Genomic DNA, 486,991 nt, shown 5'->3' on the forward strand with positions numbered 1-486,991 from the left:
CTCCAGGACAGCGTGGTGAAAACTGTCCTCCCCCCGCCAGCTCCAATGGCCGCCGGGGCAGAGAGAAACAGGGCACGGAGCAGATCCCGGGGCTGGCAGGGGAAGGGGAAAAAAATCAAGGAGGAGGTGGCTTTTAGGTCACTGGGATAACCAGGGCACTCCTTATAGCCCAGGTGCGCAGTGCAAATCAAGTGGTGCCTTGGCACGGCTGCGAGCGGGCAGACAAGGGGCCTGGTGTCCGGCCATCCTGCCCGTGCACGTGCACATGCACCGTCTCACACCCGCTGCTTGCACTTTGCAGGCCCTGTCACTGGGATGGGTCCAGCGAGGAGAAGGAGGAGGAGGAGGAGGAGGAGGGCGCGCTCGTCCCACTGCTGCACTGTTTATTTTCTCCCCGGCTGGCGGGGGCGTGTATTTAAAGGGAGCCGGGCAGCCAATGCACTGGAAGGGGCTGAGCATGTGGGGAGCTTGTTTACACCAGACCTTCCCGAGGAGCTTTAACCCGGCCGGCGAGAGGCGAGCCGCAAAGCACGGTGCCGGGAACGTGTCAACAGCACGGGGCTCCTGCAAGGAGCCGGGACACCCCCTGCCTCCGGGCCTGTCTGCACCCTCCTCTTTAACGCAGACACTTCCAGTGCCTGTGCAGTGCTGCTCTAGGCTGGGTTTGCCCCTGGGAGCAGACAGCTTGCCATAAGGGGCATGAATTTTCCCCGGGGTCGCCAGGCACCAGTTGCAAAGGCAGAGGAGATGAATTGTTCCTGGGCAGTGGAGAGGCAAAGGTTTTTTTTGCTCTGGGTGTTGGGTGCATGTGGGCGTGCGAGATGTCACAGGTGTGTCCGCACACGTATGCACTGCAAGTGCGTTTGTCTGGGCATGAGATCATGAGAAAGAGGGGCTGGACCTGATGAGCTGTAAGGTCCTTTCCAGCTGCTCACGAGTGTGAGCTGCCATGCACCGGGTCAGGCCACAGGTCTCCTGTCCCGCTCGGCCCAGGGTGTGCACCCCGTTCCCCTCCCTCGCAGCCGCCACCATCGGAGGTCCAGGGTGTCTGGTTCAGAGGCTGAGCCCCTGGCTCCCCTGCCTACAGTCGTGCGTAGGTTGCCCGGCTCATTCACCATTGACCGAGTTGGATTTCATCAGCTCCATTTGAGCGTGCAGATTGTGTGTGCACGTGCAAGACCACGAGACTGTTCCTGTCAAGTGTGATCCCTGGTAGCTGCAGAGCTCTAGTGCAGATGCACCCGTAAGGCTGATCCGTGTGCCCTGAAGTGTGTGAGTCCATGCAGCCACCTCTAGTGCAGGTCCTCGCACGAGGTTGTGTTCACATGTGCCCTGAAGTGTGTGAGTCCATGCAGCCAGCTCTAGTGCAGGTCCTTGCACGAGGTTGTGTTCACATGTGCCCTGAAGTGTGTGAGTCCATGCAGCCACCTCTAGTGCAGGTCCTCGCACGAGGTTGTGTTCACATGTGCCCTGAAGTGTGTGAGTCCATGCAGCCAGCTCTAGTGCAGGTCCTCGCACAAGGTTGTGTCCACGTGTGCCGCAAAGTGTGTGAGTCCATGCAGCCAGCTCTAGTGCAGGTCCTCGCACAAGGTTGTGTTCACATGTGCCCTGAAGTGTGTGTCCATGCAGCCACCTCTAGTGCAGGTCCTCGCACGAGGTTGTGTTCACATGTGCCCTGAAGTGTGTGAGTCCATGCAGCCAGCTCTAGTGCAGGTCCTTGCACGAGGTTGTGTTCACATGTGCCCTGAAGTGTGTGAGTCCATGCAGCCACCTCTAGTGCAGGTCCTTGCACGAGGTTGTGTTCACATGTGCCCTGAAGTGTGTGAGTCCATGCAGCCAGCTCTAGTGCAGGTCCTCGCACGAGGTTGTGTTCACATGTGCCCTGAAGTGTGAGTCCATGCAGCCATCTCTAGTGCAGGTCCTCGCACAAAGTTGTGTCCACGTGCGCCCCAAAGTATGTAAACTCACTAGCTGCCTGTAGGTATCTCTATGCAAGTCCCCACACAAGGCACACTGTGTGCCTCTGAGTGTGTGAATGCACATAGCCACGCACAAGGCTGTGTGCCCCTAGGCGTGTGCAGCCACCTCTAGTGCAAGCCCACACACAAGAAGGCTGTGCATGATGCCGCGTGTGCCCCTAGGCGTGCAAGCCCCCGGTGTCCGTCCGGGCGCGGGTGTCCGTCCGGGGGCTGGGGCGCTGCCCGCGGGCGGGTGTGCAGGCGTGTGCTGCCGCCGGGGGCCGCGTGCGTGCCAGCGCCTCCCTTCCCAGCCAGGACTCCAGGCCGGGGGCTGCGTGCAGCCGCGTACGTGAGGCTGCTGTGCCGGGGCCGGGCGGGCGGAGGGCGGGCGGCGGGAGGAGGCAGCGGGGGAAGGGGAAGGTTAATTTCAAAACAAGCTCTGGAGGGAGCGAGCGGGAGGTAAGCGCGGTGCGGTGCGGCGCGGCGCGGCGCGGCGCGGGCGGGAGGGCGGGTGGGTGGCGGGACGAGGGGGCCCCGCTGCAAGCTGCGGGGCCGGGGCCGATGCCGGGGCAGGGGCTGCTCGCCCTCCGCTTCCCTCCCCTGCCCTGCCCTGCCCGCGCGCCCGCCCGGCCGGCCGGCTCCCCGGGGTGCACGCGCGCGCCCCGGCCCCTTCCCCTTCCCGCCGCGGCTGCACCCCTGGATCGGGGCCGTGCCCTCGGGGGCAGCTCCCAGCCCCGGGACCCGGTCCCGGCCCTCTGCCCGCTGGGACCCGGCTGCCCGTGCCCTGCCGCTGGTTTGCGCGCCTGCCACACCCCCTCCCCCTTCCCCTTCGCGGGGCTGGGGCATGCACGCGTGTCGCTGCTCCCGCTGTGCACACGCGTGTCAGCGCGCCGGGCTGCATGCTGTGCATTGCACACGCGTGTCAGTGCACCCCACTGCATGCAGTGGATTGCACACACGCGGCTGTTCCCCCCTGCACATGCCTCCCCATGCTGTGCATGCATGTCCTTGCTCCCTCGCTGCATGCAGTGCACTGCACACGCCTCCCCACGCGTGTCAGTGCTTCCCGCTGCATGCAGTGCACTGCACATGCCTCCCCATGCGTGTCAGTGCTGCCCGCTGCATGCAGTGCACTGCACACGCCTCCCCACGCGTGTCAGTGCTTCCCGCTGCATGCAGCCCATTGCACACGCCTCCCCACGCGTGTCAGTGCTTCCCGCTGCACGCAGCACATTGCACACGCCTCCCCACGCGTGTCAGTGCTTCCGGCTGCATGCAGCCCATTGCACACGCCTCCCCATGTGTGTCAGTGCTCCCCACCTCATGCAGTGCATTGCACACACCTCCCCACATGTGTCTGCTCCTCACTGCATGCAGCACATTGCACACGCCTCCCCATGCATGTCAGTGCTCCCCGTTGCATGCAGGGAACTGCACATATCTCCCCATGTGTGTCAGTGCTTCTCACAGCATGCAGTGCTCTGTGCACACCTCCCCACGCGTGTCTCCCCTCTGCGCGCAAACTGCGTTCTGCATGCGTGCCACACCCCCTTCCCTCCATTGCATGCAGCGTCTTTGCATGTGTGCCACGCCCCCTGGGAGAGGCCACACTTTGCCTGCATGCCACGCCTCATCTCCTCGGGCGCCTCCAACCCATCCACTTGACTTGTGTGCCACACCTCCTGTCTTTGCACCCGGGGCCTGTGCTTGGCACTCGTGTCCCTCCCCTTTCCTGGTGCATTCTGGTCCTGGACCTAGCATACGAGTCAGCCCCCCACCCCCTCTGTTGCACATCTGCCCCGTTTGCCCGCATGCCAGGTCTCATGTGTTGCAGCCGTGTCAGTGGTATGGGGCTTGCGGTGTCGTGCCCCTGCATGGGTATTGGACCTTTGCTGGTCTGTCAGCCCCTTCTTGCACTGCTCCCCTTCCCCTGCCTTTACAGGAAAGTCCTCACCCTTGCCAAGTTTGCCTGCATGCCCGCCCTGCCCCTTGGCCAGCGTGCCACGCTCCTGGTGCAGTTCCTGAAGCCATGCTCTTCCCCAGCTCCATTGCTTGTCTCCCAGAGTCCCCCGCCTGCTCCATGCCCCTTAATACCCACCAGCGCCTTCCACGCCCTTCCCGCCTGGCCCTGTGTAAGCCTGACACGCCCCCTGGTGCACACTTATCTCCACTGCCTGGCAGTAGTGTGCAGAGGGGAACTGGATCAGCATTTATATGCTCTGGAGCTGGGTCCCTGAAGGAAGCAAGTTGCCGCCTTTTCCTTCCTGGACTATGTGACCTTAACCCGTTAGAGCCAGGTCTCTATTTGCAGTGCTGGCCCTGGAGGGTTTTGACCGAGGGAAAGAGGCTGCCTTGCTTGGGTCCACGGGACTGCAGCTGTTTGGGGCACGCTGGGGTGTCTGTGCTTAAGTTTCTGTATTGCTTATTTCCTATGCAGTTAAAAACCCCGTGTTCTCAACTTCCCCTCCCCCAGCTGGTGACAGCAAACACCCACTCAGGCAAAAATCATGCTAATTTTCTTGTCCCCTCCTGGTGAGGACCTCCAAGCCCAACAGAAGGGCCACGGACTCCTTATTCCAAATTACGGGCATCATAAAAATACGGAGAGGGTGTAGCAACATTTTGGAAGGGTTTTTGCCATCAGTGAATTGAGGGGAACAAAGAAACGAGGCGAGGTTGGTGTGGAAGTGGTTTTGATATTTGTACGCCGAGTCCTGATTTGTAGCAGGGTTGGCTGGTATCTGTCCGGCGGGGATGATAAAAGGGGTTTCTCTGAAGAAGGCTCCCAAGTGCGTCTCGGATGTCGTGAACGTCCTGCAGCTACCTCTGGGGTGGAAGACAGCAGAAGCAAGGGCAGATTTTGCCTGGCTGCAAAATGCCATAGGATATTTAGTGTCCGGGCAGCACTTGGGTTTTTTAAAGTCTCGTTTAAAAGTTCCCCCTTCAGAAAACGAAGGGGGAACTCATTTTATCTGCCTTGGAAGGCTGACTGGCTGAGTTGACTCAGCAGGGATTGGAAACTGGTCCCAGAGAGCTGAAGTGCTCCAAGCTGAGGCCCAGCCCTTGTCCCGTTAAAGCTTAGTTTGTAGACACCACTTCTGCACCAGCAGCTTTCAAAGCATTTCCCAAACTATGATAAATACAGTATTTCAGTCTAATGGCAAGGGGGCAGTGAGGCATAGGGAGCAAAGGGACTCACCCAAGGACACAGAGCAGGTCAGTGGCAGAGCCAGAAAGTAAACTCAGTGCACTGTAGTGTCCGCTGGCCCGTATTAACTCCCACAGGCCGATCGGTACCTCCTCCTGATCAATCGCACATACACATTGTAATGCGTTGGGATCAGACTCCTGATCCAACGGTGAATCCTGCCCTTGATGTTAAATGAAAGAACTTGAGGCATTTTCCACCCTGACTTCCAACTGGCGAATTAAATGTTGCTGACCTGTAACTTTCTATGCGTAACATGATTTTTGCCTTCCTGTCTTAAATGATCATGTCCTGCAGTTGTGTATGGCAAATAGCTGCTGCTCCAGCTCAGAAGTGGCTGCAATTCAGTCTTGATAGGACCAGGTTTTGCATATAAGCCTTGACCTTCCAGGTGGTGCAGAACGGGTGTATTTCTGCACCCGCGTGCAACAGGATGAAGGCCCAGGGTAGTAGTACAGAAAATGCTTTGTGACTTTCGGATGCGGGCACCGATTTAAACATAAGTTGGTAGAGACTGAGAATCGGTCATTGCCCCAGCTAATTTTTGATGCCCTTATTCATACTGAATGCAAACTTATTCATGACTCGTTCGGTTGATTCCAGCAGGGCATGGTGCTGCAGTGTGAGGTAGGCCTTGGCATGTACTAGTTGGTATTTCCAGGGTGACAAAATCTTAGAAACTCCTGTTATTAAGAAAACTGGAAGAATTCAGACTGTGAACCCTTCAGAGGGGCTGTGGTCCAGATGTATGTACAGGCTTGTATTTCTAGAGGCTGCTACAACACCAGTATGAATGGGTAGCAGCAATGCTGCACTGGCATTTGCCTGTTTTGACTGGGTGGCACTGGAATTGGGAGCTGGGAGACCTGAGGAGTCCTATGTTTTGCTGTGTGGCTGTAGACAAGGTGCTGTGCCTCTCTGCCTCAGTTTCCCCAGCTGTGAAATGGAGCGAGTGATATTAGGTTCCTTCACAAAGAGCTTTCAGATTCTTGGGCGTTGTTTTTGTTGGTATCTGGGCTCCACCGTGGAAAAAGGGAAAGACCGGTGTTTTCCCAATTGCTTGCTTCAAGACAAAAATTGAAAGCTGCCTCCAAAGGACATGCTCAATAACCGAGGAATAATTCAGGAGCCGGACGTGGTGCACTTCCCAGCAGCTTTCTAGGGCTCGTGGGTGTTTTTACCCAGCGTACGCTGGTGGTTGGCGGAGCAGATCTTGCTCCGTCTTGATCTGTGCCACCGGCCGGCTTGTCGACCACTGCTTCTCCATTTGCTCAGTCGTGGGAAGGGAATAATGACAGCCTCGTTGCAAATTGCCCCGAGATCCTAACACAAAAGCTACTGTGTTTATGGGACAGGCTCTTTTAAATAACTTCAGTGTTGCTTTCTAGCATCTCACTTCCCAAGCCACATTCCTGCCGCTCCAGCCCCAAATCTGATCCGTTCCCCTTTGTGGCTTTTTAAGACTTCAGCTCAGCTGTCCTCCCACGGTCTTCCTCTGCGCTTCCCTCTCACTCCTCTTCGAGGGTGTGGCGCTCGCTCGGCAGACTTCACAGAAACCCTCCTGCCTTCACAGCCCGCCCTGGGAGAGCCGCCAGGCCCCTCAGCGATCATATCTGCAGCCAAGGAGCTGTGTTAGCATGGACATTTCATAATCGCAGGCCATGGGGACAGGAGGCACTGCCTGATTGAAAGCATAGGGTCAGCTGAAAGCAGATGTGGTGCTTGCCTTGCTGGATTCTCTGCTCTTGAACTAGGGTTTGTTTTGCTTTTGTCTTTTTTCTTCTTTTTTTTTTGCAATAGCCAAAGAAAAGCTTCCCCCTTTTTCGGATCTGAGCCAGGCGCTGCTTTTAAAGATCAGCACAAATTAGGGAAGTCTCTCAGTCTTGTTGGCTCCAGTAATTATTTTGCATTATCTTGTGTGCATAAGGGGAGATGAGTTGGATCTTTTGGAAAGCAGGGAGGGACAGGGTTTGGCTGATAGTGAAACGCTCGTGGAGGGGTCCTGTGAATGGAGCTGACAGTGTGTCCGGAGGAGAAAAAGCTTCCTCGAGAGGGTCCTGAGATACGTATCATAGGCATAGCGCAGCGTTGCATGGCTTGTGGGAGGGAGGGGAGCGCTGTGGCAAGAGACCAGCCCCTCAGACAGCGGGCTGTGAAATGCCACCTTTAATCCAAAATCCCGCTGTTCACCCGAGTTCCTAGAGTTTACAATGTGAGCCTGCGATCTGAAAGGAGATGAAGTGTGAGTCAGTGGTTAGAGCACAGACCTGGCACTGGTCTAGAAGGGTTTGCGTTCAGATGTGGGGCGAGATACTTCACCTCTGTGACCTGTTCCCCCGTGGGAAAATGACACATACCCGCTGCACGGTTGTGATCCTGTAACGGAAGGCAAGTTATATATTCACTTGAGAGTTGGATCCTTCTGCTTCTGAAAATGTGCACGTGCCTCTTGGAAAAGAAATGGCTGGGGCTTCAATGTGCAGTGAGATTTCTGGGCAGATGACCAGGTTGTGAACAGGCTTGGTTAAGGGGAAAGACAGTGATCCCAGGTGTCCTGCCATCCCAGGTGTGCTTGCAGGTGTTTCCTTAACCATGTTGTTCTAGCTGAATCGAGTAACTATATTCACTCTGTTTAGTCTCAGTTGGACATATATTCATCTTCACGTCCTGCCCGAAACGTTTGTGTAGCATTGATTAATCTGTCACTTTTCACTCAGAGGTAGCTGCATTTCAGTGGGCATTGAAGCATCTTGCAACTCACTTTGGTGCCTTTTGAGAGGAGGTAGCATATGAGGAAATCCAAAGTGCTATATAAACTACCGGGTCATAAGGGTCTCTTTATCTGCCACTGAAATGCACCCACTTCTGGGGAGGAAACTGAGCAGCTGTTCAACAGCACAGAGAAGTGCTCTACTACTCAACAGTTAAGGACTGGAAAATGAAAAGTAATACTGCAGTCAGGAATTTCAGTGTCAGCAACCAGAATAGGATTGCCGGAGATGCAGTTAGGCAGGACAGCATGGTTTAACTTCCATGCAAACTCTTCAAAGCATCCCGTCTTAAAAAGGCCAAAAAGCTCATCCTTTTATTTCGTACCGGAAAGCTGGCACCTCCAGCAGGAAAGCTCCCCCTGGAGCAACGCAGGGGTTTTGCTTCAATGCAAAGTCTTTAGAAAGCAATACTGTCCATGCTGTGCCCTGAAACTCTTACAAGTTGGCAGCTGCTTTGTCCTTTAATTTTTTTAGCTCGTTGCCATGCATGTATTAATATGTAGTCCGGTCCCGTGTGTGCTTGGCTAATCAGCAGCTCTGAATTGTTCCTGTGAAGCTTGGAGAGGAGCGTGGAAAGTTATCCAGAATTCAGATGTGCCCAGCTTGACATCAGAGCTGCACCCTGGCCGTGGCAGACCCCGGGTCGGGCTGTCCTGGGCAGCCCTGACTCCGCAGATGTCAGGTGGCCCCAAACCACAGAGCTGCATCTGGGTCCCGCTGTTCCTCTTCCTCCGCTCCGTCCAAACACGGTGAATCTAGTGAGCAAAGCAGGGAGCGGGGGGGCAGGACTGCAGTGCTCTGAACCTGCTTTGGCATGTGTCCTTGGTCATGTCACTTCAGCTCTCTGTGCCTCAGTTTCCCTCTCTGTAAAGCAAAGCGTTCTGAAGAGGAAGAGCCCTACGTATTGATAAAACCACATGGACACAAGAACAGGACAGCTCTTTACAGCCATTTGGCTCAACAAAGCTGCATGCACAAGCTAGAAAGGCCTGCCCTTTGACCGTGTGAATTCTCTTCGCTATTGGGAAAACCCAGAAATGACGTTTTAAGTCAGTAAACCCGCCGACCTGAAGAAGCAGGGAAAGCCGGCCAGGGAAGCTCTTGTGCTTACCGCAGTGGCTGCAGTCAAAATGAACCGGTCACCTCTGCCCCTTTTTAGGAGGGAGGAGGAATTATTTGGGGGAAAAACGTTTAGGAAAAGTTACCGGTTGAAGTTGAAAATGTTATCGAGAGGGAGAAATTTGGCAATTTTTTTCTGCCAGGAGGCTGGGCAGAAAAATGCTCCTAATGGTGTTTTCTGTACACAGAGCAGGGCAGCAAACTGCAGCCCTTCCCGAGTGGCCTAGTTGTCAGAGCGTTTGACAGGGTCATAAACCCATTTTACAAGCTGGGGAACTCCAGCACAGAGAAACTAAGGAATTTATTCTGTGTCTCACGGTGAGTCATTGTCAGAGCTGGAGTCACATCTGGATCCTGGGTCCCAGTCCTGTGCTCTGACCTGTAGCCCAATCCCCTTTCTCTTTCTCTGTCTCTGAGCTCTGTGTATCTGTCCGTTCCTCTCACTCTCTCCCCTCCTTTTATGTTCTTTCTTCCTCTCCTCTTTTCTCTCAGTCCGAAAGACACAACCCGGAGACCAAGAAACCCCTGATTCAGTTTTTAGGTGCAGCTTTTCCTCGAGATTGTGTTCTGGCTTGTTACAGCTCAGCTTGGAACGGCTGAGCAAACTTCGCCTGCGGGGCAGAGGTGGTAACGACATGATTTTGATTAATTAAACTCCTGTCAGGTTTCACTGGGTTCCTACTGAAGCCTGTGGCCAAATTCCTGTTGGCTTCGGCAGGAGCAAGGTTGAACCTAGACAGGGATCCTTAGTCAAAGACCGCGTGCGGGAAACTGCAGTCTCGTTACAACCCCTCCTGCTGTCCCCCTACCAAGGGGGGATTGGGACTCAGCATCCCGGGCTGTCTGCGCTTTGCTGTCTGGGCTTGGGTGTCAAATCATAAGGAGCTGAGGGCCCCATTTGGTTTGAAGAAAGGGGTGTGGGCAGGGTGTGCCGCTAGGGTTGTGTACACGCCACATTGTGTAGGGAGCGTTTGCTGCTTCCAAGGGGAAGTTTTGCACAGACATCAAGGATGCAGGAACCAAATGTTTTGCTGCTTGGCACTGGATCCCTGCTTGATGGGCACATTCATCCTCTGCTCCTCCTCTGGGCCAGTTTGTTATAACAATACAGTAGGGTCGATATTAAGTCGCATGAATAGGGGATGGGAGATCTTGCCCTCCTGGACACTGTCTCAGGCTGCCTGCAGACTCTGGCAGACATCACTGCATTGCTTCTGCTGGGCTCTCATTTGGAAGATGATCACTGCAGCCCAGTGGGCTATGAATGTACTGTTTGAATGAGATCTTGGTAGCATCAGGTGGGCTGGGTGTCACACAGCTCTGCCCTGGGCTTTCTGCAGATCACTGCTTGCTAAAGGTATCAGATCCATTGTAAGGACCTGGCTGGACTGGGATTGCCCAGCGGGTGTGTAGTGGGAGCCCCCACCCTGCAAACCCTGGTGGCTGGGTTTGTCCCTTGTCCCAAGCAGTAAAGGCAGATCCAAGCAATTCCACTTGGTCTCGGAGGAGGCAGCTCTGTTGTGATCTTTGAAGGCAGCGTGTGGAGGTGGGGTTTTACCTCTTGATGGCTCTGGTGACAGCTTGTCTTGACACCTGCCTTTAGTTTGGTAGTGTTGTAGCGCGGTTGTAGGTGAGGGCTAACAATGGGCAGGTGAGGGCATGTGTGTCTGGAGGGAGGGCTAAGGCACTTTTCTCTTGCACCTGAAACCTTACATGGGAATCTGGATTCGGTGACAGAGAAAACCTGTGTCCCATGAGGGGACCTTTGTCCATAGCAGGAGCCTGTGGTCCCATTTTAGCACTGCTGGCTGTGCCAGCTGGGTGACATGGGGGCTCAGGGCTGGAGTTTGGGCTTGATGTGTGCTGGCAGAGACTCCTGTGCAAGCCCAAGTCAGGAATCAAGCAGTGGGGTTTCAAGTTGTTGTGAATGGGAACTGTTCCTGGCTCCTCCCTGCGCAGCGTTCGGCTGGACGGAGTTGGGCAAAGACTAGCCGTGAGCGTGGGCTGATCTCAGCTGGGAGGCTCTGTCAGTCGGGAGCGCTCACAGGAGCGTGACCAGCTCATGGCTCGCTCAGACAGGGAATCCAGCAGCTGTGCCCATTGGAAAAGCACCGGGTGTCGCTCAGGCAGTACAGCAGCGTGGTCAGATTGATTCAGGATTCCCTGTGCTCTGAGAGCCGGCTTGGGCTCTTTAGCTGGGGGGTGTAAAGCGCAGGATGGGACTTTGTTCTGTACATGTCCCAGTCTGGCCAGTGGGTATAGCGCTGGTGCTGGGAGCTGCCCTGGGTGGACACCAGCATCTCATTTGGTGTTGACTGAACTCATCGGCAGGATGAAGCACCTTGGGTCAGTGGGCTAAGCAGGGATAGATCAGCCACTGCAGCATCCTCTTAGCAAGTACGTGGCTGCAAGGGCTGGGACAGTGCCCTAGGTGTGTTCTCGTCCCCCAGGGAAAAGAAAGGGTCAAATCAGCCTGAGCTTCCTGCCCCAAGAGACTGGCATGGCCGGATGGGGGAGCTAGCTGCTCCTGGTGCACAGAGATTAGTGGTGACAGCCCGGTGTTCATGGACACCTCTGCCATTCATTACTTGCCATTTGGTGGAAGCTCGGGTGGATCCTTGTAGTAATACATGTTGGCATGGGCTAGCCCTTGTGTCGCCCCTATAATAAGGCAGCCCAGATCCATTTGATGCTTCTTCTAAGCAACCTCTAGACAATGCTGCTGGAGGACCCAGGTGTCCAGGGCTGGTCCAGTCCCGTCCCTTTGACCAGTGCTAGGGTCTACGCCGGATGCAGAGGGGTTGCTTTGCATTTTGCTCAGGAGCTAACAGGCATGTCTCTTTGTTGTTAACAGCGTGTCCACGATGGCGAGCGTGCTGTCCAGGCGCCTGGGGAAGCGGTCTCTGCTGGGTGCCCGTGTCTCCGTGCCCAGCTCCTTGGTGGATGGGATGCTGGTGACGACTTCAATCCCCACCTTGCAGGCGGAGCTCAGCAGGGCGTCTTCCCACCTGGTTTCGTATGATGACGGTCAGTGCAGAGAGCACTCAGAGGAGGGCAGCAGGGCGCCTGCCTTCCCGAATCCAAACCTGAACCTGAACCCGAACCGCCTGCAGCTCCACCCAGGACAAAAGGTATGTAAGGTGGCTGCAGACCAGCAACATGAATGCCATGGGCTTGCATCCTGCACCTTGCTCACCTATGATTCAGGGGCTTGGGGAGTGGCATCAGAAGTGTTCACCACTGTGGCTCAGGACTGAGATCTGAGTTTCTGGGTTCAGTCCAGCCTGGCTCTGCAATGACTGGAAGCCACTAACCTCTGCTAGCCCGTGTGGAATGGGATTGATGGGCTCCCACTAGGCAGGCGTCTCCATCAGCAGCAGAGTCTGGGTAGAGATGCTAAGGACTGAGCCCGGAGACCCAGACTTTGCCTTCGACATCTGGGACGTGGACACACAACGCAGTAACTGAAGTTACCTCAGTTTTTAGTCCATGGTAAGAAGTGGACACACCAGCTCTCCCAAGCGCTGTGCCTGCAGAATGCCCCCAATGGCAGGGCGTCCAGTTTGCATTGAGCAAAGGGCTGTCCCAGTATGAAATAAGAAGGGCAGTGGAGGCAACCAATAAGCTGGTTTCATTTAACAGTGAGGTACAGTTACCTCTCACTCTCTGAGAGGTGTCTTTACCCTGGCTCGGTTCATTTACACACGTATAAGGCTGTGCATCATGCGTCCACTGCACTTTTACTACAAAGTCAGCTTACTCTACAGCAAGGGTCAGTAATCTGTGCCCCACAGGCTAGATCCAGCCTGCAAAGCCATTGGATCCAGCCTGTGGATATGAGGCTTTGGTGGCGGGGAGAAGTAGCGGCGGCAGCAGCTGGGTCCTCGCACCCCCTTGGCCATACATCCCTAACCTGAGCTCGTCCCCGACCTGGCCATTCCCACCCCCGGCCTGGAGAGAGTGCTGACCGCCGTTCTGCCCCAGGGGCTGAGTGTGCTCGAGGGGATGCTCTCTGGGGCGGTGGGCAGGTCCTGCTCTGTGCTTTGCAAAGCACAGCATCAGTATCCAGTGCGACAGGAATGATGCCTCCTTGCAGTAACACGCAGCCAAGCATGGCTGTTGGAGAGGAGCAGGACTACTGTGCACACACCGCCCTGGCCCTGGGTTCTGCCTAGAGAGCTGTAAACTGTCTTCTGGGCAGATCTCATAAAACGCAGTGTAAATAAGGTCCCTGTTTGATTTTCTGGCTCATGCACAGCACCGTACCAGAAGCTTGTGGAGAGGGCGGATTCCTCCTGCTCTCTGGTCTTAAACACAGGACAGTGAGCGCTGTTTTCTCCAATATGCCTCAGCACTGGGCCACTTTTTCCCCCACTGTGCTGCTAGAAATAGCATAGGAGTAGCCAATCCAGGGTGGATGCTGCATACTCGCACCAGGACAGAGGACTGTGCTGTGTTACGTGCTCGGCAGCATGTGCAAATGCTAGGACATATGTGTGCCGCTGTTCTCTGCTTGCCTTGTCTGGGAAACCCCACGCCTGATCCCTTTGACCTTGGGCCAGTCACTTCAGCTCTGTGCTTAGATTTCTCCAGCCAGCCTAAGCTGAGACATTTTCTCCCCACCACTCAGCACTGTGCAGTTTTATTATGTACACATCCTATACAGGCCTGGCCATAGCCTCCTCTCCCTCCTAGTACTTCTGTAGAGGGACACACTCCTGTAAATAGCCACAAACACTGATATACATCAGTGTGGGTTAGTTCAGCACCGATACATTCATATTACTGAAACGGGACCCAGAAGTAAGCAGTAGAAACAACCTTTTAGGTTATTGGGAGGAGATGGGGGCCTCTCTTGGGGTGAAAACTGGTGTATCTCCACTCCTTCGGTCTGTGGAGGTGCTAAGAATAGACCAGTTGTGGCATGGCTGATAGGTCTTCCCTTCTAGACTCAGCTAGTGATGGAAAGAAGAATGCAGCTATGGTCTGGTTTTGCCTGCTCTGGCGTGGTGTGTGTGGGGGTCTCTCTCTTCTCTTGTCATTTCTCTTTTCCTTGATGGCTTCCCGGTCCTGTCCTGCTGGGAGCTTGATGCTCTCTCCCAAGGAAATGTGCTTTTCCCATCACTCCCATCTCTTTTATTTTGTTCCCATTTGTGATCACCCTGGATTGTGAGCTCAGTGGGACAGGGGCTGTTTCTGCACCTTGTAGCTATAGAGCATTGAGCACAAAGGGGCCTGAGCTCTACCCAGATACCTTGGGGATACCTCAGGGGACAGTCCTGGCAGAGGACAGCACTGATTTGCTTCCCTTTTGTGCCTGTAGTTTAAGGGGTCTGAGCTGAGTTTCCTGCTTGTGGGGAGATGCTACAGAGCATTTTCCCTTCTGGACTTCTCCACGCCCTGTGCTGCGGAGCCTGTATTGACCGAAATGAAGTCATGTCCACTTTATGTCCACCCTGAGTTTGGCTCTAGGGCTGTATAGGACGAGGGAGTTTTGCCTGCCTCCTCACTGCAAAGTGGACAGGCTCCAGCCTTGTTAAAGTGAAACCCAGGCTCCAGACTCCTTCAAGAACCATCCAGCCCAGGTCAGAGCATTTTCTGAGTGGTTGGTAGAGCTGAGGAGAGGGGGTTAAGGCTACAGCCAGGTAACAGCCTAGGTTATCTGTGCGCTGAAGACATACTCTGCCTGTTCCCAGGACAACTGCCCCCAGCCCTGGGCAGGGTCTCTAGGCGCTGTGCTGTTATATCCTCCTATTTTTTGCTGAGTTTTTCTGTATCACGTGCACCAGATGTTTCTCTGTGAAGTGCTAACATCTGACTTTGCATTAGAACCATTCCACAGCTGCACAGAACCTCATGCTTGTCATGAATGCTTTGAACCCCTGACCGTGGGTGTTGAACTAGACAACCTCCAGCGGTTCCTTCCAACCCTGTCTTTCTGGGATGTTATGACTAACCCCGGAGCCAGCTGGAGCTTCCTGGTGACAATGGGGTTCGAACACAGACCCTCGCACCCTCACAGCACAGGTTCCTGCTGCTAAAGGAGACTCTCCTTTTACTGTACAGAGCCTGACGCACTGCTGAGCAGTTCTGAGTGAGAGGGTAAGTGAGGGGTGGGTGTATCTCTGTAATACTCCAGCCCAGGCCCTAAAGTATTGTTGTATTCAGACATTCAGATTCAGACATTCTCACCCTCTGTTTTGGGGGGCTGGACTTCATAACATATTCTTCAACCTTTTGTCTAGGTAAGTTTTAAGGGGGCTTTGTCCAGCTTGGAAACTTCCTTCCCTCACTTTTTGAAAAAATGAAACCCTCCCCCATTATTTAACATCATGGCAGGAGGCTGAAACTGGGGAGCAAGGAAAGCCAGAACATACCCTGATTTTTTGCCCCCATTCCCACTGCAAGCAGCCTTCTTTGTTTCACATTCTGTTTCCAGTCTCTTTTCCCCTCCAGGTGTAATGCTCCAGTGTAGTGCAGCAATGTTTGGGGGTTGGTTTTTTCTCTCTCGTTGGCATGTTTCTGTTTAAATGTCGCAAGGTGTTATTGTTGCAAAGAACTCACACTTGGGATAAATCTGATGCATCAGAGCCCCATTTTGCTGCCAGAGAAACTGAAAACAAAACTCACGTTGGGTTCAGGGAAGCACGATCCTTTTCCACCTGTTTCCCAGGTGCTCATTCTCTCATTCCCCAGGTGCTTTGAGGAATGCCAGCACCTTTGACTTCACCCCGCCGGGGGGCCCCTGTGTTAGGACGCTAATTCCACGGGGAAACGTGGTGTTGCAGCAGTGTTGCCTCAGCTCTGCTCGGATATGGAGACTGTGTTGGTGTCCCACAGAAACTCAGGTTAGGTCCTGAGATGGGCGACAGCTGCTAAGGTTGTTTCAGCTACAGCAATGTTGTGCTGGGCCATGGGACCTCGGACGGAAAAATACTGGCCTTCGTGCCTTGCCCACTGATAGGGTCCTGGCAGCAAAGGCTCTGTGTGGGGAAGTGACTAGAGCTGGATCCTGGTAGCAGACGGGACGTAATGCTGACCAGTCGCGCTTTGTCCTTGCCTAGGTTTATGTCACCTATAACGGTCAGGAATGCGCCAGCCTCGTCGAGCAGCATGATCCTGGCAGTGACGAAGTGAAGGTACTGCTCCTGGAGCAAGGACTGCACGCATGCTGGAAGCTAGAGGATGTGAGGGTGGCTGAGATCCAGAGGTCACCTCCTCCTGCCCTGCCAATGGACCAGAGCCCTACCCCCACCCCAGGACCGAGCCAGCGGTCTGTTTCTAGGAATATCGATGTACCTAAGAGGTAAGTGTCCTCGGACAGCCGAGTTTCCTCAGCTTTGCAGACTTGCTGCGTCGCTGCAGGAAGGAGCCTCTTGCCTGGTCAGAAGCAGAGCTTGTACATCAGTTACTGACAAAATCATTCCTTTCACTGTCCTAAATGAGTATGTAGATGTTACACTCCATCTCAGAGATGGCTGCAAGTCCATGCTGGGCGAGGTGAGCCTTGAATCCGGCTAGGATCCTCGTGTAAAGCAAAGCAGATTTAGATCACAGAAAGTTTCCTGTCTGAGAGCAGCAGAACCGTGGCACCAGCTGCCCAGGGGAGCCAGAGTCTCCTTCCCTGGAGGTTTCCAGGCAGAGGCTTGGCAGCATCTGTCAGGGCTGGAGTAGGGACAGTGCAGCCTGTGTCTGGGCAGGGAGTGGGACTAGAAGAGCCTTGAGGGGCACAGACTGAGTTGAGCTCTGCAGCCCTGCTTGCTGCAGAGTGGGGCAGGGAGAGCCCAGGTGGAGTTTTCTGTTGGGGTCCACTACCTCGCTGCCAGGCGCTGCCTTTCTGCCAGTGGTGGCAGCTGCAGGTAGCTTTTCTCTTCCTCGGTCCCACACTGACATGAGGCTCTGGCATGGGTAACGGGCTTGTTCTGTATAGCGGAGTGTGTGGGATGCCCTGGAAAGGCCAGAGAAGCAAGCAATTATCTGCAAAGCCCAGTGGACCCAGCAAGCCTGGCTAACACCTTTGGCTGCATTTTTTCTGCCCCAGGGACTCTCTGTTTGCAGGGTATCTTTGAATTCAGCCCTCTACTGGTCTCCTGAGCATTCATTTTCCCTCCCAGCCAGCAGCTTTCATGTTCCTCTCTCCCGCACAGAAAGTCGGATGCTGCCGTGGAAATGGATGAGATGATGGCAGCCATGGTGCTGACGAGCTTGTCCTGCAGCCCCGTGGTGCAGAGCCCACCCACAAGTGACAGCAGCATCCCCGGTGAGTTCCCTCGGGCAGCTGGACATGGGGCAGGGTGGAGGGGCCATAAGATGGGCCTGCCTCTCTGAGCCGGCAGTCAGGGATGGGATTGCTTTCTTGCTGCCCAAGAAGCATGGTGAGAAAAACTGCTCCCCTCAAGCTAGACACTCTTGCAGGTAACAGGGGTGGTGAAAACGGAGTTGTTTGACGGTAGCCTGGTGCACTCTGGGAGCTCCCACCACACTCGCCGCAGAACTTGGCTGTGGAAGGGAGCCAACGTTTGGGCGCAGGGACACGGAGAGGCAGCTGGAGCTCTCCAGGCTGGTATTCCTAGACCGAAGGAGTAGCAGTAATTTGGCCTGAAGGCTGTGCTGTGAGGATCAGGATCAGCTGAGCCATGGCCAGGTGTATCCATAAGGATGGGGCATGATCATCCACCTAGGAGAAGAGGGGGTTGGGTGGGGGTTACTGCCCTGGCTCTCCTGAGCCCATGAGGCTGCAGACACTGCCTCTGCCCTTCATGGGGAGGGACGGAGCGAGGTTTCTAAAGGGCTTCCCTCTTCTTCCAGCATTGCCTCTGGCTTGGCTCTGCCCAGCTCTGGCCATCTGCTCTTCAACCAGCAGCTGCTTCTCAGCAGTGGGAGATGGAGCTGTTTGTTTTAGCTGCAAAGGGGAAGCAGAGCTTGGTGTTGCCTGGACACTGCTGGCCTCAAGTGGCTTCCCAGTGACGTGGAATAAGATAGGGAAGGACCTAAGCCCAGGGGGAGTGGGCTCTGGAGAGCAGGGGTAGTTGACTCTTTGGATCTGATCTGAGAGGACGGGCTCAAGAGGCTTCCTCTGAAGGATCTTGGACCCTGGAGAAGTCTTTACATTGCACTTGCTCAGTGCAGCTGGCTAGGGAGGGCTGGGCAGGAGGAGGCCACCTCCCAGAGCAACAGGTGCTGCATCTGACCCGTGCCTGCCCTGTCTGGACTGAGGGGACATAGGATATTGGCAGCTGACAGGTGTTGTCCTGTCAACTAGATTGGGATCTGATTCCCCCTTCCTTGGGCAAGTTGGATAACCTCTGCACCTCAGTTTCCCCATCTGTGAAACATGACCCATGGCCAAGAAGTATTTTATTATAGAAGTGCTAAGTACTGTCGTACTTCCCTTGGCTTGTGTTCTCTAGTATTCTCCAGCCAAAAGTTTGCCAAACACCATGCAAAGAGCACATGTGCACACAGTGTGGGGAAAGAGGCAGGCCCTGATTTGGATCTCATGCTGCATTAAACGCGGGTTGGGTGAGATTTGGCTCCAGGTTACGTTTTGAAGGGGGAAATGCCGGGCACCATGCTGGCACCCGCTGGCCACAGGCTTTCTGTGGTGGTGCTGTAGCATGCCGTGCTGTGTGGAAGATAGCAGCAGAGAGCATTGGGGTATTTCCTAGAGAGGGATCTTAGTGGGGCCGCACCACGTGACCCCCTGGATGCTTAGGTCTGGGTGTCACGAGCAGAGGAGAGTAGGATTGTGGCTTGAAGAGCTGAATTCCTCCAAAATCAGGGTGCTCAGGTCCTTCCCTTTCTGTCATGCTGAATCGTTCACCCAGATTATTAGGCTTAATAGAATGGGCTGAACCAGCTGAGAACAGAAGGAACTTGCTTTCCAGATGGGAGTGTTGTGCTGAGAGCCTGGGCTCAGTTACTGGCACGTGTTGCAAGTCGTCCTGAGCTGCTGGCCTAGTCGGGAGGCCACGTGTTCCCAGAGGGGGAAGGGGGTGTCCCCTGCCCTCCCTCACCATGTATGGCAGGTTGGCAAGACCTGTTCCAGGAGACATGAACTTGGGAGCACTGAGCAGCCAGCTCCCTTTTATAGCAGCAGCCCCATTCCTGAGGAGTCACCAGGATCAGGGTGGTTAAAAATAGGAGCCTGCAGCCGTGGGAAATGTGTACACCCTGCCGCCAGGGCTGGCGCAGGCTTGCTGTCTCCTCTCAAGAGGCCAGAAGGTTGGGTCTCTGCCACGGGGGCCCAGCTCAGCTTGGAGAGACGGGAAACAGAAATGGGATGAAAGCAGAGCCATTGGACTTTCCCTTTTGACCCACTGCCGCTAGAGTTACAGCCAAGCTCTGCCAGGAAAGGTCCTGTGCAGGGGGAAGCAGTGCCCTTGAGTCTTGCTGGGTGTCCCTGAATAGTGCCACCGCCTTTGTGCCCACAGGGAATAACTGTTGCACTAGAATCTCTCATCTGCCATCTGGGGACAAGCTTGTCTTCGGCTGCATTGTGTATCTGCGCCTCGGGGAGCAAACCTCCGTGTCAGCATAGTTCTGGCTGGGCCAGTGCTGATGTGAGAATCATCCTGGCCAGGACCTGTAGGTGCAGAAGCATTGGGGAGGGAGGAGGAAACTTCCCTCTCGTCTTTCAAGCAGATGCTGTGAGGGAGGCGCTGTTATCCTTGCTCACCAGAAGGGGATGCTGGGGCAGAGGGAAGCAGCATGACTTGCCCAGGGCCATGCAGTGAATCACGGACAGAGCTGAGGCTGGAACCCCGACTCCTGGCTCCCAGTCTGGAGCACAGTGGGGAGAAGGGGGCACTTGACACATGCTTTTTTTGATCCTCAGGCCCTTCGCTTGCACTTTGGGCCCATCCTTCCTGTTTTCATTGTGGCCACATTATCCTTAGTGCAAGTGTTGTGAGCTCTCTGTGCTTGATCCTCAGAGGAAGCGAGTCTTCTGCAGGGCCCAGCTCTTTGGGTTGAGTAGTAGACACCTAGCCTTACTGCTGGAGGCCCGTGGTCCAGTCCCAACCGGTGACCACAGTGCAGACAAGCTAGGGAAGGTTAGGGGTTTATCTGCTGGTTTTAATGCCCATTCTCTTCCTTCTTGGCTCAGCATCCCGAGCAGCCTGTGACTCATGGAAGGAGAGTGGTGACATCTCAGACAGCGGCAGCAGCACCACCAGCGGGCACTGGAGCGGAGGCAGCGACATCTCCACTCCGTCACCCCCACACCCTGAAGCCAGCCCAAAGTACTCCAGCGAGGCTTTCAGCTCCTCACAGGCTGACGAGGGCTTTGAGATGGACTCAGATCCCTTTCTCCTTGATGAGCCTGCCCCACGAAAGAGAAAGGTACTGAGGGCAGGTGGTGCAGGGAGGCCTGGCCTGGGGTGGCAGTGGGGATGGAGAGTGAGGTGGGTTAGATTCTGCTCTGTGAGCGCCCGATCCTGGGGTCTGAGCTGGGAGCTGCACTGGGGAGTGAAACTGGCTGGGGAGGTGTCTTGCACAGGTTTTGCAAGCCATCCTTTGAGGGGAAGGAGCTGGGGGTGGGAGGTGGGAAGGGAGGTACAAAGAGGTTGGCAGGTGGGACCAGATGACAGGCCAAGGGGTCAGCTGCCTCTCTCCCTAAGTCTGGTAGCAGCACAGACTTTCACTTTCTTGTTCAGTCAGCTGCACTCCCTACTCTGCCTGATGTTCAAGCCAGAGCAGGGAGCCAGGCACCAGCCAGGACAGTGCTGTACACACCCACTTAGGCTATACTGCAGTGCACTGCAGTTACCAACAAAGCCCCTCTGCAGTGGCAGAACCCTCCACTCTGCTGGCAGAGCTTCTCTCACCTGTGCCAAGTGGAGCAAGGCCTCTGCCTTCCCAAAGTGCATGTGGCGCCTTGGGGCACAACTTCTTTGTGGAGGTGGATAGACAGGGGCATGTACATGCTGGCAGCTGTTGTTGATCACCAGAAGTGTTTCTGGCTGAGGCAGGTGAGCACAGACACAGCCCCTGAGCTGCTTCTTGGCTCAAGTTTTCTCTGTTTGTGCACATGTGCCAGGTGGACCAGGGAGCATTGATTATTGGAGAGGCTGAGGGGAAGGACTATGGGCAGCAGATGGATTGGATGCCAGCTGCTGGATAGATGGAAGCGAGAGGGAGGAGGGGGCAGGACTGAGGCAAAGAAGTAGAGCCAGAGACCATCCCTGTCTTCCTCTGTTCCCTTCTCATGCCTGGATGGAGCTTGGTGGCTCTGGAGTTCGGCAGGGACAGGGAGAGCGGGGAATGTGTGTTGGACAGATGGGTCCAAGCCGCATCCTCATGTGGCACATTTCCCTTGGGCGAGGTCTTCATTACAGGGGCTGTTCTCTGAGCTGGGCTGGGGAGTGACTTCCCTGTGACATGGGCCTGTCTTTCTCCTAGAACTCTGTGAAGGTGATGTACAAGTGCCTGTGGCCGAACTGTGGTAAAGTGCTGCGCTCCATCGTGGGGATCAAGCGTCATGTCAAGACCCAGCACCTTGGGTAAGGCCTGCAATGCCAAGGAACTTGCAGAACCCAATTTAGGCTGGTGCCAGACAGGAGGAGGACTTCAGAGGAGAGGGAGGGGGCAGTCAGTGGTGGAAAAGTCCTGGTAGATCATCGAGACTGTCTCTCTGCAAGGGAAGGGATAGCCTCCCACACATGCTGACCATTGCTTCATGTGTCTGAAGCTCCTGGCACAGTCACAAAAAAAAGTGGGGAGGGGAGCAGAGGTCTGCCTGCCAGTGACCTGACAGTTTCCTAGCCAGCAGCACAGACAATCATGTGGCTTATATCCTGTCCAGCCAGCTCTGAGTTCCCAGCCTGAATGACTAGGTGCCTACTGACCACAAGGACAGCTAGGGGGACCTTTGGTGTGACCCAGAGCCAGGCTTGGATACATAGCAAGACACCTTCATTTCTCTGCTACATCCACCCTATGCTTGGTACAGTTCTCTTTGGGACCTTCGGACAGGTTGACACGCAAATAAATGATATAATGTAATATAATAATTAATAATAAAGAGGAGCTCCCCTCCTCCCCTTGAGGAGCAGAGATTGGAGGGACTACCTGCTCACAGGGCAGTTAAAATGGACCTCTTGGGAGTAAGGGTGTCTTTCTGTGCGCAGGGAAAGCACTTTGGAAGCGGGTAAAGCTAAACCGCACTCTTCATGCAGAATACGAGTGGCTACACCAGTGCAAAATGGCTGTCACACTTGGAATTCATCCCTGAGTTGATTGCACAATAGCGTCCCTGTGCAGATGAGCCCTCAGCTCTGTGCTTTCAGCAGCAAGTGAAACAGCGGTTCTCAACCAAGACGCTGCGAGAACCTGCCAAAGGTGCTGCGATGCTGGCATCATCAGCCCTGGCATGGGGTGGAATTGCCCTGTGCACTCCTGCTTTCAGGAAGTATGTCAGAGCTGAACTGAGAAGCAGCTGCAACAGAAAGGCGCGCTGCTTGCATTGCGTTATGGCAGCAGGCAAACCGTTTCTGCTGCAGCTCTCTCCAGTTTGGTCCCAGTGGGTCTCCTGAAAGGGAGGTGTGCAGCGTGGTTCTACCTGCTGGCAGCAGCATTTACCTCCAAGCTGCCACTGCCACAGGGTGAAACTCCACTGAAGTCAAAGAGCTGTAGTTGCTCTGTTTGACCGTGGCCTTTTTGTGGGGTGTTGGGGCCCCCTAGCGGAGATGTACGGTTGGTTGTTTGGCTGTTGCATCGGTGCAGGACGGGACAGGTAGGATGCTGAAGAACCGTAGCTCCATTTCCTGTCAGTCAAGAGCCCAAAATAAAGAATAATCAATTTTCTGCTCCAGGCAGAGATCTTCTAGCTGCCACCACTGGCTATCATGACATAGATGTGGGGGGCAGCCTCTGTGTGGCCCATGACAGATCGGGAAGGGAGCAGGGAGCACAGCCCAGATAGGGCAGGGAGCAGAAAGCAGAGCAGATGGGGCAGGGGAGAGGGATTGGAGTGGCATTGGGGGTGGGTGCAGGGGTGCACCTGCCAAAAAGGTTGGCCCCACAACCACAGATACTGACACAAGCCACAGAGTGAGCGGCACTTTGGAGTTAGGTAAAGCCATAGGATGATATAGGGAGAGGCTCCCTCAGACCGGAGCAGGACATGCAGAAGAAGCCAGCATCCCATCCAGCCTTGCAGAAATTGCAGCCTAGGACTGAGAGGCTGGGTCAGCAGGGCAGCTTTCTGCCTCAGCAATAACTTGCCTGCTGCCTGAGGCATAAGAACATGCTTGGTTGATCTGGACACCGGTTCCTTTTCGACACTTTCCTGGAATCTGTAGTTACAGCTGGGCAGAAAAGGCCTTTGAGAGCACAGCCCCAGGTACTGTCTGCACAGGGAATGAGCATGAGACGTGGGGAGAGCTTTAGCCCCTGGGGCCATAGATCTGAGTACTGGCACCTTCCAGACATGATGGAGAGGGGGTGGTGTTTGCCAGGATTAATGATTCTCGTCCTCTTAACTAACTGCAGGGATGGTGCAGACTCTGACCAGAGAAGGAGGGAGGAAGACTTTTACTACACTGAAGTGCAGGTGAAAGAAGAGGCTGCTCCAGAGTCTGCTCCCAGCCCCAGCTCTGCGTCCTCACCCATCATCATCCAGCAGGCTCTGGCCAAGCCGGAGACCCTGGTGTTGGAACAGTCCACCTTGGAGTCTCACCTGCCAAGCAGTGCCCTCAGCCAGTCTGCCCCCAGCTCCTTCTGGCATATCCAAGCAGATCACGCCTATCAGGTATGTTGGGTTGGCCAGTCAAAGAAACAGAATGGAGTGGTGACATGTGGCATCTTCCTTCGTGGGGTACCTTTGCCTTCACATGTCTTGACAAACCTTAAAACCCTACTAAGAAACAGTTGGAGGCTTGCAGACTCTTCTGGACCATATTAGATCATTTGTCCATTGAGTTCAACATCGTGAGCAGTGCCCGATGCTTCTGGGAGAATAATCCACCTCACCAGTTGTGCTTGGCAGGGGCCAGGGAATCTTCCTCCTGACCCCAGCAGAGGGTCCACAGATGTATTGACTCCATGTGACGCTGTGGCTGGAATTGCTACCAGTGTTAGGAGTCTTAAAAGGATCCAGTGCAGGTTTCGAACATAGCTGCAGACTCTGGCTCAACCTTCTGCTGCAGGGAGTTCCCCGGCTTGGCTGGGGGACACATGAAGGGTTTGCTTTTGTTGGTTCCACATGTCCTGCCCTTAGTTTTGATCCAGCTTTCCCCAGTACAAAGCAGGGCAAGGGGGAACTTCATAATACCTTGTAAATACATGCAGCATTGTCCTTGTGCCCGTGAAATGCTGCCCCTGACTCCTTTGTTCAGAATACCAGCAGATCTCTCTGGCTGTCCTCTGTAAAACGTCGTCCTTCCCTTGCTGCGGGAACTGCCATTTTCTAGTTTCCAGCCGCCCTGGAATTAATTAGCTCTTTTGCCAGAATGCAGCATGCCCCTGTCTGCATAAATAGCATGCCTGTTTCAACTTTATCTGCCTGCAGCAGTTGTACTGCATTAACAACACATGTTTAGTTAAAGTGGTACATCCTCCCCACATATATACCCTTTGTGGATGCCAGTTTGCCCGCGTGGGTGCATTTGTATCAGTACATCTTATCCCTAGATGGGAAAGGGAATTAGCTACCCTGGAAGAAAGTACCACTGTAGCCTCTCTCCATGGCAGGGCTTGGGATATCTCTACATCACTAATTATTGTATTCCTACCCAGCAATGAAGCCCCAGTCTCTGTTGTGATCCCTAGATGTTTTAATAGTACACACCAAGGAAGGCTGCTGTGCATCTCTTTTCCTGGATAGTTTGGCAGCTTTCTCTGAAAGGAAAGATGATGCAGTCTCCCTGAGGTTGGGACACTAGCTGTGGAGGTGATAGCAAGCCTGAGGAGGGTTAGTTTCTGCCTGGGGGCACTCCAATTGTGCTGGAGCAGTCCTTGTAATCATAAATGTTGCTTCTCTGAAGGGTTAATCTGAAATCACTAATCCCTGTCCCCTCTGCCTTCTCTAGGCCTTGCCATCAATTCAGATTCCGGTGTCGCCACACATATTCACCAGCATCAGCTGGGCTGCGGCCACCTCCACCATCCCTTCCCTTTCCCCGGTGAGTCCTGCTGTCTGGACACCTGCTTTCTTCACAGCCCCTCAGGAGGGGCTCAGGGCTGTGGGGGTGGAGGAGAAAGTGTTAAAGGGGGCACAAGTTAGCCTTTGTCACTGCCTGGCTTTCAGAGGCTAATGATGCTGCCTGAGTGTCAGGGGTGGCAGGTCAGATCTCTGCCTCATCACCCGCTCCAGGGACATTGCACTGCTGCAGGTGTTATCTGAGCTTGTCAAGGAGGGATGTTCATCCTGCTGCAAAACTGGTCTCCAGAGACTTCTAGCTAGAGAGTCTAGACTGAGTCCACCTGACTGGTAGGGCCTCTCCACCCCAGCAGCAGAGAGGGAAGACTGCACTGCTGGTTTGTGTGTGACGTGACTCTGGAATTAACTTTCCCATGTAGGTTCGAAGCCGGTCACTGAGCTTCAGTGAACACCAGCAGCCGACGCCAATGTTGAAGTCCCACCTGATCGTTGCTTCTCCTCCCCGGGCACCCAGTGGCACTAGGTAAGAGTCTGCAAGGGTTGGGACTGTGCACTCTTACCCTAGAAATAAGTAGTGAGGGATGAGCAACTGCACACATTCAGCTGGGTGTCTAATGTGAAATACAAATGCGGTTGTAGGAAGTAGGGATGAGAACCCAGGACTTCCCTAGGGCAGTGCCCTAAGCACCAGGCTAAAGAGGCAGGCTTGTCACAGCTCAGGGGTTTATCACAGCTCAGCCTCCTCTCAGTGTCCTCTCCAAATAGGCCTCATCAGTCAAGCCATCTTATTCTTACATGAAAAAATAACAGAGCAACCTGATATACCTACTATCCATCAAAGAGACAGATGTGGAGGAGAACACTTGCCTCATTATATGGGGCATAAGGTCCATGCTCATGATCTCCACCATGAGTGCTGCTCTGTGAGAGAATTACTCTTGATCCCGTAACAGAAGGCAGTAACACATTTAGGAAGCCAGGTGCCTTTGGCCTGCCTGTCATGGAGCCGTTCCTCTGTGGAAGCCAAGATTGGCCTGTCGATGTTTGAGAAGCCATGTGAGGTTCTCCTGCAGGGCCTCCCACAACCACCCAGCGGCTCCTGTTGCTCAGCGTTTCCATGCATAAGGGGCCTCTTGTTCTCCTTGTGCCCCTTTCTGCCTTTTAGAAAAGACAAATGACTTCCCTGCTGCAGTCTCAGCTGACTGTAAAAATAACCACCACCCACTAATCCTACCTTGGACTTCAAATCTCTGGAGACTCCAGCCTTCAGGTGGAATCGTTAGACCACCCACCCATGCCATATCTGGCCAATTAACACCAGACTCCAACTTGTTCCTATTCCTCATCCTCTTTGCTCACTGCCCTGCCTGAAATATCTGTGTCCACATATTTAATAACCAGAGAAACTGTCTGTCACTTGCCTTCCTAGTAATTCTGATGCAGTGCAGTACAGGTAAAGAAGGGGGTAACTATTCTACATCAGAGGCAGTCACATTTCAGTGGCAGGTGACTCAACGCTATGTACAATTTGCCGGGTGCTTTGTGATTTCAGATTGAAAGGTTGTATTATTTTGTTGCGTTACAAGAACCCTTAGCAGCTCCAGCTGAGGCGAAGGGCCCCTGTTGAGATAGTGCCTTACGCACATAATAAGAGATGCCCCCTACTCCCAAAGAGCTTATAGTCTGAATAAACAAGAGAAATAAAGAGCTGGAGAAAGGAAGTCATCCAATCCCCATGTATAGATAGTTCTGCAGAGAGAGCAGGGTGTTCTCCCTCGGAGAGGCTGAGCTGAAGTCCAGGGTCTTTGAATCAGACTGTGTTCACCCAGCTAGAGACATGGAGAGTGGCAGAGCTGGGAACTGATCCTCGATCTCAAGAGTCTCAGTCCAGTGCCTAGATTTTAAGACCATCTTTCCTCTATATCAAGGACTATAACAGTGAAACATAAGTGACTGGCATTGCTGATTCTTAGTTGAGAGTGAGCCAGAAATACACAAACCCTGTCGGTTTTAATTTCCAGTGTGCTTGAGCTTTCTCGGGAGCCTAACAGCCTTGCGACTTGGGATTGTGGAGGCTGCAGGGTAAGGGAAGAGCTGGTATTGGGAGTCTCGCCCATGTTTCTGTAGTGTGTTCTCCAGTGCTTTGTTCAGCTGAATCCCAGCCTTGCTCTGCCCAGCAAATCCCCTTTTCTCCCTGATCTCTGTAATACTATTGGCCTTCTTTCATTTCTCTTGCAGAAAAGTTCGTGGCGAAGCCAAGAAGTGCCGTAAAGTTTATGGCATTGAGCACCGGGACCAGTGGTGCACAGCTTGCCGATGGAAAAAGGCCTGTCAGCGATTTCTGGACTGAGCGCACAAACACTTCAGGGGTTTGGAATCTCGCCCTCTCTCTGCTGAGAACACCCAAAGTCCGTCATTGCTGCAACCAGGGACCTTGGAGGGATCTCCTGCAGCTTCTGCGGAGACCTCTAGAGCTGCGTGTAAATTCCAAGTTCTGTATATTGTACATCTGCTGGGTTTATTATTTTTTACATTTTCCTTGGGATTTTTTGTTTTACAAAAGTTAAGAAAAATCCTCCCTTTTTATAGCAGAAATAGTGGAGGGGAAAGAAAGGAAGCAGGCTGTTTGGTGGTCATGAGAGATTTTTGGCTGTCCAGGGACCAAAGAACTTCTTATTGATCTTCTAGGTCATCAGTAAAGTCTCCTGAACTTTCAGGTCAAAGGTCGGGGCAAGGAGGTGAAGAGCATCTCTTCACCTTTCTTTAGTAGCTGAAAAGCTCAAAGTCTCATACTCTTTAAAGGGACACTGTCAAAACGACAATCATAGCTTAAAAAAGAAAATGACCATGTGTTACCAGTAACACCTTTAATTAGTACATTTGAAGTTCTTACCTTTGCTGTTGGCCATTAATGTTGCAGTTTTTTTCACCTCCGTCAGTAGGTAAAACTAGATTGCTGTATCTCAGGTCTGCTTTGCTTCCTGATTTATATGTGTTTTGATGCAGTTGCAGGTGGAGAATCGCCACCATCCTTTAACTGAAAAAAAGCATTGAAAAGCAAAACTTAAATATTTCTTCTCTTCGATTTGGTTGTTTTACCAGGAACTGTTTTGTTTACTTCTTCGAAGAACACAAATTTTAGGTCTAGCAGTGTCCCTTTAAACTCAGGCAAATGATTATTTAAAGTCAAATACTTCTTCCTGAAAGGTCAGCAGAAAGGACTCAGAAAGGTGCTGCCTTAGCCTGGAGACATATGGATTTTGTATGGATTTAGGCACCGATTCAGCGAAGTGCTTATGTACATGTTTAAATCCTACCAAAATCCCTGGGGTCTTAAGCAGATGCTTCATGAAATGGGATGGTTTGCATGCTGGAAGCCAAGTGCATGCTTATATTGTTTGCTGAATCAGTGGCAAAACGGGGAGATGTCGTAAAATCCCAAATTGTGGAGGGAAATTGAAGCATGTCTGAACTCTGCTTCCTGGCTTTCATCTGTTTATCCCATTCATATTATCTTCACAAGATTCAAATATTTCTGGTTTTTGCCATGAATAATTTACTTGCCCTGGGAAGTAAATTAGACCCTGATTGCTGGATTCTAACTTGCAGTCATCTAATTTAAGTGGAGTGACTCCTGATCTGCGGGTTTAAATGAGGAGAGTCAAGTGCCAGGAGTCTATGCAGAAGTAGGGGGAGGGAGTGGAGGAGAAAAACCAAGGCTTGTAAAGATGTCTGTGCTCTGGAGAAGGGCACTGCTTATCTCACAACCAGAAGTCGGGTCTGGTTTCGTGTTTTTGGTCTTTTGTTGTTTACTCGTGACCGATCAGCCGTTCATAGGAAGCGCAGTATCACTGCCAAGCAAACAGGATGCTAGATGCAGTGTCTCCCATCTCCCTCGCCGTGCGGCCTGGAGCCCAAAAAACAAGGAGTTTTGTTTCATACCTCACCATTCTGTGTCCCGGGGGTGTTTCCATCACCAAATCCTGCCAAGGACATGCTGGTGGAAGCGGGTGTAGGCTGCGACGCTGCTCAGAGGATTTCATTGTGTTGTCCTGGTTGAGCGCAGTGGGGGGCACAGGCATGCTGTGGCACAGTCACTAAGGAAGCGTGATTTCTTTTAACGGGGGAAGAAATGCCTCTGTTACTAAAGCCATTCAGGTCCCCACACTCTGGTGCAGAGACTCCTGGTGCTGTGACGTCTTGTTTATAAATGCGCAGCGGCAGCTACGCATGAGCCAGGCGGTCCGCTTTGTGCATAATTGGACGGCAGCGAGAGTTGGGGTTTTTTACGATCAGGGTGGGGTGGGAAGGGCTGGGCGGACTTTTTGCTGCATTTTTGATAATCAGAGGCCATAAACTACAGACCTCAACCCAAGGGCAGGCAGCTATGGCAGGAATGAACCTGGCATATTTTTAAGGACCATTTGATTGACTAAACTTTCCTTGTAAAAGCAAATCATCTGACCGGGAGGGTATTATTTTCTCACGAGTTCACGTGAGCCCTTTTGTTAAAGGGGCGGGCGGGGCACTCAGAGGGGTTTTTATATATATTATTGGTGCTTGTTGACCTTTTTTTGTAATTTTGTACATATATACAGTATATTGGTTAAACCCGGTCTTCTCTTCAGCGTTAAACTGGCGATTGCCAAATTGGCTTGTGAGAAACAGGAACAAAGTGAGCTCATCTCCCTGTTTTTTTCCCAGTCTGGTAGGTCTCGCAGCCAGGTCTGGTCCAGAACAATCAAGTTGTCTAGCTGGGAGCGTACAGCCTGATTCAAAGTCCACTGAAGACCCTGGCTGTCTCTCTGTTGACTTCAGAGAGCTCTGGCTCAGCCTCTGTCTCAGGGAGGTCGTCCTCCATCACCTCGGTCCCCTCCACCGCTTTGTTCTTATTTTGCAGACCACCGTGCAGGGCTAGGAGAGTGAAAAACGCCGACTTGGAGCAGTGCGTTTTGGAAGCAGGCAAGGTGTTGGACTGATCTGTGCAGGTCATTGTAAAAGAAAACCCATATGAACCATTTAACACCTCTGCAGGACTTCACCTTTTACTAGATTAGGAGCAAGGTTGCAGAATTGGTTCCAGATGTGCCCTGTCTCAGCTGCCCCATTCGGAGAAAGCCACAATGGATGCTGTTTATTGCAGCTGCCATTTTAATGAGGCAGGATTGTTCTTCCCAGTAGGGATGGTATGTCTGAACCTTGTCAGGGGAAGGATTGAAAAACCAAGCAGTTCTAAAATATATTCAATTTATTTTCTTGCTTCTTCATATAATTTAATGGTTGGTATTAATCAACCATTGCATGAATCCAAAGCAACTTTTAAAAAGTCTACAAATCTCTGAAATGCTTTGTTTTCAGGTGGACACAGTTCTTTGGGGAGATGTGATGTCTTTTATTAGACCTAGTAAATAGTTGGAGAAATTGTTCTGGCGGTGTTAGTGTGCTCTTCCGGGTAGAATAGAAGCCAAAATGCAAAATCTGTGAAAACGCAAACGCGTGGCAGTAAGGTTCAGAGGGAATGGGAGACAGTGGGTGTGAGAAGGTAGCTGGAAGGGGGAGAAGGTGATAGGAATTGAAGAAATTGAAATTACTTCAATTTCACCCGCCAGCGGCAGCATCCGGGTTATTTATATGTTCTTTATTCCAGGCACCCGGGACCCAATCTTGTAGTCTTTTCTTAACTCAATGCCCCTTCCCCTCTTTTGTCTTCATGACTACAGTAGGCCTCTTCAGGAGAGAAATACCAGGAGGGTCACTCGTGTAATTCTAATTTTGAGCTATTAGCTTGTCCCCGATTAGAGACAGCTGTAGTTTACACTGCAGTTTTTATTTCAAGATAGTCGCTACGTCCTTTCCACCGCATAGGTTAAATTATAAAAGAAAGCCCATTGTCAGATTCCTCATGGCCTATTCCAGTGGTTCTCAACCTGTTCAGGACAGGCACCCCTTCACCATTTTGTGATATGGTGGCATCCCTGGTTGTTGATCCTGCCTCAGCTTACTTCCGTGCTTCACAACGGGGTTCGGCTGCCTCCAGATAAAATTGCCCCGTGCCTGCTGCACAGCCAGACCACAAGGAGCTGTGGCAGGGATGTACACCCCTGCTGCGTTAGGGCTCTGATCGGCCTAAAGCAGGGAGGAGCTGCCTTGTGCTTTCTCCAGTCCAGACCCTCCTGCACGCCTCCCAAAAACAGGTCACGAGTAGAACTGTCTTCGTTGCAGCAGCCCTGAGAACCACTGATCTCTGCTCTATAGACACAGGCCAGGCCTGCAAATTCATTGTATTTCCTTCATTAACATTATAGAAAGATAAAAGCTGACCAGGCTCATTGCCTGAAATCCAAATTCTGTTAACTATTTCTCAGTTCCCTGTGTCTCCTGTCTCAGTTTTGGCAGCGAAAGGAGTGCCTCGTTCTTATTTTTCATTCTGGTATCTGTATCTAAGATACGTAAAACCCCAAGTTACTGTACTATCTGAATGCCTTGCAATCTTTTAAGACATACAAAAAAATAGAGCTCTTGGTTCCAAAATGATACCTTTTATTGGATCAACTGGAAAATGGCGAGAAAATTGTCCTTTTCTGCAAGCTTTCGGGATCAAAGTCCCTTCGTTAGGCTCTGGGAAAAGTGAAGATGGTACAAGATGGTAAAAAGTCCCCATAGGTAGGAACTAAACTTCATTTTTGCACAGAGGGAGCTGAAGATGGAAGTCTGTCCCTGTGGGTCTTTGTGAGCTGCGTTGAGTAGCTCTTGGATGTGTTGATCAGGTAGAATTTCTTCCCTGGAGGTGTCGGATGGCAGGCAGGGAGGCAAAAAAAACTTCCTTGTTGTTCTGCAACGAAGTTTAAAATCCAAAATCAGCTAAAATTCGGCCTCTCCCATGTTTCAGAGGTGTACTTGGTAGCCGTGTTGGTCTGCGACAAGGTATTGAGTCTCACAGTGCCCCACAGGAAGGGTAGTACTGTTCCTATATTGCAAACAGAGAGGTGAGGCAAAGAATAACTCGGGGCCGGATTATTCTGACAGTGTGTAAGCACCTACAGATGCAGATGAGTGCCTAGTGAGATTTTCAAAGCCAGCTCAGCACTTCATTGGATATATTCCCATCTCTCTCTCCCGCCCGTACGCCTGGAGGAGCAGGGACTGTGGGGCCCTCTTCCTCGTTTAGGAACCTACAATTCATAAGGTTAATCTGGATCACTCAGGAAATTTCAAGCAGCCATCCAGGCTCATGGGTGCTGATCCTGTGAGCCTCTTCAAGGTTCAGTCCTTAATAACTGGTGAATAGCACTGGACAATCCAGAGGGTTCGTCCCAAACATTTTAGTGTGTCTTTTATATATATTATAAAAATCAGTTTTTCACTGGCAGAAGATTGGGTTTTTAAAAAAAAAACAAAAAAAAAACATTTTGCTTTTGTTAAAGGTGATTTTTAAAAAAAAGTGTAAATGATTTTGGAATAAGCAGTCAACTGTAAAAGCATGCGGTATACAGTATTCCCTCGATAAGCTGCACAAACTCTCAGCCGGGGGGAACGTAGAATCGATCTGTTGTTGCCGATGGTCTGTGCAAAGGAGTGCGTGGGATGGGGGCACATACCACTAACACACTAAATACAGTCCCCTGGCTTTGTTTCCCCCCAGCCTGCAGCACCTCTGGCTGGATACAAAGCGGTTTTTTTCAATGCCTCATCTCAAAATTAATAGCACTTAATTTGTTAAAGAGAAAAAGGATTACCTTTGCATAGGATTTTTTTTACATCAGTGCTTTTTGAATGGATTTGAAAGGGGATGAGGAATTTCTATACCTTATTTTGAGGGCTTCTGCAGTACAAATTTAAGAGAAGATAATAGTTCTTGCTTACATCAGTGTTGTTTTGTTAGGGCAGAGGGTTTTTTGCTGGCAAAACTGGTGCAGGTGATTGGATTTTTAAATACATTATACATTTTTTCTAATGTTTGGTTCTGTTTTCCCCTAATTTTTATCACTCTGGTTTCCTAAATTTGGTGGATTTCACTTTTTCTCCTATTACTTCTTGCCCAGACTCAGGTCTTTAAAACATTTCAACTCTTAAGCAATTCCTCCAACAGTGGGTAACTCTTACCTGTGAGTTCAACTAAGAGACCTCTCCCATTCACACTTATCTGGTCTGGTTGTTTTTTGTACATGTGTATTATGTATGTACATAGGAACCTTGCTACTGGGCACTAATTAGGGACTATTCTCTATCCCACCTACACACTGTGACACCTTATTCTAGTTCATGGGAAATACCCCTAAAAGAGACATAGCAGTTGTATTGTATGCCCCTCCCACTCCGTCACTCCATATCCCATTGGACTAAAGTCATTAGAAAACGTCACGTGGACAGAGGATGTAACGCGATTGATTCTTGGTGAAGTTATGGCACATGGAGGATTGTGAAAGGGACAGGACATTTATTGCCAATAGCCAAGCCACTCATACGATGGTGACATGTTATCCAGCTTAACGGGGGTATGCGTGTATCAGTGAATTTCTGTCTTGTTGGAGCTTTTTTCAGCTGTCTTCCAAGTATTATTTTTATTGTAAAAAAAAAAATGAAAATGAAAATGTGAAACGTAATTTTTACAGCAGCAATATGAAATATATTTTATAAGAAATAAAAAAAGTTGCCTGATATCAGCTCCCTCGTCTCCCCCTTTATTTTCTAGGACAGGTAAAACATATGAGTGTTTCAGCTTTGGTATTTATTACACTGTTTCATTGTCTAGACTCTCTCCTTAGGTTGTTGTCCTGAAGTTCTGGTGTGGATGCTTTTCTTTCCAGGAGACTGCAATTTGAGGCCGTTTATACTTAACTAAGGACTTTCTTGGTACACTCTAGCTCAGGGAAGCCAAGAGGCTTGAATGGGAGCTCCCTGATGCCATTGCGGATTCACATCAACTTGAGAGTTTCCTTACAAAAACCTTTCTGCTGACCGGGCCATGGGTCAGCTTTGTGCCAGCTGACTTGAATGCAATCAGAAAAAGAAGTTTAAGAAACTATGGGCATGTCTACACGTTTATTAATGCACCTTAGTTACTGCGCATTTAGTTTAGTACCTCTAAGAAGAGGTACTAACTGAACACGCAGTAACTAGAGTTACTGCAGAGTAGCACCGGCAGACAGTTTCTTAGTGATGCTTACTGCGCATTAACCTAATCACACCGAGCAGTACGCTATTAGCATGATTAATAACAGCTACACTACTGCGCAGTGTAATTAGGCTAATGTGCAGTAAGCGTCTCGTGTAGACGTGCCCTGTGAGCCTAAATTCTGCCTGGAGTCTTTTAACATCTCTTTATTTCTTGTTATGCAGCAGGGAGGCTTAGAAGTTGATTGTGTTGAAGCAGGGCAAGCACTCAAGTGGGGGGAATTTTATGATCCCATCCAAAATATGGCTCTCTCATGCCTATCCACTGCCATCTCTTCCCCCCAGATCCTGGGGTGCAGATGGGAGTTTATATATGATAAAAAACCCTGGGTGCTGGGTATTCTCCCTTCTGATGCGAGGCATGGAATAAGCACCGTACTGCTCTGCACTACATTCCCCTTCCCTTCCAGTCCCTTCAGTTGGGGCCACGGAGGGCTGTGGGTAGGGTGGCCATTCGTCCAGTTTTATAGAGGACAGTCTGGTTTTCTGGTGCTCGGTCCTCTACTGGACACTTTTATGTCCTCTATTTTTCAGCGCTCTGTTTTTCAGCGCTCAGCAGTGGCCCATTGCCGACACCACCACGGCCACTTGTGGGAGCTCCCCACCATGACACTTCTGCCACCGACCCTGCCACTGCTGCCTGTGGTAGCTCACCATGCCCTTCCAGCCTTGGGAGGCCTGGTGAGGGGCACTGCCCTCTATTTTTGAGGTACCTCGATGGCCACCCCAGGTGTGGGCTTCACATAGGTTGAGTGGTGAATGTCTGCAGCACCGTTTTAACGGCTCCCTCTGGCCCAGTCACCACAGCCACGATTCCCTCATGGCAAGCTAACGCCAGTGCGGTGCACGGCCATCCACCCAGAGCAGCGGCACGTGCCACATCTTGCATGGATGCAGAGCCTTGCTTCCACCCCAAACACTTCCTGAAGTCGAGTTGCAGGATGCCTGGTACTCACGCGAGCCCCAGAATAGACTGGATGCCTTCACCCTTGCGCGCTACACTCAAGCCTCGGCTGTTCTCGAATCAACGGCCAAGAGCCCTTATTCGTGTCAAAGGTGTATTTAGAAATAAACCCTTTGCATGCTGGAGCTCTTCAAAGGGTTGTGTTCGTTCCTGCATTTTGAATGGCAGGGACTCTTGCCTGGGTTTTTTTCCACCCGCTCTGTGGATGGTACGGGGGCTGGACAGGAAACATCAAGGATTTCAGCCCTGACTCCTGATTCGGGGGTGGGGAGGCCTCCGCTTTTGGGAAACAAATTGGCACTTGATGTTTACAACGCATCTTCTGGAAATCAGCCCCCGTTCATGTGTCTGCAGCCGGGCACCCCAAGTTGGAGATCATCCATCCCTTTGGAAAACCTCCTGCACCGTGTTGATGCACCGACACCCAGGTCATTTGGGCCAGGAAGAATAAATTGGTTGCACCGAACATTTTAAAGAGAGAATGGATACTTCCTAACAAAATAAAACAGCTTATTTTTAATTGGGCAAACCAAAACCCCCCAAAATATACATTTGCACATGCTCGTTGTTCTATCCTTGGCTTCACTATGGGGAAAAGATATATTTCTTATACAGGCCGTTTCGCTATAACGCTCATTTGAAATCGATACCTGATTTCACGTAGCGCTCGGCGAGTTTCGTTATAACACTCACGGTCGCCACCTTGGGTCATTAAAAACACTTGTGGTCGCTGTGTTGGGTCGTCAGATACTTTTGGTTTTGCTTAACGCTCGCTTAACCAGAGCACTCAATGGGGATCGCCTGTATGTCATGTTAAAAAAAGGGTGTGAGTTGTTGTTTTTTTAAAATAAATTGTAAGTGATCTTCAGTGTCACAAAACTGAGCTTGCTCGAGCCATTTAAAATGAGAAAGCAGTCGAAAACAGTGCAACTTTCTACGTTTCTTATAGTCCCTGTTGTTTTAGGATGCGAAAGCCTCCCGCTCTTCAGTGTGTTCATTGCCACCATCCTCTGTGACAGCTTCATTGGGACGGCAACTAAACTGAAGCACAGAAGAAAGAAGTTCAGGGTCTCACTGGAGGTCTGATAGGACGGGGCCATGAACGTGGCTCTCTCTTGAGCCCCCAGCTATCGCTCGAGCTGCTGCAGCGTCCATCCTTCCTCGTGCAAGGAGCAATCCCGCAGCGCTGCATGGAGGAGCATAAGTTAGACGTGGCCAAGGGGAAGTGTCCTACCTCCCGCTTCTGACTCATTGCCGCATTGCCATGTCTCTGGGAGTGTTATTCTCTACAATAGGATGATTGAATGTCTCTTCCTGTTTTCCAAATTGTCAAGGCAGGAATTCAAAAAGATGTTGTCAGTATAAATATCACATTTAGCCTGCTTTTTTTGCCAGCTATTGTTACAAATAGCGTGTATGATGACTCTAACTAAGAGATAAGATAAAAAAAAGTGTTTTTCTTTATTTCCCAATTTATTTACTCAGTGCTTTTGACAGCCTTTCTGTGGGGAGTCGTGTTCATCATTTTCCTGAGCAGTCGGTTTCTGCTGTTGTTTGCAGGTCTTTCCTACCACGACCGGGGAGAGAAAATATTTAAAAATAGGAAAATGGAATTGCAAAACACACATCTTGGCAGGAGGCATTTAGGGACAGCTATAGCACCTGAAACTATTCAAATTGTCGCTGACTAACTGTAAGTTGAATTTGTCTTTTTATAGGGTATATAGCAGCAGATATCCATCAATATACAATTCAAAAAGCAGGTCTGGGAGATAGTCAAAGCCAACCTTAAGACTTTCAAAAACCATCAGGACCACCTGAAATCCCACCTGCGGCTTTGTCAGATCCACGTGGGAAGAATGCATGGTGAGTATAGGGTTGCTGAGCCTTCAGGATTGCTCTGCAGTCCCCAGGAACAACATACAAATCTCCAGGAGAGTGCTGAGAGTCACCTGGGAGATAAATAATAAGGCATTCGTCAAAATAAATATTAAATGTTGAATCCAATTTATACAGTAGTCCACTGGGTTTGTCCAATGTAACAGTCAGGTGCATGTAATAGTCATATTGAAGGCTGTGCACCGTAATCCACAGCTGATCTACTCGAGCACGCAGGCACGTTCGCGTTGTGTGTCGCGGGCACGGTGGCGTTCCAGAAACCTCCCAGGATAGTTTCAAACAGAGTTGACAGCCCTAGGTGAGTCTGGTGAAATCACAGTATCCCAGAGCCGCAGGAAGGCTGTTGCTTTCCAGGGAAGCTGTCAGCGCAGGACCTCTGCCCTTCGGGAGGAGGTGATGAGACCAAGGCTTGTGAACACAAGGGAATACGCTGCCGTTGTGCCATTAGTATGAGATCAAAAAGGACAGGAATTGCACGCCTGTAGAGAGCAGTTGTGTACCACATCAGACATGACAGTAAACACAACCACCTCCATGTCTGGCGTATTTTATGAAGTTAATAAAATCCTAGGGGGAATCAGGTCGGTTCCACCATTGTCACCAGTTCCCCAGTGGTTCACCTCCCATTACATTCCCAGTGGTTCCCAGTGGTGTACATCTCCTCTTTTTCTATTTTGTTCCCTTATTATAAGCTGCTCTGAGCCTTTGCTGGAAAGGGCAGCGTATCAAACAAATAAAGACATAAATCAACCGGGTTTAAGCTTGGGGCTGAGCCACAAGTCCATGGAAGAGGTGGACTCGTGGAGCCACGAGGTTGGAAGTGCCATCTAGGAAGGATTGCTGAAACGGGGCCAAGGGCCTGAGAGGGGAAAAGGATAATATAGAGACAGGTGAGCACCGTATGGGAGGGAGTGTAAAGGGCGGGCAGTGAGCAAAAGTGTTGAGGAAGTAAGGTAAAGTGACTGAGGAGGGTGACTAGAGGAAAGGGAAAGGGGGAGAGCAGTAGAAGGACCCACAAGGCATCGACCTGGGCTACACTGCCTGGTTTTGCCGACGCAACTCAGGTTGCAGGTGACCCCAGCAAGGTGACTGTCCAGTTGACCAGTCTCCTCTTGAAAACCTCCAGGGTAGGCGACTGCACCACCTCTGGAGGGAGTTTATTCCAGTCTGGACACCCTGACGGTGAAGGAGTTTTTCCTGGTATTAAGCCTGCAGCGGTCTTCCAGGAGTTTATATCCATTGGTCCCGGTCTTCCCCAGGGGTGCCCTGGTGAAGAGTTGTGAGCTCCTGATGCACTCCCCTGATATAACGGTAAGCTGCTACCCAGTCCGCTCTCAGCCATCTCGTCTTTAGGCTAAAGAGGCCCAAGTCGCTCAGCCTTTCCTCGCGTGGCTTGCCTTGCAAGTCCCTGATCGTATGGGTGGCTCTTCTCTGGACTGTCTCAAGTTTTTCCACGTCCTTGATGAAGTGCAGCGCCCAGAACTGGATGCAGTCCTCCAGCTGCGGTCTGACCTGTGCATGGCACAGCGGGAGTATCACTTCCTTAGTTTTACATGAGATGCCTCGGTCGATGCACGCCAGCGTGTTGTCTGCCCTGCTGACCACCGCCTCGCACTGATGGCTCATGTGCGTGCAACTGTCGATCACTGCCTACCCCTAGGTCTCTTTCAGCCGTGGTGCAAGTCAAGCTGTCACTACTGCACCTGTAGGTATGTTGAGGGTTGTTTGACCTTACACTCGGAAGTGTTCAACTTCACCTGGTTCTGGTCTACCCAACTCTCGAGCCTGTCCAGGTCCACCTGTAATTGCAACCTATCTTCTGGTGTGACCACACTGCCCCATAACTTGGTGTCGTCCGCAAACATGGCCAATAAGCTTTTCACCCCCCATCCAAATAATTGATAAAGATGTTGAAAAGCACCGGACCAAGCACGGACCCCTGAGGGACACCACTGGCCACTTCTCGGCAGGGTGACATGGATCCGTTCATGAGACCTCTGGGTCCTACCATACATTTTCCACCCACTGAATTGGCGAGCTGTTAAGCCCACAATCTTCCAATTTTCCCACAAGGGATACTAGATCAAAAGCCTTTTGGAAGTTTAGGTATATGATGTCGACCTTCTCTCCCATGTCCAGGTGGCGAGAGACCTTTTTGTAGAAGGAGATGAGATGGGTAAGACAAGACCTGCCCGCAACGAAGCCGTGCTGGCTGTCATTCAGGACCTTACCCTCAACGAGCATATTGCACATAGATTCTTTAATGAGTTTTTCTAGGATTTTCCCTGGGATGGACATTAGGCTGGTTGCCCGGGTCCTCCCTTTTCCCCTTCTTGAAAATGGGCACAATGTTGGCCCTCTTCCAATCCTCAGGGATCTCCCCTATGCACCACGATTTCTGAAAAACCTTTGCCAGAGGTCCTGCAATGACCTGAGCCAGCTCCTTCAGCACTCTTGGATGGAGTCCGTCTGGTCCTGCTGACTTATAAATGTCTACTTTTCTAGCTGGTATTGCACCCACTCAGCATCCACAGTGGGGAGGCTGTCAGTCCCACCGTGCCCCCTGTGATCCTTTTCTCGCTTGTCTTTCCCCTTGGTCCGGTGAAATACCTGTCAGTCTCGAGAGAGCTCCAGATCCAGCTCCTCCCCTGGGTTCGGTGGCCTGTAGTAAATGCCCACTGCTAGGTTTCTGTCGCCTGCCCCCCGCCCTGGAGCTTGACCCAGAGGCTTTCAAGCTACTTATCTTTGGAGCCAATGCCAGCCTCCAGAGAGGTGTATTGCTCTCTCACGTAGAGAGCTACCCCTTTTGCCTTTTCTCCCTGCTCGGTCCCTTCTGTGCAGGGTGCAGCCCTCTACGGCTACGCTCCAGTCGTGCACCAGGTCTCCCGACCAGGTCACGTTGCCCACTAGAAAGCAGGAGGGCTGGCTCGTCCTGCTCGTCCCCCATGCTCCTGGCATTGGTATACAGGCAGCTGAGCCCCCGAGCTGATGCCCTCGATTTCCTGAGATGCTGCGGGAGAACTATTTGGTTAGTATTTTCAAAACCAGCTGTGTTAGTGTCTGCCGTAAAGGACCTTTTAAACTTCTAGCTGCAGCCTCTGCACTGAACCCAGGTCTCCTGCATGGGAGGCAGGAATGCTACCATCGAACCACCGATGCTTGCCGCATTCAACCATCGACAAAGCCACCGAAAGAAAAGGGGAGAGACTATAAAAGCCACTAGCCATGATAAATGAGCGGCTGCTGATTCTTGCGCTCTATTCCACGGGCTCAGAGAAGTGTAACACAGCCCAGTGCGACTTCAATTGGGAAAAATACCTATATTAAGCTACTCTTCCCTCCAGGGAGTATCTTTGTGTCTCTGCGACGCTGATTCATTCTAGCTGGGGAGGAACCGTAGTTTCTCTATACGAATGTCATGGGGATGAGGATGTAACATGGACCACAAGAATAAGGTGCCTCGATTTATTGCACCTTCTTTTTCTAACTCCTTGATTTCTGCAAAGCAGTAGTGTAACTAGGAGTGGGCGAGAGGGACACCTGCCCTGGGCGCCAAGGTGGGACAGGCGCTGGAATCGCCCCCACCCCTGCAGAGTCCACACCATGCCAGGAGCTCCAATACAGTCCCCAGCTGCTGCTTTAAGGGCCACAGAGCATGCAGCAGCAGCAGCAGCTCAGCTGAGGACTGCTGAGGATTTCATAGATTTCATAGACATTTGGGCTGGAAGGGACCCCAAAGGATCGTCGAGTCCAGCCCCCGCCCCAGGGGCAGGAAGTCAGCAGGGATCATAAGATCCTGGCAAGATAAACATCCAGATGTCTCTTGAAGGTGTTCAAAGTAGGTGCTTGAACCACCTCCGGCGGCAGGATATTCCAGACCTTGGGGGCTCGGACAGTAAAGAAGTTCTTCCTTATATCCAGCCTGAAACGGTTTGTGACCATTCGACCTTGTCATCCCCTGGGGCGCTCTGGTGAACAGACGTCCCCCCAGATCCTGGTGGTCACCCCTGATAAACTTGTAGGTGGCCACCAGATCACCCCTGAGCCTGCGCTTTTCCAGGATGAAGAGCCCCAGGGCTCTCAGCCTGTAGCCGTAAGGTCTGTTCTGACTGCTGATCACGTGCGTGGCTCTCCTCTGCACCTCTCGAGCTTCTCCACATCCTTTTTGAATTGTGGAGCCCAAACCTGGACTCAGCACTCCAGCGGCGGCCTCACCAAGGCTGAGTACAACAGGAGAATGACAGCCTGGGATTTGCTTGAGAAGCATCTATGGATGCAAGCCAGCGTTTTGCTCGCTTTGCCAGCTGCAGCATCGCATTGAAGGCTCATGTTCATCTTGTGGTCACTCATGACCCCCAAGTCCTTTCATCCGTAGTGCTAGCCAGTGTAGCACTGCCGAGCCTATAAGCATGCTGCAGGTTTTTCTTCCCAAGCACGAGTTCCCAGGATGAGTATGACTGCTGCACGCATACTCTGCCCCCACTTCAGACCCGCGCTATTTGCCCACGGGGTTTGCAGCAACAACAGAATTGGTGCCCTGGGGAACACTATAGTCATGTCCATTTAATTTCTAATTTATATATTAGTCAGAATGGCCATCTCCGGGCTGGCTTTTGGGAAATGCAAACAACTGTGTTGTTTTTACTGGTCATTCAGCTGCTGGGGCACTAGGGAGTCTGGCTCCTTTCAGAGAAATGCAACTAAACTGAAGGAAATGCACTCTTTTCCCTAATTTTATGTTATCTTCACAGCTGCTAGTTTAACCATGTAATGCTTGCATGTCGCAGATGAAAGCTTTATGCAGAGGCAGCTACTACAGCCTTCCACTTTGGAAACAAGCATCAGTATAAATCCCTGGATAGGATTTATAGTCCGATAGATATATGAAAAGGACATATAGGAGACGTCACAGTGTTCATTAACACACCGTAGTTATTGCACCTTAAGTTTAGTGCTTGGATAACCAAATACTAAATCAATGCACAGTAACTGGTGCGCAGTAGCACCGGCACGTGTGTTGTTACAGACGCTAGCCGTGCAATAGCCTAATACTACTACGCAGGAGTATATTCGCACGGGTTTTGCCCAGCATGCTACTGCACAGTATTAGGCTACTGCACAGTTAGTGTCTCGTGTAGACACACCCCCTTTGATTAAAATTGGGCACATCTACACAAGATACTATGTTGCCATAGCAATGTGCTACACTGATGTAATGTCAGCAGTCACGAGCTGTGATGTCATCGTAGTGACACGCTCCCCTGTTATAGCATGTTGCGGCGGCGGTGTAGTGGCAAAAAAACCCTGCGTGCGGCAGGCACGGCGCAGCATGGGTTGTTACCGTGCCGTCATTTAGGACTTCCAAAAGCAAGTCCTAAACGACGGTGCCGTAACAACGGTGCCATATTGCCACGTGTAGACGTGCCCCTCACGGAGCACATTCATATCCAACCTCTCCTTAAAAAGCCACGCTCTCAGCTCTGCTTAATGCAAGCTCTCTGTGATCATGAGCTAACACGGCGGAGCTAAATTTTTGGCTGTCTAACCATTTGTTTCACCCCAGCTACCCAGTCCTTGGAGGACTGTTTACAAATCGAGTCATTTTGATAGACGCCAGCAGCTACAGGGCCCGAGGGTGAGGGCCTATTTGGGACTGACCGGGTCCTGCACGGGGCGAGGTTGGACCTCTCCTGTACGCAGCTTAGCCCAGGTCCCAGGCCAAAGAAATGTGCACAGGCTGCTTGTGACGAAAGAGGGATGCTTGCACAGGGAGCAGCATTGTTGGGCGGTAAATGGCAGCCTGGATTCAGCGTGGGGAGCACGGTTGGGAGAGGATGCTCTATTCAAGAAGAAGAGACCAGCTAAAAAAGGGCGAGTGAGGTGGCAAGGCTGACAACACAGGGAGAGAGCCTGGGATAGAAAGATGGGCCAGACAGCCCAGTTGTTCCAGGTCTCAGAGCTGGGACCACTGTAAAGGGTAGCTGATAAACCCCATCGGGGACTACAGACATTTCTGCCAGCCCAAGAAAGGGCTGCTACAAGTTCAGGACAGCTGGAGCCCGAGTCTAAGAGAAAGGCTCAAGCCTATGGTAGAAAAGGATGCACCCTTTGTGCTGGGCGTGAGTCTGGGGCAGAAGGTTTGGGTTTGTTTTCTTGCTCGACTTTCCCCATCTCTAAAAGGGGCGCATTCTTGTGATTTAGGGTTGTGTCACGTCAGCATCCTACCCACGCTGGGACTTGGAGGGTGAGGACTGAGAGGTGGGCACTGGGCAGGCTACACCACTCCGGTTAAGACCTAGATATTGTCACTTCGGTGTAGAGAGATGATTACTCTAAGAAACAAAAGGCTTTCGGGTTCCAGCTTTCGGATACTAGATCAGGTATTCACAAATATGCCGGGAGGTCAATGCTCCTGGTAGCTTGACAGCTTGACAAGCTGCTTATATCAATCGAGAGAGCCCAAACCAGGCTTCCTCGTACGAGCAGAGACTGTTCACGCAAATGATGAATTGCAGCATACAGACAGGGAAATAGTTGGTGGCAAGTGACCCCGTTCTGGAGGGTATTAGGGATCAGGTAAGACCTGTTTGGTGGGAAAGCGGTGTCTCTCGTACACACTGTTTTCACAACTAGTTATCTCAGCAAAATGAGATTGTGCAGATGTTTGAAAGCCCATCACGTATCCTGCTTGACTCCATTGGAGTCCCCTTGAATGAATATAAATGTGCTGATGTTCTTTGGGTGAGGCGCTCTTTGGATTTTGGTGCAGGGGAATTAAGTGGTGGCATGTCCCAAATGCCAACTGCTTTTCCAGCCAAAACGAGCTATCGCTCCCAGCAAATCATGCCGAGCTGTGATCTGCCTCCTCTTGTACAAGAGAAATGAAATCACTAACTGTTGACATATCATTACTGGGTGACTCACGGTGATGAATAGGGCAGCTCACACCTTTCACAGTGATTTCCCTGTCTCTCTGTTGCTTCATTTTTGAAGCTTTATTCACAGAAAATAACAGCTTGAGACATAACATTTAATTAAAAATGAAAGCTGAGATTCGGGAGAACAAAAGAGTCGCTTCGGAGAGGTGCTGGTACGATAACTCTGGATAATGGAGGTTATAAAAATATATGGTATCAGATACAGCTTGCCAAACTGATAGAAAGGCGAGCTGATAAAACAAGCCACAAACATGGTTACACAAACTTTGGAGCAGGTGGATTATTATTTATTTGGATTATCATAGGCGCAGAGGGGCAAAGGGATTTAGGGACTGCAAGGTGAAGATGTAGTTAGTCGTGTTTGTCTGAAGTCGGTCGGAAGGCAGGGTCCATATGCACCTGTATAGACTAGCTTAATAAGACATAAAGGGAGAGCACCAGCATTTGTGAACCCAAGCTCACTTCATCCGGTGCTTGTATAGTGGAGCCCACACCTCGGAGTTAGGTGCTGAGGTTACACGATACCCGGGGCGGGTTAGACACCTGGAAACGGGCTACACAACAGCAAGTGTGCGAGGCAGGGAGCTTCTTAAACTAGTCAGAAACATGGAAAATGGGGTGGGGGGTTTAAACACCTTCCCCTCTCTTGGACCTAGGCGCGGGACTGACTCCCTGGAGGTGTCTGGACTGTCATCAGGTCAGGTTCTCGCACCGTTCGAGTGCCCCGTTCTGGTGAGCAGGCGGGATGCGGTATTCGTGAAATAATTAAAGACTGATGGAGACAAAGAGAGCGAGCAAGGGTGGGTCCTGCTCTTCGCCTCCTGGTTAGGACACCCCCTGGTTTGGGAGAAGGACGTGGGCTCAGTGCCTGCTTCTACAAGAAGCCTGGTTCTTGTCGCCCATGGCTGGTTAGCATGAAATACAAAACCAGCGTGGAGACACCTCTTTCTGCACGTGAGATGCAAGAGTGTCTTTGGTAATATCTTTTATTGGACCAACTGCATAGCTGGGAGAAATGGTAGATGAAGTGCCCTTCCTCGGGTCTGGCAAAGAAGCATTTACAGCCAAAGCCTTTTGTTTCACTCCATTACGTAAATGGAAAAGCGGAAGAGGGCTGTCAAACTGCAGAGCAAAGAAAAGTGCTCAGAAGTAGCTACAAAACAAGTGAAAGGCAGTCGAAATAAAGAATCGTGCAAACCATAAAACCAACCAGAAGGGAGGTGGGTTCTTATTACCTGTGCAGCGCAAAGAAGTTTAGCAGGTAAATGCGAATGAGCATTAAACCATTGTCTCTGGTTAGCCCATAGAAAGCTTGTCTAACGTTTCTTCCAGCTGGGCCAATATGAGACATTACCAAAAAACCCCTCCTGCTTCTCACACATTACCTGGAACTGATCAAATATAATCCGCTAAGAACAAATATTATCCTTTTCCTTTTTAATTGTATTGAAGTGGGATAACTTGTACCGGCGAGTTCCTGACTCAGCCATTGCAGTATGCTAGAGGACCCATCTTTCCTGAGTTTCTTTATTCTGAACAAGCATTTATTTGTTCTGATGTTTCATCTATCGCATGGGTCTGTGATGGCGGAGGGGTTGGGAGTCACAAAAGATGACACTGAAGAGGCTCCGAGCATATGAAAGAGTGAGGCTTGGTCATTGCAGGCATCCCAGTACATCTTGGATCAGTAAATGGATATCTTAGCAAGAGTTTGCTACGGTAGAATGACAGAATACACTAATCCTTTATAATTAGGCCCTGATGCTGTGTCTGCAAAAGTAACTTTTCTCCTGCGTCCCACCTTGTTATTCTGACAAATGGTTAACTCTGTTTCCATGTCTCTTCTGCAGAGTTTAGGTGAGCGCTGCATATAGCGATCTCATTAATTCTGGGCTTGACTACAAAGAGGACAGGTTTAAATATAAGCTGTCTTCTGCTCCACTCCGTCTTAATAACAGGTGGAAGAGGGAGGTCTCATATATAAAACTTCAAAAACCATAGAAAGGAGGAAAAGGCACATGCAGCAAATTCTTTTGTCTAAGGACGTCAACCGGGGGCAGAAACTTGTCTTCGACTGATAGGAAGTAAAGCCGTGAATTACAATGACGTGCTCAAAGGGCTGGGGGACGGAGAAAATGAAACGGGAGTTACGGGACATACAAGTAAAAGGAAGCAAGCTAATTAAGAATTTAAATTGGGAACCAACCATTTTTTAAGAGCAGTGATTCACAGTCTGAGGCCGGAAGGAAGCACGGTGCTAGGTTTTAATCAGAACGTCACGCAGTACTAACTCACGCTTTACCGAAGCCTGTCATATCTGTGCGGCTTACCTTAAGCAACCAAATTTGTAATTCCATTATATAATGAAATCCAGTTGGCTTTACATGGCTTATTTCCCCTAAAGCAACCTTAACTGCCGCTCACTTTATTCCTGTACTTTAATGTTGATTAACAGAATCCCAGATCAGCTTTTCCATTTATTTTGCCCGAGACTGATTTCTGGTTAACCCGTCTGTGTTTATTTGGGTCATTTGGCTCTTCCTCTTTGATTATGGGCACACTATGAGCACCGGCTCCAGGACTGCAGAGCTTATCACGAGTGACATGGGTGAGCCAGAGATCTCCATGGCCAGCTCTTTAAAAACTCTTGGGTGCGAGTTATCCTGATCCATGTACTGAACAAAATGTTTATCGCACGAAGGATGTTAGACTACACGTACTAAGTTACCAAGGACCTGAAAATCACTTCCTTGGCTTACGCTCTGAGAACATCATCCTGCTTTTTCCACGTACAGACCAGAAATAGTTACTGAACACTTATCCCTTATCAGCATTTTTAACAATTTTACCATTTCCATCTTGGAATGAACCTGGACCATTGCTATCATTTCTTATATTTCTAATATAATATGCTTCTTATAGTCCTTAGCCCTGGCAGCGATAAATATTTTCTTGCGATCTTCAGTGGAGCTAGTGAAAGGAATTTCAGTGAAGCTTTCTTTTCTGTCAAAAATACCATTTTGCAGCTCGAGGATGGACGTGCTGGTCAAGGGAAAGATGCTAATCCATCTGCAGAATAGGCAGGATGGTGAAGGCAGCAGCCTGACCATCGGAGAGCCGGGTTCTGCATCTGATGCTCATAGCGGGGAGAGTCTGACGTTCCTCTCCAGTGTTTTAGGTCAGGGTTAACGCTTTTTTTATTTTTCTTTTTAATTTTTACTCAAAAAATGGCAAGGTTTTATTTTCAGAGCGTACAACAAATCCTCACCCCGCATCAGAGACTTTTGGTCTGATGCTGTTCCACTTTGCATGCGCACATTGAGCCTAGAGAGAGCATCACTTCCTAGGCTGCTTCTTCCGTATGACAAAAACGGGTCCGTGTCTTTATCTTTGTGCGCGTTGGTGGTTTTGTCCATTTGGGAACTCTTGGCCATCGGGGGGATCGCTACGTGCAAGTGGCTCTCGTCACTCCCCGCTTCCTAGGCTGGTGGTTATGGAAACCGCTTTAGAGACCTGGGCTTTGGTCCTGGTTCCAGCGAATCAGCGATCCAAATTTAAAGGGACTACGGCAGGCACAATCTAAATTTTATGGTACAATAACACACATTTCAGAAGCGAGATACCCTTTTGTCCCAAACTTCTCAGCAGACTTTCTGAAGAACAGCAAAGTTGGCTGCTGTCAAAGCCTGGCAAGCAACAAAAACCCCAAACCAACAAACCCCACCAGCGGCAAGCTGAGATGCTCAGCTCCCCTAGCTTTGGACCCGGAAAGCAGCAAGAAGGACTTCACACTGAAAAGCCTCACCTAGAAGACACCCTGCACTGAAACCAGAGGCCTGGGAGGGCAAGTTGCTGAATCTCGTCCATTAGGAGGCTTTTAAGAAGAGGCTGGATGGGCACCTGTCTGGGATACTTTGGGCACAGCACATCTTGCAGCTGGGCAAGTGTTGGATGAGAAGACCCGCAAGGTCCTGTCCACCCCTAGGACTCTAGGGTATTTGGAGGGTGCTGTGTTTGCATTTGGGTGTACGCCACGCTTCTGGGGCTAATAGTTAAGCACTCTCTCCACATGAGCCAGCCAGACCTAGCAAACACCGAGAGAGACTTGCACACATCCATCTTGTAATATTACCCATCTCGTGTAAGCCTCCATCACCAATTCTTGCTCTCCGGGTACTTGTGCCGTAACACCACTAGAGCGCACTCTCTACCAGGCCTTTCCTTTTTAGCGCTCACTTATCACAGCCTCTTCAATCACCAGGAGGCAGCACTCCTCCAAAATGACCTCATAAGCAATCAGTCCAACAGACATGCAATAAAGCAGCTACATTTTGTCCAATGCCATATGCAAATAATAATTCCCTTGTATACTTTTAAATAACTTAAAGCGTACAGCCAAAGTTTACAGCTTGGCAGTGCATGCTTTTGTCATGCAGTAGTTGGAGAGGGAGAATACAGGAGAGCCGACCTGTACAGGCATGCTGTGGTACCTGATGAGTACTGCAGCTGGCATTGCGAGGTGGGATGCTTGCATTAACGGGGATTCATCGCTGAAGGTGCTGCAAGTGAGGGCTGTGATGTCTGGAGGGGAGCTCATCTCTCTGAAAGTCTGGAGTGTGGCTGTGAGCTTGTCTTGTTAGGTGATGGGGCTGATGCTAATATTGTGAATCCCCATTAACACAAGCATCCCTTTCTTCCATCTCCACCGTCGGTACGAGGACGGTAATATCCTCCCGCCACACTACAAGCTCCCTGCAGATTCTTTAGGGCTCTGGGAAATAGCTCCATCCTTTTCCTTCATTTCAGGAACTACCTTTTTAATGAATGCATAATGATAATAATGATAATGATAATTATTCATAATGATTGCTGTCAAGCGTATCTCTATCTCCAGACAACCGTAAAGCTCAACAAAGACTGGTGGGCATGCTAGCCACCCTTCTTTCAGACGCAGGGGAGAGGCAGCCCTTCTAGGGTGAGAAAGCTGAAATAATGGAGGCCACCGCACCTCTGCGGGGAGTTCGACACAAAGATGTAGGGAGTAAACGAGGACTTTCCTTCGGGACTGTCGTAAAGGTAAGGTGTTCGGCTGGACCGTAATTACATGCAGCTGTCGGAGATGCAGAAATCCCATGTGGCGCAGGAGTGGCTATAAGGGAGGCCTGGGCATTTTGGGGTGAGATCAAATGTCTGCTGTTCATTCCCTCTGTATTGAAGAAAAAAAACAAACCTTTGTGCTATTTCCTATAAATGCACACAAATAAGTGCTTGAATTTTCAGCTGGAATTAGTCTAACAAAGCCCCTAATAAGCTGATCCATGGAGGATTAATGGGAGTTTTATAGTTTAATTCAAGCTGCTTGTTGACTCTGGGGAGGTGTCAATTCAGCATCAAGTCCAGATGAGGAGGGATTCAGAGATTGCCATAAAGTACAGAGCAATAAGGGGCTCAGGGGTACGGTGGTATCTGCCTGCTGCTTTGGCTGGTGGCTAAAAATGTGCCTTCTGTGCAATGAACTTACATTAAAAATAGGACCTAGGTTTAAATACTGTAGTGCCTGCACATGGAGCTGCATGAAACTAAAGATAATCCACGGATAGCTGGAAGGTGTGCAGGAGACCTGTGCTGTTTTGGGACCCAAGTGTTGAGACATTTATGCAAGTAGGATTTGGAGGTTGGAAGGGACCTGGCTGGAGGCTCAAGTACGCCGCTGTGAGAGGTGGCATCATCCCACGCTAGTGGTGAGGCCTAACCCTGCATATTGGTTGCAAATCTACCCGGCCTGCTACTGGACTGCAGACTAACGGGACTACCTCTGCTTCTTGCGTTAAGGTCAAGGGTGAGAAGAGATCCCCCTGCGGGCATGCCCAGCTCTACAAGTATTGTTCAAAGCAAAATGTCCTGTGGGTATCTAGGTCACCTTATCTTCTCCCGCGTGGCTGCTGAGTATTTTCCCAGCCATTATTAGAGCATCCCTGACTGCTCGATACCATTTAAGTGGAAAACCCTCCAGTTGGAAACATCTTTAACCAAGTAACCCCAATAGACGGGCTCCAGGCATCCTTTTGCACTCTAGATATTTGTTCCAAGAAATGAAAAACCTATGAAGCTCCCAAATAACTAGAGACTGTAGTCAAACAAATGTCTAGAAAACATCGAATCCTGCCCTTTGCAGAAGTTAACCCAGGTGTGCACTTCTCATATCAAACTTCTAGTGTGATGCTGGTTAACCATTATAACACACCGCTATGGGAAAGGGTGGATCATTTTCCCTTACTGTCTTCAAACCAAGACAGAGGGTTCGGGTAAAAAATATAGGTACCTAACTCCTATATCAACCAGCTTAGGTGTCTGAATAGCATCTTTAGATTTGGCGCAGAGCAGCTCTCTGGCATATCTGCTTTTGCTCAACATAAGTCATTGAGCTAAACCCAGGAGGCAGGATTCACGGGGTGTAATGGCCCCCTCTGGACTTGACCATCTGAATCTGTGCTCTTACGGGAGTGTAAGCGATGCTTTACAATCCCAGAGAACAATCCCTGTTCCAAATTTCAGCCCAGCTCTGGACTTCCAACCTCCTTCAAAAGCTTTCTTGGCAACTGCTAAGTATTAGCCATGCACCTGCATTGACATTTAGATACGAAAAGCGTGGTAAAAATCTGTCTGACGGACAGCAGGGAGAGTGCGAAAAAGTGCAAGCCAAGGAGAAGAGCTTAAAATGAGAAGGGGAAGAGCCAGGGATGGAAAAAGAGAGGGAGTAAGAGGTGAAAGATGGATGAGAGACCCTTCCTACAGACTTGGAGGGAGGTGGGGGTAGCAGTGACCCAGTAGTGGATCCAGAAGTGTGGCATGGAGGGTGCACCCCCCTCTCTCTCTCACACACACACACCCACACGCTTTGTCTGTGCAGCACGTGCACAATGAGCTCCGAGGAGGGTATCTGGCAGTGACGCCTCACCTTGCAGCAGCGTCCTGCCCCTGCTCTGCTCTGTTCTGCACGAGCGAACCCCTAAACTCCCCCACCTCCTTTCGGGTACCTGAGCGCAAACCCTATCGGGTGCATCGGTGCTGCCCAGGGTGCAAACTCTACCAGTTATGCCTCTGCTTCCAGAAAGGCGGCTGGTCTTGACTGGAAGACTCCCAGGGGAGGGATCCACCATTTCCCTTGGTAACTTGTTCCAGCAGTTGTTTGCTCATTGTGTGAGTGGCTTAACTTCGAGTACGAATTTGACTCCTGTTGCAGTTGTTGGCTTTTGCTCTCCTGTGCAACTTGCTCAATTCCAGCAGTTGAGTAGGAGAGATGTGCATCTCCAAATGCTGGGGTGCGAAGCGCTGGCTCCCTTTGACAGAGAGCTGCTGCCCAGCAAACGGGAGGGGGCAGGCCCACACTTCTCCTTAGTCCTCTTCTTGGCCTAGCTTTCCCGTTCCCCCTCCCTGCACTTGCAGGTGTGCCAGACCAAGCTTCAAATGGTCTTCATCTCCTAGCTAATCCTTATCCTGCACGCGACCAACATGCTCACAGTTGTCTTGCACGTGCAACGTACTTCTGTGAAACAATTACCACTCCTTACTCTGTGACCGAGTCGTCACACTAAAGTATGGCTTTTTTGTACCGTAGTCCTATACCTGGGGCGGGGGCTGGACTCGGTGATCTTCCCAGGTCCCTTCCAGCCCTGATGTTGATGAAAATATGAGACCTACAGGAGCTATCTAAGCAGCGTGCCGAACATTACGTTCTGACAGCATTCACATTAGGCAGTTAAGGCTTATCAGCTTTTTTAAAAAAAAGGATTTTTCTATATAGGAAAAAAATTCTTCTTCTCTAGTTTTTCCATAAAGACCTGTAAGGCTAACAAATCCCAGCTGCCTGATGTAAAGGCTGGCAAAACCCATATATTTCCTATGTCAGCCTTTATAACTGAGAACATTTAAAAAGGGCACAAAGCTAACTTTTCCCTTCTATGGTGGGTCACCTTTAATACATGGCACACTTCCAGCCCCCCTGTCCAAAGGCCTGGCAGGCAGTCAAATAAGAGATGCAATGCATACCTCTAAAGGAATGCTTCCCATTTAAATGCAGCTAATGACTGTGGCAGGGGAATGATAGCATGGCATAAAACAAATGCCAGTGGCTTCAGTCCATGCGCTTGGCAGATGTATGTTGGAAACACAGCGGCTCCCTGGCCAGTACCCTGCTACTCTGGCAATTAAATGAGTCAGGCGCTGCATTCGTTACGCGTGGGGCTTCGCACATAGACTCCATTACTTTGTCTGCGAGAAAAATGAATGCAAAGTTGCCTAACCCACTGCCCACCTCTTCCTGGAGAGAACGCAGGGATCTTAGTCCGGACTTTATCTGTGTCACCAAAAGAGAAGAAAACCATCTATTTTGCCTCAAACCTTGTTGTGCCTGTTCATCTCCATCTCCATCTTTCTCCACCTCCTCTTGTGAGTGACATCTCCTTTTATAAAGGTTCAGGCTAAAGCCAGACAGAGACCAATGCTTTTCTAAGACGCTCTTTACAACTTCAACAATCAGCTCTTCTGCTCATTGCTTCATACCTTTGGTTGTCAGCATATTTGTTAGAAAGAAATGGCTATAGAGTCAGTATTTAGGGCACTAACCTGGGATGTGGGTGACCCAGGGACTGCTGAGTGATGCAGTTTTGCTGCTGTTTCCTTTAGGGCTAAAGTTGTAGTGATTTAGCTCATTTATACGACTACAGAGGTATGTGGGTATAACAGCTGCATCTTGAAAGTTTGTGCATGCTCTGCAGGGGGATGTTGCCTCCCCTTCTAAAGAAGTTGAAAGTTAGAAAATATTTGTCCCACTTCTACTGCTATGATATAATTAGCACTCACAGGCATGTGCCTATAATAGCTTATACAAGTATCCTTCCGTATGGGTGTGAGCAGACATAAGGTATACCAGGATTAAGGCCCTGGTCTGACGTGGGTGGAATAGGGATACAGCCTGGGTCTTCTGCATCTCAGGGGAGTGCCCTAGCACTGGGCTATTGGCTATCCCATAGCTTTGACCAGCAATCCCATCCTGGGTCTGAGAGGTGTTTCTGTGAAGTTAGTACGTCCTTGCAAAACAGTTTGTTACGATGAAAACCGTTTTGCTTGAAATGCGTGGCCAGCTCTAAAACATCAAACCGTAGCCCAAGGAAACGCTGTGAGCTGGCCTCAATCGCTCATTGATAAATGGAATTGCAACCCAAATAAAATGCCTGGCGTGTTCATAAATGGACGCTTGGGGGAAAATCCTCAATGGCTCTGGAGAGTTTGTGAACAGAAAACCAAAGGACGATGGCAATGGGTGAATGATTAGTTACGTGCAATTCATGGACTTCTGCTTTTCATCCTGTGCTCATTTGCGGCACCACGGCTGCCGGACCAGTTCAGGATGATTGGTTTGCACGCTGTCGTCTATGAGGCTACAGTAACTGGCTCACTTTTCGGGCAAGCTTTTGATAGGGGTGTATCATAGTCCTTCGGAGGGTGGACGGTGCTCCTCTGGTCCAAAACATTTGGGAACTGCTGATTTAGGGAAAAGCAGAGACGACACGTATAGGCACGAGGAGCTGGCATTGTCGGGGGAGTCGCTGAATTCCTCTACGCTTCCCCCCGGTCTCTGGCAGCATAAATGGCATCTACATTATTCCATTAGCCTTTTAACACAGAAGGTGCCTGAAGTAGCAGAAAGTCATTATCCAAACTGAAATTTTAGCTTGCAGGCTAGACTTAATTGAGAACTGCAAATGGTTTTACAGTTCATTTGGATGCCGACCGCACCATCCTCCTTGAGACCAAGATGGAGCTTTGGTCCAGTCCTTCAAAAGAAAACGCCACGAGGGCTGGGTGAGAAGGGGACTTTCCTGCCTGCAAAACCCATTATCTTTGTGGTTGTTGTTGTCCCAAACTGCGGGGCGAGGGGGATCATCTCAATACCCTTCATGGGGAGGAAGAGAGAAACTCCACGTGGAGGAATCAGAACGGATTGTTTTGGTTTCAAGGTTTCCCGGCTGGTGCTACTGCTCCCCTTTGCAGCGCCCCTCTCCCCCAGGCATAAATTATCCCAAGCTACACCAAAGCCACTTATTTTTCATGCCGCTTTCCATCGCATTGGGTTTATGATACTCACTCAAGCTCCCAAGTGTGACTGGGAGCTGCAGTTTGACAAAGGGCTGGAACGTCTTTCAAAACTAACTACTTCCAGGAGCTCATTTTATGAATGCTGACAAGAACTGTTGGTTATGCAAAATAAACCCGTTCTGAATCATTGAGCCCTTCTCATGATGATGTGCTCATCTTGTGTTATTTGCCAGCTTGCTTGACGGTTCTCATTTCTGTTCTCATTTAGGCAAAAGGGAAGCAATTCTTTTCTTAAAAGGCTGGTAGATGAATTTTCACTTCGTGGCAACACCTTTATCCTGCTGTTAAACAATGCCTAGGATGCACGGTCCTGCTGTGCATTTTAGATTAGACAGGCATTGGATCAAACATCACAAATAACCTGCTCCCTAGACCGCCCCACACACCCCGGGGTCACCCCCATCATGCAGTTGCAGAGCTGGGCTCCTGACTTGCTCCCTTCTGGCCCCATGAGTTATTTGTTCTTGGCCGCAGAGGGGCCAGGCTTCAACAAGAGGGGTAAATGGTGCCCTCCCTACACCTTGCATGTGCTAAAGCCTGGTGCTTAGAGCAGCCTCCTAGGGAGCTGCTGATGTGGAATCGAACCTCCTCACTATGAGACGGGCCTTGAACCCAAGTCTCCTACTCTCGGGGCAAAAGCTCGCACAATTAAACAGCTGGGTGCAAGGTCACCACCTCCCCAACGGGTTGTATTGCATGAACGTCCTCGTGGCTTGTTACTTTGGTACCGAGTTCAATACTGTTGGTGCGAGTGAATTGTGCATGGAGATCTCTTATTGTATTGGGTTTCTGGAGATTTGGGTACAGCTTTGATACTGCCCCTGAATCCTAGCAGGGTTTAGGTGGGACTTGGGCATCTAGGTGCTCAGCCTTGAGCGTTACTAAGCTTCCTCGGGCATCTAAGTTCAGGTACATACAGATCTCTGCAGTGCAAAAATTCAGCGCTGAACTAATTTAGATGCCTGAGGGGCCGGAGTAAGGTTACTCTGGATCACTTTTTGTGACTTCCATACATTTTCGGCATGCGTTTGACCAATCTAGACCTGGCCACGGGTCTCCATCTGTACACGGGGCATAACAGTGCATCCCAGTCCCATCTGGTTGATCAGAGAATCCAGTGGACTAATGTGATTAGCTACCAGTGGCAATGCTGGCAATGTAACTAAGTACAATAGACAAGAAGGAAGCTCAGACCCAGAGCTTTCCCCAGTACCTGGCTTTTGGGTGGGGGTTAGTTTATCGTCCCGGTCTAGAATCTAAAGTCTAAATATTTCAAACTCGAGGTTTCTCTGCAAGAAAGAGACTCTGTGACACTGCAAAATGCTGGCAGTAAGTACTGAAAAGAGCTGAGCCCCTGCCAGTGTGGTCCTGGTTCCCGTCGGGAGCTGTCTGGGGGCGTAGAGCAGTCATCAGCTAGTGCTGAATAGGTAGAAATATTAATTGGTGGCATTTCCCTCTGGACAAGATGCAGGCTCTGGAGCTAACCCCGCTAATGAAATATGCTCGAATCCCTTGGGGGCGTTGCATGACTTTATGCTCAGTGCACCAGAAAATGTAACCGAAGAGCCGTTTCTTCGAATTGAAGCTTTGCGTCTCTTATTGACTAACTGTGTCATTGCTGCGTTTAACGGCGACGGCGACGTGCCAAGGGGAATATCATGGGCTAAGTCCAGTGTTGTAGGCACCAGAGATGAGACTCTCACTCATCCAGTAGTGCAAATACCAGAGAAATGAGAAGCCAGTATCCCTTTTCCAGAGGGACCGAGGGGTTTTGTATCTGTAGTTTAAAATGCTGCAGGAGCTCTGCATAGGTGGAGAACTGGAGGGTGTTTGGGTGTACGTTCAACCCTGCCCCCACCTGCACGGCAGGTATATTTGATCTCTAGCTGTGAGCCACTGCAGGTTTTCTGGCAAAATTAAAAATAGCCTTGTGGTTCTTGGCATCAGCTTGGCTGAATCTCCCCAAATGCCCAGGCAACCACCCCCACTCCCACAAATGCATGCTGAGGAGAGCGGGGGGCTTTTCATGGCCACACCTTGGAAAGACTGCAGCTGAAACAGTCCGCTGTTACAAAAGGGAAGAGAGATTACTAAAATGAGTCTTTCTTGACAAAATCCATCGCAATGATGAATGCCACATGCCGCACTGACAGCCCTGGGGACTCCTTGTCTTCTGCTTCCCACACCTCTTTTCGAGGGACCCTTTAAATGGGTGAGAGGCACTCAATCTCCATGGCTCATTAACTCCTCCGCGCGGCCGCTGGCATTATGAACGAGTGCACCCGGTTTAATGGCTTTGGTGATGCAGACCCCTGCCTGGAAGAAACCAGAGTCAGCTCCACTCAACGTATTTCAGACGGGGCCCATCAAGCAGCTGTAAGAAGTTATTTGCTACTGAAATAGAGTAGATAAAACTGAAGCTATGATATTAAAACCTTCCCTTGAGTGATGCAATGAATAATGAAAGAGTCTGTGGCTTGTATGAACTGCAGTCTGTGCCCGTGCCAGACGCTGTTGCCACGACCAAAAGACTGACTCCACCACTTCTTCTTTGCCCTGTTGAAGGTCCTTCCCTAATTCTCCCACCCATCTAGGATCTTGGCACTGGTCCTTAGTCCCAAATGACCCTTGGTTTCTACTACTGCATCCCAACACTTCATTTAACCGAGATCTGGAAACACGAGTCTGACAGCCACCGTTTCCCACATTTTTCTCCTTTAAAGGAGAATCCATTTGTTGATCCGTTTTCAAAGTTTATTTGCAACCCGCTCATATATTCTTGAGACCCACTTTTGGGTCGCGAGGCATGGTTTGAGAAATGCTGCTCTAAAGCATGCAGTGGGTCAGAAGTGACTGGGATGCCATCTCCAGATGCATTTCTTTATTGCCTAAGTATTTGTTCCCTGTGTAAGGAGTGACCTAGAAACCACTATGCAAAGACCAAGCAAAAGGGAATGTTATGTGACGAGTGCCCATCTGCAATGATAAGGAGGAGACAGTCTTAGATAAAGGAGGCTTGAAAACAAAAGCAGAATCAGAGTACTGGGTCAAAGAGCTCATTAAAATACTAAAAATCACGCCCCTAGGTGGGGAAAAAGTATGCTAATGAAACATACATGTATGTAAATGAGATACATGGCTAAAACACACGTATAGAGACATGCTCAGTGAAGAACTCCTTGCGTCACTCCTTTATAACCAATTAGCAAACAAGGATGCTTATGAAGGTTCAAAAACTCCTGTATAAAAGATGCTTAGAAATAGTGATCTGTGTGCTTGTTATGTGAAATTATTCCGCTTGCACCTTTTATTGCTAGCAATAAATCTTCTTTATACTTTCACCCTGGTATCTTTATTGGCCTTTGCATACCGGGCACGAACCCAGACTTGAGCTGGGGCTCAACACCTGGAGAGTTATGTTTGCTGTCCTCTTTCAGGTGAGGGCCAGAAGTGGACGCTATAGAGGGAAAGCACTGAAGTCTATGTATCTAGAGTCATCTATCCCCTATTCAGTACCCTCCCTGGCATCTCCCGTTGTTAGTTTAAAGGTGCATCTCCAACCCGCTAAGCTAGGTCGCTAGACCTAGCCACCCTATTTGACTGAAAAAACTGAGCACAACTCCCCCCAGTGACAGTAAATTTGCCCCAAAAATAAGTTTTTGAGGGACCAAGAATTCAACCCAAAATATTTCATTTGGAAATGCCAACGCTTCTTGTTTCAAAACTTACCTTTTAATTTTAAACTGACATTTTAGCAGAAAATAGGCTTTTCTTTTTCCAGCCTGGAATTGCCTGAAAATGGAGCAAAACATCTTGGTTCAGGGTGAACCAAACACTTTTGGATTGACCTGAATTTTTTGGTTTTAAATCATTTTTATTAGTGCGGCCAATATTTTTAGACAGAAAACTGAAGCGCCACAGAATATCCGATAGGAAAAGACCAAGAGGCAGGGTCTAGATAAGTACTGAAGGTGACAAACCTCTCCTGACTTGCTGGCCACTTCTTTGCTTTCATGATCCCATGGAAGCAGCCCTGGACCTCGCTAGCTTGGACCTGCTCCCCACTTTACTGCAGGCGGAGAAAAAGAAGATGGCAACAAAACCAAAGCAATGCAACAGTGGATTCGTACTGGATGCTGGACACTGTGGTTTGAACCAGTGGCTGCAGCCCGAGGCTTTGCTGTAGCAGAGATTGCAAAGACCCAGAGACGAGCAATGGAGACCTCTGAAGACATTTAGATGGCCCTTGCATATCAAAAGGATGCCAAAAAAACAGGATTCCTTCGACCGGAAACGTACTTAGTTAGGAGTGTCTCAAGTCAGGTATCCAGACTGTCTAGTGACCCGACTCACCTCCGTGTTACAGGTGAATGTGGGGCCACGAAGGGCCAGCGTACACGGGAAGGGATGAAAACCTTGGGAAACTCAGAGGCAGATAAAAATGAAGAAGGAAAGAGCTCTTTCCCAGAGTGTATGTTTGCCCTGTGGAAATCCCACCTCCAGAAGTGGCTGGCTCCGTCTACACTGCGTCCCCGGCAGGTGCGAGGTGAGCCTGCCCTGCCTGATCCGCTATCCCTTGCACGTGCCAAGCCCTGAAAGTCACGGGAGCTGCTCCAGGATGTGTCCCCCCGACCTGCCACTCTCAGGACCTGTCTGGTGTGCCCGAGAGCAGCTCACTACTACGTCCTGGGTCTGGTGTCTACGAGCTGGAGCAGCTGAGTGAAGTGTGTGCCAAGCAGTGACGTGGGCATGGTGCAAACACAACCTACAAAGTGAGACTTGAGGCTCAAATCTGGGTCCCATCCACAGTTTACTGGTTGGTAGATTGCTTGCTTGGTTCATGCTTACCTCCGGCACGGCATAAGGTAGGGAGAGTGCCCTACGCTGGCCAGATATGACCCATATGGTATTGTACTGAGAAACTCTGAGGTTGTCACATCCACAGCTCTATAAAAAGCGAGGAGGTATGCCTTAAAGGATGGTGGTAGGAGGGAACATAGGCTCGGCAGGGAATAGAAATGGGGCATTCTCAGCTGTCGTCTCTATTAGCTTTGGCAGAAGCCTTTCTTCTTCATTACCATCTTGTCCCATGCTCCCGGTCTCTCATTTCCTCCATGCTGATGCCCTGCTATCCATGGTCAGCTTGACCCTTCTCTTCCTCACTGCTGCTTCTGTGAAGTATTTTGGAAATGTTGCTGAAGAGCGTCTTGATCTCAAGGCTGCTGCTTCTCTCTCTCACTGCAACCAAAAAGGAGGGTTAAATGTAAGGCAGCCCGCTCTCACCACGCTAACACGAGTCTCTCAGTACCTGCTGTCTTTCCTTGCATCCTCAGCTCCTGGAATCATGAGATGAAACCAGAAACTTTATTTTAGATTTATAGTTTGCATCATAGCATGGGAAAGGTGACGTGTGTCCTTTAAAATATTCAAGACAGAAAAGTCTATGAGTTGTGGAGGGGATGGGGTTAGCTCGTGTTCAGTGGGTTGATGTTGCTGTCACATGGGAGAAGGACTTATGGACCAGGTCAAACAATGCACGTGCAAGAGAGTGGAGACTTGCACTGGAGACAGGGGGAAGGGGAAATGGGATCGCCCCCTCCCCACACACACACACAGAGGAACTCAGTCTTGGCATTTCTGATTGTGAAGGCCCCAGATGTGGACTCCAGGACGATGCTGGGAATATCTGAGAGGGACCCAGTGGTCTGAGGGGGTTTGGAGAAAGTCATAAAAACAAGTTTCTAGCTGGAGGCCAGGAGGAGGAGGAGGAGGATCAAGACATCCAAGTTTGCTGAAGGGATGGGAGGAGGGGTATATCCAGGGGGACCCTTATATAGGTACAGGGTGGGCAGATTTTGGAAGGGATCCGCATGGTGGTGTCTCTCTAAATCTTCTATAAAAATCACCCGCAGAAGATCTGGCCACAGCGTGGAGAGAGATGGCCATACGTGCTTGTTGCAGTTAGGAAGTGTTAAGCGTTCGTCTATCGGTATTAAAGCAGAGGGCGTCTCCAGCACACAAAGTGGCCTGTAGGGCAGTTTGCACCATCTGAATCACGCCGGCTGCACACTGCACGCCAGCCAGGACCATGGACAAGGGATGGGCAAGAGCCCTTGCTTGGCTAGACAGGTGCAAGGTTTGATGAGTTGGCTTCGAGCCCCCAAGGCTTGAATAAAAATAATCTACTGTTAGGAACAGATACAGGCTGCTGCTCCTGAAGAATTGCTGCAAACCCAGCCTACTGCAGGAGCGCTAGCAGGGGCAGGCCTAGCCTTCTCCAGCAAGGGGTATTGTAGGGCAGTTGGCTGGTTGGAGGTGCCTGGCTCCTGCAGCTTTGATCTCCTCTAGTAGAGTAGTGCGTGGTTCTCAGCCTTTAAGACTCAAGACAGCCCTCGTTAGACGCCCATCCTCCCGCCGAAAATGCCAACTCTGTGTTTTCACTTGACTACGGAAGAACTAATGGGACAGCTCTTCTGTTGCAAAGAGCTCAGCAAGCCCACAGCCGGTCAGAATGGCTTTAAAACTATGGATTCCCATGGGAAATCTCTGGGTTTATCTTGTGAATCGTGTTTGCACACTTAACGGTGCTAACATTGCCTGGCACTTTTTTGATACCCTTGAAAGGGTCTCAGGGCGCCCCGGCTGAGAATCACGGTGGTAAATCCCCATGGGGACACACGGAGAGCGACCGCTGGGAGGATAAACACGGAGAAAGGAACATGAGTGCGTTTCATACCAAGCATCCGTGTGCTCAACTTCTTAGCTTTTGGGTCCTTGGTGCTGGATACCAATGTACTTTCCCTAGAAGTTCAATAAAGTTCAATAATTTGATGAATCATTAATTCAATAATGATTTAAAATATTATTAAAAATAATTCAATTAAAAACTCACCCCTGGCCAGTGATGGCCCAAACCATTAATGGTCTTTGTTACAGTTGCCTGAACAGATATGACTGACAGTAAAAGAGAAGCCAGGGTCCTCCACGGTACTCCTGGACTCCCATAATGCCTGAATCCCCCTGACTTGATGCTGGAGCCCTAGTGACCTTGCAGCTGGTAGAGCTTAGACAAGGTCCCTTGCTGGTTGGCACTTAGATAAGATCATACCCAGAGGATCAAACCACAAAGATTACCCTTAAATACCCATATTTGTGCAGACCGAGGTGCATGGTGGTGCTCTCCCAGGAGAAAGCCCGACCCATGGTGGTGGCTGATGCTAGCTAGAAAAGGTGGGGGATGTAGCTTGACTGGGGAATAACTTATGTCATTCCCCCTCACTTTGGCCTCCATCACAGGGCTGCCGAACTGAAAGTTGTATGAACCCTAAGAAACAGCAGCAGCAGTGGAAATGTCTTGTGCAGCTGGACATATCCCAGCATACGGGAGCTCTTGCTGGCTGGGGCAGGAGCCAGCGGTGGGAAGACAAGGACAAGAAAAATTAGCTTTCCGTGCGGGGCCAAGCCAGCACCAAGGTGCATGCTGTGTTGCTCTACGGCTGCCCACACTTTGCCCAGCCAAGGGCTGCATCCCAAGTGAGCAAGGACTGAGGGACAGAGCCAGTTTGGACCCAGGAAGCAGACTAGGACCATGCAGATGTGCAGTGCACAATGGCGGCCCATGGAGACGAACGCCCATTATTTCCAGTACGCAGTGCTCTATTGTGAGATAAGGTGACCTGCATATTCTTCGCTTGCCCGTTTCTTCCTCGGTCCAATACCTTTCCCACTTGCCTTCCCTCATGCCCCCTCCTAAGTTTGCCACAACCCCCATTCCCTGTGTCCTCAGCACCCTTTCTGGCCCTTCATAATCCTGTCTTACAACTTTTTTTCCATTCTTCTCCTGGCCTCCCCCTCCCTGAGGAGAAGAATGGCTTAAAATGGAAACTTCAGGACAAGGAACATCTCATTCAACATCTGTTAGTTTGCCAGATGTGATTCTTAGCCAGAAATTCATTTTGAATGGGGAGATCTCTGGGCCCTGCCACATCCTCCTGGGACAGACGTAGAGCCTGAACTAATGTGTCCCATTGCTACCTACAAACCTGGTCCGACTCAGTGCTGTGCTGGAAGGAAAGAAGTAGTCATCAGCCTCTTCTTCTAGGTCTCCTTCCTTTCCTGTCGTGTCCAACTCTCCAAGACCCTTGGCTTTGGCAAGTGGCTCTTTCGTCTCTGTGCTGGGGCCTTGGGCAATGCTTGTTCTGCTGTAGTTTTCACAGGATGAGTCTTGGGACTTATCTTCCTCCTCCTCCTCCTCCTTGGCTGGACTGGTATCAGCTGGAGCCTTCTCCCAGCTTCCTGGCTTTAGGAAGTTAAGTACAGCAGAAATCAGACATGGCAGATATACAGTGAGATGGACCTCATACGGGGAGAGGCTTTGGTTTGTGGTGTGAGAGGGCAGCTTCTGGTGGGCCAGAGACCATGAAGAGGGTAAAGTAGTGCCCGGTACAGGGCAAGCATATAACGAGACAGTGGAGAGGCCATGTGGTATGGGATGGGGTGGCCACAGGGTATGACGGGATGGTTTCATAGTTTCATAGTCGTTAGGGGCTAGAAGGGACCTTGCAGATCATTGGGTCCCCTCCCCCCACTGCATTTGGGCAGGAAAGACCGCTGGTGTCAGATGACCCCAGCAAGATGGGCATCAAGACGCCCCAGCAAGATGGTCCCAGCAGGCAGATTATCTTGGCTTCATATGCCGAAGGTGAGGCACGTGCCCATCAGACTCACCATCACCTCTTTCTCCTCTTCCTCGCTCGGTAGGCTTTTCACCCGGAGAAAATCTCTCGATAGGAAGGAACGGGGGCGCAGGTAGTAGGCCGGGGGGTGATGGAGCAGGTAGATGAGTGACACCCAGCGGTCAAAGAGGGGCTCCTGCTCCTCTGGGGGGGCATAGAGCTGCAGGTAGTACGAGCGCCCGTTGATCAGCTTGATTTTGATGCTCTGCTGGTTGAAGTTGTAAACCGAGATTCGCACAAACTGCAAGGGCAGGAGCCTACAAGGAAAGCCACACGTGAGACTGGCTCGCACCCCATAGCGGGGTAGAATGAAGGCTTCAGAGACAACATGCGAGAGAGAGCATACCCGAGACCCCTCAAGCCGACGGGAATAGTGCCCAAATGGAAAAGACTCCAGGAGCCATTCTCAGCCCAACTTTGACTGGTTACTCATGGGAACGGACCTCAAATTTTGCCCTTAATCTTAAAACCAATGCAGCCAGAGCCTTGAATAATGAAGGTCCATGCATCCAATGAAAGCTTGGACCGTAGGGTGCTCATGTCCTCCTCTCCGAAGGCTGGGCTTCGTACAGGTGAGGGGTGGGTAGAGAGTTATGCCATCTGAAGGCCATTGCCTTAAATAGCTCAGCGCTCCCGCTAGCCCTACCCATCCAGGTGGGCCCTGCTGGGAAACGCAGGCCCTTTGGCACGAACACGGTGCAAACCTGAGCTCAGGAGGTCACGGTGCTCTCGCACGTGCCTAATGAGGATGCACTGTGGGCATCCATAGGGACCTCCACCTCTCGGAGCCGGCCACAGAAGGGCAAGGCCCCCGCGAACTCACCGGGTGAGCGCCACTTGCTCCGCGTAGTGCCCCGAGGAGACCTGGCCGCTCTGCAGCATGGGCACAGGGTGAGCGATGAGCATTATGTCGGGCAGCGGCAACTTGTTGTTGGTGGAGACAATGCCAATGATGGCCTCGTTTTGGTGGTTGTGGATGTCCACATTCTTGCCTCGTCTAGTGACCTGCACACGAAAGCTAAGGCATCAAGCTAAGGCACGGGGGAGTCGGACAGAGACTTTCTGTATAATGACTAGCTTGCTTGACTGCTCCCTTCTCAGCTGGTTGTCCCCCCTACTCCCACCCCTGCTAATTCCTGTCCTGCCCTAGGCGGTAAGCACCCTGCGGCAGTGTGGCTGGCATCGTATCCACTTGCTTCTGATGCTCCAGCTTGAATGACCAGGTGGCCATGGCCAGCTGGGGCAGCGTGGCACTGTAACTCCAGAAGATGCAGTTCGATCCCTACTCTGGATTTACAGTAAAATGCCTAATCCACCCTGACTTCTTTCCTTTTCGTTTGGCCTGTGCTAGGCCAATCAACACCCAGGCTTCCAGCTTGATTCGCAAGGAGCCCAACAAAACACACCCATGTGCTATTCCACTTGGGCACTGCCTGCCTCTGCAACCTCAGCCCCCTCGGGGAGTTGTCGGCAAACTTGGGACTCCCGAATCCTGGCACGTGCATCTCTGCTGCCGGAGCTAACGCAGCTGTGGCAGGTCCAGTTGCTGCTAGTGGGTGGCAGAGCATCTCTCTCTGCATAAGTTATGCCTGGCAAAGGACTGCCTACAACTGTCAAGGAGATGCTGTTGTTCCCTCCAGCTCACATAGCTGAGAAACCTCAGTCAGATGCTATTAATCTCTTCTTTGGGGGGGGCCTTCCTGGTCCCTTCCTCATTTTGAAGATGGGAGAAACTGAGACTCCAAGTGAAATGGTTTTCCCCAAGAGTCGGGCATGCTCGGGGCGATCTGATGCTGGCTGCACGCCATTATTCAGTCCTTTTTTTACCTGGATAAAGTTGCTCTCGAACATTGCAACTGTCTGAAAGGGAGAGTACTCCCCTTCACGCAGGTGTCTTTGGAGATCTTCCCGAAGAGGGATCCGGGCCTTCTCTGTCGGTCTGGTTGGGGGGTCTGTCACGGGGTCTGCACGCGAAGCCCTGCAGCTTCGGGACTGGTGCCAGAAGCCCAGAGGTTGCGGTGACACCAGGAACCTCTGATGGGAAGGGAGAAGGCAACAGGCTCAGAGGCTCAGAGGCAGATGCTGTGTCTCTAGCAACCCCCCACAAGCCCCCTTCTCCAAAGAGGTGCAGGTGCATAGGCCAGGGCAGGGGTAGTACGTGGAAGCATTCATTCATTAGCCTCAAACGCCGACCTGTGCAGCACTGAGAGCAGTGGGGCTCCTGGCTCAGGGCTCTTACGCGTTACAGGGACAAACCAGACTACTCTTCCTCGTCTCGATAAAGGATTACGAGATGCAATGAGCTCATATGAAATTGTGCAAACAGCCGGATGCCACCAGAGAATTTCCCCTACCCTAGACCGATCCCCTGGGACAGCCGGACGCACCAGCTTTCGGGCAGCGTCGCTGTAATGAACAGAAGCTGGCCTGTGTTATGAAGCTGTCGTCTGAAAACAGTCAACTGGGTAGGGACATAGAGAGAAGTCGGGGGCAGGAGCTTGGGAGGAGAGTACAGGGGGCAGAGACAAGATAAAAAATGAGCTTGCATCGGTGCTAGACGGCAGATGGAGCTGGGCAGAGCAGAGATCACTCACTCTGGCAGGGGAGAGCGTAGAGAGGGCTTGATCTTTGCTGCGCTGGCTGGTCCAGCCGGCTGCTGATCAAGGAGAGGGCTGCTTTTGTTGCTGCCGGCAGACATTTGCTCTGATTCCTATGAGCGTGGACATGGGTATACCAATACAGCGGGGTGGGGTGCAGAAGATGAGTGGGAGTGTTAAATCCTTTGATTTAACATCGAGTTTTACGGGTGCATCGCTTTCCCAGAAGGGCCGTTACAGACTGATTTTTCCGTGACCGAGAAAAGACCTCCTTTTGTGTAGAAATCCCTACTTTACAGCCTCCTCCCTGTTGCTGAAGCCATGCAGCACTGTACCTTTTAGTATTGGGCCCCGCTTTGCTGGAGGTAAGGGTAATAATAATAAAAAATTGCCATTTTCGGGCCCCCTTTCTGGCCGGGCTCCGGGCAGCCAACCAGTTCGCCCAGGCCTTTGTCCGGCTGTGAAGCAATGTCACGGTGATCTCTGCCAAGCCATAAATGCCCAGTCCTACATACCATGGGGAACCAGCGGTATCCTCCAACACAGGTCATAAGCCGGCCGGGACTCGGGCTTGAGGCCAGGCCGTGGTTGCCATAGGTGTGACCCTTGCATTATGATGTCATCACAGGTCATGTTCGTCCCACGCCTTGATGACGAATTTCCAAGAGTCCTTGTGTTTTGTTAGGAGTCTCACCTGCCGTCGGGAATGGGAATTTGTAAGAAATCATGCTGGGAAGTGCTTGGCTGCTGGGCCTGAAAGGGCGGCATGCCGGTCACGTAGGCATGGCTAAAGTGAAGCTATGGGTGGGTGATGTACAGGAGGAGGTTTTTCATCTTAATTCATAAGGCCATGGGTAGAAGGGCAGTTATTCTGAGCAGGGTGCTTTGTGAGAGGCATCTAATTTCTATCTGCATTTCTAATACGAGAGGCTTTTCCATGCACTCTGAACATCAAGACATGCATGTGCCTGCAGCCTTCAGATCACCTTGGCATGGTTACTGCTAAGTTATAAGGGGCTTTTCTGAGTGATGAAGATCAGGGTGAGGCAGGGATACAGGGAGGCGTCTCCTTCTCCCTCTGGTTTGCAGGTAGAAACCTCGGCAATGCCCAGCTCCCAGGTTCCTCAGGAGGAGCCCTCCTTTTTAGGACAAAGGGGGTTTCCCTCAAACAAGCCCATTAAGCTCTCAGCAGGCCTCGTGAGCTCAAACCTCCTCTGCTCCCGTGGCTCCTTTCCTACGGGCCCTTCAGGTGCCATAAAAGAGAGTTCGTGGTCTGGGGGCAGTGGGCTTCTGGTGGATGGAGGGGGGTAAGGGAAGGGTCCCAAGGGCTAGGTGTGGGGGTCGATAAGGGAGCTGCAGGCAAAGCGCATGGGGCCGGGGAGAGAAGCACGAGCTGCGCGCTGGCTCCTGCGGCCAAAGGACCGTCTGTGGTTTGCAGCAGGAGCAGCGTCCTCATCGCGCAGCGGGGCAGAAACCCGGTTTTACAGACGGGGAAAGCGAGTCACGTAGGCTGTGACTTTCCCAAAGTCACTTTGGGAGAGCCGAGCCCAGCCGTCCCTAATCGCGTGGCCGGCCTTCTTTCTGCAGGCTTGAGGGGAGGGCGGAGGGGCAGCATGTCCCGGGGAATGGGCTCCCAGCTAGGAAAGCTGATTTCAGCAGACCATTAACCTACAGGAAACCCTGCAATCCTGCAAGCGTTATTGCTGTTTGGCTGGAGTAGGCTTTTATTACCTGGAGTCTTTCCTATTTTGGATGCTTTCCAAAGCAGCGAGCTGTGCAGGTGTATGCATCAGCCCCGTGCTGTGCGGGGGCTCGCTTGCAGCTCTGGTGCGAGCAGCTGTTGCATGGAGAGGAACAGAGAATGGCGGCAAGGTTATTCCCTAAACTGACCGAACGGGGCCACGATGCTGTGGCATCTACAGCCGCCTCCTGAACCCGGACCCAGGCTGGGCCCTGCGGGGTGGGAGATGCGGGAAAGGAGGAGGACACCAGACGCTGACCACTGGGGCTGGCCCTGGCCTGTAGCCTTATTCACATGGCTCGTGAGATGTGGGTTCCCAGCAACATTAGCAGTGAGTTCAGCCTGCTCTGTCCCATTGAAGAGGGGGCTAATGCTATTGCAGCTTAATCTGCTTTTAATGGTAATGCTCTCCAGTAGCAGGATAAGTGGACCCATTTTCCCACTGCTGTGTTTGATTTAAAGCAACGCTGTGATCCCGGAGAGGCTGCTTGCTTTCTTCCTGGCTGGACACTGCTTCGAGGTGTTACCGCGCGGAAAGGTATAGCTCCCCACATCAGGGGCGAGCCGCCGTGTTGCTACCGAAATTAGAGACCGGCTGGCGAGCTGAAGGAGACGCAAGCGGAGGTCTGGATCCCATGTGCTTGGTTGGTCAGGAAGGGAGCCGAGATCGGGGCTTTGCCCCACTCCTCTGGTCGGCTCTGAGCCAGTCGGCACCCTCCCTAATAACAGTGCAAACTAGGGAGGGTGTTACTGGCTCAAAATAATTGTCACGTGCCACTCCAGGGGCCGTAGCATTTCACCGTTACAACCTGTACGCGAGAGTAAGGCTCTTACCTCCACATCTGCTCCTGAAAATAGATGTGAGAGTTCACGTGAAAGCTAAGGCGGTCGGCAGCTGTCCATGGGACCTCCTACCCAGTTTAAACCCCTCCTATCTTCCCTCCGTGAATTACTGCTTCGCTTTGGGTCTTCATCTTACTCCGGGCCAGAGTCCCGTCGTCGTCTTTGTGATATTCGCAGAGGTCACCGCGGGGCGGGTGGATGCTGGGAAACTCCGCAAGAAACCTGTCTGCCTAATCTTGCTATTGATCTAAGCTTTCATTTCGGCGTGAACACCCCTGACGTGGGGTGGGAACATCATTATCTTTAAATTGGCTCCTGAAACGTTGACCTACGAAACAAATATTGCCATGCGTTCAGGACATCCCCGGGGGTAGCATGGGAGCCAGACACACAATTGGCTGGTCTTCTTAATATCCCAACGCACAGCCCAGAGGAAGCAATTTCTAATAAAGAGTGGAGATGAACACTGATGGCGTCAACCCCTTTTTAATCACTACTTTAATTTTGTTCTGTGTGGGCCGACTTTCATAATGGAGAAATTTCTTTGGGGCCAAGCGTGTGTCCTCTCTGGGGCCAAAAAATAAAAAGGAAGAAAGTGTTTGTGTGGGAACTCAACAAGGTGCATCTCTGGGTAGGTATTTCTCTCACTTTTGGAGCTCTGCATCTTCTTCCTCCGTGTTGTGCTACACAATGACTACAGTGGAGCCATAAGCAGCTCTACAGGTTAGTTATAATTGTACTGCAACTATTATCTGCAGTTGCATGGTGCAGCGTATTTAAAATGTCGTGTCCAGAAAATGTGGTGCTGACCAAAGACATAGGAGTTAGATATCTAGGAAGAGGGAAGCCCCTGTGTAGCCATAGGATGGGTACAAAATATGGGCCGTTGGACTACAGGGGAACCATGCTGGCAAGGAGTATGTTGAGTGTTTGGCTAAAGAGAAACAACCTACTACTGCTACCGTCTGATGCTCAAATGTATGGTGATGCTGCAAGGCCACCCTTCTCATGCAGACCAAAAGACAGGCCCAAGCCCTGATGGCAGGTCCAACTCATCTTACCCCTGTTGTAGGGTGAGACAATTTAGTCTTCAAACCCTTCAGGCTTGGCCTGCTCACCAGCACGCATGGAGATTAATACTCATCTTCGTGGGGTCTCTGAGAGGTACGAGACCAGCTGCTCCCAGAGCCGTCACGCTTTGCTGGTTGGATGACTTTCCCCATGGCTTGGCCTGCACAAAAATTATCCTCCTAACTAAAAACCAGGCTGTGTCCTAACGTGGAGAATGAGGTCCGAGTCGTGATGTGTGACTAGCTGGCGTGTCTCTTCTGCTACGTGTGCAGAGCCCTTGGTGCGCGTGGAGATGACAGGTGTTGCCCAGTGATTGTGTGCCAATCACAATGCTACAGTAGAAATAGTAAACTAATTTATTAATCATTTTGCTATGTACAAGTTTAATGGAGAAAGAGTTGTATGAAACAATTAAAAAGAACAGGTTCTTTGTCTCGTCATTTGTACAAACGGTAACGGCAGTGGCGCAGTCAGACCCAGGGTTGTCGTTTATTGGTCATGCTTTCGTCTGCAAATTAGGCAGGACGGGGCAGAGCGGCAGGCACGGCTCTGTCGTCCTGGGAGTTACAAAAATACACCCTCGAATGTGACAGCACTGAGACAGCAGCTAGGACAAGGTACATGCCATGGGAAAGAGACATAACAAAACACAGACACCGTTGTATCGCTGAACAAAGAAGTCAACCCCGGACTCCTCAAGGAAGGTCGTCAGCTTTCTCTGCTGCTTCTTGAACCAGCCTCTTAATCATGGGCAAGTGTTAACGTTGGCAGCCTTTGTCTGCCTCGTTGTGCCAATAAAGAATTGAATTGGAAAGAGATCCCCCACGGTCATGGCAAGAAAGAGATTGGGCCAGATCCTATTCACCTGTTGGCATGCAAGTGCAAGCCTATACCCCCAGTTCCTGAAAGAGGGTTTAAATGCCTGCTTTTGTAGCATGCCTCTCTTTTAACCTTGCGGCTAAGTCCCCAGAAGTGGTGAGGAGGAGGAAGACCCACCCACCTTGGCTATTGGCGGGGTTGCAGGGATTTGAGCAGGATCGCGTGTTGGGACCCGAGCGGGTGGGATCTGATCTAGCTCTTCCTCGGGATGGAGACGGGCTTTGTGATTTAAGCAGGGGGTTGGCAGTCAGGATATCTATTCCCAGCACGCCTGCCGGCATGGTGCGGTCCTGTAACTGCTCTGGGTCTCAACTTCTCTATCTGTAGCAGGGTGGATTACAGCACGAGAGTGAGGGGAGATTTAATTCATCCTTGTTTGCAAAGAGCCAGGAGCCCCTGGGGTACAATGTGCTAGAGCAGCGCAGGCACTCAAAAAAGACTGTAGTTACTCTAGCAGCAAATTTTAATGCCTTCATCTGTACTAAGCAGGACCTTCCTCCAGACACAGCCCTGCTGATTTCCGTGTGCCCTCTCATGCAGGAAGGCATTATTCCCCAAGTCATGGTAGCAGAGCAGGGCCTTTAGTTTTGCTTACATTTTTTTTTTACACATCCACGGTTATTCACAGCAACATTGAGCTCCTAGCCAGGCCTCTCCTGGCAACACACAGCCAGTTGGGTTAAGGATTCAGAGCCTCGCACCCCAAAATATTCTTGGACAGGGAGATGACAGCACTGCACTGTGATGGCACTTTTTTGTCCAAGGAGCTCAGGGCACTCTACAAAGTCACAAGGGGAAGTAGGATCATTGCCTTCATTTCACAGATGGGGACAGTGAGGCACAGCGAGGGGAAGTTACTTGCCCGTGGTCTTGCAGTGAGTCAGTGGCCGAGCTGGAAGTAGAATCAGCATCTATTAGAGACATGGAGGCCACAGCAGTAATATCATTTAAACATTATTTTCTGCTATCCTCTCTAGAGGGAGCACCCAGTTCTTGTCCTAAAACAGCTTGGCATGGTTTCTTTAGAGGTGTGCAAGCCCAGACACAATCTTTCCTGTTCAGATTTCAGCACCCACCCCGACCCCCACCTCCGAATCTACTTGGAGACTTCCAGTGCCCAATCAGATTTTAAGCATCTAAAATCTCCTCTTTTCAGACACGTTACCCGCAGTGTCCTGCCCCATTAACTCGTAGTGCAGTTGCAGCTGGATCCTGCTTTCTTCCCTTCCTGTCTTAAACTGTAGCCGCGGCCTGGTAAATGGTGCTCATGCTCTGCCACAGAGGTGGCTGCCTTGCAGTCGGGAGCTGCCAGGAGGCCGAGGCCCAGGAACGAGCCTTGCCCACTTGCTCCTGCCCTGCAGGTACCACTTTCTGAAAATACGGCGTAGCCGCTTTTGGGTCAAGGCTGCTCCTGAGAGCATGTCCGGCACTACTGGGAGTGACCACGGGGCGCGTTTCTGCACGCGGTGCGTGTGGAGCAAGAATGAGGAGGAGGACTGTGTTTCTTGGCTGCGGTCTTGCAATCGCTGTGGAAGTGGGAGAGAGATGCTCCCAAGAGGCTGAAGCAACCTGGGCTCCATCAGACTGAGATGGAGGCCGCGTGTACGGATATAAGAGATTTTTATCCGGGGGCTTTTGATAAGGACAACATTTAGCAAGGTTCTCATGGACAGTCCATGTATTTCAACATGATTTTTTGCAGGGAAATGCATCTCAGGATGGCCAAAGCTGTTCAGTTCACTGCATTAGACAGAAAGTTTGGTGCTGGACCAGCAGCTCTGGGGACTGGAGTCCTCTTTAGCAGGTAGGGGACAAGCAATAGCCATGCCATCTTCCTTCAGCCATTGATCAGCTAAACCTAGAGGGTCTCAATCCTGGACTAGAAGAGCCAGCTCTTGGGGTGAGGGGTGCTCAGGCCCTGGTCTCTGAGTGCTGGCTAAGTAGTTTTAGATGCGGCAGTTCTCTCTTTCGGCTGGGTCTGTTGGGATCGATCATAGCACACATTTCCCTCCCTCCGTCCTACCCCAGCTCTTCCACACCCAGCTGTGAGGAGCTCCCATAGTCTCCCTGAAATCCTGTGTTGCATCAAGCAGCCTGTCAGCGGAAGAGAACTGCTGGGATTTGAAACCCTTTCGGCACATTCAGATGACAAGGGCACCCCGAGGATCAAACCCGATGAGCCTTGCAAAGGGGGACCGATCATATTTCCACTGGAGTGAGACCCTGGCTAAAAGCTAACCTGTGGGGGCTCAGACGGCTGGGCCCAAAAGCACGTCTACGCCACCGTGTGATAGGAAACGCTGTCATGAAAACACGCCCCATCCGCTCACTCCCATTTTGCACAAGCCAAATGCCCAAAAGAACGCCACTGCGGTGCAGTGCCAGGCACATGCCAATAACCGCGTGACAACTGAGTGCCTGAGCCGGCATTCACCAGACAGCGTGCTTTTTGGCATTTGATACGAGCAGGCAGGCACGCTTTCACGGGAGTGCCTGAGGCACTGGGAGAAGCAGTGTCCTCAATGGGAACACAGCACATCATTTTTTGGACCTACGAATAATAGCCCTAGGCTATGTAACCGTCACAGGAACCAACGTCCCACCAAAAAAAGGCCCCTTTTTTCCTCTCCAGCAGTGGCCAGTTTTTAATGAACATCTCCGCAGTGGTCCTGCAGCTTTCATTGCAAAGACAAAAGTTGGCTTTGGGGCGTCTGCCAGTGAGGAGGGAGAGCCGTAGACAGGAGGGTGGTGGAGTGAACTAGATGAGCAAGCATCAGTGTTTAAACCCCAAACTGGGAGAAAAAACAGTATAAAATGAACTGAATCTGAAAATTTGGGGGTGGGGGCGGTGGCAAGGTTGGTTTTCCTTAACCTGAAATGTCTCGTTTGGCCCGAGACAAAAATAGATGTTGTGTTTTTAGGTGATTTCGCTCTTTTTTGAAAACCCTTTTTTCATTCCACGAACCTTTCAGTGAAAAATGCCGTTTTGTAATAAGTCAAAGCTTCATTTTTAAGAAATGTCAAAAAATGAAATATTTTGGCACTTACAAAATTGGCAACAGCGTAAGACGTTCTGGGATGCTCCGAGAAGGCCGGAATGAAACGTTTCAAAAATTCTCCCCCTTTTTCGGCCAAAACACTGGTTTTTTCGGCAAATTTACTATCCATTAAAAAATTGAACCTGGTTCCAGTGACAAGGGGAGATTTCTCTAGGATTTCTCTGGCTTCCTGATTACGGGTCTCGCAGCTAAGACTGAGGCTGTGGTTGCAACACTGATCCAAGTTTTAACTGTACGAAATCCTTGACCAGTCCAGGGTATGAGCCCTGTTTTAGGGGCATGGATAGCCCCCGACTACAGGACGGTGTGGGCATTACCCAGCGACATGCATGTGACATGTCGTCCTCTATACACGTCTGGTGAGTGTGCTACAGCCCCGGGAAGTGACCCTGCCTCTCTAGCTCGGCTGCAAGAGCTCGTGAGTTTAATTCGGGAGGTCACCCACTCTTCTCCCAGCGTGTCAGCCAAGATAGCAGCTGTAACACCTGCATGCCTGCCCCCCAGCGCTGCCCAGGTTTTGCAGGTAATTAGCCTCAATGGATGCCCCTTTAACTAGAACGACTGGCATTTAAAAGACAATTTGAACAATCCTCCCCAGTTCATTCCTTCAAATGGGCAACAGCAGAAGAGCTGTTAAGTTTGAAAAGGCATTGAATTTAAAGGCAAAAGCCCAAATTGAAGACATGACTGGTTTCCACACCTCAGTCCTATTAATTGAGAGATTGTACTTGTGCTGGGACGTGCTAACACTCAGTGTGAGATAGTGGTGAGGCCTTCCACTGGCTTTGCCTTTGGGTGATGGGGACCCAAAATAATAGCCCTGCAAGTCCCAGGCCCTAGTGCTATGGTTGTGGTCTCTGTAGTTAATGGAGCGCTAGGAAGCTCGTGGGGCCAGTTATAGATAAGGGACCAAAATATTGGTAATCTGCTCTGAATTTGGATTAAAAATCTCCAAAACTGAGCATCTGGACAAATGATAATGTTATGCCCGTGTATCTTACACTGGTTTTGGATACGTGTGTAAATCACACTGGGCTCTGGAGTGGACGGACACCTGCAATCCCAGCAGAGTTGCTCTTAGATGCTATTATGGTACCTTGCCATTGGGTTGTGGGGGAACAGCCTGGTTGCCTTGAGTGAATGGCTACCCACGGGAAGCTGTGGACAGATGGCAATTGCATCCATGTAATTTCTCCTCTGATTCTTGCAGGGCTAACTCTACACCAGATTAGCATAGACCAGATTTGTATAACACCAGTTAACCCAATGTAAGGGTTCACATTGTCCCCTGTTTTTCATGCCGGTGATTACAGCGGTGCACTTTGCCATCTGTCTGGGCCCCGCTTCTCTCTTTCCTCCCAGGTAAATCCCCATTCTAGTAAACTGAGATCATAAATTTAGGGCTGGAGCTGTTGTCTTGCATTTGTCTGCAAAAGTGCCATGCAAGTATATTAGGCTTGATAAATATATCGACTGCTTTAAAAACAACCACCCTGCTCTCCTCGACGCTAAGCAGCAAATGAATCCAGGAGGGGTGGGCTTATTAACCATCCCTAGGAGAGGCTCTTGGGATCGGGGAACGGGGTTGACTTTTTTGGCCAGGCCAGGTCTAAACCGATTCACTATGGGTCAGTGAGGGGGAAGCAGAGTTTCTGGTTAGATCTCATTCTGTTCATTCAGGTCGTTGCCGATACCGTCGTACTCACTGGAGCGTGGCGACATGCCCAGGTACTGCTTCAGGAACTCGCTAAACCTCTTCTGGTTGTTCCACTTCCGGGCTGACTTCCTGACCCCGATGAAGCCCCCGTATCGTTTCTGCACCCCGCTCACGGCGGGCTCCAGCACCTGCCGGTAACTGTACTTTCCGTTCAGGAAGTCACCGAGCCTCTTGGAAATGTCCTTGGGCTGCTCTGGGAAGTCCCCCACTTGGGTCTCGCTCCCGTCACTGGCACCGTCTTCTGCTTCCCGCTGGCGGATCAAGCCGCTCACCTTGGACACTCGCTTCTCGTCTTCCACTTTGCTAAGATCCACCACTTTGGTAAGGTCGTTGTAGCGCTTCAGGCCTCCTCCAAACAGGTCGCCGTCCTCCGCGTCCAGGGGCTGGTAAACGTCTTCCTCCAGGCTGTCCGCGCTGAGCTGTAGCGTGGCCTTCCCGGCCACCTTGCTGCAAAGCTCCCAGGTGCCGCTGGAGAAGACCTTCCCTTCGCACTCCACGATGCAGACCTGCGGAGAGGAACAAGACAAGGACTCCTTCAGCCAGCCTTTTCCGTTCAAAGTGGATTTCCTCCCCCTAAACCCTATCAGCGACTGCTCAGCAGCACGGGCAAGACTTCCCCGACCCTGCTCTTTGTTAGCTGAAAACCAGCAGCGTGGTACGGAGCTGGCAAAGGCAACGCGAGTGTCAGGTCTGCTAGGACCTCAGGCAGGTAGGGAACTAATAATCCCCTAAGAGGCTTCGGGCAACATGAGCATTACACGAACACCCAGAGCCATCTCGGGTCCGTCCGGGGTCTGCACATCGGAGGTTAATATCCCATCTCTTCCCCCTCGCCCTGGGGTAGGGGAGGTCTCTACGGATTGCATTTCAGCTGCGGGACATTGCAACATGGATCTTTATTTGGAGATTTATGGCTAAAGAAGTGAACAGGTGGCGGCCGCGTGGAGCTGCCTGGCTGAGCAGGTGATATTGCAACCACGCTCGTGCAAATGGTCCGATGGCCGCTGCCTGAAAATACCCAGACCTGTGGTTATGATGCTGAACAACAACCTGTCTGGCCTGCAAACTGCCGTCCAATTAGCTTTCTATAGCAGGCCGAGGGATCTGCAGGGAAGGCAGTTGTGTTCGCAGTGGGGCTGTCTAGCCAGCCCTGTAATCCTCTTAACCTCTTTGGAAACTAGATATTTAATACCCTCCCTCCCTCTAGTTCGGTAGCTGAATGGTCTGCCCGAGTGAATTGTCACGCCACATCCAGCGTCACGGTATTGGGACATCGCTTCCAAGACACGGGGACGAGGCAAATTCCCAGTTACGCTGGTATGAAGCCAGAGTCATTTTATTTCCCTGGGCCGGGTGAATTAACCCACCCGCCCCTGAAATTCACTGGACCTTTTCTGAGCGTTGGGATTACATCCTCCCTGCTGGATTTTGTATTTCCAAACGCTTCTGGATCCCTGGGTCCTGGGTGCCAGCATCCCTCGCTACGAATCGTATAGCCCAGGGAGGCAGCTCCTGCCACATATCTAACAGGACCAGAGTTGGGCTGTACTGGGGACCTTTACGCATCTGACCTAAGGGTTTCCATCCCAAACTGGGCAGCTTTGAGAGGGTCTCACGGCTCAGATAAACATCTGGACTCCTGGGCTCTTGGACAGTTCGGTCTCAGCTAAGTCAGTGGTTCTCCATCCAGCATTTCCCTGTGAGGGGAAGGGAGAGGGGGATCCTGTGCACGTCCCTTCATGCTTGCAAAGCCTTGTGGAGATCCTGGATTGGAAAAAGCCATAGACTTGCACTGTATTTTGAGACTGCTTGCCATGCCCCCCATGCTGGCAGGCCTCTTTGCTGACACCAGTGCAACGGTCGGGGAACCTTGCAGCAGCTGCTACAAAAAACCCCAATATACACTCGTGAGTGACAATGATTCACAATTCTCCTTTGAAGTTGGTGCTTTGCTCAGTGCCACTCTGTCCTCAATCCAGGTTTTCTATATATACTCCCTCCTTTGGATCCGAACAAGCCCCCGGGGTGCGGACCCTGATCAAACGTCAGGCCACGTAACCACCGTCCTTGCTGGTCATTATGTTAACAAGCCGAGGGGGGGAGGAAAGGTTGGGGAAGGGAACAGCTAAAACAAGCCAACGAGGGAAGCTAATCCAGGGGAAAATGAGGTTTTTTGTTATCTCCAGAGAAAGGCCAGCTCAATCCTTGCCAAAGTTATTCAAGTGATGCAGACAGGCCTGAGTGACGCACGGGCTGGAGCAATACAGTGCAGCCGCGCCAGCGAAATGGCTGAGAAAGCTGTAGGTCTATTGAAAGTGGCCTGTCTTCCCAAAGTCCAGGCGGGTTCGGATCGAGGTTTCCTTTGGGACTCTCTCTCTCCTAACATGAATGGGGCGAGAACCCTGCAGCTCTCTGTAAGGCTCTTCTCAACACTCGCATTAAGAGAGATTTTGGTATTATCATCTTAGAAATGCACTTATTCTGCAGGTAAACCGAGCACTGAGTGCTTTGCTCAGAGGGACGGGCGAGCCTGCAGTAAACTGCTCCCTCTGAGAGCACGCTCATGCAATTCCTGCTTGGAGAAATACCCTCCTTTGGGAGCTGTCTGACATCTCTATAGCAGCTTGCCTCTTTTGATCAGAGGCAATTTTCTATATTGCCCGATATACTTTCTCTGACAGTGGCAGGAGTGGATACTAGAGGGAGAGCATTGAAGAGGGTGACTCTGGAGTGATTTATTCCCTAGTCATTACCCTCCCTGGCATCTACTATCATCGGTTTAGAGATGCCAGAGGAAAGATCTCAAACTGTTTTGTTTAATAACTATCCATAAACCTATCTTCCATGCATTTGTCTAGTCCCTTTGAGAACCTGGTTATACCATCTGCCTGGTTAAACCCTGCCTGGTTATACTGCAACCTCTTGTGGCAATGAGGTCTACAAGTTAACTATATGCCGGGTGCATCTACAAGTGCAAGTAGCACGTAGCAGTAAACTCCGGCGCAGTTTGCATCAGAGTTTATTCCTCCGGGGCCCAGCGTTTACATGTGTGCTCAGGACCGCGGCACATTGAACCAAGGCAGAGCAGCTCCGTCTGGCAGGGGATGTGGGAGGTCAGTCTGCCAGCCTGGAGCTGCTCTGCCCCAGCTCAGTGTGCTACCAAGGGCCTGGCCGCGGCACGAGGGTGCTACAGTGCGAGGCGAGCCAGCAGGCAGCCCCAGCCAGCCCTGGTCGCTGTCTCCATGTGCATTGAGGCACACTAAATATAACTCCCCCACAGCATAGTACTTGTCCCGGACAGTACTATCCTACAGTGGAGTTAATTAATTTACTGCACCCGAATAGGAGCGCACATGTAGATGGTGATGCTTTACCGTGGGGCGAATTAGTCAGCTCCGCAGTAAAGCGCACGTGTAGCTGCACCCACTGTGCAAACAAGTACTTTCTCTTGTTAGTTTTAAACCTGTCTCCTGCTCATTTCAGTGGGTGCCCCCAGTCCTAGTACTCTGGGTCTTGGTGAACAGCAGTTCCCTGTTCACTTTGTCCACACCCTTCACTATTTTATAGACCTTAATCCTATCCCTCCCCCTGAAGCCTTTTCCTTTCCAAACTAGACTTTTTAGTCTCTCCTGGTATGGCACCCGCTCCATACCCCTGACCATTTTGGTGGCCCTAATTCTACTGCATCCTTTTTGAGATGTGGAGATGAGGGCCGGAGAGCCCAATGCACTCGACAGACATTAAGTCTCCCAACATCCGTGTAACGGGGGGATTATGAAACTGCTGTCAGTTGAATTTAGCTTCTGTTAAACCTGATTTTTAATGCCCTATAGGTCTGGCTCAGAAAACTTGTTTGATGTAAAAAGTGCTGCATTTACTGGGGGGGAGGGGGAGTTTCTTAGTAGTAAAGATTACATATGCCGGAGGTCACGTGCCTCTTTGCAATTACAATGTAAAAGGTAAATGCTCATGCCTTCAAATGGCTAGTGCTGCATCTCATTAACAACAAGGCATAGCCTAACAATTCCAATTAGGCTGACTATCGTTATCACCAAGACTGAAAAAATAGTCATTTTTATGGAACATTTTGAAAGGTATTAAAGAAGTGATATCCTTCTGCCTGCCCAATTAAGCAGCACTGTTAAATGCCCCCCACAATTTGAACGTTAGTTGATTGTGACACTCGCTCAAGGTAGAGAAAAGCCTTGAGGACATGAACAGTAAAATGCTTACATTGCCATTAAAGAAAACCTTCAGGAAAGCTAATGCAGAAAAAATGATGGGGGAGAAATCTTGTAGTCCTCTGCCTCTGAAGTCAAGCAGGTCACTTCCAGCAAGGGAAAGGAGCCCTCCAAAACCGTAAGACGACTCTCTGCTCATCTGGACCCGGTGCTCACATGCAACGTTACTCCGTGTCTTCGGCTGCTCCCAAACGCTCGAGCAATGGGGCAGAGGTTGTGTTTCCATTAAACCAGTCAGTTAAACTTAGCGCCAGACCTCTCTCTGCCCCGAGTTGATACTTCTGTACCAAAGGATCTCAAACACTTGACAGCTTCCATAAATCATAGGTTAAAGCTGTGCTTACTGCTTACCCATCTTTGCAGTGAAATTGCCTCTGGGCAGCAGGGGACTGATTAGACACAGGGCGCAGTAACACTATAAAACACTGCAGGTTAGCAAGCGATTATCTTATCTGGGTAGACCTGCTCAAAAGATTTAGGTAGGGAGAACGTAATGGGATATTAACTTGGACATGACTTAATGCTTCCTGCTCTACCGCTAAGGCATCTTTAATTACCACAAATGGCCTGAACGTTGGTTCTATACTGAGATCCACCGAGGTACCAAATCCTGAGTATCCTAGGATTTGTCTGCCCGGTCTCTTCTCCTCCACGCATGTCAACCCCAGGAATGAAAGTGTGAGGATAATGTGGAGGTGCCCCCAGCACAGATCTGAGTTTCCAGCATGCTCAAGAAGCAGTCTGGCTCCTTCAGGGAGCATCTTCATTGACCCACGCAGAATGGCAGCGCGCCGGTCGGGCTCATTGCCTTGGCTATGATGCTGAGATCTCTGCCACTGTAGTAGACATACTCTACTTGCTCCTCGATACCATGCAGAAGCACCATACTGTGACACAAAGGAAAGGGTATCACCACCTCTACCTCCTACCTATCTCTCATTCCTATTAGAGGTCTCCTAGCCTGCACCACTGGTGGGTGAACACAAGGTACATTTGTACCAATGTAATCTGCCTTTCTGTGGGCACGTCTACATGAGACATTTACTGCAGAGTAGACTAATTCTCTCCGGAGTAAACATCGTGCATCTACATGTGCCGCACCCACTTGGCTCGAGTAAACTAATTAACTCCGCAGCTGATACCAGTACTTTCCTGCTGCAGAGTTTTTTATTCCACAGCAGCGCATAAGGGTGGTTCAGTGCGGGGGCTGCCTGCTGGCTACCCCATGCTGGCCACACCAGTGCCCCAACCAGCCCCTCCACAGCATGCTGATCCAGGCAGGAGGAGCCCCAACCTGGCAGGCCGAACCCCTAGGGCCCCTGCCAGCTGGGACGGCGCCAACCTGGTTCAACATGCTGCAGTCCCAGGCACGCATTTAAACGGTGCACCTGGGAGCAATAAACTCCGGAGCAATCAGCTCTGGAGTGTATTGCTGCGCATCAATTGCACGTGTAGACGTACCCTGGCAGTAGAATGGTAATTCTCAGACACGGTGCCTTGACATCCTGTCACGCAGCATTAGGTGTGCACACACGATTCACAAGTTAATGCCAGAAATTTCAACTAGGCACCCACAGAATTAAAAATGTTCTGCCGTGGTGTGGGCTCGGTGAGTTCTTTGCAGCAGAAGAATTGCTTTCTTATTTTTCTGTAGGCAAAAAATGAGTGAAAATAAGAGCTGGCATGTTTCCAAGGCATGGCTTGAGCCTAAGGAGGGGTGCCTTGAGTGCAGCGAGGGGGGCCTTGAGTCTATAAAGGTGGAGGACCACTGCACTAGAAGAATAGGGAACATCCCGACACCAGTGGGAGTCACTCCACTCTGTGGGAAAGTTACCCCTTGGAAATTCAGTGTGCTACACCAGGGTATAGGTTGTGTATTCTCAGTTGTTCTCAGTGCACAACCCCAGTGGCAAGGTGCTATAATAATAATTATTGTGGGCAGTTACCTCTGGGAATCGGTCTGCTTCACACGCTAGTGTAACTTGTGCACAAGCTGCATGTGTGTCACACGTCTCCCTGCTAGCACGTGCTGCCTGACCAGCCAGAAGGGTTCTGGATACGAGAAGCTGTCTCACTTCAGCCTAGGAATGCAAGCCTGCCTCTGGGTTGTGCTGCAGACCTTGCTTTAGACCCGAGTGCACAGCACACACACAGAGCTGCTGGCACAACACCTGTTTGTTATTGCCTTCCTCCCAAAGTTCATACTAACCATCTGAGTTTAATAAGGCAACCCAAAGATATTATCAGCTCTGCTACTGTACCATGCCATGGCTTTGCTTCCAAGCCAGTGAGCAAGAATCAAAGCCCTGAATGCTATCAATTGAGAACATGTGGGGAGCGGGGAGGAGGGGTAACTCCAAGTCATTTTTGTCTTTCCTTCCCCCACCTTGCTGCCCTGGCACTCGTCTCCATCAGAGCAAGAGCAGGTGCAATTTTTAATGCTTCATTTCCAATAAAAGATAATGAAACTCCTTTGTCAGTGCTTAACCGTTCTTGCAAATGGGTTCCCACTAGACATTTTGGGCACTGATCTGTGTCTGTATGAGGAACATTACATGCTACACACGGGTCCCTTGAGGACTCGAGGGCGATGCTCAGTGAAACTACACTGGAGCAGGAGGCCCTCCCTGTCGGGGTGCTCTTGCCGTGTGTTATCCCCTTGACCTTTTCTTGTTTGCCACCTTCCAGGACATCCAATAAAGAGAGATGCAATAGGAAAGGCAGGGGTTGGGATAGGGATGGGATGCAAGGGTTAGGACTGTCCTGTGAATGTTAGAAGTCAGATCCACCTCGCCACGCTCAGCTTCCAAACCACTTTTCCCGGTCATCTAAAGCAATAGCACTAGGTCCTTAATAGCACTACCTGGATTTGCACCAGCTTGTAAGGGGGCTAGAATACACAGCTGTTTTGCAGATGTGCCCTATAAGCTGGCCCCTTTTCACCTTCCCCAAAATCCTGCTCCCTCAGACCTTCTTTCCCCTCCTTTCAAGCCCAGCGTCCTGCCCTGTGTTGCCACCAGGTTTGTGCGATGAGAAGGTGCATGATGCCACACCCATCAGTTTGGGGGGCAGGAATATGAAGCTGAGTACGACCATGTGAAGAAGTCTCAAGCAGCCAACCTGTTTGGTCACAACACTAAAAATGATCCCTACAGCGTTCAAAGGATCATGTGAGGATTCACCTACCCATGAGGCTGGGGGAGATTTACCTGGCTGAAGCTTTGAAAATGTAGCCGGTTGCACTAGACCAGCTCTTTTGTCAAAACCAACTATTCTAATGGCCTTGTTACATGTCACACTCAGCACGTGCCAACTGCACTTGGCAATGCCGGTGTCCAAGCATTCAAGTGGTGAAGTGCATGCTACGTGCTGTTGTATCATAGTAAAGTTAGGCCTTTTTCATCAGTGAGTATCTCCACATTGTATTACTCAACATGGGTTGAGCTAACCTTGGGCTGCTCCATGGAGGTAAGATGGTCAATGGACTCCGGTGTGGTGGGTGGGGTGGGAGCCCGACAAGCTGTTTGCCAGGCTGCCAGCCTTCTTGCCACACGGGAGCCTTGAGCCAGCAAGGCGCCAGCGTAGCACTACAAGATATATACAGATCATAATAAGCATTAACGTGTGACTGCTCAGAAAACTTTCTAAGGAGTATTAATGCTTACTATGCTCTAAATATAACGCGTGCTAAGTGTAACATGTGATAAGACCCTAAGTCTGTGGTGCCTCTCACTATGGTATCTGAGTCTCTGCTTCAAGCCACCCTCCTACTTTAAAATATAATGTCATCTCAGCCCTACGCTTGCCCCCCTACCAACTTTATTATTTCACCCATATTTTATTCATCATGGTTGCATGGCAGCTATTACTCGTCATCACCCTCCCTGCACCCACCCCGAGCTGAACAAGACACTTAGCCCCTTGCAAAGCCAAGCATATCTCACTTAATATAAAATGCCTTTCACCAGTCCTCAGCCCACATCTCACTTAAAGCAAACTGTGAGGGTCCGTGGGACACCAGTCAGGGGTCATGCAAGCAGGAACTGGTAGGAGACGTTAACTCTTGTCTGCCTCATAATCTCATATCCCTAAGTCTTGTCTAGGGATGTTCCTACCTGCCCACCTGTCAGGACCAGCCTTGCAGAAGGTCTCAACCATCCCATCCTTCTTACTGTTGGACACTTTGAGAGGCCCACAGTCAACAAGGTGGCCCAGGCCTCCGACACCCTGCAGACAGCCCTGCTGGGGAGAGTCCAGACTGGCTGGTTTTGTAACGTGTCATAAAACTTCTGATCCTTTTATACATTCACACCCTGGCAGGCTCTATTGCTTGTGCTTAAAATCCAGGAACATCACTAAAAAGGATCCCGGTCTTAACATTTAGGAATAGCAAAGAGGTATGGGCAGGGTGGGTGCAAAAGGGACCTGACCCTGGGACTTGTCCTACGACTGGAGATTCCCGTGGGCAGCACAGATCACAGATCTGATCGCAGCCCTCCGCCTCGCAAAAGAGGGGTCTTTCATCAGATATTGTATACTTCCATCCATACGCTTAGCACTGTACCAGGCACAACAGTGACAGCCTCAGCCCCCAAAACCTCATGCAGAAGACAGAAATCTGACACACTGAAGAAGACATTTCCCAAACTTTTGGCCCTTTGTGAAGTCACCCTGCGCAAAAATGGAGTTGGCAGGAACCTTTCGGGAGGGAAGTGAGTTCTTAAAAGAAGTAGGGCTGGAAGGATTGTGCTCTACCTTTAAAAAGAGAAAGAGAAGAATGAGCTTTGGGCAGAAGCTGCAGGGTGGAGCTTGTCAGGAATCCAGGCAGAAAAACTAGGAAGGAAACTCTGACACACTCAGGTTTGCAGCCTATCTCCTGTAACACAGAGGGGCAAGAGAGGCGTCCATGCCTTCACGACCTCAAGACTAGACTATGCCTTGGGCTGTACATGGGCTTGCCCTTGACATCTGCCTGGAAGCTGCAGCTGGTGCACAATGCAACAGGTCCCTTCTGACAGGGGCGCGCCACCAGGATCACATCCCTGGCGAATCTGCGCTGGCTTCCAGCAGCTTTCCAGGTCTAATTCAAGGTGCTGCTTTTGATCTATGAAGTCCTAAATGGCCTTGGCACTCGTTACCTAAGGGATGCTCTCCCTCATGCCCATCTCAATGCCGAAGGTCAGTTGAGAGCAACCTCCTGCAAGTACCACCGGGGCGGCAAGTTTGCAAGCGGGAGGTTGTTCTTGGTAGTCCCTCTTCAGCTCTGGGGCTCGCTCCCCCTTGAAGCCCAGCAATGCCCAAGACTGAACCTCTTCTGCAAGTCCCATCCCGACGTGGGCAGGCGTTTAGCAAGCCAGATAAACTGGGATACTGTTTATAGCATTTCTGTCGCAGACCTGCTTTTAATATTCTACCTGCTTGTATACGCTCATCTGTCTCTTATCGCAAGCCACCCTGAGCCGTGTTGGGAAGGATGCTGTATAAATCTAATAGAGACATAAATAAAACCTCTTGGGCAGGCTGTGGCCTGACCCACTTCCTACAGACGTCACCGTTCCTATCTTTAGTTCCTCGTGATCGGTGAGCTACAGGGTCGTATGAACAGCTCTGTTTTATCCCCTGCTCGTTCTTATTTACCTCCCCGCTCGCCTCCACCCCTTCGTGCGTATTCACCCCTGACACTCCCGCCCCGAATTCCCATTAGCTGAGCTACCTTTCGGGGGGCGGTCAGACAGCCTGCCTGCTAACGCGGCTCCTTCCCGTGCATGCCTTCATTCATCATCCCGTGTAATCACCGGGGCTGCTGAGCCAGAACGCGCCCATCTGCCCCATCCCTCACCCAGCGGCCATCGCCGCACCGGTCCCCAGGCACGGCTGCAGCAATGAGCTCACGCGGGCCCTATCCTGCCTGCAGCGCCCTTGGAAATCAGCTCAAGGTGTAGCGCTCCGTGGCGGGGATTAGTCGCAGTGCTTTAGAGCAGCTCCTGGGCACGAGCGCAGCGGTGGCATAGTGACAGGCATTCAAAAACCACCCTCACCGACACGTCCACCCGATTCACTGTCCTCTCTTCTTCGGAGGGAAGCTGGGGTGAGTTCAAGGGCTGAAGGCCCACCGCAGGGACCAGCAGGATCCCTTCGATTTGAATCCACCTCCTTTCTTCAGCCCGATGCTCTAGCTGCATCACGGGGGACCCAGGAGAGTTCACGGGAGCTGCCTAGGGTCACCCTCAACACAGCGAATGGGGTTAAATAGCAAGCGGGACCTTCTGTGGCCCAGCCCTTTGCTCGGCATGCCCTTTGCTAGGCAAGGAAATGACACGTGAGGCCCCTGTGCTGCAGCCAAGAGCTTTGTAGCAAAGGCCAAGGAGCTCCACGTGCAACTGGGCCACATTTTTGCACAAGCATGAGGCTGGAGGAACTCCACCAACATCAGCGAGTCACCTGGGCTCAAGCCAGTGACTCGGGAGAGGAAACAAGGGTGGCTGGGGTGGGGGATGCTGCCGGTGTCCCCACCCCTTCCCAAGAGCAGCCCACGTGCTCTCTGCCAAAGCCGGAGCAGGCTCCGGCTGTGCTTGAGGTTGCTCTGAGGACCGTGCCTCCCTCCTGCAAGCTCATTAAACATGACAGCCCATGCAGAAATTGTCCTTCTCGTTCCTTAAACTGGGAGTCCTCTTGCAAAGTGTCAGCGGGTTTGGAGACAGACCCAGCGAACCCCGGCAGGCTCCATCTCCCGAGGTCCTCCGTCGCCGGCGGCTCTAACAAGCTTCTAGGCTGTGGTGCTCTTTCTCTGAGACATAAATTACTCGTGTGTGCTCCTGCTTTGGCTGAGACTCATTAAGCTGCAAAGTATTAAATGCCCTGTTGTTGTTTTCCAGGCTTGAGGGAGCGCAGGCTGCAAGTAAATGGGTCACTACACACAGAGTCTCTTCTGTCACGCTGGCGTTGCAGGTAGGACACGAGAGCGAGGCCGGGCTTGTGGGGAGGGTATTGGGCTCGGACTTGAGACCCTTCCTTTGCCACAGACCTCTGTGGGTACCTCTGGCCTGTTCCTTATATCTCGAATGGGACAAAGATGCCTCCGTGGTCTGTATTGAGTTAGAATAAATACTTGGGGATAATTTTTGGCCCTCGGTTTAGCTCAGCAAGTGCCTACACAGCAGCCTCTGATCTCTGTGCCATGCAGACACATCCTAATTCTCTCGCTTGGAGGAACAGAGCTGAAAGCTAGGCACTTGCACACAGCCTCCGTGGGGTAGATCATGAGTCTCCGGGCAGGGATCCGGAAAGCCTTTCTCCTTGTCTGCATCTCATACCAGGGCTTCCTCCTCCCTACCCCAGCCTTATTCTGGGGCGTTTTTTTTTGATCTGGACAGAATCACACTTTAAAGCCTAAACTAGAGGCAAAAGTTTTATGTGAACCTCTTTAGTCGGGTGCAAGGTCAATGTTTGGTTGCAGATCCGAGCTCCGGGCGGCGGGAAGGCAGCAAGGTCAAGCGATGACCTGCATTGCCTGTAGCCAGGCACACACGTGGTGGTATTACCAACGTATCTTGGAAATGCCATTTTCCCTGCTTTACAATGAGTGAACTTGGCCTCGGGAGTGACTTGCTCAAGATCACTTGGCAAGTTAACGTAGCTCCAAGACGAGAGCATGGTTTTTCCGAATCCTGGTGCAGGATTCAGGATGTTGAACTGTGCGGTAGCTGCCAGGCGCGCCGCGCTCCCTAGAAAGAGCTGCCGTCAGGATGCGAGTTGTGCACATTTCTAATAGCTTTGCCATTGCTGAAGGGACCGTCTACCGGCCAAACCGCTGCAGGCGAGGCCTCCTGCAAGGTGCTACATGCAGAAAATACACGCTGCGAGACACATCCGAATGGGGCAGGAGATGTAACCTTGAGAAACATAAGTGAAAAAGCCTGTGGTGATATATTGGCTGGTGCTCAGTGAGAGGAAGGGGAGGGAAATCAATACTTACCAAATGAAAAAGAACAATAGGGTAAGAAATGTTCCTACCAAGGGTGTCGCAATAGATCAATAGAGAGAAAAGAAAGCATCACAGACTGTGAGAAAGAACTGGACGGTGTCTCTTTAATGGCCCTCACAGCCGCCTGCTCCTTCATCGAGCGCTGAAGCCAAAGCTCAATTTGCTGCCCCGTAGGCTGGAAAGATCAGAATTGCGATAACGAGCAAACGAGACGATGCAGCTCTGGAGGCACCCTCCTCTTTAGGGCCTGATCCTGGCAGCAACCATCAGAAGCGGCACTAGAAAACTTCACGGTGAGATGCGGGCGCTCAGCCCCATTACTTGGTTTGGCCCGCAGACCTGCTTCGCCCCTACCCAGGTGCGCGCCCTGCATCAGGAGGTGCACTTTGAACCGAGCCATGCTCACGAATCCATTTGCCCGTTGAATCCCAGCAGCGCGTTGCCTCTTGGCAACTCCGTGAGCCTTGCTGCTCTTGACAGAGGCAGCTTTGGCTTGCACGCATCAGGCTGAGTCCTGAGGGATAAACAGCTGGCAGCGGGGACAGGCTGCTGAGACGCGCTAGAGTAGGGTGACTCAAGAGCGCAGCAGAGCTGCGACTTGTCTCTGATAACACGTCCGTGCATCAGCTTAGACGGCTACGCACCAGTTCTCAAGTCTTGTGGCTGGGGCGGGAAGGAGGGGGCGTCTGACACGCTGATTCATCCCTTCCTAATTAAAAGTTTTCCTGTTGAATGTGTTTCGCGTTAGCTTGACAGTCTCGGAGGCTGACTGCCTGTCCATATCCCCGCAGCACAGGCAGCTCGGGTGGTGCTGCCACCAGCTTTTTCCTTCCCCGCGTTTCAAGCTTGCCGAGGAAGGGCCTCACCTAAGGGCCAGTTACTCACCATGAGCCATTCAAGTGTTGGGTCCTGTCAGGGGCTATTTAGCTGGGGACACTGGGACCATTTCGAAGAGGCCACCGAAGAGAGAGCAGCAACGTGGGTCACTACCAGATACTAGACAACGTTTTCATTGCATCAACCAGGCACTGTTTCACACGTGCAAATCTGGAGTAGCCTCCTAGGTGAACGCCTGGTTCATCAGCAGAGTATCCCCTAGCCCGGCCTCCCTCAGACCCACCCCCGACAGGCTGCAGACAAGCAATGCCTCCCCCCAGACTCGGGTCTTCTGGTGTCAGGTGAGTTAACACTGGGAGTCAGAAACCATGTGCATCGTTGCAGAAGGCCTGCATGGCTGCAGCAGCCGTAACACTAGCCTCCTCCACTGCACATTGCAGGATCCGCGCTCGAGCCCCGCAAAGGGTTCAAAGATTCGGAGGAGCACGCCAACGTCTGCACGAGGATCACAAGCACAACGGGAGGGGCTGCCTTTTCTGCTCTGCCTTTGTGCAGCACCAAGCACAACCGGATCCTGGTCCAGGACCAGCGGCCCTAGGCACTACTACAACGCGAACAAGAGGAGGTTAGATGATTCAAGAGGAGGTTAGATGATTCAAGAGGAGGTTAGATGAGTACCTAGCTGGGGTCATCTAGACCCAGCACTCTTTCCTGCCCATGCAGGGGGTCGGACTCGATGATCTATTGAGGTCCCTTCCGACCCTAACATATATGAATATGAATATGAAGAACGAATCCAGATATTGCAGGCTTGACCAAACTCAGGCTGGAAATCTTGCAAGAATGGCTTTGTTTTCCTCTTCCAGTCACAGCGACCAGGGGTGTGCGTGAATGCAACAGAAATTGGAGGGGGCTAGGGGCACCGAGTCCCTCCAAGCCTCTCCTGGTAGCTGCCGGCTGTCCCCTGACCCTGCCCTACTTTGGCCTGGGAGGGCAGACAAGGCTTTTGCATGCTCAGGTGCTCCAGGCAGCGGGCAGGCTCCTGCTGTTGCGCCAGGGAGGAGGAGCAGGCTGCATGGCTTCAGGCCAAGGGTCCAGATAAGAGCACTACCCACTCCCCGGGGGCAGGCAATCTGCATTTGCCCGGACATCTTATCTGGCCTGGGCTGTCATTGTGCTCTGGCCAGATTAGTGTCACCGGCCTCATTAATCCCTTTCCTGACTGAGGGGGAGAGGAGTGCAGCTAACACCCGGTCTGATCCCCCGAGCATGTGGATCAAGAGTCCCAGGCAGCAGATTAGGCGGCAGGTTGTGTCAGGGTGGAGTCGGAGGCACTGCAATAAAGCTAGCGCCTGGCAGTCAACCCCGAGCCCTCGTCTGGAGGGGGCAGGGGCGATAAGGGACTTCCCCCTGCCTCCGGCAGGATACACTGGTACCCCTGCATCCTTCACAGCACAGCATCCCTTAGACGAAGGGAAACGTGGGGGAGTTTCCTCCTCTGCCTGGCATGCTGAGCACAAGACAGTGTTGTGCCCCGCACAGATGGGTTTTATAGCAGCCACTTCCCACCGATCGTTAACGTGCATCCACAGGGCATGTTTTTCTCCAAAACCTGACCTTAATTCCTCCACAAATACCTACCTGCTGGGGGCTTTTCCCAGCATGGGGGTTTAATGAACTGAGCTCTTTCCCTCCGGCACAGGTCTCAGTACCTCTCACACATCATAAACCCTGCCGAAATGTATAGGGACAGAGGATCTTTCTCAGATGTGCGCTGGCCTATAAAACGGGTCTGGGATTCACGGCCTCATAAACATGGGCCTCTGTGCCAGGAAACAAGAGAGAGACATGGAGGCACGGACGCAGAAGAGCAGACCTCTCCTTTCCTGCGAAGGGGCTGAAAACTGCAGGGTCTGAGAGAGGGCAGCAAAAATGTTGACTAAAATGAACAGAAGTTGGAGCCAGCTGGGGCCTGGGATGCAATGGCATGGCCTTAACTCTTCCAGCCATGGGCTGGTCTCCCCCTTGGCTGACTACGGAGTTGGCCCTTTTTACAACTCTCGTCTTCAGGGCAGGGTTGCATCGTCTAGTGGCAGGAAGCGGCTCCCATCGCCCCTCCGAACAGCTTGACCTTCATGGGTAGGAAGCTGACAATCCCAGCACCTGTTTGCCACGTTATCCCTCAATAGACCAGCCCAGAACAGGGCTGGCAGCCCTACCGCCTGCTAGCCTGGTTTATTCGTCATGCACCCACCCTGGTAGCATCTAGAAAGAAGCAAGTGTCTTATAATATCACAGCTCCAGGAGCTGTCAGGCTCCTGGCTGGAAACCAGCCCCTCAGTGCACCTGTGCATAGGTGACGGGGGAGAGAGCCGGGACCTGCTGCTTCGAGCACAGCCCTCGAAGCATCGGGCGGCAGAGTTGTGCCAGGTGAGGGGCACGCTGTGCCACTCCACGTCGTCAGCACTGCTTTCTTGCAAGGCAGGGGCTTGGGATATGCACTCCCTCCCATGACCCAAATGTGCCTTTTTGTGCCGCTTGTGCCCCTCTTGGGCTCTTACACTTCCAATGGGCATTGTCCAGATTCACGGCCAGCGAGGGTGCGCTTCATTCACCACTGCCCAGCACCAGTTTTACACCAGCGTGACTCAGTTGAGCGCAGGGGGTTACTCCCCATGGAGACCAGTGGGCATGAGGTCAGAATCCGGCCCCTTGTGCCCATGCTCTGTACTTTGGACCCATCCCTTTGCTCATTTTATTCTGCAGATGGACTCATTAAGCCGACCAGCGAGGCGGGGGGGAGGCCTGTTCTTACATCTTGTAAGGGCTGTCCGCACCGCAGCCGCCGAGCTCGGTCCCGCTGCTGAGGCAATAGGTCTGCCCACCTGTCCACACCCCGCACGTGGCACCCACCCCCACAGGAGTGGGGACCCCCCAAGCTGCAAAACCCAGGTCTCGAGCACGCTGCCAGGCCCACCCCCTGCTTCATTTCTGGGGTTGGCGTGTGTGGAGCACACGTGTCTATGCTGCAGGCATGCCGTTACATGGTCCGGTCCCTCTCCCTTTGCTTACAAGTATTACTCCTTTGCATTGACTACCAAAAAGGCTGATAATGCCAAGCCAGGTGGGACGCTGGGGTGGAAGGGGGTAGAGGGGTCTCATTATTAGGTACAAGACAACCCTGATGCATTAAAAAACCCCAGAAGGATAAAGGAGGGTCTCTTAAACTAGCTTTTTAACAGAGCCCTCGTGTCTCTCTCTCTATTGCACCCTGTTCCACGATCCCTGTAACTGCCTAAATAATGCAGATCCCCCAGTTGGACCTAGGGACATGTAGGCACCTGGACACCACCCGCTCGGGGAAGGGCATCGAGAGACTTACGAGAACATTGAAGCTGTCCGGCTGGTTGTAGACGAGCCGGCTGCAGGCCAGGCAGTCCCGCTGGCAGTCCCCAAGCACGTGGGCGAGCAAGCAGAGCAGCAAGAGATCCCGCAGCAGAGCCCTCATGGTGGCAGTCGTGTCGTGAGAGCTAGGGACAGGGAAACAGAGACAAGGTGCTCAGTGAGGCAGCCCCCTCCAGCTAGACCCTGCCAGGGTCAACAGGGCTGCTACGCCCCTCAGATGAGCACGTGGTAACACCGCGGCGTCACGGGCAGCTTGGGAACCGCGTATTTATTGCATTTGCTTCCCCAGCCTGAGCTCTCTGTGACTCCCACGCGGCTAAGGGTGCATTAGTTGTAATGTTTTAGCAGCCGCGGCGACCGAGGGAACATGCAAGAAGCAGGATAATATCTTTTATTGGATCAACTGTGTGCCTGGGAGAGAGGTTAGACAAGCTTTCGAGCACCAAGTGCCCTTTCTCGGGGCTGGGATGCAGCCTCAGGTATACACTATCCGTTCGCAACCTTTTGCGCCTTACGTCCCACCAACTGTTATGTCAAAAACCTTGGTCCCACCATGATGAAACCCCCCCCACTTTTCGAGGTGCCTGTTGATTCATCTATTCGAAGTGCAAACAGCTTTGATTTCTTTCAATCGGGCAATGAGTTCAAGTCCCACCTACACGACCTCTGCGTCCCACCCCAGAGACACCCCTCTAGACCAGTTACCCTGGGGGTGCCCAGTCTGTTCATCCCACTGGCTAGATGAGTGGGGAGGGCTGATCCACAGGCAGGATTGTGCCCCGTGCACCAGGATCTGGCCCTGGGCCGGAGACGACCCTCTCCCTGCCCCAAGTGCTGGGAGGTGCAGACCGCCATCCCCTTCTGCCCCCACATATCAGGATTGGTCCCCAGGGGCCCCGCACCACCCCCTCCCAGCTCTGCACCCTGGGATCGGGTGCTGATCCAGGGTCAGGGCCTGGGGCTCTCTATAGACCTGGAAATTTGGAGCCCCATGGACCAGGTGATGCAGCGTCATGGGCTGGCTCTGGCCCGCACGTGGGTGGTTGAGCAGCCCGACTCTGCCACTGATTTCCTGTGCAACCTCGCGCAAGTCATGTCACTTCTCCCAGCCTCGCTGCTCATCGGTAGCGTGGGAATCGATCTAGCGGGGGCTGGTCCAGCTTTGAGCAGGAGGTTGGACTTGATGACCTCCCTGAGGTCCCTTCCAAGCCTCACTGTCTACGAACTGTATATCTTGCAGCAGCGTTGCATGACTCGATCGCACACAGCGATCCCAGAACCAGAGCGCCGGTCGCCAAACTAAACAGCTAGTAAGTAAGGAGCCTCTCGTCTGCCATGTGCCTGTCCAAACTCCCGTGCCGGCTGGCCCGGAGGGGATCATGCTCACTCCTCCTCCTCCTCCTCAATCTGCGAAGTCGTCCACATCTCCGGAGTCAATCCATCCACGTTTGCTTTGCTTCTGTCTGCCTCACAAACCTCCTTCCTTATGCATGCAGATGAATGGGCATCTCAGCCAGGCTCCAGCATGATTGGAGTTGATTACAGCCCAATTAACCGGTTGGTCTTTGTAGCAGCCCTGCCAGAGCTCCCCCTTGGCAGGCCACTGGACATGCTTGCTCTTAAGCTTCCCTTGGTGCAAGTGGAAGGCTGTTTCTTCCCTTGGCCAGCCAAACGCAGGCTCTTCCCTGGGAACCTTTCACAGAAGCCGGGTCCCGTGGCCCAGGAGCAGGGCCGACTTCCTCACCCTGCCATGGCACACTGATTCCCAGTCTCCCCTCTCCTGGGTACCGTGGGCTTCCAGGTCAGCTCTTCAGGGGCTTGTGCACGCACAACACGCGCTGGATTCGGGGCTGAGCTACTTTGGCCGGACAGCACAAGCAGCACGCGGATGATCAGCCGTGCACACATTTCCCTGCCTCCGTTTCTCGCTATCCTGAAAAGGGAGGGAAGAACTTGTCCCCACAACTTCAGCAGCTTCTTCTCCTAGGCTGGTTCCATATGAATAAATGATCATTAAGGTTTCACAGCCAATTAGTTATGCTCCGCGGTCTGGCAGAGATGCGATACAGCCCTCCGCAGCAAACAGAGCATCCACATCCACTGAAACAGCCCCTGATTCAATATTCCCTTGTACGAGTTTCAGGCCTCTCGCCAGAAGTCATAAGCCGGGCGCGGACAGATTCGGATAACACAGCCCATTCTTCCAGCTACCCGAGCGCTTCCACGTCGCTGGCAGCGCGGCGCCTGCTCCACAGGTCCCGCCGGCCCTGGGCCTCCGGCCCTTGGACGTGGCTCGCCACTGCCCGCTCCTTGCTCTCCGATCGGCAGAGCGGGGGTTGTGAGATAACGAGCGCCAAAATGAGGCAGGTGCAATTAGACAGCCATCATCTTCAGGCGGGGATCTGATCGCTGCCAAGGGGCTCGCCGAAACCCCCGTTAAGCTGTTTCAGGCGCCTGTCCCGCTTTGCCACTCACGAAGCCCCTGTGAGACAGCTTGGGCTATTGCTGTGTCGCACGCAGGCAAACAAGTGCGCTCGGTGGTGAAGTAACTTGGTCAAGGGTGTGCAGGAAATCAGCAGCAGAGCTGAAGAACGGGGTTTCCGGGTCTGCTGCTCCTGGCTTGTTCCTTAACCCCCTTCCCCTTTTAAAGAGATTCACAGTGGTGCAGTCGCTGAAACAAAAGTAGGTGGTCCACTCTCCCTCCATAACTCCTCCTCCACGTCCTAATGCCTGCACTGGGTGGTTTATTATTTTTTTCTTTGCACGCTGGCAGTGCCCAGTGACCCGCTGCCCATTTCTGCACCCTGGGCAGTGCCCAGCAGGAACTGGGCAAGCTGGCCAGAGGTTTGCTGCTGTGGGGGAGATGTCGCCTCCTCGTTTTGCTGCCGATGCGTGTCGAGCGGAGACTTAAAAACTGATTTTCGGTGACAAAAATAGGAAGCAAGAGGGTTGACCCTCTCTGACACCTCCCCCTGCAGCACTGCGCTCCTGCCAGCTGCCGCCACCCCTCAGGCACCCCTAACCCCAGCACTGCTACCCTGTGCCCTCCCCGCTGCTGGAGCTAGAGCCACTGCATGGAAGCTGCCCAGCATGGGGGAACGGGGGACAGGAGGGTGGTGCCCCCCGCGTACGCAGTGCCCGGACCTTATGCCCATTGTTACAGTACTTATGCCAAGGTCTGCCAGTACAAAAGCTCCCTCGGGGACTCAGTCAGCAGGGCACGGCCCAGAAGGCAGCGGTGCCAGTCAGCCCCGCGATCAATGCTACGGCAAGTGGGGGTGCACGTCTCTTCTCGCTGCACTGTGAGATGTGACAGATGTGCCGTGGTCGGCATCCTCCCAGGTGGGCAGCGGTGCTTGTGATTTGTGCTCCCATCTTCTGTGTCCAGGCAATGCAGCAAGCGCCAGACCCACTCCCTGCAGCGCGGAGGCTGCCGGGTCACGTCGGCAGCACGGACCTTTCATGGGGGCTTGCAGGAGAAATCCTCCCCTCTCCCGACACTGTGAGAAGCTGCGGGCCCTGCTCTGTGAACCAGGTGGGAACTGGTTGAGCGTGCCTGGAGTGTCATCCTTGGGGTCAAGAGTTCCTGCTGACCCGAGGCCGAATCCAGAAGCAATGTGCCAAGTGATGCATATGAGAGTCATTCACACGTCAGTATGGAAGTAGGAACAGAAAAGCATCCTGTGTCTTGCTCCGGTTCTGGTTGGATGAGGTCCAGGTGTCCAGGGGTTAGGCGGCGGCAAGGTCTCCCCCGCAGGGAGGAGACCTCACTGGGCCTCGAGTGGGGCTAGCTGGCTCCTGCATCCCCTCCTGCAGCCCACAGTGCAAGGAAAGGAAGGGGTCTCAGGGGTTTGAGCATGTTATGCAATCTCCAGTTGGAAAATGGTCTCTCAGGACCACAGGTATCTGGGCACGGTTTAAATTAGGGCTGATCTGCGCCTGGGGCTGGACCGATGCTCAGCCAGCTGCAGGATTGGGCCACCACAAACGGGGAGGCAGGTGTGAGGTATGCCTTTGCCTCTCAGGAGGCTGCCTGCCTCCGGACTCACCCGTCTCCCACTCTCCAGACACAGAGCTTAAAAGTGGCAGATGCCCATCTCCTGCCGCAGGCTCCCCTATGCATCTTCCCCGGCTGAACGCACGTGCGTGAGCAGAGCTGTTAACACAAATGCTCAGTGTCTTTTCTAAATAAAAATAGCAAATCACTTTATATAAGAAAGACATTTTCTTCAACCTGTGTCAACGGACATGGTGGTGGGCTACCCTGGGGGGCCAGCCGCGTCCCGGGACACTGATAAGCCAGGAGCGCAGTTCTGCTGGTGGCAAAATACGGGAAGGCTCACTGATTTCTGTGGTACCAGGGGGTTGGAAAACCTCTTTGACCATCATCCGCGGTCAAGGGGGAATCCAAAAAATGTCTCCAACAGTTCATTGCACCTCTGGTTCACGTCCCAGCAAACTTCATGTCACGCACTCTGCCGTCCCCCGGCTCATGGGACACGGACCCTGCTCACTCACGTGGCCACAGCTCTGTGCAAATGTCACACTCCTTTATTTTATTTTTTTTAAGAAATGTTTCCTGTTCCAAGCCAAATCAGCCAAATCAAGTCCAAATCCCTGAGTCAGTCGAGAACCATCCGTGGCCCTTAACTGGCAAACATCTTCCACCCCTTCCAGGGGCTTCAGATGTTTCCAGCATCTTTTGGAGGCCATGCAATGTGCAGACCCAAGCCTGGAGGCTTGGGGTTCGGATGCCCCCCAGTTTTGCCTGCCCTCAAGCATATGGCTGCAGGAGCAAGCTAGGGAGGAGCCTCCCACTTCCATAAAATGAGGTTTAAGCCCCAACACCTCAGTGGGTGCTAACCCACGCCAGAAGAACAGTAATCCTGGAGAGGGCTTAAGGAAAACTGCCTTCTTGGACCCAGATACATGGTGTTTCTCCTGCCACACACCTGCTGCTGTTCTTATCATGCAAAAATGCATCACCCTGATGGTTAAGAAGAGGATCTTCCGCAGAGCTGTAAGGATTGCAATCCTTTGCTTTCAAACAAGTATCTGAAAGGGCTTTGCAGACCTGCGGTCACCACACTACGGAGGCCCCTGATAAGAATGTTTTCCCCTTTAACAAGAAGGGAAACCGAGGCACAGGCACTCAGCAACTCACCCCGGGTCACGCAGTGAAAGTGGAGCAGAGCCTAGAAGAAAACCCAGGAGTCCTACTGCTCCTTGTGCGTCCTAACCAAGAGCCAGAGCTCCCCTTGCAGACAAAAAGATGCAAAGCCCTGAGGTCTTATCCTCTCCGCTCTTGTAAAGCCCTGGGGAGCGTCTGCTCTGGGGCCTCTTCTGTGCTGAGCCGTGGAGGATGCGACTCTTACAGCCCCTCAGTTGTTCAGCTCAAGCTGCTTTTTGCTGGAAGTCCCACGTTCAATTCCCAACGTGTCTGCTGGGAGGACAGCTGTCGCCCGCTCAGGCGCGGAGCCCCCACTGAAGTCGAGGGAGCGCCGTGCACACGTTCAGTCCCAGGGTGCCTGGCTGGCAGAGATGGGAAAGGGGGAGTGTTGTCTGAGTCACATCCCCTCTGCAAAGGCGAAGGATTATACAAGTCGCTCCGACTCCTTTCGGAAACTGTTCCCCTCGGCGCAGTTGACTGCAGTGCTGTCGACGGGTTGGAGGTCCCTCCTGCTGCAGCTGCAGCAGCACCAAGCAGGTTATCACCAGTGCATGAATGCAACCACCCGGGAGCTGCCTCCTGTATCATGGCTGTGACACCAGGGTACCAAGATGGCAGTGCCAGCCCCAAATACAGCGTGAGGCAGAGCAGCCAGTGCAGAACCGAGATTCAGGGCCAAGCGTGGCTCACGTCTCTTCAGGTACGGGCAGACAAGCGAGTCACCACAGGGCAAGCGGGGTGTGAATTCCTACCCTGTGGCAACTGCCCATGCACATGCACCTCCCCAGGGGCAATGCAAGGTGTCTCATTCTGCTTGCTGCCTGGGGGAAAAGTGTGCACACCGACCGGTAGCACGGGGTAGCTGCTGAGCTGCAAGTTCACACCCTGATTTGCCAGCAACTTGCCCAGCCGGCTGTACCTTTGCAGAGAGCCGTTACTCCGTTTCTCTGTTAATTCTAAAGGGTTGGGGTTTTTTTAAAACATTTTGGCTTGATCCGAACTGAAAATCTTGCAAAACTGTTGGCAAACTGTCAAGCAAAGAACAGGTCCTACGGGGTGAGCAAACCCTTCTGATTCCAGGTATTTTTTGAACTTTAATAAATGTTGGAGGAAACTGAAACAAAAAGAGTCCTTTTTAAACTCAGTGAAACGTTTCATATGGTTTTGCATTCCCCACCGCCACCAAGCCCCATATGCACAATTCAGCAAAACCGAAATAAATTGGCCCCCCACTGTTTTGGTGTCACCAAGCATAAGATATACTAAGCTGGAGACGAGTGCTTTCATCCATGCCTAATCTTTGGGGGTCAGACCGCTACACAACCCTGTGATAGCTCAAATCACCCCTTTTGATGCTGCTGCTGGCTTTGCTCCAGGGCTGTCTATGGAGATGTAGCAGCTCGCTCCAGGTTGCCTTGGGTTGCACGTGACCTTACTCTACAGGGAACAGAGGCTTCCCAAACCAAGCTGGGATGCTCATTTCGTTGGTTGATCATAGGCTAATAAATGAGAGAAAGCTGAGGACAGAGAGGATGAAACTGGGGTCCTAGGTGGGTTTGGGGGTCCAAGTGAGCTTCTGGCTGGCCCATCAGACACACAGGGTGGTAGTGCCCTAAAAATCTGCTGTGCCCATCTGACACCTCTGAACAAAGGCTCAACGTGGGCCTGGATCACCTCCAGCTTGGAGAATGGTTGAACTGGTTCCTACTGGTGAAAGTTGTCAGGACAAGCCTGTTCCAGGGATCCTTAAACCCATAGGTGCCGACTCAAGTGGGTGCTCTGGGACTCAAGCGCCCACTGAAAAAAAATGAGTGGGTGCTCAGCACCATGAGCCAAAGCCGGCAAAAGCCACAGTCTTAAACCATGTGCTTAAGCCATGGTTTCCTTCCCCACCCCAGCACTGAGTAGAGGGGACACACGGGGCAGGTAAGACCGGAAAGCAGGATTTCTCGTCCATCTGGGAGCGATGCTTAGGAAAAGGGATGACTCATCCCAAGGCTACTTGATGCAATGCGAGCGAGACGGTAGGATCGTGCCCACACTCTCATGCCCTCGGATGAGCTACACTTTGCACGCTCTTCCCTTTGATTTCATGGGCTTCTGTGACTGCAGCAAAGTAGGCAGCGGGCGCAGGAGGGTTAAGCTGAGCAAAGCTGGCTTTTTGTGGCTGTTTGCTGTTTGCAGACGGTAGGAGGGGGGGAGCTGATAAGGTTTGGAATTAAGGCTTAATCTTTGCTGAGTCTCGTTAAAGCTGGGCAGCAGAATGAGTCAGGGGATTGGCAAGGGCTCCCAGGAGAGGGAGAGGGGATGAGGCTGGACGCTTCAGCTCAGCTTAGAGCCACACACATCAACCTCTGGCTCCAAAGGACACCCGGGACCAAGCAAACAACAAGGTGTGGCAGGAGAAACCAGGCTCTGCTGCATCACAAACTCCCTGGACATCCTCAAGCCTGTTACTTTTGTGCCTCGGTTTCCCCATCTGCAACATGGGGAGGGATAATGGGACCGGGCCACACCACCCCCAGCAGCTTATCCAAAAGAGGCTTCACATCCACGGTGTCCTGCTAGAATGGCCCAGTGGCATTTGGCTGTCACATCATGGCAGGGGGCAGACACAGATTGCGATCAAGGCTTTTCGATCCTGCTAATTGAAAGATGGTATCAGCGCGGCCTCTCCAGGCGCACGCCGTCACCCAGGGATTGTAATTCACCATGAAGAGTTGACGGGGACGGAGGCGTTCTGGCCCCGGCGATAAGCGCAGCAGCGACAGCGTGTGAAATCCTGGCTTGGGGGTGCATTCGCTCACAGCGCCTGGAAGCTGGGTAACGTGCAGGGGTCAAGCAGCGGCTCTGGGCTGTCTTGCTCTCAAGCGAGGGGAGGCCCAGAGATGGTGGGGTGAGAGCTGAGCACTTCAGAGGGTTAATTCACCTGCCTTTGGGCAGAAGCAGCTGTGCAAAGCCCTGCTCCCATGGAGCACAGGGCTGAGAGTATTTCTGTGTGATGGTGTAGACGAAGGTTCAATCCCTTCCTTGGTCTGCTTCAGAGCTGGGACTTGGACTAGGTTCTGCTGCCTCTTGGGGGGGAAGGTTACAGGGCAGCACTGGTTCCTCTTTTCATTGCATGCTGCACATACGTCTTCCTGTGAATCTACCTGGACAAATCCTTGAGCCTTGCTGTCCCTCCCTGATGACAGAGAGCTGGTCAGGAGAGCAGGCACAGCTCCCTCCTGCAATGCAGAGCCAGCATAGCTTATTCCCATATTGCTTTCCCCACCTTGCTTCCCACCACACAGCTCCTTGGAGCACCCACTGCACCCTGGGAGGTAGTCCTGGATTGGAGCCGGCTAGTGTAATTTAGAGCAGCCCTTAGGCTGGCTTAAATTACACAGAGCTGGTGGAGCTTGCAGCCAACACCCAGCAATCATTCTCCTTTTTCCCATCATTTTTTGCTGGGCAGAGCTGAGGATTTGCCCCATTGTCTCTTCTGGGCATCGCGTTTGCACCCAACAGCTGGGACCGAGGCGAGAAGAGGGATTTGAACTGGTCTGCATACTCTGACACTAAGTCACATCCTTGTTGAAGTCAAGAGAGCTGCAGGAGAAAAGCCTGCCGGGACATAACTGCAGGGAGAATTCACTGGCAAGCGTGAAAGCAGGGACTCCAAAGACGTGCTAATTGTCACCGCGAGAGGCACCTGGCCATGCAGACAGCAGGGTAATTCTCCCATCACGAGGAGGCGATGGGATCACACGCTCATCATAAACACAGGGTGCCAAGATGAGAACTCTCCCTTATGCACGCAATTAGTGGAGGTGGGGATGAGACCGTAAAATTTTCCTCCCAGAACAAATCCCTGCTCAGCAGAAATCCTTGCCTGGAATCCGCGAGACACATTGACGCAGCTCCCTAGGTGGAAAGGACGGTTTTGCAGGCGTGTGTCTGCTCTCCAGCCTGTCAGGCAGGGGATTCTCGCTCGGCGTGGAAAATTTTTCCCCTTGGATGACGTCAGGGAGATGCGGGGCAGCTCCATAGCCGCTCACCTCCCAAATTTCTGCGCACCCAGCAGCCCAGCTTTGGGACAGACAAGGGCAAAATGAACTTACCCCCTTCCTGTTGCCTCCCTGAGAAACAGCTAGCTCAAAAGGCCTCCTGTCTTGGGGTGACCCTGGGGGTGCTTCCATTTTCCCTCTTTCAATGGGAGAAGCATACTTCCTCCACTGTTTGTAAGGGCCTTTGGGTTCACTAAGTGGAAAGTATCCTTAGTTACTATCAGCGAGTGCTGCTCTGTGCTCCCTTCCCCATTGTGAAGTAGCAATGCTGTTAAGCATTGCAAGTATCTAGCCCAGAAGTTCAGATTATCAAGACCCTTCGAGATCAGGGACCGATTGTTCCTGGTCTGCTCCAGGTGGGAATAAAAAATGAATGGAGACTACTAACCCACTCAGCCATGGACATTACTAATTGTGGCCAGCATGATGCAAAAAGAATAGCATGGGGTTAAAAGGATGTCCTATAAAAAAACACAAGCCAAAAAGCAAACAAGCAAACCAAAAAAAAGTAGTATATGATTAATCTGTGACACTTCCTGCTGAGGTGACAGGTTAAGGAAGAGTCAGCAAAGGAAGAGACGTTTCCCCAGTAAGAATAGGAATATGGGAACGTAGGACTTGAACAGGCTTCCTGGGCCGTCGAGTCCAGCCCCCTGTGCTTGCACGTAATCATGAACCCGAGGAACCCCCCAATCACCATTTCAACCCCTACCTCCTCAAGGAGCAATATCTGAACAGCGTCTGCCAGTCAACATGCAAAACGCGGCCCGTCGGTCCCCGTCCCGTGCACTGGAGCCCAAACTGATCAGCCCAAAGGGGCCAGGCAAAAATTATTTCCTATGGGAGAACACTGTATGAAGTGCCTGTTGACCTAAGCATGTTACACCCATGATTTTCAACCTTTTTTCATTTGCAGACACCTAAAAAATTGCAAATGGAGGCGCAGACTCCCTTTGGAAATTTCGAATGGAGGGGCAGACTGCTTTGAATTGTAAGTGTGAGTATTCATACACTCAGGATTGATCAGAGTCATCTTTTGCAGACCCCTTAGACATAGTCTGTGGCCCTCCAGGGGTTTGGAAACCACTGCGTTATGCGGAGGACCGCATTACCAGGACCCTCAGGAACATTGCCCCGAGACAGCCCAAGCCAAGCATGAAACCAAGGCGGCTATTCTCTGTCACCTGCAGCCTCCCTGCTGGTCAGGAACCCTTCAGATCCAAGCTAATTGTACGTCAAGGTGCAAAAAAGCCTCAATTTGAAGCGTGACAGCATTAAAGGAAGAATAATTCTTCTTAGTGGCATTTACAATGGGGCCCAAGCTCTTAAGCTAAGGAAAGAACTAGTGGTAGGATTTTTCTCTCCTCTCCCTTGGGTTGGAAAATACACTTTGAAATCCCCTGATGCCTTTGTCCTGAGGATTTGGCAGAGTAGGCTGGAAAGTAAATTCCTCCCACATTGATCTATTAGGATGTGCATGGGGCTCCCAAGGGAATTACTATAAGCCCCATCCCTTGGTTCGTGGGACTGCCCTCGGTGCCCGATAAAGGGGAAGGACGATGGACTTGAGCCATGTCGACTTCTGTCGACTCTGGATTATTTTGTGCACAAATGATGAGACTGGCAGCAACGTATCGCAGCCGTTCCCTATAGCCAAGGTCAGGGCGAGGTTGTACTGAGACAAGTAAAGGGTGATGCCTACCCCAGGGAGCCACCAAGACCTTCATTCTCTACTTTATACACCTGACACGACCATAGTGCTGTCCCGTTTGCACACACACACTCACAGTTACACGCCAAAACGGGGCCTGATTCAAAGCCTAGATAGGAAGACTCCCATTGACTTCATTGGTTTGGATCAGGCCCTGGATCTGAGCATACGATGGCTCATAGAAAGAGCAGCATCGGGTTAGTCACAATGAATGAATCAAACTGGCTTCAGCAAATAGCCACAATATTGTCCGACAGTGTCCCCCACTGGCAGCAGCTAACACACTGGCAGCTTTGCTCTTCGAACGTCTCTCTCTTCCGACGTTAAAGTTGGGACTAGCCTTCCCGAGCGAGAGAAAAAATCTCCGAGCCCATCTCTAGCAATGGAAAAGTGAAGCGCAGATGCCACGTAATGTAGCGTGTCACAATCACAGCGCAGCAGTGTATTTCAGCCGCAAATGCTATTATCACGGAAACGTTCACCAAACGCACCGGAGAATGATGATATTATCGCTTACGGCGCGCGGCGCAGCAGCTCATAAACATTAATTAAGCCGCTCTCCTTTGTGCAGAAGGCTGGACCAGTAGAAAATTGTATTTCTGCCTTTTGTGAGATTTCAGTGCGAGCTGGGTTTGGCTACGCATTTCCCTCCTTTATTTGATGCCCGCAGAAAAGCAAGTGCATCCTTTTGTTAATCCCCTAAATCGGGTAATGGGTCATAATTGGCCAGATTACAGGCGGCAGCGAGAGTATAAACACAGATGCAGCATCTATACATTCAGCAAGGCAATTTGGAAGTAAAGCACTGCTGGGAAGAGGTTTCCTCAGCCCCGTCTCCATCCGGCACAGCTCAGTTGGACCCTTTCATTCCCTCCACTCTCTACCGGGGCAGCCACAAGAACATTTTTACCCTTTTGTGCGTTTTCCAAAAGACAAAAGCACAGCTCCTCATTCAGCTTCCCCCAAGAGCCTCCGGCAGCCTCCCCCACGAACTTCCAAAGTTAATCATCTCTGTTGTGGTTGCCTTAAACGAGATGAGATAGAAACGCCGAGTGGGGAAAGGGATGGGTGAGCGAGGGAGAGACTTCCGAACTGGGGTCAGAGGGATGCTCTTGGGAATGGCTGGATAAAGCTCAGAGGGATTTTTTAAAAATTTTTTATTCTCAAGACAGCAATCAAGAAATCCTCCCCCGCCCCGTGCCGGTCACTAGCACCTGTTAAAGGACCGTGCCCGGCACAAGCTGTCATTTAAACGCCGTCCTTCTGATAAATATCAATACAAACAGCAGGGACGACACGGAGAGAGGAAATCAATGCAGACTTTACAGGGAGGATAATGTGGTTTTCCCACCGGCTGAGTGGATTGGGATGCGTGGAGCCTTTCCTGCTCCTGTTGCGTTTCCGCCTGCCTTGCCACGTCCAAGAAGGGTTTTCTAGGGAGGCAGATGGGGAGAGCAAAACTTTGTTGCGCGCTGTCTGCCCTGCCTAGGCTCTGAGCTTGCTTCCAGCCAGAGGAACTTCTTTAGGAGAAATATTTGTTTTAACACTTCAAAGGGAAACAAGGGGAGGAAAAAATTCCTCGGTAAAACCTCAAGCCTCCCTCAAAGACTCCCAAGGTCTTTGTACTAAACGGATGTCCTGAGCTGCTGAAGCACCTGCATGCAAAGAAAGCGGAGCCCCGTTCACCCTTTTCCCCCAAACCACATTAGTGACCGACGCAGAAAGAAGTGCTGGGAGCATCAAACAATTGCCTACCTGAGGGTGTGTTGTCAGTAGCAAGTCTTCCTCTGATATGTGACTCTTCCACAGTGTCTCTGTCACGGTGGTATATATATACAGTACACACACACACACGCACGCATGCACGCCTCCCTCCCCATCCCACTAACACGTGCATCTGTGAACCCACCCCCAGAAGGCTGGCTGGCTGACTGACACACTGACTAGCAGCTGGGGAGCAGTGCGGTGACCCTCCTCTCCCTCCCCTCCCCTCCGCTCCCCCCACGCCCAGCACCCTTCCAGAAACACCAATGTCACATCGAGAGCCCTTTCCCCGAATGCGTTAACGCGCCCACCGCGACACCAGCCAGCTGCGTAAGAGCAGCACCTCGCTCTCTTATTCACTGGTAGGAGTCACAGGAGCAGCTACAGCTCAGACCTCCTCGTGCCAGGTGACTGCAGCAAGGAGCTCCCCCTCGGGCCACGATCCCAAAGGGACTCGGCTCCAAGTCAGGGTGACAGCGTGCGAGCCTTCAGCTCCTCTTGTTCCTCCTCGTGGCTTGCAATTGTGCCATTGCACGCGGGCTTGAGATCCGCTCTGCTGAGAAGGAGGCAGTGAGGGGCAGCGGGCAGGAATCAAGGCAGGGGAGTGTATTTGCAGCTTTGCCACTGACGGGCTGCGCGGCCTTAGGCGAGTCACTTCAGCTCTCAAAGCGCCCGTTTCTGGGGAATGACGAAAGCACTGTGAGATGCGAGGAGAAAACTGCTCCGTGGAAGCTGTGCACCCTAGTTAAAACTCCCTGACCGTTGTATTATTACCAGGACTCTGCATTTACACACTGCCAGCACCTCTCAGGCAAGGGTGTCACGGGGCTGTAGACCCCTGAGAGGAGGGGAAGGGATATACAGTAAAACCCACGCCCTTCGCATCTGCGTGCTTTGCAGTCTGCTCAGTTCGTGGGGAGTAGCTAAATGAAGGGCAAGCCACTGAGCTCTTTGCTGCAGCTCTGACTTCAAAGGGCGCCATTTCTTGGCTCACCTGGAGCCCCTCTGCAGTCCCCACGGCCGGCTTGGGAAGCAGCACCTTTGAAAGGAAAGCCTCGGGAACACAGCTGGCATGCCCCCGTGGTGCCGCGCCACTGTCGGCTGCAGCCGTACGTACCGGAGCCTAGTTTGCAAGCCCTCGTCCTGGCAGGGTGGGTAGGAAACCACCCTGCAAAGTGCCTGCCATATGAAGGCCACCTCATCACTGCTGAAATACAATCAGTCCTGCCATGGCAGGCAACAGCTGCCAAGAAGCACAGCCCCACACAACAGGTTATTACAGACTAGTAGAAACTAATGCGGGAAACTGCAAGGGGGGAGTCTCAAGAGGCGAAACCAGGAGTAAGGGCCGAGCGCTGGGATTAAGCTCCCTTTTTCTGTGAAAACTGCTGGGGAGTCATCAAAAATGGAGACCGGCCTTTGGCTTTATATTCCCTGTGGGAGATGGGCCCTACAGTGGCATCTAAGCCCCATGCAGAGATGTTGGTTCAATGCAGACACTGGAAGGAGCATCACCTACGGGACTGCTGGCCCTGCCTCGTGAATGGCATAACAGCTTTCTGGAGGTAGCTTGTTTCACGAGCCAAGCACCGTCACCCCAAAACCGCCCCAGCCCTGCTACACGGGCTGTCCGGTTGTCACAGAGGTTGGAGGTCTGCCCGTATCTAACCGAGCACTGGGCTAGCACAGTTAAGGCACGCCGTTTCTATAGCCAGTGGCACATCCGACTGTCTTTTCTCCTCCATTTCAACAGCAAAAGCAAGAGGAGGGAGCGGGCCTGCAGATACACTTGAGGGATGGGAGGCAGATGGAAAAGCAAGCTTATAGCCAGTGGAGACCTTGGAGGATAGGCATGACACAGCCATGCCCATGCAGGCAGGGGAGCAAGCCGCAGCAGTGCGAGCAGCCTCAGACCTCCCAGGGGAAGAACAAAGGAGCTGAAAGCCATACGACAAGTGCTCTGTATCTGGTCAAGCCTAAAGCATGCAGCGCACCATGCCAAGACGTTTGTGAGGGGGAGTCAGGGCAGCCAGGGCATCACTTGTCTCTACATTGGCTCTGCCGCTGGCAGAGGGACCTCTGGGTGCTGCAAGGCAAATAGTCACCAAGTCACCTGCCTGTCTTGTCTTCACCGCTGACCTTGGCTGGAGCCTGCAGTATTCAATCCATCACGAAATCCCTACCTTGGATTATTGAATGAAGCAGGGATGACCAGGGACTCGGACCGGGCAGCCACCGATGCAGGGAGCGGGTCTAATATCCACACCCTGAATCACCTCTGAAGTCACAAGATCAGAGGGTTTGGGCCCCTGCTCCATTTGCAAGCTGAGCTGACATGATTCACTGCATCAGAGGCACAAGGTAAATAATTAAAAGCCCCAACAAAGCTTCAAAAGCAGATGACTTCTGAGAGGACACCCAGTCGGGGACCTTGGAAAGAGTGCTGCCCTGTCCTGCAAACTGTCCTATAATGAACAGCAACTGGAAATCGTAGAGTTGGCAGAGGACAAAGAGATAAGCGTGAGTCACCAGCCACTCAAGCTTAAATGCTCAGAGCAGCAATGCTGGAAACTTATTGTATAAAGCATCAGGAGCTGGGCAAGGAAAGCAAACCTGTCTGTTGGATGAGACAGGAGCATAACCACTCCAGGGCAGACCGTGGGCATTTCCCCCCGTGTCCCAGTTGATTCCAGCTCCCACACTTATATTGTGCTTCCTTAAATTCCCCGCTCTGCAATCGTAAAGACACAGAAGAGTCTGTTTTGGTTCCTATATTGGGTAGAGTTGCTGTGTGCTGTGAACAGCTGGCACATACCCCCCAGAGCTGGCTGCAGCAGAGGCTCAGATGATATATGTGGAGGTGTATTTAGCACCACGGCAGGCAATTATTTTGGGTGGAGGGTTATTGAGGGCTGCATGACAGGTAGCCAGGGTCAGATAAATATTAATTTTCTAAATTTTTAGGGGCCCCGCAGGCCGGATAGAAAGGCCTGGTGGGCTGCATCCAGCCCGCTAGCCGCATTTTGCCCATCCCTGATTAGCAGGTGGTGTATTTAGCACAGGGGTGGGCAAAATATGTCTCAGGGGCCAGATTCAGCCCACCAGCCCATTCTATCCAGCCCGTGGGGCCCTTAAAAATTTTAGAAAATTAATATTTATTTGTTCCTAGCAGCCTGTCAAAGATGACAAGAGCCAGGGGCAGTAGGGCCCAGAGGAAACTGGTGGCAGGACCCAGCAGCAAGGCCTGCCCCTTTCTGCCCCCGCAACCAGAAACCCCTGCCTAGCAGAGGCCTCTGGCCTGGGAGCATGGGGCTGCTCCTGCTTCCCTGTGCTGGAGAGCGAAATGCGGCTCTCAACAGCTTGCCAAAACGTGGTAAGCAGCCCTCCGCCTGAAATAATTGCACGCCCCTGATTTAGCAGGAGGTTTGGAGAGTTCTTCGAGCCTTTTTAGGACAAAAAGTGAAAAGAGTTGTTATAGCTTATAGAGGTTCCTTCCTGGCTTTCAGATGGAGGGAAATCAGAGGCTAGCTAGCTTGAGAGTTGCTATCGAATACCCAAAGTCTGACCTTTTCGAAACAGTTTCTGGTCCAGTGAGAGGCTTGTCTGGAGTCTCAGTTTCTTTCTTTATTTCTGAGGGTGTTTTTGCTCCAGCACTTTTCCCCTGAAGAACTCAGCATGTAGCTATCTCTCTCAGTTATTTATAGGGAAGACTGGGTGAACAATTGATTTTTTTGGGTTCAGTGCTTGAACTGAAAAAAATAAGTTCATTTGGAACCAAATGACATTTTTAATATGTTCTGGGGGGATTTTTTTTTTTTTTTTTTACTCCCTTTAAAAATGAAACCAAGCTCAATTTTCAGTGAAATGTCCTTTTCAAATCAGAAATCCAAACATTCTGGCTTGAAAACATCAACCTGGTTTTCAAATTTTTCCCATTTTTTTCTTCAGCTGAAACGATTCATAAAATTTATAAATAGCTTCGGGCAGCCTGAAATTGTATTTTCCAACAAATCAATTATTTGTCCAAAGGATTTAGCCTAGCTCTACTCATTTGCCTTCCGTGTCCCGAAGAGGTACAAAGAGGAAAAGGCCGTGATACATTAAAAGAACTGCACTTGCCAAAAATAACCATACGCACTGGTGGGACCACCTTCGCCCTTATGCCCCATTGCAATCCCTGAGGTCAGGTGAGAGCAAGCTCTTGCAAGTCCCATCGGCGTGCCAAGTCCACTTGACGAAAATGTGGGAGGTTGTTTTCAGCATTTGCTCCTCGGGTCTGGAGCTCCCTCCCTTTTGCGGCTGCCAGAGCCTGAGCCCGGACATCTTTCAGAAATGCTGCAAAACCTTTCGGGACAGGCATTTAGCTACCAAAGCGAAGATGACATATTGTTGACTGGATCTCAGCTTGGTTTTGCATGGTTATTTGGTTGTGTTTCTGCTAGTTGTTCTCTTTCTCAACCCGAGCCTTTTTGGGAAGGACAGCGTATAGATTGCATAAATAAAAATAAATTGTACACACTCAGCGATGGGCCTGAAATTAGCCATTAGCCCTTCGGAAAGAGCTCGGGGACTCAGCATGGAGTCTGAGCACCTGCTGTTGGGGACAGGACGCTGGGTACGGTGGACCATTGGTCTGACCATGTGCAGCAACTCTCATATTCTTAAGGCCAGATGCTGGTCCACCCAGCAGGCATGTAGTGCGGTGCATGGCTCCGAGGCTGGGGATAATAACCTACCTGCTTAAGAGCACTGGCCCAGCTGACAGAGATGACTATCTGGGCTCAGAGGAGCTTAAAAGCTCCCAGGTAGGGATGCTGAGGGAGGGAGAGGAGGCTGGTGCTTAGGGAGAAGCACAGGGCCTGTGTGGCTCCTCCAGGTCTGAAGGAAGACCAGAGGTTTGACTTTGTGCTTGTTCTTCACACCGGTACTTGCTTTGTTTGCCGTGCTGAGAGGCTTCCCAGAAGTATGATAAATGGACTGGAACTAAGAAATGACTGGCTTTTATGAGGAAGCTGGCTCCTGAGTCTGCCGAAGGGAGAGGCAACCCGCTATAGCACATACGTGGATTTGGACACCCAAGAGTAGTTCTGTTCTACCCTGCTCGAGTCCCTGAAAAACTGCTAATGTAAAAGCTGGAGGAGTCCTCCTCCTCCTTGCTGCTTTTTTCAGACTCAGTCTTCAGGGCTGGGTGATGGTGTGTTACAAATCGAGAGGCATTAATGGCTCTTCAGGACTAGAACAGGGCAGAAAAGAATTGCATTTAGGCACCTACGTCTGCTTAAATGCCCGGCAGATGGAGTAGGATCTGGCTCTTATTATCTCCCTTGCCAGCTCTCTTGGCCCTGCATAAAATGCCTCCTGGAAAGGAGGCAGTGCCCCTGCCTTAGAGTGGCCCTGGGGCTGGGCCCAACACTTCCCTGGCGTAGGCACATGCTCAGCCCCGCTCCGCACTGGCTGCAGCCCCTTGTTTCTGATGCACATGGGGGGTGCTTCATGGTGACACAGACATGGCTGTGGGGCTTCCCCGAGGCCACGCAGGTTGTCTATAGCAGAGCAAAGACTTTAAGCTAAAGTTTCTGAGTCCCGGGTGAGTGCCCCCACCACTCCCTCTAATGCGTTCAGTCTCACACCACCCACGGTGAGGTGGCTCAGCGTTATTATACCTAGTGAACAGATAAAGAACTGAGACACGAGGGTGAAGAGAGTTGCCCAAGGCCATGCAGTGAGTCGGTAGCAGGGATACGATTCGAATCCGGGAGCGTTGTGCTGCCCACCCCCTGTTCAGTCCATGCTACTGCATCTTCTCTATCCCATCTGGGGTGGTGGAGGAGAAACTGGGGGCAGATCCTATCCCTGCTTTATTTCCTTTTGTCCTCAGGCCATTAGTACCAGCATCGGCACCTCTTCATAGCTGAAGCGGATCCATCCCTCGGTGTTCAGGAGAATCCTCCACGTTGCACAGTGAGGTGTTTTGGCCATGCTCCAGCAGGGCCAGTTCAGCCATCGGTGCTGAAGATCAGGCTGGGGTTTCTGTGTGAGTCCAAGGGGCATGAACACCAGGGCAAAAGAGAGGTCTCTGCACGCACTAATAGTGAGTACAGGTGAGCCTGCATTGCCAGGCTGTTAGGGGCTGTCGCTTTTAAGTCTTCTACTAATTGTAGCCTTTATCAAGCACATAGGCTGCGGCACCAGACCCTGAGCAATAGCACTTAATAGCACTTTGCCAATATTTGTTGGCTAATCCACTTAACACTCCTGTGCAGGGAACAGGGAAGCACCATTCCTATCCTACAGACGGGGAAACCGAAGCAAAAGAGGGCAAGCAATTTGCTCAAGGTAGAGTCAAAAATAAAATCCAGGAATGGGGACTCCCAGGGTACGTCTACATGGCACAGAGCAAAGTATTGCCGTGTGAAAAATACTCCAGTTAGCTCTAAACTAGTGTGCTCGGGCACCAAAATCAATAAACCATGGTAAAATAATGCGCTGCTCCAGTTCATATCCTCCACTTCTCCAGGCTGGTTAGAAAGGGAATGTGCAGCTTCCAGTATTTGTTAGCTCACTTGAGTCCTTGCATTGTGCCACGTATCCGTACCTGTAGTGAGTGTACCTCCGGGTTGCTCTAACCACTAGTTCACATTCCCTCCTAGCGTCGGAAAAGAGAGCTCAGGAGTCATTGTGCTCGTGCCTGTTCCAGCAGTCAGATCCCGCTCTCGGCGATGGGATGTAAAAAGGTGTTACTGACTGGAGGGACTTTGGTGATTCACTCCAAGCAGCTCGTTGTTCAGTGAAATCATGGGCTGAGAAATGGGGCTGGAAAGGCCACTGGTGTCAGGGACAAGCTTGCCATTTCGTCATAGACGTTCACAGAGACCTTGGGTTGGACTCAAGGGTCCCTCAAGGGTCATCGGGGCCAAACCCCTGCATGAATGCAGTGCAGCTGTTCCTAAATCATCCCTGTCCATTGCTTCTCCAGCCTCCTCTTGAAAATGTCCAGTGAAGGAGATTCCCCCGCTCCTCTGGTCCACCTATTCTCCTGCTGTACTGTACTAACCATAAGGAAGTTTCTCCTGAGATCTAATCTAAATCTACTTTACTGCAATTTGAAGCTATTGCTTCATGTCCTGTTCTCTGCAGGAAAGAGGAAAAGTTGTCCTCCTGCTTTTTTATGGCAGTTTTTTAGGTATTTGAAAACACTGTCATGCCCCCGCTCCCACTAATCGCCTTTTCTGCAAGCTAAAAGGCTTAAGTCTAATGGGACCAGCATCCGGCCCCAAGAGAACAGCGCAGAGAGGAAAAACCGATTCCTCGGCTCCATTTGAAATGTGAAATTAGTCAACACGGTCCTCGGTTGTGGTGAGATCCTATCTCTGCAATTGCTTGTAACCACAGCCCAGCAAGTCCCGACCGCCAGGCAGAGAGGAACATGTGCGCGCTAAGCCTTTGGGTTTCCACATTGCTTTTCCTGGAGGATGATTGTATTTTATGGCTGATATATTATATCTCACAAATAAATCTTTATTTTTAGATATAACAAATAGACTTGTAACACAAGGACATTTGCAGCGCTGTGTGGGCTGGAGCTGAAACAGCGGTCGGTGCTGCCTGGGAAGAGTGGGATTAATAAAGCGGCGTGCATGGAGCCCGGCGCTGTGCGCAGTAGCGGGTCAGAAGAGCAGTGCATTAGTGGCTCGGTGTGCGTTGAACCCAGGGCTCCTCTGCAATGGGGTGGTACGGGTCAGGGCTGTGTGCAAGGAGCCCCTTGCAGTGATAGCTGCAGGTCCAGGCTAAAGGGAGACTTTAATGGAGAACTGCAACTCCACCCTGGCACGTCCCCACAGCTAACCCGGGCACGTCTCTTGTCGACACGTAGGGACCCCGAGACGGCAGCCCACGACGGTCTCCCTCAGCACCTGAAAGCTGGAATTTGCTCAAGAAGCAAAAAGTACTGGCTTTTCAATGCTTGTGGAGGCACGACAATGGCAACCTCCTCATTTGTTATCTACTAAAGCAAGGTTACATCAGAGAGACATTTTCAAAGACTATGATTACAACGGCAATTCAGTCACTCAGCTTGGAAAAGAAAAACCCTTAACCTTTGGCAGCGTTTGTGACATGACATTGTTTTGAAAAGTGGCGGTAACTTGACTGATGTGTGTTGCAGTCGGGTTTGGGTGGAACCGTTGGCGTTATGTAAAGTGCGGTTTTCTGCACAACTTGGGGGTGAAAGACGATCGCCCAGAACAGGGGGAGAGGGCTCGAGAGAGCATTATCCTCAGGCAATCAAAACCCCGGGGAAAATGTCATTTTTATTTAGAAGTGGGAGTGGAAGATCCTAGCCCTGCTGGAAGATTCAGGAGCTGGATCATTCCAGAGACAGGCAAAAAAATCCTTCAAATCGGCAATGCTTGTGGCTGGAAATCAGAGCCACGTGGAGCTGCGTAGAGCTGTGCCAAGTTGGCTTAAGGGTATGAAAAATCGTTCCTCTCTTAAGATAGTAGCTGCCCCTGCGGGTCCTCTAGACGCTTCAACCAGAGGAATCTGGAGTATTCACAAGACGAGTTGGGCGCCCTTCACGGTAAAATAGCTTCATCTGGAGCTTCAGCTGATTATTTTTACTGTCAGCCCCATCCCTTGGCTACTGAAGTTTACAGGCTGCGTTCCTTGGGAACATTTGCTCCTCCCTAGTCCCTTCAATATCTTTGCCCTTGTGCCTATTGCCAGCCTAAAGCTTGACTCCTGGGCTCAGCATGGGTTCAGACAGCAGTTTCTCACTGAGATGTCAGGTTTGGTAATCCCATTTCTGGGACTGATAAGACACGGGACGTGACTCCCCTTTCAGTCGGGCTGGTACAATGCCAGCCGTGTCAATGGAGTGATGTCTCTTGGTTCTCTAAAGGCCCTACCTGGCATGTGTCATCTTACGGCAGACGGTGGGGGTGCTATTTTGTGCCTCTGGGAAAGGCAGGGGGACTTCTTGCTTTCAAAAGGGCTTTATTGCAACTGCTAACACACACACACACACACACACACACACACTCAAAGATCATAGCATCACAGACAAGGAGGGTTGCAGGGACCTCAGCAGGTCACATCTAGTCCAACCCCTGCTCCAAGCAGGACCAGCCCCAACTACATCATCCCAGCCAGGGTTTTGTCTACTTGAGTCTTCAAAACCTCCAGGGATGGAGACTGCACCACCTCTCTGGGGAGCCTGTTCCAGTGCTTCACCACCCTCCTCGTGGGAAAGTTTTCCATAATATCCAACTTAAACTTCCCTTGCTGCAACTTGAGCCCATTGCTCCTTGTCCTGTCATATGTCACCACTGGGTGCGTTTACACAAGACGCTTACTGTGCAGTAGCCTAATAACACTGTGCGGTAGTGTGCTGGTCAAAAACTGCTAATACTTTACAGTGCAGAGTTATTAGGCTACTGTGCAGTAAGCATGATGAAATAACCGTGCACTGGTGCTATTGCACGGTACCTGTAGTTACTGTGCAGTTAGTTAGTACTTTATTAAGCAAGTACTAAACTGAATTTGCAGTAACTAAGGCACATTAATGGCTGACAACTTCCTGATAATGTCATCATGTCAGCCCTCAGGAAGGCAGTTAATTCTTACTACTACAATGGGTTTGGGCTTGAGCTGGTGGTTGGATCAGGTGGATGAGGCATCCCATGAAGGCAGCTTGAGGGTGCAGCTCCCTGTTGATGAGCCTGTTGCATCAGAGAGAGGGAGGTGCAGGGTCTGGGAAGGCCATAGGGGAGTGAGGAGTGGGCCCAGAAGGGTCTAGGGAGCGGAGGCTGGGAGACTAAGTGTAAGTGAGGAAGGAGATGTACGTGGACCCTGGGTCAGAGAGGAGGGAGCAATGGATCTTCTACACCAGCAAGGTGGAAAGGCTGCAGCTACCTGCAATAAGCGGCAGAGGCAGAAACCTTAAGGGGAGCAAAAGCTGCAGGAGGATGGGCTGAGGGCACTGCCGCGCAGCAGGACCTGGGTTTGCAGGAAGAATGATCACAGCCAGCTGGTGACTGAAGAAACTGGTGGAGCAGGGGAAAGACTTGCTTTCCATTGACTTTTGACATGGCTTTAGCAGATGAAATTACCCCAAAGCAGGTGCTGGTGTTTGACTCACTGCAGTCTGCGTGCAATTTTGAAGAGCCCCCGAATGGGGAAACTGAGGCTACAGCATGGCCAACACTGGATTGGGTAAAGCCTGTGGTGTAACTCAGTGGTGTGTTGCAGTGGTGCAACTCAGAAGGGAACGTGCTCCCTTGGATGCATCACACCATGTTTGCAAGGCGCTAGCAGCTGTGTCACAGATAGACCAGCAAGCCGGGCTGGAGCAGGACCTCATACGCTGCGGCAAGGACTTTGAGAAAGACTTTGGGAGTGACACCACTTTGTGACAATTGTCCCCGCAGGAGGGTCAAGTTCCCCTATGGAGCTGGTAAGAAGTTCGCTCCTCCTCCTGGAGTTGCACCAGCCCAGCCAGGCGCGAGCCAGTGCGGCCTTCCAGGACCTTGGAGAGCAGCACGGATACCCAAACCCCGTAGGCCAAGGCAAGGAATAAAGTCATGTCTGCCACCTCTGCGCTGGGCGTGGGAGCATCACCGATAAGCACTGCCATCGCGACTCACATCTCCACACCTGTCCCACTCGGCAGGTGCCAGATCCCAGAAAGGATGCTGTGGGGATGTTTTAGAGCAAAGCCAGTGAGCACACCTGCGACAGACAGGGCACCTAAGAGCAGCTCTGAGGCAGCCTGGGGCCAACCAAAGCTAGCTACGCTGCTTCACATCCAGAGTTTGCAGGAGCGAGCAGATAGGAGGCAGCTCAGAGCTAGCCTGGGGGCTGGGGGTTTGCAGCTGCCATCTTTACACAAAAAGCATCTGTTGGACTGTGGTTTCTCTCTTTCCCTCACCTGGGACCATTTGGCATTCAGTTCGTATCAGCAAGGACTTGGTCCGTGATATAGCCTTCGGTTGTGCAGGGAGGGCCTCATCATCACACAGGTCTTCCAAAGCTAAGGACAGGGCTTGGGCTTCCCTGTGGTGAAGCTATATTTTCTAACCCACGCAGGTGGATGAAAGAAAAGGGTTTCAGCTTAATCTACCATTACACAGTAGAGACAGCTTTGTCAGATTCCCCAGAGCTGACCCTAGGAGATTAGCTAGATTTTGGTTGGGCCGTATGGGCCATACCCAATCCCCCGGCATGTCAGTGAGATAAAAGCTTGGTGTGCATTACAGTCTGCTTCTCAGCCAAGCACAACGGGGCCCTGCAGATGGATGAACACGACTGATGACAATAAGAGTTGACCCCAGTGCCGCCTTTCTCATTGAAGCTCAGGTTTTACACTCATCCCCTATACGAACCCAAGCCGTTTACTTTCCTCATCTCTTTGCATGCCCCGTGTTTAGGGATAAGCTGAAAAGGTTGTTTCAAGTGGCGACATCCAAGCAGCACATTTGGGCTGCAAAGTACTTGTCAGATCCTTCCAAAAAGAGTCTGCTTGGAAGGTGCAAGGTATTGGCAGCACTCTTGGGGCAGCCCTATGCTGTCTCTTGAGCACGAGGAGCTTCACGCAGAGCAGTCATTCTGAAACCAGAGCTACGGAGCCAAACTCAGCTGCTGCCAACTAAAGGAGAGGGTTCAATACAATCAACAGCTGCATTATTAGTTGAAACAAAGCTCCCTGGACTGTTTTAAAGCTGTCTCTTTGCCTCTGTTACCAGATCCTAACTCTGCCCAGTAAAACTTCACCGTATTACATGCAAGGTCAGAGGCAAGATGGTCTGTTGGTTTGAGACTTGGGAGATCCAGGTTCACATACTTGCTTCCTTCCAGACGCACTGTGCTTGACCAAGCAAATCATTTAAGGGCCGGTCTTATTAAATATTTAACTTCAATGCTATTGGGATCCTAAGTTGCCTAGAAAAATGTATGAATTGCAGGTCCTGGAAACTTTAGTCGGAGAAAAGCTGCAACTAGTGACTGTTTGATACTGAAGAGATGATGGTGGTGATACCTCCCACCGGGGTAGGCAACCCCCGGCACAAGTGCCAGAGCATGGCACACAAAAGCAATTCCCTTGGCACATGCGCCTTGGGGTGGATGGCGAGGAAGGAGCCAGGGCCACGCTGCCACAAGAATCGGCCCCTCGCGGCTCCCCCACCACCCACCCCTGGCACACCAACATCTTACAATATGATTCACAAGAGAAACCGAGATTTCAAATAGGAATCCCAAGTGTTAAAAGCATTCTGAGTTGGTGTGGTCTTTCTGAGTTCTTTGAAACAGAAAAATTGCTCAATTATTTTTCCGTAGTCAAAAAACAAGTGAGAACTAATAAGCTGGCAATATCCAAGGGATGCCTCAAACCTAAAATGGTTGAGAAGCACTGACCTAGAGCCTGGGTCTTCTACTCTCTGGGCAAGTGCCCTAATGACTAATCTGTAGGGTCAACAGGAGGGGGACTCTCCTCCTCACAGACCTCGGAGGCAATATAGTTTCTTGGCCTTAGTCTGCCTCAGCTTCCCATTATTAAGAGGGGATTTCTGAAATACCAGAATTGATATACCAGGTAGCAGCACTTCACTGTTCACCAGGGGCTTTTGGGGATGGTCAGTGTAGATAGCAGGCAATGCAAAAATAATATGGCAATAGGATCCAGGAAGCTCCTTAGTAATATATAATGCACAGATAAGGTGACGGACAAGGCAGGAAGTGCAGAGGAAATGGCATTAATACCCACTTGTTTCTGCCTGGTGGCTTCAGCCCGGAGCAGAGGGGTGCATTTGCACGTTGAGGATCCCATGTGAACCCCTGCATCCTCTCCACTGCCTGCTGCCACCCTTTTGCCGGCTCTAGTGAGTACGCGTGTGGGTATACAAGAGACTACACCCAGCAGGGATCCTGCCTTGTATCCAGCCTGTGACCCCTACCTTTTGCACCGAATTTACAAGCTCTGCTGGGCAGCAGGCAAGGACTTGCCTTATCACAGCATTAGCACATTGGGGTTTCTGTACGCTTCCTTCCCTACCCCGCTATTGATGAGTCTTAACCAAGGTGTCTAACTCAAGTCCATGCATGGGGCACTGGCCCGTAGATGCATCTCCGCAGATGAGCTGCACTTACTCAAAACAAATGATTGAAGCCATGCTGAGGATGCCTCAGGTTGCTTGGAAACCTGCCTGCTTGGAGAGAGAAGCAGCTGCTCTGAGAGGTGGCGGTGGAAGGGAATCAGCGTCCGCGTGCTCGGAGCCAGCTTGCTAGAGATTCCTGCAAAATAAAGAAGCAAGAGGGAGACTGGCTCTTGGCAAACCATAAACCCAGGGGTCGCAACTCAGTGGGCAGGGGGGAATGGGCACTCTGGAGGGCCATGGTGACCTGGCAAGGTCATTAATCAGGCGGAGGAGAAAAGTGAACAGAAGAGACACCCCCTGCTTCACAGAGCATTACGCACAGAGCAGTACAAAAGCTGTGTCCCCGAGCTCTGAACTGCGGGGCAGAGTTGGAGCAAAAGGACCAAGCAGCAAGTAACAGAGAAACAGCAAGCCCGAGAAACAGAGACGGGGCCCCGCAGGGCTCGTTTCACCCCATAAGCCAGGAGCTGGGATGGGAGGCTGCAGCAGGGCAACACGGACACGGGCTCTATGCCCGCAGGGGGTTTGCCAGGGTGCAGCGTGGCCCAGGAGGGAGGGAACTGGGCTGGGAAGGGGCAAGCCAGTGCAGCTCTGGTTGAGGGCATCTGCCCCATGGCATCCATCAGCGATGCTGCATCGATCCAGTGGGGCAAACAGGTCAGCACCAAAGTGTGGCCTCACCCATCTCCCTGGTCATCACGGTGAGTCTGGGTGTGTCAGGCACAAGCAGCACCGGGCGTGCTTTGGGGATAGGAAGCCGCGTGTGGACGAGAATGAAGGTAACAAAGAGTCTTAGGCCACAGGCAGCGCTTAACTCATTGCAAGGAAAGGTGTGTGTGAGACTGAGAGTTTTCCACCAAAACGGACCCCGGGAAAGGTTCTTTGTGGGCTGCATCTGGTAAACCTATGGCTCAGGGCTGCTGCTAGCACTAGGAAGGATTTCCACCCCCCCAAAAAAAATGTTATTTGGCTATTTTGGCTCTGGGACATTTTCCGTGCCTTTGAACATTGGCCCCAGCTCAAGGTGGGCACTCAGCGGGGCACACTGCTACTCCTATGAGTATTTAGCAACCTCTCTGGTGCCTGGCAGTGCAGTCTTGCTCACGGGCTTGGCATCAAACTGGTCGCCAGCTTCAGTGGCAGGAAAGAAAGTTTCCTCCAGGTCCAATCAGCAAGGACTGTGGATCTCCACAGGAAGAGGTTTGGTTCTCTTTCTACCCCACAAACATCCTTTAACCTAATAAATGCCCTGCCATTGCAATGCCAGGGCCTGGCAGCACCCTTGTCTTTCTTACCCTTTACCTGCAGCACGTTGGTGGGTTATTTATTCATAGGGCACGTTGCGGCAGTGGTGTGTGGTAGGTGTTAGCGTGGACATTTTTGGACTCAACCTTGCCTGTGAATGGACTTCACCAACTGGGAGGTCCCTTGTTTAACCCTATGTTCAAAACCTTTTGCAACGGTGCACCACGTCCTATGAGCCTTTCACCGAGGAAGATGAGAGAGGAGAAGGAGAACGCCAGAATGATCGACGGCCCGCTGGGTCTGAGCAGTCACCCGGATGTGGGAGAGCCAGGTTCGTGTCCCTGGGCTGAACCGGGGTGCATCAGATTGCTGCACCTGCAGATCCTGAACGGCCGTGCTTGGCATACCCATTGGCTTGGAGGTGATGTGTGATTTTGCTCTGGATCCAGGCTTATGGGATAGCAACATTTAGCACAACTATAACAGCCCCGGACATCTCTTCCCAACACTGATGTGTATTTCATTGCAGTATGGATGAGTAAAACGCTAACCCAGGACTAAACTGAGAGGGAGGTGACCGTGCCAGCACACACGAATGCCGCCCAGCACAGAGCTCGAGCTCTTTGCAGAAGTTAGTGGCACCTGCCTTCTGGGGCTGCAAAGTATTTCACTCGCCGTGTTGCAAATTACCATTTTATTGAAAGAACAATTGGACTCCTTCAGCTGTCACTCAGCTGGCTCTGCAGCTACTTATTAGCATTGAAACAGTGCCACGAGAAGCAGCGATCTTTGACATTTCTGGAGAGCACGTGTCCTTTCACAAATTACCTCTTTAATGGTAAATTAAGCTTGTCAATACCAGGCTAGCTTGGCTGGCGGTTTCAGGGCAGAAATGTCTGAGTTTCAGAAAGGATTGAAAAAGTTACAGCACTTGAGACACACGGATGAGTTCACTTATTATTCATCCCCTCCTATACTATAGGACCTAAAGCAACCCCCCGACTTAGGGCTGCAGAGCGGTTTCCATTCTGACCTCCTCTGGCTTTGTGCGCCCACCATTTTTGGAGTCTTTTATCTTTTGGGCTGAAATGTCCCATGCTTGGCTGCTGTCTTGTGTGGCTGCGCTGGAGTGACTGCACCTGGTCTCACAAGCTAAGTAGTCATCACAGGTGTGTACTTAAACATAAATGCGCGGCTCATCTGTGAACTGTAAGGAGAATCATCTTGTTGGTTCAAGTCACTTCCACTGGTGCAGAGCAAGGAGTCGTCAAGCTCTGCTGGTTACAGTTGCGCACTTGCCATAATGTCTACACAAGCACACCATGGTGGGGAGTCTAGTGCTTCTCTGTGTGGGTCCAAGTATTACCCCTGCCACATCCAGTTACTACATTGAGACCTAGGCCAGGAAAGTCTTCACCAGCAGAAGAATTTAGTCACTTTATAAACTCTGCAAACCAAACCGCTTGTGCAGGAATATGGCCCTTGTCATTTCCTTACCGTTGTGACTATTTCTGCCCATGCGATGTTGCACAAGCAGAGTGTTACACGTTTAGTGTGCTAGCCCTCCTGCAGCTAGCGGGATCATCGCTGACGCTGCAAACCATATTCTGAGCTATCAGAAACACCCTCCGCCTGGGGATCGTCTTAGCTCGTTCAGGCAAATGTGAGGATTCAGAGCCATTTGGTCTTTGCTGGTGGAGGGGAAACAAACCTGTGGCTATTTTAAGTAGCAGAACATATGTTCCTCAGAGCTGAGTGGTGGCTTTCCCATGAGCAATTATCCAACGTACCTGGACTGGTCCAAAAGGGTTCGGTGGTGCTCAGGGGGATAGTCAGGACCAGGTCTGAAGCATGCTTTCTGGGGTGCGGAGGTGACTTTGCTGGCTGTCCTGCTGAGAACCAAGGTTTCCTCATCCCCACCTGCATCCCACTCACCTGCATGAGGTAGAGGGGGAGCATATCTGCTAGGCAGGGAAGTGGGAATAGCGCGCCAACACCCATCTCCTTCTTCTGCCCCATGGATTCTGCACAGCTTATTCCAAGCCCCTGCTGCCCCTGGGACTTCAGATCCTGCCTGGAAAGGCCCTTGAGAGGGGACACAATAGACGTTTTCAAATACTTGAAGGGCTGCCGTAAAGAAGAGGGAAAGCACCTTTTTTCTGTCCCTGCAGAGGGGAAGATGCAGACCAACGGCGTGAAGTTGCAGCGAAGTAGGTTCAGGTTGGATCTCAGGAAACACTTCTTCCCTGGTAGAGCAGCGAGGCAGGGGCATAGACATCTCGGGAAGGTGCGGACTCCGTCCCTGGAGGCGTTCAAGAAGGGGCTGGATGGACACTGGTCAGGGGTGATCCAGGCCAAGCAATGCCTGTGCTCTACTATGGGTATTTCCCATGCCTCTGGGCTTTGCTGGTTGTCCTCTCCCCCACTTTCTGCTACACGTCAGGGGGGTTTTAAGCCTTCCTCAGAGGCACTGGGTGTTGGCTGCGGACCAGTCTTGGGATTTTGACTGGGGTGTGCCACCGCTCTGCTGGGGCTAAAGCCACAGGTTCCTGGCTAGAGGGTCTGGCCCCCCTGCTTAAGGTCAGACTGACACTGTATTTGGGGTCAAGAAGGAGTTTTACCCCCTGGTCAGATTGGTATGGACTGTGGAGGGTTTTGCCTTCGCCTGTAGCAGGGGTATGGCCTCTACCTGGGAGCTCTCGAGTGTACCGTCGTTTATGGAAGCAGGACGTTGACTGCCATCGTTCCTGTGCTTTACCGGTGGCAGGTTTGGGCGTTATGGCTTGCGCTGTGGCAGGGTTGACGGCAGTTTTACAAAGAGTTTAGATTACAGGATGATTTGGATAGGGATGATCCTGCCTCAGGCGGGGGGTTGCACTAGATGAAGTCTGTAGGACCTGTTTCTCTGCGATAGGCCTTTGTATCATGAGCATCCGGCCACCGTCACACAGGCCCCTTTTCTGTCCTCCACCCTTCTTTTTCAGGGCACAAAAAAAACAGAAGCAGGACTTCTGGTCCCAGCGGCACCTCCTTCAATGCTTAGGGGGAAAATTCAGCTTAGACAAAGTATCTAAAGTTTATGGGCAAAGGGAGGAGGTTTTTAAGAAAGTTTTTAGCCTGCAACAGATGGGCAAGAGAAGGTGACGCAGCTTGTGTTATAGCTTTGAGAACTGGGAAGTCAACAACGTGCGTGTCTATGGGTATCTATATATCTATTAACACCTATCTAAGCTGATATGCAGCTTATTGCATATACACACAGATATACATATACATAGGTCATACCTTTAATACCCGTCATAGGCCAGCATCCCTAGCTGAATAACATCTCCCATGAACCTATGTGTTGTGTCTCCTGACAACATGAGAGATGCCTCCTGAGAGTCATCGAGTCTCCTTATTGTCACCGTTTCCATGACCTCTGTGACTGCTGCGACACAATTTTAGCCTCAACTCAAGCTCAAACAGAAGATAGGAGCTGGCTGAAGAAATTAGCCTCTTCGGTGCTCTGGCGTGTGTCAAATTAGACACTGATGATTGTCCCTCCTGGCTCTTGAGATCAATGAATCTATATTTACATTTGCACCTAAATATTTTCCAGTCAAATACATGCATTCAAAAGACTGGGAGAAAGCTGTGTTTTTAAATCCACAATATTCTCTGATATTCCTACAAGCTAATTTTCTATTCTGGGTTGTCTCCTGTTCGGTGAGTTTCTTGGGTCCGAGTTCTGACCAGGATTTTATCACGGAGCAGAAATGTACAGCCGACATCTAGCAATAGCGAAAAATGCTATGCTCGTCCAAGGTTGACAATGCAATTTAATTTGTTTCGAACTTTCAGGCATCTAGGAGTACAGCCAAGCCTCTGTGTCACTGGGAGCAGTGGAGGACAGGAAACCAAACTAGTTTTAAGATGAAGCTTGCTCAGTCTCTGAAGGGGATCGTGGGATGTTCTTGCCTTTGATAGCTGGGGATTGGGCTTGATGACGCAGGGAGTCTCTTCTGGGCTTAGGTGTAAAGTCTCGGGAATGGCTGTCTCTCCTAGGAAGGTAAGGAACAAACGAGCGGGGCTCACGGCACATGGGGATCACGACTCATTGCCAGAGCTGTAGGAGCACTCAAAGGGCAATGGCAAGGCTGGCGAGGGACCGGACTGAGGTGCTCTGGAGCCCAGAGTAGGGAGGTTTTGGTGCAGAGCGAGCGTGTGCTTGCAGAGCGCACGGGGCACCCGTGCCAAAAACGCTGCAGGTGCGGCAGGTCCGGATTAAAGGGCAGGGGTAAAACAATGAATGGGGAAGCATGCTGAGTGAGCACGTCTTATTAACTGCACTGAGATAGCTCCCCAGAGCACCCGTCCCGGACCGGTGCCAACCATGCCAGGCACCGCGTGTGCAAACACAAGCAGAAGACTCCAGGGCTAGCTTTCATTGCTCATCGCCTCTCACTTTTACACACCATACTGTAGATGCAGTCTCGCTGGAGACACTTCAGATCCTGGCAATACCTGGAAGTCGTCTGTCCACAGCAACGTGGAGTTCAGCACGGGCTAATTTACCCTGCTCCACGCTGCCACGGCTAGACTGCTACCAGGGCCTGAGCCAGTGCATAGCTCCAGTGTCTCTGCACTACACCGCCTGCAAGGTGGATGTGCCCTTCCTTGGGGCAGCTGAGACTGAGCAGCTCCAGCAGCAAAAAGCGTCCGCCTTAAAAACACAAAGCCCATAGGTATGACCTTGTGGCATCCTCTGCTGTAAGGATCCATGGCACTTCTTTGTGATGGCCCTTAGGTCTGGTCCTGCCTCCACGGTGCCCTTGTGATCACTGCCAAGACATGAATCCCTCCTCACCAAGCTCACTGTCCTGGAGGCATCCCTCCCCACCACTTCCATGCTGCAGAGAAAAACCAACTCACTCACCAGTATCCCTGCATGCTGTACCTGAGTTGTCGCCCCTAAGGGACCCACTTGATTTAGCCCTGCTTAATTCATGCGACATAACAGCAGCCCAACATGTGCGGGGTGTGTGTGCAGGCACCATGAGCCCTCCTGAGTCCAGTGCACAGTACAGATCAATTCTGCTCTAACAATCCCTTTTGCTAGCCCACTTTTCTCCATGCAGACTAATCCCAGGCTGTTACATTCAATACCAGGAGAGAAGAAGCATCTCCAAATAGCGCTGACATATTTTCTATCATGCACTTTGCCTTAACCAGCACTGATAGCTTCCCCCCAACATTTAGCTCTCTCTTGAGGCTCAATAGGTGGACCCGGTGCCTGTGCCCTCATGTCCTGAGAAAGCTTCATAATCGTGCATCTGAGCTCAGCGTCACTGCAATCTCATCCATCTAAATGGGAATTTTAATAACAGAGGCTGAGCCTCCCTTGCCTTCAGCTCCCTTCTTCTCTGGCTGGGGCCACAGCTGCCTCTTCACCTCACACTTAACATACCATATTTCTGCTGAAAGTTCATGCAGCCAGGCTGACCCAGGGGCTGCAAACTGATTCAGAGCCGTGATGCAGGCTGTTGTGTGAATCACAGACTCAGGGGATGGTAGTGGGGTCACAGGCAGAAAATACATGGCGGTGATACGAACTCATGCTCCAATAATAGCAGTCTGGATCGTGCCCATTTAAAGACAGCCGGCACAGTCATTTCTGGAAGCTGCAGGCTTCGGTGCCAGCCTCAGCTGCTCCATCGACCCGTGAGCTCTGGCGAGGACCTGCAAAACCAAGCGCTGCGGGAAGCAAAGGCACGGCCGCTAAGGCTGGAAAGGTTGCTCGGGAGCGTGACGGTGTGTGTGCCGTCTCCCTCCTTCCTCTCACGGCTTCTCCTCATAGGAGCACAACACTAGGAGGGCGCTCCCAAGCCATTGTGTCCAGTTCCCCATTGGGCTCATTTGTCCACAAGAGTCTCCATGCCAGCTCTTCAGACACACCACAGCTGCAGAAACACCAATGCAAACCCTACCACGTGGCACAAGTAAAGAGCAAGGAAGTTGAGGTCACCTGCAGCCCATCCTCTGGCCTCCGCACGCTACCTGGTGTGTCCCCGTGCTCAGCATGACACCCACCGACCTACAATTCAATGCTCTCTGCTTTCCTTGGACATCTCCCCCTGCCACTCCCAGGCTCCACAAAGCCTGGCTCCATCCAGAGGTGGATGCAGATATATGGCCTGTTATATGGCAACTTTTCCATTAAGAGGTTTCCTCTAGGGATGAAGGAGTTTGCTTCAACCCCGTTTTCTTAGCAAACCAATTGCCGTTATAATGGCACTATAATGGCACTATAATGGCATTATAATGGCATAATCACTGCCTGCTACATGCTCACAGATAGGGAGAGCGGTTCAGCTTGGGGCTGCGGGCTGCAGGTGCCAGACGTGACCGTGTTGCCGGACTGTACGTGGGCACAGTATAGAGACTGCCACTATTACAATGGGCGCAGCCGTGTTCCCCAAAAGCGAACCGAGCGAGCCCAGCTTTTCCTTCCTTGTGCCTTCGAAGCTCCTTCGTTCTACCAGCACCCTGAATGCATCATTTCCAGGAAGATCATTAATTTAGGTCAGAAGCCAGCTCAGATCCCAGAAATGCCACAATAAATGCATAGCATTTAGTATTTAAAAAATTCAGGCAGGCAGGTCATTGGACAGAAGTGGCCGCTCGTCTAGGAAAGCACTGCTTCTGAAGTGCCAATGGTCCCTCGCGATAAGGGAAGATCAAATCAGCCTCCCAACCGCTTCAGCTATCACCGGTCTGGTCTCGCTGCTGCACCCCGAGCCTGGAGGTGTCGTACGTTAATGCGACGCTCCCCTGCTCGGAGAATCAGTGTGGCAGGCTCCTGGAATTGGATGCGTCTCACACATTTCAGAGCGCAGCCTTGCATATTTGCGACCCAGCTGCTGCCCGGCCTTGTGCTCCATTAGTGTCCATCGCACAGGGAATGAGGTCTCCTCTCTTCCCTCCCCGAATCTCACAATTTAGCAATACGTGCCTGGGTGGCAGCCAGAGCCATGCCAGGCGCCAGCAGCAGCAGAAGGATGCGATGCAGAGAGTAATGGCACCAACCTGGGCTTTGGGAGATATGGGTTGCGTGATGCTGGGGACATGCACTGTCTGCGGGGTACGGGGCAAGTCTCAGGCACCGAACTCCCATGGAGAGCAGTGGGAGCGAGGCACGGAAATGCCTTTGCAAAATTAGGCCCTTATCTCTCTGTGCTGGCCTGCCTTGTAGGGCTTCACGACGAGTGTGAAGTGCCCAGTTACCAGAATAACGGGGCCTGCTGAGTCCTATCAAGAAACAACAGCAGGGCCAACCTGTCCCTCCACCTCTCCATTAGGAGAGCTCTAGTATCGGTCAGCTCCATCTTCCTAGACTCTCAGTTAATGCGACTTGGGATGGGTATGTGGATGTGTGATGTGGATGCTTGTGGGCTGGGAAGTGGAGTGATACACCCCTTCCCACTAGCATAGGGTGGTGATGGTCTGCAGGCCCCAGCAGCCTCCAGGGGAAAGGCTCCGGGGTCTATCTCTAACACCCAAAGCCTCCTCTTATGGCATGACAGGGCTGCGAGAGAAGGATTTTGTATTGCATTGGAAATCTCTCTTTCTCTGCCGCACACACACGCATGTGCACACATATTCACACATGCTTATAAACCCATTTGCTTTCAGTCTTGACAGTCTGAAGCCCTGAGCACGTTTATCGGTCAGCAAAGCCGCTGGGCCTGGCAGGGCCGAGAGAGCGCTCAGCACCTTCGCAGGATTACCCCCCTCCCCTGTGACACCGCCGGTCCTTATGGCGTGATGCCACTGGACGCTGATTGATGACCTTTGTCATGCGAACCCTGGCAAAATGGGCTGCTATTGACCAGCTTTCTCAGGTTTTCCCAGAGAGAAAGATAATTAGCAATCAGCTTTTCTTGGAGATTGTGATCAGCTGTAGACACCACATTGAGACGCTGAGATTAAGTGGGACGCGCCGCCTGGTCAATACTAATCAGCCTCTCCAAGAATGCCAGGGAATAAAACTTTCCTTCCAAGCACCCTCTTCACAGAGGCTGGTGAAAGAGCAACACCAGGCTGGGAAGGTGGGAAACACATCTCAAAGGAGGGGAGAAGAGCAGCGCACATTTAAGGGACTGCTGCACCTTAAAGGTATTTAAAGGGACCCCGGTAGAGCCATCCTTCCCTTCCTCCTTTCTTTTATTCTTTCTTTCAAGTCTTTCAAACCTTTCAAGTGTTAGTACGTGCCCATCCCCAAGCTCTGGAGCAGAAGTCCTCTCTTCATCTGCTTCTCTAGCACTGCCCCAGTCCACGAGTTTCAAATAGGCAGGAGTCTCCTGTGCCAAAGCGTGTGATGGGTGGAAATGGCTCCTGTGTAAGGCAGTTCCCCCACCAGCACTGGACCCACCAACACCATGAACCCTCCTAGGCACAGGAAGCAAACTGGGGACAAGGAACTGGTAAATCAGGGGCCAGCCAAGAGCAGACTGGGGAAGGGGCAGGGTTGTGGCCTTCATACCAACTAGACTGTGTTTCCCATGGCCCAGAGAGGATTTTTGCAGAATAGAGTAGATCAAAACCTGGTTTGATTTATGCTGTGGGTTGGGCAGGCCCTGAATCTGGGGAGGGAAGAGTGGAGTAACTTCTCCCCATGCTCCTCCTGTCCTGGGTGGGGGGCAGCTCCTGGGAAAAGGGGCTGGAGCAGATGCAGAAGAGCAATGCGGTAGCAGGTAGTGAGAAGAGCTGGTCGGCCCAGCGCGTGGCTTCCCAGCTCGGTGAAATAATCTCTACATGAAGATGAAGCAATTTGTGGATCTCCAGGTTGAGATCACTTGCTATTGGCATGGCCCCCACTAAATGCATCCCTGTGCTTCTTCCGCTGGCCCAGCAGCAGCTGTGAATTAATAGATGCAAGGAAATGTGTGAAGCTAGGTTGCAAACTCTTTGGGGCAGGGATGGGCTTTTTGTGCTGGGTTTGTGCAGCACTGAACAGAGCGGGGTCCTGGTCCGGGACTAAGGCTCCTGGTTTCTGCAGTGAGGCCATAATAAATAATCACCATGCTATCGTGCAGTGATACTGGTGAAGAAAGGATGGGCCTGATTCACTGCTGCTCTACAGGATATGTGGTGTTTCCCTTGCATCAGCACCACGTGAGTGCCAACTGCTACCTTTCCGATTCACTAGTGTTTCGCACTCGCTTTGCACAGAGGTGGGACTAGGTGGCCATCAAGGTCCCTTCCACCCTTCGATTTCATGAGCGCGTCAGTACAGGTTGAAGCTGAATGGGGTCCCTTCGTGTTTCATCCCGAGCTGAGGCTACCGTGCAGTTACCATCTTGTTCGACAGCAAAAAAGTCTGTCAATATTCCCCCCGCCTGACTCCGGGAGAAGTAGCTCCAGGTTTCTTGAAATGGCTTCAAAAGGATCAATGTGCATCTGTAGATGAACAGGAAGGAGGGATGGCTGTCTTCAATGTGAATTTACCACCCCAAACGTGATTCTCCTTGTTTGGGAGTTACCCCAGCCAATGCCCCTGTGCGGCTGGTGCACAATCATGCACAACGCTGCTACCGTCGTTAGCTCTGCTCTTGACTCTGATTCAAGCATCCCTACAACCGAGCGACTGACTCCAGCCCTGCAGAGGATGATTCCCGGTGCACTGACGGTGATGGGGCCAGCTCTGATCTCTTATCTGTGGGAGTCTGATGGACCTTGACGCCGGAAGACGAAGCTCTACGGGCTTTTTAAAATGGAAAATGCTACATCACTGTCTTCTTTACATAAAAAGCTCTGAGTCACAAAAAGATTGCTCAGTGCTTTTTAATTGAGTCCAAAATCCCTTCACAGGCCAGGGTTTAAAATCCTGCTTGTGAGACTTTGATTTATTTTATTTTTATTTATCTTGACTCCTGCATTAAACCACTCACAGTAAAAGTCGCCTACAGAGGGCTCGAGGTGTCACTGTCATCAATCAGAGATACAAATGCTCCTGCAAGCCCAGCTGCTGCCCCCAAACCAAGGAGAAATGGAGAAAAAAAATCAAAACCATCACACAACCCTAAATACAGCCACCAAAGTCTCTAAAAGGCCAAATCCTACTCCTCCCCTTAGGTGTCTAAGTGAACTTGGGCATCTACCTGTGATTCTAGCCCACCCGGCTTGAGCCCCTGAGAGCCATTAACGCTGCTGTTTTAGTAACGTGCCGTCGTTTTTGCCTTAAGACTAAATAACGAAAAGGCAGTGAGGAAGGGGAGGATGACCCGCCATTTGAATTAACAGTTTATCGGGGATTCAAACAGGGTGGACGAGGACTGCGCTTAGGCAGATGGATGGACTAGAAGCCGGCTCTGAGTATTTACAGGATCAGGACCTAAATATTAGGCACTAACAGCGGGTGTTAGGGCAGGGGCGTGGGGACAGTCACAGTGACTCAATTCAGGCATATGCTGGTGTTTTTCTTTTATCTCAGTGTAAAAATGCCATTTCTCTCTCATTGCAGGTGACATGTCTGATGTCTAAGCTCCCATAGCATTGTTTGAATTAAGCTAATAGGGTAAATCTGTAGGGCTAAGAATTACAAAAGGGCTTTGATCAACCTCAAAGTAAATAGGAACATAGGAAGCAGTACTCAGTGCAGTGGTTAAAGCCATGAGCTAGGGCTTGGGATCATTTGCTGTGTGCTGCAGACTGCCAGCGTGACCTGGGGCAAGCTGCTTTCTCTCTCTGTGCCTGGGAAACTGGAAGAATAACACCTGCCTTTGGTGTCTAACCTCTCATCTGGTTAGAAAGATTGTCAGGGCAGAGCATGATAGGGCTAGGGGCTTGCTGGGGGCTCTGCTACTGTAGGAAGAGTAATAATATTTCAGTAATAATGGCAGGGGGCAGACAGGGCAATGCCTCCACGTTTCCCCAGACACGGGTACAGAACCGGCAGCGTCCCAGCCTCTGAGAGCTGCTCGCAGTAAAGGGGAAAATCCCATAGTAAATAAGGGGCTCCATGAAGGGACAGGGTTAAAAGGCCACATCACAAGATGATGTGTTCGTTTGCTTCTCTGCTGGCAAGCAAGGGATTCAGTCTCACAAGACCAGCTGTGGCAGGAGCCCATCAGGGTGCAAGTGCCAGCAACTGGAGTCATAAAAGTCCTCCGAAGCCAATCCCCCTGCAGTAGGAGTGAAATCAATAGGGAATGATATTAGGGAGCCTGGCTTCAGCTCTTAACTGGGAGGCTGGCTTGTTTCATGCCAGAGTTTTCATTTCCTCTCTAAAGACTGCTTGTGACTGCTAGCCCTGGAGCATGACAGAGCTGGTGATTCATCCCTGTGCTGCATAAACCAGGAAATCAAGGGCCTGGCCATACTACACATTAGTGCTAGTCTATCATACCTTGGCTTTCTATGTCAGTGTAAGTTAAACTGGGGTCTGGAGAAGGCAGATGACCAGTTGAAGGTAGTTTAATAGCAGCCTTCACCTCCCTGCAAGGGGTTGCAAAGAGAATGGAGCTGGACTGCTCTCAGTGGGGGCAGATGATGAACAAGGAGCAATGGGCTCAAGCTGCAGCAAGGGAGGTTGAGGTTGGATATTAGGAAATTCTCTGTCACTAGGAGGGTGGTGACGCACTGGACCAGGCTCTCCAGAGAGGTGGTGCAGTCTCCATCCTTGGAGGTTTCTAAGACCCAGGTAGACAAAGCCTCAGCTAGGATGATGTAGTTGGTGCTGGTCCTGCTTGGAGCAGGGGTTGGACTAGATGTGACCTCCTGAGGTCCCTTCAACCCTCATTTTCTATGGGCACCTATACACGTGCTGGACATCTGCTCCAACGCATGCTAATTAGCATGTGTAGGAGCAGACACCATTCATCAAAATTAGCACACTCCAACAGCCTCTCCATCACATGTATTCAGTGTCCCCATGCTTCAAAATGGTGGTGGGGCACTGTAACTGAAGCTTGTCTAAAGAGCTTTAGCTAAAGTGCCCTCACTGCCATTTTGAAGTGCGGGACGCTGAACGTGACACTGCAGGTGCTTTAATTAGATCGGATATTGGAGGTTGTCTAATTAAAGCACTGGGCGGTACACATTGAGGGTTATAAGCTGTACAGAAAGGATAGAGTGGGGAAGGGAGGGGGAGGGGTGGCGCTCTATGTCAATGAGCGATATACATCGACCCTTATCAAAACTGAATCAGAGGAGGAGAAAGTAGAAGGATTGTGGGTTAGGTTACATGGGGGGCAAGGAGAAAGGGATTTGGTGGCAGGGGTCTGCTACAGACCCCGACACCAAGGGGAAGAACTAGATTCGGGGCTCCTGAGGCAGCTCTCGGAGACCATAAAAACTAGGGAGGCGATAGTCATGGGGGACCTAAACTACCCGGACATCTGCTGGGAGATGCAGACAGCAAAGTCCCACCGCTCACGCAGGTTCCTATCCTGTGTCCAGGACCTCCACCTGACACAGGAGGTGCATGGTCCCACTAGGAGGAATGCCATACTGGATCTGGTATTGGCAACGGGAGATGACATGATAGGGGACCTCCAGATCGGTAGCCATCTGGGGGACAGTGATCACCTAATAATAGAATTCAACATAAGACGTCGAGTGGGTAAGGTAACTAGTAGGGTGAAAGTGCTAGACTTTAGGAAAGCTGATCTCAATGCACTCAGGCGATTAGTCAAGGACGCACTGCAGAGTAGGAGTTTTGAAGGGATGGGAGCCCAGGAAGGGTGGCTGTGCCTTAAGGAAATGATCCTTTGGGCACAGAGGGAGACGATCCCAATGCAGGGAAAAAGGGGGAAAGGGGCCAGGAGGCTTCCTTGGCCGACCAGAGAAATCCAGAGCAGCCTATGGGCAAAAAGGGGGGCACATAAAAAGTGGAAACAGGGAGAGATTACTAAAGAGGAGTATACCTCCTCTGCTCGTGCTTGCAGGGAGGCAGTTAGGCGGGCCAAAGCTACCATGGAGCTGAGGATGGCATCCCAAGTAAAGGACAACAAAAAATTGTTTTTTAGATATATAGGGAGTAAAAGGAAGGCCCAGGGAGGAATAGGACCCCTGCTAAATGGGCAGAAACAATTGGTGACGGACAGGGGGGACAAGGCTGAACTCCTCAACGAGTTCTTTGCCTCAGTGTTCCTAAGCGAGGGGCACGACAAGTCTCTCACTGGGGTTGTAGAGAGGCAGCAGCAAGGCCCCAGACTGCCATGCGTAGACCCTGAGATGGTGCAGAGTCACTTGGAAGAACTGGATGCCTTTAAGTCGGCAGGCCCAGATGAGCTCCATCCAAGGGTGCTGAAGGAACTGGCCTACATCATTGCAGAGCCACTGGCGGGAATATTCGAACGCTCGTGGCGCACGGGCCAAGTCCCGGAGGACTGGAAAAGGGCCAATGTGGTCCCCATTTTCAAGAAGGGGAGGAAGGAGGACCCAGGCAACTATAGGCCAGTCAGTCTCACCTCCATCCTTGGTAAAGTCTTTGAAAAAATTATCAAGGCTCACATTTGCGAGAGCCCGGCAGGGCAAATTATGCTGAGGGGAAACCAGCACGGGTTCGTGGCGGGCAGATCGTGCCTGACCAATCTAGTCTCTTTTTATGACCAGGTTACGAAACGCCTGGACACAGGAGGAGGGGTGGATGTCGTATACCTGGACTTCAGGAAGGCCTTCGATACGGTATCCCACCCCATACTGGTGAACAAGTTAAGGGGTTGTGGCTTGGATGACTACACAGTCCGGTGGGTGGCGAACTGGCTGGAGGGTCGCACCCAGAGAGTCGTGGTGGATGGGTCGGTCTCGACCTGGAAGGGTGTGGGCAGTGGGGTCCCGCAGGGCTCAGTCCTTGGACCGATGCTCTTTAACGTCTTCATCAGTGACTTGGATGAGGGAGTCAAATGTACTCTGTCCAAGTTTGCGGATGACACAAAGCTATGGAGAGAAGTGGACATGCCGGAGGGCAGGAAACAGCTGCAGGCGGACCTGGACAGGTTGGACAAGTGGGCAGAAAACAACAGGATGCAGTTCAACAAGGAGAAATGCAAAGTGCTGCACCTAGGGAGGAAAAATGTTCAGCACACCTACAGCCTAGGGAATGACCTGCTGGGTGGCACAGAGGTGGAAAGGGATCTGAGTCATCGTGGACTCCAAGATGAACATGAGCCGGCAGTGTGACGAAGCCATCAGGAAAGCTAATGGCACTTTATCGTGCATCAGCAGATGCATGATGAACAGATCCAAGAAGGTGATACTTCCCCTCTATCTGGCGCTGGTCAGACCGCAGTTGGAGTACTGCGTGCAATTCTGGGTGCTGCACTTCAAGAGGGATGCGGATAACCTGGAGAGGGTCCAGAGAAGGGCAACTCGTATGGTTAAGTGCTTGCAGACCAAGCCCTACGAGGAGAGACTAGGGCACCTGGACCTCTTCAGCCTCCGCAAGAGAAGGTTGAGAGGCGACCTTGTGGCTGCCTATAAGTTCATCACGGGGGCACAGAAGGGAATTGGTGAGGTTTTATTCACCAAGGCGCCCCCGGGGGTTACAAGAAATAATGGCCACAAGCTAGCAGAGAGCACATTTAGATTGGACATTAGGAAAACTTCTTCACAGTTCGAGTGGCCAAAGTCTGGAACGGGCTCCCAAGGGAGTTGGTGCTCTCCCCTGCCCTGGGGGTCTTCAAGAGGAGGTTAGATGAGTATCTAGCTGGGGTCATCTAGACCCAGCACTCTTCTGCCTATGCAGGGGGTCGGACTCGATGATCTATTGAGGTCCCTTCCGACCCTAACGTCTATTAATTTATGAATCTATGAATCTATAAAGCGCCTCCCCCTCCACCCCAGAGCATGTGTAAAGACATCCTGGGTGTGTCTACATGAGATGCTTTACTGTGCAGTAGACTAATTTACTGCACAGTAAAGCATCACCAAGTAACTGTGCTAATCAGCTACTGCATAGTAAATTAGTCTACTGCACTGTTAGCTAGTACCTGTAAATATAGGTACTAAATGAGCTGCGCAGTAGATACTGCACAGTAGGGCTTGTGTAGACTCTGACTGGAGACAGCAGCCTTGTACTGGGCTGCTCCCATTGGGAACAAATCTACACATGCTCCCCAATAGACTTACTGCGCAGTATTTTTACTAGCAAATTACTAGCACGTGTAGACGTGCCCCCTCGGATTCTGTGATCTTCCAAGACAGCCACTGTACTAGGTGATAGGGCAGCTCCTTGCCACTAGCTGGCAGAGAGTGGATAAGAGCCTCATATCAAGCAATCAGGACTCATAGTAGAGATGATATCTTTTATTATCAAACAGTTATCCCAGGATAGAAGCAGAGAGACAACACCTGCACCAGTGTAACTGATACCGGTGTCCTTTTACCCCTGATTTTTCCCAGGGTAACATTTCACTACATTAAGGTAAGCACACAACACAAAGCCTTACACCTCTAGGACCATATTGTAGTAATTTACACCTGTCTAAGGCTGTGTAGTGTGTGCCAATTCTTTCTTTACCCCAGTGCAGAGGTGGGTTATACGGGTATAAACATGTCACGTGTCCAGGTGCCAGTGCAGTTTCTTGCAAATCAAATGCTGAAGAAGCTGCATGCACACCGTGACCTGTCACCCTTCGGTCCCCGTGGACCATTTAGAATCAGGACGATTCGGACAGGAAGATCAATATGTGCCCTTTTGCACCACCTGAGCTCTTCCAGGTGGATAAATGTTGGTATCCCTATGTTACATTTGGGGAAACTGAGGCACAGAGAGGCAATGGGTGCTTGACCAGTATCAGCAGCAGCACCAACATAACTCACTCAGCCTGCTACTCCTTATTCAACCCTGTGGGCCCAATAAGTTTATTCCAGTTTTACCTGACGAAAGTCACACCACAATAACACGATGCTAAATCGGGTCTTATGTTTGCAGAATATTTCAGGGATATAGCCGGCAGGAAAATCTATGTATATTAGAGCTCCTCTGTATTGTATTTCTCCCTTCACTGGTCCTTGGTTACTCTGGTTCGGACATGCTCAGGGGAGCGTGTGAAATCATTTATTAGCACCTGCTGCATGCCCTGGACTTTCATCTGGCCTGGCACCTCTTCACAGCAAAGCATGTTAATCATAGAAATGTGGGGTTGGGAGGAACCTCGGGAGGTTTCCAGTCCATCCCTCCCACGCAACGTCCAGTTATCAAAGACTCCTTTAACTTGCCACAGGCAAAGCAGAGGGATGAGGGCACTGCCATGCCTTGCCACAGCAAGGACAGGACATCGTTTGTTAAACCACACTCAAGGGATGCAAGGAGCTCCCACCCCTGCAGTCTGTACCGATCCAACCGGGGGGGTTAAATTCCCAATGATCCCAAATGTGGCAAATATCTGATACTGAGTGTAGGAGCAAGAGCCTCTGGCCAGGAACCAGATGTTTTAAGGTCCCAGCAGGATGCTGCAGTCACAATGCCCAGCCTTGGCTATAGCCAACACTCAGCGCTTGTGAGGAAGGCCAAAAAACCCCCAGACACCTGTAGCAGCAGGAAGGGAGTAATTCCTTCATAGTCCCACATGGCAAACAGCAAAGCTCAGGAGCCTGCAATAACCAGACACCTGCTTTCTGACCAGTAATCTGGGGAGCACACAACTCCATGCATCACATACCCTGCGTGGTGAGCCAGAACTCCCTTTTCTATCATCGTAGCTCCTTTAATCTCCTTTCATAACCAAGCCAGCTGTGAAGCAGAGTCATCCTCCTGCTGCTCGGCATGGTCCCCTCCATGCTCTGGGCATTTCTTCCCGCTCCGGGCTGCAGAGCTCTTCTCATGGTCTCTGGGCAATGCTGTAATGGGGAGGGCTGACCCCTTAAGAGGGAGCAGGCAGGTCAGTTAAAGCAGCCCAGCTGTGTGCACACTTAAACATGAGGCAGCATCTCACTAGTAGCTTAAAACCCTGGAGGAGAGAGCAGAGGGAGGCAAGCTGGGTGAAGGGGCAGTTTGAAGGCAGGTGAACTGGAACCCAAGTAACATTGCTACCAGAAAGGGGCCAAGCCTCTGAACTAGGCGAGCACTGGCTGGAGAAGGGCCAAAGGCTCTGCTTGCAGACTGTTTCTTGGTTTTGTGCAAGGACTGTGCTCTTGTATTTAAAGGACTGGCTGAGGAGCTCCCAAGCGAGCAAAGCCAGCCTGCAAGGCAGCTGCCTCTCCAACCTGCTCGCAGAAGTCGTCTTTGGGAAAGCCGTGCATCTATTTAGTTACAAAGCCTTGTCTTAATATTTGTTCATTCTGCCTTGCTGCCAGTCAAGCCAATTACTTCTTGTCCTGCCTTTGATGGCTTCACTAGCTGATGCCTCACCAGCACCAGGGAGAGCAGAATAATTCCTCCCATATCTTGCAGATAGACGATCCTTTTGTCAATACGGCCTGCAATGAGGTTTGCAATGGCACCATCAATGGAGAGAATGGAGTTATGCTGAATGTTGTCCCAAATCCCATTCTTTGCTCTTGGTCTCTGCACAGCGAGATGAAAGTATTTGGGCAACTGGCTAAGGTACTACGGCCCAATGCTGGGCCACGTCCTCCAGGTGCTGCCTTCCCCAGTCTCTGAAATGTAGAGATGAGTCTGGTCTCCCCTTCAGTCTCAGAGAGCCCCTGGGCTTCCCTGCCCACTGATCACGCCCCAGCCTCCCTTATCTGAAACACTGCTCTGAGTCGTGACGTCTCTACCATGCTGTAGCATTTCAGACTCCAGATCAGATATTTCTGTGCTCTGTGAAATGTCTTGGGGATAATAAGGGCCTGATTCTGTTCCCCTTGCAAGGTCTAATTGCACCACTTGAGTCCCTGAAAATCCCTTCATGCAGAAGGGCCAACCTTTTGGCGGGCACGCCACAAATTAAGTCCTGCACTCTCCCTGAGTGCCCTTCTGAGCCCTTTCCCCTGCCCAATCTGCTGTTTCCTCCTCCCCCCCGATCTGCCACGTGCCACACACAGAGGCTGCCTGTGCCCCTCGTGCCTTAATGCACCTATTTTTGCAACGTACTGCCCTCTTGTCTTAAGACTAAGTCACAAAAAAGCAGCACGAAGAAAGAAGATCCCAACCACCTTTTGTATATGCAGTGTTTCAAGGACTTGAGCAGAGTGGACCAGGAACATACTCTGGCATCTAAGTCCACTTGGGTGCCCAATAGTTGGAACAAGAGCTGGCCCTAGATGTTTAATGATATTAATAACAATACTGGGCATTTTTGGTGCCCACAGTATATCCTCCTAGAGGGGCAGGAAGATACGCGAGCTCTGTAAATGCAGAATGAGTGCACTGTGGCCCGAGAGTATAACTCCCTGTGGGTTAGGGCACTGTGCAGAGATCTCCCATCACAAAACCGTGCAGACCTGTCTGCCCTGCAGCATCAGCAAGGATGAAGTCAATTCCTACAAGAAACATGTGGTCCCTCCTGCTTTTGCTCACCTGCGCCAGCAGAACTTAGCACATTTACATCTCGGTCGTGCTTTGCTCTCGATTTCAAACTGGACTCAGAACCAAAGCACGCCCATCTTTCCTCCACACCGAGATCAGCTCGCCAAGGCCAAAGCGTTCACGAAGATGGCATACTCACACCCGGGGCTCGTTTTCCAACCCGCTCAGCACTCGGGATGCACCCGGTGGGCTAAACTCCTTTGCAAATCTGGTCCTAGGTGTTGGTGCTGAGTCTTATGTAGGTGTGTGTGGGATGGGGGTCCAGGGGTCCGGGCGCTAGCCTTGGAAGTGGGAGACCCCCTTTGAACTTTTTGTTCTACTCCTGGAGTCTCATGTGACCTTGGAGAAACTCCTTAGCTTCCCAAAGGTATTTAGGCACCTCGTTACCCTTGATTGTCAATAGGTCTTAGACGCCCAAATACCCCTGAGGCACCACACAAAATGCAATGTAGGAATCATTAAACCAATTAGAGCTGTGCTCACCCCTGGGTAGAAAGCCCTCACGAGGAGAGCAGCTGCCCACGACGCAGGAAACAGGAGTTCCTTTCCCTCCTCTGTCCAAGAGAGAATAAATCTCTCCGTATTACTTCCCTCAATAAAAGTGGCAATAGACCTTCCCTTTCCTTCTTCACAAGGCGAGTAAACACATTAAGGATGATGCTTGGATGCTGCTTGGTGGGGGTTAAGTAGCGAGCACTTGAAAATATGACCCCGTGGAGCTTGTCCAGATCGCATTCAAGTCAGTGGAGAAACTCCCACTGAGCTTAATGCCTGTTTTGCATGGACATTAAAGAGCTCAAGGCACTGCTTGTGGGTATTTATCGGCTGTGTTGTATATGTTCCTGTTTATTTTGAGTTTATATAAAGCTCTTTTTATTCCCCGACCTACAAATCTATTTCATTAGCCCATTTCAAACAATGCTACAGTATTTGAGATAGCGGTTATGTCTTAGGGCCTCTCAGAAACAATGACCCTGCTTGCTAGGACCAGGCTGGAAGACCAATGATATTGCTTCTTTATTAATGTATTTAAATTTTCCCATCAGGGAATTTAGAACCGTCATGCTGGCTTTACTGCCAGTCTTGTGCTTATTAACATTATCTCCCCGCCATCCCTCCAGCTTCTTTGGCAGAATCTAGTTTCAGATGAGACTGTGGGTAAGCTCCATGGGGTACAGACTGGCCCATACTACAATGAGGTCCCCATCCTGAGTAGGACTCTTGGACATGGCAATGGCTATTTGCAATGCAAATGTGAAACAATGTTAAGCAAGTCATTGGCAAGCAGGATTAAAACCCAGGTCTCCTGGTTCCCAGTGCTATGCTTTAGCTTTGCCCTTCTTTTATACAGCTTTGCATCTCAAATCTGTATAAGAACAGGTCATTCATTACAAGCTGGTCCATGCAGAAACAGCAGCACTGAGAGATTAAGGGGGCAGACACATAACAGGGTAACTATGGGATAATTTACCCTGGAGGTGAGCAAGATGAGGGTAAGCTGCAGGTACTGGGTACTGTTACAGTACTTGACCACTGGATGCTGGGGAGCTGGTTTGCATGAGCAAAAGGTACCCCAGGATGAAATGGGCAGGGTAACAGGCACACCACATATTGTGTGTAGTAACTTTTCCACCTAGAAAAGTCAGTGTACATTTTTCAAGAGGTAACTTTAGCCTGGACTCCAGTGATACACAGTTGAGGTGCCCACTGTGTGTTTGCTCCACCTTTATTACACAGTCAAATCACTTTGCTGCATAATAAACATGCTCACGGTCTCACAGATTGCCCAAGGTCCCACCCTGGGCAAGTGGAAGAAATGGGAACAGTGCCCAGATCTCTGGGCTTCTGCTCCCAAAGCCCTAGCCATTGGGTCACAGGAATGAAGGACCCATGAAGACCCCATCACATGAAGCAGTCAGGCCAGATGAAGCTCAGTCCCTCCTCCTGCTGACGTGTGACTGCCACGGCTTGTTTGCATTCCTAACCCCAGTGCATTAAGAAGCTAATAGTCTCAGTGAGCTTTTAACTGTGTCTTTAAAGCTGGAGTTTCCTGAGGCATGCCACATGAGCAAGGCTCCAGGGATGTGATAGAGGGCTATTACTAGGGCCCTTGATGAAAGGGCCTCATTTGCATTTCTCCTGTTCTCCTGCCCCAGCCCATCCTCATTCCCTAGGCTCATGCCAGACAGGGCACAGTGGCACGAACAGCCCCTTTCAAGCAAGGCGCACAGGGCATGCAATGGTGGCAGGAGGAGGTGCTGATTGCTTTTTAACCTCTCTCTTTATGCAAATGGATCTGTTTCATTTGCAAAGCTGTGCAAAGTGGCACTTTCCCATCTGAGATGCCTCCAAAATGATTGCACCAGCCAAAAGGATCCCATTGCAAAGGGAGTGAGATGGTAGCAGAGGAGTGGAGTTGCATCATCCTGCTGGATGCTCAGCTCAAAGAGGGGCATATATATATATATGCCTCTCTTTTTATACATCTATATATGTGTGTGTGTATATATATATATATGGGCAACTGTCAATCCTCTGGATCATGGTTTATGCATAAGAGGCTTATGGCCATCACACCAAGACCTTCAATGCATATGCCTAGGCAAAGGTATGGGGGCTGCCCAAGACCTACCATCCCCACTTCAGACCATTGAGACAGAATCCAAAGGCCAGACCGAGTCCAGATGTTCAGTGCCTCGATGGCTGTAGTTTCTGCCAGAGAGCAACAGATAAGAACTGCTGCTGACTGCCTAATGCCTCTGTGAGGGCGCATTTGTCAGTGGGATCCTTTCTCCAGCCAAGGAGCACCCACAAGGTAGCAGGGGCTACAGTTTTGAGATGCCCTATACTCGTAGGGCAGGGTAAGCACCTCCTTCTTCTCTGGATCCATTTTAAGACAGCAGTTGCCTCACAAACAAATTGCCTGAGCACAGCCAGCCTTAGGGAAAATGTCGCCTTGGGTGATCTTGTATTTTAGCACCTCCCCAGATCAGCGGCACTGCTGCAGGCAGAGGCTGGTGGGCAGGGGCATAGGGCACAGTCCAGCGGGGAGGCAGAGCAGCATGGTGTGCCAGGCAGGGGGGCAGGCTGGAACAGGTGCCACCCCACTTGCACTGTCTGGCCTAGCACCTTCTCAGCAGTGGCTGGAGGTGGGGGGCAGCTGGGCTGGGCACCGTTCCTCCTGCATGGGGTGGGGATTTGCCAGGGCAGGGCTGGGGGAAAGCATTGCTATGAGCACTGGCTTCTCATGTGTGTGTATGTGTGAGTGTGTGCGTGCACACGCGCACGCAGGCTGCTCACATGTGTGCATGCATGCGTGTGTTTGGCACTCCCCTGACCACAGCACTCTGGGCGGTCGCCCACGTTGCCACCCCTACGGCTCCCAGTCCTGGCACGTGGTGCACACTTTACTGCCCCTTGGAGGAGATACACCAGGGAAGGCCCATGTTCCAGATATTGGCTGGGCCTCATCATGAGCTGGTGCTGAGCTGTCCAGCTTTTTCCCGGCATGCACAAAGGTGCAGTTCTAGCTGCAGGGAAGGTCTTTGGAGTTCAGGCACCTCAGGGCTCAGTGGCAGATGGGGGGTTGGTGGGATAGATTTGCACCCTCTAAACTAACTAGATCTGAGATACGTAGCATACACTTTCTTGAGCCCGAGCTCACACCAGCACAGGATTGAACTCGGGCACTTCCATTGTGCCCAGATCCTAGAGTGGCAGCCCACGTCCTTTCTTGGATGTGGTCATTAGTCTCTCTGCACCTCAGCTCCCCATCTGTAAAGGTGACAGCTCTTCCTTTCTCCCATACACCTTGTCCCTGCGACCCCTGTCTTCAAGGCAAGGATGGTCTCATGCATGCACAGCACCTAGCAAAATCAGATGCCCCATTTGGGTTGAGATATCTAGTTATTACTGTAATATTGATTGTCTCTCATAAATTCATAGATTCATAGATGTTAGGGTCGGAAGGGACCTCAATAGATCATCGAGTCCGACCCCCTGCATAGGCAGGAAAGAGTGCTGGGTCTAGATGACCCCAGCTAGATACTCATCTAACCTCCTCTTGAAGACCCCCAGGGCGGGGGAGAGCACCACCTCCCTTGGGAGCCCGTTCCAGACCTTGGCCACTCGAACTGTGAAGAAGTTCCTCCTAATGTCCAGTCTAAATCTGCTCTCTGCTAGCTTGTGGCCATTATTTCTTGTAACCCCCGGGGGCACCTTGGTAAGTAGAGCCTCACCAATTCCCTTCTGCGCCCCCGTGATGAACTTATAGGCAGCCACAAAGTCGACTCTCAACCTTCTCTTGCGGAGGCTGAAAAGGTCCAGTTTCTCTAGTCTCTCCTCGTAGGGCTTGGTCTGCAGGCCCTTAACCATACAAGTGGCCCTTCTCTGCACCCTCTCCAGGTTATCCGCATCCCTCTTGAAGTGTGGCGCCCAGAATTGCACGCAGTACTCCAACTGCGGTCTGACCAGCGCCCGATAGAGGGGAAGTATCACCTCCTTGGACCTATTGGTCATTCATCTGCTGATTCATGATAAAGTGCCATTGGCTTTTCTGATGGCTTCGTCACACTGCCGACTCATGTGCATCTTGGAGTCCACTAGGACTCCGAGATCCCTTTCCACTCCTGTGCCACCCAGCAGGTCATTCCCTAGGCTGTAGGTGTGCTGGACATTTTTCCTCCCTAGGTGCAGCACTTTGCATTTCTCCTTGTTGAACTGCATCCTGTTGTTTTCTGCCCACTTGTCCAACCTATCCAGGTCTGCCTGCAGCTGTTTCCTGCCCTCCGGCGTGTCCACTTCTCCCCATAGCTTTGTGTCATCTGCAAACTTGGACAGAGTACATTTGACTCCCTCGTCCAAGTCGCTGATGAAGACATTGAAGAGTATCGGTCCCAGGACCGAGCCCTGCGGGACCCCACTGCCCACACCCTTCCAGGTCGATACTGACCCATCCACTAGGACTCTCTGGGTTCGATCCTTTAGCCAATTTGCCACCCACCGGACTGTGTAATCATCCAAGTCACAGCCTCTTAACTTGTTCACCAGTATGGGGTGGGATAACGTATCAAAGGCCTTCCTGAAGTCTAAGCAAACAATATCTACCCCTCCTCCTGTGTCCAGGTGTTTTGTAACCTGGTCATAAAAAGAGACCAGATTAGTCAGGCATGATCTACCCCCTGCGAACCCATGCTGGTTTCCCCACAGCATAATTTTTCCTGCTGGGCTCTCTCTCTCTCAATTAAACTGGGACTCAAGCTAAGTTGTGTTCAGCTGATGGGAGGGAGCTGACTTCTGGCACCCTTCTTCAGCTGCCTTGAAGGAGCAATGTGTGCCCTGTGTAGTCAGCAGGCTGATCCTTAACCATTTCCTGCTGCCCAGCTTTGATTTTTTTGCATTTCAGAACCACTTTCCTCCCATTTCTTAGGCCCTGTTCTTTCTTGCCAGGACAGCGGGTTGGTCTGGGGGTGCACTTGGGCACTGGTCTGAGCTGGCTGCACATTTGAACCAGTTGGTTGTTCATTTTGAAGTTAATATTCTGCATTGATATAAGCACATGCCCCCAGGGCATCTTTACGAAGGAATTTGCAAGGAAGAAGTCCAGTTCTGGTTTGGTCCCAACACGCGATGAAAACTTCTGGGCAAGAATAAGCCCATCTGTGTTATTCAAAATGATGGTCCAGGGAAACGTAAAGCCTGCTCAAGACAGCCAGGCAGGCTAGAAGAGGAGACAGAGAAAGAGCTGAATTAAAGAGGAAACAAATGCTGTAGCCTTAATAAAATTAATGTGTCAGCAAATTGCTCAGTTTTCTGGCAGAATTGGATAGTTAGGATCATTTTCTGTTCTATTAAGTCCTGCAGGTGTTTTAACTAAAGTTTTCCTCTCTCACGCACTCTCCTGTCTCAGCCCTTCCTCTCTGCAACACCCAAAGAAAAAGAAATAAGGAAATGAGCCCATGAACCCCATGGGTGGAAGAATGGTGGCAGTAAATTAAAAAAGATATCACCGACGCGGCTGGAGCATGTCTTAAATTAACAGTGAACCTCCCAAAGCCGACTCTACTGCCGGGGGCTGTGAACTGTTTAGTGGTAGCGTGCTAAGCAGGGTAAGTCAGTCCTTGGCTGGGAGACCTCCAAAGAGCAGCAGGGTGTAGTGCGCATCTCTCTGATAGCATGCCTATGTGCCAGAGGCACCAGCTCTCTCAATGCCATCCTCCCCCTTGCTCATGCTTGCATGTGCCCAAGTGGGAAATGCCAAATGGGCACTATCTGTCACCAGCAGAGCTGAGAGCCCCCTCCCCACCCCACTGCAGAGCAGCTTTGCTGCATTTCAAGGCTTGCTGCTTACAAATGAGTGAAGGTGGACAGGATGGGTTCCTCCAGCAGCACCAGCAGGTGTGTGTGCAGACTGCCCCGTGTGACTGCAGTACCCGGGGGTGGTGGAGGGGCACGGGCTGTGTTGTGAAATAGAGATTTAGGTGAGGTCAGGACCCCTTTTGCTCTGAATAGCCCAGGGTACTTCCTAGCAGAATACAAGCGTTACCCTGCCCTCCTACTCACTGCACAAGTGTCCGTGCAGCTTTCTGTCTCTGTCAGCCATCACCCCTGCCAACTGGTTCCTTTTTGGTTTAAATGAAGCCTCTCTGGAGTCCCAAAGCACAGGGAAGGGTTTCTGCACTGGGAAAGGATGCCACTACACACAGAAGGAAGAGCATGAGAGGGCGCTAGTGCTGGCGGGTGTAAGATGAAGCATCAGAAGCTGGTGAAAATTATGATGCATCTATAAGCTTTTACACAAAACATCCAGATTGCCATGTTTGGAGGGCTCCAAGGGCCCTAGAGAGGCCACTTCAGGATGCCACTTGGGCAGAGGTACCCAGAGGAAGTTAGGCAGGTTATTCTCATGCCACCCTATATTCCATGTATGTCCCTGCCATAGCAGAGCAGGAGAGGGTGTCAGATACGAGGGCAGACACCTCCCGCCGTTACGGACATTCATTGCAACGCCCAACTCCTGGAAGGAATGATCTTGAAGATTTTCCATCCCCTCCTCCCTTGCGGCTGTCCCACGCACAAAGTTAAGAGTGTTTTACAGCTGCCAGCCAGGGGTGTTACCCTTTTAAAGCAAGAGCTCCTATAACACAGGGGTTATGCCTGCCTACATTATCTCAAAGGCAAGGTCTGAATTACTGAGGGTTTCTTGTCAGGACAGAAGCTTCCCCCTCTCTTCTCTCTGCAGCTCATTCACTTTTAACTTCCCCAGACACTGGACATCACTTATCTGCTCTTCAGTTAATCAATACGCCCACGTCTCCCAAGGGAGCATCATGCAATAAGCTTATCCTCTGAACATCTCTCCCATTCCTCTTTCCACTGTATTGAACCAAGTCCATTCACTCTGCAGCCCACATGCTGAGGCAGCAACTAATTTATGGCCAGGTTTTATCATTAGGGTTTAAAAAAACCTTGCAGGAAAAGAAAAGGTCCTGTGTTTTATCAAGTAGTCAGTAAAATGTGGATGCAGCAAAGCAAGCTGCAGTAAGACCGTGACACACAGTAAACCAGCCAAACTCTGGGGGTACCTCTCAAAGGGACCAACTGTGACAAAAGAAAAAGGGGCGTTATTTTTCCTTTCCCTTCTTCTTTTGACATGTTTCTTCTCTTAGCTGCTGGGCAGACAGAACTAAGAACTGAAGATAAGCTGAAGAGGAAAACACTACACTGATAAAAACAAGTCATAGGGGGAGAAAACCAGACCCCAGACTCTAGTCCAGCCCTGAGAATTGAAAGACCACTTAAATGATTTAGTTCGACACCCAGCACCAGTGCAGGATTGCTCTCTGCAGCATATTTTCTAGCGTTTTATTGAGTTTAAAATTAGATTGCATTGTAAGCCCATATCCGTTGCTCAAGCTTGAAGGTTATTTATGTAGGCAGCAAGTGATGGAAAGATTATCATGTGGATAAGGCACTGGTCTAAGACCCAGAGAGCTTGAGTTCGATGCTAACCATACTTTGCAACTGTTCGAATGTTTGAAAGTGCTGATGGAGGAGCATTAGTACTGAGATTCACACACAGCTGGGGGCGGGGGACATGTCTAGAGCAGGTTTGAGCAAAGTATGGCCCATGGGGTGAATTCAGTTCCCCAATTGATTGTCTCTGGCCCGCAGCTGCCCCCACAGTGCTCCACATAGGGCCAAGCCTTGCCTGCTTCTGCCAGAGGAAGACTGTCCTGCACTCCAGCCTGCATCCGCCCCATGCCCACTGACTGCAGTCCCCTGCCCCGGCCCTGGCCCTAGCCTTGGCCAGCATGCCCACCTTCCCAGAGGGGCTGTTCCCGCCACTGCTGCAGCTGCCTGGGTACTGCTCCCCAGTTGCCCCAGCAGCTCCTCCTGCCCCTGCTGCACTGCTCCTGGCAGCAGGTAGTGCAGGGAAGCTGCAGTCAAGCAGCTCCTGCCCCAGCACGCAGGGCTGCAGCTTCAGCTCTCAACCGCCTTCCACCCACTCCACCGTCCCGGTGCAATGAGCAGCCACCCGTGGTCGGCCGAGTGGATGGAAGGCAGCCCCACTGGGAAGCTGTGCATACTGGTGGTGCTGTTGGCAGGCACAGGGCGGTTGAGAGTTGAAGTGGGTGGGGCTCAACCCCATGTAGACCACCACGGGGGCAGCCATGGGCCTGATGGGGTGGGGGGACTGCACCTGCACTTGCACTGCACTGCCTGGGCAAGCTCTGTTGCATGAGCCCCATGCCCCCTCTCCTTCCTTTCCCCCAACCCCAGCCAGCTCCTGGGACCTAGCGCAATGGCAGCTCCCCACACGCATGCGCATCCCCCTACATACACCCCTCCAATTCCCTCCACACACCCCACACCCCCTCCACACATCCCAAACACCCACCCCTACACATATCCCACACCCTCCAAACACCCCCCAAACACCGCCCCCGCTCTCCACATACCCCCCAGTCCTCCCACACACAATATACAAGAGTAAGACTTTATTTTGAGCTGTTATGCAATCACATTACTCAAAAACACATACACCAGGACAAAAATATTTTTTTCAATAACATTAAAATATGTTATAGTAGATGTTTGATTTTTAATATATAATTCATTTTTTTATCTATCATTTGTTAAAATGATATCTTCTGAAGGATTTTATGTGTGCGGCCCTTGACAGCACACCAAAGCTCGTTAACTGGCTCACCAGCCAAAATAATTGCCCACCCCTGGTCTAGAGGACACTGACTCTTTCGACTGTTCTCCCACAATGTCTGGTGCTATCTGCCCTGGCATATTCAATACATACTTGTTTCAGTCCTGTTTCTTTCCCAGTTTTATCCCAGTTCAATTCTCCTTGCCTATTTATTCCCAGGCTTCACTCCTCAGGCTTCCCTTGCTACTACCAGTTTCCTTGACTAGCCACATACATTTCTCCCCTCCCAACATCAGACTGGATGACCTACTGAGGTCCCTTCTGACCCTAACATCTATGAAACATTTCCCATTTTATCTACCTCTCCCTTCCTCCCCCTACTAGCTTCCAGACCCAGTTTCCTTCATTTTCACTCTCTCTCAATCATTCATCAAAGCTCCTTGGCCCAGTCTCTTCCCTTCCTGGCTCCTTATCTCAGTCTTTCTACAACAGGTTCTAGTTCTCCAGCTGTCATCAGATCTGTTTCCCCTACAAAGCAACTGAAAACCAGGTTTTGTAAAGAGAAATGTTGGACAACCATAGTACTAAGCCTTCTATGAGCCCACCAAGCTTATTATTTGTAGAGCACACTTTGTGACTTTGGGGTAGCTTTAATCTTAGTTACTATTTTTATTTCTTCCCCTGGCCTCAGTTCAATTCATCTCTCCTTCCCCTGCGATGTAGTTGACATCTCCACTTGTTCTGTCATCCCATTATTCTCCCTGTTCCTTTGCCTTTAGCCTAAAGCCATCATTCAAAAGTGAAATGTTTGCTCATGTTACAAAGCAAACATCTGGCTTCATTATGGAAAGACATCTCCATATTTACCTCATCGGCGTTTCAGGTACAGTACTTTGTGCTGGAATCGTGACAGCCCGCTCCAGGGCAGCACGGGAGAAAGCTCCTGCTGGCTTTTTCCGGTGGCAGGTTAGGCTGTCTGACAATGAGCAGCTGGCTACCCAAACTGCGCGGTACTCAGCAGCGGCTTTGTCACAAAGTTAATTCCAGCCAGAAGTGATCTGAAAAATGCAAAATGGTTCCTTCTAACAAGACCAAGACGTAAGAATCGCAAGACAATGCAATTGAGGCATTTTGTATATGGGAGGCTGCCAACTGGGAGGTGAAGGACCTGAGAGAAGGGGGAGACCTGGGACACTAATCCCAGCTGCCCTTGGGCACGAGGAATTTAGAGGAAAGTTGTTTCTATCATCTGAATTTGTAGATGCAAATCCTGATTTGTCCTAGTTTGCTAGGACACTATCAGAGAGGGGTTGGGAGGGCGGGAAAACTTGGATAGAAAGCAGGCAGATTGAAATATCAATGGCCGCAGCAAGAGCTGACATTATTTGTGGAGCAAATGCTTGTACTGTGAAAAAATATGGTGTATTCCTGATGATTCACACCCCCACCAAGGAGGCATCACCCCCAGCCGAACTATGCCTGTGTTCGTATCGGCTTCAAAGCCTTCCACGCAATCCTCGAGGAGCTGGCATGGAAATAGACAACTTCAAAGCAGCTCTTCCACCTCTCCGGGTGATTACGGGTGGAGAGGTGGCCTTCAAAGCATTTCCCCTTTGCCTGGGAGGACAAGGAAACCAAGCTGTGTGTTGCTCAAACTTCGCAGGAACATCATGTGCTGTACAAAGCATGAAGCCAGCCCTCCTGTGAGGATCCCCCTCTGGAAACTCGTCACCTCTCTGCTCTGCAATTATCGTCCACTTCGCTTGCACTTCCCGTGCCTCGTTTTCATCTCAGCAGCACTTCTGTGCTCAGTGACAAATCCCATTGGCTGAGCTGCACTGCTGCACAGGCCTGACAAATCCCATTGGCTGAGCTGCATTGCTGCACAGGCCTGACGAATCCCATTGGCTGAGCTGCATCGCTGCACAGTCCTGACAAATCCCATTGGCTGAGCTGCATTGCTGCACAGTCCTGACAAATCCCATTGGCTGAGCTGCATTGCTGCACAGTCCTGGCAAATCCCGTTGGCTGAGCTGCATTGCTGCACAGGCCTGACGAATCCCATTGGCTGAGCTGCATTGCTGCACAGTCCTGACAAATCCCATTGGCTGAGCTGCATTGCTGCACAGGCCTGACAAATCCCATTGGCTGAGCTGCATTGCTGCACAGGCCTGACGAATCCCATTGGCTGAGCTGCATTGCTGCACAGTCCTGGCAAATCCCGTTGGCTGAGCTGCATTGCTGCACAGGCCTGACAAATCCCATTGGCTGAGCTGCATTGCTGCACAGTCCTGACAAATCCCATTGGCTGAGCTGCATTGCTGCACAGTCCTGACAAATCCCGTTGGCTGAGCTGCATCGCTGCACAGGCCTGACGAATCCCATTGGCTGAGCTGCATTGCTGCACAGTCCTGACAAATCCCATTGGCTGAGCTGCATTGCTGCACAGGCCTGACAAATCCCATTGGCTGAGCTGCATCGCTGCACAGGCCTGACGAATCCCATTGGCTGAGCTGCATTGCTGCACAGGCCTGATGAATCCCATTGGCTGAGCTGCATTGCTGCACAGGCCTGACGAATCCCATTGGCTGAGCTGCATTGCTGCACAGGCCTGACGAATCCCATTGGTCGCTGCATGCTCGCAATAGCAACGTCATAACTGCACTGAGTGAGAGACCCGCTGGTCTGACCTGAGGGCAGTATGGGATAGTACGTGGATTTTTTCTTAACAGGAAAGAAAGAATCCACCGTATTAGACACACTGTTGTAGCCTTTGGCAAGATTTCACTAAATTTCTCAAAATTCACATTTTTTTTGTCACCGTCACTTCTGTCACTTTACTAATGAGATGTAGGTAACGGTCTTAATAGGTCCAGAAGAAACTCCCCTGGGATTCAGAATAGATACCCGGGTACAAGTGAGCTGAATCCATAACAAGGAATACAGGAATTGTTTAGCCAAATGCCACCAGTGAGACCACTGACTGCATGGGAGGGAATGCAATATTGAGAGCCAGGACAAGAAGAAATATCAAAAACTTGGTTTCTACGCAGCAGACGCCAGCAAAACCTGTACTGGGACTGGAAGCGTGAACACCTCTGCAACGGCGAGTCCTGCTGATGTGTTCACAGACGCGTCTCCGAGCATCCTCCCTAGCGAGCTGCTGGATTTGGAGGGTGCCATGAGGGCACGCGGGGATATTCCTGGACGTCTCGGTGCTGGGACACGCCGCCACGCAGGACAGACCGCTGTCTGTGCGAGGTACCAGAGATGGTTGTGCAAAGAGCCCACAATAATTTGCAGTGCTGCCGGCAGCTGATGTATACGAGCACAGAGGAAAGTCATGACCTCCTGATAGCCAATTATTACAATTTCTTTTTAATAAATGAACTAAGCAACATGGTAGCCCTCGCTGTACGAATCACAGCAAAGCAATATTCCCCCCTTCTTGCGATGAGCTAATTTTGGGTAACGGACAAATGACGTCGCAGGAACGTTGACGATTCACAAGGGATCGGCGCTTCAGACGCAGCTGCCAGCCCACGTGCTCCACGCCGCAACGGATGAGCTGAAATATGGACGATACTCAAGTAGATCCTAACCCAAGGCAACGAGACGGTTAGGACCCCTCGTCTCAGGGTATTCATCCGCTGAAACGTAGCGGGGGAATTAGGGACTTCGCCCGCGCACGAGTGCCAAATCGGCGCGACTTGTGCGAGAAGGTCGTTCTCACGCAAATCGCGCAACATACAGCGGATCTGGATGCGCCCAAGGAGGTGGCAGGAATAAAATGACAAAACCTTGCCAAAGAAACTCTGGTGTAAGGAGAAATACCGGGGGTCGCCGGCACGGGAACTGAACCGAAAGAACAAGCCAGGCCATTTGTACTAGAGACAGGACCGCTCTCATTAGTGCCGGCACCCCCGATGATGAGCGTGGCACTTGTGGCTGGGAAATGGCAAGCAACGGGGGTCCCTACAAAGAGCAGAGACCGCACAGAGCAGGGCCTGGACGGACTACAACTCCCAGCATGCAGCGCGGCCCGCGGCTCTTCCCCCCCTCTCCGCGCGATGGCTGCTGGGAATCGTAGTCTCTTCGGCCTCCCGCGTGGGCGCGTGCGCAGAGGCGGCGTCCCTCCCGTTCCCCCCATTGGGCAGCGTAGCCGCTCGCCGCCCGCTGATTGGCCAATGGGCGGCGCGGCGGGAGATACGGCCGGGCGCGCGCGGGCGCTGGGGCGGTTGGCCGCGGTGAGGGGGTGGGGGCGGGCTCTGTCTCAGCCCTCAGGTGCGGGCCCACCCCGGCTTGGGGCCTGGGGCCTGTGGGAAGTGAGGTGCAGGGGAGCGCATTCAGCCCCCCCTGCATCACCCCAGCCAGGGATTTCACCTCAGAAATGCGGGCGTGGGGGACGAATCCTGCGTACCGTCAAAAACACGCGCGCGTGCCAGGCGCGTCTCCGAATAATTGTGTCTCCCCCCCTTCTTTTCCCCTCCCTCTTAGGGTCTGGCGCGAGTCCGAAGACCTAAAACCACGGATTTCTCCCCGCCCCGAGCGATGGCCGCCGAAGCCAAGTACAGCATCGTGCGCGAAGTCGGCCGGGGGAGTTACGGGGTGGTTTACGAGGCGGTGGCCAACCAAACGAGAAGCAAAGTGGCGGTGAAAAGGATGCACTGCAACGTGCCCGAAAACGTGGAGCTGGCTCTGCAGGAGTTCTGGGCCCTGCAAAACGTCCAGAAGCGGCACGAGAACGTGATCCAGCTGGAGGAGTGCGTCTTGCAGAGCGGGCAGGTCTTCCAGCCCATCAGCCGCCACTACCGCAAGTCCGACCACCACCTGCTGCTCATCGAGACCTGCCTGAAGGGGCGGCGGTGCATGGACCCGCGGGCGGCGTGCTTCCTCTGGTTCGTGATGGAGTTCTGCGACGGCGGGAACATGAACGAGTACCTGCTGTCGCGCGGCCCCGACGCCCAGCTCAACAACAGCTTCATGCAGCAGCTGAGCGGCGCCGTGGCCTTCCTGCACAGGAACCAGATCGTGCACCGAGACTTGAAGTCCGACAACATCCTCATCTCCCACAGCCCCGGCGGCCCCGTGGTGAAGGTGAGACGGGAGTCCTCGCCGGCGGCGCTTGGACGTGGGGAACGGCGGCGTTTCGTTTCAGGAAGTCCAGATTTTGCTGAGAGTCGGGGCAGGTGTTGCCTCTTGGGGAAGGGAGAGGTTAGGATTCGTTAGGATTAGCTCATCTTTTAACCACTAATATTGACTAAAAGCTACTACTAGTCTGAAGTCTTCGTTTTAAGCTACGGCAGCGGCCCAGCGAAGCAAACGAAATCTCTGGCTTCCGAAACAGCAAGTCGTGCTGGAGGCTGCAATAATTGGAAGTGTTGAGAATTAAAACTAGAAAGGAACAATATTGCTTAATTTTCTTTTTCCAGGCTTTAATTAGGCGGTTCTTAGTGATGCTGAGAAGAGCAGCTTAGTGGCAGGGCCGGTCGCTCCTACAGTTTTCTGCTGAAGTCCCAATCCTGAGGGATTTCTAGTAGTTAGCAAAAGGCTAAGTAGGTCTGCCGCTTTAGGTTTACCCCTGTCGTGGCTGTCCATCAGGGGTAACTACACGTTTCCCTCACCAACGGCTGGGGTTAGGTTCCTGAAAGTTCCCGCGGTTGGCAAGACCAAAGGCTTATGGGGAAAATGGCAGGTGGCAGGTTGATACACGGCCATGGAAAACCGTGGTTATTCAAAACGGGCTACCGTGGTAGCCAAAATGGTGTGCAGAATGTTAAGCGTGGATACTCGAAACCGTGGTTGGCGAGGGAAACCTGTAATGTGTTTTCATGTTTGGAGCGTACACATGACGCTTGAGTCAATGGCCCTGTCCACGTTACAGAGTTCTGCCGGCGTAGCTATGCTGGCCGTGGCACACGCAAAGTTTGAGCTGTAGTCATCCTACCGGTGCTGGCAGAGCGCCCAGAGTGGCCGCGGCTCTGCTGGCAAAGGTTCGGGCAAACTGGTTTAACCCTGGAAATGGAAGTGCCTTTAGGCCAGCAGAGCCACATCTACACCAGGGGCTCCGCTCTCAGCAGCGATTATATGGTTTAAACCAGGGGTGCTAACTCCCTGGCCTGTGGGCTAGATCTGGCCCACAAGGCTCTCCACAGGTCTGGAAATGTAGTGGTGGGGGAGTGGCAGTTAATGCTACGCAGCCCCTGCTGCCATGTGTCCAAGCCTGGCGTGCTGGCCCTGTATGGCAGGATCAGGACCTGTTTCCACACTGCTGGATTGAGCCAGGTCCTGATCCAGCCACGCAGCAACAGCTCAGCCAGAGCCCGATTCAGCCATGTGGGATCAGCCCTGGCTGGGCCGTTCCTGTGTGGCTAGATTGTCAGAGCGAGCAGTCTCTGCCCTCTTTCCCTGCTGTGCACCTGGACCCGGATGCCGGACTCGCTGCCTGGCCCTGGCTCCCTCTCTCTGGATGTGGGGGATCCCTGCAGGGGAAGCGGGGGCTGAAGGGCAGCCACAGCACTTGGACTTCACCACTCGGGGAAACTGTATCGGGGATTGCTCAGGTACCAGTTTTCCTGCCATCGCCCTCCTGGTACCTGTAATTGCTTGGAGCCAGCAGGTGGGCAGTGTTGAGACCCCCAAACTCCTCACCTCGGGGATGTGCACTTACCAGGAAGTGGCTGCTCCCTGAAGAGCAAGTGGACACATCCCTGTTGCAGTGGCCTGGTGGAGGCTGATCCCGCACAGCTGGATTGGGCCTCACCAGGCTATTTCTGCATGTCTGTACTGAGCCCTAGCTGGGCCAGACTGTGCTGGATCTGTCCCGTAGACCAATTTGGCACCAGTCATCCTTCCCATCAGCTGAAAAGGTTGGGAGCGCTAACAAAACACTGACTTAGCCAGTCAGAACAGATAGCAGCGGGTAATACGAGAGTGTTAAGTTTCCTCCAAGTACAGCAAGTAGCTGTTGCTGTTCTGCTGTGTTCATGCCTGTATTCACAATACCTTAGACATGGCGTGGCTGGATGTGGATGGATCCAAGTAGATCATCAGGCTAGACTTTCCTCAAAGATAATGACTTGCTGCTGCTCTCATTCTTAGGAAGTCATGCAGACAGTAGGGTGGAATGGAGCACTAGCTGAAAGGAACTGGAAATAATTGTTTTGCGAGGGTTGACATCCAAAGCTATTAAGAGATATATTGCACTGAGTCACCTGAAACGCACAAATTGTACTATAAACCATGTTTGTAAGCTCGTTAGTAGCTAAAGTAAAACCTATTGGTGTTAATGAATCAACCTGCCAACTTCCTGCTTCTCTTCTCTCCTTGCCTGTTCTGTTTGAATGTTACTGCTAATAACGGTGACTTCTCATGTTCTGGTCCACAGGTAGCAGACTTTGGCCTGAGTAAGGTGTGCCAGGGAAAAGTGAATGTGAACCAGCATCGCTTCTCCTCAGCCTGCGGGTCAAACTTCTACATGGCACCAGAGGTGTGGGAAGGTCACTATACTGCCAAGGCTGATATCTTTGCCCTCGGGATCATTTTCTGGGCTATGGTGGAGAGGATCACCTTCAGGGATGGGGACACTCAGAAGGAATTGCTTGGTGAGAGTATTTTCTTTACTGCCATCACTGACTCCTGATCACAGGTCCTTTTCCAGGACCCCAAAGGATCCTGTAACTGCTGAGGAGTCTTGGGCACTGGTCCGACTTGGAATAACCAGAAACAACGGCCACAAACTAATGGAGAGTAGGTTTAGGTTGGACATCAGAAAGAACTTCTTCATGGTTAGGGTTGCCAGTCTGGAACGGGCTTCCAAGGGAGGTGGTTCCCTCCCCTACCTTGGGGGTCTTCAAGAGGAGACTGGGCAAGCACCTGGCTGGGGTCACATACCCCAGCACTTGTCTTGCCACTGGCAGGGGGTCGGACTCGATGACCCTTTGAGGTCCCTTCCAACCCTAGCGTCTATGAATCCATGACTGCTGGTGTGGTCTTGCAGATGCCTCCTTCTGGAAGTTGTCACTCCTTTGTGCCCTGCCAAGGTGTTGCAAGAAATCTGTGAGGCCATCCCACCTTTTCCTTGCCTTCTGTCTGCTTTTGCAGGACCTCCAGGCCTTGGTGCTTTAAAACTAAGGTGCGGAGATCACTCTTTACCCTTTAAAACAAAAATATTTTCTCAGAATTATCTCTGTAACTTTTCCAAAAACTTCTTATGACCATAAAGGCTGGAACAGAACTTGCAGCCTGTGTTTCACCTTGGGAGTATGGGGGCAAAAGAGGAGTAAGTTCTCTGCCAAAATGAGACTGGCTCCTATTCAATAATGCCAGAAACAAAACCCAGCCTAAATTGGTGAGTTTAGCAGCATTCCCTTCTGAATCTACCTCCATTGGTGAGACATCTGCATTGTATTCATGTTCTGTAGGCAGGATACAACAGCTTTTATAGTCAGGTAAGCTACATCCTGTTCAGAGACTCTCCGCCAGCATCTGCCTTAACGTTAGAAGCATGCTTTACCCAGACGCAGGGCCATTGAACTGGAGTTGTGTGTGTATCACTTTGCTGGTATATTTGAGGGGCCAGAGGGTCGTAAGGACATTCCAAGAAATCACATTTGAAGCAGAACCTATATATAGGTCATTTTCAGCACTGTGTGGTTGAATGTTGTACCAGGAGAGGAGGTAGGGACAGCAGGGAATGCATAGTTTGACGGACCCTGAGGAGATGCCTTTATGTATAAGCTATCATAGGCTTCATCTTTGCACTGAGTGGATTCAGGAATGTCTATCCCAAGATGGATTTTTCCACTGTGAGAACAGAATGCCAGTCTTGCAAATGACTATAGTCACTAGAGAAGGCCTTGTGCTGCTACTGCTTCTTGTCCCCAGGGAACGCCCATGCCACACACGCTCTGGTACGAGGCAGGTTACCCCAGATGGGGTAGAGGAGGCTGCTGGCCCCACCAGCCTTACCTGGAGGCTCTAGGAGGGCTGCATGCCACAGTGCTCCTGCTGCTGGGAGCCTGGCTGACAGCTGAGGTGTGGTTCCAGCTGGCGAGGCTCTGGGTTTGGGTGGCACTCACTGCTGCCATGTGTGCTACCCTGCTTTTTTTTTGGTGTGGGTTTTTTTTGACTCTGGACTCTCCCAGGTCAAAACCCCCCCTGTGCTGCGAGGTAGCAGCACGGAGCTTGCCTGTATGTGCACTGTGTGGAGCTGCATACGGCACATCCGCACTTGTCTGGATGTGGCCAAGGGGGCCTAATATAGGTGCTAGTCACATTATTTTTCCTAAATGACTAAAATTATAAATAACCAGTATTTGAAATCCTGACACAGGATCCTTTCGAAGGTAGCTGAATTGCTGTTCAAGTTTTTTTTTTTGTCATTTTCAAAATGTAATGGAAATAAGAACTGAGCCCAATTTCTTTATTAAATGCTAAACAGTAAAAACATCTGAGTTCTTGGCTACAGAAACAGCAAATGTTTTGGAGCGGAGACTGGGATATAGCCTGAGTTCATTAAAATAGCCATGCACCAACTTGAGATAAGGAGCTTGCGTGTTCAGCTTTCTTCCCTGTTTACCGATCAGTCGCTGCTCTGAAACATTAATTCTTTGCTCAGTTCGAAGGCCAATCAGCTTGGATGAGCAGAGGGGGGTTTTACTGTCTGCAATCCAACTAATCAGTTTAAGCAACCACTGAAATTATTTAGATTGCCAGGAGCAAATTTACATTTCCTGTCCCTAATCTAGCTGAGAAGGAACTGGCCAAAGGTAAATGGCACGTACTGCCATTTTTATTAAAACTTGTTTGACTTAACTGAGCAGATAAGGATTCAGTTGTTTAACTCTTTTCCAGGTCACTTGAATCAAATGTGACCTTGCTTTCATTCCTAGAGTTTCCAGCTCTGCTGGAGGGGTAAAATTAATTGATAAACAGTGGAATGGGGGAGGTTCATTCCAATAGCTTTTTTTCATTTGCAAGTGTTTCTTTGAACAACTGACAGCAAAGCAGTGTAGGCAATAAAACCTGTTCCCCTTTTCTCCATTCTGGACTTTGGTTTGATAGTATACCTCTAGTTGAGGTCAGTGTCTTATAACACTCAGGTTGGTAGCATTTACCCCCTGATCAAGCTGGTACAGATTGAGGGGGTTTTTGCCTTCCCCTGTAGTAGGGAGTGTGGCCCTCTGGCATGTCATGAGTTAGAGACAAAGTAATTCACCTTCATCTGAAGCCAAGGAGAAGGCAGAGCAGAGTTGCACCTTATCAGCTAACCAAATAGGTAATCTAATACAGTGATCTAATATAACCTGATATAATTTTAGTTAGTCTGTACGGTACAAATCTACCCTGCATTCTCATATTCTCAGGGGTTTAGGTTATAGCCGTGTTGGTCTAAGGACATAGGCAGACAAGGTTCCTTGGGTGAATTTGATATCTTTTATTAGACCAACCCAAATAGTTGGAGAATAGTTATTCTATTCTCCACCTATTTGGGTTGGTCTAATAAAAGATATCAAATTCACCCAAGGAACCTTGTCTCATATATTCTCATGCATTTTAACACCACAACGTGGCATGCTGACAGCTCTTATTCCCCCTTACTTTATCTGGGGCAGGTTAGAGTGCTTTTGGCATCTGGGCGATATACTCTGTAGTTGTGCAACAGAATTGGTTGCAGTTTTAGGTTAGACAAGGACATGTGTGGGATGGTTTGCATAGGTGAGGTCCTGCCTAAAGCACGGGGTTGGACTGAATGACGTCCAGAGGTCCCTTCCAGCTCTACTTTTCTGTTTGTATGCTAGAGCTCTGAAACTAGATTTTGTAAACAGCTAACTTTTTCCTATAACAAATTAGATTTGGTGTGGATGGTGTAAATTGGCATGTTTTGTAGGGACTCTTTTTCCCATATTTAACTTGTCTCTCTTTCCAAACTCTGCCTAGGAACCTACATCTGCCAAGGCAAGGAGCTTATTCCAGTTGGAGAAGCACTGCTGGAGAATCCCAGTATGAAACTGCAAATCCCTCTGAAGAACAAGAAGTCTATACCTGATGACCTCTGCAGACTCCTTCACGATATGTTGGCTTTTAACCCAAAGGAAAGATTGGATGCCTTCCAACTTGAAGTCCGAATCAGGCGAATCTCCTATGGGAAAAAGCGCCAACGCTCTGGCTCTTAGCAACAACGGATAATCAGGTGAGTTTCACACCAGAGTCTTTTAAATGAAATACAGCCCGTAGCAGTCCCTAATGTGTGTGAAGGGTGTAGTCAGCTTGGGAAGAATCCAGTGTCTGATTAACTCTTCTACAGAAGGAATAACTTGGGTTCTTTTTAGCGTATAGCCCCGTGAGTGGCATCAACTCATTACACGTCTTAGCAATGGAACTGAAGCTCAGAAAGTGCTGTCAAAGCAATCTCTTTTTACTGAACGTTCAACTGTAATGGTAGTAACAATAGCCAGAGATCTATCTGTTCTGGTGCCCAGCTCATGCTCCCCATTAGTTGTGTTCTTATTATATTTATGGGACTGGCTATTGGACCCTTTTCACCACACTCGTTCCTCTGCCCCTCCCCTCCCCACATGCACACATGCTCACACACACACTCTCACACACACACGCTCACACAGACATGGTGGTAGTTAACTTAATCATATCTTGTTGCAGAAATCAGGCCAGCTCTCCAGCACCATTTGAAGCATATGTGTATGTGTACCTGTGGTGGGCCTTTTTAATATCATTAAACAAGTAATGATAAAATTCTCGTGTAGACGAAGCCATTGTATTGGGTACCATGTATTTTCCTAGTGAAAGTACACGCTGTCACATTGAATCCAGATTCTATAATGAAAAATGTTACTGTACTGTGTAATCATAGAAAATGAGGGTTGGAAGGGAACTCAGGAGGTCACATCTAGTCCAATCCCCTGCTTCAAGCAGGACCATCCCAAGGCTTTGTCTACCCAAGTCTTAAAAACCTCCAAGGATGCAGATTCCACAGCCTCTCTGGGGAGCCTGTTCCAATGTTTCACCACCCTCCTCGTGAGAGAGCTTTTCCTGATATGTGACCTCAACTTCCCTTGCTGCAGCTTGAGCCCATTTTTCCTTGTTCTGTCATCTGCCACCACTGAGAGCAGCCCAGCTCCATCCTCTTTGCAGCCCCCCTGCAGGGAGGTGAAGGCTGCTATTCAATCCCCCTTGGTCTTCCCTTCTGCAGACTCAGTCAGCCCATTTCCCTCAGCCTCTCCTCACCAGTCATGTTCTCCATCTCCCTCACCCCTTTTTGTTGCCCTCCACTGGACTCTCTCCAATTTGTCCTTTCTGTAGTGGAGGACTCAAAACTGGACACATCATGCCAGATAGATGGGAAGAATCACTGCCCTCGATCTGCTGGCAATGCTCCTACCAATGCAGCTGTTAGCCTTCTTGACAACAAGGGCACACTGCTGGCTCCTATTCAGCTTCTTGTCCACTGTCATCCCCAGGTCCTTTTCTGCAGAGCTGCTGCTGAGCCAGGTGGTCCCCAGCCTGGACTCGTGCTTGGGATTGTTCCATCCTAAGTTTAGGATTTTGCATTTGTCCTTATTAAATGTAATGAGATTTCTTCTGATCCAATGCCTAGAGGCTCTTCGTAATGCCCAGAGGCTCTTAGGATTATATGAGGCCTCCATCCTGCAATAGAATCTGCTAGAATCAATCCTGTGTCATTAATGCACCCTTTGAAAAAGCAGGCTTCTTGTTCGGTGTGTAACTTTAGGTGCCCAGCATTGATTTTTTTTTTTTTTTGGTCCTAATTCTTGAACATTATTCTTAAACTATTCTAGCAGCTCTCCTAAACGCTGGAGGATATGCCACACAGACTTCAGGAATTCTGGTTGTTGGGTGTTTTGTGCACACTGTAACAAGGAAGCAGGTGGTAGCTAATAGTGGCAATGATCGAAACATTATCTTGCATTTTGATCATGCCCATTTACTGTCATTTTCTAATTGCTGCTTGTTTTTCCAACCAGCCTAAAACTGTTCTTGCTGACAAAGTAATACTGTAGAAATATTAGCTGATTTTTATAACCAAGTGACTCCAAACTTCAAAAGGCCAGAAAATAGCTCCTTACCCAGCCTGAAACCTTCAACCTAAACTTATGGTCTGAGTAAGTGGAATGCTCACAGAGCCATGATCTCCAGCCTGTGGGAATCCCCACGAGGCAGGAGAACTGATAGTTGGGGAACAGCAGAAGCTCTGTGTGGCAGAGCCTCGCTCTGCCTGGACCACTGCCTGCCTGGGCCATTGGCACATAGTGGGATCAGGGCTGGGCCTGTCCCCGCATGTTCAGATCAGGTCAGGGTGCTCCCTAGCTCCCCCCGACCCATGTGTCTGTACCAGGGCTGTTCTGCCTCACCCTCTCCCTCATCTCCAACATCTGGATCAGGGTTTTCCTCTCCCAACCCTGCCCCACACACATCTGGGTTGGGTCCAGCCCACTCCCTAGGCATCATAGGTGCATCATAGCTAGGTAAGCTTTCCCAAAAACCCTACACAACTCCCTGTTCTGACAGGTGAGCTGGTAACGCCGCTTCTCTGCTTGTGCAATTTTAGGCCTACATTCTGAACCAGGACAGTGGTGTCTCAGAGATGTGGGAAGTTGTATTTTACAATTTGATTTCAAACCACTGAATCAGTCTTTGGTTGTCACTGATGTGAGCCAGAATTGAAATTGAATCTCCTTGCTAAAATGTAATCTCAAATCAGTGTTCTCTGTCCTTGGCACTCTGCTTTAATTGCAATCTCTGACTGAGAGGCCTAGCGATAGCGTCCTTGCAATTCTTATTTGCTTCCCCTACAGGTCCTGTGTTTGCTGGTCAGGATGCCTGCCTGCTAGCTGGTGCGTAGACATTCTCACTGAATGATCAGCTGGACCCCAAGGGACACTAGCTAGAACACATCTTGACTACTTCCCATTTCCCCAGAGGCTGTATGTAAAGGAGTAATAACTTTATTTATTTGTATAGTAATTTTAACAAGAGACCTCAAAATCTATTGTTCTGTAAAACCTTTGTTTTTATACTTGTATCCTTTCGGTAGCATAGGTGCAAACTTGGCTGACATGGTCTAAAGCAGGGGTGTCAAAGCCATGTGGCCCCGTGGGCCAGATCTGGACTGTGGGGCTTCTCATGGGCTGGGTGACTGTCAGGCAGTTGCGACAGCAACAACACTAATCCCTGTGGCTGCTGGAGCTGCTGTATTAGCACACCTCCAGAACCAAGAATGCCACTTGCTCCACTTCTTTCTTGCTACTGATTTGCAAACAGTGACTAAATCCCTCGAATCCGGTGGTGGGTAAACGGGGGTGGGGCACAAGCAGTAGCAGCGTTAATTGTCTGGGTTCCAGAGTCATGCTGGTGCTGCTGCAGAGTCCGGCAGCTGCAGCAGAAAACCATATGGGCTGAGTCTGGCCCATGGAGGCGAGTGGTCCAGTCCACAAAAAACTCTGCAGGTCAGATGACCCCCCCTCCACAGGCTCCATCTGCTCTGTGGGCAGTTTGACATGGTCTGGAGGGCATAAGGACCAAGAGAGTCTGAGCACTGGTGCTCTATAGGGGAATTTCCAGGTGTGTTTTTTCCTGGCCAGTCCTCTTCCACCATTTCTCTGCAGCTGTGAATACCCTTACAGAAAAACCCAGGAAGCAAGGCCTGCTCTGCCCCTCCAGTTGTTGATCGGCAAGGATGTTCATGATCAGTGTGGCCAGCATTTCCAACCCTGTTGGGCTTTGTCTGGACCTTGGCCCAGAGACTGGAAATTGCCATTACAGTGGTTTAATTAGAACTTTCTGTATCGCTCGTTTACTCCATGCTGCTTGGTGGGGGCTGACTGCTCTGGCCGAGGGTAAAGTCTTACACCGGTTGGACAGAGCACTAGCATGGCAGCTTGTGAGTACTCTCCCTTAGATTAACTGAAGTGCTTGCTGAAAATAAATACAAAGACTGGCTAAGGAGTCAAACCATTATTAAAATTCATGCGTCACTAACACTTAAACTAAGGAATGAAGCTCCCTGCCATGCTAGCTGTTTGTGCCAGCTGTTCTTGCAGGGAGAACCAAACGGACTGAGCTGGAACCTTGGCAGGTAAACAGGAAACTCTCATTTTCAACTTGGCTGAAAATATTCAAATGCTTCCCTGTGCATGAAGAGGGATTGAGCTCTTTAAAATGTCTTTTTAAAAATGTCTTTTGTAGTTCCAGGATAAGGCCAGGTTTCCCCTGCCCTTCTCTTCCCACCCATAGGAAACTGTTATGGGTGTGCACATGGAGAGAAAATGGGTCACTGGTGTGACAGCCCTACAACAGCACTGTTTGAAGGGAGCCCAGCATACAGCATTCGTGGTGCAGACTGACTTGCAACAGATCTCTGGGCCATTCTCCTGTTCTGGATGTATCAGATGTCGTTAGCAAATTGGCCTCCATTCCCTACCCTCTCATTGGGGCAGAGCTGTGATTGCAGTGCACGTCTGAAAACTCCTTAAAGTAGGATTTCCCCTGGAATTGAATCCATGCTACTGGCTAGTTTGAGCAGGGTCCTAGTGGCCTTCATTGGGTAAGGTGGAACACCCTCTTCTTAATGATGTCTCCTAAGATGCAGTGCTTCATGTATATGCACACGCAGCATTTTTTAAATTGAAAATACCTGAACTGTAGCTCTAATCATCAAATGGCAAAAAGACCATCCAGTACTGATGACTGTGGCCATGGGCAGAACTGCTGGTGGAGGGCACCCAAAGAAGACTAAACTATGTAGCTTTCTCTCCATGCAGCCCTAAGCAGGGAGGCTAGTTATGGCAAGGAAAGGAGCTGGTTCTCCACTGCCCATTCCCCTTCTGACACCTGGTCTGATTGATACGCTCGGAGACAGGCTCAAGACGATGAGAAGAGGAGTCTGAACCTCATTCCTATCCGCTCCTCCAGAGGACCCTGTCATGGAGAAGGTTTTAATTTTGGTGCTTTATTGAGGGTTCCCCTTTGGGTTGCTCTTCTCATATGCTTAAGCCTCGCTTTATTTTGCCAGTGGTGTAGCTGAGGGTTATTAATTATGATTTCTCAACTTAGCCGGATCATACCTCATGACCTTTCGAAGGCAGTTGGCACCAACTGAGTTCTCTAGCCAGCTTTAGGCTGCAAAATTGTTCTCCATGCTTTGAGGGAATTACAATTTTTTTACAATTTGCACGTAAAAAAACTATTGTAGTTGAGGAAGGGGCGGACTTTGAAACATGGAGCGTAAGTCTAGGCTGTGCAGTAAAACCACCAGAGGGACTGTAGACATTTGAGTGGTGTGATATCAGCTATTCACTGTAGCTCGTTTGGTCCTAGTGCCATGAATATCCCCCAGAGCCTCCATGCTAATCAGACCTGTTTGTATGTATGCATTTGTCACATGTGTGTTATGAATTTAATAAAGAATTGTTGCTGCCTTTTCCCCCAAATGTATTGTATTATTGCTCTGATTATGAAGCTTTGACCCTGTCGCAGGATCCCGCGTCCTTCCTTGGAGTAAGACGAATAGCCTTGGTGAAAGCTGGCGCTTCAGTGAGCGAGGCTGTGCGAACGAGCTAAGAAATGGGACCAACCTAAATGCTGTCAGGGAAGGTGACTCTTGGAATCCTGCGCTCGGTCACTTGTCTTCTGTGCCTGTGGCATCCTTGATCCTAAAACTTCCTCTGCTCTGGGACACGTGGTGCTGATATCAAATAGGAGTGTCTGAGCCTTTGCTTCACAGTACTTCTGTAGGGAACAGTCCTCAACTATAATGGCAGGGCAGCTGGATCATCTGACAACTGGATGAGACTAACTTTATAGCATCATATAAAAGTAGCTCAGCTGCAGAATGAAGCTAGTTGAAATGTCAGGAATAAGGCGGGTTTATATATGAAAGGCACAAAGTCTATATGGCTGAGGTTTTAAAAAAGGAACAGCAGCTTGTGGAAGGCAAAGCGGGGAAGGATTGAATTCTGGACCTTAGGGCTTCCTGCACTGCCCAAGTTTCTCTTCTCAAAGCTGACAAAATAGATGTTGCCTTCACTGTAGGTAAAACGTGCTGGTTATTTGTATTGAAAACATTTCCATCCACCATTTCTTCTCCCTGCTAACCTGTTACCCTTTACTGCTTTTGTCTACAGGAACAATGTGGTTCTTTTATGTGATATGTGACCTAAGTGCAAATCTATCCTCTACCTAGGGAGGAGACTCAAATCTACATCTCCCCGCTCTCCCAGGAGAGTGCCCCAACTCCCATGAGGCAATGCGCTCTGTGGGATGCTCCATCTCCTGTTGATGCAGTGACTCTGGGTATGAAATACTAACGATTTACAGAAGCAGGGACTGGACCATGGGATGCCTTAGGTGAGTGCCCTCACCACTAAGCTGTCATGGTCACTATGACTGCTTATAGATGGGGGGGAACCCCAGCACTTTATTTTCATCTTGGCGCACCCCTGTGCCAAGCCCAACACGTGCCCAGAAGAAGCATTGTGTCAGTTTGACCCAGCTTGCCCAATGTTTGTATAAATTACACACTTCAGCGAGGCTTTTTGGTGCCTTTATCTAATAGCTGATTGAGTCCGCTATTAGGTAAAAGTGCCAAAAAAGCACTGCCGAAGCATGAAATCTATACGGATGTTGGGCGAGCTGCATCAAACTGGTTTCAGTGCCTCTTCCATTAAAGCGCTGCCCCCGCCTCTGTCAGCGGCCTGTCTGGCTAAGTGAATGTTCACGACGCTGTTCCTGACGCCAGGTTGTTCTGGTGATCCTCCAAGACAACCATAACATTTTTATTATGCTCTGTGTATACACAAGGCTGACCTGTGATGTTGGAGCCTGTTTACAACGTGTAACCACACAACATTTGAATCTGTTCCCCCTCGCTTGCACCTAGATAAAGTCAAGGTGAGAGGGACAATGAAGCTGCAGACAAACCTATGGAGAAGCTTTGTACACCCAGTATCTCTGTACGTGCAATAAACACCTAAAACAAATTCTGAATTAGTATATGTTTAGTGCCTTTATGCCTTGGGTCCTCTCTCTGGTGATTTGGTTCTTCTGTGGGAGCTAGTAAGAGCAATAGCAGTTCAAGGACTTCACCTGCAGTTATTGACTTGTACTAGGAAGGGGGGAAAATGAACCTTAAATGGTGGGGTTGACTTAAAATTGGAATAATATGGCATAAGCCACTTCAAAGCTAGATGTGCAAAAGAGAGACGCGGGGGGTGGAGCGGGCTTGCAAGATCTCAAACAAGCCAGGTGTGACTGCACTTGAAATGAGGCAAGTGAGCACATAACTCCTCCACGTGTTTCCTTAGCTCCTCTCCCATACCAAGTGTGTCGGCTTCAGGAAATCAAGCCACTGGCCTGGGAAGGCAGCTCCATAAAGTAACCAGCCCTTTAAATATTGCTTCTAGAGTTTCTGTTTGAAATGAGTGGGTTCAGATTGGCGATGCCGAAATAGAGATGCTTTGAAAGGGGTTTAACTTCCTAATGGGACTAGGAGACCATACAAAGAGAAGACGGCTGTGGGCATAACTCATTAAATACAGGGAAAGTCTTCACGCTCTTCCTTGAAAGGAAAAATAAGGCCATTTAATTCTGTTTTTTTGCTGCTGTTCTCACTTGAAAATCAATCACAGGCCCATTTCATTCATCACTGGAACACCTTGCACACAGCAAGGGACAAGCAGTGGTGAACCCCAGTAGAGCTACAGTTGCCAGGAAATGGCTTTTTAAATCAACTGCTGGGGCCAGTTGGCAAAGAGTAAATGAGAGCTTTTTGCACGCCTACTGCCAAGCAGTTATCTACAGGCAGCAAATGGAGGGGTGGGCGGTTTGAGGGGCACATCATTTTGAAGTTGGATGGGAAAGTGGGGGGATTAACTAGCTCACTTCAGTGAAGCTCAGCCTGCAGATAACAGGAGCAGAGCTGCATCCACGCTGTGGAAGGGAAAGCAGAAAGTCTGACAACTTCACGGGAAGCCACAGCAGGTCCTCCACCCACTTGCTGCCAAAATTCCTCATGGAAAAGCATTGCTGTCTGCTGCTTTGGGTCCGCTGTGGAAGAGCTCCTCCTCCAGAAAGAGCGGAAAAGCTGCTGGATTTCTTCAGCCTGGAGAGGTGCATGTGCCAAGGGTACTCTGAGATGGGAGCAAGACATTTAATTTCCTGTCACTACCGAGAGAGACGGCACGTTGCCGTGATTTATGAGCCCTCTCAGTCCAGAAGGGGAAACCGGGCACTAAAAATGCACCCACTGCGGGCTGTAGGCAGTATGTTTTTAAAAGTCTGATCTTCAACTAAAGCAGAGATAGGCTGAGTCAATTCTGTAAATGAAAACCCATGTGGGGAGGACCCAAAAGCTACAGGAAAAGGCAGCGTGCAGCTCTGCTTACTTGCGTGGTTGTTGAGACCCTGCTGCAGTACCAGCTCTGCAAGTAAGATGTAACGTGGAGTCTTACCCTTTGCAGGGGGATTTCGGAAAGAATCACCAATTGACACAACAGTAAGGATTTAACCTTGGCGTAGCTGAGTAACTTAATTCACCTTCCTCGGACTGACTGCAACGGGCTCCCGTCCTGCCCTAAGCTTTAACTTACACCGCTATCGCCTCCTGATCAAGCAGCTGCTGCATTCTGCTTCAGAAGAGGCAGCCTTTCAGCAATGGATAATAAAAGAAGAACGTCTTATACTTAGTCGGTTTGCAAAGCACAGAGCACATACTTCCTCAGGCACAATGCTAGCTAGAAAACCATGACGGATGTTCTGCGAGAGGATGATGAATGAGGGAGCGAACAAGCTTTTAAGTTTCAGCTGTCTTTCTATCAATCCCTGTTGTTCTTTCAAGAGCCTCCTTGTCACTCCTAATTGATTTGGTTGAGGCTTTTTGAAGCTGGACACACCAGTTGCCTCTCTCCCAAGCTCACCCAGCTCGCTTTGACTTTCCAAGAGCTGCAGGGTGGAGAGATGAGATTGGACAGGCTTGATTTTTAAAAAAACACATTTTGTTAAGCTACTGACTCGAGCTGCTGATCATGACAGCCTATTTGCCCATGTGCTTCGCTCCTTGTTCCAATATTTGTCTGAGCTTAAAATACCTTGTCGTGAAAAGCAGCAAATGCCCAAGGAAGAGTGCAGGGGTGAGACGGGGGATTCGGCAGCGATACTATAAAACATCTGTGAATCATAGAAGGAGACGCCTACATTAAAAACAACAAAACGAGCTAGTTTTAAATGAATCAGAAATCAGACAAGTTTCTTCTGCATTAGTGTATAAGGGAGAGGAACCTTTCCCAGGAATAAAGGCTCCTGGGGGGTTTATGGGCTAGCTAAGGCCTTGTTCATATGAGCATTGCCCCAGTTTAACTTTGAAATCAGCTTTCCAGTGTTTTTACCGTAGCGGGTGGCTGCCTGTTGGGAAGCTCTGGCTTTGATCTCAAGCATCTTACTGCAGCTGGGCTCTTTCAAGCTAAACCAAAGGAGGCTTCTTGCAAACCGAAGCAAACGTCCACACAAGAATTTGCACTTGTTTAACTTGGTTTTAAAACATTTAGCTTCAAGTGGAGCTTTCTGTTGAAGACGAGCCCTAAGTCTCAACCTGGTGGAGAACAGGGGCAGGGAGGGAATGGTCTGATGAGCAGAACTACGAGATCCCAGCAGTGCAGAGTTGGTCATTTCACTGATTATAAGTAGGAGGTAGCTGCAATTGCACGTTGATTAACTTCAACAACTTGCCAAGAGAAATGGTAATGCATCAGGTGGGCTGCTCTAGTGTGTGCTTTTTACTTGCTTTTTCTTTTCTGCCTTTGCTTTAAAGCCTGGCCTAGAAACAGCATGGTTGTGGCGTGGTTCCTTCAAGGCTTTGGACATGAGCATCTCAGCACCCCAAGTGAAAACCCCAAACTGAATGCTCTTAAGTACCGATGCGTCCCAGCTCCAATGGGCAATGCCCTCGCCTGTCTTCGGGGACAGAAGTCAAACCCTGCTCCTGCAGTCCTTGGCCCTGTGTTTGCTCCTTTTGAAACCGGGGCAAAGGAAACAGGACCCGCAAAGGGGAAAGGGCTTACGTCAGAGGCAAAGCCGTTTCATTTGGCCTCTTGGCGAAAAGGATACACAATCAGGAGAAGAGGCTTCCCACTGGTTTTCTCTAGAGGCTGGCTGATGGCAGGCTTGGGCGGGCGGGCGGGTGGGGGGGAGCGCGTGGTTTGTTTCATACCTCCCCTTTCTCCGTAATGAAGCGCAGCGCACGCTGGCTGGGGTTGCTGTTTTTCAGATTTCCGTTCTTCTCTGCTTGCCTGTTTAATTCTCTCCTCTTCTGGCTGATTCCAGGAAGATACCCTGAGCGCCTGCAGCGGCTGCTTATTACATTGCCAGCAGGAGGCAGCCCCTGCTGCCTGCAGCAAGGAGGAGGCAGCCTCAGATGAAAAACAAAGCGTGAAGTGGCAGGATCAGTCCTTGAGCAAAGGTCAGGTTGTAGGGAACCAGGAGGGCTTCAGCAGGCGATTCCCAAGTGGCAGACGACGTGCGGGACTTAACACTTGCTCCCCAGTTTCCTGAGAGAGCAGACCGGCATGCATGCTTTTACTGACATCCCTAGGCGTTTGCAGGTGTTCCCTGCTCCCTGCTTGCTTTCTCCTCTTTTTGCTTCTGCAGGTCAGCTCTGTAACGACTATGGATGCCAATATGCCGAGGAGCGCTAGAGTTGGCCGGGACCTATTAGTGCCGCTTGGAAGCCGAGTAAAAATTTCAGATATGAAAACAGACAAAACCGATTGCACTCCCCCACCGATGGACTAACTGAGTCTTCTGAACAATTTCTGCTCAGGTTTGTGGACGTTACAGCCAAAAGGGCCTGTTACAACAAGTAGTTTGGCCTCAACCCTTCACAGCACGGGGGTCTAATGGCTGCAGCCACCTGAGCCAGGTGACTCGTGCATTCTCCTACTGCGCTCATGACATTGGTACGAGAGTCTCCTCAGCTAGCAGGCCCTGATGCCTTTCACATCAAAAACAGGCATTTATTCTCCCCTGCTTGTGGGTAGAGCTGAGGGCAGCACAACCAGGCTCATTCCCCTGCTGCTGCCCTACACACCCACCTTTGCACCTGCTGCTAAGTGCACTCTTGCAGGGCCTGTAGCTGACCACACGCAAGAGCTCAGCTAAGCACTGCGTCGGTGTGATGTGATGGCTTGCTGTCACACTGGTGACACTGGTAAGAGGGGAACGCAGGAACACGTTGAAAGCTAAGACTTCCCTGCCCTGCTCCAACCCCTTTGAGATCCGGCAAGTTTAGGGAACGGCTGGTTACAGCAGCTGGCACCGGCTGTTCAGCGGGGGAAAGAAACTGGCAACGAGCCTTTTTAAACTAGCTGAAACGCAGCTAGTTCCCCTCTTCGAGCACGCTGCTCTTGCTCCCGGGATGTTTTGATGTCATGATGCTGCCTTATTCTCTGATCAACTAAAGGAGGTTTCTTTTTTTATCATCCTGCATACCACAGCAGTACACAAGCCCCAGAGAGCTTGTTCTTGAACTGATGACATGGCTCAATTAGTGAGCACAATAGCCAACAGCAGGAGGAGGAGGACAGGTGGCAATTGTAAGAGCATGCGATTACAGACAAGAGCAGCACAGAACTGGCTGGCTCCACGTGCCAGCCGCTGGGACGCGGACCGTCCCACGCTACAGACCTCGGTGTTTGCCAAGTGCATTTGCCTGGCGGATTGGAGCCAGAAGCCTTTTACCTGCAGGACTAAACTGCTCTGGAAACACCTATGGGAAATATTGTTCCTGGGCTGCCCGCAGCTTGGGCTGGTGAGCCGATTGCCCAAGTAGCCAGGAAGCCTCGGGGCTGCACGGAGCTCGGGGCAGGGAAGGAGTTCGGCAGGCCGGCTTTCCAGCAAGAACAAACAGCCGCTCCCTCTTGGACCTCACCATCCTTGTGCTCAAAGGCAGTTTCCAAACACCTCCAGAAGAAGGGGCCAGGCACAGAAATGCATATGGCTACTGCCCGGCAAGAAAAAAAATCTGGTCTTTATGGCTCACTGCAGCCTTGCGGACGTGGCCAACCATCACCTTTTGCTTCCCAGGTAATGACTGCCCCCTTCTCGCATGACCTTGCTTTGCCACTAAACCAGGCTGCCTGTTCTGCCGGTCTCATCTTCCAGCTCCTTTTCACTCCTGGTTCCCCGCAAGCTGGCTCTTTGCTATTCAGCTCAGCCTGCTCTGCCCAGAAGCTCATCCAACAGCTTGCCCAGCCCCGCAGCTGGTCCAGTGAAACGCTCACAAACAACCAAAACGTAACAGCCCTGGCCCAGTCCCCAGTAGCACTTCCATTCTCTTGAGTCCACCTTTTTCTGCCAAGATGCTGTTCTAGGGGAACCCATTAGCTTTCCTCCAAAGCACGTGCTTGGATTTAAATTCCCTAGGAAGCTCCATGTGGTGCCCTGCCCCGCCAGGGAGGTTTCAGGGGCTCAGCTGGGAACCTGGCTCTGAGGCTCACACTTTAGAGGTTCAGTCTTCATTGCACTGGCAGCCTGTTGTGCATGCCCGCATCTCATCTTGGCCCTCACCTGTGGACAGCAGCTGTCCCACTAAAATCTGCTGGTGTACATAGTCCCCAGTGCCTAGGAAGAAGGCAGGCAGCAGCAGGTGGAAGTCAGATGGGCGGCTGGGGATTGCAGAAAAGGGCTAGGGATTAGAGCCAAGTCCTCCGTGCTGCTCTGCCTCCACCACTGGTACCACGAGAGGAAACATCGCTTCACTCCACAGCCTCCCAGCTCAGCAGGGACATGCCCATGGTGCTTGCCTCTGCAGAGAGGGAAAGACCTCCTTCACCAGAGCTGGCAGAAGCCAAACCTCCCTGCTCGTTGCCTGCCACGCCAAGGTCTGGTGTCCGCCAGTCGCTCCCGGATGCACGAAGAGCACAACACGCCGTTCTGTGACAAGCTGCATGGACCTGCCTGGCTGCTTCATGCCACATTGCTCCCTGCCTGTAGGCATCTCCCACAAACAGCTCAGCCCTCAGCTCGATGGGGAGACGGCAGATGCCACAGCGGAGAGGCACAAACAGCGAGGATCCTGCAGATTTTTTGTTCCCTTCCAGAGCCCAGCCTCTAGCCATCAAGCTGCAAAAGGCAGGTGAGTGGCTCGTCCCAAGGACACCAAGGCAGAGAGGAGCCTTGCATCTCTGCTGAAGAGCTGGGCAGGGCTGTTGCTTCTTCAAGGGCAGGTCCCAGCTCCTCACATTGCAGCCGCTTGCTCTACTCATCACCGCTGTGGTGGTTGTTCTTGGACTGTTGCTTTTGGAGGCCTAATCAGCCATTGCAGCAGCAGTAGACAATAATGTGCCCAGACCCCGCTAGCGGAAGAACCACGCAAGGGATGAAATGAAAACACGACTCGCTCTGCCCCGTTTCCTCTTTAGAGGAGCCAGCACACCGCTTGCCCCTTAAGGGAAGCTCAGCAGCTCTTACGCTCGTGGGCAATGCAATTTCCCACCCGCCTTCTGCTCTAAGAGCCCTGGAGGACCAGTGGTAGCGGCTGTAAGCGGCAGCTGAGCTGTAGCTCAGGGATTGAGGACTGCAGCAGGTCTTGCATGCGGGCTCAACATAAGGACACACTTTACAGCTATGAAAACGGGTTAAGCACTGGCACACAGAGGGCTGTGCCAGCTCAATTGCAGCATCCTTCCTGTATCTTCCCACATGCACCGGTATCTGTCACCCCAGGGCACGTCTACACTGGGGAGATGGGACTGGTGCTACCGAAGCGCTTCAGAGCTCGTCTGCAGGGCGTTCAGCCCACAGGACAGACTGGGCCATCTACATCTATTGGTGGGCCATTGCGTTTAAATGATGCTCTACAGTGAAGCCCACTATGGGAACTGGAGCCAGACACTTTGCATGTCCAAGCCTAAGGCTGGGCCACATCCCTCTCAGACAGCCAGAGTAAGAGGGGAGGGTGCTGCACGGCTGACCAAGCTTCAGGTTCGAAAAGGGCAAGAGGCAGAAGACAACGGGCTTTCCAGAGGTCTGCGAATGCCCGGCCTCACCTACAAACAACTGGCTTGCAGCTCAACTCTTTCCCTAGCCTCTGCTCCGTGCTTGCTCGCTGCATGGGCTGCGTGTTCGAACAAAGGCAGACTGAGGGAGCTTGCCTCAACACCCGGGGACTCAGCCCTATGCAGCCAGGGCAAACCTGTGGGCCGAAGCAGGCGTGAGCCAGCCGGAGCTAGGAGGAGCGACTCCTCGCTGTGTGGGGTGAGCAGGCTACAGGCACAAGAGCTGCAGGAGTTGGGCTTCTTCCGAGCAGCGTGGTGTCGTGCCCTCCCACCGGCTCCGGTGCCACGCACAGAGCTGCTACGGCTCTTAGCTGCATTCGTATTCAGGAACGGGAGTGCTTTTTATCCCCACTGCTTACACCACTTCCACTGCAATGCAAGGGAAACCAGGAAAAAGATCATAGGAGAGTCACGCCTGTCCAGCCCCCTGCTCAAGGCAGGATTATGCCTGACTAAACCAGCTCGGCCAAGTGTCTGTCCCACTTGCTTTTGAAAGTTTCCAATTCAGGAGCGTCCGCAAGAGCCGCAGGCAGCCTGTTACAATGCTCGACCGCCCCGAGCCAGAAGGCTCCTCCTCACCCCTACCCTCTATTTCCCCTGCTGCAGCTTGAGGCTGTTGCTCCTAGTCCCGTCCCCTATGGCCACAGAGAAAAGCCCATCTCCATCTCCTCTAGCATCGCCCGTCAGGGATTTGAAGCCTGTTATCAAATCCCCCCTTTAGTCTTCTCCAGGCTAAATAACCCCGATTCTTTCTGTCTTTCCTCGTAAGTCCTGGTTCCCAAACCCCTGATCATTTTTCTTGCTCTGCACTGGACTCTTTCCAAACTGCCCACATCCTTCTTGAAGTGCAGGGCCCAAAACTGGACACACGATTCCAGGGAAGGCCTCCCCGATGCTGAACAGAGCAGAGGAATCACTGCCCTTGATTTGCAAGTGATGCTCCTGTTCATACAGCCCAGGAGGCCACTGGCCTTTTTTTTGCAACAAGGACAAACTTTTGGCTCATATTTAGCTTATACTCCACCGTGCCCCCAGCTCCTCCTTTGCAGTGCTGCGGCCCGGCCAGTCGTTCTCCAGTCCGGATTCATTCCTGAGGCTTATACTAAGACAAGTGGTCCCAGGCCAAGTGCTGTACTGATGGTTTTGTACCAGTACAGACTCTCACAGCAAGCCTCCCGTGTACTTGTCGTTAGCTGGCAGTGAGCTATGCCAGCACAAAGCCCAAATACAGATGCACTAAATTACAGATGCACTAAACTAGTGGAGAGTAGACTTAGGTTAGACATTAGGAAGACATTTTTTACAGTAAGGGTGGCCAGAGTCTGGAATGGGCTGCCAAGAGAGGTGATACCATCACCTAACGTGGAGGTCTTCAAGAGGAGGCTAGATAGTCACCTGGCTGGGGTCGTCTGCCCTCGGTCCTCTTTCCTGTCTGGGGAAGGGGGTCGGACACGATGATCCTTTGTGGTCCCTTCCAACTCTATAATTTATGAATCTATGAAATGAAGCAAGGTTTAAACCAGTTTAAGTGCATTATCTATATAGCAACAGGGGTGTAGGTTTTAGGTCCTCTTGTCTATAGCAAAGCTGTTTTAGATGCAGCATCATCCCTGTTTGGCCAGGTTATTTTAATTCTGGGTCTTACCAAACTAAGACGTACAATAGCATAAATGCATCTGTGCCAGAACCATGCCGTTGTCACCACTTGATGCAGTTTCAATTCAGGCTGTAGCTATCCTATGGGCTACTGGTGTTTTACTATGGGGGCAGTGGTGTGGCACGGGATTTTTCCACTGCCAGCGCTACCACAGCTGCTCTGAATGGCATGAACTGCCAGCACAGCAACACCCACACCAGGCATGCTGGCAGACTTGCATTGGCTACAGGGTCCATGGGTCCTCAGCCCTTTCACCCCCCGCCCGTGGGGAAGATGCATGGGCAGAACTGTGCAATGTAGACGAGGCTTTCGTCCCAGCACAGGCCTGCACCCAGCGTGTTCCCCAGAGCAGCCCCTGGGTGATGAGGAGTTTGATGAAGATAAACCCAACTGCAGTGCACGCTGCTGCTGGGTAGGGCATGCTTTAGCAAGGTTGAAGCACCCCTTTACCTTGACGATATTTGTCCTTAAAATGCTCACAGAAGACCATAGCTTGGGCAGTCCATGTCCACACTGACACTGGGATCAGCAGCCAGCTAGGAAACCACACAGCCCCATGCACTGGCTCCTAAGTGAACTCTGGAACCAGGCATAGGTCATGGCTGCATATCCTTGAAGGTACTTGGGTGCCACATTGCAAGGATCTGGGTTTGGACTTTATTGACATATGAAGCTCAGCGCCGTCCCACCTTCCCAACGACCGAGCTATGGTCTCTACTACAGTTTTGCTGGCATAACCACCCTCTGCTCCCAGTTGGACGTAGCTCCGGCAACCCGCGGGTTCTGCTGGCTGGCCTGCTCTCGAGGAAGGGAGCATGGCGATGCTGGCAGACATCCCTGAGCTGCCACTATACATGGAAAAGGCAACCGCACTCTTTCCTTGCAGGCCCAAGTGCAAACCCCGGTTGACCATGTTCAGCCTATGAGCATTGACATAATCCCCTCCCCCCGGCAGGGACAAAGGAACCTGAAGCTGCAGTTTCTTGATCTAAGTAATCCTGGGCGCATCTACACATACAATTAATGCGCCTGAATTTTCTGTGCAAAAATTCAGGTGCATTAAGCTGTGCCCTGCGCACACATCTGAACATGCACCTGTCCAGAGTAAATTTGCTCCTGACGGGAGCAATTCAGTCCAAGGTTGCTCCTGCCCTGCTCTGCCCCACTGCAGCAGCAAGGGGGAGCTTTAGGTTCCTCTGGGTGCCAGTCCCAGGCTGGCAGGGGACTCGGGATGGTCCCAATCTCTGCAGGGCAGAGAGAGGTGTCCCGGGCCCTGATCTCCATGTTGCTGGCAGACAGCATCCTGCTGAGCCAGGGCAGCTTTCCCTGCCCATCGTGTCTCCCTGCTCCCTAGGGTGACTGGGAGCAATTTGCTGATCAGTGTCTACATATGCACTTTGGCGAATTAGTTTAATGGACTGATTTCTAGTACCTATATAGATACTATAAAATGGCATGTTAGACTAATCTGCTGTGCAGCAATTGCTGTGCACATGTAGACAGTGATGCCTTACTGCACATTAGATTAGCCTTGTGTGGACACACAAGATTAGTCTGTCCGTCACTGCTGTAGGGACCCCAGGTGAACGGAAAAGACAGCCCTACCCTGGGACTGGCCATTGAACTTGCATTTTCTGCCTATCACTGCAGCCCGATTGGCCCTTGGCTCATACAGGACCACAAGCCCTGCGCTGCAGCACTGTCCTTGTCCTAGTGAAGGCAGGTCCTTTAGCTGGGCTCCCTTCTGCAAGCAATGAGATGCTTGCAATTAACTGCAGGGATAACGCTGGCACCGAGATCCTGATCTGCAGGAAGTGATCTGCTGGCACGGAGGCTTCTGCATCTGCACTGAAACGATGCCTGTGAAAGTGGATCCAGCTTGGTAAAAAACCAAACCAACAGCTGGAGAGGCTGGAGAATGATGAGCATTCACCTCCCTCCTCCCCCCAGCGAAACCATCTCAGCTAGGAGGAAGTCTCTGTTGCAGAGCAGCAAACTCCTGGAAACAAGAGATGCATGAGGGCAAAAGCTCACGCAAAATTGCCCAAAATGAAGCATCGCTGAAGCGCTCTCTCATGATGAAGTGTTTTTGTGCTTCGTGTAATTTCCCTACCAAGGTTTCTTCCCCCCTTCAGGATGAAGAGGTGCTGCAGCGGAAACAACATGGAAGCCAAGCAAAACCTCATTGTTGTAGACTCTCGTGTTTCTCTGGGTTAAAATCCATCAAGAGGGATTCTTTAAGCTAAGGAGTTGGAAAGTGGAAAGAGGTCACCTCTGACCTCCCTATAATGAGACTCCATGCTCTAGTGCCTCCAAATGAACAGCAGCCTTGACATTTGGAGAAGCGGGAAGTGCCACTTCACTGCCTTACTGATGGGATGGATCGAGGCCTCCCTATTCATTCTGGCTCTGCTTTACGCTTTCTCATAGCAAAAGACTGAGATGAAAAACTCATCGGGAGGAAATTGCACGTGGGAAGAACAGAGGAAGGAGCTGTTGTGTGTGATTTAGTGACCGACGAGAGGAGGCAGCAAGGTCACCTCTGGAGAGAGCAGCTGGCCTGGAAGGGGGAGCCCTGCCGGCTGCTAAAATGATCCTTGTAACAACAGTTGAAGCAAGTTGCTCAGGCTCGGCTGTTAGAAGCGGAAGCTCAAAGCAGCTTTGAGCCAAGAAAACCAAGAACCAGGCAGGAAAGTTTCCTTTCTTTGGCTCAAAGCTGCTAAGCTACAGGTATGGGCCACGTGATGGTGACTTTGGTGACATGCAGACAGGACATGGGGACAGGAAGTGAAAGGCCTCGAGCTAGCTGCACAAGTCCTGTTTGGGCGCATGATTTGCAACACCAGCTCCTAACCGGAGGGCTGACTCCAGGGCCGGCCTGGCTGTGGGAGAACAAGAGCATCCAGTGACAGCAGGTTTCATAGAGTTGGGGAAGGAAAATAAATCGCGCTCCTTCGAGCATGCACCAAAGTGCTGGAAAGGAGACATCTGGATGGAGATGGGGTTGGGTTTTTTTGTTTTTTAATTTTTTTTTTTATTTTTTCTTTGCTAGGGTCAGGAGGGACCTGACCAGATCATCTAGCCTGACCCCCTGCCACAGGCAGGAATGGATGCTGGGTTCACAAGACCCCAGACAGGTGATCGTCCAACCTCCTCTTGAATTTGCCCAAGGTAGGGGCGAGGACACTTCCCTGGGAAGTTGATTCCAGATTTTGGCCACTGTAACTAAAATATTGCCTTCTGATCTCCAACCTAAACCTATTCTCCATCAGCTTATGACCATTGTTCCTCGTCACCCCAGGTGGTGCTGGGGAGAAAAGGGCTCTGCCTATTTGCTGTTGATCCCCCCCGATGAGCTTGTCGGCAGCCACCAGGTCCCCCCTCAGCCTCCTCTTGCTGAGGCTGAACAGGTTCAGGCCCCGCAGTCTCTCCTCGTAGGTCCTGTCCTGCTGCCCCCTCACCAAGCAGGTGGCCTCCTCTGACCCCTCTCCAGGCTGGCCACATCCCTCCTGAAGTGCAGCGCCCAGTACTGGACACGGTACTCCAACTGCGGCCTGACCAAAGTCATGTAAAGGGGGAGGATCACCTCTCTGGACCGGCTTGAGATGCATCTGTGGATGCACGACAAGATCTGGCTGGCCTTGCTGGCTGCCATCTGGCATTGGCGGCTCATGTTCGTCTTGGAGTCAATAATGACTCGGAGATCCCTTTCCGCCTCTGTGCTGTCAAGAGGGGAACTCCCCAGCCTGTATGTGTGCTGTGGATCCCTTCTCCCCAGGTGCAGCACCCTGCATTTGTCTACAATGAACCCCATCCTATTCTCATGTTGACATGGGGAGATTCGGACACAGCACTGTGCCTGAGGCGTTGTTTCAGGTCATGATGTCCAAACAAGCTCCCTGTAAAACCAGGAAGTCACCTGCACGACAGCATAATACCGATTTTCCCAGCATCACAAATCCCGTGTACTGTGGAAGGGACAACGTGATGCCTATGGTGGAAGGCAGCTGCTGCTCGACTGGGCACAGGCTTAACCTCACCACACACCTCCAGCCAGGACTGAGCTCTGCAACTACAACTTGTCCAGGACACGGCTGCCAACGCTGATGGGTTGAGAAGAGCAATGACTCATTGAGCTTTACCCTGTTTCAGTGCTGAGCAGGCAGGGTTTGGCTCTGGGCTCACACTAGTCATCCCCTTCTAGCACGCTGGGGTATTTTGCCTGCTAGCTTTGTGCCAAGCCTACGGCCCACGCAGCGATCAGGATCTTCTCGTGCTCTGCACACAGGTGAGGATTCAGGAAGCCCTTACGTACACAGACCCCACAACATCATGAAGACATCACTTCTGGGATGGCCAGGCAGCGCCAGAGGAGGACTTGCGAAGGGCCTGCAGACAGGTTCACAAAAGCTGCCCCTCAGGCAGCGCCCCAGTCTGTCCATACAAGAGCCAAGCATGGGATACCAGCCCAGGACCTCTGGTTGTGTGTAGGTTGTGTCTGACGTGGCAGATGGTCTCGCACAGCAGTTCTCCCCGTTTTGGACTCGAGCCCCCCTCGGAGAATGCCAGCTCTGAGCTTTCACTGAGTTTTGGACTGCAGTAAAACACTACTGCCATTCCTCTGTTGCAAAGGACGCAGAAAGCCCACAGCAGGTGAAAACATTTTTGACACCCTGGATTTCTACTAGAAATCTCTGAATTTGCTTTGTGAAGCCAAGAAGAGTCTCCACCTGCAGCAGCTCCTCGGCCTCAGCCTCCTCTCCTGGGGCCCTGGCTGCAGGCAGAGAAGGCGAAGCCGTAGCTGCTCCAGCTCCAAACACCGCTGCCAGCACCGCTCGGCAGCACAATGACTACGATTACTGGCACCCAGCTCTGAGCATGGCTCATCTTTAATGAGGCTGCAGAAGTTTGGAAACCACATCAGCTGCCTGAAGAGACAGATCATGGGACAGCAAGGAAAGACTCATGGGATCTTAGCATCCGTCTCCCCAGTCTGGAAGGCAGACTTCGAGCCTCCTTTTTGGGTGCCTCAGCGTATAAGTGAGGATGCAACTTTCCACCGCAGCGTGCCCAACCTGCCCCAGAGGAGCAACGACCGCGCGCTGCTGCTCCCCTGGGCACGCTGCGGTGGGAAACTGCGTCGGCACTTCTACGCCGACACGGCCGATCAAAATGCACCCCTGCCCTCAACAGGAGCTCAGTTTGCACGGTGGCAGCAAAGCCAGTGGGGGAAGGCAACACGGCAGGGAAACAACTGGTAGAAGGAGAATTAAGCCAGCCCGTTTCACACTTTTTTTGCTTCTTGAAGCCTGAAGTCATCTCAAAAAGACAGATCAGGGCAGTCAGGTCTGGTTCTCACCACGCTCTCTGGAAAACCCACGGGTTTCAGTGGTGTGAAGAGCAAGCTTCTCAGAGCTCACAAGAAAGGAGCCGTCTGTTTTTATTCCAGCATTTTTGTGATGTGCAAGTTAAGTGGGCGATACAAAAAAAACACACCTCCCAAACAGAGGGAATGTGAGGCAGCCTCTCTCCAAAGCAATCAGCGCCCATTTCCTCTGGCTTCGGGTTGCTACAATCCTATCCATTCCCTGCGTACCAATGGGTCCAAGTCCTGTAAAAGTTACGACCCACCCGACCTTCTCTTGGACGTACCCATAGCCCCCTTCCCCTTCCCCATACCCGCAGCCCCTTCTCTTTTCCCCGTTTTCAGCAGCCTGCGTGTGGACACGCAAGGAGGCTCAAACGGGCCCAGCCTGCGGGTCACGCTGATCCGTGCGCATTTCAACCTCTGAACTCTTAAGGAACTCCACACCAGAAGCCTGCGATAAAAACTTTATTGCCAGAGTCGGCGGTGAGCCGGCAGACGTCAGAGCAGCGCTAGCCCGTGACCGCGCCAGCCAGCGTCGCGAGGCAGCAATAGATCATGGTGGCACTTTCGCATTTCCTGACCGGCGCTCCATCAGAGCTCAGCTCGCAGACGGCACGCGCAGCGGAGCAGTTGATACTCGGGAAATTTCCGGAGGACTCGGGGCTGAATCATTTAGAAGACTATCATCTAGAAAATGGCAGCCTCTGCACAAATAGCTGTCCCCGATTTCCTCCCAGGCTGAGACCAAGAGCATGTTTGCACTGAGGCTAGTGGAGTTCAGAGCCAAAGCTGCTTCCCGCCCCCGCCATGAGGCAGAGATGCTGCTAGTGCATCCCCCGGGTTTTAATGGATGGGTCCCACTGAACTATTCAGGCTGCGAAGGTCCAGGAGAGCGCTGCAAACACGCTGCAGCACTGACGGCAGGAGCAGCCCACCGTATTCCCGTTCCCAAAGAGGCAGCTGGGCAAATGCAAGCGAAGGGGCTGAACTGCAGCTTACCCCCGTCCCCAAAGCCTGTGGTCTGGGTCTCATATCAGACGCTTGTTTCAGCTGGCAGGAAAAGGGGAAAAAGGGTTTTGATGACCCAAGGCCCGGGCTCTACCTCGGGGCAGGACTGCTGAAAACAAAAATCTAAAAACCTTGACAATATGCAGGACGAGGGTCTATATACGCCCTCTCCCCGCTGCGTCTGCCAGAACCAAATCCTCCCGCTTTGTGCAGGGGGAAAGATCAACGTGTTACAGCCAGCTCTGGAAATCCCGCAGACTCGCAGGTCTGTTAGGAGAGCGGCTGCCGCAGAGACAACGGGTGGATCTAGGGAGACCCCCCCACTATGGATGTCCCAGCTCCTGCAGGAGACTCCAGCATCAGCACATACTTTACAGCGAGGGGACTCTGGTTTTCAGCTGGTGTTTCTCCCTGAGCTGTCTGGCCACAGCTCATCCGTCTCCTCCTGGTTCCCAGCCACGCGTGCGAAGTGGAGATGTGGCTGCAGCGCCTGTGGCTCAGGGCGTCAGTCCAGCTTTTTCACCATGTACGGCCCTTCCAGCTCGTAGCCGATCTTCCTGTAGTAATTCCTAGTGCCAACACCTGCAAAAACAACACAAGGCAAAGCTCATCAGTCACGGGGCGCACAGCACAGAACGGAGCAACTCTCGCTGGTGGGAGACGTAACGGAGAAGAGCCCGAGCGAGCTACACAGTGCAGCTCTGCTTTCTTGCGGGACCCTGAACGTCCAGGGTCTAGAGGAGCTGGAAATCGCTGCTCGAAGGAGGCCGATCAACTGAGCCATGGCCAGTTACCCACGTTCACCCTGCTGAGCTCAGTCCTTCGCCAGCGGTACAGCGAGGGACCAGCACTGGCCAGGGGACTCTGAACAGGCTGCGTCAGCACAAAGCCAATAATCCAGCACCAGGACAGAAAGGAGAGTAAAGAAATTTTTTTTTCAGCCCTAACATCTATGAAAAAAAAATAAAAATGCAAAGGTAGGTTTCACCCCAAGCTTTCCCTGCCTTCTCTGCAAGGCCACGGAGACCCGTGGTGGACCCGTTGCTTTCAGCCTGTTCCCGGACTGCCCGAGGAAGCAGCTTCTACACGAAGAGTCGTCACTAGGCCAAAGGCTTCCTAGCGCTGGCCCAACGCACGTGCTAATCAAGGCACGAGTGCTAATCAGGGCTCTGGTTACCGGGGCCTGGTGCGACTGGTCCGTTACAACGCAGCAATGGAGACGACACGCAATCACGTACTCCTCACACTGCAGCTACGGCATGTTTGCAAGAGGTCCACGGCTGACCGTCTCGACTGGGTCTGGGGCGGGTGCTCCGGACAGTTAGTTGAGGCAACATCTCTCCCCTGGCTAGGGCAGCAGGACGCTCCCAGCAGGAGGGAGACAGGCGCCTTAGGGGGACCTAGTGGCGTGACCTATGCTCCGGCAGGACGCCAGCCAGCGGCTGCCCAAGACCTCTGGAAAGTGGCTCCTCTCCAGGCAAGAGGCTCAGTCCTCGGGGCCGATCCTCAAACCTGCCTACAAGGGACAAACATGCCGCTGCACCCTGGCACCTGCTGCTAAGGCACATGGTTGCCACCACTTTCATACAGGCTTTACTGCAAGCGCCAGCCAAGGGGAGCCAGGTGCCTAAATCCCTTGGTCTCTGAGATTCCAGCTGCCAGGAAGTCCAGACTTAGGTGGGCACCAACTCGCACACCGGATGAATGATGCTCAACTTTCCGGGGGTGCAGGAACCTGGCAGAACGGCTGCACAGAGTCTCGCACCTGCCTCTTCCCCGGGAGGGGGCGGGGGGGGCATCCCAGCAGTAAGCAGGGCAAGGAGGGGTCACGAGAGCAGGCACTGAATGCGCCCAGCAGCCCAAGTTTAACAATAATGAAGAGACAAGCTCTTGAGAGGAAGAGGCCTGGCTGCAGGCAGCAGCCCGGAGCTGAAGAGCTCCACACTCAGTGGTCTTCATTCAAGGCCTCCCAGAACCGCCAGCTCCACTTCAAATGCACGAGAGGGCTCTGCAGCCGCGATCCGACTTCCTCCCCAGAAGGGGAGGCTCTCCAATGCCATTGTTCCTAGCCGGGCTCTTCCCCCGCCTTCCTCCCTTAATTAAATCTTGTGGAGCCAACTCCAGGACAAGCCTGACCCTGCCGGCTTTCAGATAACATCCTGCAGAGGGACAGGCCTGCTACAGGAGAGCGCCGTGCCCCCCGCCTCGCTCTAATTACCCACAGATGCAGACATTAGTCACAGACTGCAGGTGGGAGGAGGATCTCCACGCTGCAGCAGCATCATCCAGCCGGAGGAAACGCACCGCTCTGTTTAGAGGAACCTGCCGCACTTAGCTCAGCCCCCCAGTTAGCTCCTGGAAGCTGCAGCCCCTCCCCAGACACAGCAACCCTCCTGCCCTGCACACGCAATACTGAGAGCAAGGCTCCTGGAGCCACAGTAATGCTTTAAGCAGTTCATTAAGCCCTTGGATCCTGACGTACGACAGCACGGCAGGATGCTCTCCCCGTGTGTCCTAGAGAGAAGCTGTAAGATTCACGCCAAGACACTGTGCAAAAGCAACATGCCCACTAATCCCAGGTGCTAAGCCTGTGACACCTTGCACCGGTGTCTCAGAGGTGCTGAACGGTGCCGGCCACAGCTATGTGCCTCTGAAAAATCCCAGCCAAGAAGAGGTGCTGGCGGAGCCTGGCCTGAAAGCCAGGCACTGATGCACTCCTTCCTCCAGCCTGTGCTGGCCCACGAAAGCAGCGTGCTCTCTCCTCACATTTCTCATTTCGCGGGGCTGCGAGGAGCGCCCCAGCTGCACCCAGAAATCCTGGAGCTATTCAGTTAACTAGCGCCAGGCCGACTCTCCCTTGCTGGAAGGCAGCGGGTTCAAACCATGACCAAGTGTCACCGCAGCCCGGCTGGCCTGCTGCCCGAGATGGCATTGCAAACGATCAGGCTTGCCGTGGAAGCCTTTTGTTCAGAGGCAACAATTACCGCCACAGAGCCGTGCCCTTCAACAGGAAAAGCTCTGCTGAAATGGATGCGGGAACAAGCACACGGGAGGGGAGGGACTCCTCCGCTTTTTCCTCCAGGGATCAGATGCCAAGTGTTAGGAGCCTGTGTGCAGACGCACAGGGTGTGGACAGATCAAACCACCATCCTAGTTTAAAGGGAGAGGGACTTTCTGCACATCGAGCTGGTTTGGGGTAACTGTGTGCTCTCTTGCAGCTAACAGAAGCTAATCACAGTCATTCGGGTAAACCGCCCTGACTTATCTTGCACTTGCTGCGAGACAGAAGGGACGCACAAAGTGGTGACAATGCATCAGCACGCTTGTGCTCACGAGCAGCGAGTCCCTCCCCACTTCCACTCCGTGCAGTTGTTTCACCTGTCCAGACCCAGAATCATCCTAGTCGATAATCCAAAGAACAGGTGTCTGGTGAAGCACGTCAGAGAAACCACAGCACACCCAGACGTGGGGACTGAGATCGGAGCAGTGCATACGGAGAAAAAACCCAGCGCCAGATTAAGGAACATGAAGTGAGCACTAAGTAAAAGTGAGCACAAAGCCAAATGCAGGACCCTCTCTCTACACAAATGAGAAGCTTAAAAGTAAAAGCAGATGAACAGCGTGACAGGCGTGGGGAGGTTAACACAGGAGGCATTCCCAAAGAGGAGCGACGGGCAGAGCAGGGGGACACTAACAGCTGCCAATGAACCACACAGGAAGGAAAAGTGACGTCACAGCCATGTGGAAGCAGTGCTACGCTTGACAGACCCCACAGCATCTAATGTAATAGCGTCACGGTGGAGACAACCACAGGGGAGCCTCTGCAGGGGTGTGCATTTTCAGTCACAAGAATACAAATCTTCCTGCTCTATTACTGTCTGTCTGGTCAGGAGAAGGATGACGAATGTGCAAGGGTAAAAAAAACACAAAACAGCTTAGACAGCGCGTAAGGCCCCTGGCACACATTCATGTAAAGGAGCCACAGGATCTGATCCTTGATCCCAGCAACCGTGCTTATGACCAGGCCACACGTGCATAGCAGGAGGCATGATTCTGGGACTGGATCCCAACTCTACCCTTTCTACTTGCTAGTGATGGGATCATGAGTCTGGGATCCCACTGTACTGGTAAGTTGAAAGCTAGGTGCCTGCAGGTCCAGGGCTGGGGCCAACAATCAGACCCTGGTGCAGTCCCGGGCTAGAGACAGGAATCAGTTGATTGTCGGCCCTGACCCGAACTTGCTCTGTGTTCAATTTAAGGTGCCAGAAAAACCAGCCATGAATATGTTCTACATTATATGAAGAACATTTTTATGGCTGGTTTGCCATTTTATGGCACCTTTTAAAAGGGGTGCACATGTAACTCCCTTGCTATTTATGCCGTAACTAACATATTAATTGTGGCATAGATGTAATGCATAGAGGGTGCCCAATAGTCCCATCACTCCAGATCATGCTCTAATATTGATCCTCTTCAGCAGAAGATAGTCTAGGATAACCTGTAAATAAGGATCAAAGATGGGACTGCAAAAATATCTTTTGGAACATGCACATTTCACTGGATTTGCTGGGTCGGGTTTCCAAAGCAGGGCTGAATTACTCATAGGACTTGGCTTTGAAACAAGCCCTGCTCCGTGTAGCTGAACCCCCGATTCAAATGGCTGAGAGAGTTCAGACTGAAGCAACATTAATGCCCACAATACTGATGTCTCTGGGTCAATACAGTCCAGTCCCCAAGAGCAAGTGCCCTGTACAGCACAGGTGGGCAACGAACATCATCCTGAAAACCTCTACCAGGCCTGGCACAGCACACGGCCGGTTGTGTCCTAAACAAAACACAGGGTAAGAACATCTTCCCACCAAGCGCATCTCCACCCTGGCTCCCCACAGCAAACAGCTATATTTGAAAGGTCTTAAAGGAACGAGGCAGCCCTGTGCCCGCTGGGAACACCACGACCCAGGGATGTCAGGACAACCATCAAAGGTTGCAATGCAGGGAAGGAGGGGCGGAGGCAGTGCTGGGAGAGGCAAAAAAGTAATAAACCCATAGGGACAGAGGGATCATGAAAACTAATCCAGGTACTGGGATAAGAATCTGTAGCCCCTGTTTAGACCATGCTTAACAGTCCATGGATCATTTCTTGTCTCACAACTGCCTGTTCAAGTTCATTTTTAAAGTTTTGTTGTCTAAGAACAGCCGCTCCCAAGGCCGGCGACGGAAAAGAACATATACCCAGCTCAGATACCGTGGTGTCAAGCACAGCATAACCAACCAGAGAACAGACTGAAAAGGGCAGATACATCAAGTCCTAAACTTTCCCTGGCTGGTAGATAAGGCAAAGAGGCAGCCCGATTTATACTTCAGCTCAGTGAAAAGGAAGCGTGGAGAAAGGTGGAAAACCAGTCTAATTACACATATCCGCAGCCCGACAATGCCCTTTTCCGCCCAAAGAGACCATCTAGTCTTTTGATTCAATCCTGCCACACAGAGCCATTGTTTGCCCTCCTGAAAACTGCAGCCACGTGCCCCAGATCTCCTTTCCTTCAAGCTGCCTCTCGCAGCCTTTCCTCATCCAACCTGCCTTCCAAATGCCTTATTTCTGTTGCCTGCTTCTGGCCTCTCTCCAGCTACTCCACATCCTCCTCAAAAGATGCATCACAAAACTGCATGCAGTGCTCCGAGGCCTCCCCAGCGTCGAGATGAGCGGCACTGTCACCTTCCTGCCTTACAGCTCATGCTCCTGTTGAGGCTGCCCACAATTACATTTGTCTCGTTTGCTACTGCAGCACATCGATGACTCGCGTTGAGTCTGCGATCCACCAAAACCCCCGGGGATCGCTGTCAGCAATGCTGCGGCCCAGCCGGTTGCATCTGGCATTCTTCCCCAGGTGTAGACCCTTGCACTTATCCATACTGGGCTGTCTCTAGTCTAGCGGCTGTCTCTAGTCTAGCTGTCCAATCTATAAAGATCCTGTTGAAATCTACTCCTCTCCTGCAGAGGGTCTGCAATCCTTCCCAGCTTTGTGTCATCTGCAAACTTCATCAGGGAACTCTCTATTTTGGCATCTAAATCGTTACTAAATGCGTTAAACAGCACCAGACACAAAACAGACCCCTGTGGAAACTCAATTGAAACCTCCTGCCATTCTGACATTAATCCATTTATAATTATCCTTTGCTTGCCGTTAGAGCCAATTATGTATCCACCTTGGTCATTTTATCTACCCCACGTTTCTCTCGTCTACTAAGGACAATGTCGTGTGGGACTACATCAAAAGCCTTACTGAAGCCCAAGTGTACTTATGTACATGTTTCTTTTATCCACCCAACTCATTAACTTGCTAAAGGAGATCAAAGAAAGGTCCAGCCAGCGTGATGCAAGAATTAAAATCTCTACCGATGGGGAGGTTCAACATGCACCTCACAGCTCCTATCCAAATATTTCTTAAAAGCATTCAACGGCATCTACTTGCACAGGAACAATGAGATGGTGAAATTCAGTTGGGAGGGGGGGGGGGGTACTGCAAGCCATTAACGTGTCCCAAGGAACTTTAATTATGGAGAAACCCCCGCTACAAGTTTTTGTAAAAAAAATTACTTCCTCATTACCAAGTCTGTTGACTTCTGCACAAACCCAAGGAAGGCGTGGGAACTCCCTCCCCAAGGTCCCCCACTACAGACCCTTACACCAACACCACTAAGCTGAGAAGACGCCTGAACGGTTTTCTGTGATTCATGCAGACGCTGCCTCAATCACAGAACAGTCGCATCGTTTCTTCCACAGCCCCCAAAAATTCACCTAGTCTCAGCAATGTATCTTGAAGCTTCCCCACTGTGACAGGAGCGGATGAGGATGCTCCGTGCACATCATGCAGGGGTGCTTCTGCGTTTGCTGCAAGCTCTGAGCCACATACAGGCCTCTCCCCGCAAGGGTTTGACATGCTGCCTTTGCTGCACTGCAACCTCTGATGGTTCATTCAGAAAAGCTGACAGAAGGGACCACACCCTCACATGGGCAAACCCTGATGAAAATAAGGTACCGGCACATAGTGATGGGCAGGGGGTCTGGAACCCGGTCTTGCCACCAGCAGAACAAATAACTCACCAGCAGGATTCAAGAGAAGGAAGTGAGGACTAAAAAAGATAAGAACCCCAAGCGTGACATCCCAGACTGACACGCCAGCAACTTCGAGTCAGAGGAGAAACTTGCTAAAAAAATAAAATCAATGACCCCAGCAGCGGCTCGTCATGGGACTCTGGGCTGTTCCCCAACAAAACCAGAGTTTTAAACTCAAAGCAGCAACACTGCTGGGTTTAGAAGCATTAAAGCCACTTCCAATAGTCAAATCTCAATACAGGACTGCAAATAAAGCAAAGCCCAAACAGAACAACGGATTCGTGACAACTGAGAAGCTACAGTCTAAAGCTCTTATTTGGGAACAGCCTCTTACTCTTGCAAATCATGTTAACCAAGTCAAGGAAGTCAGTGGAAGTGTCCAGATGAGTGAGGTTTGGACGATCCCGCCCTAAGCACGTATCAGCAATAAGAACACACGTAACTGAGCCAGGCCACTCCGGTCTTGGCCTGTACCCATCTTTGACAGCTCTAGTACCAACTGCCCCCGAGGATTTTAGCTCCTGTGATGCCACGCTTGGGACCAGGGAGGCTTTTTACCCCAGGGTCAGATCAGCACAGAGCATGGGGGGGGGGGGTTTGCGTTCTTCTACAGCAGGGTATGGCTCTCTGCGGCTCTCTCGAGTGGCAGGTCGCTGATGGTACTCACCCCCCCCCCCCCCCCCCCCCCCCCCCATCTGGGGCAGGTTCAGTGCTTCTGGCGTCTTTGGGCGATGTGCCTCGAGGCTGTGCGACAGGGCTCATGGTGTGGTTTTGGGAATAGGTTAGGCTAGGATTTGTACGGGATAGTTTGGATCAGGACAATCCTGCCTTCAGAAGGGGGTTGGACTAGATGACCTCTGGAGGTCCCTTCCAGCCCTGTTTTCCTACAAGTCTATGAAAGCACCGGGGAAAAAGTTGTCAGGTCCCTGTTCATTCTCGTTTAAAATGAACTTCATTTAAAATCTGCAAAGGAAGAAGAGATTGAACAGACTACAGTAACTCCTGGGACCATTGCATTGGGAGAAACTCTTGGTAAAATACTGGCTTGGATTCTTCTCAACCAACTGCTCTTGCACATGCTCCATGGCAAGATCTCAGGCTCTCTCCCAGTGCTGTTTTAGAGCAAGCTGGGGGAGAGCAGACATGATTTCTGGTGTGTGACAGATCAAGAGAAATGTCAGAAGCACAGCTGCAATCTTCATATGGCTTTGACTGATATCAGCAAAGACGTGGACAGTTGGTCAGGTCTCTGGAGCCTACTGGACGGGCTCAGGTGCCCTGAAAAGATCCTCACGCTCTTGCATCAATCCCATGAAAGACTGCAGGGCAGACAGTAAGTGTTGACAATGACCCATCTGTGCCTTTCCCTGTCTCTAGTGGAGTGAAACAAGGCTCTGTTCTGGGACCGACCGTTTCCTCGCTTCCCTTCGGCACCTATGGAGATGACAGCTGCTGTATCCTCAGTGGTGAGATATTAAGATCCCGCACCTCTGGACACTCAAGTTGTGGGAGGTTGTGAGCAAGACAAAAAAATCTCTGCCCCCGCTCTGCGAGTTGCCCTACGCAGGTGAGTATGCATTAACGGTCTGTTGCAAACAGGCCTTGCAGATCTGTCTTAGCGACGACGCGGCAGCTGCAGGCAGCTCCAGGCTTGCATTTAGGTTAATGGAGTTACGTGTCGGTAAGAAACCTCTGGCTACGTTTCCAATCTGATCGCCAGAGAACCATCCTGCCAAGCTCAGCAACAGAAACCACGAGGGAATGGCCGACCTGACGCTGTCGAGTTGGGCACGGGAAAGTCATCTAGACTCCTGTTGTGCCTGCAAGATGATGGATTAAACAAACCTGCAGCAGAGGCTGTGAGCACAGCCCCTTCTCCTGAACATCACCACCAGACCAGGCAGTGCTCACACTGCTGCCTTTCATCTGGAAGGAAGCTGCACGTGAACAAACAAAAATCAATCAGTAGCACGCAACCGCAAAGAGTAACCTACAGGGCGAGCGCGGAGGAGGTGAAACAGCGTTAGCAAAACCCGCTCAGCAGTGCTGAACTGGGAAAAAAAATAAAATACATGGAAGCCGCTGCAGAAGTCACTGAATACAAGTCAGAGAGCTTTGATGCTGCAGCTAGTTATTACATTAAAACTTTGGTTAAATATCCCTAAATTAACCTTGAAAAACAATTTTTAAAACACATTTTGGGCAAAAATTGTAAAGCGCCCAAGTCACTTAAAATCCACCCTTGAAACTGGATATTAAACCGCTCTCCACTACCTCGCCCGTCAGCAATCCCGAATTCTGCACGCTCGAGCACAAGCCGTACCGGGGCCCCACACAGACACTTCCAACTATTGACGTTTTCTGTGCCTTCTCCTCGTTGGTCAGACCTTGGACTTCAAAACAAGACCCCCAACTGCACAGCCAGGTCTCCCGGCTCAAGGCGAGGAGGCAGGCAATGGCAGCTGCGCCCTGGCAAACTGAGCGAGGGGCTGGCTCGATTCCCAAACTCTGCCCCCGACCCTGGGAACGTCATTTCTTCTCAGCGTCGGTTCTCTCATTTGTGAAGTGGTGGCACTCCTTTTTGGAAAGGCACTTTGAGGTCTACGGATGAATATGCCAAATTCTGGTATTGCTAGTACACTACAATAAACCCCCGCAGCAAAGGAAGGGGTATGCTCCGTATCTGTTCTCCTAGATGGGATGTGTGTGGGGACGAAAGGAGGGAAAGCTCTAGCAGGTCATTCATGGATTTTCCAATCTATACTTCAACAAAACAAAAACTTAAACGATCGGGATCGTCATCAATGGCATTTAAAAAACATACACTGAGTAAAGAGCTAATGACAATTAACGAGAGAACTTTGGAGCAGTCAATTTTTGGGGTGTCATTAGCACGCAGTAGATGCACTCATTACACTTGCTCACTTGCCATTTAAAAAACAGCTCAGAAGCACCACGGAGCCTCCAGATGGTGAGATTACATCTCATTGATCTCATAATGCAGCAGCAATATTTCATTAGTGACTATGAGCCCCTCCTGCTCCCAGCAGTGAGAACCAACTCTTGCAGGGAGGGGAGTCACCACAGCAAACTGGGAGCTTAATTTTGGCAGATGAAACCAGAGCTAATTCCCCTTTGGCGCGTAAGCCACGCTCACAACACACCCTCAGCTCCACACGTCGTGTTTCGCTTTAAAGAAACAGCGCCCTCACGCATGCTACGCTTTAAGAAACTTGGTTCGATGGCTGTGTCCACTGCACAGCAGGCATACCACGAGCCGTATGGTGCTCGTGTCGTCCTATTTTTCAGGCTAAAAGTTTGGGAGAGTCTCCATCTAGGGCCAACAGGATATCCCAACACTTTTTTCTTGTTGCTAGATGAAACATTCACCCTCTAGCAAGGTCCCTTGGGATTCAGGCCAACTCATGAAAGCTGCCTGGGAATTCATGCTCATTTTTTCTTGATCCTGCACACCGGGCTCCACCGTCCATCAAGCAACCCTGGCACATGCAGCACCACCAGCCTCTCCTGGGCAGCTCTTCCAGCGGGCTCACCACCAGCATCACTGCCCAACACGAAGATCCCACCTCTGTGCTGACCACAGGCACCACCAGCCATGGGAGGAGTGCACTACATCCATTTAACGCTCAGTGGTTTCTTCCGAGACGTCCATCTTGTTCGCTAGCAACCAGAGTGAGATCGCTCGCTTGCTAATACGAACTGATTTGTACGGGGGTAGTACATGCAATCACAGACCAGGGGCCCGCTGTGCTAGGCGCCGTCTAAACACCAAGCGTCTTTTCCAAGAAACTTCCGATTTATGGAACAGGTCACCAAGCAGGACAGTCTTGATTTTGCTTGGTAATAATCTAGCAAGAGCTCTGCATTTCCATGCCGGTAGACAGCAGTGTCTACTAGTGTCTACTCTGAATACCTACACCAGCTAGTTCCCACCATTTACAACACTTCCTAAACGCTATTCGCTTCAAGGGTCGTCATTGGGCATCAGAAACAAAAGCAAGGGTCACCGGAGCGGGAGACATTTCTCATTGGCATTTGTCGTAGGGCAGAGGCCCAGCAAAGGATGCTGCAGTGCCAGGTGCCGTACGTACACACCTACGCGCAGACACAGAGGCAGCCTTTATCCTGCCATGCTTTCTGTCTATCCCCTTTCCTGCTTCCCAGGAATGCCAAGAGGCTTCACACCGAACAAAGAACATGGGACATGGCAGTAAAAAGGGATACTGATGTACTGAGTGTCATTACTCCCCAACTTTTCCTTGGCTGAACTTCTCTGATGAACTGGCTAATGAAACAGGCCAGTACTGCTTGAGATCGCTGGCTCTTAACATCCCCCCTGCAGAAGCCCACTGCTCCTCTCCCGTCTTCAGCCTACGAGCACTCAGGCGTAGACCGTTTCTGGCCTGTGTCCATATTAATTTTCTACTTGAGAGAACATGAATAGAAACCTGGTCTGGGGAAAAACTGATCATCTTGGTGCATAGTAATTAGCTCACAGCACACGAGCGTAGTGCCGCCAGGTCTCGCGCTCCGGAGATAAGTCTCCTACGTCACTGGAACGGAGAGCTGAGTTTACGCCTCGCTGCAGGGGGACGTGAAATAACCCTTCAAAAGGCAAGGTGTGCCAGTGCACAGGCGCAGTTATTTCCTCCATTTCCAGCTCCTGTGTTAGCTACGGATGACGCTGTTTTAAAAGGGCACTGGAGGTGGACGCTAGGGAATAACTACCGTAGAGGAGAAAGGAAGATGTGACCCAGAAACATATTGTTTTGTCCACCTGCCCCCAGAAGCGGCTGAGGTACTAGCTACCAGAGATGGAGCGAGGTGGTCTGAAGTCAGGTAGACTTCACACTAACTACCTCACTGATGGTACCCAGCTCAGCTGACTTAAATGGACTGCATCAGAGAGAGGTCAATGGTCTTCTTTCCTTCAGCGTTGATGTGTAATGCAGGTGCAGTGAATCATGGACCCAGCCTTTGGTCACAGCCACTACACTGTGAGAGAGTCTCCCCGAGAGACACCAGCCCTGTGAAGACCGCGGTGGCAGCAGGGGCTATCCAGCCTGCACGGACCCATCAAGTGACTCTGCACTGGGGGCTCTGGCATGTACTGGTTTCTAGAATTAAGGGTTTGGTCATCAAGAGTTGGGTACATCATCCCACCATTTTGCATGTAATTCTCACGTTACTCAGCAATGACCAATTAATCTATTACTGAAACGAGAGGAGGCAAGACCGACGTCTGCTCTACAATACCATCAATGTCTCGCTCAGGGTATTAAGTCAAAAAGGTATGGGTGTCTCCACTGAAACACACTGAGATTCCTATGCTTTCAACGGGTCAGAATAGGCCAATACCATCATGTTTGGACTAGCCTTGGCCTCTATAACTTGAGAACACAAGTGAAGAGCAGGTACAGTTAGTTGTATGCAGTGCAGATGTCTACTTCTGATACGAGAGAGTACCATGAGGAATATGCATAAATCCTCCCACCCACAACCCTAAACACTTGCCTGACTTCAAGCCTGCCTAACCAAGTGGCTGATTCAGTAGCGGCACGGCTCCACTGCAAGGTGTGTTCGGTTGCACATACTTCCACTGAAAAAGATGGCACCCACGATGTCAGAACCAAGTCGAGTCGTTATACCTCGATTCCCTTGTTCCTCGTGCCCTTCTGGCCAAGGTGGCCTCAGAAATGTTGACCGGAAGCCAACAGGCCTATATGGCTCTTAACTCCTCTTTCCGCCATAACCTAATCCTCATAAGCAACATCACGTTCAGATCACGTCAATGTGACGAAGTGATCAGTAAATCCAACCGCGCTTTATTGTGCATTAGCAGGTGCATCACAAACAGGTCTAGGGAGGCGATGCTTCCTCTCTATTGGAGTACTGCATTCAGTTTTGCGCACCGTACTTCAAGAGGGATGTGGATAGCCTTGCGAGGGTCCAAAGGAGGGCCACTTGGATGATTAGGGTCCTGCAGGTAAGGCCCTACGAGGAGAAATTGAGGGACCTGGATCTCTTCAGCCTCCGCAAAAGAAGGCTGAGTGGGGATCTTGTGGCTGCCTACAAATTCATCGGCGGGGGACAGCAAGGGATAGGAGATGCTCCGTTTACCAGAGCACCCCGTGGAGTAACTAGAAATAACAACCACAAACTGACGGACAGCAGATTCAGGTTAGACATCAGGAAGAACTTCTTTACGGTTAGGATTGCCAGAATCTGGAACGGGCTCCCAAGGGAGGCGGTGCTCGCCCCTACTATGGGGGTCTTCAAGAGGAGACTGGACAAGCACCTGGCTGGGGTCGTCTGACCCCAGTGCTCTTTCCTGCCTGGGGCAGGGGGTTGGGCTCGATGACCTGCCGAGGTCCTTTCCAACCCTAACATCTATGAACCCCAGAGTCAGCTCCATCCTGGTCTCACCGCAGACGTCTGGACATGGGTAACGTCCACCTTTGATAGGCGCCTTATGACCGTACCTGCAGAGTGGCACGTTGTATTACATGGGACTTGGAGCAACTTGTCAGAAACTGCCATTTCAAAACCACTTTCCTGACAGGAGGGAACAGGAAGAAATGGCCAAAAAAAGGGAAAGCATTACTTTCTTTTAGATTTCACAGCTAGAAACAAAGGTTACAAAACTTCTGAAGAAAAGACGACCTAAACTCAGAGAGAGTTTGGAACAGGCTAGCGGCTGAAAGCAAACCGCTTTAATCTAGCAGCAGCATCCAGTGCTGCTCCGACAGCTTACACCAACCCAGCACCGAGTTAAGGGGCACCGGTGGTTAGTAGAAGCATGAGAACTGCTGTACGGGCACAGACTAGAGATCCTCCCACCCCAAATCCTGGTCTCTACCGGTGGTGCGTTTCCTTTAAAACAATGCCAGGGTTGCATGCAATTAATGTCCGCTGTGCTTTGATCAGCAAGGACGCTACAAAGCAGAATGCTTCTGGGAAGAAAAGCACTCCCGAAGCCGCCCCTAGATGCACATTTTCCATTGCACAAGGCTCCTCTGAAAAGGAGAGAAAAACATTGCCCTCATTTGTTTTTCCAGTGCCGGTACAGCGCAAGGCTGCTGTATTTTAAAGATAAAGGTATCAAGTCCCTTAATTTTGCCGGTCACCCGTTTCTATGAAAGCTCAGGCAATTATAAAGCAATGACCTGAATCTCACTGATCCTGCTTATTGTAAACTGCAATAAGCAGTAACTGAAATAGTGACATCAATCAGAATTAATCCAGTTTCTAGTTAGAAGAAAAATCAAGTGCTCACGCTCTATGAATTTATTTATCCACGTTAGGAGGCTCGGATCATTTAGGTAAGTAAACAAGCAGGACTTCCAACGCTGACCAAGATACACTCATCAGATTTCTTAGCTCCATTGGCTTATAATCACTCCGCAGCCGAATTTTAATGACAATCCCGTGATTTTGTCGGGCCTTGTAGAAGCAAAATCTCCTCTGAGATTCCTGCGATGAGCTAGGAAGGCGCTTTTGTGCCTGCCTCTGCGTTGCTGTTTATAGCCCGTTATTTCCTATGGAGTTAGAGCAAAAAGAGCCAGTTCAGGGAAATTAAGCAGGAAAAGCAGTCAGGAGGCCTCAATGGAACAACAGGAAAACTGTTAAATGGGAAAGAGCCTCTCTTATCCAGGCCGGTCCAGACTAAGAATGGCTTAACCTTCGCCACGGCTAACACTACGATGAGAGGACACCAAAGCCCCAGAGGATATTAGCCTGGGGAAAAGGAAGGGCCGAAAAGGTGCGTCAGCTCCCACAGGCTGACGGAGGCAGGGTCTTTGGCGAGCTGGTTGTAACTGGAGGTGCCGAGCCCACGAGACCCGTTAGGTTTCACGGCTAGCGACGGAGATGGGAAAGGACTGGGATGCAAGGTGCCACCCCAAAGAGGAGTGAAGACAAAGGCCTGTCTCGAGGAAGGGGTGCGCTTGGCAATAACTACTTCTCGGAAGGGGTGACCTACCCAGGGGCCACGAAAGCATCCTCTCTGTAAAAGAGAATACGTGAATACACGTTTGAAGCTGCCTGGAAGGAGACTGTTGCTATAAATTCAGCAACAAGACACAAATATCCTCGCTCCTGCTGAGAGAAACTGCTTTGCCAGGATATAAGTACTTTAACCTATGGACAACGGGGAGACAATGAATGGAGATTTATTGGGTTTTGTTTTTGTCTGAGAAGGAAAAATAAGTACTCCAGCCAGGTAAGCAAAATCAGCGCAGGGCAGGAACATACACACGCAATTACAAATGCTGATAGAAAAGCAGACAGTTTAGCTCACACCTCCCAGGAGCTCTGCAATAATGGATTGATGCCTCAGGGGTCTACCACTCACATACCCAAGCCTGCATACTAATATACTGCTCACATCAGAAGAGTAGAAAGGCAGCACTCATGCAGAAAATTACCTTAAATGAGCAAAGGCTCCATAATAAACAAATCCCTCGCTTTCTGTACTCAGCTCTTTGCTGTCGGGTGTGGGGGCACTCCCTTCCTTCCTGCTCCGGACACAGCGCGTGCTTCTGGCTCACAGCACAAACCTTGCAGAGGGACACAAAACCACCCTGGTTTTGGGAATGCTTAATTCTGCCTGGTTTGGCTGAATGTCTAACACCAGATCACGACCGAGGGATTGCATCTCTTCCAATCGCCACCCTGCCAGGAGGAAAGCATCACAACGGCGGGGAGCGTCTGGCACTGCTGGATGACCCGAGGCTCAGAATAGTCTATTATCGAGGATGGGAATACAGAATTAGTGACACCACTTCGCTTCCCCTGCCCCTGCACCCCACAGCAAATGAAGCGAGTAAAAATGGCAAACGAGGGGCACGAGGCAGGCTGTTGCTCACCAACGTAGTTTGGCTGCACCCCCTGCCTCGCTGCCTCTCCGCACGGCCAGGTGTTCGAGACAGGGCCTGGGATTTGCACCATGCACTTTTTAGGCACTGAGGAAAGCAGCAGTTGTACGCGTTGTACGTGCTGTACTGTCTCCCTCACGTTCAGCAGTTGCACGTGCCTGACAGCCAAAAAAACTTCCTACAAAAGAGCACCAGTCAAACTTGGATGCTTTAAGTACAGCAGGAAAAACAAAAAGTTTCAGGAAAGTCTCCAGTGAGAAATTCAGACAGAATTTTCCACAGCATAAAACCTAACACAGGCTGCAGATGGGAAGGGATCCAGATATGTGGTCCGCGTTACTGGTAGGGATCCCTGTCCAACCTGCAAATATTTCAGATCTCTGCCTAGCGATAAGTCTCTCTGGACGACTCTCACATGGATGCCAGGTCACAAATGTGCACCGTGGGAGCGATGCAGGAGCAGGAAGGTAAGCAGAGCGCTTCTTCTACCAAGCCAAGACAAGGAGGTTTCAAGGGACAACACTCTGTTCTTGCCTAAAAACAGCGTTTGTAAGTGGGGACTCTTCCACACGTAGGTTGTGGGTTACGTACTGGTAAAAAACAACGGGCTGAGGGGTATCCCATTCAGGTTGTAAAAATGACAACGAAGACTTCTATCCTCAAACCCTGAAAAGAAAAACAAGACAATCTCTTAATGCCTGGATTTGTGAGAACGATCACGATGCAACAGCAAAGTAAGGATGTGGGTGGGCAGGAACAGAGAGGCACTCAGTGGAGAGCAGTGTGGACCTTTTGTTTCAGCTGGATCTCCTATCTGAGGACAGACGCAGAACGGGAGGCAGAGGAAACGAAAAGTCAGCTGCTGCCGTTATTACCGCACGCGTTTGGTCTAATGGATTCTGGATTTCTAGAACAAGTGCCTGCCCCAGACTTGATTCCTGTATGGCAGAGCTCCCAGGAGACCTCTCCTCCTGCTCGGCCTTCCCCTGCCCAACGCAGCAAAAGTTGTTGTTGCTACCGACACCGAGGGAAAACCCTGAAGAGTTGGGGTCCAAAAGAGAGGCTGTATCCGCGCCCTCCTCACACCTACTCTAGTCCTTGTAGATTGATCAGCTGTATTTAAAAAATATCTAGCAAGGATGGTTAAGCAGTGGGGAAAAAACATCTTATCAAGAGAAGTGGCTTTAGTGGACTAGACTCTACACCATCTGAATTCCAAAAACCAACAGCGGCTCTTTCAAAAACATACGTTTTCGCTCCACCGGAAGTCGTGGGATTCCCGGATATCACGCTCTGACCCGCGCTACACAGGCAGATGAGATGATCTAGGCCTTTCTGGGCTTAGATTAGCGGTCTAATCTAATTCTGCAGACCAAAGAATCACAGGCTCGTATCAATTGCTGCCCCCTTTCAGTGTCTGCATCAAAAGGGTGCCTTACCAGTACAGCGCCCGCTCCAAGTTAGTGCTGATTCTTAACACTTCAAAGGGAAAACTCATCAAACACTTCAGAGCCGTCCGCAGTAATTATACTACAGCAGCAAGGATGGATTTCACTCTGGCTCTTCCACATCTCTCACCAGTCGCCTTCTAGCAAAAGAGATCAGTTGCAAGTACTCAAACACGAGGCACTTGGTCCTCCAACCTGTCTATTTTGGGCTGCTTTTTCTCTTACAAGTAACGATTACCTGCAGCATTTCTATAAACGAGGGACCAGAAGTGCAGGCGTGCTCTCAACGAACCCTAACGAAGCCTCTCACTCCTGACCAGCACGGCTTCAAGCTTCAGTCCTGGGCCTCTTCCAAGGGCGTTCTGGCAGCCAGCAATCGCCGAACCCAGTCTGGGAAGCAGCTTCTAGGAAGAACTACGAAGGAGCAACCACCCAAGTAACAAACTGCTTCTCGACTGACTTGGAGGCTAATCACACAAGCAACTTGCAATGGGAACAGGTGTTTGCATGCACCCCGGAACTGTTCCCTTTGATCCAAGGGGAGCCCAGTTTCTCTTACTATCAGATATTGTTTCTTATAACTGAATTTAGTGCTGGTGTCAAACCGCAGATTTGCTTTAATGGCATGCCAAGTCTTCTGCTTATCCCCAAAGTACCTACAGCAAGGACTGCTGTAGGTGCCGTGTCTTTCCCGCACCCAACATGACAGGGAGGATCCAGCATGCTCCACGAGGACCACCACTAGGACGGGGAGCAAATTCCTCCTTTATCAACATGGCACAGTAAGTCTTTGTACCTTGCCAGGAGGCTATAAAAAGGGATGCACACTTAAAAATTGTTCTTAAAAGATAGACCCTAAAAGAAATATAAAACCTGCGGGGGGGCGGTAAATGCACAGTCCTGGGCATTTATTATTGCTTGAGCAGGACAAGAAAGTTTGGGAAAATACCAGAGCAAACATTTGGTAGAGGGACAGGAGGGGAGAGCAGGAAGGGGACAACATCAAGAACAGAATTATACCATTAACAAGACAGACTTGAGAAACATTTTCAGAGGGCGTTCACAGCCGACAGCTCCTCTCTGGACACCAGTCAACATTTTCCTGCACACGCTGACAACCTCAAACAACAGGCTCCCAGGCTGGTTTCAAATGGTTCGCTGGATTTTCAAAATTAGAGAAAGGAGAGTTAATCCACTCTAACGCAAAGTGGAATTCTGGCTGCACTTTTATCCAAGATAAAACCCAACGGGAGAATTAAAATTCATTTGATGATATTTCCCAGGTAACAGCTGGAAAGCACCTGTTCTTCGCAGATGCTTTAGCCTTTTCTTGTGTTGACGCACTGCACAGTACTGAATTCTGCACCCTGGAAGAATGAGCATATATGCTGCTTAATACAATTGCACGTTCTGCTCTATAAGCAGCAGGAAAACAACCTCTACAAATGCATTCATTTGCAAGTGAAGCTGTAGTATTGTCCTGTTCCTCGAGGAAAAAAAAAAATTTAATTCAGTTCACTCAGATACATCCTAAATGAGTAAACATTAGTGTTGGAACGAATCGCTTTATTAATAATTACTGCTCCTCTTATTCTCAACCTTGTCTTCTTTTGTACAAACAAATTGCCGCTGCTCTCCCTCCAAAAGCTCCATCAGAGCAGGAGCCAGCAAGACTGAGAGCTGGCAAACAGTTGACGAACAGGAGGAAATACATTCTTAGCCCCCCAAGCCTCCTCTTTGCCAGGAGGAGCCTGCCATGGACACTTGGCACTAACACGTGAAAACTCACGCTCCAAAACTGCAGCATCAATGGAGACAGAAGATGCCGGGTGCCTGGAAAGGGGCTGCGCTTAGTCCTGAGACCGTCCAAGTCTGATCTTTCAGCTAACGGTAACCGGCAATCCCGAGCCCCCTCTCCTCCTTCCACTGTGATCTCTTGTTGTCTTAAATATTTCCACAGCCCTCTTTTTTCCATGCCATCCTAATTCTAGTGTTTTCAGACGGCTGAAAAGGGAAGTGACAGGCCATATTTTAGAGCAGCTTGGGGGGGGATCGCGCCCAGAAAAAGTCTGCCACTGTAGTTACCCCAAGGAACCCTCTTAAAATAGACGCCACTTCTTCCAGCAAGAGTGCTATTGCCAGCACAGCCTGCTGGTTTCCTGAACGAAATCAGCTACGCTCGCAAAACCTCCTTTATGCAGCTATGTAAAGGATTTTGCCAGCATAAATACGTTACCAAAATAAGTAATTATCATGCCCCTAATGCGCTGGATTTCCAGTGCAGACATGCCCTTTTCTTCACACAGGTCACCGAGCAGCTGCTATTATTTTTAGTCGGTGCTCAGCTGGGCTTTCAATGCGGCACCTCGGAAATGAAATGGGACAAGCAGTCAGTCTCCTGTCCAGCTCCCATGCCTGCGATGAGGCTTAATTTATTTTAGAAGCAGTTGACAATCAGGATGGCTGCAGCTCCACCAAGGCCCTAAAATGGACATCTGTCATTTTTAACCATTCTCAGGATCTGGAAAACTACCCTGAGAAAAGCCAGGCTGAGACTGGATACAGGGAAGGAGATATTGGAAACAGCATTCTGCACAGAAAGCAGAGGTCATGCAGCCCACCCCTGCAGGTTTCTTCTAGAACAGCATGTCTCATCCCAAAAGTGGGTTGCAAGAATATACAAAAAGGATGCAGGGGGAAAAAAAAAAGGATTCTCCTTTAAAGGAGAAAATCAGGGGAAACTGTGGCTTTTCCCTTGCAGGCTGGCAGTGTTTCAGCCTGTAAGGGGCTGCCTGGGGCACCCCATGCCCCACACACCCACCTCCTGCTCCACACACTGGGGGCAACGGGTCAGGAGTGGGGGGCACTGGGTCAGGACTGGCCATCAATGTTTACAAATGGGTCCTGGTACAAAAAAGGTCGAGAACCACTGGGCTAGGAGTAGGCTCTTTCATTCAGCATCCCCTCCAGAACATACCTTCACCGAACACAGCGTGCGATAAGCAACGATGTGATCGATGCGGTCTTCCTTGAGAGATCATCCTGTAGCTCACTGTATTTCATTCTTAGAAAGCGTTTTCTGGTGTTCATTTTCCCCGTTATAACACATGTTCACAGCACTAGTGCAAAATCCACCGGAATTCGTTTTCACATGAACACTATGAAGCAACGATACCTGAAATGACAGCAATTTTCCGTGCGCCGTGCTCCTCTTTGGCTATCCGTTCTGCTTCCTCCATCAGCAACATACCAAATCCCTAGAAGGGGAGGTGCGAAAGAGGAAAGAAAATATAAAGTTTGTTCAGAAAACAGAACTAAGGTCATCATTTCAGCCCAAAGACAGAGAACGATAACTATGCAAGGGAAAGCAAACTGATAACCACTGGAGAAGCACGCTACAGAGGGGAGCTACACCGAACTTTAAAATGGCAAGGGGCTCAGCATTTCTTCCAACAAATGGAAATGACTTGTAGGTAACTTCAGTGTCTGGCACCACTTTTGTGTAGGTTAAAAACCAGGCTAAAACCACCGATTCACAGAAGCTGGTACAAGACACCCGAAACTACCTGGTGGAAAAAGACTGCCACACCGAAATTCCCCATGTGCCACAAGAATTAATTAAAACGCAGAACTTCGTTGCCTCCTTGTGCGTTTGTGCACTGCGCAGCACAGCGCGAGAGCTGCTGGAAACAAACAGAACAGTTTTCTGTGACAAGGAACAAGTCCCTCCGGCCCCAATTTGGCAACTACAGCCTGAGAAAAGACAAAGGAATGAATTCATCTCTAACAATCGGATGCAGAAATCGCGCTCTGATCTCAGTTCACGTTTCCCTGACAGGGTGTGAGCAATGGCAGAGGTGGAATTGAAGAGTATGCGATTTAAATTTTAAAAGCGTAAGACTTTTAAGAAACGCTTAAAATCTTCAGCCTAACGCGTTCTCCTAATGGCACATCGCACGCACCAGGTGTGCTACGATTCAGGAATGAGAGAAATGTTTTTTGCCAAGTCCAGACTGCTTTCAAAGTAGCACAGTGCACATTTCTACACTGCGCGTTAGTGCATCATACGCCATGAAATCTCAATTTCTGGCCTATTTTAATTTGTGCTTGGCTCAACTCGATTGATTTTTCTTTCCCTTTGCTTTTTACTTATGACGGCCAGTTTCCCTACCCTCGGTTTGAAATGTTAATTATCTCATAGTGGAACCATTCATTCTCTTTCAAGTCTGCTGCCTTATGGCCCTGATCATGGCTGTCAAGCAACGTGCTGCATCCTAATGCATACATCCAGGGAAGGATTAATAAAAATAAAATGTAATTTAAAACAACATCAGCCCCGAAGGCTTCTGGCACAAAGAATAAATAGATGGAGTTTCTGAAGCTTGATCAAACTCTACTACTGCAAGACCAAGCTCACACTCTTCCCACATTAAGTCATAACATGGTACACGTAGAGGGGCAACACAAGTATTTTTCATGAGAAAGGCACCATAGTGAAGCGCGCTTCCTTTTTACCCGGATCTTCCTATTGTTAGGGACACGTGCAATAGGTTTGCAATCACTAAGACTAGAAAAAACATTTACTGAAGAGCCCCGCCAATCATTCAAGCAGATAGAAATTTCTCCAAGACAAATCTCAAACTGAAATTTCCTATTTTTGGTTGTAATGAGGTGCTTGACAAATAGCCCCCTTGACATAGAGAGCTGCAGAAGGTTTTACATTCTACTCGATGAATGGTTTTAGATTTCAGTACCAAAACCCATCTCTCAAGCTGGATGAGATTATTAGAAAAGACATAAAATCAGGAACTAATGTTTCCCTTTAGTTTTGATTTTACCTAACGTGGAGCATTTTATAAGGTAGAAGCAGAACTGATGGTGTTTAATATCTAAATGCTGAATTAGTATCAGGAGCCTATACTGGATAAGCATACAGCAATACCAGTAAAGTATAATCATACTCCTTCAATCGTAATATAGCCACGATTGGGTCCATCTAGACAGAATTCAGTGGTGGCAGGATTTTTACCTATTAAAGACAAGATGGAGAACAAATTCAAATCCTGGTTGTGCTGTAGTAGGTTATGAGCAAAATAACCGAACTGATTGCTACCGGGCAGTTCAAAGATCGACATTTTTTTCTTCCTTCCTGATCACAGACGTGGTGAGGATAGGACACGAACAGAAGTAACAATTTCTTGGTCTACCTGATGCTGAAATTTGGAAGGATCCCGACTGCTCACTGGAACCACGCTGCCGTAGACGTGCAGCTCTCGAACGATGGAAACACCTCCCTTCAGCTCAGGTCTGAACGACTCCTCTGAACACTTCCGCAGTCGCAGAAGGCCAACCAGAATATCCTGCTCTGGGTCTTCATAAGACAGGAAGGTCTCCCAGCCACCATTAGCCACGTAATCTCTTCGAACTAATTCAATCTGTTCCAAGACAACAAGGTTTGGGAGAGGAAAAGGGAAACAAAAACAATAAGAAAAAGCTTGTTACAAATAATTGGTCCACACGTTGAATAGAGCAAAGCCAATTTCGTGGATTCATAAACTCTTATGGTTCAGAAAAAACATAAATTGCTTTCTCAAAGCCCATTTTAATTTTAGATGGATTTTAGCAGCAGAGATAAAAACTGATGGAGCTATTCTTGCCTCTCTCCTACAGATGAAGTATGCATCATACACAGTTGCTCTTCACTGCTGAATACTTCCATCTACAAAGGGGTTATCACCCATGTACCAGTAAGGTGGAAATGGATGAATGGATCTCTGGAAACTTCACTTACTGCAAGGACGGCACGGCCAGCAGCAATCCACGGGCCAACCTTGGGTCTGAAGCATCTAAGAACAAATTCAGATCTGACTACAAGAGTTCTTGCTTTGGCTTCACCCTTGCTCCAGGTCTGATTTGGGTCCTTTCTGCCATTGCGGTGGGAAGAAACAATCCCGAGTCAGCTACATCTAGGTCTCCTCGCAGCAACAAGCATGAATCAGTGTCTTCCAGCGACTGTGCCCTCATTTATCCAGTGCCTTTCATCCGTACAGATTCAGACAGACTTTGCAAACATTACTGAATCACAAGCATAGAAGAGCCTGGCTTTTCCCACATCCACTTTTCTACCAGGTTGTTCCTCACATCAGTAGCTCTGTTCAGTCTGCTCTCAAAAGGTTCAAGCAATGGGCTTCAGGTTTGTTCCCCTGAATTCCCACAACATGTCCTCTTTTTGATAGCATGATGCTTGGAAAAACCCCCACTAACTCCAGGCTTGATCGAGCCATGGAAGAGTCTGCCACCTCGGTTCTCCATGCCACAATGGGGTCTGTTTATGGAGCGCAAAATTAGATTGGTCTTTCATTTATTAAACAGACAGGGTACACTTCACCCCAGACTGAAGTGTAGCTCTGTATAAGAGTTGAAATAACTTGTGCACAGAATTGTCCCATGTTTCTACTACTAACACAACCCAAGAAGGCTGGCTGGGAGTCCTGGGACAGCTGACCCTTGTGCTGGCAGCACTACTGTTATTTACCTGCTAACTGTTCAGAAGAGTTTCCCAAAATGAAAGAGGACAAGGTATTTACAACAGAAGACCAATAACCTGCAAACAGCATCATGCAGACAGACCCTACGTGGATCTACCTGACTGCAGGAATGGAGCCTAAAGACCTACTCATTAAGCAGGGGTTAGTAACTCACAGCTATAGGAAGGAGTCAGAAAGCACTGGTAACGCAGCTAGACCAAGAGATTTTGAAATCTGTGACCCCTGAGGCTTCCTGATGAATGAAATGCAGTAACATGGAGAAAACTCTCTCTCTTTTGTTTTCTAGAAAGGCCTGGCTGCTCCATTATACCTCACGCTGTTCAAACGCAAGCAGCCCTTGCCCTGAAGGACATGATAGCTAAATACAAAACGACAGAGCTCGGGAGAGAAAACAGGATTATAAAAATCTCCAGCTGCATCGGGGTTTTATACAATGCTCATTTTCACATCTCAGCATATGCCAGATGTATCAGACCTGCACAGCAAAGTCCCTCGGTCCCACAGTCGTCTGTCCTGTCCCCTTCCACAAGTACAGGGTCTGCCATAGATCTATACTTTATGTATTATAGGAAATGGGCCTGATGGCTCCAGGAACAGTAAAAGGATACAGAGCTTGTTTCCAAATTGCCGACATGCGCCTGACAAGCTAGCGTGGACTATCTGAATGGCCGTTTAGGAAATGGGTTGGCGGGTTTCAATCTGTTAATCTGTTTCCCAGTGCCCGTGGGAAAAAGAAACTCCTGACACTAATAATCCTGACAGCAGTAACTGGCAAGTGGTTTATACAGACTGAACCACTGAAGCCACATCTTCGCTGCAAACAAGCTGTGTTTTCAGACTGCTACAGCTATTTCTATGTAGAGTCCCAGCAGAGCTATGGCATGGTCAATTTTTATAGATTCATAGATGTTAGGGTCAGAAGGGACCTCAATAGATCATCTAGTCCGACCCCCTGCATAGGCAGGAAAGAGTGCTGGGTCTAGATGACCCCAGCTAGATGCATATCCAACCTCCTCTTGAAGACCCCCAGGGTAGGGGAGAGCACCACCTCCCTTGGGAGCCCGTTCCAGACCTTGGCCACTCGAACTGTGAAGAAGTTCTTCCTAATGTCCAGTCTAAATCTGCTCTCTGCTAGCTTGTGGTCATTATTTCTTGTAACCCCCGGGGGCGCCTTGGTGAGTAAAGCCTCACCAATTCCCTTCTGTGCCCCCGTGATGAACTTATAGGCAGCCACAAGGTCGCCTCTCAACCTTCTCTTGCGGAGGCTGAAGAGGTCCAGGTGCCCCAGTGTCTCCTCGTAGGGCTTGGCCTGCAAGCTCTTAACCATACGAGTTGCCCTTCTCTGGACCCTCTCCAGGTTATCCGCATCCTTCTTGAAGTGCAGCGCCCAGAATTGCATGCAGTACTCCAACTGCGATCTGACCAGCGCCCGATAGAGGGGAAGTATCACCTCCTTGGATCTGTTCGTCATGCATCTGCTGATGCACGATAAAGTGCCATTGGCTTTTCTGATGGCTTCGTCACACTGCCGACTCATGTTCATCGTGGAGTCCACTAGGACTCCAAGATCCCTTCCCGCTTCCGTGCCACCCAGCAGGTCATTCCCTAGGCTGTAGGTGTGCTGGACATTTTTCCTCCCTAGGTGCAGCACTTTGCATTTCTCCTTGTTGAACTGCATCCTGTTGTTTTCTGCCCACTTGTCTAACCTGTCCAGGTCTGCTTGTAGCTGTTCCCTGCCCTCCGACGTGTCCACTTCTCCCCACAGTTTTGTGTCATCCACAGACTTGGACAGAGTACACTTCACTCCCTCGTCCAAGTCACTGATGAAGACATTAAAGAGTATCGGTCCCAGGATTGAGCCCTGCGGGACCCCACTGCCCACACCCTTCCAGGTTGAGACCGACCCATCCACCACGACTCTCTGGATGCGACCCTCTAGCCAATTCGCCACCCACCGGACTGTGTAGTCATCCCAGTCACAGCCTCTTAACTTGTTCAGCAGTATGGGGTGGGATACCGTATCGAAGTCCTTCCTGAAGTCTAAGTATACGACATCCACCCCTCCTCCTGTGTCCAGGCGTTTCGTAACCTGGTCATAAAAAGAGACTAGATTGGTCAGGCACGATCTGCCTGCTACGAACCCATGCTGGTTTCGCCTCAGCAGAATTTGTCCTGCCGGGCTCTCGCAAATGTGAGCCTTGATAATTTTTTCAAAGACTTTGCCTAGGATGGAGGTGAGACTGACTGGCCTGTAGTTGCCCGGGTCCTCCTTCCTCCCCTTCTTGAAAATGGGGACCACATTGGCCCTTTTCCAGTCCTCCGGGACCTGGCCCGTGCGCCACAAGTGTTCAAATATTCCCGCCAGTGGCTCTGCAATGATGTCGGCCAGTGCCTTCAGCACCCTCAGATGGAGCCCATCCGGGCCTGCCGACTTAAAGGCATCCAGTTCTTCCAAATGACTCTGCACCATCTCAGGGTCTACGCATGGCAGTCTGGTGCCCTGCTGTTGTCTCTCTACAATCCCATGGCGAGACTTGTCTTGCCCCTCGTTTAGGAACACTAAGGCAAAGAACTCGTTGAGGAGTTCAGCCTTGTCCCCCCTGTCTGTCACCAATTGCTTTTGCCCATTCAGTAGGGGTCCTATTCTGCCCTGGGCCTTTCTTTTCCTCCCTATATATCCGAAAAACAGTTCTTTGTTATCCTTAACTTGGGATGCCATCCTCAGCTCCATGGTAGCTTTGGCCTTTATAACTGCCTCCCTACAACTGCGAGCTGAGGCGGTATACTCCTCTTTAGTAATCCCTCCGTTTCCACTGCTTATATGCCCGCCTTTTTGCCCTTAGGCTGCTCTGGATTTCTCTGCTCAGCCAGGGAAGCCTCTTGGCCCCTTTCCGCACTTTCCTCTGCATTGGGATCGTCTCCCCCTGTGCCCGAAGGATAGTTTCCTTAAGGCACAGCCACCCTTCCTGGGCTCCCATCTCGCTAAATCTCTTACTCTGCAGTGTGGCATAGACTAAACGCCTGAGTTTGCTGAAGTCAGCCTTCCTAAAGTCCAGCACTTCCACCCTACTAGTTACCTGACCCACTCTACGCCTTATGATGAATTCTATTATTTGGTGGTCACTGTCCCCCAGGACAGCGTAATCTCACTGTAGTTAGTAAAGGAAATTCGAGGTGGGGATGGACTACATCGGTGGCCTCCTCTAGCTGTATCCACCTTAGGTCCGGTCTCCATCACCACGGTGTTCTTGAGTCAGTGTTGTAAGCCAGATGCAACCTATTAACCTTCAACAAAATGAATGAGATGCGTTTCCGTATTAGTTATTTTAACCACTAAAATAAATATTACTTTAGATCTACTACAACCGCCCTTTCCAAAGGAATAGTTTGTTTTGTTTTTTTACGGGAAGGGAAGCATAACTTCAGTCTGAAGACAAGCTGTGAGCAAATGCTGGGGGCGGTTTTATTTTTCATGCATTTTCTCTCTCATGTGCTATCAAAATACATTTTTCTGAGACTAAGTGGCATGGGATTGTTTGTCCAGACTAAGATAGCATCATTTAACACAAGGAATATTGGAGTATTAAGCAGAACACTGAATGAAACCACTGTAAAATCAATTTATGGCTACTGATAGCACTTACAATTTAAGACGGCACTGAGCCTCTTATGACAGTGCACGTGTGCATCTATGTGGAAGACATTTTATAAAATGAACAAAGAACAGGCCTGGGAACACAGGAGAAGCCTGCAAAGCGCTGAATCTATGAGGCCTGAAGTCTAGAAGAGATTCAATAAAAATATGAGCACGCTGGTTTTGGACTGGAAAACGTGTTTCCACACTGCATTTCCCTAAGAGCTGCCTAGCGTTCGCTTCCACTTAACCATACCCGACGGCGAGAGAACCAGGGGGAACAGCCCTTGGTAACCTCTGGCCTGCAACCTGGGAACTGACTCCAAACGTGGAGATGACATGAAGACCCTGAGAGAGGCCAGCAATGTAGTTCTGACCTAAAGTAGAAGTAGCTTGTGTCTGGCACATGCTTGAAAGCGCAGAAAGGTGCTGCAAAGCTACCCATAATTCCAGTTGATGCTATGGGACTGCAATCCCGACTCGTGTGGGTAGTTAGGAAATAAGCTGGATCTTACCCATAAAGGCAACAAGGTCCAATGGCTAGAACAGTAAAGAAGCCTGGACTTCTGCTCTCAAATCTGACTTGCTGTTTGAACTTTGCCATGCAACTAAACTTCATCTGCATGTTTCCCGTTCTGTAAAATGGGGACAGCAGCCAGTCTGGCTGCCAGCTTTAAGATGCTAGGATGAAAAACACTGATTTACGTATGCACGTATCTCCTCATATGCATGCTTTTTGTTTACGTGTACGGACATGTCCTGATATTGGAGCTTGTTTCTGTTCAACATGTCAGCATTGTATTTTTTAGTCTGCATAAAAAATGCCGGTTTGTTCTGAAAAGAGAATAAATGGTAGGAAACAAAAGAAAAAGCTGCATCAGCCGTGGACTTTGTTATTGCAATGGGGATACTGAAATGCCGGTAGCCATGACTAGTTCACTGATTTCACCATGTAAATGTGTTCGCTGAGAGCCCCAAAGCTGCTGTGAAAATGGATGAAGAAACGAAGGCAGCTCCACGGGCATGCCACAGAATCCGAGGCACGACTGGGTCCCAATTTCTTTGTACCAGATGTTTTATAGCAAGTCCTGTTTGAAGCAAGTTCCCCGGGAAGTGACAAGTCCTACCTGATACGGTCTCACTTTATGGTGAATCTCTTGTATTCCAACCTCTCTTGTCCTCACGTCACGGCACTAGCAAAGAAAAGGAGAGAAAACGTACATAAGAGGATTATGTTAGGCTCTGACACATTAAGATTTCCAACCACCCAGAGGGCTTAAAATTAAGCTGAAATAGCCTGACTTACACCCATAGATTTCAAATGGATAAACTTCAAAATAAAAATGCTCACCGAGCCATCACTAATATGCCTTAAAAAAAGGGCTTGGTGCTAAATGTAAAGACACGCTGATAAAAATCAATTCACTAAGAAACCGTTTATATCTCATGAGACAACGTACCATTCGATTTACAAACAGCATGGCTTGCTGGAAATGCCAAGAGAAATGGAAGAACAAGAAAGACTTAACTGTTTTCATGTTTCCCTCTATGCTAGAGGTCTAAAATTGGAGAAATCTAACTCGATATGCCAGTAAGACTCTTGAGCAGGCAATTTCTAAGTCTGGGTAATTGGTTTTTATGAGAAAACAGGCACGTGACCAGTAGCAGACTCCCCCTCCCAGCCCTGTATTACGGCAGACTGATTTAACTCTCTTTGTCAGGTGTCCTTACAGATGTACAGGGCAGAATAACCATGGGGGGACCGAGACGACTGAAACACAAGAGGCCTAAAAAAGTCAAGAAACGTTACAAATACTTTACAGCCAGAGAGAGACAGAGCCCAATCCTCAGCCGCTGGAGCTGAACTATAGCCTGAACCAGCCTTTTGTGCCTCTTACTGGAACTAAGCATCAGGAGCAACTTTCACAATGACAGGTGCTTTTTTTTTTAATGCAAAAATGCCCTGAACATCCAAAGTCACAGCTAAACCCACGTGAAACATCTGAAGGCATGCAAGCTAAGCAGCAAAAAGTTCACAAAATGATCCCAGCTCTCATAACCCCATCATGAAGTTTTCAACAAGCCCATGCCCCGATTACAGTGTAAAACCGTTTTTCCTTCTTCCAAGTGACCATAAAAAAGCTGCAAGCTGGTGCATTTTGTTTTAAGGTAGTAGTGCTAAATGTGGTTTTACACAGACTTCACAGTACAGACAAGAACCACGTATTGAAAATTTTTCATTAGCACTTTCAAGACTGTGCCTTTTCATTGCAGTCCCCAAGCTGTAATGCAAGAACTATTACTTGCAAAGTCTGCCAACAGTGGAGGCATGATACCAGATAATAAAGCCAGTTCTCTGTATTCCACTTTTCGGGTACAGCAGCCCAGAAGATGTGCAAGAACGGTTACTGTTCAAAACTAAAAGCCATGACTTATAACTTCTAAAAGTCCTGAGTCACTGAACCCAAAATACTTAGACGCTTCTCCTTCAACAGCTGTATGAAAGAGTCTGGATACATTCATCAGTGAACTTCAAGAATCCCGAAACTTTGAATTCCTGGAAGTTCAGCCCCAACTATATTGGCTTTTAATTTTATTTTTTTTTTACTTCTGCTTCCAGCCGATACAAAATACCAATGGATTTTCTTTGCATCTCAAGAAAAAGTGACGAACTTCTCTGGTTGCACTCTCCACTCACTTCAACGCTTCTGCTCCAGTAAATTAAAATCTATAATCATCTGCTCAGTGGAAGTGTTTACAGAGCCGGCTCTTTACAAGGGGACTGTCACAGGCTGGCAGACTCTGTAATGGGTCTCCGGCTCGGCCTGTCCCGTCACGGATCAGATATCCGCGCCCCGACAGCTGAGCCTGATCAGATGGCGATCAGATGGCTCGGTTCTTTTATCAGACTCTGATAGGAGAGGCTGGCTGACTGCCCCAAAGCAAAGGGCTGAGACTGCTCAGTTGAAAAGGTGAGCTGCGAGAAGGAGGCCGTCTCCTTTGACGACCCTGAAGAGAAAGGACAGCAGGAGAGAAGGCAATTCACGGCAGGCCCTGGAGAGGGTTGAACCTGGGGCAGGGCGTGGGAAGTAGGCTGCGAATAATGATCCGGGCAGTGGAGAACCAAGCCGAGGCACGGACAAGGGCACTGGCACTCTACCAGACAGTCGGGAAGAGCAGAAACATTGGGGTTTTCCTTTGGGAGTGCTAAAGAGGGGGAGACAGAGCCCTGCCTGACAAAGAGGGCATTTACACTGCAACTGGGAGGTATTACTAAAGCTGTGTAGACGTGGGACCTACCTAAATCGCGGCAGAGGCGTGCTGCTTAATTTTAATTTTGCTCTTTACGCCGCATGCCCCCGCTTGGTGAAGAGGCCCCGGCAGCCCCACTGCTTGCTGCTGATCAGAGGGAGGCAAAAACCACGGCATATTTAAAACTGCAGTTTTTGCCTCCTGGCTGATCAGCAGTGAGCGGTGAGGCCGCCAAGGCCCCCTGACCAGTCAGCGGTGGGGGGTGGTGGCGGTGCACGGTGAGAACAGCAAGATTAAAGGAGCTGATTTAGGTAGGATGCTGGACACAAGGGTTAGCTGTAATCTAGCTACCTTGGGCAACGATAGCAACGTGGCCCTGGGCAGCATAACCCCACACAGACAGGACACGGTGGCTGAATGCACACAGCGGTTGAAGTCCATGCAACGTCACTAACTGGGATTCACACTAGCTCGATAAAAAAAGCTAACTCCGGCCTGCAAGAGCTGCAGTCACATCTCCAACTCCAACACAGACTTACCAAAGCCTCCCTAAGGCAAGGCAGGTCAGATAGGAGAAAGGGTAGATGTATACCTAAGGGGAGGTAGGTCACAAACAAGGAGTACTGATGGACATAAACAAGACAACAGACCTCGGTGGAAGGGCAGCGTTCACCCAAAGACTGAGATGAGTTAAGGTCAGAAGAGGCAGGGCTAAGCCAGGTTCTGAAAAGCAAACTAGTAGTGCAGGAGTGGGCAAAATACAGCCCGTGTGCTGGATCTGGCCCACCAAAGGTTTTTATCCAGCCCACTGGGGGCATCTCAGCCCTGCCTGAGCCAGCATGCAGTTGGTCCTGCTGCCCCCGGGCACGGAGCGGGGCTGGGGCAGCACTGGCTGGACTCACTTCCCGGCAGCCCCTGCAGTGGTGGCTCCTTCCAGCTGCCAGCACCAGTCTCTGCCACCAACTCTGGCTCCACTGGTCCCACATCAGGCACTGCTGGGGGCACTGGATGGAGTGGGTGGGCTCCATGGAGACCAGCCCAGGACCTGCATGGACAGGACAGGTGGCCGAGCAGATGGGATGGGCCAGGAGCGGGACACTGCAGGGGCATGCAGAGAGCAGGTCGTGGTTCTGCCCCGGGCCCCAGCCCCATGATCCTGCCCTGTGATCCCAGCCCCACCTGCTCCCAGATGCCACTCCTTGCCTGCTTGCAGCCCCATCCCATCCACCGGCCACTGAGGAAGTTTTGGTGAGCTGTTGTGGGTGGGAGGGGTGCCGACCCAGCGCAGCCAGGGGGTGGGAGGTGCTGACCTGGCCCATGACAGCTCACCAAAACTCCCAAAGCGGCCCTCGGGCCCAAATAATTCCCCAACCCTTTAGCAGTGGCAGTGAGCCGCCACGCACCAAGAGGCACGGGCTGGAAGCCTGGACAATAACATGGTTAAAGAGTCCTGAGAGAGTTACCAGAAGTACGGCGTTCATTGTATTTTCATTTGGAACTAGGACACCCGAAGGAGGACAGAACTATAAAAAAAATTTTTAAATACTTTTTTCCTGATTTATGCTTTTTTGAGTAGTGTATAGAGAGGTGATTGCAAGGAAAGCGTTACTCTTGTATACAGTGTGCGTGTGAGGGCGTGGTGGGGCTGCCTGCGCGCTAGGTCCCAAAAGCCAGCCGGGGCAGGAGGAAATGGGGCAAGTGCATCAGAGCTCGCCCAGGCTGTGCAATGCAGGTGCAGTCTGCCCATCTGCCCCCCAGCTCCCTCCCTGCCATCTGGCCCACAGCTGTCCACATGAGGCTCCGCATGGGGCTGAGCCCTGCCCACTTCCACCTGGGACAGCCCACAACGCACTTGTCCTGCACCTGCTAATGGCACTGCCCTGGCCCTGGCCAGTGTATGTAGCTTCCCGGCAGGGCTACCTTTCTCCCACTCAGGTACCCGCAGGTGGCTGCTCATCATGTCAGGCAGGCAGAATGGGTGGGAGGTGGCCGGGAGACGGAGATGGAGCCCTGCATGCTGGCGCAGGAGCCACCCAGCAGCAGCTTCCCCTTGCCCGCCACTACTTCCCCGCACCAGAGTGGTGCAGCAGGGGCAAGAATTGGAGGAGCCACCGAAGGCAGGGGGAACTGAGCAATACCTAGGCAGCCGCAGCAGAGGTGGGAACAGCCCCGTCGGGATGCTGTGTGCGCTGGCTGGGACCGGGGTGGTGCGGTGTCGTTGGCAGGCGGGAGCAGGGGGCAGGCTCTCCCCCATGCAGCCGTGGGCCAGATCCAGCCCGCGGGCAAAATGCCCACCCCTGCTGTAGGAGACAGGACCAGGAGCAGTGGCCTCAAGCTGCAGCAGGTAAATTTAGGTTGCAGATTAGGCTCTAAGGTGGTCAAGCATTAGAACAGGCCGTTTGGAGAAGTTGTGGCGTCTCCATCCCCGTTTTCAACAACAGGTTGGACAGGCACTTGGCAGGGCTCGTTTAGTCAGAGATGACCCTGCCTGGAGCAGGGGCCTGGTGTAGGTGACCTTGTGAGGTCCCTCCCAGCCTGACTTTCCTATGATCCTATAAATACAGAGTAGAGTTTTCTCCTGCTACAATTTCTTTGTAATTCCAGAAATAGCAGGGATATGAAGTCTCATCTGATTTTTGCTAGAAGCCTCCCTAGGAAGATTTCTCAGACCTTAAACTGAGCAGTTTAAATGCCCGAGGAGCTTAGCTTCCAATTGTTAAGTGTTCAGGATGACAAAGTGCATGCAGGGGTAAAAGGTATAGCTGCAAGCTGTGCGAGGAAGAGGATGAGTAATAATAAAACCTGCTTACCTTCCGTCTCTGCTTTTAAAAGATTTTTTTTTTTGCTATGCTATCACAAGCCTACCAATTCCCAGGTTATCCAGCGTCTTTCAGAACAAATATATACCTCTAATATAGAAATGAAACAGAAGGCACCCATCATCTTCTTTTTTTTTTTTTTTAGAAGGGAGGACATTTTTCTTTTTTTTTACCTGTGTCCCAAGATCCCTCATCCTGGCCAAGGCAAGTTCTCTCAGGTTACCATGCTCCACGCCTGAGCTGACAAGAGGCATTGGGATGTCCCTGCGGAAAGAGGAGAACAAGAAGTCTTATACAGCCATGTTAAGAGATGATCGCATCATCAGGTGCCCTCGTAACCATCTAGACTGACTCCCTGTCTAACTCAGGGAAGTCCTCTGGTCTGTGTTAACTCCTGTGTCAAGTCCAATAGTTTTGGCTGAATTGCAGGATACCCAAACCAATTACCAGCTAAAGGACAGTGCTGACAAATAGGTTACACGTTTGCTTTTGGTTGTCACTTCCAAATTTGAGAAAGGAAGGACGGTCCGATTTGTGTTTTTCCTTCTAGGACATTTGTCACAATGATTCTTCCCATCTCCAGAGACAGGTAGTTAGCCATGTCAGTCGGAAGTCAGTCAGAAGGCAGGAGAGATATGCACCTTTACAGACTAACTAAATAGGATAGACAGAGAGACAGACGGAGCAGCCGTGCGGAAAGCTTTCATGAACCCAAGTTCATTTCCTCAGGTGCTGTGAAAGGACAGCGTGAAGCAGAGTCGGAAGTGGAGTGAGTCATTAGACTACAATAGGTGGGAAAGCAGGAGGGAGAGGAGGAAGCAGGGGAGGGAGCGCTGAGAGGCGTGCAAGCAAAGAACCCATAGGAACAAAGGGGTCACAAAAGCTAATCCAGGTAATGAGGCAGACCAGATTTTTGCTCCGGTCTCTCAGGAGGAATCTGTCAGAAGGACAACATTTTTCAGCTTTGAAAGCTGGCTGTGCTGAACTGTAAAAATGTTACTGAGCCCCAAACATTTGCAGCACAGCCTTGTCAAGAAGACAGGGGAATTTCTCTTCCCTTTCACGTTACTTAACAGGCAAGCGACAGTCAGAAGCCACCCCCACACATAATCCAGTCCTCCAAGGGAGGGCGAGGGGCAGAAATTCACAGACAAAGCAGAATTTTCCTTCCCCTGCTTTTTTTTTTTTCACGTCAATTAGTATGGTGGAGCATTGAAAACAAGCACCGTTTTACCCTCCCGAAAGAGGGAGGATGCTCCTTATTCAGAAAAGACTGAAAAGAAATGTCAAGGGCGACTCGGTACCCTGCTCTGTAACACCCTTTTACCGAACGCTGCAGGGAGGAGGTGTCGGTTGAATGGCGCTTCAATGGGTGCATAGCCTCTGCCATATACACTTCTATTCAACTGAAGCCTCTGTCTACACCAGTGTTTGCATTCTGCTTTCTAAACCTGCTTGGCTTCATTCAGAGGAAAAACGCTGCGGTGTCGAGAGGCCGGCTGTGGCCCTTGGGAGATGGCAGGTTGCAGAGTTCACTGAACTGCATTCGGAAGAACATCCAATTAAGTTTCTTCAAGAGCCGTGCCCAACTCAGAGACATCCCTTTGCCAGAAGGCACGCTGCTTTGTGAGAAGAGGATGATGCAGGCCACCCGTGCAGCTGAACGGTGCTCTTATTAGCATTTATAGTCCATGAATTATCACCACGACAGGGATCTGTGCATTACCAGAGGACCAAGAGTAGCAATGGTCCTTGGGAATTTATTGTCTGATCTGGCAAGGAGGGAATCTTGAGTTTCTCAGAGCACAATTGCTGAACCATTTTTCTGTGAGCTGATCAGGCCATCTGCTGAATAGGCTACGTCTCTGCCTTCAGCTGACTTTTACCTGACGCATGTCCCTTGTAATGTTGATCTGTCTCTCGTGGTGCAGACTTTCTTTGTGAATTTTCTTCAACGTGCCAGGAGGGTGTTTTTCACCTTCGCAGAACGAGTAACCAGTGCCTCTCTCAGCCTCCCAGACGATGGGCTAAGCAGCATGCATTCTGTTTCTAAATCAAAACTTGTGCTATATTTTGTATGACAGCCCTGGAAATTAAGCAGGAGCTTCCACTGACCTGAGATCTGAGCATTTAAAGACTCGGTGATTATAATTGCTGCCATCTGGTCCTTCACAATTTTCTTTGCCATCTTTGTTCTCAGTGGCTGAGGGAGGAAAAAAGGCAGAGAGAAACTTCTACTCTTAGTGAAGTAGAAACAGCAGGCATGGTGCCATGGAAGGACAGACTGAAAAGACTTAAAGCTTTTAAATGGCACAGTATAGGAAGCCCAACAAGAAGCTATTCCGGCACAATGGAAGCACAAGAAGAATGGCAAGAGCCCAATGCAGCTGCACAAAGAGCTTCTAGGATGCTTTAAGTGCAGAGACAATGGGAAAACAGGTAGGTCACCAAGGAAGCACACCAAGATATAGCAAGAACTTGTAAGGACCAAATCGGGAAGGCAAAGGGAAGCAATGAGCTTTACCTGGTGAGGCATGTTATGGGCAGCAAGCAGAGGACCTATACATTTGTTGAAAAGAAGAGAAAGACCAAGAAAACTGTGGGTCGACTGTTAAATAGCCAGGGGGAACTCCTAACAGAAGATGCAAATAAAGCAGAGATGCACAACAGCTACTTTGCCTCGGTTTTCACAAAAAAATTTAGCCACATCTAAAAAGGATTATACGGATAAGGAAGGGGACAAGCTGAAGGGATGAGATAACAAAAGAAACAGTTGGAGATCTTTCAACGGGTCTGAATGAATTCACGTCAGCTGGGCCAGATGAACTCCAGCCCAGAATACTGAAGGTCCTGAGATAAGGCATCTGAAAAGTGGGACAGGGCCAATGTAGTGCCCCTCCTCAAAAAAGGCAGAAAGGAGAACCCGGGGAACCACAGACCAGTTAGCCTCACCTCAATACTTGGGAAGTTACTTAAGCATATCGCAAGGAAATCCACTTGGAGAAGGAAAGACTGATCACAAGCAGCCAGCATGAATTTACTAGGAATAGACTGTGCCAAACAAACCTGATCGTCTTCGATAAGACTAGTTGAGTGGATATGGGGAATACAGCGGATGGATGGGAAGGATTGTGAACATGCTGGAGGACAGGACAGCAATCAGAAAGATCTTGACAGACTGGAAAACTGGGCTGGGACTACCAGGATGAAGTTTAATGCTGACACATGCCAGGTGCTGCACTTCCGGAAGAATAATCAAAAACACAAATACAAGCCGGGTAACAAATGACTGGATGGCAGCATTACAGAAAAGGTGGATCAAAGACTCGCTAGGAGTCAACAATGTACTGCCGCTACATGAAGGGTAAATGCAGGGTTGGGCTGGATCAACAGGAGCATTAGGTGCAAGACACACACAGTGACAGTGCCTCTCTACTTGGCATTGGTTAGGCCTCATCTAGAGTGGTGTGTGCAGTGTCAAGCTCCACATTTTAAAAAGGACATGGAGAAGTTAGAGGGCACAGAGGTGGGCAACGAAAATGGTAAAGGGTATGAAAGGCAAGTCATATGAGGAGAGGCTGAAAGAATCAGGCATGTTCAGCTTGCAGAAAAGGCAATTAAGAGGGGACATGATAGCACTCTTCAAATGTCTGAAAGGCTGTCATAAAAACAGAGGGAGCTGCCCTTTTTTCTATTTTTGCAGAGAGCAGGATGGGATCAAACCGATCGCCACATTTGGGGTCAGGAAGGAATTCTACGCAGTGGGCAGACTGGTCTGGACTATGGGGGCTTGACTGTAGCTGGCGTGGCCCTACTGGATCTCTTGGGCTTATTTTAACACCACTTGCAGCAGTGGGACACCGACTCGTATCATCCCCGCTTTGCCTGTGACAGGTTAGAGTGCCATACACTGCAGCTGAGAGACAGAGCTGATTGCGCAGTTTTAGTAATAGGTTAGACAGGGATTTGTACAGGATGGTTGGATAGGGATAATCCTGCGTGCAACCCAGGGCTTGGACAAGATGACCTCTGAAGGTCCCTTCCAGACTTACTTTTCTATGATTCTATGACAATTTGGACAGAAGAGAGCTTATACTGGGGCTTACCCATAATGCAAAACAGGCGTCTCCTAGAAACAGCAGGATAGTGATAAAATCCCACGCTCAGTATTTTTTTTAAATATAAAAAACAGTGGGGTTTTTTGGTTTTTTTGTTTTTAAAAGAAAAGACAGCTGAGCCTGCTTCCCACGTGCATGACCGAGACCTGCTGGCTGACTTATTTTAACAAGTAAGAACCATAAAAAGTGAACTGTAAAAAGAGCATGAAGTAGGATGATGCAAAACAGTGCAATTTCAAAACACGGTTTATCCAAGTCCTTAAGGGGGTTTTAAAATCTCTTTCCTCGCTATGTAGCATACAGCACAACATTAAAATATAGAACAGCATGTCCCACACACTAAATATCTAGAGAGGGCCAGATGACTCTGGGAACAGGTAAGGGAACTGGTTGAATCTAGTGGAGGTCAGCAGTGATTGAAAGTCATCACCATCGGGCGACCTATGTATCATATATTACCTGGAGTCTATGTAGTTCCCTGAAGAAAGTGTCTTCATGACAAAAAGCCGTCACCATTTTTGGCAATTGCAATATAGATACACAGGTGTGAACGGGCTACGGAGATGTTCCTAAAGGTGGTCCCTGTCCAGCAGGGCTCAGGGAAGGGAAGCTTGCACTGCCGCTGAACATTACACGGGTATTGTCTCCAGCGCGATCATCTCCGTCTACTGCCAAAGCATGCTTCAAATCTGGTCGTGCTACTATCAGGAAGGGGGATATGAAGCACAAGGTTTGGGGTTTTTCTTTCCCCTCCCATTTGCAGTGTGTTCAAAGGTTTCATGAAGCAGAAGGCTCCCTGAAAATCCTCACCTTGTACTCACACACACCAAAAACAAGGCACAGTGCAATTAGCTAACCAGCTAATTGATTCAGCTGATTTCTTAGAGGAAATAAGCCATCTCAGAGCCAACACAACAGACTTCAAACAGCTTCCATTACAAGTAATGAGCACTTCTCTTTGTACCTAAAGGACACACTAGAGGGGAACAGCATTTTCACCTGGGTATGTTAGATCCAAGGCATTAAATCTGAAGATCTTTCTATGTACTGTGGAAGAGCTCCAAAAGGGGCAGGCTGCTGTGATCTTCCCTACAGGGACAGAGAAATAAATTGGCAACTTCTAGCACTAGGTCTTCACCAAAAACCAGTGGAAGGACCTCGTTGTAAAGAAGATATAGGAAAAAGATTGACAAATACCATTTATATGAACACACCTGAGCACTTCAACTGTATATGGGGGGCAGGAAGGAGGAGGGGGGGGAATGACCAACAATAACTCAGAAGCTTTAATTGGCATACTGTATTTTCCTTGCACCTTCCTAGCATTTTATGATAGTAACAAAAAGACACTGGCTTCTCATTTCCACTTCAGTTCAGATTAAGGCAGAATATTTCTGTTTCCATAGCTATCCACAGTTGTGTGCATGACACAAATGCACATTTTGGATAGCCCAAGGACAAAGGATGAGATTACAGGTCCCCAGTGTTTTTTTAAAATGCTAAAACAAAAGCAGTCCCTCAGGCAGGGATGTGTGGCATGAAAGTTTATGAGGGGTCTGCCGCACACTTCAATAGGGCCCAGATTTCATCTTTGGTATTCAGGCAGAATAAGACAGCATGACCAGGGACTGAGGCACATGCCAGGAAGCTGGGAGACTCAGGGCATTTATACACATACTTTCTGGTCCTGCGACGTGCCAGAGATCCGTGGCTTCGATTAATCAAGTCTGCTCCGCACACGAGCTGGCGTACACTGCGCTGCATCGTGTGCAGTTGTATAAGTGGCCAAGTGTGCATCGGCGTGCAGAAAATGGCAGCAATGCGCTTCTGAACTAAAGCATCTTCTATGTGTTTTAGTTCAAAAGCGTGCCCCTGCCATTTTCTCAGTGCTGACACGCATTTCGCCACTTATACAACTGCAAGTGTTGAAAAGTACCTGGTGCTGCAAAGCGCCTGGCGCTGCGGTGCTTACATACATAAAACGTCTATAGGTTTTACTCTCTACTATCACTGACTTGCTGTGTGATTGTAACTAGAGATGCACCGATATATCGGTTGGCACCGATAAAATGTCATTGGCTATTAGCTTTGTTTGGTCGTTGTAGTGTGCCTGAAGCACCCCGGCAAACGTAGTCCGATCCCCGTACCCTGCTGCTGGCCTGAGCCCTCGACTGACTGCAGGATCTGGTAAGCAACGGGAGGGGAAGGGGGCACCAGATAGTGGTCACAGGTTACCATGTTCAGCAACAGAGACCCTTTACTGGCTCTTGCTGCTGCTGCCATGGTACTACCACGTGCAAAGCAGGGGCCTGAGTGCTGGGGCTGCCCTGGAGATGTTGGGCTGCACGTGGGCAGGATAAGGTGCTGCGTGAGGGATATTCTGTTCCACCAGGCACTGGGCACCTTTGCAAGAGCAGCTTCTCCGTGCTGGCTACAGGAGCTTGGCTGCGTGCGGCCCATCAGCACTGCAATGAGGCAGCAGCGTGCTCTGGGGCTCCAAACGTGCCTGGCGCCACCGTCTGCAAAAAGGTCTGCCCCATCCGCCCAGGATGGCAGCACAGGCTCCGTGGGGCTGCAGGTAGGAGCCGTGGGCAAGGGGGTGATACGAGTGGGAATAATCCTTCCTCGTCAGGCAGGAGGTATATGTGTGTGTGTGTTTATAAATGCAAAACAAACAAAAAAAAGGTGGGTTTTTTTTAATATCAGTAGTTTAAAACACCTTGCACTATAACTAATAGTAGTTATCAGACTGGCTTTGGCCAATATGGTTGGTTAATCATCAGCTGTTGGTATCGGCCGAGAAAATCTTTATTGGTGCACCCCTAATTGCATCTAGGTCATTTTACTTCTCCATTTCCCAGTTTATCCATTTGTAAGAAGTTTACTGTCATTTGTCCAAAGAGCATTAACAGCCTCAAGCAAAAGGTTTACTACATACCAGATTATTATTTTAGTTGCATTGTTCCTGCATAAGATCCTGGTTCTCCTCTGAATGGATGATGACTCTGAACTTAATGTCAATGGCAAATTTAATTGATGCATTCCTTTTTCTGCCAAATGTATCAATAAAAATCCAGTCCCAAGGGTGAGCCCTGGAAAATGGCACTAGTGCCCATGAAGCCTGAAGCTTCCCTTTCAAATGCTGATGTCACCTACCTTATGCCTAGTCCCTTCTAATTCTTCTACTAATTCCCATCTTCACTAATATTTCCAATGTGGTAGCACATAAAATGCATTACTGAGGGAGATAGATATGATTTATCATATAGTGTCTGCTCATTTCAGCCTGCTTTTTGGAGAGATTCTGTTTGTATCAAATGAGCAGGCTGGTGTCGTCATATGCTGCTGCTGCTTCCATGCTTTCTGTACAACAGTCCCTATGCTAGCATCACACCGATTCAAAAGAAAGGGAAGAGAGAGGATCCTCGAAAAAGACTCCACAGAGAAGATAGGGAGGCAGAAGACACAGTGCCCATTAAATTGGGCGTAAGAGGATCTTGGGTCTGAAATGAATGAATGAAGAGAGCCACATCAGCATGGATTTGCTAACCCCTGTGAGACATCCTGAAGAGGGATTCTACAGCTGAAAATATCCAATGTTTCACAGATCCTGTAATCTATGAGCTTTGTATTTGGCCAAACTGAGACTGTCCGTTAGCTCAATCACTATTCCTGGACGGATGTCTGATTTGACGGTTCCAGAAAATTGGCAGGACATAAGTGAATGAGAGGCAGGTCAGCTCAAACAGTTGCAAGGACTGGAGACAGTTTAAAAAAAAAGGTGTTAGTACAATAAAGATTAAGAACAAGATAACTGCTGTGGTTAAGGTTTTTACTACAACCTAGGACAATCTGTATACAGCTGTGACTGAGAGCCATTACCTCTGAACCCGGTACACTCGTGTCCACGGTGGCACAAGAGCCAGGATCCTAGCCACCAAATCCACTAGGGTGCTTGGAGGGTAACTCTTATATCTTCCCGACTTCCAGAGCTCGTACAGGCCAGTCCCACGGATCACCAGAGTCGGGTAGAGTTTCAGACCGTCTGGGCGAAAAGCCGGGTTCTCAAAAAACTCCTGTCAACAAAGCACACACGTGTAAATAAGAAACAAAGGACCGGCTTCCCGAGGATATCCGAGCCAAGAAGTCATCCCTTAAAAAAACTGCATCAGATGACATTAGAGGGAAGGATTTCTTGTAAGGCACAAATACGAGCCCAAGTTAAGTGCAACAAGCAATATCAACAGCATGACTTGCGCTGCTTCCAACACGTCCAGCCTATAACCGTTCTTTCACAAATAAAAATGTAATACTCTAGATTAAGGGATATGCTGCTAAAGAAGAACCTACAATGGTAACGCCACACAAGGCAAGGAAGTGCACTGTCATTTCATTTCAGCCTGAAGCCAACAGATGCAGAACACGCATTTTTATCTGTAATTTGGAAGGAGAACAGTAATAAGGAGCGTGCTGAACTTCAATCTTGGTGGACGGTATTTAGAGATTAATCAAAGCATCTGGGACTTACCATTTGAACAGATATGAAAGAAGCTGATTCACTGTACAAGCACAACTCATGCCTGTGCCCTGCCAACAAACCGCACTCCCTACCGACGTACTCAATTATGCCTTAATCCCAGCCCGGGGCTTCAAGGGGAAAATTCTCAAGTCTGTGTTCCCTGAAGCCACTGGGTACCTCATACACAACGGTTACAGAATACTGCTCTTCTGCAAATACAAAATACCAGGGACCACCATTAAGATTGCTCGTCTCAATCTAAACTGAGGAGTTTGGGATTAATTATCCACTATGTCCATGGATCTACTGGCATGGCCTTGGTCACACCAAATCTTCCAAAGGGCTTACACGTGTGAAACAGAAGCCAGAACCCCCAGTTAGGTGCTGAGGCTCCTCATTCATTGCATGGAGAGAATTAGGAGGTGTCCGAATGGGATTAAAAAAACCCAGCACAGTGAGTAGAAAGCCACCTAAGCTAGCCAACAAGAAACGCAGAGAAAAAAAGCAGGGCCTGCTTTTTGCTTTAAAAGAAAAGGGGGTGGCACTGCCCAACTTTTAGAGGACAGTCTAGCAGTGGGAGCAATCACACTTTCTGACACTTGGGTTCAATTCCTCCACCTGCTTGAGCAGGGTCAAACCTACATCTCAAATCCCTCACCAGAGTGCCCCAACCACCAAGCTATAGTTTTATTTTCAGTGGGAGTTTTCTGCACCCCACCGGCTGAAGCTCTGTTTATATGCGTCCACGATTAATTAAACCAGAGAATGTGTCAGAGGGACCACGTCTGCTGGTTTGGACACTCACAGAGGAGGGAGCAATCTGTGTCCCAGGATTGCTTCTAGATAAAATAAATAAAGACTCGTGGCCAACTCTCTCGTTACTGCTGTGAGGTAGGAAAAGTGTTATCCCTGTTTACATCAATTCTGAACTGAGGATCAGGTCGTAAGTCACTTGTCTGCTGCATCCGTGGCTGACGTGGGAATAAAATTCAACCTTTTCTCTCATCTGAACCACCAGCCTATTCCTCTTGCTGCAGATTAAGCCATTTGAAGCGTCTGTGGGTAAGGCAGATTGCCATCTCGTTCTTGCAGAACGGCACTAGCTATTTTCCAATCCTAATGATTTCAACACTAAAAGCACTGCTTAAGGGGATTTAAGCATGCTTGATGTTTCTTGTGGGACCAGCCGCTCTCAGCTGTTCACACCTCATTAGAGCTTGTCAGACTGTTACTCAGGAGTGCCTTACCTCTAATAGCCGCCTTGAACTTGACAGGCCCCAGTCAGCTTCAGATCTGCTAATATGGCAGCGCTGACAGAATTGAGATGGGCACGCCACAGGAGAGGCAATTTTCCGATTGCCGAATACGCCTACTACGTGTGGTTTAGACTAAAAGTGATGTACCAGTTCTCACAGCTTCCCAGACCATCCTGCCTTACTGCTTCACTTGTGTCCCCTAAGCAGATGCCCACACCTACCCTCTAAGCTGTTAGCCCATAATTGGAAATAACATTGCTTCTAAAAGCCTCTGTTTCAACCATGCACTCCTGTTTTGTCTGCAGTTAGGTCTCCAAGCATCACCGCAGTTCAAATGCAAGACTTTACACCCTTTCAAAGGATCAAGCTGAATAAGCTAACCATTTCTAATTCATCATAGGTTGCTTTGGTCATTATCTAGTCCTGAGGCCTTCAGTCCTGAAAACATAGATTCATAGATGTAGGGTTGGAGGGGACCTGAGCAGATCACGTTCGACCCCCTGCCCTGGGCAGAAATGAATACTGGGCTCATATGACCCCTAGTAAGTTTAAGCTCATCTGACCCCAGCTAGGTAGTTATCAAGCCTCCTTTTAAAACCCCCTAAGGTAGGAGCCAGCACCACTCCCCTTGGAAGCTGGTTCCAGGTCCTAGCCGCCCTGACTGTGAAGTCGCGCCTCCTGATGTCTAGTCTGAACCTACTCTCAGTCAACTTGTGGCCGTTATTCCTCGTTACTCCAGTAGTGCTCGGGGGAGCAGGGACTCGCCCATTCCCCACTGGTCCCCCCTGGTAAGTTTATAGATGGTCACTAAGTCCCCTCTCAGCTTTCTCTTGTGGAGGCTGAACAGGTTCAGGTCCCGTCGCCTCTCCTCGTAGGACCTGCCCTGCTGCCCCCGATCATGTGGGTGGCCTCCTCTGGACCCTCTCCATGCTGTCCACATCCCTCCTGAAGTGCGGTGCCCAGAACTGCACGCAGTACTCCACCTGCGGCCTGACCAGTGTCGCATAGAGGGGAGGATCACCTCCTTGGACCTGCTCGAGATGCATCTGTGGATGCACGACAAGGTGCGTTTAGCCTTGCTGACCGTATCCTCGCACTGGCGGCCCATGTTCAATTTGTAATCAGTAATGACTCCAAAATCTTTCTGCCTCTGTGCTTTCGAGAAGGGAGTTCCCCAGCCTGTAGGTCTGCTGCTGCTTCTTCCTCCCCAGGTGCAGCACCTTGCACTTGTCAGTGTTGAATCCCATCCTGTTCTCATCCACCCACCCCTGTCACCTGTTCAGGTCCAGTTGTATCCTCTCCCTCCCTTCTAGCGTGCCCACCTCGCCCCAAATCTTGGTGTCATCAGCGAATTTGAACAGGGTGCTTTTCACCCCCTCATCCAAGTCGCTAATAAAAAAATTGAACCAACATAACCTTTAACAAGTCACAGAACTTTGAAATTTTTGCTTTCCCCCCTCCACCATTTTGTTCAGAAGACTTCATATCAAATACACAGCTTAAGACGCAGCTTTTTCTGTATCACAGTCTTCAGTCAAGCCTCAGTATAGAAGTTACCACCTTAATCCAAAGGCTCCGTTTAAAAAGTGTTTAGTTATGTCTCCTAAAGTATGTTGTGTCAAAATTAAGAGCTCAGAACGTCAAGTCGGCTAAGTCATGACAATGAACAGTTGTGCTCTACATGCATACAGTGGTAGCAATCTGCATTTTACAAGCAGCGTCTTGACACATTCTGGAGAGGTAAAAATTACTGGACCAATTATGCAAAAAAAGGACAAGAAAATAAGTGCATCACCTGGGCCTGTATCACATAGCAGCAAGGCCAGGGATATCATTCAGGAGGCCTGACAATGTCAGAGACACTTTTTACAAGTTAAAAAATGCTTTTGAGTGATGGAGTAAGAGTAAGGAGCAACGAAGCACTTGGTTAAAGTGCTCTGAAAAGTCTCTCGAGATAAGGTTAGCATAAATATTAAGAGAAAACAAAGACAACCCATACTTTTGCCTGGAAATTACTAAAATCTGAACAAAACGCTAATAAAATGTCCAAGCAAAACAAAAATAAGAGGAAGTTACCCTCCTTAATATGCACCAAAAAACTTTGACAATGCAATTCAGTAAATACAAAGAAATAAATCAATGACTCAATTTGTTTTTGATGCTGGTTCGAACCTTCCTCCAGAAAGGTTAAAAAAATTAATATTCACATAACGTTCTTTACGTTGAGCTCAAAAGAACACGCAAGTCACTGAGTTCTTAGGCACTATGTGATTTAAATTGCAAATCCGATGCAAATACATTAATGCAACATTAAGGATGAGAAACCAAACATTCAAAGGTGAGGTCAAAAGTCAAGGTTTTTAATCCAGCTTGAGTTTGGTACTCACAAAGCCTTTTTATTTTATACTACAAATCTGACTAACCATCACACAGTTCCTGAATATATTACTAAATATATGCCAGAAAGTGGAGCTAACCGTTTTCTTCAAATTATATCACTGCAATAAGAAACAAAACCAAAAAATCCCTTGCTGCTTCTTCCTTCCCAAGCCCTTTTCCAGGGTTTTTTAAAATAAAAAACAAAAAGAAACAACTGGGAAAAGAAAAAGGAGAGAAAGACGACGTGAACGTCCATTTTTTTCCCTTAAAAAAAAAATTTAAAAAAAAAGAGGCAAAAATGAAATGTTCGATTACCATGCCTCTGAAATACCATATTTTCTCGCATAAAACGAGGGACATACTAGGAGGCAGGCAGGCGATTTCGTGGGCTGACCGTGGTGCCCGCTGCCGTTTTCACGTTCTTTCACGCCAAGGCCCCCCCACGCCGCTGACTGGCCAAGAAGGCTGCCCTTCAGGCAGCTCCGCCCCTCACAGCTGATTGGAGAGGGCAGGCCCCTCAGCCAATCAGTGGTGGAGGGAGGAGGGGGTGGCTCCCTCCCTGTGCTGACAGCTGTATGAACTGCTGGCGCCCACCGAGAAGCCAACATTTAATTTTCAGCAAGTCCCACCTCTGTCCCTGGAGATTCCGCCAAAAAAATTTCAGGAAACACTGCTTTTCATGGGAACTGCCTCAAATTGCAGTTTCTAACCGATCCGATCCCGTGTGCTGCCTCCAGGGCTGCCTGCCGATCCTGGGATCACGTCCCGACTCTGGAGCTACATGCCAAATCCAACCGGGACTCAGAGCCCAGCCCGGGACATGGTGCACATGGTTGGACCCGGCATATTCCAGGTACCAGACCCTGTGAACTGGGTTCAGCCCAGCACACGGCTCCAAAGCCAGTGTACGGGGCTGGACTGGGCACAGTTACCTAGACCTTGAACCAGGGCGGTCCATGGGTCCAACCAGCACGCAGGGCTGGCAGCCGGCTTGGAAGCAGGCTCAGCTCCTTCACTGCTGCCACTCATCTACCTTGAGCAAAGATTTTTGTTTTTCTTTCAGGCTCCAGTTCAAAATCAAGGTGCATGCTACGTACCGGGGAAGTTGTATGCAAAAAAAATGCAGCATGTAGAAGCTGAAAAGGAATTGCAACCAAGCAGCGGTAGAAACTTCACCTTTGTCGACCTAGAGCTGAAAAGGTATCTAGTCTGAAACGCTCAAGGCTGCTCACAAAGGAAGAGAGAAGGATCCTGGCTTCTCCTATATTTCCAGGTCCTTCACAGCTGCGACGATACTCCAACCTGGCACTTCCCAACCAGTATGCTGCGGCGAAAAAGGCTGGGAAACGCTGCTCCAACCTATCACAATTAAGAGAGTTTTAAGGGATGGGCAACATTTAGCTTCACTGACCTGTACCCCGTGGCCATTCAAGGCAAAGGGCCTCTTTAGCTCGACTGCAATGGCACTGGATCAGGCTGCTAAAAGCACCAACCTGCTTTGAAGTGCCTCAGCAATTATACATTTTAGAGGTTAAATGAAAGAGGACTGCAGCCTGGACTCGATGTCTTGAAAAATCAGTTCATGTACAGCGTCGTATCACATGAACATCCAAATGGAAACACCTGCAACTTCAATGATGACAGATCCCATTTCTCCATGTGTGAAGATGTTTCTCTCTCTCCACAAAAACTACAAGGCAAACAGGGTCCCAGCAAAACAGAAGGGTGATGCTAGAGCAAAATTTTAATTGGTTTGTATGGGGAACAGGGAAAGGGGAGACATTTCTGTGGGATTTTAACTAAAATGACTGGCCTGATTCATCTTCAATGGGTTTTTTTGAAGTCATGTTCAGGTTGGCAGCATCGGGCTTTTCAGCCTAAAAGGACTGCAGTCTCCCCCGCCCCTTCCCAGTTGCAAGCATCTGAGAAAAAGAGGTTAAAATGGAGAACTGGAAATTAGAGGTAATATAGCACTTCCTAACTGCAAACAATGTCACAAATGACCAGAAAGACCTGCTATTCAACATCCTGCAGCTTTATCTAGGTTCCAACAGACACGCTTTATTTGTTTGAGCAGCTGTTCTATGAATTACAAATAGCAAATCTTAATAAATTCCATCAGCATACACTTTCCAGTGTAAAAGGTTATACAAGTTAGCCACTAAACATATTTTATGGGAACAGTAATTGATTTTACTACCACATGCCTTTGTTGTAGAAGTTCCCTGTTATTATGGCTAATGGCATCTATAGGATCCATTCATCCACAGCCTCATAAACTCACCCCTGGCATGAATAATCAAGGTCCGATCAGAACAGTGTTAGTCATTTAGGTGCTAGAAAGCTACTGAATTTCCATCAACGTGTAGGCTGGACTCCAGTCTTTTGTCCAATTCCAATCAGTTTTTTAGTTAAAAAAAACCCTTAGCAATTTCCATAATTATTGTCCAATGTAATGAACGTTAGATTGAAAAGAGCCACCTGTTCTATATCAGTGCAAACCAAAAGCATGAGAAGAAAGAAAACCAAAAAGAGGAAAAACTGGAGGTTGGAGATGGAAAGCCACTGGATTTGAATGTACTTCTCAGTTTATTTGCACAGCGCTAACAGTCCCATTTTTTGGCGGTGAAGTCTGCGTAATAGTTACTCATCCATCTGTTTCGATGTGCAGTACAGGGGTCAAATGATCCTGGACCAGTATTTGGAACCGCATTGGGCCCAAAATTTTTTCCAACTCTGTGATGCGACAACTTGGCAAAAATTAAGTCATTTTGAATCTGATCTTGCGTCCGCACCAGGCCGCAACTTCCATTCCAACTGGACCAGCCTACTAGAATTAAAGTTGCACATTAACACTCTTTGAAAGCTGCAACTCTGCTCATTGCAGGGCTGGAAAAAGAAGCGGAGGGTGCAGAGGGACAGGCCACCCCTGCCAGAGACGGGCAGAATCAGCTGCCATCTTCTGTCTTCGAATCTCAAGATTGGAGGGACCTCGGGAGGTCATGTCTAGTCCGACCCCCTGCTCAAGGCAGGACCAGCCCCAACTACACCATCCCAGCCAAGGCTTTGTCAACCTGGGTCTTAGAAACCTCCTAGGACAGAGAGTCCACCACCTCTCTGGGGAGCCTGTTCCAGTGCTTCACCACCCTCCAAGTGAGACAATTCTTCCTAATATGTAACCTAAACTTCCCTTGCTGCAGCTTGAGCCCATTGCTCCTTGTCCTGCCATCTGCCCCCACTGAGAACAACCCAGCTCCATCCTTTCAAACTCCCCTTTAGGTAGTTTCTGCTACAGGTTGGCTCAACACCACCAGGAGAGCTCAGTCACTGTATATATGCTGCAATTCGTCTCCTTTTGCAGGCTACGTAAAATGGCAGAATTAGTTCTATTAAAAATTAAGTCAGACAAAATCAAGGTTTAGATTATCGCCCATTAGAAATGAGTTGCCACCCAATTCAATTCCACTGACATACTCAAGGGTGTCGATTTAGATATTACCTGTAATAAATGGAGAATTAAATTTATGTGCTGCTGTTGAGAGGAACAGTGCCTGAAATCTCAGTGTTATAGCATCCCGTATCTATTTGAGCAGAATAATTTATAAAGGTGAATAATGGTAACACTTAAAAACCTACAGCAGCACTGAATGGCTTGTTCAATTCTACAGGGGATGAACAATCACTCAGTGGTTTTATATGTATTTAAAAAAAAGTTGCTGGCCTAGAAATGCAGTTTTAGTTTTATCTTTAAATCTGCAGATGTTTTTGGTTAAATAGGACAGCCCTTAATTAGGTATGCAGACATGTTTTCCAGTCTTTGAGACTTTACAATTTCATAATATAGAATTACTGGAGGAGTTGTAGCATGAATCTATCAGAGAATTAGAAATATCTGTTCATTAGTACCTAGTCTTCAGTTATAATAACTTATAATACCATAATCATACAGTGCCTTTAATTACTAAAGGATCCCAAGGTACTTAAGCTATACATACACGGGAATGATTTAATTTACCAGAGATATGCTACAGCCTCTGAGGTGGAACAGAGATGCTCTTGAACAGTGCTCAACAACCCTGCAAATAGTTTAAGGCAGGAAATGATCATCACATCAATACAACACAGCCAAATTAAACTTCATGGGTCTACACAGACAAAATGCAATTAATCTGTGCTGTAATCTGGCCATAGCGCAATTGTGAACTCCTCCCCCATTGCTGCAAAAGTTGCCCAGGGATTCCTAATTACAAGCAATCATAATTTTGGCTTCATTTTTTATTTCTCATTTATTAATCAGCATCAGAACAAAATGCTCAACTTTCCTCAAAAAATGTCGTTCTCCGACTATGTCCCTTCCACTCCCCAGCTTCCTTCCTCTCCCAAAACTCAAGCAAAGGGGCAGGAGTCTTGTAGTCTGTCTGCCTTGAAGATCACTGAACTCAATCTGATTGACAATAAAAGGGATGAACTGAAACCCTTTGTAGGATCCAAACATGAGATGCTCTCTCTATTTGAAGCCATGGGGCTTCAGCTCAAATACGTGATCATAGCTGAAGCAGAACTCGTGGGGAAAGGGAGGAAAGGCAGAGACTTCATGAGGACTCATGCCTCCTACTGACACAGTAGTACTTGCAGCTAACCCAGGTGGCTCCTTGGAAGGACTAGCTTAGTTTGTGAAATCCGAGGTGAAGAAAGGCAAAAGGAGCAGGAGCATGTCTTTTAAAATTGTAATACTTCTGGATCATTATTGGTATGAAGAGATCAAATGCGGCTCTCCAGACATCAAATCCACTTACTAGCTCCTAGTTAAAATTTGTATACCTCATAGAAACCTTTCCAGATTTCCTTGGATTGACAAGAGTTATCAGGGGTCAACTTTCAGCTTCCCTAGGATAGAGCGTCCCCATAAACCACTGCACAGCCAAGGGTGGAAAAACCATTTCCAGTGATTGCAATAACCCTCCTGACCCCAGGTAACTACATGATAAAACCCTTTCAACTGCTGACCAAATTACACTGCAACACTTCATCAATAAACAGTGCATAAATAGGATTATGAAACCTACTGATCCATGAAAGCAATGCCATAGAAATCCTAATATTTTACCCCAACAGGTCATTTTTGAGGCTATGATTAATATACCTGGCCACCCATTTGCCAATGCTTTTCTTCATTTCCAGTTTGCAGAGGTACGTGGAGAGCAGGACGCCCTTAGTGTCGTCTCGTCCTGAGTACTGTGCAGAAAATTGTCTTATGCTAAATTTCATAAATGGCAAAAACATTTAAAAGCAGATGCAACGGGTTATGGGAGAAACCCATCAACATCACATCATCAGGACCTCAATAAATCAAACACTGAGACAACCTGGAACACAAGCAGGCGATCCAAAAGTCTAAGATCTTACATTTTTGGCAGATACATATAATGAATGGGAATCATCCTTTATTATCTATGTACCAAAGTTAGATATTTCTATAATATTGTAGTATTAAATAGCAGTGTAGCATCTGTGTGCCAAGCAGGTAAATTATATCTGCACGCAGAGGTCTGTAGAGCAGTGATACTCAACCAAGGTGCCGCAGCACCCGGGGGTGCCTTGAGATCCTTTCAAGGGTGCCATGGGGTGCCTGTTAAGTGTACAAACATGTTTCACAAGCTAAACCCAGAGATTTCAAATAGAAATCTATAGGTTAAAACCATTCTACCCTGTTGTAGTTTTTCTTTGCAATAGAAAAGGGTCTTTGGGTATATCTGATATCTTTTATTAAACCAACTCAAATTTGAGTTGGTCTAATAAAAGCTGTCGGATGTACCCAAAGAACCTTGTCTGCCTCTGTCCTAAGGATAACAGCGTCAAAACCAACACGGCTACAACCTACACCCTCGCAATAGAAAAACCACTCTATTATTTTTCTATAGTCAAAAAATGAGTGTAACCTAAGAGCTGGCATTTTCTGAAGGTGGCCATGAGTCTAATGAGGGGTGCCCCAATCTAAAAAGGTTGCGCGCTGCTGCTGTAGAGCAGGGGTAGCCAACCCGTGGAGCGTGTGCCACAGGCAGCACGCAATGCAGAGACTGGTAGGGGTGAAGGGGAGACGACTAGGCAGAAGGGCAGGATTGGGGTTGGAGCAGGGCTGCCTGAAAGCAGGGGAGGGGAAGGAGCGGTGGGGTCCACACTTCCCTTGCCGACCTGCTCACAACTCAGCTCCACTGGAGGGGCCGCGTGCAGGACAACTGCAGCAGCACCTGGGGTCTTTGCCTTCCCAGGAAAGGTAAGACTGATCACCTGCTTCCCTCTCTCTGCTTTCTGATGCTCAGCACCGCCCCCCCATCACAAAGCACAGGAGGGTTTTGCTCAAGGCACAAAAGTTGTTAGTTATACCCCTGCCCTGGCAGAGCCCAGGCCAGGACCTGCTTGTCTGCAGCAAGCTCCACATCTGGCAAGCCCCAGAGTGAGACTGGTTGTGCCACTGCCCCTTGCCAAGCCGTCCGTGCTGCAACACAGCAGGGCACCCTTCATGCAGCCCCACACAGAGCCCTCCACCCAGGCTGCCCCCAGTTACACCCGGGCCCAGGGTACCAACACCACTACCCCACAGAGTCCTGAGACCACGATACCATGGGGTAGCACTGCTCCAGAGCCTGCCCTCAGGTGCACGTCATCCCACTGCCCCGTGGAATCACCCAGCCCCTCAAGGTGATGCCTAACTGGGCCCTGAAGTTGCAACTGGGGGCAACCCCATTAAGAGGGTTCCCACTGGAAGTGCTGCCCAGTGACAGAGCAGGCTGTTCCAGTGCACCCCAGTGACATGCTGCAGGCAGCCTCTGGTATTCAGCTGTGTAAGGGTGCAAGTCACATGGTCAGTGTCACGGGCTCTAGAGGTGACGCTTTCAGGTCTTACACATGCCAGAGTGCTGCTTCATCCTCAGGCCCCGTTTGCGTCATTGCATGGGAAGTGTGGGCCCTGAAGCTGTCGCTGGCCACGTGGCAGACCCACCACTCAAAGTATCTTTAGGTGCCTCAAGCGATCAAAGACACTTGTGGCCATAAAACATGGAAGCTATTGCACCAGATATGGAACCCCTTAGACCTGAGACTCCCTCGCCAAAGGCCCCATACACAACTAGTGTCCAATCATAGCAGTGGTTTCCCACATTTCTTCCTAATATTTACCAGGAATCTTTTAACTTCATTTTTCTTTTTCATTCTAAGCCCAAATGGTGCCAAGCAATAGAGCAGGAGTGGCATCAGAGCCCCAGCCGTTCAGTTAAAGGGGGTGCTGGAATGGAGGCAGAGGGCTTGAGCTTCCTATTGCATGGAAGTGGAAAGGTGGCAAACACTTCTGTGAGAGGAGTCTTCACCAAGCTCAAAGTTAGCTCTTACCTGGCCCTGCTGCTGCTAAATTAAGGATTCTGGATCCCCACTCGTCATGCACAACTGCAGTGTTTACTGGGCCAGAGAAGGGTTAACCTGGCTCTTGGTGGTATCTTGCTGCTGCTCCGCTCCATGAGGGCTAAGGACCCAAGCATGCCCCCATTACCATTTTGGCATCCCAAGGTGCAAAACTATGAGCTACACCTCTGGGGATGAGGATCAGAATGGCATTCGGGGAACAGGGGTTTAAATTTTGGTACACCTGCCAAAAAGTTTGGCCACCACTGCTATAGAGGATCCTGCAACCTGCCCTTTCCATGGTAAAGGAAGCTTTTTTCTTCTTGCTCCCCTCTCCCCCTGCCATTTATTCCACTCACTGAAAGTAGCACTTTTAAAAGTGCTGCACACAGCTAAACCTCACAACCTGCCTGCAAGACAAGGAAGCATCATTGCCACATTGCATACGGAAATGCATGCAATGGGGCCAAATCCTCTCCTGGTGGTAAGTGAACATCACATACAACGGAGCCATGCTCGCTCAGATCAGGAGAGAATTGGGCTCAGAGGAGTGGAGTGGCTGAAGACAGCCCAGCAAGGCAGTGACGGCAAGATTTACAACTCAAGGCCCTCTTGCTCATGGGCCCCAGAAATCCAACAGACAACAGCGCCTCCGACTTCACGTTCATCTGTCGCCTCTGGTCTTATTTCAAACGGGCGAGAACCCTCAGTGTTGCACATTTGCACTGCACCTAGCAAACAGGATATCAGTTTATATAGAGGGCTCAAAGGCATCATGGATGATAAGAATTAGGAATATTTAGTATTTGGCAGAGGTCCTCAGGTTGCAGAGCCATGACCCGAGCATTTCTTTGCAACCACAGGACACAGTGATCTATCACAGTACTAGGCAATCCTCCCCTGATTGTGCTCACTGCACAAAGCAGACCATCCACTCTGTTGTCCTCTGGGGGCTCCAAATCATAGAAAAGTAGGGTTGAACACCTCCTGAGGTCATCTAAATCAGCCCCCTGCTCGAGGCAGAATCATCCCCGGCTAAACCACCCTGCTCAAGTCCTCGTTTAACCTAGTCATACAAATATGCAATCAACCACCCTGCTGCTGATGGAAACCTGTAACAAAACCCTTCACAACCTGCTCGAAGTTGAACCTTCACCTTTGCTGGGCACATAACTGTGGCTTCTATATTTTTTTCTCCCCCAAGAGATTTTCCCAAGGACCGAAAATGGTATAATACTAACAATGGTCCTAACAGGAGCTTTTCTCATTTTCATGTATTCATATGCCAGTCTGTCAGATTTATTTTCCTCTAAGATTTTTGAAAAGCATCACTTGAAAGCAGTACTTTCTACTTTCAAAAGCACCATGAGCAATAGCTCAGCAATGGTTTTGATAATTCCCTGCTGGTTGGAGAGTTTAATGCAGGTCTACAGCTTTTGGCAGCGGCTAGTTGCCCAGAGAAGTGTAGCTCTGTGTCTGTCCAGCGTCGAAAAGAAACTGATTTATCGATATATAGGTTTGGATTTGATGGGTCAAGTTATCCTGATCTCAAGACAATCAATTTTATCAGAATTCAACTACAATGACCACATCCTGCTCATACCTAATTAAAATTTACCACATTTAACAGTCGCCTTTTCTGTCGTTACTGGTAGAAAACCCAAAAATGAATAAACTTCTGACTTTGGTGGTGGTGGGTGCTGGGGAGGGCAGAGAAGGGGGAATGCACAGTGGTACAATACAAATCCAACCCCCGGCAAGTTGGGTTGGAAAAAGGTGGGTGGATATGGTAACTGACTGAAACTTATGCCTGTCCATGACTGATTAGAACTGTTTCCCCAACCTTTTAGGTTGGTTGGGGGGAAAAAAGGTGTCATTTATCCTTTTGTCTTTATTAGGAGACTATTTTACAGATGGTCTTTGCTACCTTCATGTCCTTCCAGGCTGGTAAAATGCAACAGGAGACAATGCATGAGGTGATGACACAATGTAGACAGTACAGAGGAAATAATCCAAAAGCTGTAATAAATATAATTTTTCGCTAAATCCTGAAATACACTTGACGATATGCACATGATGCGAGGTACAATAATTATTTATCTTCCATTAAGTAAAATGGGCTTTATGAACCAAGAGATATAGAATATAGCCAAGAGGTTACTACTAGAACCTCGATCTTCTGCATTTCCTTCCTTCCACTGCACATCTTTACCACTGCACAGCAGTCTCCTGAACACATCTGTAATTATTTGGATGCAGGGGCAGGTGGTCCTTTCCACATCTCACATAAGTGCCAGGTGAGCACATGAACGTTGATCTGTATGTACACACCAGGGGAAGGTATATTCACGCCAGAACAGTGATACTCAGAGGAGTCTCTTGAAACGCAAGTGGCTCTTCAATTTATTACATGCCAATCTTTGCAGAAAATGCAAATTTTTTATTTTATGTTTTTAACTAAATGCACTGGGCATATGTTTCCTATACACAGAATACGGCGACTATGGAAAATCATGGTCCAGATACTGTAGTTTCTTCTCCTGAACTAGAGAAAGATTGCCACAGTTTACCAGAGGACCTATACAGAGCTGTTTTGGCTCTTTAGTTAAGAGAGCTCATGTGGTTCTTCTTTAGCCAGGCAGAACCAAGGTTTCCCCACATAAAAAGCCTGCACATATACTGGGCCTATATCTAGACATGTATCCATAAAAATAAACTCAATTACTTAACAAAAAAACAGGCCCTAAAAATACTTAGTTCCTAACTGCTAAGATTCTGTTTAACATTTTAAAAAATTAGCATTAAATTGGCTACAGTTTTTAACACTGCAACTGTTCACTATTTGAAGTGATCATTATTTTTAACATTTACTCTAGAAACTATTTTTGAAGGACTGATCATTAAACAGCTTCTGTTCTATCTTTGTAGACTTTCACATGGAAAATACATGAACTTTTCAGCTGCAATGCTGGCTACCTGCCAAGAATGGCAGTTTTTTCAGTGACTGGATGTTTAATATAATTTAAAGGCAATATTTACCCCACTAAAACTTTTAGAAGCTACATTTAGAACGCCAATAACCCTCTTCTCCCAAACAGTAAATTCATTGTAGATTAGCTGCCTGTTTTATGCTGAACTATAATGCGTAAAATCCAGAACCTTTATTTTCATTGTGAATTGCAGTTACCTAGATGGAAGTGAAAGGTCTCAACAAACTTCTGGTGGACTTTTTCTTACAGCTAGAAGTTATATACGGGTGTTTCAAAGGTTGCAGGGACACCACATATAGTACAGTAAAAGACAAATGCACGCCTCCCACCGCAACGTGGCGTTCCTTTCTCCCTCCAACATCTGAAGTATAGCAGAAAGCTGTACATCAGCTCTCCAGAGCATGCAACCCAAGGGCATCAAGTGCAAAGCACAAATGTCATGCTAAAATGAGTTTACTCCCGAGATCTGCATGCCTAAAAACTGCGTTAGAGAAGCTGAACTTGCACACAATTGAAGTCAAAATGAGAAGTCTATTACTTTCCTATACTGAGAATGCTTAAAATGGCTGCATTTCATTTAGTCCCATACACTTATACTTGCTTAATTATACTTATATTCATATGGCTATGGTTTGATGGTTGTATTGAGTTCCTATTCAGCCAGCAGCTCAACAAAACAGCAGAAGGATGAATTCCCAGAACACAAATCCTAATGCCTCAGACTCCTGAAGCTCTTGCTTAACCCAAATGTTCTGCTTGGTAGACCTGCTGGCAAGTATGATTCATGAATCCTCCATCCACTTACCCGTGGAGTCACCTCGTCTCTCTAGTGCTACAAGGGAGTGTTTATCGGATTCCACAGAGCGAGGTGTCTGCTCTGGTAAAAATCCCATTACTCCTGCTGAGTGCTTGATTTATTCTGGCTATTATTCTAATTATTTTAGCAAACCACCTGCTGGGTGGGGAGCCAGGGGTTGCAGATTTTGGCAAGTGCAAATATTATAGCTAACAACCAGTGTGTGTGAATGGCTTGTAATCCCAGGCACATTAATGTAAAAATATGAAACAAGTTCTTCAATACCATGGATGGCAGAAGGTAGGGCAGGGTGACACTGTGGAGACTAATCGGTTCAGAGATGAATAAGCCTTCATAGGCGACAGCCTATTTAGCATTTGATGAAGTAGGATGTCACCTACAAAACAGTATGCCTCTCTGTACCAATTAGTGTGCAAGGTGCCACCCCACCCTGCTTCTGCTGGACTTCAGACTAACAAGGCCTACTGATACCCATCTCGACACATGGATCTCAAAAGGTAGCAGCTGCGAGTTAGGGGAAACATCGGTAGGTGATGGGACACCAGGGACAAAAAGGGCATTGTCTGCCATTATAACTACCAGTTCAATTTGAACTGCCCTATGTTCCTAGTAAATGCAGGTGCCCCTCGATTTATGCAGGTTCTGTATGCAAATTTCCTCTTATGCATTCGTTACACGCGAGGTAAATTCACTCTTAAGAAATCAGCATAGGAGCCCACCCCAAGCATGTAAGTCTTTTGGGGGGGCATGAAGCGGGGTCCCCACTCACCCCAGCTCCTGCTGCAGCTGCTCTGGGAGCGGCCGATGCCAGCTTCCCCAAATCCCTCGGGGCTCCACATGTCCCCACTCACCCCAGCTCCTGGGCTGCGCCATACCGTGGTGCAGGCAGGTGATATCGGCTGCTCCTGGGTCTGCTGCAGCAGGAGTTGGGGTGAGGGGGGACAAGCAGAGCCCCAGGAGGTTCAGGGCACGGTGCAGCCCAGCGGGTGCAGGCAGCTGGCGTTGGCTGCTCCAGGGGCCTATATCAGGGGCTGGGGTAAGTGGGGAGAAGTGGAGGCCTGGAGCTGCACCAGGGAGCAAAGCGGAGGGAACTGTAAGTGGGTGCAGGGCACGGGATGGCGGGGCACAGCTCTTGCTAGGAAGGCCGTGGGGCTGCACTGGCTCTTCCTGGGAGGCACGTGGCCACGGACCTGCGTATGGGATGAGAGCAGGCTGCCACTGCAGGCTGGGGCCGCCGGCGGCACCAGGCTCTTCCTGGCACTTGGTGGTGGCGCTGGAAGGGCAGGTTGTGGGGGCTACAGTGAATTTTGAGGTGGCAGCAGCCCCCTTCCCAGTGCCACTGCCCGCCCCGAGTCTGCTGCAGCTTGTTCTCATCTCGCGTGGGGATCTGGAGGCACACACCCCACAGGAAGAGACCAGCACAGCCCTTCCAGGGTGCATGTAGCAGCAAGAGCCGTGCCCCCCACCATGCACCCACTTAAATGTTCCTTCTGCTTTGCTCCTTGCTGCAGCCCCGGGAGCGGTTGATGAGCTGCGCTGCACCCCTCCCTCTGCCCCTTCCCTAGTCCCAGTCTTACTCCCTCCCTCCCTCCCTCCCCACCGTGGGAACGTATCCCTATTTCTAACATTATAAACTGGGTTCCCTTTATGCGAATTCGATTTATGCACGTACCGTGTAAATCAAGGGAAACCTGTAATTGGAACTACCGACTTCCCTAGCAAAAGTTACTGAAAGTAATGCATCAGCTAGTGTCTAGAGCAAGGTGCTCAGATCTGTTCCTGAAGTCACGTCAATCCTTCCTCTTTCAGACAGGGAAAAGTGGAAAACAAGCCTGTGCTAGGAAGAACTTTATCTTCAGGGTGACTGGATTCGTTTTCTCCAGCCTTCCTAATGACCACAAAACAAGAAATAAAGAAATCCTTTTAAAGAAAGACAGAATAAAAGTAAGCTAGAGGCATCTTTCTTCTGCAAAGTTAAGAGCACATTATGAGACTGTAGCTGTGATGACAGTGTTTGTAATTCTATCTTAAATCATAATAAAGCAAGAAACTTAACTCTGCAACTCATCTGCTTGGTACTGTTGCACAGACAACAGATCAATTAGTATGCTCTTTACTTGGTCCTTCGCTTTACTCTCTCATTATTTCTGTGTAATAAACGTCTAAGTATATACAAGTGTGGAATAACAGGTTTATACAGCCTGGTAGTTTTCTAGTAGCGCACAACCCCACTTCAACAACAAACCCAGTTGAAACCACATGAGAAATTACATTTCTTTACATGTTTATAAAACACTGAGATAAAAAGGGTACCTTGTACTTGGCTAAGTGCACAGTCTTGAGACTGGAAAAAATAGAAGGGTATCCACTTGAACCAACTTCATGCAAGGAATGCTTATTGAATACATATACATTAAGAGCCATTTACTGGAGGAAGAGCCTGGACAGATGTAACGCCTGAAGAGCCGCAAAGGCCCTTGAAGCCCATCAAAGGGTGAGCAGACAGACTGACATATCCTTTGAAGCATCCCAAGATGGCAGAAGCATTGTGTGCACACTCCGCAGAGCACGGCAGGGGAAAGCTGAGTCCTCCAGCATCCTGCAGAGCTCAGCTCCCCACCTCAAAGGGGAAGGGGAAAGAGAGCAGAGCACACCGTCAGCTAGCACTCTCTTGTGCACTTTGCCTCCGTTCCTCTGGAGCGCACCCACCAGCGCCGCAGGGTGCACGGCCTCTGGACTCCTGGCTCCGGCAGACGGGCACGGAGGCAGGGAGCTGCTGTGGAGCAGAGCACCCAAGTGACAGCTCTGCTACCCTGCGGGGCAGGGAGGATGGGGAGAGGAAGCGCAGCTCCAAGCCCCAGCGGCTCCCTGTTGCACCCCTTGGCTGCGTGCAGACACAGTGATTTTGAAGCACCCCAACCAGGGGGGTGCAGCAGGGAGCTGTGTACCGGTCTGTGGCTGAAGCATCCATTTTTCAAGTGCAGCTGCCTCTGAATTGCTTCAAACATTGCACCTGCCCTTACCCGGAGGCCTGTACAGGAAAGCCAGGAGATGTGCAGCTACGGGGCTGGACTGGTCTTTATCCAAATGCAACCCTTCTGCAGCTGCCGGTCCAGCTGACCTTCTTAGCCTGCTCTTCCTGCTCTCTTTTCCCTTTTGGCCTTTGTACCACCTGCCCATTCCTCCTGCCTCGCTCTCCTCACTTGCTGACCCTCTATTGAGTCGCAGGCCTCAGGACCCGTCCTGTCCCCCACCACCTGTTTCCTCAACCCCTGCAGAGCTGCGCCGACACAAACCTGCAACCACATCAACTTCCTCCAGTAGAAATGGGTTTTCTCCTGTTCCAACTTCTCCATGTTTCCTGCTAAAACACCTCTGCTATTCCAGCCTAACCCCATGCTCACGATGGCGGCTGCCCTTTCATGGCTCCTCAAGCCCTGCTCTCCTCTCTTCACACAGGGTCTGGTCATTTGTTTTCGGCAGGGCCTTCCTCCCTGCCTTGTACCTCAGCCTCTCTCTCCTTCCTCCTTTCCTTCCTACAACTCCCTCCTCCTCCCCAGATGCTCTTCTAACCCCTCCACTTGTCCTACTGGACCCCAACCCATCTCTTGCTCCACGACCGAGGCCTCTAAGTGCTATAGGTAACACGATACTAACTGTGTCCCCATTACCCGCCAGCATGCGGGAGCTGGCCAGGACACCATGCTCAACAGCCCTCCTCCTCCCCAAAAAACCCACCACGCGGACCATGTGCTCCTTAAATGGTCAGGACCACAATTTTCTGGGCCACCCAAAAGACAAGCCATGAAAACTAAGGAGTCCAAGTCAGGAGCTGTTCATCTCTAACTGCCACCTCACCTGTGACTTTGTGCAAGTTTCTCAATCTGTAAAATGGGCTAATACTGCCAGGGTGCCGAGAGACTAAATATTTATGAAGTGCTCAGAAACATGCTATAAAAAATCATAGGGAAACATCATTACTACTTTAAAAGTTTGTGTAACTGTATTTTGGAAGACTGCTCCCTAGATGCATTTGCTTGCAAGTTTTTAATGCGTATCAAGTTTATTTTCTACCAAAAGAGCCATTAATTAATTAATTTCAGAAAAACCATATTCTACAGGGACCTTAATGACTCAGTCTTTCACAAGGAAGGGAGACAATTTTCTAGATCAAGTAGCTCAACCAAATCTTCCTCCTCCTCATCCAACCTGAAAATGAATTTTGTATGAAGGGTACTTAGAAGGCACTACTGGACAGGACACCAACCATAACCAAGCCAAAAAACAGAGGAAACATCAGATCCACTGAGGCGAAAAGACACAAGCACAACGATGTCTAGTCGTACTCACAACAAACTGGTCGATGTCCCTTTCCAGGCCCATGTTCGGCAAGTCGGGCATCATGTGTGCCACCACTTTAAACCCGGCATCCTTGGCCAAGTGAAATGACTCGCACACGGCCTTCACGGTGTGGCCCCTGAGGAGAAGAAAAAGCGATGAAAGAAACCCAAACACCCATGTGCACGGTCATCGGTTGTCACACTGAGCAGTCTTGGGCTGCACAGGGAGCAGGTGCATTTTGATGCATTTAATCAGCATTAGAGTCTAGCAGGCAAGTCTCCCATTATTCTCCCTTGACAGGAGAAATGAAGGGATGAGCCTGATTATGAACTCAATACCATCGTTTCAGTTACAAAAGCAAAGTTATAATCTAACCAGAAAACATTCGAGCCTTTTGCTTCCTCGGCAGGGGCACCGTGAGACTGGCACAAGGGTCACAGCAGAACAGATTTCGACCGTGCAGCCTGGAGCTGCCTTCACCTTGTTACGGCCAGGTAGTTAGCTGTTCGAAGCTGCTGAAATATTATTTGCAATGAAACAGCACCAAGCAGGCTAAAATGGGATCAGAGCCTTGCCATTCTGGGGCTGTTTGAGAAGGAGCTGCTCTAACTTAAGACAACACATGGGAACATAACGTGAGAGGAGCGGAAGTGAGAGGTATATAGTCTCACCTGATTACTCGGCCTAGCTAGCAGTCCCCCCCCCGTGCTGCACTGCTTGCCAGTATGGACCGTTCAAGCCACCCCTTTTGGAAAAAGGCAACTACTCTCTAGTCTCTCAGATCGGGGGGTGTAAAACGTTGAGCCTGAGGGCTGGATCTGGTCCCCCCCTGGCTGCTTTCATTTGGCTTGGCCCCCATCGATCCAATCCACAAACCAGTGCAGAAGCCAGAGGAGGACAGAGACGCCCGAGTAACACCTGGAGCCGAGAGTGGAACTTTTAAACGACTGACCACAAGCAAGAAACTTTCCCCTTCCACCTCTACGGCTCAACAACTTTCGGTTTCTACTCTGGCAGCAACCCTTTCCCACCTCCGAGGCAGCTGCTAAGAGGCCAGGCCAAGAGCGGAGCTATTCTCCCCTCTGTTCTTGCTGCTACTCCCCAAGTTCTGGGCTGGGAGCTCTGGGGCCTCTGAAATAAATGGTGTTCCCTGCCCAGGATGCAAGGTCCAGCAGATCCACCTCCTCTCGCACCTCCTCTTCTTTCATCCTCACTTCCCTCCTATTATTTTTGCCCTTTTGAGAACTCCTCCACTACCTCCTGCGTCGGCCAGAGACTGTACTTCATCGTGATACGCCTTCAGCTGCGGAGCGCTATCCGGAGAGTCCCGTCAGCACCTTCCCTTGCTAAACTCAGCTCCCATTAACCAACTGCTCCTCTAACACTGTGGACCTTTTCCTTTCCCCGTGCTCTGCAAGATCCACCCCCGTCGCCTCATTTACATGTTTGCGTACGTTTTTTTACGAGTGCCGTTTTATTTTATACGGTGTTAAAAAGCATGACGACGTTTTTATAAATCTGTTCTGGGGTGCTATTATTCAGCACTTTGGGAAGCTGGAGGGGAAGGAACAAAGAGTCACTTCATAAATAAAATTATTTCCTTATTAGAAGAAGGATCCGAGTTGCATCAATAACTCAATGCCTAAACCTAGATTTAAATATTTTTCTGCCTCCCAGCAATCGCAAGTGCACAAAACCCTACTAATGACTTATGATACATAATGGAAAGCAATTTCCAAACATATAGGCTAATTGCTTGTAATCTGACATTTAGCTACGAGCAAAATGTGAAAATTACAAAAAAAAAAGAAATCATCACTACACACACTAAATGAAGAGAAGGAACCTAGAGCCATCTTAACAGAGAAATACTGATATCAATCTGCTCTAAAAATATTCCAATTCACTGCTTTAAAAAGCAGAAACGTATTTGAAAAAATGCAGAAGTTGGCACAGATATGTATGTGAAAACAGCAATTTTCTACTCTGAGGGAGTCTGGAAAGCTTGCAGCAATCTCTTAGACACATTGCAAGCAGTTGCAATAGTTCCCAAACCTTTAAAAATCTAATCTTGTAATGGATTCCTTACGAGTGAAATTAAAAGCCTGCCACATCCTGCCTCACTTCTCTGCAGGGCCAATACCAAGAGAGGCAAGGCTTCACATGCCAGCCTTCGAAGCAGCAGAGATATACGGTTAAAGGTGCTGCAAGAAAAAATGTAATTGGATGGTCAAAACAAGAGAAGAGATTAAAAACAGAAGATCACAGAGGTGGATAGCAGAGGTACTTGGAAAACACCAGCTTGGGACAGCACAATGGTTTTAAAAGAATTTGTTAAAAAATAAGTTCAAGAAAAGTAAGTGTTAAGCTGGAGGACTGTGTCAGAATTCACGACTGATTAATGCACCTAGTAAAGAATGAGGAGCGTCTACTTCCTTTAGCTCTTGGTTATTTCCCTTCACAAAGCTCTGGTATGTAAAGGAAGAACAGTGCTGTCTGTGGGTAGGTATCTACTCAGCTGCATGGCTTGTTCAGGAAGCTAGATTTATTCTGGGATGCCACAGCTGTTTGCCTAGCCAGGCATTGAATCTTGCCTTTAAGCAGCAATGGGACTATCTTCACGCTCCAGACACGCTACAGCAGGGATGGGCAAAAATGCAGCCCACAGACCAGTTCTGGCTTGCCAACTGACCGGATCTGGCCTGCAGCTGCTCTGCATGGGGCCAAGCCTCATCCGCTCTCACCAGGCAGCCCAAGCCACGCTCCCGCACATGCCTGCCAGCCTGGGCCCTGATCAGCATGCACAGCTTCGAGCGGGGCTGCTCCCAGTGCTGCTCTGCTCCTCAGGTCCTCCTCCTGCTCCTGCCGCGCTGCTCTGGGCAGGTGGGAGGAAAGCTTCACCTACTGGAGGCGAGGCGAGGCGAGGCGGGCAGAGCAGCACCCAGCCGGCTCTGGCCATGCCGGGAACGGTGCCACCACAAGCTGTGTGCTGGCCGGGGCTGGGAGCATGGCATGGGCTGTCCCATGCGGAGGGCCGTGGGGACAGCCACAGACCACACTGCCAGTGCAAGCTCTGCTGCAAGCACCCCCTGCTTCCCCTCACCCTGGCTGGCTCCCGGGACCTAGCCCACCCCACAGGGCAGGGTATGCAGAGTGGACTGCGGCTTGGCCTGGGCCCCAGCCCCAAGCTGTCGCCACCCGGCCTCGCCAACCCGTCCCGCTACCAAACACTGCTCCCCAAAGCCCCACAGGGAGTTTTGGTAAGTTGTTGCAGGGGGCCCACAACAGCTAATCAAAAACTCCCTATGCGGCCCTGGGGCCTAAATAATTGCCCACCCCTGAACTACAGACTAAGCCCGGGAGAAAACAGGCTTCGGATTTTAAGTTCAAATCTCCATAAGAAAACCTCCAGTGTTTTCCGCTATAGCAGAATTGTCCCTTCTAAGTTCTCTTTGCTTGTCAAACCATATTCAAATTTCTCAGTATATTACCTATTAAAAATCTTAAGTAAGCAACTGGCCTGTGAGAGAGCAGATTTATATAAAATAGAGGAAAATCAGAAAGATGCCCAGCATTGCGACAGCAGAGACTTTTCTTCTCCCATCCTTGCAGCTTTCAGGAGAAGAACCCGTTATATACTCTGTTCTCTCTGTACAGCACTGTTTGTGTGCAAGTGGTTCAGGACCACAAAGAACAAATTATAGACTTTTCTTACATTCCCCAACTCCTGAAACACTATTTTGAATGACCCCTGATTAATGTATGAATGGGTATCATTTCTGGCTTTATACAAGTCTGTCTGCTGAACACTTACCTAGACCAGTCCCATGCTCTACATGGTCTAAGTGCCCTCTCTGTCCTTTAATATCCTTCAAGGATGTCACACAGTTTACAGGGCTTTTAACTCGCTCAAGCCTGCAAAACACAAACTGCTCAGGACAAGGGTGCTGACTGTTGTTTGGACATATCCTATTTACTCTACAGGGCTGCAAGCATTTATGGAGCCATAAAAACAGACAGCATACTACACTATAAAATACTGGTTGGACAGGAACACCAGCATAATCTTATACAACATTAAACTGGAACCATGAAGTATTCATTTCCAGACACTTTCTAGAGCAATGTTTCTCAACCTTTCTAGACTTAAAGCACCCCTTTAGATGTCAGCTCTTAGCTTTCCCATGTTTCTGGACTGTGGAAAAATGGTAAGAGCAATTCTTCTGTTGCAAAGAACTGAGGAAAAACCACAACAGGGCACAATGGATTTGACACTACGGATACCTATTTGAAATATCCGGGTTTAATCTTGTGAATCATGTTAAAACCCTAAATTCCTAATTAATACTGTATGGCGCCTGTAAAAAGGTCTCATGGCACCTGGCTTGAACAATCGCAGCTCTCGAGTGCGACAGGGGAAAAACCCACAAGCAGTCAGTCACATTAAGCGTTTCACCAAAATACTCTTCTCACCTGTTTGTATCTCTGGCCACATCCTCATACACGCTTTGCACACCGATCTCCAGCCTTGTGCAGCCGTATGACAGCATATCACTCAGGTGACGCTTCAGGCAGTAATCAGGCCTGGTCTCGATTGTGATCCCAATGCACTTTGTGAGGCTCCGTTCTGAATATCTGCAAACAGACAAAAAAAACCCCGTCTTTGTTACGATCAGAAATCAGCATAGGCAGTCTTAAAAACAGTCCAAAGACTTCCAAGTGCCAGCTTCTTGTAATCCTCCAAGCTAAAACCAGGAACGGGGTCACAGAACAAGACAGCCTCGTCGCGGAAACAGACCCAACATCTTCACAGCGCAAAAATGACTAATTACACACATGTAACAGTATTTTTATCTAAAGTGAAATAGCAAAATACTTTTTCAAAAACGGTATCTGTTGGGAAGATTCCCAGCCCTCTGCAGCAACAGCCAAATTTGAGGCCTGGATAACAGAAGAGAAAGTGGGCTATAAAATTTAAGAGGGTCAGGGATTAGCACCCCCTTTTATCCTAAGAGTTAGCCTGACTTTTACCCACCTAATTTTTGCATACAAGTATCTGGCTCAAGTGACTCCACATACAGCAGAACCTCAGTTCAGATGAAACATTAGACTATCAGTTCATGTGGTTTCTATCCCTGGGGAATACAGTTATGCTCTCAGGAACTAAGAGCCAAGGAGCATGATTTAGACCCAAGCTGCTATGTTTCGATAACACCACATACAGGGAGTCTACACAAAACTCCAGAGCATCTCTCTGCCCGATTCAGTCCCGCCAGTTCAAACCCAACATGGCACAAGCAAGTTTCATTACAAGGTTTTTCTTTCTGTGATGTGATGCACACACCACATCCATTGACAAACGATATTTTAAAAAATAATTAAAAAAAAAACAACAAAAAACACCTTTCCATTAGTAATTCATACTCAGTAGGTCATCAGAAAGCCTAATTCAGTGGTGGTGAAGTAGGGTTAATAAAAAAAAGAAATCAAAAGAAAATACTTTAAAGCAGCTTTTAACCAAGGATCTGAAAGGGAAGAATGCGTTACGGGTCATAGCTTCCCCCCAAATAAGTAATGGTACCATTTCTTGCATTTCAAGAATCAGTTCACCCACCACTGAAATGCAGCCACCTCTGCTGTGCAATACAAACAGCAGCGCTACGTAGAAACTCAGAGCAGAAAGCGAGGAAGTCCCATCCAAATGAACCTGCAGGAGTGATAGCCCTTATCTACCCAAATCCTACTCTTGGGCCACCCACAGGCATTACTGTACATTTGTGCCAGGAGAAAAGCCTTTATCTTGGCACAAAAAGAGAGAGTACCGACTCTTCCTCAAGAAGTTAGACGAGGAGGATCTCCCTCCTCTTAATCTAACTTGAACACAGCTGTAAGCTTCTCTTAGGACAGATGCACCCAATATCCCATAGACCTCTGCTCTCCCACCCACTCTCCCAGAGAGAGGGAGGGAGGGAGGGAGAGCCTGGCCTGGGGGCAAGCTGTCAGGGACCCCTGTGCAGACCTTCCTTGGAAAACGCTCCCCCACAAAATCAGCTGATTGCCAGGGGAAGAGCTATTCTCCTGCAGCAGCAGGAACGCCCCCCAAGAGCCCCAGGAGGCTTGCCATGGCTTGACCTGTAGGAGCAGAGAGAGGCAGAAGGCAGCTGCACTGTGATGGCAAGGCTCAGCGAGTTGGGTATCCAGAGGCTGGGCTGCATATGTGATGATTTAAAAGCTGGCAGGGCTGGGAACCAGGATGGGGGGGCTCTCCTCGCCATGCTTCTCAATGCCGCCCCCAGCTTTACATCACTGTGTGCACAGCCCAGCTGGGTTGCACATGCAGGGATTTAAAAGCTGGTGGTCCCTGCGCCTCTATCTGTGAAACTGCCTATTGACAGCCTGCCCCCTTCCCAAGCAGGGGAGAGGGCAGACTGTCAATCAGCAAGCCCCCCTAAGGGCAGGGGTGATCCCAGGAGCAGACCTCTAGTTCCCCTTGCCTGGAGAGCCCATCTATGCCGCTCTCCAGCCAGGGGGCTGAAATGCACGTGTGCTCCAACTCCTGGCCTAAGTTTCTAGCAACAGCAATTTTACAGAAATACTTCTCACTGGAAATTATACCGTCTTAGGAGGAGGAGGTATCTTACTGATGAGAAGCAATGAGGACCGCAACTGGAAAGAGGGGGCCGCCCCTAGCGAAGTGTCCGTTTTCACTACACCAGGTTATTTAGTCCACGTTGATGGAGGAAAGAGCAGCTCATGCAGAAACTTTGCACCACTTCCTACAGCACTTCAGAAGATGCATCTTGGAGCTCTCATCCGACTATCGACCCCACTCAGCTTGCAAGATTAGACAATATCACCGCACGATGCTTCAGGGCACACACTGGAAATTACCAAACCAAATAAGCCTCAAGAACTTATGATTATAGCGTGCGAGGGTTAAACTTAACTACAGAAGCAAGGGAATACCAAATCAAGACTGATATTAGGATCCCTCCACAAGGCAAAGACAAATTAAAAGATACTCGCTGGTCCTCCCAGAACCGTTAAAGCCCTTTGGGTTAATAATGTGATATTCTGGGAGAAAAGCCATACAACAAATGGCCTTTTCTTGTATTCCACAGCTCACAGATCATTCTTTTGATCTACTAAGCTAACACATACTTGAAAAACTTCAGCTGGCAGGATGCCCATCTGACACGCTACTGAATAATCAGTGAGCGTGTCTGAGAGCGTACTGCCGGCGTGACAGTCACCAGCATGTCCAACAGTGCAAAACTCTGCCTTCTGGACAGCACACGTCATCACGTGGAGAGTGTGCATCATCACAGCAGAGGCAATACAAGGAATAAGCCACCAGCAATACCATACAAAAAGAAAGAGGCAGAAAAGAGACAAAAATTATTCCCTCCGCCTGAAGTAAAATGAGGCCAAACTCCAAACTGCTGAATATACTGAATATCTGAAGGCCCTTAACTACAGCCGTTACAAACAATACCAGTAGAATAGGTAGTGACACTCTCTGGGCATGTCTACACGTGCATTTAAGCATGCCTAGACATGCACTGAAGCATGCCTAAATTTAACAGGAATTAGCTTAACGTGTATTAAGTGGGGTTAGGCAGGTGTCTACATGTGCAGGCATTAAAGTGTTGGCACTAAAGTTAGTCCCAAGTCAGTCCACACACACAGCGTTAATGAGCTTTAACTATTCACACCTACATTTGATACCTGCATTTGCAGGTATCAAATTTAGGTGCAAATAGCCTAAATTCACCATTTTTAATACACAGTAAGGGCACGCATGTGTAGACGTGCACCCTTAACGCTCATTAACTTAGGCTAATGCGCATTAAAGCATAACGTGTAGACACGCCCTCTGTGCTTTAAATAAGTGCCACTGAGCTGTAATTAAAAAAGTGAACTAGGAAAACAAATTAAATGGGTGTCATAGTATCAGGGGGAGGACATGAGCAAGGAACTAAAGCTTATTAGTTTCAGGATTTGTAATCAGCACTGTCTACTTCAAATCACTGAGGTCCCCAGGACCTGCTGGGTAGCACGGAAGTGGAAAGGGATGTTGGAGTCCTAGTGGACTCCAAGATGAACATGAGTCGGCAGTGTGACGAAGCCATCAGAAAAGCTAATGGCACTTTATCGTGCATCAGCAGATGCACGACGAACAGATCCAAGGAGGTGATACTTCCCCTCTATCGGGCGCTGGTCAGACCGCAGTTGGAGTACTGCGTGCAATTTTGGGTGCCACACTTCAAGAGGGATGCGGATAGCCTGGAGAGGGTCCAGAGAAGGGCCACTCGTATGGTTAAGGGCTTGCAGGCCAAGCCCTACGAGGAGAGACTGGGGCACCTGGATCTCTTCAGCCTCCGCAAGAGAAGGTTGAGAGGCGACCTTGTGGCTGCCTATAAATTAATCGTGGGGGTACAGAAGGGAATTGGTGAGTATTTATTCACCAAGGCGCCCCCAGGGGTTACAAGAAATAATGGCCACAAGCTAGCAGAGAGCAGATTTAGACTGGACATTAGGAGGAACTTCTTCACAGTTCGAGTGGCCAAGGTCTGGACCGGGCTTCCCAAGGGAGGTGGTGCTCTCCCCTGCCCTGGGGGTCTTCAAGAGGAGGTTAGACGAGTATCTAGCTGGGGTCATCTAGACCCAGCACTCTTTCCTGCCTATGCAGGGGGTCGGACTCGATGATCTATTGAGGTCCCTTCCGACCCTAGCATCTATGAATCTATGATCCCGTGGCTCTATCTTCCTGAAAAAGGACTAGCTGAATTTTCTTTATCTATCCAAACAATCCTGCTCTACAAGAGCCAGCTGTTGTCACTGGGTGAGTCTACATGGTCATTAATGTGCAGTGGTTACTGCGCATTTAATTTAGTAGTTGTATAATCAAGTACTATATAAATACACAGTAACGAGTTACTGCATAGTAGCACCAGCAAATGGCTTTTTAGTGACCCTGCTGCGCAGTAGCCTAATAATACTGTGCAGTAGCAGATTAGCACTGCTTGTGCTGTGATGCGCTACTGTGCAATATTAGGTTCCTGAGCAGTTAGCGTCTCGTGTAGGCATGCCCACTGTTCCCGACTGAAAGAGCCTAAAAGTCACACTGCCATTCACAATATTCCCTCCTGGGAATGAATGTACTTCTTGTACAGAAAGAAAGAAAGGCATGGATCAATGAAATGTGCTGAAAGGAAGGACTAAATCTGGTCGATTCATGTTTACCAGCTTTGTGTTTTTACAACAGACCTGTGCTGACCAGCCAAGTGTCTAGCTGCAAAGTCTCTTTTACCATATTTACTTCATGTCATGACAAGATTTTTTTTACTCCATTTAACGTGGGGAAAAGAGCCCCTCATCTTAGAATCAAGTACAAGGCACTACGGCGGCAGGCAGCCTCTGCTCCCCCCTCCACTCCCCGCCCTTGCTTATTTTTGTTCCAGCACCAGCAGGCTCCATCCCTGCTCCAGCCTGGAGCACAGAGCATGGCCCCAACCCAAGGCACAGAGCATGGCCCCAGCCCAGCCCTGTAGTAGCGGCGATAATGTCTGCCACCGCTGCTGCTGCTAAGGGTTTGGCTGGAGCCCCAGCTGGAACAGGAACGGAGCCTGCCGATGTCAGAGCAAAAGTCGGGGGGAGGAAAGGAGACAGGAGACCCCTGAGACTGCATGGGGCAGGGGCACAAAGGGGCAAGCTGCTCAACACCCCCACAACCGCCTGCTCCCCACTACTGCCTGCTGCAATGGTGGATGGCATGAATACTTAGTGGGGGGGAGGGGTCATCTTAAATTCAGGGCCATCTTGGATTTGGGTAAATTCAGTAAACGTTTTGATTATATGCAGATGAAATGCATCTTTCAACAGAGCAGCCCATGTTTGGAAGCCCACTCAGTCCTGGTGCAATTTTTAACTCCTAGTGGCAATTTGCAAAGAGAAAGGGGGCAAAAGTGTGAGCCCCTTGACAACGGCAAATGATTCTGGTAACTAAATCTAGTTCATTGTTTCCCCAAGCACTCCCAAGGAAGGAAAGCAAAGTATCAGCAAAGAGTTTTCTCCACCCCCTTAAAGACAGGAAATGAAAGAAATGCAGGAAAAGAACAAAAATATTTTGGCATTACCCTCACTTGCCAAAATGTAAATCTATTATTTCACTTTGAACTTAATCTTTGTTCATCTCTAATTAAATACTAAGATTATGAAGGAACGGGGGAGTGAGGGTAGGAATGTAATATAGGAAAGGAATTTTCTACCACAAAAAATGGAAACAGAGCAGAGCAAACACTACTTAGGAATCTTCTTAGATTCACACACCTCTATCTACTGTGTGGCAGGTGTTTTCAAAGTGTAATGTTTCCTTGCAAAAAACCATATTTTTCTGTGAAAACCTGGACCTAACACTAACAGGCAGCACCTGCAGTTGCTAGAACAAAACCTAATTCATTCTCAGTTTCCTCAACTTATTTTATACATTTAACAACACTGGGTTTTAGTCTGTTTCATCATTTCCCCATGCTTTATAAAAACCATCTATACGAGAGCAGAGAAACCTTACCAAGAAAAGTTTAGGGACCTGAAAAAGTTCAGGACTTTCTTTTTAAAGTTCCCTGTCAAATATCTTAAAATATTTTTTAAACCAAGTTGGCAAATGTCATTCTTTGTTTTAAAGTGCATAAAACAGATATTATCTCCCAATCAGCAATAAAGAAATGAGATAATCACTTAACTTGTATTAACATATTTAAATCAACTTGACTAGTTATTTTTAATATCTATTTTATTCAAAGTTAAGCGACATGGTCAAAAAAAACATTAGAAACAAACTGAATGAAAGCAGGTGGAAAAAGGTAAGATCTAGCTCTAAAAGCCAATGATTAGAAACAAACTATTGATACTTTAATAAATCATTTTAAGTGCAATATATGATTTGATAAACATTTTCTTATGCATCCAGCATTATATAAACTCACACAAATTTTAATGCCTTTTTGTTCATGGCAATTTAAGTCCAATTTCTATCTGAATACAGCTTGACACAAACAATAAAGAAAAAAAACCCTATAATCATGCAACAATTATCCACAATTTTTAATAAAAAGTAATATAAAAATATATTACATATTAATATTACATATTATATAACAATGAAGTGTGCATCTGTATGTTCACTTATAACTCGAGAATGGCTGGTCCTATCTACTCTAAACCTTCCAAAATCACTGAATACCACCCAAGGAAAATTATAGGTGGGTGTGGAAAAGACTTACCCTGAGATGGAGCAGAGGCAGCGGGATGCTGCATGGGGAGATCAAAGCGGCAAAACTGAAACCGCGGCAGGCAGAGCTGCCACAGGAAATTTAAAAAAGGAAAAAAAATGGCCGACCCCAAGAGAGCTGGGATCAGCAGTCTCATCAGTGTGGGCACGCTTTATAACAGCGTGCCGGGACCAACTGGGCAGCCAGACCTCCGGATCCAGGATAAAAAGCCCAATGGAAGGCAAGCGGGGGGGGACGGGGACTGGAAGTGGCGTCCCCAGCCAGCCTGGAGGGGCCAGAGAACGTAAACAGTCCCAGCAAGGGGACTTGGTGGATCCCACAAGAAGGGGTCTCCACGACTACGCAGAGCCAGAAGGGGCCTGAGAAGAGCTGACGTGGACCAAGGAAGCCGGCAGTGGAGACTGGAGCCCAGCAGAACTCAGCAGAGTTGGGACAAAGGCAAGTCAGATGGACAGCAAGTACCGAACCTGGGGCAGAGGCAACGCAACGGGGGACAGACCGGTACCGAAGACGGACAACATGTAATTGGGAAGGAGGAAGGCCGAGGGAAGCACTCAGGATAACAACATCTTTCATACCCAGCTGCTATCATATTCCAGGAACCCGAGCATCAAAGACGGCACAGGACATCAGCCTCAACAGCGCAGGTGACGACATCAAGGTTGGTGTTAGGCGGGGTGTAGGGGAGGTTGGAGCTCCACAAAGGCAGAGCAGCAGGAACGACCAAGGGGGAACGCTAAGGGGAGACGGGACCGAAACATCGTCCTTCCAATCTGGAAGCAATCATTATCAAAGACGTGGCAGGCAATGCCCCTTGGTGAACAGACCTGAAGTCGTTCCCATAATCAAGCTGTTCATCCCTAAGAATAACGGCGACGCTAGAGAGGAATCCCCATAGAAGACGTACCAGAGAAACACACAGAAGATTAGAGCGGGTTATTTTTCACTTGACCCTTTTTGGGGCTTCCAGTGACTATTTAAGGAAGCAAGGCTTTTCACACGGACAGTTATATGTGGCTTCCTCCAGAGCTGGTAGTCGAAGAGGGTCGTATATACTGGTGCCACCAGGAAACACCGCAAACATTGTTTATAAAGGAAGTCTACAATAAACATCATTGATTTGAATGTCATTTAAAATGTCATTCCACGTTAAATGTTGAAGGTGTTGTGCTATATTCTTTAAAAATAGACAATATTTTTAACCTAAATATCTTGTACTAAGTTCTTTGAAAATAAACAAACACTGCAATTACAAAAATAATGACTCGGGCAAAGAACGGGTCCTTCCGGTAGTTTTTAATAAAAATTGTAATTTTTTTCAAGTCTAAGTAAAAATATGTTGAGTTATACAACTGAGTAAATAAATGCCTTACGTGCAGTTACAATCATATAAAAGGAGGGCTGAAAGGGACTTCAGGTCCTCTCGTCCAGTAGAGCTCAACCTCTGGCCTGTAGAGCCATGTCATCCACCCCATGGGTCTTCCCACACATCCAGAAATCTGGTGTTGAGGGAGCTGAAGCAGCGTTAATTGCTGCATCTCCAAGATCTGCCCCCACGTGCAGGATCTAACCCTGTGGCAACCTTGTGCACTGGGGCTGAACCATGTTACCTGGCCTGCAGGGTGCCCCATTGGGTTGGAAATTTGGCAGTAGGGAAGCAGCAATTAACGCTGCCACCGCTCCCCCACTGCCGAATTTCCAGACCGGTGGGGGACCATGCAGGCCAGGTGAAAACAGCTCCATGGGCTGGATCTGGGCCACAGGCCAGAGGTTGAGCACTAGCAACCTTACCTATTTCAAACAAACTGCATGGAAAATCTTGCAAAACTACCAGATATATTACAGAAAAACATCAAAGAACACCCTAACTTGCCCACAAAGCGAGAAAAGCAGGGGAACAAGGGTGCTGTCAATGCTCTGCCATTCAAACACACTTGAGCAACCCAGGGAAGAGGACTCATTGACACTGCTGAGCGTTGAGCTCACATTCCTACGTACTACTGGGATGTGCCTTTGATGGTGGAGACTTCTCGCAGTAACCATTTAATTATTTGAACCTTTGTATAGAGGGTCTTGGCTGCATATTATTTTGGTTGAGGTAGCACCTGGGTAGAGAAAAGCAGGACAGAGATAAAATATAGAAGGAAGCTCCTGTAACCCTAAATAACTTTCATGCTTGGCTATACCGGGGGGGAACGCGGACAGAAAAAACCCTACAAAAGCTTTTGGAAATATTCTTAACTAAGACAGCCTGCAATTTTTTACTTGTATTGTATCGGCTTGGTTTGAGACGCGGGCAGGTGCAGGTGGTGTCTACACCTGCTAAATTAGTCGCAGGTTGGAACTTCAGCTCTGGCCCTGAACGTATTTATAGTGCAACTTGAATTCTTCCTATCACTGGTAGCAAATGCAACTGCTGGGAAATAAAACAGACTAATGGGAAGGACCTGCCTTTCCCTTTTCTGCATCCCTCCCCCAACAAGAAAACAAAAATTTAGCCTAAAGGCTATATTTAGTTGTAAATAAAAATGTTATGTTGTTAAAAACCATGCTAGCTGGTATCGGCATATTGTTAGCAACCAACAAGAATCAACCTTTCTCCAGAAAATTAATTAAAAGTGTACATTAACAATTATTATTTAAAAATCAAGATTTCCTTTTTTTGGCAATTTAAAGTCATGATTAAAAGTGGTGATTTAAATCAGTTCATCCCTGTAACTGTCTAGGGACTGACACGAGAATTTTTAAAACTACTAAGGACAATGAGGGTAACTGAACATTAGAACAACTTTAAATATAGTCTAAACCCAGATGGTACCACTAGGACGCCCCAGTCTCGCCTCCAGCATAACACAGACCACAGGATGTCTGTCAATTAATTCCTATCTGAATGCCGGCACATCTTCTTGAAAAGTGTGCAGTCTTGATATAAACACTTCCAGTGGTGGTGAGCAAATCTACCACACCCCTTGTTAAATCGTTCCAACAGTTTAAAATAACTCATTATAAAAATGTATGCTTTCTTCAAAGACCCCATTTGTTAGTTTTTACTTCCAGCAACTGGACCTTGTTACACTTTTGTCTGCTAAACTGGAGAGCCCTCTAGTATCAGATCTGTTCCCATGTACACGCTCAAACTGTTATCAAGAGACACCTTAGCTTTGTTTTTGTTCAACTAAACACATTGAGCGCCTCGATTTTCTCATGCTAATACATGTTTTCCAATCCTTTGATAATTTCCATGGGTTTTCTCAGAACTCTCTCCAATTTTTGCAACATCCTTCTCGATCTGTTGACACTGGAACTGGCCACAGGATATCAAAAGCAAACACGCCAGAATGAAACACAGATGTAATACAACCTCCCTATTCCTATTCAATGTGCTCTTGTTTATCCATCCAAGGATCAGAATAGCCCCTTTGGCCACAGCACCACGCTATGAGCTCATGCGAAGCACCGATTCTCCGCCAGGCTGTGGCTCTCTGGGCTGCTTTGAGGTCTTTTCAAGCATCCTGCGGGGTGCTGCTAACACTGTTAGGTGTGCAAACACGATTCACAAGCTAAACTCAGAGATTTCAAAGAGGAATTCATAGTGTTAAATCCATTCAGACCTGTTATGGTCTGAGTTACTTGCAATAGAAAAATTGCTTTTCTGTTTTGCTGCAGTCAAAGAAGAATGGAAACCTAAAGCTGGCATTTTCCGAGTCTAAAACAGTTAAGCGCCACTGTGCTAAGCTGACTTGACTTGCAAGTTTTTCACACTCTTCTCTGAAGACCCAGGAATGTGATACCTGCAGTGAACAGGAACCGAGTGGGGAATGCACCGATGCAGGGCTGTCGGGATCCTGATGGCCCAAGGCCAGGGGCTACAGATGCCCCTGAATGGTCTAAAAGCAAAGAAAGGCACAAGAAGAGAACCTGAGAAAATGCCTGGAGCTACAGATCTTCCCTAGTCACTGCCTCAGTCTGCAAGCTTAAAGGTCTCTTCTTCTCTTACAAAAAAAAAATATTCACAAGAATCTCCATCTTCTACATGGGGGTCGGCAACCCGTGGCCCGTAGGCCTGCAGAGTCCTGGCTTTGGTGGCATTTGGCAATGCACAACTTTGCTGCAGCCAGGCAGGGGTGGCTTCGGGGGTTTCCCCACACTTGCAGCTGGGTAGCAGGGGCTTCAGGCTTTCCCTGCGCGGTGCCCGCAGCCGGAGGCAGGGAGATGCTGTGGTGGCGGCCGTGTCCTAGAGGCAACCCGCACGAACCTAGAGCGGGATCATTCCAGCCTGCCGCCAGAAAAGTGTGCCAACCCCAGGTCTACATTACAAGTGCTCGGTTTGTTTTTGTCAACTTGGCTTGGGTTGAGTAGAAACAGATGTTTTCCTCAATAAAAGATCTTATTTTCCCTGTACAAACATACTCTGTATCGTGGTGCCTAACTGTAATGGACCTGCAAGCCAATCTGCTCAGTGCTGCACAAACAGCACAAAACGGCGGCCCTGGCCCCAAACACCTTACAATCCAGGTACAAACCCAGAGACAGCAGGCGACTACAGACAGGGGAGTACAAGAACTGGAGATCAGCTCGCGGGCTAAGGGAGCTATGCAACACACTAGACAAACTGATGTGGTAGGGAGCAAAAAAATCTCTGGATTTTACTCAAAGCAGTGACTAGAATATCAACTCTTTTTAGCAAGCTGGTGGAAACACAGAACCCCATTTGTTTTACTGTGATAGTTTTTGCGTGGAAATAAGTACCTATTTTTTAGTCACTGAAACCAGCAGATTGAATTCTCACTTTACAGAGGAAGCTGGAAACTGGTATGTTGTGTCCAACGGTGGTTTTTTATATCCTCCCCCGCCCACAATTGCAAAAGTCTTTTAACTGGGTTGGGAAAACACAGATGGCTCAATACTGACATTAAAACAACCACCTTGGGTTTGTCTCAATGAAACTCTGATCAGGAGACAGCGTCGTTAGTTAAGGCATCTAAAACTTCGCCAAATCAAGTATTTACATGTACAGTTTATACTACGACAGCTTTGAAAAGCCTTAATGAGAATCAGGGGCCCAGAATGCAAGGCACCATACAGTTAGACAAGTCGTGTCCTAAAATGCTTACACAGTCAAGAGACAAACTAAGGATACAACATAAAAGCCAAGTGATCGGGGTGACATCAGACACACGGTAGGTTTCCTGATTTTTTTCAACTTGTTTATAGTCCACCTGTATGAACTAAAACCTGCTTTTGGTTGAAACGTTTGCGTTTGAAACAGAGGAAAGGCAGGCACCATCAGAGCGAGAGGAGAGAACGAGGACGGCAAGGGGCAGGGAAGTAGAAAAGGGAGGAGGAATGCAAGAAATATTTGAGGGAGAGCGGGTGGGTAGCTGTTGTAAGGAAGTCGTGAAGGTCCAGTATTCTAGGCAAGTCCCCGAGTCGTGTAAAAGTCATGATTTAGGCCAAGTCTGTGCTTTGTATTTCTGCCTACAAAACTCGGCTGTGCCAGCAGAACTGAGTGTCCATGCTCGCGGCGCCTCTGTGGGGGCAGACGCCTTCCTTCTGCCAGCAGCTCTGAGAAACAAGCTGTTTGGCCACTCGAAACAGCTGTAGATAAGTCCAAGCTTTCTGCCAGCTTCCACAACCCCTCCAACAGCAGATGTCGTGCAAGGTGTGCTGCCTGCCCCGCTAGCACAGCTCTGTAGGGGAGCCAAGCTGTACTGCCAAGAGCTGCTTGCAACTACCACAAGCCATATATGATTGATGTGCTATGGGGACTTCATTGTGGTGGCAACTATCTGCTGGTAAAAGACTTGTACTGTGAGCAAGCCCTTATACTTTCTCTGCCCTTGACTGTAAGCGGTGCTCCTTCAGGAGCCCCGAAGTCTTGGGCATTTCTACAGTCTGCACACCAAGGTGTCCAGAGGCTCTGTCGTTCCACTTTAAAATGATCCCGTGCCTGGCTCAAGAGAAACCCCTATGGTCATATATATATATACACATACATAGAAAATTACAAGCTAAGTTCTCTCTGCATGGAATAGATGGAATAAAAGATCTCTGTGGCCAGACGCTCTTTAAATTAGCAAGGTCCTGGGCTCAAGTATTCTACTTCTCTCTAATGGCCTTGCTCTGTTATCACTGCAGTCTCTGAGCAACAGGCAGCAACAATGAACTCCAACTCTATAATTTCCTGCTAAATAAGTGTTACAGGCATATTTAAACACGTACTGTGCGCAATCAAATCACATTTGTGATGAATGAAGAATGGCCACAGTACGGATCCCTTCGAGCTGGTGAACAAGTTAAGAGGCTGTGATGTGGATGACTGCACAGTCCGGTGGGTGGCGAATTGGCTAGAGGGTCGCACCCAGAGAGTCGTGGTGGATGGGTCGGTCTCGACCTGGAAGGGTGTGGGCAGTGGGGTCCCGCAGGGCTCGGTCCTTGGACCGATACTCTTTAATGTCTTCATCAGCGACTTGGACGAGGGAGTCAAATGTACTCTGTCCAAGTTTGCAGATGACACAAAGCTATGGGGAGAAGTGGACACGCCGGAGGGCAGGGAACAGCTGCAGGCAGACCTGGATAGGTTGGACAAGTGGGCAGAAAACAACAGGATGCAGTTCAACAAGGAGAAATGCGAAGTGCTGCACCTAGGGAGGAAAAATGTCCAGCACACCTACAGCCTAGGGAATGACCTGCTGGGGGGCACAGAAGTGGAAAGGGATCTTGGAGTCCTAGTGGACTCCAAGATGAACATGAGCCGGCAGTGTGACGAAGCCATCAGAAAAGCCAATGGCACTTTATCGTGCATCAGCAGATGCATGACAAATAGGTCCAGGGAGGTGATACTTCCCCTCTATCGGGCGCTGGTCAGACCGCAGTTGGAGTACTGCGTGCAATTCTGGGCGCCACACTTCAAGAAGGATGCAGATAACCTGGAGAGGGTGCAGAGAAGGGCCACTCGTATGGTCAAGGGCCTGCAGACCAAGCCCTACGAGGAGAGACTAGAGAAACTGGACCTTTTCAGCCTCCGCAAGAGAAGGTTGAGAGGCGACCTTGTGGCTGCCTATAAGTCCATCACGGGGGCACAGAAGGGAATTGGTGAGGATTTATTCACCAAGGCGCCCCCGGGGGTTACAAGAAACAATGGCCACAAGCTAGCAGAGAGCAGATTTAGTCTGGACATTAGGAAGAACTTCTTCACAGTTCGAGTGGCCAAGGTCTGGAACGGGCTCCGAAGGGAGGTGGTGCTCTCCCCTACCCTGGGGGTCTTCAAGAGGAGGTTAGACGAGTATCTAGCTGGGGTCATCTAGACCCAGCACTCTTTCCTGCCTATGCAGGGGGTCGGACTTGATGATCTATTGAGGTCCCTTCCGACCCTAACATCTATGAATCTATGAATCTATGAGCTCAGTGCTAACCGTGCACGGCACAGCTGCATTTTTATCACAGCATCTTGCCATTTCTTTTATCACTACCAGAAATGGTGGAATGGTTTGATTTCTTAACAGTCCTAATTTCCCAAGGCGCAGTTTTCGAACAGCACAATAGCTGCAGTACATGAAAACAAGGCTGTTTACTTGATTGAGGCATCACTTGTCCAACTGTTATTAAGTACCATCATTTACCTACTTAAAAGATTCAAGAACAATCCTCTTGCCTAAAACGCCATCACATCATCATTAGCTGAGACATGACCGATCTAGATGGGACTCGCGGATCTAAACACCACAGTTATGTAGTTTGCTGGCAAAGACTCAAGATGTGTGCATTTAAGAGAAAGTCCATTTTACAGCAACAACTGTAACTTAGTACTTCCCCCTCCCAACCCCTCCTAGCTGGTTTAGTGAGCTGCAGTCCTGACAAATGGAAGTAAACCGACAGCTGCACATTCTTTATTCAAAGAAAGAAGGACAGCCCTGGAAGCCTATCCCACATCTCAGTCCAAACCCTTTACATATAAAAGTTCAAATTTCACTGGCTCATTTTAGTGCTTGCCCTGAGTGAAAGGGAACAGCTCTGGTATAACTTAGGAGGTTTTCAAGGGATGGGTTTTTGTAGTTTTCAAGCCATTTTCATTTTTCAGGCAACATGAGCATAACCTGGCAAAAGACTCGGCATCAGAGAGACCGTGACGCTGATAAAGAGCTCATGCAGCACGCGAGAAATGGGATGCGATGAGACATGACAATGTGCCTTAGCGAAGCTGGACGTCTGCGCACGTATGAATCTGCAAGCAAAATCCATACGCATCACCTAGGTTTCCGCATCAACTTCTCAGACGCTTCACATACAGCACCTTGTGGGCAATTCCTGGATTGTAGCTGGTGAACTTTCAAGGGTACGCTATTCACCTCCCTTAGCCAGAGAGGTGGAAGAGAAAAACAAAGAAAACCCAGACAGGACTCCTTACGGTCATGTACATTAATCTATCATCAAGATAAATCGACATTATGTCTTTTTTTCCCCCCCAATAACGAATCACTGAGTGAAATTCAATAAAAAGAACAGCAACATGAATGACCTTAAAGCTGTAGCTAAACTTCTCAAACAAAAAACACATAGGTACAATTCTGGCAGGAACTAAACTACAACTGCATTTATAGGCATCTTTGTCCCACATTATTCTAATTAAGAAAATACTAAGTAATTATATCAGGGTCGGGTAATTATTTTGGGCGGAGGGCCACTTACTGAGTTTTGGCAAGCCATCGAGGGCCGCGTGACAGGCAGCCCAGGGCAGATAAGTATTACTTTTCTAAATTTTTTAGGGGCCCCGCGGGCTGGATAGAATGGCCTGGCATGCCACATCTGGCCCCCGGGCCGCATTTTGCCCACCCCTGGATTATATAGTGTCTAATTCCCAGGTCTATGCTCAGGTCAGTAGGCCAGCTGCCCTCAGACTGTGGCCCCCTCACCAGCTGTCCAAGGAGAGCTGCCCAGCCACGTGGTAACTGGCTTGTTTTCAGCATCCTTCTCCGGATGTGCAAACTTTTTACCGAGCAGAACCCAGCTCTCTGTAAAAGCAGCACGGGGGAAACAAAGAACCATCAATACAGTTAAGAATAACTAAATATTTCCCCATGAAAGGAATCACTGTATTTACCAAAGAGATGCAGAGTAATAACTGAGAGAAGAGCTCTCTCATTTGTGATCACCTGGAGAGATAATACCCAAGACATGGTCACACTACAAAAAAGGTAAGAACTTCCTGAGCTTAACGGCAGCTCTTATTAAATAACAGAAAATGGATTGGGACCTCTTCTGTCACCCTCCTTCAACACCAGCATTTAAGAGGTCACTTCTGAACAAAAAAAGCAACCGCACAGCATTAAAACTATTTCTAAAACCAATTCTCGGCTTACAAAGAACGACAGGCTCGTTCCAAGAAAACCCGTTCCAAACACTAAGAAAACAAAACTACTTTGATTTCAGACTTCCGGAAAAAATGAAGTCTTTCCACGCTTGGAATAAAATCTGATTTTTTTTTTTGTCCACTTGTGCTCGATCATGAGCACTTAGCATAATGCTTATGGAAAGATTTTAGTCCCAAAGTACTTTAAAAGCACAACATACAGCTGCACAATGTGTTTGGTCTCCATTCCTCCCTCTTTCTACCATCTCTTCCAAGTGCAATGTACAATGAACTTCTACTAAATACCCAAGAGCATCTCCTTCAGATGACTGCACATGGTTGCCACTGCAATTTTGTTTGATCTTAAGATAAATGCCATCTCAGTCAGATGATCTGTATCTGCTGGTTCCATAGGGCAGCTCTTGCTCTATGTTCATTTTTCTAAACATCTGCTGCTCCTCTGAGGGTACTGAAATAGGCACCACGTTACACGTACAGTGAACAATGTCTGGACAATGACACTGGGATGAGTTAGCGACTTAAGTCTGCTGCAAGCAATGAAATAAAGGCTGCCATAGAAGTGTCATACAGAAGTCACCAAAATCATCTGGCACTTCTCATACTTTTGCTGCAGAATTTCTTTCGAAGATCTTGGAAAACCAAAAATTAAAAGGTCTGTTGGTCACTGACTGCCACGAATTGGTAGGTTAATTACACAGAGAGCCACATTATTGGTGGGTTGCTGATAAAATAAGGGGACACAGGATAATGGGAGGGAGAGAGAGAGAGAGAGAGACTCTTATATCTAAAATTATGAAGAATGGATATGACAGATTCACTTATTAGAATAACTAAACTGAAGTCAAAGCATTTTTCCATCAACACTGATGAGGACAGCATGAGCTGCAGTCTAGGGCACGAGACAAGAAAAGTAGGCATGCACCAACAGAGAATTTTGGGGGCGATACCAATGACTGATTTTTAACGAGCTATATCGGCTGATACCGATCTGATTCTGATATGCAGCCCCGCAGCTTGGAAAGCAGCATCCAGCTGGTAAGTCTGTTATGAGGGAAGGGGCATGGGGGGAGGGTAGGAGCTTGGGCGGGACAGATTGAGGCCCTGCCCCAGCGAGGGAGGAAATGGGGCTGGGGCAAGGGCAGAGCAGGGGACAGAGCATGAGCAGCTTGTCTGGAGGGGGCGGGGGCTTCCATTGCTACATGCACCCCAGGAGGGCATAGAGGGTGAGTGCCCCCGGATCTGCATGTAGGGTGAGGATGGGCCTGGGCAGTGCCAAACTCTTCCTAGCAGGGGGCTGCAGCCATGGCAAAATTTGCCATAGCCCCCCTCCCAGTGCTGCTGCTGCCCGCTCCGAGCATGGCCTGGCCCAGCCCCCCTGCTGGGAAGAGCCTGGCTCAGCCCCAGCCCTAGCCCGCCCTGTGCACAGCTATGGGGACACCCCCCCCCATGCCCTCCTGGGGTGCATGCAGCAGCAGGAGCTGCTACCTCCCTCCCTGGATGAGCCACTTATGGCTCCGTGCCCTGCTCTACCCCGGCTGTGCAGCACCTGCCTCTGCCTCAGCTCCAGTCCCACTCGCTCCCTCACTGCCAGGGCCTCCATCTGCCTTGCGCAGGCCCCTTCCATCACAACAGGCTTATCAGCTGGACCCGGCTGCTCTTCATGCTGCTGGGCTGCACTCCTGGCCACGTGTGTGCTGCACTGCAGATGCGTTTGCACGGGGCATTTATCAGCCACATCAGCCAAAAAAAGCTGATTGCCGATACAGTCAATTTTCCTTATATCAGTGCCAAGCCGATATGGGACCGATATAGCGCACCTCTAAAGCAAATGAAAAGTCTCATTTGAATCTCAGCCCAGATAGTGATGGTGTGGCCTTGTAACTTCTTAGTGGCCGCATCCTGCAGCAGTAAATTCAGGATAGTATTCCCCTACCCTATAATGGTGCTGTGACAATGGATGTTGATGGCAAAAAAAACCCTGCGCCCGGTACAGAATTTGTAGGTAGTACACAACCACCAGATCAAAGGAGCATCATCTCGTTTCAATGATGCTTCCATAAAAAGATTAGAAAACAGCTTGGGAGATTAGAAAACAGTGAAAGAAAACAACTTGATTGGTGCTTTTAGGAAACAATGTAATTATATCAATAAAATTATAAACGCAGATAATAAAAGGCAGCCATAAGCCAAAGCTGCAAATGAAACTCTATGGTTTCTGCTTTGAATTGGGAAAAAAACCCTAAAACCCTAAACTTAATGACACGACCTCATTTATTAAAGAACTGAATCTTCTGACAACTGGAGAAATGGTAACTTTTCCCATGTAATTATCTCTGTTTCTGAGGGGTAGGATTCCCACTTTGGTGACCACTTCACTGCATGACCTCAGTGATATACCTAAGCAAACCATGTTTTTCAAAGCTCCGGTTAACCTTGCTTTACTGTCTGTCTAAAGGGCTTTTGTCTCACTACTCGCCTGTCAATTAGCAATGCCTGCCTTGCTCAGGGAGGTCCTAGCCATACATGAAGCTGACCTAAGCGTATTACTCTCATAGCACTTTCTACCACACCCTAAGCTTGTCTCACTGGTGGGCAAGTCACTGGTCCCACTGCAGCTACACTAGTTTGATTTTCTGTTGGTGGTAGCTCTAATGCAGATCAGGCCCCATCAACTGCTAATGCACTGGGGCTGCTAATCAAAGTGCCAACTGCACTAGCAGTTCCACCTCTATGACCTCTAGGAAAGCACAGCAAAATAGGCTAGTGTAGAGATCCACAGCATTTCTATGAAGACTTACAGTAATGCAGGGTGATGCGATACAGGGTACAACATGTGTTAACTATAGACACAGGGGGCCTAGAGTTAAGCTAGTTTAATTAGTTCCCCTCAGGGCACACCCATAAGGCTTTGGTTGTTCTCCTAGTGTCCTCCCGGGCCAAGGCTCTTCAAGAGCTATGTACAGCAATGGCTACAGGTACCACTGAGGGCAGACATGCTGTACCTGGAGCAGGAGGCTTGCTGCAGAAGCTCTGCATCATCGCAATAACACTGCAGTACAATCCCCCAGTGAGGAAGAGCATGTGTTTGCTAAATCGCTTTGGGTACGTGTGCTGCCAAGTGCTTCAAATTCATAGATTGTAAAGGGCTGGAAGGGACCTCAGAAGATCATTGGGTCCATCCCCCCCTGCACCAGGCAGGAAAGACAACTGGGATCAAGTGACCCCAAAGAAGTGACCGTCCATCTCCTCTTGAAGATTTCCAGGGTAGGCAACTGCACCATGTCTGGAGGGAGCTTATCCCACAGTCTGGACACCCCGACTGTGAAGAGGTTTTTCCTAGAGTTGAGCTTGAATTGCGAACTTGCAGGAGTTTATGGCTATTACTCCTGGTTTTCCCTAAGGGTGCCTGGGTGAACAGATGTTCACCAAGCTCTCGATGTATTCCCCTGATATAGTGGTACGCTACTACCAGGTCCCCTCTCAGCCTTCTCTTTTTCAGGCTAAAGAGTGCCAGGTCCCTCAACCTTTCCTTGTATGGCTTGCCACACAAGTCTCTGATCATATGGGTGGCTCTTCTCTGGACTCTCTCAAGTTTTTCCATGTCCTTAGTGAAGTGAGGCACCCAGAACTGGACGCAGTCCTCCAGCTGTGGTCTCACCAGTGCTGAGTAGAGTGGAAGAATCACCTCCTTGGCTTTGCTGAAGATGCACGCCACAGTGTTGTTTGCCCTGATGGCTACAGCATCGCACTGCTAGCTCATGTTCATACTGTGGTCTATTATTACCCCCAGGTCCCTTTCAGTCGTGGTGCTGGTCAGTTTGGCGCCACCGAGCCTGTAAGTATGTTGGGGATTGCTCATCCCCAGATGGAGCACTTTACACTTCTCAATGATGAACTTCATCTGGTTCCGATCCGCCCAACTTGCCAGCCTGTCTGTAGCCCATTTTCAAGCATGAACACACTCCCCCACAACTCGGTGTCGTCCGCGAACTTGGCAAGCGAGCTCTTAACCCCCACATCCAAATCATTGGTAAAGATGTTGTAAAGCACTGGACCAAGCACGGACCCCTGAGGGACACTTCTCGCCAGGACGACACAGATTCATCAATGAGAACTTTCTGGGTCCAACCCCGCAGCCAGCTTCCTACCCACCTAACTGTCTTGCAGTTAAGCCCACAAACCTCCAATTTTCCCATGAGAACATCATGGGATACCAGATCAAAGGCCTTTTGGAAGTCTAGGTATACAATGTTGGCCTCCTCTCTCTCATCCAGGTGGCGAGTTACCTGGTCGTAGAAGGAGATGAGATTGGCAGGACAAGACCTGCCGCGATGAAGCCGTGCTGGCTCTTGTTCAGAATCCTACTCTAGCAAGAAGCCCTTCTTGCCTGCACCCCCCTTTTTGTGCATTTCTTTTTCCTGCCAAGTACTGCCAGAGCCGTAACACACTCATTGCATGGGTGTGGCAAGGATCAGAGCAGGCCAGAAACTTGAAGTGGCTTCCTGTAGGAGAAACCTAGAAACTACATCTACATATCAATTAAGCTCAGTGTCACTAAAGAAAACAAAAGAACTAAAATATCCCCTTCAAAGACTGCAAATATATCCTGGTGCTAACCTAACTCACTGCCCCTAGTAGCCTTTGATCCTCACTACCTCAACGTTGCATTTTTATATATTTCTCACAGTGCATTTTTATATTTCATCTGTCTCACATTTGCCATGGCATTTTGTATTTTATACTTTTAGACCCGTAAGGAATATACTCCCTGTAGAATGAAGTTACACCCTGGACCATTGTTAAAAACTGCATTGAAATTGTAATTGTAAAGTGATAAAATCTGCTATACTGGGCTGGTCCCTTGAGTGTATGATGATCAGTAGGTAATTACATGACAAAAGCCTAGCCAGAGGAACTTACCATTACAAAACTACTCTACAAGCCATTTTAGGCTAACCAAGCCAAGGAACCGATTCCTGGGACTGAGCACCCACCCTATTGACTATTCCTGCAACCCTTAACAATACCATTGTTAATTAATCAAAATCACAAACTGACTTCCGAAACTGCATTACCGGCAGGCGAGACCCCTGTGACTAACAGCTGTCAGGCACTACTCAAGACCCACGCGGGACAGCGACCTCCGGACTGGGCAGTCTGCCAGAAAGGGATAAAAGGCAGCGAAGCATTACCCACAGCGGGGCCCTCTCATCCAGCACCTCACTTACCGAGACAGAAGGACAAGCAAGCAACCCCCTTCTGGAGAAGACGTTGCCTTGAAGGAAGCTGACCATCGACAGCAGACTCCAGGACCTCAGACAGGTAGGTATACTGGCACCAGTGCTCTCACAATCACTACAGCAGCTACTGTGCACTATAGTGCATGGGTTTAAATAACATGGGTTTGAATGAGTGAGTGCATGCGTGTGCACGAGTGCATGCGCTAAGGTGACCAGTACCCTTTATAACTCATAGTTTGCATTTATGGTTTTATTGATAACTTCACATCCCGTACAATAAATTAGAATTTATTATGATCCCGTGAGTTGGTCCTTTGTAGCCAACACTAACTTCTGGCAAGCCTACTGCACACAGACTCTGCAATTAATTTTTTCCAGGATTTTCCCTGGGATAGAAGTTAGGCTAATTGGCCTATAGTTGCCTGGGTCTTCTCTCATCCCCTTCTTGAAGATGGGCACAACACTGGCCCTCTTCTGGTCTTCAGGGACTTCTCCTGAGCACCACATGTTTTCGAAGAGTTTTGCCAGCTGTCCCGCAATGACTTTGGGCAGCTCCTTCAGCAGTCTCGGATGAAGCTCACCCAGTCCTGCTGACTTATATATGTCTAACTTTTCTAACTGATCACTGATCACTTCATAGCACTTAAGAATTTTCTCTAATTATTAATTAAATCCTTGAATACTCTACAGAAACTGACCGTGAAGAAGGGCCTTTTGTCCCAAAGACCTACTCACTGTAAACTGAAGCTTAACCTCCTACATGTTGCCACCTCCTATTTGTTGGGTTAACTTTTGACTCTGGGCAAGAACTGGACACCTAGAAAGCAAAACCCGGTGCTAATTCACTGCCGAGTTGCCAATTTGAGTAAGTCATGCATCTGATTGTCAATCTTGTATTCATCAACCAGGTCCCAATCCAGTGTTTCAGTGAAGGTCAAGGAAGAACGGTCATTCCCATCACATTACGAAGCAGTGAAGCAGCAAAAATGAGAAAATTATTTTCTTTGGCAGGTATTCAAATGCAATTTGGTGAACATGCAAAAACACAAAACAATGACATTCCTTCTTCAGCTTCAATAATGTTATGATCATTAAAGCTATCAGCTCTGCTACCAGCACAAACCAATAGCATTTACAGATATTTCAAAAGCTAGACAACAATCGTTTCTGTAAAGACTAATCATCGTTACCACCTGCCAAATAGGTTTCCTGCTTTGGCCGTAGAAAATCTCAAGCAATAATTCATCTATGCAGGCTGGTATATATGTACTTACGTTAGTATACGTTCTTCACACTCTTATCTCAAAAGAAACTTGTAGCATTTCCTCCCATAAGTAAATATTGAGAAGTAATAAATATGACAGAAAACCGAGGTGAAAAATCACCTTTTATGACTGCATGAACAGCAGGGATCGACTGAGAAAATAGATGAAAGTGGCAGAAAAAACAGCCACCATTATCTAAATTTCAAAGAGCTGCTGATATGAAAAGTGGGGGAAAACTTCAAATACTTTGAAATCTGAACACTGTCAGACACCTATGGTCTGACTGAGGTGCACCCTGATGAAAGGGCAGCAGCTTACGTATCTTCTGAACTTTACTGAGACAGAAAAGTAAAATCAGCTCTGCAGAGATATATGGACACAAACCAACAAGCAGCCAACCTACGGGTAGGAGTTCAAGTTCTAGTGGCAAGGAAAAGACTACATATGCACTGAAGTCACTTAGTGAAAATAAATCAGATTTTAACAGCAAATGCTGTTTTCACAGCTACAAAAATTCTCCCAGAAGTCAGGGTATAAACAGATGCAACACGTCTCCCAGGAAAAAGTCTTTTGTCTTAGGATCCTACAGAAGTCTAGGCCCACCGTCCTGCTTTACATACCTGCAAAGCAGGTGAGAAAAAAAATGAGCTAACATTTTTCTGGGACAATGCCATGTTGATCTGAACATTTATGGAGGCTTATTCAAGTTCACTGCCAGCTACTCCAGGGACAAGCCCATCAGACCAGGTGCTTTCCCTGGCCACCTACTAGCAAAGGGGCAGCAATGCAGCTGGAAGCTGCTCCATGTGTAAAACATGTGCCTCTCCTCCTCCATCCTGGGTTTTGACTTTTATCCATCTAGGACTGTCTCGAATAAGATGCGTGTTTACAGCCAGAGAATCTACTTGTCCCCTTGAGAAAGGGAAAATTACCATTCAAATCTCTGCAAATAAAAGGAAGAAGAGAGAGGAAACCAGATTGAAAACTCTGGTATAAGCCACCTAACAAGAGGCGCTAGAACAAGAGTCAACCGTGTCTTGCCTGGGAAAGGCACATGAAGACAATGCCTGTCACAAGCCAAATGGCCCCAGTCAGGAACAAGCCTTGTTTTCTTTAATCTACAGAAGAGTGTAACCTTCTGCGAAGCACTAATGCTATCAACACTACTACTACTACCATTTATAAAGAAAGACCTCAAATAACCATGGGAACTTCAGCAGCAGCCCTTAGTAATTAGACTCGTAAAGCATAGGTTTTACAGTAGTAATACAGTTTCTCAAAAGAGACTTGTACCAGTTACTTTTCACTATCAGGGAGTAAAATTCACAAGGAGATTTAAAACTAGGACAACCTCTGGCTGTAACCATAAGTTTATGGTTTATTTTTCACCATGCCAAAATAGAGCTCATGTTTTTCCTTCATATTCGAACAGGAACCTTTTTAAAAAACAGTTTTGCTTCAGAATAGATGTTACACAAATGCTTTCACAAGAATACAATGATGGCATGTTAAACAGATATTCCAGAAAACAGCCACGCTGCAAATAGAAAAAGGCACTAGAAAAAACTCAATTTGGATTTAAAAAATGCTCAGCAAAGCACACAACATCTCCAACTGAATTGTGAGGACCTGGGGCACTTTTACGCACGCTTCAGGAGTGGGGCAAGGGCGGTGCTTTAATTAGAGCGGCTCCAAGAGCTACTCTAATTAAAGCACTGTCGCATCTCCTGTATCGGTGTCCCTGTGCTTGAAAATGGCAGCGAGGGCACTTGAACTAAAGCTTGTTTGATGAGCTTTAGCTCAAAAGCCCCAGCCAACATTTTCAAGCACGGGGACAGTGATACACCAGACACAGGTGTATCACTGGTGAACGCAGCAACTCCCATGTTCCAGCAAACTCAATTAATCGAGTCTGCTCGGACATGCTTGTCAAAGCAGCCTCGGCACTCACATATAAGCGCCCTTAGCGCTCTGAGAAATTAGATCCAACATGTCAAAGATTCAAGGTACTGGCACACTAAAACCAGTGGCCATTTATTAAATATCTCGCTTAACCCATCTCCCTCTGTCCTGGGGTAGACTCTGGGGTAATAGTTGCTTCTGGCTACTTGCACCCTTGGTTGAAATGTCCATGCCATAGTTAGGTATTCAAAAGCTTTTTCTCAAGGAAACAACAAAATCTGGGGAAGAAGGGAGGCTCAGTGCCAAGTTACCTAAGTAAGGGCATCTAGAGACAGAGCCACTCTAATTAAAGTGCCTCGAATGTCACATGTGTCAGTGTCCCCACTCTGAAAAATGGCAGTGGGGCTGCTTTAACTAAAGCTCACCGAATGAGCTTTAAATTAAAGCACCTCCACTGCTGTTTTTCAGCACGGGGACACTGATACATGTGACGCTGGAGTCTGCTGGAGTGTGGTAATTACCATGCTCCTGCAGTCTCAATTAACTGAGTCTGCTTCAACATGCTGCAATTACAGCACGCTGGAGCAGCCTCACTGCATGTGTATAGGTGCCCAAAGTGGAGACAGCTCACAGAGAGCCACATAAAGACACCTGGTCAAAAAAATGAACCAATTACAAACATGAGTCGGGAAGTAATATCATAAGCGTAACGGGACACAGACGGCCCACAATTCCTAAGGACGTCAGAGCTGCATCTCAGCCGCAGGTTCAGACTTCTAGGGCAGTGAACAAAAAGCCCCTTGGAAGCGGGAGTGCAGGTTAGGGGGCTTAAAGCAGAACCAACCCTGGATAATGACTCTTCTTGGACATTATTCTCCTCCTGCCATGCAACAAAACAAACCAGCAAATAAACAGCATGACTTTTTACAGGAACTACACAGGTACACCAGTGTAACTGTCTACCCAGCGAGGATTGTACTGCTTTAACTATCCCAGTAAAGCTTATGCAGCACACTGTGTGCGTACAGACAATAACTTTCTATTATGCCCATCGTCTATTTACTGCCAAGTTAGGTTCTCACACATGCAGGCTAACATGGACTTGTAGATCACCGGGTTGCATTCACTTTTCCACCCAGACTTGCTTTTCCCATTAGGAGTATAGGCAAAGGCTAGAACAAGCTTAAGATGCAGCATTATGGGGTTAAAATTAAAGGTGAAGGGCAGCTGTTCGGTTTTTAATAAACTGAGCTTAGGGCAGAGGAAAAAAGGGGCAGATGGGAGACCACAGTCCAGCCTAGGCACAGAGGGAAAGTGTATTCAAAATGCACTTTGTCCTTCAGAAGAATGCAGAGCATTTACAAATTACAAGCCAGATCCTGATAGGTGCTCAGCTCCCCAAAATACCAGCAACTCTAGAAGTACGAGGCGCTTAGACCTTCAGGGTTAGGCAGTGAGTCACAGTGGGAAACAAACATGATCAGCATTGCTGATGAGTCATGGATTATGGGAGAGGAGTAAAATGATTGAGAAAGGAAAAAAAAAAAATCAATTCTTATTTCCACTTGTACTTTATGCCTCTCTTACTTCATGTTACTGTTCTCCCTTTGGAAGGGCAAACGCAGCCATAAATTCTGATCCAGCCGCCTATTCCAGTGCCCAGAGATGGGTGCATTCCTGGAGCATGCAGAAAGCAGCAACACACAAACCATCTCGTAACAATACCTTCCCTCCCACAGCAAAGATGCCGTTCTCTTATCACCAACTCCCTATCCTCGTTTGATAAAGATCCAGGAATACTCTGAAATTTCCAAAGCTTTGTGCTCTCAAGAGAAAAATTAGAATTTCTCCACCTTGTGTATTCCTAACGACGGAAGAGTTCCTCGTGCTCTGCAATTCATTCGTTTGTTCCTCAAGTCACTTATTTTTCACAGAACCCGAGGTAAGTATTTTTACCTAGAACAGTCTCCGAGGACATAAATCACCCTGCCAACTGAGTGCTATATAAATGTTAAACGTATAGTAAGATCCACATGCAGCAATTACTTACCTATTCTACGTAAAACATTTTTATGGAAGTCCAACGTCATTTCTCTCAGATCAGTCCAGGTGGGTGTTTGTTTGAAATAACAGCTCCATAATTTGCACAAAAAACTTCCAGATGGCAGCAAGTTTGCTTTTGGGCAAGCTTCCATTTGAAGAGCTTACCAAGGTACCGTGTTTGTTAAATCTGATACACAACTTCAAGTCAGCGTAACGCCTTTCAGGTAGGGAGGTATTTAAATGCTTTAACAATATTTGCTACGTACAGCAAGACACACACTAAATGAAGAACAGTGACATTAAAAAGAAGGATCAGATAGGCAGGACGCATGGATCCAAAGCTGAAATCTGACCAGGATACTAGTACCAGCTCTTGCAAAACAAGGGTTTTTTTAGTGATTGCAAGCAGCCAGACCTCGAACCCTACCCACGGTACTGCATCCTAACAGCACAAGCTCCCAAGCACTACACTTGGGCACTGATTTATTTCCTATTCAGGATAGAGTAGGGGAGGTGATGCGGGACCAGGAATGGAAGGCGAATGGGGTGTCCCTCAGGGGTCCATGCTTGGTCCAGTGCTTTTCAATATCTTTATCAATATCTTTATCAATAATTTGGATGGGGGAGCGAAAAGCTCACTGGCCAAGTTCACCGACAACACCAAGTTATGGGGCAGTGTGGTCACACCAGAAGATAGGCTGCAGATACAAGTGGACCTGGCCAGGCTCAAGAGTTGGGTGGACCGGAACCACGTGAAGTTGAATGCTTCCAAGTGTAAGGTGCTTCATCTGGGGGCAAATAATCCCCAACATACCCAACGCTTAGGACAGAGCAATCCCACGCACCAGTACAGGCTGGGGGCTGACTGGTTGGGCAGCAGCTCTGCAGAAAAGGACCTGGGGGTTACAGTGGACAATAAGCTGCATATGAGCTAGCAATGTGCCCTTGTTGCCAAGAAGGCTAACAGCATCCTGGGCTGCATTGGTAAGTGCATTGCCAGCAGATCGAGGGAAGCGATTCTTCCCCTCTATTCACCACTTGGCGAGGCCACATCTGGAGTCCTGTGTCCAGTTTTGGGCCCCCCACTACAGAAAGGATGTGGACAAGTTGGAGACAGTCCAGTGGAGAGCAACAAAAATGCTTAGGGGGCTAGGGGACATGACTCCTGAGGAAAGGCTGAGGGAAATGGGCTTATTTAGTCTGGAGAAGAGAAGACTGAGGGGGGATTTGATAGCAGCCGTCAACTCCCTGTACAGGGGTTGCAAAGAGGATGGAGCTGGGCTGATCTCAGTGGGGGCAGATGACAGGACAAGGAGCAATGGCTCAAGTTGCAGCAAGGGAAGTTTAAGTGAGATACTAGAAAAAACTCTCTCATCAGGAGGGTAGTGAAGCACTGGAACAGACTCGCCAAAGAGGCTGTGGCATCTCCATCCTTGGAGGTTTTGAAGACCTGGATAGACAAAACCTTGGCTAAGACAATCTAGTAGGGGCTGGTCCTGCTGGGACCAGGGGGTTGGACTAGATGTGCCCTCCTGAGATCCCTTCGACCCTCATTTTCCATGATTCTATAAGATGATAGCAGTCTCCAAGTACTTGAAGGGCTACCATCAAGGAAAACAGCTTTTCTCTCTTGCAGACAGTAGAACATGGACCAATAGCTTGAATTTGCAGCAAAGCAGATTTAAATTGCATATCAGGAAAAACTTCACTGTTAGAGCAGCGAGGCAGTGGAACAGATGCCTAGGGAAGTTGTGAACTCTCCATCACTGGAGGTGCTCAAGAAGTTGGACAACCACTGGTCAGGGATGATCCAGGCATAGTTATGCCTATGTTCTAGTCTAGGTATTTCCCATGCTCCTGGACTTTGCTGGTTGCCATATGAGGCTGGGGAGGAATTCCCTCCACTGCTACATGTGCTAGGGGTGTTTTATACTTTCCTCAGAGGCACTGGGTGTTAGCTGGGGTCATGACAGGCCTGTACCAATACTCCTGCTGGGAATTAAACCCAGAGGTCCTGGCTACAGAGTCTTGTCCCTCTGTTCAGGGTCAGACTGATAGACATTAGGGGTGTGCGAAGAAGGCCCTATTCGATTCAGATTTGACCCGAATCAGGGACAGCGATTCAATTCGTTGATTTGGATCGCTGACCCGATTTGATTTGGCCAAGACCGAATCTGAAGATTTGATGCCAATTCGGAGAATCAGCAATTCGGACATAGACACAGCTTTAAATGTTTTATCTACATACCTTGAGGTACCCATGTGGCTTGTGAACGCTGCAATAGCAGGGCAGAGGGAGCATCCCACAGGAGTGCAGGGGGGTGCCCCCCCCCATGGCTTGGTAATCAGCCATGGGGGTAACCCGGGTGCTCCCCAGACTCAGGAGACGCCAGTCATTGAGCTGGGGGGCTCGGGGGGCCCCCCAGCGCGCTCCCTGGGAGATCCAGAAGTGGACCGGAAATGTTTCTGGTCCACTTCCAGGTCTGCTGCTGAGCACGCTGGGAACCACACTGCACGTCTGTGGGACGCTCCATGCACCCCAGCATCGCAGCATTCACAAGCCACCTGCTACCTAGAGGTACATAGAAAAAACTAAAGCTGTGTCTATGTCCAAATTGCCGAATCTTTCCATACTGATTTGGAGGGGTCCGATTCAATTCAGAGAGATTAAAGGGCCCTCTGATTCAATTCGGAGATTCAGCCACCGAATCAAGTGGAATCGAATCAGGGACTGACGCTTCGCACAGCCCTAACAGACACATTTTGGGCCAGGAAGGCATTTTACACCATTGCCAGACTGGTATGGAGTGGGAAGGGAGGAAGTGGGGTTGCCTTCCTCTGCAGCAGGGGTGTGGACCTCTACCTGATATCTCTTAAGTATATATTAACAACCTTTGTAGTAGCAGGACACTGGTTACTGTGGTCCCCCTGCCTTACCTGTGGCAAGTTTGAATGTGATATTTTATGCTGCATCAGGGTTGACTAATTTTGCTAAGAGATTAGACATTGGATTTGTACAGGATAATATAGCTAGGGCTGATTCTGCCTCAAGCAGAGGTTTGGACTAGATGATTTCTGGGGGTGCCTATAAGCCCTACTTTTCTTCGATTCTATTATTCTAGGAGGCTCGAAAATAAACCACTATGGAATGGAAAAGCTGGCAAGGAGTAAAACTAAGGAGGTCCTGTGGACTCCGATACAGACTGCCATTTCAGGAAATATTAAAATGGAGATGAGTAAGGTAACTAGGAAGGCATACAATGCTAACATGAGTATGCCAGTGACATAAACCCATTAGACCTGTACCGGAGATACACACATTACCATCACCGGGATCATACAAAGATGGCATTTGAGGCTGGTGAGGAAAAAAAAAAAAAAAAAAAAGAGAGAAACACTTTGCTCAAAGAAAGAAAGAAAGAAAAAGTTAATGTCCAAGTTCAGACAGACTGGGATCTGTCTTTCTCCCTTCTACAAGCCCCTGTTGCATGATTTGACTGAGAGAAGACAAAGTTCAAGAAGCTGTTTTGAAACTTCTGAACTGCACAGTCCCTTGGTAATTAATCAGATCATTACTTAAGGTCCAAAGTCTCTGTGCAATTTTTTTAGGAAGAAAAAAAATATCAAATCCCTCTAGTCTTGTTTCCCTTGGAAAACAAGTGACTAGAGAGATCAAGGATACAGGTTACAACAGTCTGCAGCAATGAAAGGAGAACAATTGCATTTGCCACAACATAAAACAAGTAATAGTGGCAAAGAATGTAACTTGTTTATTTGAACCAGACTAGAGAGAGGTATGATTCCATGCTGGAGAAATGCTGAATCCTTATATACATAAGGAAAAATAAAATCAACTGGAAGCTCACTCTGAACATATCTAAATCTAAAGCAATAGCCTTGTATTACAACTGCCAGGTGTACAACTAGTACAGCTGCTGCTATGAGGAGGTGAGCTAAGCATGAAAAGTACATTTATGACCTAGCTAGAAGATACACAACCTTCAACACTTCTGCCTTAGTCAGGAAGCGCAACTTGAACAATCCTAGCTTGTTTGAAGTGAATTTTACTTTGACGAACACAGTTCATCCACCTTGTTCAGCCAACTCACTTAAATTGAATGTAGTTTATCCCTAAAAAGTCAGCTGGCCTCTTTGCTAAATAAACCAATTAGGATCTAGACAACAGACAGTTGTGCACTTGATCAAGCCCCCTCTGGAGATATCACAAGCCCAGTCTCCTCCAGGATTTAGTTGCAAAACAGAAAGGCTTAGTAGCCATGCTCTGAACCATGCCTGTCCAACTTCTAAGTGACTGGGGGCCGCACCAGCAGGGGCTCAATACCCACAGGCTGCACAAGGATGAGCCGCAGCCCCCCTGGCTGCATGCCCACCCCCAGCATCCCTGTACCACGCACCCGAGCCCCCTCTCACCGTTACACTGTGCCACCCCGCTGTACCGAGTGCCCACATGGGCACTACCTCCACCAGCACCACCACGGCTATTTTGCATAGCTCCAGGCTCACCCCCAGGCCTCCCCCATAGCTCCAGGCTCACCCCCAGCCAGTCACAGCAGGCTGCTCCGCCTGCTAGGATGGGAGCCAGCACTGGAAGCCGGAGGAGGAAGGGGAGCCTGGAGACACCAGCTGCCCTTCAGCTGAAGCGATGAGGGGAGTGGTTGGAGCCCAGGGGCTGCAACATAATCCTTCACGGGCTGAGTGCCCTGTCCTCAACCATCCACTCTGGGTAGGGGGTAGAGCAATTAAGTCACATTTACACTCTGAATTAAAATGTTCATCTTCCATCCTTCCTCCCAAAGTTTATTCTTTTAGGACCACAGGAAAGTAGGCCTGGAAGGGACCTCACAGTATCATCTAGTCCAGGCCCCTGCTCAAGGCAGGACTGTCCCCAACTAAAACATCCCAGGCAAGTCTCTGTCCAACCTGCTCCAGAAAGTTTCCAAGGATGGAGACTGCACAGCACCTCTCCATGGCCAGGTCCAGTGGTGGACCACCCTTAGTCAGAGAATTCCTCCTGTTCTCCCACCTAAATCTCCAACCTGCAGTTTAAGGCCATTGCTCCTAGTCCTATCCCCTGCAGCCACAGAGAAAAGCTCATCGCCATCCTCTCTACAATCGTCCTTCAGGTATTTGACTGCTATCAAAACCCCCGTCAGTCTTCTTTTCTCCAAACTAAACAATCCTACTTCTTTCAGACTCTCATTAAGTCCTGCTTCCCAGGCCCCTGATCATTTTGGTTGCTCTGCACTGGACTCTTTCCAATCTGCCCATGTCCTTCTTAAAGTACAGGGCCCAAAACCGGATACAGCACACCAGGTAACATCTCATCAGTGCTGAATAGAGCAGAAGATTCGTTTCCCTCAATCTGTAAGTCAGACTCCTGTTAATACAACCCAGAAGGCTGCTGGATTTTTCTTTTTTTTGCAACAAGAGCTCACTGTTGGCTCTCACTTAGTTTATGGTCCATGGTAACTCCCAGGTCCTTCTGTGCAGTGCTGCAGCCCAGTCAGTCCTTCCCCAGTCTGCAATTGTGCATGCAATTATTCCATCCTGACTGCAGGCCTTTGCACATGTCCTTGTTGAATCTCATCTCATTAATTAAGGACCACTTCTCCAATCTATCCAGGTCATTTTGGATCTTAGCCCTGCCCTCTGGAGTGTCCGCAATTCCAGCCAACTTGTTGTCATCCGAAATGTTGCTAATCACTTGATCCCATAATCCAAACCATTAACGAAGATATTAAACAATACCAGATCCTGGACAGACCCCTGAGAAACCCCACTTGATACCTCCTCTTAACTTGACATTAAGGACTCCTCACCAAGTATGATGACCCAACCAGTTATGTACCAACTTTACAATACTTTCATCTAGTCTGTATTTCCTTAGCTTGTTAATAAGAATGGCATGGGAGACCGTGTCAAAAGCCTTGCTACCGTCAAGGTATATCACATCCACTGCTCTCCCCCCATCCACAGAGCCTGTCACCTTATCATAGAAGGACATCAGGTTGGTCAGCCATGACTTGGTCTAGTGAATCCATGCTGGTTGTTCCTCATCTCCTTGTTCTCCTCTAGGTGCTTCACAGCAGTGTCCTTGAGCACCTGCTCCAAAATCTTTCCAGGTATCAAGGTCAGGTTGATTTGTCCTGGATCCTCCTCCTTCCCTTTCTTAAAGATGGGCACTCTATTTGCCCTTTTCTAATCATCTGGGATCTCACCCAACCACTGGGAGTTCTCAAGGCCAAGCCAGGGGCTCCAAAATGACCTCAGTTGGTTCCTTCAGTCCCTTGGGGTGCATCCCATCTAGCCCTCCTGACTTGAAAGCATCTGGCTTCTCTAAGTAATCCCTAACCTGTCCTTCCTCTCGTCTAAGCTGTTTGTCTCCTTTTGCACTCTTCATCTGGTAGCTACCCCTTTTTGTGAAAACTAAAATAAACAAGACATGATGTAGTTCAATCTTCTCTGCAGCGTCGGTGACCAGATTACCTTCCGCGTTCTGGAAGGGAACCTGTGGTCTTCCTCCAATGCTTGACATACCTGTAGACTCCCTTTTAATTGCCTTTTATGTGCCCTGCCAGCTGCACCTCAAATTGGACCTTGGCCTTTCTAATTTTCTCCCTGCATGCCCATGTGATTCTCATACCTCTTCCCTAGTACTATGAACAAGTTTCCACATTGTTTAAGATTCCTTTTTGAGTTAAAACTGCTTGAAGAAAGAGATCGCTGTCTACCCAGGCCGGTCTCCCACTGCATTTACCATTCTTCTGTCTCATCGGGATAGCTTGGTCCTGTGCCCCTGAGAGAGACTCCTTTTTTCCTCAGACTTGCCTCCCAAGGGATCCTGCCCACCAGGTCCCTGAGACTGTTAAAGTTTTAATAAGTCACTAGCTAGAGCATTAGACCAAATGCAATTATATCTCCCTCTTTGCAGCTCGTCATTATGCATTCCAATAAGGAAATGTTTCAGAGAGTTCTACTTGAGGAAAGGACCTGCAAATGAGCCTTCAAATGTCTCATTTATCTACAAGACCAGGCCCTATGAAACCTGCACTTCCAAACAAATTGACTGGTTTTCCCAGTTTGCTTGCGATTATAATGCTCTGTCTATTCCGTTTGGAAACATCAGCATAGCGCCCCTGCCCCAAATAGGGAAAAAAATCCATAGTATTTGCTGCCCTCCAGAGGAAACACAGAAGAAGGAAAAACCTGGAGCTCTAAAACAGAGAGAGAGATGTGGGCTGTCTTTCTACAAAAGGATGAATGACTTTTACAGTCATTTTCACTGCAGATGTCAAAGCGCACCTACTACATTTACTCCAGGTTTTCACTTCTATGTTAGCAACCTTTAGTTCAACATGTTACATAGGTAAGTATTCACAGTTCACTGATAAATACCACACAGTCCTAACAGCCCCACAAAAGCATTAGGGATCCTCAAAGGCTATGTTTCTTCTCCTAACTTATAAATCAATCTACTGGAAAGTTATACATCAAATCAACCTGTACAACCTTAAGCAAGTCACTTAGTCTCTGTTCCTCATGTCCGTCAGGACAAGGAAGTTCTGGAGATAAATATCTTCATGTTTCCGAGGTTCTCAGAAGCTACGATAGTTGCCGCTATCCCGGGGTGAAATGACCCTCTAAAGGGGGCAGGGGTTTAAATGGTCCCTTCACCTGGCTTAGTCCACTTTCCAGGCGAATAGGAAAAGTCCCAGGATGACATGATTGTAAGCTGTGACTCAGAAACCAAACTGTGTGGCATAAAAGAAAGCAAGACCCAAGGGCCTGGAAGCCCATCAGACTAGAAATTGCACCTTTCCTAAATCAAGAATGTGACTAATTTGAATGAATTTAAATCAACGCTTAGTAGACTTCGCCTCATGATGCTAAAGGAAGTAACTGGAATCTCAAAAGACACTGGAAATAATATCTGCACGACTCTGGTATGACAGGTAAGGTCCCAGAGTACTGGGATGTAAATGAGATGGAGTAAATGGAGTGAATGGAGTAAATGTGATGCCCACTTTCACAAAAAAAAAAAAAAAAGAGAGAGAATACGGCAAATTAAGACCACTCAGTCTGACTCATTACCTGGGAAGTTCCTGAATCATCTTATAAAACAGTCAGTTTGTACGTACAAAGGGGAGGAAGAGCCAACACACATTTGCTGAGAACAAAGTGAGCCAAACCAACTTGATTCTTCCTTTGACAAACTCCTGAATTTAACACATCAGGGGAATGCAGAGGGCATAAGATGACAGACCTACATGCCATTCTCATATGTAAGTGGGAACAACATCAGTTAAACAGAATTACTAGGTAGGTGGAGAATATAACTGGCTGAACAACCTCAAGCAACGAATAAGTGTTACTGGATAGAGTCTGACTGGTAGGAGGTCTCAAGTGATCCACAAGCCTCTGGTCTGAGTCCTGTACTGTTAAATCCTTTATCAATAGACGCAGAAGCAGAGAGTAAGAGTATACAGATAACATTTACAGGTGACAAAGCTGGTCATGGTTGCAAACGCTTTGGAGGACAGGATTAAAATGAAAAGGGATCTTGATAAATTGGAGTGCTGGGCTAAAGATCACAAAATTAAACTCAGAGGCAAGCCACAGAGATGCTGCCCTATGGAATAACCAAATGCACAATTATACAACATGCTAAGAAAACTGTCCAGCAGTAGCACTGCCAAGCAGGATCTGGAAGTTATGTGGGATCACAAACTCAATGTGCATCACCAGCATAGAGGATGTTTGCCTACCCCCTTCACTTGCATTCAGAGGATCTCGGAGGTAGGAAGTAAACTTCTAGAGATACGGTTTGTGTATGGAATTTATATTAGGGAGCCGACAAAGAGCACACAAATTGATCTGTAGTAACCGTTTCGTTTGTCCACTGCTATCCCACAGTAAGTGCTGCTCAACTGCAGTAACTTAGCCCTGCGTCAGTCTGGGGTAAGGTGCCAGGTAACTTACATTTCCCATGCGATTCGAATAAAGAGTTAAAGCTGAACAGTGGTAAATTGCCTTCCCTTAAGAGAAAGGAAACACAAATATACAAACTATTTGTCTAACCTTGCCCTTAAGCTGTTTTATTTGGAAGAAATAAAACTTAAAACAGAGGAGGAAAGGCAAATGAAATCTTGTGGCTGCTCAGAGCTCTTTGACGTACTAGCCAGCAACCTTGACAGTCACAGGCAAAACAGAAATACTGACACAGGATTGTTTAATCAATAGAGATCTAAAGGTTAGGAATAACCAGTGCCAGTCAATACTGTTCTAAAGAAAATAGGCCTCATCCAATAATATTACATTCTCCAATTGGTTTTATAAGTTTGATTAAGTAAGGCTGATTAAAGTTTTCATATTAGTCATCAATGAAGAATCATCATTGAATGGGGGTGTTTCTGCAAGGGCACTGCAAAAAAATTCTTGGGACATTTACCATTAATGACCTTGGCACAAAGAAGAAGGGTATGCTAATGAAATCTGCTGCCACCACAAAGATGTAAGGCATCATCAACACAGAAGAGCTGTCAAACTAACATATAGAAAGCACTGGATGACATCAAGGATATGAGTAATAGAAATGAAATAAAATTTAATAGGATGCAATACAATATACCACTTAGGGAGCAATAAAAAAAATTTCCGCTGTACACTAAGGGATCGGTTGACTCACACTCACAGGAGAGTATGAGCCATCAAAGTGAAGTGGCTGTGAAAAGGGCAATCCTAAGTTTAATCAGGATAGGCATTTCCAGTACCAATAGAAAAATATTAATTCCCTTGTATGATGCAACAATGAGACCTCGTCCAGAATACTGTGTAATATTCCAGCCACCGATATTCAAGACGCACTAATTTAAACTGGAACTGGTGCAGAGGGCTATTACAATAACCAAGGGAATAGAGGACCTTTCTGAAAAGGCAAAGGAGCTTAGCCTACTTAGCCTACCAAAAGAATGGCTGAAATTGGACTCTGCTGTTCTCTGTAAAACAATGAGGGGTGAGCGGTTATTTAAAATGAAACACGCTGCTGGCACAAGATCAGATAAGTACAAACTGGCCATGAATAAACTGAAGGAATTTGAAAACTCTCTAACCATCTGAGCAGCAATAGTACAGAACAGCCCTCCTGCCTGCAGAGGACAACAGCAGCATAACTAATAGGAAGCTTGATAAGTTTATGTGAGTTATTATATGTCTAAAACACAAGGGAGAAGACTCTGGCCTAGGAGGTTCCTTCCAGTCCTACATTCCTACTGATATGACACTAAGCCAGACTGCTACTACTGAACACTTTCATCAGTGATCTGGAAGTAAATAACATCACTGCTGATGAAACCTTACAGATGACAGAGTGGTTTGGCAAAGAACAGCGAATAACGGGAGGGTAGTCATACGATCAGGATCACTTGGAAGTGCTCAAGCAAACAGCATTCAGCAGAAGCAAATGGAAAGTTATACATCTAGGAACAGTGATGCAGTCACACCTCCAGAATTGAGTATTGTGTCCTGGAAAAAAAAAAAAGGACTGTAAAAAGGATCTAGGAGGTCACAGTAGCAAGCAGCTGAATATGAGCTCCCAGTGCAATGCTGTGGCAGAAAAGGCTAATGTGATCTTTGGTTAGTCAGCTGGCAATTTACTTCTGTAAATGCTATCAGGGAAATCAATACCAGAAAACTGGAAGACACAGGGAATAATAGTGAACATGGTGCACACAATTGCCAGAAAAATTATTTGAAGGCTGAAGAAAATGTCTTGCAGCGAGAAACTGGAAGAGGTCACTCAGCTTTCCTTATCAAAAAGGCAACTGAGGAGAAAATTTGTCTGTATACATCTCCACATGAAAAAAAAAAATTACCGGATAATATAGATCCTTTTAATTTAGCACAAAAAGGCACAGCAAGAATCAGTGGCTGGAAGCTTGGCTAGAAGCTGATACCAAAAATTCAAATCAGAAACGAGCACTTTTCTTTGCTTTTACAATGAAGGTAATAAATCATTGGAGTGAGCTAGCTGAGGTCCAGAGACTAGATTGCTTCCCTGAAGATAAGCTTCTGTAAAACACGTTGCTAGCTCAGTACAGGAAAGCCAAGTAAAATATAATGGCCCATGATATAGAGGAGGTCAGACTACAGGATCTAATGTTCCCTTTGGACGTTACAATGAAATACTGTTACAGAAGGAACATTCATACACAGGATGCATTTAGGATTGCCTCTAGAAGAGGAGTCCTGTGTCGCTGAAGTCTCCTGAACTGCAAGAAGTTGTCTTCGCAGTGCCATGATTGCAGCACGGTGAAACCGAGAGCCGATACAAATGTTCTCAAAACTCTGCTTTTGTTCCCTGTTGAAAGAGGCACGACAGCCATATCTTGCCTGCAGTGCACCCCTAGCAAGAGCTGAGATTAATTAAACACAGCTTTCTTAACCATCCAGTCTATCTTCCTCAAAGCCCCAACGCATTCAGTCCCCACAAAATCATGCATCAAGGGAAAAGGAAAGTAATATAGTTTTGAGGCTGCTGACAATTCAGTGCATCAGCACTAAGGGGAAAGGGCCTGAATCTGCAAGACTCCTTTAAGAATAAATGTTGTGTTGACTCAACCTCTCAGTATGTGCATGAGATTTTCCTCAGTGACCACCTGCAGGCCACCCTCCCTTTAAAGAGGTAACATGGAAACCTAGTTAAATGATTCAGAAACTAAATTAAGAATATGTTTGTTCCTTTGCTTCCCCAGAAGAGTCATTATTTAAATCTGATCTCTTAACAAGTTGCATACTGTATTTTCTCACATAAAACACTTTCTTTCCAAAAAACAGGTACTGGAAATCGGGGCATGCATTACAAATGAGGACACATAGTAGACAGTTTCTGCTGCTTACGCTTCTTCCAGGCAAAAACAAAAGTAACTCTACACATGATCAACAGAAAGCAGAACGCTAAGCAGGCTTGACCCCCAGCTGCTGCTGCTACTCAGTTGGTTTTTTCCCTTCATTCTGCCTTTCAAAAAACCAATGTGCGTACCTTATTCTCAGACGTGTTGTATATGAGATAATATGGTATTTTATTTTATATTTTTAAAAAGAGTCATTGTTGCTATTAACTCCTCTGTGGACACAACAAAAGGTTTGGGGTTTCTGAGGGTAAAGAACAGACTAAACTCCAAAGCAAGGAACGTTTGCTTGATACAATGCCTATTTCTACACAGCCGGGCACATTTTATGGCAAACGTTTTCCATCTTGGGCACCCACTCCTGGATCATTTGGCCTGTGATTAAGCACATTACCAGTGGCCTTGTTTTCTACCAGTAGAGGTTGTGGGTGCTCAGCGCCACTGAAACAGAAGACATTTTTAGCATGTGTCTAAGTATTTTTGGATTTCTATTTTTAAACATACGTTAGAAAATGCGGTCCTGAATTTTTGTATTCAATATGTGATTTTTTTACACCACTTGAAGGATTTATCTAAAAAATAAGTGCTTAGGACTTCAGAGCTGCTCACCTGACAGCCTCAGCTACGTTGTTGGAAGTGTGCCCCGATAAAGCATCGTGCAGATTTCGGATGAAGTAGTCTCTATAGTCTTCAGGAAGGGCCATGAATGTTCCTCCCATCACAATGAACTCCACTTTATCCACACTGTGGCCCAGCTGCTTCAGCTGGAAAAAAATAAATAAATAAATACCAGAAGGTTACTTGTTGCTAAATTGTTAGAGTCGCAAGAAAAGTTTCAACTCCGAAATGAAGTGTATAATTAATTCCTCAATACCAAGTTTTCATATTTTCCAGTTATAATGCCAAATCAATAATACATCAAAAGCAACAGTTTTGCTATAAATTTACCATGATATAAAAACGATCCTTCTTCTGAAAGAGCATAAGGAGGACAATCTAAAAAGCACCAGTTCCAAGCAGCATTTAAGATAGCATCTTAAGATCCTACATTAGTAATTAGATACTAATTAATTAACATTACATCATTACTAATGTAGGATCATTAGTAATTAGGAATGGTTTTACATTAATATTAATTAGATCCTACATTAGTAATTAGATACTAATTAGCATATTATTAATGTAAATCAAAGTTTAAAATTGATCATAATCTGGGTTTAAATTTGAGAACTTTAGATTCTTGCTTTGGGGACTAAAGAACTAAATCTTGTGAACAACTGGATCCTACAACTTACTGCACTGACAAATGAACAATGAGACAGAAAATGGTGTGCGTGCGTGTGTGTGTGTTGGAGAAAATGAAGTGCGTGGGTGTGTGTATTTTGTGGACTAGGTCCACATCCCATTGTCTTGAATAACTGAAATTTCCCCCCCTAACCTGCAGTTTCTGCCCCCAAGCACCAGAAACTACTACAGGGTAGCAAATGGCCACTTCTATTCCTCCTTTCTCTTCTCTTCTTCCTTGGATAGCAATTTCACCTCTTTTCCCATCAGAAGGGAAAGAAGAAGCATCTGAAGAGACAAGAAAAGAGGTGGGAAGAGGAACCTCAAAGGAAATAAGAAAGAGAGAAATAGAAGAAATTCTGCAGTCAGGGAAAAAAAACAGACAATAAGAGCCACTAGAGTTTGATCCCAAGTCCATTTGCTATTATTGAAGACTAATGATCAAGAGCTGGATGGGAACAGCCATAGGAAAAGGTGTGCAGATTTTAGGATGTTTTTCTAAATTGTTAAGTGTTTGATGTTGTTATTGGAACAGTTCACATAAAGCAAGAATAACAATAGCATTCTGATATATCATCATTCCAATTTGCAAATTTACAAAAGCATAAAATCATCACACACAAAAAAAAATCCAATATAGGGAACAGGAAACATTGGATTTTGTGGCTTCAACAATATCTTCAGGATAATTATTTTGAGGCCCTAATAATTAATAAGATCTTTTTTTTCCTTTTTAAAAAAACCTGAAATTTTAACAAAAAGAACAAGATGCCATTCAAAACCTCTCTCTTTCTACGCCTCCCCCCATTCCCCAACATAACTGTCCTATATAAAAAATACTCTTTTCATTATGCCTTTCATTTTCACAAAACTCAGCGTGTCCCTAGCATTGCAAATCATTACCTGTTCAACTCGATGCCTCGCCTGGAGATAAGGGTCATACCTGGCACGAATGGCCCTCATTGATGTTGGCTATGAAAAACAAAGAGGTTCATTTTTAAAGCTTATTTTTAACACAGAAGAAAACAGAAATGTGTAAATCTTTAGCAAGTGGCTTCAAACTTCACAGACATCTAGTTATTAAAAATTCAAACTCTTAGGGCCTATCTAGTTGTAGTTTGCTAAAATTTAGCACATTTAAATCCAGTTTCTTAAACTGATGTTTTGTCCTGATGATGTCATCCGATTGAAAAAAAAGTTTGCCTTTGAATACTTTCTCCAGAAAAGGGCAAAGCAGAAATTCTCAATGAATGCAGCAACATGGTACCGGTCCTGATATTTTATTACTTTCTTTCCTCTAAGCTGACTTGTCCTTTTTCTCCCACAGTTCTTCCCGTGTAAAGAATGACATCTTCTCACTCTCAGAAGAAAGAATGCACTAGCTTATGAAGTGAAAAACCGCAGAGCTTGTTATGACCTATTACTAATATCACAGGAAAGTTATAGTCTCCTTTCCATTTTATAATGCACCCCATGCTCTCCATACCTTTCACGTTGCAAACCCCTTGGGACAGGTATTACCGTTTTATTTTGTATGGTGTCAAAACCTCTCAGTGCTAAATAAATACATAAACTCCTGTTTCCAAGTAAGCATGAATGGGAAAGTTCTAGTTAAATAATCTCTATTTGGCACCAATTACTGGGTAACAAATGACTCAATCACTGAATACAGTGTATTAGCAAACAAACAAAATTAACAACCCAGGGACACTATATCCATGTCTACTTAGGTTTTATTTCTTTAGAGACAGACACATTACTTTAGTTTAGTTTGACACTTCATAACGTACTAGGAGATACAGTGAAACATATTTTATCAATATAATAGTCTTGGTAATTCAGTTTCTCACTATGGCACTGCTATTAAAATTTTGCAAGGCAGCAGGAGAGAAAGACATTCTGCGCTACACTGCATGTAAATTAGTGTGGCCGCAAATACAGAAACATATTCGCGATATATGAAGTGGGGTTTGTCCAGAGGCATTAAATCAAGTGAGTTATTTCAAAGGTGAATCTTCTTGTTTTACTTTGAGATTTAAAATGCTTCAAGATCCCATTTTTAAACAGAACCATATGCGAGTTTCCACTGAGCCGTTTTCATGGCCCACTGTGAGGCAAACAAATCACGCTGGCACTGGATGTTGAAGTTCAAAAGCATTTGAGAACAAGACAAAGAAGAAAACTAATCCGTCTCAAAATAAAAAGAATGAAATTAAAAGGAAGACAAAGTTATCTTGAGCTTTTGAAAGATAGTACAGGAAGTGTGAAAGATGCCAACAAAGTAGTCTAGAGAGAAAACAAATGTTAGAACTAATTCAAGTCTCCCAATGTAAGGAATGTCTTATAACATGGAAGGGTCCCCCCGGCTCCCTCCCCAATTCTTGCTACAAAGGAGGAGTACATGTTTAAAGAAAAAAGACTCCATAAAAATAAAAAGGAGCCTGTGTCCCTATTTCAAAGACAAACTGTGACACTACAGCACAACAGACAGTCACATTCAAGGCAGTACCTCATATCCAGTGTAAGACTGTGTTGAATATTCGAAATCAGAATCAGGTCCACCGGGGCAGTACCTGCAAATATAAAAAATAAAATAAAATAAAAATTAGAAGTTAGAGAAAACTTGCACCCATGAGAAAGATAAAGTAACAAAAATGGTCTTTCAGTTTATCTGAGACTATTAAAGCTGCATTAGGCTACGATTTAAACACACAGACATTGACTTAAATGATTTGAGGAGCGGTGGAAACAGAGGAAAATTATAAGAAATCTAGACCTATCAAATGGTTAGTTTAGGTGGACACAACTTTATACATTTCTACTTAAAAAAAGAAAAAAGAACAGCAAATGCATTCCATAATCCTGACATTTCAAATAAACCGAGAACGGCAGCCAGCTGCGTTTATCTGAAGTCAGGCAGAAAGCAGGTGGATTTACACCTCAGACTAACCAAATCAGAGACGCGTAGCTTCAGCTTTTGTGGGCCCCAGCTCACTGATGAAATAAGCTCAGGCTCATGAAAGCTTATGCTATATATCTCCCATTTCAAATAAGCTACATTTTTCATTTCAGAAAAACAGGTCTACAGGGTTGAACTAGAACAATTATTAAAAATGCAAGGCAAACGTGCAAACAATTCTAAACACGTAAAAGAATAAAATATTTTCCAAGCCTCAACATTTAAATAAGCTATCTTCTATCTAGAAAATGAAAATGACAGTTCCCAGTTTCAATTTCCACCAAACATTTAGGATGTCACATTTATACAAACATATAAATAGATATGACATCCAGTTACAGAAATATGCCTTTCACTCCCATCTATCGTTACAATTTTAATTATCTAAATATTGGAAAACCACACTGTATGCGTCATTCCATGAATTCACAGACATATTGTTTAGTCAGCCAACATTTGAGCCAGCCAAGGGTATTCATGCTGGACAATGGCGCAGTAGCTGAATGTGAATTGCTACTACTAAACCCAAAGACTTTTCTTAAATTAATCTCTAAGACCACGCATGCAGTTGGATTACCAAGTATCCTAGCACTGCGTAATCAGGAAAGGCCTGGTACATTAGTTGCCTTCCACAAGAAATAGGTAACTCAAAGGAATACTGGTTCCTGTTTGTTCCAAAATATCTGCAGTTTACTTCTCAGGATTACAAGTTCCATGGTTAATTCAAAGTCCAAAGATGACCTGTCACAGGAGTGTGGGAATTCCCTCAATTCTTGTAGTACATGTTGCACACCCCAACCACCACGCTAACAGAGCAGTCATCATGCTACTAATTTACATGCAAAATCTTGACATTCCAAGCGACTAAAAATACCATCCAAATCAAAAAACATCTTTCACAGACAAACCTATGAACTTCACTTCATCAATCAATCTACTGGATACAAAAAATCATGGACTAAATACAGACCCTGGATTTATGACATATTATAACAGGGCTAGGCAAAATATGGCCTGCAGGCCGAATCCAGCCTGCCAGGCCATTCTATCCAGCCTACAGGGCCCCTAAAAAATTGAGAAAATTAATATTTATTTGCTCCTGGCTGCCTGTCAAAGCTGACAGGAGACAAGGGCAGTAGGACCCAGGGGGAGCTGGCAGGAGCCAGCAACAAGGAGCAGGGGTACACGCCCATATGTGTGTGTAGCGAGGGGGGCACAGAATGCATGTGCAGTGAGCGGGCACGAAGTGTGCTCCCCAGATCTGTGCAGGGGGTGAGGGCGGGCTGCCGCTGGGGCCGGTGGCGGGGGCTGGGCCAGGGCTGCGCTCAGGCCAGGCAGCGGCAGCACTGGAGGAGTGCAGCCCCAAATTAACCTACCTCCAGGAAGAGCCCAGCACCACCCCTGGGCCACCCTGCAGTGGCAGCCCACCTTTGCCCTATGCACAGATCCGGGGAGCCACACGCCCTCCTGTACCTCCCCAGGGGGTTTACATAGTGGCAGGAGCCACATCACCTGGGCGAGCTGCTTGCGACTCTGTCCAGCACCTATTCCTGTTCCAGCCCCACTTCCTTCCTCACCGCAGGGGCCTCAATCTGCCACCCTCCCCCACCCCTTCCCCCAAACAGACTTACCAGCCAGACACTGCTCTCCAAGTTGCCAGGCTGCATATTGGCAAGTGGAGCAGCAGGAGCCATCCCCCACTCCTCCCGGATCCCCCGAACGAGCTGCTCAGAGCTCTGTCCCATGCCCTGCTCCACCCCGGCTGGGCAACACCTGCCCCTGCTCCAGCCCCACTCCCTCCCTCACCGAAGGGGACCTCAATCTGCACCCCTACCATGCCTCTTCCCTCCCTCCCGCCCCTTCCCCACAACAGACTTACCAGCCAGACACTGCTGTCCAAGCTGCTGGGCTGGCTGTGGGCAGGCTGCAGCTGTACGCATGCATGTGGCATTTACTGGCAACATTAATCGACCACATGAGGCAAAAAAAGCCAAACGCCAATAACGTCAATTTTCTTTTTATCAGTGCCGATATGATATGGACTGATGTATCGGTGGACCTCTATGCCTAACATGTGACTCCCCAGGTAAACCCTCCACTTTTTACCAGCTACAGTAAAGTCTCCAGTAACCGGCACCTTACAAGCTGGCATGTTCTGTTAACCGGCATGCCAGCTTGTAAGGAAAAGTGAAACCGGAAGAGCTCACCGTGGCACTTCCAGTTTCTCCAAGCCCCCATGGCCCAGGACAAAGCAGCCTGCATTGCTGAGCCCCCGTGGCCTGGGGGCATAACAGGCTACGTGGGGCCCACCTCCCTGTCCCACAGGAGGGGTGGCGACATCCCGGACATGGCGGGAGAAGCGGTGGCCAGAACAGGCAAGGACACCTGTTCGGGCTGCTCAATTAACTGGCATATTTTGTTATCCGGCATCCCCCATTCCCAGGGGATGCCAGATAACAGAGCTTTTACTGTACTTTTATTCCACTCCCCTCGCTTATTGACCAACCCAATTTACATTTTAACTGACTAGCCTTCTTGCATACGTACTGGCCTCTGGGTGCTTTACTACTCTGTTCAGGAAGATCACAGACCAACTGCAGACACTTCCTCTGCCTGACGAAGGGTAATTGTACCACAAAGCTTGCAAAGAAGAATGTTTCCAATTATCGGAGTTGGTCTAATAAAAGATATTGGATTTACCCAAAGAGCTTTGTATGCCTTGAATCAAAATACATTGATGATCCTTCTTTTGTCTCTCCAGTAAACTCCGCTTGCACACCTCCACTTGCATCAACAGCAATAACAAAGACTTGACAGGCCAAATTAAACCCTTGGTTAAATTGATACAACCTGAATCCATTTGTTTGCATCAAATTCAAGTAACTGAAATGTTTCAAATAGAACAGCAACAGCACACTAAAAGATCTTTCAGAGAAAAAAAGGCAGAATTTAATCTCTGAAGCCAGAAGGCACAACTTTAAATACACTCAGAGAGCAGAACTCAATGTCTGAGAAGGTATCTACACTAAACAACATTTTTAAGGAACATGACTGTATCAAAAGTTAATTTTTTTGTTTTCTAAATTTCCTGAAACATCCACTTTCACTCAGATTTCCAGACCTGTGGATGTAAGATCACAGCATGCACTGAGCTAGTGAAAACATACTGATGACAGAATACTACCCCCTCAGAGAAGACAAGTGCCAGTTTTTACTATAAATATGTGCTGTTGTAAGGGTACGGCTATTTCATTTCCCAATTAAGTATAAATATTTAATTCAGTTCCTGAAAATCTCTCACTTTCCTAACTCTCACTACCCTCACGTTTTTCCCCCTCAACGTTTGTTCACAGGTGTGGCGGTGCACCTTTGGTGCCCACCACTTTAAGGGACTTGAGCAGGTGAGAGCAGAGACAATCAAGTGGCCACGTGACAGCCATGAGGCCGCCTGATTGGAGGAGGGTTTGGCAGCCTGAAGATAAGACCAGGCCCAGGGAGCAGGGCTGGCAGTTGCAACTGAGCAGCTGATGGAGTAACATTGTGCAGCTGGAAGAGTCTGTTCCCGAAACATGACCATCTGGAGGTTAGGATAGGAACTATGGGGAAGGAGGAAATTCCTAGGGACCCAGGTGGGGTCCAGAGCCCTTAGTAGGGGGTTGAGGGCCCGGGGCTGTGGAAAGGCCAACCTATAGTAAGAGGCTGTGTACACAGAGGCCCAAGGGAGAGGGCCAGGATGGCCTAGAGAAGATGCAGGCCAGCCCGAGCAGAAGTTTGTGGTCCTACGGAGGGGCTAGGTAAGCCCCTGAAGAGAACTCTTGAGAGTATGGGTGACTAAGGAAAGGCCTGGGGAAACCCAAGGAGTGGGGCTGACCCTGGAGGGGTCTTTGGAGGGGCTCAGATAAGCCCAATGAAGTAAAGGGTTGTTTTGTAGAAGATCTGTGGGGCTCCCGGCATGCCTGGTGTGAGAAGACTGATATACAGAAGGGCCCAAGGTGGACCCCTACCACACCTGTACCTCCTTGGTGAAAAGTGAGTATGGAGCTCCGGAAAGCCTCAACCAGTGCTGCCATGCAGGTGACCCTGTGGAGGGGATAGGGTAAGGGACCACACCCTGACACAAAAACAACAGGTTTGGACAACAGCAGAGGCGCCAGGAGGGCCCGAGGCCCAATGCATGAGAGAGCAGGGCTTATGGGCAAGACCATGGGGGCCAGGAGAGCCCGAGGCCTAAGGCCAGTGGGAATTGGCCTGAATTCAGAGCGAGGCCTAGTGAGAGGTCCAGGCATGTCACAGGACACCCAAGGTCTGAGTGGGTCACAGGCTGAGTTTGAGATGCCCAGGGCCAGAGAGGGCCAGGGGCTGAAATCAGCCCAGAGTGTGGGGCAGTAGGCCTGACACCCCGTCGTAGAGTGCAGCCTGAAGGTCTGCGAGGGGTCAGGACCAAGCGTGAGAGAGGAAGCCTGAAGGGATATACAGAGTAGGGCAGAGTGCATGTGGCTCATGGTGGGGCAAGAATGAGTGTGACCCAGGAAAAAGGGCAGTGTGAGCAAGACCCAGTTATGGGATGAGTGTAGAAGACCAAAAATAGGGACAGAGTCCGACCCTAGAGAGAGCTAAGCGAGTGTCAACTGTTTGGAGGCCATCTGCGAGGCATGGGACATGGTAAAGGGAAGGTCGGAGCTGTGTATTTTGCCCTTGGCATCAGGGCTTAGAATAGGCAGCTTCCTGCTTAGACTAACATCACATTTAATGTAACAGGAAAGGCACAGCAGGCGAGACAGGGCAGACTGCCCTAGACAGGTGGGCAGGCTGATGTCAAGCTCAGCTGGGGAAGGCTCCCTTGCACAACAGGTATCTGAGGGCTCCACCACTACATCTCCAACGACACTCACCAATTTGTAGCAAACATTTACACTGGTTTAAAATAGCTCAATTTACAAGGACTAGCCACAGACCTTTGTTTGTAACAAGTTAAACTTTTCTCTGGAGGCATCTGAAAGTGAGAAAATATTAATGTAATACATGATGTGGCAGCTGGGCCTTGGAAGGAAGGACATCGTAGTAAATTATTTAGAACTGCGAATTCTGTAATTTAGAACTCTTAGTATAACTTAAACAAACGGGAGTGTGTAGGCTTGTGAGCTCCCTCACCATCCCAGCAAGGACTAAAACCCAAGTCAAAGCCTTTTCTTCATTCTTCCCATAAGGCATGGTTTATTCATTCAAAGATGCAAACTAGTACAGCCCAAAAAATATTTTCCTAACACCCAGGCAGCCACCAAGAGCCCTTTCACTCTGTGCTTCTCTCTCGGCTTTAGACATCAGAACAGACATGTTGAACCCAGGTGAAAAAACTCTTCAGCCCTTTATAGAAAATATTAAAACCTTTGCACAAACTAAACAGGACTGAATGGCTCCGATTTCCTCAAAGGAACACAGAACCCTATCCCAGGATAACTTAAACCTCTACCACATTATATATATTATGCAATTAACTAATTAATTAGGCTATAAATTTAGACTAGCCACACATGCAAAGTAAGGCTAGCCACCCATGCTAAGTAATTATCACACATTTAACTGGTTAATCACACAATAAATTTAGATCAGCCACAGATGCAAAGTAATTATCATGCCATAAAAATGACTATCCAGCTATAAAGAAAGTCAACCAGCTACCACGTTGGTGCTTGAAAATAAATGAGTAACAGGTCTAACTGGTTTCCATCCATCTTTAATTTTAACACATAAAAGGGCCCTAAGATTTATAAAAATACTAAATGAAAAAAAAGTACTCAAATAGTTTTCATCTGACACAGCAAGGTCTAAATTCTGATCATCTTACTCATTCAAGCCCTCAAGTAAATTTCACCTATTAAAGAAACTGTGCTTCCAATGAAAAACTGTAAAACACAGGATCTGCTTCTGCACGTCACACATGTATCTGCAAGGCAGATTTTAATCCAACTTACTTTCATTTTTCACTCATTTGGAAAGGAAGCTGCTCTGTGATGCACAAGATAACCTTTTAAGAACCCAGAAAGGTAGTATGATGCAGCACATAACTAGATTTATTAAGGACACTGAAAAACAGTCCTCCTTCAGTTATCCAAACTGTCATACTTACACACATATGTTTCCTGTAAAGTTAATGTGTGGACACCTGTGTGGTTTGCACATCACAGCAACAACAGCAATCTGTAATAAGAAGAGTTGCATAAAATAAAAATTATAATCAATAGTATTACAAAAACTAAACGCATCCTGGAATTGTACAGACAGGCACATGTGGGGACTATTTTAATTTTTCTCCAACTCAGTTTTATTTCTAAAATGCTTGCACATTAGGTCTTTTTGAGAAAAGGTACTTGCTGTGACAAAACTGATCAGCATCAAACGTAACAGTAGCATAGCAATGCCAATGCTAAAAGGGCTATTCACGGTTCAGTGTGGTATAGCAGCAGGCCATGTTTCTGCTGTATAGGACTACTTTTAGAAGTAGAGTACCCATGTCAAGTTTGACATCATAGGCACACTGCCAAGAGACAGAGTAACATTCAGTCCTCATTGGGACAAACTACTGCACTTTGGGCACAGGAAATTCACAACAGACACTGAGGAGATAAAAAACAAAGCAAACACAGAAAAGGAAAAAATATACATTCATCTCTTGCTGTGATGGAGTACATCTAGATGGCTCAGTTATAGGACCAGGCAGCACTGTGTCGAGACATCCAGCTCCTATTCCACAGGCATTATCTTCCAAACCACCTCTCACACAATGGTCTTTGCATGGTGCTACGTGCACACCAATAAACTCTGCTGTGGTACCAACAATGCTTCTGGTTTGGGAGATGCCATACGCTGAGCAGGCATCAGTACAGCACTATCTGGTGCCACCACTGCACGGAAAGCAACTCCCTGCACTCCCAAGTAACCTTTTCTCCCATGGTCTCTCACAGCTTCTCAAAGAGGAAAAGAAAAGAAATTTGTGTGGATGGGATCAATGTAAGGCATTAGTTTCCCTTTTATGTGAAAAGAGAAATAAAATCTGAAGACGTGACTGTCCAACCTCCCAAGCATCTGTTCATTTGCGATTGCAACAGCACAGTTAATCCCTGCACTGCCATAGGGAATGGCCTCCATAACATACTTCTCTAGTATTTTTTTTTAATTTTGCATTTGCGCATGTATTAAAACTCAAAACATTTACCCGATTGTTAGCTGTAGTTAAGTGTTACCACCGTTTGACCCTGACCATCTTTCTAACGAACAGTTTTTAGAAATTATTAACATCTCGTTACTAAACCATTAATGACCTAGCTAGCAGCAGTATAAAGGCTTAAGTTTTAGTGGGTATTGTTTGCAGGGTGACCAGTGAGAGCAAGTCATGCCAACCTGGCTAACAAACTGAGGTTGTTGCCCCCCCCACTTCCCTTCTTGGTGAGGTGCTTTGTAATCTCACCTTGCCCACACCACCAGGGAAGTGACAGCAGAGGAAGCTGTTAACACAAACAAACCTCACTAAAGCTACTGGGACAAGCAGCATCTTTACAATGGTTGATATTTAGATGTGCCTTTAGATGTAAATATACTATGCTCACCCCACTAGCAGTTCGAATAGGCTTTGCCTTCAGTTTGGGTACCAACACCTTGCGGTACTGAGGTGGAACTGCAGCAATGATGTCAACCAAACGAGGCTGTGCTGAGAGTCCATATTTGGCCGATGTCTTGGTTTTCAGCCTAAAATGAAAGCACCACCAATTATTTTCTCGTAGTCAGGTTTTTATATAGTACTCGCTCTGGAAGCCACGCACCTATCTACAACTCAGTTGAGCAAGTACCAAATTCCTGTTTACAACTTAACAGATAGATGAACGCGTCTTACAATGATGCTGTAAGAGTTTACTTAAAAGCTAATGCTAGTTGTGTCACAGCTAACACTGCACAGCACAGCAAGGCATACAAAACCCCGATAAGCATTGATCTAAACTAAAAACAATTTTAAGGTTTTGAATTTCTACTGAGGTTGTTTTCCAAAGATGGTTTTACTAAAAAAAAAAATGAAAATAGCATGGGGGGCGGGGTGGTCTAGCTGTTCTGTTTTTCAGAAACAAAGAGGGAACTGGGTTCTTTCATTAGAGCAGGGATGTCAAACTCAGTGGGGCTCTTTGTGGGCCGGATCCATCCCAGGGCAGCCATCACAGTGGAAGTGGGACAAGTGGTCATGAGCCAGCAGCACTAACCATGGCAAAAGCAAGCAGCAGCGGGCCAGGCAGCCACAGGGCAAGTGAAGGCTTTATTTACTGAGCAGCCCTCACTCACACTCAATACCACTGACAGCCATGTCTACTGGGGCCCCAGAGCCCTGGATTCTGCAGCAAGCCATACCCACCGCTGGCCCCAACGGTAGTCCAGTGGGCCAGATTCAGCCCACAGACCTTACATTTGACTCCCCTCGCATTAGAGTTTTGTCTAACAGCCATCCTGCAAATTCAGATTCCAGTTAGGTTCCTTCCCTTTATCACAAATAAAACACTTAGTAATTTATTCTGTGAAATCCTGTGCTACTGTCTTTGGATGAGAGCGCAAGGCTGGCGATCCATTAGGAACCTGAGTTCCTAGTTTCAGCAGTTATTCTGCCGTTACAAAGGTTTAACCGAAGGTAAAATATTCTAACAATTCTATTCACTATGTGGGAATCTGAATTTAATTCAGGTCACTTTCCCATAACTGAGTTGACATTAACAGACTGGATAGACTAGTAGTTCTCAACATTTTTAGACTCACAACACCCCTAATGCCAGCTCCTAACTTTCACTCAATTTTTTGAATCCAGAAAAACTCTATAGCGAGTCTTCTGCTGCAAAGAACTCAAAAAGCTCACAGCAGATCAGACCGGTTTTGACACGAGATTCCTATTTGAAATCTCCAGGTTCATCTCGTGAAGCACATGTAGGTGTTTCCGCACCAAAAAGCATTAACATCGTGTGACGTGCTGTGGCACTCTGAAGGTGCCACAGCACCCTGGAGAAAAAGCCATGAGACAGATCAACAGAGTTAATAGGACAAGAGGCTCATTTATGGCTTTTTCCTTCAGATCACATAAGGCCTGTATGTCTAATACGGCATAGGTCCCATGGGACACATGCAAAACGTTAAGCGTGTGGTATAAGATAGACCAGCAGTTCTCAAACCTTTTTGTACAGGACCCATCTGTAAACACCGATGGCCTATCCCAACCCAGCGCCCCTCACTCCCGACTCCCAGCGTGTGGGGCAGGGGGTGGGTGCGCATGGGGCATGGGGCGGGTGCGCAAGGGGCAGCCCCTTGCAGACTGGAACTCCAACAGCCTGCAAGAGAAAACCCACCGTTTCCCTCTTCTTTAAAGTCTGATCACGACCGTTTCACTTTTGGGCCTCGCTCCACGGCTTGAGAAACACTGAAAAACCTCTTCGAGTTACCACGCAAACCAAATTCTGCAAGACCCTTGAAGATATGTTTACACGCATTGTCCGTGCACCCCCTGGAAGCGCCAGCCGCGAAACCGGAAGTGCCAGAGGAAGAGCGCTTCTGGTTTGGCCGCTGTCTTGGCGACTGGCTGCTGGGGGACCCCCGCCCCGTCAGCGATCTGGTGTCCCCCCAGACTCAAGGCACCAGTCGCCCGTGCTTACGTGTCACCAAGACGTGGCAAAAGGAACGCAGTTAGTACAGGGAAACTGGCATTCATGTTGAGGGACGTAGGCTGCCCAGGGGAAGAGGCACACGAAGCCCGAAAGGCATCAGGAACAAGATCCCAGGCCGGCACAACTTACTTGTTCAGGTTGACATCTTTGCCCTGCTCGTGCGCCTCGACCAGCTGCTGGATGATGTCGGAGATGGTCATCATCATCAGCTCCGCCCGGCTGAGGGCTCCTGCATGGGACACCAAGCCCCACCAGGACGCAAGACCATAAGCAGGAGCATTACTGGCTCAGGGTCCCTCCCTCCCGTGTGCCCCCATGATGGCAGCACCTGCCCTCGAAGCCAGGCTGGCCACGTGCTCCTAGCACCTCGCCTACCACCACTGCGCATGCGTGGTGCGCCAACCACGCATGCGTGCGCTCCCCCCCCAGAGGCTCACCGCGCATGCGTTCGCTCCCCAGCGAGGTAACGGCCCCGCGCCCCCTGCCGTTGAGCATGCGCGCGCTTCCCCCCCCCCGACCAGCGAAACCATCCGGCGCATGCGCACGCTCCACCCAGCCCAAGCACTGCGCATGCGTGCCCGTCTCCCCTCGCTTTTCCACGCAGCCCCCGCCACGGCCCCGGGAGAAGTGCGATGCGGCGGGGCCTGATCCTCCTTCCCCCCGCGGTACCTTTTTTCTTCTGCCTCATGTTGCAGCGGGACGGAGCGCAGCGCACCTCCATGGCTCGCACCGCCGACCGAGACGCTCCCCTCGGCGCGCTGTCGTGAAAGGCCGCGCAGGGCTAGCCGTGCTGCCGTAAAGCAGCGTTCCCTCTTGCCCTCCCGCCGCGCATGCGCGGCTCGGCTGGGAGGGGCGGGGCCAGGAGCCCTTCTAGGGGGCGGGCCCTTGTACTCCTTTAGAGTTCTAGAGCCAGAACACGCCGCCCCCAGCCTAGAACCACTTTTGCATCCCTTCTAGAACATCCCAGCTAGAACGCAGAGGCCCCACGCCCAGTCTAGAACCCCTTTGGAGCCTTTGTCCCAGGCCTGAGCTAGTCTAGAACCACTCCTGGAGCTGTTCTAGAAACCCCAGCTAAAACACACTGCCCCGTGCTGCTGGGACATCCAGTCTAGAACCCTTCTAGAAAATCCCAGCTAGAAAACACTGAGCCCTGGTGCTGGGGGTGCCCAGTCTAGACCCCCCCTGGAGCTTTTCTAGAACTCCCCTGCAGGGATGTCCGCTCTAGAACCCCCTGGAGCCCTTCTCAAGTGTCCCACTTAAAACGGGGCCCCTGAGCTCGGGTGTCCAGTCTAGAACCCATGTTGGATCCCGTCTCAAACACCTCGGCTAGACCACGTGGACACCCTGAGTTGGGATGCCCGGTCGAGAACCTCTGCTACGTCGGTAAGACTAAACCCACTGATGAGTTTCTCCCTCCTCCCACAGCTGGCTCTTTGGGAGAGGTGCTGCTGCCCCACATGTTTGATCGCAAGGGGGATATCGTCTTCCCCTCCGAACACCACACGGGGCAGGCAGAACCGCTCCGGCCTGGTCTTCCTGAGCATTGTCTTGTTTTCTTCCACTGCTGAAACGCTCTTCTGTGGTCCAAGGAAAGGCAGGACTTCCTTCCAACGGGAGGCAGGGGTCTAGTATAACTGACTTCAGTGGGAGTAGGAGGAGGCCCACAGCCAATTTGCCGTTAGACACTGAGAAGCTGAAGATGAAAAGACATCTGGGGTGCTACTGAGTGCTGGCGCTCACGGCAAGGCTGTTTCTGACAGCTGACTTGCCAGTGTTTTTATTCAGTTTAATTGCAAGTGTCTCAGTTTCACGGGTGTTCCTTCATTTCACCGTGGGCAATATAGGAAACACAACCATTCACCTTGGGCCTGCACTGTTCAACATCATCAGCGACTTGGACTTGGGGGTGAAAAGCACCCTGTTCAAATTCACAGATGACACTAAGGTGTGGGGGGAAGCGGGCATGCTAGAAGGGAGGGACAGGCTGCAATTGGACCTGAACAGGTGATAGGGGTGGGCGGATGAGAACAGGATGGGTTCAACACAGACAAGTGCAAGGTGCTGCACCTGGGGAGGAAGAACCAGCAGCACACCTACAGGCTGGGGAACTCCCTTCTCGTCAGTGCAGAGGCAGAAAAGGATCTTGGAGTCATTATTGACTCCAAGATGAACATGGGCCGACAGTGTGGGGACACAGTCAGGAAGGCTAACTGCACCTTGTCATGCATCCACAGATGCGTCTTGAGCAGGTCCAAGGAGGTGATCCTCCCCCTCTATGCGGCACTGGTCAGGCCGCAGTTGGAGTACCACATCCAGTTCTGGGCGCCGCACTTCAGGAGGGATGTGGACAGCATGGAGAGGGTCCAGAGGAGGCCACCCGCATGGTCAGGGGGCAGCAGGGCAGGTCCTACAAGGAGAGGCTACGAGACCTGAACCTGTTCAGCCTCCACAAGAGAAGGCAGAGGGGGATCTAGTGGCCTGTTACAAGCTAGTCAGGGGGGACCAGCAGGCATTGGGGGAGTCTCTGTTCCCCTGAGCACTACCAGGAGTGACTAGAAATAATGGTCACAAGCTGGCAGAGGGTAGATTCAGGCTAGATACCAGGAGGCGCTACTTCACTGTCAGGGCAGCTAGGATCTGGAACCAACTTCCAAGCAAAGTGGTGCTGGCTCCTACCCTGGGGGGCTTTAAAAGGAGGCTGGGCCAACACCTCGCCAGGGTTGTTTGACCCCAGCACTCTTTTCTGCCATGGCAGGGGGTTGGACTAGATGATCTGCTCAGGTCCCTTCTGACCCGACCAACTATGAAACCTCCTTATTCCCTGATAATCGGTTTCAAAATCCTGTCAACATCTTTCCGTTCTTCCTAGTTATTGTCATGATTTACTTGCATTTAGGTAGAAGTTTGAGGCACCAGCCAAACTTTGGGGCTTGTCAGGACCTGTATCGGCCATGCTGACCAGCTCCTCTCCATCTTTAATATCTGTGGTCTTGGATAATGACATCCAGTTGTCAGGAGATCACCAGCTACTCATCAATAGTTTCTCTGCCCATAGATATCCATACAGCCTGTCTGTGCGTAGTTCTTGTGATCTTTCCTCATAGGTCAGTTGTGATGGAGTTTATGGCTAACAACATTTTAAGCTTGATATGCATTTCTATTTACTACCTAGAAATGCAAAACACTAGAACTCTTGGTTCAGAGATGATGCTTTCTATTAGACCAGCTAAGAAATTGCAGAAAATATATATATCTTTTTCTGCAAGCTTCTGGGCTCACATGCCCTTCATCAGGCTCAGGGAAAAAATTAAAGATGGTAAAAAGTCCCGATAAGTAGGAAATAAACTTCATTTTTGCACCTATTTACAACCTAGGGGGTTGGTAATACTAACGCACAACACAAGGTGGCAGCACAGTATTTTAATTGGAAGCAGCAGATCAAACCTCGATCCCACCATTGCTGTAATTTTAAAAACTTCCCAATTGGGAAGAAAAACCTAGCAATTGGGATCCTGAGATAAAGTGAATTTGAAAGGGGCTGGATCTCGGGAGGCGAAGGATGTGGTGGAAAGGATGCTTGCAAGCGTGCTCTTTCCCTGTCTCTTTTGCATCTTCTTTCATCCTAATTTGCAAATTAGGATGAAGGAAGATGATAAAGAGACAGAAAAAAGGGAAGAAACAAAAGGATGCTAAAAAAGGCTGGGATTTCCAAGTGATTCAGAGCTGAAGCAGATGGGGGCCAGATTCAGATTCATTTACATAGATGCAAATCAAGTGAAACCGCCTGACTTTGCTGGAATCACACTGGGGTAGCCAAGATCAAAGTGACTCGCAGACAAAAACAAACTGAGCAGAATGAGGCAAGCAGCAGTGAGCTGTGGTGGGTGGTCATGGGCAAGAGGCACTGATGTCACTGTGTACCTGCTACAGGGAGAAGAGCACTTGGGACTTGCAGCTCTTTAAATCCCGGTCTCCACAATTTGAGCTATAGAAGAATCTCCCTTAGATATCATCAGGGATGTGGGAAAATGGAAAACAAATGTGGATTTTCCCGTCTACCCAAGAAAAACGTGGACTTTTTCATTTGAACGGAGATATACATGGATTTTCCACTTTTGCAAAGAGCTCTCTGCAGGCTGGCAGAGCTCCAGCCTGCAAGGTGCAAGGGGCTGGGGCAAGCAAGAAGAGGGCGGTTGGGCAGGGGGTGCCATAAGCATGTGCACGCTCACCCATGCACCTGGCTGCCAGGTAAGTCTGGTGAGGGAGAGGGAGATGGAGGCCCCCATAGGGAGGGAGGGAGGGAGTTGGGCAGGGGCTGGGGCTGGGGCTGGGGCTGCTGCCCAGCCAGATGATATGTGGGGCCTGGGTCCAGAATGTGCAGCCACAGGGGCCACGTGGGGAGCGGGACATCCTTGGGCAGCTCGTCCAGGGGGCAGGGGAGGTGGGTCTGGCTCCCCACTGCTGCATGCACTGCCAGGGAAGCATGGGGTGCACTCCCCCCCAATCTGTGCATGGGACAGGCTGGCTGCCCCCTCTCTCTGGGGCCTCCACAGCCCAGCAGGCAGGACCCAGCCTGGCAGGGCAGAATGGGACCAGATGGGGAGGTGCCGTCGCTGAGAGCCCCCTGCCCACCTGGCAGCAGTGGGGCAGCAGCACATAGTTGTGCCCCTTGCTACTGCCAGGTGGGCAGGGGGCACTTCACTGGGGCAGCGTGGAGCTCCAAGTGACAGCAGTGAGCTTCCCTGCCTGGCCCCGCTCTGCCGGGTCCCACCTGCTGGGCTGTGGAGGCCTCAAGGGGAGGGCAGCAGGGCGAGGAGCCTGATCGTGAGCCTGCAGCAGGCAGCCCACACCTGCCCCCACCTCCTCCATGGGCTCCACTCTGGCCATGTCACCCACGGGAGAGGGGGAGCCAGGCCTTGCGCTCCGCTCCACCACAGCAGCAGCCACTGCCTCCCGTGAGAGGCAGCCAGGGCTTGGGTGCTGCTGGAGGTGGCAGGGGTCTGAGGACCCAGGTCCCTGGCCCCGTAGCCCGGGCAGCTGGGGGCCTCTCTGGCAGAGCTGGGAGGGGTGGGGAAGCCTGTAGGTGAGGAGTGAGGGGCACCAGCAGGGCCGGGGGGATGTGGGTAGGTAGTGTGGGGCCTGGACCCATGTCCCAGGGAGCTAAGGGGGCAGGGGGAGCTCTGATTTTCCATGAGAAGAAACCCAAAATCAAATACCAGAATCTATAGGTACTTAGAATATATTTTATTATAGTGACTGAGGCACTGGTAGGTTTCCAAATTGCTTTAAAACTATATATATATATCACTAAAACATTGTGTTCAGTTGAGACCTATATACAGAGTGGTGTTTCATTTTAATCATGGATTTTGGGGGGTTTTAATCAGAGAATTTGTGATTTTTATCAGAGAATTTGCAACTTTTAAACAGAGAAAACCAGGATCCCTGGTTATCATCGCCACTGTTGGGTATTGGGTATGCTGTTGCTCTTTCCCTGCTTGCTCAGGCTGGTGCTAGGCAAGGTCAGGATGGGCATTGAGCAGAAGAGAGCTCCGCTGAAGACTGGGATGGCCCCAGGTCCACCTTAAAGCCCCTTGCTCTAAGCATGTGCCCCTGCCATGGGGGAGGCAGACAAGTGAAAGCCCTCTCCCTGCTCGTGCAGCGGTCGGGAGAGGAGCTAAGTGGGGCACCTGCTCAGGTGTGTGCTCAGAAGCTCATGTACGACTGTCCTGGCTCAAGTCCTTTCCTTGTGGCATCCCATTCAGTCCACATCACTGTGTTGCCTTGTAAGCGGCATGATCTGTGACACCACTTCTTCCCGCATTGTTTCTCCTTCATCCCAGATTTCCATGCAGAACGCTTCCACAAAACCGTTTAAGCATACTTAGTGGCAGCAAATATTTAGCTCCTCTGTTTTATTCCAGTAACATAATTGGCAGCAGTTACAATTAAGACGAACGTGCAGCTGCACTGCTATTTTGAGCGTAGACCACTCTGGTTCCCTAAGATCTTCTCTAAATTACTTTTACAACACCATAAAGACGAGCTTTTTATAAACCACAGGATTAGACATGTTCCCTCCAAGTCAGTGAGCGCTCGGGATTCAGGGCTTTCATTAGCAGAGGCATTTAAACTAACTGCCTAAACCCACAGCAACTCCGTTTGAGCATATTCAGGCACCTGGGAACATTGCATTTATACTGAACATGCTCAGTGGCTTTGGCAACACATTCGCATGGTCCCTCACGCCCCAGTGTTACCGTGTGTCATGTACTCAGCCACTACCAGATCTAGACATGGATCAATTGCTGGAGATCCTGCTACAGAGAGATGAGTTGCAGCCTAATTCAGGGATGACCAAGTTACAGCCCATGGGCTGGATCCAGCCTGCCGACAGGGCTCTGCACAGGTCTGGAAATTTGACACTATGGTGCATAGAGGCAGCTTTAACTGACACCGCTCCCAGAGTCACAGCAATTAACAGTCATCACTCACCCTGCCACCAAATTTCTGGACCCATGGAGAGCCCCGCAGGCCAGATCCAGAGCACAGAGCTGTATCATCTTCCTCATGGGGCTGCTTGCAGGACTGGATATTTGGCAATAGGAAGAGCAGCTGCTGCCGTGGATCTGGGAACTGCAGCAATTGATGTCACCACTGCCAAATTCTAGCCCAGCCCAGATGGGACAGCTCCGTACTGCAGATCTGGCCCATGGACTGGCCCTGTACCACTCATCTGGCCAGATGGGTTGGACCCCATTAGTCAAAATAGTCAAAATCATAGAACTCTAGAATTGAAAGGGGCCTCGGAGGTCATCGAGCTCATCCCCTGGAGCAAACATGAGGCAGTAGTTTGGGCCTGAGAGGGCTCATAGGAACATTAATAATAAGGCAATCCATGCAGGAAAGCTTTCTTGGGAAGAGGCTTGTAAGGAGCTGTCTGAGGGAGAAGGAAATGGGTGATGTCACAACCCAAGGGTGTAATTTTTGTTTGCGTGTGCTTCGGCACTGCTAAATCATTTCCCACTTGTAGCTTTCTTTGCAGGGTGCATTTCTTGGTTGCAGAGAGGAGATGCACGGTGCAAAGGAGTTCCCACCATTTGTATTCAAATTTGTGCCCCACTATTGGCCAGTTCTAAATTAGTCCTGCGTGGCGGCTAGCGATTGGCTTGCTAGCTGTATAAGAGGCTTGAGTGGTTTCCGCCCAAGTTGGAGGGCTCCACGACTATCAGGAGGAGGAGACTTCATGTCTCGTGAAGATCTCTAAGCGCTGCGGAGCCTATTGGACTCAGCGTGTATTTTAAGAAGGCTACAGGGGTCTGATCAGCCTCTCGCCTCTCCCCGTCGCCGCCCGATCCCTCGACGTACCCTTCCCTGTACGCAAGTTCCACGGAGCCTAGCAAACTTCGTGTGAGTGAATCCAGAGCTCTACCCGGGGTTCGAGTCCTGCAGTTTTTTCCTTCCCGTCGCCGAAACCCCATTGCGACGTACCCTTACGTTCTGCAGGTTCGAGTTTTTTGTTTTGTTTTGTAACCGCAACTCAAGCAAGTTTTCCTGCCTGCACTGCGACCATCTTCGGTGTAAGTAAAATAATCTTAAATCAACCACTAAGCGTCCGTGCCTAATTCTAGCGTGCCGCCTGCCTTCCCCGACCCGGTGTGTCCGGGCTGCTGGCCACAGCCCACCGCGCGGAAAAAGGGCCTCAGACCGCTCCCGGCCCACACAGGTGGCTGGTGTAGGAAATGGGTGGGGACCTTGGTGTAGGAGAAGCATGGGAAACTGGGATGCACTGAGCTACTCACCCCGTAATCTGGAGCTGGAGGCATCCGTGGCACCCTGTGGGAGCAGCGACCTGTCCAGCGTATGCACTGTCTCAGTCCCTGTGCTCTACAGGTGGATGTAAGAAACGGCCGGACACGCAACTTCAGCTGTCACCACCCATTTTGTAGTGAGCAAAGAGACCGAGTCACCCAAGGGCAGTGGTCCTCCAGTGCTTTTCCATGGCTCCTTGGAAGACCAGACAGGCTCTCCCATAATTCACCCGAGCAGATGAACACAAAGATTCGTGGGATGTGCCCACAGGCATCCCAACCACACGCCTGGGGATAGGGGAGCAGCAGCAGCAAAGCTGTGACCTTGCAGTGTGTCCACACTCAGGCTAGGCTTCCCCTGATGCTTTGACCTGGGCAGAGATCACCCGAGTCAATTCTGCAGTGAAGACAGGCCCCGAGTCAAAGTAGAAGGGGGCATCAGCTCCAAAGCAGTAGAGACAGGAAAACATGCTGAACAGAGCTGAGACAGAAAACAAGATACTGGGCCAGCCCTTGGTGTAACCTCAGCTTTGAATCACTTATTTGGATTAGGGTAACAGCAGGGTGCCCCCACCTCCAATCTGAGTCTGTTGTGTTAGGTCAAGGGTGGCCAGGCTGCAGCACGCGTGCCCCAAGTGGCAAGGGCGGCTTCTGTGTGTGGTACATGGCAGATCAGGGAGGGGGAAAGCAGCCCAGTGGTAGGCAAGGCAGGGAGCAGAAAGCAGAGCAGCAGTTTAGGCAGGGGAAGGAGATCAGAGTGGCACTCAGGAGGGCACAGGGCTTAACTTGTGGCAAAACTGCCAAAAAGGGCATTCCCCACTGGTATATGGAGGTCAGCGATGAAAGGTTCATATTGGGACAAGTGACAACTCAGGCTATATCCACTAGACCTCAGGCTCGATTCATAAATGTCAGCAGCTTCCAGTCTTCACTGAGCAGGGCCAGTGCCATGATTGCCACTTTCCAAATGCTGGGCATAGGAGCCCCTTCTTTGCTGAGCATCTTACTCTGCATCCGACCCCGGGTCCGACGGAGGAATTTGCCAGGGCTGAGCCTCAAACAGTGGAGATGCTGGAACAGGAAGAGGAGCCATCGTGAGAATCACACCAAGGCTCACAACTGTAGAGGCCTGTAGGCACCCAACCCGCACAAATCCAGGGGAGTCACGCATGCCCCTGTCTTTAAACATCTACATGCAAAGGCATGTGCAGATTACTTTTAACCCACAAAAACTGAGACCTGCTTTTTAAGCACGGTCAAAACATTCCTCGTTCACTGCCTGCATTTTGGAGACTGAGGGATGCTGTTAAAGACCCCTACGCTGGAGCACAGTCTCTAATGCTGGTCATTGTAGGATGGATGGTCACTGTCCAGTTTGTTCTGAGTATCCTAGGCTATCAGCAGCAATCCAGCTGTTTTAGCTCAATTTGCAGCCTATCCTATCACAGTCAGCTCAGGCTCTGAAGAAACTTCTGTGCCCTGGAGGTGACCACATGGGAGTCAAACTCAGGGAAAGCCTTTGCTAGCATCCAGAACACTATGAAGACCATCATGATAGAGAGATGCCATAGGAAACTTATGTTTGAGGCCTGAAGTCCTGTGCTCATTTAAGGGCTGGTAACTTAGCCCTAAAATGCCCACTGTCTGCTTTGGCCTGGAGGAATATAATGGCAAGTACCCCAGCCTCCAACCCAGAGGGTCCGACTCTGGGTGGCAGCTGCAGAATGAGACAAGATAGCCCACAAACCTGGCAAACTTCTGTCCATCCTTGTAAAGGCCTTCTTCCCTTTTTCACTCAGTTTTGGTACTGGAGGTCGGACAGGTGCTGGTCGTATCCCAGCGTTCCAGCGGGTGCTCTGAGCCAGCATCTTAGCTGTTGCTTTGGTAACGGGATACCCTGGTGACTGGTGAGTAGCCCAACTGGGGCGAACTGGTGTTTTCGGGCCAGAGCCAAGGTCTGCAGAGAGTGACAGCTGGGGAAGAAAGAAAGAAATATTACGCTCTCCTCGGGGCCTGCAAGCAAATGACGGTGTCTGAGCTCCTAGAAATCCAAGACGTATGCTTGGTTTGGACAGGACATGCGGTTCTGGTTTTGCTTTCCAGCAGGGATCTGACATTATAGTTCAAAGCGCTTCCTCACAAGCAAGCTGACTTCTAGCAGAGCCCGGCATTACTTTATGGGTATCTATGTAGACTGGGCAAGAGCCCAACCTGTGAGTGACAAAAGAAGCCAGTTAGTGCATGCATGGTGTTTGCATTCGTTGATTCTCCACATTGACTCACACTTTCATGCCCAAACTCTGCCTCTGAGAGACACGCACGCTGCTCCGACTGAAATCAATGGACAGGCCCCCAAGGGAAGAATTTCGGCTGTTGGGAAATTGGCTGATCTTCACAAAGGAATAAGTGAGGATCAGGTTATTTTTCTGTGTTATGAAGAATTCCAGCTGGCAACAAGCTCCACGTTTACAGCTGCATCTGTGCAGCAGCAGGGAGATGGCATTAGTGCTAAAAACCCTTTGCACTTCCACAGCAGTTTTCATTTGAGAATCAAATGGCACCTAATGTACTAACTGGATCTCGCCGCCTGGCGATTACGTATCAGCCCCGGGGTAGTTTGCAATGCAAAGTGCAGCCATCTCTTAGGCAGGATCTAGTAACGGCTGAGTAGGGCACAGCAGCACCATACAATTGCCTAGGACAGGAAGAGAGGAACATGCTGCTCAGTTCAGTCCACGGGTGCGGTTTAAAAAGGAACACACTTAATCACTGAGTAACCTGGGAGTCACCTCAAAGGATTGGAGGAGGGCTCCTGTCCTCACCCAAAGGGCCATGGGAATATTAACTGCCTCGAGGGCTTCAGTTACATGTCTTGCCTACTGAAAGGTAGTTGTAGCCACTGAGAAGTGCCCTTACGCTGTGCAGAGAGATCAGCTCAGACCTGACCCCAAGGAAGAAGAAACACCCATCGAACCCCACAGCACCTCCATGCGTTCTTCACAATCCTCCCATCCAAGTATTAGCCAGACCTAGCCCTGCTTAGACTTGTGCAAAGCAGCATCAGGAACTTTTGCTTCGCACAACTGTCCAGTAATCTGTTTTTATTTTACTGGGCCATGTCTGTGATTATGCGCTGAAGAGCTTACACCTAACTTTGCACTGATTGTTCACTCTCCAACATGGATCCCAAAACATCGCTCCGGGGGTGCAGGGGCAGTGCAATTAGGGCGTCTCACTATGAATTTAGAGACAGGGCCTGCTGTAGACTCCTGCTAAAGATCACCCCCAATTGACACAGCTGTCAACAGGCACCTGGAGCATTAAAGGTGGCTGGGCATGATGCCAGCCGCAGCATACCCTCTTGTGGACAAGGAGAGACCCTAGTGTGCTGGCCCAATGGGGCACGTCCCCATGAGCAGGAACAGGTGTTTCCCCAGAGACAAATAGCAGCGGCACATATATGCACCACTGCTAGTTGTCCCTGGGCACGCCCTAGCACGTGTGTTCTGGCATGTGGCAGATTGCTACACATGTGTACTCGTGGGGCTGTGCACATGGAGGGCTGCTCTTTGACTTGTGTCAGAAGCTGCATGCCAGCAATATCAAATGGACCCAAATCCCTGGTTCAGCTGCTGTCTGCAATAGCAAACATGCACTAGAAACTATCTACTTAGAAACTCTTTGGGAAGCATTAAGTGCAGGTGGCAGGATGCAGACTTCAGAGCGACTTAGATTGGAAGATTGGGCCCAAAGGAATCCCATGAGGTTCAACAAGGACACGTGCAAAGTCCTGCATTTAGGAGAGAACAACCCCATGCACCGGTACGGGTCGGGGCTGACTGGCTGGGCAGCAGCTCTGCAGAAAAGGACCTGGTGGTGTCAGGGGACAATAAGCTGAACAGGAGCCAGCAGTGTGCCTAAGAAGGCTACCGGCATCCTGGGCTGCATTGGGAGGAGCGGTGCCAGCAGATCGAGGGCAGCGATTCTTCCCTCTGTTCAGCACTGGGGAGGCCACATCTGGAGTGCTATGTCCAGTTTTGGGTCTCCCACTACAAAAAGGATGTGGACAATTGGAGAGAGTCCAGCGGAGGGCCACAAAAATGGTGAGGGGACTGGGGGACAGGACTGCCGAGGAAAGGCTGAGGGAACTGGGATAATTTAGGCTGTAGAAGAGAAGACTGAGGTGGGATTGAATAGCAGCCTTCAGCTCCCTGCCGTGGGGGTTGCAAAGAGGATGGAGCTGGGCTGTCCTCAGTGGGGGCAGATGACAGAAGGAGCAATGGGCTCAAGCTGCAGCAAGGGAAGTTTAGGTTAGATATTAGGAAGAATTTTCTCACGAGGAGGGCAGTAAAACACTGGAACAGGTTACCCAGAGAGGTGGTGGGGTCTCTGTTCTTGGAGGTTTTTAAGACCCAACTAGACAAAGCCTTGTCTGGGATGATGCAGTTGGGGCTGGTCCTGCTTGGAGCAGGGGTTGGACTAGATGTCACCTCCTGAGGTCCCTTCGACCCTCATTTTCTGTGATTCTGTGACTCTTGTCCAGGGCTAAACTTCTGCATGGAAGTGACTGCTTTTCTGCATTTTTCCCCAATTATTTGATTCAGGCAGATAGGACTGGCAGGGGCCTCCAGAGATTTTGAGTCCAGTCCCTTGTGTTTCCAGGCCATCATTCACCAAAGGAATCCCCCAAATCACCGTGTCGAACCCTCACCCATAACTGGAAGGAACAATGCATGAAACACCAAGAACCCCAATAACAGCTGATGGCACAAGATGATGAGTAAGACTTCATGCATAATACTCTGCTTAAATGTAGCAGTAAGTGGGCACATCTACATGAGCTGTTTACTGCAGAGTAGACTAATTAGCTCTGCAGAAAACATCCTGCGTCTACATGTGTGGCCCTATTAGGCCACAGGAAAATAATGAACTCTGCAGCAGGATAGTACTTGTAACTACAAGTACTACCCTGCTATGGAGTTTTTTACTTCACAGCACTGCACACATAGACACTGAAACAGCTGGCTTGGCACAAGGGTGCTTCAGTGGAGGGGCTGCCTGCCAGCTGGCCCTACACTGGAGCACCCTCATGCCCCATCACCCCCTCCACAGCATGGTGAGCCGGGTCTGAGCAGTGCCAGGCTGGCAGGCTGACCTCCTGGGCCTCCTGCCAGCTGGGGCTGCTCCACCCAGCTCAATATACTGCGGATCCAGGCACATGTGTAAACGCAGCACTTGGGAGCAAAAAACTATGGCATGAACTGCGCCAGAGTTTATGGCTTCACCTTAATAGCGCATGTAGACATGCCCAGTGGTGGGCAAATATCAATGGAAAGAGATGCTGATGAGTACGAAGGAGCTGGAAATGTCCCGATGTCGCGATAAAGCATGTGACAATGTGAAGGAGATGGCATGATGGAAGCTTCCTTCCCCTGGAGAAGGAGACACAAAGGCAGGTCGGAGTGGGTGCTGCACCGAGCTGACTGTACCTGGTTTTTACGCTCCTGCGTTCCTGCTGATTCCGCTTTCGAGGGCTTGGGGACAGGAAGGCACAAAGTGTTAGAGCATAAAGCCAGGCTGTGCGTTTCCAGCAGGAGGGAGAGTCTGACCCTGCAAACAGCGTGCTGCGTGATGTGTGCTGGTGCAGCTACACATGGGGACGTGTCACCTGCAAAATAGGGGCTGCAGAGGCGAGGGTGTAGAAATATATCCCAGACGGGACTGAGGCCTGTCAGCACCCGACGCTCCTGCCGTGGCGCAAAACCAACCACGTGGAACACGCTCCCCCAACCCGAAGACATGACTCTTGTTCAAAACACCAGCTCCTGCCAAAACGCCACAGGGGAAATTCTTATCGCCTCAGAACGCAGGCAACAACGTCGATACGACGGCCTCTGTCAAACGCTGTTATTCAGCCAGCCGCGGATGAGTTACAGGCTGACGAAGCCTTGTGGGAGTGCAGCCGCCCCTCGCCCAGAACAGAACACAAAGCCTTTAAGGCAATTAAGGCGATTGCTGAGGTTGCAGGATTTCACAGAGCTGTCAGGAAGATCAGCCTCCCTCATTTCATGGCTTGAATTAAGCGTCTGTGAAATCTGGCACCGGGAGGTTTTGGCATGAAGTCGAGTGCTCCACCGAACACCTGCAGAACCCGCCGTGCTGGTGTTTTTCACAGAGACCCCAGAGAGGGCTAAAGAAGGCTTTGTCTGGGAGCAGGGGCTCACTGCAGGGGCCAGCGGGGCCAGAGCAGTGGCCACCTCTGTCTCAGAAAGGGCAGGAAGGAGACAGCGGCGGTCAAGGCACTAGGCTGAAGCTCAGAGGGCTGCTCTCAACTCCCAGCTCAGGTTTCATCTGCAGGATTGTGGGCAGGTCACTGTACCTCAGTTTCCCATCTGTAAAATGGGATAATACTCCCCTGGGTGATGAGGGTTCTGCAAGCGCCTGGACGTTGTGGGTCCGGCTTGTCGGCCTCGATCCAACACAGACCTGAGCAGGTGCTTCATTCTAAGCATGAGAGTTAGTCCCAGGGGCCGTGTCTGCACGAGCAGGGGTGCGCATTTGCAGCAGCACAAATTTGTGCTGCTACTTTGTGCCACTGTTCATGTCCCTGCCCATGCGCTTTGCAGCGGGACACATTGTCCTGTCACTCCATGTGCTGCAGCGGGAGCTGACTGGGGCACAGGATGCCTTGTGCCCCAGCCAGGCAGGGAGAGGCACATGGAGACAGGAGCAGGCAGCCTTTGGTTCCCTGCTCCCCTGGCTTTGCACGCTGCAGAGCCCGTGCACTGAGGCACCCTGTGCCCAGGCCAGCCACTCCCCAGCGGGCTGGGGCACAGCGTGCCTCGAGACAGGGGAGCAGGCAGCCCTGAGCTACCTGCTCCCCCATCTCGAGGCACACTGCGCTGGGGAGAGGAAGAGCAGGCAGCCCCGGGTTACCTGCTCCCCTGTCTCCACATTTGCCCCTGTGCACGCCACTTTGCTGTGCTTTGCACTGCCTTTTTCTTCGGGGGCGTTTTTTGCTACCGGGAAATCCAGGTAGCAGATTTTGCCCTGGCACTGCAAGTCAGCAGCACCGTGCACAGTTTAACAGGTGCAGTTTGTGGCACCACAGAGAGGTTTGCGGCACCACAAACTGCACGTGTCTGCACGTCTGGGTCGGGCCTTGGGTTTCAATGAGACAACTCACACGCTTGAAGTTCAGCACCTGCTTAATCCCTTTCCTGGATCCAGACCTAAGGGAAGACACATGATGTCAGCGCAGTCCCGACATGTAGAGGGCCTGGTGCATTGCTGAGCTATCTTGGTTTTATGCTGACGTAACTCCACTGGTGTCAGTTTGGGGTGAAACTGGAGAAGCAAAGCAGTGAATCAGGCGCACAGACTTTGCAAGCCCACATCCAGAAACAGGAGTCTCAGGTATAAGCAGCAGCAGCGCGTGGGCTGGACTACAGCCACCAGCAAAGCAGGCAGACGGGTCCGGGCGCTTCCCAGCAAACACAGTAGGTGCTTGCGGCTCTCACCGTGACAATGGGAGCTCCACACTTGCAGGTGAGGGAGCAATTTGGCCCGTTAATCAGAGGTCCAGCCCTCCCAAGCTGAGCTAACTTAGTGTAAAACACACTGGGGGCTTTTCCTATTTCCCACCATAGTTTCCATGACTTTGGAAGTGCAGCTGCATGGCCTGCTCCACATCCATGCTCTCCAGCTTTACTGGAAAGAAAATGTAGGGGCTAAACTTGGACCTGGGCCAGAGGCTGCAGTGCTAGTAACTCCCGCGCCCTCTGAAATGGTTTGCCTCTTTCCTTTCGGTGTTCAACACCCCGGTCTATTCTCACATGTAGAGACCACCAGCCCCCGGGTCCTTATTCAGCACCCCTTTGCCCACCTTCATTGCCCAGTATGAGGCACTGTGGTTTCATTCCCAGTCCGTGATTTCACCTCATAAATCCCTGCCTTTAACAGCTTTGTGTTCCTTTTCCTTTCCCTTTAGTTGCCTGCGGCATTTATTTAGGGGTTTTTTTGTTCAGCATGTCTACAGCTTTCCTGAAGGATTTATTTTGAAGGTGTGAGTTTTAAGCCTCTTACATGGGCTTGGTTGAAAGGCGAGTCTTTTAAAGGCTTTCCCAGCATTACAGCAAACAGATTATTTCTGATGTTCAATAGCTCCATGCAGTATTGTGTGCGTTTCGTCGGCCTGTGGAAAGCACACCTTTGCCATCTTACAAGGCTAGCAGGGTTATAGACTGGAATAGCGTGAATAGCTTCATTACTGAAAGCAGGGAAATCGCACAACTCAAAAGCAGATGAAGTGCATTTTTGATCTGGAAAGTGTAAGACAGTCAACCAGTTCCCCACAAAACTACTGGCATGGGGAGAAATCCCCGGCTATACTGACTCATCCCAGCAAGAGACAGAACCTTGTTCCAGCCCTGTCTGTGACACTGGTGTAACCCCACTGCCCTCACTAGGATGTCTATCGGTGTACATCCCTCTGTCAGTCTTTGCATACTGATAAGGCTGGCAGGGCCTGGTGTGCTGCCACCTGACTTCACTGATCTCAACAGAGCTACGCAGCGGTAACACGTAAGGCTGGGCTGAAACAGGACCCCAGTTTATGTAATGCATTTTGACTTTGAATGAAGAGCACAGCAACACCTTACATTTCTACAGTGTCGTCACTACATATGATATGTTCATAGGATCATAGGGATGTAAGGCTGGAAGGGACCTCACAAAGTCGTCTCGTCCAGACCCCGGCTTAAGGCAGGATCATCCCTGACTAAACCATCCCATCCAGGTGTTTGTCCAACCCGCTCTTGAAAGTTTCCCTCCCTACAGTACTGCAGCCTAGCCAGTCATTCCCCCATCTGTATTTGTGCATGTAATTATTCTGTCCCAATGAGGACTTTGCACTTGTCCTTGCTAAATCTCATCTGATTGACTGTGGACCATTTCTCCAGTCTATCCAAGTCATTCTGGATCCTAGCCCTGCCCTACAAAGTGTCCGCAGCTCCACCCAACTTGGTGTCATCTGCAAATTTGCTAAGCATGCACTCAAATCCCATCGTCCAAATTCTTAATGTACATGGTGAACAATACCAGGCCCAGGACAGACCCCCAGGGAACCCCACTTGATACCTCCTCCCAGCTACAGATTTGTCTCCTTCCCTGTCTTTGCTACCAACTGCGCTTACCATCTGGTAGCCCCCCTCAACCTCTGCAGAGTTCCTCGAACAATTGTGGGCTGGTTTTGTTTCAGCTGCGGGTAACTGGCAACTGCGGAAATAGCTTCATGTTTCCCTGAATTCAAATCAGACAAGGGAGGGATGCGTGCGCGCACACACACACACACACACACACACACACACACACACAGCTCTAATGCTTCTCAAGACCTCATTGATGTAGCTGGGGAAGTTTTCATCCTCACACCGGTGGTAGGGCTGAAATACTTGCACCTTCCAGATTTTGGAGTGCAGGCTGGAGACCTCAGGACTGTAGGCCATTGTTTCCCCCAAACTTAGGCACCATTTCGAGTCAAATGTGCAAGGCCACCTCTCCCCAAAACCTCTACTTTGATTATCTATAGGCCACCATTGCACTGATGTAGTAATGGCTCCAGAAACAAAATGAGCGCGTCCCATTGAGGTGAAACTCCTATTATAAGACCCTAGAGCACGGGGGTTGTACGACAAAGCCTGAAAACCCTTAATGATAGCAACTACCTGGAGCAGGCATACAATAGGGACTAGGAAAATCTTCCCCAAAATAATAACCACCTCTCAGCCTCAGTGATCTTCCTGCAAAACTCCTTTGTAGGTCAGCTCTCAGGGGCTCCCTGCCTCTCATCACATTTTTCCAAGCTTGAAAAAAAATCCCAGTGCGCACGAAATAATCTGTCCTTCTTCCAGCAGCTCTTCATTGCCATGTCTACAAAAGCTTATCCCCAGATGCCTTCTGGAAGCCTGACTTTTTTGGATTGCTTTCATTAGGGGATGCCCTACTTTACCGATTGCGAGCACAATGAAACTTCAGCATGAGCTAATACAAGCAGCTTCCTCTTTCGTAAGGCAGTTAGTATAGAGTGACATCAGATGACAGTGATGGAGAGCCAGTCACAAATGCAAGAGGAAAGGTGCCAGAGACTTAAAGGAAACCGACTGGATGTTTGTTAAAGAACAAATTGCCAGGAGAGCTGGTCAGAAGGGAAGGGACAGAAAAGCACAGTGAGAGTTTAGCATCCCCAGACAGGTGATTACGATCCTGTTCCCCTGAGGTCAGAGCTTTGCCATGGACCAGGAGCTCTTTCTGTTAAAGTTCGGAGGAAGACAGGGCTGGATGTAAAGCGAGGAGAGTGACACCTGAGCAACCAGCAGCTGTGAACCACTCCCAAGGGATTCAGTGTTAGAAATGGTCTAATTTGCACATGTTCTAGCTAGGGTCTTTGAGAAGAAAGCTGCATGCTTACCCAGCACTGCTCAGCACTTGACAAACATTAGCTAATTCTGCCTGGGTATTTATAGCACACTCGCTGCAGTGGAGGGATTAGGTGTCACACTGTGAGGAAGGTATATTCATCCCCATGTTATAGATGAGGAAACTGAGGCACCAAGACCTGGCTGTGGGGACACAGGGCTAGTTGGTCACAGACATGAGGCTAGTGACCAGCAGCCTCCCTCTTCTATCAGCTACACAAAGGGGGAGTCAGATTGGGAGCAGGGCTTTGCCGTGTGCCCCACGATACCTCTCTGTGTGCATGCTCTTATCCCACAGTGAGTAGAAGCTAGGCCATGGAGGCTAAGCTGATGTGGTTTGGCCTGCACTTACTCTGGGGTAAAAGTGTGTGCATGGGTAGCTACCACAGAGCACCACCCTTTCCTCTACCCCTTTCCATAGGTCCATTGCCTCAGACCACCGTACAAGCCCCTAAACAATAGAAACAAGAAACTTGTTTGGGCCTGGAGCCCTCGATTCATACATGGGAACTCCCGCTGACTCCACGGGGGCTCGTGCCCAGTTGCTGCTGTACAGCACATCAAAGGCCACGGGCTTGAGAGCAGTCTCCAGGGGACACATCCCACATCTTGACAGGAGGATGTGCAGGTTTGGAGCGTGCCTGAGGGTGCAGGTGGGCAAGGAGTGTTTGGGTCCTGCCTGCTATTGCCATGGTATAAGGCCCCTCAGGACAACATGGAGGCCACTGTTTGGGGCATAGGGCCATGCCCACCCAAAGCAGTGAGTGCTGCTGTGTGATGCCACCATCCTGGCACGCTGGAGACCTCCTGAGCTAGACGCAGGAGCTTAAGAGTAAGGATCTACAGGTAGAGACCCCATGACACACACATCAACTCATGGGCTATGCCAGCAGCTGCCTTCTGTGCACGGGGAGGCTGGACTGTCTGTGCACACCAGCTGTGCGCTAGCACAATTCCCCTGTCTTGCAGGCAATATGGGATTTGCACTGGAGACATGAGAGGAGAATCAGGCACAGGCTACTTGCACGGGACTTTAAGGGAGGAAAGGTGTTTGCTATACTTTCACCCTCACCAGCCCAGTCAATGCGGTCTCACTGGAGCAGGCGCAGGTCTTTGACTATAACCAGTTCAAGGAGGGACTGTCATTTCCTGTGTGTTTGTACAGCGCCTAGCACGTGGGGTCCCTGGTCTAGTTAAGCTTGTAGTAGGCACTACAGTAATACAAAGAGCAAAGAAATTAAAGCAGCACCACTTTCAATCCAGCTGCATTGCCTGTTAGCTGACGGTTAGCAGCAGGCCTGTCTAGACAGCAGTGCTCCTGGAATTGAAAGCAGAGGTTGACAAGGAGAAACATCTCAGCTTTGAGAGTCTCCAGGTATCAAATTCTGATCAGATTTGTCTGTGCAACGAGGTAGATATCCAGCCTTCACTGGGCTCTCTGGACCCAAATGATCCCTGGCCTAGCACCATGGTTAGCAAAGTCAGGGGCCAGTGATACTTGCCAGTGATTTTGCTTTCCGGAGCTTGTAGGATGCTTTCTTTTTCTTCTCGCTTGCCTGCCGGCTCAGGTCTGGGGTGAGTCCTCCGCCCTTCTTTCTCCTGCAAAGTGGAAAGGAGCAGCATCAGCAGTTCATCCCCAACAACTGAGAAGGGAATTCCTGCCTGGCAAACAAGGCTAATGCGAGGGACAGCCCAGACCCCAGGTTGCTGTCCCCCTCTGCCCCCACCTCCCCCCTGTCCCTTCACACAGTGTTGTCTATGTTGGCGTGAGACCCTTCTTCTGTGCGGCTCCTGCCCCTTGCGGCTGTACTGCTATCCCAGCCACTTCCCAACAGCCTCCTTTGCCCTGTCTGGAGCTCTCGGTTGCTCTGTCCCATCCCGTTGCTAGTACTCACTTCTGGAAAGTGTTTTGGAGAACAAGTCCATTTGACAGATGTAAGATAGAGACAAGCAGACCTGTTCCATACAGCTCATCTGGTTCAATGCAGAGCTGTATGAAACCAATACACATCACCTCTCTGTGAAATGAAAGGCCATTTATCAAACGGCACAAAGTGTTTTGGGAAAGCGGCTCTGCTACCACACACCCTTTTCACGTAGGAGCTACCTGAATGCCACAGGGCCGGTTCTCAGTGACGTACATCCGTGCAAAGCAGGAGCACAATGTCCTGGCAGGGCAGCAGAGTCCGGCCCATAAAACTAAGCTGCTTTCTAGCATGTTTTATGCGAAAGCCGCACCAGACTACATGTGTGCGATCCCCGCTCTCTGTATGAAGCTGAGCCACACACCTGTGTGAAAACTCTTCAATCGGTTTGAACCTGGCTCCTGCTGCATTAGCTTGAATGGTTCCCGACCAGTGTAAGTGTCATTAGCCTCATCTGGACGTTCAGTGATTTCCAAGTGTCCACCCATCTGACTCTGCAGCCATCAGAACACGCTCACATAAACCAAGGCAAGCTGTGATGCAAATAACGCCCTACCTAGCCTGCCTCTCATACGACTCATTTCTACAACCAAGTTCATCTTCTGCTTGTGTTTCTATGAATCTTACCAAAGCCAACATAACCAGCTAGACGGACATGACCCTTCTGCACTGCGGAAGATGAATGATTATTGACACAGTCCACTGCAAATGTCTCTGCGCGCTTACAATAAATCCCAGCTGCAATACTGAACCCTGTGGCCATCTGGAACCTTACGCTGGCTTCGGGATAAAATTACAGTCAAATATAAATTTCCTGCAAGCTTTCTTGTGGGTTCTTCAGCAAATTTGCTTCAGGCTCCCCAATGCCCCTTTTGTGGACAATATGCGCAACAAATCTAGCAAACAGTTTCACAGGCAGAAATTTTCACCAGAATTGCAAGATTTACAATGCTTTTCTGTTATTTGGTTCAGGTTCTTAAACCACATCCATCACCACAGAGTCTATTCTCCTGGATAACATGTCTAGAAAGCATATTTAAATTCAAAATCATAAATATTAATGTCAGAAACCTGACTCTACGAGTGGCACTCGCCCAAACGGGGAATAGAAACTTGTGTGACCTACCCATCCTGCAAAATTAACACCACCGGATAGATACCAGGTGTTCACACGGATCTGTTCACAGGCCAGCTGTAGACCAAGAACAGTTCTCAGGCATCAGACTATTTCAAATACCAAATTCAGGAAAACCTCACCCTGGTTACAGATGGTTCCCAGCCCTCCAAGAGTAAAATTCATGTAATACATCCCTCCTTGGGGATGTCTTGCTAAGCTCCCAACACCACCACATCCTTTCTGTTCCAGTGCTTGAGGTAAAGAAGAATCTCTGCTGGTTGTTAACAACATAGGGCCTATGAAACACAGGCGAGTAGTTCTGATTCCAGCCCACCAGAGCCCATTCATCTGAGATGCATCATTAGAAAATACAATGATCTATGTAGAAATCGGGGCTTGACGCCTGGTCATGCCCAACGCTTGTGGTAACAATCGTTTTGAACGCTCCTCTTTGAAGCGCTGTAGGAATACTAACCCTCAGAACACCTGCTCTCGATGTCCAGCACGTCTTCGGGGCATCCCAATGAGACACGCAAGCATTGGTATCCTCTCCAACGGTTGGGAAACTTCAGGCAGGGAGGGTGAAGGTCTTTCCCAACACGGGAGAGGGAAGAGGACTCAGAGCCAGGAGAAGAACTAGACTTCCTGGCTCCCAGTCTTATACTCCAAACCTACCTGTTTGTCTCACGAATGGTTTAAATGTCACAACCCAAATCAACATGGGGGGTCGGACTCGATGATCTATCGAGGTCCCTTCCGACCCTAACATCTAGGAATCTATGAAAAACATTGGTCATAAATGTAAGGATTTGGGGCTGGCGGCAGAAAGATCTGAGAGACAGAGGGTGAGGTGAGGTGTTAGAGGAACACTGAAATGCATTTCCCTTTACACAAAAGCAATCCCTGTTCTGTAAGGAACGTGGCCTGGGATGCTGACAGGACAATTACTGAAAGTAATTATTTTCTTGTTGGTTAAATGCTCCGGCACAATATGCAACTGTTTTTGGAGCCTGCCTGGGTCCATAAATTAAGTGAATTAGTGCTGGCTTCCAGAGGCCAGAGCTAAGGAGGCGGAGTCCATTGCAGCTGGCCTGCCATCATGAGCAGTAGGGCTCCTTCTCAAAGTACACGGGACACAGACGTGGCAGGATTTCAACCTGATGCTGGAACCAGGATTCCTTATCCGTGATAAGATGGGAGACAGCGCTTTTGATGTCTTGGCAGCAAGCAGCACAACACTAGATGCCATCCAGCAGACCTGTGCAAATGGATGGAGAAGGTTCTCCACAAGCTGCTTTCCCAGGCCCAGGTAGTCCCGGAAATCTCACAGAGTTTGCTGACTCGGTTCCAAATAAAAATGTATCATTTCATCTTTGCTTCGTGCCCCAGAATAGAGAAATCCATCCTCTCTAGTACCAATTCTTGTCTGTGCATAAGCAGAAAAGCTACCTGGAAGAGTCAGTCGGAAAGCAAACTATAGAGAGAATATCAAAGAGCGCCCGAGCTGATGATAGATCGCACGGTTAATGTATGGAATGGTATAAATCATGACTATCGTTTCACCGAGGGGTTTGGATAACACTTAAAAGGCATCCATCATTTAACTCCTGCCTACCTCTCTTCTCCTCTGTGCTTCTTCCTGCTGTGATCCAATAACTCCTTATTGTTCTCTTTGTTTCCTTCACTCCCTCCAGCCCTTGGCATTTTCTTCTGCATCAGCCTGAGGTCCCCAAGGCCTCTCCATTATGCACTCAAAGTGCTATTACCTCCGTCTCTCAAACCCACCCCCGCATCCCCTCACCTTTCTAGTGATGCTTTTCAACTACAATGGCAACCTTCCCTCCGTCACACGCATTGCTCTGATTTTGTATGTACAGTGTTGTACTGAACTAATTTGTGCCCTTCAGACAGACAGCAAGAAAGACCATCAGAAAGAAGTTTCTTTCTTGGCTAGACTGGGTAATTTGGTATATGGACGTGTGATGCATTGAGTACCTACTAATGCATTGACTTTATTAGGTTATGAAAGTGGAGCAGATCAAGGCACACAGCTCTCCTCTGTAGTAAATCACTCCAGGTACCCAAATTTGTAGTAACCTCAATGCATGAGATAATTACCCTGTGGAAGGTGTTGTGTGTCCACTCCCCAAGCCCCCGGCATCCTGGGGTAGTCCTTTGCTTACAGCAGACTGGCTCACTTACCACCTAGTGGCCAGCTCATACAATAAGCAGCCACTTCGGGCACTGACAGACATGCAGGCCCCTGCCCTAACTCACGGCACTTTATGTAAAGTGCCATGAGTTACAGCAGCCTCTGTGGGAGCTGTTTCCATCTCTCAAGATCTTTCTTCCAACATCTGGAGTCTAAGGAGACCACTGTGCACTGGGTTTTGTTCCAGTTTGTATGTACTTATTCATTAGTCATAAAGGCAGGAAACATGGTTTTTGTTTTTATATTAAATCTTCAATTCTGCAGACTCTTAAGCAGACACAAGGTCAGAGAGCTCCCATTGACCGTTCCAACCAGAGCAGTTCACCAGCACCTGGGGGCTTGTGGATCGCTTCCTTTAGGAGGGAAAATTGGGGGTGGAGTTAGGTGTTTCTCTGATGTGATTCAGCTTACAGAGGAATTACACAATCTTCTGCTTCTCTGAACACTGTAGCAGTCAAACACCTCGGTCGTGGTGCTGTGCCTCTTCCAGCCAGCCCTCAAACCCAAACACTCTCTTTTCTGGGCTTTTTCTCAGGGCACACTCCTACTGCTTGTTCCAGCCATCTCCTTGGCTTTCTGCTGTTTCTCTTGTCATAAGCATGGCTCCACCAAAGCAATCCCCAGCCCTTCTGGCCTTGTATTCAGCCCGTAGTAAAACTGGATTCTGGGGTTGTGTGTGGTCTGGTTTGGGGCGGTTGCTTCAGCTCTCTTATTCCCTAAAGGAGCTTAATTATGTCTTATATTCATCCCAAATGGATAGCAGATGTTCTAGCCACTAGCTTCAAGGAGATTTCATCTATTCCCAATGTAGCTATTGAGCAGCCTGGGCACGTGAGCTTCTTTGTTGTGCACCCCCCTGTCCACCTACGAAACAATATTCACGATAAATGGGAACCAAGAGACGAGAGGTCATGCATGGAAAGGAAGAGACTTCATTCATGAGCTGATTGGGGCAGGGCCTGGCCAGAAGCCCTGCTTTCTGTTTGCTCAGGGGAAAGGAAGGGACAAGTGGCAGTGGCAGCAGTCACTCCCTGGGCTCCAGAGCCACATGAAAGAAAGACAGGGGCTCTGGCACTAAGAGCTCACATGCAGCACAACCAAGTGGGAGTGTGACCACATCTGGATCCACCTCTGGCCATGATACAAGGCCTGAAAGGTAAGGAGTCTGCAGCAAAGGATTCTGAAAACTATCTATTCGTCCAAGGGGATGAACCACCAAAACAGGGCAAGCCACCTCCAGCAGTGCCCATGTACTGCACAACCAGAGGAGTCATCCCGGGAGAGAGAGGTGGGAGCAATTACTTTCAGCTTAAGTGATATTAAAGGGAGATCCTTGATAAATGAACAAATCTCTGAGAATTCATTTCTCTCCCTGCCATAATCCTGCGTAATTATGGATAAATACCAGATTTGGTAGAACATTAGATACTCAGCAGCACAAGTGGTTACAGGTTCAAGCCCTGCACCAGAAGAGAAGAAAATATTCACTGTGCTTGTTGTAACGAACAAGTCAAGACACTCTATTTATTTGTGGGCTGCAAACCAAACTGCTGTCTGGCTGGATCTTAGATCGGAAATCCATCAAAGAAGGGATTTTCTCTTCCCTATTCTTGTGCAGAGCCCAGCCCACCAGGGCCTTGACCCTAATAGTGAAGTTCCCCGAGTATAAATATTTGGCATCAGTAATAGAAATAATAATGCCCATTTTTAAGGACAAGTATCTCAACTAAACCAGTTTAATAAAGTCTCTGGTCAGTCCTGCAGAGACAGCTGGGGCCAGCATTTTGAAACAAGCTGAAGAAAGAGGGTAAGGCTGAATGCAGCAAGGGCTTTGAAGCAAGGGGACGTGGATTAAAAATAATGATTCATAAAAGGTTTGGCATGGAGAGGGGGGATTTCTGCAATGCACAGGACAAGCTGTGCGTCTGGCGTGCACACCTGTGATCAAAGGGTCCCTAATGAGTAAATTACCCCTGAGCCCAGAGAGATAGTAGGTGAGGGTGGGGAGCTCGCACTGGTGCCAGTGCAGGGTCAATGACCACTTAAGTCTCACTTTAAGCCCTACTGGGAGAGTTTCACTGGGACTTAATTGGCTCCCAGGCCTCTTCTGGGGCCCCTGTGGATGAGGAAATTTTACCCTTGCCTGGCTTGGGGGGAAAGGGGGCAGGCATGGAGAAGGGGAGGTTCAAGGCACCCTTGAGACTCTTCTCATAGAAACCACCAGCAAAGACTGACGGTGGGTCCATCCAGTCCATTATTCTTTCTCCAATAAAGGTCAAGGCCAGATGTGTCACAGGGAAGCACACAACCTTCCCTAATGCCCCTCCCCATGCAGTATTAGGCTATGGAAGAAAACGGCTTGCTGACCCCATGCGGTGACCAGGTAGCGCCTGAAGCCTGGGGATGGGTGGGCTGCGTAACTCTACCCAGGGCAGTGTAACCACAGATGCTAGTCAGGTTTTTTTCATGCTTGGATCTAGGTTTTTTGGGGTGGATAGACACCGAGTCACAGCCCCATATGTCTTTTTCTCCTTTCACAGGGAATTGGAACAAGCCCCTGGTACCTTGCTGCATGATTCAGAAATGCCCAGGCCAGCAGCCTCCCTCCAGCTCGTGTTTCAACACGGCACGAAAGGCAAAGAGAAAGAAAGTGAGTGCCTTACGCCAGTCTTGCCTGCTCGATCGGGTCGTAGTTGTCCAGGTAGTTGAATCGGATGGTGTCGGTTGGGTGTTTGTCAGATGAGCGCCATGGGGGCAGCTCTTTCTTATCCTTGTCCATCCTCTTCCCCAGCAGCGAGGCCGACTGGAGAACCGCCGCCAGGGACAGTTTCACCTCTGGGCCCTCTCTTGCTATTGGCTGGACATCGATGACCACAAATTCATTTTTCGGAGGGGTCTGATGGGAGAGATGGATAGGGAAAAATAAACCTCAGCACACAATTACTGCCCCATGCTATTGGGCCTTGCTTATGATTCATTTAGAGTAAAGCAGGGGCTCTCAGGCTGCTACAGACATGCTCGTTCACGTTCTAATTAAAACACTCCAGCATCGCATCGGCATCATGTGCATTAAGCCAGGATCTGGCCCGGTGGATCTGGATCAAGGCAAGTGAGAGAGGACTGTGGCCTGCAGAAGAGAAACTCACGCTTTGATCTTATGAACCCGGCTGACTTCCTGCCCTTTGGGCAGGGGCTGGACTCGATGATCTTCCGAGGTCCCTTCCAGCCCTAATGTCTATTAAATCTATGAAATCATCACTGGCTGCTTTGCCCTCGTGGGTGAGTTGGAGGGTGGGGAAGAGGTGTCATGAGAGAAGTGTGATATCAGGAGAGACGGGCAGTAGTGAGACCAGTCCGGCGTCCCATAAGGCACGGTGGGGGGCTAGTGACAGAGGGCTGAGCTCTGCACACCTGTGGACTTTCTTTGTCTGAGAGGAAAGCTGGAAACCCAGAGGTCTGCTCCCCGTCCACCAGACTTCCACTTCCTCTCTCCAAACACAAGCGCACACTCCTGCCTGTTAGGGCTTTTGGGCCCTATGCACAGGTCCCTCCTGCATGAAGTCCTCTAACGAGGACTAGAGGGCTTCTCAAATAAAACAGCCCCGGGGCATGTAGCCCAGCTCCTTTGGGGAGGAATTCCAAGTCCTTGGAGACTGTGTGAAAAGCCTGCTCTGCTCCCAGTGCTCTTCATGCAGTTTCTTCCAATGGCTATTTAATACAAAATGCTGAAGCAGTGTTAGGAACAAGGACTCACTCCTTCCTTGCCAGGCCTGTGTTCATCCCCCAGCCGTGTAGGGTCAGAGCCTCTCTTGTTTGTTCTCTTTCTGCCCCTGTGGCTCCTTCCTTCAGGGATGCCCAGTGGCCTAGACTCAGCAGGAGGGTGCTGGTGGTTAGGGCACTCGCATGTTGTACAGGAGGGCAGAGTTCAGCTCCCTTCAAGGGAAAAGAGGCCTAGAATTGGGTCTCCCATGTTCCAGGTTGTAACCACTGAGCTCCTGAGTAAAAATGCAGATGCTACCACCGTCGTGCAAGTCACAGCATCAAATGATTGCTAGTTCTATTTGCTGATGAACCCCAGCAATAGTCACCACCCAGCCTCAGTGGAAGTAGACAGTGAACTGCTGCTGACCATAGTCAGTAGGGCAGGCTTAGTCACAAGGGAAAAAACTGGGATGCATAAGAAATGTAGATGCCTTAGCATGGTTCAGGCTGTGACTCAAAGCAAGGCAGACTCTCATTTTGTGACAGTGACAGCTCAAACTGCACAAGTGCCACCTAGACACGTTCATGGCAAAGGAAAATTCAGCCCCAGTTGTCTCCAGCGTGACAGACATACCTTGGGCCGTGTAATGTTAAGCTCCTTCACCATCTCGATGTAGTGTTTCTTCCAGATTCCCTGCTCAAACGGGGTCGGAGAGAAGTTGATATACCAGCCGAAACGCAGGCACTTCAGCATCCAGAGCTGATCCAGCTCCGTCAAGTACTTCCAGTGCCAGCTCACCTGGGGAAGCCATGCAAACCAGTTACAAAAAGAGACCCTCCTCCCTGTGATCCTAAAAGACATTTACCATAAGCAAGGACAGCAACATGTTGGAGATGTGTTCACTGTGCATAAAGTTCTCTCCTACGCAGAAGGCAGACAAGTTCTTTGGGTGAATCTAATATCTTTTTATTAGACCAACTTAAATAGTTGGAAAAAAATTTTAAGCAAGCTTTCGGGTTCAAAAACCCTTTGAACCCGAAAGTATTGCTTAAAATTTTTTTTCCAACTATTTAAGTTGGTCTAATAAGAGATACCAGATTCACCCAAAGAACCTTGTCTGCCTATGTTGTTAGACCAACACAGCTACAACCTCCACCCCTCCTATGCAGAAAGCCCTTTAGTTCCTCATCAGCCCTATAGCAAGGGTATAGGTAGCATGTATCTGATGCATGCATGTTGCCCTGGTCCTCCGCACCAGGATCAGCTTCACGTTATTTTAAGGATTGCTGCCTAGGATTGGCCTAAGCCAGCATCCCTGCCTGGCTGGCCTACGACAACATCCCTGCATCGCCACCCAATGAACATATCTCAGCATCAGCAATTCCTTTGTTATTTCTGCTATTTACCAAACAGAAGTAAAAAGCCCCGGTCCAAACAGCCGGTTCTGAAGGTTCTCCATGTTCGCAGTCTTCAGGTCTACCTCACTATATGTTAAGTCAGACAGCATTTCTCCAAGCCTACGGCTGAAGGCAACCTTTCTTCACTTTTCCATCTTAATAGATGGCGTGTATGCAGTGATGCCACAGGGACATATCTATCTGGTGTCCCTGGCATGTCCTGGCAGGGATACCTCCAGCAGGCCCTGTCCTGCTCCCATCCACATGCCTCATACCCAGAAATGCGACAGCGAGGCTGCTCCAGGGTTGTCCACAGCACCTGCTCTCAGACGCAGCGTGGACCAAAATCTCAAAAGCAGCCCCATGGGTTGGTCCTGGAGTGGCCTCCCCACCTTGGTTTGGAACATGCTGGGGGGAGTGGGTAGGCATGGACACCCTGCAGAGGTGACGTAGATAAACCCAGATGCTGCTTTCTGAGGCACTCATTTCTAGAACTTCCTGACTACGAATAGACAACGTAGTCGCAACGAGCTGTGGCACCAGTCACCTTATTCACAAACCTTTTCTTGACCATCTCTGTCCCCCCAAGCTCAGCATGCACCACAACACAGGCATTGCAAGGGATCCATCCTTTTTAGAAGTATTTGATACAGCACCTTTTTAACTGTCACCCTTAGGCCAAGACAGTCAAAAGTATCCGGTGACTTCAGGAACCTGACTTGAGATACCTTGAAAGGGTATGACATCCAGAAAGTGCCAGGCCCTGGGCTGCAGATAATCAGGCTTATTAATGGTTGGGCACCTGAAAGCTGTGGTGACAAGAATCACCAGTTACTTTTGCAGATTTTGGCCATGATACTTAATGCTGCCTTAAACTGGGATCTTGGGATGTCTGAGATGGAGCCAAAGAGGACACTTGCAGAGTGGGTGTGAGAGGACGGGGCTTGTTTCTTGGTAGTGGTCCATGCTATGTGTCTCAGGGCCTTCATAAATAAATGACTTCAGCCACAAACGTGGGAAAGTGGTCAGACTGGCCAGCACAGAATTTATTGGGAAGTACAACTATTGCTACATTGGCACGAGCAGATTCCACAGAAAGTAACTTTAAATTCACGTATGCAGTTTCAGTGCTTTCACATCTCTCACGTCCCAGGCTTGGCAGACAGGTGTGGGATGCCAAATGATATGAGTATCACCAAATCATGTCCTCCCTGCTGGCACCTGCATGGAGTCTCTTGCACTGTTGCAAAGGGCCCTGGCACAACTGTACTGTAAAGTTCAGGGGTTTCCTTATGGTTCTTCTTGTACCTCGCCTGACTGTCACTCTTACTGCACTGCAGGTTTGTGCTGCCTTTTACCTGTGCACATCGGCAGAGGCTCCGGGGGTCCAGGAAAGAGAAGACGTACAAAGACAGTGTTCTGGGCAGCTGAGTGGTGAAGTCCAGGGCCTCGACGGGCACCCGCTCCTGCAGCTGCTTGACACAGAATTTCTGCTGCGCCAGGGAGCAGCGCTGGAACAGGTCCACCAGGATCCTCCGCCGCTGGTTGTCTGTCCACTTGTCAAACTGAAAGAAGGAGTTTCAGGTTGTGCAAAGGAAGGGGGTAAGGCCTGAGGCAAGGTAAAGGGAGCTTTTGCTTCTGGTGACCCATTCCCAGGCAAAACAGGTGGAAATCACAGGCAAACAGAAAGGCTGGATGAGAAGAAACTGCAGAACCCTGCAGCACATGACACAAAACCTTCACAGATATGAAATGGGTCCAGTCCTGGGCTCTTTACTCTCATGAGTGGTCTGAAGTGTTACCTTCAACAGGACTACTCCTGGAAGTAAAGACATTTGATACATAGGTGATTGTAGGACAGCAGCCTGAGTGAGAATGATGTTTCCTATACATCCCCGGTAACTATATAGCCCCAATTACCAGTGCCCAAGTGCCCTGTGGGCCTTAGCGTGGCTATTCACACAACTGCCCTGAGCACTAGGGAAATATTATTATCCCCATCATTTTCCAAGGGGACTGAGCCAAAGAAAGGAACTCACACATCAAATCTGTGGCAGAACACAAACTCAACCTGCGTCCCCAGCCAACCACAACCAACTTCTTCTCAGCCTCTCCAACACAATGTGTGTGAAGAAGGTTAAAGTACTCTGGTCTCATCTGTATGAGGAAGGGTGTATTTACACAGTCAAATGATCCTGTATTTCTTGATACAGGGGCCATGATTATACTGTATGTCAATAGCTCTGGGCAAGGGATGTGTACACAGAGTGATGCAGCAATAGCAATACAAGACATTTTGTGTGTGCAGGCAGTAAAACTTGGAAGGGAACAGGAGCCTCCAGGGATCACCAGTGGGCTCTGCACTCTGTATGTATGTACGACTACTACCCTCTAGGAGGGCAAAGCTAAGACTAGGAAAAACACTGGTGGTGCCTATACACGAGCAGCAAGGCTGCTCTGATGCGCTGTAATTAATTGAGTCTGCCGGAGCATGATCATTACCATGCTCCAGCAGACTCCAGGGCCTCATGTATCAGCGCCCCTGTGCCATTTTTAAGTGCAGGGACGCTGATACACAAGATGCTCTGGGTGCTTTAATTGAAGGAGCTCTTGGAGCCGCTGTAATTAAAGCACCCCACCCCGAAGCACGTGCATAAACACCCTGGGAGACCATTCTGCCTGCAGTTGGCAGCAGTGGCTGTCCCCTCCAGAGCCAGTGCTCAGTTGAAATACAACAATTCAAGACAGCAGCTTGAGCTGAAATCCCACTTGCCTCCTTCTGAATTGATCACCACAACCCCATTCCTAGCTGCAGGCAAAGGCCTGCTAGCTGTGTTGCATTCAATGGAAGCGAACCCTCCTAGCTCGTCTGTGTTGCTCCTGGAGTGCTGTTTTCCCTTATTTATTTCTTCTAAGTGTATTGACTAGGCCCCATAATCCAGCCGTGCAAGGCTGCTCTCAGCACTCCCCCTACCCATCGTTGACAGCATCTTCTTTATGGAGAAAATCCTTGTGCATTTAGATAACTCCCATGGAGTCTGAAGGTACCAGACTGGAATGGGCTGTGGGGGGTTTTGCCTTCCTCTGTAGCCAGGGCCATGGCCTCTTCCTGGGAGCCACACCACAGGGTACCGCCAAGAAAATAAAACAGATTTATTCCCTTTTTTGTTTCTTTGTGATGGCTAAAGAAAGCCCAGACCTATCGCAGTTAGTAGTTTTTCCTGCTGGTTTTTCCCAGTAAAAGTTCAACTCTCATCTACCCAGCTTTCCCTGGTGATATTTTTTATTGGACCAACTGTGCAGCTAGACAAGCTTTTCAATGCAAGACATTTTTCTTCACATTGATTATTAATGGCATTTATTTAATTCAAGTACCTAAGAATCAGTTGGTAGGAAGCGTTTCTTTGTTAATGATTAAATAAATCTACTCCTACTCCCAAACACATCTCAAAGATGCTGAAAAACATGTCCAGCAAAACCGTGAAAGAACTGGCATTCCTGAACTTAGTAGCCTTAGGTAAAAACAAAAAACAAGGAGCACCTTCCAAATGTTAAAGTTTGTTTTATTCATTAGGAAAAAGCAAGGCAAGGAACAAACCTGTTTCCCTCTTTTGTATGTCACTGTTATCATTAGCAGGAGATTGCCAGAGTACTGAGGAAAAATGAAGAAAGACTTCAAGGTCTGGCCCTATGAAAACACACCTCTGAGATGACGAAACCATCAATAATTGGCAATTCCCAAAGGTAAACCTCTGTCCAACACAAGTAACAGAGATGAGGTGGCTAGCTTATTGTCTTCCTCACCAGCAGCTCAGTTGAAGTAACTGAAACAATCCTTTAATAGATGAGTATATTTGCTCTTAACCCTTCACATGTGTCGTGTCTGGAATAGAGCTAAACTGCATTATCCCTGGAGTCACGTTGCTGATGGGTGCCCCCAGAGATGCATATTCCATCAAAATCAATGCAGCGCGCTCAGCAGCACAGGGAGAGGGTAGCGTCTTTTCCAAGGGGTGTATCCAGCAGCCAAACAGTTAAGCGTATTTAATGCGTCTCTTCTTTCACTATTAGCAAGCACAGCCCTACCTCTCCCTGTGGAGCCTCCCCTTACATTCGATCACATTAATCCGACTAGTTTAACTAGTTATTCCTTGCGAAATGCCATGCCGTGTCTGTAACTGCTGCTAACATCAGTTTTCCCCTTTTCTGTGTCTTTCTCTGAGCTCTGCAAAGGGCAGTGACATGAAGCTACACTGGACACTGCCTAGTAAATGTACAGCCTCAGTGGACATGTTGCCAGGGGCCAGGAGTGAACGAACCCCTGACCTTTACCACCAAGGAGCAAGGGATCGCTTCAGCTGAAAGGGACCTCCTTTCCCTAGGTGGAGTCACTGATCCAACCAGGAGGAAGAGACAGCTTCATTAGCACTAAACTATCAACTGACATGGAGGCTTTTGCTCGTAGGTGTTACCATCACATGCACACAAAGTGACCACACACCCTGTAAACCTAGAACTGGATTCTCTGGTCCACTAAGGCTACTTTGTGCCACAAAACAGTGTACAGTGGTCTTAAAGTACAGGGAGATGGTCGGTACTGAACCCCCCCATGCAACTAGCTCCCAGCTCCTATCCTCCACCTGTCTCCAGTGTGCTTGGAGAGTGGAGAACCACACCCTCAAGATTTGAAAGATTTGGATTTTAATAGCACCCTGGGCCTCATTTGGGAAAGCAGAGTGATCTCTCCATTAAGAAGAATTCACTTTCCTGGCTATTCATATTGCTATGTAGATGGAGAGGCACATCACTCTGGAGAGGGAGGGGATGACAAATTTCACAGCCTGATGAAGATGAGGAGCAGGGTGGCATTCACAAGAACATGCTATCATTGCCCTGCCCGTGGTGCCTACTGCCAGCTTAATTTAGACACAACTTTAAGGCTTTGTGTAAAATATCCTCTGCTTACTGCAGAGTTTGCTGTTTCCATGTGCCTGAAGCTAAAGAAAATGGAAGGAGGGAGAGGGATCATTTTAGCTTTGCTCTCTGAGAGCCTGGACAGGTGACACTTTTCCACCACAGTAACCAGCATCACACCAGTATAAAGAAGAAGTGGACAGATAACACACTGGGACAACTTCACCCAAGGTAGTGGAGAACTGACCCTGAAAGAGCCAGGGGTAAAACTCACCTGGTGTAAGTTACACCTGTTGAGGTGTATCCATCCTAGGTGGCCATCTGTGCAGGGGGCTGCAGTAGATGCCTCAAATTACCTTCTAACCTTATTGTAGGTGCGTGACAGAACGATAGTATCTGCTCCCCTACTCTCCCGAGCTGAACTACAGTAATAGCCAGTGGGTGCATCTACACGTGAGCTTTAATGCACATCAGTTTCATAGTTTCATAGTAGGGTCGGAAGGGACCTGAGCAGATCATCAAGTCCGACCCCCTGCCATGGGCAGTAAAGAGTGCTGGGGTCAAACAACCCCGGCAAGGTGTCTATCTAGCCTCCTTTTGAAGACCCCCAGGGTAGGAGCGAGCACCACTTCCCTTGGAAGTATGTTCCAGCCCCTAGCTGCCCTGACTGTGAAGTAGTTCTTCCTGATGTCTAGCCTGAATCTACTCTCGGTCAACTTATGGCCGCTACTCCTCGTTACTCCCAGTAGTGCTCAGGGGAACAGGGACTCTCCCATGGTCTGTTGGCCCACCTTTGCCAGTTTGTAGACAGTCACCAGGTCCCCTCTCACCCTTCTCTTGTGGAGGCTGAACAGGTTCAGGTCCCGTAGCCTCTCCTCGTAGGGCCTGCCCTACTGTCCCCGATCATGCGGGTGGCCTCCTCTGGACCCTCTCCATGCTGCCCACATCCCTCCTGAAGTGCGGCGCCCAGACCTGGACGCAGTACTCCACCTGTGGCCTGACCAGTGTCGCGTAGAGGAGGAGGATCACCTCCTTGGACCTGCTCGAGATGCATCTGTGGATGCACGACAAGGTGTGGTTAGCCTTCCTGACTGCGTCCCCACACTGTCGGCCCATGTTCATCTCGGCCTCAATAATGACTCCAAGATCCTTTTCTGCCTCTGCACTGACGAGAAGGGAGTTCCCCAGCCTGTAGGTGTGCTGCTGGTTCTTCCCCACCAGGTGCAGCACCTTGCACTTGTCCATGTTGAACCCATCCTGTTCTCATCCGCCCACCCCTGTAATCTGTCCAGATCTAGTTGTAGCCTGTCCCTCTCCTCCAGCATGCCCACTTCCCCCCACATCTTAGTGTCATCTGTGAATTTGAACAAGGTGCTTTTCACCCCCTCGTCCAAGTTGCTGATGAAGATGTTGAACAGTGCGGGCCCGAGGACCGAGCCCTGGGGAACCCCACTGCCCACATCCCTCCAGGTCGAAAAAGACCCGTCCACCACCACCCTCTGGGTGCGGCCCTCCAGCCAATTTGTGACCCATCTGACTGTGTAGGCATCAATGCCACAGTCACCTAATTTCTTAATGAGAATGAGGTGAGAGACAGTGTCTAGCCTATTTTAATGTGCATTAAGGCATCACTAAGGGCATTTTTACACTCAAGCATCTGGCTCTGTGATGCTTGCAGTTGTATAAGTGGCAAAATGTGCATCAGCCCAGAGAAAATGGCGGTGGCGCGCTTTTGAATTAAAACACATAGAAGATGCTTTAGTTCAGAAGTATACTGCCACCATTTTCTGAGCGCTGACACACATTTTGCTACTTATACAACTGCATGTGGTGCAGTGCAGTTCACATCAGCTCGTGTGCAGATCAGACTCAATCAAGTCTGTTATAAAGTAGAGGATCTCCGGTGCGTCACAAGACAAAAAAGTATGTGTATAAATGCCCTAAAAAAACTCTGCTCTTTAGTTAATGCTTATTGAGACGGGTTAATGCACATTTTCCTAGTACCTCACTAGCAGCCACTTGCGGCTCCTGCTCATCTTCTCACTTTGCAGCACATTCTTTGCTGTCAGTGCCCGCAGAGCCCAGCAGCTGTGCAGGGCCTGTCTCCTGTACTAGTGAATGGCTGCAATGAGCCGAGACACGAGTTGTTCACCTGCGACAGACCAGCTCATTCACAAAAGATGTCAACACTTGTGACCTTTCCAGCTTGCAGAATTCACAGCGCTATACCGATGGGCTCGTTGGGCAAACACAAGCTATCACAACAGAGTGGAGAGAAGCATCCTCATCATCGGTGTGTTTCTATTTGATTTGGGTATCGCATGTGGCCGTGTACCTGATGCCTATTTGCCTAGCTGCATTTTCAAAGCACCTGATGGTGCTTAGCCATGCCCCTTGCAGTGGGGCTTGGCTGGCACATGCTGCTTATCTTGCTCACCCTGACGTAAGCTCCCGTCTCACATCTTTCTCCTCTCTCTCTTCAGATGGGGCATGTTACAGGTGCTGTCCCCGAACACTTCTACTCACTGAGTCTGGCCCTGAGGAGAAAGGAAGGGCAGGTCAGTAGCTAGGCTGCGAATCTGGGATTTGTGCCTGTGGGTTCAATGCGTTCCTTTGCCACGGACGTCCTGTATGAGCCTGGTTTTATCACTTAGAGCAGGTATAAGTCAGGTGGTATTAGGGAGGGATACATAAAATCCCTGACTAGCCATTTAGGCACCTGAAAGGCCACGGGCACCCACCTTTTCATCAGTGAGGTGCCTTATATACCTTGTAGGCATGCCTAGATCCACTGCCATCTTGGCTGAGCCGAGCCTCTTGGCATCTATTTCCCAGCCAAGCTCCTCTGAATTCACAAACCCGGCATCCCCCACTGCAAACCCAGGAGTCCTGGTGAGCTCATTCCTGGGCTATGGAGTCAAATCCTCCTGTGCTCACCCTCTACCCGGCCCCATGAATTGTGTGTTCCTTTCTACATAGGGTGATCATAGCAATTGTAGGGAAATCCGGGACGATGCAAGGAAATCCGGGACGAGGGGGGTACGCACATGCATATGCACACACATGTACACACGCATGTGTGTGCACACCATGCCTCCACACCCCCTTTCCGGTACAGACACACACGTGCATGCACACACAGCCCTGACCCTGTGGCTCCCAGGAGCCTGATGGTGGAGCAGCGGTGCAGGACAGCGCAGAGGCCCATGGCTGAGCTCCAACCCCCACATGCAGAGGCTGAGCCCTGCTGCGAGCAGCCCATGAGCGGTGCCCCCAGGCTCCACCAACCTGTGCTGTGTGACCACACAGAGCCTCCCCACCACCCTCTGGCAGCTGCCCAGGGCTGTGTTGTGTAGCCTGGTCCTCGGTAGTGCCTTCAGCAGCAGGGAGAGATGGTGTGTGCCCTCAGTGCATGCTGGCAGCGCCCATGAAGCACCACTCGGGTTGCTCGCAGCCACATCTAGCTTCTGCACACAGAGGATGGGGCTCGACTGCAGGCCTCAGTGCTGTCCCTCCCTGCACTGCTCCGCCGTCCTGGGTTGCTCCGTGCAGGTGCCCAGACCCCAGCCCCTTCAGCCTGCCCTGCCCTGGCCAATCCCTGCCCCAGGCAGGAGCAGCAGTGCTCATCCCACCCCATCCCACTGCCTCCAGCCTGCTCAGGAGGAGCTGGGCCAGGCACGTGTGAGCAGGTTGGCACCAAACGTTTACTTCAATTCTCACCAACCAGTTGGGACGTGAGGATGGCCTATGAAATCCGGGACTGCTCCAGCCAAACTGGAACATATGGTCACCCTATTTCTATACCACAGCCCAAGTTGAATAGAAGAGTGGGAAATGCCTCCACCTTTGCCAAACACAAAGCCAGGTGGTTAGGGAAAACTTCTCTTTGTCTTCCAGGCAAAAGAAGGGAGGTATCTCATCTATCTGTAATTCAGTAAAGCCTGTTAAATGGCACTATGGTGGAAATTATGGGAGGTACCAAAGAAGATAGAGACTAGTAAAGGCTTTGTAAGGCAGGGAAGGAACTGGGTAAATAGGGAGGGAGAGAGGTCATTAGTGAAATTCCTCAAAGATATGTTTGGGACTGATACTGTTTAATATTTTCATCGATAACCTTGGCACAGAGTGGGAGCGCGGTGATGAAAATCGCAACGCGAAGTTAAGTGCAAAGGAGGATCAGGATATCATAAGAGAAAGAAGTGGATCAACATGGGGACCTGAGCAACAGAAATGGGATGACACTGAGCAGTGCCAAGTACAAGGGTAACAGTAAGAACTTCTGCTATACGCTGGGAGCTCACCGGTTGGAAATGAATGAGGAAAAGCACGGCCTGAGTATACCATTGGGCAGCAGAGGACTGTGTGCTGCCAATGTGAGGTAGCTAAGTTGCTAGGGGGTGTTACACACGTGGGGGCAGAGGGAAATCACTTAAACTAAAGGACAGTGTTGAACAAGAACAAATGAGTATCAACTTGCTTTGAATACATTTTGGCTGGAAATTAAAAGAAGGTTCCTGACCATGGGCAGTGGGGTTGTGGGACAGTCCCCAGTAGGCACAGTGGAGGTAAAAGCTAATTACTTTTAAGATGTAACTCATTAAGCTTATTATGAGGTATGTAAAATAGCAGGGATCTGAACTCAATCACCTGGGATGTCCCTTCTACACCCATGTTCCTAAAGACATTAAATAGATCATCGGAATAATTTATTTCCAGCATATCAGTATATATAGTAGGTGGTATACAATTGCAGGATATAAATACTGAATGCATCTAATAAAATAGATCAGATTTCCTGATATCTGTCTAAGTTGCTAGGGGGTGTTAGCAACTTGTCTGCCAGATACCTTCTCAACACTTTTTCTACAGACTTTTCTTCGGGCTTCCAACCCCATTTTTACTTTTAAAAAGCAGACCAGATTACTCAAGCTCATGATTTCTTTGGAACTATGCCAGGAAAAAATCTGTCCCTTTACGTTCCCATCAGAGGTTCAGTAGTCCAGCCCTTGTGTTTCTCACCCTTCCATCCAGAAAACTAGTCTCCTCAGGTGAAACAGGAAACGTACGTAAAATTCCCATCCCACTCATCCCCTGATTAGTTCTGAAACTAACTTTTATTTAAAGAGAAAAGGTTACCCATTTTCCAAGCAGCGCTTTTCGTTCTTCGAATACCTATAAGGGAAGAGAAAAACCAAAATAAGTAAGGTTGAACACACAGAGGCGATTCAGCCTATCCCTGGCTAAAAAAAAAAAAATCAGCTTGAAAAACGACCTGCTTGCTCTGCACCTTCTGCAATCTGACTCCTACAGGTGGGATCCATCTGGATCCTGCGGAAGTCAGGAGAAATCCACATTGGTTCATTTATGCAATTCATACTGATCAAGGTTGTTAGTGGTCCGCTTGGCAACTCCACCCTTTATTTAGGGCTTTATTTTTTAGTGAACGGAGTGCCCTTGAGAAGCCCCAGTCAGACAACCAGGAGGAATGAAGACCTCCTTGTCCACGGGATAACTACAGCACGGGCAGGAGCAACGCAGATTTCCTCACTTCCTCCTCTCTTTCTCTCCCCTCAAGGTCCTTCATCCTTAGTCTGAAGGGTCAGGATAAAAGTTAAAGAAGAGTTCATGCACCGCTGGCCTCTTTGCAGAGATTACAAGGGGATGGTTAGTGCCTAAAGGTAGCGGAGGTTTTGTGACGTGGGCTGAAGCTAGCAGAACCTCTCCGGACTCAACTCTCTGAGGCATGGCCTGAGAAGAGAAGAAGGCTGTAGCTCTTTTCTCTTCAGAAGGATCAAAGAAGAGACATTTATGAGATCTAACCATAACTGCAAATTAAAACAGTTACTAACCACAACTATGAAAATATTATTAATCCTTAGAAACATCATATTTTACTGTTTTGGCAGCTGGCTAAGACAACTCCTGCGGAGAAAGATAACATCAGTGCTGGTTTCTAGTCCAGCTCAAATGCCAGCATTAACTTCATGTCTCCCAGCAGGAGTCTCTCTCACCAGGTGTGAAAAATTACTTTTCTTCTATTCGCCTGTTTACGTTTCTTATTTGTTTTATTTGCACGTGAGACAGTTGGCAAAAAAAGAGACCCTCCGGAAAGCTTTGCACTGGCTGAACTTTGTAAAGATTTGCCACAAGACAGTGATAAATAGACCAAGATTGAAGTTTTGGTTCAGGGAATTTAAGTGGAACAGAGTGGTATTTACATAGCTGTAAACAGTATTCATGGGCTTTGATCAAAGAAAGATCCAGTGTTTGCTTTCTGAGTTCTTACGCAGGCACCTGAGCCAGCTCTGCTGGCAGTCTGGCTCGCTGCAGTCCTTTGGAAACAAAGAATTATTGAATTCATAATGCGATTGCAAAAAAGGCAGGCTCATCCACTGCCTTCCTGTCTCCGCCCCTCCAAGTCAGAGATTTTTGGCCTCTCCTAAATGGCCTCTGCCTTACCTTGACTGATTTCCTACCATACCAGTCCCCTGTTGTCTTCTCAACTATTAGTCACCCTCCAAGCCACCTCCTCTCTTCTCTCTGCTTTGGATCTTCCTCCAAACTGTTCCTCACGTCCAGGAGTTCCTTCCTCTCTTTGCTGCCCCCCCCAAAGTGCTGATATGATAAAAAACACAACCGGTAGCATGACTAGTAGGGGTGTGCAAAGCGGGCCCTATTCGATTTGGATTCAGATTCGGCCCGAATCAGGGACAGTGATTCGATTCGTTGATTCGGATCACTGTCCCTGGTTTGATTCAGTCAACTCTGAATCTGAAGATTCGAGGCTGATTCAGAGAATCGGCAATTCGGACACAGACATGTAGAAATGTTTTTTCTACATACCTTGAGGTACCAGCGCGGCTTGTGAACGCTGTGATGGTGGGGCAGACGGAGCATCCCACAGGAGCGCAGGGGGCCCTCCATGTGCTTAGTGGCGAACCCAGAAGCGGACCGGAAGTACTTGCAGTCCACTTCCAGGTCTACCACGGAGTGTGCTGCGGGGCCGCACTGTACCCCCCTGGCTCAGTGATCAGACGTGGGGGACCCCAGGTGCCCCCCCCCAGACCCAGAAGCCACCAGTCACCGAGCCAGGGGGCGGGGTATGGGGGGGCCCTCCAGCACACTCCCCAGCGGACCTGGAAGTGGACTGGAAATGCTTCTGGTCCACTTCCAGGTCTGCTGTCAAGTGCACTGGGGACCCTGCCGTGCTTCTGTGGGACGCTCCATGTGCACCAGCATTGCAGCATTCACGAGCCGCCTGCTACCTAGAGATATGTAGAAAAAACTAAAGCTGTGTCTAGGTCTGAATCACCAAATCGATTCGGAGGATTCCGATTTAATTCAGAAAGATTAAAGGGCCCTCTGATTCGATTCGGGTTCAGAGATTCGGCCACCGAATTGGGCCGAATCTCCGCCAAATCCAATCAGGGACTGAAGCTTCTCACAGCCCTAATGACTAGGGGTGGGTGAATGGGGCACCAGCCCTGGGCAGTGACTTAGGGCGAGTGTAACAATGGTAGCTGATGATGACAGTTGCCACCACTGTCAGTCCAGCTGCTGCTGCTACCCAGGGTTCAGAAATTAATTTGTTACACTTCTGAACATGGTAGTGTAAAGACACCATTTTTCACCTTAAAACTCAAAACTACCATCACATCATTTCCATCTGAACTACAAGAAAAACTACAAAACTTGACCCCCCACTACCCAATCTTTTTACATGCTCCCTAAAATCCATAAACAAGGAAACCCAGGCATACCTATAATATCCAACCATGGATCCTCAGTCCAACTAAACTGAGGCAATATCAGATTTCATCAACTCCATCCTAAAACCTCCTGTCACCCAAAGACCGAGTTTTGTCCAAGACACAACAGATTTCCAACAGTATGAAAACTTAAAAACATAGACTGCTTTCCCAGCAATATCCTCCTAGCCACCGTGGATGGTACAATCTTATATGCCAACATCCCACACCAGGATAGGATCCAAGCCTGCCTTACATATCTACAGGAGCAAGATTACAACTCAGAGTACAGACCTAAAGATTTTACTGAATTTATACACTTCATCCTCACATACAACAACTTCACATTCAATAATCAACACTTCCTCCAGACCATAGGCACTGCAATGGGCACCAAAATGGCCCCACAATATGCCAACCTTTTTGTGGTCCACTGAGAAAAAGAATTCCTTAAGAACTGCATCATCAACCCATGATATATAGACGGCATCATCATTTAGACCAAAAACCTGAAATCTCTGATTGATTTCCTTCGCAAATTCAATAATAATCATCCATCAATCAGACTATCTGTTCCAGCACCAACATCTCCTTTTTAGACACCATGATCAATATCCAGAATGGTAAAATACAAGCCACCATATACAAGAAAACCACAGACCAACAGAACCAGCAATCACCCTAACCACACTAAGAAAGCTGTAATTTACAGCCAAGTCCTCCAATACCACCGATTTGCACTGAGAAGAACACCTGTGATTGTCTCCTGGTAAATCTCAAAAGGGCTTTCCTGGAAGGACACTCCTCCAAAGAGACAGATCACACTTTTGAAAGAGCCACCTGGATACCATGTGAAAAATCGCTGCAGTGCAAAAAGAAATCTCTCAGTACTAATCCTCAAAGGGAATTTACAAAACATCTGTCACAGATGAGCCTATGAACTTCACTTCATCAATCTACTGGATACAAAAAATCATGGACTAAATATAGGCATTGGATTTATGGCATATTATAACCTGCCTGCATTTTACCAGCTACATTTTATCAATTTCTTCCCCTTCTCTCCATACCACCCCCCGCCCCCGCTAGTACCTTTTCACACCCATCGTCTCCCATTCCCTTTGAAACTTACTGCCACACATTTGCATTTTCACAGACCTGCATTTTGGCTTCTACTCTACCCAGGAGAGCACACAACCACCAAGGGTGCCTGTACACACCATGGGTTTTAATCCTCATTCAATAGGTTTATAAAATTTAAACTTGTTTATTTTGGAGCATTGCATATGTGTTTACACGCACTAGGTTTTCAAATGAATTTAGCCAGGTCCCTGGCTGGTGCTGCAGGAGAGCGGGATGGTCCAGCACTGCTCCCCTGGCCTGGGGCCCCCCACCCACCCCATGCCTGTGCCCTACCATGTAGCTATGGAAGCAGGGAGCCAGCAAACCACACAAGAAAAAAAAAAAGCAGAAGCAATTTGACAGTGAAAGCAATTGGAAGAGGTGAACTACAAAAAAGTCACAATGTCATCTGGTGGAAAAAAAGGGCTCATTACATGTCCTTGAGTGCCTTTGCATACACAAGAAAGACTTAAATCACGCTTGTGCAAACAGACACACAGTTGCAGTGCATGAAAGGACAAAAATCGTGGCATGAACACGAGCCCCAACAGACTTTCCCTATGCCTGAAGAAGGGTGTTTGTGCCCGAAATCTTGCAAAGAACAATTTTTCCAACTATTTAGTTAGTCTAATAAAAGATAGCACGTCTCTCCAAGGAACCTTGTCTGCCTGTCCATAGACCAACACGGCTACAACCAACAATCCTAAGATTACATTTTTAAACTTGAGAGATCTGCTCCCTAATGTGATGGAGAACAATATCACTTGATTGTCATTGTCAGCAATGTTTTCGTCGCTGCTATCTCTTCCTATTCACTCTGTACAGATAGGAGAGATGAGATTCTGTTCTGATCTACCTAAAACAGACAAACATTTTGACATGAGGATTATGGACATCATGGACAAGCAATATGACATGAGCTCCTGAGGCAATGCAATCTAGAGAGCTGAGCAGTAAGGGAGTGTGGGAAGGATGACTGTGCATCTCTATGGGATGTTAGGGAAACTGATACTGGTCTACTAGGTCCAGTGCTGGTGTCTGCATTTTAAAAAGGATGCTGCAAAATTGGAGAGGGTGCAACAATGCACCACAAACAGTGAATCAAGAGCTGAAGAAAATGCCTTATGGTGGGAAAGTTCAAGAGCTCCCTGAGCTTAGCTTATCAAAGAGATTGGGAAGTGACTTGATCACAGGGTATAAGCACCTTCACATAGGCTAGGAACAGACATTGCATTTATCCCTGGATAAATTTTGTCTGTATTTATCCCAGAACAAAAATATCCCAGGATTGATGTGTACACACGTCACCCTTCTAATCAGGGTTTAGTGAGCAGCTCAATTCATTGCCACTTTTCTGCCATTGATGCCATGATGCAATCCCAGAACAACTGTTCAGACAAACTTTGCTATATCCTGGCATAAACTGGGAAACTTTGTTTTTATCTGGGAAACATGTTTTAGGATTTATCCTGGGATAAAAGCCATGGACGTTTGTACGCTTACACTTTGTCCCCAGGTAAAATGGTTTATCCTTGGACAAATGTGACATCTGTTCACAGCTATGAAGAAAGCATCTAGGAACGTCTCAAAGCTAAGAAGGAGGCGTACACCCAATGGAAGGGAGGGGCCATCACCAGGGAGGACTATATCTCCATTGCTTGGGATTGTAGGGTGGTTGTTAGGAAGGCCAAAACAGAGATGGAATTGGAACTAGCAACCCGGATCAAGGACAACAAGAAATCCTTTTTTAAATACATAGGGGGTAAAAAGAAGGTTCCGGGTAACGTGGGGCCTCTGCAGGACACGCTTGGAAATCTGGTGGTCTCACCAGATGACAAAGCTAACCTATTTAACAATTTCTTTGCCTCCATTTTTCTGATCAGAGACCAGGTCATCCCCCCCACTGGGATCCCCAATGGTCCCAGGGGAGGTACAGCCAGGCCCAGGCTCAGAGAGGACCTAGTCAGGGAACTTCTGGAGGGACTGGACATTGTCAGGACCTGCTGATTTGAACATCTCCACCCCAGAGTGCTGAGAGAATTAGCAGAAGTCATTGCGGGACCCCTGGCACAGCTTTACGAGCACTCGTGGTGCTCTGACGAGGTGCCAGAGGACTGGAAAACGGCCAATGTGGTCCCCATTTGAAAAAGGGAGGACCCTGGAAATTATAGGCATTAGTTTTACCTCGGTCCTGGGGAAGCTCTTTGAGAAAATTATCCAAGAGCACATCTGCAAGGGGCAAGCAGGGGAGTGTATGTTTAGGGGCAATCAGCATGGCTTCATTAGAGGCAGGTCCTATCAGACCAACCTGGTGGCCTTCTATGACCAGGTCACAAAATCCTTGGACGCAGGTGTCACGGTGGATGTAGTCTTTCTGGACTTTAGCAAGGCCTTCGACACTGTCTCTCACCCCATTCTCGTTAAAAAATTAGGAGATTGTGGTGTTGATGCCTACACAGTCAGATGGGTCACTAACTGGCTGGAGGGCTGCACCCAGAGAGTGGCGGTGGACGGGTCATTTTCAACCTGGAGGGATGTGGGCAGTGGAGTCCCCCAGGGCTCAGTCCTCGGGCCCGCACTATTCAACATCTTCATCAGCGACTTGGACGAGGGGATGAAAATCACCTTATTCAAATTCGCAGATGACACTAAGATGTGGGGAGAAGTGGGCACGCTAGAAGGGAGGGACAGGCTGCAACTGGGTCTGGACAGGTTACAGGGGTGGGCAGATGAGAATAAGATGGGTTTCAATACGGACAAGTGCAGGGTACTGCACCTGGGGAGGAAGAACCAGCAGCAGACCTACAGGCTGGGGAACTCCCTTCTTTTCAACACAGAGGCAGAAAAGGATCTTGGAGTTATTATAGATGCCAAGATGAACATGGGCCGCCAATGTGGGGACGCAGTCAGGAAGGCCAACCGCACCTTGTCATGCATCCACAGATGCATTAGTTTACTGGCTGGATTACGAGCAGATCTAAGTAGGTGATCCTCCCCCTCTATGCAACACTGGTCAAGCTGCAGTTGGAGTACTGCATCCAGTTCTGGGCACCACACTTCCGGAGGGATGTGGACAGCATGGAGAGGGTCCAGAGGAGGGCCCCCCGCATGGTGAGGGGGCAGCAGGGCAGGCTCTACGAAGAGAGGCTATTGGACCTGAACCTGTTCAGCCTCCACAAGAGAAGGCTGAGGGGGAATCTAGTGGCCACCTATAAACTGGCCAAGGGGGACCAGCAGGCAATGGGAGACTCCCTGTTCCCCCAAGCACTACTGGGAGCAACAAGGAATAACAGCCATAAGTTGACCAAGAGTAGATTCAGACTAGACATCAGGAGGTGCTACTTCACTGTCAGGGCGGCTAGGAGCTGGAACCAACTTCCAAGGGAAGTGGTGCTGGCTTCTACCCTGGGGGTCTTCAAAAGGAGGCTGGATGAACACCTTGCCGGAATCGTTTGACCCCAGTACTCTTTCCTGCCCATTGCAGGGGGTCAGACTTGATGATCTGCTCAGGTCCCTTCTGACCCTACTAACTATGAAACTATGAAAGATGACATAGCAGAACCACTGGCACAGCTGTTTGAGCGCTCGTGGCACTTGGGACAGGTCCGAGAGGACTGGAAAAGGGCCAGCATGGTCCCTATCTTCAAGAAGGGGAGGAAGGAGGACCCGGGTAATTATAAGCTAGTTAGCCTCCAAGACCTTAGAAAAAATCATTGAGGATCACATTTGCAGCGGGCCAGAAGGTAACACAATGGTAAGGGGCAACCAGCATGGGTTTATAGCAGGCAGATCCTGCCTGACTACCCTGGTCTCTTTTTATGACCAGGTCACAAACTGCTTAGATGCGGGGGAGGAAGTAGATATTATTTAGCTGGATTTTAACAAGGCCTTTGACACAGTGTTGCACCCAATTCTTACTAGCAAACTGAGTAGCTGCGATGTGGATTTTTTCACAGTAAGGTGGGTGAAAAACTAGCTTATGGGACGCACCCAGAGAGTGGTGGTGGATGGGTCGGTTTCTCCCTGGAAGGATGTGGGCAGTGGTGTCCCCCAAGGGCCTGTCCTTGGACTAGTGCTGTTTAATATCTTCATCGGTGATTTGGACAAAGGTGTTGAAAGCACCTTGTCCAGATTTGCAGATGACACTAAACTATGGGGCATAGTAAACACACTGGAGGGCAGGGAGCAAATTCAGGCAGATTTGGACAGACTGGGGAAGTGGGCCAATCAGAATAGGATGCAATCCAACAAGGATAAATGCAAGGTGAAACAGCTGGGGAGAAAGGATCTCCAACACACCTATAGACTGGGAGGTACCATTCTGAGCACCACAACAGTGGAAAGAGATCTCGGAGTCCTGGTTGACGCAAAAATGAACATGAGTCGCCAGTGAGACGAGGTAATAAGCAAGGCTAACCGCACTCTTTCTTGCATCAGCAGGAGCATCACAAGCAGGTCTAGGGAAGTGATAATTCCCCTCTATGCAGCACTGGTGAGGCCACAGATGGAGTACTGCGTCTAGTTTTGGGCGCCGCACTTCAAGAGGGATGTGGATGACCTTGAGAGGGTTCAGAGGAGGGCTACTCATATGGTTGAGGGCCTGCAGGTAAGACCTTATGAAGACAGACTGAGGGATCTGAATCTCTGCAGCCCCCGCAAGAGAAGGCTGAGAGGTGATCTTGTGGCTGCCTACAAACTCATCAGGGGGACCAGCAGGAAATAGGGGACACTCTGTTTACCAGGGCACCCCTCAGGGTTACCAGGAATAATGGTCACAAACTGAAGGAGAACAGATTAAGATTGGACATAAAGAAGAAATTCTTTGCAGTGAGGATTGCCAAAATATGGAATGGGCTTCCAAGGGAGGTGGTGCTTTCCCCTACCTTGGAGGTGTTCAAGAGGCGATTAGACAGGCATCTGGCTGGGGTTACCTGACCCCAGAGCTCTTTCCTGCCTGGAGCAGGGGGTTGGACCCAATGATCTGCCAGGTCCTTTCCAACTCTAGAAATCTATGAAATCTATAAAAGTAGTGAGAATTAAAGTTAAGAAGCATATTAAGGCCCATGGCTGCAAGCTGAAGGAACAATTCAAACTGGCAATGAGGCTGTGATTTTTAACAAGAAAGGTAACTAACCACTGGAGCCAGGTACTAAGGAAAGTGGTAGATTTGCCATTTCTCAATATCCTGAAATGAAGATTGACTGTCTTGCTGGAAGATGTCCCAGCTGCCTGCGGAGGGTTCGGGATTGAGAGTATGGTTGACAGTAGAAAGGTAAGAAAGGTTTATTGACTTAACAAAAACACGACTATGCACAGATAACAAAACAACAGACAGACAATAATAATTTGCATCAGCAACTTATCACCAGTCCCCTCTGATGCCTGATGCACAAGTTTCTCTTCTGCAAAGCTCAGCAAAGTCAGGCATCCCCGATTAGCGCTGTCTGAGGGGTACTGGGGAGGACCCTGGCATTCAGTCCTTGGGCTCCTCGAGGTCCACAGGCTCACTGATCCAGGCCAGCAGCTAATCTTAAATCAGTACTTCTTTCACACAGCTACATCTGCCTTCTAAATGATTTCCGTATGTGCCAGGCCATTTATCATTTCTGAGCTATGCTGATAAGTTACAGCCATTCAGATTATTTTTACTTCAACTGTCCTTAGACTGCCCAATAACAGTACAAGCCTTGCATTCTTTTGATAAAGTTAATTTTAACTATGCCACAGGGCCTAACTACTTCAAGGCTTTGCTAAATTTACTAGGCCTTACTATATGCAAGGCCTTACTACATCTTAAACTTTAATTAGGCTCTTAGCAACAACATATAGCTTAATATCTAAACAAATGACAGAAAAAACACTTGATGTAATCTTCATAGAGCCTTCAGCAAGCACCTTTATCACACAGACATAATTTTCAGCTGTCACAGAAGATACACCTAGATAAAAACAAGTTACTGGGCTCAGTACAGGTGGGGGATGGGATGGGGTCTAGTGGCATGTGATAGACAGATCCATCTGGATGATCTAAGGGCCCTTCTGACCTTATGCTCTGTGATTCAGCAACAAACTTAATTACATTCAATTTAAAGTAGATGGTACTGGGGATGATTGACAGGGAAAAACAAAGCTGCTGCCCTTGCAGATCCTAGCCACAGTCTGCAAGGCCTAGAGGTAGAACACCCATCTTGTAAACTGCCCACATCAGCACACTCCCTTCCATATCTGACAGAGAGTCCATGTCACCCTACGTCTCAGGTGAAGCTGATCAGCCATTTGATGGAGCAAGTGCTGCCCTAACTTGGTAGAACTTGTGCTGTGGTTCATTGTCATTTGCTTTTAATATATGCCGTGTTGCATTTATAGTTGAAGGTTACTGGACTAAATCCTCAAACCCTCTTCAGTTATTACCTATTTGTTACTCAGACATGTTTCAGGGACATCAGTTCTCAGGGACAGTAAAGGCTTGAGGATCTTGTTCATTCACGGGCAGCAAAGTAATGCCTTTCAATCACAGCATCTTTCTGTCTCATGGACCAAACCCGTCTTGGCTAATTTACTAAATGTTCCTCATATGCTTTGGCTTGTATTGGAGACAGCTGTGTGGTACTTGCCTTGTCATTCATGAGCTGATGGTTCAGGGGTGTCCATGTGCTCATCTTGGTTTGAAGTTTGGGGCCATCCATGTTTTTGGGAGGTGCAAATGCCATCAGGTGAGTGAGACCACAGGACACTCCAATATCCTTCTGCAGAAAAGGTTACAGCTGTTGGAATAAAAGGACAGCATTACTGTTGTGGAAATTGCCCAGGTGAGAAAGCAAACATACCATGGCCATCTTCTGAGAATGCCAAATAACAGCCTCTGTGAATAAGCCTGGGTCTGGGTTGGAACAGACCTCCCCGGTCACCTAGTCCATCATCCTGCACGTGATGCAGTCTACCTGTTCAAATCCAGCCCCGAGAGACACCTGCCCAGCCTCTGCTTGGAAGGGAAGACGTTCCCTGCATAACTTGTTCCACACTGTCCAGCTGTTTTCACATTTAACCAGAAGAATGAAATGCAAACTGTGTAGAAGTCTGGGAAACAATGATTTATGAGGCAAGGCTGGGAGAACTGAAATGATCTAGTCTGGAGCAGATAAGACAGAGCGGGGATTTGACACCAGCCTTCAAATACCTGAAGGGTGGTTTTGCAGAGGATGGTGATAGACTACTTTAGCAGTGTAACTAGAGGCACGTGCCCTGGTGCCAATTTAAAGGGTGCAGAGGAATGGGGTCCCCAGGGAGTCTGTTCTGAGCCTGTAGCTGCACCCGCAGAAGGAACAGCAGCCACATGCCGTATTATCGGGCACTCTGCACCCCTGCACTCCCATCCTCAGGCATTCAGCACTTCCCTTCCTCCATTCTCAGGCATCTCTGCACAGGGCACCAGATTCCCAGTTCTACCTGTCACAGAAGATAACAAGAAGGTAATTAACCACGGGAGCCAGGTACTAAGGAAAGTGGTAGATTTGCCATTTCTCAATATCCTGAAATGAAGATTGACTGTCTTGCTGGAAGATGTAGATCTACTACAGACCCCCCAACCAAGGGGAGGAGCTGGACTGGGAATTTTCAGGCCTGCTTGCAGAGGCACTTAAGGCAAGGGATGTAGTTGTCATGGGTGATCTAAATTACCCAGACATCTGCTGGGAGGAGCAGTCAGCCAGGTCGGACCGTTCCAGGAGGTTCCTGGCCAAGATACAGGACCTCTGCTTAACCCAGGAGGTGCACAGTCCCACCAGAGGAAATGCCCTGTTGGACCTGGTCCTGGCCACAGGCAATGATCTGGTAAGGGGGCTCCAGGTCCTTGACCACCTGGATGATAGCGATCATCGCTTGCTGGAATTCATCATCCAGCGCAGGGTGACAAGGGCCTGCAGCAAGGCGGTAGCCCTAGACTTCAAGAGGACCAACTTCAATGAGTTGAGATTGGTGGGAGAGGCGCTGGGGTTCTCGAGGGCAGGGGAACTCAGTGCCCAAGATGAGTGGTCATTCCTTAAGGAGACGATACTCAGGGCCCAAAGGGTGACGATCCCAAAAAGAAGCAAGGGGGGCAAGAGTGCCCAAAAGCCCCCCTGGCTCGCCAAGGACATCCGGGAATGCCTGGTTGCCAAAAAGGCAGCGTACACCCGGTGGAAGTGGGGGGCTGTCTCCAAAGACGAGTATACCTCCACTGCTTGGGCCTGTAGGGGCACTGTTAGGAAAGCTAAGGCAGACAGGTCTAGGACTAACGTCCAAGATCAAAGATAATAAAAAGTCCTTTTTCAAATATATAGGGAGGATGGAAGAAGGCACTGGGAAACGTGGGGCCCCTGCAAGATGCGCTGGGCAATATGGTGGTTGCACCAGAGGAGAAAGCAGACCTCTTTAACAATTTCTTCACCTCCATTTTCTTGTGCAGGGTCCGGGACCCCCCCCACCGTGATTCAAGACGGACTCGAGGGGAACACCTCCAGACCTAAGGTTGAGGAGGACTGGGTTACAGCGCTTCTGGAGGGGCTGGACGTATTCAAATCAGCAGGTCCAGATGCTCTCCACCCCAGGGTGTTGAGGGAGCTAGCAGGGGTTATTGCAGGGCCCTTGGCATGGCTTTACGAGTGCTCGTGGTGCTCAGGCCAGGTGCCAGATGATTGGAAGATGGCCAATGTGGTCCCCATCTTTAAAAAAGGGAGGAGGGAGGACCCAGGCAACTATAGGCTCGTCAGTCTTACCTCAGTCCTGGGAAAACTCTTTGAGAGAATCAAGGAGCACATCTGTGATGGGCCGGCATCGGGGATGATGCTCAAGGGCAACCACCATGGTTTCGTTAGGGGCAGGTCATGTCAGACCAACCTGATTGCCTTTTACGATCAGGTCACAAAAGCATTGGATGCAGGTGTCACCGTGGATGTAGTCTTTCTGGACTTCAGCAAGGCCTTTGACACTGTCGACCACCCCATCCTCATTAAAAAATTAGGCAACTGTGGCATTGATGCCTACACGGTCAGATGGACTGCGAATGGGCTAAAGAGTTGTACTCTGAGGGTGGTGGTGGATGAGTCATATTCGACCTAGGAGGGAAGTGGGCAGCGGTGTCCCCCAGGGCTCGGTCCTTGGGCCCGCACTGTTCAATTTCTTTATCAGCAATTTGGACGACAGAGTGAAAAGCAACCTGTTCAAATTTGCTGATGATACCAAAATTTGGGGTGAGGTGGGCATGGTAGTAGGGATGGAAAGACTGCAGCAAGACCTGGATAGGTTGCAGGGGTGGGCTAACAAAAACAGGATGTGTTTCAATACGGACAAGTAACCGGCAGCACACTTATAAGATGGGAAACTCCCTTCTTGAGAGCACGGAGGCAGAAAGGGATCTTGGAGTCATCATTGGCTCCAAGATGAACATGGGCAGGTAATGTGAGGTCACGGTCGGCAGGGCTAACTGGACCCTATCGTGCATCCACAGGTGCATCTCAAGCAGGGCCAAGGAGGTGATCCTCCCCCTCTACGCGACACTGGTCAGGCCACAGCTGGAGTACTGTGTCCAGTTCTGGGCACCCCACTTCAAGAGGGATGTGGACAACATTGAGCGGGTCCAGAGGAGGGCCACCCGCATGATCCAGAGACAGCAGGGCAGACCCTACAATGAGAGGCTATGAGACCTGAACCTGTTCAGCCTTCACAAGAGAAGGCTGAGGGGGGACCTGGTGACTGTCTATAAACTCACTAGGGGGGGCCAGAAGGGTTTGGGGGAGACCTGGTATCCCCTAGCACCCCCCGGGATAACAAGGAATAACGGCCACAAGTTGTTGGAGAGTCGGTTTAGATTAGACATCCGTAGGAACTACTTCACTGTCAGGGCGGCTAGGATCTGGAACCAACTTCCAAGAGAAGTGGTGCTGGCTCCTACCCTGGGGGTCTTTAAGAAGCGGCTTGATGCCCTACCTGGCTGGGGTCATTTGAGCCCAGTTTTCTTCCTGCCCAGGCAGGGGGTCGGACTTGAAGATCTACAAGGTCCCTTCCCACCCGACTTCTATGATTCTATGATACCTCTCTCTGTGGTCGCAGAGGACAAGAGAAAAAGCAATGGCTTCAAATCACAAAGAAGTAAGGCTGGAAGGGACCTCCAGAGGTCATCCAGTCCAACCCCCTGCCTGAGGCAGAATCACCCCTATCCAAAGCATCCTATACAAAGCCATTACCTTTTAGCAAAACTACCATCAACCCTGACACAAGATGTCACACCCTCACCTGCCACAGGTAAAGCAGGGGGACCACAGCAGCCAACATCCTGCTTCTATAAGAGGTTAATATACACTCAAGGAGATCCCAGGTAGAGGCCATGCCCCCACTACAGAGGATGGCAACCCCACCCAAGTCCATACCAATCTGACTATAGGATAAAATCCTAACCAGTAGCTGTCCAACCTCTTCTTGAGCTCCTCCAGGGATGGAGGGGCCACAGCTTCCCTAGACATCTGTTCCACCACCTTGCTCTTCTAACAGTAAAGACATTTTCCCTGAGATCCAACCTAAACCTGCTTTGCCACAACTTCAAGCCATTGGTTTGTCTCCTACTCTCTGCAGCAAGAGAGAAATGACAGCAGGAGATGTTTAGTCTAGAGATTAGGAAGAAGCTTCTCACTATGAGGGTGCTGAAGCCCTGTACCAGGCTGCCCAGCAAAGTTATGAAACCTTCTCCCTTGCAAGTTTTTAAAAGCAGCTTGGCTGGGATGGTTTAATCAGGGATGCTCCCTTCATGGAGCATGGGGTTGGAGTAGATGATCTTAAGGCTCCTTCCACCCCTACTTTTTATGATCTCTCTTCCTGCATTTTAGTCCGTTCAGTTTGGGATGACTATACGGATTATGGCATCCACACTGGTCCGTTTTTTTTTTTGGTTTTTTTTTTAACTTTTTTACAAGAATTGCTGATCTGAATCCAATATACCACTTCATAATGATCTTTTACTTCCCTCTCCTTCTTGTGGCACTAAATACTTGTGGCCCAGCTCAGCCTATATGGTGGTGTTTTTATGTCAAATGTTTGGCCAAATATATGAAAACCTTTATCTTCCTACTTGATCTTGAAGCTGGTTTCAGTGTGACCCCACAAGGACCCATCCCACGAAGCCAGTTACAGGATCCGGCCCCAAGAATGTAATAGTCTAAGAAAAGGTTTTTAAATTAGAGATCATTAAATAAGAGCTGAAGTCCTTAAGACAGTTATTAGGAGATTGTTCTGTAAACACTTCAGGTTGCTTTAAAGCTTCATGATCTCAGGGAGATGGATTGGACATCTGGGACAAAAGAAAAACGAATTCGGATACAACAGGGCTGGATAGCAATGGAGTCCCACAAGCCTGAAAAAGCCCATGGCAAACACACTTTTCTGTAACACTTTGTCATCGCAGACACATTTTGTTGCGTGCAAGATGGCCAATCTGGCAATCTTCACTCAAGTAAAATTCCCTTGGATGTCAACAAGAGCTTTGCTCATGAAAATACCACAGGATCCATCCTAGGATTTCAGGTTTTATTCTCTTCTCTTGCTCACTCTCCCTTTTTAAAACTATTACACAAGCAGAGGAGTGAAGAGAACAGATTAAATACCCCTTGCTTAATTAATCATTAATTTGCTCCCTTTCTTTTTTCATTATTTAATGCAATATGGTTTAGTTGCTACAGCGAGCATTGCCATGATAGGATTCTGGGTTCTTTTTTTTTGGTGGGGAGTTTCTTAAAGCAATTACAGTGAGCACATAACAAATTAAATATTAATTACATGCACAAAAGAACACTTGCTAAGTCAAGCACTTTGAAGTTAAGAAACATATTCATTAAGGGCGCTTATATAAGCAGCATTTCACCTTCTTGTACATACACGTTATAGCACTGGCTTATCCTGTGATCACAGACTTTTCTTTTTTGCCTCAGGACCCATGCCTACCTCAGTGCCCAGGAAGACTGATACCTAAAAGAGAACTGCAAGCTGGTGAAAAAGTTTGGCGCTTAAGAACGGGGCCAGGGAGTCATATCCCTCTTCTCAGAGACAACTTTGCCTCTCAGTCACAAAACATAAAATTGTCACCAAGAATCATTCTGCCACGAGGTTCACAGACCAGCCTTCTCCCCGTAAATTAATGCTCCCTGTGGCTGTTCACCAAATGGCTGCTTTCATGGCCCCTCTCTGAGACCCCAGTACAAGCCTGTGTTGACCTTGCCCCAAGGACAGGGCCACAGAACCAGATACCACAGGTGGTTCTCCCAGCATCGTCACTGCCCGAAGTAAAGGTGACATCAAGGAGGTACTTGTAGGACTACAGCGCTCTTATGACCACAGAGTAAGCTTCTCTCTTTGTGTCATGACTTCCAGCTTATGTTCCCCGTATGCAAGGTCTACACCTTTAACTTCCTGGGGTAAGACAGCCCCAAACCTAAGCTGGGCCATTTCGTTGCAGAATAAACAGCACGGGGTCACCTTGATTAAACTGGCAATATGCTCAGATCCATATCTGAGTGCATAACAATCATATTGATATTCGAAAGCAAAATAATCCTAAAATTTCTAAGTCCTAAAGTTTTAAAAGGCTTCTAACAGGTGGCCAACATGTTAGGGATAGGACCTTATTACCTAGGTTTCAAAAACTAAGTTGCTAAATAGCATTAACCAGGTACACTTGCAAGCAGACAATTCGGGAAGAACTGTAGGTCAAGACCGAAGAGCAAAGATCCCAGAGTTGACCCTTTTTTTATACTCGATTGCTTGGCTAAAATTGCAAAATCTTACTAAATAAGGGCAAAAAATCTATTAGGAACCCTTTTTATGTGCTACTCTAATTAATATGTATGTGCCTATTCTTATTTCCTGTAAAAGCTATAACTTGCCTAAAATCGGGCTTGTCTAACATCCAACTACTAAATGCACTCAAGGTGACCTTGCTACTTTTACCCTAGTGTTTTTTTTTTTAATCCACCTTTCTTAAGTTTTCTAAAACGGTTCACACCTTGTGATATTCTCCCTCTGGTCATTTCCTTTGCCTATGCTTAAGCAAATACAAGTAACTCTATCCTATGCTATCCTATCATTAAGCAGCTTGTGGCCTACTATAGCAGGGACGTGCTTACAAAATACAGAACTACTGGTATATACACGCTCCTTTGAAATATGTAACTAGCAGGCAACCCTTAATTTCATAAGGTATCTAATCATATCGCACAGTACAGTCTGCACTAATGGGGACTGGAGTTGTCTGCTGTAGAGGGACAATTTCAGGCCAGACCCAAATCTCAATGAAAACAATAGAAAGACTTTCACTGATTTCACTGGAGTTGGCCCTTCGTTTTAAAAAAAATATTTGACTGCATTTAAGAAAAATTAGCAATATATAACGAACGATCATATCATGTTCACTAAGGGGATTAGACTCATTCTTTTTAGCTGGATTAATCTGGGCCCAGCTTAACTCTCTGGAACGCCATTCCAAAGGCTTCTGCAAACTATACTCAAAGCAGGTCTTTCAGAGGAAGACCCATTTCATTAATGGTTTTGCCCACATTGTTACAGAAAAAGCCTTTATGGCTCACTGGAGCCTGGTGTTCTCAGAGGTTTAAAAGCACATTTTACAGAGAAATAATCTAATGATCGTACTCTACTTGATAATGCTGTGATAGTGACTTTCCGTTGGCAATACACTGAATTGAACTGACCACTCTCTAAGGCTTGCAAAGGAAAAGGGAACATCTTGGAAATGATCATCTTGAAAGTAAAGAGTATGTTCATTATATTTGCAAAGGACATTCAAAGGAGTGTCCATTCCTTTCCCATGCAAAGGAAATTGTTGCAAACAGCAGCAGTGATTACAAAGGTGAGCCAGAGAGGCTGGACAGACTATAGGCCAAAAGGAATTACATGCTACAAGATTCAACATGGAAGGATGGACGATCTACCAGAAGGAAAATACAATATTTACTTAAATACAAAGTGAGGTTTTTTTTCCCTTAATCAGTATGGGGTGGGGGGGAAAGCACCTTGCCTTACATTCACATACAAGAAAACCTCATGAAATATATTGTCTACCATCAAACTGCTGCCAAAAGCAGCATGTGCTCAGCAATGGAAACCAGCTACGAAGCTGATTAAATACAGACAACGCTGAGCATGACTGTAAAACACATGGCCCGTATTGTGTTTAAAAAAGTGCTTTTAAAAATGTGTGTTGTGGAGTACCTGCGCTAAAACGAGCAGCGATTTGAGAAAAGGTAACGTACATCAGTTCTGGATGAACGAAGCGTATGGATGCTACGGTACGTGCGAATTGTTACAGCTATGTCTCATTTCAAGGTTATTGTTTTCAGGTTTGCTCCCCACCTCCACGTGCTCAGGAGAGCAGGGTCTGACAGTAAGGAGTGGGGGGGGAAGAAGTTGGGGGGAGACAGAAGGCAAGGGGGCCACCTGATTTATTTTCCCTGATGTATGTAGCAGGGGAAAGGAAATAAATTCAAGGTAAACCTCCAATAATTAGATTCCAGACCTGGCAAATTATAACAAATTTCTAACATTCCCATATACAGAAACTAACTATTGGGGAGTCGCCTTATAATCAGGGCTGTTTTCTATTTGAGCCAATACGGTACTTGCATTCTGCCCCCCTCGAGCCACCAGTTGGATCAATACCCACGTCTGGCTGCAATGATACCCGCCCTCTCCAGGCATCCCTCCTTCACAGCCCCAGGGCATCTGCGCTCCCCGTGCACATCCCACACGGTGATACTCCCCAAGGGGCCTCTGCCCCACCGTGCGGATGCCTCCCTGCACCTCGCACCAGGAGTAACCCCAAGCACCCTGCATCCCACGGCACTGGTATCTCCAACAGGCCCCAGCACCACACACCAACACACACGCGTGTGCACGCTCACCCACCCCACACACGCGCGTGCACGCGCACACACACCCCCCCCCCCACGTGAGGATGGAGCACCCCTGGGTGCCCTGCTCACCTGCGCTCCCCCCTGCCCCGCGCCGCCCGGCGTCGTGTGCGCTCTTCGCCATGGCAACCGCGGCGGCCAATCCGAGCCGGGCGACGAGCGGCTGCGTCGGCATCGACCTAGCGACTGGCGGGGCCGCTGCCGATTGGTGGGAAGGGAGGGGCGGGGCGGCGCGAGGAGGAGGCGGGGCCGCGGGCGTTCGAAGGGGCGGGGCCGCGGTGGCAGTTGGTGGCGGCCGTTGGCTCCTGAGGAGAAGGCGCCGCCGCCGCCGCCTGAGGAGGAGCAGCGGGGCCGGACCGGACCCCTCCGCGCCTGTCACCGCGGCCCGCGGCGCTCCCCCCGCCCCGCCCAAGGGGGCGTGTGGCGTCTCGGAGGGGGAGAGCAGGTGTGTGTGTGTGTGTGTGTGTGGGCGGGGCGCCGCGTGCGCGCGTGGCCGTTGCCCCCTGCGGTGCCGTTGCAGGATGCGGTGGTTCGACGCGCCGGGCACTAGCGTGAGTCCCCCGTCCCCCCCCCCCCCCCCCATGTTATAAGCGGGGTGTGCGTTTGTGTGCGTGTCTGGCTTTTATCCTGCATGCCCCTAAGTGCAATACCGTGCGGTCCCCCAGCTGCCCCCGGGTGTGCGTGTCTGTGCGGAGGAGACGTTGTAGGGGGGCAGCGCGCAATGTGGTTCTGGCCGTCTGCCTGTGTCACTGCAGCATGCGGTGGTTCTCCCCCCACTCCGGCGTGCGTGGGGGTGGGGTGTAATGTGATGTGGTCTCCCGCGGCCCCTGGGAGCGGAGCGTGTTTTGGGGGGGGTGTACGTGTGAGTGTGTTGTCTGTCTGCGAAGAGAGTGCACTCTGTGTGTGTGTGTGTGTGTGTGTGTGTGTGTGTGTGTGTGTGTGTAGGGCAATGCGGTGTGATGCTCTGCGCCTCCCCTTTGTGCCCATCTCGGGGGCGAGGACGGCTCAGTGCCCCGCGTTGCCGTACAGTTCGGCTCCTTCCCCCCCCTTGGCGGGAGGGAAGGGGCTGGTGCAGCCCACCTGCTTCCCTCCCACTGGCTGGCGGGGGGATGCATGCTGTTCCCCATCTGTCTGGCAGGGATTGGGATTTGAGGAAGCCCCATGCACGTCTGCGGCTGCCTGGTACGCGGGGCTCAGGCCGGATTCTTCCTCCGTCGGGGCTGGGGCAGGAACCGGGAACAAGAGGGCGAGCAGCAGCCAGGCCCTTAATCTGTTGCTGCACCTACCATGTTACCGCCCCCCGCCCCCGCCCCACAGTGTGCGGTCCCCCTCCCTCTGCTAGGCTCATCCTCCACTGTTAAAGCCTCTTTGATAAAACTTTTGTACATACGGGAGGTATCCCCTAGCTAGCACCCTAACATGAAGGCAGTAATACTGTAATTTAGTCTAAAGGGTAAATTGGGTTCTGTGGTTATAACTAGCGTCTGGAAGTTTACAACGACACTGGTCAGCTTACTGATCCCTGGTCCACGGTCTGAATTGGTAGGGGGGTTGGTATTTCTTCAGTGTTATGGTGACACATATATGTCCCTGTGATATAAAGTATATAAAGCCTATTAAAAATACACATGCGTTTTAAGGAACAAAAATGATTACAAGTGTGCGGGAAGAAATGCTACTTCCAAGAAACCAAAAATTGCATGTTATTGCATATGCTTGTTTACACACGAATATCATCATATATTTTGACTCCCGATTGTAGCTAAACTCTCACAACGTAAAACTGAAGTTTAGCAGGATAGTTGGCCCTTCTCTGCATTACAACCCCTATGTTCTCTTCCTTTTACTTAGGCATTTTCCTTTGAAAGGGTATTAGATGTTTGAGGTTATTACTAATGTGATGGAACCTTTCTTCTCTTGAGCTCTTGCAAATGTTTAGTGTTTAATGGTGGTGTCGGCAGCAATATCTGTGCACTCTGCATATAAAAAAGAAATGATGGGGTCTCAAGGGGACTTAATGGAATTTTTAACTCGATTTTCAGGGTAAAAACTGCTTGAATGATAGGACTTATGTATAAATATATTTTGAAGTGAGCTGCACAGCGAGGGGTTCAGGGGGTTTGGCTTTTGTGGGCGTTAGTATTCTGAGAATTGTTGCTATGGTGGGAAAGCTTTTTATGATGAGTTTCTGCAGCATTTTTTTAAGGAATCAGACTCTGGATTTCCCTAATCTTTGTGCCTCGCAGTTTAAATCAATCTAACTCTTAGGGATCAGACTGAGACCTAATGTGAGGGAAGGTTATCCCATATCTGTCTACTGCAGGGCTTTAACCTTGTTCTAAAGTTTAGAACAAGGTTTGTGGTAGAACAAGAAATCTAAAGTATCTGGTGCTGAACACTGTTGGAGATGGGACACTGGACTAGATAGACCTTGGAGCAGGTCCAGTGAAGCAGACTGATGTATGTTGGTTTGATGGCCCGGTTGAAAAATTGCATAGAATTTGCATTTGTGCTGGACTTGACAGCATTTTTGGTGACATTTGAAAACAATCATTTTGGGTTGAATGAAATATTTCATTTAGCCCAAAATGGATCACTTCATTTTCTAAGGTATTCTTAATAAAGACAAGCATCTAGATTCACAATGCAACTGTAATGCTGCCTGCAAAAGTGAGGAGGTGGTGATGTGTCCTTCCATACCATGAGTTATAGCCCAGTGGTTAGGACACTCTTGGAATTTGAGAGATCTGGGTTCATATCTTCTTACCCTACCTAGTGAATATTGAAATGTATTGTTCCAAGTGGAATGTTTCTGACTGAAAGTGATCCCAACATACTCCACAGCGCTCTAGACAAAGCCCTGGCTGGGATGATGTAGTTGGAGCTGGTCCCGCGTTGAGCAGGGGGTTGGACTAGATGTGACTTCATGAGCTCCCTTCCAACCCACATTTTCTATGTTTCTATAGCCCTGCAGTCACAAGTGAAGGCGCTGTCCTGTAAGGAGGGAAACCTTGGGTAAAATTCCTGTTCTGAAGTAGAGATGAAATTTAAACCTATAAAAGGAGATGTGGGCACACCCTCTTTGTCAGTAGTTTTTAGAGGTGCTGTGCACTGATACATCAGTCCCATATCATATCGGCACCAATAAAAGGAAAATTGACATTATTGGCTGTTGGCTTTTTTTTGGCTGATGTGGCCGATAATGTCACCGATTAAATGCTGCACGCATGCGTACAGTCACAGCGCAGCACGGCAGTGTGGAGAGCAGTGTCCAGCTGGTAAGTCTGTTGTGGAGGAAGTGGGGGGTGCAGACTGAGACCCCCACAGTGAAAGAGGGAGAGGGGCAGGAGCAAGTGCTGCACAGGTGGGGCAGGGCACAAGATGGAACCACATGCGAGGGCATGGGGGGCATTTGCCCCCTGGATCTATGCGCAGGGCAAGGGCAGGCTGCCACTGTGGGCTTGGGCCAAGAGTGGCACCAGCCTCTTCCCGGTGGGGTGGTTGGGCCAGGGCTGCACTCAGAGCGGGCAATGGCAGTGCTGGGAGGGGGGTTACAGGGTGGGCTGCAGCAACCCCAAAATTTACTGTAGCTCCCCCCATAGTAGCATCGCTGCTGCCCACTCGCGTACTGATTTGATTGCTGGGCCGTGTGTCAGCAATTGGATTGGTATCGGCTGATATGGCTCGTTAAAAATCGGTCGCTGGTATCGGCCCAAAAAATCTCTATTGGTGCACCCCTAGTAGTTTTTGTGACTATCACCCAAATACTCTTGTCAGGTTAACCCAAAAAGATTAAATGTTTTGGAAATTATGAAACAAACTGCTTTGACATTTCAAAACAATTTTTTTCTTTACATTTATATTCATGCCTCAGGGAGATCCAGCGTGGGGATATGCATCTTTCCTCTGCTGGTTGGCCAGAAGCAAGTTTAAGTTTAGTACTGGTAGGGTGTTTCTGGTAATTTCTTGGGTTCCTAAATATAAGAAGCAAGGGTGTGGGGTGTGAGAGAGAACTTCTGTTGGACCTACTATATAATTGAAAGAGGTGTTGGACAAGCCTTTCTTTCATGGAAGAAGGGCACTTTGTGCCCAGAAGTTTCTTAACTGTATGGTGGGTCCAATAAAATAATTGCAAACAAAACTCTTCTCTCTCGTATCTTTCTGGACCATTGTGGCTACACGAACACTCAGTTCATAACTTGGAGACATCCAGGATATTGTCTGATTTTTGCATATTCCTGCATATTCCTGCATATTTTGCATATTCCTGGTGCCGAAAGATTACTGTCTTTTGATGAATTTTGTGCAGGTGTGAACTAATGTAGCGGTATTTATGTGATGTCTTTTTGAAGACTAAGAACATCAATTGTGTTTTTTAAAGAATCTGTGGTGCTTTGTGGGAAGCATTGAAAGCACTCATAATAATGTTGTCAACCAAGAAGAGATTGGTTTTTCCGGGCTATTTGAGCTTCAGTAAAGTGTAGGTTGTCAGGTGTGGCTGGATAGGTACTGACCACCAGTATCTAGGGGAACGTTTGTTCACCAGAGCGCCCCAAGGGATGACGAGGACGAATGGTCACAAACTGCTACAAGATCATTTCAGGCTGGACATAAGGAAGAATTTCTTTACTGTCCGAGCCCCAAAGGTCTGGAACAGCCTGCCACCGGAGGTTGTTCAAGCGCCTTCATTGAACACCTTCAAGATGAAACTGGATGCTTATCTTGCTGGGATCCTATGACCCCAGCTGATGTCCTGCCCTTTGGGCGGGGGGCTGGACTCGATGATCTTCCGAGGTCCCTTCCAGCCCTAATGCCTATGAAACCTATGAATAACCTGATAAAGAATTATTTCCTCATGGTGACCATATGCACTTGGTAGATCTGGTCTCCTAGTTACTGATTGATCAGAACCAGGCATCAGTCTAATTTGGGCTATGCAGTCTGATTTGATTAATCATTTCACTGTGTAGAACAGGGGTGCTCTACCCCTGATCCACGTCACCTAGCCAACGGGCTCTTTACGGGTTGGAAAATGTGGTGGCAGGGGAGAGGGTGGCACTGCTTCCCTGCTGCCAAATCTCCAGATTTGCGGGAAGCCCTGGGCTCTGCATGCTAGATCAGATGTCTGCTCCCAGCACATGGGGCTTGTCAGGGGTTTTGAAGATTTTTACTCTAGAGCAGTGTTGCTCAACCTTTTGGCCCGACAAGCCAGATGAATAAAGTGGATGGATGGCCCACAGACCAGATTGGGTCTTGGGGCACCGGAAGTTGTAGCAGGCTTCCGAGCTGCTCCTGTCTGCTCTAGCTAGGGACAGCAGCAGCTTCCTTCCAGCCAGGGAGCAGGAGTGTAGTGAGGGAAAACAACCCACCCATTGTTGCTGCCACCACCACTGCTGTCTGTGGGGAGCTTGGCTCCATGTGCAGCCTTACTCCTGTCCCACTCCCGAGTGGGGCAGGAGTTGCCCTGGAGTCCCCCCTACCTTGGGCTCCTCTGGGGACAGTGGGACAGGAGGGGATGTGCTCCTGAGCCCAGAGGAGAGGGGTGGTGGGAGGGAAGATTCTTACCTGATTGAAGAACTAAAAAAAGAAGGATTCCTGCTGCTGGTCCTATGGTCTGCTCACCCTTGGAGGGGGAGTGAGTTAGGAACCAGGGTCCAGCCATCCCTGCAGGCCTCAGTTGCTGCTCCTACACCCTTTCACAAATCCCAGAGCTGCCCATGGTGAGTGACCTTGTCTATGGAAAGTCTAGTGCCACCAGTGCCTAGACCAGATCTGGCCTCCAGCACCTTCTCATCCAAGCTGTGGCCCTGCGCACTAGATCCAGTGTGCAGGGTGGGGCAGGCCCCAATTCCAGCATATGGGACCAGACAGAGGCAGTGCAGGGTCCTGGGGCCCCAGCCCTGGCCTGAAGGGCACCCTCATGCCATTCATTTACCCTGCCCAGCCAAAAGGTTACACACTCTTGGCCTAGACAGTGAAAATTTGAAGTGTTTTCCAGTGAAAATTTGAAGTGTTTTCTTAATGTTACTGCCTTGGTTGGCTGGCACAGTGAGGTAACAGCACTATTTAAATGACACGCTGCACCAAGGCTAAGCAATTATTTTGGCTGGGGGCCACTTGAGTTCTGGTGAGCTGTCAAGGGCTGCACACACAACATCTTTCAGCAGATATCATTTTCACAAATTATAGATAAAAACCAAATCATACTAAAAATCAAAACATCTACTATAACATTTAAATTGTATTTCAAAAAAATTTTTGTCCTGATTTATATTTTTCTTTGAGTAGTATATATAGAGGCAATTGCATAATAAAATAAAGTCTTATTCTTGTATATTATGTGTGTGGAGGGGTGGGGCAGGGGACGTGCATGTGTATGTGGGGGGCTGCCCGCACACTGGGTCCTGGGAGCTGGCCAGGGTGGAAGGGGAAGCAGGGGACGCATGCAGCAGAGCTCGCTGGGGCGGTGCAGGTACGATCTGTGCCCCCCATCCAGCCCATGACTGATCCTGCAGCACTCCATATGGCGTGAGCCGCCTGGGGCAGCATTTCCACCCATGCCCTCCAATGGTGCCTCCTTGGCTCCAGCCAGTAAACACAGCTTCCTGGCAGGGCTGCTCTTGCTGCTGCTGTAGCTCACCCAGGTGCTGCTTGGCATCCCCCAACTCCAGTGGCTCCTTCTCCTCTTCCTGCCCTGGTTGTGCTGCTCGGGGAGGGGGGAGGGGGGGGAGCAGCTCTTGCCCCAGTGCATAGGGCTCCAGCTCTCAGCTACCTTCCACCCACTAGGCTGCCTACAGGTGGTTGCTCATTGCACTGTGTGGGCAGAGTGGGTAGAAGGCAGCCAGGAGTTGGCTGCAGCTTCCTTCGTGCCCCCCCCCCTCCCCCCCAGGCAATGCAGCAGAGGCAGGAGGAAGAGCCTTTGGAGGCAGGGGGAGCTGAGCAGTAACTGGGGAGAGTGCACTCTGGCCAGGGTGGTGCCATCAGCAGGCAGGGGTGGGAGCACAGCGCAGGCTGCCCTGAAGCATGGAGTAGGCAGGGCTCAGCCCCCTGCAGAGCGCCACAGGGGCAGCCATGGCTAGATCTGGCCCACAGGTCATATTTTGCCCACCACTGATTTAGGTGATATGCTGATGCCTCAGAAAATTTGGCTCCTCTGCTGCTGCGCAATGTGCTGAGGAGCACAAACCATAATACTAAGTGAGCTGATAGGAGCAAATGTTCTCCTACTTTCCTCATCCACTTGTTAAGCTCCACTAAAGCCCCTGTCTCCCAAAGGCTTTTTTGCTATACATGCTTCTTACCGCTCTGCTCACTCACCTGGTCTCGTTGGCTCACTTGAAGGGGTACAGTGTTCCTGATAAGTCAGGAAGGCCAGTTAATCTGATCTAAAACCAAGTAGCCAATCCAAGCAACTCTGCGGTGACTACTCTTACTGCAGTTAGATTACCTGAATACAAAATAATTCCTTCGTTAACTTTTAATTTTTCAAAAGATAGCCTGTTTGAGTCTTACTGTTGAGTGACCTGTGGCTCATATAGAAACAACAAAAAAGTATGGGCATTTAGTCTTGCTCTAAATGCTTGTTTTGACACATCAGTGATCTGGGAATCACTGCTGACACTTTATCTTTTGCTTGTTAGTGATTTTTTTTCTGACAGAACAGCACGGTACTGCAAGCTGTGACTTGTGTATCAAAGATGGGTGAAGCGATTTTTTTTTTTTTTTTTTTTTAAGTAGTAGTATACAATCATGTATGAAAGGCACTATAAGAACAGATACTCCCAGAGATACTTCATCTGTGATAGACTGTTGAAAAAACTAAAGTCTAATTTTAATGTTCTCTTACTATTTTTCAGCTGAATTTTTTTTAAGATTGATTATGCAGAAAGAGACACTCCTTTCCCATCCTTCCCTCTAGGCAAAATAAAGAATTTTCATAGTGCTCAACCCATGCTATTCCATACTTTTGGTTCACATTTCTCTCTTAAAATTTATTGTAGGTCGCTCAGTGTAATTACTTGGCTCTCACACTTTTATACTTAAGGCAGTTTCTTTTTCTGACATCCTCATTCTCTGTTAATGGCCTCTACTTTTCAATTTTGAGATCCTAAACTAGAAGGATTTTAACTTGTGTTTTTCTTTTCGTTTTAGGCTGTTTAATACAAAGAAAACACATCAGCTGCTACGCTACAAGGATGGAGTCTATTGTGTGGGAATGTGGCTAATCAACTTACCACCTTAACCTAATGCACAGTGCATAATAATGTGAAAAGGGAAAGAGAAGAGAAAATGATGTCTCTCTCGTATATCTTAAAAACACACGCTTCTGGCTGGACTGGCCAAGCAGAATTCATTCAGAACAGAGAGTATTCCGGTCTTTGAAGAACCTCAATCAAGGAATGAAACTCCTGACATTAAAGCCAATCCTGCAGGTGCATGCCTACCTGAAAATGCTTAGTTAATAATCTGACAGGCCTCAGCAACTGGCCTCCATTCGCATTGTGGGAGGATGGCTGTTTGCTTGGTGTTCTGTTCTCTCTGGCTTCTGGATGTTTTGGTGGGGCACACAAGTGGGCACAGTTTATTTTCTTGTGAGCCTATCATCTTGAGGATGTGTCAAGACCTGCCTTACAATACCACCTTTATGCCTAATCTTCTGAACCATTATGACCAGCAGACAGCAGCATTAGCAATGGAGGTAAGAATTCATCTGCTTCATAAATGTGTGTGGTGGGCATTTAATTGACCACTGAATAATTCTTAGCAGCTAGGAATTATGGAGGAATATAGTTCTGTGTAGGATATTTATTCTTATTTATTCTATCATCATAGTGTCCTTCAAAAGCATAAGCTACATGGATGCTGTTTTGCATAGATGTAATACAGTTATTCCACTTTCATGTATGGTTGAATATATGAGAGAATATGAACAGTTGTACTTATTTTCTAATGTTCTAAAATGTTAAGAGCTTAAATAAGCAAATCTAGAGTACATGATTTGAATGTTACATCAGGAAAAATGCAGCTTATTTAATAACTTTTTTTGCAAGGTGCTTTAACTTACACAATGACACAAAATAATCATGAAATCTTGGTTCCAAAAAGTGTGCTTCTGGTGGCTGGGTTGTTATTTTGCCTTTCTGAATTGTTATTACAGAATATTTGCCTTTGTCTCAGTCTTGTTATGGAAAAAAACTTATGCAAATGGCTGCCTTAGCATGCTAATGTTGCTTTCCCAAGTTACAAGAATATTTGCTGGCTGGCTAAGCATTTAGTTAGGCTGCTTAGACTTGGAGTTCAAGATTCAGGCAGGCAAACTGATGTACAGAATGAGAACAGAACATGTTTCTGGCATGAAGTTGGGGGGTTTTTTTTAATTTCAAGTAGTTCCGAATGAGCCAACATCTTTATTTAAAGTGAAATAGATTTGATTTGACTTGAATCAAAGTTGGTTCTAACAACAACGTTGTTTCATAAATAGAGAAGACCAAGGCTTTCCCCTCTTCTCCAGGGAAGAGTTTACTGCCGCACCCAACAGACTTACTCCAGCCAAATGATACCGGACAATCTTAACCTTGAATGCCTTTTTTTATGTTTGAAAAATGTGTGCATCTGTTTCCCTAAGTTTTTAATTGAATAAGGCTAGAGATCTCTCAGAAGTGACTAGAGAGAGAAATATTAATGGAGAATTACATGATTACAGGGGATATTAGCTTCCCAGATATAAATTAGAGAACAAATATTACTAACGGTGGTAGGGCCTAGCTATTCCTGGATGTGATGCCTAACAGATTTCTTCTCCGTATAGTCACCAAACCTAGAAAATTCACATTATATACATAGCTCCTCAACCAACAAAGTGTCTTGCTACCAGCATACTAGCTAGAGGTATACTAGCTACCAGCGTACCAGCTAGAGGTAATAACTTTGACAAGTAATCACAAACTAATTTAGTTTTTAAAACTAAAGGGAAGGATAAACTTAACATTTTTTTTTTTGATTTCCAAAAGGCAGATTAAGAGTTAATGAAACCACAGTGCATAAAGTTAAAAGGGTTGAAAACTCCAGGGATTTGAATGAAGGGAATCCTGGGACTTCTTTAAGTCAAGGATGCAAAGATATCTGGAATTTGCATCCCAAGTGAGGTTGAGGTGCAGGAAGGGGGAGAGGAGAACTGTTAAGGAAGAGCTACAGGCACCTCAAAAAATATTATTAAGTAGACAACCTGCCAGGAATGTAATGAAGGACTGATCAGAAGAAAAACTGTCTTCTCGGTTAGACAGTGTAGGAATGAAGTGAGAATTGCTAGAAGTGGAAGCTGAGGTATACCATGCAAAGAACATAGAAACAAATGGCAAAAGGTTCTACTTTTTGCTCTAGGCAGCTTGCAGTCATGTTTTACTGCCTACAGCTGGGCTGTAGTCCCTGGCAACCTGCAGGCTCCTGCAACAGGGAGTGTGCAGGCTCCTGCAAGCTTCTGCCAGCCAGCCTGTACAGAGAGTCATCTAGGCAGGGCAGACCCTACAATGAGAGGCTACGGGACCTGAACCTGTTCAGCCTTCACAAGAGAAGGCTGAGGGGGAACTTGTGGCCATCTATAAACTCACTAGGGGGGACCAGAAGGTTTTGGGGGAGACCTTGTTTCCCCTAGTGTCCCCCAGGATAACAAGGAATAACGGCCACAAGTTGTTGGAGAGTAGGTTTAGATTAGACATCTGTGGGAACTACTTCACAGTCAGGGCGGCTAGGATCTGGAACCAACTTCCAAGGGAAGTGGTGCTGGCTTCTACCCTGGGGGTCTTTAAGAAGTGGCTCGATACCTACCTGGCTGGGGTCACTTGAGCCCAGTTTCCCTCCTGCCCAGGCAGGGGGTCAGACTTGAAGATCTACAAGGTCCCTTCCGACCCGACTTCTATGATACTAGGCTAGCATTTCTCAACCTGTGTGTTGCGACCCAAAAGTGGGTCACAAGAATATATGAAAGGGTCATGAACAGACTTTAAACATGGATTCTCCTTCAAAGGAGGAAAATCATGGGAAACATGGCTTGCCCCTTGCAGGCTATCAGAGTTCCAGCCTGCAAGGGGATGCTTGCCCCTCTCCTGCCCCACACACCTACTGCCTGCTCCGCACACTGGGGGCCTGGGAGTGGGGGCAGTGCGTCAGGAGTGAGGGACACTGGGCCAGGACTGGCCATCGATGTTTACAAGTGGTACAAAAAAGGTTGAGAACCACTGATCTAGGCAACTACAGGCCTTTTAGTTTGGCTTTTCCACTATGCAAGGCCATAGAACTAATTTTGAAAGAAAGAATTATTAAGGACCTGGAGGCCAATGGGGTGAAGTACAGCATCATTTTACCGATGGTAAATCATGCCAGACTAACTGGTATTTTTCTTTTAATAAAATAAATTATTTTTTAGACCAGGATAATGTAGAAAATCCAAACTTGTTCAGTCTAGTTAAATGAAGGCTGAGTGGGGATATGACTGACTACTTTTTATAACTACATTAGAGGGGTAAGCATTAGGATTCATGAAGGGCTAATTGGGCTAAAGGCCAATTTTAGCCTGGAACCAAATGAGTTCTGGCCATAAATTAAACTGAGGCTGGAAATGAGAAGTTTTCTAATCACTGGAGGAATGGAGTGCTGGCATTCCAGCCTGTGCTCACTGTATTTAGACTGCAGATTTCTCCTAACAGTTGTCTGCAACAAAGCTGTGCTGCCTGAATTTAAAATTTAAGTTTAATTGTACTGATTTGATTTTGTGCACTTGAAGGGGAAAGTATTAATGCCATTGTAGGAGTTTCTGGGAAGAACTAATTTGGAGACTTCAACCCAAATGAACCTTCATATTGGCCTTTTGGCACAGCCCTGTGTTGATCAGATTTTTATGCAAACGGCCTTGGAGCCCTGGTTTAGCCTCTAATAGGTCTAAAGCAAGCTGTTTCTGAGGTTAAATCTGCACTAGGCTGCCACTGATGCCAGAACTTCTGACAGCAACAGCAGCCATCTCAACCAAACTGCCAGTGAATGTGCACGCCCCTGCACCTCTGGCAGGTTCATGGGGCTCTGCTACCATAGCTGTGCTGCCAAGCGCTGGGAGGGCACCAGCTGCTGAATGGCCTGTGGCAAGTCTCTGAAGATGCAAGGGGTGTCTCCACATGCCTTCAGCCAGTACTGGCTGGCTGCACTCTGCTTGGCAGAGTGGCAGGTTCTGCTGCTACGGAAGGGTTTTTACTACCAATGTACTCTGGTTTGCTGTAGGGTAGATGTGATGGCCCAAGCAATATGAAAGAAACAAAAAGGTTTGTTTTTTGTTTTCTTTGGTAATGGGACCAAGTGAATAGCTGGAAGGGACATTAGACAGACATCCTGGATAGGCCTTCTCAGCCATCTCTGGACACACAGCTAAGACCATCATGGAAGATGGTCATCCTCAACTGCAAGGGATTGCCGTTGATGAGAGACAAAAACGTTTGGGTACAATGTGCCTTTCCACATTGGTCCAGGAAATGCACAAAAGTGCAGTTGGAGTACTGCGTGCAATTCTGGGCGCCGCAATTCAAGAGGGATGCGGATAACTTGGAGAGGGTCCAGAGAAGGGCCACTCGTATGGTTAAGGGCCTGCAGACCAAGCCCTACGAGGAGAGACTAGAAAAATTGGACCTTTTCAGCCTCCGCAAGAGAAGGTTGAGAGGCGACCTTGTGGCTGCCTATAAGTTCATCACGGGGGCACAGAAGGGAATTGGTGAGGATTTATTCACCAAGGCGCCCCCGGGGGTTACAAGAAATAATGGCCACAAGCTAGCAGAGAGCAGATTTAGACTGGACATTAGGAAGAACTTCTTCACAGTCCGAGTGGCCAAGGTCTGGACTGGGCTCCCAAGGGAGGTGGTGCTCTCCCCTACCCTGGGGGTCTTCAAGAGGAGGTTAAATAGGCATCTAGATGGGATCACCTAGACCTAGCACTCTTTCCTGCCTATGCAGGGGGTCGGACTCTGATCTATTGAGGTCCCTTCCGACCCTAATATCTATGAATCTATGAAAAAGCGAGGAAGGGGATTTGCCTGGAATCTTGTCTAACATCTCTCCTGCTAGCAGAACTAGTGTAGACCGTGGCTGATTTTCCTTGCACCTTTATGACTGGCTTTGAAAAGGGATGTGAGGGAACACTTCCTCCTTTCCTGTAAGCTGTTTTCCCTTACTGCTGCTATAGAGCCCAGGTAGAAATTCTGTATCACTCAGTAGGCTGAAGAACTTTTTTTGGATGGAACTGCCTATATCATGGGTTACCTCTTGAACTCTTTTCCCTTTTGTATGGTATATCTATACTGCAGCCTGTAACGTAATGCAGACGCACCTGAGCCAGCCTTAGGTTAACATGGATATGATGAGCAGTCTAGGTCTATGCTGCTCAGTTGCAGTAGTTTGGAGAGCTCCATACTGCTGGGGCTAGACTGCTTAGTCTACACTGTGCTGCAGTGTGGACATGTACATCATAGGATGTATGTCTGTTCTGTCAGCAGGTTCAAAATATCCAGCTTGGCAGTGTTCCTTTAAGTGGTAATTACTGACTGCATGTTATACTTCTGTATTGTGATCTGCCTTCCATGTTAGTCTTACAAGACTTCTGTCTCGGATGGCCAGAGCCGACTCGAGGTGATCTAATAATTGCTTGTTCATCGGGCGGGCTGGTGAATAGAGAGGCTGAGAAAGCTTTATGGTTGTAAAACTTTACTTACATCGCTGGTGGTTGCAACGAAAACGGTCCGGTTGTCTGAACAACTATGTCAGTTGTTCCAGCTGATAAGGCTCAGGCTAGCTCATCCGTCTACAAATCAAGCCGGCAGGAATAGGGTACGTCTGGGATTGCGCTCGGTGACGGGGAGAAGAATCGATAGGTGATCAGTCTATCGATCAGCTCAGCCGCAAGTCAGATCTCTTTTAGAAGCACTCTGCAGCGTGCTCAAAGTTTTCCAACTTGGGCGGAAGTCGCACGAAATTTTAAACGGCTAGCAAGCCAATTACTAGCCACCACGTAGGAATAATTTAGAGCTGGCCAATAGCGGGACACAAATTTACATTTGAATGGCAGGAACGCTCTTGCACCAGGGGTTTTCTGCTGCAACAGAAAACCTTTGCTTTTGCAAGAGGCTCTCATGTGGCGGGAAAATTCCACCGTGCCAAGGCACCAAAATCACTGGGTTGTGACAACTTCCACACAGACTTAATCTTTAGGAGAGGATATACTGCTAGGCAGAAGTTGTGCACATTTTTTTGTGTACCTTATATTACTCTAGGCTTTCTTTAATATCTGCACTTGGCAAGAAAAATGCATCATTTTATATTTACCCTTGTAACCATTAAGGAGAGTATCATTTTTAAGAGAATGGGAGCACTTTAATAGTCAAGTGGTTGAAAATTACACTTATGTTACAGCACTTATTTATAGAAGTTTCCTTTCTCAAACTTTTTCAGGCAGTAGGGACTCTACCCCGATCATGACTGACCTGTTTTATTGTGTTGCATAACATGGGCAGTTTTCAAGATCAGTGACATGAAATGTTCACGAGGTCTTGTCAGTGTCACTTCATAACTGTTTGGCTTACTTGCATTTAGAACCCCATAATAGTCTAAAAAATGAACACTCAAATTATGGATTTTGCCATTCACAACAGCTGCCAAATATATGATTTTTGGAAATAGTGACATCCTGTCTCCCTTCTCTTGATATTGAAGGTTCTGGATTTCTTAACTTTATTATGTGTAGACTGAACACTTCTATATCATTTGCTTGGTTATGTAGTGATGAGCATGTGCCAGGTTATTTGAACCTGAAAACATGCAAGTTAACTGCTGATGTTTCTGTGCAACTAAATCAATATTGGCACTTCTGTATTATGTTGCTTCCATAGTATTCTTTCATATGAGTGGTGGTAGTGTGTTGTTCTCTAAGAGTATATGGTGTTATAAAGTGTCAACTTCCAAAGAAAGCAAATGCAGCTGTTTTATTTGCCAACAGAGTACTTGCTCTTTGCATATTCCTGAAAGAAAATCGACCATTTCTTTATTGATGAAACTTGAACCAAAAGCATAGTTGTCTTTTCCTTTGTCTTTTAATAGATTTTCATAAACATAAGTGGAAATAAAATATGTATTTTTGATTCATGTTTTCATGTTCAGTTCTGCATCTGTTTGTATTGGATGAATAAAGGGAAATGAAATATTATACTTAGTCTGCTGAGCAAAAGAGCTAGGCTGTTCTCAGTGGTGGCAGATGACAGAAGAAGGAGCAATGGGCTCAAGTTGCAGCAAGGGAAGTTGAGGTTAGATATTAGGAAGAATTTTGTCACTAGGAGGGTAGTAAAGCACTGGAACAGGTTACCTAGAAAGGTAGTGGAATCTCCATCCTTGGAGGCTTTGAAGACCTGGCAAGACAAAGCCTTGACTGGGATGATGTAGTTGGGGCTGGTCCTGTTTTGAGCAGGGGGTTGGACTAGATGTGACCTCCTGAGGTCCCTTCCACCCTCATTTTCTGTGATTTCTATGAAAGCATAAGAATAGATAGAGCTGTAATCAGCTCCTCTTTCCTTATTTACTTTCAGGAAAGAAAAAGCCTTAAGCTTCCTACTGTGCCCCATCGATAACACTTGCTTTAATCTGGAGTAGAGTGGGGGAGGGCTGTCTTAATTCAGCGGGTTAGAGGGTCATTTTGTTCTTGAAGATTTCTTAGCTGAATGGTTCTTTTGCCTACTGACTTACTAGTTCTAATAAAATGTTGGTGAAAAATACTCCTTTTATATGAGACATTACAATGAGAGTTTTTTTTCACCTCTTCATTTCTAAGTGAAGACATGGTGGTGGATAGAAACAATTTATTCAAACTTTGAATGTTGTTATTAGCATAACAGTCTGCAGTGTTGCTATAAAGAATGGTGAGCTGCAGTGGCAAATGTTTTCAAAGCACACTTTTTCTGACTGAGCTGTCCACATAGTTGAGCAAAGCTGCTAGGAGCTGTCCAGCACAAATCAGTACTATGGAGATGAGCAATTAGTGATGCAGACGTTCTAGAAATGCACAAATGTGTGACATGTTTAGAAGGTGAGGATTTTTAATAATATGCTGATTGATGTATTTATTTATTTTGCTTTAGTATGAAGGAAACAGTATTTTGGTAAATGTAGAAAAGAGAAATATAAAAAATATTTTTACACAGTATGTGGGGGGAAAATACCAGCAGTGGATCTATGTTAAAGCAGCTTTGTTAATGTGGCCCACATTGGAGAAAAGGTTGTGGGGGTAATCTCCATTTGCTGTGACATTGACCATTCTCGTTCCAATTTCCACAGGTAAAAAAAAAATTTGGGAACCATAGTTGTTGTTACCTCTAGCAAAATATATTTTAGAAGCTTTCATACAATTTAGTACAGGGGTGTCCAACCTTTTTGAATGTGGGGCCAGATCGCAAACTTTTTATCACCCAGCGGGCAGGCAAGCCATATTCAAAGACCTCACAGGAAGTGGTATCACATCAGGAAGTGATGTCACGTGACCTTTTGACACCAATGAAGTTGCAGGAAGTGACAATGAAATGGGTCTGGAAATGTGGTTTAAAATCCAAAATAAAAACAATATAAAAGCAAGAATGAAACAATACCAAACACTTAACTAAAATAAACACGAGCATAATGCAAGTCGACAGATCAAATGTGGAAAAGATATCAGCCAGGGTAGAAACTAATCAAAGCAACAAAATATGGGCATTTTTGAGAATTATCTTCAAGAAGATTTACTTTTATTGAATTAATAACTAGTTATGACTAAAGGTTACATAATAAAACCCTGGTTTTAAATGTTGACCATAGTTTAAATAGCAACATCAGAAGGGCTTGTCAGCATCATCCAGTCTTAAAATAAATTGCCCTTTTCTACACAGAGATTGATGGCAACATGAAACTTGACCGCTAGGGAAGCCCATCCTAAGATATGTGCTCCCTTCACACCTCCCTACTCATTCCTACAGGTGTTCCCAACACCCCCTATTCATCCCTACACCCACTTCCAGCCCCCCCCACATCACTATGAACCCCCCCACACACATACTTCTTGTTGACCCTTTCACCCCAATGCTGCCCTCACATACGGACCCCTGCACTCGCACCCAACACACATATAGGCAACACTTGCCCACCAAGGTGTCAAGGGACCTGCATGCAGCCTCTCACTCTCATAAGATTCCAGTGATTCAATTGCTGGCAGCCTGCTTTTGAGCAAAGCGCATCTAGTGTAGTCCTCGCAGTGCACCAGACCAGCAGCTCCCAGTTTAATAAGGGCTGGGGCATTAGGATCCCCAGTTGTGGCTGGACGTAGAGCACCTCTGGGCCAGGCTCCTCCTGCCTCCCACCTAGCCCGGCTCCGGCAACCGCGTGCCCCGCAGCCCCGGCTCGGCCCCGAGGCGCCCCCAGCTCTGCGCGTGAGCTTACCTGTGCCTCTGTCCACTACGCGTGCGGGCAGGGCTCGAGCCATGCTGCAGCTCCCCCGGCCATACGCTGGGGCCAAGAGGCAGAGCCAGAGAAGAAGTCCAGGCACTGCCCCTAACTCGTTCAGTCAGGCGCGGCTGAGGCAGCCCCATGCCTCGCAGCCCTTGGGGCAACGGTGGTGGTTCCCAGCTCGCGTGATGAGCCTGGCCCCGCAGGGGTAAGCAGCTCCCCTCCCCTTGCTGCCAGCTGGGGCCCACAGGCCGGCCCTGCCCGCTTTGCCTTGCCGCTGCCCCGCCGCCACCACCATGGAGCGCAAAGCAGGCACCTTAGGCCAGATAAAATGGCTTGGTGGGCTGCATGGCCGCCCGTGGGCCATATGTTAGACAAGCCTGATTTAGTAGATGGCAGAGATGGTTACTGCCATGTAGCTTTTGAACCCGCTTGTTGTCTAACAGTTAGAAAACTGTTTGTATTTAATTCATGTACAATTGGGGGAGAGAGTTGGATTAGCAGTCCATACTGTGCCATTAATATATAACAATAATCTGGTTGCTGGGTCTTGAATACATAGCAAAAGAATTGGGTGGTGGGTTGTTCATCGTTGTTTTAGTCATAAGACACAGGCATGAATATGCACAGGAGATCTAAGTTCCCTTGCTCTTCTCTAAACGTGCTAGATTTTAAACATTAGTTGTGTTGTAAGACTGACCCACCACACTCTGTACATGAAAGAGGGTGAAAGCATACTTCATCAACCTGTTCATTCCTTCAGGTATAATGCATGGAAAATATCATTCTGTATTTGAATTCAACCAGCATATGGAAACAAAATTTGAATCTTAATGGCCTTTACAACTAAGGTGTATTGCGTGTATGTGAAGAGCATTGCTTTTATTTACAAATGCAATTTGAAATAAAGATCTGCATCTTAATCAGCATGCATTCATAATAGGTTTGCTTTCCAGGTCATGGAGGCAGATGGCTCTGCATTGTAGTTTAAGCCTCTGCCAAATGCTGCAGATCTAAGACCAGAAGAATTATTAGGAAAGGTGGAACATGCACATGGACTCATTTCAAATAGTTGGGTGGCTGCCTACAAAAATTATAGTAAAACGAAGCCAGTTTTAGCCTTTTATGTGCTAGCATGAGCTCTATATCAATAGAAAGCCACGTGGTGATGTCGGGCAGGGTTTCTCTCAAAGCCCTGAAGTGTGTTGGCCACACTTATCTCCCCTTGCACAGACACACAGCTGTTTGTTGTCCTGATGCCTTTTCTCCTCTTCCAATAAAATCAGGTGTTTGAATCTGTTTTCAAAAAATAAAAATAAATTGCTTCTACCTTTTGGGGATGCATGAAAAAACTTCTTGGCTTATCTTCTGCCTTTTTTTAATGCTTCCAGAGAAAACTTGATTTGAGTTTGTAAACTCTGTTTTGCAGTTTCAGCTGGACAAATGATATAATCTTTAGATCACTGGTATGCTGAGAGCAGCAGTAAAGGTTGGTTTGTTTATTTTTTTAATGTAGCTATGAGGCCTGAGCTTGATTTCACAGGAAAGGGGGAAAAAATCTTTGGATCACTTTAACTGATATTCATCCATGTAATTCACTCTGTCAGCAAAGGACCTGGTTGGGACAATAATGGATAATGCATTTATCAAGCTTCTTGATGCTACAGTTGGTATTCCTGCTATACATTGTCACTGATTTAATAAGATGATCAGTACATATAGGCTTCCTCCAGAAATGTGGCTGGTTATTGTTGAGGCTTGGTTGGTTTTGTTTGTTTTAGGTGAACAAAATGAAATGGTAGGAAGAGCTTAACTTTGTAGATGGCAAAAAAATGTAGCGGTATCCCTTTTCTTCCTTTGCTCATTTATTTTGAGAACAAAATTCTCCAATTCCACTTGCTTGGATTAGGAGACTTTTGTGTATTCTTTTTCATGGTGTGCAAGTACTCGGGGCTAGTATGTATTTAGATCTACATAAGCTATTGGTGTACACCAGGGGTGTCAAGCATCTGGCTCATAGACTTTGCCCCCACCGTGGCTGGGATGCAGAAATCTTCAGTGACAGCCAAGTACCCAGCTCCCAGCAGCACGGTGGGAGCAGTCCTAGCACTTTGGCTTGTTCTGATGGCAGTTGCCAAGCACCCACAATACCAGGCTTCTTCCCACTCTCACTCAGGCACTTGCCTGCTGCCCCAGAAAGGCACAGTTCTGGCTTCTTCTTGTGGTGCTGCTGGGGCTCCAGCTCTCACCCGAGTGCTTGGCAGCTACCATGGGAACAAGCTGCAGTGCTGCTGGGGTTCCAGCAAAATCACTTGGCTGCCAAGCACCCAAGCAAGAGCTGCGGTGCTGGAGCCCCAGCAGCACTGCGAAAAGAAACCTGGCACCACAGCTTGTTCCTGTGGTGGCAGCCAAGCATCACTGATGCCAGACTTCCCTCTGGGCCCCTGACTACCTAGGGCAGGCACCATGTGTGGCACCTCTCCAAGACAGTCTCCACATGCAGTTCAGTCCTAGAGCAGCCTCAGTGGGTGCTGTCTGCACTGGATCCAGCATGGGGGATCTGTGGGCCTGATCCAGCCTATGGGGCGGTTACCCTGCACCACTCATCTAGCCAGTGAACTGGTCCAGTGTCACTCATCTAGCCTGCAGGGCCAAATGTTTGACACCCTTGGTGGAAACAGTACAGTATTTGTATTAGATGTTCTATTTGGCTTATTTTAAAATGTTATATAGGGATTCTGTTTCAGCTCCTTGATGGTAGAATAGATTATTACTCGGCTTCTGAACTCTTGTTTACAGTTTATAAGTGCATCATTCCATCCAGTGTTTTGTTCGGCATTTTTCAAACTGGCAGCCCTAAGATAGTACATTTAATAATCCTATCTAACACGTACTAATGCAAATGTTATCTCTTGCATTTTAATTCTGTGATGGTTAGTATAAATTTTGCTGGCTAGTTGCAGTCTAGGTTCATATCTAATCGGTAGACTTTAGATAAGACTTCAGGTTTTATACTAAATTAAAGTTGGATGTTTTTCACATTGTTTCCATTCACATACACTTGCCACCACCCAAAATAACAGATTGTCTGCTCATATTCCTTCCCACCAGATTTCCCTGATAAGATTGATTATTTGACTTTTTAGTCCAGCTGCTGGAGAGACCTCCCTCTTTTTCCCTACACATCCTTCTGGTAACTGAGATTGTCTAAAGAGTCTTCAGATTTAATCAGTTAGCAGCTCCTTTATGATGAAGGGTCTCTATTGAAACTGTTTGCACTTGCTGTTCTATCAGAGCCTGAGTTTGTTTTGCAGATCATAGTTTGAGGTCTGCATTTTATCTACTGCCAAACACATAGCTTGTTTAACTCTAAAAGGTACCTATTGCATTGCTGGTCACTTGGATGGTGATTTTACTAATAGGCAGTGGTGGCTGATAATGTTATATTATTCTCTATTTAATTCACAATATTTGCTCAGTTCTAAGGCTCAGCCACAGTAAGTATATAAGACAAGTGGACTGGGTGAGGGAGTCAAATTGGGTGAGGTCCCAGATAGGATGGGGGCAATTTTTTTTTAACTAATTCAGGACCAGTAATCCCAGCACAGCACAGTATGGTAAGGCTGCAGCTCTTTTGTGCATTTTGGAATTTGAATTTGAAAGAGGACTGGGTGCTGACTCTGTGTATTTTGAATGAAGTGTTGTCACCTATGGTAATAGCAGGAGAAAGATTTGAGACTGGGAGTGCATAAGTAAATATCTCTAACATGGCACAGATCATGCTCAGGTTATTGTATGGGATGCACTCACTTTTTCACACACATTGCCTCCCTTCCCCCTGCCCTCATTTGGTACTCTGCCCACTTTCAGAAAGGAATTGTGTATAGCAGTCAATTCACTTCTGTCCCTACTTGTGAACCACATACAGTTCCCATTCATCATGGAATGCAACAGCTCATGTGGGGATTGTGTACAGCACTGAACCAAGCCCTGTGAGAGACTGAATGCTCTTAATTCAGCCACTGAATCTGGAAGAGCTCTGCACTTTCAGAAGTTCAGACCATACCAGGCTTGTACCCTTAGTCCTCTTGGACTGCCAATAAAATAAATATTTAAAAGCAAATTTTTCACCTGTTGCAACATTAGCTACAGCTGATGTTTGGGCAGTGGGGGGGTTTGACTAGGGTATGCTGATGTGCCTGTTGGTATTTAGAAAAAAACGGGATCCTGGCTAGTTGATCATGCTCTTCTGCTTAGGGGCATAGTAATTGCTAAATTTGGGGGTTGGGAAGGAATTTTTTTTCTAGGTTACATTCACACAGACTGTGCTGTGTAGCATGAAGCACAGCCTTTTTTTCCTAGGATTTTCTGAGTACATATTAACCATCTACTTCCCTGTTATTGCAGTAGGACGGCATTGGCAGTACCTTTAGTTTTCCCCTGCTTTTACTTTATGGCATGTTATCAGGTGTTCTTGGTGTTTGTGGATATTGTTCCATGTAGCTGTAAGTGTGTTAATGGCAATGTAGAGCTCTCCAGTTAATTGCCTGTGAAGGCAGGGACTGGACTCTGCCAGGGAGGCCCCTTCCAGTCTGATGTTCCTATACAGCAGGGCTGTCCAGCTGGTAAGCACCCAGAGGCTGTACCAGCATGAGCCATGGGCCCCCTCAGCCACATGATACACGGGCACCCTGCTGCACTGTACACCTATGTGGGTGTCCTTCCCCACTCCATTTGCCTGTGCAGCACTATCCTCCCCTCAGCTCCCTGTGATGTGCCCCACTGCCCTGCCCTTCTGGGCTAGAGGAAGGAGGGGGAGCCCAGAGACTGGTTGGTGCCTGCAGCTGGGGCAGTGGGGGAGCAGCAGCCAGGTGGAAGCCGAGGGGCCACATGTGGACTCCCAGTTGGACAGCCCTGCCATAGAAGATACAATCGAGCGAAAACATGACATGAGGGGAGGTGGGTGAACATTTTGCACATGGTGTAGGGACAGAGCTGTAATTGAGTTAACAGTGTTTTTATTAAAGGTAATGGTAGTTGATGATCACACTTTAATATACATTTAGCCAGTCCAATTGTTTTTTTGAGCAATGCTAAAGAGGAAAAAAAACCTTGACTTTTTTTTGTTTCCTGTTTTAGAGAGATTTATTGGTTGAAACTTAAAATAGCTGTGCATCCCTAAGCTGTGTTATAACAGTGCTATCGAAGGCTGGGGTGTTAGTTGCCACATATAGCCCAATCCTATATTGCTCTGAGAGACCCTTTAGCTTCCACTGAAGTCAGGAGAAGGAGAGGGCTCAACTCCTTGAAAATGAGAGCTGTATGCAGAAACATACTGTGTCTGATTTTTGACTCCTACACCAGTTCCACTTACATATGACTCGGGTTGCTGCAGTGCAGTTTTAAACGGATACAAACCTACTGTCATGAAACAAAGAATCAGGAATCCAAGGTTTAGGGCTCGAAGTGCAAGTTTTGTGTATGAAGAGTGAATGTCTGCGTGGTGATTGCACTTAATGGTGCCTTCCATGTTTTCTTTCTCATCTCGGGGATTTGGCTGTGATCCTCCCACCCAGTCCCTGCGCCCAGCACAGTTCCCATGGTTACCCAGCCCTTTGTAGGGGGACAAAGGTTGGCATTCTGTGTCTCAGGAGCCAAATTCTGCCCTTTTGACTCTCTCCCCTTTTCACACCCCTTGCGAAGCTAGGGCTGCTACGCTTGAAGGCTTGTCAGCAAGGGGGTTCCCATGACAACGGGGATGAAAATTTGAAAGGAGGAGAAGAGTTGAATAGAAGCTCAAAGGCCTGGTTAATTTGAATCTGAACAAGGAAGGAAGGCTCCTTGTAGTTCATCTTTGTGTGTTGTAGGAACCTGAAATTTATCTTGAAAAAGTTGCTTTTCAATTTGTAAACTTGTTTATATTCCCTGTTTCTTGATTTATAGAACAAAAGTTGTCATGTTTGAGGCAGTGGGCAACAAGGAACATCTTTCTTTTTAAACCCAAGGACAGAATTATGATCAGGTGGTGTCTCCCCCCTGCTTGCACAGCCTGAATACTGCTTGGTTTCATAAATCTACATCTTTCTACTTTCATGTATGAGTTTAAAGGGATGGTGATACTATCAGTATAAATGTTTGTGAATCCTTCCTGAAAGATTTACTCTTCGTTTTGTGAAGTAGGGAACGCCTGCATGTCAAAATGGGAAGTCCTGTCTGGTAACTACCCTCTAGCTGATGGATCAGTTCCTGCTGTACATGGACTAGCCCAGTGGTTCTCAACCTTTTGTGTACCAGGACCCGTTTGTAAGCATCAATGGCCAGTCCCAACCTAGTGCCCCTTCCTCTCGACCTGCTGCCCCTGACCCCCAGGCCCTAGCCCCCCAGTGTGCAGGGCGGGGGTGGGGGCCCGAACAGCCTCTCGCAGGCAGGAATTCTGCCAGCCTGCAGGGGAAAAGCCACCGTTTCCCACGACTTTCTCCTTTTAAAGGAGAATCTATTTTTAAAGTTTGTTCATGACACACATATCTTTGCAACCCACTTTTGGGTTGTAACCCACAGGTTGAGAAATGCTGGACTAGATACATGTCACTCTGATATAAAGGAAAAATGTAAAAGCAAGATTTTTATGGCTTTAACTTTAAGAAAATGTAATGCGAAAAATTAGGGAAAAGGTTCTTTTAAATACAGGATGCCCTTGTGCCTCTTCAGCTGGATGTATTATGGAAGTATATGCCTTTTTGGGAAGAGTAGTGGCCTATAAATCTAACACACAACAATTCCATTGCTAAGGCTGTGTTGTGATTTCTGCTCAAAGCAGACTTCCCTCTCCTGTACATGCAATGAATTTGGTTTCCATATTTCATGCACTAATTCTTAAGATGCCTTTCCATATATTTCGTTTAGAATGTCTCCTAACCTTTGCAGAAGAAACATTTAAAAAATGTTCTTGTTTGTAACTATTCCTTCACAATTGCACTTTAAAATTTTTCTTGTTAAACCATCTCAATTCCAAAAACTCCAGATTTCGCTCACATTGCATTGTCCCAACATCTAAATTTTGATTGCAGAGCTCTCATAGAATTAAAATTAAGTACAAAAATTTATTCCTGTAGTTAAAAATAGTCTTACTTGAATAACATCATAAAAAGCCATCAAAACTCCTCAGAGTCCTCATTCTTTCTGCCACTGTAGAGGCAGATGCTTTTGTGTTTGAGCTTCAAGCTGTTAGGCTGAAAATTTAAGCTTGAGCTCATTTTCTCCCACTTTACCAGTCTCTGTTAGTAGTCAGGATCACAGTATACTAGAGAAGGGATTATTGCCTTGAAGTCAGTGTTGTGAAAGATCCTCAGCTTTCAGCTGTGTTACAGTATCAGTTTGTCCCTATGACATGACTTTCTGTGCCCCATCAGAGGGGAGCCCTACCTCATGAGAGCTACTAGGCTTAATGTCTGAGGTGGTTGCTAGACTTCGGAGAATAGGAAGCCGTGAAGTTGACAAAAGAGCTAAGAAATAGACCTCATCTTCTAAAAAAAAAAAAAAAAAAAAAAAAAGCCCCTACTCGCGCAAGCCCCTCTCTCACCATCCAGTTGTATCTCTTGAGATGAAGGAGGCTGGAAAACAGATCTGCTACATAAACCTCCTATGGTTTTTCAGAGCAGAAGTACCCCTGACTAATCTGTTCTTTGCCAGATGAGCTCTGCTGTGTCTAACCAGACAGGGCTCATCACAGCAGGATTCTTGCCTCCTCCTTTTCACCACACCTGGTTGTGTCTCATTGCTAATCTCATTGTTTTAAAACATGTTTATGTGAACATAGATTTGCAGGATTAAGCCATCCATTAAACATGACAGGAGATGGTAATGAGCACGGACTACAAAGTCCTTTCGCTTTGCCCTCTTAGTTCCTCTGACCTGTTCTTGTGGCATCACTCCACCCATTCCTTTCCACTTGTCTCCTTAGTTTTCTTCCTCTGCAGCCCCCTCTGCATTTTATTCTGTGCCACCCCATATGCATGGAATGTATTTACTAATCCAGCAGTGCTCAGCTTTCCAGCCCTTCAAGCTGAATGAGTGGCACGGGCCAGTCTGTGGGCTGGATCCACCAGAGGGTCTGTGCTGGTACGGTCTGTCCGAACTGGCACTCCAGCCCAGCCTGGTGCTCCAGATCCAGCCATGAAGCAATTAACACTGCCACCACTCCTCCGCTATCAAACTTCCAGGCCTGTGGGAAGTGCCATGGGCTGGACAACATGGCCTTGTGGGCCAGAGGTTAACTAACATTGTACTAATCTGGTTGGCAAAGTCACTGCCCTCTGCTTTTAAGTACCTTCTGAAGGCTGACCTGTTCCCCAGTGCTTATGAGGAAAAATCACCAGTTTACATCATCTGCTTGACTTACATAAAAAATTCTGTCAGTGGAATACTTTTGATCCCATTATTCTATGCTCTACTTTCACTTAATGGTTACTGTCATGACCCAATGATTTTGTGTGCGCTTTGGCACTGCAGAATTATTTCCCGCCACATGGAGCTTTCTTTGCACAGTGCAATTCTCAGTTGCATAGAGAAAACCCTGGTGCAAAGGAGTTCCCGCCACCCGTATGTTAATTTGTTTCCCACTATTGGCTGTTTCTAAATTATTCCCACGTGGTGGCTAGTGATTGGCTTGCTAGCCGTATAAGAGGCTTGAGCAGTTTCCACCCAAGTTGGAGGACTTCACATCCATCTCATGAAGAACTCTAAGTGTACTGTGGAGCCTAACAAACTCCGCATGTGCTTTAGAGGAGGATATAGGGGCCTGATCAACCTCTAGCCTCTCTCCGTTGTCGCATGATCCCTCGACATACCCCTGCCCTGCGTGCTCGTTCCACGGAGCCTAGCAAACTCTGTGTGTGTGTGTGTATCCAGAGCTCTGTCCGGTTTGTTAACAAGAGGCTCGAGTTTTCTGCGGGTCTTGTTCATGTTCGTTTAGCGGAGCCTAGCAAACTCCATTTGTGTGCCTTCATGGAGCCTAGCAAACTCCACGTGTATTCGTCTGTAACTGCAACGCATGCAAGTTTTCCTGCCTGCACCGCGACCATCTGCGGTGTAAGTAAAGTTTTCTTTGTTCAACCGCTACGAGTCCGTGCCTAATTCTAGTCCGTCGTGCCGAATTCCCCAACTCACGTGCCAGGGCTGCTGGCCACAGCCCGCCGTGCGCCCCCGAGAGCCTCGGACTGCTCCTGGCCCGCACAGTTACATCATACCTTTTGATTCCTCTGTGTTTCTTCCTTATTTTCAAAATACAGTACCATGTTTTTTAAGAGTTGTTTTTTGGGGCAGAGAATTATGGCTGCTTACAGACATTTAAAAAAAACAACAACTCCCCAAACCACTGCCCTACTTTAAACTCCATGCATCCCTGCACCAAACCCAGTGCATGCCCAGAAGAGGAATCACGTTAGTTGGACAGGGCTCGCCCAACATCTCTATAGATCAGGCGTTTTAGTGGGACTTTGTTGGCACTTTTATCTAATAGCTGATTTATCAGCTGTTTGATAAAAGCACTGAAAAGCCCTGCTGAAGTATCTGATCTATACAGATGCTGCAGAGCCAGGTTGAACTAATGCGCTGCTTCTACCTGTGAAACACTGGGTTTTGGGGTTTTTTTCCATGTCTGTTACCAGACATGGAAAAAAAACCCAAACACTCATCTGTTCAGTAAAATAGTTCAGGAAAACAGTAAGCATGCTATTTTAATGCCCCACAAACAATAAATGCAAATTTTTCAATCATTTTATCTAAGGAATATTCAACTGAAGGGAAGAACAGTCAGGTTTGTTCAGGATTTGGTTTTATTTAACCTAATAACTCTCTTAACATTAACTGGCTATGTTCCAAATCCAAAGCAACCAGCAGCATACTGATCTTCAGCATACTGGCAATTTGTGTTGAAGAGCTCCTGCTCACTGGACTGCTTCTGCAAAGCATATGAAATGCTTAGACTCTGTCAACTTCATGAAAACAAAGGTACTTTACTAAGTCACCTCAAACCATCTAGCTGGTCCTCCACATATTACAATTAGAGGGTAACCCTTGGAAAATGTTGAGCATTTCTTATACCTGAGTAGCTACCTTTCCCAACAAGTAGTCACAGATGCTGATTTTTCAGCACCAGATAATATTTCCCAGGGCTGCCTTTGGACACCTCCAAAATTGTATCTTTGATCACAACATCGGTACCCAAACCAAACTTCTTGTGTGTGAGACTGTCATCCCTACCCTGTTGTATGGTGTGAATTTTGGGCCACATATCACAAATACCTGAAAACTTTGGTATGTTGCCATCAGCAGTCTCTTTGGAAAATCCTCTGCATCGATTGGAAGGAAAGAAGGATGTGTTCTGACTCAACCAAACGCTACCACCATCAAAGCCGTGTTCATATGGTACCAGCTGTGTTGGACAGGGCATGTTCTAAGGCTGCCAGGCAGCCAGCTCCCAAAACAGGTCCTCTACTCCCAATGGTCAGCACTCAAGATGGGCAAAAGAAGAGATTCAAGGACACCTTAAAGGCAAATCTGAAGAAATGCCATATTTAGATCAATATCTGGGAAACGTAAGCACTGAATTGGCAGTGTGATTGTACAACAAGGCATTGGCCATTTCCAGAAAGTTTGCCTCACTATGGAGGTGGATAGACGAGAGAAAAAGGGAAAGAGCTTTATCTGTAGTAGCAAATGTTTATATTATTATAATTGTTTCTATTCCCTTTTCCTAATATCTTTCTTTTTCCCCTTCACCCCTTCTGGGTGGCACTTGTGACCTCTTTAATACAGCACTGAACACAATACTTCATGTTTTCAAATTTTATACCTCCCATGGCATGTCCTTAACTACTTTGCACAACTAATTGGTAGTTTTATTGTAAAAACCTTTTTAAAAATATCAAAACTTTAAAAATGTGTAAATCAACACAGCTTTTAGTCTTCAAAAGCTTGTTTGAACCACAGCAATTGTTGGACTTCTGTAACTGAGATTAAGAATTCATCAGTCTTAACATCTCTATAGTGCTGCCTGATGAGGTATATCAGCCCATTAAATGGAATGGCTCCTATTAGTTCACTTTTCTTTTTTAAATATTTAATTACTGTAAAGAGGTGGCCTATGTCTGAATTTAAAAGATTATATCCTTCAAGTCATTTTTAGTATTCTAAGTAGAGCTCTTTCTGATTAGGGACTGAACAGAAAAGTTTTCAAATGTGGCATCCCTTAGGCCAGTTTGGAAAAAAAAATTAGCAATGACTTAACAGAACAGCATCTGGACAACAGGTAGTACATGCAAAGTACCTATGATGTGATTGGAATAATAGAGACTTGGTGGGATAGTTTGCATGACTGAAGCATGGTCATGGATGGGTACAAACTGTTCAGGAAGGACAGGCAGGGGAGAAGAGGAGTTTCACTTTATATTCAGAGCTCCAGCATGAAACTGGAGATAGGCTTGTTGAGAGTCTCTGGGTTAGGGCGAGAAGAGAGAGCAACAAGGGTGATGTTGTGGTGAGGTCTGCTGTAGACCACCAGATCAGGAAGAAGTGGTAGATGAGGCCTTCTCCAAACAGGTGGCAGAAGTTTCCCAGTCATAGGCCCTGGTTCTCATGGGGGACTTCAGTCCCCCTGACATCTGCTGGCACGGCAATACAGTAATATGCAGGCAATCCAGGATGATTTTGGAGAGTGTTGGGGGCAACTTCCTGGTGCAGGTTCTGGAACAGCCAACTAGGGGCCGTGCTCTTCTTGACCTGCTGCTCACAAACAGGGAAGAATTGGTGGGGAATGTAGTAGTGGATGACAACTTGGGCAGCAGTGACCATGAGATGATTGAACTTAGGATCCTGAGGAAAGGAAGGATGGAGAGCAGCAGAGTAAGGACCCTGGACTTCAGAAAAGCAGACTTTGGACTCGCTCAGGAAACTCATGGGCAGGATTCCCTGGGAAGTCAGTTTGGAGAGAGAGAGAGAGAGAAGAGTCCAGGAGAGTTGGCTGTACTTTTAAAGAAGCCTTACTGAGAGTGTAAGAGCAAACCATCCCGATATGCAGGAAGACTAGCAAATATGGCAGAAGACCAACTTGTCTTAGCAGGGAACTCTTCAGTAAACTAAATCATAAAAAAGGAAGCTTCTAAGAAGTGGAAACTTTGACAAATAAATAGGGAGGAGTATAAGCATTGCTCGGGCATGCAGGGATGGAGTCAGGAAGGCCAAACCGCAATTGGAGTTGCAGCTAGCAAGGAAAGTGAAGGGTAACAAAGGGTTTCAACAAGTGTGTCAGTAGCAAGAGCAGGATCGGAGAAAGTGTGGGTCCCTTACTGAATAGGAGAGCCAACCTTGTGACAGAAAAAGCTGAAGTGCTCAATGCCGCCTTCTCCTCAGTCTTCACAGGCAAGGTCAGCTCCTAGACTACTGCACCAGGAAATACAGTTTGGGGAGGAGGTTAGCAGCCCTCGGTGGCAAAACAACAGGTTAGGGATTATTTTGAACAGCTGGACATGTACACGTCCATGGGGCTGGACGGGATGCACCCGAGGGCACTGAGGGAGTTGGCAGATGAGATTGCTGAGCCATTGGCCTTCATCTTTGAAAATTCTTGGTGATCGATAGAGCTCCAGGATGATTGGAAAGCAGCAAACATAGTGCCCATATTTAAGAAAGGGAAAAAAGAGGATCATAGGAACTACAGACCAGTCAGCCTCACCTCAGTGAGGAAAAATCATGGAGCATATCCTCAAGGAATCCATTTCTAAGCACTTGGAGGAGAAGAAGGTGATTAGGAGCAGTCAGCATTGATTCACCAGGGGCAAGATAAGCCTGACAAATCTGATTGCCTTCTATGATAAGATGAGTGGCTCTGTGGATGAGAGAGCAGTGGTGTACCTTGATTTCAGCAAGACTTTTGATATGGTCTCCCACAGCATTCTTGCAGGCAAGCTAAGTATGGGCTGGATGAATGAACTGTAAGGTGGATAGAATGCTGGCTGGAGAATTGGGCTTAGAGTAGTAATCAATGGCTCGATGTCTAGTTGGCAACCAGTATCAAGTGGAGTGCCCCAGGGATCGGTCCTGGGGCTGGTTTTGTTCAATATCTTCATCAGTGACCTGGAAGATGGCACAGCGTGTCCCAGCCACCAGCAGGAGGGTTCGGGATTGAGAGAGTGGTCGAGAGTAAAAAGGTAAGAAAGGTTTATTGACTTAACGAACACAACTACATGTAGTATAACAAGACAACAATGACAGACCATAACAATTCGCATCGGCAACTTATCGGCAGTCCCCTCTGATGCCTGATGTATGACAAGTTCCTCTTCTGTAAAGCTCAGTGAAGTCGGGTGTCTCCAATCTGCGCTGTCCGAGGGGTACTGGGAAGAACCCTGGTATTCAGTCCTCGGGCTCCTCGAAATCCACTGGTCCGCTGAATCCAGGTCACCAACTAATCTTTAAATTAGTAGCTTCTCTCACAATGCTGCGTCTTCCTTCTGCTAACTTCCGGATGTGCTAGCCAATTTATAACTTCTGAGATATGCTGTTGACTCACAGCCGCTCACACTCTTACACTACGAACTTTCCTTATGACTGACCAATAGCAGTACAAGCCTTTGCATTTTTCTGATCAGGTTAATTTTAACTTTGTCACTACATACAAGGCCTCACTACACACAAGGCCTCACTAATCTTTTACTTTAATTAAACTCTTAGCGGCAACATACAGCTCACAATGCATGAACAAACAACAAGAAACACCTGGTCTAACTCTCACAGAGCATTCAGCAAGCACCTTCACCACAGAGACACAACTTTCAGCTGTTACAGCGTGCACCTTCAGCAAGTCTGCAGATGACACCAAGCTGGGGGGAGTAGTAGATACGCTGGAGGGTAGGGCTAGGGTTCAGAGAGATCTTGGCAAATTGGAGGATTGGGCCAAAAGAAATCTCATGAGGTTCAACAAGAACAAATACAAAGTCCTGCATTTAGGATGGAACAATCCCATGCACCAGTACGGGTGAGGGCTGACTGTCTGGGCAGCCACTCTGCAGAAAAGAACCTGGGGATGACAGGGGACAAGAAGCTGAACAGGAGCCAGCAATGTGCCCTTGGTGCCAAGAAGGCTACCGGCATCCTGGGCTGCACTGATAGGAATGTTGCCAGCAGATCGAGGACGGCAATTCTTCCCCTCTATTCAGTGCTGGTGAGGCCAAATCTGGAATCCTTTGTCCAGTTTTGGGCCCCCCACTACAGAAAGGATATGGACACATTGGAGAGAGTCCAGCAGAGGCAGCAAAAATGGTTTGGGGGCTGGAGGACATGACTTGTGAGAAGAGGCTGAGGGAACTGGGCTGAAGACTTGAGAGGGGATTTGATAGCAGCTTTCAACTCCCTGCAGGATGGCTGCAAAGAGGATGGAGCTGGACTGTTCTCAGTGGGGGCAGATGGCAGGACAAGGAGCAATGGGCTCAAGCTGCAGCAAGGAAAGCTGAGGTTGGATATTAAGAAAAACTTTCTCACGAGGAGGGTGGTGAAGCACTGGAACAGGCTCCCCAGAGAGGTTGTGGACTCTCCATCCTTGGAGGTTTTGAAGACCCAGCTAGACAAAGCCTCCTCTGGGATGATGTAGCTGGGGCTGGTCTTGCTTTGAACAGGAGGTTGGACTAGATGTGACCTCTTGAAGTTCCTTCCAGCCCTCATTGTCTATGATTCTGTGAGAGGAGCCTGTTGTAGCTCCCTAATATTTGCTTCCCTGCTTTCAGACCCTGGGCTTAAACTTGTGTGAAATACTATCCTGTGGAAATCAATTTGACCATAAACAACTGCAATATTTTCACTATTTTCATGTATTCTGGAGTTCTCGTGAGGCCCTGCAACTCGGATGTAGAGTGGGAAGAAGAATCTAAACCAGTCTCAGTATCAGAACATCACATTTCCTTGCAAAAGAAAATTGTTACCAGGACAACACTGGCATTCATGAGCTTTTAAAACACAAAGACCATATTTAGTGAAAGTGCAAATTGAAGGAGGAACACCGCCCTTTCGGTATCTCTAATCAGGACTAAAGAATTTAAAATTAAGTGGAAAACCTGTTCTGTTAAGAACAGATGGCTTCTCTTTGTAGTCCTGTAGATGCAAATTAAATGTGCCTTTGCTGCCTTTTGACTACTTTGGTCTTTATCCCTTTTCCAAATTTTAGAAATTGGCTTCAAATGACTATAGTGGAAAGCCAGCGTGCCTCATATGTGGTATGTGAACTCTATTCTCCCCAAAGGAATGAGTTCTGAGCTAGCCACAGTAGTTAGGTTTAAATAAAGCAATCACTTCTCTCTGCAATCTTGCACAATAAAGTTAAATGGAAAGAATATTTGGCAAACCCAGAAAGTACATTGAAAATAATTTAATACACAATTCTAAATTAAAATATTTGAGTAAAGCCGTGTGGTTTGGGTTTTGTTTTTTTTTTTTTGGATCCAAGTCCCCTGCGTAAGGAGTTGCATAGCTGACAGGGCAGAGCTTAAGACCTCTGAAATGAAAGAATTAAACATCATCACGAACAGTAACCTTGCTAGCCATATTAGGAGTGGAGTCTTAGCTTTCGGTGCAGTTCTTGTTGCCTGGAATAACAATGATGACAGCATCCAAACCTGCAAAATAAGGCCATTGTGTGGATCATCAGGGTTCACTGAAAACCTGAGAAATGACTTCGCCTTTTCCAAACAGGGAAAGGCAAAAAGGGGGGAAATGTTAGTTTTAGCCACGCTGCTGCCTTTTTAGATTAATTGCCCTTGTGCAAATCCAAAAATCAGATTGGGGGGGGGGAGGAGGGAGAGAATAGTTGGGGCTGATCTACACTGGAGAACTAGTGCATGGAGGCATACAGTAGGTTAGGATGTGAATTCTTAGTGCATGAGGTACTCTACGCTTACTCCCTGTATGGTTACTTATGGCTTCTCTATATGGCTTATATCCTATGACAGCTGCTGGTAATGTGTCCCACCCACTTGCTTGGAAATCAGCAGAGTAAATGACTCAGAAGTAGGCTTGATTGAGCCAGTTCCAAAACTAAGGCTGAAGATGATCTTCAGGAGCACGCTGTGGACTCCTTCTGAACCATTTCCTCTGCCTAATTGCTGGTATTCACACCTAAGCAATAGTTAGTAGGCAGCAGCGGTCCTGAGATCACGGTGGGGCTTGTATAGATGCCCTCCTCCAGACTGCAAGGTTGCTTACTCTACCTTTTAAAAAATGGAATATTACCTTCCATTTAGTATGCACTCCCTGTCTGTGTGGAGTTCATGCACAGTACCTGTTGCAGTGTAAATTCACACACTATCTTACTATGTGCACGCACATACCATGTAGATGCTCCTAAAATTACTGTAAAAGGGGTGAGATCTTGGCTCTGCTCAAATCTCTGGCAAAACTTCTGTTGAAATTAACAGAAGCAGAATTGTATCCTAGGCCTGTGTAAGGTTGGCAGGGTTAATGAGACTGCCTTTTCTTGCAGCTTATTGCATGTGCACTATGAGCAGCAGGCTTGTCTTCTCCATTTTAAACATGGGGTAAGTACTGTATTTACCTGAATCCAAGATGACTTCAAATTGAAGACTTCCCCCAATAATTAGATTACAGCAAAATTCTATACATGAAAAATTAAAAAATCTAAATAGTGAAAGAAACGTGTCCCCTCCTCCACTATGGGGGGGGAGGGGGAACAGCAGCAAGGGACAGGTGGCCTGATCCCTGCAGTGCTTATACCCACTTGTGCCCGCCCTACCCTGCCACTTGCTGCCTGTCCCTCTGTGTCTGCCACCTTGTGGTTCTTGTGCCCTCTTCACCACTTACTCCCTGGCCCCCTTCTCTCCCAGCCTCTCCACAGCTGCCACTTACCCTTAGTCAAGCTCTAGCTCTGGCTCCATCCAGCCAGGCAGTAATGGTTCCCATGCCAGCAGCCCCAGCCCTGGGACCAAGTTGAAGTCGGGGAAGGGGCCAGAGCTGCTGCCCCCACCAGGTAAGTATCAGAAGTAAGGGCAAGTTGTGGGGAGGAAGCAGAGGTGGCACAGGGAGCAGGTGGGGGGGGGTGGGCAGTGGCTGTGGCTGTGACCCTGAGTCTGGGTTGGGGCTGGAGCTGCAGGTGCCACTTGCCCCCCACTTTGTACTTGAATTTGAGAGGAGGGGGTTTTCCCCATTTAAGTAAATCTGGTGATTCTCTTGTATTCAAGGAGCTATAGAAGGGTACCAAGGTTGGTTGTGAGAGATGATGCAGTTCTTGAGGAAGTCTTCTTCCAGGTGGCTCATAAAAAGGTTGGCACCTGGGGACTTTTTACATGCTCCCTAAAATCCACAAACAAGGGAACCCTGGCAGACCTATCATATCCAACCATGGGACCCTAACTGAGGAAATAATCAGGTTTCGTTGAATCAATCCTAAAACCGCTCGTCACCTACAGAGCAACTTTTGTACAAGACGCTACAGACTTTCTACGGAAACTTAAAAACATAGACCACCTTCCCAGCAACACACTCCTAGCCACCACGGACGTTACCCGCCTATATACCAGCATCCCACACCAGGATAGGATCCAAGCCTGCCTTACATATCTACAGGAACAAGATTACAACTCAGAATACAGACCCAAAGATATTACTGACCTTATACACTTCATCCTCACACACAACAATTTCACTTTTAATAATCAACACTTCCTCCAGATGATGGGAACAGCTGTGGGCACTAAAATGGCCCCACAGTATGCCAACCTTTTTATAAGCCACCTGGAAGAAGATTTCCTCAAGAACTGCACCATCAAACCCTTGCTATACTTAAGATCTATCGATAATATCTTCATCATTTGGACTGAAAACCTACAATCTCTGATTGAGTTCCATCAGAAATTCATCAGTCACCATCCCTCCATCCGACTTTCTCTAGAATACTCCAGCACCAGCATCTCCTTTTTAGACACAATGATCAGTATCCAGAATGATAAAATACAGACCACGCTATACAAGAAACCCACAGACCAACATACGTATCTGCACAGAACCAGCAATCACCCTAAACACACCAACAAAGCTGTGATGTACAGCCAAGCCCTCAGATACCACCGCATTTGCACTGAAGAGAACACCTGGGATTGCCACCTCACCAACCTTAAAAAGGCTTTCACCCAACAAGGACATTCCTCCAGAGAGATAGATGCACGTTTGAAAGAGCCACCCAGATACCACATGAAGAACTGCTACAGTACAGAAGAAAACCCCCCACAAATCGCACACTGCTGGTTATGACATATCACCCTTCCCTTTGAACCTGTACGGAAAATTCTCAAACAATTGCAACCCATACTAGAAAGAGACCCTATTCTTACAAAGATCTTCCCAGAGCCACCCATCCTAGCCTTCAAAAAACACCAAACCTCGCTAACCTCATCACCAGAAGCAAACTTCCTCAAGCCCAGAACACACCAAAAGGATCCAGACCGTGCCATGACCAGAAATGCAAAACCTGCCAACACATCTCCACCACCCCCACTATTACTACACCCCACAACAGAGCCATCAGCATTCCTGGATCTTACAGCTGCACCGCCAGGAATGTGGTATATCTCATCCAATGCACCAAATGCCCTGATGGAAAATACGTAGGAGAGACCAAACAACAACTGCGCACCAGAGTGAATGCACACCAGAAATCTATCAAAGACAGAAATACCCAATTACCGGTGGGGGCACATTTCTCACAAGAAAACCACTCTTTCTCCAATCTCTCAGTCCTGATCCTCAAAGGAAACTTACACAACACTTCCCAAAGATGAACCTATGAACTCCACTTCATCAACTTCCTGGATACTAGAGATCATGGACTAAATATAGACATAGGATTTATGACACATTATAGCCTGCCTGACATCTGACTCCCCAGGTCCCCAGGTATCTCTCCACTTTTGTCCCCCTTCTCTTCCCCCCCCGCCTGTCTCTCACCCATTGACTCCTCAGTCTACATTTTCACTGACTACCTGTCTTGTGTGCAGACCAGACCAGCCCCTGGCTTCTTCACTTTTCATCTCATCCAGGAAGAGCACACACCAACTGCTGAAACTTCCTTAGCCTGACGAAGGGTTTTTGAACCCGAAAACTTGCTTAATAACTATTCTCCAACTACTTGGGTTGGTCTAATAAAAGATATCAGATTCACCCAAGGAACCTTGTCTGCATAATGTGTTAATACCATTGTTGCTGGGATTGAACAGGTTTGTAGTCCTGAAGAAAATGAATTGCTTTCCTGTGTGTTATGAGCGCAGCAGTGCTGATTGTTGAGGTCTGTTGATCAGTTATGCCCAGTAAAATCCAAACCAGTTTTAAGAACCGCATGTCTACGTGCACTTCTCATGTTCTCAAGCATATGCTCTCACCATTCCCAAATCTGCCCAAGCCCAGTCCTGGGAGTCTGGATCAATTTGGAAAGTACTTCCCCTTTCATCCTTTTGATCCCCTGTTTATGTTGAGTTGTTTTGCAAGGATGAAGGGGGATGCTGCTGGAGGATATCCAGGCAGTGTCACTTGAATTGGCCTTTTTTTGCCAGATGTCAAGGTTGCAAGGTGTTACCTAGATGTTGAAGTGTATAAAAATGAGTTGTTTCAGTTCCCATTGCCACGCAAGCTTTTAGATGCATGCAGAGAAAGTACATGAGAACTAATAATGGCTGTAAAGGGAAGGCTGGATGTAAAGGGTTTTAAGTAACGTTAAGCAAAAGTGCAGGGAAGGCTGCGAGACTTCCTGCAGGCGGTCTCTTAAGGCTTGCAAGTGTACTTATGATGAGGATACCCAAGGGCTAGAGAAGGAGGTTGCATGAAGGCTGGCGATTGGCCAGAGCCATATGCTGCCAAGCTCTTTGAATCAGTGGTGACCCTGGGGGCCCTTACAGTATGGCAAGGGAAAGTGTCCTACTGTGGCTTGAGAAGGCAGCTCTGCCTAGCAATCTCTGGACAAAGATTAATTGCTGTTTGCTGGAAATATGCTGTAAAATTGTGTTAGCAGATGGCATAGCTCTTCACATAAAGATTGATTCCCTTTTCCACAAGCTGCAAAGAGTCTCCGTGGTTGCTGGCCACTGAGTGCTGTGGCATGAGTATACCATACACTCTTATGTTCCTCTGTGTGCTGCAAGTTGCTTTGTTACCTTGATACTGAATTTTCCTGGGTCCAAAGCAAGCAAAATCTTTGTTCCTGTCATTTGGAAAGTTGTCAAGTCCTGTAGTTGCATGCTTCTAAAACAAAGTGACTACTGAAATTCAATACACTATTTCCTTTTTCCCCTCAAGGCCGCTGCTTTGGTAGAAAGGCATGGAGTGCGAAGGGGAGATGGGCCATGTTTCAAGGGGGAACAAAATTGCCAGCATGAGGGGGGTCCTGTCTGTTACATTACACCTACCCGAGGTTTCCCGTTACCATGGGCCCTGAACCAGCAGTCTTCAGAAATTTGACCAAAGCAGTCATTGCTGTGGGCTTGCTGCTAGGAAACTCATTGTACCAGCGCTGCATCCACATTACATTGTGCTGCTTCAGTTGTGCCAAATAGAACATTGTGTTACTTAGAAATGTCCAGAAAGTAAAACGTGTTTTTCTTGCTTAAGTTTTGCTTATTGTCTGGATTCCTTACAAGAAAAGTGGCTTGATGCTTTCTAAAGCAAAAGCCACACTGCTCCTTATTGTCCATCTTGCAGAACAAGTTTGTGGATCTAGCCCAAGGGTGAGCAAAACAGAGTATCTGACAGGCAGCCAGACTCCATTTCCCAGAAGCCCCTGCCCACATGGCTGGGGCTGGTCTCCATGGAGATCTCAGCCATAGTTGTACTGTGATAGCGCAAGGCTGGGATTGCTGTGGAGACTGGCCCCAGCCGTGCTGGCAGAGCAGGTGGCAGGGCAGGGTAGGGGGTTGCTCCGGAGCTTCTGGAATCTTGTGGCAGGGGCAGCGTGGGCCAGGGCCAGGGCAGAGCTGCAATCTGCAGCCTGCATGTTCCAAGCAGGGGTGCATAGGCAGCAAATCATGGCTGCGCCTGGCTCCTTGCTGCAGTGGCAGCCTGGTCCTGAGCCAGGGCAGAGCTGCAATCTGCTGCCTGTGCACCCCTGCCCAGACCGTGCAGGCTGCAGATAGCAGCTCTGTCCTGGCCCCGGACTAGGAGGCCCCTGCCTCAAGATCCCAGGACTCCAGAGCAGCGCCCTGCCCTGCCCCGCCAGTGCAGTTGAGGCTGGTTTCCGTGGCAACCACAGCCTTGTGCTATCACAGCACAGCTGCAGCTGGGTTCTACATGGAAACCAGCCCCAGCTATGCAGGCAGAGGCTGCTGGGAAATGAAGTCCACTGCTGGCTGGATCGGACCCGCGTGCCCAATTTTGCCCATCCTGATCTAGCCTTCACAGATCACATTGCATCCAGTATCAAAGTGTGGATGCTGCTGTTTACATCCCACTGTAACCAACATAGCTTTACTTGTAGTGTAGCTGCCCATTTACTAAAAACCTACCTTGTATCTTAAAAAACCCCTATCAAAATTTTTGGAAAATGTTCCTTTTTTACACTTTCAAATGTTTCTTCTTTCCCTCTCCATAGCTCTGGTTCCATTTCAGTATCCTGAAATTAGCACATCTATCTCTGGGTGGGTGGAAGACAGAAATGGTAAATTGAAACTTTTCTTGGCATATTATAGAAACTCACCCCTTTTTGCAGTAATTGAATTCAGTGGTGCTCTCAGCCTTCAGGCCCTGTGGCCAGATGAGTGGCGTGGGGCTGGTCTGCAGGCTGGATCCAGTGTGGGGTCAGCACGTGGGGTTGGTCCATTCATGCGATGCAGCATGTCAGCTGGCCCCGCACACCAGATCAAGCTGCAAAGCGACCCTACATGCCAGCCCAACCCTGCACACCATATCTGGGTGCAGTTCAGCCCTGTACGCTGTGGGACAGGGTGGCTAAAGCACCCTGCCACGGGAACGCAAGGAGGAACACAAAGAAAGGAAACTTACCAAGAGACGCTGAGCAAACCGCAGCGAGCTGAGGCAGGGAAGGCTCTGTGCCCCGACTAATTAAGGAAACCAGCTGGGGCTGCAACAGTTCAAAGGCTGCTGCAGCAAGCCCTGCTGCTGGAGTTCAAGCCCATGATAGGGAGAATGGCATGGCAAGAGAAGAAGAAAAAGCCATGCTGAAAAGTTAAAAGAAAAACAGCTGAATCAGGAAATCAGCAAATCACGTTCTGCCATGGGGGATATAGCCAGCCAAGAACGGAATTTAAAGGGACGCTGAGGGAGCAGCTGGGGTGGGACTGGAGAAAAGGAGAGCAAGGTGAACAAAGGGAAGATGACGAGAGATGAGAGAAGGAACGAACCCCAGGGCTTGGAGGAAAGCCCCGGCCCCGTGACTTACCTGGTTCCCTGGCTTACCTGGTGAGAGCCAGCGAAGAAACAGAGGAGACTGCTCTGTCGGTGAGTCCAGTCCCAAGAGGTGGAGATAACTCCTTCAGGATCCTAGAGGAAAAAAGAGGCATGGACGAGATTATACCCCAAGGAGGGTTAAGTCCGTCCCGACCCTGAAAGTAAGGATGGGATTGGGACTAAGAGATGGCAAGCAGCCAGCTTAAAGGAGGACCCCTCAGCCAAGGAATCCATAAGACTGAGACCAGATCCTCAGTACAGCAGGCGAGCAACAACGCACCTGGAACATCTGGTGTGATTAGGGCTGGGGATGGTGGAGCCCTGTGAAGATAAGCTGACCTCCTGAGCCTATAACCGATCCTTTTGTCTCCCAAAAGTGTTTTGGCATATCACTCTCTAACGTCAAGGCGTGGCAGGCGATTTTCCGAAGGACAGAACACTACTATTCCAGCAGACAGATAACTCTACTCCAGGTGACACGCCACCCACCTCTTACACAGTGATTCAACTCCTTGCATCAGGTCTGGCTGTGGAGCCATCCTGCATACTGATGTGATGTGTGGGGCCATGTCATCCAACCCATAGGGCTTCCCACACATCTGGAAATTTGGGGTGTCTGTAAACGTGCTGGGAAGCTGCTCTGACATGCTGTAATTACAGCACGTGTCAGAGCAGACTCGATTAATCAAGTCTGCAGGAGCATGGTAATTACCACACTCTAGCAGCCTCCTGTATCCTGTGTATCAGCATCCCTGCGCTTCAAAATGGCATCAGAGGTGCTTGTTGAACAAGCTTTAGTGCTGCCATTTTGAAGTGTGGGGCTGCTAATACATGAGAGAATGCTGTGCTTTAACTAATTAGAGCAGCTCCAAGAGCTGCTTTAAAGTGCCTCCCTCCACCTCTGGAGTGTGTGTAAAAGAGCCTGTGGTAGCAGCATTATATACTGCAGCTTCCAGTAGCTTCCACAGCCACGGCCGTTAACACTGCCATCACTCCCCCAGTGCAGAATTAGTAGACCTTTGGAGAGCCCCACAGACAGGTGAGAGAGCCCCATGAGCAGGAGTTTGAGCATCACTGATGTAATTCATAAGAAGACATGTTCCTGGATGTCTTATTCCATTGACTTAACAGGGGAAAAGCTGAACTAAGAAAATGGTGATTTAAAAATGCAGTCCTACCATGTCTCAGAAGTATTGATTTGCAGTTATTAGAGAAAACCCCAACACTCTTTTTATAAATCTTAGTGTTTTTTGGCTTTTACCATTGTTCAATGGTTTTTGAAGACTAGAATTGTCTCCCTTTCTATCTACTAATAAATGGTGTGTTTTTCTTTAGCTTGTTTATAAAAATGGCATGGGAGACGGTGTCAAAAGCCTTGCTGAAGTCAAGGTATATCACATCCACTGCTCTTCCCACCCTCCCTACCTCCACAGAGCTTGTCACTTGATGGAAAGAAATCGGGTTTGTTAGGCATGACTTGCTCTTGGTGAATCCATAGGAGCTTTCCCTGATCACTGTTCTCCTCTAGGTGCTTTGCAATAGATCCCTTGAGTGCCACCTCCATGATTTTTCAGGTGTTGAGGTCAGACTGACTTGTCAGTGGTTCCCTGTATCCTCCTCTTTCCCTTTCTTAAAGATGAGCACTATATATATGTTCTTTTCCAATCATCTGGGACCTCGCCCAACCTTCATGAGTTCTCAAGGCAGGTAGCCAGAGGTTCGGAAATGACCTCAGACAGTTCCTTCAGTAACTTGTGGTGCGTCCCATGTGGCCCAGCTGACTTGAAGGCATCTGGCTTCTCTAAGTAATCTCTAACCTGTTCTTCCTCTGCTCTAGGCTGTTCATCTCTGTCCCTGTCTCTGCCAACTGTGTTCATCATCTCATAGCTGAGCCTATTTGTGAAGATAGGTTAAAAAAATGCATTAAATAGAATGCATTAAAATGCATTAAATATTTTAGCCTTCTGTGTATCATCTGTAACTAGATTGCTTTTGCATTCTGTATGGGACCTATGGTTTCTCTGGTCTTCCTCTTGCTTTTAACATACTTGTAGAATCCCTTTTTATTGCCTCTCATGCCCCTTGCCAGCGGAGTCTCAAAATGTGTCTTGACCTTTTTAACTTTCTCCCTGCATGCCCGTGCAATACTCTTATACTCTTCCGTAGTAATATGACCAGGTTTCCAAATGGCAATAATAGGATAATATGGTAATACAGGCTAGCAACACATAACTCCCTTTTCTCCCATAATACTTGTGCCCTTCCCCTATTCCCAAGAGAATTCACTACCTGCTTTTATAGTTATGAAATCAAGTAACTATGGGGGTTTTCAGCCCCTTCAGTTCTGAAATTCAGCGTTAAGGAGTCTTGGTGTCATTGTGATGGATTTCCTTTAAGAGCTGCAGTTCAGAATTGCTGTTAGCACTACTTAGGATGTTGTGATTTATGACATTACCCAAGGCATTAAATATGGTTATTTTGGGCCCCTACTTCTCTCATATTATTTACAGGCCCTGATTTCATAATGTTTTCTCTCATCAAAACCTTGAGTGCTTGGTCAGTCACTAACTATGACGCCTAACTTGGCTTCAAGGTAAATACAGATTTATTTCTTGAAGGTTAAAGGAAGTAAATCTTTCTTACCCATCAGTAAATTCATAAGACTGAATTTATGAGTGAATTCAGCTCATGAGCCAAGCCTAATTTCCATTTTGGGATACATCTATGATGAAAGAACTGCGATTTCAGTTGGCTTACCTAGTGTGTTCGTATCTTGCTTGGGTAAGATGAATGGGACTGGAAGTACTTGGAACTTGGTACTGGGTTAGAAGCAGCTCCAGCTCAAATTGTAGTAGATGCTAAGGGAGGAGAGTCTCATCAGCTTTCAGCTGGCAAGAGTAGTTTAAAAATCCTACTATAAAATTCTGTGGCGTTACTTTATCCCAAAGGCAGCTTGCCTTCTCCAGTATTTTTCAGGGTGTTTGGGATCATTACCAGTATACAAGCTAAGGCATCCAGCTAAGAAAGCAGTGGTCTCCAGTGGGTCTGCATTTAGACAGACAACAAGATTAAGCAACCATGGGATTTTTTTTTCTTTTTTAATAGAAGGGGGAAGTCTTTGATGTCTCAGCTGCGTGATGAATGTAAATCATTGCAAGGGAAGGCAGGGTAGATTTTTACCTATAACTAATCAAAGTAGATATATAGCACAAGCTTTCCTGGGCTGAAGCTCATTCTACCTTTCTGACCATTCTAGGCCCAGACCCTCCTTGATTTCAATGCAAGCTGAATACCTATGTTTTTCTGTGACTTCCTCTTAGTTTCTGTACTAAATGACAGCCTCTCAAAGTATCTGTTTGTGTCAAGTGAAAGCTGGTGTCTGAGTGCTGCATTGACATTTGCAGCTTTTCCCAAACACTAGAGTTTCCAGAATGATTGAAAAAAAGCCAAAATGAGTCACAAGACAAAACGTGGTTTACTGTTGTTGCTGTCTGCAACTGTTGCTTAGAGCTATTTAACTTTTTTTTTCCAGCCGTTTCATCCTATGGTGAATCTGGAATGCTCAAGGGATTTTCGGCCATTTTTATGCGCCCTGTATGCTCCTGTCTGCATGGAATATGGACGTGTCACGCTCCCATGTCGGAGGCTCTGCCAGCGGGCATACAGTGAATGCTCCAAACTCATGGAGATGTTTGGAGTCTCTTGGCCAGAGGATATGGAATGCAACAGGTGAGCAAATTGTTTTTTCCAAAACCCCATGTAAACCTTTTAATATGTTCCAGGATGTTTTAAACTCTCTCTCAGTACATCAGAATTTTCCACTACAAATATGCCTGTTTTGTCCGTTCTTTGTTTAGCGTAACAGGCTGTTTCCTGGAGAGGAAATTGAATTCATATTTTTGCTGTTTCCCTCTCCCTCCCCCTCAAAACTCTGACAACACCTATAAGTAATTAGAGTAGACAAGGCATGCATAGTTTTAAGGAGATGGGTATACTAATTCCATTTTATTTTTTCCTTTATTTTTGCACAGTGCATCAGTCTGGGTAAAGCTGAATTATGTGGCCTTGGGTTAATATCACTTTACAGCTTTAATCCAGTCTTGCAAAACTATACTTACCTGAGATCTATAGGTTTTGGTGTCTTATTTCTGATGGGAGAGTAAAATGTAAAGCATTTTTTGAAATTTAAGCAAGCACCCCCCCCCCCCCCAGACTGTTTGCAAATAAAACTTCAATTTTATGTGAAGGGGATTGCTTTAGGGCAAATTTTTAGCAGGTGATATTTCTGTGCTGCGTGCAACAGAGGATATACATAAATGGGCACAGTTGAAACTTGCTTCCTTTTGTGTGTGTTTAATTGGTGACTTTTTGACTAATGAAGATAAAGGGGCCACAAATGCAACCCTGGTGTCCTGCCAAAAAGTCTTCCCTGTCTCTGGCTTTCTGCATAGCTGTCTGGTCCCTCCTTCAGCATAAGCCAGATCCTTCAAGGTCAGCCTTCCTTTCCCCCCCAGACTCCCTAATGACACACAAGCTATCTTCTGGGTCCAGACATTCCCATCCACACCAGCTGGTTGTCACTTGTGGCATCGAAGAACAGAACTCTTGAAGCTTTTATACAATCCAATTACAGGACTTATTAGAGACGCTTATAACAGCATGTGCCATTTATTTATTTCTGATCTGTTCTTCACTTTAGAGTGGCTTTGGTCTACACGCAAACTCGGAACTAGCAAAGAATGCTTAGACAAAGAACATGTAAAAAGACTTCTGTTTGTTTTTTCCAAAGCCCTCTCCAATTTAAATCTTGCTTAAATTAACTTTCCCTTTCCTGCAACACATTAAAAAAAAATGTATAAGTACTGTAGACCAGGGTTGTCAAAGGTCCACCTTGGAGCACTCTCATCCAACCTCCCTTACTGCCTGTGGGTCTCGGATTAAACCCACATACAGCTGTAGCATGTGCTGGACCAGGCTCACACACTGTACAGGGTGTGTGGGGCTGGTCCTTGGTGCACACTGTCGGCTGCACTTGGGGCCTGTCTGTAGGCCCGATACAGCGCGAGCACCACCGCAGTGCTGCCCACAAGGCCAGATGAGTTTAACACTCCTGCTGTAGACAATGTTGTCAGTTATAGATCATGACATTTTAAATTTTAGGGGACTTCTTGCTTTTTACATTTGGAGCCAACCCCAAAATACACGAATGCCTAGGAACCAAAATTGCATCTTAAAAATGCACACTAAAATTTAAACCTTCTTGTTGGCTGGTTAGAGGAAGACTCCACTTACAGTATCCTAGTCTCTGGCTTTGGGGAGTTGCTGTTTGCTTCACCTTTATTCTTGTTTCCATCTCACCCTCCCTTTTCTTCACATTTTATTCCATCACACAGCTTTCCTGTGAGCCCATTCTTGCTTCTAACCTATACAATTAGCACTTCCCTTCCCCTACGTTATTCTAACCCCCACTGCTGCTGTCTCCTCTCCTTCATATGCAAGCTGTAAGCTTCTCCTTTCCTTAGAGTTTCTCTTCTGTGTGCAGTCCCTCATCTCAGTGTCCTGTTTTCCTGCTGCTATTTCAGAATCAGTCTCCCCTGAGTGCAGCTTGGCTTCAGTACCTTTGTAAGCAAGAGAGAGAGGAGGATAGCCATCTTAGTATGAAGTGAGGCACCAGGCAGGACAGGATAGTACCTTGGTATTTTTACACATACTTTGGGACACAGCGCCAGGCACTTTAATTAGCAAGCTATGCAAATTAAAAGTGTCCACACGTCACATGCATCAGCGTCCCCACGTTGAAAAACAGTGGCAGGGCATTGTGAACTAAAGTTCAGTGTGTTTTAGTTAAGAGGACCCCGCCGGCATTTTTTCAGCACAGAGACGCTGATGCACATGACACGGAAGGCTGCCAGAGCGCATCAATTTCCATGCTTGCACAGACTCGATTAATCGAGTCCGCTCTGATGCGCTGGATTTCCAGCACGTCAGAGCAGACTCCCCACATGTCTGTAGGAACTGTGGGTGACTAACTGATTCGTCTGTACTCGTGGATGGCACCACGCTCAGCTGACTGAAATGGACTGCTACGACCAGTCAGTCTCTAAGGTGCTACCCTGTCCTGCCTTTTGTAAACACTGGGAGCTTGTGATTAGTTTGCTAAAGACCAACCTCCCTTCCATATGAAGAAAGCAGGGCAGGATGTCACCTTAGAGACAAACTTGTCAGAATCTGTAAAGTGCTGCCCTGCCCCACCTTCTGCCTCGCTTCAGACTAACACAGCTAATAACCTTTCTCTTTTTCCATTTGAAGAAAATGGGGAAATGGTGCGGCCATGTTGCTTTGCATCTACCTCATCAAAAGCAATTGGCAAATGACGACCATTCAGTTTCATGAGAAGGCAAGAATAGGAAATCATATGTCAGCTTGAACTGCCACAGAATTTGCCATGTAATGAAACGTAGAGAGAAGAAACCACTCTTTCCTTTATTTATTTATTTTTTTAAAGAAAAGGTGTGTAGCTGTCAAGAGCACTGAGCTTTGTTTGATGAAAGTTTAAAACTGCCAAAACTTTGATACTGGTATCGGTATAATTCTGTGCTTAGTAACTTTTAAAATAAAAACAGGAAAAATTATTTCTTGTTAAAGCAAATGACAGCAAGCCAATACAAAAAAATCTAGTGTATCATGCATGGCAGGAGCTGTCAACCCAAAACTGTTCCTAAAAAAGCTTAAAAAAACCCACTAAAATACTTCAAGTTAAGTGATTGAATAGTCCTAGAAAGTTGTAAGAGTATTTGAATGCTTAAGTGTTTTATGAGACCTGCTCTGAATTGGGAAAAATGGGTAAAATATTCATATTTTAATTTAATTAATTATAAACAAATAATATGCATTTTTAACTTATGATATGTTATTTTTTAGATTCCCGGATTGTGATGAGCCTTATCCTCGTCTTGTAGACCTCAGTTTAGCTGGGGAGCCCACAGAAGAGACCCCAGTGGCAGTGCAGAGGGACTATGGCTTTTGGTGCCCCCGGGAATTAAAAATAGACCCCGATCTGGGTTACTCCTTCCTGAGAGTACGAGACTGTTCTCCTCCTTGCCCAAACATGTACTTCAGGCGTGAAGAACTCTCCTTTGCCCGTTACTTCATCGGAGTTATTTCGATCGTCTGCCTTTCTGCCACCTTGTTTACTTTCTTAACTTTTCTGATTGATGTCACACGATTCCGCTATCCAGAAAGACCCATTATATTTTACGCCGTGTGTTACATGATGGTGTCGTTAATTTTCTTCATTGGCTTTCTGCTTGAAGACCGAGTAGCTTGTAACGCATCTAGTCCTGCCCAGTACAAGGCTTCTACAGTGACACAGGGCTCTCACAACAAAGCTTGCACCATGCTTTTCATGGTGCTTTATTTCTTTACCATGGCTGGCAGTGTTTGGTGGGTCATTCTTACCATCACATGGTTCTTGGCAGCTGTGCCAAAGTGGGGCAGTGAAGCAATTGAAAAGAAAGCATTGCTCTTCCACGCCAGTGCATGGGGCATTCCTGGAACTCTGACCATCATCCTTTTAGCAATGAATAAAATTGAAGGTGACAACATTAGTGGCGTGTGTTTTGTTGGCCTCTATGACGTGGATGCACTAAGATATTTTGTTCTTGCTCCCCTCTGCCTGTATGTGGTGGTTGGAGTTTCTCTGCTGCTAGCTGGCATTATCTCCCTCAATCGGGTTCGCATTGAAATCCCGTTAGAAAAAGAAAACCAGGACAAGTTGGTGAAATTCATGATCCGGATTGGCGTGTTCAGCGTTTTATACCTTGTACCACTCTTGGTAGTAATTGGCTGCTATTTCTATGAGCAGGCTTACCGAGGTGTGTGGGAGACGACATGGATACAGGAACGCTGCAGAGAATATCATATCCCGTGCCCTTATCAGGTGAGGAAACAAAAGTGGCATGTCCTGAAATTCCGAGAAACAGGAAGGGATGAGTTGTCTTAAGGACTAATTTGCTATCCCTTACAAAAGCAGCTGCTGCTCCGAAAAGGGATGGATCCTGGAATTATTCTTATTGTTGAAATGCACTTTTTGAGGATTAGCTATTACAAGGCAGTTCCACAAATGCATTTAATGTGCCGTGAACCTCTGTGACAGCCTTGGAGAACTGACTTCTTGTTTATAGATAGTGTGGTTTTTCATGTTTTTGTCAGTCTGATGTTTTTATGACACCTGGGGACTTGGCAGGGGGGAAGTATTTTCATTCTGATTTTAAGGACAGAGTTTACGGGCTTGACGGGGAATCAGATATTTAAGATCTGCCCTAAAGGAAGAATGGTGTGAAAATGAAAACCATTAATAGTCTGTTTAACAATTTTCCATTGTGTTTTTTTGTTAACTGTTCAATCATGTTTTAGCTTACAGATTTTCATGGTCTCAGACAGGTTGTATGCATCAAAACAACTTTTTTTTTTAATATATCGTCTAAAGCAACCTGTGTAAAAAGCCCAAGCTTTCAGCTTATTGGTTTTATTATTTAAAAGAAACAGTTACACTTGACTGATCAAAATGTTTGATACAGTTACCATGGAAGTAGAAGCTATTGAAAATATTAGGTGCCGGACTGTCCAGCACTTAACTGTATTATCTTGTTGTAACTACAGGTTAAGAGGAGGAAAAAACTCTAGGAGAGAAGTTAATTAAATGAAGCCTAGGGGTTTTGTGCCAAAAAGTTGTTTCTAAAGCATCGAAATGGGCATTTCTAGAGTGACATCTGTTTTTATATCTCATTGGGGAGTACTTTTATTTGAAGGAGGTTATATAACAAAATTCATCTACAGGAGCTAGAATACCATGTGCATCATCAAAGCTTGCATTTTAATACCATGAAAATACCATCTGCTGGTTTGGGTAGTTTATATGTCTCAGTATTCCTTATATTACCTTTTAGCCCTTTTTATTGTTTTTCCTCTTGCATTATATGAGGGTTATCCTCCTCACTTCCACCTAATGTTTGAGCACTTTTATGGCAGGAAATAGCAGTGAATGGGTGTATTCCATTTCATTTGCTTGATTGACTCCTCATAGCTGTGCTTTTTGTGTGTCTACTGTTTTGTAACGTGGAATTGGTTAATCTTTTTTTTAAAAAATGTACTTATATAAAAAAAATTCCAGTCCAACACGTATGTAACCTACAGTCAGAGGGCATGGTGTTTCTTCAGAATTCAGTGTATAGAGTAGTTTAAAGATTGAAATATGCAGGGTCCTAACTAGCAAAATCCTGGTGAGTGGAACAATGTCAGTATATTGTAAAATGCTACTCAAATCTCCAGTATACTGTTAACATTATAATGGCTCAGCAGGAATCATTGTATTGTTAATGGAGGAACAATAATGGTTCCATTCACAGCAAATTGGGTCGAAGGAGCCATAGACCCTGAGTAGTATTAGAAGGTTTTTTCCCTCAATCTTTTCATTTTTTTTTCCCTTTTAAGCTTCTCCAGTTTAAACTATCCAGGCTTCCGGGGGGGGGGGGGGGGGGTGTCAGGAGGGGTAGGGGAGTTAAGTGTCCTTGGATAGTCAAAGCCAGTTGGGAGGGAAGATTAAGATTCGGGCCCAGTTTCTGAGTCTTCACATGCTCTTTAGATAATCTTAAAATGTTTGAAAACTACTTTTGTTCTGACCCAAATCCAGTCTTCATTTAGTTTTTACTTGGGCAGAACTTAAGGTCAGCAAATTATGCCCAAGAACACTTAAGATTTTGCACTATTAAGAACTCGATCCCACAGCACAATGGCTGACTAAATTGTTGTTTTCTGGTTTGTTTTGGATTTGGATAATTTTTTTGCAATCATGGCATGAATTTACATTTAAAGTGCAATGAGTTTGTCTATTCATTGCAACACTGTCATGTCGCACCTGCCAGCCCAGATGGGGACCAATACCAGTTAACAATTATTCTGGGAATTGCCCTGGTGTAAGAGCCCCAGCAGGCACAGTCTTGAGGTAGTTATGCTTTTCCCCTGCAAGATGCTCTGTAATAGGAGTCATTGTTGGGTTATTCCTGTGCGTGGGATATTCTGGTTGCTGTTACCACTCACAGGAGCCATAGAGTGTAATTAAATCTCTGGAATAAATTGGCTATATGATCATTATAGGCAGTGGTTCTTGAGGATTCAGGACATGGGCAGTAATCCGTTACTTTTTTGTGAATTGTTTGTTCTTCCTCTGTCTTCCCAAGGCAATAGTAGGTACGGTCACATTGGCTGAAACATTAGAATCTGAATGGCCATAAAGAAACCATTTACAAACACACCTCTGAGAATACCTGCTAAAAGTTGGTGGAGGGAAAACAGCAAATACTGAATGTCAGCCTCTGGCCTGTTCGTACCAGATACAGTGTATTTAACAACTGAAGCAAATTTACTTTAAAAAAAAGAAGTGGTTGTTACTTTTATTCAAAAAAAAAAAAAAGCAACACAACCCTTCATCCGCCTTCTTTGAATCTTACTTTTGTAGAAACATGTCAACATTTCATGGATTTATTTGGGGGGGAGGGAGGGGAACAGTAGGCACAGACGGAAGTGCATCTCCCTGCTATAACTTTGAAGGCTTTGCAGGAACCGTTCTCAGTTGCAATGATCCCCTGGACCAAACAGAATTTCATTGTTGGTTCCAGCAGGAAGGGGAATCTAGCTGCTGACTGCCAGCCCAATGGCCCCTCCTCTCTCCCAGCCTGTCCCTGTTTCAGAATGGGAGGATGGGGAAAGGGAACAGAGGAAGCTCCTTCCAGGAGTTCCCCAGCTGGCACTGGAGGGTCAGGTGGGTGAATTGGAGTGCCCCCACCTTGGGAGGCTTTAGTACATCTGCCTCATCCTCCAGGGGGGACTGAAGAAACCCCAGACCGAACTCCTTTTCCCCCCCTCCCATTCTGAAAACGGCCCAGAGGCTAGCAGGTGGTGCAGACGCAAGTTACAAGAGACATTCTGCTTTGAAATGTCTTCATCTGAACCCTCATGCAATGAGACTTCAGATTTTCATCTGATCAGTCATTTTGTAAGCAGCCTGCAGCTGTGCACTTGTGTTTGGTCACAGCTGTAGACCGCTTTCTGTGGCCAGATTGGGTGAAAATTGTCACTTCTGTCTGCACTCAGTGAGGCCAACAGGGAGCAAAATATCTCTATACCAACCTTGAAAAAACAGCTAGTAATGTAGGTAGAAGATCTCACGACCTAAAGAACAGCAGGAGTATATGTCTCCATCATAAGCTTGTGTACAAGGCAGGGCACACTCAAAAAGCTATGGTGATAAGTGGGCATACTGGAAATGTACTGGCATGCTTCCTATACTGGAAGCAGAGTAGCCATGTTCATGCAGCACTGTGGCCAAGCTAACCAGCAGTGCTTCCCAAACACTGCTATGCTGCTTCCAGTCCAGTCCAGTCCAGCAGATAGCATGTACAAGGCAGCTTGGCATAGGTGATTGTGCCAGTGCCTGGCACAGTGAGTTTGCAGTATAGAGTGTACCCATCATATTTCTTTACATGCGAGTGGGGGAAATTGGTTTAGTAGCCTCCCATATTTAAGGTTCTGTTCTCAGTAATTGCATCTGATCTAATCTGCTTCCAGCTAACAATTTCTCTATGGATCAGCTATGTATTTTTGTCATCTAAAATTACTTGTAGCCCAATGCTACCTTTGCTAGCAGTTTCTTCCCCCACAGTTTTCCACGTAAGTTCAGATTTTCCTGTCATAGTACAAGTAATGCTGATAGTATGCATCTGTACACTTCGCTCTCCCAGTACTTCAAAATTCAAACAAAAGATTGACTTCTGTTTCATAAGCTCATTCTCCCTATGCTTCCCAAAAAGAACACGCAGCCATGCCAAACCACATGAAACGGTTATGCAATAGGAGCTCCCACATGGAAAATTAGATCAAATCTCACTTATTATTTACAGCCCTATAGAACTGGAGGCTCTGTCAGTGCCCCGTTGGGCTATCTTTTGTGCACTGGGATAGGGGCCAAACCCTACCACACTGAGTGTACAGTCTTGTGCTCAGATTAATCAAGGAAATGAGGCAAACAAATGAGAGAGGAAAAGGGAGAGGTCACAGATTGACAGTGTTCAGTGGTTACCAGCTGTCTTTTAAAATAAACCTTTTTATGAAGATCCCATTTCTGTCAACATGTCAGGTGTGCCCTGAGAACACCTACCAGGTTGGGCCCCCTTAGGGACCAAGGTAGAGGAGCATCTAGTACCTGGATCTCAGTGGGGTACTAGGGTTTTGGTGCACATTGCTGCATCAATTTAAAGCATCTAACACCAAATTGCTAAACTGAAGTTTCAAACTACAGCACTATGTGTAAGTGGCTCATGGTAAGAATTCAAATTGCACGTGCTCTCTTTTGGAAAGAGGTAGAAGTTCCCCAGGTTACTGAGTGGGTACCTCAACTCTACGCATCTTTGATGGGGGAAGATAGTGGCAAACATTGAAGTCAACTTAAAACTAGGTTCTTACGTTATATTCCAGGGATCAATACTGCCCTGGCATTGTTCTGGACTCCTCAATGGATTCTGTTTCATGGCATTAAGCCTGGTTTTCAACTGTTGGTCCATATCCATAGAAAAATGGATTTCTTACACACGGGCCCCAGAAGTGTAGCTGCTTAGCCTATGAGAAATTGTATTCACAGAAATTTAGGGCTGGAAGGGACCTCGTGAGATCATGGGGTCCAGCCCCCCTGCTCTGGGCAGGAAAGACTGCGGGGGTCAAGTAACCCCAGCAAGGTGTGTGTTCAGTCTTCTATTGAAGATCTCCAGGGTAGGTGCCTGCACCACCCCATTGGGAGTCTATTCCAGAGTCTGATCACACGAACCGTGAAGTTTTTCCTTATATCCAGTCTGAAACCTTCTTCTAGGAGTTTATGACTATCGCTCCTGGTTTTCCCCTGGGTGCTTTGGTGAATAGCTGCTCTCCTAGCCCCTGATACTCTCCCCTGGTAAGCTGCCACCAAATCCCCTCAAAGTCTTCTCTTTTCTAGGCTGAACAGTCCCATATCTATCAGCCTTTCTCTGTATGGCTCACTCTTCAGGCCTCTAATCATACAAGTGGCTCTTCTCTGGACTCTCAAGCTTTTCCACATCCTTCATGAAGTGCAGCACCCAGAACTGGATGCTGTACTCCAGCTGCGGCCTCACCAATGCCAAGTAGGGTGGGAGAAGAGTTTTGCTTGAGATACATCGATTGATGCATGCCAGCGTATTGTTTGCTCTACTAACTGTAGCATCACACTTGTGGCTCATTCATTGTATGGTCAGTTATGACCCCCAGGTCCCTTTTGGACGTATTCAAAGGGAGGTGGTCCCTAGAAAGGTGGTCAGTTGTCACGTGTAACAATGACAGGCTGTAGAGAACACGCAGGAGGGACTCCCAATAGCCAAGAAGTGCTGGCAAGACATCAAACTCACAAGAGTGGTATTCAACAGTGTGTGCGTGCATGCGTGCATGTGTGTGTGTATGTATCTCAGGACTTTCGGAGTTTTGAGGAGATCCATAACTTGCTTTTTACAATAAACCTGACTAGTAAGAAAATCCTCCTACACTTCTGTTCTTTGCTATCCTGAAATATTGCTTTCAACAGAGTTAAATGAAACTGAGGGAGCTCGGGTGGTCTAAAGCCCTAGTCTTGGGGACCATGGTGGCTAGACTCCCTTAGATCACAAAAGGGCTTTGGAAAGAAATCCAGGCCTGCAAATGTGCCATATAGGACTATACCACTTGGACCAAGGCTCATAAAAGCTTAAGAGACTTAACAATTGGGTCTCTTTACAACAGACTGGTAACAGTCCGGAATAAGACTGTGCGAGGCTGTGATGTCCAAACTAATTTTTTTTGTCCAAAGGGACCAGAGAATTAGCAGCAGCTCTCTGAGTTTGACCGTGATCTCATGTATACTAGCAGAAAGAGAGGGTGATGTCACTGATACCATGATGAGATCAGATCAGACTCTGAATTAGCTGCAGGGAAAATATTGCCTTGAGGTGAACAAGTCCAACCTTGCTCAGGAAGGGACTATTCATTTTGTTTGAAGCTTTCATGCCATTTAGTTCTTAGTATCTTCCTCCTTCCAGAATCAGGACAGCAGCATGCTGATCCAAGAATCGGTAAACTGGATCCTGAGGACCATCAGTGGGGAATAGCCATTCCAGAAAGCAAATAGTTGGTAACAAATCTTCCATTCGTTTTTGCAGAAAGGGATGTAAATTTGGCTATCGGGCATCCAAGAGTACTGTGCCCAGAAGGATAAAGATCTGTATTCAGGATTTTGGTGGATGGGATAATTTGTCTTGTTTCATGGATGTTGTTAGGCTGTCTAAACGTGTTACCCTCTGGAGAGAGGCTTTTTGCTGGAACAAGAGGCTTGGCACAGTTGCTGTCTTATCTGTTTGAGTTTTTAGAGCAGTTATGCTCTGCTAGATCTAACCTTTCCTCTCTTTCTGCCCCAAATCTCTCTTCACTTTACATTTTTAAGACTCGGCTTAATTTTAAATATTTTGGTGAAATAGGAAAGGATATTAAATTTAATTGTTATATTGGCTGCAGAAAACAGATCCGTAGCCCTATCCTGTTCTTAGTCCCGAGAGACTGTATAGGTCTGGCTGCATAATGAAACTAAACGGGCTTTTAACAATGACAGGAGTTGTTTGCTTCTCTTCATTGCTGGAATTATCTGGAAAAGAGGATTAATTGTGATTATTTCTGTTTCTAAATCTTATTTTCATAATAAGCTCTAGAGAAATGCGCACATACAACATAGGTGGGAAAAAAATAAAAGCGGAAGGTTTGTTAATAATTTTTAAAAACAATGAACATCATTACAGACTTATTTTTATTTAAGTATTAATAGTGTTACTTTTATACTTTTTATATTAATATAAAACTGTGATACCACTTCATAATACAGGAGCTCAGACAGATGCTACTTAAGCCCAAGGATCTATTAGGGTTTGAGTTATGGTAGCTGTATTTTCAGATAATTACAATTTTTTTTTTCTGACTTAGTATTTTTATGGCATGTAAAAATATGCATTTCGTTTTCTTTATAATTTTGCTAACTAGGTTCCTTTCAACCAGCATAGCCTGGCTTTGGTTCTTCTGACTCTGTTTTCAGACTACACAGTTCGTTTCCACTGTATAGGCAGAGGAAACCTTTTCAGAAGCACCATTTCGCCTGGATGGATATACTTCACTTCCTAGGGCCCCTTGATACCTTGAACAAACACTGGAGAAAGTGCAGCACAGCCAGAAAGTACCATATTTTCTCACATAAAACACATCTCCACAAAATATACGTACCTTGTTTTTGAAAGGCAAAATGGGGAAAAAAAACCAACCTTTCCGTGTCTCTGCGGCAGGAGCCTATGCTGGGGTAAGGAGAAAGTGTCCCCAGCCCCGCTGGAAGCACTGTAGCGTTCCCACCACCTGGCAGTCAGAAACTTATTAGTCCATGTAATGCATGCCTGAATTTCTGGCCTCTGAGTTTTGGGAAGAAAAGGTGCATGTGGTATGTGAGAAAATACAGTACGTTAGTATTCCTGCAGAGCAGGCTGTGCTAGGCAACATTCGTAAATCAGGATTCTGTGAACAGGTGTCGACGGAAATTACTACCGTGGTGGAATAATGGAGTCCCCACCGTCAGGAGAAGCACCTAGGAGTTCTGAATTAATCACCTGCTACGATCATTAGAATAATTTCTTCTTGCTAATCTTTTTGCTCTACTGTTTGCTATATCCCGCAGTGCTGACTTTTTTTAGAAATTCCAATTGGAGCAATCTCCTACAAGCTTTAGCTCTAATGCTGCAATTATGTCTTTTTTTTTCCACAGAAAATTAGCGCACGAAAGTGGATTGTTTCTTGGGGATTGCAGGCCTATATTATGTTCATTTTTATAATGCATAACCATTCTTTACCTTGATATTTTTTTTTTCAAACTGTCAGAATGATGTTGGAGGCAGATACAGAGATTATTCTTTTTTACTTCTGTAACAAGGCTATTTGACTTGCACAGTAAGAGATGTTTCCCCATGGCTGCAGTGGAAGGAAGGGAAATGGTAACCCTGTTGACTGGGGCTTTATTTTCATGCCCAAGTGCTTTAGAACAATTGCACCTGCAGATGAAAGAGAAGAGGCTTGCAAGCATCTTACTGAAATCGGTGACAAGAAGTAATTATTTTAATGTTAGGGTCTGGCATTGTGGCATACAGAATCAGTTAGGATGGAATTTTTACCTTCTGTCCTTTAAAAAAAAAAATGCTGTATTTGCAGATTCTCCTACGTTTTTCCACTAACCGTGGGAGCTGCCACTATATCTTTTTAAATATAAAATGTCTCTGCTGTTTACCATCTGTGCTATAGTAGCTGTTGAAAAGCATGGCCAGGGAGGCAGCTAGGCTGAATACAGAAAAAAAGGCTTTGTTAAAAAATGTACAATCAACTTGATTTCTGAAACATCTAATACTCTGGGTATGTAACATAATATATATTTAAGGGTGTGTGCATGTGTATAAATCTGGATTTTCAGTTTCAAAAAAGGTTTTGTTTAGAATTCCTTGTAGCGGAGGTAATGGGATTTGCTTAAATCTGCCCTAAGGAACTGCTTCTTGTTAAATGTAATTATCCTGCACTAAGAAAAGGCTCCATTAAATAGGGAGAAACTACCATCTTCCTGTAGCTCTTGGTTTATTCAAGAAGGTTCAGAAAGGCTGAATAACAAAATAGACTTCTTTCAAATCCCTCGTAAATAAAGTTTACACAGAAGATTGTGGTGTTTTGATAGCAGGGAATCAATTCAATTTTCCAATTTACTTCAGAAATTTAAGAGAAGCTGCTTTATTCAAACTAATTACCTACATAGTTCTTGCACAAAGCTCTAGCAACATGTGTTTCTTGTGTCCCTATTGCATTTCTACAGTTCTGGGTAAGTCGCTTCTAGGATATAATGTATCTTTTATTTATATATATTGTCTCATCACATTGGCAGGCAGATTGGCAGTGCAATGGCTTAAAAGCCAAGGTGAAGGCAGCCTTTCCACTCAGTCTGTGCAATTTGTGACAGATAATAGTTTAAGGTGGTAAAGGAGCTAAAGACAAAATACTTTTTCTCTTCCAGCTAGCTGATTTGTGTGCATTACATTTTCTTGAGCATATCCTTTGCTGCTGTTTTATAGCTCTTACTAAAAAGGAAGATACTCGGTTCCTTTTTAAGTTCCTCAGTTTTTTCCATTTCTGCAATTTATATAGTACCATTTTCTCCCTAAAAATATTGCCTTTTTATTTTATACATATTTTTAAAAACCTGCTTGTTCCCATTTAACCACTTCTGCCTGCCATTTTCTGAAGCAGTAGTTTCTCCAGGTTTGGTGCACTAAAACATGGTGATGATGATATTTATCAATTTTAGCATCTTGGTAAAGAGTCCAAGTAATTAGCATGATATACAGCTTGTATTAAAAGAACAGAATGGCTATGATCTTTTCCATCACGATTCTCAACTGCACTGAGATGTTGGTTAGTACCAGAATAGTTTTATAGCTGAGAATTTATTGCAGCCTGGTTTACAGAGAGCAAATCCTCAGTTACAGAAGGCTTTTCTTTATATAGTATTATATTTTAGAGGTAATTTGGTAATTTTGGAAGCAATTTGCATTAACACTGGGGTCTGATGTCTACAAGACATTCTGCATTGGACTGAATTTAAGTAATCTACTTTTCTTCTGTGTTGCCTGCAGTATTCCAGGACCGTGGGGTCACTAAGCTATCAAGGAAGAGAGAAGCAGGCTGATTTTTTTTGTGGGTTTTTTGTTTTGTTTTGTTTTGTTTTTATTGGATTAGCTGTATAGTCGAGAGAGGTGTCAGGCAGGCTTGCGCACACAAAGATTGTTCTCTATAAATAAGCTAAATGACAATCTTAGTACAAGAATGAGCTAGCTGTGGATAAACTTAAATTGAAAGTTAGAAGATTTCCATTAAGAGTATAAGGGTGGGTCAGAAACATGACTCCAGGAGCTTTGGTTTATGGATGCAGTTTATAGGTTTGCTTATAATTTTGACATTATGCCTGCAGCACAGACTGCCATTTTAATGGCTTAGAACAGGGCTGCTCAACCCCCAGCCCACAGGCCAGATTCAGCCACCAGTGCCATGTCATCCATACTGCCGGGTTGCCCATGGGTTCAGAAATACAGTGTTGGGGGAGCGGTGGCACTGCTTCCATGCTGCCAGATTTTCAGACCTGTGGAGAGCCTCAGGCCCTGCATGCTGCATTGGGTGTGATCCTAGCGTATAAGGCTGGACAGGAGTGGTGTCTGGACGCAGTGCCCAATCTCAGCATGTGGACACGGGAGGGAGTGGCACCAGGGGCCACTTCCAGCATTCTAGGCCAGCGGTGCTCAAGCTTTTCGCCCTGCAAGTCCCTTTCAGTTCTGTTATTTTTAAACCAAGGCTGGTCTTGCTCCAAGTAGACTACCTAAGTTTACTATCCTAAGGGCTAACCTAGGGCCAAAGGACTGGACTGGCGTGCGGGACATGTTAATCCTGCCCGTGCTGGCTTGGAGGCACCAATAGTCCCAGAACCTGGCAGCCACCCACCTTGGGGGCTTGTGTGTCTGCAGCTGCTGCCACATCCCCTGCACAGTGCAGATGAGCAAGCACTGTGCAGGGGGACACATGAGCCCCTGCAGCAGGTGGCTGCTGAGCTCCAGGCCTGCTAGTGCCTCCAAGCCAGCCTGGGCAGACACGGATATAATTACCATGTCCCATGCGGCCAGTCCAGCTGCCAAGGCGCCTGCCCGCAGCTGTTGGGGCATTGCCTCCGTGCTGCTGCCTAGCCAGTCATCACCCATGCACGCTGGGCTGTCACAGCCACAGCTGGCTAGGAACTGTCCTGGGCCAGCCCCACTACCTGCCGGCCTGAGCCGGGGCTAAGCAGGGCCAGCTGTGGGCAGTGCTGAAGGCAGGCGCAGAGGGGCTGGGCTGAACCATGGGGGTGGGCACACAGCTCCCGTGGCCCCATCCTGAGCCGCAGCCAGCTGGGAAGGACCCTGCCCCCCCAGCCCAGCCTGGGCCGGCCCACCATGCCTGTCCTCAGCAGTGCCTGTGGGTCGGCCCGGCTCAGCCCCCCAGCACCCGCCGTGGGTGAAGCAGGCAGATGGTAGGGCCATGCTGGCCAGCATCTGACCACGCCCCTGCCCCTGCTGCTGTAGCAGTGACGGGGGGTGTTACCCTGGCAGTGGCTGCTCCACCACAGCCAGGCAAACCCTGGCTGTAGTCCCCCATGGGAAGAGGGAAGGGAGGGAAAATAAACCCTAACTCTGCCCCTTCACCTTAGGGAGCCATGCCCAGCCGGTGTCTGGCCACGCCCCTGCTCTGGAGCAGGCAGCAGAGCCCAGCCCAGGGCTGCAGAGCATGCTGGGATCCTGGGGGACTCTGATTTAACTGAAACCAGGAAGGAGTCTGAGACAGAAGTTCCCTAAACCCGTTTGACCCAAATCAGTTAAGTCTGTTACTACATTCAATCAGGTTTATCTTAAACTAGTTTTGGCCATTTTGAAACGGGCTTATAAGCGCTGAACTTCTGTTCTGTTACAGATTTAAACCAGTTTCTGATCACTTAAACTGGTTTATGTGTAACTTCTGTCCCTTGCCATGTAGCCCAGTCTGGGGTAGATTTACTAAGTGTTGGATGCAGATTAGGGCTATGCAAAACGGCACCGTTCCATTTCACCTTGAGTTTCAGGGGTTCGACGGAACAGTGTTTTGTCTCAAATTTCATTTCGAGTTGAAACAGCTGTTCCATTCCGTTCTGTCGAAACAGAAAGATTGTTTCAACGCTGTTCTGAGTTTCGCTGGGGATGGGGAGTCAGACCAGCTGAGCTGACTTCCCATCCCCAGCACTAGATCACACCGGGGGACGAGAGGCAGCCCAGCTGGGCTGCCTAGCTGGCCTTGGTGCAATCTAGCGCGGGGGACGGGGAAACAGCCCAGCTGGACTGACTTCCCATCCCCAGCCTATGGTTGAAACATTTCGACTTTCAAAACGTTTCGACCAGCCTCGTTTTGTTTCGAGGCTATTTCAAGGGCCTTTGTTTTGTTTTGATTTTGCTGTTTTGACCCTGAAATTGGTCGAAACAGTGTTGAAAGGAAACAGCCAGCGAAATTTCGCACAGCCCTAATGCAGATCTCCTTGGAAATCTTGGTGTTGGTGACACTTTTTTTTTTTTTTCTTTTGTCTAACCCCAGGTTTTTGGAGAAATTTCCATCTCATCAAAAAGGTGTTTCTTGATGCTGTGTTTCTTACTTTCACTGGAAAAGTTCCTGACTGGCTTTGGTCAGCAAGAGCTGGATTCAAGCCTTTAACAGAAAGGCAGAGCATACTGCAGCTGTACAGTTTGCTTCTCTGAGCCGCTTGGACTTTAGTAAAGTTTGCAAGGGGAAATGTGCATAGATCTCTCTTGCCTTTACTCTTTGCATTATGTACGTTTGGGTGAGTCATCCTTTGTTTTGAAGTTGCTCTTGAATCTGTTTAATAAGTTCTCTTGTTAGGATCTTTTGAAGGAGAAAGAATTACAGTTTCCAAATGTTGTGTCAGGAAGCTAAACCTGTCCCTAATGGGGTACATTCAGAGGGACTAAAAAGGTTTGAAGCGTAACTTGCCTTGTAACTGGAATTAGCTCTCGTGATTTTTATCCTGAATCTCTCAATATTTATTATTTTAACTCAAAACTCTGAGCTCCTGGAGTTGTGGGACTTGAATTTGTTCATTTTGAAAAAATACTTACTTGCACAGTTGTGGAGAAAAGCTTGGAAGCATTACCTGATGGCACCTTACAGGCTCAGAAATTAGAAGACAGAAATGACGTGACCGTTGACACTTTGGGTCAATAGTCCAGTGCACAAACAAACTTGGAAGACCAAGGATTGCATAATGTGAAGATGTGACAGGCTGCTTCCTTTTCATTCAAACTTTATTTGAAACTCTATATCCTGTTCTTTTCTTCCATCTACGTGGTCAAAGAGGCTAAATTCTTCTACTTCGGTAGCCAGGGAGAAATTAATGGTCACAGGCAAAATGTTTTTTGGATTTGTTTAGTTTTTTTGCTAGGGGCCAGTCAGGAGGAGTTGGCTCAGCTTCAGTTTTTTAGGTCTGGAAAAGGAGGTCCAAATTACCAGCTGTGACATTCCAAGTTAAGACATAAGACATCTGCATTACTACCAAGCTGTTTGCTCTCTTCAAATACTCTTGCTGCAGTAAAAACCTTGCTTGAAACCTCAGAATAAATATTCCTTTTATGTCTAGAGACTGGTCCAATAGTTGCAAGACTTGCACTAAAGAATTGGCCTCTAAATTGTTATCCCAGGAATGCAAAAGTCATTAGTATTAGAATTTCTGATGGCTGCTGGGCACTGTGACACGATGACAAACTACAGGCCCGGGAGGGTAAAAACATTGGACAGCTCATAATTAGACTTTGGGCATCAGTCATGACCTTCAGCAATCTTCTGGCACACCTTTCCAGGAGAATGATGTAGGGAGGTTTAGAAACGAGAAGACAAGCTTGCTGCGTGATTCAGAGAGAGGTTTCTTCAGTTCTGTTCCTACGTAGGCATTGAATCTCTGCTGGCACAAGCTGGCTTTTGTTTAGTCATCCACTACACCTCAGAGGAAAGATTCCTCCATTTAATTAAAGAGGGATCCTTTTCTTCCATAGATCGAATAATTCCTACTCCACAAACCTAAAAATTCCAGTGAAATTGGGACCAAACTTTCCAAAAACAATTTATTAATATAGGGTTTGAAAAAAAAAAAAAAAAAAACAAGGTCGGAAAAAAACCTGTATCCTCATACGAGTCAAGGATTCTGTTTTAGTTGCCAAATAGGGACAGTAAAGTGGATTACAGAATCCAGGTGGCATTTAGTTTGGTCTGTTTGGAATGTTTTAGTGTGGCAGGATTGCTTCAGTTAGGCTGTGTCTACACGGATGTGTACTGCCCAGTTGCCTAATTAGCTCCGCAGTAAACATCTCTGCGTCCGTACGCGTGGTCCTACCGGGTCGCAGGAAACTAAAACTCCACGGCAGGTTAGTACTTGTAAATACAAGTGCTATCCTGCAGCACGTTGAGCCGGGTCAGAGCAGTATACACCAGAGTTTATTGCTTTGAATGAATTGCATGTGTAGATGTGCCCATAGCGTAGTTTTTGTTTTTACGAGCTGGCTTTCTTCTGAGACCTGGGCTCTAGTGGGAAGTTTTAGTGACAGAAATTGTGTTCTGTCAACAGAAGTGTGAGTCTGCCCATGCTCAGTGTCTATCTCTGCATTACACAAGTTCTCAGCTACCAGGTGGCTCCTGGCATAGCTAAAGTGGACACCACTTTGAATTTATCAGCTGTAGCAGCAACCCTGCATTGTCTTGTACCAATGGCTTGGGTCACAGTTTCGAACTCTACTTGCCATGTTCAAACTGATTAAAAGATTGAATCCTCTGCTTCTTTCCCTTTAAGATCCCTTTTATTTTGGGAAAAACTCTTTTCCTTCCAGACCATTTGTGGGAGCGGATGGGCATGGCGTACCAGCCCTTGGTTCTCCCTTGGAGCAAGGAGGAGAGGTTGGATTTCTTGTGTGTGTGCAGAGAGAAAGGGCTAGTAAAGAAACCTGGGAACAGAGGTCTCTAAGGATATGGCACAGGGATTATGGGTCAAAAAGCATAAGGAAGATAAAAAGCAGTACCAGGCAGAGGCAAAGGATCTTTACCAGATGTACCACAGGGCAGTGCTGTGGAACGAAAAATACGGAGCTGCTACAGTGATGCACCTGCTTCTGCAGGGAGTTTTGTGCTATTTCTGGTAGCTATCAACTAGATGCAGAGAGAGAGAAGCTGAGCTCCCTAGCAAGGGGGCTTTGGAGGACAATTCCTTGGCAGAGGGAAAATACCAAGGCATATCTGGATCCCCTGCTTTGGGCAGCTAGCTGCTATTCCAGCATAGGACAGCTAAAGCCAGAGTCAGTCCCAACAGACCAAGTTCAGTGGGGGAGGGGAAGACCATTCTGCTAAGTACTGTATTTTTATTTTTTTTCTTTTATGTCTTCCAGCAGGGCTCGCCCACCTAGCTTGTGAGCAGCCTCTTTCCCATGTGCACAGAACAAAAGGAATTGCAGGCTGCACATGCTAGCTTTTTAGTGGAGGCCCTCCAGGGAGGAAATGTTAAAGGTTCATAGATCCATGCTCTCTGCTACACAGCGCCTGCTCCTTTTCAAGGGTACAGCAGTATTTCCAGGCAAAACACAGGACTAGATCTGAGCAGGGCACCCAAGTCAGCAGTGCCACCATGTGTGTGGGCTCTGCTGTCCTGACAGCAAGTAGTGCATCAGGCTGCTATTTTTCTGGTACAGATGGTTTGCAGACATGTAAACATGGTGTAGGTGTCACTCGTGGCTTGATGAGATGAAGAGGTACTAGAGATGTGAAGGTGGTGTCCCGCTCGGGCTCCATCTTGTCGTCTGGCAATCAGGGCTACACCATTTGTCCGCATAACTTTCTGAGAAAGTCCTTCACTGGCGCACCAATGTCCCTTTGCTCTTCCTCTTGGAGCTTTTTCTGAAGCTTGGCCTGGAACTTCCATATTCCTTTCCTTTACGTTCTTGGGCCTAGCTGCTTTGCTTCTATCCCTTCCTTGCCACTCCGAGTAATTCAGTTGGCATCATCGATGTTAATAACGGCCTCAAATTAGCCTGCCCATTCCCTGGTTCACCTAAGAAATTAAGTGAATCAAAAAATCCACTACAATTTTTTTCTTCTTAAACTTTCTTTGCTGGTCCTTGCCATGCTCCTATGGCATGTGGCTTCCCTGCTTTCTCATTCTCCTCTGAAAACATGCAGGTTTTATGGCTCTGCTAAATTCACCAAAGCAATAATAGCTTGGTCCCAAAGCTATTCTGCCTATTGTAGCTTAATAAAAAAAATGTTAAGGAGTTGGGGGGGGGGGGGGGTTAAACTTTGTACTACTGCTGTAAATCAGACCTGTTCCCTCTCCTTCTTCCCCGTCAGTGCCCTTGCCTAGGGTAGCCTTGACATACATGCTATCAGCAGTCCTGGCGAAGCTATTAATGAAGTGAAAGATGCTCCAAGGAGGACATGTTCATAGAGCTAATGGAAATGCATCTATATGGCACAAGGCAGCACCATGCTGAAACCACCCAAAGTAGCTCCTGAATTGGAAGCTTTATAGTCTTCTTGGAGAGTTTATTGCCCCCCAGATAGTGGTATGCTAATGTAGCTATAGTGCTACAGGTTTGGGACCTGTACTGAGCTAGTGCAGGTGTCTCGGCACAGCATTATCTTGCACTTTTTCCACTGCTTTTCAGCTGCATCAAGTATTTTAATGAAAGGAATGAAGAAAGAAAATCTTACAGAAAGACAAGAGGAGAGGGAGTCATACCAGCAGGCAGAGGAGGACACAATGAATCTCCTGAAGCACCAGACCACCATGCCGCTGTGAAAACCTGACCATCAGATCCAATGCATTGCAACCCTCACCCTGTGGGAAATGCACCATTAATGAGGGGCCTTGCACCCTGCTAGTGTTGGTGTAGACATCCCCACCACCCTCAAGCCATACGCTCGGCAGTGGTAGAAGGGAAGGAAGCTACAACTTCTAAGATATTAGTGTGTAGACAGCTGCAGAGGAGCTTTCTTCCTTCAGGGCTTAGCTCATCCTACTGTTAGTTTACGTGGAGGGTTTCTTTCTATTTTTGTCTGTCTGTCTGTCTGCTTGTGGGCTTGCCTGGTCTGTGCCACTGGCACCTCAAATGAAAGCCTTACTGCAGGCTGACATCTCTTCAAAGTATTCAAGAATTGTTTGGAGTCATTTTTACTTCTTTCAAAACCATATTCAGACACCAATTTCAGTGACAAGATTTCACTTTTAGATCAGGGGTCGGCAACCTACAGCCCACAGGTCAGAGTTGGCGGGTGAAGAGACTGGATCTGGCCCCAGGCAGCTCGGTCAGCAGCACGCTCCAGCCACAGCAGCAGACACCAGTGCCAGGGTCCTATTGCCTGTGTGTTCAGTTTATTCTCTATGGTGGAGCACAGGCAGCATCCCTGGGGTCCCTAGTGCCTGCTTTTTTTCCTATCTATTTCCTTTACAGACTGATGATAACCAGGGAGGTATGGGGCTGTGGCCCAAGGTGGGCGCTGGGCCTCAAGCAGTGGTCCACAGTGGCAAAAGGTGCCAACCCCTGCTCTAGACCTGTCAAATATTTTCCTCCTTATCCTTCCTTTTGCTCTGCTTCTGTGGTACCCACCAGCCTCCAAGAATAGTCTTTATTTCTGAAGAGGTTTTTCTACAGTTAATACTTTCCACTCTTTCATCAAGTTAGAGGGGAACCTATTTGAGTGATCTAACAGCCTCCTCGGTGGCACAAGTGCATGTATTGTACCTCCAGACCCTGCCAGCTGCAGAAAATGTGATTTGAAAAGAGAACGCTGGGCACAGTGCTCATGGAGTACTCCAGATATTAGTGTCCTTGGTATCTTGGGACTTTGTGGTCCATTTGGTCAGTGGCAATTTGAAGCCAAAATGACAGCTGTTGAGTTCCTTGTGGGCCAGGGGAGGTTTCTGGCACTGGGCGCCTTAATTCTTGCACTGTTTGTATCTGATTCTGAACCAACGGAAATCAACTATGGACTTCAATGAGAGCAAAATAAGATTCTCTTATGATATTTTACTGTTTTGGTAGTCTTTTTAGCTTTCCAGGTCACCAGTCTATGCTATTTAAATGACAAAAGTATAGCTCCCCCCTCTTTTTGCATGTTGATCAGGTCTGAAACAGGAAAGGGACAAGACAACTGAACAGGATTAAAAAATATCCTTTTAGGAAAACAAAATAAGTTCATGTAACAGCCTGAAATCAGGTTGCTCAAACTTTCTCTTATTGGGAAGCCAGCAGCCTCATGTGGAAAGCTCTAAGGCAGTGGCTATGCCTGAGGTTGCTTTATTAATATGATGTGGTTTGATCATGTTCCTTTTTAGTCCCTTCCCGTTCTCCCATCTTTAACAAAAGGCCAGCTTAATTTGACTTGCATTGCCTTTTATCCATGGGGAAATCTAAGTGATCAATGTAGTTGTGGAATTGTGCCCCAAAGGAGGGGGACAGGTGTTGGGCACTCAGAGGGTTTGAGCTTTCACTTCACATATGTGGCAAGCTCATTAATTTGCTGTTTGATACATTTTAGTAGGAGGGGCCATTGTTCCCCCTCTTTCAAAGCCAGCCATGATTGATAGTGAAGGGAGAAGGGAAAAATACTCAGCAATGAGTTGCATAACATTCCCAAATTAACAGTGCGTCTGGAAAGAAGCATTGTTTTTCCCTGGAGGAATGCTAACATTGATGTTTTTAAACCTTTTATTGAACACCTGCTACTGTGTATGAACCTTTTGTCACCCCACATAAATTAATCTGCGTTTAGAGCAGCGTAGGTTGTAGAGAAAGTACATTCTTCTTTGATCTATACCACTAGGTGCTTGAATGGAGCTCTTTGCAGCCTGCAGATAGAGACAAAATAAGTCTTTACATTACAAAAATGTTACCTCGTATATATGCAATCTCTACCAGTTTAATTAACCAGCTTGGCTGTTGATCTGTAGTGGATGGAATGTCAAATCCTTCCTGGTTAATGATGGAGTTGATCTCAAGCTCACTAAGGTTTCTGTTTTGCTCCGTGGCACAGGGCTGCCTCTGCAGCTCCTCCAGAAGCATTTACTGCCTCCAGATTCTAGCTCTCTCATTTCCTGGGAGACTGTCACTGAAGTGTCGCAGTAGCTGACTCCCCGAGGAGCTCCGTAGCCAAGAATTGCCTCTGCCAGATACTTCAGGTCCCTTCTGTGAGGGAAGTACAGACTCAATCACTAAGAAAAGTGCAGGACTGGAAAACAAAGAAGGGACATCAACTTTGGGTTGCATTGTGGGGCTAGTCCCTCTCTTCATTATTTTGGGCACGTCCTGTTGATTTGGGAGGTGCTGCCTTAAATGCAACCATGTGCAGGTGTTGGCCAGCAAGATTGTAGGATTAGCCCTTGATTTAGAAAGGAAGATATCATCGTAGTTCTGTTAGGCACCAGACATACAGGGCCAGATGCTGTTCCACCTGTTTAGTCTACTTAAGCATCTAGGCAATGAGGTATGATCCTAGGCTGAACTCCCTGAAAAAAATGTTAATGCACCAGATTTTGTAATGCGCTATCACCTCAGCCTAAAGGCAAAATCACAAAAATATACCGAAGAGGAGGGAAAGGATCCATACACTTCTTTGCATTTAACTGTATTCAGTGACTTGAGCAGGGTGAAACAGAAGGTTACTTAGATGCCCAATAGGCAGACCCAGACACAAGCATGGGCAAACTGGGCAGCCGCCCAGAAGCCTGGACAGAAAGGGGGCCCGAAAACGTTAATTTTGTTTCTGTTGTCCGATTATTATTATCATTATCTCTGACGAATGGGGGCCTGATATTAAAAGTTCAACCAGGTCCACCAGGAGTCTAGGTCCGGTACTGCCAGTAGGTAGAATAGGTTCTAGATGATGGTGTCTAACAACTAGACTTGTGAACAAGCTGGTTGGTGACTTGGAAGTTGGTGGGCACTGCAGTTGTTCATTTTTAGCTAGCATACACCTTGAAGAAAGTACGGGGCTGTTACTTGATTGAGTCGGTATAATGTCTTATGGACCACATACATCTAAAAGATAGTAACTGTGAATGCCTGAGGGATAGTTCACTGAAATGTCTTTTTTTTTTTTTAATTGTAATTGGCAGGTTTTCTGCATGCTGTAGTTTTTTACTGAAACCTTGCTGTATGTTTTTATTTTTGTTAGTTTGTTTTTTGTAGTTCTTTAAGCATGAAGCACTATGGACGTAACTTTTATTTTTTAAGAGAATAAATGTCTTCATTTTTGAGGCACTGTTGGGATGATGTTGTAGTCATGATGGTCCAGAAAAAGTGTGAGAAGTGAGGATTTTTGTGGGTGACATATTTTATTGGACCAACTGTATAGTCAGGAGGGACATAGACAAGGTTTTGGGTGCTACTGTTCTCTTCCTCAGGTCCCTGGGAGAGAAGTGTTGGCTTCTCTCCCAGAGACCTGAGAAAGGGGACAGTGGTACCTGAAAGCTTGTCTTTGTCTTTCCTAACTACCCAGTTGGTCCAATAAAAGGTATCTTTCATTTTTTGACAGGCAAGTTTCCTTGGGTAGATGTGATCTTGTTTTAAGACCAAATAAATACTTGGAAAAAAGTTCTTTCCAAGCTTTTGGGCACAAACACCCTTCATCAGGCATAGGGAGACTCTGCTGGTGTTGTGTGTCCTCCAAGGTTGTTCTACAACCAACAACCCTTCACTTCTTGAGGCATTTTATGCAATGGTTTAAATAATTACGTGATGATATAATTTAGAACATAACCTTAAAATCTGTATGAACTCTTCAACTGGCATATAAACTAGACGTTGCACTGATATATTGGTCAATATCAGATCAGCACCAATAAAAGGAAAATTAACATTATTGGCAATCGGCTTTTCTTGGCTGGTGTAGCTGATAATGTCACCAATAAAAGCCACATGAATGTGCGCAGCCACCGCACATGCAGCCAGGAATATAGCTGGGCAGCTTGGAGAGCAGCATCCAACCAGTAAGTCTGTCGGGTGAAGGGGGGGGGCAGATTGAGGGCCCCATGGTGAGGAAGGGGCTGAGGCTGGGGCACAGGCAGGTGCTGCCCAGCCAGGGTGGTGAATGGGCCCTAGGATGGGGAGGGTGGCGGCTCCCCACCATTGCGTGCACACCCAGGGGAGGCATGGAGTGTATGTGTTCCCCCATATTTGTGCACGGGGCAAGGATGGGCTATCTGCCCCAGGCTCAGGGCCAGGGGCTGTTCCCGGTCAGGGGGCTGGGCCAGGGCTGCACTCAGGGCAGGCAGGGAAGGGGTGGGCGGTTGCAGTGCTGAGAGGGGACACTACAGGGTGGGCTACAGCCACTCCAAAATTTACCATAGCCAACCCTCCCAGTGCTGCTGCCACCCACCCTGAGCTCAGCCCTGGCCCAGCACCACCCCTACCCCCCCACAGGGAAGAGGCCAGTATAGCCCCTGGTCCTGAGCATGCAGCAGGCAGCCTGCCCTGTGCACAAATCTGGGTGGGGGCACATGCTCCTCATACCTCCCCCGGGGGGGTGTGCAGGGGCAGGGAGCCACCCCACCCCCCTGTGCCCCCCGGACGAGCCGCCTATGGCTGCGCCCTGCCCTGGGGTCCATTCACCACACTGGCTGGGTAATGCCTGCCTCTGTCCCTGCCTCTGCCCTTCAGTGATGTGTAGGGGGTGCACGTGCATCCCCTGAGAGAAGCGCTGCCAACGCTGCCAGTGGCACCTGCGGACAATCATCACTCGCCAACCCTCCCCCCCCCCACTACCGACACCACTGGTGGTATGTATGGGTGGTTGTCGACCACTGGTTGGTGCTTGCTGCACACACATGCACGCACACACACCCTGCCACCAACATCGCTGTGGCCACCTGCGGGAGCTCCCCGCTCACCACTGCCACTTGCCGCCGCCTGCAGGTGGTCTCTGTGCCCCCACAGCTTCTGGGGACATGCATTGTTCATGCCCCTGCCTCACTATGAAAGCCTCGATCTGCCCCGACCCCCCACCCCTTCCCCTCCATAGACTTACCAGCTGGATGCTACTCTCCAAGCTGCCGGGCTATGTTCCTTTAAATTGGCTATTGGATTTGTATTGGCCAATAAGGCTGGTTAATAATTGGCCATCGATGTCGGCCAAGAAAATCTTTATCAGTGCACCCCTAATGTAAATATCTTGTTCTCCAAGAAATTGTCCACCTAGACATTCTCTGATGGGAGTGTGCCTCACCTGTGAGCTCCGAATGGAGACTTTGTCCATTAGCAATACCCATGGAGTGTGCTGTAGCCCTGCTCCTCCTTGTGTCCTTGTACTGAGGGGATAAAAGCCAGGAGTACTTCCTGCTCCTTGTCAACTGCTCAACTAGAGATAGGAACTCAGAGAATCGCAGTAAATTAGGGTTGGAAGGGACCTCAGGAACTTAAAGTGCTTTAATAGCTTTTGCCTCAGGAAACATCCCAAAGTTTGTATTTCTCTCCTAACTACTCTCATCAAACACCTTTGCCACTGCATGGGTGTGTCCCTTGAAGGGAAGCCTTGCAGCTCAGCACCTTGTTGTTACTTGCCCTCCCATCTCCTGTAAAACTGGGCCACAAGGAGCCACCCACTATTTTGTGGCTTTGTCTCAAAATATTTCTGTTCTTTCTGTGATCTCTACTTACTGCGTCTGAGTTTTTTCCAATACTTTTGCAGAGGCTGGGAATGCTTTCTTTTCTCAGATGGTCCTACCCTGACTTGCTTGCTATCTTGCGTTTTAGCCGGTGATGATTTGAACACCCAACAACCTCTTCTGCTGCTTTTTTGTCTGGAGAAAATCCATATCAGTCATTTGAGCAGAGATCTAGAAAACTTTTGCACTTTTTTTTTTCTCAGCATGCATCTTAGCTTTATGTTCAACCCATGGTTGAGAGCTCCGTGTTATACATGTACCCACTCTCCCTGGCACTAAGAACCAGAGCAAAACGGCCTCTTTGCTGGCAAGAGTGGTACCTGCTTATCAGTCCCAGTAGAGATCTAGAGGCAGATGGCCAGCCAAGGCGAGACCAAAGAAATCCTCTCCCTTTTTGAAATACAGCTATAAATTCTTCACGAACTCTTCAGCTGAGTATTTGGAGGGTGATCTCAAACTTCATGAAATACGTTTTCTCATGTTAATCAGGCTCGCTCTCTATGACTAGGGATAGAAGTTACATATAAACTGGTTTAAGTGATCAGAAACTGGTTTAAATCTGTAATGGAACAGAAGTTCAGTGCACATAAACTAGTTTCAAAATGGCTGAAACTGGTTTAAGACAAACCTAGTTAAATGTAGTATCAGACTTAAACTGGGTTGACCTAATTCAGTTATGAAACTTCTGTCCCAGACCCCTTCCTGGTTGCAGTTAAATCAGAGTCCCCCAGCATCCCAGCATGCTTTGCAGCCCTGGGCTGGGCTGTGCTGTCTGCTCCAGGGTTGGAGCAGGGTTGGTCCCATCCCTCTGCTCCCTAGCTGGAGCAGTAAGGGTTGGCTTACTGTCCCCACCCCACAAGGCAAACCTGGGCTGTGATCTGGGGCCTAGGGAGGGGAGTTAAACACCCTTCCCCCAAGTACAGAGCTGCCCTGCCCTGCTAAATGTACTTGTGGCTGCTACTGTGGACTACAAATCCCAGAGGCACCTGGAAGCAGAAAGAGGAAGTGATGAGCAGCCCTGCAGAGTCCTGCTGCTATGATTGTGGGCTGTGAATCCCAGAGACTTGAGGGCAGCAGCAGGAGGAAGCGAACACAGCCGAGTTGTATTTAATACTCACTTCAGAGAGAACTATTCTTGTTCAGGCTCTTATGAATTCAATGCCACTACCTTTTTCCCACCCATGCTCTCGGCCTAACAAGCTTCTCCTGCTCAGGCAGACCCTCTAGCTATCTCCAGGCTGGGGCCTGGCCATGGCCCCCTCCACTTGAGCAGGGAGGGGGGCATAAAGTTTTGGAGGGCTTCTCTCTTCCCTTCCCTTTGGCAGTGGCTGGCAGACATGCTGTAGTGCCCCCCTGGCTTCTGGCTTGAGCCACAGCAGGCATGTGGCTACATTTCTATCTCAGAGGAAAGGCAGCAAGAGGGCACAGCAGCCCCCCCTGGCTCTCCAGGGACCTAGGAGACCTCCTGAGGCTAAAAAGAAAGGCCTACAAAGGATGGAGGATGGGAGTCCCCTCCAAGGAGGATTATTCTGCACTGGTCCGGTCCTGTAGGGAGCTGACCAGGAAAGCCAAGGCTGCAACTGAACTCCAGCTAGCTTTGAGCATCAAGGACAGTAAAAAGTCCTTTTTCAGATATGTGGGGAGCCGGAGGAAAAGCAGGGGCAACGTTGGACCCCTGCTGAACCAGATGGGGCAACTGACAACTGACGCCCAGGAAAAAGCCAACCTATTAAATAGGTACTTTGCGTCGGTCTTTCATCAGCCCCATGGGACGCCTGTGCCTGCTACAGGGCCGGGAAGTCTGGGTGAGGGTGATCCCCTGCCCTCCATTAATGCTGACTTTGTGAAGGAACATCTTGAGAAGCTGGATACCTTCAAGTCAGCCGGCCCTGACAATCTTCACCCCAGGGTACTCAAGGAGCTGGCGAGCATCATAGCCCAGCCTCTAGCACGGATCTTTGAAAACTCTTGGCGCTCTGGTGTAGTGCCCGAAGACTGGAAGAAGGCCAATGTGGTGCCTATCTTCAAGAAAGGGAGGAAAGTGGATCCGGCTAACTATAGGCCCATCAGCCTGACTTCTATCCCGGGGAAGATCTTAGAAAAGTTTATTAAGGAGGCCATCCTTAATGGACTGGCTGACACCAACATCTTAAGGGATAGCCAGCACGGGTTTGTTGCGGGTAGGTCTTGCTTGACCAATCTCATTTCCTTCTATGACCAGGTGACCTATCACCTGGACAAGGAAGAAGAGATTGATGTCATATATCTTGACTTCAAAAAAAGCCTTCGATCTGGTTTCCCATGATCACCTCTTGGAAAAACTGGCCAATTGTCGCCTTGGGTCCTCCACGATCCGCTGGCTGGAAAATTGGCTCCGGGGTCGGACCCAGAGGGTAGTAATTGATGGAAGTCACTCATCGTGGTGTCCTGTGACCAGTGGGGTCCCCCAGGGCTCTGTCCTTGGACCCATACTGTTCAACATCTTCATTAACGATGTGGACACTGGAGTCAGAAGCGGACTGGCCAAGTTCACCGATGACACCAAACTTTGGGGCAAAGCATCCGCACCAGAAGACAGGCGGGTGATCCAGGCTGACCTGGACAGGCTCAGCGAGTGGGCGGACGAGAATCTGATGGTGTTCAACGCTGATAAATGCAAGGTTCTCCACCTTGGGAAGAAAAACCCGCAGCATCCTTATAGGCTCGGCAGTGCTATGTTGGCTAGCACTAAGGAAGAAAGAGACTTGGGGGTCATCATTGACCACAAGATGAACATGAGCCTGCAGTGCGATGCTGCGGCTAGTAAAGCGACCAAAACGCTGGCTTGCATCCATAGATGCTTCTCAAGCAAATCCCGGGACGTCATTCTCCCCTTGTACTCGGCCTTGGTGAGGCCACAGCTGGAGTACTGCACCCAGTTTTGGGCTCCACAATTCAAAAAGGATGTGGAGAAGCTTGAGAGGGTCCAGAGAAGAGCCACGCGCATGATCAGAGGTCAGGGAAGCAGACCCTACGACGACAGGCTGAGAGCCCTGGGGCTCTTTAGCCTGGAAAAGCGCAGGCTCAGGGGTGATCTGATGGCCACCTATAAGTTTATCAGGGGTGACCACCAGTATCTGGGGGAACGTTTGTTCACCAGAGCGCCCCAAGGGATGACAAGGTTGAATGGTCACAAACTACTACAAGACCGTTTCAGGCTGGACATAAGGAAGAATTTCTTTACTGTCCAAGCCCCCAAGGTCTGGAACAGCCTGCCACCGGAGGTGGTTCAAGCGCCTACATTGAACACCTTCAAGAGCAAACTGGATGCTTATCTTGCTGGGATCCTATGACCCCAGCTGACTTCCTGCCCTTTGGGCAGGGGGCTGGACTCAATGATCTTCCGAGGTCCCTTCCAACCCTAATGTCTATGAAATCTATGAAATTTCCCAAATCAAAAGTGAATGTCTGTTCACTTGCTTTTCAGTTCAATCTCTGCAGCTTGGACTAACCTTCAAAGGACTGAATCAATTCAGCCTCAGGCTTTTTGACTGTCTCTACTTAGTGCAGAAGGCCTTTTTAAGTGGAAACCGTCTTTGCAGGATAGAAACTGCTTTGTTTTCTTTCGTTATTTGACAGTATCTTGTGGATGAATTACTTACACAGCATCTTTCAGCACTGCTTTGCAACTCTGTTAATGTGTGTAAAGAAGGTAATATTCACAATAAAGCTTCACATCATGCAATATATTTCTACTCCTTGTCATTGTAATATTTGTTTTGTATAGTTCAACAGGGTCAAGGTCTGGATTAGCAGTTGTGTGGATTTATGTAGGAAAGTAAGTAGGGAAGGGACTTTAATCCTGTTAATAGCATTCCAGATTCTTTTCTTTTTTTAAAATCTACATTAGTCATTTAAGTCCTTGGATTTTTTTTAAATAGACTTTTAATATCCCCAGGTAAGGCCCTGGTGACTAGTAAAGCTCTTATCCACTGTATCGGTATGCTTCTTAAAAGAAAATTCTGTGATTCTTGAATGAACGGACACTTGGGAAACCTCATTCTTTCCCTCCCACAGTTAATAGATTTTGTGCTTGTAAGGGCTTTTTCCAGCTGTCTAGTGTCCACATCATATTTCCCCTTGTATGAATTTCAACACTTTTCTTGTGTTAAATCTCTGTTTTCAATGTTCATTCTTCAAGTACTTCAGCTCAGAGTGGATGTTCATGGCACACACATGTGGACATGTACTCTGGCACAGTTCTGTCACAGCTCTTCCCCCAGGAAATTACCACTGCCAGATGGTCTGTGAAGAAGATATGGAGACTGTTCTGTGTGATTTGTAGAGGCATTTGTGGAGGAAAAGGAAAGGAAACACTCCCTTGCTTGGCTGGAATTGTTGGAGCATGTTGGCTATGCAAGTTCACACTTGCCTCACTAGTCTGATAACCTGATTTTTTTTTTTTTAATTTATTTTCTCCAGGAGGGTACATTTGAGATCCTCAGCCTTATTTCTGAAAGCTAAGAACACCACAGAGTTGTATGGAGAGTTATTTAAAATAGTAGATTAACTCCTTGTTTTAGCCACTGTCAACTGAGACTGAATACAAGCAGGGGAAAAAACCCTGTTGATGCTGATGTGTGACTAATCAGACTAAAGTAGTAGCAATGTATATTATATGAAGAGTTCCTTGATCACATTTTTTGAAAAAACTGGCATGAGCATGGATATTTCCAATCAAACATGTAACTTCATACACCTGAATTATTTAATGTCTAAAATTCTATAAGTCATAGCTTTACATTGTATTTTTTTCAGCTTGGTACAACTGAGCTGTTTAATATAGATGAAAATCACTTGGCCTTAAATTTAATGAAATCCTAAGGGTAAATTCTGAGTTGTATTTTTCCACTTTATAAAAAAACTCTTAAACCTGTTTTCAGTCTGTATGAAAGCAAGCGATTGTGCTTAATTTGAAGTTGCACTAAGTGCCAAACTTTTGAGAATCGTGCTCTGAGCTTTGGGGTTTTCCACATTTTATATTTTCAGCTTTATATTCCTAGTTAAGTAACTTCAGGTTTCTGGTTTTATGTTAGTTGTAGCAAGTGTGATATAACTTCTAGATATCATTTATTCAATTTAAATGTAATGTGGAATTATTCCTAACTCATTTTTAATTGATTTACCCTATCTAAAGGTGTTTATTTTAATGTAGTTTCAATGGTTTTTCCGAAAAATGAAAAAAAAATGAAAACTGTGATTCACTGCCTTTTTGAGGATTTTTTTTTCATTTTACTCAAGTGTTGGTTTAATGTAATATCATACCTGGGTTGAAGTATTGGACTTCACTTAATTTGTACAATGAAGGATTATAATATAGTCAATGTTTGCAATGGTGGAGGGTTTGCAATCGTAAATGGTGGAGGGTTTTCTGCAGTAGTAGTCTTGAGGATATGGAGGTAGTCACAGTTCTGCAAATTTTGTTAGTTTGTAGTTTTTAAATGATGTGTTTTTAAATTTTACCTAGGAAGTTTTTCACTGACCAATTTTCTCTCAAGTTCTTGAGGTAAGAGTCTTTTCTGGGGGGAAATGGATTAGGTTTCTCCAGGCAGGACAATCTAGTGGGTAACATTAAACCACTGAGAGTGCCATTGTAGGACCACAGCCGCAGATGCATCACATTTGCCACCAGCTGGCCCTCATTGCTTGAGTTTTCCTGGTTGCCAGTGGCCAAACAACCCAGGGCCGTCCCCTACGTTGGCTGCGTGTGGTTGCCTGGTTTTTAGCAGCAGCCCTTTCAGCACTCAGCAGACTACTCAACAAGACGCATACCTCCTGGTCTAGCCCTGGGCTTCTGACTTCCTGGTTTTGGTTTCCTTAGTCCTGCTCATTGGTTCCTGATTCCTTATGCTCTGGGTCCTGCTTCATCCTGGGTCCTGCTTACCTGTTTCTGGTTCCAGACTCCAACTTGGCCTCTTCGTGCTTCTAGACCCCTGTCTTCTGCCAGGCAGGATTGTGGCTTAGCTAGGCAGTCACCCACATTGTCGTCCCATATAGCTGAAGTGGCCTGGTGACTAGCGATACAGGTCTAGATTCCTGCCCCCCCCCCTCCCATGCCTGACCCCCCTTGGCCTGTGGTTCTGTCCAGAACCGCCTATGTCATAGCCCCTTTTATAGACCTCAGTCTGCTGACTCCCAGCTCTAGTCTGGACCCTTGCTTCCCTGACCCTGTCTGTTCCTGGGCTTCTGAACTGTGACCTCCTAGGGTCAAGCCCCAACCACTTAAATCCTGGTCGTGCCCCTGCCATTTGTGTTTTTTGCCAATATTATCCCCTTGCTCTAGTGTGTTTAGCCTTTCCTCCCCTGAATTAGAGAGCACAATAATCTCCCCTTTCAGCATTTGTTTTGCTAGGCTAACAATCCAGATTCTTTTCTTTCAGAGGCATTTTCCATTCCCCATATTATTCTAATACACCCCCTCTGCACCTATTCCAGTTTGAATTAGTGTCTTGAACATGGAAGGATCCTGTACATAGCATTCCTGAAGAGGTGGTACCAATGCCTTACATTATGTCATTAACTTTTTCCTATCTCTATTAGGATATTCTTGTCATGAAACCATTAAGAATTTTGTCAACTGCAGTTTCTGATCCTTGGATCATTGAGCAGGGCACATGTGAACCATATGACAGATGCCAATCAAACCTAGCCTTGACGTGAAGCTGGTGTCTCGAAGAGTCTTCTGCACCAGGTTCATTCTAGGTTTTGTACCTGCACTCTAAAATCATGTACATTTGCTGCATATTGGGAAAATTTGTTTAATTTATGAGAGAGACTCTCAGCCTAAATGAGTGTAGATGGACAGGAGCAGATTTGCATCAAACTGGAAACCTTGCAGCAAGAAGAGAAGCAAGCGCTCTGATCATGATGGACACTGCACAGCCTGCCATCATAGGCAAGGAAGCAGTTAATAAGAGAACAATGCATGCAATTCCAAATGGGATAGATGAAGATGACAGTCATTCATTGTTATGCCCCTACAAATGAGCGTGGTGAAAACAAGTGTGTCCTCATGACACATTTGCTACACAGTGAGTGGACTTTACTGCACAGTAAAAGTGGAGCAGATGGACAATGCACTTGCCTGACTGTGTAGTAAATAATGCAAATCTACTCTGAAATTTCAGGCAAGAAGGTGGACTTAGCTTGGCTTTATTCCAAAGTTCCCCAGGCAGTCCCAAAGCAAAAGGAAGAGACCTTGAGAAATGATCCACAGCACATCAAAGTTGGAAGCAAAAACCAGCAACACCACTGCTTGATAAAAATTGAGTATGTGAAAGCTGAAATGAGCTCTTTGCCTCACTTTTCAATAAGAACAGTGATGTTGATCATGGGAGCAAAGACAAGATGGCTCAAGGGAAAGAAGTTATGGAAATGGAAACTGCCACAGCCAAGGTGAAAATAAAAAGAAACATTTGGATCCTAGCCAGCAGGATAAGAATGATTGTCACCCCCAAATTCTGAAAGAGCTGGCAAATGAATTATAAATCTATCAAGTTAGGAGTGGCACCAGAGAGTTGGAGAAACTACACAGTGGGCACATCTACACGTGCATTTGATCCGGCCTAAATTTACTCAGGTGTAAACTACTTTGGAGTAAGCGCTTTCGAGCAGGCATCTACACATGTGGGGATTAGGGAGCAGATTTGCTGCTCTTTGCACCAAGTTTCCTGCAGCTCTGCAATTGGCCCCTGCCACCCAGGGGCTGGCAGGGAGCACCCGGCCAGGAGACAGCTATCTCCTGGCTCCAGGGGGCTGCCTGCTGCTGGGGCAGAGACAATGTCCACATGCCTCAGCAGCAGGGAGCTCCTGGCCCTGGCTCCCTGATCAGGGGCCGGGCGGGAACTTGGAAAGCGCTGCAGGGGAGGGGCAGGTCCCAGCTCCCTGCCCTGATCTGCCAGTGCAGATTTCATGGCACCCTTCAAAAGATCTCAGGGTGCCTCAGCACCCTGATTAAGACTGACTGGATTAGTTTAACAGATTTATACAGCTTTGTCCTGGGAAAAAGAGCTTGCAGGTTTTATCTCACATACTTCACAGGCACTTAAAGTGAGACAATGGACTCTGTAGGATTCCAGGACAACAGGCTTTCACTTGGGAGAAATGTAACCTCTCTTTATACCCTGCTTGAATAAATAGTTTCTATTAGGTCACCACTCCATTCTTTTGCTTCTACATCTAGTCATCTGAATCTAACTCTTTGTGTATCCTCCACTGCTGTCTTAGTCACTTCATTGCTATATCTTAAAAAGAGGCGGAAGTGGGGATTTAGATGCTTACTGCTGTATTCACAGGCTCTCTTGGTCATTGGCTGCTTGGTTTCATAAACCCTTTGCTCAGGTTAGTTCTACCCTTTCCCTTTGGTTCTTGACAGTGAATAGCTGATCAGCAGTGAGCAGAAGACTATGCTAGGGAGGAGCACTGTAGAGAGGTAGAACGTGCCCACTTTGCATAGGCTACACCCCAAAATAGATGTAACATACCCTCTTGAGAGCAGTGCTTGGCCCATGCCAACGGGCAACCCCAGGACAACTTATTTACATGTGCCCAGTGCTACAGCAAGTTGCATTACTTGCTTTGAAGTGTTCTGTATGGAGTAGGTATTTGACAGCATACATGCCTTCTTCTGTACTATCATTTGTGAGACCACAACCCACAACTCCCTAGACTGACTCTGCAGGCTATGAACATCAACCAAACTAGCCACCAAATAATGGACACAGTCGCTTACCCCTAATCAAGGAACAAGGACTTGCTACATCCTCATGAAATGAACTTTCCACTTACCACTGTCTGCACCTTACATTCAAAAAAGATCATTTGATCTGCTTCTGATTTCACTCTATTTGCAATGCTAGAAAATGGTGAGTTTTGACATTTTTAAGAATCAGAGTTGTACAGCTGACTAATTTTGCTCCTCATTTTCAATATCATTTAATGGTAGATAATATTGCTACAGAAGGCTTTTGTTGAAGCTTGACTGGTAGATGGAAATCATAAGATGGGAAGTAACTTGCTGATGATCATGGACATCTGAGACTCAGGGCTCGTCTACAGCATCATGACAGCATAGCCTGCTAGACCGTTTGGAAGTGTGCCCCAGCTACTAGCACCCACCTGCATGGTCCAAGCCCAAAAATAGACCTATGAAGATGTTCTGGGGTTATTCCTAGGGGCTGCTCAACTCACTGGAGACTGAAGTCTTGAGAAGCTGTAGAAGGATGTCCCAAGCATCTTCACAGGCCTACTTCTGGGTTTAGAGTATGTCATGGGGCAGGGCATCCTTGGAAATGACCCTTCCAGAGCATACCACCACTGCAGTGCAGACATACCATGGTATAAATGGGAATATAATGTGAATGCCTATAGGGGTTCAAGTAGCCTACCCTGTACTCATACACATCAGATAATTCCCTTGGTAGTCCCAGTTTCTAAGAGGCTGGTGTGCTGTTTCAGGCAGTTACATATCCTTATTGATTAGATCTCTTTATATGGGTTTAACAGGGTGGTCTGTCCCTTTACGGAGGAACAGTCAGCCCCATTGAGAGCCTAGCTGCGGGGCATTTGGATAAGCAAGGAGTATCATATTGGGAGCAAAGCTCCCAGGAAAGTAATCAAGAGGAGGAGGAAGCAAGCTGCAAGAGGAACAGCTGGCTGCTGTGCTGGGGCCAAAGCAGGATGGGCTCCCTTCCTAGTGTCTGGGACAGGGCAGAGGGATTTTTTATTTATTAATCAAAGCCTCGACTTTGCTTTAGAAGACTGGCTAAGGAGCTCCTTGGGGAACAATTCCCCTATGGAAGCCACCAGGCTAAGCAACCAGCCTGCCATGGGGATGCAGCTTGAAATCTAATGTTTGTGTTACGATGCTAACTTTTCTTTAAAAACCATGCCATGAGTTTTCTTAGAAACCGTGTCTCTTTGAATTAGCCCTTTCTCTCAGTTACTCAAGATGTTCCCAGAATGTACCGATCATTATCTTTGTCAAATTAATGCGCACATTGTTCACTTGGGGTTAAGGACTTCTGTATAAAATGTGATGGCTTCTTCATTAGTAATCCGCTAGGGAGTTTGCAAAGAGTTATACAATAGCACCCTGCTGATAAGGGATGGGAAACAAGAATGCGACTCCTCTCTGGAATGATAAGGGAGACAGATTGGTGGTGTTCATTCCACGGTGTGGAGGTTTCTTTTTCTTGATTTATTTTTTTTAACAGAAAGAGCTCCCAGTTCTGTATAATTCATTTCTGTTTAAGACGGAGCCCTTCCAGTTTGTAAACTAGAAAAAATATTTCAGCATTATTCAGCTTACACTAATCAAAAGAGCAGCAATGCAAATAAAGGCGGAGACTTCAGAGCAGTCAAATCTTTTGTTCTGCACAACACTAGCCCCAACAACACATTCTGTCATGCTCCCTAGAGCTCTAAGACAAAGGATCCCAGTGGGTGTTTACTTTGGCTCAAGGCTGAAACGGTTATTTTAAATGAATTAACACATGGAGTAATGCACTATGATGGTTTGCATAATGGTCGTGTCTGTTTTCTCCTCTCTAGGTCACTCAGATGAGTCGCCCTGACCTCATTCTCTTTCTGATGAAGTATCTGATGGCTCTAGTAGTTGGGATACCTTCAGTTTTCTGGGTTGGAAGCAAGAAGACCTGTTTCGAATGGGCCAGCTTTTTCCATGGACGCAGGAAAAAAGAGTGAGTTGATATATGGCAGCTGAATCCATGAAGTATTGGCAGATAAACTTCCTTGCCTGTAATCCTGAGAAGCACTTCGGGTTAATATTACTAAGGATTTCCTTTGTGGAAGTAAGGACAGGTACAGAAGAAAACTTATCTAGAAATGTTGCACTGCTCAATACGTTTTAAAAGCAAACAAAAGCCCTGTCATGTATTTGTCCGAGATTTGTTTTCCTGGCAACAGAATCGAGTAATGTGTTTCATCCATTATCTGCTTCCTTGTTCTCAAAAGAAATGAGATTGGGCATGGTCCTACAAACTTTTTATCTGTAGTGAAGGGCTGGAATAGAATAGCTTCTTTCTTCAAAGACACAATTTCCTCAGCTGGACAGCTGATGTATATCACCTACAAAAACTACGTCAGATATATTTTAATATGAAACAAAGATTTATTCATCAAGCTTCTGCAGCAGTTTGAGATTTTAATCCTTCTCTTGACCACTGGAATCTGCTTTCAAAGTGCAGTGTGATTAAAATTACTGTGCAACTTGTCTTAGGGCTTTCTACAGTTGATTTAGATTATGATAAAGTGCAAATTTAGCACAGTATCTATTCCTGAATAACTGTGCCACATATTCTACAATACCAGTTTTCACACCTGGAGTTATTGAGGAATTGCTAGGCTAGATGTGACTAGCACAGGCTGCCTAGAGGTGATAGGCTAGTTTGGACACCGTATGACACAGGACAGAAGTTTAGCACAATGGAGGCAACGGAAGTTTTGTAACATCCCATTGCCTTGCCATGAACATACTTCTTCACTTAAATCAGCGGGTCTCAAACATGTTAGACTCAAGGCCACCTTCAGAAAATGTCAGCTCTTGGCTGTCACTCACTTTTTGATCACAGAAAAATAATAAAGCAATTCCTCTGTTTCAGAGAACTCGGAAAAGCCATAACAGTTAAGAATGTTTTTGACAACATTGATTCCTGTTTGAAATCCTTGGGTTTATGTTGTGAATCGTGCAGGTGTTTGCACACCTAATAACACTAATATTGAGTGTCACCTGGCAGAACCTTTAAAAGGATCTCATGGCACCCCTGGGTCTGTGGCACCCTGATTGATTGAGAATCACTGACTTAAATTGTGGGTAAAGTGCTGGGAGTCCTGCCATGTACCTGTCCTAGCTTTAATGCAGTAGGGCGGTAAAGCAGACCACATGCAGAGTAGCCTGCTGGCTCAAGCAGAACTCTTCTGCTGTGCCAGTCAGATCAACAATGAGAGGCAGAGCTGGGTCTGTCTTCAAAGAGCTTTCAGTGGGCATCCTACTGCACAGACAGTGGCCTTTGGATGAGCAGGGGGCACAGAAGATGATGACTGATGACCACCAGAGGAAGATTTTAAAAAATCAAATGTACAGAGAGGAAATGTTCTTCTGAGCAGAGCAAGTACTAAGCGTGTTTCTTTTCTTCAGTCCATCAAAAAAGGTGGGTGGTCTAGCAAATACACAGGCTGGGAACTGCAACTACTAGCTAAAGGCCAAAGGCAAAATGTGATTGCTTCTGTATGGTTGTACTCCACCCAGCACACTGTTTTTCTTGACTTAACACAAGCTCGATTTAAAAATGACTGTTTGGGAAAAGGATCTGCTTTTCTTCTGTGCTGATGAGGTACTTTTTGGAGGTGATATGAGCGTATTGGTCCACCCCAATATCTCCAAAACTGTCAGAGATGTGAGCAAAAGCATACATTAAAAAAACATATTGTCTACTTTTTTTTGTATGCCAGCAGCTTCTCATACCCAATGGATTTTGTGAGGTAATAGGTTGAACTTTTAGTTGCATTGCTATTACACTGCCATATGCTTTACATGCCTGAGTTAGAAAAACAAAGACAGGTGTTATTGTAAGAGTAAGAGCATTGGCCAAAATGTTCATATTATATACTTCAAATTTGGCAACTACAGGTCCTGTTTAGGCAATGTGTGCACCCAGGTTGTACCATCTTTGCTGCTATGTGTTAAAGCAGCATGTTTATAGAATAAGCCAGTTAGTAAGGGCTCTTGCAATTTGCTTTTAAACCTTTGATGTTGCTGTAGTAATATTAATTATTCCGCTTGCATGATTGGACCAGAACTGTAAATGAGAGTCGTCAGGTGCTGCAAGAGCCCGATTTCGCCCAGTCACTCCTGAGAGATCCTAATACCCCCATCATCCGAAAGTCGAGAGGGACCTCCACCCAGGGGACCTCCACACATGCCTCATCTACTCAGCTGGCGATGATGGATGACCAAAGGAGCAAAGCAGGCAGCGTCCACAGCAAAGTGAGCAGTTATCATGGCAGCCTGCATAGGTCACGTGATGGCAGGTGAGTTTCCTTCACAGTTTTTAGAAGCTTAATGAAAATGGAGTCAACTGACCCACACACAGGGGACAGCGTGCTCATTACTTGCAGGTGTTGCATTGACAGATTTTAGGCCACCAGCATGTTAGAAGCCAAACTTCTGTCAATATTCGCCTTTCTGAATCGGTCTCTCTGTCCTACTGGGTCCTTAAAGAATTTCAGCATCTGGCTTGTAATGCAGTAATGTACCATGGATCCAAGGAAGTGATACCAGTGCACTGAATAAATTAGTTACAGGGCATGAATGCAGATGATGACCTTCTACAGAGATGCAATAGGTTATGTGTGTAGCAGCTAGCGTGTGGGAAACAAAACCTATTCCAAACTGAGTCTAACATTTGAATGGGGCTGCTCTGTACAGGTGTGTGTGTGTGTGTGTGTGTGTGTGTGAATAACCAAATGCCAAATGTTCACCTGGTGTAAACTGTCATAACTCCCTTGAAATGAAACAAATACACACTGTAGCTTGAGGTATAGCTAAAGAGTATGACATTTGTAATTTGAGCAACTATTTACTACAGGATACGTACATATTGACAATCAGTCGCCTGACAATTTCTTGCATTAGATTCATAACATATATATTTTTTTTATTAACAGGGTCAGTATTAAAAAGCCAACCACCTCTTTCCCCACTACCATAAAAAGACGCTTGCCCTTTTAGCTGCGATGAAATCAGACCTGTCTGTTTTATCTGGTTTCTGACATGCTGAGTTTCTTCAGATTTTTACTGCAGTGCTAGTTCTTGCCTCGGGTCTTTTCCACACGTTGGTTTACACCTAATGGCAGACAGGAGGGGGGATATAGCATATGCTGCTATCTATACTATTGTTATCCCTGTTTTCTAGATGGAAAAGCTCAGGCAAAAGGAATGAAGCAGCTTGACTAAGGTCATGGCAGGTCAGTTACAGCCAGGAATAGAAGTTTAGTTTTTTTCATAAAAATGCAATGTTGTATATGGCAAGTTCCCTCCCCCGCATTTTTCACATTTTTGCCTGTGGTAATAAAGAACTTGACATTGTGTCTATAAATTAGGTATACCCCCTGCAGCTACAGAGGCATGGAAGACCGACTACCTCACGGCAGTATGTCACGACTGACTGATCACTCCAGGCATAGCAGTTCTCATCGGCTTAACGAACAGTCGCGTCACAGCAGCATCAGGGATCTCAGCAGCAACCCCATGACACACATCACACATGGTACAAGCATGAACCGGGTTATCGAAGAAGATGGAACCAGTGCTTGATATGCGTTCAACAAAAATGATGAGCATATATGATAGTGTATCTTGGAGCCCCTTTCTCAGTGATATGATAATGCTCAGTATTATCATGCCTCTCATCAGGTGCTGATTTCATGCATCAGGAAGCTGAAAAGTTGGTTTCTCTTTTTCAGGGCCAGCTGTTCTCATGCTTGCATCAAAGCTGGAATGTTTGATCTGCAATCTAGAGAATAACAGAAGTATAAGAGTTGGTTGTAGCTTCCAAATGAACCTACAAGCAGATAATTATTATTTATTTGATAATGGTTATTTTCCTGTCACGTACCATAGTTGAATTTGTCATTTGGAAACCCACCCAAGTAGTTTGTCTTTGTTTCAATAAATATTACCTTTGAAGATCCAATTGGTGAGGTCATGTTAAGAGTTCAAGTAAACAGAAAGAAACTCTTGAATATTGAAGGGGTTCTTCTAAGTGACCTTTTTGTCTTTGATTTAGATAATAAACTGGTAGTGTTTTTATTAAGCACAGAGGGCAGGCTGCATCTTAAATACTGTACAAAGGACATCTGTGAGAGATCAGTAGACATTTTTTAAACAAGTACACTGGAAACGCAACAAAAGAATGAGCATTCTGGAGGAAGAATGAGAACTCCGTTGAAGATCATGAGTCCTTACAGGAGTTGTTCAGACTGAAAAGCTGGGATACGGCAGTGAAAGGGTGTTCTTTTTTTTGTATATCATGTACTGTCCTTGCTTTTTTATTTTTTACAAAATGCTATTTAAATATTGTACTTGTTTACAATTTCTGTGGGAAGAGGTGGAAAGGTCAGTTTGAACCAGTTAACCCAGTTCATTTAAAAATGAGTGGTTCAATATTAACATATGAACATTGCAGTTGAGCTTTGCCTATTTCTGACCTATAAAATATAGGTTGTGGGGGAACCTGGATTTCTCCCTTAACCCGAGAGGAGGTATTGGGATCCATGAGTGCACAGATGTATCAGCCCAACTTCACCCACGTAGGGAGAGAAGGGGGATGCATTATCAGGAGTTTACTACCACTGTGCTGTTTTGGGACTAAGCAAAGTGTCAGGCTAAAGCCCACCTAGTTAGGTGGAGTGTGCCCTGCAGAGAGGATTAGTTCTTACTGTATGTTCTTCCATTCCAGAATAGTTTCAGAGAACAGAAACTTAGGGCGGGGTTTAAATATTTTTTGCGAATAATTTTGCTCTCATTTTGCCTTTAGGATATATCATGTCCATGTCAACATTGCAGGCGGAGTCCAATCATATTTAATATGGTACAGTAGATCTTCTGGAGCAGCTATGTTATAAGTTTCAAGTATTGCTCACCATGAGGAAACACTGGTTACATTTGAACCTACCTCATTAATTACTGGAGAACATTGCTGGGAAACGTACACTTACTTTTTCATTGTCCTCACATACATTCCCTTGGTTGACCTGTTTCAGGCATGTTGAAAGCCTTTGTAACGCTTGGATGGTATAGCTCAGGGGCAAAAATAAGGCAACAACTCAGTATCTGTACTTCAGAGGCTTTTGAAAGCAGCAAGAGCTAGGCCTGGCAAACATGATTCATTTTAATTGTGCCCCAGTGACACTACAGCAAATCACTTAGCTGTGCTAATCTTTGAAATCAAAGGTTACTCTGGGAGTCACCATGCCTTTAATAGCAGAGTTACTGTAAATTGTTTTTCCTAGTCAGACCAGGCTTTGCTCCAAAGGAGAAGCATGAACCAAAACCAACTTCAAATAAAAAGCTTTAGAAGCCACTCTGCTCTCCTGTCTATGTAAATCCTACTACTGAGGATGGAAGTTAACGGCTCAGCTTTGTGTATAGCAAGCCGCCACAATGATAGTATACAGTGCTAAGAGTCTGATTATTCTCTACCTTCTTTTTCAGAGCACAGGGAGTATGCAAAGTTTGTCAAGTGGATTTTGTTGGACAAGTTACAATTCCACATCAACAGTGATGACAAAATATGAGGTTTTTTAAGTTTATTTTAGCTTAAAATTTGCAACTTTCTTCTTGCTTCAGCAATGGGATGATGATTTATAGGCATTTGGATTTACTAAGGGAGCTGATCATCATCCATATTTTAATATACCGGAACAAAATAATGTAAAGTGTTTACATTGATTGTTTGGCAATACTGTTCTCATTGTGACCGTGCTTTGACTTGTTTTATACTGTGTGTGCAGATGGATGGTTGTGGTTACATCCATGTTAATTTGAAATCAGTTAATTGCGGGGTTTAAATCTTCAGCTTCACAGAGGAGCCTCCTTCACTGGAGGCTTTCAAGAAGAGGCTGGACAAGCGCCTGGGATGGTTTAGGGACAGCAAATGTTTCACCTGTGTTGGTGTGGGGATGGGGATCTAGATTGCACTTCATTCTCTGTTCCAGATGTAGACGTTTTTAGCCTGTTCCTCACTCTTATACTAGATATGGAGCACAAAAAAGGCTCCATTACTGCAGCGGTGATTTAAAATGTAAGATACTGGTCTCAGCGGCTGCCTCTTCCCCTCCCACACTCCTTCCCCATAATCACAGCTCCACTGCCTCCTAGCTTCAGAACTGAATTACTATGCCGTATTGTATTTTATAGCACCTTTCTCTTTTATAATTGGAGCCCTTTACAAATGGGTAAGCAAGCTTCACCTTGTCCATGTAAGGTTGTCACAGTCTGCTGCCCAACCACCTAGCTTGTGGGACAAGCGCTCCCCCGAGACAGCCCCATAGCATAAGCACCCTTCTCCCTGAGCTCCATCCTCCTGCAGAGAGCGTGGGAGCAAACCCCTTCTCCCAGGCTTCAGCTAACCGCCTCTTGTCCCACGATGCTGATGTCTGAACAGAGGCTCCACTAGTTTGATCAAGCAACTTTTGGCCCTGGTCTGGCAGAGAGATACTACAGCCCTACTGTCAAACGTTGGCTTTTGCCTCCGTGGAAACGGACCATAACCCAACAAGGTCCTAAATTTGCAACTTCAGAAGCTGCACAGAAGCAGGTTCCCTGAATCATTGCGAAAGTAATTATCACAGTGTTACAGCTGGGATAGCTGAGGCACAGGGGTGTTGTCTTGCCTCGGGTCATGAGAAAGGCTGCAGCAGTGCTGAAAAGAGAATCAAGTCTTCCGATTCCTAGTTATGCTTTAGCCACAAGACCTCTTTTCACTCCCTTGCCCCCATGTGTTAGCAGGGCACCTTGAGCTCGAGCTGATGCTCCACTGGCAGCATCCTGTCCTCGGGGAGTAGACACCCCGAATTTCTCTCCAGCCTATAGGCCAACATGCTTCCCTCAGACACCTGATGCCAATGCACTTGTTCAGGGCCAGCTGTTATATAAAGATAGACATGGGGCATTGCACAGTGGCACTGAATTGTTCAGCAGTCCCTGGAGTTGTGTGACTGACTGAAGGTGGCAAAGGCAGGTATTTGCCTGATTGCCAGTGGCACTAGAGTCCCTGGAGCTGGTTATGGTTCTTTATGCCTTTGGTTGCTTTATTACAAATGTGCTTCTCCACCACTTCTATAGTTTTAATTAAATGTTTGCACCGTTAAGTTGCAGTAATGCTGCATGGAAACCTTTCTGTGGGAACACAGTATGTCTGCAGGCTGTGCTTTTCCTATTGAATTGCAAGCTGTCTTTTTTTTTCCCAAAAAGAAATAAAAATTGGAAAACTTCAAGAAAGCCACAAGTTGGGCTGTGAAGCAGTTTGCTCAGTCATAAATACTGTAAATGTTCTTAGTTTTTAGTTTGAAAATGTAAATTTTGCTGCAGAAACTTTAGATATGAGCTTTATAAAGCATGTATTTAAGAGATGATAGTCAGAGCAAACTACAGGATAGTTTATCATCTCTTGAGTACTAGCATGGCTGCCTCCTGGCTTGGTAGTGACTGTAGGTCTGATTCTGCGTGTCCCTATGTGAAATCAGGCTAGTGGTCACAGTCCAGTTCCTAGCAGACAAGTACCATCATCATACCCTTCTGCCACCTTAACTCTGCCCTCTCACTGAAACTGGGAGGGGCGTGGGGACTGCATTACTGGTCCCATCAACTATCAGTTGAGTCAAAGGCTTGGTCTAAACTGCAGTTGTTGCAGCTCACGTAGATGTGCCTGATGTTAGCATGTAACGGGCACAGGTACCACTAACAATGTAACACAATGCAGACTCTAAGCCTTTTTACCCAGTAGCTCGGGTAGGTTTTGCAGCATCCCTGAGTTCCTATGCTGCCATAACGATCCTGCTGTCAGCACCTAAACTAACTTTAACTATCTAGCTTGGGTGTGAGGGCATTTAGTGACCGAAATATAGGTACATCCAAAGAAGAGTGGAGGAAATCTTGCGCTGGAGCTGTTTTAGAACTTGACTGGAAGACTTAAGTCTCTACTGCTGTCACTCGTTACAAGCACTAAACTTAAGGCCCAGACATGCAAGCTGCTTCTCTCTCCCTTTGTCTGCTGACTTCTTTGGGAGTTCCCGTGAGGACTTGCAGAATTGGACCATTAGAGTGGGATGAATATTCTGGACAGATTACAGTCACGTGAAGATGACTCGTCGTGACTGGAGGTTGTTTGAGCCATGAAATGTGGACTTGAATGTCAGATTAAACTTGATGCTGATTTGCCTGTCCTGCAACTGAATTAAGTTTTCTAAAGAGCCATGAGTTTGAGATGAGATACCTTACAGATTTTTTTTTGCCTGTAAAGCATTGCTGTAGTTTCTTATGTACTGAAGAATTACTGAACAGCACTGTCATCTCTTCAAATGGTTCTGTTATGCCCATGTATGTATTGTAATTTTGTCCATTTCTGAAGGAGAGGGAAAGCTTTAGTGTTTGTGAGATCTGTATGTAGAGGGTGATTAGCATGATATCGTACCTGACATTAGCTGGTTTTACTTGCACTCAGCTCTTCTTAGACTTGTTTACAGTAGTCCAGTGTCAGTTTTGTAACATTTAATTTTAGCACTTTACCTGTGAGTGTACAAACTGATTATGATGTAGTAGATGTACATTTTAATTTTAGAACTTTACATGTTTTTAATAAAATGATGTAAAAATGTCAGTCTATTCATTAGGCTATAGAAGACCTTCCAAAATGTACACATACTCCATATAAAGCCACTTAACAACAGCTGCCTTGGAAATGTGATTTGATGGATTTAAGACTATTTTTTTTTATCATTCGTCCTCTGCCACTGTAAACCATAGGATACTGGACCTATAGGATAGACCTGTGGTCTGACTCAGAATAACACATTTTTTTTATATTAGGTAGAAGGCAGGGTAGATTTGCACCTTCATGCATAAAGTTATACTATACATACTTATTCATAAGTTCTTTCTTATGCTGCCATAACTAGAAGCAACAGCATCTACGTAGGAGGACATGCATTGAGATCAGGGCCTAGAGTTAACAACAAAGCTGAGGATGGAGTGGGAGTTCAGATGTCTCTGCAATTTTTACCCTTTTACAAGGACTAACCCATTCACTGAAGGCTGTTCCTACATTGGGAGTTTATAATGCCCTTCTCTTAAATGGTACAGCGAAATCTCCTGCTTGGTACAAGAGAACATTGCCCTATGGTATTATTTTGTACAATTAAGTGAACTAGTGGGGACATTTCCACCATGATCAGTGTGTGGGACAAGAGGCCGTACATACTACATCGTATTATGCAGAGGGATGATTATAAAGCCAGGAAACTAGGTGACAAACAAAAGTTTAAGTTCTTTGGACTTGCTGGAAGAGGTACGCTGGGAAGCAGAGGTGCTGGTAGCAGAGCTTATTCATGCAGTAGTGTAGCCGTTGGCTTCCTCCTTGCAAACAGTAGAGGCCCTGGGCTGAGCACAAGAAAATCTTGTTCCCTGGCAGGCTGGAGACTCCTCCTGTGGATCCATGAGAGCAGCACTGCAGTGTTCTCAATGAGGGCGCACTGTTGGTTTATACAATGGCACATTTCCCTCCTGTTTCTTCTGCCTCTGAAAATCTTGTTTGCTTTCTTTTTTTTTACTGTAACTGCACAAGTTGGGTTGGCTGACTTCTTTAGCCATTGCCATAGTGACTTCCTCACCATTTTTTAATAACAAGTACCAACTAGTAAGGACAAACCATAAAGAAACCAAGATCTCCAAGAAATCTTTAATAACAGAGACTGAGAGAAACTTGAAACTTATGGGCATTTTTACACATGCTCCCGACACAGTTCTGGGCGCTTTAATTAGCAAGCTATGCTAATTAAAAGTGCCTGCATGTCACATGTATCCACATTGCTGCACGTCCTTGCGCTGAAAAAATGGCAGTGGGGCGCTTTGAACTAAAGCTCATTGGGTGTGTTTTATTTCAAAGCACCCTGCTGCCATTTGTCAGTGCAAAGAGATGCAGCGACGCTGATACGGTGACGTGGAGTGCGTCCATTTTCGTGCTCCAGTAGACTCGATTAATTGAGCCTGCTCCAGTGCGCTGGACTTCCAGCACATCGGAGCAGGCTCCCCGCACGTGTGCAAGAGCCCTATGACGTGGAAGTGAAATACTCAGGGAAGATGTTTTCAGTAGGCTACTGGTTCACCATTGCTGCCTTCAGCTATACAGTAGGAAAGAGCAGAATCCCTTTAAAGTTGGGGCCTGCTGGAAAATCTTTTCAATAGAAAGGTGCCAGTTTTTCTATAGTGAGCCTTCTGATATGGGAAGGGTCAGTAATAAGTACGAAATACAGTTTGGAAACACTTGTTGTTTGTTCAAAATCAGGTTTTTAGGAAGGCATTTGGCACGTGCTTAAGGTGGATCTTTTGTCCTGCAGTGTTTGTGCGTGCGTTTGCCAGTTGTTCTGCAGGACCAGGACCCGCTTGTAAACATCAAGGGCCAGTCCTGTCCCAGTGCCCCCACTCCTGACCTGCTGCCCCCCGCCCCCAGGCATCAGCCCCCCAATGTGTGGGACAGGGGGCAGGCATATGGGGGGCCCCAAGCAGCCCCTTGCAGGTGGGAACTCTGCCAGCCTGAAAGAGAAAAGCCACAGTTTCCCACGCTTTTCTCCTTTAAAGGCGATTTCATTTTTAAAGTTTGTTCACAACCCTTTCGTATATTCTTGCAACCCATGGGTTGAGAAACGCTGTCCTAGGAGTTGCTTGCATGTGAGATCTCTACTCGCCCTACAGCAGATTGTCTGGGCATTTTAACTCTGTATTTCCAGCCCTGTGTTTGGGGTGGTACGTTTCCCCCCACCCCACCCCCTCCGAAACACTGCTTTACATGCAACTTCCAGACTTCGGGATTTTTCTTTAGTGTTTGCATTTAACAGCAATGAAGCAAGGATTCCCCTCCATCCCCACCCCCTTCAAAATGCTATTTAGGTCTCAAAAGTGACTGTGGAACCTCTTACTTAATAGCTAATAATCACAGTATCAACTTGTCAATAGGAGTGACAAAAATACTAGCTGACTTGCAACCCCTGACATTTCTCACTAAACCTGTTCTTGGGCTTCTATGATTATCCGAGAGCACGTCTGTCCTGCTAATTTACTGTGCCAGACAGCATTAGGCCTGAATACACCACCCTGCTCGACGCGTGTTACCTTCCATGCCAGAAGTCGCATAGTTGCCCTAGTGTGGTGCTGCAGATCAGAGGAGGGACGTGGCTATAAAACTGGCACAGCTATACTCCTTGCACACGGGGGACTAGCGCCTGCAGAGCAGCAGGGTGTTGCAGCATGGCGAGTGAGGAATATAAACACGCCCTGGGAAGATCTGCTTTCATGTAAAAGGAGTCTTCTAGGTGGCAGAAAAAAAGCTTGAAAAATATGACCTGAGTGCATAGAAAAATCTCAAAACTCTGAAAGCAAAGTAGAAAGGACCCACAATACATTGTTGTTAAATCTCCTGTCTGATTGCAATCTGGTGATTTTTTTCTTTGTCTGTCTGATTAATGATTTTTTTTCAGTGCCCAATGTTGGCACTACTGAATTATACAGGTGTAACCGAATACAGACACTGACCTACAGTATCCTTATTCCCGGAGAAGATTTACAACCCAGAAAGAATCCAGTTTGTCTTTCAGATCCCAGGGAGATAAAAAGATCAGCTTTCAGCCTGCAAAGGGAGTGAATCTGATCTGAAACCAGATTACAATTGGAGCCCTGCTGTGGTATTTCCTGGGAGGAGTCACTTTTCAGCTGAGAACCTGAACTCCCTTTTAAAGGTGCTTTGTCTTTGAATATACAAAACATTCTTTGTTTTCCTGCTTGTGAGCTATTTAATCCAGTTTATTTGGCTCAGTTGTATTTTCTGCTGCCTCTCCTAATTGTTGGCACACCAGTACTACCATTGGCTCCTGCCTTTTCAAAAGAGTGCTTAAAAATCCCTTAAGGCCCTGAATCGCAACATAATCCAGATACAAATCCCACCTGGAAGCTGTCAGAAATAATGAGCCCTGACATACCTTTTAAAAATTCCTCCAATGCCTTCAAAATCCTTAGAAATGCAGCAATTGGATAGAGTCTGCCCTGCCAAAGTACCAGAAACATCTGCTTGGTGTATAGACAATGGGATTAAACAAAAAACTTACCTTTGATTCTTATGTCCTTTGAAAGCATCTGAAAAAGTCACCACAGCTTCTTCAGTCATGAATAGGGCGATGAAAAGGAGCTTTGTGTGTTGTCCTTCACATGACATCTCCCATTTAATAAAAAGAAATGACTGGAGGATTGCATCACTCGGGGAATTAATCATTTGATATGGAGCCTTTTCCTTCCCTGGGCTATGGGCATTGAGCTTGCTGAGTTTCACCCTAGTTCCTAGAAGATGTGGACTTGCCTGTCCCACTCGGGGGATGTGACCTGCAAGAAGGACAGTAAGGGGACAACTTGCTTTTCCCTCCAGAGTTGTATCCTTCAGGCACAGAGGCTGAGACACTTCTATAAGCACCTGAAAAAAATGAGGTCAGTAGACACCAGGACAGCACAAGCCCCACAACTCCCATGTGACCAAGACACTTCAGGAGTGGTGTCACAGAGAACAAAACTCTCCACTATTTTGGATGCTATTTTCTCTCTACTTCTTCCCTTTATGCTATCAGAGAGTCCTGTTTCTGGACACAACACTTGAGCTCTCCTTGGGGGACTTGACCTGCTGGGTAGCTCAAAAAGGTGTTAAATCCTAGCAGTAAGCAGCCCCATGTGATTGGATTAGATGTGATCCAGTAAATGAAGAGTTAATGTTTGTCTTATGCTTCCTTTAACTATTGAGCAAAATTAATTAATCCTGCTACACCACATTAGCCTATAGGCAGGGTGAAGCGAAGTGATGGTAATCAAAGTGACATTTTTCCCACGGCAGCCTGTTGAACTGTGACAAATTAGCAGTAAGGAAACTGAGAGGTGATGAGATTTGCAGTGATTAACAGGTGTTGCCTTAGCCCTGGTTCTGTTCTGGGAGTACTGGCTGGCTAGCCACTCGCCCAAAAATACATCCATAAAAAAATGCTGTGCACCAAGGTAATACCTGCCTTTCAAGCATGTGAATAACTCTCCGTTGTTTTAGAATGAATAATGCTCCTGGAAGGCACGTGGATGGTAGCTTTGCTCCTTCTTCATATACACAGCGGGTTTCTGGCCCGTGACTTGGGATGGGATCCTAAGTACTATCACAAAACTCATAAAAATATCTGTGCTTCAGGGAGCAGTGTACCTGACATGTAGTGTGGCAGATAGAAAATGGTTAAAATAGGCATGCAGTAGTGTGGTGTGTAAAACACCGTGTACAACAGTGAGGTGTATAAAATAAGTACCCAGAAGTAAAGGGGTTCCAGTGTATTCAGTCAGCCATGGGATCCATCCTGCATGGTTTATCAGCAGAATTGGTAATACCACATTAAATATACAGGGTCTGCTGGACCCCTGCACTCGTGGATCCTCTGTGGAGCTGGTAGGGTAGATGTGACTGCAAGATCGTGGCACGAATTAAGGTAACAAGACTAGAATGTGCTGCAGATGTGCAAAGCAGCTGAGTCGACGTGGCCATTAGATCCCTAATGTCTCTTCCTTTCTGTATTAATGGATGCTCTTGTGATTAATTTACCATTCCCTACGCAAGAGGGGATGTGGAATGGAGAAAAACATGATGAGCAGTTTGAGTTGCTGTTGCAGGACAGGGCTATTATCCATTTGCTTTCCTTGAGCCATGACTACTGATAATTAATAGTTTACACATCTGCAGCGGCTGCCAGACAAGAATCTTCAAGAGCTTTGTAATAATTAAGCAGACGTATGCAAGTAGGGAGGGAATTGTTTAGAGGGTAAATTCTTCAGGACAAGAGTCATGTCATCCGATGGATCTGTACAGTGCTTGGCTGAATGCTACTTTATAATAAATGTTAATTATTCTTACTCCCCTTCTATAGATGAAAGAGCAGAGAACAGAGTCCAGATTGCCAGACCCCTGGTCCTAGCAACAAAACTATCCTTCCTCCCAGGTCTGTATTATTCTGTCCCGTCTATCCCCTGTTACTTTACTCCTTCTAAGTGCTACAGCAGGATCGGCACTGTCTGACGGGACAGCCCAGGACCTTGCCTTTCTAGGTCCCCTTTGAGAGACCGCTCATGTGCTAACGTACTCAAAACTGCCTCAGAAAGGTGAAAAGCTGAGCCAATCCTGCCCGAATTCAAACCTGCAGTCCCAGGGAGTCTGCCCATAGGCACTTCAAGTCTGAGGTTTAGACTGCTAAGCCATCTCTTCTGGCCTTAAGCGATAAATGCCGAAGTGCAAAGGCATGGTCTAATCCAAGATGAAGAAGTGCCTGACGATAGCATCTACACAGCGGAGGCCACTTCTTTGAAACAATAATGCAGATTAATCTTCACCAGAGCACCAGGCCTTAAGCCACGGTGATTCTGTCTGAATAGCCCTGTTTGTCGCTTCTGGGTACAGCCAAAGGGGCTGGAGTTAAATAAGTTTAATTTAACATCATCCTTCTATCGAGTGCTGTCAGCAGCAGCGAGGGCCAGGTTATGTAACTGGTAGCAGTGTTAAATCCTTCCCCATTCTCAGGGGCCCTAAGTCTGTAGGAAACAAGGGCAACTTTATTAGCAGGGAAAAAGATACAGCATCAACTCCAGCTGATGCACCAGTGAGGACTTTGATTAAGATTACAAACCAGTAGTATACAGAGCAATAGGATATGCCTGTTTTTGGACTCAAATTAAAAATGGTTACAGGACACAAGAAGAAGAAAATACAGCAGTAATTTGTCAACCAGGACGATACATGAAACACCCCGGCAGTAACTTGCCAGGTGTTGGTTACCGTGATTCCCTCCCCACTGGGGTGGGCATTCAATTGGCAAACACCCCTTTACTACCTCACTCAGTTTGGTGTCAGTGGGTGAGGGTAGCTACACTCAGCCTGGCCTGTCTCCTCCCCACGGGAAGTGCTGGCTTAGTTCTGGGCTGAGGTACAGGTGCAGTATTTTCAGCTTTATTTCGTGACAGCTCACTGCCATTTCAGCAAGGACTCTTCTCTGATCAAGAAGCTGTGTGTGTACCATTCCCCCTCAGAGGCTTCCCAGTGATGCAGGATGTTGAGGGAAAGGGCACCAGTAACACAGATTACTCCTGAACAGGATCCTTCTCCTCTTTCATGATGCCAGATGCGATGCACCCTCGGGTGCAGAGGGAGTTGGTGGATGTAATTGCAGAGCCACTGGCCATTATCTTTGAAAAGTCGTGGCAATTGGCAGAGGTCCTAGATGACTGGAAAGGGACAGATATAGCATCCTCGTGGAGCAGGTCCTCAAAGAATCCATTTCTAAGCACTTGGGGGTGAAGGTGGTGATCAGAAACAGCGTGGGTTCACCAAGGGCAAGTCATGCCTGACCAACTTGATGGCCTTCTGTGATGAGATGACTGGCTGTGTGGATGTGGGGAGACCAGTGAACATGATATACCTTGACTTTAGCAAGGCTTTTGATATGGTCTCCCACAGCATTCTCGCAAGCAAGCTCAGGAAGTCCAGGTTGGATGGATGAACTGTAAGTTGGATAGACAACTGTCTGGATCGCTGAGCTCAAAGGATAGTAATCAATGGTTCGATGTCTAGTTGGCAGCCAGTATCCAGTGGAGTGCCCCAGGGGTCAGTCCTGGAGCCAGTTTTGTTCAATGTCTTCATCAGCGACCTGGAAGATGGCACAGTGTGCACCCTCAGCAAGTCTGGGGGGAGTAGTAGATACACTGGAAGGTAGGGCTAGGATTCAGAGAGACCTCAACAAATTGGAGGGTTGGGCCAAAAGAAATCTCATGAGGTTCAACAAGGACAAGTGCAAAGTCCTGCACTTAGGACAGGACAATCCCATGCGCAGGGACAGGCTGGGGCTGACTGGCTGGGCAGCAGCTCTGCAGAAAAGGACGTGGCGGGGACAGTGGGCAAGAAGCTGAACAGGAGCCAGCAGTGTGCCCGTGTTGCCAAGAAGGCTCCTGGCATCCTGGGCTGCACTGGGAGGAGCGTTACCAGCAGATCGAGGGAAGTGATTATTCCCCTGTATTCAGCACTGGGGAGGCCACATCTGGGGTCCTGTGTCCAGCTGTGGGCCCCCCACTACAGAAAGGATGTGGACAAGCTTGGGAGAGTCCAGTGGAGGGCAACAAAAATGGTTCAGGGGCTGGGGCACATGATTTGTGAGGAGAGGCTGAGGGAACTGGGCTGATTGAGTCTGCAGAAGAGAAGACCGAGGGGGATTGAATAGCAGCCTTCACCTCCCTGCAGGGGGGCTGCAAAGAGGATGGAGCTGGGCTGTTCTCAGTGGGGGCAGATGGCAGGACAAGGAGCAATGGGCTCCAGCTGCAGCAAGGGAAGTTGAAGTTAGATATGAGGAAAAAGCTTTCTCGCTAGGAGGGTAGTAAATCACTGGGACAGGTTACCCAGAGAGATGGTGGAGTCTCCATCCTTGGGGGCTTTGAAGACCTGGATAGACCAAGCCGTGGCTGGGATGATGTAGTTGGGGCTGGTCCTGCTTGGAATAGGGGTTGGACGAGATGTGACCTCCTGAGGTCCCTTCAACCCTCCTTGTCTAGGATTCATACCTGCTCCATTACCAAACCCACTCTGAGCTTGTGGGTTGTGACAGAGACTTTGAACGCGCCACCGAGGCCACTCTGGATAGGCGGCTTATGCCAGTGAATTCCTTCGTAGCCGTTCTTCCCCGTGCTCCCCAGCTGCCAGGAGCAGAGAGCTCTTTGCCCCGTAGAGATTCAGACCCCGGAGCTTACATGTATTTCCTATCTCAGCCCTGCCTCTTCTTCCAAGTCCATTGCAGAGCTCCCATTGGCTTGAATAGCCACAGAAATGGGCTGTAGCATTTCAGGCATGTTTTTCTGTCTGGTGTTTAAAGCACTGTCCTCAGAGCAGCCTCTGGGGAAAAGGCGGGGTTCTCTGTGGGCACAAATACCTTGAAGGGAGCTGCTTATATTTCCTTTAAGAAAGGTGCTGGATTAAGGCCGACAATTTTATTTTTGAGAGCAAACTTCCTTCTGGGTTACTTAGCAGCCACGTCTGACAACTGTTCTTCTCCTTGCGCACCTGATTAACCAGTGAGCTGCACGAAGGGGAGAGAGGTCCTAGCAGCTATGCTGCAGGCCTGAGACATGGGACCGCCCAGCCGTGTGTCCCATTTTGCTTCTGTCTCACCACACGGCCTCATGCAAATTGCTTTGCCTCTTCGCACCTGTTCCCCATCTCCTCCCAACAGCGGTGATACAAACCCACCCGCACCAGGGAATCAGAAGGTTAATTCCTTGTCTGCATTGCCAGCAGATCGAGAGAAGTGCTTCTTCCCCTCTATCAGCACTGGGGAGGCCACATCTGGAGTACGGTGTCTAGGTTTGGGCCCCCCACTACAGAAAGGATGTGGACAAGTTAGAGAGAATCCAGCAGACAGGAATAAAAATAGCTGAGAGTCTGGGGGACAGGACTGGTGAGGACAGGCTGTGAGAACTGGGTTTATTTAGTCTGGGGCTGACTGTGGGGGGATTGCACAGCAGCCTTCACCTCCCTGCAGGGGGGCTGCAAAGAGGATGGAGCTGGACTGGTCTCAGTGGGGGCAGATGGCAGGACAAGGAGCAATGGGCTCAAGTTGCAGCAAGGGAAGTTGAGGTTGGATATTAGGAAAAACTTTCTCACGAGGAGGGTGGCAAAGCACTGAACAGGCTCCCCGGAGAGGTGGTGGAGTCTCCATCCTTGGAGGTTTTTAAGACTCAGGTAGACAAAGCCTTGGCTGGGATGATGGAGTTGGTGCTGGTCCTGCTTTGACCGGGGTGGGGCGTGGACTAGATGTGACCTCCTGAGGTCCCTTCAGCCCTCATTTGCTATGATTGCATGGAAGCACTTGGAGCCCTTGAGCGAGGTGCTGTGGAAATACAAGGGAGGACTCACGAGGTGGAAAAGCCTCTGGAACAGGTCTAGACTTCCATGCACTTTACTCGCCCCACTGTTGATTGTGCATCATGACAGCCCCATGCCTGGCCTGAGTGCTGGAGGGGGACTACCTCGTCGCAGGGCTTGCACTAGCAGGCTAGAAGAAGTTAGTCAGCAACATCGCAGAGTGCTCACGTTCCCCATGTGCTCGGGCTGGCGGCAGGGCAGGATCCACAGCATTTCAAGGATTCATTCATAGATGGTTTAAGGCCAGAAGCCCCCTGGGGATCTAGTCTGAATTCTCCCATAACCTGCCACAGGAGCTCCCTGAAACTCTTCCAGCTTTCGGGAGGCCGATCCAATGGCTACTCACGCTCACTGCTGAAACCTTGCACTTTACTGGAGTCTACAATTGCCTTACTTCAACCTTTCAGACTCTGGCTCCTATCATCCTTTGGTCTGCTAGACTCCAGAGCAGCGATTCTCAACCACGCTACCCTACGGTGCCTTGAGATCCGTTCAAGAGTGCCGTGGGGTGCCACACAGCGTCAGCAGTTCGGCGTGCAAGCACGATTCACAAGATTAAATGCAGCGATTCCACATAGAAATGCATGGTGTGAAAACCACCCTGCCCTGCCGGGGTCTTTCTGAGAGCTCTTTACAACAGAAGAATTGCTCTGGTATTTATCTGTAGTCAACAAAGCGTAAAACCTAAGAGGCAGCGTTTTCCGAGGGGGTTTCAAGTCTAGCAAGGACTAACGAGGTTGAGACCCACTGCTGTAGGCCAAATTCCACCTCCCCCCGCCACAGATACTTTGGCTCACGTCCTCAAAGGTTTATATGCACTGAACTGTATTTGAAAGTGAGCCTGCTAAATGCCTTTGACCCTTTGGCAACATCCTCCATAGCCTTTTCTTTGACGAGCAGAATAGACTGAGCTCCTGGAGTCTGTAAGGAGGGACCCTCCCCACCCCTGTCAGACCGTGCTGCGAATCTGCACGGGGACGGACAGAGGCAGAGCAGGGAGCCAGCCAGATGCACTTTTGCAGCAGGGTGCAGGACTCGGGCTGGACTGGATCTGGCTCCACCTTTGTTTCAATCCACCATTGCTTGCTTGCCACCCCCGAGGCGTGGGGGACTGTCCACTTCGAGGCTTGATCCGCTATTCGGAGAATGTGAAGCACGTCGCATCAGACCGTCCCTCTCCCCAGGCTGTGGATAACGTGCCATGCAGAGCCATCTCCCTTGTTACAAGAGCGCTGTTAACTAGCTAGTTAGTAGATAAGATAGTTGTGTGGGGTCCAGAGCGCTGCTCACTGAGTGCTCCCAGCTCCGCTGCTGACACCCGCTGACGCAGGGAGCAGAGCACGTAGAGAGCAGCCGCTGGGCACATTTGTGTTGCTCTCTGATGAGATGTGGCCGGGCCTCACGGGCAGATATGGTGTTTCCACATCCCTAGCATCCTCATGCGGCATCTCTAGGATCATCACGTACCATTACCTGGTCAGGCCAACCTCACGTCTCTTATCACGGCAGCTTTTCCTGGTCTCAGCCAGTCATGCTTCCTAATGTGTGGAGGGCGAGGGCTGAGGTCTAAAGAGGGGAAGGTCCCTATTTCTCGTCCCAGCTCCCTGGACACCTTTGGGGGCATCACAAATTCACAACGTCTCTCTTGGAGTGAGGCACACATCTCTCCACCCCAGTTTCCCTATCTTTAAGGCAGGCATAGATCCAGACCTACCTGCTGGGCTGGGCTGAGAATGAATTACTTAGCATTTGTAAAGCTCTTTGAAGACATGAATTGCTATGTAAGTAATAACCACAAGTAGCCGCACCCATGCACATTGTGCAGGTAAACCATTGCCTCTAATCCTCAGGAATGAATCGGGTACTTGGTAGAGAGCAGCTCCATGCAAGTCATTTTGGGAGTGATGTTTTTCAAGTTTAGGAGCAATTATGGGGGGAGGGGGGGAGGCCAAGCTGTATACAAGTATTAGTAACAATTAAATGCTCATCCACTGGGTTTGGATCTGGTTGTTTATAGATTCATAGATGTAGGGTTGGGAGGGACCCTGCAGATCTTCTAGTCCGACCCCTGCCCTGGGTAGGAGAGAAAACTGGGCTTAAATGACCCCAGCCAGGTAAACACCAAGCCTCCTCTTACAGACCCCCAGGGTAGGAGCCTGCACCACTTCCCTTGGAAGTTGGTTCCAGATCCTAGCCGCCCTGACAGTGAAGTCGCGCCTCCTGATGTCTAGCCTGAATCTACCCTCTGCCAGCTTGTGCCCGATATTTCTAGTCACTCCTGGTAGTGCTCGGGGGAACAGGGACTCCCCCAGTGCCTGCTGGTCCCCCTGACTAGTTAGTAACAGGCCACTAGATCCCCCTCAGCCTTCTCTTGTGGAGGCTGAACAGGTTCAGGTCCCTCAGCCTCTCCTCGTAGGGCCTGCCCTGCTGCCCCCGATCATGCAAGTGGACCCACTCCATGTTGTCCACATCCCTCCTGAAGTGCGGTGCCCAGAACTGGACGCAGGACTCCACCTGCGGCCTGACCAGTGCCGCATAGAGGGGGTGGATCACCTCCTTGGACCTGCTCGAGATGCATCTGTGGATGCATGACAAGGTACGGTTAGTCCTACTGACCATGTCCTTGCATTGGCAGCCCATGTTCGTCTTGGAATCAATAATGACCCCAAGATCCTTTTCTGCCTCTGCACTGACAAGAAGGGAGTTCCCCGGCCTGTAGGTGTGCTGCTGGTTCTTCCTCCCCAGGTGCAGCACCTTGCACTTGCCAGTATTGAATCCCATCCTATTCTCATTCACCCACCCCTATCACCTGTCCAGGTCCAGCTGTATCCTGTCCCTCCCTTCTAGCATGCCCACCTCACCCCAAATCTTGGTGTCGTCCGTGAATTTAAACAGGCTGCTTTTCACCCCCTCATCCAAGTTGCTAATAAAGAAATTGAACAGCACGGGCCTGAGGACCGAGTCCTGGGGAACCCCACTGCCCACATCCCTCCAGGTTGAATAAGACCCATCCACCACCACCCTCTGAGTACGACCCCTCAGCCAATTTGCGACCCATCTGACCGTGTAAGCATCGATGCCACAGTCTCCTAGTTTTTTAATGAGGATGTGGTGAGAGACAGTGTCAAAGACCTTCCTGAAGTCCAGAAAGCCTACATACATCCACCACGACACCTGCGTCCAAGGCTTTTGTGACCTGGTCATAGAAGGCCACCAGGTTGGTCTGACAGGACCTGCCTCTAATGAACCCATGCTGGTTGCCCCTGAGCATCATCCCCGCTGCTGGCCCTTCACAGATGTGCTCCTTGATAATCTTCTCAAAGAGCTTCCTCGGGATCAAAGTAAGACTAACGGCCCTATAGTTCCCTGGGTCCTCCCTCCTCCCTTTTTTGAAGATGGGGACCACTTTGGCCCTCTTCCAGTCATCCGGCACCTGGCCAGAGCACCACGAGCGCTCGTAAAGCTGTGCCAGGGGCCCTGCCATGACCCCTGCCAATTCCCTAAGCACCCTGGGGTGGAGAGCATCAGGACCTGCTGATTTGAACACGTCCAGCCCCTCCAGAAGTTCCCTAACCCAGTCCTCCCCGACCCTAGTCCTGGCGGAGTCTCATAAGTGGAAGGGAAGCATGTTCAAGTAGATGTAAATATGGAGGGCTTTGGAGATGCTGAGCACTGAGGACAATATATATATATATATATATTCTTGTTAAGGAAAAAGCAGCCCCAAATTGAAATGTGCAGAGGGTAGCTGAGAGCTTTATGTGCAGCCACACCGTACTGACTTCCAGCTTGACGCTCAACTCCCGAAGGATGAATGCCATAACAGCAGTCTGCAAACAGGAAGCAAAGATGAAAGCTGAGTTGGATCTGATGAGGGGAGCTAAGGACATCAAGAAGGGGGTCTCTGCATACGCTGGCCAGGAAAGAAAGACGGAGGCAGTTGTGGGTTGTCGGCTCGTTAGCCAAGGAGAGCTTGAAACAGAAGTGGTGAAGAAGACGGAGCTGTTCAACAGCTAGTTTGCCTCAATCTCCACCAACAAATAAGCTGCAACCAGTACAGACAAGGGAAGGGAAAGGCTGAGGCTCCCTCCAAAGAGCGCATTGCCGAGCTTTCCGTTAGTTTGAATGAATTGAAGTCAGGAGGCCTGAGGAACTTTTCCCAGGATGAAGGCCAAGTGGTAACAGGACCCAGGGTCTGGCAGATCGAAACAGGGCAAATTCAGACTCCTGCTTCACTCAGGGCTGAAACCAAACCGCCTGGCAGCAACGGCTGCATTTCCATTCGGGCAGAGCCGAGGGACTGAATCCCAGCTCATTCCTGTCGATGTTCATGACCCTTGATCTTCCACTAATCGGTCTCTCCTTTCTTCTGCAATTATCCAGTCTGTTATTCACTCCCAGGCATTTCTCTGCTTAGGCTCAAGTGCCCAATAAAGGTGTGCCCCTACCCAGGAGCCTAGGTGCGGCCTTCCAGGGGGCTCAAACCCGTAACAAATCAGGCAGGGGGAGGGCAGGGCAGCGCTGGACACAGAGCTGTGGTTAGGGTGGTGGAAACAGCCCTCCGGCCTCGCACTGGGGTCAGGAGCCCGAGCACATGCACGGAGGTGTTGGCATGGGCGGCTGTTACAGCCTTGTCCCTGGCTGCCCCACAGGCGAGGACTAGGAGGAGCTGAATGGGGCGTCACGGGCATCTAGGGGCTTTCAGGGGGCAGGAGCATGTGTGGGGTAGAAGAATAAGGTGTTACGGGGTGGTGGGGTTGGGGGCTGAGGGGAGTGGGAGGGCGTGAAATGGGGTGTGAGGGGGGTTGAAAGCAAGCGGGATGGTGCATGAGGTTGCCCTGAGGATGGGGGGACTGCAGTGGGTGTCGGGTGCTCAGAGAGGCAGGGGAGGGCTCAGGGGGTGAGAGGGGGCCAGGGGCTGGGCGATGAGGATGGGTCTGTGTAGGGGGCAGTGAGGGTGTGAGGGGGGCGGTGGAGTATGCCAGGGCTTGAGGTAAGATAGGATGGAGCCGAGCGTGGGTATATGTGGGATAACAGGAGACAGACTGGAGCCAAGGGCATTTGAGTGGGCAGGGGCAATGCATGGAGGGAAGTGAGGGGCACTTTTGGGCCCTGGTGTGCCGTCTGGGGGATCCAAACATGGGGGTACAGGGAGCACTTCTGTCCCTGGCCAGGCTGGGGGGGTAACAGCCATACTCCCCTGGCATCACCCCGGAGCTGGCCATCAGCCCCCAAAGCCCAGATATATTTGCTTTTATTTGGATCTTAAGCTGAAGAATATTCATAAAGCTTCTCATTTCTTTTGCCTGGAAAAAAATAGAGGATCACAGGAAAGTCGGGCTGGACGGGACCTCCCGAGGCCGCACCTCCTCCAAGCCCCCTGCTCAAGAAAGGATTATCCCTGACTAAACCGTCCTGGCCGTGCAATACCTGTCGTGTTGCACGTTACCTGAGCCCCCCCCAAATCCTGGATCTGCCCGTGTGCGGGCACAAGCTGCAGTCGCTGCAGCAGGCCATGGCCCCGGCACCAAAGATGGGGGAATTTGCAGCACAACAGCACCATCTCGTGGGCCTGGAAAATGATGGTCCATTTTCATCGTGGTAAGGGCAGGTGGCGGAAGTGACCCCAAATGCTTAACGCAAAACCTGTCACTTGTCTCACGGTCCTCTCCAGAGCTGCTGCTGCTTCTGCTGTTGGCGCAACTCAGGGTGAGGCCGAGTCTGCCAAAGTTGTGCCAAGTTTTCCTTCCTCCCTTTTCAGCAGTTAGCCTCAGGCAATTTACTGAAGTAATATGGAGAGAAAGCATAAGACTGATTGCTAATGGGCAGCCTCTGTGTGTGGCGTGAGGCAGACTGGGGAGGGAGCAGAAAGCAGAGCAGCAGATTGGTCAGGGAGCACGGGGCAGGCGGCAGGAAGCAGAAAGCAAAGCGATGGATCAGGCAGGGGAAGGGGATCAGACTGACACTCCAGGGGTGCACCTACACGTGCGCTTTACTGTGGAGTAGACTAGTTCACTGTCTACACATGTGCCAGCATCGGGATGCAGTAAACTAATTAACTCCACCATAGGATAGTAGAGTCAGGGATGCTACTATCTTACGGCAGAGTACTTTACTGCACCAAAATGCACACGTAAACGGTGACCGGGGTGTACATTGTGCCTGGTCAGCCTAGCCAGCCGGGGGCCTGCTCCACCCTGGCTCAAATTGTTGCTGTCTCAGGTGCATGTGTACACGCTGCGCCCGGGAGCAGTTGACTGTGGCTCAAACTGCTCCAGAGTTTATTGTGTCACATTAATTGGAGGTGTAGATGCACCGCAGGAGGGTGCAGAGCTCATTTGTGGCAGGTTTGTGACAGGTCGGCCCCTGCTGAGATAAATCCTGGGTCTGAACTGTTTTGCCTATACCTGCTATGACTGTAAGGGGCCGGGCCCGCTGCAGGCACGCTCTCCTTGCACAAATAGAGGGCTCCGGTCTCTGCCCCAAAGCAGACTAGACAAAGCAGGGGAGGAAAGGGACAAGTCTGTGCCGCCAGCTCGCTGGTGGGGGCTCAGTTGGTCTCATTCACCTGGGGTGTGTTTCAGTGGGGAATCAGCTAGCGGGGAATTCGAAGACAGGGAGGGAGGCCAGAAAAGGAGGAGTGAGAAGCAGGGGTGTGGGGGATGAAGGCAGGAGGAAGGGTGCAACATTAACCCCTGCTTTGCTATTGTCTCATACTCCCTAACCCACATCCCTTGTGTGAAATGATGTGTGAACAGGAGTCTTTACTAGAGAGTTCAAAAGGGCCGCAGGCAGGAACCAGCCCAGCTCAGGAGTGCCCCATCCCTCAGGACACAGACGCGGGCCTCTGTTAGCTTTGTCCAAGGGCATTCAGAAAGAAATGACTCCAGCCAGAAGTGTGGGAAAGAGCCCTGCCGGGCTGCACGCACAGCCTCTCTTGTGAAGGTAAAGCCAAGCTCGGCGCACGTTGCCACGCACCGATCCAACGAGGAGTGACTTCAGACTCTTATGTGCACAGTCAGCACATCCGCGTCTCACACGGCCTCCCTTTTGCCAGCGGCACCAGCCCTCGCACCCCTTTGCCATGTCTTCAAACAAGCACCTCTGGGCTTTCTCCTGTGCCAGCTGCAAATGAAGGCGGGCATTTCCCCAAGGCATCTGCAGGGCGCCATCCTTGTCCTCCCCTCAAGGCACTCCTTAAAGGGTGCTTGAAAGGCTTAACAATAGCCGGGCAGCTGGAAGCAATGCCCAGCACCATCCCCTCGTGCATCCTGATCTGCCCATGGTATCCCCCCCGTGAGCCAGTGCAGGCAGGGCATGTTGTGTGTGTGTGTGTGTGCATGTGGACAAGGCATGTCGTGTGTGTGTGTGCCTGCATATACATGTGTGTGTGTGTGTGTGTGTGTGTGTGTGCTCACATCTCCCCCCTTTCTCCTGGTGCAGACCTGTAATGCAAATACATGGCCACTGGAGGGAGAGCGCACAATACACCTGGTCTTTCCTGACGATAATATCACAACTCGGGGCAAAAGTCTCCTCTCCGGCTCTCACAGCTCCCCCGGCTCTAAACCTCAGTTGCAGAGAGGACAGAATTAGGTGGCATTTGTAGCTGGGAGCAGAAATGGGCAGGGGGGTCACTCCTATTACATCACCCCCCTCATCACAGCAGCTGCAGAGGGGTTGAAGACCGCAGCGGTTATCGGCCTTAGATTGATTGTCACGGCTGGGGACGCAGGCTGCAGCCCAGGTGCAAGGGGTGCCTGCCTATGCGTCTTGAGGATGGGCTGAAGGGAGCTCGCAAAGAGCACAAAGCAAGGTTGTTTCGGTGACACCTTTTTTTGGATCAGCTGTCTCAATGGGCAAGGGATGAGATGAGCTTTCAGGCATCGAGTGCTCTTTCTTGGGCTGGGGAAGGACGGTGGTACAGCTTACACAAAATACCAGGTAAAACAGTGGTGCATGTTTAACTCCATGACGTAGAAGAAAAGAGTCACTTAGAGAGGCCGCAAACTGCAGAGCGGAGGGAAGTTATCAGAGGTAGCTTCCAAACAGCAGAGGTAAAGCTGAATAGGAAACCTAATTGTGTAAAAGGACCAGACCGTTCGAAGGGGAAAAGGGTTGTTATTCCTTGTGGAGTATGGAGAGGGTAGAAGAGGCACCGGTGAAAGTCTTGTGGGCCACGAGGCCACTCCCTGTGTTTAGTTCAGGGCTTTTTGTGCCCAGTAGCTCTGCATTTTTATTCCCTAGCCCATCCTTGGAAGGTGTTTGGTAGATTCCCCTGGAGCACAAGGACTGTCAAGTTATAGATGATAAACGAATAGTATTAGACGGGGCCACAGCTTGACCACCCTCGGGATAAGGAAGTTCCTCTGAATCTCCAAACTGAATTTGCCCTACTGCAGTTGAAGACCATCACTCCTCGTCCTGTCCCCTGCAGCCACAGAAAGCGAGCGGTGTGTCTCCATCCTCTGTCTTGGCAGTCACTTGTCAGGCACTTGAAGGCTGTTATCAAATCCCCGCTCCGTCTTCTCATCTCCGGACTGAATAACCCTAGTTCTTGCAACCATGTCTCCTAAGTCTTGCTTCCCAGGCCTCTAATCATTGTTGTTGTTCTGCCCTGGAGGTTTTATTAATTTGTCCAATTTCTTAAAGTGAGGGGTCTGAAACTGGATTCGATACTCCAGGGGAGGTCTCCCCAGTGCTGAATAGAGCCGGAGAATCACTACCCTTGATTTGCAAGCGACACTCCTGTTCATATAGCCTGGGATGCTGTTGGCCAGTTTTGCAACAAGAGCACACTTGCTCATATTCAGCTTATGGTCCCGCTGCCACCGCAGGTCCTTCTCTGCACAGCTGCAGCCTGGGCACTCATTCCCCGTGTATTCGTGCATGCGATTATCCCATCCCAAGTGCAGGACTTTGTACTTGTCCTTGTTGAATCTGATCTCATTAATTGCCTTCCAGTCTATCCAGGTCATTCTGGATCGTAACCCTGTCCTCTAGCATGCCTCTGACTTCACTTGACTTGACATCATCTGCAGATTTGCTAAGTGTGCACTCAATCCCATCGTCCAAATTGTTAATGACGATAGTAAACAATACCACACCTGGGACAGACCCCTAGAAAATCCACTTGCTACTTTCCCCCAACTAGACATCAAGCCATTGATGATTGCTCACTGAGCACGGGGATCCAGCCAGTTACATATCCACATTACAGGACTTTCATCTAGTCTGTATTTCCATAAGAGTGTCATGGGAGACAGTGGGTGCATCTACACATTCAGTAACGCGCTGTAGTTAGTACACATTAAGCTTAGTACTTGGTTAGCCTTGGATTTTACTGCTCAGTAGCGTGCAAGGCAAAGCCGATGCTAATACACTACTGTGCAGTAATATTAGTGTCAAAAGCCTTGCCAAAGTCAGGGTATACAACATCCACTGCTCTCCCCCCTTCCGCAGAGCCTGTCACCTTGTCACAGAAGGAAATCAGGTTAGTCAGGCATGACTTGTTCTTAATGATTCCCTATCAGCTGTCCCTGAACACCTTGTTCTCCTCCAGGTGCTTAGAAATAAATTCCTTCATGACCAACTCCTTCACTTTTCCCGGTATCGAGATCAGTCTGACCTGTTTTTAATTCCCCAGCTACTCCTACTTGGGCACTATATTCACCATTTTCCTGTCGTCCAGGACCTCACCAACCTGCACAGGTTCTCAAAGACAATAGCCATGAAATTACCATGTTCCCTTGAATCCAAGATGACCCCCCACCCCGACATAGGGGGGAAAAAGCAACTCATTTTGGATTCGGGTACTGGGGCTGGGCTGGAACTGCAGGTGCCACCTGCCCTGACCTGATGATGGGGCTGGGGCTGTTACCACCACTGCTGCCTGGCCAAGCCAACTCGAGTGGCCCATACCCCTGCAAAGGAGGCACGTTGGGGGTGGGGGTGCGCGTGTGCAGCAGGGAGCGCGGGGTGACTGTGCGGTGCAGGGCACGGACCACAGGGGAGCACGTGGTGCAGGATGGGGAGCACAGGGGAGTGACAAGAGAGCTGCTGCAGTGCTCTGACCTGGGCCCAGGGCCAGAGCTGCTGCCACTGCCACCCCTACCACTGCCGGACTGGGGCCAGAGCCCCAGGCCAGAACTACAGCTGCCACATAGAGTAAGCAGCAGTGTGGGGTGTGGGGGCCAAGCAGGAGAGGAGGCAGGTGCCAGTGGGGTCAGATGACTGGAAGAGCAGGCAGGGCGGCTGGGAGGTTGAGCGGGGGCAAGGAGCGAGGGTCAGGCTACTTGCCCCCTGCTGCCACAGTGGTGTGGGGACAAATTTAAGACGACCCCCTGATCATTAGATTCTGTACATTGACCATTATAATGAATTTATAAAATTTCCACATCTAGAATTTAGTGACCTGGAGAGTCATCTTCCGTTCAGAGTCGTCTTGGATTCGGGCAAACACGGTGCATCCCAGGGCCTTTCTGACTTGAAAGCATCCCTCACCTGTTCTGCCCCTGCTCTAGGCTGCGTGTCTCCTCCCCTGTCCTTGCTGCCTGCTGCGCTCATCATCTGGTCACCGACCTTCCTCACGAAGACTAAAAAGGCACTGAAAGCTTCAGGCGTCTCCGCACCACCTGTTACAAGATTGCCTCCTGTGTTCAATAAGAAGCTGTTGTCCTGTGAAGTGTCCTGTGAACTCCCACGGGTCACTGGGTGTTTCTTTATTGTTTCTCCAGGAGTTTGTTCTGGAGTGAAGCGGTGGTTTCGTGGCACTTGGCCCCTTGGAACGGAGACGCCACATTGTGCCGCAGGCGTGTTGGACCCGTGGATTGGGGTAAGCACGTGGCGGTGACGGTGGAAACGTGTTGCCGGGTTTTAGCTCTGCTGTCTGCGGCAGGTTCCAGTTGCCGCGCGTGGATCGCGGTTTGTTTCTGGTGAGGAGCTGGGGAAGGTCTGTTGCCTGTTGCTTTGCCAGCCAGTCGCTGCCTCCATAAGCACAGCCTGCTCTCTGCAAGGCCTGCTTTCCTCGTGGCTGGGACTCCCATTTCCATTGGGAGATGACTCCAGTCTCAATCACCTCCTTGTGCTACCTTGGCTGCTCTCTGGGCATCCCCTTCAGGTGTGGTGGGCCTATGCACGTGCCCCTCCAGCTCTGGTCATCCAGGGCGGGCAGCAGTCCTCACCGCATAAGGAGCAGAAACTCCACATGGGGTCCGAGCGCCTCCATCTCTACCATGCCTTGCTGGCATGGCGCAGGGTTGCTACGTGGGTCCATAATAGTGCTTTAGCCCTTCTTACGTATATTCCCTCCTATATAAGCAGCACTCACGGTGTCTCAAGCTGATTGTGAACTCTTGCAGTCAGTGCCATGTGCTCTAACTCCAATATGTCCACATCCTTTTTGTAGTGGGGGGCCCAAAACTGGACACAGGACTCAGATGTGGCCTCCCCAGTGGAAGAATAACTGCCCTCAATCTGCTGACAACGCTCCTACCAATGCAGCCCAGGATGCCGGTAGCCTTCTTGGCACCAAGGGTACCCTGCTGGCTCCTGCTCAGCTTCTTGTCCCCTGTCCCCCCAGGCCCCTTTCTGCAGGCCAGTCAGCCCTCATCCTGCACCGGTGCATGGCATTGTCCTGTACTAAGCGCAGGACTTTGCACCTGTCCTTATTGACTAGATTGGGTCCATCTAGTCCAACCCCTGCTCAAGGCAGAGGCAAGTCAAATCCTGCCCCTTTGGCCCACGCCTCCTGCATCTAAGGAGAGGTGATGAGGAATCCAGTCCTACAAGCGTGTCGTTGCACGAGCAACCTATGTAGGAGCTTGGGGACTCCCATCTGCAGCCTGGCCAGACACACATTGACACACTTTGGTTTTCTGTGGCACAGATGAGACCTTCCATTGTGGGAGCGTGGCCGAGTCCTCACTGAGGTCAGCCATAAGCCTGGGACTCTGCTGTATATTACTAAGGGCTAACAAGGCGCGGATGAGAAACACGCTTCCTCCAAAGCTGGTGCACAGGGAGCTGTTTGGTTGCATAAACCCACTGATTATTGCTAAATTGGAACTTGGAGATATGACAAACTCCCTTGTTCAGGCACGGATACCCAGCAACTCAGGATAATTCCTTGAATAAATAAATAAAGCAATGAATTAGGGGTTTCCCTCCCTGCCCCGCCATGATAGACAGCGCCTATTGCAAGTCCTTTTCCCAGGCTCCATTTTTTCCCCCTCTTTTTAAGTTGAGTGCGTCTCATTATGTTTGTAATGATAACGAATGGCTTTGGGAGCAGCAGATAAGTTCCCAGCTTCTCTGAAATGCGCCACCGTCTTAAATTAAATCAGGATAACAAGCTTTCTTGGTTCTGCCATGTTTGGAAGGCATGTGTGGGAATAGTTAAACATCCCCATCTGTTACAACATGAAGGGAGGGCTTGATTCATTGAAGCTTTAATGCAGCATTGAGACACCGCAGGGTGCCATTAGTATATGTCTTGGGTCTGTAAACGTGACCTGTTGAGATGTATCTACGGAGAGGTTTAAGCCCATTTCTGTGCATAACCTCCTGGCATCTCTGATCGGCTGCTGGCTAGCAAAGCCCTTGATGCGCGCAAATACGCACACGCTTGCCTGAAACCTTAGAGCGCTGGCGGCACTTTGCACACATAGGAACAACGATGTTAGCAAGTACTAATTGTCAGGGCCTCTGCCCAAGCGTGCCCAGAGACATCACATCTGCCCACCCCTGATCCCTGGCTAATGTGACGGCCCCAGTTCGCTGCCACCGGACCGGCTGTTGGAGGTGCCACTCAGCCCTTTTAACCACGCCTGCAGCCTCCGTCTTTTCTGGCAAGCCTCACACCCGCTATTCCCTCCGGTTCCTGGCTCCTGTCTTGGCTTTGGCTTCTCCTGACCTTGGATCTCGCCCGCAACTCAGCTCCTGCTCTCTGACCCCAATCTCAACTTGCTTCTCAGACTCTGTCTCTCAGCTTTCTCTCTTGCAACGTGGTCCCCGCGTTCTCCACCAATCCAACCTAGACCCCCACCTGATGCTCCCACCTGACTGACCCCCTAGTGCTTGCAGGGGCCTACCTCAGGCCTGGCTGCCTATGTCCTGCCTGAATAATAGTAATAGTAATGGGGGCCTTTAATTGCCATGAGCTGTTTCTGTATGTGCCGTGACTGTGCTACTGGAAAAAAGTCCAGAGGGAAATAATATTGGGAAGGGAAAAGTTGGCAGCACGCAGCCCTGCTCCACCTCTGGGAGGAAAAGTGGAGGAAAAGGGACTTGCCCAAGGTCAAGGTGACTCAGTGCCAGGCTCCCAACCTTGTGTACAGGGCACTAGATCACACTGGGCGCATCTACACATATGCTTTAATGTGCATTAGCTTATTTTAATGCACGTTAAAGCGTCACAAAAAAACTGGGCGCTTCCCCTAATGCGCATTAAAATAGTATGTGCTAATGTGCATTTAAATACCTCACTCTAATCTGCGCGGTGTGCATGGCCATGCAGGCATGCTCATGCCACGCTGCCAGGCGTGCCTACACGGCCACGCAGACCACACAGCTTAGAGGGAACGCTGCTCACCGGAGGTACTAAATTTAATGCGCATTAACAAAAGCACATTCATGAACATGTAGATGCACCCAGTGCTTATTAAAGGGAGGCGTACAGCTGGAGGGAAGGGGCGGAGGGAAGAGCAGAGGAAGCAAGAGGAACGTTATAAATCAATTAGCAATGTACAGCGCATTTCAATGCAATGCGGCGCCATTACTCTTGCAGGGAGCTGGAGAGGGAGAGGACCAATAGCGGGAGGCTCGCTGCAGCCCTCGAGAGCAGTTTATTTATAAATCCTAGCGCTGCGATCAATTAACAATTAGAGCCCCCAGAATCACACACGCCTCCAAATCCAGCCACTTCCTGCCCGGGGAAATTAAAATAGCTTCTAGCAATGCTCTTGATTTCCTTGAGCATTGGTGTCTCCGGGGCAGCGTCTGCTCTCACAGACATCACCGCCCCGCCACTGGGGTGGGACGAAGGGGTTCGGTCCTTGCACGGAAACACGCGTCTCAGCCCGAGTCCAGCAAAGCATGAACGGGGACCCTGGAAGGGGCTGTCGAACAGCAGGTCTGTCTCTTGCAGTCGGGAGTTTCCCTCCTCGCCAGGCCGCGAATCTCATGCACGGTGCTGCCCCAAATCCCCCAGCCCTGTCCTTCCAGCATGGAGCTCGAAGCCTATCGGCCTCCTCTGACGCATCAATTCAGAGGGGCCAGAGGAGCTTTGTCCCCCACTTCAGCAGCCTGGCCCATCTGGACTGCTCCAAAGAGGTGACACCACCGGGGCAAAAGCTCTGGGCTCCCTCTCGGCTTTGTTTGTTTGCCGTAATTTATTTGCATGCCTCGTCCCACGGTTCAGGGGAAAGCAATTATCCCGTACACTTACAGAGTAATCAGTTCAACGCAGCCGCCATCCATCAAGCCATCACCTCCACTGCGAGCAGCTATAGCAACAGCAGAGGCAAAGTTAGATTGATGACTCTATCGTGGTAATTACATCACGGCCGGGCCTTCGACATCAATAGCTCTAATCGTCGCGCCCAGGCCGCGAAAGGGAGGGCGTTCTCACGCCTCGACGATGTTGGGGCTGAGGAGGAAAGGTCTGCAGCTGAGAAACCCACGGGCCATGACGGACCCATTGATTCGGGCACCGGTGGTGGTAGGGGTAGTGCACGCTTCTCGGAGCAGAGGACCAGGATGCATGGAGGTAATCATCCGGCACTCAGGGTGGGTCATTAGGGTGCGTAAGCTCAGGGTGCGTAAGCTCAGAGCAGACGGCCGCGAGCTGCTGGGGTCTGGTCTTCCAGTGCTGAAGCCGATGGCAGTTTTGCAGTGGGCACAGGGTTGGTGGCAGGGGTGGCCGGCTGAGCTCGACCCTGAGATTCGTCGCTCCCCGGGTCCTTGGGCCCATCTCCCCCACCCTGCTGTCCCCTGCACCCAGCTTTCAGGTCATCTCTTTCTTATGTAGTCCTGAGACCCAGTCTCCGTCCTCTCCGTCCTGCAGCATTGGAAGCGCAGCTCCGGGATCCCTGCAGCCGGCCCCGTAGCTGCCCGTTGTGCTTGCAGAGCCCCTTTGGGGAATGCAAACTGGTGGCAGAGACCGAGCAGCCGTTCGCTCCTCCCTGCTGCCCAGGACGGGACGCAGATAGGATCGTGGGAAGGGACATCACAAGGACCTCTAGTCCGGTCCCCTGCTCATGGCGGGATCATCCCTCCACCGAACCGTCCCAGACAAGCGTCAGCCCAACCTGCTCTTGAAAACTTTCGCGGGCGGAGATGCCACAGCCTCTCCAGGCAGCCTGCGCCGGCCTGACCACCCTCGGACTCAACAAGTCCTTCCTAATCTCCAGCCTAAATTTCCCCTTCTGCAGCTCGAGGCCATAGCTCCTAGTCCTGTCCCAGAGAAATGCCCAGCTCCATCCTCTCTGTAATCACTCTTCAGATATTTGAAGACTGTTATCAAATTCCCCACCCCAGACTAAATACCCCTGATTTTTGTCAGTCTTTCCTCGTCAGTCCTGGTTCCCAGACTCCTGATCATTGTTCTTGCTCTTTCCTAATTATCCACATCCTTCTCGAGGTGCACGGCCCAAAACTGGACACAGGACCCCAGGTGAGGCCCCACCACTGCTGAACAGAGCAGGACCATTGCACGTGACACGCCTGTTAGTGCAACCCAGGAGGCTGTTGGCTTTTTTTTAACAAGTCCACACGGGTGGATCACATTCGGCTTATGGTTCACTGTAACCCCAGGTCCTTCCCTGCAGCACCGCGGCCCAGCCAGTCATTCCCCGTGCATTCGCACAGGGCCTGCAAGCAGGATGCCTGCCAAAGGTTTTGGAAACACCTGCAGCCCCAGATGGGGCGGAGGCTGTTTGCCGGTAGTAGGGCCACTTATGGTGATGGACCGACTCTCAGCTTTGGGATTTGTTTCGGCTAATTTGGCTTGGAATACGGAGAATTAAAAAAAAAACCCCACAGCAATTCATCCCACACGCAGGACTTTGCACTTGTCCTTGCTGAGTCTCATTTCAGTGTCTCCCGGCTGTCCATGGCGCCCTGCATCTAGCCCTGCCCTCCAGGGTGACGCTGTTGAAGGCAATCCCGTGTTGCTCTTGGGGAAGGCTGTGCTGGGTGTGAAGGGAGGGGATTTAAAGGAGAGGTAAGACGGGGGGTGTGCTTTGCTCCTGCTCTTCTGAGCTGCCAAGCATGCGCAGCTGGGCTGCATTGGTGTCGGAGTAAAAACCACAACTGCCCAGAGGCTGGGGTATGTTGACTTATGTCCCCACCGCTTACACCGTCTTAGGCAACACGGTAGGCAGGTCCAGCTGTTGGGCGAAGGCTTGAAGAGGGCAGGGGATCCTGGAGGGTGAAACAAGCAGGTCGCGTGGAGCAGGCCAGAGACTCAGGTCCGGAGGAAAACCGGGGGGGACCCCCTGGAGCAGCTTGGCAACACATCCAAGGTGTTTAGGATGTGCATTTGGGAGTGTATGAGGCTCAGGAGCCCTCCACCGCTCTAGATAGGATGGTTTGGACAGGCCACAGGCAGGGGTTGGACTAGATGTGATCTCTGGAGGTCCTGACCAGCTCCACTTCTCTTGCACTCGATGCTCGTCTCTACAGATGAGGGCGGAGGGGAGTGAGGAGAGGAGGAAACAACGCTGGATCTCAGGGATCTGGTGCCGGTCAGGCCCAAGGAGCCTTTCAGGATTTGTTTTCCGGTCGAGGAAAGGAGCAGAGAGGAGCAGCCACTTGGCCGGTGAATAGACTGACCACCCCAGGCATGGCATTGACCCCAGCCCAGGCACGACCCTCGCTCTTGCTGGGTGACCAGGCCCTGGCACTAATGCCCAGCTGCAAACCACATCTTCAGTGCACTGGACTCCTCCTCATGGCACAGGACCAATGCCCTCCGGCCTTGGCCCATGGCCCCAACCCTGCCAAGAGGGCACGAGGCAGCTCTCACCCAGGAGGAAAGCCCAGCGCTGCCGTCTCCTCCAAGTCTCTCCCGAAGCCCATGCCCTAGCTTGGCACTGGGGGGGTCACGCAGATATCCTGCCTCGTGGCACTTTTCCCAAAGAAGAGGGCGAGCGGCGCGGCGCGCGTCCTGGCCGACCCCCCTGCGGGAAGGCTGCCTCTTGTCGTTCCCGCTGCCGATGCTCCCCGCGTCCTGCGTGGAAACCCGTTGTGACGGGCAGGCTGGCGTCGTGTTTTGCTTCGGTGGTGGCTGCACGTTGGAGAGATGCACAGTGTGCGCAAGGCTTCATAGGGCCCAAAAAACCATTTGCTCGGACTCAGGGATTGGAAAGGAGAGAGCCCTCTATGTCTTCCTATCACCCTCATTTAGAAAGGCCCTGTTTTATCTAGGCAAGCGGCTTCATCAGAGAGCTTGAAACGTCCTACGCGCCTTCCAGCTGCGCGCTGGCCCCTTTGGTCCTCCAGCGTGCGGTTTCGGATCCAATTAGCCAACAAATGTGGCAGCTTTCAGGCAGGCAGCACAGCGCAGGCGGCTACCTAACACAATGCCAACGCCGCCGGCTCTTGGGGGTCCGTTCCCTTCTCCGGGCCCGCTGATCACGCGCTACCGATGCAGAAAGGCATTTCGAGGCCCTGCTCTTCCCCTGCCAGGGGGTTCGGGCTGGTTTTGTCCCGGCTCGGGCATCTCTCCTGCCCCGTAACCCTCTAACGACGGCGTGACACGGCCAGAGAGAAGCAGTCGCCTGTATCCATTAAAATAAAAAAGCTAATCCTTCAGGGATAATACATGTGAGCTCTTTATCTGAACCCGCGCCACTGATGTTTTCATTGATGATCTGATTAAAGTGAAATGGGAAAGATTTAAAGTCCGCTCCAGCCCCTCGGCCGGGGCTCGGGTTATTGTGATGGGCCAGCTCGTCCGCCTTGGCTACGCTGGCCTTGTCCAGCTTGGTGATTTCAGTACAGCTCTGCCAGTCTGCACCGGCTCAGGCCCTGGCCCTACTCCCCCAGAGCAAAGGGAGAAGCATCCAGGAGAATTTGCACCCTGCAAAGCCAGGCTTGGGGCTTCCTGGGTTTCTCAGTCCTCGTGCTGTGAGTGCCCGGCGATCCATAAGCTGCTTATGGAAAGCAAATCATCCTGGGCCTGCTGTCAGCTGGGCTTTTGTGGCACGGGGTCGGATCACAGCCCAGAGAAGCGACTTCACAGACCTCGGATGCATGAAAAATGGCATCTTCCTGGAAAGTCCTGGCAGGAGCTGGTGCGTTACAAGAGGGTGGGCGATGGGCACTGATGTCTGGAGTATGGATTTCAAAGGAAACGCCAAGAAGAAATGTCTGTCGACACCAGCGGCTGTCTGCACCGCTTCCATGGGGGAAGCTCCATGGATGTGGCTCTTTAATTCCCAGTGAGCCAAACTACACTGCGTCCAAGGAGTTTTACTTTAATGCACCAGAAAGACTTTTGAAGTATGCGGAAATCCCGCTCATGCAAACAGTCATGCAGTTGCAGTGCAAGAAAGGGCAAAAAACATTGCATGTACAAACGCCCTCTGATTAAAAAAATACCTTGTCTCCCTAGTGCCGCCCAGCCCTAGGAGGCGGTTTGCATTCAGCTGAGTGAAGGATGCGTCCTCGGGGGCAACGTATGCTGTTTCCCTTCTGAGATCAGTACCTGATTGTATCAAGGTCACCACACTTCCCCCTTCGGGATGCCATTTACTAATAACTCTCTTGCATAATGTACTGGGTACTGTTAATGCAGCCACAGTGACTCGGCAGGGTTTAATATTTAATTTATTTAATATTCATTTATTGATGTTAATCTCTCCACAAACTTTACAGGTCTGCTCCTCCACTCTTCCGCCACTTGTAAACCTGTGGGGTGTTTCATCTGCAGCACACTGCTCTGCCCTTAGGTTTCTCTGTGCCGTAGAGAGATCCAGACGGCCTTTGCCGTGGTAAACAGGAAAGACAAAGCTGGGACTCGAGCTGTGTGGAAGCCTGCTTGTTTCTGTAGTCCGTAGGTGCTTTCTTCAGCAAACCTCTCCTGTTTGAGGTAGACTGGGCCTCCATGTATCGTGACACTGAGCACCTGCAACTTCCACTGACGTCCAAGGAAAGAGTTGGCCGCTTATCCTATTGTAAGTAATAATCTTCCCACTTTCTTACCTGCTTTATGTGACAGGCTGTGCAGGTGTCTTGATAGGCACCAGTGGGCGTCCAGCTCCATCGGTGCCTCTTTAAGCAGGGCCAAACATTGGCTTTGGGGATTTGGGGGCTAAATCCCAGCAGCTATCCCACACTAGGTGTGTCATCCCTAGCTGTGGGCCTTGATCACATGGCACCTGGCAGGAGCCCTGGCCTTCCCACCCACCTGCATGGCATAGTTTGAAGTAGATGAGCCCAGTGCTGTTCCCAACAGGCCACAGATCCGGCTTTTGTCACCTGGAGCCCGGGCAGGCCGCTCTGCTTTGCTGATGCTCTTCTGCGGTTACAGGCGGTTGGGTTGCACAAAGGCAGTGGCTTCTGCTGGTTTGGTGGGTTGCTCCAGAGACCCCCTGTAAAGACTCGTGCATGAATGGCATGTGCATGGTACATCCACCATTTCGAACAATGCATGCATGTGAGTGTTTGAGTCCAGCCTGAGGCTCTTTGGGACTCACAGACCGGGATCCCTGGGGCCCAGGCCCTGAGAAGCCTTTTGGTGTGTCCCCTTCCTCCCCTGAAGGGGAGGAAGGGGACACACCAAAAGGCTACTCCTGCACTTCTTAAGGCTCTCGGTGACAAACAGACATCGCATTTGTTCTGGGATAAACCATTTTAAAGTGTGATCATTCGGACATCCATCTCCGGTGCTCCAGGATAAATCCTTCAAAAGTTTCATGGGATAAGAAGGGCCAATAGTGTATCCTGGAACCTTGCAAAATGCATCTGAATGATTGTCCCAGGATTACATCATTATGGGCACTGGCAGACATGTACCTCCCTGCTGTAACTCATGGCGCTTTGCAGGAAGTGTCATGAGTTACAGCAATCCCCCAGATCCAACAGATGTTTGTTGTTGGGTCCCGGGGGGGGGGGGGGGGATCAAGCTGCAGTTTGGGGTGCCCTGCCACCCCACTCAGCCCTGGTGCCATCTTCAGAATGGGAGCAGGGAAGGGAGCGGAGGAAGCTCAGTCTGGGGTTTGCCCAGCTGGCACTGGAGAGTGAACCAGCCCACCCTCCAGTGCCAGCTGGACTCCAGATCAAACTTTTTCAGCTCCCTTCCCTTCCTCTCATTCTGTAGACAGCACCAGGAGCAGGGCTGGGCTGCGTCAGCTGAGTCCTGCTCCCAGCATGCGTTGACACAAGTTAACGAAGATGCTCCACGTAATGAGGGTTCAGATTGTCATGGGATCAGGCACTTTTAAAGTGCTCTGCAGCCGTGCACGTCTGTAAGGGCACAGGTGTAGAGCACTTCATAAGTGGGGGGCCAGTTACGTGAGAAAAAGTCACTTGTGTTGGTGCCCTGTGTCTCTAAAAGACACAGAAGAAGACAGAAGTGAGGAAGAGGGCCCAGAGGCCAATAGCTTGGTCTGACCAGAGCACTTCCAGCCCCAGAGACTGGCACCCTCTGCGCCCACAGCATAAAGAGGGGGCAGGCTGCACTCCCACTGGCCTGGCCGATGCACCTTCACCTGGACCAGAAGGGAAGGATGGTTCAGGATCATTCAATCCCTTGGCTCTTTCCCGAGGTTACCGATGGCCAATGCTGTTGCAATGCTGGCTGGACAGGCTGGAGGCCCCATGCCAGGGTTAAGGCTCCTTTGCCGTGTGCATGCATGGAAAGGCAGCTCCTGCCCCAAAGAGATGACAGTTTAAGTCCCCTGCGGCTGGGCTGAAGAGAAAGCCACCAGGCCATGGCATGTGCACATGAGCCTCAGCAACTTGGGTTGGATTTGAACTGGTCCCCGCAAAGCAGCTGGTCCCCTCTTCTTACATCCCTCGCCATCCTGTCTCCCTCAGAGGAACCCACCTTGATTGGTGTCTGATTGGGCCTGAAATCCTACCTTGGCAGGGCCCGAAAAGGGCAGGCCACCCCGGGGACGCCCTCATGCAGATGCCATGCCCCTGTTGGCATCTCCCCTTGGCTGGTTTCCCAGCTGGCACCTCCAAGATTAAGGGAGCAACACTACCTCAAACCCTCATGGGACACTGCTGCCACCCCAGCAGTAAGTGTTTTACAGAGGAAGGCTGCGTGCGTGGTCTTTGCTTTAACTAGGCATTTCCTGGCGCTTGGATAACCCAGCTTTATTTCAGAGATACAAAGGGGTCTCCCCATGCAAATACCACCAGCTATTGATTCCACTGCTGTCAACCTGGGCAGAAGAGTTCGGGAGCCCGGGGCTGCGTCTGGTGAGGTTTAGCACAGCAGAGAACAAAGCCGCATTCTTTGTGACTTTGAATTATTTTTTATTAGCCTGCAGGTAGGAAACAGCACGCTTTATTACAGTCCGAACGCTCCCTTCGGCAGGGAGGGCAGGCGTTTGACATTCGACCGCCATTGCAATGTCAAAGTTCTCTCGATGGTAAGATGCCAGGAGAGGCGTCTTCTCTCAAAAAGAAATGCTCATTAGCACTTAGCTGATCTTTATTCTGGGCTGCATCGCCTGAGCTTCAGAACAGCTCTGGGAGAGCGGAAATAAGATCCCCGCTTGCAAAGCTGAGGCAGAAAAGTTGATCTGCCCAAGGTCATAGAGGGAGTTAGTGTTAGAGCTGGGATCAAGTACAGAGCCCGCAGCTCCTGTTCCTGGGCTCAGACCCCTGCCGACTGTGTCCTAGATACATGTCCCTCCTACACGTACCCTCATAGGGACTGCTATGTTCCAGATGTCTTCTGGTGCTCTGTGACAGTTCATGGAAACACAGCCTTATTGCAGAGTCCTTAATAACTTAGCTGAGAAAAGAATCAGTTTTCCTGAGGAGGGGACAGATATTAGTAAATGATTTGTGTTGATATCTAACAAGGCTGTACGGACACATGGCAAACTTTAATTTCTCTTCAAGGTGCTTTCATTCACAATAGACTCGCTAGGTCAGTCCAATAGGCAGAGTTATGATCTACCGAGCCAGCAAGCATAGATGGCCCCTGCTGCCTGCTGAGCTAACATGGGAACAGGATTTAGGATCTAAGCTAAGCTAACCGATTGCATAAAAACTTGATAAATAGCAAGATTGTCCCCTGATAATGGACACATCGCTCCTTCCAGTTTTGTGTGCTATATTTGTACAGGGATCTCCCTGGTAGAGCCCAAATCGCGCGTCCTCTAACAGATTGAAGTGCTGAGAGGTATGAGCCGTGTTAGCCATGAAGTCAGGCCGAAGGCAGGGCAGTGTAGCGCTATAGACCAGTGAGTTTCAGCCAGGGTGTAGAAGCACCTTAGGGTGCCTTGAGACTCTTTCAAGAGTGTGCACAGCTAGCACCATTAGGCGTGCAAGCACGTTCACATGTTAAACCCCAAGATTTCAAATAGGAACCCAGAGTGTTGAAACCATTCTGCCCTGCTTTGGTCTTTCTGAGCTCTTTGCAACAGAAAAAAATTGCTCTAGTATTTTTCTGCAGTTAAAAAACTAGTGACAACAAAGGGCTGGCATTTTCTGAAGGATGCCCTGAGTCTGAAAAGGTTGTTAAAGACTAGTGAGTCTCTGTGGTCTGTAATGAGTTAGTCTATAAGGTGTCATGCTGCCCTGCCTTTTGCCTGACATCTAGGTACTGAAGATGTGCAGGGCCAGGGGATGGACACGGTGCATGGACACCGTGCTCCAGATGAAGTCCCAACACGGCCATGCACATCAGCACGGAAGCATGCCTGCCTTGATGTCATGGCCCTCTTGATGCGTCCTAGGAGCTGCCTGTTCATGGCTGCCCCGCCTTGGTGGGTCACATTCATACTCGCTTTGGGATCAATTAGTGGACCCAGGTCATCCTGCTCTTCAAGCATTTCCAACAGGGGAGCTGCTAATCCGGAGCAGATTTTTTTGTTATCACGCTTCAGTTTGCATGGTCCGTTTCAGCCCATTGCTATCGTTCCCGTTCTCATGGTCATCTTGTCCTTCCTGTAGGATATCCCGGTCCTCCTCTGCATTGGGCAATGCCTTCGACTTCCTGTCCACCGCAGGTTTCATCGTAACTCCTCCTGTTTTGAAAACAGCAAACAGGAACAATCCCAAAACTGATCCCCAGGGAGCTCCCCTGGCAAGGTCTCTTCAGCCTGCTCCCACACTCCCTGTTACCATCTCCCCCTGAGGCAGCCCGCAACCGGCCTTGCTATTCCTCTACTACTCCCCATGCTACTACTGCCATATTTTCTCATGTATCACATATCTGCAAAGAAGATGTGTCTTGTTTTGGGAAGGCAAAATGTAGAAAAAAAGATTTTTTCCCATTGAGGCTGAGTGCTGACTACTGTAATGAGGCCAGAGCAGAGCTCCAGACCTAGTCAGCCTCCACCAGGGAGGCAGGGCAATTCGTCTCACCAGGCACCAGCGGTAGCAAGCCCAGAGCCATGCCCTGGTCCCAGATGGGCTGAGTGAGGCAATCAGGGAAGCCAATCTCCCAAAGCTCCTGGGAAACCAACCTTGACTGAACCGGAGTTTCGGGTGCCTAACTACTAGGCCAGACTGCCCCCTCCCTGGCTCTTAACACCTGCAAGGAAACCTGATTGCAGTGGCTATGGCGGTGAGAGGGTTAACACTATAGCTGTGACCCTGAAAGGTAAACTCTGTCTCCTCCCTCCCTGAGGCTGGTAGAGGAAGACACACAGTGGCCATGTTACAGCAGTGTCTCCATGCTTCTATTCCAGCAAAAAGAAGTTGGCTTCCCTGCTTAATTTTGGAGATCTGATTTTTGGGGGAAAATGATACCAGAGTAAATATGGTAAATGTTTCCCTCCTGGCCCTCAGTCAAATGTTTTAGTGAAGTCCTTTGCCTAGAAAACCAGTTCTCTTACCAACGAAAGGTATCGGGTTAGGGCAGAAGAATCCACCTTTGGTAAATCAGTCTTGCACTCGATCCGATTTCTGCTCATTTCCAGGTCTGTAATTATTCTTTCCTTCAAAATTTGCCCTAAAGCCTCACGTGGTCAGACCAGCAGTGCAGGTGCCCAGATCACTCTTTTTCCCTTTCTGAAACACAGCGACTGTCTTGACTATTCCCAAATCACATGGTGCCATCTTTGAATTAATACATTTATTTAAAAAAATATTTTCTACCAGACTTATAGTTTCTTTCCAACTCTGAACTGGAAATCATCTGGTCCAGCTCAATGTGAATGTCCTGGGTACACATGCAATTTGTTTCTACATTGGTTGTAATAATTTCTGTTTCCATCCTCTTAGTCTCATTGTCCATCCATCCCTCTCCTCCATGGCTTCTGCCATCCATATTGAAAACTGAAATGAAGTATCCATATACTTTTGGGGCCATTCCCAGATTACCATTAATCTCTTCCCCACCCTCCCTGCATAGTAGCTCTGCTTCTTGCTTTCTTTTCTTTTGTGTATAACTAACGGACCTTTTCCTCTTTGTTTTAATAATCTTTGAGAGGTTGACTTTTGGCCATCTTCACTCTCCCTATACTCCTTGACTTCTAACCCAGCTTTCTTAGTGGGTTATTCCTTGTCTCCATCCCTGGCAGGCCATACGCTTATCATAGGTAGTCTTTTTGAGGTGGTTAGTTCTTTCAGTTAGGTTTGGAGCCCCTTCCTCCATGTTTTTCCCTTTGCATGAGATACAATTTCCGGATAGGTCTAGCACCTTAAACTTGAAGAAACTCCAGGCCTCCTCTACATTCAAGACCTTGAGTCCAGCTGATTTTACCAATCAGTTTGGTGAGATATAAAATGTGCTGAATGCACACTTGAGAGTCTAAAGTGACTTGTTGTCGAATCTGTGAATGGCAACGCACGCGCAGCTTTGCTTTACGTTCAGTATCTATTCTGGGCTTGCCAGCCTGGCAGCACTTTTTCCCACACTTGTGCTTGGAGTCATTTTCTTTCAGGCTGCCCTTGGACAAATATAGCACGTTCCCTTACTTTACCCTTTTGAAATCAAGACCCCTAGGTACAGACCTACCATTATTTTGTTCTTCCATTTCATTCAAACCGAATCAACCCAAGACCCCCAATCCGAGTTTATTTTCCTTGATTGGCCATCTGTAATGTCCTCGTCACTCACCGAAGCCAAGTCTAAACTAGCATGATCTCACAACAGATGACAGAACAAGGAGCAATGGTCTCTGGTTGCAGCAAGGGAGCTTTAGGTTGGATATTAGGAAAAAACTCTCCCACTATGAGGGTAATAAAACACTAGAGCAGGCTCCCCAGAGCGGTGGTGGGCTCTCCATCCTTGGAGGGTTTGAAGACCTGGGTAGACCAAGCCTTGGCTGGGATGATGTAGTTGGGGCTGGTCCTGCTTGGAGCAGGGGGTTGGACTAGATGTGACCTCCTGAGGTCCCTTCAACCCGCATTTTCTCCGATTCTCCGATTCTGTGATTCTCTGCTGGTTCAGTGACTGGTTAAAAATACTAAATATTCCTAGGCCCAGGGCAGAGCCCTGGGGGGGTCTCACGTGAGATGTCCTCTAGTTTGACAGCAAACTGCTGGTAACAGCTCTTTGTAATTTTTTTCAGTCACTTATGCACCTGTCTGTCTGTGATTATATCAAGTCTGTATTTCATCACCCAGCTTATGAGAATGTCATGCAGGACAGTATCAAAAGCCTCACCGAATTGAAAATATATTGCATCTACTGCTTCCCCCCTGCTCACGAAGCCAGCTACGTGATCATATGAAGAAATTAAATTGTTTTGACATGAGCTGCACTTGACAAACCCATATTGACTGTTTTCATTGCCTCGTTATCTTTGAGGTATCGACATACTGAATGTTTAAAAATTTATTGCAGATCTATCCTGGGGATGAAGCTAGGCTGACTGGTCTAAGGTTTTCTCTCTCTTCCTTTATCCTTTTTAAAAGTAAGTGCTATATGGATATCTGCGCTTCTCCAGGCCTTGGGGACCTCCTTTGCCCTCCATATGTTCTCAAAGTTAATTTCCACTAGTTCAGAGATCTCAGTGGTTCATTCCTTAAGCACCCTGGGGTGAATTTCATCAGGCCTCTTGACTTGAATACATCTATCTTATTTAAATATTCTTTCATCTGATCTTCTCTGGTTCTGGCTTGTACCCCTATCCTGTCCTTACATCTAATTTAGGAGAGTATCTGGTCATAATTTATCTTTCGTTTGTGTGTGTGTGTGGAGACTGAAGCAAAGAAGCCGCCTTCTCTTCATCATCTCCGACTTGCTTTCCTTCCCTGTTAAGAAATGGGCCTGTTCTATCTATCCTTGGTCTTTCTCTTACCTAGGAAGGTATTTATAGGGTCTTTCCTTTTCTGTCTCTTGGTAGCTGTTCCTCATTTGGTACCTTTGCCTCTCTGATGTTATCCTTCCATGCTTGGGCTATTTCTTTACAGTCATCCTGAGGCATGTGCAGACATCTGTTGGATCCCAGCGATTGCTGTAACTTGTGGCATTTCCTGCAAAGCGCCATGAGTTACAGCAGGGAGCTGCATATCTGCCAGTGCCCATAATGATGCAATCCTGGGGCAACCTTTCAGATGCACGTTGCAATGTCCTGGGATAAACTGTTGGTCCTTCTTATCCCATGAAACTTTTGAAGGATTTATCCTGGAGCACCAGACATGGATGTCTGAATGATCACACTTTAAAATGCTTTATCCCAGGACAAATGGGATGCGTGTTTGTTACCGAGAGCTTTAAGAAGTGCAGGAGGGGCATGCAGGGGGAGGAGAGGGCAGGCTGTGGTGCTGGGGAGCAGCACGGAGCTAGGATTTGGTACGATTCCTTTTTGATTTTGCAGGTCACTGAAGAGCACCCGGTGCAACTGTAACGGTCTCTTATGCTGCCTCTTGTCTTTCTGTTTCCCATGGAGATCATTTGCTGATGTGCATTAAGACCGTTCCTTTCAGTAAGAGCCCAGTCTCCTGCACCCAGCTCTCTCTCACATCGTCTTCCCCAGACACCCTGCCTGCAAGCCCTCTCAACTTCCCCAGTCTGCTCCTCTGTGGTCCGTCGTCCTTGTCCTGCTGCCCACCCCCCATGCCCCCATGTAGGGTCTTCCACCTTCTGCAATAAAAAGCTGCCCCCCTCCAACTCCCAGGACTTGGTGGTCTTCTTCATGTCCTACTGAGGGTTCACTGACGCCCCAAGACAAATCCCTACCTCCTGTGCCTCCCCCCTCTCTAAGACCAGCGCCCACTGACCAGCCCTCCGAGCCTGGACCACGGTGCAGTCTGTGCTTACCTTGCTTTTGCTGAGAGAGCAATTCGAAAATCTCCAGGGCCTGGAGCTTCCTTGGAAATAATTGCCCTCTAGCTCAGTACATGTCCACTCCCTCCATGGCTGTGGGGAGGTCGTTCCACTTCCCTGCTTTGGTTTCGCAGCCATAGCTTTACCTTGGCAGGGCGGGCTCCTCGTTTGCTATCTGGAAGCCTCTGGGAAGAGAAGACACCCTCCATATAAATGTCTGGATGGCAAGCTGACGGCATCCTCAAGCAAAACTCTGTTGCAGGGGATACTACAGATGGGAGAGGGGTGGCCATCAGGGTCTTACTACCTGGTCTTTCCTGGTATCTGCTGCAGGTGCTCAGCCCTTCTGCAATCTAGCTCAGGTCCCCTTTGTGCATTTTATGTGGGGGCCCTGAAGGGGTTGAGGCCACGTGATTATAACAAATGGAAGTAAGTGCTATGAATATCTGCCCTTCTACAGGCCTTGCGGACCTCCTTAGCAATGAACTATATGGTTTCAGAGAAGCACAAAGAGCAGAAACCTGCACTTGATGGAATCAGCTCACCATGTAATAGTGAGTGGGTGGTGGCGGCAAAAATGTCAAATTTTTAGTTAGATGTTAGTGTTCATTTACTGCTTATTATTCACTATAAGTGTGGCTAACGAGCATGCTAGAAAGCAAGATCAGGTTCTCAGGCCTAGCAAGGGCTCGGCTTTGTAACAAGGCAGTTCTCACATATTCCCAAGGTGGAAGAGGGTGTCTAACGAGCCCAGAGAAGTGATCCCATCTCCCACGCATTCAAAAGATAAGAGTGTAGCTGCACGGATGAACCTGTCGTGGTACCTAAAAGTCCCAATTAGTGATGGAAAGATTCCCACTGTATGATCACATCTTATCAGACAACTGGTGCATGAATCGCACGTGGGCAGTACCTCCGTTGGTTGGACAAGGCACCTCGGACCGGACCACCAGTGGATGAGCACCAGTTAGGTACCCAACGAATGGACTAAAGGTATAATAACCCTTGAGGGGGACAAAGAGAGGGTGTGTTCATTACTCGGCAACTTCCTCCAGGCGAGACCACTGCAAATTGAAGCAAGAGACCTGATGAAGACAATCCCATGCCGGACAGACGTCCGTCTTCCTGTGTGCATCCCTGGGGCACGGTGTATGGTGAGAGCCTTTGCTTGCTTGCAGATTGTCCTTTGCTGTTACTGAGCATCCATAAAGGTCTCCAAATTATCAACCAGTTGTGTTGTGACCGGTCATTTTAGGGATGTTGCACCCTGCCCACAGTTGGGTATCGGCCGCTGATTTCTAAAGTCAGGCCAAGAGGTGGCATTTCACCCGTAGCAGGTTCCCAACACTCAGCAGCGGTGCTGGGAGCTGGCAACCCGCACCATCCTCTGCAACAGCAGGGAGGTCACTGGAGATGTGTGCCTCCTACAAAACCTTGTGTCCTTGTGACTGCCTCTTGGAGTCAGGACGATCCCCTCGTCTTCAGGTACCCGCTCCCCTTCTCTGTCTGGCCATTCAAACCCTCCTCAGAAATGCTCCTTCACAGCGCTCGTCTTCCTAGGAAGCGCTCGCCGTTCTGCTTTGGGACTGGGTTTGACCATCCCGGACAATCCCTTTAGCTAGCGCAACGTGGTCTGGATTTGAACGTCCGTGAAGCAGGGATACAGGACCGCATTCACTCCCGCGCACGTTGGTCAAACTGAGCTGGGTCCCTCCGCGGGGCCGTCTTCATGGGAGCGTAGGGAGTTATGTTGTCAGGCTTGTATAAATGTGACCGCGACCTTCTGCCTGCTCAGGGACGTCAGAAATGACTCGTCCCTGCTGTCGCTGAAGAGACGAGGAGCGTTGTACCCTCCTGTAATGCCGTACTCAGGCCGGTTGTCTCTCTGATGCAGAGGCAGCCCCCAAACGAGGTGCAAGAGGAAGACACCCTCTCATGCTGGCCTCCAGATCCATCGCGTCTCATTGCCCTGTTCACCGGGTTGCCTGGCATTTCTTTGCATTGCAGTAGCACCAAACTCTGATCCAGCGTGCTGGGGACTGCACCGATAGTCAGAAAGAGATGGCCCCAAAATAAATAGTGGGAGAAAACAGGAGCTGTCCCCCGTTGCACAGCGAGAGAGACAAAGGACCCGCCTGCGGTAAAGGATCAAACCCGGCTTCCTTGCAGCTCATGCTGGAGTCACTTAGCAATTGATGCAGCCCACACTTGCAGGGAGCCTCTGATCCAAGCCTTTCAAAGCACTTTGCCTGCGTTCGTTAATTAAGCCTGGTAACCCCTCCGTGAGGGGAGCTCGGTGTCAGCGAGCTGCTCTTGCAGCCAACGATTTATACCGTGGAAGCAGGTGGACGAGGCTACCCAGGGAGCTCATTATTTCAAGTGTTACCGTGGATTTTGCAGCAGAAACAACAATCCCTCTCGCGGCTCCTGTTGCGCGTGCAGCTCATCGTACAGCAATGCCCCGGCACAGGTGGAGCCTCGAGGCCTCGACACGGATGACGACAACGACGATGATTCGTGCCTTGCCTTGAAAACGTCCGGCGCCTGTAACATGGGTGGCACAACGTCAGCCAGGGCGGCTGGTCCGGCTCGTGCCTCGGGAGACTTGGCCGTGCCACCTGACTGGGGCTCCCCGTAGAAGGGGCAGCGGTGGCATATGAGCTGCCATGCACTGGGCCAGGTCCTGGGTCCATCTTGCCCAGGCTCCTGTGTCGCACAGTGGCAGAGAGCGGATGCTGGAAGGGAGGGGACTGGGTTTCCAGGGCCCCGCTGCAGCAGCACCGAACAAGGGGATGGTCCTTGCCCCCCAGTAACGTCCCGTGAGCTGCAAGACGGACCGTGGGCGGACGCAGCAGGCAGCCAGGGCAGCATGAGGCAGCAGCTTGCTTTCTCCTCCTTTCCCAACAAGCAGGTTTCTCTCCGCTCCAGCCACGCTACCCTGGTGCATGTTCCTTTTTCCCTCTGCCCTACCCAGCTGCCTCGTCCCCTGGGCTGCCCTTTCCCTCCTGGTGGCAGAGCCAGCATGAAGGAAAGAGATGATGACACCACTTCTTACAGCCCACAAAAGCAGCGTGCAACGTGCTGGCTTTGCACGCGCGCTTCCAGCTGGTGCAGGATCTACCGTGGGCCACGGGCACAAACGGGCAGCTCCCCTCTTGCAGGGTGCAGTGGGTGTCCGGCGTCCTCAGGGGCTGCTCTTCCCCTTGGCGCTCCTTCATCCCTACCTACGGCAGAGCATGCAGCTCAGCTGATGCATTACCCGGTGCCCACGGCACAGTCGGCTGGTCCTACTCGGGTGGATTGGGTGATGGGGGAACTGTTGTTAGCACTGGTGCTGTGCACGGAGGAAGCTGCCAGTTGGCTCCGTAACCCTGCACAGGCGCTCTGCCTTGGCTGAGCTCTCTCCTGCCTACGTCCCTCAGCTGCAGAGCAGGCTTTCCCATATAATCATAAGATCCCATCGCTCCTCTGCAGTGCTACGTCCTCACCCGTTATCTTCCGCTCTGCCCTGGTGCACCTGGGTTTCCACTGCTGGGCGCAGCATCCTGCTTTTGCCTTTGCTAAATGCCAGGTCGCCGTCTCTACGACAGTTTTCTCATGCTCCGAGATCTCTTTGCAATTAGTCACCAAAGGGTTTGCAGCCCCTTCCAGATTTTCGTCGTCTGCAAATGTGGCCAGGAAGCTCTTGAGTCCCGTGTCTAAAAACGTGACGCTACCTAGGACCCAGAACAGGCATCTCTTGACCTGCTCTTGAGCCCGCCGGCCCGTCTGATGTAGATCCATTTGTAGTTGCTCTTTGCTTGTGGTTATCAGTCCCTTATGTTTCTGCCCAACAGTAAATCTATTCATCTCATGTTTGTCCAGCTTACTCATGAGGAGTACATCAGCATTAAGCCTTACTAAAGTCCCGGTTTATGATGTCCACTGCATTCCCCTCATCCACCAAATGAGTTGATTTGTCAAAGAAACCACTTATGTGGGTTGGGCACGATTTGTTCTTAGCATATCCAGGCGGGAGCCTTTCCTCCTCCTGACGTTTGCAATGTTTTTAATGATTTGGTCCCATAACTTCCCAGCCATTGAAGTCAGACTGATTGGTCTATAATTTATAGAGTCATAAGAAATGAGGGTTGGAAGGGACCTCAGGAGGCCACATCTAGTCCAACCCCCTGCTCCAAGCAGGACCTGCCCCAACTGCATCATCCCAGCCAAGGCTTTGTCTACCCGGGTCTTCAAAACCTACAAGGATGGAGACTCCCCCACCTGTCTGTGTGACCTGTTCCAGTGTTTCACCACCCTCCTAGTGAGAAATTCTTTCCTAATATCCAACCTCAGCTTCCCTTGCTGCAGCTTGAGCCCATTGCTCCTTGTTCATCATCTGCCCCCACTGAGAACAGCCCAGCTCCATCCTCTTTGCAGCCCCCCTGCAGGGAGGTGAAGGCTGCTATTCAATCCCCCTCGGTTTTCCCTTCTCCAGACTAAATCAGCCCAGTTCCCTCAGCCTCTCCTCACCAGTCCTGTCCCTCCAGCCCCACAACCATTTTAATTGCCCTCCGCTGGACTCTCTCCAACGTGTCCACATCCTTTCTGCAGTGGGAGACCCAAAACTGGACACAGGGCTCCAGATGCGGCCTCCCCAGTGCTGATGGGCCCTGTACCTTTTCCTCTGTCCTGACCGGTGCTGGGCACCTGCCACTCCTGTGGGCTCCGGTGGGAGTCGAACCTGCTCAGGAGCCCTCAGGATCAGGCCCTTTTGCTTTTACCACACTGTGGGCATTGCTTCTCCCTCGGCGTCTGGGGGGACAGTGCATTGTAAGAGCATGGAGGAAAAGACTCCTACCCCACCGGGCCGGGGAGGACGGGAGTGGAAATACAGCACCTAGAGAAGCTGCAGGGGAGGAAAGGCAGTCGCCCCACTTGGACCCTGATCAGGACTCTCTTTGCTCTTGCAAGAAGTGCCAGGGCACTGCTAATAGATGCAAGCGAGGGTCGGTCCAAAAGAAGGGTGCCCTCACTCTCGCCACCCTGGCCCAGGGCAGGCCACAGCAGTTATTCCACCAGGCAGGACACGGGTGCAGGAGAGCTGGAGCACCAGTCCCGTCACAGTCACCCACCCAGGTGCGAGCTGGCCTCACGCTGCTTAGCTTCAGCACGGGGACACGGCGAAAGGCGCAGCCCCGAGTGACTCCTTCCGGAGGGATTTTACTTGGGGTTTTCTCAGGAGTGACTTTGCAACAGAGAACAGTCTGCTCCACTCGTCCTTCGCCGCAAGCAGCACGGTCCACGTGCCTGCACCCCCGGGAGCACGACCCACAGTCCCCCGACGGAGCAG

At 48.8% G+C, this 486,991-nt stretch overlaps 6 protein-coding genes and 1 long non-coding RNA gene across 14 annotated transcripts; 4 read left to right on the top strand and 3 right to left on the bottom strand.

Moving 5' to 3' along the window:
• Positions 1–2,343: 2,343 nt before the first annotated feature.
• On the top strand, positions 2,344–33,821 carry ZNF395 (zinc finger protein 395). Its single transcript, XM_059728349.1, has 10 exons — positions 2,344–2,417; positions 11,911–12,187; positions 16,121–16,362; positions 17,204–17,316; positions 20,164–20,399; positions 21,459–21,559; positions 23,550–23,808; positions 25,088–25,180; positions 25,578–25,681; positions 27,397–33,821. Exons 2-10 carry the CDS (start codon positions 11,921–11,923, stop codon positions 27,506–27,508), a joined length of 1,527 nt encoding a protein of 508 aa, XP_059584332.1. The 5' UTR covers positions 2,344–2,417; positions 11,911–11,920; the 3' UTR covers positions 27,509–33,821.
• Positions 33,822–69,611: 35,790 nt separating this feature from the next.
• On the bottom strand, positions 69,612–104,230 carry PNOC (prepronociceptin). Of its 3 annotated transcripts, none has more exons than XM_006260257.3 (4): positions 104,086–104,230; positions 91,378–91,525; positions 74,923–75,439; positions 69,612–71,049 (listed from the first exon to the last, which is right to left on the bottom strand). In XM_006260257.3, exons 2-4 carry the CDS (start codon positions 91,501–91,503, stop codon positions 71,012–71,014), a joined length of 681 nt encoding a protein of 226 aa, XP_006260319.2. In that variant the 5' UTR covers positions 91,504–91,525; positions 104,086–104,230; the 3' UTR covers positions 69,612–71,011. The 3 variants fall into 3 exon arrangements, with proteins under 3 accessions (XP_006260319.2, XP_059584341.1, XP_019339352.1); XM_059728358.1 differs by having other exon boundaries at positions 69,612–71,068; positions 104,086–104,227; XM_019483807.2 differs by lacking the exon at positions 69,612–71,049 and having other exon boundaries at positions 72,785–75,439.
• A 46,056-nt stretch (positions 104,231–150,286) lies between these two features.
• LOC102570462 (serine/threonine-protein kinase PDIK1L) lies at positions 150,287–162,582 on the top strand. 2 transcript variants are annotated; one of them, XM_014610240.3, is made up of 5 exons: positions 150,287–150,357; positions 150,608–151,207; positions 153,498–153,714; positions 157,052–157,304; positions 159,949–162,582. In XM_014610240.3, exons 1-4 carry the CDS (start codon positions 150,298–150,300, stop codon positions 157,285–157,287), a joined length of 1,113 nt encoding a protein of 370 aa, XP_014465726.2. In that variant the 5' UTR covers positions 150,287–150,297; the 3' UTR covers positions 157,288–157,304; positions 159,949–162,582. The 2 variants fall into 2 exon arrangements, with proteins under 2 accessions (XP_014465726.2, XP_006260320.1); XM_006260258.4 differs by having other exon boundaries at positions 150,353–150,394.
• Positions 162,583–178,673: 16,091 nt separating this feature from the next.
• Positions 178,674–298,564, bottom strand: ELP3 (elongator acetyltransferase complex subunit 3). Of its 2 annotated transcripts, none has more exons than XM_006260260.4 (15): positions 298,401–298,561; positions 297,861–297,960; positions 295,650–295,788; positions 294,173–294,243; positions 287,596–287,659; positions 285,990–286,058; positions 284,412–284,566; positions 245,235–245,396; positions 240,771–240,897; positions 220,947–221,140; positions 213,120–213,210; positions 208,003–208,068; positions 201,901–202,128; positions 199,869–199,950; positions 178,674–179,813 (listed from the first exon to the last, which is right to left on the bottom strand). In XM_006260260.4, the coding sequence occupies exons 1-15, from the start codon at positions 298,450–298,452 to the stop codon at positions 179,737–179,739; spliced, it is 1,677 nt and encodes a 558-aa protein (XP_006260322.1). In that variant the 5' UTR covers positions 298,453–298,561; the 3' UTR covers positions 178,674–179,736. The 2 variants fall into 2 exon arrangements, with proteins under 2 accessions (XP_006260322.1, XP_059584362.1); XM_059728379.1 differs by lacking the exon at positions 178,674–179,813 and adding an exon at positions 197,589–198,060 and having other exon boundaries at positions 298,401–298,564.
• Positions 256,952–261,402, top strand: LOC132250810 (uncharacterized). Its single transcript, XR_009462443.1, has 2 exons — positions 256,952–257,235; positions 260,136–261,402. It is a non-coding gene; the product is annotated as an uncharacterized LOC132250810 (long non-coding RNA).
• Positions 298,565–302,954: 4,390 nt separating the features above from the next.
• FBXO16 (F-box protein 16) lies at positions 302,955–355,281 on the bottom strand. Its single transcript, XM_019483809.2, has 9 exons — positions 355,173–355,281; positions 346,770–346,919; positions 336,422–336,457; positions 327,730–327,936; positions 325,608–325,772; positions 323,935–324,167; positions 317,520–317,616; positions 307,290–307,515; positions 302,955–306,613 (listed from the first exon to the last, which is right to left on the bottom strand). Exons 2-9 carry the CDS (start codon positions 346,863–346,865, stop codon positions 306,546–306,548), a joined length of 1,128 nt encoding a protein of 375 aa, XP_019339354.2. The 5' UTR covers positions 346,866–346,919; positions 355,173–355,281; the 3' UTR covers positions 302,955–306,545.
• Positions 355,282–355,367: 86 nt separating this feature from the next.
• On the top strand, positions 355,368–444,893 carry FZD3 (frizzled class receptor 3). 4 transcript variants are annotated; one of them, XM_019483810.2, is made up of 7 exons: positions 355,369–355,545; positions 363,252–363,798; positions 398,572–398,768; positions 401,961–402,978; positions 436,045–436,193; positions 438,310–438,543; positions 439,615–444,893. In XM_019483810.2, the coding sequence occupies exons 2-7, from the start codon at positions 363,610–363,612 to the stop codon at positions 439,826–439,828; spliced, it is 2,001 nt and encodes a 666-aa protein (XP_019339355.1). In that variant the 5' UTR covers positions 355,369–355,545; positions 363,252–363,609; the 3' UTR covers positions 439,829–444,893. The 4 variants fall into 4 exon arrangements, with proteins under 4 accessions (XP_059584379.1, XP_019339355.1, XP_059584378.1 ...); XM_059728395.1 differs by lacking the exon at positions 439,615–444,893 and adding an exon at positions 439,428–439,603; XM_006260259.4 differs by lacking the exon at positions 355,369–355,545 and adding an exon at positions 355,558–355,651.
• The last annotated feature ends 42,098 nt before the right edge of the window (positions 444,894–486,991 follow it).

The sequence above is a fragment of the Alligator mississippiensis genome, chromosome 1 (assembly GCF_030867095.1).
Source record: "Alligator mississippiensis isolate rAllMis1 chromosome 1, rAllMis1, whole genome shotgun sequence".
Lineage (NCBI taxonomy): Eukaryota > Metazoa > Chordata > Crocodylia > Alligatoridae > Alligator > Alligator mississippiensis.

Coding starts and splice junctions, on each gene's coding strand:
- ZNF395 (XM_059728349.1), top strand. CDS start 11,921: ATGGCGAGCGTGCTGTCCAGGCGCCTGGGGAAGCGGTCTCTGCTGGGT. Junction 23,809..25,087: donor AAGCAGATCACGCCTATCAG/GTATGTTGGGTT, acceptor TGCCTTCTCTAG/GCCTTGCCATCAATTCAGAT. Junction 25,181..25,577: donor CCATCCCTTCCCTTTCCCCG/GTGAGTCCTGCT, acceptor TTTCCCATGTAG/GTTCGAAGCCGGTCACTGAG.
- PNOC (XM_059728358.1), bottom strand. CDS start 91,503: ATGAGGGCTCTGCTGCGGGATCTCTTGCTGCTCTGCTTGCTCGCCCAC. Junction 75,440..91,377: donor CGGACAGCTTCAATGTTCTC/GTAAGTCTCTCG, acceptor TCCTCTCCGCAG/GTCTGCATCGTGGAGTGCGA. Junction 71,069..74,922: donor GGGCATGTCGCCACGCTCCA/GTGAGTACGACG, acceptor TGTCTCTAATAG/ATGCTGATTCTACTTCCAGC.
- LOC102570462 (XM_014610240.3), top strand. CDS start 150,298: ATGGGCGGCGCGGCGGGAGATACGGCCGGGCGCGCGCGGGCGCTGGGG. Junction 150,358..150,607: donor CGCTGGGGCGGTTGGCCGCG/GTGAGGGGGTGG, acceptor CCTCCCTCTTAG/GGTCTGGCGCGAGTCCGAAG. Junction 153,715..157,051: donor CACTCAGAAGGAATTGCTTG/GTGAGAGTATTT, acceptor AACTCTGCCTAG/GAACCTACATCTGCCAAGGC.
- ELP3 (XM_059728379.1), bottom strand. CDS start 298,452: ATGGAGGTGCGCTGCGCTCCGTCCCGCTGCAACATGAGGCAGAAGAAA. Junction 213,211..220,946: donor CGAGTGTACCGGGTTCAGAG/GTAATGGCTCTC, acceptor CTCTTTCCGCAG/GGACATCCCAATGCCTCTTG. Junction 199,951..201,900: donor CTTCCAAATTTCAGCATCAG/GTAGACCAAGAA, acceptor CTCCCCTTCTAG/GGATTTGGTATGTTGCTGAT.
- FBXO16 (XM_019483809.2), bottom strand. CDS start 346,865: ATGGCATTTGCACCTCCCAAAAACATGGATGGCCCCAAACTTCAAACC. Junction 327,937..336,421: donor AAGCGCTGCTTGGAAAATGG/GTAACCTTTTCT, acceptor TCCTTCTTTCAG/TTTGACAAGTGGACAGACAA. Junction 306,614..307,289: donor GATGGACAGAAGTTTGCCAG/GTTTGTGGGCTA, acceptor TTCCTGTTCCAG/CATCTCCACTGTTTGAGGCT.
- FZD3 (XM_019483810.2), top strand. CDS start 363,610: ATGGCTGTTTGCTTGGTGTTCTGTTCTCTCTGGCTTCTGGATGTTTTG. Junction 436,194..438,309: donor CATGGACGCAGGAAAAAAGA/GTGAGTTGATAT, acceptor TGATTGGACCAG/AACTGTAAATGAGAGTCGTC. Junction 438,544..439,614: donor CATAGGTCACGTGATGGCAG/GTGAGTTTCCTT, acceptor TCTATAAATTAG/GTATACCCCCTGCAGCTACA.